Source organism: Streptopelia decaocto (assembly GCF_964273445.1).
Source record: "Streptopelia decaocto genome assembly, chromosome: 1".
In the NCBI taxonomy this organism is placed as follows: Eukaryota; Metazoa; Chordata; class Aves; order Columbiformes; family Columbidae; genus Streptopelia; species Streptopelia decaocto.
In genome coordinates, this window is record NC_138663.1 from 133,085,335 (window position 1) to 133,662,050 (window position 576,716).

Sequence of the window (576,716 nt, forward strand, 5' to 3'; positions counted from 1 at the left end):
GTGTGTTAGTTAATTCTTTCTTTGTTTCAATATACCCACAGATACAATGTCAAGGAAATGAAAATTTAAACAAGTCACAGAATTTCTGAAATATAGATGACATAAAAGCCACTTGCTAAAGTAAATCATACCCTGGCAACTTAATGCCTTGCAGTAATGAGAAAATTCAAAGTTATTTCTAGCGACAATTGATCATACTACTACAGTCTACATGAGAAACACTAGATAAAATGGAAGAGACTGTCATGTCCATCAGTAGAGAAAATACCTCTGAAAGCAAGCATAGCAGAAGATGCCCTAAATCAATTGACTGAACCTTTTAATGAGATAAACCTAAGTCAGATTTGACCCTAAAATTAGATTGTTTGTGATATTTGAGACTTCTGAAAACACTTAGCTTAAAACACAAACATCCAGCTTTTCCTTTGCAAACAGATTTGTTCTGCCTGGGTATGCCAACCTGGAGGAAAAATTGAGTAGAAGGCAGCCACAAACGAAAGACAAACTTCACACTCCACAGCGTTCTTGCTACTGAAGACAAAAGAAGGGTGTCATGAATAAAGAAAAGAATCAGCAGCTGAATTATTTTCTGCGTATGCTTCCCATGCAGCACATACTTTTCATTTGAAAGCTCGTAGTGTCTTTAATAATGTTGTGAACATCGTTCTTTTAAATAAGATTTTCAGACTCACACTGCTCTTTACCAAAGTGCAGCAACTGAGGAAGATGAGCAGCACAAAAGGAAGAAAAACTGAAATGATTTGGGGTTCCACTGATTCCTATCACTGAAGAAAAATTAGTGTAAAGATGTAATACCTGTTGGACACCAAACAGTCGCCTGTGACTGGATCAAATGACATCTGACCTCCCTGCACTGGCAGGATGTCAAAGCACTGAAACAGGCAGGAATAGATTTTATCACAGGAATAAGTTGAGTGCACATGGTGAATGTACACAGATCATGCAGGTCCACACTTCAAGTCTGTGTCATGTAACCTGAATCACAGGTAAATAATATTATTGAAAGTTTATGTCACTTTAACGATAGGCTAGGCTAGGCTAGGCTAGGAATGGATAGAATGCACAAGCAGGCAGACAAAAGGATGGGCAGAAATACTTTAAAAAAAATCCATCTCTCATCTACAGCTAATACCACCCTGGCCATTTTGTGGAAACTGATGAATATCGTACTTACTGTTGTGGGCCGGGGGGAGGAAGAAGCCAAAAACATGTGGGTCAGATAGCGTGTCACAGTATCACAGTGTCACAGTATCACAGTATGTTTGGGATTGGAAGGGACCTCAAAAGATCATCTAGTCCAATCCCTCTGCTGGAGCAGGAACGCCTAGGTGAGGTCGCACAGGAACATGTCCAGGCAGGTTTTGAATGTCTCCAGAGAAGGAGACTCCACAACCCCCCTGGGCAGCCTGTTCCAGTGCTCTGGCACCCTCACTGAGAAGAAGTTTTTTCTCAAATTTAAGTGGAACCTCTTGTGTTCCAGCTTGATCCCATTACCCCTTGTCTTATCATTGTTTGCCACCGAGAAGAGCCTGGCTCCATCCTCGTGGCACTCACCCTTTATATATTTATAAACATTAATAAGGTCACCCCTCAGTCTCCTCCAAGCTAAAGAGCCCCAGCTCCCTCAGCCTTTCTTCATAAGGGAGGTGCTCCACTCCCTTAATCATCTTCGTTGCCCTACGCTGGACCCTCTCCAGCAGTTCCCTGTCCTTCTTGAACTGAGGGGCCCAGAACTGGACACAATATTCCAGGTGTGGTCTCACCAGGGCGGAGTAGAGGGGAAGGAGGACCTCTCTGGATCTACTAACCACCCCCCTTCTATTACACCCCAGGATGCCATTGGCCTTCCTGGCCACAAGGGCACAGTGCTGGCTCATGGTCATCCTGTTGTCCACCAGGACCCCCAGGTCCCTTTCCTCTACGCTGCTCTCTAACAGGTCATTCCCCAACCTCTACTGGAACCTGGGGTTGTTCCTGCCCAGATGCAGGACTCTACACTTTCCCTTGTTAAATTTCATCAGGTTATTCCCCGCCCAACTCTCCAGCCTGTCCAGGTCCCGCTGGATGGCAGCACAGCCTTCTGGCGTGTCAGCCACTCCTCCCAGCTTAGTGTCATCAGCAAACTTGCTGATAGTACACTCAATTCCCTCGTCCAAATCGTTAATGAATATATTGAATAATACTGGCCCCAGTACTGACCCCTGAGGCACTCCACTAGATACTGGCCTCCAACTAGACTCCGCACCATTGACTACCACTCTCTGGCTTCTCTCCTTAAGCCAGTTTGGAACCCACCTCACTACTCTATTGTCTAGACCGCACCTCCTCAACTTAGCTGTGAGGATGCTGTGGGAGACTGTGTCAAAGGCTTTACTGAAGTCAAGGTAGACCACATCCACCGCTCTGCCATCATCCATCCACCTTGTTATATTCTCATAAAAGGCTATGAGGTTGGTCAAGCATGACTTACCCTTGGTAAAGCCATGCTGACTGCCCCTAATAACCCTCTTATCCTTGATATGCCTTGAGATGGCACCAAGAATAAGCTGTTCCATTACATTCCCAGGGACAGAGGTGAGGCTGACCGGTCTATAATTACCCGGGTCCTCCTTCTTGCCCTTTTTGAAGACTGGAGTGACATTTGCTTTCCTCCAGTCCTTGGGCACCTCTCCCATTTCCCAAGACTTGGCAAAGATGATGGAGAGCAGTCTAGCAATGACTTCAGCCAGCTCCCTCAGCATCCGCGGATGCATCCCATCTGGACCCGTGGATTTATGGATGTCCAGACTATTTTATTGCTCCCTAACCCAGTCAGAAGTAGGTCTCTGTTTAGGAGTAACTGCAAAACATCCTTCAGCAGCAGCCAAACCCATGGAGGCATCACCAGCACAAAACACCTGTATCCCTCACCCCAGCCGCAGGCCATTGTCACTGCCCTTCTCTGGCGACTGCAAAGACTTCAGTTTCTACTCTGCTCTTGCATTCCCGTTTCAGTGCTACAGCAGGGACAGGGACCAATGGAAGTTTTCATGGGGGATTAAATGCACAACTGACATTTATTATCGCAATCATAAAGAAAAGGCATAAAGGAGAAGTTGGCCAGTGACCTTCTGTTGAAAATACAGTTTCAGTTAAGACTATTTAATACTTAAATCTTATTTAGAGGCAGAAGAGTTAGGTTTAAACAACAAAATCTTGCATGTGCTCAAGCAAGGTTAAAAACCAGAAGTTCCCACTGCAAAACTGAATTCTCCTCATGTGATATGAATGTCACACCACAAGACAGCAGAGCAGGAAAACACACATTTAAAATCATTTTGTAAAAAGTCTTTCCATGAAACAGATTATATAAGGAGCAAACCTGCAGTCCTGTAATTATTTATTTTATCTGTAGCATTCTGAATGCAGAATCTGAGACCCCTTGATTCAGTAAACCATATCCATAGATTGAAACTCTTTCAGTGTTTTCCTGAATTTTGTTTACATTCACTACATATATATGTGCTTTGTACTTCACAATCTATAATCTCTCTTTTACTGAGATTACAGGAAAATGAAGTTCCAGTCTTGTGCTTTGTGACACTCACTCTGTTAAGTATAAAAATGTCTGTGCCATAAGAAATTTATCATTGTTATGATTTCACCAAGAGAGAAAACATTATAATGAGAAAGTCTTCCATCTAGAGCTGCCCTGAAACTGCAAAGCTTGTATCACAATTTTGAACTGAAGTCAAATTTCTGTAAACATTATGGCTAACTAGGTCAGGTGTCATTTCTAATCCATTATGATTTGGAGATAATCCATGAGAGGCAATAGTGGCAACCATGGACCACTCTTTGTGTGTGGAGGTGTGCATGGTAAGTATGTTATGTGTGCTTGTGTGTATATTGGTTGTGTGGAGGCAACTGAATAATGGTGAGCCTCCTCTTTACTGAGCCGTGGTGTATGCATCTCTACGTACCACACCAGATAGGGCAATTAGGCTTTTGGAGCAATAGAAGCCAGGCTGCTTCTGTGGGCCTCAGCATGCATTGTAAACATTGGTAGGGTCATTATGTTGTGCTTGGGCCCTTAGCCCATGCTGAAGGCCATCCTACTGTTTTCATCTCTGTTATAGCTATCATGCCTGCCCTTCTGCTTATGGACCTTATAGTAACTCTTCCATCTGGTAAGCCACAAAAATAGAATCTGGTTTTCCAAGCCCTGATTCACTGGAGCAATTTTCGCTCTTGCAGTTCTTCTTCGTCAAACGATCAAATCTATTCTCCCAACTGAAGGTCACACTAAAGGATTGAGGCAACTGGATTCTTTTAATATCTGACATTTTAGAAGGCACTCAGAACACTGAGAGATTACTGCTAAATTAATGCTTGCAAGGGAACTACTGTGTGTGGTGAGGAGTAACAAAACCAGTGAAGGAGATAAACATACAGAAGGGAAGACAAAAGTAAGTGTCTCCTAAGGCACAATTAGAACTATACAAAGGCAGACAACAGTGCCTTGAACTTGTGTCCTTGCTAATCAAGTGCATTCTAAGTGATATAATTGGCTGGCTGCAAATCAGAAAACAGAAGATGGTAGCTGCCAAGATTTGTTTTTTTAATTGAAAAACACTGTAAAGAGATTTCAAATCGTGGCACACCGTAGAGTCTCCTTTTGTACAGAGTTGTTTTGTGAACATCTTGCAAAAGATAGCAACACATTTCAGCTTTGAGTCAGAACACTGGGAGAAATGCCAAGCTAGCCCAAACTGGTTTGGTTACCTACATCACTTCCAGCAGATGTCTTAACAGCGTAGATGCTGCTAAGATGCATATAAAGAATGGAACATGATTAGAGTACACATTACTCAACAGGAAAATGACCCATTACATACATATACACATAAAACTACATAAAATGAATTGTTGAAAGGACATCACTAGAATTGCTAACTGTATCACTAAACTGACAGACCTTCTTTTTAAATGGAATTCAGTGTCCCCTTCCAAACATCTCCAGTGCATCATCTGCTTTGTCTTCTCCCTCTCTTGATGGCTTCCAAAACCTGGAGCTGATTTCAGCATTCACTAAGTAAACAGGGTTTCTGTGAGTCCTTTCTTCTGGTGCTTGCCCCACTCTCTGCCTTTCTACTCCCTCCTCTCTGCCCATTCATTAACATCTCAGCCCCAGACTCCTTCCTTCTGCCCTGATTCTCCCGCTGGTTCCTTATTTTGGTAAATTCAACACTGTACTTCTTCAGAAACTTGTGTAGCTTGTCCACCCTCACAGTAGCTGAGGCAGCCAGCACACCCTACCATCTGAGTAAGAGCAAATGGGTGAGGCTGGTCCCTCTGCTCCTGCCAGTCACTGTGGCAGGCAGCATCTAACTAGGTACAATCTTCCCAATGTTCTCTTGAAGGACCTAATTGAAGATCAGGTGTGTCTTGCAGGCGATATTTTCAAACATTTTAGAAAACATATGTAGACCAACCTCTTGAGCAAATTTAGATGGGTTTTGAGCAGGCTGAAAAAAAGAAGCATTGATGACAAAATGTCACCTTCACTATCAAATAAATGAGGGCACTCACACTGTTGAAGGCATAGGTGTCCAGAGTTCACTTTTTGTAGCAGAGAGCAACCCCTTTCTCTTTGCTCTCTTTTATTGAAATTGCATAACAACATTTTTATATTCCATATCATCCATCATCGCTTGTATTATACTATGAACTCTCAGCACAGTTTACTATCATCTGTACTACAGGATAAAATGCCTTAGCTGGCAAAGCAGCTGTCACTCTAGCCCATAAGAAAGGCATACATGAACTGCTGAGACTGAGGACCCAGATGCAGTCAAATTCAGCTGTAGTTATTCCTCACCTCCAAAAGTACGGCATGACTTTCAAGGAGACTTCAGCAAAGGACCATGGGGAAGTTCTGCAATGGGAAAGATGCTCTCCTTCCCTACTGCCCTTTCAGTGACTTTAGTACCTCCCAGGCATAAACAAAGTTGATGCAGGTCTCCTGATGAGGGAGCAGAACCAGCTCTGTAGAAGGCTCCCGCTCAGTTATTTGACAGGTTGCCAAAATTTCCCTAAGGAATAAAAAAAAAAAAAAGTTGAAATGAAGTGCTATAAATGCGTAATGGCATAGAGTTTTATCAGGTAAAGACAGGGCATTTTGTATAGCCAAGGGGCTTTTTTCCTCCCAGATTTCAAAGATCTACTGTGAACAAAAGCAGTAGCAAGCTGCTTAAAGAAAGGTTATATTAATTTAAAATGTAGGCTTAGGGAACTTCGCTACAGGAGTCACTCCCAGCTCCCACTAAGATTCTAAATATACTATTCTTTGTGTGTGAATTTTACATATGTTTTTGTTAAAAGAGAGGTCACACTGTGTGTTTCTTGGGTTTTTACATTTCAGGATGTAGTGGATTCCAGAGATGTAAATTCTTCTTTCAAAATACTACCATTATCACATTTTTTTTGCCTGAAGGATCAGCATCCGTGGCTGTTTCCAGCTGATAGCTACAGATCAGTGCTGTTTGAACATCATTTGATCTACTGAGATGGTTCTGAGTGAACACAGTTGACGGTTTTGTGGAGTTCTAGTTGTCTGCTCCAGTTGAAAGCTAGTTGTCTGCTTCACTGGAGATATAAGCTGAAATAGCTGATCAAGAATGAGATCTTATTTGAATAGTTAAACACTGTCTTCATCTGAGCATTAACTAATTTGCATGGCAAAATTCCAATTTATCATCTATCACTGAAATGACAGCTTGTGAAACAGTAGTTCAGCATTCTTCACTTACGGTGTTAGATTTCTATTCAAATCTGGAGAGGAAACATATGTGGAGTGTGTGTGCTGGGGGCAGGTACTGTAAAACACACACAGAATGCATACTTAGCACCAAAAACATTAGATATAAAATATAGAATATAAACAGGAAAATTACTTTGTTCCATTAAAAAAAAAAAAACAAAAACAAAAACAAAAAACAACTAACTGTTTGAAGAGAAACAATAAGCAGTATGTTAAAATCTTCTCTTAATACATAGGACCAGAGGCATTTGGAAAATTTAAATTTGTTTCCCTGGGCATAATGGCAGCATCCTTCTGAGTTGTTCCTTAGAAACTACAGATGTGACACCAAAGAAAAATAACAAAAACAAAACCAAATTTCCTGGAATGCAAAAAGATTTATGCTTGTTCCTTGATTTTGGGGTAGCTTAAGCACCCAGTTACAAAGAAGCTGTTCCTGGGTAAAACCCAGATTTAGAGCTAATTCAAAATCTGTCATTATGTGCTGGTCCATTGATGTTACCCAGGTATATAAGGCCCAGAAACGTGATGACATCTTCTATCTGAAAAGATTATCTGTTTGGGGACTATCTGTATCCATTACAAAGTCAGCGTGTTTTAAGTCTGTAAATTGACGGCTTAAAATAGGAGCCATTTCAGGAAGCAGGACCAACTGTGACTGAAAGACTGTTGCATTCAGACTACTCATGCAGAGCTGCTGGATGTCCCACTGAGGCTCGTTCACAGCCAGAAGGTTAATGCAGCCTCCTGTCTGCCAAAACAAGTTGAGAAGGAAACATATTTTGACTTCAGGGAGATAGTAAATTGTTATTTTTGCTGTAGGGATAATCTAAATCTATTGCTAGTATGTTCCAGTTGAAGGTTAAGCAATACAAACAAAATTCCCTCTGAAACAAACACACGTCCTAAACACTGTCCCAAGTGCTTCTGCCTCTCTCCTATACCTCACAGTTCCCCCGACTTACCATGGTTCCATGCAGTGAAGACGTTCATAGTACAGCACAGTTCTCACTTTATTTCAGACATTTTAAACACAAAAAGGGAACCTGCAGAACATAATTATGTTTCAGCACTGTGGGAATACCAAGGGAAGCCAAGTGGAGCTGTCAGCAGGCTCTACAGGAGGCTGGTGCCAAGTGGCGCAGCCACGGCCAGTCTGCATCGCTTGACCCAAGAACTGGGAATTGCTGGTCCCAGCTGCAGTTACTAGTGCTGATGTGCCCAATTCAGATCCTTAGTGCAATCCTCTGGCACACTTTGTACACCAAGGTAGTATACCCCTCTTTTGCATGCAAGTCACAAGCATGTGTCTCTCAAGAGCGCCCCCCGCCCCCCCTTTTTTTTTTTTTTCTTTTTAGAAATAAATGCAGCCTTTCCCCAAAGCAGATCCTAAGCATTAAAGCAAGACCTCTTTGGTTACTCTCATAGGTGATTCTTTAGTACTAGCAGGTGCTCAGCATTCTGGAGGAGGTGGAAACAAAACCACCTTTTTTTTGGAAAAGCCAAACAAGTTTGAAAACTTTGGCTCACGTTTCCACACAAGAAACCAGACAGCTCATGTCTATATCCCAGAGCCTGCTCTGGAAAGAAACACAGGTTTCCACCAGTGCATTCCATGTAGCAGTCCCACCACATGCTCCTGTGGTCACCTCCTTGACTCCTGGCCTGAGCACAGTGACCCAGCAGTTCTTGTCTCAAGATGATCGCTTAGGTGTGCAATGCTAAGCTGGCTCCTCCTGCCTTACAGCCCTCAGAGATGAAGAAGCAAGCTCCTCCTGCTTCTGCTTCTAGTTCAGTCTGGCCCAATGGTCTAGCATGGCATGCTACCCATGGCTGCCAAAAACGTGTCTGCAATCAGCAACCCTGGACCCTCGGGGGCCTGTGGTGTGGGGCTGGCAATGGTGGCTACAGGGTAAAGTATCTGCTGCCTCTGGTCTTCAGCTCCCAAACAGAGCCTGGACCTGATCTTGGAACTCTCAGATGTGTTTTTCTTTTAAACAGTACCAGGTATAAATATCAGATAATGAGTGCAAACAATGCCTTTACATGGGCTTCAAATGCCAGTGACATATACTGGTGAAACAGGGCTCTTCCTACAGCTATATGGGAGCACTCTAGAAAATCCCTGCCATGTTTATACACATTATGGTGGCACTAATCTTTTGGAAGAGGGAATAAAATGGCCTTTTAGTCATTTTTATAAGGAATTAAATACATGATTTTATGAAACTCACCTCTGAACAAAAACCTAACCTGAAACCATGGATGCAAGTCGCAATCCAAGTTATATTTTGCCAAACAACATAGGATGATCTACTTTTTCTCATTTCATACACTAAATGTTGAATTTGGCATTGTATTTATTTTGATGTGGGAACCCTCCTCAGCCCATTCACATAGGTAGATTATTATGAGGAACTGTGCAAGTATCTTGTGCCAGAACTACCGCATTAGGAAAATTCTGCTGTGTGTATGTGTGTGCTGGAATGTGTCTGCTTCCAGTAAGACATATATTAAAAAAAATTAAAAACATGTGTGAGAAAAATCGGTTCTTAAAGCCTGTGGTCACATTTTGGTCTTTTCATTCTTGTGAGACACTTTTGGGGAGGAAATTAAAAAACCAAAACCACACACACAGATGAGGGGAAAAACTAGTTCAGATGTGAACATATGACCCGCAAAGAGCAGAAGGAAAAAAATGTACCATCCATATATTTGCCTTTGTGAGTTTAACCACTACTTATGATTAAACAAGTAATCACAAAACTACACGAAAAGTGTGCCCTATTGAAATGGTCTTAATGCCCTGGGAAGATGCTTGTGTTCTGGAGGATGTTTGCTTAAAAAGAGAAACTACTGGCTTGTCGGGCTTTTCCCAGAGGAGATGGGCATTTTGCCAGTATTTCATTTTCAAGTGCCATTGTTCACCTAGGGCTTTAGCAAAAAAAAAAAGAAAAAAAGAAAAAAAAGAAAAAGCTTTTGCTTATTTATTACTAATCCTAGCCTAAGTAATGATCATTTTTAATCCTTTTACATTTTAAAACAAATTTATCAGACAATGACACCAAACACAATGTCCCCAAAGCTCTGGCATTTATTTTTTCATTTACTAGGTAATTCTAAAACTCATACACCCATGGAATTGTTTTATTGGTTCACGAAACCTGCTTCTGTGAGAATTCCTTTGACAAAATATAAATCTTACTCAGTTTGTAAGGATTCTTTTCAACATGCTTTCATTAGTTAGAGTCTTGACAACACAGTAACAGAGAGCAACAGTGTTTATTGCTTACTTTATCCATCTACCTCTGAATCTCAGTAGAATGCTGGTGTATTCATATATTATTCAGACTTGATATGTATTAGACAGAATTTTTTTTTCTAATGAGCAATAGAACTATTTTAGTAATGTAACGTGATATCTTCCCTTGTCTTCGTGATAAAGCAGTACAGCAGTATAAATTCATGCTATAATCTTGACTGAAATCAGTTTGAGAGACCCAGCATAATCCTTGTTACACACCAGTGTAATTTGGTATAATTGTCTGTGCTTGGTCATGAGATGCTCAAAACCAAACAAGCATAGATGACAGATGTCATTTTATGCATTATAAAAAACCCCTGATCCCTCCATTTTGATGATTAATGTTCTATTATTGGGAAGTGATGCTGTGAATATCAGCTGGCTACTTCTGTAACTCTGCTAGCCGTGAACACAATGCTGCCAGTCTGTAATCTACACTAGGAAACAATTTACCTATCATTTCACTAGTTTGCTGCCAACAGAAAACACTTGCCAAGTAATTTGCAAGACACACATATAAAGCGCTGTTTGGACTTTCTGGAAGGGTTTGAATGAGAGAATTGGTGGAACAACTAATACCAGCAACAAATACATTTAGTCTTCAACTAGAGCTAGAGCAGCTCTCTAGAAAACAAATGGACAAAGAATCCCTCTACTTACTCATATGTAAAGCTTTAACAGATTATTTTAAAACTTCATGGCAATGGAGATTTCCTTGTGAAACCTTTACATTCCTAGCTAGCAGTGTCAGAGGACAAGAGCTGAGTCCCCAGAGACTGACAGTGCAATTTTGTGGTTACAGTCTATGCAGAAACCATGTGGGGAAAGGGAAAATAACAATATGGCAACTCTATACCAAAATTTATTTTATTAATCTTTGCACCAGGGAGGAAGCTTACCTTTCAGCATTCAAGCAATGAAAATCAAAAATGAAACATTTTCATAACTTACAGAAATCAACACAAAAACCACAGAACCAGGAAGGGGAGGCAATGAGAATAAAAACAAACAAACAAACAAACAAATAAATAAATAAATAAAAAGAAAGAAAGAAAGAAAGCTCTGGCACATGGGACAAAGAGAAGGAGCTCCAAACAGTTTCCTTGTTTCCAAACCCCTGACTGCCTCCCAGACCTCCCAAAAGTCAGTACTTTCTTCCCCTCCTCATTCTGCAGGCTTACCTTGGCTACCTCTCTGTGAGCAGTGAGAGTGAAGGGAAAAGCTACTTTGAGCCATCTCCACCATATCCAGCCTTACAGATACAAGGAAAAGACATCATAGAAGTTGATGGGGACATGCAGAAGCCACTTTTTTCCAGGCAAACCACAGCAACTCTCTAAATCCTCAGTAGGATATAGGATCAAAACAAACCCAAAACCTGGCACTTGCTGTCTCAGTGTCATGCAGGACACAGAGAAGCTCAGACTGACTTCTCCTCCCCAAGAGAGGCAAATGAGAACTCAGTATATAGGGGCACACCCAAAGCCCTGTGGGTTGGCTTCCTGCATGGTCCTGCTCATGGTACTATCAGAGATCTGACTGTCAGGTGGTCACCATTCAAAACAAAAGCTGTGCCCCAAAACAGGGATAATTTTCCTGCTGTTTCTCAAAAAAAAAGTCACGAGAGATCACCACTTTCAGCTGCACTTGAAACCACTTGGATTAAAATATGATCGTCATCTGCTCTCCTTTACGGTCAGATCAGTAGACTAAAACATACTGGTAAGGTGTATTATCTTTGCAAAAATTCACTTCCTTTTCAATTCCATTTAATTTCCACTTCATCTTTCCTTTATATTTATTCCACAAACAAACCATTGTGTTATTAATGATTCACAGTTCCCCAAATCCATATGTTTTATGGATTTTATGTCAAAGTAGACTCATAATACTTTAATGAGGAAAAAGAATAATATTTTACTGTACTCACATCTTACACTACCCAGCCAATAGGCTTGTAAGCAGTTCTAAATCTTTCTGTAACAGCACCACAGAGATTACAAAAAAGAAATAGGCATTGCCAGCTTCCTCTGCCCCTCACCCCTCAAAAGGATTGATGTTTTCCTGCAAAACCTTCTTAAAGAGCTAGTATATCTGTAGCAAATTGTTAATTCCTCTCTGATGGTTATACACCTACATGCAGGTGTAGAAAATCCTTTAATGTTTTGTAGCAAGCAGAAGTTGGGTAGATGATAAAATAGGACTCTCAGTCACTTTAGCAGTCAGGTGCATTTGATTCTCTTCATTTTTCTGGAGACATCTAGTTTGCTATGTGCATGCTCAGAGATTCAGCTATTCATGTGTTAGAATGACATATTTAAAGTAGTGAATTTCACATTAGCAATGCAGATGCAGGTATGAATGATCTTGGAAAATTAGACAGTGGAAAGACTGGTGTTGGATAGTAGTGTGAGAGTTGGAAATCCTAGACAAAGAAAAAGGGTATTAGAGAGGAAGAAGAATGGAAGAAGCAGAGAGACATGCTTGAAAAAGAAGGAAAAACTGCAATAGAAAAAAAGACTGGAAGACGAAGTAAATCTGAGGAAAAGCTAGGTGAAAAGACCACAATTAGCAGCTAGTAGAAACATTAAAATGTTTGGATTGAAGCATTTCATTGACACTAATTAATAAGAAATGTGTTATTGTGCACAAAGTTGATGCCATTTTTTCACAGAATAACTTACTGGGGCCATTGTCCCCCCACTCCTCCAGTTGTGCCAATCACTTGCTGGTAGATTAAGATACTGAAATGACTGTTTATACAATTCAGTTTAAGCTCTATTACATACACATAGGCACATGCAAAGAAAAGTGTTTCAATGACTGCTTATGAGATAAGGAATTTGTATAAAGGAAAGGGTAGGACTGGGGAGGGGGAGTAGAGGGATAAAGGGAAAATCTCTGAGAAAAAAAGGAGACATATCCAAGATACATCAGTCTTGAAATTAGAAGCTCATTAATTCTCAGCTTATTTTCAGTCTCTGTGGAGATTTACTATATGTGACAGCTACTCAGCCTTGGAGCCCGATTAGAACTGTTTTCCAACTACTAGTCTAAATTACCACCAGAAAGCCTCATCATTTTCAGCAAACTTTGATGAACCGTTTACCCTTTAACAGCAATGTTTTGTGCACTAAATTGCAGCTGGCCTGCCATTTTCTCATATCACCGCTGACAGATGAGCCCGATTATCATCCTCGATCCACCTTGCCCATGCTCATTTGGACAACAAAGATAGCAACTGAACTGAAAGAAAATTCCAGGAAAAGTAATTAAAGACAAATTAAAAAAAAAAAAAAAATTCTATAGATTTTCCTGGAAATTTGCCTACAAAGCATATATACATGTCCACTTCCAACCAGAAGTCTGAAGGCATATCCCAGGATGCCAGCTCTTAATGTTTTAGCCCTAGCCTGCCCAGGTTTCTTACAAAGCTTCTGGATGCTCTAGGCCAAGACCAATTTGTCAGTGCCAGGTTGTACGATGATTTATGACTCTAGCTAAGTGAGGGTGCTGGCTACGTTATGTCTCTCCCTAAGTAGCTGTGTTGAACTGAAGCCATTTCGAATCACTAGCTGGCTAGGTGGATGTACGCTCAGAGAGGCTAAAGTTATTTATTGAATTTCCAGGTATAAACAGCATCGATAACTTTTGTAGTTGAAGGAATATTTTGGAAGATAAAATATGAAACTGTTCAAAGCTGCATCACACTTTAGTAAATATAACACATCACAGAGCTAGCCAGGCTTACCGAGGAGATGTGAAAAAGTTCTCAAAGTTAAAATTTTATTTGGTCAGTTTTTTTCAAGTCACGCAAGGTACCAAAGGAAGGGACATCTGAACACATACCCAAGATATGCCTGTAAAAGTGGCAACAGCTATCTCAACATGTACGTAAGTATGGCAACCTCTAAATTGTTCTGCTCACGCAAGGTGAACACTTAGGCTCTGATTTCCCTTATCCAAACAGCAAAGAATCCATGGACAGTCTGTAGATGGGGCTCAAAGAACAAAATCATATATTTAAGAAAAAAAAAAGTCGGAAAACTGAGGGTAAGAACATTAAGAATAGTAAAGATAGTACAAAGTAAGGATACTTTACAAATGTTAGAGTCCAGAATGTAAGACATAAGAAATTTAAGAGTAGCAGTGTGAAAAATGAATGACATGAATAAGAAAGGTCCAAGTGGCTGGTATGAGCAGCATGGGATAGACATACTCTGAGAAACACCCCTTCTTGTTTGGGACTCCTGGAGGTAAGATGGTGCTTCATGTGTATGAAAGGATAAGAATCAGGTCCTGTCTGGCAGTTAATTAATGCCTCTATCAGACTGCTTCTCTGAAGAAAACTTTGTTTTTCTGAATGAGAAATTTCTTTCTGGAGAGCTGTGAAGATTGACAGAAGTTCCATAAAGAGAAAAAGGAAGTCCAGCTTCTTTTAGCAGCATTGCCCAATTGTTTTTGTTGGCTGATTGTTTATTGTTGTTGTTGTTTTTCTTTTCCAATGCAGCCATCCAGGTGTGCTTTATCAGCAGGGTTATGCTGATAATTGGCTACACCACAAGTAAGATGAATCTGAGTCTATTTCAGGGGGGAAGAAGGCAAAAAAAATAAAAGAAGAGGAACTGAGACAAAAAAAAAATGTTGTTAGCATTTCCTCAATATCACAGAATCCACTAGGAGGTCAAAGTTGTAATAATTTCATTTCAGAATAATAAAATCAATGCTGAAGAATGATGAAACAACAGCTACCATGGCTGCTTCAGGTGCTATGATACTGTTATAGTACAATAGCCTTATTATTCACTGTAGTTCTTCCTAGCATGTTTTGACCACCTGTGACAAGTGTTTCTGAATCTGCGCACAGTCAAACCCTCAAATTAAATCTGACAAACACAGAAAGTGTTTTGAGCTAACTTGTCCTCCCTTCGCAGTTGCTCATTATGGAGTGACCTACTCTTTTCGTGTCCGACATGACTCACATCTCTGTAGACAGTGTTTATTGAAAGCTGATAGTTACAAGCACTGACATTCGCTGGGTTTTATATACCAGGGAATTAAAATAAGAAGAATCTGACGAACAAAGATATTGTAAATAACATGAGAGGCCCTTACTAAACCTGTACATTGTATGGATGCAGAAGAAAATTAAATTACTCTACTTTCAAAGGCTCTTTGTGGTGCTCGGTTCCCATTGTATGAGTATTATTAGAAGTGCAAGCACATAACTGCAGATACGATGTCCAAGTCATCCACATTATAACACGGTTTCAGATGCTGCGTAATCATCAGAGTGAAAAATATTGGCTCCTCTGTTGATGACTTGTACAAAAATCTTCAAAGTATAAAGTTTGCCAGATGGATTAATCTTCCTGTGCACAGTCATTTATGAAGCTTTGAAATTTTAACCATTGGCAACAATGTCGTAGCTAAAAAAAATCTCCAAGAATATCAGTTTGATGACAAACAATGGTCTGCTAAATAGAGACATGCTGTCCTAACAGCTCTCCTTCAACTATGTGGTATGATATGTGCCAGCAAAAGCAGAGAAGACATTTTGTAGCATCATAAAATTGCTTCCAAAAATGAGCACCCTGCAGCTATTAGAAACTGCGTGAAAATTGTCAGATGTCATTCTCATGCTCAACAACCTTCAGTTTAATAAATGGATTTAAGAAAGTGAACAGCCTAAGATGCTTCAGAACACCCTTAAGACTACCATGCTAATATTGAATGCTTGAGAAAAAAAAAGCAACTGTTCGCCATGAAAAAAAAGGTGGGGGAGAATTTTGCCTCTCATTTTGGTTCCCTGGGACCAATTAACAGCATTCAGTCATCATTATGGTCAGCACTAGGAACAACGTAAGAATGATAATCAATTTACTGACGCATCCTAATATTGATGATCAGAGGCCTGCACTGAGGACAGCCCCATATTGTTCTGGCAGTTATCTTTTTTTTTCTGAAATTTCGTTTTCTGAGACAGATATTTACATCCATCAAAATCTAAAGCAAAAAAAATGGACAGCGGGCAAAAGGAGTATTCCTATGTATCAGATCCACACTGTGCTAGAGATCTGTCTGAAAAAAAAAAAAAAAGAATTCTTTTTTTGTTCCCAAAACTATTGTTGAAATGCTGTATGTCGTCTTATTCTTCCCCTCCTTTTCCTTTTCTTCTTGCTCTCTGCTCCCATGGCTGCTTCCCCTCCGAGTGTGACCAGTGAGGCAAGAGGTGCCAGGGATGTCAGCAGGCACAGACACAACCCTGAACCAAATATTCCCTGGATTATGCCAAGCAGGGACCAAAGCAGAGAAAACCTCAAGTACTCACTAAAGGATGCTGAGTTTTACTTATTTGTTTTGTCTTGTTTTTGGTTTTGTTTTGTTTTTTCAACAGTGCTCCTACTGCTAGGAAGACATTAAGATTTACTTGTCCCACAAAGGTCCATATATTGGTCCAAGCAGGAGTTTCTGATCAGAGCAACTCAAAGTAAAGTTTCTTTACCCAGGCAGCTCTACCAGGAATATTACAAAATGCTGTAATTCTATGATCGAATTAATTAAAGGAAAAACAGCTGCACAAGTGCTGAAATTTCTTACTCTCAGCTAAATTACAGGAGTATTTACCAGATCTCAGAGGTCTAGTATTTTTACCATTAGTTTCTAATTAACTAATTGACATCAGTTTCTTGAAAATCATGCCTCCTAAACCCCTTAGTGAAATCAGAAGTGTAACATGTCAGCAACTAAAAGCTGAAACTGGTATCTGTTCTCTTTAATGGGCCTATATGAGACAGTAAAGTATATGCAAATATGGAAAGGGTTCTTTGAATAATCTCGGTTAGCGATAAGTGCTTGTGAAAACACTTGGGATTTGGGTAACTACCAAAAGATCCAGAAGCACATCTGGATTATGATAGAAGGGAATTCAGAGCCCCATGTTTGGAAACAGGTTTTTATGTACACAAACATCATGTACAGATAATGAGAATATGTTTGAAAGTCCCAGGGCTGTGAGGTACACGGAATAGAAAGGGAGTCCTTTGATGGGCAAAAATCTACTACACTACAGAGATTACCCTGGAAACTAATACTTCATCTTGATTAAAGAAAAGGCTAAAATTTTACTACAGCTTTCACCAGACCCAAGATTTACTTGCAAGTTGTCACTGTTCATAGTTACTCACTATTTCAGACCTTTTAAGATACATTCCTGTGCTGCTATTAATATGTGCACTTTGATGCAGAGAATCACACATGGTACAGTAGACATGAGCTGCGACACATGGCCATAACCCTTCTGCAACTGTGATCATTCATCCCGAGTTTCTCAGGCGCTGCATACAGGGCTGAAACACTCAAATCGAGACTCATCAATCACCCTCCCTTGCTTAGAAATGCTCTAAAGGCAGCCAATGACCTAGTTTAAACTTAAAACTCATATTCCACATAGATCAAACGTAAAAGTGAGCTTGTATAAATCTCTGAGTATGACATGTCTAAGACAGCTTTCTGAGCAAAGAAGGACAAAAATAGAAAAGCCTCATTACATGCCTAACAACAAGGTAGAAAATATGTAGATGAAGCTTATGCCTGATGGGAAAAAAGAAGGAAGACAGGGGTGCGTAGGCTGAAGATAGTTTGAAGCCTGTGACACCAGAAAATTCAAAAGATTTATCAGAATCTACAATTCACTGGGAGATTTGGGGGACTGGAGAAGGAATAGCAGAGATTTATTTTGAACACAAACTGGATCAGGTCCCTGTCATTTTAAGACTGGGAGAGGGGAAGACAGGTCTGCAGTAGCTCAGCAGAAGAAAGTGTTTCAGGCAACTGGTGATTAATTGTGCTCTGCTATGCCACATCTCTTTCTATTAAACCTTAGATAGCCAAATCTGTTTCCTAATTGTTTTCGTGTTTCTCAGTCTTCTTTTTTGTCTCACATAGGAGTAGGCAATTTCTATGCCATCAATATCTCATTAAGGAGCCTGGGATGTGGAATACCTTGTTTTGTTTTTAATTTTGTTTTCCAGGCTTTTTGCTACATTTTATGATATGGCATTTTTTGTTTGCTCGTTGAGGTCCATTTATTCTCTGGCATTGCCTTTCCCCAGGTTATAGCTTTATTTGTTTCTTTGCCTGTTGGCACTTGAGCTGTATGTAAATTATTGTTACATGCTTCACCATCACTACCTATTGCTCTTCATTTCTGCTAATGACATTCTCATCTGAATGCTAGTGGCCTGCTCAGGTTGTACATGTGTAGAAAACAACTCATCTGTGAGATTATTCTTCTTCTTCTTCCTTTTTTTTTTTTCTTTCTTACTGTGGTTTGCCTCAGACTTGTGTTCATGAGGTAAGGAATACAGCTGCATGCTTTCTGCCTAAGGCAAAAACCTGCTGCCACTAGTGCAAGTAGCAGCTTAGAGGAAAAAGGAAGGGCATTCACACAAATAGCTAATCAAAGGGTTTTTAATGATACCCATTAGGAAAGAAATTCATTAACAAGCCAGCACACCAACATTCCCTGAAGGGAGAACGATATTATTGGTCACATCAAAGTCCCCACCTGACTAACACCCTTATTGCTGTTCAGTGTAAGGCCAAGTTAGCAGCAAAATCAGTCGTATTCAGTTCCTGCTAAAGTAAAAGTCAGCAAAGCGTGGCCATTGAAACTGGATCAATTCCATTTTACTAATAAGAATGGCTTTTCTGCTTTTCACAGGGATATATATTTTAGCCCCTACTACTGATGCTTTTGAATTAATACAATTTTACATTTCTTACCCTTTATTCTCTCCTCTGCTCTTTCTCCCTCTACTTTTATTTGGATACCTCTGCCCATGGCAGTGGTGCACACACCTCTCTGTGCCCCAGTCCCATGGCAGCACAAACCTCAGCGCCCCTTTTTGAGCAGAAGTCTGCAGAAGGCAACCTCATTGCCAGGTGTCAGGGGGAGCCATGCTAAACTGTAGACAGATCATTCACCCGGACAAGGCAGCAATCCAGGCACATCAGAGCTTAAACCTACTATTGAGGACAGACACAGCCTCTGCGCATTAGAGCCATTTCCAACTTGCAGGCATATAACTGCCTTTTTTATGCTCACACCATTACTTACCTATAAAAGGGACTCTATTTTTCTGCCAACTCATTCCTAGAGATTAGTATTGGTATCTTGGGATGCTCATTTACTCCGTAAAAATTATGTTTTTAAATAGACTGAACCAGAAATCTCACTTTTATTGCACTGCCGTGATACAGTAGAGCTCAGTTATTAGAACAAATTGGAGCAAGCCGTCTCCTGGTTGTTATACCCACATAATTACTACAGGCTGATACATGAAACCATGCTTCACTCTTATGCTTAGAGGCGAGATCTCCATTTTGCAAGGACAGAGCAAGTTCTATTATGCATTTTACTGCCAAAGGAGGTCAATTAAGTTTAATTGGTTCTAATTAGCACTTGCTCAAGCTGTTATATTCTTTACCTGCATCCGAGTGGCTCTCCAAGTGCTGCACAATGGATTCCTGCTTTTGAACACAAACAAGAATTACTAATGGCATCCTTGAAGGCAAAAGATGCACTGATCAGCATAAATGGGGCACAAATAACAGTACAAAAAGTAGCAAGCCCTTTAGAAAAAAAAAAAAAAACACAACAAACCAAACAAAACACAAACATTTCATCCCCATCTGGCTTTGATCAATTGAACTGAATGTAACGTGCACCTTGTTGTGGAAAGTTATAACACAGAAAGTACGCAATTGTAATTATTCTCATAGAACTGTTTAGTTTGGAAAAGACCCTTAAGAACGTTGAGTCCAACCATAAACCTGACACTGCCAACTCCACCACTAAATCATGTCCCTAAGAACCTCATCTATGAGTCTTTTAAACACCTCCAGGATGTCTTTTAAATACCTCCCTGGGCAGCCTGTTCCAATACCTGACAACCCTTTCTGTGAAGAATTATTTCCTAATATCCAATATAAGCCTACCTGGCTCAACTTCAGGTCATTTCCTCTTGTCCTATCACATATTATTTGGGATACCAACATGCACCTTGCTACAACCTCCATTCAGGTAGTCGTAGAGAGTGATTTGTTACTATAACTTATTCACAGATGAAAAATCAGTACTGGAGAATAGGAGGGGTGGAGGGGGTGGTTATGGTTTTGTTTTACTGAAGGTTTTGGTTTGGGTTTTTTGTTTGTTTTGGGGTTTTTTGTTTGGGTTTTTTTTGTTGTTGCATGTTTGCTTGCTTTTTCAGAGAAAGAAACAAGCCCACTTGTCTAAATGTCAGCATAACCCATCTCAGTGCTCAGGATGTGGTGAGAAGCCAGCCCTGAACTCTAGATGGTCTACGACAGACTGAATGAAGAATCAGTCACATGCCAGAAGAGCTGCTGCAATGCTGAGTTTCACTCTAGGAACTTGTTTTCTGCTGGGGTCTTCCTGGATGTAGCCAGACAGTTAAATAAAGACAGACTAGAGTGCAATCTAGTCCTCACACCAACACTAGAGCTCAGAGCTAGCTCTCCCCAAATCCCCAGTCCACATTCACAGCACACAGGCATGGCTCTACATCTCCTCTGGCTCCCATGAGATGTCTCTAGGTTGTACCTGTTACTTTTGGTGGAGGAGTGGTTGGCAGGGCAAGAGGTCAGTCTGAAAAAGAAGCAGGGAATGAGACAGAAACAGCAGAGCAGATGTGTGGGACTACTGCTCTACTATGTTCCCTGGTTCCCTCTTAATTAATAGATCCAGGTGACAGCAGCAGCACTGAGTGCATAGACCATAGCAGGTCAGCACTGAGACAAGGTCTGGGGAGGGTGTCCCAAAATGTGAGACTTGCCTGACTAAGTGGTCCCGATGTGAACCACCACAATGCCTGACTCACCGGAGACCTTCCCTGCCTTGAAAAACTCCATTCTTGCTGAAGGACCCTGCCTCTACAGAGGAGATGCCAGACAAGGTGCCCGGTGAAGGCATCCACTAGTCCCCTGTGCTTCCCAGCTGGAGCCTGCTGAGGTGCGAGCAGCCAGGGCTGGGGGCTCCCACATGCTGAGCACATTCCAGTCCCACCAGCTGCGAGTAGCCACACATACAAAGCATCAGTTTTAGTGCCCTGAGGATCTAGGCCTCCTATGGACTATGGGTAATTTATTCTGGTATGGAAACTCAAAGCAATGAGGCTTATACATATTATCAACAGTTCAGAATTCCATGTGACATTGTAACAGACTTGGCTGATTCTAAGGCAACGTACGTGTTCCTTTTTCAGTATTGCTCTTTGCCATCTTTCCCGCTGTTTGAATGCACCTCCTAAATGAATTACCCATTGCCCACGTAGTTTTCAAATATAATTTATTTTTAGCTAACGTGTTCCCGATAGATGGAATAAAACACGTGTTAAAAAAATAAAAATGAAATTAAAAAAATCCTCACCTCAGCAAACATGTACCCCACAATATTTATAAAAGAAGGCCAACTTTTTTCCTTCTAGTTACCCTGCTAAATTTCTACAAGTCCATTAATAATAAAAAACCCAAACTGCATAAATTGTAGAAAAGCCAAAGGAGTTGCCTACACTTTTTTTATAAAAAGAAAAAGTTCCTGCCAGAATCTCCCCCAACCCGACTACCTTACCTATGTCAGCTCTGAGGAATCTTGCTCAACCTTAGTACATGCCTTTTCTGCTGGCTGGCAATGAACAGGCTGAGGTAAGCATAAGCCACCTTATTATTATTTTGAACAGTCATGAATTCCTTTTGCATCAGTGTATAGTTACATTAATCTCCTTAAAACACTCCATGCTCCTTTTCTTTTGTACTTTTCCCAAGGAAATGTTTCTATTGTATTCCAGATGACAACCAAAAGTTACTCGAAAGGCTTGCTGACTTGGATAAGGACTTGAGAAGTAATAAATAGCCAAAAAAGAAATGTCTGTTGTTTGTATCACTGAAATGGCTGCTCAAACAGCAATACACCACTGAAGCACATGTAATAATTTATTATTTGGTCCTTCAGATCTCCTATATTTAAAATTGAACATATAGTCAATGCAAAGATTGAGAAAAATTGACCTAGCATCTATCTATACGTTCCGGTGATACTCTGTACTGGGTTGCAGTAGTTCCACCAGTACAAAACCCCAGGTCCAAGGGTTTAGACCCACTGAAAACAGTTTTTACATGTCCACTACTTTTTGGGCTTTAAGCAAAGTAAGCTATGCACTTGAGGTCCTTGCTGTAGATTGATACAGTATGTCTATAACTGGACGATGTATCACTGGAATAGCGGTATCAATGTAATTATATTGGTACAACTATTCCAAATACAGACAGGACCTTAAACATAAATACAGATAATGTTTACCACTGGCCTATTTATAAGACAGCTGTTACCTTAGTTCAAAAATCAGCTTATAAAATGTTTCTTTTTACTGTAAGTGGACAGTGATGATTATAGCTCAGTCTATGTTATTATTGCCTGATTTTCCCAGTTTGGGTTTTTACATATTGACTCCTTACTCAAGGTCTTTTAACATAGATTTGAAATGTGAATATGTTTTATTTTTTCCCCAGTAAATATACAATACACACTTCAACAGTACTATTAACCAACTTCTTATGCCAATTAAACTTTGCTGCACTAACAATACCAATGAAACACATTAAGAGGTCATACTTTTCCGTGAACAAACTGTAGCCAATAAACAGTTTTTTTTAAAAAAAACAAATTAAAAAACAATTCTAAGTGCTGCCACAACATCCCTTTTCTTTTAACACATTATTCACAATAAATGTTTTCAACTTTTTTTAAAAAAAGAAGAATACTTCTTTTAAAATAGTAAATTAAATGGCATTTTAAAAAATATGTACTGTGGTTCATTGGAAGTACATTGTATAGAAAAGAGAGAGAGAAAAATAAAAAAGAAGAGACATCACCTGCAAGATAATGGAGACACTTTGCGATACATAACAACACCTTATGTAATATTGTAAGCAAATTATTAATGAACAAAAATGTACAGAAGCAGATGAACAAGTTAGTGAATATCATGGTACTGCACAGCTTTAATACTGACACACATTTACTTTCCAGTGGAAGAGATAAAACACGAATTAGAAAGTAATTGGGATGGCTTTATCAACGTCTAATGATACGGAATTTTGAATAGAATATAGTGAATAAGGTGTTCCACCAAAGCTCAGCACAAGCTTTTGAATTAAAAGGAAAAAAAAAATCTACCAGTGACTGAGTTAAACATTTTCCAGAGAATTAAATTTGAATTGTACCCTGAATAGTCTTCTCTTCATACGATAATATCAAAATGAAAAATATACATAAGTAAATATGATGCTTTCTGTATCTTGCTGGAACATTTTTGCACATTTTTAAGTAATGGTTTTGACTATAATGGTTTAACAAGCAGGAAAATGACATATATTCATTGGTCACATATATAAACAAATGCATACATTTTTTTCTCAACTTTTTTGGTTTGTAACCTGCTAAATAACAGTCTTGACCTTAAGGAAGTTAACTAGCATAGTGCTGAGTTATAGTTGATAGCTGCAGTGTTTTATCTTATCATGGAACAAGATAATGAAATGAAAAGCAACACATATTTAGCATTGTGATTTACTTTTCTAAAATTCTGGCATTCTAAAAGTGTTCTTAATACTGGTGAGCTCCAAGGCAATATATAAAACAACATAGACTGGTCATACGAAAAGGGTATTCAAATGGAAACTTGTGTTCATGGTCAGATAACTAACCGAAATAAGCTGTAGGATGCAATATTTAAACTAAGCATCAAATGAGTGGGCTATCCACATACAATATTCTAAGAAAAGTTTGACAATTTATTCATTTCTATTTGAGAGGTACAGAAGATTTGGATGAAGTAATGAAAACTAATGAAGAGACAGGATGCTGTCATTAATGTCCACTTACAGAGTTTGGTTTATTCAAAAAGTGTATAAACATGCGTTATTTCCTCCTCACAGCAGGGTTTGAAGTCACTCACTGAAACACAGGTCAAAGATTTTCTTTGCTTATATCCAACTTTTTGGATGTATTGTATTGCCAGAAACATATTTAATGCAAGCCAAAAATACTTTGACCATCGCTTTCCTTCCAAACACTAAATGTTTTACTACAAATTTAGTGGATTCAGCTTCAGCTCTCACAGACTTCAGGTAACAGAACACAAAGGTTTGTTCAGACTGCATCAGAACGATTAGTGTCATGAATTTCAGTGGTGCAGCTCTATCCTCTATTGTACTGTACATGTATTGGAAAGATGAAATACGATACTCTGACATTTCAATTTTTTGGAAGCAGCCTGAATACGTCTTAATAATAAATTGCATCCTTAACTACTTACTAGGTATTTTTTGAGTTTACATTGTTTATTTCTCCCGGGAAATCTCTGCCTTATATTTTGGGTTGGAGAATTTAATGGTAATAATTCTTCTAAAACTGCAATATAAAAACAGCTTTAGTGAAACACCTTAAGTTCTTTTGTTTGTAGCAAGATCTGTTTTTCTTCCCTTTACTTTGTGGCATGGGATGGCTAAAAACAGATACTAAGGGCATCATTCTAGTGAAAGGGTCTAGGCCATCGCATGCTACCTTTAATTTTCATATTCACTCTTTAATGTCACACTTCCAACTTCTGACCCCATCTTAAATAGGAAGAGCAACTATGTTGCTTGTTTCTAAAAGATTTATATCTGTCTCTAATGTCTTCACTGACATCAGTTTTGCCTGTCACTTTCTCATTTCTACACCCCAATGGAACACCATCTAACATACTCCTTTACATCCAGCATTATCCAAAGTAGCTTACAGTACGTAAACCTTCACACATTCAGTCTCTTTTCTTCTTCATGTCATGAGGAGTAGAGTTTTGTGCTTATCACCAAATAAAATTGCAGTGCAAACTTTAAACATAAAAGTTACACAATTAAAAGTTAATATATGGCACCACAGCCTATTAATTCACATATAGTACAACAGACCAATAAAAACAGACATGAATATGAACATAGCTAAAAAGGAGGTGAGCTTGCATAGCAATGCAACAAAAGAAATTATATACAGAAGGAAATCCTTTTCATCCTGGAGGGTGATTTTTTTTTTCTTTCTTTTTTATATACTCCTGACAAGGAAGAGTTTAAGGTGGATGGTGTATTAAAGAGAAGAACACAAGTAAATTATCTGTGGGATATGTGTGGCTGTGTGTCTTTACATTGCATTTACAGTTCTTTTAATAGTACATAAATAAAGAAAATGTTCATTGCACTGTTTAGTGTCATCACTTCCATGAGTTCAGACCTGATGGTCCATCAGAGCAGCTTGCAATGTGTCTTCTCAACTACTCTATAGAAAGAAACAAAGAGAGAGAAAAAGGTTGTAATAAGGAGAAAAAACACAAAGCAAAGCCTATGGCAATATTACTGCAGCACAGGATGAATATTCAGTAGATTGGGAGAAGAGATTTCATTGCTTCTCAGTTGCAAAGTGATGGGTACTAAAATTCAGCACTTACAAGACCATACCTGAGACAGCACATTTCAGGGGTGACTGTCGGGAGGTACCGAGGATTTGACCGCAGCGAATGGGAGGCAGACATGCCAGCTGCTGCATCGCTTTTACTAGTAAACATCCCAGCATGCCTGAGCAAGCTGGGATGTTGATGTACTACTCCAGACAACAGAGTCAAACATTTTGGCATCTAGTATTACCATCACATAGACAGCATTAAGGTGGTTGTGTAGAAATTTTAACAGATACTTAGTGATAATAGAAAAAGGTTGAAAAATAATTCCCCTGGCCTGGGAAGCTGAGGAAAGAGTTGGGATATACAACTGAAAAGCAGGGCTATACAGCTGAAAAAAGAGGATATCCATCTAAGGTCAAAAAGAGGAGAATACTGCTCATCAAGCAATGGAAAGTTAAGGAGAAGACATCACAAGTTTGCCACCATGACTAACAAATTCAGCACTCTCTTCATTCACTCCTCTCAGAAAAAAAAAAAAAACCTGCTAATAGCATTTCCAGGCCAAGAAAATTCTAAATTACTAGAATTTCTTTTTGATTTCCCCAGTGTTTCACCAGCATTACACACTGAAAGATGTACTATATACATAAAGTTGGCACGGCTTACACAGATTTGAACTCATCCAGACCAAGGAACAGAAGAACTTCATTTCTTTGTCATCACAAGAAAAACACCTCAGAAGGCAAAAATATCTGGGTAAAATTCAATCTGATTATCACACTCAACTTCCTACTTTCTTCACAACAGATTTATAATTTTCTCTTTTTGTCTATTTGAGAGTTTGAACTTTAGCTAGAGATAAACTTACATAATTCACCAGTAAACTGTCCTTGACTGTTTGATCCCATATAGCCTACATCGAGAAGGTCACTGGCATTGCGTTGGTGACCTCCTCGCAAGACTTCACCTTTTCTAGGTCCGGTCGATCCTTTAGAAGAAGATGTTCCTGAAGAGCTGTGGCCGCCAGGGGATGGAAAGTTGGGTTTACTATATGGTACGAGTGCCTCTTCTAGAAAAGCAAAACAAAATAAAATAAATACTGCATAAATTCCTATAAACAGGAATAAAGGAGTTATTTTTACATGGACATCATAGTAATTCCTGCCCTCAGATAACTGTTTTTTTTTTCCTTTCTTTATAGCATGACAATTTTACCTAAGAAAACACACAGCTCAAGTGTTGTATCCCACAGCAAAGAAATCAGCATGAATTTAATCTTCCTTTCATATAAACTCATAAGTTAGTTTGTATTAATTATAAAAAGCCTAGATTCATCATGAAGTAATAGATCATGAATCATAGATACTTTAATAAAAATAGATGCACATACAATTTCCAAAACAATGCAGCTATGATTAGATTTTTGCTTCAAGCCTACATGAACGTGTTTTTTTCCCTTTTTTTAGCTTATTATGATAACATTACCTCAATCGATTTAGATAAAGAACTACAATATCAGCTAATTTAATTAGCTTCCAGCAGCTCAGTAATTTCTAATGATGCAAAGTACACTGAAGATTTTTTTAACTGGTTGCGAATTACATTGGAAAATATTACATTATACATAATATTAGTAGTTGTAATATTTGGGGTGAATAAATCTTCTTGCAGCTTGTTTCATGATCCACTATAAGCAAAAGGCTTACTTTTGCTCACTCGGCTTCTTTTATGTGAAGACTTGAAATAATGAACCACTTTTGAGAGCCAAATTAATACCAATAAAGCACAGGACTATATGTCTTGATATAGAACGAAGTAAAACAAGACATCACATCTGATCACAGTTTCCAGTAGATATTGTTGCAATATTCCTAACCTAAAAAGCAAAACAGCAGCACTGACTCAACACTGAAATGGAAGCACTGTTTTATTTCTTTGCTGTGTATGATCCACTTTTGCTGTCTCAGAAGCTGAAGAAAGAGACTTTGCTAAATATAGCTTGATTCAAGAAAGAATAACTACATATGCTTAACCTCAAACACAGGAATTGCTCCTTCTGAAACCAGTGGGATATCTCCTGCTTGAGTCTTACATTTTTTTAAAGTGAATCTGGACTGAATAGGGTTTCTTTATTTTGCTTTTCCCATTGTCTTCATTCTTAAGCAATCTGATGAGGAGAAACCAACTTTCTTTGACAGAGGGAAGGAACACAGAAGGAAAAGTAGGTGGGCATGGTTGGAAAGAAAGAGGAGATAAAAATGCTTTTATTCACAATCTTGAAACCTTTGCAAAGGCTGCAGCAGAGGCACAATTAACTTACGGAAATGCTAAATGGGAAGAAATTTGTGTGAGAAACCCAGGATTTCATTCTTTGTGCCTACTGGCACAAGTAAGTAGGATATGGGAATTTCCCATGTGATCAGCTATTGAGCAGAACTCATTTTTAAGGTAAATCTGTTTCAGAAGAGGGCAGGCAGCTGACTTCTTTCTCTGCCAAAGCATCTCACTCTGGCCTTGCCCAAGGGACCAGAATATTTGCACTGCAGGACGTAATGGCATTATCAGTGTTTTGTTTGCTGTCCTTGCTCAAGTATAAAGAAATGCTTAAAAGACATAGTAAAATGGAATTTAACAGCCATAGCCTTCTAAATTATGTTACCTGTTCTTTATGTATCAAGCCCTAACAACAGAATCAGATGCAAACGCGGTTTCCAAAGGCTGGCTAAAATATGGAGCAGCTTGCATTAAGGCAGCAATAAACCAAGCAGCATAAATCAGTTTAGCAGAAAGCTGGATACATTTTTAAAGGATGGAAAGAAAAGTCACTAGTATTGCAAAGAGTTTGAAGATGACATATATGGTCAATTGATTTGTTTTTCTAGTTTGTGGACTCAAGATAAGGCCTCCTTCGGGTTCAATGAAATAGTGAAAAAAAATGACCATGAATAAATATAAAGTGCATTATCATTATAGAGCATATGGTGTGTTAAATTATCTGTTGTGCCCTCAGAAATAAATGCAATCCATAAAATAAGCAATTGTGACATAAAATAAAAGCAAAGTTTTTCACAACATTCTGGCACATGAAAGACAGTTGTCCCAAGTCCTTAGAATGGGCTCACGTTTATTAAACACTCAAAATAGTGGCCCATGCCCCAGGCCTGCAAAGAATGTGGAAAGGCTTTGCCGACTCCTTTCTCTTTGAAATACTGAGCCTTTACATTGAAGATACAATTTTAGCCTCTATGAAATCAGGGTATATGTGTGTAACCATGTTTATATAATCCATAAGGTAACCAAAAGGCTTTTAATATTATCAAAACTATTGTCACTTGATCTATCACTACTTTCTTTAGAAGGGTAGCTGAGGATGTTTTATTTGATGTGCTGTAACTGTGGTTCCACAATGCAGTCATTGGCATGAACTCAGTGATGTTGTTTATATTGAAAGCAAACAGTGGAAACACAGTTCTCAAAATTAGGTATTTTTATTCTATTCAACATCAAACCAAAGGTCTTGCTTTCAAATTTCACTCACAGCTTGGTAATGTCTGAATAAAGCCCCCTAAGCCGCAAAATAGCTATTTTCTGGAATCTGATAGCTAATAATAACTCCTTTTGGAAATATATTGAAAACCGGGACAGAGTAGATTTCCAGAGATTTTTGTCATTAACAAAGGAAAAGGGAAGAAGAACAACTAATATTATTAAAACCCCCCATATAAATAAGCATCCGACACAAGAACAGTCTTTTTTAAATCTACCAGAGAAAAGAATACAAAGCAAGAAAGCTGTAGTGCAAGAAGCTGGGATGAGAAGATAGACAGATATAAAGCCCTGGCCCACATTGTGCACAAAATTTATGAACCCTCCCACCAGGGTAAAACTGTAATATCTCCGAGAGGAATCCTTTGTCATGCATAAAGGATATGCAGTTTCTCTGGTCATCCTGAATTTGACAAGAAGAAGATACCTGTAGTCACTCCAGCCCTAAATTCAATGCTTGTGTAGGGCACTGGAAGTGTCAAGATCAAGTTGTTTTTGTTAAAGACAGATAGATGCAAGTCCTGCAGGGTGGGAATCTGACTACTGTATATACCCTCTGTATCACAGAGTAACTGACAACTTCTATTTGCACACTTATGAAGCAAAGGAAAGGAAGGGGAGTTCTTGCTAACCAGGTCAGAGAAGCATCCTTAATAATAATTTACAAATAAATGAGATGTATGAAGTATATTTAGGCTATTTTCTATGTGTTTGTACATCTTGTACACAATGTAATTAAAATTGCCATTTCACCAAGTAGCACGAATTTCACACACTATTTTTAAACTGCAACTTCACATCATCATTTCACAACATGAACAACCACTCAGTTATTTATGCAGCTGAAAGATTAAGGCATTTTCAGGGTATCATTATTGTTATATTTTAAAATACCCAATGTATTTAAAATATTTGCATTTTAAATATGGCTAGCAATATTTCCCAGGACTTTATTCAGTAAATTCTGCCTCCATTACAGGTTTGCCTGCATACTACTATTTTTTTTTTCAGAATATCATTGATGTTAGTGTGCTATATTAACAAGGAGCATTAATAATAGAATAAAATCAAGAAAAATAGGGATAATTTGAGTACCACTAGTGTCACTCTGGAAACTACACACATACTTGAAGAAACAGTGTAGCCCTATAGAAAGCATACAGTATTTTTTTTTTAATCTTCTTAATTGTTCTCTTGTGTCACTCTAATCAGCACTGGGATGATGTGATTAGTGGCTTAAACCACTAGTAAGGGGACATGAAACAGCAGCTTTTACTTGAAGTCAGGCTAAGAGAAGGAATCTGCAAATATTGTAGAAGTACAAGTCCAGCTCAGCATCTCCTCCTGAATATATTTTTACAGACTTGAAATCCATTTAGGAGATAAAGTCAGCACTTGGCAATGAGCAGGTCCTGTATAAAGGTGAGAACCTGTGCTGTCATCTTGCTGGGCCTAAGAGATGAATGTTACTTTGTCATACCCTTGAATAAGCAGAAGACGGGGTTATAAATACAGCTGGAAAGAATGTCAGTAGCTCAGAAGGATCAGCCTGCTTGTAGACATGCAAAAACCACTGCTGCCAATCTAGAAGCAGGTTTAAAGAACAAGAAAATATGGCCCTGTATGTACAAATAAATAACATCTAACTGAAAAGACTCCAAAAAACGGTGTCTCCTTCCCTGTCTGCCTGAAACTGCTCTTGTTTTTTCCACTGCTATGCTTGACAACATTATTAATGCCAAAACACCGTAAAGAATACACCGAGTTAGGTGCTAATGAGATTTCATTGTTGCAGGAGGGAAAGTACATGGATCACAAGCTCTCATTTCACTTTGCCTTTTCTTATTTTCCAGCCTGGGCCTCGGCAGCACAGGCACAGAGGGGCGTGAGGTGACCCTAGCGTCCTGCCAGGTACAGAAACCCTCAGCTGGGAAGCGTCAAGAAGCCGCTTGCATCGCCTCGGCTGGTGCAGCCCCCACGCACCTGATCCGAAGGCTTGTTTGTGTTGGGCTTTCCTGAAATCCTCTTGGCGATCTGTAGAGCTTATCCACTCCTGGGTTTGCCGCTGCCACTCTAGTGACGTCCTAGCTTGCCGGTCCAGGGAGCTCTTTGTTTCATCTACGTTCGGTGCATGCTGCCTCTCAAGAGAGCTTCCTTTCCTCTCTGCCGAGCCTCCGCGCTGGCCGGGGACTATTTGCTGCCTTAAACCCTGACCAGGGGGCGGGTCGGGTGGTGGTGGAAGATCTAAAAAATGTGAATAAGATTTAGATGAACTGATTTTTTTAATTGAAACAGAAGGTCTGTTTGATGCTGAAAAGAAAAGTCTCTTGCACACGCCACGAATCACTTCATTTGCTGATTTTAAAAGGAGGAAATGTCATGTTAATCAGAAATGCGTTTTTACCTTCTGCTAGTTTTTTTATTCAGGTTACTGTGTTGCTAGCTCTCTTTAATGTCCATAAAAATCAATAGTCTCTGAGCCCTGAATTACATTCCTAAGCATGGGATTTATTCTCTGTGGGGAATACTCCGGCTGACCCTTTCAGAACCAGCAAACAATTAAGAAAAACTGATCTGTGCCGGTTGACAATTTCCTCCCATCATATTGAGATGTGCTTCATCACCCCATGTTGGGGCTTCACTTTCAGCTTGAGTTTCAAACTCAAAATCTAAATATGCAACTCTATCAAGATGAATCAAATTCCACAAAAATGTTGGGAAAAAAATATTTGCAAAACCTACTTTCATTGAAAAAGCACCAACAAATCTGTGAAAAATGCATATTTAAATGGAACCACCAAACAATGGGTGAGTATTTTATTCTAGTACTATTTGAAAGTTCAGCCAAGATATAGAGACTTCACATTCAAGAGGATGGCCACTCTTAAGCTTAGCAGTCTTGCAAATATAACCCATCAAAATACAACTTCAACTTCAGCTGAACACTGAAAGACACTTGCCAGGTCTCTAACCAATTCCTGTCCTTTTCAAGTTTATCACTTGGGCTACCTAGATGCTTGTAGAACTGAAGATCAAGCTTCTAATCGCATTTGTGAAAGCAAAACTACATTTTGTTTATTGGTCCTTGACTCAAGGTAATTATAGACTCTGGATAATTATCATTCTAAATGTAAGATTTTCATGTTAACTATGATAGATTTACAACAGTCCAGAAAACCCTCAGATTACTTAAGGAAAAAAAAAATCCGAAAAGGGAAGTACCTTTAAATGAACACTCTCGCATATTGGATACCCATTTTTTACATAGAACATTTGTTGATAATTTAGGCAATGCATAGCCAAATCAAATCTGTGCAGCAGCACCACCAACTTCACTTAACCTATATTAGTTTACATTACATATAGGTCTGTCCTGCTTTCTAGTTTTATGTTTGTCAAGGAATTGAACCTGGCTCAATTACAGACACTGAAAAGCAAACCTCTGCTTTGCCCACAGGAAAGTGATGTTTATAACTCTAGCAAAACTGAAATTCATTTTATAAGCTGGTGAGGAGGCCTTTGGAGGGAATTACTTTGAAGTCTGTAATCTGGCTTTATATAATGCTCCACAGACTTTTTTTTCATGTCCTTGCTGTGAGAGGTGATAGTTATACCTCATGTAACGGGCAGAAATACTTCCGGAGTTGCTGAGATACCATCCCAGCCAACTTCATCTTTTACAGATAAACAAGGATGTGTGGGTTATTTGTGTCTACATGGGAAAGAAGTTGTATCTGATGTTCCTTCCGTACCTTTGTTCACAGCTGAAGTGCTATAGCCCAGATTAAGATATCTATCTTCTGGCTGAAACAGCCTCCTAGTAATCTGTCAGTGAGTCTGGTGTATGCTTTATGTTCAGCACTAATTTATATGAGAAATTTTTAGTTATGAATATAGATGTGACCTTTCATGACAATGACTATACTTGAGTTACTGTGTGTGGAAGCAGGAGGGTATGGGAGCTTGCCAATGTTAAAATTGCTTTATAGTGTTGGCTTCCAAAACGGCATTTCTTATAATTGATTTTATTGCGATCATAACCAGTTAATGTACAGAACCACAACACTGGCATCTGCTTATGCAATCTGAAATAGAGGTTACTGAAGTTGTGATTTATAAGCACTTTATGGAGATGCATTGAATCCAATAAACAGACTCATAACATGACATCTGACAATGCAATTTTCCAAGATAAAATATTTACCATTCAATATAAACAAAATTTTTAAGTAGCATCATAGCAAAAAAAACCTGTTAAAAATATTGCAGTACTAAACTTCTTAACATTCAGTGCCCTTCTACAGAAATTTATATCTAATACTTGTTATTAATTAGATACTGAGAAGAAAAGTAGCTTTTGTACTTAAGCCATACTGCATGTTCTAGAGTTAGCTGCAACTCCTGGAATTACTGTAGACTTATGCTGCTGATCTACTGTTAACCTGATTCTTTGCTTTTATTCACCCACAAAACAGGCTTGATTATTGCCTTATGCATAGAAGTGAAATGAAAAACCCTATTTGTAAAGTTCATTGCCTGTTTTAGACCAGTGAATGAGTTGAAATAAAAAATAAAATTTATCTTCTAATGAAGCTTCACACAATTCCAGAAGAATTACAGGTACTACAAAATTAATGTAAGCCGACTCCAGCCTGAGTACAGACCTTCTGAATTGTGTTAGCTGTGTCTGAGACAATCTGAAAGAACAGTTACCTATCTTTCCTTTTTAATAAAAGAAGCTGGAAGTGAGCTTCTTTTGGAAATGTGGCTTTTTATTTCCTCTACAACTTAAATCCAGTAGTGTAAATATTCTGACTTAGGTAAATTACTAAATATGCTCAGTTATCTTGCCTGGTCATACATAAAGACCCTGTATATCTGGAGTAATGAGTTTCTTCCTCCAGTGCCACAGAGAACACTCTCTCCTCTCCCTTCCCAAACATGTCCATATGTGACTGTGCACGTCTCCACACATACTTGTGAGTGTGCACATAAATAATGGTTAGTGGTTGGCATTTTGATTACTAGTTAATGGGTAACAGAGACCACATGAGTTAGTAGCCTCAGTTCTTAACAGGCAGACTTACTACCACATAGAGGCAAGCCAAGTCATTCCCTCATGTCAATCACTTCAGAGAAGTTTTCAATCTAGAAATTTAGGGACTTCAGCAGGATTTTCAGTGCAGATATCCAGAGTGCTATCACTGATTATCACTGTACCTCCATCTAAATTACATTTATCTTCCAAGTGCCAGGTAAAACACCTGAAAACACACAGTGAGCTAGTCACTTACTAGGCCAGTGCAATGTCATCCAGACTACAACTTGCATCTTCTAATGGCAGGATTATCAAACCTGCAAGGCAATTTATAAGTGCATTGGTGGGAAAGTGATGGTCTTATTGATTTAGTAATGGAGGGATTGTGACTGAGAAGCTGTAGGACATCAGAGTGCCTGATAAGAGGCAGATAGATGTTTGGCCTGGGATTACTCCAGCCCTCCTTCAGAAAGCAGAGCATTGGCCAAATGAATCAGGCACCAGTCAAGCTTTGGCACAGCCTCTCATTATTAACTGGAAAAAAAGCAGCAAGTTATAGAACCTACAAGTTTAAGGACATCCCTTTCTATCTGTGCAGTGATTTGTTTTCCTAGGGGTGATAATGACTGTGACATTTAATGAAACTCTGAACCACTTTCTAGCATCAGAAGGTAAGCATCTCCTGTATGGTGATCTACCTTAGTAATAAATGACTTGCAAGACATGATAGCAAGTCAGTGGTAAAGCTAATAGAAAGCTTATGATCCAGTTCTCCTTTTTAACCCCTAACCATATTTCCCTTCCACCTCCTCTTTGTTTTGTTTTATTTTGTTTTTAACCATCATGCTCAGCTAAGGAAGAGCTTTTAACTTCATTCATCAGTTGCCATGCTACCACCTATATGACAGACCCCACTGTTCTGCAGTTCAGGAATATATTGTTTCTAGAAAAACAAATTATTCCTTAAGCACTAGAACTAAAAGTATTTTTTGTTGTTTTTATGGTGGACTCTGAGCTCAGAATGAGGCTTTCCTCATTTGAGGGATTCATAAACTATTCTTCCCCTGTGGATTTGTTGTTGTCTCTGTGGTCTTCTAGGATGCAGAAGTTAAAACCAATTGTATAGCAAGACAGATACAAAGACTCAATCTAGAGTCAGCATCTAGAGGAATCTGACCTGTGACTGATGAAAATGAAGAAGTAGGCTTTTAGGGGATTTGTGTGAATTGCTGTCAAAAGCATGAAGTTGGACCTTCCATGTGCTTACAGAGTCTGACATCTGTGCTATGCGTTAAATATTATAGTTTCTTAGGCTTTTTGCACTGTCCCACATGATTACAGTTAACAAGGAGGAAGTGCTCAGGATGTGGACAGGAATGGGCAGAGAAAGGACATGGAGCTTTCTTGGTCAATGAAAATTTAAAATGACAGATACACAGTATGTGATGAGACTTAAGCACAGGATGCTAGGATTCATCCAACTTGTGAATTTGAAGACAACTGACAAACTAAGTATGTTCTCATATGACAAATCCAAGAGAAAGCAGTTGTAAGGGAATGGACTAAAGACATCTCAAAAACAGGAAAAAATGTTTAGTCACGCATTCCAGTGAAATCAGGATGGCCCAGGGCTGAATGGAATGGCCTGGATTAGGGCTCAGATTTGCTGGACCCATCCCAGGTTCTCCTACTTTCCTTTACTACCTGGAGCTTAAGCATAATAGTATTGTCTCCCTTTGTAAAGTTTACTGCAATACTCCACACAAAGCATCCAGTTACAATTTTTAATTTCTGTGTACCAAAGGATCCTAAATTCAGTTTGTTTACATCACACATATGGCAACAGCAATCTTTAGCTTCCTTAACTGACAAACGTTCTTTTGCAAATTTAAATCTGACTCACAATTGCCCTTACATGTTAATGACTCATATTCATGAGAGCTGAAGTGGAAAAACTGTGCAATTTGTGTGTGTTTGTTCCTGTGGTGAGGATGGGAAAGAATATTCTATTACTCCAGACCATTAAAAATGTTTGGACCATATAGTAAGCATTTTAACTAGGTTTATAACAGACAAGCATTAGGCTAAAAAGCCTGAAAGCTGTTATAGTTACTGCTCTACCCTGAGAACTGGATTATTGAAGGGAATAGTATACCATTGGTATTCTGACTCAAATTTATGAAACTCCAATATGAATACTATTTTATGAAGAATAAATAAAAGACAATAGGAGACTCCTCTTTTAAAATAAATCTTAAAATCGGATCTCTTTCACTCATTTAAAACAAAGCCAGATTTTATGATAGAGGCACTCCCTGTGGAGTCACACTTCCATCTGTTTCATGACTTGAACTGGATTCCCATTAATTTTCTGGTACCCACTTCATTGTTAAACATTCCTATAGCAATAGTACTCAAAACCAGAAGGATTAAGATCCTACCATACTGAATGCACTATAATATCTCATGTACACAGAATTTGTGACCCAAAAGGCTCATAGTTCGGGGTGACAGGATATGCCATGCAGAAGGGTTGACAATGTATGCACAGAAAGAGTATTGCCTGTACCACAATTTCCAGTAACTATTCTCACAGACACATCTATTTAATGGATCTTTGTAGCAAGGAGGTCTCTGGAATATATCCAGAAGGGGAAGGCATTAATGCTTAAATTCAGATCCAGATGAGTGGAGTTTGAGCTACTTTAAGCTGTTCCCCCAAATAATATGTTAGCAAGGATGAACCATAGAGCATGAGATGTAACGATAACCCCTTTGGTGAAGACTTGTACTTCTGGAATGTGTTCTCCACCCTTGTGGTCTGACAAACAAGGAATCTGTCAGAACATACTACAAAATAGTATCTGTACACCTGATAACATGAGTGACAGGAGAGCTCTGGTCATTTTAGTGGCCGCAGTCCACATTGCAAGCGGTTATATATACCTAGGGTAATAAAGAGCACGTTATAAATAAACCAAACTAAAAATACTCCCTATGAAATGTATTTATTACGTTACCTGTCCAAAGAAGATACTGAAGGGAGTTAGACTTGATGACCCTTATGGGTCCCTTCCAACTCCAGTTATTCTATGATTCTCAAGTCATTTTTACTATAATAAGGAGGATATTTTTACTAAAATATAAAGTCTTTTTTTTTTTTTAATTATTATTTTTACACCTTCCCATACACTGGAAGATTTGTCAAGGTGTACTTAAGATTGGGAAATACCTTCACTGGCATCACACCCATTCCAGTGGTCCAGATAGTGTTACAAGAGTCACTGAGGCCGGTGAGACAGTCTAGCTCTCAGAATTGCCCTGCTTTGAACACTGAAAGAGATGTCAGCATGAAGAAAGTGATCACATCCCCATCTGCATGGCATTATAGACATTCTTAGTGGTTCCTTTAATACTGTTTTTCCATTTCCATTCACTTTTACCTGCTTCTGATCTCTAATCATTTCAACACCTAGGGGCCAGGCCAGAGATCATAAGAAATGAGAGGGAGGTATCCAGTCCTCCTCAGAGAGCAACAAGCAGCAATTGCATCTTTTGCCAAAGCCAAGAGGGAACAGACAAAGATAATGCAAGATTGAGCTGATCTGAGTCATTATAAGAGCAGAATTTCCAGATGGGAAGCAGTGGTCATAGAGAAGTGAAGATGTTAAAGAGGGAAACAAAGTCACCGAGGTCGCTGGATGTCAGGAATGAAGCAGCACGGACACGACATGAGGAGGAATAATGGGAAAAAAAAAACAACAAACCAAACCAAACATGGTACGTATTGTTATAGCTGTTGGGTGGCTGTCAAAAACAGCATAAACCAAACAGGGCATCATAGGACTGGCCTTATGCTTAGGAATTCACAGCATGCTGCTACTGCTGCTGGCAGCTATTTTCATTTAATGTTAAATTTTCTCATGTGAACCCAGGTGCAATGCAGTCGTTTTTTGGTAAGATTTATATAGGGATCTGAGGAAATCTATGAGATCCTAACACGTTTAGAGCTGAAGTGAAGAAAGGCTGCTTGAAAACTCCCTTAACTGAGCTCCATACTGCTAGCATTGCAATATTGCTCACATGGCAACCTGGGGACCCCACTTCAACAAACAAGTAATTCACTTTAAAGTATATTCCTTAAAAGATTGCTCCACGTTCTCCCACTCTGCACACCTGCTTGTTCCAGGTTTTCGTCAGGGACTTCACTTCAACACTTACCATCTGTAATTCCCTCCCTACGATGAGGCAAGGGGGGTTGGTCCAACCGTCCTCCCTTGTGTTTTTTAGTGGGCCTCGGCCTCTGACTCTGATTGACAGCTGCACTGGTGTTGCTGTCAGTGGAAAAAGGACTGGTCGGCCGAGGTCTCTGAGAGGAAGGGTATGCTTTGCCTAAAAAAAAAGAGAGAGAAACCAGATGAAAAAATGTTATTGCCTTGAAATGGGCTGTTCTATTAATGCCTGTTTCAAAATATTAAATCTGGTCTAACTCTCAGAGGCAAGCAAGTGTCCCCTTGAGGAACACACTGATGACAACTGCTTTAAGACACACCACAAGCGAAGTGAGAAACTTGGCATTCTTTTGTCTTTAACTTTGTAATTAAAATCATTCCATCTGTTGTGATAAAACTACTGTATGCCATGTAACTCCTACCTGCTCTGTGTGCTGAACAGATGTGTCATAACAAGTCCTCGGCCTTGAGCAGGGAAGGAAAACAGCTCTGCAATTATATCAAATTTATCTCCTCCTGCCTTCCACCTTCATGTTTGCTGAGCCAGATTTTCATTTTAGGGGCTCCTATATGCATTGTATATCTGGAGTAATTCCAGTGAGATAAACATAACTGATTTTGAAAGCTATGTAGCAATGTAGGTTTGTATACTTTAGGGCTATCTTTTCTCAAGAAATAAAAATGGGGGTATATTTAAATAGCAACATTTTCCCATTCATTTTCAGTATTTTTATATGTTAAAAATAATGTATTTTGACTGAATTTATTGCTCAGATATTTTTACATATATAGGTTAATCAAGCTACATGGTTTCTCTTAAAAAAACTATCTTTGATCCTGTTCTATGGAGCAGATCATTAAAAGCATCACTGCATGAACCACAGGAGCACAGTTCATTTACTACATTCACTTCCTCTTATTTTGATATTTTTATTCAGTTATTTAAGCTTATTGTTTAATAGTAACTGATGAAAACTAAAGATCATAATCTTCTACTTGCTTTCTTTCCTCTGTATGTCATTCTTGCCAAGTATCTTGGGGATGTTAACACTTTGTTGTTTGTTTAAAACTGGTACTTAAAATTCTTACTTGCTTTAACTCTATCTGCATTGGAGAATGTATAAGCCTGTTGATGGAAAGTGGCAAAATGTTTGTTTATTTTTTCTGGTCAACTGACCCCAAAATAATAAGGAGCTTTTTTATTTTCTGGTTAACTTAGACCAGGATATACCCTGCAGTGAGTTATGTTTTCTAGTAAAATTTTTTAACAGATTCACTTACTTCCGGCATGCCATCATATACAACCTGATCTAGATAAGCCTAATGAAGAGTAATATGCTGCCCACTACGCCATTTGAAATAGTGCAAAAAGAGGGCAAAGTGAAAAAAGCAACCATAATCTAACACGCTGTTTCACGTTAATGCATACACATTTAGAATAATGTCTCGGTATTTGACTTCAGGTATTTCCTGACTGTTTCAGGCTTGCTCTTCTACCTTCTGACTGATGTGCACCCTGAGGAGGACACTGCTCTTAGGCAGGATTGTCTCCCAGCTGCATGTCACTGTCAGCTGTCAGAGGCTGCCAGTTTGAGCCCCTCATGTGGACATTCCCTGGCTCTCCTCTACTGAAATAAGCCCTATTGAACTTAACCGGTATGAAAAGCATACCTTTGCTAACCTGGCTCATTTTAACTGAAATGGGTTACAGAACACCCACCCAAGCAGCTAATTCCGGAAATGGTATTTTGGGGAAACATTAACCTCTATAGCTGGCACAGCTGCAGCCAAACAAAGACAAGTGATCAAGCCCTCGTTTCAAAGAGAAAGATAAAACAGCAGATGAATATAGACAAAATATTTAATTTTTTGTTAAAAAGATTTTAAAAATACCACTAATGCAAAGAAATTCAGATATGAGTTTGAAATTCCATCCTAGCTCACAGCACATTGCACAGAAGTTTTGCAAAATTAAACTCGTAACATGCAAGTGCAACTAGTGAGTGCAGGATGAAGATTCTTCACGCTTACTCTTGACTAAAGAAACGTGATTATTTATTCAGATTCGAAAAAACCAAACCAAACCAAACCAAACCACACCAAGCATTCTATCTTTTATCCCTCCATGAAAATGAGGGTAAGTAAATAGCACTGACCTAAATCAGACCTGGGGCAAACACAAATGATGTGCAGGCTCCCAAAACACATTTTCCAATGCACCTAATATCTGATTACAGCAACTTGTATTTGTATGCAGCCCTTCCAGTAAGAACTGTTGAGCAGTGTCAGACTCTCTGCAGTAGATTTACAGTGTGTAAGTGGAGACAAGGATGAATCCACTAACTCTTGATTTAATTTCTCAAGGGTGTTAAAGAGGAAAACTGCTTGGCACACCACATGATGGCTTCTGGAAACTGGAATCAAAGTGTCTGGCAGGAGAGACACCTTGTGCCTGGATTTACCAGCACCTCTTCTGCTTGGCAATCACACACACCCACGTGTGGCTATCAAATTTAACTTCTCCTTGCTGTCGGTGAGAATATTTCACAGTTGTTCTCATGGGGTGAAAACAAGTGTCCAGACTGCAAAGGAGTAAAGAGTCAGGACCTTCAGATTCCCTCCAGAGCCATGAACAGAAATAATTCTGCTGCTTCTCCACTACAAAACACCATTGTGCACTCTGAGGAGGCTGCTGTGGAGCAGCAGATCCATAACAGACATGTCTGATCGATCCCTGCTACCCTGGGATGTATCATATCATAATGGAACTGCAGTAAGCACTGGGGAGTTATTACCATTTGCTGAGGTTTTTGTGAGGAAAAGAGGGGAGGGCTGTTTGTTTACGTGTGGGTTTATTTTGTTTCAGTTTTGCCTGCTGAATCATTGGGAGTAAGAAGGTAAAATCATAAAGTCTCTACCACAACTGCTGGATACTTTGTTGTACCCTAAACTCAAATAGTCTGTACAAGGAATTGAGACTCAGTACTCAGCTTAAGTGCATTTGTGACCTAATTAAACTAGGAAAATGTAACTATTGACACAACATAAATATAACATATTGACATAACTAGAGGGCTTTCATCCTTTCCTTGTACTTTCTATTTACAAAGCTACAATAAGAAATCATGTCTATTTAAAGGCATCTACATGTTTTGGTGTCCATTATGTGTGTGTTTGTGGCCAACTGTACTTATCAATGGCCCGATACAAGTGACATTAACTTTTGCTGAATCTTGGCATTAGCTTTTACTGAGGTCAAGAACAACACTGAAAAAAAAAACGCTGGGAAGGATTGCCCCTTTCATTCAAGACTGTTCTGGCGACTCTTCCAACAAAGAAGTAGATTTTCAATGATAGTTTGGTCAGATTTGCCCGTAGTAGATGAGTAAGTGTCTACATCAGTTTTGTTTTCTTTTGCTTTTTCTTTTTTTAAGTGACAAGACAAATTCACTCAATGTTCCACTAAGTGCAAGAAGCAAGTGAGGGCTTTCACTACTTTTAATGGTGAAATAACTTTTAAGGATGATTGTTTCTGATTAAAGTTAATGGCAAAAGTCTCAGTGATATGATAAAAGCTGTAGCTGTTCACTCTATAGTTTACTGGTGACATAAGATTTTGCCATCAATTCTATTTTTCATTCCTAATGTTCCTAAAAGTCAGTGTTCACCATGAAACCATCGCAAGCAGAAAACCTGCAGTTTTCAGCCCTAACACATGGAGACATCTCTCATAAATGCACATATTCTACCGAAGGAAAGGCTTCATACCAGACTAACTAAATGATAGGAACATTATGGGATCTGTTGACAAGAATCAGCTGAGAAAGCATAATAAAAACAGGACCCAAGATCATACTTTGTTATCAGATTTGTGGATTTAAATAACTAGTTATTTTTGCCCTTTTGATAAGACTAAGCAAATGCAAATACATTCTCATTTCCAGAACATTTATAAATCATTTTAATCCATCTTTTTTAGCTAGAAATAAAACAAACCAAAATTTAAAAATAGGAACTAAATTATGTTTACTTGTCATTAATTCGTTTTAAATGATGGGCTGTTTTCAAAAGCAATAGTCACTTTACCTTTGTTACATTTAACTTGGCAGATTCTGTTGGCATAATTAAATTTCATCAAAATAAATTAACTTATTGAATTAAGTATATTTAAAATCAGGTATTAACAAGGCTTTTAAACAGTTTGCATTGTTAACAATAAAAGCCCACCAATTCACCCCATGCTTAGAAAAACTTCAGAGAAAAATACACTTTTGCAAGGAGATGCAACAGAAGAGAAGGGATGGAGATAATAGTTTAAACATGAGGTTCATAATTGGAAATGTGAATGATTGTGAGGAAATTTTGCAAAAAAAGAAATCATCAAAGACTGCATGACATAATTAGTGATCTCTTCACTGAAATATTAAACAGAGCACATGTCAGTAAATCCATAGCAGAGTCAGCACAGAGGGAAACTGCAGCAGACTGAAGGTGCAGATTAAAAGCTTGTGCTATTCACTACTTCAAATCACTAAAAATGAAACACAATGCAAAGCTTCATTTGAAGTATACTGATAAAAATATCCCCATCCACCTTATTCCATGCATGTTAGACAAGTGTGAGACGCAGATTCACTCAAGAGAAGAATAGGCAGACAACCCCCTTCATGCAGAAAGCATCAACTTTGAGTCTACAAACCTGTTCTTGTCAGGCTGGTTCCATCCAGCCTAAAACCAGCTTTATCTGCTGCTGCAACCAGTGCTTGTGCAAAACTGCCGCTGGTAAAGATCGAGTCATCTGAGGAGCTACCTACACTAGATCTATGACTAGAAAAGTTACGGTCCTCATCAGACGCAGAACCCCATCCATTTACCATTGAACCTAAAAACAAATGTAGGGGTCTAGTGAGTTGTGCACATTTGATATTTTTTTTTACCATCTAAAGCTTAAAGACCCATTCAATATGTCCTTTCTCGACAGGAAACCCAACATTCATTTGACAGAGCTTGGTACAAAAGAGCAGTATTCATCTAAAGCCTAAAGACCCACGCAATACATCCTTTCACAACAAGAAACCCAAACTTTATCTGTAAGAGCTTGGTATAAAAGAGCAATATCAAAGCAAAGTGGGATCTCATTCATAGATTGCTCCATGTTGCTTTGAGCCTGTAAATAAAATGATACATATTCTCTAGAAATGTGAAGGCTCAATAATAAATTAATTTGAAAGAAAGTTAGGTTTGAAATGAATGTGGTTTTTTTGTTTGTTTGATTGTTTGGGTTTTTTTGGGGGGTGTTGTTTGTTTTGTTTTTTGTTGTTGGTTGTTTGCTTGTTTGTTGTTGGTTGTTTGCTTGTTTTTTTGTTTGTTGTGGGGTTTTTTGTACTTTGTTTTGTTTTCTTTATTTGACTTATTATAAATCAGTACCTAGTCTGATATTTGCAAAATAAAGTCTTAATTTAGGAAGCACAAGTGTAAGTCTCAATAGATATGGCTAAAGCCAGACGTGACTTCAAGAGCTATCCTGAAGAAAACTGGCATTGTTTACTTCTCTCAATAACACCTTAAAATAGATGAGCAATATCAATGGCCTGAACATAGCTGAGCTAAATTAGTTCATTCTAGTGGATTAACTTTTATTTTTTAAAAGGTTGGAAATAATTAACATTAAAGATTAGAGCAAATGTGTACTCTAGTACTTAGTCAGTCACTAAGCCAATGCTGGCCTCATGGTACCTCCTAGCTATGGGCTGCCACCACTGCAGGAAAGTGAAAATAACATCATAAAAATGCAGTCAGAAAAACAGATACCAGAAAAAGCACATGAAATACAAAAAAATGACAAAACTGGAAAGTAACGAGCAAAATAGGGAAAGGAGGATTAATCTGATTTGCTCTTCATTTCTATTTTATTTTTACCAGCTACCCAATGTGGCTGTACAACATATAGGGTATCTCAAAAAGATGGATCAAATTTCACAATGGTAACATGTTACCAATACACAAAAATTTAGAAATGGTCTAATGAGTTATCAAGGTTTAGCAACCTTTTTATAAATGCTCTATGTGCCCTCCACCTGCTGTATGGACAACACCGAGACAATAGTAGAATTCTTCCCAAACACCTCTCAGTTGGGTCCATCTTTTTGAAACAACATGTATTTTCAGAAGCTAGCGCTCAGTTCAGATTTTTTTTTCAAAGCTATGGAATCTTGTTTCCTTTTTGGCTTCAGATGAAGTTGATGGTGTTCTTCTAAAATTCATGGGTAAATGTCACAGGGTAATTCTACACTGTGCAGTGGAGCAGGAGGCAAAGGAAACTGGGCTAGCACCAAGTACCAAGCTTTGCTCCAGGTATAAGGCAGCCATCCTAATTAGTTACCAAGTCCACTTGAGGTGCAGAGCTACCAGACTGCTTTTGGGACCTGAGCTGCTGTATGGCATTGTATGGTGTTGTGTAGACATAGCAAATTGTTCTGAAATATCTTGAAATACCTGAAATGTGCTTTTTAAAAACAGTGGCATGCATAAGTTGATTAAAAAAAAAAAGCCCAGTGAACCCATAAGAATCTGAAGAGAACTGGTTTTCAGAGATACGAAGATACCTGTGGAGAGATACATCATGGCCCTGACTCAACAATTCAGTTAGTACAGCTGAATTTATGTTAATGTATGTAAGATGTGTAGCAGTGTAAGTCATGTTCTTCAAAGCCTTTTTTTCTAATCCATGTCCAAGAAAGTATTATTGTGTTCAAAATTGTTAACTAGTAAATCAATAATGACCTGCTTATTAGTAGTGAATTGATAGGCTAATTAACTAATAGTGGTGTCAAATATTAAAAATATCCTGCAAAAATAAGTCATGAGTACAATAAACAAATACTGGAATTTAGTCAGTAGCACAGTGCACCACAAAGTGCAAGAACAATGGATTATTCTATGATGCTGCAGTGACCAAACCTTTTAATGTCAGCCAAGTGGCAGGCTATAATAACAGAAGTCCATGCACTCCTAAGATACTGAAGAGGTCTGTGGAGGTCTGACAGGCAGAAAGTGCGTTAAGTGCAACAGAGAGTGACAGAGTTGGATTCTGCTTGCCAAGAGCACACATAAAATTGTTATTTTCCAAACAGACTAGACATGATGCAGACAGATGTAAGGAAACCTAGATAACAGCAAGGGAAGGCTAAAACTGAATTTTGTCTGAGAAGACAGTTTCTGAACTAACAATCAAAGTGCGATAGGACATCATAGAGAATGGAGAGTAAAAAGGCTAAGCAACAGTTATTGATGATGAATGAAAAGAGATACTACAGATGAAACACTTGAGGAAGATGTAAGAAAATGAAATGCTATAGCTTAGGACATTTTCAAACAATCGCTTATCGACATATTCTGCAAAATATGTAAGCACAAGCTGAAACATAATAACATGACTAGACCTACAGATATCAAAGGATGATACTCTGGTGCTAAAAATTTACCATGTATCAGGGCCCAAGGGTTTTGTGTGATACATTCTACTCTCTACACAGAGACACATAAAAACACATACTGCATAGAATTGGTATGGCTTTCAGTATAATAGGCACAAGACTATGGATATTTTAAAGGAACTTAGTTTTGAATTTCCTTTTACTCACATTGCTTTGTCCATTTGCTATCCTGTCACTCAGCTGTTACACAACATAGAATACGCATGATAATTTGGATGGGATGCTTTCAGGGTATGTCTAGGAACAGTTGCTATTTCTCATATACTCTTTGAAGGGTTGGACAGAAGCTCATCCCATCCAGAAAAATAATACATATTTTAAGTAGGAAATATACTAAAAATATGCAAAAGCCCATAATAGTCTCTCCAATGTGTGTACATACACCTATCATGCCACACACTCATAGACATGCCAGGTTTTCCTAACAATGGCTAAATTTTAATTATAAGTAGAGCGCTGTAATCAGGCTGTCAATTTTTCAGGCTAACCCTATAGGAAAGCCCTGTTCCTGAACTCTGCATTCCTATGGACAGTAAGTATTAGCAAAGCTAGGAATAGTGCACTCTGCCCATGGACCATTCGCCTTCCCCTCTCCTCCAACAGCTGGGTTAGGAAGGACTGCTTGTCAGGCTGGAAGAAAAGCTCAGTTCTTGTAGGGACATGAGCTTTACTGGAACGTCAACACAGCTGACAATTAAAGCAAACAATGTCCTGACCTGGAGTACTGCATCTGGTTCTGGAGTCCCCAGCACAACACAGACTTGGACCTGTTGGAGCAGGTCCAGAGGAGGCCACAAAAATCATCAGAGGGATGCAGTTCCTCTCCTATGAAGAAAGGCTGAGGGAGCTGGGGCTGTTCAGCCTGGAGAGGAGAAGGCACCGGGGAGACCGTACAGCAGCATTTCAATATATATGAAGGGGGCTTATAAAAAAGGTGGAGCCAGGACAAGGGGCAATGGTTTCAAACTGAAAAAGGGTAGGTTTAGATTGGATATAAGGAAGAAGTTTTTCACCATGAGGGTGAGGAGGTACTGGAACAGGTTGCTCAGAGAAGCTGTACATGCTTCATCATTGGAAGTGTTCAAGGGGAGGTTGGATGGGGCTTTAAGTGACCTGGTCTTGTGAAAGATGTCCGTGGCCATGGCAGGGGGTTGGATTAGATGACCTTTAAAGGTCCTTTCCAATTCAAACCATTTTATGATTCAATGATTCTTTGACTATGTCCTTCTCAGGAAAGACAGACCAGCAAGGTGAGGTGGTAGAGGTGCTCTTTACATGAGAGAGCAACTACAATGTATTGAGTACTGGCCAGGGGCAGATGAGGAGCAAGTTGAGAGTCTGTGGGTGAGAATTAAGGGGCAGGATGGCAGGGGTGATACTGTTTCAGGTGTCTATTACAGGCCACCAGATCAGGGTGAGGAAGCTGAGGCGGCCTTCTACAGACAGCTGAGAGCAGCCTCACAACCACAGGCCCTGGTTGTGGTAGGGGATTTTAACTTCCCAAATGTCTGCTGGAAGGACTACTCAGCCAGCCAGCCAGCCACAGCCCAGGAGGTTTCTCCAGTGCATTGACGATAACTTCCTGATGCAAATGGTGGAGGAGCTGATTAGGAGAGGAGCGCTGCTGGATCTCATCCTCACTAACAAAGAGGGTCTGGTTGAAGCAGTAAAGGTCAAGGGCTGCCTTGGCTGCAGCGACCATGAGATGGTGGAGTTCAGGATCTTGTATGGCAGGAACAGAATAGCAAGCAGAATTGCAACCCTGGACTTCAGTAGGGCAAACTTTGGCCTTTTCAAGCAATTGCTAGGGGAAATCCCACAAGAAGGGGTACTTGAAGGTAAAGGGGCCCAAAATAGTGGGTTAGCATTCAGGGACTGCTTCTTTCAAGCTCAAGATCAGAGCATCCCAACACGTAGGAAGTCAAGGAAGGGAGCCAGGAGACCTGCGTGGTTAAACAGGGAACTGCTGGGTAAGCTCAAGTGGAAGAGGAGAGTTTAAAGATCATGGAAGGAGAGGCTGCCCACTTGGGAAGAATATAAGGCTGTTGTCAGAGGGTGTAGGGGGGCAACTAGGAAAGCTAAAGCCTCCTTAGAATTAAACCTGGCCAGAGGTGTCAAGGACAACAGAAAGAGCTTTTTCAAATACATGGCAGATAAAACTTAACACTAGAGGCAATGTAGGCCCACTGATGAACGAGGTGGGCGCTCTGGTGACAGACGATACAGAGAAGGCAGAGTTACTGAATGCCTTCTTTGTCTCTGTCTACACTGCCAGAGGCTGTCCTGAGGAGCCCTGTAACCCTGAGGCCCCAGAGGAAGTCAGGACAATGGAGGAGTCTGCCTTAGTTGATGAGGACTGGGTTAGGGAGCAATTAAGCAATCTGGGCATCCATAAATCCATGGGTCCAGATGGGATGCACCTGCAGGTCCTGAGGGAGCTGGCTGAAGTAAGTGCTAGCCCATTCTTCATCATCTTTGCTAAGTTGTGGGGAACAAAAGAGGTGCCTGAGGACTGGAGGAAAACAAATGTCACTCCAGTCTTCAAAAAGGGCAAGAAGGAGGACCCGGGTAACTATAGATCGGTCAGCCTCACCTCCATCCCTGGAAAGGTGACGGAACAACTTGTCCTTGGTGCCATCTCAAGGCATATCAAGGACAAGAGGGTCATTAGGGTCAGTCAACATGGCTTCACCAAGGGGAAGTCATGCTTAACCAACCTCATAGCCTTTTCTGAGAACATAACGAGGTGGACAGATGATGGCAAAGCAGTGGATGTGGTCTACCTTGACTTCAGTAAAGCATTTGATACCATTTCCTACAGCATCCTTACAGCTATACTGAGGAAGTGTGGTCTGGATGATTGGGTAGTGAGGTGGACTGTGAACTGGCTGAAGGAAAGAAGCCAGAGAGTTGTGGTCATGGGGCAGAGTCCAGCTGGAGGCCTGTATCTAGTGGAGTGCCTCAAGGGTCAGTACTGGGACCAGTACTATTCAATATATTCATCAATGACTTGGATGAGGGAACAGAGTGTCCTGTCAGCAAGTTTGCTGATGACACCAAGCTGGGAGGAGTGGCTGACACACCAGAAGGCTGTGCTGCCATCCAGCGAGACCTGGACAGGCTGGAGAGTTGGGCGGGGAAAAAATTAATGAAATATAACGAGGGCAAGTGTAGAGTCTTGCATCTCAGCAAGAACGACCCCAGGTTCCAGTATAAGTTGGGGAATGACCTGTTAGAGAGCAGTGTAGGGGAAAGGGACCTGGGGGTCCTGGTGGACAGCAGGATGACCATGAACTAGCACTGTGCCCTTGTGGCCAAGAAGGCCAATGGCATCCTGGGGTGTATTAGAAATGGGGTGGTTAGTAGGTCAAGAGAGGTTCTCCTCCCCCTCTACTCTGCCCTGGTGAAACCACACCTGGAATATTGTGTCCAGTTCTGGGCCCCTCAGTTCAAGAAGGACAGGGAACTGCTGGAGAGAGTCCAGTGGAGAGCCATGAAGGTGATTAAGAGAGTGAAGCATCTCCCTTATGAGGAAAGGCTGAGGGAGCTGGGTCTCTTTAGCTTGGAGAAGAGGAGACTGAGGGGTGACCTCATTCATGTGTATAAATATGTAAAGGGTGAGTGTCATGAGGATGGAGCCAGGCTCTTCTCGGTGACAATCAATTATATGACAAGGGGCAATGGGTACAAACTGGAACACAGGTGTTTCCACTTAAATATGAGAAGAAAATTCTTCATGGTGAGGGTGACGTAACACTGGAACAGGCTGCCCAAGGAGGTTTTGGAGTCTCCTTCTCTGGAGACATTCAAAACCCACCTGGTCACATTCCTGTGTAACCTTATCTACGTGTTGCTGCTCTGGCAGGGGGATTGGACTAGATGATCTTTCGAGGTCCCTTCTGATTCCTAACATTCTGTGATTCCACGCTACTTCTGTTTGCTGGAAACAGAGGCAAAATTCTCTATAACTGCTGAAGTTAGCAGCTACTATGAGACATATACAGTACCCACAGCTGTATGTGACCAGGTAGCTAAACACGAAATCTCTACATTAGCTCTAGTGGTTCCTGAGCTATTCAAGTGCCCTGCATAATTTTTTTTTTCCCCACCAAAACTTGCAGAAGTAAAATCCTGGCTTGCTTTGCCCACCAGAGGTGCTGACATTGCCCAGAAGGCACGGGAGTGCTGGAGCCCAGCCTGAGCACCTCAGGCCACCACACAGCTGTGTTAACATAGCACACGTGGATACTGCTTGTTTAAAGGCATCCACTGGCCTCTTATTTTCCAAATCAGAGGCATATTTGTTTCTCTCTGAATAAAGGCAGAATAAAACATGCTGACATCCCTTTCAGATCAACTGTGCATTTTGAAATGGAATGAAACAGGCTTTTAGCGTCTCCTTTACATGCAGCTCACTATGTGTTTTCCAAGAGCACATTTGAGTTTTTACGCTTTCTGGCAACTGTAAATTTTACTCTTGCTGACAGCAGCAGTAAATGCTTTATGCAGAACAAAGTCAACTCTGTGAAAAGTTGAACTCTGGTTTTCTTCCTCCATAAAATATCTCTTGGTGCTAATGCAAAAAGAAAGCTTCTTTGCTCTCAGGGAAAGGTGAAGGGAATAGAGGTGCTACCTTGTAGACTGCATGCTACTACTTTTAGTGGTATTTTGCAGGCAATAAAAAGATGATATTTATTTGTAAAGTGTACTCTTGCCTTACTTTAAAAAATAATCTAATGCACTTGTGAAGTAAAAGCTGCTCACAACAAAACTAACGCTTTTGAAAATTCCATTACATGCTTTTCTGTACATACCGAAGTCTATGGGCTTGCCTAAAGTTAACAAATTATGTCACTGGGACTTTTATAAGTATTCTTACGTCCTTCCCTTCAGAAGACCATTAAGCACATGCTAACATTAAGCCCCCGCTTCTCTGCAGGGCTTTTGATGGAGTAGGGCTAGATTGCTTAGGTCTGTAAAATATGGATAAAATTCTTGGGGTCTGATGCTACTTCAGCTGAAATAAGTTACAGAATTCCTTTAGCCTTTGTACAGAAGAATGACATTATCTGCTTTTGAGTGTATCTGGCTACCACCATGATTACAAAGAAAGAATGTCCACTAATTTTAGTACAAGTGGTGGAATGACAGCAACAATGGTCATTGTACCATTAAAGTAAGAAAGAATAATGGAAGAGGATAAATACAGACTATAAATATGATCAAACTTCAAAAATTAAACCTGGTCTTATACTTTACATTATATTTCTCCATAAATGTCCCAAATATTTAAATGTATACACCTGAAATCAACCCTTAAGTTTTAAAATTATTTTGGGGCAGGAAACACTAAACACAAGGATGTAAAAAACATACATACATACATATTTGGCATTTCACAGGTCCAACCATAATTAATACCCTTCATAAACACGTAATGAAAAATGAATTTATGTCACTTAGCCAAATTTATTTGTGTTTGTATTTTCAATCTTCCTAGATTTTTTTGGTTTCCATATGGCTGAAAGGCAGAAAAAATTCTCAAATTTATTCAAGCTGTTAGGAAAGAAATGCACACAGAACATTAAGTAGTTGCTCAAATGCTGCTGAGCAGTAAAATACTATGATAAAGTGGCATCTTGCTGTGTCTCTATTACTTCTTCAGCACTAAAATTAATTTATGATCAGTCATCAATTCATTTACATGTCATTTTATGCTAAATCCATCCTTGCTGATGAATGCATATCCCTAGATCCATTAAGCTAGAGTAAAGTCTGTGCTTTATAATATGACCCTGCTAATTGTTGCATTACCATTTTTATGAGATAGAAAAAGTAGCAGTTTCCTATTTTCTGAGCACGTATTTAATCCATGAAACACATTCTTCCTATTAAATGCAATCTGTCTAACTGCTTATAAAATAGAATCTTTTGCAATAGGTATCCCTAAGCAAATCAATATAAATATTGAACACTGCCACAGTAAAATATGACTCGTGAAAATGATTTTGTGTAATTTTCAGGAATTATTCCATTTGTGCTCAGACACAATGAATTAACAACTTCTACAACACAGACAGTGATCAGTGATTCTTTTAATCAAGACCAAAACATGCCAAGTAAGGGCTTTTCTTCTTTGCTGAGCTATAAAACCGATGGAGACCTTTAAAAATTCAGATCTATATAGTTCTATTGAAAAAAAATAACTGCTATCCATTTGCGGTGGTACTGTTTACAGACATGTCTCTCTGCTTCTATCAGTTTGTGTCAGGCAGAAAAAAGGGTTGTTCTAATTTCCATGTTAATTAACGGGTGTATCTCCCCTCAGTCAAAATGCACTAGGGCTGAAGATACAACTCCCACTACCCGCTACACTGGTGGTGCTGGGGGAGGAGAAGATAAGGAGATAGCAAAGAAAACTCCCCAAAATAATACTTTGATCTGAGAAAACCTAGTGTTGTTCTTAGTGATTTCACAGAGAAGCAAATCAGTTTCTAACACAGACATCATATGCAATTAAGTCTATTAAAATCGAATAATATAACAGATTCTTTGTGACCATTCATGCCATAACTCTGCAAGCAATTCATTCTAAAGGAAAGCATTAAACATAAGCAAAAGAAAAAGTATGTTTCAATGTGTCTCTGAAAGCAAAATAACCCTAAATAATTGTGAGTTAAAAGTCAAGTGAGCAGAAGTTTTGAAACTGCCTTTTTTTTTTTTTTTTTTTTTTAAAAAAAAAAAAACAGATTCAGTAATTCTGTACCCTAACAAACCATGCTGGGAGCAAAGCAAAACTTTGGCTTCAGTTTCATACGCCATCCCACAACTGTTCAAATCTAAACCTTCCTCCTTGAGTTTCCTTTGCTATATCTGGAAAACGTTAAGATATAGTTGCTGTGTACTTCTCCTTTCTTTTCACTCTATTATACATGTCAACGTTATGTCTCTGCCACCTGCAAAGAGAAAAGCTTAATAGCTCAGATTAAATCCTTGTCTGAATCTTCAGTTAGCTGTAACTAAAACTCAAGGGCCTCAAAGACAACCTGACTTTTAAACAGTTTAAAGGAGCAACACCCTGATTCCAGAGGAATTTAGCAGCTTGAGCTCAGCTCACATAGAGCCAATGTTTCCCCTCAGAGAATCCCACATTTGGTGCTGGATGAAAACCTCAGTCTCAGCTCAGCCATAAAGAAAAAGTACCATTTCACTCCAAGAGTGGGTACATCTTCAAATCATGGCAGAGGCATGACAACAATACGGGGTGAGGAAACTCGCCCTGCTCACCATCCAGCAACTCTGCTCTGAGGAAGTCTGGACCAAGGGATGTCTGTTTGGATTTCTCAGAAACATTGGACTCATAGGACACACTTCTAAATCTTGCTTCATCCAGGTCAGCTGTTCTCATTTGTCTCCAGTTTTTAATATAGTGTTTAAAGAAGTGAAAATGTGGTATGTAACTCCTAGGGAAATACTGGTTCAAGTCACTGAAAGCCCTATGAAAGGAAGTAGCTTATATTTTCTCAGTGCAAGAAAGAACAAATTAGGTTTTCTACAGTCTTCTAAAGGCAATCAAATTAAAGAAAGAGAAACAACTCAGAAACAATGAATGCAATTTGCTATATACTCTCCTTAACACCAGTAAATGGAGCCTGGAAGAGTTAACAGAAACACATACAAAAGATTAAAATTCTCTTTTGAAACAATTCCCCAGTATGGTATGCAATTTCCTTCCACCCCTAGGAAAAAAAAACAAGCCCCAAACAAACGCTCAGAACATTGAGGTTTTGCCTGTACAGTAACCGAGAAAACCAGAAGCAGTTTTGTTATTTGAAGAGTTTGCCACTTTACAGATAATTTAGACTAATACTCTCAATCTGTTTGTGTAAAGCTATAGTTTCCCAATTGTTCTGATTCAACCTAAGCGTTGGCTGAGAGGCAGTTCATCATGTTGCTTCCCATCCAGCTGCAAATTCCCTTTCTGCAGTGCCGGCAAACACCTGGACACACAGTGAACTAGATCAAGGAATAGATCCAGGAAGTAATTAAACAAGCAAAAGAAAAACGTTAATTTTCAGCTGGATGAGGCCACATCAAGATAGTGGTGGAAATGAGTGGGAGTGCATTTAGACCACCTTAAATACACTCCCAGTCTCATTACTAGGTTCTGCCCAATTTCTTCCAAAAAAATAAACCAGGAAGTTTTTAACACTCCAATTATTAAACCTTTACCACTCCAATAATTAAACAAGATTTCTAACTATTACGACAATCTTGAATGTTATTCATAAAAGGAAATATTGCTAGAAGCACAGAAGTCTACGAATGAGAGCAGAAATGCAGTTATTCCTTACTTTGCACTAGGTGAGATGGTCCAAAATACTAGATGAAAATGCAAATGTGAAAAACATTCATTTTCTGATTTACAGATATATCAACATTGACATATTAATACATAGCAAATGGAAAATATATAGCAACCTGTTTTTTTAAATTTATTTATTTATGTATTACCAGTGCAAAACCCTTACTGCATTTTTTATGGGAAGGCTTCTGGGCCATTAGTGAGATATGCAAAAATATGCAGCATTATAGCCTGAAGGAGATTACGCTAGAAATTCAAGTGAAGTGACTTAACATACTCATGCACTAATAAGTTAACCTTCTCAGTTCAGGGATTTAAACTTTAACTCTACGGCCTTCAGTTGAAACTGGATTTCAAATTGCAGCAGCAGAGATATAATTCTTAAATCTTAATTAGACTGGCAAGCAGTCTGGCTCTAGGGTGAAGGAAAACCTGGAAAGTGGGATTAAGCTACACACTGTTAAATTCAACCAGGGAAAAGGAAGAAAATTATAGGTATTTATGGTCCATCACTGTCATATTCCTGCAGCGTTTTCAGAATAGCAGTGTTTAAGTAAGGGTGCGAATTCCCCGGAATTTCAAAGGTCCAGAACAACGAGATGAAATTCAGCGGTGCTATGGTAGTAAGTTGTACTGAGCAAGTCTCCCTTAGGTATAACTAACAATCAGTGTTCTTCCACTGAGATCAAAGACTGAAGAAGCATCCACTAGCTTTTATGAGCTATGAATACTACGTACATTTGGGTCTGCAGTGCAACTGTACATTATGGATACAGTATATTATTTAGCGGTCCAAGTTCAACCTAAAGGGAAATATACTGATGCTTACAAAAATACATTTTATACATATAAAATTTGTATTTTTCAAAAAAAATGTCTTTCACTGCCTACATTTCACCAACAGTATTAATTTATCATGCCCTTTTAGTTCCCCTTTGATGATCCCTGTTGTAACTTCCCAAGGCATGTGAAGGGTGAGAAGCAGTGAAGAAAGCAGTGTCAGAAAAATATCTTTACTGAAAGGGAACAATTATTAAATTCAGCAATATGAAATAAGTTCAAAATACACATTTTCCTACACAGATGTTGTATTTACAAATAAATGTGCTGATCTAACTACACTTATTCTGAAGTCTTTTAACTTCCCTATGTTCATCTGTGAAAGCATTTACCCAGCAAAATATCCCAAAGTGTTTTAAGATAACATTTTTATGCTGCTCCTGATTTATGACATATATATTCCTAAGATGAGGTCTTCTCCCTCCTTTTTATGTAACTGGCTTGCTTCTCCAGTAGAGTGAACTTTTCATGAAAGCCAGGATATAATTGAGTTTTCTTTCAAGTTCTTAAAGCTTTTTAAAATTCATGAATTTTCTTATCATTCTGCAGCAAAGCATTTTCAAATCCTTCTTTAACTTTAGTGTTTAATATTAACACATTTAAAATGTTACAGAAATAGAGTGGAATACATTTTCACTTAGAAAGTGTTTGACTGATGATGTGTTTTACTGCTAGGAACAAGTTGGTGTCACTGTTAACTGTGTTCGGTTACCTGTCACAGAGCTGTCTAGATTGTCCATACTGGAGCCTGGAGTGTGCTCTAGACCTCTTAGTGGCCTACTGATTTCTACAGTTTCTTCTTCAATATCATCCTCATCATCATCATCATCTGGAACATCTGTTTCCAAATCTGAAATAAGGTTTCCAGATACGTATCCTAGGGGTGGAACTGGAGCCTGAGGAGGTTGTGTATTGCTTTGGATATGCCTATAAAAAGAAACAGGAAAACATTATCTGAATGGATGAGACTTTGTATCCCATGGTCAATAGAAGATAAGCCTTTCAATAAGTCCTGAAGTAGATTTACAAAAGGTATGTGTGAGGTCAAACTCAAGAAAAGTCAGTTCAGTTATTCACCATAGGTTCTAATACCAGAGAACATGCACACTTTTCAGTCTTAAATATACTTCCCCTCCTGTAAGACGGAGAAGGTCAAGATTGTTCTAGATGAGGAACAATGTACACAGAGGCTATATAAATCAGGCACGAAGTCTACAGAAAAGCACAATTCTGAATCCCAATCTAACATGTAATTGTCTCACCCACTATTCTACCTTGCAAATCACACATTCAGCCAAAATGAAATATCACTGTTTCTGCTTAAACAGACTAAGTGCTGTTAAGTAGAACTCACTCTAAAAAGGAAATGACCAGTAGAACAGAAGAAATTTTCAAGTCCAATGAACCCATTATCAGCAAGACCTTTTCATTTTGCTTTATTCCAAGTAGTTTAATTTATTTAACTGCAGCAGTATTAGGGCATGCATGTGTGAAATTGCTGCATGAAACAATGACAATTAAAAATAGAAAAACAAAGATAAAAACAACACCCACAGGATAGATGCATGGCCAAAGGCAAGTATGAGACTGGAAGTTTCATTTGCATGGTCTCTGAGAGGCTAGAGAGGAAACGAACAACCATCAGCTTTCAGTGCAGCACTACAGGTACACAGCAAGCTGTGATAAGGGACCCAGGCAAGACTAGCCTTGGCATAAGAGCGTGTACCACACTTGAAATTGCTAACTGAGGCACATGGGAATTCTTGGGTGGCTGTTCATGAGGTGTCACCTGTTGCCTGATTCGAATTGGCAGCGCTCTGGACAAGATCCAGGATTCTGCTGGTCTCTTGCCTGGACACAGCACAACAGAAAATATTATAACTGCCACCTGTTTGCTTACCTAGGTCTACTATATTTGTGACTAAAGCATTGTGCTGTATTATTGCTGACACTTGATAAGTGCAGTAGTTCTCTCTTTCAAAGAGCTTTTTTTTTTTTCCCCCTTAATGTAAATCTAGTGGATCTGAGAATGCCATGGTAAATGTTCTGTACCACTGAAATCTCTCTCCACCTTGGTGTAGGTTTTAAATTATTGCTTATTCTGAAGCTCATTTGCAGAACAAATGCTTCCCTTCTGATATACGACCCCCTCCACACTAGCAGTTCTTGAATACTTTTCTGCCTGGACACCAGGTTCTCAGCTATGCAGCATTCAAAACACTGCATTAAAGGGCACTGCCATCTAACTAACCCTCAATAAACAGTGCTATTAGCTCCCAATCAAGAAAATCCTTAAGCATATGCTGAATGTTAAAACATGTGATAGAACAATTGAAGTCAATTTCTCATGTACTTGTGGTTAAGCATATACTTAAGTGATTCTCTGGATCAAGGCCATAATGATTATGGACTTTTTCAGCAGTGTCCAATGTGCTTGCTCTTAAGTTTCTAGTTGGTCGGTCTCTATGCTCCTCTTCCATTACTCCTACAGTAACCTATCTAACTGGTCTCATATTGTTTTGTTTTCCCTCTCTACGCTGGACAGGTTAACTTTATGAAAAGGAAACTGAGAAATCATCCTTCCCACTTAAGACAATGAATACTGACTCTGAACAGCATTTGATGAACAGCGTAATATGTGTCCAGCCAAAAAATATCAAAGCATTAAACAAGTGTATGTCATAACTACCGCAAAAATCACTTGTATTTGCAACTTTCAATATTTACTCCAATACCTGCTATAAGGTCCTAGTGCGAAAAAAGGCAATTTCCTTGGTATTTTTTTCACCTTTTCAAGCTCTATTACTGCGACCTTGCACAAGAACAACATTAAAATCTGTATTTTCCTAAACACATGATGAAAGTTCCCAATCAACTTTCATTTCTCCCAAAAGGGAGTAAGACCTTTCCTGTCAGCTGCAAGAGGCTTCGCTACAGAGTCCTGCTATGTTATCCTCTCCCAGATTGGCACCCATGGTTTGTAGGGCATAGAAAGGGTAACAGCTGCAAAATGCAGCAGTGATTGACTGCACAGACTGGGTATGCACCTGTGTGCTGGCTCAGAAGTCAGCTGCCTTCACTGGGCCAGGTCTAGCTGCTGCCTGGGAGTTGAGCCGGTCCCACAGGCGGGCCAGGCTCAGGCCAGGCTGTGTTTGGCAGCGTGGCACTGTGGTGGGAATGCAGTACCCTGTAGATTGAGTGCAGACTGCAGACGTGCCTCAAGGCTTTGATGGTGTCGAAGGAAAACAGCTGGCTTTGATTTGGCACGGCCTGCCTACCTGCCTGATCTATTTATGGTAGCTCAAGCTGAATAACTTTGTGGCTTTATTTACCAGCGAAGAAAGGCTTCTCCTCAGCTGGCAGCGTGCCATTCAGTAACTAGCTCTGCTCCCCTCCTCCGAGATTCACAGGCTTTGTCTGGATAGAAAAGTTGTAAAAGGACAACTGCTGCTTAGGGAACATCCAGAAAGCAACTGACCTTCACCATATCCCCAGCCTGATGCACTTGACAAGTTCTTTTTCAGTCCGTGAGGAGATTGCTTCTGTTTGTTTTGCAGGGGAAATGTTACTGTGGTATTTGCTTGCGCTTCCTTTAAATAGGTATAAAGCACTCTAAAACACTAGATCCACTTTGTAAATTCTAACAACTTCCTCCCTGCTATTTCTGGGTTTTTCCCTATGAATCAGAAATTTTCATGGCATTTCAGAGTACAGTCAAAGATACAAATGCTTAATTCTCATGTGGCACAGGGTAAAAGCTGTTACATTGCTATCTCAGGTGACTAGCATTGTTTTTAATCAGGAATTTAGAACTTCAACATGTTTAAAAATCCTAAAACACTTGTATCTTTTGCTAGCCTGGAAAGAGAGAACCCTGAACAGTATAAAAGTTGTCAGTAGCTGGATGTTAACTACTGAGCTGAATATATATAAAATTCCAGAGAATATTATTTTACATGGTTTTAGCCAAGATTTAATATATTAGCAAGCATTATGGGTTAAAAAGCACCTAGTAATGTTTAAGGCTTTCATACTGTAGATACAGTTTTGCTATCTCTTCTTCTATTTTACTGCTTTGGAAACAGGACTGAAATATAGTTGAACACAGTGAATATTTATGTAATCAAGAAATAAATTAGTATTATTCCTTCATTTTACAGACCATGGGTGCCCCCTTCAAACATTTACCATGTCTGCTTTGCTATATCGAACTGGTAGGCCCTAGTTAATTCATCAAGGTGGGCTTGAAGCATTGGCTGCATCTCCTCCCGTGGAGAAGGCGTGAGGGTTGCAGTTGACTGTTGCCCAAAGGAGATCGCAGGTGACGAAGCTACTCCTCGGACAGGAGGTGTGGGAACACGATCATCATCTTCTTCAAGCTCATCCTCCATGCCCTGATGTAAGTAGGTCTGAACTGGCAAAGGTGGACACCAACCATCACTGTCATATCTAAAATAAAAAGCAAGTAAACTTAGTATATATCAAATCTCACCTCTGCCGTGCAGTAGAGGGTGTACAAGATTTCTGCTACAGTTTGAGCCCTCACATGCAGTGTGAACTTTGACATATATTGAAAATAGGGTCATAATTGCTTACATTCTCTTTACTGAGTCTGTTTAATGTTTCCCACAACAGCTAAGCAACTTGAGTAAGATGTGCAACGAAAAAATTATGGATCCATTATCACATTTGTTAATGGTGATTAGATAATGTTATGCCACAATTAACAACAAAAATGAACTAACTCACTTCCTGGATCATTAACCTAGGAGAATGCATTGAAGATTGACCTAGACATGGAAATAGCAGCATTCTCAAAAGGCAGAGTGAGTTTCATGTAGTTGCGCTTGCACATTTCCTAACTTCCATCCTCCCCTTTATTTGTCTATGGATTTACTATTTATTTTGTAGCTCAAATAAAAAGCTACACTTCCCACATCAGTTCTGGTCTTTCCAAACTGCATACGGGTAAGTACTGTCATGTGTAATACATTCACATCGCAGCAGCACGGACCCTAAGCATACGCTATGTCGCAGCACCAGCTGATAGGATACGTTAGCACACATGTTGACAGCTCTGCCAGCACCCCACCTCCTGACCAATCTTTACTGAGACTTACCTAGACAGTGCTAAATTTTTGAATACTTTCAACACACCTGCCCAAAGTAAATTAAAGAATTGTCAGCTACCAATATTCTTCAATACCAAATTCTTCTCTGTTCATGCATAAGAGATGTTCTGATGGTTTTTTGTGGTTCAGTTTTCAGTCATATACCAAAGGTGTAAGAAGTGATGATACATCATTCCCTAATCTGAACACAACTTCAGTTGTTCACATCTCTGCTGACAATCACACCACTCAAATCTCAACATTGTCTACTCTTCCCGTCATCAAAACATCCAGTCAGTCTGCACACATTTCTTCTGAACTCAAAGTGTATTCCAAAATACCTCAGGACAGACAGCTCTTTTTGAAAAGCAAGCAGACAACCAAAAGCTCTAACAGCTCCTTCATTGCCAAACTTTCTCACACTCTGAAGGCCATTCCCCTGGCAACATCTAAGTCACTTCATCTTCTTCCCACCTTGAAGCACTTGTGACAAGGCACAGCTCTTTTTTTTTGCAATGCAGGCAGGCAACGCATTGTGTTAAACAGATAAATTCTCAAAACAGTTTAAAAGCACTCCTTCAAGGCTTCTGATATGGAAGGAAGGAATTACCAATGTCCCAGAGAAAAATGAAAGAGTGAAGCTGGACTACAAAAAGGCTGGGAACACTGAGACAGAGAAGTTTCAAAACTTGCATTATGAACAGAAAATTTACTTTAAGCAAAACCTGAGTATTTCTAAAATTAACTAATTTTTTCCTTATTCAAAAGTCTGTTGTCTGTATTTAAAAGCACAGATTCAAGATAGCTAGAACAATCTGACTTAATCATCCAAAGACATACCTTATAATTAAAGTCATTATCACTTTCAATCTATATCTAGATATAACTGTATATAGATACACAAACATAGATATGTGTACAGGGGTGCAAATAAATGCTGCATCTTAACACTTGACATTTAGGAGCTTTACAGTGATTCATCATTACTATTTTCATAACACAGAGATTCAATAAAACATTATATCATATATATTCAGTTCCTTAGGAGACAATTAAGATACGACAAGTCCCAATTTTTCTTTCCTTGCACTATTGACTTATGACATTGCCACCTAAAGTTGAAGGGACCATCCTAACTCATGCTGCTAAAAATGTACAGTGCAGCAGCTCTGTCACTTCCTTTTACTCTCTCAACCTCCTGCTTTTGTATTATGGTTTCTTCTTTAAAAGGGACAGGGCAGAAAGATACTCCCTAGTGACTTTTCAGTAGTGCATAAACGAGCTTTGGATGTGCTCTCCTTTTGACCCTGCTTGCTTCAAATCCCCAAATGTTCAGCTTGATAGTAAAAAGATGTCTTAGTAAAAATACTTCTTAGTAGAAGGATTTCTTAGTAAAAAGATTCTGCACAAGTAACATATTTTTACCTAGATTTTTTTTTTTTAATGGAAAGGAGCTTACACCTGAAGTTCAGGACATTGACATTCAAGACTTCAGGTACAAGAACCTTTGTCTTCACAGTGTAAGATGTCCAAAAAGCCACCAGTTCCCACCTGCATTTAAAAATAGAACCAAAACAACAAAAAACTGCAAGAAAAGGCTGTCAAACCTAACAGAGTACATAGTAATAACTATTCCTCATATAAATTATGCAGTTATTGAAACTTCTAGAACCAACGTAGTGAATATAGGTCACATCCATGTTCTTTTTGTTTTTCTGAGTAAATACAACTTGATGAAATGCAACCTTTTTCAACTACTTCTTATTAAAATCTAAGCATCTTAACTTCACTAGGGACCTGATTGTAATTTCATGATAATTAACTCCCTAATAAGTTCTGGTAAACAAACACAACTCTCTATGTTTCTAATAATCTTTATTCTATTCTCAGCATTTTTATTCTATTTTAATCTTTTGCTATTGAAAAATCTTGGTTCATTACATTGATAATTTTTTTTGCTTTAAAATAAAAAAAAAAGAGGTGACAGATAAGGGACACATTCTGTAACAATTCTGTTTCATTACACATATTGTTGTAACAAAGCAAGCTTCCCTCTCTAGCCATTGCCAAAAAGGACTTTTTGATGTAAAACATATTATCTTCTTTACTAAAGAAACAAATAACCAATGATAACAATATCAAGACTGCCTTTACTGGGGTTAGCTCAAGATCATGCATATTATCAGTGAAAAAATATAAGTAGACGATAGTGAACAAGCAATAAGCATTTCCTTACTGTCAAGTTTATCAGATAAAACCAAGCAAAAGAACCTTCTCTGAAATAGGTGGGAAAAGGAACATGCTTGATTGGGAGCTACTACAGGAAAAGAGAAGCTTCTAAGACTCTGTGGTATATACAAGAGAAAATAAAGGGAGACAAAAAGGAACAAGAAGAGAGTTTGTAGGAGACCACCAAAAAAGTGGAAATTTTCACAGGAAAGACTTTGCTAGGAAAACAACAGCATAAACAGACTTTCTGCACAGGTTAAATAGGAATTTAAGACACCCCAAAAGCGATATATAAAATGGCTGCTTGGATTAAGATGTTCACATTTCCGTATGTGTCTTGCAGTTCATGGAAAAATGGAGGCAAATGCAAACCTCAGTTCTGAGGAGGAGAAGATGATAGAGAGAACTAAGAGTCTCTTTTTTTTCTTTTCTTTTTTTGCCTATGTTTAAGTTAGGTGACTTTTTTTTCCTTGCTGCTATTATGTGTTTTCTTCTACAATTCATAAGGAAATAGGCCACTATTGTTAACTTCTACTAAGCAAAATAAGATGTCGAAACTGTTTAGTTTATTTGGGATACTCATACCAATGAAATTCACACTTGAATTCAAGAGTTATAGGAAGACATGCAAAGAAAAATAAGTTCCTGTTTAGATGCCAACTTCCTTATTTTATTGCTCTAAACATCCACCTTTCATACCACAATGGGAGAACTTTATGAAATAAAGTCTTGAGTTTTTCTGAGTGGAAGTTCATTTTTTCAATTGTAATTCCCATTATAATCATATCTGCATGTAATTACTTCTAAAATTAAAACACATTGAACTTGTCATACACAGTATACATCAAAGCAAATCAAGAAAAACAAAAATGTGTTTAAAAAAATTGCTTCACCTTTTTTTTTTTTTTTTAAACCCAGTATGTCAATATTAAAGGCAACACAAGGAATGCAGTCTATGATTCATTCCATTTCAGCATGTTGAAAACCGAAATATCAACCCCTGAATACAGAACAGCCATTAACATTGGATATATCCTCAGGAAGTATGGGCATTGCACATTCATTCAATTCAACAAAGCTGGCTGCAAATTACTTTAGCTCAAGACTTAACAGTCTAAGTCTAATCTTCAACTGTTTTGTGTGTTTGGTAAATCACGTTAGAAGGCCTTGTTACAAACACTATTACTTAGATACTATAAAATCAGAGAAGAGTAATTCACAAGATACTTAGAGGAAAAACTAAGCCTGAATTGTTTGGAACCTGGAAGGTTGGTCATTACCTTATCCTTAAATGACCAGTTACTGGTCTTGCTAACCAGCACTGTTCCTTCCAGCTAAATAACAGATACTTTATGCAACTGAGGAGTCAAGCCCTGTGTCATGAATGATTTCTCTAGAAGTGATTTCCATGTACTTTTTACGCTATTTCTTGTCCTGAAAGAAAATCCAAGTTGTTTGCCTCTTATTGCGTAATTATTGTAGTGAAATAGCTGCACGTTTTTTAAGGATATAAATTGATAAAGACAATTCTTATATGGCAAAACCATCTTAAATTTATTTTAGCTTGTTATAAGAGAATACAGAACATAATGATTATATGCAGTTTTTACCTTGAGATTTAAACAACATGTACAATCGATAAGGTTATTAATTTTCCCTTACATTTGCTGTGAAATTCTAACTCTAATACAGTCCAAATGGCTCTTCATTTTAAAAGGAAGTCCACTGACTTACATAGTTATTATTCATTTCAAAGAGTTGAAGGACTTGGTATAAACTAAAATATTAATATCTGATTATGTGAGTTTTCATTATAAAAGTAGTAATGATCAATTCATGCTTATAAAAGAGATAACATTTGAAATATTTTTATTCAGTAAAGCTATTACAATGATTTTTAAAACATATGTTTCATCCTTAGGAAATATTGATTAAACCATGTATTTACACAGCCAGAAATTTGTCCCTGAAAGAACAATGATTCTCAAAGACTACAAGAGACCTGACCACAATAAACTATTTTTCTGTATAGACTGATTTTCCTCCAGAGTTTGATCACCTGGTATTTCATATAATTTGATTTTATAAAAAGCATTCCATTACCGTTCCCTGTGCAGGAAATGTCTCTTTCTTTTTATTTAGTCCTTTTTGTGTGATTTTGTGTCCTTGAGAAAAAGTTTAAGCTATCTAAAAAGACACGTAATGTTCCAGAAACTCCAGAGTTGTTTAAATAATAATTTAAGAAAAAGACCTATAAATGGCATGCCTTCCTCAACTGTGAAATTTTTTCTAAAAGCCGATGAGAAGATTATTATCCACTGGTTGATGTTCTAAAATTAATCCAATTTAGTGTGGAATTTTTTGTTCTGTTGGCTCTAATATTTTTAAACATCAAAGCAATGAAAAAATACCAGGAGCCAGCTTATGTCATCCTTACTCACTCTGAGCCCCATCATCTGCAAGCAGTCTCAACAGAATTCAATTAAGCTACCTGTGAAGCAAGATACTTCTCAGCATGAGTAAGCAGAGAAGACCTACATGACGATGAAGCAAGGTCACTTTTATTTCCATCTTTAGTGACTATCAAGAGAAGTTATTCAAATACTCCTTTTCTATAGCCTTAAGTAAGTCTATACGATAAGGCACTTCCCTTTATTTTTTTAAACAAACCTTAATAATATTATAACTTAGCAAACCACAGCTTTTTTCTTCAAAAGAAAAAGAAGAAATTACCCTGCTTCTTGCTGATCCACCCCATAGTGTTCCAGCTCTGTGCCTGGAAGCGGCTGCACAGGAGGGGGTGGGAGGGGAACACTGGCCCAGTTAGAACCATTATTTTTCTGGGGCTTGGCAGTATTTTTGTTTTTCTTCTTTTTCCCTCCTTTGCCACCTGCAAACCCAAAAAGAAAAATAAAATGTTAGAGATATAATGTGGTTTAAAAAGCTAGCTATTTACATTTCTTTGAAAGAATTCTGATTCCAGATGGCATGCCCCCAAAAAGAAGATGTATTTATATCCCAGCAGAATCAGCATCAACGTGCTAATGCTGTTACAAGGTTATAAATAATAATAGAATGCAATGGAAAAAAAATTCCGAATAACTGCTGAAAAATCATTTCTTTTTAAAACTCCATACATTTGCAATATGGTAGTGCATAACCAAGGATAGACATGTTTTGCTACATCAGAAGTATATTTACTCATTTATTCATGTCTGCTTTATGACTTCTTGAATACACTGTTAGAAAAAATACAATAGACCATGGCAAATTATTTCAAATATCAGAAGCCAATGTGCTTATAACACTGTTTTGCATAATCTCTTTCTGTGGAAAACACAGAGGTTAAGGACACAATCTAAAAAAATTGTCATTAAGCTCAATATCTTTCAGCCAGAATGACAAGTGAAAGTTGTCAAAACAACAAGGAACAGGGTTTTGCTGATAGGAACTTATTAAGTTCAATTTTTTAAAACATCAGGAAATCATCTGCAATGTTTTAGGACTGTCTGTTTCACAGGTTTCAAATATCTTGTGCCACTACGGAGGAGAGGTTCTATCTCTGATGTACAGCTCTAATGGAGGAGGCTGTTAGAAATGAGGTAAGCAAGGCATTTTGCTTAAGCCCTCTTCTCTTTTCTTATCCTTGTACTCATTTCTCCAGTTGAGACATTTGCATTTGTGGGAATGTGATCTTACAGAAAAAGCTCTCTTCCCACTTGTTTCACTTCTTTTATTTTGCCCTGACTCCTTTTTCCTGTCAGGAACTCATTAAGAGCATAAGGCACAAGATTTTAAATCCTTTAACTGCCTGGAGACCCATCTATTTTTTGCCATTTTTTGGCTTCCAAACTCTCTGGATTGTTGGGTGGAAGAATATTTTGTCATATGCTTTTTCAGTGGGGTACCCAGATGGCAGTCACTCATCCCTTGCCTGTTGCAGCAAACACAGTCTGATCTATTTTATCCACTGACGTCTCTTGCTGATTTACAAGAATCAGCCCGCAAAAAGCATGTAAAACATTCTCAAAAGTAATGAATCAAAAAAGCCACACCTGACTTGCAAGGCAGGGCAGCTGGGTGTGCACTGGCAGGCATCACCCTCCTTGCCATGGCTCTTAGCTGTAGGCTTAGAGACATTCAGAAGGAGGCGCAGTTCTAGAATAGAGACATATCTCTAGCTGGACCAAAGCAGGAATTAATAGAAAGGGAAGAAACAAAGCGATTCTCTGATTCAGAAGTAGCCAAGACGTCTCTTTACATCTCCCTGCTGTGGCTGCCAGAGACAGGCAACGAGTTGGGCAATAGTTCTAATCAGTGTGGCTGGCAGCACGGTGTAAACAAGACTTTGCTTTTCACTACTCAATTCCAGACCAGAGCTCTTCCTTCCTTGTCTTGGAGTATTTACAGTAAGTCCAGCCAAGATTCTGTCATTCACTATGTGCAAACTGAGCTGATATTCCATCTATTAGGATGCAAGACAGGCTCTTCCCTCCATTTATAGCCTGGCAGAGAGGGAGGCTTTCTTGAAAAGGGAAATAACGTCTTGAGCAACTGAAAAGAAACCCCAGTGATGGTGGCAATGGAGGAACAAACACACAGACTTTCTGGAGGGAAAATGATGATTTCAAAGCACAAGTATAGCAGGAAGCAGAGCTAGAAAGAGGGTCACAGAACAGTACAGAGGAAGTAGTTCAATTTTAATTTGTGGGACACAGAGGAATTTTTGAGAAGTCAGCAGGAGTAGGAGCCAACAAGAGCTAAGGCAGGAGGTGCTGCTTTGGGAGTAAAGCACATGCATAAGAGTGTGTGTTCTGTGTGTGTGTGTGTTGCAGAGGGATTTAAACTAGGAGAAATGCAGAGAAGAACTTCAGCTTAGCGATTAGTTGAGGTGGAGAGGGAGATTTTGGAAGTGTAGCATTTTAGTAATCTTAGGAGACTAGCAAAATGAATGTGTGGGGTGTTCGTATGGAGTAAATTGGATTTGGAAGGGTTTGGAGAGAAAGGTTAAAGACAATGGAGCTATTAGAAAGAGTGGAGCAGAGAGCTGAGGAACTGTTTGAATAAAGAAATAAAAGAAGTGAACTCCAAAGTCATTACTGGTAGGCAAAGCAGCCTACACGGTACAGTTGGGCAGGAGATTTCTCTTCTGTCCCCATGGGCAGAGTTACTCCACTGTCAGACTAGTGGAACAGACACCTAATATATAATGCCTGATGAGTGTTCGAAAACTGTTGCACGGAAGCCTTGTTTCCCCATAGCAATGATGCTTGATGTTTCAAAGTCTCCTCACACTGAAATTCAGTTATATTGTTTAAATCTCTAGATTAATCAAGTCCTGGAAAAATAATTTGCCAGTCAGGCTGATGATCAGAGCACTGACAAATGCTGGGAGCTGTGCAACGTACAGCCACAAAATTTCCCTGCCTCATAAAGCAGTTGAGTTTTTAGCTATTCTCCATTCCACAGTGGAATAGGATTTCTCATGATATTCATTTGAGAGAGACAGAAACTTAGTCAGAATAATAAGTAGTACTTAAAGTACTAACCAAGGAAGTGAGAGAACAAGTCCCTGCTCACCCTGATGGGGACTAGATAATCGAAGCAGGTCTCTGACTCCAGTGATGCTCTAATTATCAGACTATTTGAAGGTCTCCCCCAGTTTTTCTTGTATTACAGACATAATTAGTCTGTACTAAAGACATAATTAGTGGGCGAGGGAGAGCACAACACTGACTCTTCAGTCCGATAATCTGACACTAATTCGAGCACTGGGGCGTCCAGGTGGGAGCTGCTTTGATCACAATAGGAGTGCCCTGGCCATAGAAAGACTGGCTAACCTTAAGTTTCTGTGTCATCAGAAATTTTACTTCAAACTGAGAAACACTACACAAAATAGGTTTCACTTGAAGTATTTGTTCAAAGTCCAGCTTTTGATCAACTGGTATTTTCCAATGAAACTTTGTATTTTCTGAGAAAGTTCTTAGGCAGCTGTAGCTGTCAACACATCTAAAGTGTGATACTGCCCTCTCATAACCAGCACATATATACCTCAACATATCAATTTCTGCATTTTCATGCAGTCAGAGGAGCAAGCCAATTTCCTAAGCTACTTGCCAATACATCTCACATAAAAGGAACAAGAACCTTTCTTGAAGTAAACTTACCTCACAGATACCTCTCTGTAAACACCATAAACCTATTTACCTCAGCCAAATCAGCCAATACTCGCCATGAAAACACAAGACTTGCAAACAGATTTGTCTGCTTGAGCTATGGGCCAACAATTACAAGGTTCTAACTTCAAGATTCCACTTGAATAGTCATCTAAATTGACATAAAGAAGCCATTTCTAGGGTACTCCTGTTACTGTCCCAATTGCTCCAACTTACAGTGCATATCAGGAGGCTACGGAAATAGTATGAATTTGAAGTTGAAGTTGAAGTCCCTTCAGCTCTCTCATGTTTTGGTTAAGTGAAATAATAGAATTCATTTTAATTGCTAGCTTTTCAGTTTTTGTCTTGAAAAATAAATATATACATAGCATCAGCAATAACTAAGCAAAATTAAAGAAATCAAGAAAAAGGTGTGTTTAAATATAATACGAAACCACACATACTACAGTCATTTTCATCCAACAAAAATGCATCATGTTTTCAATATAACATGCAGCACACACATAAAATTTACATTCTGTTTGTATGCAGACTTGATACAATCATTTTGCAGGGTCCTACATTTATTTCTGAGCTGCTTCACTGAAAAACAGCATGTAGAAACCACTCGTGGGAGGGAGGAATCTGTTAACAACTCAACAAAAATATTAATCTCCTCACGAAGTTCAGTGTGGGGAGACTTAAAAACTGAAGATTGATGCAGAAAGAGAGTTGCTCTATGAACTGTGCTGTCACGGAAAGGACATGACAAGGCAAGCTTTGCAATTGTGCTGATGAACGCTGGGCACAACAGTTGGGAGGATTTTCCAATTATGTCCAAAGAGGTTTCACCCAAGACATTTTTGGTTTTGTTGATTCTTTGTTCATTTGTTTGTTTAGTAGAGGCCAACGTGACGCTGTTCGTTGATGTTCCAGTGGGCAGGCACCCTTGCATCTATCTGCAAAGCTCATCTGGGAGGTTTTCCGCCTCCTTGGCGAGCTGCTCACCAACACCCCTCCGTCCCTCACCCACCCACGGCAGTGGAACCAACCTGAGAGGCTGCCACTCCTTTCGGAGCTGTTGTGGGAGCTGGTGGTGCTGAAATCCTGTGACTGGTTGTGTGGCAATCTATTAGCCAATCCCTCAGCCACGCGGTAGTCAGGGATGTAAAGCAAGGCTAAGGGTTAAAGGGCAAAGGTCACAGTGGCATCGTGGGATTAGTTGACAGCACAAGCACATGCAACACATGCAGTTAGCAAGTCAATGGCAGATGGGGTGGAGCAGCAAGTTTTAACTTGATTTTTTTAAAATGTGTACCTATCCTAGCCTAATGGAAGGCAGATGGCTTGGTGATTAACAGAGGACAAAGAGGACTAAAAGCACAGAACAATATATTTTGTGATTGTGCGAGGTTCAGCACGCATGCAAGTTATGTAAGCATTAGTTATGGTAAATATGAACAGTGTTTCACACACTAAGAATATTCTTCTAATTCATGCATAGATGATAGAGTATAAATCCAAGGGCTCTGGAAAATGAGAGCTGTAATTACCATTGTTGCCTTTGCCTTGCTCTGGGAGAGAGTAACCGAATCCCATCAGGTCATTTTTTTGCTGAATTGAGCTCTTCCACTGAGGATCAGGTAAGTCGACGGCCAACTCATGGATGCTGTTGGAATGCAGTATCTGGGTGGTGGCATATGGCGTGGCTTGCGTTATTTGGCTGGAACTGTTGTAACTGGTTTTTGTGGTGAAGTCGATGCTGCTGTAAATGGCTCCATCAGAAAGCATGGTAGTGGTTTTATCTCCTTGCCCTGGCACTGGTGGCAGCACATCTGTGGTGAACATAGGGGAATGAAACAAATCATCAATGCACAGGAAGCCTGAAAGTATCAAGGTTTAAGATGAAAAATAAATGTGTCATTTTGCACGTTTGCATTTCAGCTAAGACAGGTCCATGAGCCAACGAAGGGAAGATGATGTACAACCATTGCCAAGGTATCAGCATCTGTGACAGGCCTAACACTTGTCCTTCACGTCTCGCTGCCTGAAACAATCTTTTTTTTTTTTCCATACCTTCAACTGTGAAAGTGAAGTTTGGAGTATTTCTCTACTGAAGAATGTTTTCAATTGTTCACTCTATGTCAGAACCAATGAAACTGTCTGAGCTTCAGGGAAATGATGAAAGGAGTGAATCTACAAATCACAGGGGAAACTTTCCCAGCAAATACACAGCAAAACTCTTAAATGGATGCCAAAGCTCTCAAAGTAATTTTTAAGGGCATCACTTCGACTTCCTTGAAGTTTTATGCATCAGCTTATCTGATTTTCTTTTTGACATTAGCTAGTACATTTCTTCTTTTGAATAAAAGAAAAACCTGACAAAAGCAAGTTGTTCCTGATACGTGAAAGAAAATCTGTTATTCTGAAGGGATTTAAGTGATCAGTCTCTTAAAATGGCAAAGCAGTGTTGATAATGGAGAACAACTCGTTCAAATACTCCAACCCATTTAGCTGAAAAACAGTACAGCATATTTAACTAAATATCTGTTGACTTTTCTACAGTTTTGAATCCTATCAAACACTGCAATTTGTGCCTTTGATCAGTTTGATTGGCAACCTCTCTCCTTACCAAACATTGTAGTGACCTTTGCTGGTGGACTACTAGATTTAGAAGCCGAGACTACCGAAGTGTGAAAAATCTAATGATGATTGGCATGATGTCCCAGGAAGCACCACAGCTCAGCAGAAAACCCTCTTCCTGCTCTCTCAGAGGTTTATATATGAAATGGCACTATTTTTTTACAATTTATTTAGACTCTGAAAAGTTGAATCCATTCTGGAACTTACTTTTTAGAAAAATGCACCGTTCATATGCCATTTGCTTTACATGGCTGGATGGCAGACAGGGACTCCAGCTGTTAGAATGTACTTGTGATAATGCATACTCCTATAGTGAGGATGTTCAGATCCCATTCTAGGTATCACAGATATTTTTATATGCCTTAAGCCCCTGAAAGAAAAGCTGATTCTTGCAGCTCGACAAGGGTTTAAGCTCAGTTTCAGACTCAGATATGGCGCTTTGTGCAAACTCAGGGAATACAGTTGTTCTCTCACTGACTCAAGGGTTTTCCAGCAACGAGCTATGACATTATTGCCTCCTCCCATTTTACAAAGAGCCATAATCACCTAGTAAAAATCAAGTGCGATTTTCCCACCAAATTGTCATAGCAAAAATGGCACACTATATATTTCAGAGCAAAGATGAGCACACATTCCCCACTGGATGCTTTCCCAAAACTCTCCAAAATCCAACTTATTCTGTAGCTCTTGAGATAATTCAAATAGTGCTGAAGTACTTCCTGAGGGAAGCTCTTTCTTGCTGCCTTGGGATATGCAGTACCATTTTGTGGCCTTACATGACTCCAAACCTTACTTGTGCTTCCCACATACAGCCTTGTTCTCAAATACCTGTCTAGGACTTAACATGGAATTCACTCTTCAAGGCAATGTCTCAACTGCCTGTCTTGGCTTCTGAGTTTCCAGAATTATTAATTGCCACCTTACTGTTTTCAAAATTCTTACAGACCTTTTGAATTTTCACAGATCTTTTAACCGATAAAAGAGGCCCAAGTGTTGTCCATACAGCTAATTCATGTTAAAAGACATCTGACTTCTAATCCATCTTTAATACAGAAGCATCCAAACTCAACTGCTGTAACAGATAGAGATAAGTGTTCCCAAAATAGCCAGAATAAAAGTGTGAGCTCAACTGTAAAGATCACGGGGGGAATTAAGCTGCTGAAATTCCAAATATAACTATTGCATTTCTTGGACAAATTTGGACCTATGCCTCATCCACATTGAAGCCAAAAGCTTTAAAACACGCTTCCAATTTCAGTCGTATAGAGCCAAATGCTAAAAGAAAACGGTAATTTTTCTGTATTATGTGAGCTTATGAAAAGATGGAAAAGTACTGAGGGCTTCCATTTTCAAGGAATTCACAACAAAGAAGCTGGTAGATATTGAGTTGCCTCCTAAATGTTATCAAAAGTTTTGCTCACTTTGTAATATTTTTGTAAGACAAGAGCTGTTTTCAGAAACAGGTTCTAATATACTTCAAAACTGAATTCTTTTACCATTTATTAGTTTGCTGGTTTTACAGATTTTTGGCATTTTAGTGTATTTTTGATATTTATGTCTTTAAAAAATGTATGTACTCATTTATGTTAGGAAGTCTTGTTCTGAACACGACTTTGCAGAACTAGCTGTGTTATAACATCACAGAAAACAAGGAAGTAACAGAGACAAGTGAATATTACTATGATTTTTAAAAATCCCAGTCATACATCTTGAAATTCACGAGTAAAATGTTTGAAAGAAAATAACGCCTCTAAAGATTCATCATCATAATTATAAATCATTATTTATCTCTCCATAGGGCCTCCCTCAATTCAAAATGGAAATAAAACCCTAAAAAATCTAAATATTTCCCTTTTATGTATTCATTCCTCCAATAAGGAGACAAGTTTCTGAAGACCTCTGAGGCCTTCTTCATGGATTGTGGTTGAGACTGAGAACAGTCCCTCAGCAAGAAGGGGAAGGGTAAGGTGACAGCAACAACATTCTTGTGTTGTACTGCTGAAGGAGCATCCTTCCTGTGTTCCCAGAGTTGTTCTCTGCTCTAATGGACATCCTCTGTTTCTGGCTACAATGCCCGGCACAGCACATTGCTCATCTCCACACAAAAGGGAATGAGTTTGAGTAACAAATACATTTTTCTTGAGGTGATAAACAGATCCTGTCTCACCATTGTGGGCTAAATTACAAACTAGGCCCACATTTTCATAGAATCCTATAATCATAGAATACTTTGGGTTGGTAGCGACCCTGAAAGTTCACCTAGTCCAACCCCCCTGCAATAATCAGGGACATCTGCAACTACATCAGGTTGCGCAGAGCCCCATCCAGCCTGGCCTGGAATGTCTCCAGGGATGGGGCATCTACCACCTCTCTGGGCAACCTATGCCAGTGTTTTACTACCTTCACCATAAAAAATTTCTTTCTCAAGTCTAGCCCGATTCCCCCCTCCTTTAGGTTAAAACCATTACCCCATGTTCTGTTTCAACAGGCCCCACTAAAAAGTCTGTTCCCATCTTACTTATTGGCCTTTTTTAAGTACCAAAAAGGCTGCAATAAGGTCTCCTTGGAGCCTTCTCTTCTTCAGGCTGAACACCCCAGCTCTCTCAACCTTCCCTTATAGAAGAGGTGCTCCAGCCCTCTGATACATTTTAAAGTAGAAAGAAATGAAGCAAAATGAACATTTTAAAGTCAATTTTTAATCAAATTGTCACTCAAATATAGAAAGAACTATAATGATAAAAATATTACACAACTTTTATCATAGATGTTAACTAACCCACATAGTTAGAGCCTATTGCATACTATATGGTAACTTAATAAAATGAAACGTACCTCCACGACCAAAATTGCCAAGATCATTGGGTCCACTAGTGCTGTTGTTTACTGGCAGACTTGTGGCAGGCCAAGAGTCTGCAAGCCAAGGGTAACTGGGGTCACTTGCATTCAGCAGACCTGGTCGACTGAAGCAGAATAAGAAAAAAAGATATACATACAAATATATATATATATATATATATATTTACAAAATCAAAATATCTGTGAGACAACTAGTGATTAAGAGACTGTATCACTGTTCTCCTAACGGCATAGCTAACAAACAGTTTAGGAGACTTTAATTTATTTCAAATTAAAATTGTGTAGCCTTTGATGATTTAAAGACCTTGAGCAGTTAATTAAGGTTACATACAAATCAACTTTGTCAGTAGAAGTGGGACTAGGCATCCATCGTTATTCTGCCGGAATCCAAATGAACCCTGTTGTCTGTGTGAAACAGAGGTTAGGCAGCACCATCACGGGATCCTACACCAGGGCTGCATGATAAATTACCACCTCAAGGGAGCCATCACTCAAACTGATTGCTCCATATCAGCCATTTCCAGGACTTTGGGCTACTATTTCTTCCTTCCCTTGCATCCCAAATGCACGCCTGTCATCTACAGCCTGGTAACTCTTTCTTTGAGCATTCTGGGCTGGTTTAGAGGCAAACAGGTTTGAGTAGGATTAATAGAAAATCCACAGCTATCTTTATCTGCCACTACTGCACGGCTTTTATATCCCTGTAACACCCAGCTTTGAGAGTGGTATTAAACAGTGGGTATGTTGAAAGAGAAGGTACGCTCAGGCCATAAGGCACCATCTCTCCCTCAACCAAGGATAAACAGCCAAAAATGTAGCAAGGTAGGTGAATTGCTTGTGTTTGCATTTAAGAGGAAAAACAAATCATTTCCTGCAGACAACTCCCCCTCCCCCAAATGGAAACAAAAAAACATCCACAGTTCTGCAGCTTTTCTAGGTTATTAATGCACTCATGAAGTTGGAGCAACATCTCTGATCATCGCATGTTATAGACCCCTGCCTGGTACAATCCCTAAGAGAAACATCGGTTTCTATGGAAACGGCAATAAGAAGACCCAGCCGCTTTCTTGCCACATCTACTCACTCTCATTAGGCCTAATCTCTTTTTGCTAAAATATTGATTAAATAGGAGATTGGAAGTTATTACCAGGGCCTAATTACAATCTCCATATTGGCAAAGGGAAAATAGATGAGGATATATGGGCCCGTTATCAGCTTTTATCAATTTCAATTGAGTAGCCAAAGTTGTGGAATCCAGTCCTATCAATCTACAGCCTATTCATCATCCATGAATCATTTATTTTGTGATCGATTAAGTGTAATTGTTCACTCACAGCAATTTAAGGGGAGCCAATAAGGAGTCTTAAACAACAGCAACTTCATTTGCTAATGTCTAATTAATGCAATAAACATCCCGGTAACAAATGAACACATTCCTTGTGATATTTACTACTCATTTCTTCCAGGGCATCTGGGAGATATGAAACATCTGGGCTTGATTCCCCCAAAGTGCACAACAGATAGGTCATTAAACCTTGTGGTAAGCTACTTAACTCCTCCTAGCATTGTCAGTCTTCCCAATGATCAGTTATTACCCAAGTGCATTTCCCTATAGCATTTTTCAGATTCACAATTTTAAAAAATAAATATGATGGAAAGACCTTTGAACAAAGAAACATACCTTCCATTGCTCATTAGTCCTCCATCTCCTCTTTGGAAAGTGACTGTGTTTCGGTTGGAAAAACAAGATGAACAAACATACACACACAGGTACACACAGGTAAGACAGGGAAAAATCAATTAGTAATAATTAAAACTAACCATTCAAACTGCCTAATGTCTGAGATTGGAGGCCTCTTGACATCATCACTTAATAAAGTACAAAAATGATACAAAGAGGATCAAACACATTAGGGTAAGATTTTGTTTGGAATTTCACTGCGCATTATTGATAAACATCAATTTGCTCTGTAGCGTGCAAGGCAAACCAGCTGCCTGGGCAAGAGGCCTAAATTTACTACAGGTCCCTTCATATGACTTTGTATCTCAAGACTGTGCCATGTGATTAAATTGTTTTCTTGGCATGCTTTCGCCTCAGTACATAATGACATTGCACCAGTGAGTTAATAACATCATGTCTTACTGCAGTAATGTAATGTCACCACACAAATATGCCATTTCGCAGGACAAATACAAAGAAGTGGCAGCTCTATTAGAGCTGAAGGGGTAAAAAAACCCCAACATACAGCTGCACTGTTTCCATTAGAAACTGTACACATAAATACATACACACAAGTATCACTAGGAAGAAAAAAGTTTCCGGTCTTGCTATGAGGGATGCCAAGGACATATTCAGAGGGAGACAAATGTTTTTATGGCTCCATTCATGGGTGTTTGACAAGAAACAGACTATCCCTTATCTACCTTATTAACAGGATTACATTTCAAGGCAATATATGTAAACCCACATTACTGGTGAGATGCTAATTGACAACGTTTGATGCTCCTTTTTGAAGCACTGGCAAGTATTTTGAATCAAGGCCAACAGACTACTCTGGTTCTCAGTGGCAATATCCCATTATTTATTGTCAGGCATAGATAAGGCAGACTATTCAATTATATCAATGTTGCAGACACCTGCATCCTTACAGGCCCCTGACAAGACGAAGGTTCGCATTTCAGAGAGGAATAGAAGAGTCTGTGGCCAGTTTAATTTTAAATGGGTCCTGCTTTGGAAATACTATTTACCTTAATAACATAGACATTCCCATCATTAAATTATAGTGCTCAGAGTACTTGCAAGATTTTCCAAATATTAGTCCAAACTACACTAACTGAAGATTAGGCTTTCTGTTACACATGATTCTAACCAGACAAAGTTACTACACCCAATAGAAATGCTATGATCATTAAAAAAATAGCAATTACATAAATACACTTGGAAAATACTTCTGATACTTCATAGAATGCTTGTCACTTTCTTAACTTCTAGGATAATTTCACAGGCTACATTCAGCAAAAGGGACACAACTGGCCCCTCTGGAAGAGTCCTTGGGTAGGGTGATTAATTACCCTTCACTGCAGAACAGACTAATATCAATATCAGAAAATCACTGCAGTCATATGTCACATCAAAATGGTTAATAGCTGAATTTTGAAAGGATGTAATAAAACAAATTAATGAAAAGAAAATCAAAATGCAAGTACAGGAACTATTAAATAAAAGTCTGCTTTGAAAAACAAGACATGGTAAAACATTGCAGCTAATTAATTTTAGAGCTGATGGTACTTTCACTCACGTTGTTTCTAACAGGCTGTCAAATGACTGTATCACGCGTTGCTCAAAAGTGAATAATCTGAAGTGCTGTGGATATCATGTGTGAATATGCAAAGAGGTGGGTACTCCCTGGCTATGTTTCAAAATATTTTCGTCAAAAGTACATTAGATGTTGTTTCCTTTCTCCTCCCACTTCTAATTTATTACTACATTTCTCCAACTTTCTGAATGTGTCAAAACGACAAGAAATAAGGAAAATGAGAAACAAAGGCACTTTTGCTAAGAACCCTTATAAATAAAGTTTACAGATTTAAGGTATTCCAGTAAAACATATTTTCTGAAAATTTCCTGGGATTGATGCTCTTGCTTAGAGTATTATCTACCATAAATAATTTTAAAGCAATGTTTTCACCACTTGTATAGCACATAGATGTGTGAGAGATTTTAACTTTGTATCACATAGGAAAAAAAACTATACTTATTGTCTCCAAAATATGTATATCCCTTGTGTACCTTTATAAAGCAAAGCCAAAATGGGAGAGGTAGCAGGAGATTGCAGCAATGTTTGCCAGACACATTTTATTTTCTGTGCAGCGAGGTATGAAAAAAAACTTCAAGGCATACTGTGAGAAACACATCAAAAAAACACTACATTGAAACCTTGTAGCTAGAGCCATAGTTGCTGCAGATTGGCTGTGGCATATGAGCTTGTTGGGAAGGGACAGGTATCACTGCATTTACCCTTTTCTGCGCTGTATCCTGGTGGTAGTAAATGTTGTCTGTTTTTTCATACATTAAATAACCTTATGCCTTCCCAACATAAACACTGTTTTTAGAAGAAAGGTTCAGCTTAGTTTATTAAAAAAAGAACTTGTCTCGCAGTGACATTGTTTTTCCACGGGAAGACTGTGCCTGGCTTATGTGACTGTATGGAACTGGGCAGGAATACAGGTTTTCTTTTATCCTCCACCATGTGTACCAATGCATGGATGGTTATAATCTTCAAGAGAAAATAAAGTATTTTAGATGCTATTCTTGGTGGAAACGGCTTCAGAGTATCAATTAAGCTAGAGAAAATTCCTCTTCAAGTGTAGACATGTCATTGTGATGTTGCAGGAAAAAAAAAAATATCCCTGATGCCATCCATAAATGGACTACCTGAGGCTGGATAGAGAAGGTGCCTTCCTTATTGCATCAATATTGTGAAAGGAAAGACAGCTAACAACAGAAGATATGGTCAGGCTGCCAACACAAGCACAATGTTTATCATTCTTGCCGCATGTTTTGTCAGCATTTTTGCCTGCAGTTTGATTTCTGCAATTACAAAACAAGTCTAAATGCCTGAATAGGAGCATACTTAATGCGATGCAGGCTCGTAGATGTCACTGTAAAAATAAAACACACAGACAGCTGGCTTTATTCATCATGTCTCCACTTCACAAAGAAGCAGAGCAATTTCAAGGGGCAATGTAAGAGGAGGAAGGGATATCCCTATCACTGACCTACCCATCTCCCCTGCTTTTTATCACTGAGGAACCAAAAGAGCTCTTTCAGCACTCTTTGCATCTGATATATGTTCTTAGGAAGGCTGAAGACCTGCAGGGATGAGATTGGTTTTCAAAAGAAGATGAAAAAACAACCTCTGCATACAGAGATTTTGAAGGAATCCCCACCAGCTCATACTTCAAGGACTATAAAAATGCAGAAATATAATCCAAAGTGCATTTAAAATGCATAAATATTTAAAGAAATGATATTGTATATATTTGCATGAAGAAAAGCATATGTTAAGGAGCTTTTCACATACTTTTTATTAAATATATAATAAGGTACCCACACCATTTACTAATATTATCTGACAAGGTTAAACTTAATCTTCATGCCTGCTAGAACTGGAAAAATACGAATGTATAGTAAGTTGACATTCTGAGGCAAGAAAGCTGTAAAAAGCTTTAGAAGGCTTTCTGTACGCCTATCTCTAGTAGGCCACATTTTCCTACCACAAATGAAAACTTTAATGTTGCCAGCCAAGCCTCATTCCTTTTTCTGATAAGCTGTTCCTCAAATATGAATGTAGATTAATCCTTTTTTAATAAGCATTAACTCAGAACAGATAATCAGCACATAAAAATTCCATCAAATCTTCTGTCTACCTTTGGATGATTCTGTCAAATAATTTATCCTCATGTAACAGCTTCAGGAGTTGTGCATAAAATGTGTAGCATTCCATAACTCTCTATTTTTAATTTGTTTTTGTTTACTTAGTTTCATGAAGTCTTTAATCCCAAGGAGCGCTACTCACTAATAATCTTACCTCCTCATAAGTAAAAACACATATTTGCTTTCTTTGCATGACTGATGGCCAAGACACTTGAAAACGCCTGAGTATTCCAGTGAGTGGGTACTGGCACAACGTATTTGAGGGCACAGGAAAGACAAGCAGATAAACAAGATCTTGCTTATTTATAAATGGATTCCACGCCTTTGTTGTTTAGTCCTTATACCACACGTAAAAAGAATTGCAGCTTTCATACAAAATAAACAAAGTCAGCTCTGTCATTGTAATACGCGACTGAAGAATTAATTAATTACAGAAGAAGTCTCTTTAGTGCCATCGACCTTTTCTTGTATCATGTAGACACTCAACAGTGTTTGTGTATATCCAGACAATCTGAGTAAAGTGTAACCATCAAAATTATTTTTTAAAAAATCAGTGAAGCAACACTTTAGCTTTCATGGAAACTCAGAAAAGTAAGATCAGTTCATCCTTTACATCCCAGAACAGATCACTGAAGAGGAGTAACGTTTGCATTTAGTGTCTCTGTGCCAGACTTGGTTTTGCTGATAGTCTGTCATGGTCCCAAAAGTGCACACGTCTTGTACAGCTGCAGATGATGACACTGTTACTTACCAGTAGTACTTCAACAAACATGGTCAAAAATCACACATGTTCTGTAGTACTGATATTACCCAGAATCAGTATCTGGGGAGTCATGATGGGGGAAAGAGAAGTGGAGGAACACTGATGTACAGAATTGTGGCTCAGAAAATGCTGGAGTCAGTTCAACTGAAAATAAGTAAAAAGATCTACCTATGATTTTCAGTGCCACATTTTATTTGTGACCATTTGAGCATTAGATCAGTGCTTATGGAAACGTTCACAAAGACAGAAAGCTTAACAAATTTAATTCAATTATTCTTCTCTGGCACAAATCTTTGCCAATAACATGACATTTGCTGTTTGCTCTTCTACACAGAATGTTATGGTAGTTTAGTCACACAGCAGAAATTATACCTCTTAGGAGCCTAATAACAGAATACAAATAACAAATAGTCCCAGTGAATAACCCATAATCTGAAAATGACCCACAATAACATTTTTAGCAAGTGATTACATAACTGCACGACCCACTATTTTTAGTGTTTTAAGTTCTACATATATGCAAATAAAACTGAAGAAAAACAAAACAAAAAACATTCACATCAGAAATAACTGAAAGAATAGTTTTTTGTTTGTGTTTGAGATAAAGTATATGAATGTGCCACTAATGCTTTCGGTTCTCTTTTTCACACAGTCAAATCTGCACATTCTGCAATTTTATAAAGGAAGAATTTAAAGCAGATGTCTGAACAAAACCTCCTAAATTCTGAGTATACTATGATAAATTCATCTTTAGTAAAACTTTATTGACAGCTGTCTCTGATGAGATTCTGAAATCTACATACCACTGCCTAAATATTTAGATCTGAAACCAACTTTTAATAAATCACAGCTTTGAAGGGAACAACATACAGTTGTGAGTGTAATCAAACCTCCACTATCATAGATATGTTTGTCTAAATAATATTACCAGTGGAAAATTCAAATATTAGAGAAGCAGAAATGTTTCTTATGGAACTCTGGGTATAAAGATAAAAAACATGGACAATATTCTTTCATAAGAAGGAATTTTTTATTTTTTAATTAGTGATTTTTTTGGACTTGACTGCTGGATGGCTTAGGTTCTCAGTGCCTCCAGAAATGTTTACAGGTCAGGGAATAGAACTGTGTTGTTAGAATTCTATAAAGTCCATTAAATATCAAAACTACTTTTACAAAAGCAAATTTTTGGCAGAGCCAAATCCTAGCTGCCCAGAAAATATGTCCAGAATAGATGAATTGCACTGAATCATTCACAGTCACTCTGGCTCCAGCACAACCCTGTGCAACACTAGTGTAAGCTACAAAGACAATAGAGACAACTCACCACAGTTACAGAAAACTCACCGTGGCATAATCACAGAAACCAAGAGCATAAACACATTCTGTCATTTTGGAAAAAACCTATGTTGTGCCTCAAATAAAAGCAAGTAAATTGTTTAGGGTAGGATAGAATCATAGAATCATTTAGGTTGGAAGAGATCATCAAGTCCATCCATAACCTAACTCTAGCACTAAACCATTGTCCCTAAGAGCCTCATCCATATGTCTTTTAAACCCCTCCAGGGATGATGACTCAACCACTTCCCTGGACAGCCTGTTCCAGGGCTTCACAACCCTTTCAGTGAAGAAATTTATCCCTAATATCCCCTCTGAACCTTCTCTTGTGCAACTTGAGGCCATTTCCTCTCATCACTTGTCACTTGGAAGAAGAGACCAACACCCTCCATGCTACAACCTCCTTTCAGGTAGTTGCAAATAGCGCTAAGGTCTCCCCTCAGCCTCCTTTTCTCCAGGCTAAACAGCCCCAGTTCCCTCAGCTGCTCCTCATCAGACTTGTGCTCCAGGCCCCTCACCAGCTTCGTCACGCTCCTCTGCACTCTCTCCAGCACCTCAATGTCTTTCCTGTAGTGAGGGGCCCAAAACTGAACACAGGATTCATGGTGTGGCTTCACCAGTGCCGAGTACAGTGGGACGATCACTTCCCTAGTCATGTGCCCTAGAATGTGCCATGCCATTGGACTTGAACAAACATGACCGGAAGCCAGAGGAGCAATTTCTGAGCCCTCAGAGCTTCTCCATGAGGACACTTCTCCCTTATAACGTCACAGACCCAATGGGCAGACACCACCACCTTTGCTCATCTGCCTTGACAGTCATCTGCTCTTTCCTGATAAGCTAAACACTGAAGCTGTGCCTGAAGATAAGCAAGAGTGAGAAAGAAGCTGGCTGAGCATGAGGACCAGTCTGGCAGTGTAGTAGGAAGACTGGCCTCTATCATATGGACGGCAGAGGGGACAGAGGAAGAGAGAGCTTTGGCAACGGCAACTGAGGGGCCAAGCTACATGCAAAAAGCCTTACAGACTTCTGCTGGAAAATGCTGAGATTTATCAACCTTTTACATGGTAACACTGAGGTATAATTGGTTTTGAGTTTTTGAATAGAGAGCTTAGATATGAGAGCAGAAGCTAATAATTTGTATTAATTATTACTATTAATTTTGTACCTTATTTTTCCTGGCTATCCATATGTTGACTAAGCTGTTTGTAACCTGCTGTTTCAGCCACAGTTTGTTTATTCTTCACATGTCTTTAATCATGCGTACAATAATGGTCTGCTATAGGCTATGTTTATTAAAGATATGAAAACTAGTATATCAGCTTTGAATTGTGTAGGCAGAAAAAACCCAAAAGCTTCAGTTTCAAAAATACTGTAAAGGCAATGAATGCATGCATAGATTAATCACTAGATTGCTTGGAAATCTGAAGACTTCACAGTAAGGCTGATGTATAGGTAATTAATGGCTAAAGTGGAAGAAAGTTCCATTTCCTCAGTTAGATCTTAAAGAATGTTTGAGGCACATTTTTTGAGCTTTCAAAACAAAACTTGGTTATATATGACTAATTCTAAGTATATTGTCCTGCAAATTATTTTCAAAACTGCATTGTTTCAAGGAGTTAGATGAGTAAGAAGTATGCAGAATTATTGTGACAGAGACATTAATGGTGGTAGATTTCATGTTCCTCTGGAATTGCTAGGAGAATGAATGCTACATTCTATCACAGATAGGTGGCAGAAGTGTTCCTCCTTGCACTTGGTTTTAATTCTGCATACCTCACATGTTCATACACAGATAGCTAATGTTTGCAATGATGTGTTGGTGAGGTAAAAGACAGACTAATGGACAGTACCTGCAGGGGTGAAGGTGAAGGACTGAACTGCAAAACAAGAAAGCAAACACATTGTGAGTTACACACCCTGACAAGAAGCGCTAATTGCAGGGCACAAGTTTCCTCTCGAGTTTCCTCTGTTGCTGTTGCATATCGTAAGCAGGACATAACAGTTGATCTTAAAGCACTAACCAGCCAGCAGCCAATGAGAAATGATGGTTGGAAAGGTGAGCAGTGAATTTTGACATCATATTTGAAGACGTTTAGTGTGGACATGCTGTTCTTCAAACTGCGAACATTAGGATGAATTTTGAAGCATGACCTGTTATGAACTTTCCTTGCTGAAAGCATACACTACTTCATGATTCTGATAATGGGAATTCTGTGTCATGATGCAATGTTCACATCACACTTAGAAGCGGCAAACATCATGACAAGGAATGAGTTGCAGGAGACACACTGTTTATAATGATTATAATAATTACTAACAGCTATGTATTTTAAAGTATAAAAGACTTTGCTCTCAACCTCCACCCCACTTCTCCAACATGTCACCTCACATACAGGGCTAATCTGTTTTTTAAAAAAAAGAGTAGTCTTAGCTTGGCTCCAATGTGTATGTATAGGACTGTTTCCCAAGAGGAATAACAGTATGGCTCTCTCAAGATTAAAATCTTGGGATCTAGACTAATATTTTGTATGAGCGCATGTGTAAGTATGTGTGAAATCTATTAGTTTCTCAATTAACACCACCGCACCTCTTGGAGTAAAAGTCATAGTTGTCAAAAGCAAAAAAACCCAAACACCTCAGCAAAAAACATAACCGTTGAATGACGGAGAAACAACATAGAACATTTCCTCCTGGTTTAGTGACCCTAGTCAGGATATTGAGGAGTCAGATGATGGCTAGCAACAAGGTGAGGATGCATAGGACTGTTTGGCTACAAGCAGGGAATGAATGTTGGGTTTTGGCAAGTTCTTAGATATGCTCAGCCACTTAGGGAACTGATGTCTTTAGGTTCTCATGTGATAACTTGGAAACAGAAAAGTACTAGTGTAACTTTAATCTGATATAATGTTAACATTAAATATGCTGTGTCCTCAAGAGTGCGAATCTTGCTCAAAAAGGAAATGTTTTCTCTTTTAAAATGTATAATAAGCACTACAAGAGAACCTACCCCAATATTTGAAGAACAGCTTTTTCATGTTAAATTAGGGTTCAGAGTGACCCATTTTATGGTTATTTTATATTCACCCGACTTCCTAAAAATCCAAAAGAATCCTGAAGCATAGAATAACACACAAAAGAAACAGCTGAGGGGAAAAAAAAATCTTTTAATTTGGTGAATATATTTATTTTTCCAAATGTAGTTTTCAAAAACTAATTTCTAACTGGAGCAGCACACTTGGTGCAAAAGAGATCCACCTGTAAGGGCATTCCAAAGTGTTCTACCTCCAAGACAAAAGTTTTTATGGCTTCTGCCATAGGTAAATTTTAACCACACTTTTCTGTCTAATACACTACTCTCTTCTCCTCCAGTTATAGGTATTGAGTCACTGATTAAGTACCTACATTCATTTCCCATGCATATGGCTTCAAACATGCGGAAATACATGGTAATGAAGAAGGCGACCAAAAAGTCTTTCTAATGTTCATTGTAAGGGTCTAGTCTAATTCATATTTGAGCACATAAATGGAGCCAGAATGTTAACAGGGTGCCTTCTGAGCAAGGAGCAAGTGGTACCATTAATCCTCTTTGTACTTTTTTATGCTAGACGTGCTGGAGATGTAAAAATAAAGACTGTCTTATGACAATGATGAAATGTGGTACCGAGCAATGCATTTAAAGCTTCTCATATACCAGCATTTTCACAGCATATGTTTAAAACAAGCATACAAAATTCAACCAGGCCACCTTTGCTGTAAGTACAAAATGTTGGTTGGTTTTGCCTTTTTTTTTTAAGTAGGTTTAACAGCACCTGCTCTTTTCCTGATAGGACTTGATGAGATGGTAATAAATAGTTGTTGTTCTTACCAGCATAATTGCTGAGCCCCTTCCTCTTCTTTCTGCGCCAGTAGAGCCAGATGCTGAAACCCATCAGAATTACCCAACATGCACCACCAATGCCAGCTATAAAGGCAGGCTGTTTGACAACATCAGTGATTTGCTCAGTTATGCTGTTGTTATTTTCAGTGATGACAACTTCATTACGTCCTCCTGCATAAAAGAAAATCAACAGAACATTGTTATTATAGATTCTGTAATACAAACAGGAACCAAGTACTGCATATTAAAAAAAATTATCTACACTAGCAAAGCTTTAATGAGTACCAATGCACACCTGAAAAACAATGTTTCTAGAAAGTAATTCATAATTCATTGTGATTTTGCAAACATATAGTTGAAAAGATTGCTCTATAGAATTCTCCTAAGTAATCTAATAGATGACAGTCCCGAGCCTTTTTCTTTCTAAACAGACATGTTTCTTGGTTTCTTTTTTACATAATTACAGACAGAATACAATGAGAAAATGGATCACAGGAAACCTATCAAAAATGAATAAAGAAATCAATAAATAGCTTTTTCCAAATGAGAAATCCAAATTCAAAACATGCTACATCAAAAGACAGTTCCATCTTTCATTGTTGCCAGTATGCCAAAAATTCTTACTTACTTTTTTTTTTGCATGCTAGAATTTCCAAATTTAAAATAAAGAAATAAGATATATGTATTTTCAACTGCGGCAAAGATGCATTTTCCAGCAATTATTTCATAGAGAAAACAATCCATAAAAATCCTAAGTGCATCAACTTTGACACAAAGCAGAAAATCACATAGTTAACAGTAAGTGCTAAACAATCACAGCAACAGATGTTTTTCTTTCAGCTATAACAAGCATGCAAAGTTCTTAACATCTACCTGTAAGAAATAATTATGAAATGGAATACCAATTATAGTGACATGCTTCAAAATTTACTATATAGGATTTTAAATTGTGTATTTGACACTAGAAAACTTTTAACTTCAGTAGATGCTCCCGTTGGTCTTTTCCTCCTCTTTCTGTAAAAGAGAACTTTTCTAAAAGGAAAAGCTTGGTTTCTGGCTTGAAAACAAAAGTTCACAAAAAGCATGAATGGAAATTCAGGAAATGTTAAAGCATATAGTTCTAGGGCCAGGAGTTTTCTTCTTCAAACCTTCCCTTGTCAAAAATTGTTAGTTTTAAAATTAGGAACTGTGGAACAAATTTTTCTGCAAAAAATATGAATATTGATTATATGCACATTTAATATAAACTGCCCACATCTGCAGTTTTGAAATCAGTGAGAGAATTATCCATAATTTCTGGTAAAAGCATTTATATAGCTCAATCCTTGAAATGTTTATGCAGTATTATCAGATCCCTGTATGCATGCTGAAGAAGGATTTTGAGCTGCAAGAGTAGCTACTCTAGTGAGACAAAAAAGATGCAAATGCTATGATTGTCAATTATGAGAGCCTATTGCACATACGTACAGGTAGTAGAAGATGGCAATAAAATGCTGAAATGGTCATTCAGACTAAATTATTAAAAGTATTGTAGCATTATGCCTTCTTGTGAAAACGTCCACATTTTTCATCTATAATTCAGCAACGGGTAAATCTACTGCTCACTTCCTTCAACAGAACAGCCCCTGTGTCAGCACACTGGCTTCATCCTAAAATGAACAAACAAGTTTGTTGGCTAAAGCAGATGTGAGAAGCCTGACACTTCCAGTTTTATTTCCATGGCCACTTCTTTTCAGGAGACCCACAGTTTACACCAGTCAAGCTGTGAATGAGAAAAAGCGTCCATTCCCTGCCCCAGCCTGCAGCCCCGGACTGAGGTGCTCAGGAAGAAAAGTGATTCAATCACACTGCTATCATGCTGTTAGCGATCTCAGTGATTGCATTAAGCTTCCTCTCTTTCAGCACCATGTCAATATTTAGTAATGATGACCGTCTGCTTTTGTAAGCAGACTGTTGAAACTGTGCTACAGCTTGGCTTGTCTTCAGTGGTTCTGTGCAAGAAACAAAACAGACTTCTCACAAACAAAATAGGTCCCACAGAAGGATGCTGGCAGACTACGCATGCTAAAGTATAAAAAGGCAGTACACCAGTACTGGCATCACATACCAGTCTACACTGGCCATGTTGGTAAGCTTTACTAGCATCAGAGCCTGGTAGCTGCAGCTGTCCTTTCCCAGGCTTTCCTATTGTGTCTTACTGCTGCCAAAGGCCTGATGGTTTCCAGTTCTGATGCAGTAAGCAAGAACAAAACTCAGTGAGCACCTGTGACACGGAAAAGAAGGGAGGCAGCTGTGTCTCCTTTATTGGATTTTCCCTTTTTTTCCTGCCCATTGAATCAATCCATAGGTGCACCCTAGTGCTGAAAGACAAAGTTCTGAGAGTAAAACTAATAGAAAGAGGCACTCTATGGCACGCTCTTCCAAGCACACAACTGTTTTTCTAGTAGAAATCAGCATGGGAGTTGACGTTGCTCTAATTGCCATTAACTTTCAGTTAATTTCTATGCCCTTTGGAGGAGAGGTACAAGCAGTGGGACGATGAGGAAACAATGTTGGCACTGCTTCAGAGGCAGCCACGCTGCCATGGAGAAGAGCAGGCAGGGAAGTGCTTCAGAGACACCAGCTTCAGGAGTGAATGCTCCTGGACTCAAGAAAAGAGCAAGTGCTTTTGGCTAAAGCCTCCAAAAAGGCTGAAGATCCCATTTTCTTCTCTAAGGTCAGAAATCAGTCTTTTGAGAACAGAGGATGAGAAAGCAAACTACAGCGAGTCTAGCGGGAGCTGGCAGTGGACTTTATGATCTCCCTCTTTTCCAGTGAAAGATGCGATCTGTCTCCAAATTACCTTCTAAAGTTGGCAGTCTGGCTGTTTGCTCTCACCCTTCAGTGCCTAGCAATTACAACTGCAAAAGTAATAATTCATTTAAATGTCAAAATAACATATGCTTTGTGAATTTGGTGACTGAAAAATAAATGGATACAGATGAATGTTACTCACTGACGTTTGATAAAATTAATATAATCTTTGGGGTTTGGGAAAACAAATGGTATTAATTTTATATTTCTTTATATAATATTTAAGCAGAAGTAATACATATGTCATCCAAGGTACCAGTGTACTATTGCATATACTGCAGGTGTTTCTGTAACAATGCTGTCAGTTCAACTAATTAGAACATAGACAAGGGAAGTGTGTGACCTGTAACGCTCCATTGTTCCCGAAGACAAAAACATAATGAAATATAATGTCTTCCTCCCATTGGAGAGTAATGAAGAACAAAACTAATTTGTCTGACCAAAAATTAATTAGACACATCAGATTCGATTGTACCTATTACTGTGAAAGTTTGCAGCTGTTCCTCATATTATTATGCCAATGATGGAATGTAAGAGTGAACAGGCCATCTGATCAAAAGAAACAAAAGCTATACCATTAACCAACATTGCTGTTATCTCCAGTTTTACTTCTAGTTTTCCAAGTGATTTTTTTTAGTGTATCGATAGTGATCATGAAAATTTTTTTCTTGATTCTCTTTGAGTCTTCCATAAAATTGTTCAGCAGCCTGCTTGAAGTATGGGCAAAGAATTTCTGTAAAAGTGACACAATTTCTAACTAAATAATTAATATACTTCCTACCGCTCCATATTCTTCTGGCTTTACTTTCTGGATTGTCATTAATCTGTTTTTTAGAATTGGTCTGGAAAGTTAGTAGTTGATTATCCACCATGAAAATCAGTTATTTTCATAAAAAAAAAACTTCTTAGAAAAACATATCCTAAGAATAACATCTTATTTCTTTTTATACACTGGACTCTGTATTTGGTAACAATGAAAGTTGTAATGTAAAGCAACATGGGTTAACTCTTCAGCTTCACTGACCTGCTTTCTCCCTAACTCAGCATTTCTGCAGTTGTTCAGTCTGTTCCCAAGTTGTTAGACAGCATAGCTAAGCGCCAGACTATTTTTGACTCCATTACAATACAGTCAATAATGTTTTCTAATTCATTATGTTTTGAGGTTTATTAATTAGCTCATTTTTAATCCATGTAATTTTTTTAAAAATTACCTCATTTTTTTTCTTATTTTATGTTCTTGATTCTCAAGTCAAACATCGAGTGGTACCAACTCAAACTTTCCAGAAATAGTATCACTTGAACACTTTTACCTTCATCAAGCAAATTTATAGTCTGATAAGTAACTGCCAGCAATTCATAAATAATAGAAAAACGGGACCTAAAGAGAATGGAGATACAGACGATACAAGTAATAACGACTCCAGCTTTGGGGTCCCAAAAGAGAAAAAAGAGACGAGAACAGAAAAACAACCCAAACAGAAAAGACTCTCCTTGACTTTTTATGCAAAGGACACTTAAATGTGCAAAGATGCCACCAGACAGGCTCGTTAATAGAAGACGTTCTGGGATCATTTGAGGAACAAATAAATATCACTGTAAGTTTAACAACGCAAAATTAAGTCTCTAAATACCAAATAACTTTTTTCTTTCTTTTGTACTTTATTTGCATCCTAACGTCCCCTTTCTCTTTCCTTGAACAATACAGATCTCTCCACATTTAACTCTTTAATATACCAATCATTTTTTTGTAACGAAAACATCAGGATGAGGGGCTGTCCCCAGATGCAGGGCTAAGCATTCTGGGAATCATCCAGCAGAGCACTTTAGAGCAAGTTTAACTCACAACACACTACGTGACCCAAGGCTACTCAAGTGCTTTAAATGCAACACAAGCGTTTTGCTGGAACAAGCCCAGTGTGTTTAGTGCCTAGCTATATGGACTTCCTAGTGAAATAAGAAAAAAAAGTCCTGCTCAAAGCAAATGCAATGACAGACTAGTCTCACAACATCAGTTATTTACAGAGAGATGCAAAATTTAGGCTAACTAGATGACAGGTTTCTTGCATTTTCAAAAACCAATTCCTTGCTTTCAGTTCTAGAAAACTTTTTTCCCTTCTTTGTTTCTGTGGCTGCCTTTTTCTAAAAACAGTGCTACTTTCACCTCTGCTCTTATATTTCCTTCTCTACTGACAATATATTCAAAGGTGATGTACCTCAGCTTCTGGTTTGATGCATAGAGAACCTGAATATCATTAAACATTTAAGCAATGTTTAGGAGACAGCCTTTTCTAAAGTTCTACACAAACCAGAACAGCTCGTGTTTGGGACATTTTGTTGATAACATTTTCTAGAAAGAGAATATCTAATAGCAACACAAGACCCACAAACAAACGAAAGCCCATTTAGGTAGTAAGTAAAAACAGATAAAAGCAACAAAATTCCTGGTTTATGCATTCAAAAGAGGTGCTGCTCTGCACAGCTCAATTCGGTTTTGCTGAAAATGGTTATTTCTCCTATTCCTACCCTCCACATATTGTTCCTGTCTTATGTTTTATATTTGAGAAGAATTTTGGAAGAAATAGAATCGATGTTTCCCTCAGGTCAGGAAATGAATTCAGCATGGAAACCACTACTAAGAAACAATCATTTCAAAGGCAGGGATGATAATACTAACTTTGCTCTCCATTTGGACAACAGGCCACTTACTCTGATGGAGAAGGCTTGTCTGCTTGGGATATCTGAGAAACAGACTTCAAATGTTCAGAAAACCAACTATAAATAGTGCTTTGGGCACTAACAGTACAAGAAAGGCAATATTACAGTCATCTGAACAGGAGGAAAAAGGAGTTCAAGCTGTTAGTTTCATAAATTGATCAACCTGCAGAAGTAATAAGTTAATAAAATAACTGTTAGATCAGTTTTGCTGGATAATCTGTATTGTCTCTTATGTTTTGGGAACATATTTCCCTCTGTTGGCCGTGACAACTCTGCATAAAAAGAAGGCACAACATCAGCAGGCAGCGGGATGTTAAAAACTAACTAAGTAGCTCTATACAAATCTCATATTTTGCTCCATGGATTTTTATGCTTCCAGAAGTGATTTATGAAAATGTTTCTGAAAGTCAAAACAGGCAAAACAAAACAACAGAACAGACAATCACTTACCAATTATTATGGGTTGTGGTTCACTTTTTACTCCCACACCTGCACTGGTGCTTGCGGCAACTTCCACACGGTACTGAATACCTGGATACAGTCCACCTATTACTACTGACCGAATGGCTGCATCTACTGTTTTGTTGACATGAAATCGAGTCTCATTACCTAGGCACCAGATCTGGGACAAAAGTTGATGTGTTAAAAAATAGGAAATTCTTCATGCTTACAATCAATCATGCATAGATATGACATATCAAGGTATTGTATGACAATCACTTATTTTGGACTTCTTAATGTTACTGTCCAGGAGCAGCTGTAATTGTGATAATTTAGCTCAGCAAACTATCCCAGATTAGTATAGGACCAAGCCAGCTGCAAAGACTGCTTGCAGATACCTCTCTGGCTCTTCATGGAGTGCAAATTCTGTGGTTACAATTCTTAGAAGCACAGACCAGAATCATTCAAATGAAAAAGAGGTGTTATACATTAATTGAAATCTTGCTTAGTAATATGATTACCACCACACCTTTCCTAAAAAAAACTTTAGACTTTTTTCATTCTTAATTCCCACTGACTACTCAAATAACACAAGCACAGGTTGAAACACTTCTTAAAGTACTGAAGAAGAAACAATTTTCAAAATTCTTTTCAACTTTCTTTCACTGCACAACAGGAACACGTAAAATTTCTGAAATGAAATAAGTACAAACTCACTTTTTACTGGTATTTTGTGATTACTTACATTGTTCAGGAATCCAGTATCAGTTCCTCACCCAATTACTCTCTCATTAAACAGAAAAAACACTCTATCATCTCAACTGGCATTTTGTGATGAGAAAGGTCTATGATTTCAGAGTGTTATATATGTCTCTTGTATTTTCCATTGACTTTTCCCAAGAAGTTTCAACACTAAGACCTTTTGAGGATTCTTCTTCAGTTAATGCTATCTGCATATATTGTTTCTGTATTATTAAGGAAAGCATGTACTATCACTCAAGAAAATCAATGCATAAAGGTATCACATGTGCACTACACAATTATAACAGCAGAAGAAAGCACTATTGGTGGAACCACTATCAGGAAACAACTGATGTGTCTAAGCAACAGCAATGCTCTCTTTACCCTTATTTCTAACCCTGCCTAATGTTTTATCACACCTTTTTTTTTTCTCTTTTTTTTTCCCTGGGGAAGCACTAGGGAAGATTTGGAGGGCAAAAGAAACCCTTGTTCTCCTAAGCTCAAGTAGATCTTATTTGCAGGCCAGAATGCATTAAAGTGAGAAACTACTGCATTTCACTCCTTGTCTGTCCTGGTCTTAGGCTACAGCAGCTGTAAGCTGCCCCTAATTAAAGGCATTTAATTCATAGATGAATTTACAGGCACTCTGATGATTGAAGTGGAATCAACAGAACTACATTCAATTTGTTAGAAAATGTACTGTGAAACCTCAGCAGTCATTTTATACTCAAGGAAGTATTAGACTCTTCACAGTGTACTCACTCTAGCCAGCTCACTAATTGGGCAGTCACCTAGTCTAACACAGAAGGGATGTAATAAGTAGTGATTCCAGCTGTTCTTATAAACAGCCTCGAGGTCTGAGCACTCACCTGGAACATGGCTTTTATTAACCATCAGCCCACTTTCTTTCATATCTACATATTTTGTGGTTTAGGAGTGTGCTTTACTTATTTGCCTATAAGCCTTTGATGGTTAATATTGACTTATACTGGAGTCAGTATCAAGATTAATTAAGCCAAAAATAATTATTAATTGATATGAAAATTAGATCAATAAAATACTGTTATTAATAAATCCTAATATCGACTAAAAGTAAAGCAAGAGAAGTGCTATGCTAAACATAAATACTGTGAGCATTTACTGCATCCCTCTGACCAAGTGATAAGCTGCAAGAGGTTGAACCATTAGCTGATTTAAAAGTTAAGCACCTTCTCTCTTCTTGATGCTGTGCTTCCACAAGATACAGCAGGGCAAAAGAAAATTAAAAAGACATATTTTTTTTGGAATAGACTTCATCCACTACTTCCAGCCTTTGTGGAACTGTCCAAAAAGCCGCCCTGTTCTATCTCAATTAAAAATTTCACACTAGATATACAAGCCAGCCACAGCAAAGTTATTTAACAAACAGTGTGTTTCATAGTCACAAGCCTGTAACAGTGTTGAACATTGCACAGTCATTTTCTCCATGGTCCCCTATGCCAATAATACTGCACTTTTTCCATGTTGTGAAAATACACTTGTGCAAAAGTGAGCTTAGTGGGGAATTATAGACTACAAAAAAAAATTAAAATTATACATAAGGAGTGGATAGTTTGAGCCATCCTAGCAATAAAGAGGAGAAAATACAACCCATTCAGGCAGCTCCCATTTAATGAACTCTGGATATAGTAGCAGTGTTCAACCTGTTCCTCAGAGCAAACAGGTTCACACTTTAAGTTGTGAATCTTGACAGAGATAGTACTGGGAAGAAGCCTTGTATTCTCCCAGGGCCACAGTCCTTGACTTTGACCTTGAAGTGTTAGGATTAGCATTTTTGCAGGGGAATGAAGAGGTATCTTCCCTGCCAGCTTTTCTGCCAGAATTGAAAGCACTATAAGACAGGGACTTCATCTGCCTTGAGAGCGCATAAACCATTTACAAAAAAAATCCCTTCTTCTCATTCCACAGCAAGGAAAAGCAAGAAAGAGAAGCACTGTATACTAGCTGGCAATTACAGCTCTCTTCCAGATCTAGCTCATGCTTTTCTTGCTTTTAATATAACAGTAGTACTGCACTCAGTCGTCCTTCTCCATATAATTATATGGGCGGCTGTAAATGCTGTCAGAATCTAAATCCATAAACAACACTATTGTTCTGTAATTCAAGCAGACTTTTTCCTTAAGCACACAACCCTCCCATTACACATCATTTCTACCTTATACTCCTGGATGACTCCATTTTGGTGATCTGGAGGGGGAGGATCCCAGGAGATGCTGATGCTTGTGCTGTTGTGGTTTCCAACTGTCAGGACAGTAACAGACTGAGGAGGGGCACTTGGAGCTACACCGAAGACAGAGAACAAACAGAAGCAAGACATTAATCCATTTGCTAGAGCACAATTTTTTTCCTGACGCAGTGTAAGAGCAAGCAGACAGACCTGCAGGCCTAGGTATGAATACTTTGTTAGGCACTGGTAATTTTGAAAAATGCCCTTCTGAAGAGAACCATAGTGCTGAATGACAACATGGAATTTGTGGCAATGGAGAATCAATACCAATCACTCCTCATTTTTTTACATTTCGCACTTCTTAAGTTTGCATTGGAATTTTTTGCTTTTGTTTTCCATAATATGCATGGATAGCTACAGATATATCAACTAAGTCATCACAGTATCACAGTATGACAGTATGTTTGGGATTGGAAGGGACCTCAAAAGATCATCTAGTCCAATCCCCCTGCTGGAGCAGGAACGCCTAGGTGAGGTTGCACAGGAACATGTCCAGGCGGGTTTTGAATGTTTCCAGAGAGGAGACTCCACAACCTCTCTGGGCAGCCTGTTCCAGTGCTCTGGCACCCTCACTGAGAAGAAGTTTTTTCTCAAATTTAAGTGGAACCTCTTGTGTTCCAGCTTGATCCCATTACCCCTTGTCTTATCATTGTTTGCCACCGAGAAGAGCCTGGCTCCATCCTCGTGGCACTCACCCTTTATATATTTAAAAACATTAATAAGGTCACCCCTCAGTCTCCTCTTCTCCAAACTAAAGAGCCCCAGCTCCCTCAGCCTTTCTTCATAAGGGAGGTGCTCCACTCCCTTCATCATCTTTGTTGCCCTACGCTGGACCCTCTCCAGCAGTTCCCTGTCCTTCTTGAACTGGGGGGCGCAGAACTGGACACAATATTCCAGATGTGGTCTCACCAGGGCGGAGTAGAGGGGAAGGAGGACCTCTCTCGATCTACTAACCACCCCATTTCTAATACACCCCAGGATGCCATTGGCCTTCCTGGCCACAAGGGCACAGTGCTGGCTCATGGTCATCCTGCTGTCCACCAGGACCCCCAGGTCCCTTTCCCCTACACTGCTCTCTAATATGGAATTTCCCAACCTATACTGGAACCTGGGGTTGTTCCTGCCCAGATGCAGGACTCTACACTTTCCCTTGTTAAATTTCATCAGGTTATTCCCCGCCCAACTCTCCAGCCTGTCCAGGTCTCGCTGGATGGCAGCACAGCCTTCTGGCGTGTCAGCCACTCCTCCCAGCTTAGTGTCATCAGCAAACTTGCTGATAGTACACTCTATTCCCTCGTCTAAATTGTTAATGAATATATTGAATAATATTGGCCCCAGTACTGACCCCTGAGGCACTCCACTAGACACTGGCCTCCAACTAGACTCCGCATCATTGACTGCTACTCTCTGGCTTCTCTCCTTAAGCCAGTTTGCAACCCATAATGTGAGGCTGCTTCATCTGGCCTGAAAAGTGTCTTGATTTTTCTTTCCACACATGGTCTAATAATAATGCGAGCAGCAGACATTTAAGGATTTTTTTGTTTCTTATTTGTTCTCTAGGAAGACATTAACTCAACAGGTTTGAACATAACACCTTGCAGCTCCTAGATGGAATAGGGTTAAAGTGTTCAGGGCTTTACATCCTATGACAGTGAATAGGGGAGGTGCTAAGTTAGGTCAGATATATACTTATGTCCTCTTTTCCCTAGGCAAATTGCTTTCTCTTCAGAGTCGTGTTCAACCATTCAGAGCTGTTTGGCTGGTCACTGCATACCAAGGCCATATTTACGAGACAATTGCTTGCCTGCCCTGATACACTGGCTAGAAGTGTGGGTGAAAAAAAAAAGAAAAATAAAAAGAAAATCATAGCTGTGAGTGATCAGAGCTATGCTGGCAAAGCCCCTCATGCAGCTACACCAGCAGCAGGGTGCTTTTGATGGCTCAGGACATGTTGTTTGGGAAGTGGCGCAGCAACACTGCTATAGAAAAGCCCCCTCTGTGAGCAACTGCTGCATCTCTGTGCCGCTGCTCTCCTGTCACAGCTGCAGCTGCCACGGCAGAGGGCTGGGGCATGTGTCCCTCCTTTAACCACGTAAAACTTCTTGCAGTCCTCCATCTCCCTTCCCTAACTTCTAAGCAAGTGTTTAAACTCCACCACAGTGGCAATCTAAGTTACCAAAGTTCATTGTAGTATATTAAGGTATTAAGTCCCCGAGGAAAAAAAATGGATAACAGCTGCACTGAACTGGTCCTAGTATCTATCTAGTCCATTTATCCCAGTCCATTTATCCAGCAGTCAACAAAACTGATAGAAATAGGCTAGGAAAGTGTGGACTAATAAAGCGAGCATCTAGTGATGCCTCTCCAGGACAATTTTCCAATTCACAGAAGCTTGTTGTTCAGACACTTGTTGTTCCAGGGTGATATCTTTGTGTTTAATACCTCTTTATGGAATTTTTCTTTCACCTATTTGTCATCACCTTTAATGTGATCTTGAAACATTTAATCTTTAATATGGAAGCTTATTTTAAAGACTTATAATAGACGTTGTACCACAACCTAGAATATTTATCACACCCCCCTGCCCTAATTTCAAATCCAGATAGCCCTCTGGTTTTGGGCATCTCACGTCATGTCTCATGGCTCCCTGGCTTCACTCCCCTGCTCTAGAGTGTTCCTAGGCAGAGAGGACTCCATCACTGCTAAGCTCTATGACAACAGAAATCTAGTCTTAGCTTTAACAGATATTCTTGATTGCTTGAACATCCACACTTCTTGGAAAAGCAAAGAGCCACTGGCCTCTTTGCATGAAGGTTTGGCAGGTTTAATACAACTAAACACAGCCACAGATATCAGGGGTATTCAAGTTTCCTGAGTCAATTCAGATTTCCTTATTTTTCCTGGTGGCCTCTTAGAGACTGGCTGTGTTCCCATTCAAATGCTGCTCAGCACTTGACCTGGCACAGGCTCAAGGGGCCGAGCTTAAATCCTCACCCTGGTAACTCCGAAGAGTTGGAGCAGCCTGTTGCAGGAATCACACAACTTAAAACTGGGATATCAGAAATGTGGACAAGGGACCATACAAGATTATGTCAGAAAAAAAGTATTTTAGAGGGAAAACGACACGTGTTACTGTCCTGTGAGGCTGCATATTTTGACAGCTACATTTTCAGATGCTGCTTCAGCTGCAAAGCAAATATTGCCAGGTAGAGTCCTTGTGACCTTGAATGACGCAGAGAAACAGTGCACTGGAGGGGAGAGATTGAGCTGTGTCGTGTACAATTCGACTCTTAGCCAGCTCAAGTGAAGCACAGCAGGGTGGCCTTGGGCTACTCCTTGCAACTGCGCAACACATAAAACTGGTGAAGTTAATAGTTCTATTGTGTATTTTATGGCAAGTGAAATAATTTGCCACACATTAAAAAATACCATTTTTAAAGTCCTCAGGTTATTCAGTAACAACAAAATGGTGAATAAATTTATGTGTGTGATATTGATTAGAACAACATTTTACATGAATAATAAAAATAGAAAAACTTAACACAGTATAAATAATTTTTGGTTTTAGTACAATGAAACAACTTGCTGAAATGTATTTACTTTCATCCTCAAACACAAAGGACATTCAGAAATATAATTTCTTATATACACATACCTGGAAACACAGAGAGAGAGAGAAAGAAAGGAGAGTAAATGTTAAAGAAACGTAAGATGAATACTGTACTCTAACATTTAAAGAAAAACATACTGTATTCATCTTTGCATTTAAACTGCATGAATATTCTAGTTAATATTCTACCATTGTTTTTTTTTTTTTTTAGGATATATGATAAGTTTGAAGCAAAATTAAAATTGCAGCTGATGAATGCAGCTGAAAGTATCATTTTAAGAGCTGCACTAAGGCAGGAAAGAATTGAGAGAGAGCAGCTGATGAAAACTAAGGACACTTCCATTAACAACTGTCATATTTTTGTCATGACAAACAATATGCAGAGCAAATACTACTCCACAAAGTTATTCCAAAAGAGATTTAGAACACTGGATGTAGCTGGAAAAAAAAAAATCTATCTTCAGAGCAAGTGTGAAAGAAATAGTGAAGATTATAAAATATTTTATTTAGCTCCTTCTTGTATGTGTGCACACATGCATGTATATAACAGTTCTGCTTTGTCTCTGATAATAGCACTCTGTAAACTGGCACCATGATATAAATTAAGCCACTCATCTGACACTGCTGCAGTTATTAAATAGACTGCGCTGAAAAATAACATTTTTAAAACCGTTTTCTCATTTCCCTTGCTGCTGGCTTGTGGAGAACACCTTGCCTGCTTCTTGACAGGTCAATTATTCCAGTGCTCAGCTTCTTCTTACCGATATGAAAGCACCCAAATCGCTGCTCATCTTTTCCAGACACAGCCAAACAGGATTCCATTTGTTACCTTCACAAGGCCAAAGAGGCAGGAGATGGATGGATACTGAACTGTGACAAATGTCTGATCTAGAGGAAAAGTCTAACTGCACCAAAATTGATTTTTAGAGGTAGGCCTCAGAAGTAGCATTGCATATGAAATTTAATCCAGCAGAAAGCTGCCACTACCTTCTGGTCATACTTTGCCTTTACCAGGGCTATTTGTTTTGATGTCGCAAAAGACTTCTAACACACGAATCACTCTTGCAAATTATTTTCTAAAAATAGTATACCTGGCATTTTTTAAAAGTTAGGTCTAAAAAAGCTCGTTTTTGAAATGGAATCACAGGAGGCACGGCAAGTAGGATACCTTTAAATAGACTGCCGTCCTTCTTCACCAGATGAGAAGCAAACCACTGTCATTAAACATTTAGTTAATGTTATTTTTGAAATATATGAACACTGATATAATTACAAAGATAACGTGAGGAATTAAAGGAAATATCTGTACAACTGCATCTACTGAATGTCTTAATTTTCTCTTGGAAGTACTTAACTTTATCACCCAAGCAAGAGGAAGAATTATTTACAAGGGCTGACATTTGTCTGGTGATAATACTACATATTATAGGATGATGTGTTTTGAGGGAGACTTGTAAACAGACTCCTTGAAGGTTATATTAATCTACAAAGAGGATCCTAGACTGTGCATTATGCATATCTTTAGGCAAGAGAAGTTTTTTAAATCTTCACTATGTGGAAAGTTATTCCACATGAACAAAGTGGCCTTTAAAGTAGGAAATGACCTGACAGGCTCTGCTGGGAGATGAGGTTTATAACAGAAAATGTCATTACTCAAGTATTTTACAGAAATAGTCAGGAGGTGCAAAATGTTCTCTCTTTTTCAGTAATTCTTAACTTACCTTTAGCAAGAGATAGATAGTTAGATGAACTAAATAAACTACAAAAATCAATTGAAATTGGAGAAAAAGAAAACCTGCTAGTGAGGGGACAAATCGTATGTTTTAATGCTAGAAGAGCAATTTCGCCTGTAGAAAGCTTTATCCAATTTTCTTTTTTTTTTTTAAGTTTTGTTCAGACTGCTGCGAAGATATTATTTACTGACTGACTTAGGCTTTATAGTCTGAACAAAGAAATGGGAACCATCAAGTCCCAAATGCTAAGTCAGACTTGAACAATGCCTTCCTACACACCCTACTACATGTTGCAGGACAATGAATTTGCTCAGCTATGAAGTACGAATGGCAACGAAGCTATCCTCAGGATTACTTATTTGTTGGGCAATAATCATAACAAATCAAAGAGAAAAGTCAGTAATAAGAGAGTCCATTCCAGAATTTAAAAGTACTTGGCAATCAGCTCTAAAGTAAACTTCAGGAGACTACTGTAAATGATTAAGATGCAACTTCAATAGCAAGGAAAGAGTGCACTCAAAACCCATCAAAAGCATATGAGCATATTGAAACTTCACCAGTATTTCTTTCCCTTGCTTTGAAAGAAATCAATGAAACAGAGACAAGATGAACCCTCATTGTTATGATCACCCTTGTACTTTTACAGGGGAGATTCTCCAGGCAAAGGTTTCATTAGACAGGTAGAAAGATAGGTTTCTTGTACATGTCTAAGACAAAAAGAAAAAAATTACATATATCTCACCCCACTCTCTTTATTTTTCAATAAAAAGGCAGTCCTGGAGCGCGTTCATTTTAGCAAAACTATACACCATGCTACATGCTATAGATACAAATGCTTCTGCATTTCAGTAGTATAAACTGTTTACTATGTCTGCATGCTGCATGTTTCACAGAGAATTGCAAGGTACTTAAGGAAATCTTTTGAAGGATTAAGTAGGGTTGTTTAATGAACAGTGTTGCTAAGAGAAACAAGAAAGTGGCATGCCCTTGTGATTCGATTTCCTTCAGACTAGTTAAATACCTGTCCTTTACTAGTCTTCATTCCCAATCAAACTGTTCATCTACATTATCACCCATTCAGAAAGATCACAGAATCACAGAATGTTTGGGATGGGAAGGGACCTCAAAAGATCATCTAGTCCAATCCCCCTGCTGGAGCAGGAACATCTAGATGAGGCCACACAGGAATGTGTCCAGGTGGGTTTTGAATGTCTCCAGAGAAGGAGACTCCACAACCTCCCTGGGCAGCCTGTTCCAGTGCTCTGGCACCCTCACTGTAGACAAGTTTCTTCTCATATTTAAGTGGAACCTCTTGTGTTACAGTTTGTACCCATTGCCCCTTGTCCTATCATCTGTTGTCACCGAGAAAAGCCTGGCTCCATCCTCGTGGCACTCATCCTTTACATATTTATCAACATGAATGAGGTCACCCCTCAGTCTCCTCTTTTCCAGGCTAAAGAGACCCAGCTCCCTCAGCCTTTCCTCATAAGGGAGATGGCTCTGCGCTGGACTCTCTCCAGCAGTTCCCTGTCCTTCTTGAACTGAGGGGCCCCGAACTGGACACAATATTCCAGATGTGTTCTCACCAGGGCAGAGTAGAGGGGAAGGAGAACCTCTCTGGACCTACTAACCACCCCCCTTCTAATACACCCCAGGATGCCATTGGCCTTCTTGGCCACAAGGGCACAGTGCTAGTTCATGGTCATCCTGCTGTCCACCAGGATCCCCAGGTCCCTTTCCCCTACACTGCTCTCTAACAGGTCATTCCCCAACTTATACCGGAACCTGGGGTTGTTCCTGCAAAACTTTACACTTGACCTTGTTATATTTCATTAATTTTTTCCCCACCCAACTCTCCGGCCTGTCCAGGTCTCGCTGGATGGCAGCACAGCCTTCTGGTGTGTCAGCCACTCCTCCCAGTTTGGTGTCATCAGCAAACTTGCTGACAGTGCACTCTGTTCCCTCATCCAAGTCGTTGATGAATATGATGGTGTCATATGCTTTACTGAAATAAAGATAGACCACATCCACTGCTCTGCCATCATCTATCCACCTCTTTATGTCCTCATAAAAGGCTATGAGGTTGGTGAAGCATGACTTTCCCTTGGTGAAACTATGGTGACTGCCCCAAGATGTGTTTAATCTCAAATGCTCACTGGTAAAAAGTTTCATTTATCAGTTTTATTTTCAGAGTGCAGACCAAAGTCTTCTATTGCAGCACCACTGAATAAAAGAACGGCTGCAGTACATGCTTTTTGGAAGACCCAGAGCCACCTGTATGTCAGAAGGACATATCGGCCAGAAGAATATAGGACTGTGCCAGTGCTTTCTCATGGAATACTTAGAGCACAAAACTGAATATTATGTCTAATTCTAATGCTAACCCTATATCTAACAAACAGAAATCATGTAGAAGAAATAGAGCTGAACATATGCATACACACAATAACCAAAATGGTCACTATTGATCTAATCTCCAGTTCTAGGTATGGAGCCTGTTGCTTTTCTGACCATTGTACTAACCTTCCTCTGTGGTACGAGCAGACTTTGATTCACTGTCCATTCCTTGGAATTCATTGAAATAAGGGCGAACTTTAATTTCATAAGTAACTCCCTTTTTCAAGCTGACGAGGACAGCACTGCGCTCCGTTGGGACTTTGACCTCCAGATTCTGCCATACAGCTGGAGAAGGTAGGCCAGACGTCTGGCGATACATTACGCGGTAGCCCTGAATAAACTGGGACTGGCGGTCAACCTAGAAATGGCATTAAATAATACGTCAATAAACATATTAAAGTAGCACAACTATATTAAAAGAAAACAAAACATTTGCCTAAAATATGTTTTTCCTCATAAAAAAAGAGAAAATTAATGGCTGTTTAAGCTGTGGAATTTAAAAATCAATCTGCCTTCTCATAAGTCACTGTTGATTAATTGTCTATACAGAACATTCTTCTCACATTACTTGCTATAGAACATTTCTTTCTATTTCACTTTCACCAGCTCTATTTATTATAACAAATACCACCTTAAATCATAAAACAAGGCCCTGTCCCTGCAACAAATAATGAAAAGAGAACTTTGGCATAGTGCTTACTGCGTGTAAACTTACTAAACTTGGCTACCAATGTGCTGAAATATGAGAAGAAAACCAAATTCATTTCAGAAAAGGACAAGTCTTTGAAGATACCCTATATGCTTTCAGTTAGTTCATTACTTGGCTCTCAGCTCATCTTTTCATGAGATGCTCTGGAGAGTAAAATAAACATAAGACAGATGCAGAGAAAACAACTTCCAAGGACATGTGCTGTTTCTTGCATTCACAATCTAAGCAGCCTCTTTGAATCCTGAGGTTGTGATGCTCTCAGACCATCAGATGGAGGTAATGTTGGTTTTGGCCTATATTTTGTATGTTACTAGGCAAGCACAATTCAAGATTGGACCATAGGCAAAAGCTGAAATTCTAAACTATCATAGCTATGAAGAGGATTTTTTACTTGAAGGAAAAACTTAAAATGCATTTTATCTTGGAGACGTTGCATGCATCTTTTCTGTTGGTAAAAAAAGGCACCAAATAATGATTCGAGCTCTTATGATGTTTGCATGAATTTTCCCAGAAAAACAAAGAACAACAAAAAAAACCCCCAAACAAACAAAAAAACCAAACCAAAATAAACAAACAAAACCCAAAAACCAGTCAAAACAATTTAATGGATAAAATAAAAGCAAACCCAGCTGCTTCTGTAGCCATCAAATAAAGAGCTAAAGAAAGTCCAGCACAAATAATAAGACTAGCTGTTTGGTAAATTTCTTGGTTACAACTAAGATTCAACAAACAGGATTTCTTTTTTTTTGTTCTTGACAATTTGTTACCTCAAAGATACTTCAGAATTAGAGTTAAATTTGACTTCTCTTAAGAATAAACAAATTCAATGCTGAAAACACAAACCAGGGCCTATTCCACTTCTATAACCTTGTTACAGTTTATTGAGGTATTCAGAGGCGACACAGATTCTTAAGACATTAAAAAGCAGGGGAAGAAAGAAGAAAGCTTTATTTATGAGAGCAAAGCAGAAATGTCTTTCATCAAAACTGTCACTGTTAAAAACCTTGCAACATATGTTACAACAACATTAAGCTTGTATTTTATAAACTTCTCTACATTCACTTTAAGTGAATTTATGCACTGAAAGAGGGATATAACTCACAATAATAGCTTGTTAATACCAAAAGAATCAAGCTGTGTTTTTAAGAAGAACATTAAGCAGCTGTTTCCAGATGAAGAGAGTCTGTAAATCAGAGTTAATTGTTTTTATCCATGTTCGACTTTCATTAATTAAATGTTTTACGGACATAAAGACTTTACGAACCTCATGTTTACTACAAAATTCAGGAATAACAATTCTTTTGTGCACTTTGTAATAAAGATTCTCAACTTAAATTACATATAAGGCTATAATGCTTAATAATCAAATATTAAGTTTGATTCCTGCCTAACTTTTGAGTTACGAGCTATGCTGAAAGATGTCAAAAGTTTGTTAGAACTTTCCATTTAGCCTTTGCTGAGCTTTTAAGCTTTATTGACTGCTGCCTAGTGGAGAACATCTGAAAATTCAGAATTGACTACGCTGAACTGTAACAGCGTGCTGCTACAAAACACTATGGAAATTGCTTTTTACGTCATGGTACAAACACAAACACACCCTGAAGAACTGGAGCCCTACAGTATACCTAGAGTATACTAATTTTGAGGCTATCACACTTCCATATCTATTTACCTATAAGTAACACATAAATCATTCATACACCTATTTTCCTCCTAGACTTCTGAGTTTCTAATCTGAAAAACTAAACAATACAAGGAACATGAAAACAGAATGCAGTAGTACAAAAAGGTTGTTACATATATGGGTACTATAAACAGCTTGATTGGAGGCTCAAACAAGTTTCACGGAGCTTCCAATCAGAAGCATGATTATAACAGAGCTGAATGATCTGCCCAAACTTCAGATTATTGACAGTGATTCCATTGTTCAGGGTCTGTGAGGGTACTTGTGAAAGAAAATACTATGCATTTTTAATGCTTTCTAAAAACATCCAGTCAAATTTTGTATCAAGGAGAGGACATGAAGCTATCTGACACACCCGCTTAAAGCTAGTCGGAATGAACGGGAACTTTCATACAGTCAAAATATTCGGAAACTTCACTTATTGTGAAAGGTGGATTTTTTTGTTTCGTTTGGAGTTTACTGATTAGTAAAAAATTACTCTTGAATCATTACATGGATTAACCAGAGATATTTGTGTGGTATAGCACAGATATATTTCACATACACATACACACGTGTGTGCATGCATATACGTGTATACACATATACATTGTATGTGTGTATGCCTATATATATGTATATGCCTAAAGCCTGTGATTTCATAATTTTCTCTGTTTGTTATGTCATACCAACAGCATAAAAATATGCTTAGCATCAAAGAACTGCATTCAGCTGTGCTAAGAATCAAACAGCCCTATAGGTCTGGTATATGTTCACACACAGGCAGAGTTTCCAAAACATGCACTGTGATTTGATGAAACAATGTAATCATTTCTAGGTATTCTCCTTTTTCTCTTTCTGCAAATGGTTGCCACTTCCTCTTACAAAGTACTTGGCATTACAGATATTGCAGGAACTCTCTGCACTGAATACTGGGATCAGAATATTTCTAGTCTGCCTATGACATGCTTAACTACGCTTGAATTTGTACAAGCGGCAGTGACATGCTCTCAAAAGAGCTGCAACAGTGTCTGGCTAAAGATATGCTTTCTCCCTCAAAAGAGAGATGGCAGAAAATGCAGATATTCCTTTAATAGACAGGAGAGAGCAATTACAGGGCAGGTTCTGCTCAGCTCTTACCTAATGCTTTAAGATGACCTACTAGCATAATTGGTCCTGCATTCTCCTTCTCACCCTCTTTTACAATGAATACGTAGGGCAGGAGGTACCTACAAACCTGATGACAGGTCTCCATTTCTGCAGAACAGGAAAGTCATTTCCCCTCTGTGTTCAAACCTGCACATACTGCAGCTGAACACGAGACAGGTTTAATGGCTATTAGATCATTTGATTAGGCTATTAGGTTGTTAAAAAGATGGCAAGAAACTCATAATGCAGCTTATGTTGCAAGTATAAGCTCTTTTTGGGCAAACCTGCCAATCTGCACCCTAAAGACTTTCTGTAATATGCGCTTTACTATATAAATTTCTACTACAAAATAACCCAATTAATGCTTTGCTCCCACATCAATACCCACTGCAATTCTCCATCTGGGCAGAATACCTCGCACTCTGTGCTGAATTTGCTAGCACAGACTCCCAGTAATCTCCCAGTAAACAACATCAGCATTTATTTATCCTACAGAAACAAGACAAAGGGGGATGATACACTGGAAAACTGATGGGTTTACTCTTGAAGCTTCCAGTGAAGTGCATTCATTTAAAATCACTGCCAAATTAAAAGAAAGAGGCAAATAATTTATCTTTCTTGCCTGGTAGTTTCATAAGTCTCAGAAGGCAATCAGGATTTCAAAGCAACAATTATTTTGCCATATTGAAGAACTTTTATTCCTGCTTGTGCCACCAGTCTTCTTTTTATAGTACTAGGAGACTTTTCACATTTGGCCACTAATGAAACTCTTGGTTTAATGCCCAGTGTGAGAAAACTGAGGCTAAAAGTCCTGAACTATATTGAGGTCAGCTTAAAAAGTACTTTGAGCACACAATGTGCTGTTTCAATAATAAATGCCTTGATAAAAGTTAAAATAAATCAAGCCCGGGATTTAAAATTAGCCATTTGATAACAGTGGGCATATCTGATACTGTAAGTCTCATCAGCAATAAATATTTCTGCACATTACCTTGCTATGTGTAAAGTTTGAATAATGACACATTTTTATCATTGTAATGCTGAAGTCAGTATTATTTGTGAAGCACCCAAATGTTACGGTTGAGAGCATGACAGATAAGCAAGAATGTGAGACAAACTAATAATTTTTTATTCAATGCAAGCTTTGAATGGTATGAATTTAATAAGACCTGGCACCACACAGTGAATGAAGAACATTAAAAGAAATGTTGAACGGTTCCATGAAGAAGAGATCCTGTATGTGACCAGATAATTACAGCTGTACTTTAATACTTATGCACAAGAGGGATAAATTTAAGGGACAGTGAAAGCTTAACTTCTGACATTCCTCCTCTTTTTTTTTAACACTGTCTTTGTAAGCCTGACCTTCTTTTAAAAGAGACAAAATATATGTGTATATCTATATTTTAAAATTGCAACACAGTAGCAGAGAACTATTTCTGAAATTTTAAATGGAAATTTTTAAAAAAAAAAAAAAAAGAGAGAGGAAGTAAAACCAAAGCAATCTCAGAAAGAGGGAGAAATTGGTGCTAATTTCCTGGGAGTCAGGATGCCAGAAAGTCAGTAATGAAGGACGTTCCTTGGCAGACATTTTTGAACTGCACAAAGTCAACACAAAGAATCTTCTGACTCTCATGGCACTTCTGTCCTTTTGTATCATAGCTTCACTATCTAACCATTTTAAATTAATAGCATGCACTCTTTATTCTCTGGATAGAGTGGCTTTTTTTTTTCATAGAGACTATGGCTAATTAATTGGTTTTGTTCTGGTTGCTGGAAAGTTTCTAATTAGCTGTTCCAGAGATCTTTTTTTTTGTGTCTTTCCTCCCTTGGTCAATTCCAAAATGTCTCCACAGAGGCCCGTATGCTTGTAAGGTTGCATAGGGTCACTACTTTGAGGGATCTTCCCGATGAACTGATATCCATAGCATCCCTAACAATTTACCTTTACCATATTTTCTTCACTCATTACTTGTTTAGTGGGGGCACCAAGAGATTATTTTAGATATATATATATGTATGTACACACCCATATCAATATACACAGACAGACACACATAGTTCTTTGTATTATAATTACATTGGTTACATTGCATAAAACTGAATTGTTTTATATTGAGGTTTCCTTTTGTAGTACATGCTAAAACAAGGACAAGTCTATGAAACTGTATTCCTGATAGCTCTCACCCAAGAAAGGACTCGAAGGAGCACCATATAGATGTGATCCAGGTTTACAGTTACTGATTGCTAACATCTGAAGTTTCTAAACCACTGACCAATCTGCTTGGGCAAAAGGGCTTGCTGCAAAGCTGCCTAAGTCAGCCTGTCTTAGAGTCATGTAGCTAAAACAGGCAGCATTTTTAGAAAGACAAGCTGAGTGTTGAAATGATCAATGGCAAACTGCAGTGACACATTTTCTAAGAATGAGAAATTTGTGGGTTTCTTTATTTATTCTAATCCACCCCTGCCCATTCAAATCTGTCAGCACAGGGATGGTGCATAAGCCCCCACAAATATGGCTGAGTTGTGCAAAAATGACAGTAATCCCTATAATACACAATCTATCACCACACTTCTTATCTCCTGTTGTATAATCCCCTGTACACATTAACCTCTTAGCAATATTACATGTAGAAGACAATCCCTGAGTATTGTGAATATCCCTTTAGCAGAATTCATCCTATATAATACAACTGTTTCAGTGACATGCAGTGCAGCACTATTTCTCTCACTCTTCCAGCCGTGGCTCTCCCTCCTCTGGGGCACATGCCCCAAGAGCAAAGCACTCTTTTGGTGTGCAGCGCCCTAGGAAATCTCTCCTATGGTTACAAATCCTTTCTTTCAAACCCCAAGAAGGGAAACACAGCATTTTGAAAGCCCAACACTACATCAGAAATTCTACCCGGTAGTTTGACCCCTCAAATAGAAACGCTCTTAAGTCATGCCAAAATGATTCTGGTCTTCTATAATGAAAGGATATCCACTGATGGTGGGTAAGGCTTATGCTGGAAAACCAGATGATATGCAGTGGGTCAGGCATCAACACCACATTTCTGACTTTCCTACACGTGTCCTATAGGAAAGCTATTTTTGCATTTTAGGGTCACCAAATAACAGGGTATTGTCAGAAGTCCCTATGTCGCAAAGCAGAAAGTGCTTTTTCATACAGCAATTTCATGTTGATATTTAACTTTGATTATTTTTTGACATGCACAGTAATGAGTCCACAGATCAATTATCCTTTAGATTGTAGTGTTAAGTATATTCATTTTTATAATATTTTCCTAGTCAGACTACTATCTTGCTTTGAGCTGAACACTGAAGGCTTTGAACCTCCCTGACCTGAAAGAGAAAATAAAAATATAACTGCATTACTACATATCTATTCCTGTATAATGTTAGTTTATCAGCACACTCACACTGAAGTCGAGACTGGAGCTTTTCAGGGTAGTAAAAAAAAAATGCAGGAATAAATAGGCAAAATTAAAGCAATGTCAAAGTAACAGAAACCTTACCGTCCAGGTGACTTGAACTGTTGTGGGTGTCAGCACAACAGGATTATGAAGTCGTACAATGACGTCTCCCAGTTCTTTCTGGACTTGCCTGTGATCCACACCCTGTGCTGGTGGGCTGATATCTGCCAGGCCAGGCATACACATGAAAGCATTATTTTAATGTCAAGAATTATATATGGTATCAATAAGAATGACTGATTTAAACACCCTTCATAGTACAGTTTTTAAAACAAAGCTGTGCTAACATTTTAATATGAACTCCCAAGCATATCAAGTAATGCAAACAAACCATTCACCTTTAGCTGCTTAGGAAATAATGAAATATAAAGATGTTTAAATGAGTATTCAGACTCAATGGCAACATTTTCTCACATCTAGTAAGTGATGAGAGAGATGCAATATTCACTAGTTCAAAAATCCTTAGATAATAACAATGTTACTCAGATGACTGGAACCAAATTGGTTAGTGTAATTGAAGAAAAGGAACTTTACTTCAGCATACATGACATTAAGTCATTATATGTTTCCAAGCTTTCTCTAAGCTTCCCCTCCCCACATACCATGCACACAGGAAATCAAACACTAAAAATAGCATTTTCTTCTGCAAAGCAAATTTTGCCTTACAGACACAGATAATGAAATCTAGTGCAAATATGAAAAGGAATCAATTGATAAAGTCAAACTGATTCTGATCTATTAAAAAGTCAACAAAAACACTCTACCACAAAAAATTTATCTTCAAGACTATGTCAAAGATTCCTTCAAAGTGTGTGGGGAAGTTACTTCCAGTCAAAAACTGAAGGAATTAGATCTCTTAGTATACATCTACAGAAAACTGTGACTCCATCTCCAGCACCACATTTGGCCCTAGTGCCCCATCCTTAGAGACTATATTTGGGTCATGCCATTGTGTTAAACTGAATGAAACTGCATTACATTTGCTAAATAGGAATAGCAAATACAAAATATGTGTTGGAAAATGGAGAAGTAGATGTGCAGTTAGTCTTTTTAGTGATAGTTCCTGGAAATCATCATTTTCTGTTACTCTGCACCAAAAGGAGAATGTTGGGCTACAGGTATCACTTTGCTAATATATCACCAGAGCACATCCCTTCCTACCACCTTAGACAGAAACAAAGGTACTTTCTAGGAGCCAGTGAAGTCTGAATGCCTTCAATGGATTGTTCAAGGACCTTATAAGGCTGTTCTGGGTCAACAGTTACAGATGCCCTTACTATGTCAGTTGTCTATGGGGATTGCATAATGCTTGTTAGAAATAAACACGCTGATTATTTCTGCTGGATTTTGCTTGTATTTTTTTCCAGGAAATGGGATTTAGAACACAAGCACAGATTATATTCAAAAAGGCCCAATACCTTGTGGTCATGCCTGTATAAACATCTGTAAATTCTGCTTGATTTTCCCATGGGATTCACTAGCCAAAGACACTTTCCTTCTTTTTGGATCAACATCATGCCCTTGTGAAAAGAATACATACAAAAAGGGGTCTTTTTCTTCCCTCTGATGGTCTTAGATATGGGAATATGCAGTATGTGATATCTTTTTTTCTTCTAAATATTATTAAGAAGAAATAACAGCACTCTTAAAAATGAAACTTTTAAATGTAACAACCAAGGCTGAATCACAAGCCTCCAGCTGTTGAAAGTAGTTTCAGCTTCATAATTCTGGATTGTTGTGGGTTCTGATACACCAAAAAACAATATTGGCACAGACTTCTACTGATATTCAAATGAAGATGGCTCCATGGGTCTCCGAAGGGAACATAATCCAAATATGGAGCTTGTGTATCAAATTATGTCTATTCAAAATGATCAAGAAACAGAGAGATAAAATAAATCTCTAAGACAGCAGTTCAGACTGGTTTACAGGATGATAAATTATGCTGCTATCCACAAAAAGCTATGATCCTCAGTATAAAATACCTACAGCTATCCATGGCCACATTTTAGGTTAAGTTATCTTATGGTATAAAACCAACAAATTACCTACATTGCCTTGGGAATGGCTTATTTGTATAAACTGCATTTCGTCATTTTAATGGGACACATGCCAAAAAGTAAGGGAAAAAACATGGGCTAATAACAGTAAGAAATGTGTATGAAGATGTAAATGTGGAATTCTGTTTTCTGGTATGTACACTTGGAAACATATGCACACGGGATGCCCAAGGTGTAATGTCTGGTAATGTCATTTTCACATTGCTGGGAGACTCCTGGTGGAAAATCAGTTGATCTATCTATATCTTCAAGTACTGGAATAATTAAACCATGAATCAAGCAAAACTGACTCAAGAAGCTATATTCTGATGACAATTAAGAGTTCTCTAAAATTAAATTTGCTGCATACATTCTCTAACTTCTCTTTTAACAGCTTCCAATGAACTTACCATTAGTTGCTAGTCATTTAAATTCCAGAGATAGGATTATATATAGTTGAGCGAATGTGTTTTTTAATATATGGTTTGGTCTGTTAATAATCTGAACAAGGAAACAACTATTTTCTTAGAGTAATTATTGATTTCTCTGTCCTTTTTTGATTTAAGTCATTCAAGGTAAACCTTTTGAAAATGCCTGACTACTGGTGAAAATATGCAAAAAATCCTATTACTTGTATTTGCTGTACTTAATGCCAGGAAATTAAATGCTCATCTATTAAAGCTAAATATTATATAGCACTGTTATAGTTGCTATTTTTTTTCCTCCATGGCCACTGTGAATAGGTTTTCTACTGTGCGTCAGCTTGCTCAGTGAGCCTGAATTGAATTCAGGCATGATTAGAAATCACATCAAAATATGTTAATTTTCAATTGATTTTATGATTTAATTCTATTAAACCGTAGGCTTGCAAAGAAGCTATAAATCCTGTACGTCTCAGTGTGCTTGACTACTAAACAGTTTCAGGAAATGGAAGCTGCAGCACATGCTGTAGATAATTAAAAGACATGTTTTTACTGAAATCAAATTGCCTGTCAGTATGTCAGAAAAAAGTATATACTTGACACTCAAATGCCAAACAAAGTTGTTTTTTTAACTAGGTGATAAGTTATGCAGACTAAAAGACTGGTGCAATGAAAAGCATGAGTCACCCCCTAATAATGGGAGAGCAAGAAAAAGAAGAAAACTTGTGATACTCCGTGGATAGTGAAGCCATGAAATCCTTCCCCAACTCATTCCTTCAGCTTTTCAGAAAGCAGCTCTGTTTCTCCTTTTAGAGCAATGATTAGTATTTTGAGGGGTAATTATTAAGGACAGATTTATTCGGGAATAGATGGGGATGAGAGAGGATGGATGTGATGGCAATGTGATAAAGAAATACCACCCTGCTATTGTTTCTCTCCATCCCAGACCAGCACATGATGGAATCTGACACAGGACACACAGACTCTCCAAACACACTTCTCTGTCTTCCATAAACAGAGACAGAGGATCTCATTCTAAATTAATTGTGAGAGGAACTATTACTTTGGACTCAGAAAAACATTAACATTCCAAAATATTTTTAATTCCCGTATTCCAACTGGTTTAACACAGGATTACACTCTTGAATTAAGTATTCGAGCAATGTGTTGTCAAAGCCAACAAATAAACAAACAAACATGCTGTGAAGAGAAATTTGTGGCAGTTATACTCAGTTAGAGTTGGATGTATTGTGAATAGAATTCAATAGTTATCAAATCCTCTGCACACATGCAATGGAAGATCACAGCTATCAATTATGTCACCACCCTATAAAAGAGGGATTTCACTACAACCTTCTCTCTTGGCTTATGCAGTGGATTAATACAACTAATTCAGAAACCTAGGTATATAAATGGAAGACCTATACTTTTCACAGAATAACTTCAAAATATTCTTAGCATGCAGATGCATTAATTTACATGAATTCTCTGTCTAAAGTTTGGGCCAGATTAATCAATACACTACAGATATTTTGTGCAATTCTTTTGATAAAAACTAATTATAATCACGGTGTCTGTCATAAGCACTTGTTATTATAGTATATCCCTATCATAATAATGGAGAAATAAGAACACAGAGAGAAAAGATACTGAAGAAAGGATGGTATTCAGAGCACTTTTCATAAAAGCTTGGGTGCCTAACTTAGTTTGCTTTCAATAGAAGCTGGGCATCAAGGAGCACACCAGGTCTAAGTGACCTGCAAATTAAAAGGTCTAAAACGTACAAAGGATTGAAGAGCTGACCTATCTCTCCAAATCCTCAAGTTGATACAGCAAACATTAATCTATTTTTCATCTTTACTGGTTAAGCTCGATTCATGGTTCCTTCAGTCAGAGTGCTAAAGCCAAATGGCCAGATTGCCCTATTGGTCAACATTCAGTTCCTTCTTTCCATTTTAGCCCAAGTACATAAGCCTTAAGAATTACTATTACCTTGTGTTCGGACAGGATCTGACATAGGGCTGGGATCACTCAGACCTTGTGAATTGATAGCTCTCACCATAAATAGGTAGATTGTATTGGGGCGCAGTCCTCTCACAGTGTAGAGAGTGGTCTTCACATGGTTAGCTACTGTTTGCCAACTATTGCTCACGGATTGACTGCAATGAGAAGAGGGCTGAAGGTTATAGACTAATAGAAGGAAAAATAAGATAGGGAAAGGACCTACTTCTGTAACCACATGTCAAGTGTAAGTACAGGAAAAAGTAGTAAAAGCAGGGTAAAAATAAAAAGATTTGTTTCAGTTAACTCACCAAGACATGATTAAAAAAAATAACTCAGCTGTCAAAAGTATTTCTCCTTTCAATAGAAGCAAAAGCCTTTGCTATGTCTCTAAAATAAATATATGCAAAAGGAAAGCGTGGAAAGCTGTAAAGTAAATTTGAATGATAAATAGGCCACTCTTGAACATATACCTTAGAAAAGAAAATCCTGTTAAAAGAATAATTTTCTATACTGCTAAGTAAATTATGGCAATAAATTGTCATTGGAAGAAAATTATTCTCCTTGAGCTAAACTAATGCTCAAAATTTTTAAAAAAAGGTCTGAAAACATGCTTGTAAAAGAAAGTATATGAAGATTTTTCCTGTCACTATATTTTCCATTGGACATTATAATAATTAGATTACATTCTGCTGTATGAAGAGATTTCAACTGTGATTGTTAAAACAGCTTCAAATGAAAATCCCTGGCTTTTGTTAAAGTTATTGATGGGATGCCATTAAAGCTTATCTAGGGTGAAATATCACAAAAGTTTAAAAAGAAAATTTGATTTTATTTTGCTTTGTTGTATAGCAGAAAAAAAATCTTTAAATATATTAAAAGGAAAAACAAAATGGAAAGCTAATAGTTTCATGTTTTAATTGTTTCATCATATACTGCATAAGGGATAGTGCAAGTTCCAGAACAAAACCAACAATGTGCACATAGAGTAACGTTCTTTGCAGATTAACATAGCAGGATGAAGCATTATCACTATTACTTCTTAAATTTGCATGCATATGATTTCGACAAATTCTTGCGTGAATTTTAATTAAAGGATGAACTAAATTATTTGTCATTTGTTGAACATCTTAAGTAAGGAAAACATTTAAGAATGTGCACATTTTTATTCCGAACCATGTATTACTGACAAGTGAGAGGTGTGGCCCATGCTTAGACATACTTGGCCCAGGAGTTCTTTCCTACCACATATCAGATGATGCTGTGTGCAAGGGAGCAGCTGGATTATCTTCAGCCTCAGACTGCAGAATGAAATTCTGAATTGTTAACACCAGCCTTTTCAGTTAAAAGTTTTATTCTCTCTAAGCCAGTAAAATGGATGTTTTAAATGTTCTAACTCTTTAATTAGTGCTGATTTAACAAGAACAGCAAATAAAGCATGCAGAGAGGCTTCAGGACTGTCCATTTATTTTCAGAGAATTTGTACTACGGTGGTCAAGATAAAACTGGCCCAAATGGTTTGACCTGCAGCATTCCCACAGGAGACTCTCACTGATCATCAAGACTAAGGGGAAAGTAACAAATAATGAGTACATTGTCCTGTTATGTTCCTGTTGACCTGAAGAAATAGTTAGACGCTTGTCTAATTAATCACTTAGAAAAAAAAAGATCAATTAAAAACATCAATTAAAAAACTACAAATCAATGCCTGCCATAGGAGTTGAGCCTTTTAATGAACCTCTAATGATACATGTAAAGTCCAAAAGAACACCACAATACCAGTAGAACAGCTGGTAGCAAGCTTTAAGCAAAATTAGAAAGGAAGGAGATTGAAAGTAGAATAATTCGCATACCTAAAAGCCTCAATGATATATGCACTAGCTGGTAGGCTTCCAGGGGTCCCTGGTTGCCATGACAAGGTGACACTGTTCTTAGTAACATCAGTGACCTGAGGTTTGGATGGTGGCCCAGGGAGGTCATTTATATCATAATTTTTACTGACTGTTGCTCCACCGGATTCTGCAAGGGCAAATACAACACAATCACTTTTTATCCTTGATTTTATAAATCTGATCAAAGTAGAAGATTAAAAGGAAAAACATGTCAAACATCTGCAAAATCAGCATAACCAAGGTTACTAATCTGTAAATAAGTAAATATTATATTTTTGGATGAAGAGCTATCATTCTTCAGGTACCTACTGAAACAAAAAAACCTGCAAAACTCAAAACCTCTTTTTTTCTTTAAAAAAAGAAAACAGAGAATAACAAAAAAAGCCCAGATTTGCTGAAATTTACATAAATATCAAAAGCTCATCTGCTAGAAGGCTCAGGAAGGTCCTATATCCAGATCAACTCCAGTACTCACAGAGAGCACAGTGGACTTTGATACGACTCTGTGTAGGCATAATAGTTCTCTTGCCCAAGCCGATTACTGAACGAATCTACAGTTTATTAATACTCCTGTTTAGAAGACTTATAGCATACTGGTGTCACTGGAGACAATACAAATTGTTCCAACAATACAAATTGTTGGAACGTCAATAGGCATTTAAAAATAATAACAATGAAATGCAAGGCATGTAAAGTAACCCACCCTTCCCTCCTAAACCTTCTCCATCTCAATTCCAGAATTGCTAGAATGGATTATTTGACTCAGACTGCTCTGATATAGTCTACACTTTCATTTTGTGCCAACTGAAAAACATCTCTGGCCATCACTTACCTGTCACCTCCAGCACGGCACTCCAAGATGTCTCCCCACTGGAACTTGTAGCAACGCAAGTGTAGGTCCCAGTATCGGACAGCTAGGCATGAAAAACAGTTAAGAGCAGTTTTAACAACCTTTTAGAATCAGCTGACAGAGTTGACTCTAATTTTCCTTTTTTTTAATGTTTTTTGATAATCAGGACTTAGCCTACATTTTACACCAGACTAGAGAGCACTGGATATTTTCAAACAATCATTTAATGGTAGCTTACTTTTAGAGAACTCTGAAAAGATTACTCGCTTCTAATACTTTCTTAATTCTAATTTTCATATTCTTAATGGTACCAGTACAGCACGTAAGTGCTACAGAATAGATGTTTTAGACAGTGTCAGTCTTTGTATTGGTTACAACAAATGCAGGTGAAATTAGGTAACAATATGATGACAATTAACTTCTTAGAGGACAAAATCTCACCTTTCATTATCCCATGATGACCCAGAGATACAGTTTCCAGTGCCAGGAAGGCTGTTATGACAGATGAAGTCATTCCTATACAGGCCACCACACATACCAATATTGTTGCTGAGACTTAACAGCTGTTCTTTCTACACAGGCAGTCCTCCAATAAATTTTCAAATGGCAAAGTTAAATCAGATCCTTCACCATTCTTTTCTTCTGTTTCACATGGGATTTTATTTCAGGTTTGTAAGGGAATTTGGTAGCAACAAAATAGCGCATTTGTATAAAACCATTGCAATTCCCTTGCCAGTTCATATATTTCAAATTCATTTAGGGAAACCATTTTGATATTGCCAACATTAATCTAATTGATGTGTAAATTGTTCTACTGGAAAATTTGCCAAGTGTTTTGCTGTTTGTTACTTAAAGGTTTCTGAGACAGGACTAGTGAAAAATACAGAGATGGACAGAAAACAGTAGCTTTACAAAGCATAAAATATACAGAACAGTCCTCCTACCACTACGTATAAAGCATGGCAATCTGGAGATGGAAGCAGAAGAGGGAGAGTGCTGACTCTAGTGATAAAGGAGAAGAATTATATTCTCCATCAGATGACGGAAATAGGACTGCATCCAAGAAGCTTTATTGGATTTTAAGGAATTGTAATGAGTGTTCTGCTAAATGCAGATTGGCACTATAGCAAATGTGCTTATACCTCACTCTTCAAGAAGAATGTCAAGGCAAATAAGTGAGATTCTGTTTAGATTGCTTGTTGATATATAATTTAATTGATCTCAACTTTGTCATGTTTGAATTTTGTTGGTAGTTTCTTCACATACACTGGGATACAGTGTACCATTCTTAGGGGCAGGAAGCAACCAATTAATGCCAGTTCAATTGTCTAAAAGAGCATAACTTGCATTTTAGGAGATGCTATTTCCATGAAATACAAGCGATAATTAAACCCCTCTGACAATGGCTCAGAGACTCAAAACATGGAGGTACTGCTAATCAAATGAGAAAGACTCTTCAAAGGAGACAGATTTTCCAGAGGAGTCTTATAGCATTCTGTAGTAGCGTGGGGTTTTTTTGCTTCTTCCAAGCTTTTATTAAATACGTAATTCTTCATTATGTGATAATGGAGAAAATTTCTTAAGGCTACGGTTCTCAACTTCATTTGTGTACTACCGTGACAGGCAGTGTATAGCGTACTCAATGAAGTATGTGGTATACAGAACAGAGAAACTTGCAGAAGGCAAACTGGACATCGAAAGCAAGCTGGAGATATGCTGCCTCTTGCAAGTTACGGTGAATTATCTTACTTCCAGACTGTGGATGGATTAGATACAGACACAGTGTATCAATAATTCAATTATTTATACTCTTTTTTAATACAATGGAAAAAGCAACTGGCAAGGTGAATGGAAAATCTTTGCTATTCAGTAAAATAAACAGTTTTCTTCCTCAGTTAATGCAGGTGTCTAAATCTGAGGTGGTATGCTTCTAGAGAGCAGAAGGGAGTTTTCTGTCAGTTTTGACCTGTCTGAAAGGGAACTGAGTCATATATGCGAGTTTTCAGTTGTCTTTCTCATACCAGCTGGGAAGACTGGCTTATCAGAAAAATCTCTAGGTTCGTGTTTATGACTGTGGCCCATGGTCCACTGTGACTGCTGCAGACTTCTGAATAATTGAATTTACACAGAGAGAGAGAGTTACATAGCAGAAGAGGATGGTCTCAAAGGTTTAAATAGTAGTGGCTCATCTTTACCCCTATCTTGAATTCTTTTATGATTGCAATAGTGATTATTGTTTGTGAGGGAAAGAGAAGGCTGAGGACTTGTGAGTGATAAGTATTAATTTGTTTGGGACTCGGGTTTGTAAGTGTACTTAGACATATTTCATGGTCATTTTTTGCTTAGGAAGTGTTGCTAGTCCTTGCTCAGGTAGACCTGAGAGAAAAGCTAAACATTCCAGATTTAAATCCATATGTAATTCATAAAATTGCAAGGTACGGGAGGAATCTGGGTTTTATGGTTGTGTGTGTGTTTTTTGTTCTTAAGTCTGAGTCAAACAGCGCACATTACGGCAATCGAGGGGTTTATAAAAAATGTCTTTCTGAGCCTTTAAGGAAAATTGGTTACTAGTGAATGAGCCACTTAAGGATCAATAAAAGCTTCATGTCTTTCAAAAACCACACTCACTACTAATGCTGTTTCCTTCTCCCCTTGCAAGCATTTTTTTCTTTCTTTCGTTTACAGACTTTGTGCCTCTAACAGTGAGATTAATGCACTGGCACGATTCAGAACCGATTTCATTGTTTGCATAGCTGCATGCATCCCAGGAGCTTCTGCCTCATGGACACTCCACAGAAGCCCATCATTGATGCCTGGAAGTTTCTTTGAAATCACTAAGCTTCCACCTTTAATTGCTGCTTTCTAACACTACTGGGGAATCTTGACTATTCAAGCGCACTCTTTAATCCAGCTCTACAGGAAAAATGCATTAACCTTCATGGCCTAAACCTGCCTTCAGCCCAGGGAGGAAGGATAAATTGTTTACTCAAGGAAAGCTAGCATAAATTTTTTAATAAATTCCATTTTGTTCCAAGGAAGTTAACAATTCATCTACAATCACTTTATGTCTTGTGCTCAGTAGCTAGGTTTATTGACATTTTTTTGAATGGTGAAGCCAAATGCATAAATTACTGCTGATGAAATCAAATGGTTTCTGAAATAATCTAAGTTCTTGACAAATAATTACATTTACCTTACTGTTTTTCCATACGCATGCTTGTCTGCATTCATACAAATATGCATTTTTATCTTTGAACACAGAAAAATTAAAAGCCCAAACAAAGATTAGTGATGCAATGTTTATCAACAAAGTCTGACATTATACTATTAGGAATTTCATAAGATTTCCTTCCACTTTTAAGATGTCATATTATCTCATGTCAAAAATGTAAATTTTATGATAGGCATTTCATTTTGAATAGAAATTCCTCTGCATATGACTGTATGTATGTTACACTATTAGTTGTCTTCTCCTATTCACAGCCTCATGGAACACCTCCAGCAAGTGTAACATTGGAATAAATCATCCATCTCAAGACTGGCAAGACTCATTGATAGACATGGTGCACAGCCCAAACCTGATCAACTCCAGAATCACTTGATAGCACAATAGCTCCTTGGAAAACTATGACTGGGTATTGAAAATGAACTGCTCTGTGTTTTAATAGAGACAACAGGCCAATGGCTTTATGATAAAACTGACTGAAAAGATAAGAAAGGCCTGTCCTTGTATGTGTCTATCCATCCCCAGCTTCTGTGTTTTATTGCAACACGTAAGATTTTAAATATCAATTCTATTTTTAGGGAATTCTAATAGAAATATCTGATGCGAGTTTGGTTCTTCTTCCACCCCCACCCCCTTCTTCCTTACACAATGTCAAAGAATGAAATAGAATGGGGACTTGGTGAGAATTTCATAGGAAAGGAAACAACTAAGTTAGTTTTGAAGACAGCAGACAGCAAGACAATGGAGTCACTTGAGGCACACAGCAGCAACTCAAAAGTAGCCATGTTCCACTTGTTTTGCTATCGCTACTCACCCGCAGAGTTTTAATCTGAAGTGTCCCCTGATCCTGTATGGATGTTCGAGGGTCTCTGGCCGGGAAGGCGAATCCTTCTTTTAACCAGCTGATGACAGGAAGGGGGTCGCCGGTCGCCTTGCACTTCAGCAAAGCTGTTCCATCCACTGCCAGTGTCTGATTGATGGGCCCCTGGAGGATGATGGGTGGAGGCCTATCTGTCAAGACTAAACAGTGACACACTCATTGGCATCCACAGCTTCAACGATCCCCTGCTGCAGTTAGCCCTTTGCTTGACACAGCACCAATTTTAACAAGACTGGCTTAAGTTAACCTCTAAAGGGCTAAAACCCACCACTTTTGGACGATCCACAGATACGTGTCAATAATTAACTGGTATATTTGAAAAGTACTTTTATAAGAATTTTATTTCACCACCACAAGATAACACCTAGATATACAAACTTCTGTTAGCAAAGATCATCAGACTCATTTGATTAAGACAGGATGAAAATTAAGACCTTGATTCAGAAAAGAACTGAGGCAAATCTCTGCTATTTCTTCCAATTTAGGAAAGCACTTAAAGCATCTATTTAATGTCACATCAAAATGTGCTTAATTGGTTACCTGATTTAGGGCCTAAAACAGAAAATCTGTTACTGTGCAAGGTGAAACACTGTAGCCATTCTAGCCTGGGTACCAGCCCTATACCCCATCGATGCTCAACTTGCAAGTTTTTGTGTGCAAAATTATCTAACAATAATACAACACATTTTTATAATCTGAGTGATCTAAATTACTGTGCCTCTTTTCCTAGTGTAGGAAAGTTCAAACTCGATCAAGCCATGTAACAGCTTACTTATCAAATCATTTCATCACCTCTTAAATCCATGAACTCTTTTTTTTACTCTAATAATTTACATTTGCATGCTTGAAATGCTGCTTAAAGGACTCTGTAACCAGTAAGCAAGTGCATGGCTGCGCATAAACCTCATTCCATGACCAGTGGGATATCTTGAAGATGAGGTAAAATGCTCATGTTCGCTTTTCTTGGAAGACCAATTTGTCACAAATAACTCTGCTGTTGAACCTATTCTCTGAGTCATCTGTTAAGCAGCAAAACATAACCCTTTGTTTCTAAAGAATGTGTTTATACAACATGAATGTGAAATACTTGAATATAAATGAGGCTATGACTCCTGCATAAGGTCAGCATAACAGAACTGAGAGTTCATTTTTATATATTTACCTGCCATACTGCTACCCTATCAAATCTTTGAACAACTAAAAAATTAAATGAGTGGCATTAAATATTGTAACAGACAGGATTAGATCCTAAACCAGGGTAAGTTAGCCTGCCTCCACTGATGCCAACTGAGTTTGAATCATTTATTCTAGCTGAGAATCTGTTTCATCATAGTCCATACACAATGCCTAACTTTAACAACAAAGTGAAAATAAATGACTATGAAGCAATATGGTTTCTGTTGTATTTGAGCTGGTCGAGATGCAAATCTCTGGAACCTTTAACAGATCCAAAGTGCTTTCATTACACTATTTAATAAATTAAAAAGAATATTAGGGAGATATTAGTGGTAGATTTTATACCTAAAATGTTTATGAAATTGTAATGTTGCAAAAATTTTAACTACTTTCTTAACAAGATACCTGAATGGTACAATCATTAGTATTAGCAGCACCTTGGAGTGTGAGTTAATCACATTTATTGAAATTGAAACTGAAAGGAGAAAGCCAATATAGATTATCTTTAAGACCAAAATGTGAAAGCTTTTTTGGAAATTCTGCAATATAACCTGCTGAATGCAAAGGCAGGACAGGGAACACTATATTAAAATAAAAGAGAAAATGTAAAGGATTTTCACTTTGATGTGAAATTTTTTATCTCATTAAGGTTCCTTATGACTACACAGTTCAGCCATTTGGTGAAATAAGAATTGATCTCAGCTCATATGTACTATCAGCATATCTTCAGCATGAATATATTCAAATAAAAACTTTGTGTAAATTTTCATTTAGATTTAATGTAAAACAGCAAATCCCAGTTTTCTAGGTAGCTAAGAATTAATGAAAAATAATTACTTAAGTTACTAACTATTCTGTTGCAGTTATTTGCTTCATCTAACTGCCTTTCACATGTGTAGCAATGTAGGTATTTTCAAAACCTAGTGCATTACAGATATTGTTCTTTGGCTTGTAATTAGGTTTTTTTTACAGCCCAAATGAGGAGCTCATAATCCTTTAAAGAGCTCTGATCAATAGTGTAATTGAAAGTCTCCTGCCCAGAAGGAATCTTCATTTTCAAGGGTGTTATGGGTGAAAGACCACTACAGGTTTCCATGACACTGAGGCTAAAGGTTAAATGAACACTTAGGGTTTCCACTGATCTGTGAAGGACTGTATTGTCTTCACAACTATGACTTGTAAATCTTCTCTAAAACATGTATATGTGTTTGTATTCCTACTACATAGGTCTGCAGTATAAGGATGCAAAACTTGGTCAAAGGTTTAAACAGTTACATTGTAAGTATTCTAAAGAACAGAGATAACAACATAGTAACCACAAAAAGGTTGGGGGCTTGTTTGTTGCTTTTATAACATTTAATTTTTTTATTTAAATTTTGTGCTGTTTTCTCCTAGAAGGAAATGCTTATGTCAATTCTACAGAAATATTTTTTGTGTCTAAAATAATAATAAACTGGTTTTGAGACTATTTGTCAGCAACATATATTCACATATTCTGGTAGCTAAAAAATTATCAGATTCCTTTTGTGATAAAAAGCAGCTTAAATTTTGAGCAGAGTATAAGAAAAGAACAAATTATTTTTGTTAATGAACAGCTTATATGCTACAAATGCAATTTGAATCAACTGAAACCTGAAACTGAAACTGAAACCAATTTGTGTGGAATTTGGTCGAATTACAACAGGAAATTAAAATAAGAGAATGACAAAATGAAGTCCTCAGCACTTCCAAAATCAACATGTCAAAAGTTTTCCTGGTAAATTAATAGGGAAAATCAGACACAAGTCATGAAATTCTCATTACGAGCAGTAGTATAAGGCAGGGTGCTCTCCTGAGAGGTGGAAAAGCAGAGATGGAAAAGCAGAGACCAATCCTTCCTCTGTCTTTTTTTTGTGGAAGAGCTTCCCAGGAGATTGAGAAGTTGATCTGAATCTGTCCTATTTGAAACTGTTACACTTGCTATAAAACAAGGAATATACATTTGATCAGGGTCAGGAATCATGGTGGCCAGATTTGCAGAAAAGTAAACTGTGAGTGATATTAAATTCTTCCAGGTGGATTTGAGAGAGACATATCCCTGAGTATTCAATAGACCTATAGTCAAAAAATTGCAGAGGAGTTTGGGAAAAATGCCTTACATGTCTATGCCAAATCAGTGGAGAGGGAGCTGTTGAGGTACGCTGCCAACTTCTTCTCTTTTTTTTTTTTTTAAATTTTATTTTAACATCTGTTCTTAATTCTTCTTATAGGTCCAGCCTTTCACTTTCATTCAAGAGACCAGAAATCTGATCCTTTTAATATCCTAAAACATTTCATTCTTACATTGAAATCCACTGGGGGAGGTTAAGCTTGCTCCTCCATTCCATTACTCATCCTATACCGCAATGGCTGGGAAAACTAGCATTGGTGGACTGATCCTACAGAGGAGCACGCAGTGGTCAACACTTTTATTAATAATATAAATAATGACTCTATCAGGAGAAACTGATATCTTCTCCAAAATACTCTGTGCATAATCGATAAATTTATGCAAGAAATTACTAACTGTAAACTATAATTTTTATCTTGAGCGCAGACATAGTTGGAAGCATTTGGTTTATTTGCATGATCTGTCATTTTAAGACTGTGAGATGCATATTCACTTCTTGAGTTTCAAAGGATTGCTAGGACTGTGTCAATTTTTAGAATTATTTTGCTCTTCCAGATGTGCATTGGACAGTGGATGATATGATAGCCTTTCAAGAAAATACAAGATTTGAATTTCAAATCCACTGAAGGTTCTTCGCACAGTCCATAATCAGCAAAATTATCACTCAGCTCAGCACATTTCATCACAGATAGTAATCTTTTCTCATGTGAACACTTGAGTTAAAAATATTTCCAGTAAAGACTTGTAAGTGCAAAAATGTAACAACCGAAACACTGCTATATATGGTATAATTAAGCACTTGTTTTTCTGCACATGACATATGTTTTCATTCTGTATTGGAACTTCAATTGGATCTAAATTACTCTGGATCAAACAAAAATGTGCTCAAAATGAAAAAGATGGCTCACCACTATTATTAAATCATTAACCAAACAGAAAAATTCTGGGCTATGAAGTAAAACTGAAATCACCAGCCAAAAACTAGAACACTAATGCTTAAGTATGTAGCTAGCATGTACAGTGTTTATATTTTATTACATTTTTAAACCATTACATTAGATTTCCCCACTGACAAAAATCAATAGCTTCCATAACTTCTGTCAGCATTAACCAGAACAGACATGTATGGTCAACTTCCTAACTGCAAGTAATTAAAAAATACCTGTGATCTAGCGGTACATTTATTTATACAATCTCAGTTCTGCAATATTGTTGTGGCACTTTTCTCCTGACTTCACCTTTCCTTTCATTCCAGGATGATTCAGTATTTCTATAAAGCTACCTTGTGTTATTTCACAGTGATCATGCTGACAGTGGGTTCTGGGAAGTGTTTGAAGAACGCAGGCCTTGCATTCTTTGAGCAGCAAAGCCACCAGCTAATGCTTTCTCTAGCAATGTGGAATGCACACTGCCCTCAATCAGAATTAATTGTAGTTGAGTTTGCATTTTAGCAGGGACACCGAGAGCTTTCTGTTGACTTGTTAAACCAACTAATGAAAATTCCAAAGAGGTCATCAGGATTTATTTTTTTTTTCCTCCCACACAAGAAATAGATAAAGATGGACCACAGGCCTTGTCTGTCAAAAGGAAGAATTTCTCATCACTAATATCCTTGAACCTCATTTGATCCTCTCGGCCCCTGTTGCAGTAAATCTGTACAGCATCAGCAGGTGCAACCATTAACAGCTCAATGTCCTCTTAGCCAATATTTGTGTGTTCTATTTATTCCAATCACAGTCATGGCACTGAATCAGGCAGCGCTATGGACAGATATTAAAAAATACTGCCTTTCCATTAATTTTAAATGACTTTTTAATCTACGTTTAAATTTGAATTGAATGAAAATGCATCATTTTGTCATAGACCATGAGAGAGAGGACCTAAAGAGACTGCAGAGCGAAGGTTTCCAAAAACTACTTTACAGAAAAGCAATATGCTTGTAAAGATGCAAGGATAAAGCAGAAATTATCTTCCCTTGTCATAAAAATATAGACAGCTTTTGGAAAACAAAGAAAAGGCATCAAATTAATGCTCAAACCTTTATAACATGAGCCTGAATCTCTCTACCTGTCACTTGTGATGAATATGCTCTTGTGAAGAGCCAGATTATTCAGAAATAGACATCTTTTCAAACTTTCATGGTGCAGGCAGGTCTCTAAGGGAACACTAAAAGTAGACCTCTGCATATAACAACAGTTTTAATGGCAAAAATTCATCAAAGTCTGTCAGGAGATATTTAATGAGTCAGTTAAGATAAGGAATAATGATGCCGGGGAATGCCACAGTCTCCTAGTACAAGAGGAATTCTGTTGTTTTCTTCACTAACATTGAAGGATGAAAACTGTCTTCTACCCACAAGGGGATGAAGAGGGATTCCTGTCATACAAAAAGGATCCATGTTTGTAGATGGAATAAGGTAAACTTCAAGGCAGGATAACTTTCAAACCCAAAATTTTGAAATGGAAAGCATCAGTACAGATCATATACTGCTTTTCCTTTCCTGAAAACCCTGCCTAAGTATTTACATGTCTCTTTTTACATCTAAACATACCGAGAAATTCTTAGAACACAGCTCTGATGTAAGGAACTAAAAGAGCCACATATTGCAGCTGCTCTAAACCAACAGTACTCCAGTAAGTTCAAGGCAACTGTGTTGATTTAATTGAATTAAGGACACATCCCCAAACTAGCTGCCTAAGATTATACTGAAGAATGGGACAGAGATGGGAATTGATCCTGATTTTTCTACAGCCCAGTTCACTGCTTTAATCACAACCTATTCATTCCTCATATTTTTTGCAGTCTTATCTTAGCTCTAGTGAACGGAGAACCTTGTTTTCTCACCCATCCTATTCCAAGCTGGTTTGTACCCTGTTTGTATTATTAAGGAACCTCCAGAAAGAAAGCAAAAGGCAAACTAGACTTTGCTGCCTTTTTGACACCATAGAGAATTGCAGAGAGACCTTTTTTTCACTGTATTTTCTGTAGAAATTATCTGTTTACTTGCATGAATTACATGATCTCACATACTTTTATTTACACTACTTTTAAAATACTTTTGACATGAAAAAACAATAGGAATTTCTATAGCTTACCATCAGTAACCTCCAGCTGAGCCTTTGCTAAAATGCTTCCAGCAACCGTCAGCGCTTGACAAATGTAATAGCCTGCATCAGACCGCTGAATGTTGGTGATAGTGAGGTCTCCAGTCGGTGACACTGAATACCTGCTGTTGGGTTGGAGAGGCTGGTTTGGGAAGAGTAGGTTCTGCAAAGACAATTCATCTCACATCAATTCAAAACATAAAAGCACTACTTATCCCTCAGCTAGAGACACAATGATTTTTCTTTAAAAGAACTATATATAAACTAGAAGAAAAAGGTAAGTGTGGTTATGACTTTATGAACACATAGAGCTAGCTTTCCCTGCCTTGGGCAACTTGCAGTTTGTATTAGAAACAGCCCTTTGACAGCACACAGTGGTGTATTCTGGCTGGGGCTCTAGGCGAGGAGAAATTTTCCAACAATCACACTTGCGTGATTTGTATTTGTGACACATTCATCTTCCTTCTGAATTTAATTGTAATAATATACTTAGTTGGCTGTCAAACCAGGAGAACATGACACTACAGTAAACATTAGAAAACTAGCTGAGAGAATTGAATCCTGGAGACTTGAGGGAGCATAGCACTATTGTTTGGCTGTGAATATATTCTAGGTAAAGAAGAAAGTAAGAGTGTGGCACAGATGGAAAGCTGGGAGGAAGATACAAACAGGTCATAAAGTAGGAGAAGCTGGCAGAGCATGAAATCTTAAAGAAGAAGTAAAAGGAAATTAAAACTGAGATATACCAAAGGAGAAAAGCAGTGGAGCCTTGAGGGTGAAGAGAAAGGGTATAAATCTGATGTGGAAATCATCAGAGACAAAAAAATAATTTCATGTAGGATAAGACATCAGTTAGCACGAAACAGGGAGATTAGCTTTTGCCTTTGGGCTGAATTGGAGAAAAAAGAGATGTCAATATGAATAAGTGGAATGGATACAGCAGTCACTGCATATGATGAAGGGCTGAATGAATCAATAATACAGAAGCAAACGGAAAAGCTTTTAGTGGTGAGGGCTACATTTTCAAGGAAAAAGTTACACCATTTGGCATAGCTCTTGATGTGAATAAAAAGGGAGGCAATGGCAATGTGAGCAGAAAGGTCAGCAGCATTGCCCAATGAGACAGACAGGGGAGCAGAATAAAAATAATTAAACAACAGTAATTCCAGTCTGTCCTATATGTCAACACAACATGCCCCCCTGAAAAGTACAATTGTTTGTATCAGGAATATCCCAACACACTGTTAACATGCTGTGATAAGCTTTCAGTAATTACTGCAGATCTGTATAGCTCTGCTGTGCCTTCTAATGATGACTCCCTACTAACTTTTAAGCTTGTCTATATGGACTAAAAAGAAAATTGTACAGTAGGGTATTAAACCAATTTTCTGTAGATCTGCTTCTTCTGCAGTAGACCTTAATGGTTTACAAAAAAAAATATTTACAACTGACAAGCAACAAACTTAGATTTAAAAAAATTCTTAGAAGTGAAACTCACACCTTTATCTCTCTGGTTTTGGCAATAAAATGAGAGAGGTATGCTTTAAATAAGATGCAACACTTCAAGTATCCTTATAACTGTATTAACCTACTAGGCTACCTGTCACCCGAGGGTGAGTCTTTCCCCTTACCCTTTTCAATGTCAATGTTCAAGAAATTTTTCACAGCAAATTTTTTGTCAAAAATCAATATGCACCCAGTAAACATGTCAGATCCAATAAGAAAAAAAGTGTGAAAATTCTGTAACGATTTCAGGCTACAGGGCAAAGTGCGTCTCAAAAAATTGCCCTGTTTTTTGAATTGCCTTAAAACTTTCAGAATAGCACCTGCTTGACACAGATACCTACTGAATGTGGGTATGATGAAAAAACCACTACATTTTATGAGAAAGCTGAGAATTGTGATATGGATGAGCACGACTCCAATTTATCATTCAGTATGCAAAGAGCAAAAAGGAACACAATGTAAAAGACAGTGAAAGGATCAAGCTCCTAATTCTTAAGAGGAAAAAGATCCAGAATATTCATCATTTCATTTGAAAGGGGAGGCTACCCTTCTTTTTATCTTCAGCAAGGGCTTATCTGTTCTTGGAAGGTACCACATCCCAACGAATATTCCACACTCCAGGAGGAGCTTGTCAGTCTCCTGACTCCTCCCTTCAAAGACCAGGTAACTATGAATTATAACTTGTCCTAAATCTCTTACAATCGTTTTTGAAATGTTTTTACAAGGTCACTGGTTTTAATTAGCTGTCGGGTTGCTCATCTGGGTACAATGGTGGCAGGCTGGGTTGCAAACAGGGAGACCAGAGTCATCCTTGACATGATACCACTGAATTTCCCTCAAGGAAGAGTTTAATCTAGAGAGTCTAAAGGTTACACACATCCTTCCTTGGTGCATTTCATCGGTGGGTGGCTGTTATGCTAGGCTCTGGGGAAAATGCTACCAGGTACAAAGGACCAGCTGTTTAGGGACAAGTTGGCACAAAAATTGACTCAGGAGAGAAGAGCTCTGCTCCCTTCCAGCTGGTTGTGCTCAGAAACACAGGATAGAGAAATGGATTTACAATGAGAAATGCCCTGCAATTACTGGAGTAGGCTAACATGACTACATCACATTACTCTGAACACTAATAGTGGTGCTGCAAACAGTTCCTCGAGTAGAAGCAGAAGCAAGCGTTGTAAAGCCCAGCAACAACTTATAGCCAGGTGAGCAAATGTGAAAAGTCATGTATGTTCAGTGGACAATGCCTACTTTGGCCAAAATACTGCCCTTCATATTTATATGAAGAAATATAGTTATGTGGAAACTCACCTATTCTGTGGTGTCTCATTGCAAAATCTGACAAGTTGTATATTGAGATGGTAACACTGATCTATGTTACTTCACTGATGCTCAATTAAGATCAACATAAGGGTGAATATTAACACAGTGATTCAGATTGAGCTACGTTTCAACCATTGATTATAAAACATGTAGGTATCAATTTTTATGTTGCATTTATTTGCCAAAAAAGACCATTCTAACCCTTAGGGATCTGGTTTTCAATCTGGTAATTAATTTTCCAGGTTTGTAATTAAACAGCTTCAACATGGTACAATCAGTAGGTAATAACATTCAATTAAAGACACAAGATGCATTTTCACCTTAAAATGTTTTTACCCTTGAAGTGATACCAATGGAAGAGGATAAAATAGAGTATTAACACTTTTCAATTACGCTAAATGACTTCAATCCTGCAAATTATGTCCTACTTTAATTAGAAGCTCTTCTCTTTATTACAGCATGATGGATGTCCACTTTATTAGATTCAAGTGTGACACTATAAGCTCACTTTACAAAAACATTAACATGTTATTAAAATGCTCTACAAGGAAAAGTTTTGAAATGCTTGCTAGCACATCAGTACTTCCTACTTTAATTTCAACATGCTATTCTACTTTCCCCTTGGAACAATTTTCACCTTAGTGAGACTCACCATACTGTGCTTTTCCAGGATGCAATCCATGGAGGCTAGATCTAAAGTTCTCCAAATAATATGCTGAAAGAAACACACTGGAGGCTAAGCTTACACTCATACACACACTCATAAAGAGTGTACCTCTGTGAGCCACAAATGGAACAGAGCACAAAATGCTGTCAGCCTTGGCCCTGTCATTCTGGACCAGTTATCTGACCTCCTGAGAAGGTGAAGCAGGAGCAGGTGGGGCAGAGAGGGAGATCTGCCATTCAGTTCGTATTAAAGTGAGCAGGTACACACAATGCCTCCAGCTTAGACAAAAGGCACACCTGTACTTCATGGCACAGTGGAGACACTTGAGTTAACTCACACATCACTGTATGGGAAAAAACTAGCACAGGGCACTGAAAAGACTAGTTTAGCTAACAGAGAATGGTACACAGCATAGATATATCGACAGACATAGCCATAACAGGCTTCATCAGGGAGCTCCAGAAAGCACTGTCTTTGGGCATCCACTCGCCCCTTTTAAATGTTTCTCAGGTGCAAAAGAGAATATGACACATAGTTTACAGAGTTCAAATTTATCATGATAACATGAGTCGCATGCTGAAAGTGAGAAGGCCTGACTTCTGCTGTGACATAGTGACAATACAGCAAAGCAGTAAAAAAAATGTTACGGCATGACACTCAAATATTAAGCTATAGAAGTTAGTATTGACTGATGGCAACATTGACTGCTACATCAGAAATTTCACTTTCAAAACATGACAGTAAGGATGAGGAAAATATTTCCAAAACCAGATTTGGAAATTTCCTGAGATAAATATACTGAAAAGAGCATTCACATTCTCAAAACCTATATCTCTAAGCACTATGAGGATATGCCAATGCAAATCAGCTTGCTAGCTATATATCTGCTTGATCATGTCTAGACAGATTGTTAACTTTAATTATCGACTCTGATTAGTTAAAAATTGAGTCATACCTTTCTTATCTAAAATGTTGGTAGAGAATAGTGATAGTTTAAAAGACAAAGTCTTGTGAAAGATGAAAAGAATCCATGAAAGGTAACATAAATAATGCTCTAAAAATTTAACAATATAACTGCTTAGAAAGGCTTGAAAGACTTACAGGGTGTTCATAACTTACCTGGCTTCCTTCTTTTTGCCAGAAAACAGCTGGCTGGGGATTTCCTTTAGTTTCACAAGGAAAAGTCACTGTTCGACCCTGGGCTACAATCTGGTCTCGTGGTCTCACCACAAACTGTGGGGGAGCTACAATGTAAGAAAATATATGGTGTAAATTTAGGATATTTTGCAAAGGGGAGATCAGGAAAATTGAAGGAAAGAGACGACATCATGGAGGTTTGTTTTATGTCAGAGGACATAACACCAGAAACATTGATTAGTATAGACAGAACTAATATAGAAACAAAAACAACAACAGCAACAAAAAGAGTAGCAATAGCAGTACGTGATATCCCCAGTTTTTTTTTTTTTTAAAAAAAAAAGAAACAAAAAAGAAACATTACAACCATACATGCCAGAGTAAATTCTGATGACAATAAATGCTAAGGAGCAGCAGTCAGGTGTTTATGATGTTGGCTCTGGATGCATTCTGCCTATCAGCACTCTCATACCCTCAGTGCTTCACAGAGCTTGCTACTGTGCTGGAGCTATCATGTTGCAAGGTGTGAATTAGGATATACAGATAGCCTATTTCAGTCTGCCCCTCTAGACTTTTAAAAAAAGATTGAGAAAGGAGAGGAAGGTCTGGATGATAGCAGAAGGAGAGAAGTTAAAGAGCTTCCTTGCTTCTCTTAGGGGTAGCATGGTCAAGAATGGAGTGGGAAGGAGGGCTTGCTGTAAAATAATGGTTGCTGAAACAACACCAATTTGGGAGATCCAGATTTCAGCTTGTGCACAGATAAGAAAGAATCAAGAGTTGAAGAGTTAGTGGGCAGTAGTGAGTGATGAATAAGAAGGAATAGGTATTCCAGGAAGAGACAAGGAAAAGAAAAAAGGAGAAAGTGGAGTTAAAACAAGAAAGAAGAACCAGGATTGGCTATGTTTTCAAGTGAATGGCATTAATAGTGTTCAGACATAGGGGACCCGGAAGCACAGTCAGAAGTGAACAATTTCTAAAAGAGAAGTGTAGGTTTACTTGTTTGGGGGTATTGATGTAGAACAGACAGTCAATGTTTACTGCAAATAAGAAGGGAGAGAAGAGGTGTTAATGTGCAGAAGGAAGGTGGGGAAGAAGCAGTGTTGAAGGATTTGAAAGAAAAAACTTGACATCAGTGACTATGTTGAGCATAATGTGATAAAGCAAATGACTTTCCTATGCATGACATGCAAACCTTCCAGTCTTAGTTCTACATTGGAATTCACTGGAATTGGATTTATACTGTTTGGCATCTCTTAAAAATGTAAGCATTGTCTCCAAATACTCTCTTCAAAAGACTAACTTTTGAAGGACGCTGAAGAAGAGGACAAAATCATAATAATAATAAAAAAACACATTAGTTTTCTTCTATTCCACTATTGGGTTGGTTATTATGTAGAGGGATGGTTTAGGAACACTAAGCTTCTAGGTAAACAGAATTTAAGTGTTTTAGAAAACCATATTTTCACCGTTATAATTACAAACTATTTAATTAGGCACGAAGAGCAATCAAGACCCAGCTTCCGATTACACCTGCTGACAGCACAGACGCAAATCTGCTAACTGCATAGAAATGTATGCAGATCCAGATTTTTTTAAAACACACTTTACAGTTATCTCATGAGGTACTCCCCAAGGCTTTACAGATCAGCAGGAGTCTAAAGAGCACCAGTTGAATAGCACTGGTTTAATGCATTCTTAAAACAAGACCTGCAAAGCACTTAATAAACATGAATCATCATCAATTTAGAAGGCAGAGAGTAAGGACAACATGAGGAGTCTTCTTTCTGCCTCATACTCCTAAGCACAGGTTTTGGCCTCTCTGGAGGGACACGTGTCCACCTCCTCCCCAGGCCTCAGCAGGTGAGAGGTGAAGGGCTACGTGCCCCACTGCTACCCGTTTCTGTCTGTATGTTTTGAGGTTTCTATAAGAACATAGGTGTTGTTATACATACTCTAGAATCTGAATTCATCCTGTACTATTCCTAAAGTGCTGGACTGCAGCAAGTGACTTGGTTTTACCTCACCTTGCTCTACCTAGCATATCTGTATGCAATCCCTACAGGTGTCAGAAGGCAGTAATGTGGTAATCAGCAACATGTGATTGTTCATTCAATCATATGGAAAGGGAAAGAGAGAAAGACCTTTAAGTTGTGAATTAGAAACCTCCATTCCTGTAGGCATACCTTACACTAAGGTATCTGTACAGTTCTGACCACCCACTTAATAAAGGTCACTGAATTACTTCAGTGTTTGCTGCTCAGCCATAGAAGTTCATTGCCTGGGATATTAATATAGAATCAATAGCGACCTCAGGCAGAAGGAAGAGCAGAAAACCTCTAGCTTCTTCAGGTGTTATATCTGCATTTGGCAGTAACTACTTCTGCATTTATACAGTCTTAAAATTACATCTGGCTCTGCGAGGCTGATGTGGCCCCCAGTGAAAATGAGTTTGACACCCCTGCCATAGATCATACCTAAGCATGATCAATGCCTAAGATCACTTTGTAGGCATGTTTGGTGCATTGAGGGCATGTTATGTGCACGGTGCTCTGAGGCTCTTCAACAGAAGAAAAAAATGACTCTATCTTTCAAATCACATAACCAAATAAATGCAAGGTAGGTAAGTTTAAGGGTTCATCTGAAACATTCTCACACACACAAGGCTGCACTGTGAGTCAAAAATTCAAACCTCTGAGCAGAGGTGATAGCACTGAACCTGTTGCTGTAGCAGACTTTCCAAGCACTAAATTAAGGTAGTTTGGTAGTCAAGGAACAATGAGAGATAAAAGTCCTAATTTCTACTCGGTTTCTAGCTTTCGATGTACTTGTAACTTTGAACATCTCTCATTTTTCTAAGAGCAGAAAACTGATCCTTTCTTTTGCAAAAAGAGACAAAGAAAAGAAGCTGGAATTAAGGCTGTAGCTCAGTCCAGATAATAAAAACAACAGGGACTGACAATGTTGCTCTCTTGTCTCCCTGCCACACACTAAGTCTGCTCCAGCGTTTGCCATACTAGGTGAACAGAAGATCCGTGGCCTCATAGGTGCTAATTTAGACTTTTTAAAGACTACAGTAAACAATGATGCATAGTTATGCAAGGATTTTTTCTAGATTTTCTCTGCAGCCATAGTTATTATAAATTCACTGTAAAAATAGATAAGTGAATTGTAGCTTTTATTTAAACATAATATCTTGATCACACAAGGAGCTGACTTCTATTAGTCACTGTTAATTAGAGCACAAAACCAATTCATTCAGCCAAACTATTTAATACCGTAATGTTAAAGAACATAAAAAATGTCATTTTGAAAAAATAAAACCTTGTATGTGGGTTTTTTAAACTTATTCAAATATGGGGTTCTAGAATGTAATCAAGGAAACCCCCATTTTCTTACAGTTTGTTGTCATATTCAGCTAATATCTGTTTATAGACAGCCTCTGATAAAAATGACCTTTCATACAGAATTTAAACAATGTTTTCACCAAACCAGTACTATCTATCAATTTCCACTTGAATAATGCAAATTTACAGCTGAAAGTAACAGTTAATAATTGCAGGAATAATTCTTGGTCAAGCATAACTACCAAAGCAGTAAGACTACCATTATCCCCAGAGAATGCAATGTGATCCTGCTCAGAGACAGCAATGCTTCTTTGACAGAATAAGGATTTGGGCTCTTTAATTTTCCTAAAATAGAGCTCATTAACTTCATATACACATGTTGTTTACAAAGATAGAGAAATACTAATACTGCCATTTTGCAGAAGGTTAACTGAGATCATTACTTCCTCAAAGGCTGGCTTCAGTGGAATGTTGGAAAAAACCTAATTCAAGCCATTATTGCTTCTCTCAAAGTAGGTGGATTTTTAGAACATTCTGAAAAGTTACAGTTAGAGAAATAACAGCAGGCTTGATATGCTTCAGCTGTTAAAGTTATGTGGTACTTTAATGCTTAATCCAAGCTAAACATTAGGATCATTAGAAGAATCTGTTGAAAAAACTATTATGAAGCAGCAAAGTGAGTGTTGTGCCTATCAAACTATTGCCCTTAACTGTTTCAGATGTAATGTTAACCAGATTGGAATAAACAGAGTGGAAAAACTCTTGCTTAATTGACATTTGAATGTCAAAGACTCTAAAAGGAAATATATTGCTTGGAATCTAGAGGACGAGGAAAATATGGAAAAAAAAAATAGAACATTTAAGTCTACAGACCTAGCACACTTCTATTGAAACTTTTTTTGTTTTGTTTCTGAGAAATTTAAATAGTACACAGTAAATTAGATTTGATTTCTGGCAAATTATGCTTTGATACTGCATTCAGCAAGTGCTGGCTTCAATCAATGTCACACTGAAGCTCTGTTATGCTAATAGCCGCTTGTGAGGCTGAGCGGGATGATATGGAAATCAGGTGGTTGAACATGAATAGAAAGCACAGGCCACGAACGAGAGGGCTTTGAGACGAGGGGATGGGGGGACCCTAAGGTTAATCACATCATGTTCAGAACTGTTTTTACAGCACAGAACAGCATTCTACTGCAAGAATTAAAATGGAGATAGAAAAGCATGAGCAGTAGTGAACATTAGTTACGTTGTTCAAAATGGGAAGAGTGCATTTGTTGTGCTCTTTCTAGATGTCATTTTATGCATGACTGAATGGATCTTTTATTCTATTAATAAATGTATATGAAAGTAGCCTCTGCTCAAGTGTTGAAGAGCTTTAGGAAAACAAACAAACAAACAAACAAATACTGCAAATCCTTTCAGAGGGATTTCTTGACTCTTCTAAAATATTAATAGTTAGCACAATCTCTAATCTGAAGGGATGGATTGCATTCATTTCTTCCCCAGCAGTGTTCCTGAATACTAAAGGTTACGCTGAGTCACCAGGAGCTGATAAAGCTGCTGATACAGAGAAGCTTGACTGAGACAGTGAGTTCATCCCTCCTAGGTGAACTCTGGTCAACTGATAAGAAATATGGCAGAAAACTCAGAAGAGGAGTGGAAAGTTACCCCAGGAACATGTGAATTAATAGCAAAAAAAGACTGATCCCATATCAAGTATTAGCAACACTTTCATCCAGTTACACAGTTTTCTAAGCTGATCTTCTGATTTGTGGTTCACATTGACATCAATGATCCTACGGGAATTTTAGTATCGTGACTTGCTCACAGCATCTCCCTCAGCTCATGTGCCCTGGGGTGCATACATGATATTGGTGTCATTTTAAGTAAAGGTCGATGTTGTAGCAAATTTTAATCCAGTATTGCTACCACAAGCAGAAAGAGAATTGTAACCACGGCAACTAATATCAGTGAGATTGTTGTTGTTTGTTTTTTTTTCTCAACATCTTCAATTACCTGAGGCCACCACTATGGGACCAAACTCATTTTACATAATCCAAACAATTTTCAGATAATGAAAAATTTAGTAATCTTTTAATTACATGTACTTAGATAAAATGTCCTTACATTCCATGGCATAAGAGGTTTTATTCAAAGCTCACTGAAATTGGTAGAAATTCTCCTATTGGCTTGTGTGGTCTTTGGATCAGACCCACTTAAAAAATTATATATTACAGGAAAAGAATGACAGCAACAAATATTGAAGAGCTTCAATTACAGATTTGACAACCTTTAATTGCAACTAATTTCAGTTGATAGTGAACTGCAAATGAAATTCATCAAGAAGATTACTTAAGCAAGTTAAAGTGAAAAGATGGAATTGTTTATTATCCATAAACATATTTTTGTGACTGGTTCAAAGGGGGCAAGGTGAAAGATGCTGATTTGTAAATTTTCTAACGAAAACTCAGATAATGCTCACTGACAGGGGAAAAAGCTTTGAGGAACAAGCAGAAACACATTGGCTGGTAAAGCACCAAGATTCTTTGAGACTCAGCTCTTCTTCCAGCAGGGAAGAGACAGCAGACCAATCTAATAGTCCTATCCACAGTCTTTTTCAGTGTTGTACACTTGCAGCAATAAATTAATTTCATAATAACACTTGGAACAATCAAAGGTAAACCTGGTAAAATACTTAGCAATTCTGCCTGGAAGTGAAAGAGTCCATTAGGGTGACAAGATAATGGTGCCTTCCTCAAATCACCACCTGACTTCTGGAACCCAATCAACAGCACATTCTTATTTTGCAAAGCCCTCAGAGACTTGAAACTGGATATCTTAACGCTCTTCTTGAACTCTTCGCACAACGACAATATTCATGCGGCCATTTCAGCTGATCTTCAATACACGTTGATTTTTTTAAGAGGTCAAACTCAGTTCTAGTCTTACCAAATAGAGATCAAGACTTGCCTCTAAGCCATTTACACAGAGGATAGCAGAAGCCTCAGGAGCTCTAGTTTAAATACTACATATTTTGAAAAAGGAGCTAACCATTGACATCATCTATGGAGTAGGACTACTTATTTGTAGGATTGCTTTGTTGCTTCTAGATAATGGATTAGACGGCAGTTAAAGGAGGTAAAGGAATTCTTGAAAGAAAATAATGATCCCCCTCCTTTGTATGTCATTGGTTAAATTTGTCTAGAAGGTCTGGTAGTTACTGGAATTTTGGATGCTTTTGTGATTCAAATGTAAAAGAAAAGTGTTAATACCCTGCTTCTGTACCTTGCTATAGCAACATTTGCCCTTTGCGTGGGTTGAGCTGCCAAAAGCTGCAGATAAGGAAGTCTAGGAGTTTTGAAAGACGGTTTGTGAGGCTACTATTGCTGATGGGTTATATAGAGTAAAACAGAAAATATTACCAGTCTCAAACGCTAGAAACCTGGGCTGAGTCAGCAGTTCTTTCCTCAGAAGTTCGGATCTTCTTAATGGACACCGAAAATGATGTGTGGTTCTTAGGACACAAAGTTATTAGTGCACTATTAGCTATGACTAATGATAAATCAAGGGTGTAGCTTCTGACACAGGAGCCATTACGGAAGCCTGAGAGGATGAAAATGTAGGACTGTTACTAATTCAGATATTTCTTATCAGGCATAAACTAATGGAAGTTTAGGATGCTCATTTTCTTTAAAGTGAAAAGACTTCTCAATCGTATGGTGTGCTCCAGTGATCAGGTGTGTACACAGACCAGAAAGGAAATAACTTTTTAGCATGCTAGTCATGATTGAGTTGTCTGCGAAATGAGCTTCCTTTTTTTCTCTGCCATGAGTATCATGTTACCATAGGAATCTATAATTGTTCTCTAGTCTGTATGAGTGCTGTTGGAGTTTGAAAAAAGTGGATAGTTCTCATTTTCTGGACTTTCTATTCTCCTTTAACTATGTTATCTTCCTTGTGCATTTAGAGTATTCTCTTTCTTCCACGATTTCTTCTTCAGGTGGATGGTTCTGTCAATAAACATGAGGAATGGGTATGTTGTGGGGATAACAAGTGATTCATGAAACCTCTAACTAGACCCATGATATTATTTTAAAATGACACAGCTGGAGGTGGCAAAGCAGGTATTTGGTTTGATTCTTCTGAAAAGGAGCTTCCCATAACCTAGAGGAGTATTTATAATCCATAGTTCTGATATCATCTTTAACATTGACACTGCTTCAAAATAATTTCTCATATGTCCTGCACGAAGAGATCAACTACACAAAATTAGAACACGGGGCAAGCAGAGAGAGCTTTTAGCAGGTCGAATGAAAGGAAGCACTGGGGAAGAGGAATCAGGCTACTGTGGGGCAGAGGTAGAGAGCAGCCGGAAGCAACGTCTCAGCAAGATTATCACCAAGACCAGTTCCGCTGTAGGTGTCCCTCACACTGCTTCTGTCTCATGGAAAGTAAGAATTCCTTTGTGTTTTGTTTGCTGTGTTTGGATGAGACATGCGAAACCACAATGGTGTGGAAAGATCACACTTCAGTCATCTGAGAATGCTAAACCTTGTTTCATACCTTGACTAATTGTCCTAACCTTAAATTTAAATCCAGGTTCTGAATTTCACATATAACAACAGGTTTATCCTTCAATTGTCTGAAACACTGAAGCAGATAATCTCTGAAAGCGTGGAAGCATAAGCATTTTTTCTTTCTTTGCAAAAGGTGAAAGAAGTCTAGAGAATCAATAAATAAAAAATGCTAACTGTCCTATATATTTTGACACATAAAATCTCTCTTTTATCCCTGGATGACCTAAAAGAAACAAGTGGGATAAATCTGCATGGTGAAAGAAAGAGATGTGAGATAAAGAATAATGAAAAAACAGGTTTGGTTTATATTCAAAGCTTCCCTGCCACTTTCAATTAATATAACTGCCAAATCTGCATTTATCATTTTTATAACAAAAGTTGAAGTATAAAAAAACCACAAATGCTACCAAGGATTTGTTCTTCCTTCTTACTTAAGATTAATGTCAATACAACAAAACCATGAGTATAATTTTATATATAATAAAAATCCAACATAACAGAAAAGAAAGGCACCTGCTTTCCAACTCATCCTTTTCCCTCCATTTCCACTACTCTGAGTTCATCAGCAGCACCTTTCCTGATCTCCTCCTCTTTGTTTTATAGTACATTTAAAAATTAGTTTTAAGTATCTGGTCTGATTTTAATCTCAACATTAGACTGTAGCCTGCTCTCCTTTAATCAACATCTCTATTTTATCATATCTTGTCCAATCACCTCTTTTAAGCAGCCTCTGCACCTTACAGACACTCCTGGAAAATCTCTTCTAGAAAGTCCTTCACTTAGTTTTGATATATATAAAGCGAAGTAGCAATGATTCTGTCTGCTCAATAATTTACATTATTCAGGACTTTTTCTATTCTAGACAATGCTGTTTGTTGTGTTGTTTGTTTGTCTGTTTTTTCTCAAGTGTCTGAGATTCAGGATATACCTTTTGCTCAAATCAGATAGGAAAGATGTGTTCTCCTAAAATCTTAACACTTTAGCCAGTGGCTTGTGCTACTAAACCTTCTGTGAGTTTAGCCAACAAATCAAATTACGACATCAAAAAAGATGTGTAATCTGCTGTGATTCCCTTTGTCATTGGAGATAGCAGTAGGGTTTGCTGTTAATGTGTTTAAAAAAGAAAAGCACACCCCTTGCTGATACAGTAAGATTTCATCAAAATAATGAGTGTAATCTGGTTATCTCCTTCAAAAGAACATGGATTCACACGCTGAAGAGCTAAGGAGGAGATGAGAAGAGTGAAGAGCCCAGACAGGCTAACAGGCTACATCTATGCTGAGAATGATGAGCAGTTCCTGATTTGTTTACCCTTGAGAATACGAAAGGCTGAGAGGAAATATTCTACTCAACTTAGACCCTGCAAAGTGAATAGAGGAAAATGAGTGAGGGAGAAAACAGACTATTTATGCTGATTGACAATGCTAGCACTCAAGGAATGGGGCATAAGGTAGTTTTGCTGTTGAATAACACTGAGATCATACCCAAACTGTAATATGGCTAGCAGCAACTAAGCAAAGAAGGTAAAGGGAAAAGTGAATAGACTAATGTGTTGATTTCCGCACTCCTCTTGAAATAAAAGTGATTTCTCCTTTTAGAAAAAAGAAAAGTTTGGAGGGAGCATTAAAAGACTTTTTTGTACACTACTCTTCAAAGACTTATGGAGAGACTCAGAATCCACTGAAGTAAGAAAACAGTTCCTACTGATTTGAGCATGCTTCAGGAAAGTTGAAAAAGATGTACACATGAAACTTCTTAAAATTTTCTTAAGCCAGAGTTCAGAAATTAAAAAAATAAAAATAAAATAAAAAAAAAATCACTTCTTGCACTTGCTGTAACTGGATTTTCTCTAAGAGAAATAGTATGCGTACTGGCACATACTCGGTACCATAGAGGAACGAGGCAGAACAACACAGTATGATGTGCTAAAACTTGAAGTTTATGCACCACCATCTTTCACACTTATCATAGAAGAAGAATCCTCTACCAGATTTGCTGTATTTCTGTTCTGACCACTATCTGGCACACCCAGGAAGACTTGGAGCAGCTGGAAATGAAGCCAATTTTTGTGGACCAGCACTTAAATGCTTGGTGATGGACACGCTGTGTCCACTTGTAGAGCCATTCTGGCCCATATATTGCAAATGTTGTATTTCTATGATATCTGAAGCCACTACAGGATTCATATAGGTCCAACTATTGGAGTTTGCCAAAGCAGAAATGCTAAGGACTTTAGGATATTTAGACTGGTCTTTAAAAGCCTAAGAAATGTCAGAATAAGTCAGCTCTATATTTTAATTTCTTACTGGTACACAAAGAAATCCTTATTTCATTCTATGTCAATCTTTTCTCTTTAATCTGATAAAAAAAAAAAAAGTGCCTATTTTTAAACAAGGAAGATGCATTATTCTTTCACTGAAGGAAGAAATTAATCCAAAAAGCCTAATGTTCACTAGTGTCCTTACCCTTTTCTGAAAAATCTCTATAGGTCATAGCAGCAGGTAGACAGGCAACATACCACAGTTTGATATAGATTTGAGATTTCTGCCACTGAAAGCTGGCAGCGCAGTGCCAACCATGATCTCATCTCTTCTGTCACACACCAATTGCCATTACCAATACTGTATAAATCCTCAGTGTCTCAAGTGAAGGTGATATTTTCATGAATATACTAAGAAGAAAAGTACTCATTCTATATAAACTTTCCCTGGAAGAGTCAGAACAGAGAAGAATAAAGCAACGTAATTTCAAGCCACAAAACCCAATACAACTTTATTTAAAATACAGCCCTTTCTGTTTTATGTTTCATGCTGCACTACTGTTAATAGACCATTATGTCATGCCAGGCTGATTTACTATATGAAAACTTCTCAAAGCACAGTGAAATGTATCATACAGTCATGTTGCATTTAAATGTGAATGGACTGTATTTAATCGAACTGAAATCTGGAAAATTCATGGCAAGTGTCTTATCTGTTTCTCTCTTCTCCAACATGGTACGGAAGCAAATTTTTTATAACTTGGTTAGTCTCCCCTTACTTCCTTAATTAATTCCAAATTCTTAATTTCTATCCTATCCAGTTGACAAAAGTATCTAGCTGTTTGCTGCATGACACTTTTTGTCTGGGAAGATGAGTCACAGCATATTACAATAAGTTTAGTAAACTTGACTTACTGAAAGGAAACTGAAATGCAAAGAATTGTATTTTCACTTGGATGTAGTTGAAATTAATTTGAAAACTCAGTAGTCTGTTATCTGAATGACTTTTTGGATTATTAGTAAAGAGGGAAATGAAACATCAGACAGATCTTCCTAGGTCTTCCATTTGAACTTTAAGTCCTCCACCTCAGAGCAATACGGCAACTGGTTCAGAAAATAGGGTCAGTATTACTTTCAGGTGAGATTATATGAAATTTTTGGGCTCCTCCCAACTTTTGTGCTTCTTTTAACAGCTATTCTCTGGCACACCTGCCATAAGAAATATAGCAGAATGTAAAGTAAGAAAATACTAACTTGCTCTTCTGGAAAATTAATCTAATGAGTGAAATAACAATAGGAATAGTCTAAATAGGCATAAATGTCTCGTTTCCTAAACCCATCTGTTGTAAATGCCTTCAGAAATCTTTTCAAAAGGTTCTAAATAAGAGACCATCTATTTTAGAAATGGGCAACATATTTATTCCTAGCAGCAAATCCAAACATGATGAGTAATCTGGCACAGAGCTGTTGAATTCACCAGCTGCCACCCACCGCAGGCAGAATTATACCTCACTTTGTCTATGTACTATATACCATATGTTAATAATGGCTTGAACCAAACATGGTCATTGGTAAATCCACTGCTGAATTTTCCACTCAAGCTGAAATTTAAACAAAAATATCACAACTAACAGAATATAGGTATCTGAAACAGGCAAAAACTTCATAAAAAATTAAAATTATCCAGTTTGCAGCAAGAATTGCAATCCTGGAACATTAAAAAATACATTCATCTGTTCTTCAGTGAGAAGCCACTGAAAGAAAATGGTTTGGTCTTGTTTAAAACACAATAAAGACAAAACATGTCTGCTTTGAACTGGAGGGAGAGGTGAAAGGTGTAAGTACCTAGATAATTCTCAGATGTCACAAAATAATATAAACTTTTAAACTGCTCCCCTGCAGTTTAATGTCTACATAAATATAAGAATATACTTATATTAAAATGTCACCCTCCTAGAGAGCTATGAGCTTAATAACATTAAGTAATGTCTCCTCTAGCTTCCTTTTTGTAAGGAAAGGTATTTTTGCTCTGCGCGCCAGTTAACTTCCTGAACAAAAAATGTTACAAGATTTGACTCATCATTCTTGTCAAATGACAATTTTAATGGAAGAACATTTGGGTTTTTGGTGGGGAAACAGTGGTGGAGAAGGAGGTTACTTTGGTTTGCTTTACCAGGCTTTAAAATTTCAACAGGATAGGTAGTCACCTGCTTTTCTTACTCTTGAACAAAACAGAAATAAGACCTGTAGAAGTCAACTTAATTTCAGGTCCTTAAGAAAAAAACAATAAAGGAACACACTATCATAAGGACAGCATTGCCTTTTCTACAGGTACAGGGTTAGATGCAAGTCATCTAAAGAAAGTGATCTGCTTACACATAGCAATCACTGCACACACACTTGTAAGGGAGTTCTATATGTTAAATATCTTTGGGGTTGGACCTATTCACTTTAAAATCTTTTCACAATTCACAATCACTAAACTATATCATTTTATAAAGACTATTTGCCTATATGATAATTATTTTAAGGTGAACAATTTTAATTTATCTTTCCTGAATAAATAATGTAAAATAAGAATTTTCTTTGTACGAGAGGATCACTTGTAGCAAAATAGCATAGGCAGGGAATATGCCAAATTGACCACAGCACAGTCACACAAGGGAATTGTATACCTGGATATAAAGTAACTTGAGACCAAGAGCTTGTGTGTAAGCTTTGGAGATGGAATCATGGATGACTCAACAGATTAAAAGTCTTAAAAAAGAATCAGTGTCCTGAAATGAGGCACCATCAACACTTTCTTGTGAATCTCCAGGCATTTATTTTATGTGGCTTTCACAGAGCCTGAAACTACTTTTTTTTCTTGTTTCTTTTAAGAGTGAGCAAAGTGAGAAAAAGATCTAGAAGTAAAATACTTTTAATGTTGTAGCATTTTCTTAGTGAACGAAGAAGCATATTTTATTATCAGCCGTATAACACTTCTCTCTAAAATGAGAGATTTACATTAGAAGCATGCTAAATTCATACAGTATTTTATACACAAAGGCAAATTTTCTTGCACCTGGGACACAGCAACCCTGGTTGTACATACAGACTGGGGGAGAAGATGTTGGAAAGCAGCTCTGTGGAGAGGGATCTGAGGGTTCTGGTCGACGGCAAGTTGAACATGAGCCAACAGTGTCCCTGGCAGCCAAGAGGGCCACCCGTGTCCTGGGTGCATCCAGCACAGCATTGCCAGCCGGGCGAGGGAGGTGATTGTCCCGCTCTGCTCTGCGCTGGTGCGGCCTCACCTGGAGCACTGTGTGCAGTTCTGGGTGCCACAGGATAGAAAGGACATAAAACTACTGGACAGTGTCCAGAAGAGGGTCACAGAGCTGGTGAAGGGTTTGGAGGGGAAGCCATATGAGGAGTGGCTAAAGTCACTTGGTTTGTTCAGCCTGGAGGAGACTGAGGGGAGACATCATGGCGGCTACAGCTTCCTCACAAGGGGAGGAGGAGGGGCAGGTGCTGATCTCTTCTCTTTAGTGACCAATGACAGAACCTGAGGGAATGTCAGGAAGATGTGCCAGGGGAGGTTTAGGTTGGACATTAGGAAAAGGTTCTTCCCCCAGAGGCTGGTGGAGCACTGGAACAGGCTCCCCAGAGAAATCGTCATGGCCCCGAGCCTGACAGTGTTCAAGAAGAGGCTGGACAACGCCCTCAGACACATGGTGTGAACTGTGGGGTTGTCATATGCCGGGACAGAAGTTGAACTCGATCCTCCATGGGTCCCTTCCAACTCAGGTCATTCTGTGATGCTATACTCCAGTTTTACACTCTTACAACTCCTGGGAATCAATTTCTTGAGAACTAGAGTAATATCAAAGTAATGCAGTAGTGACTGGGGTTTAAAACTTGCTATCGAAATCTCAAATGGAGAACAGTGAATTTCCAATCTGCAAAGGGAATTCTCCAAGTATGAATAAGCCATAATGTGACTGCAGAGGTACTTGACTTGGGTCTAGGTATGCTAGTTGAAGCAAGCCAATAAGCATGGGATCACTTTATTTCTGGAAACAGAGGCCCAACCTGGATTTTATTTTTAAATTATTCCAATCTCTCTTCCTTCAACTTGTAAGAGTGAAGAGCTGAGACAAGTTCAAACTCACAAACTTTAGTCAAATGTGTATCTGATGTAAGTTCTGACTACATAAGAACAGACCAAACCTCTCAGCAATCTCCATAAACACCTGTACATACTTTTCACACTAATCCAAAAAATCAGAGTAACCACATTATTATAAAAGTTACATCTAAACATAAACTACAAAAAACAGAGGAGCAGTGCAACTGGTTGAATTATTTAGAAAATCCATACAGACACAGAGTAAGCATCCGTGAATGAAAATTAAATATGTTCAGGATATTTCTGATCACCGAAAGTGAATTTTAGCTACTGACAGTTGCAATTTTCCCATTATGCTCAGTTAGATTTTTATACATTTTCAGAAGTAATTTCAAAGATATGGGAAGGAACGAAATTTTCAGTGTGGGAATCCAGAACCCAGAGGTTGTCTTTCTCTGGACTTGATATTCGAAACAGCCTGCATCCTATACAGCACATTCCGAAATGCATGCCAAGAGCACTCCAGGGCAAAAATCAGGGATGAACTTTCTCAACAAGCATGGAAATCTACTCCATCCCCTCTTCAATTTCAGGACTACATAATTTCAAAACTCTTTAAGAGATACAAGAAAGACACAACATGCAAAGCCTGTGCTTTTACTGCTAAGCGATAAAACATAATGAGCTGATCATTTAGGGCCTGATAGAAGCTCACCGAAGTCAATACAATCTTTTCTGTTGATTTCAATGGCTTTCATACCAGGCCCTTAAAAAGACTGAAAAAACATCTGAATGAGTGATTTTGGTTCAGTATCACCACACCCACCCCATTTTGCTGACTTGTATTTGTTGGTGATTTGGCAAATGCATTTATACATGACACAGCAGAAATACAAAGAAATAGCACTTTGTCAGTCAAAATCACTTGCCTGGTGTTAGACAGTTAAAACTAGTAAGCACTGGCTATTAATTTCAGCCAGTTAAATGCTGTTGCAAATGAAAGATGAAGCATTGCATGAAGCCATGCTAAAATGGATAGAAGGATGGTTACTTACCAACGGGGCGAGCTGTTGACATTACAATGGTGTAGTGAGAACATAAAAAAGAAATTAAAAAAAGAAAAGAATATTTGTCAGAATGCATGACGTGTAATGTTACCTTCCCATATGGATACTACCATGATTGCTAACCCCTCAAATGACAGCCTAAGTAAAATGTTTGGTGTTGTTACTGTTTAGTCACGTGCCACTATCATCACATTTACTTGAGCATAGCATCTGAACAAGCTGACTGGAACCATTCCCTGAGAAACATTTTTATTATCTTCGCATGCCATCATCAAGTATCATTGTTAATGCCTGATAAAAGAAAAATTGCATTGCATTAGCACAAACTTTTAGATCCCAATAAACACATCAATTTAAGCCGCAGACTGCCAAATGTCATGCCAGTACATGCAAGGCGTTTGCTTTCTGAGTCAAATGCCAATTGAATTTTAAGCATGGTCAGTCAGTACAGCAGTAAGGGCTACAGAAAGCCCAGGATGGTTTTTCTCATTCAATGACGGGTATGAAAGCTTACGGCACACTGCTTTTTCCTCACTGACAGTGCTGATGAAAATATAACAAATATGCTGAAATGGCCTCAGGGTTTTCAATCCAGTGCCTCCCCAATTACTGCTTAGATAACTTCTACTTCCTAAAAAATTGCTGCTGAATGATCGACAGGTTAATACTGTTTCAGGTTGATATCAAGACTGAAAGCTGCTGCTGCAACAAGTGATTTCTGGATTACAGCAACAGCCCTTCATTATACTTGTGCTGGAGAAGAGGGCTGTCAGTCCCTCTGTTAATAAAATATAGACATCCCTGCTCAGAAGAGCTGAAAAGTTGGACATAAAATTGACTCCAGGTTACATCTGGGCAGGCAAAACTTCCCTTATTTTAGCATCAGAAGTAGTTACACATTTCTGAGCAACAGCAAATTTTTTTCTTTTTTTCTTTTCAAGAAGTTAAGCTGCTCTATATACGTGCCAGCTAGGGTCAAATGTGAGATATGCAGATCCAGAGGTCACACAGCATGCAAGGACCTTCTTAGCTCTCAGCCTTTCTGTGGCTTTATCCATACTTTGGCATAGCCACTCCATTTAACTACTTCAAGCCTGCTGCCCTTTCTTGCCCATCATTTTTTCGAAGACTTTCTGTCTTCTGGTATCATGGACATACTCCTCTTCTGCAGAGAGATAAGGCATGAGAGTGATGTGCCCTTTTCCAAGAGAGGGCATGAAGGCTGAGCCACAGAATTCAAATTCTGTTATTATTTGTGACAGCATAATGCAAACTCTCTGACTGCATCCTCATTTCCTGCTTTAAGAAAATAGAGCAATGAATGAGGGAGCTGAGGATAATACTGCTGTTGCCCGGTTTGCAGCTGTAACTACACAACACCTGCAAAGACCAATACACCTTCGAAAAAAATTTTGAAGTGCTATGTATTTCTGTTCCTCTACATAGTGAGCAGCTATGGCAAAAGTAGTTTCAGACAAAACTGGCAAAAGTTTAAGAATTCAGAATTAGGCATCCTTTAATTAAAAGGACTGTTGTTCATGGTCCCTTTAAAGTCAACGGGTGTTTGCCCAGTCCTTTGTTTTCAGAAAATTCAGAGTAATAACCTTCTCAATTGAATTGCTTGGCTTTTCTCATTTTCTGTCATATCCTGAACATTTAATATGCTTATAATGTTGTGGGTTCCTTTGTGTTGGATAAATACTATGAATTTGACTATAAATGACAAACCCAGGGGGGAAAAATACCCAAGATAATGAAAACCTGCTTTTACTGTAGGAAAATTGATTAAATTATATATTTCCAAGGGGTTTTTTTTCACCTTAATTTCATCAGGTTCAAGCTTCAGTGATCTCAAAGGATTTTTTGCTTGGTTCTAGCTATTGTTTATATCACAAGTCAGGGTAGTAAATATAAAAGACTTGCTCCAGTAATGTATACAGTGGACACAGTTCTAGGAGTCTTTAAAGGCTATCAAATTGGTTGCCAGATTTATTGGATACCATGATTCTGCCTGTGACAAAGGAACAGAGAGAGAGTATTTCTGGGACTTCACTGTAGCGACTATTTTTCTCATATCACAAAATGGAAGCACAATCTCTTACACAAGCGTGTAGCAGGTAAACCTATTTCTTCAGTTTAAAACGGGAAGAGCTGCATTATCATTTATTGTCTAAAGTGAACGCTGAGGTAATATTTCAGCAGATGTATTATCACAATACTCTCTTCTTTGTTATATACTAATATCTCCCGCCCCTACAAAGCCACTCAGTGCCTTTTTCTCTCTTTGAATTCAGCAAATTAAACTGAACTGTGTCCATGCATTAAATGGATGGAAATGGAAGCTGGCCTCTTGGGTCAGTTGACCCTAGTTCTAATAAAGCAATCCATTGAGACTTTGAACATTTGATTTAATGTGTATGAAAAGAGGAGAACAGATAAAGCTAAAAATGTTTTTATTAACCTTTCATAGCTCTACTGAAAACCGTCAGCATGCACCACTAAACTGTGAAATAGTGTCTGCATGATATCCATTGTGTCAAATTGCTGCTTATTTTTTGGAATGAAATAATAACCATTATATTCTATTTACTCATATGGAAATATTAGCCTAAAAACTTTTTCTCTCCCCATAATCTTTAGCATGTGTATCTCTACTGCAACAAAAGACATTTTATCAACTCATTATTCTGCCAGTCTTAAAACCTCCTTACCACATCAAATAGCAGCACATAAACACTGAGTGGATACTAGAGACCAAGAATATTTTAGGAGAGAACATGTTAGTCTTTACCTTGTAATACTTACAAAATTTAATTAGGATTTTCTTTTTCCTTTGGCTGGGGTTTATCTTCCAGATAAAGAGTAATGGTAGAGAGTTTAATTATGGCAGAGCTAATCACATAATAATACTATCTGCATTACGTTTGGCATTAATAAACATAGTTACTTACTACTTATTAGGGAAAAGAACATGAATAAAAGCCTAAACTGATGACTCACATATTAAAGTCTATGCCCATGGTTATGTAGTGCTTGCTTATGCATATATATGCATCTGTTCTTCAATAAAAAACATTGGAACAGCTCTTAAACTGCAGGGAGATCCTCTCCTATTTAAGTCAATTAAAATTTTGCCTGAGATATCAACAGGACCAGGATTTTACCTCTGTCATAAACCAGTGCAGCACCCACAATTGCGAAGAAAATGTGAAACCCAAATAATGCCCAGTAAGGATGTGGCCCATTTCGTCAGAAAACAATTTAACCATCTAGGACACAGGCCCTCCCTCCATGGGAACACTCACCTCGCACTGTGAGGGTAGCAGAGGCTTCCACTTTTCCAACTCGGTTCTCGGCAATGCATGTGTATGTTCCTTCATCCGTGCTTGCAGCCTTCTTAATGCGCAAAGTGTAGTCATCTTTGATGTCATACCTGCATTACAGAAAAAGAATGAAAACTCTTTCTGGAGACAACAGAAATGAGCTAAAACTCTCACCTGGAGTATGCCAGTCTGACTCTATCTTGAAGCCAACTTTGGAAGATAAATTATTCTCTAGCATTAGATAATTCCACCAAGCATTAATCTTCACGACATTTTCATTGCACTCTGCATTAGTTAGAAACTTTACATAAAACTAGTATTGCTATGTTCAGACAGTATTAGGGTTTTATTAATAATATCATTCACTTTGTCCTTGATCTAGAGCAATAAGATAAAATTAAGCTATCAGACATGAGTTATCAATACATGACAGCTCGGGTTTATCACGCCTTTAACTATGTGAGCTACACGTTTTACCTTTTGCTGATTTGGAAATTTTCCTTAACATACAGTTTTTCTCTTCAGTAGCAATCCCTTAGGGACACTGTGAGCATGTTGGTAGGATCTGACACTAGATGATTACAAACAAATAATATATTCAAGCTCTACAGGGTGACTTTTAGTGAAGAGGCACATTAAAGGAGATTTATCAATTTCAGAGAAATAGTACAAAATGATTCATTAAGGGTGAACAATAACATTTTCTCTTTCTTAAAAGAAATTAGAAACAATTCAATTCTGCTTTGTCCATGTCTTTGTTTCTACTCTTGTAATAATTCTAAAACTATGAGGTTGTATAAAACTTGAAATAATACGAAGTATTTCAGCATGCAGTGAACATTCATCCTCAAGACATTTAGAGTGCTTACACCTAGAAAAATATTTTCAGTTAAATTAATATCATCCTGCAGAAGTCATGCTTAACAAACTATTTAAGGCTCGGATCCAAAGCTCATTAAAGTCAACAGGAGACTTTATCTTGTAAGACATTTCTTCGGTTCCCAAATCACGAAAACCCCGGTACTCAGCATGGATTTTACTCTGGAAATGCTCTCCTGTAAAATTATTTTCAACAATGTTTCTTCTAGCAATAATAAGCCCATGATGCCTTAATTAAGTCCCCTTGAATCTAGAGTTAGCTTCAGATTCTCCTGTATGAAAAAGTGAAATAGGAACATGAAACTAAGGAGAGTTCGAGACTTCAGGAGATGTCAATACTCTTTCCCACTGTATACACACTCATGACATAACTTCAGAACAACTAATTTGAGACCTTGTTGTCTCATTCAGCAAACATATTGAAATCATGTGGAAGAATATGATGAATAAGAATGCAATGCAATTAGATACAGGAATGTTGTGAGGCTATATGAGCATTTTTAAATGCCTTGGGAATTGGAAACATTAACTTCTGTGTACATAATATGCATTGCTATCAGTTCCTCTGGTACAGATTTGTAGAGAGAGCATTGTGTGCTAAGAGACTTTAAAACATCTTAACTCAAAGGATCTTATGTGTTGAAAGATTTAAAGTCCTGTTATGTCTCATTAAAGCTCATAACATCAATTAGAGCATTACTAGCAATTCCAAGAATAAAGAGAACTCAAGACACCTTTTCACACCCACCACAATACCATATAGCTTCAATTCTCCATTCAGTAAGTCAATTCCATTCATTAGTGATAAATAAAAAAGACTAAATTGCGGCTAACCATTCTGTCAGAGATAAACATAAACACATATAACGCCTTTTTTATTAGGAGTTACACTTAATTTTATGTATATGCAGTACCTCAATGTTTAACTAACGAATAAGAGATAAGCCAAGGGGAAGAATAAGTAGATGTCATGGCAAGGGACAATTTTTTTTGCTAGTGTAGTACCATTTGAGGGATGAAGTTATGACGCTAGAGAACTTAATATGCAGTTTCTGGAGCAGTACAGATCTATTGCAACTACATTCAACAGTTACATGCAGTTGAGGCACATTTCTTCTTGACTGCTTACAAATTATGTCATTTTGCACGCTGTGCTGCACTAGTCAATGGCAAATAGAAAACACTGTTTTCATAAGTGAGAAAAGGCAAATTGTCTCCCTTAAAAATCTCAAGAATATGACAACAGTATCCCACAATAATGGAGCAGTTATTTGTCTTTGGCAACCACAGAGTTGCGCACAAGTGAAAATGCTAATTTTCTTGACATGAGGCCAGCCCTAAGGGGTCTAAAAATATAAAGTTGTATCCAGCTCCTGTAAGATGAGAAAACTAAGATCAGTTTTAATATCAATACAAGTTGGATATAGGAATCATAATTATAAAGCTGGGCAAGAATTAACCATTTATTTCATTGTTTTTTTTCTTTTTTTCAGACTATATCTGACCAAGTGGCTCCTTGAAGCGGGACGCAGGCAGCCAGGGACAGGGCCCTCCAGTCTGCTGTGGGCTGCAGCTGACTCGCTCTTCTTCATCTCACCACTGTGCTGCCTTGGAGCCTTCGGCATTCTTTCTGCTTGCACCTGCCAATCATGCTAATTGTGCAAAGGCTACTGGGGGAACGAGCCAGCTGCATGGCATGCCAGGATGCGGAGCGAGGGTACAGCCATCACCTCCTACTCGGGCGGTGAAAACGGAGGGTGGCGTAAACATGTCACTATCATGGCCCAGTTATCAATTACTTCAAGGAGAGGCCCAGCTCTCTCAGGCTGCTTCTCCAACAAGGCCATACTGGGTTTTTGGACCACCCTGACAGAACATGCTATCTAGCAATTACATTCATACATGGATGGACCCATGGGACATCATAACCATCTGCTGTCCTGAAGTATTCATACGCTGCCCCTCAGTCATCTGTTCCACCTAAATTGTCCCCAGAAGTCACCATGGCTCAGTGAAGAATTCTGACAGATGAAGTAGGAAGGAAGGAGAAAGGAAGAAAACTGGCTTCTAGCCTGATCCACAGCAGCACAAGGAGCTTGTGTGAGAAAGGGACCATAAAGTGAAGCCTGAGCATGTTTTCAGTTTCTCAAGCATCTACCTGTGCCGTCTCAAACAGTGCCTTGTCTCCTCTCTATCCCAGAGCCTCAAATTCCCATAGCAAGATGCTTCCAGCTGAATTTCTGGAGAAGTTCACTCTTATCTTGATTAGTGCTATTGAACATTTGAGAACCAGGATCAGGGCCTCTCTGACTGCTAATACCAACCACACAGAGAGGTTACCAGACTCCTGGATTGATAACGGAATGGTGGAAAACCAGAGTGTGCTGGTTAAGTTGGTCCTTAACATTGACAGTACACTAAGGCGGCAACGCCTTCAAAATATGTGCAGTGTCAAGAAACACCTTCTGACATATTGCCCAAATATTGCTGACTCCTAGACAATTAATGCCAACATTCAGCTAAAAACATAGGGCATCAGACATCAGTTTCACATGTTTATGGCCATCTAATTGATTTTAAGCACTTCTCTTTGTTAAACATTTGGAGGTGCTTAACCTTTCAGTTCAGCTTAGACTTCAGCCATCAGCCTGAGCTGGGAGAGGTCTTCTAAACAGCTAGTCAGCCTGTCCCTAGATATAAACCAGTCACTTTTGGGCACCACGTTACATAAATTCTGTTCTACAAGCACTAGTTGGAGCAGGTCTGCCTTTAATTAACTGAGAAGGAAGGGGGGGCAGGAGATTGGAAAGGAAGAAAGAAACACAGAAACAACAAGCAGATGAGAAAACACTGCTGGTGAGGAAATTCTAATAGAAATTGGGTGATTTTGAGTGAAATCTGGCAGTCTCTGGCACATATGAATGCATTCATTGTTGCTAGTTTTGATTAATGACAGTTGTACAATACTGTGCTGACAGTCACTGCCATACAGACACTTTTTTTTTTTTTCATATGAAACACTGCTGAAAATGCAACCCAATCAGATTTGGCCCCTGAACAACATGTGCTATCATCACTGTACCGTGAATTGAGATTGATTGGTAACCAGCTGTGACAAAGTGGGAAAAAGAGCCTTGTCCTTTTCAAGAAAATAAAAGAAGAAAAATAAAAAACTGAATTGTGTCAAAACCATTACCATCTGCTCAACCAAATAACAAATAAAACAAAACACATTAACTGTTTTTAATATCATGAACTAATGTACTGGGGTTGGATTCATACATTGGCTTAAGCATTTAAGAATAATCTTCAATTAAACTGGTTTTGTCACAGTTATAATTTTTTCCCCACATTCAAACGTGTTTCTGTCCATATTCAGCCACCAATCTTCCATGGCTATCAAATTTAAAAAAAAAAAAAAAGAAAAGAGAAAGAGAATTTTCTGAGCTTGGAGAGATTTAGTAATATGTTTTTTTTCCAGTTGATATAATTTTTACTGAGTGCTTCACAGAACCCGTAGATTTCCAGATTTTTTTAAAAGTGCATGTAGCTATGCATAAAAAAATAGATGCATCTCTTTGTCTTCCACAAAGGTAGCAGAACTGTGTTTGCAGCTGGAGTTGTTACATTTCTAGAGATCCAAGTGAGCCTAACTGGTAATATAAGGAGGCACTTTCTGCAGCTGTGTATTTTCAAGTTGAGAGAATACATTACTGAATTCAGCAAACCCAACTCAAAAAGGCATATTTCTTGCTAAAGGGAGTTCGTAAGTGAAAAAGTCACATCTTAACTGCTGTGAACTGATGCCACTGGCCTCAAAAAAATTACATCAATTTATAGCAGGTACCTATTTTCTTCTAAACCATTACTGTAAATATAAATTAAAAAAAAGTAATCTTTGTACATGGGCTTTGTAGGATTTTTTTTTTTTTTTTTTTAGAGATGGCACAAAAATTTCTTTGCTCCATTTTCTTTTGCCTGTTTGCCAGATTATTTTGCAAACCATGCACAAAGCTTCAAGATTACTCACAACATCAATGATGAGGGAGCCCAAATAGAGAGATGCTACTGGCCAAAAACCAGAATAAACAGGAGGTAGTTAAGGAGGCTTAAGCTTCTGTCTCCACTTCCCTTTTGTGGTGCTGGCACTTCAGCTCCCAGCGTAGTGCCACAGCTTGTCACTGGCTCCTGGACTCTCTATGCCAGATGGAGGGAGCCAGAGAGATGCTGCCCTGAGACTGGAATAATGAGCTTGTTACCTGCTTCAGCCTTGTGTGATCCAGAACCAGAAGGGAGAGCCTCCCTCCATTCCCATGGGTGATGCAGTGACTCCTACTGCCAGCTTCCTTACAAGAAATGTTTCTTTTTTTTTTTTTTTACACTTACATGCACTGATAAGTGGAAGAAGAAAGAAGCAAAAACCTATGTGAGTGACAGCTTTCGGAGGGAAAGATAAAGGAGCTTCTTCCCTAACAAAACCTGAATAGCAACAGAGCAAGCATGACTGTATATATTTGTGTGCACTGGTCTCACATTACTCTTGTTGTACCCCTGAAAACAAGGTTGGTTGTTGCTGGGTGACTCTAAGACACTGCTTAAAGCTATTGATAAATTGAGCTACCAGAGAGCTATTCCCAAGGTGCTGACAGGATGGCTGCCGCTCACACCTACATGTCCAGATTCTCTTTCATTCTTTGGCTATGCCATTCATGCCAGAGAAAGGTATAAGGCAATGTGACATGACCTTGAATTTCTTTGTGAGAGGCATATATGCAAGCAGTCATATAAAATGGTTCACTGGCCTTATTCCAACGAACCAGAAAAACAACTAAATAATACAGGTTACTCTTCGCTATTTTTATTTTCTTAAAATCTACTGACAGCAGCTTCTGCTTTAGTACAAAATCTTTTATGGGTTGTTCTCAGCAGATTATTTGTAATTTCTTACAGTGGACACTCTCAATCACAATCATATAAAACACAAACCCACACTGCACTGTGTCTTAAATCAAGGCATTCAATAAAATGGCCTAAATCTGACAAAAGGTATACCTAACAGTTACAGTCACTGGGCCAACATAGTGATGTGATACCATACCATCATAGTGATACCATACCAAAATGTTATTTTCCAACTTCTCTTAAAGCATTACACTACACAGTACCACTCTTAAACGAAAACATATGAGAATGCACAAAACTCGTGCCTCACAAAATCAGTAGCTATGCTCTCAGAAGAGAACGAAGGAAGAAAAATGAAACTGCTTTTCATTCCCATTGAAACACATTGAAGTTCAGAGGAAAACACACGTTTGGAAATCAGTAACTCAGTAAACTCTATCTAAACTGATGCAGGCTCCATCTTCTACCTCTACATCTCTGTTTACACAGAGAAGTACTCATTGGGAATTACCACATCATAATTACCCAAAATGGGCTTCTGATTTGATTTTAGTTCCAGACAGAGCTCCACATTTCAAAAACTGGAGCGTCGGTGGAAGTATGAGCTAAGAGACCATGTAATGACTTGGCATGGAGACCTGTCCTCCTGTCACCAGAAGTAGTCCTTTCTTTCACAAATGAGACACATTTTTCAGGCACTTGGGGAGATTTGTATTATTAACAGCTATGTCATAAATTCATCCATCAGAAAAACACCCGTGATTCTCAGGGTTATCTATTCAGCACATTCTACTGAAATTAATTTTAAGAAAGAGTGAAATACTGATTTTGTCTATTTCTGTTTTCAAAAATTGAAATGGTACTGCAAGGATTGAAAAACAGTAAGAAGATCTGAGCCCAGACTGGAATCTTAAACTCAATAAAAAAGGCTTGATGCATTTTTTTAACATAAGCACACAGATTATGAGTCGTTTGAAATAAACAGAATTTGTGTTGGCCTGTCTATTATTATTTGCCTTAAGCATGATGAATGATTATGAAGAATCTGTCAGAGAAGTAACTGAAATATTTTCTAATCTGTATTTCAAATCAGTAACCAACCTTGAAGTGGTAATTAAAGATGAAGTCATGTTGTTTTAATGAAAATGCCTTCAACATTACAGTTGAGTCAGAAGTCATATTATTAAAAAGTACATTTTGCTAATGTTAATTCTGAGCATAGGACTTACCAACAGGAACTGGAAAGTAGTTCTTAGGGTTCAAACTTTAACCTTGCAGTGTTTTCACTGCCATTTTTTATTTCTTTTTAACTGAGATAACAACTTTTGTATCCCATGCAGGGATGGAATGTGTTAAAGCAGAAGAAATCCCTGCAGGCCAGCCATTCCAGTAGTATCAGAGATGCTGTGATCAGAGCTCTTGAATCTTACTCTCAATAGAACATAATTACCAGCTTCTCTCTCCCTGCTCTCATGAGAATTTTTACAGAAAAACTGCATGGTTAACTATATTCACTTTTTCTATCATTTTAATACTCAATAAACCGATAACAGCCTAAACTGTTTGGTACCCTTATACTTTTCCAGAAAACAGCCTACCTCAATATTCTGAAACGTGTAAGTACAATGTATAAACTATGTGATTAATAAGCTCTTACTTAGTATACTCTGCTTTTCTGCTACTAAAGACTCAGGCACTAGACTGAGTAATTTGAGTTAAATTCTACATTAAGTTTTCTTGGGTCTCCTTGCAAGACCATTTATTTATTGCAGTCTTCTGTGAACAGAAAATTCAGAGAAATCCATGTTTGAGGCTGCTACTACTGGCATTAAATTTTGTTTCAGAACTCTGCCAGCGACTTCATTAATTCTGTGAATTGTAACAATATTAGGTTGTTAAATAGAGAGAATAGTAAATAAATCATTCTCTTGTGACAATCCGATTTCAAGTGCACTGCCAGTGATCCCTTCATAGATCACCAATGGTTCACATAGCATGAAGAGGACTGCTAGTTGACACAATTCCTTTATGGTTGCTGTCCGTAGAGTTGTAAAGCTATTTTCCCAACCTTGACCCTTATGTAAGCGACTGGAGACTGTTTTCATGCATCCACAAACAGACTGCCTGAAACAATAGCTCTTCTTCAGCTCTGTGGTGAGAACTGACACTTAACATGAAACCAATTTAAATGTCAGTGTTATTAACCATTTCTCTGCTGATCAGTCTAGCAGAGCTATGCCTGTAACACTTTTGCTCACAGCATTTGATATTTCATAGAAATCGAATGGCAGATAACTACTGAGAGAGATCTATAGACCTCTGGGGTAACTGTGGGATGATGTGTTTACAGGACATTATTCAGTGCCATGCCTTGAGGATTTTAAATGTCAAAAACCACTCTAATTTACACTTTCACTTGGCCACAGAAAACTGTAAAGAACATTTTTCCACTTACAGAAAAGGAAGGGATCACTGACAAGCAAAATATTAATCAGAAAAGAGCTATTCTCAACCAAAAGAACAACAGGAGGGGCTACTCCACCAGCAGTGAGGTACATCATCTTGACGCTATAAACACAAAAATAAACCAACCGTTGCCTCCCTTTTACCCCTCATCACCTCTTTATCTCTAAGTGATATCTATGACTTTCCAGGAGAAGTTTCCTCAAATGATTCAACCTAACAGCTGAAAAGATGCTTACGCTGCACTCTGCTGAAATCTGCTGGTGTTCGTTAGGCACACGGACTCCGCCAGCTGCACAGCGGCCTGCCCCGTGCCAGCCCAGTGCTGCACTACACCTCAGATAACAACATCCTCTGCAAACCACCTCTACTCCCTCCAGTGGTAGCTAAGACTACAAATAGCCTATTAAACCTCTTTCTTTCACTGTCTCCTTTTGACCAGCTATTAAGAACATCCAATCTTCTCCCCTATGCACCTTATAAAGGGACTTAATCTCTCCTTGATGTTTTAGCTTAAGAAACAAAAAACTGGCATGCAAATCACACTGGATCTAACTAGAGGTGATGAATAGTGCACGTGATATAGCTAATATTAAAAACATATTTTTTCGCTGACCCTTTATTTAAAACTGTTAATTGTTATTAATTGCAACAGAAATTTGCTGATGTAACCAAAGACTATATCCATTACACTACTAAAACACACTCTTTACTCTAATTAATTTTCAATACACATTAGACTGCATTTTGTTACAATCTGCACAGAGATTAACTCAACCACAGCACACAGCGCTGTAGTGTTATTAACTCATATTTCATTGAAAGGTCATTCTCCCCTTGGTTGTATCTACAGGAGGCTGTAGTCAAATACCTCAGTACCCCATCCACAGAATATAAATAGAATTATGCAACACCGTGTTTATTCTTAAAAATTACTGTCTCTCTGACTTACAGGGCCTTATCTTGTGATCATGGAGAAATACAAGTGCAGAACATCTCTGGCTATCAGACCCTTTCTGAATCTCCTCTTAAAAAAGATCTAATTTTTCAGAGTGTAGTGGAATAAAGTTTGCTGTCAGTTGCATTTAAATCCTTTTCAAAGATTTGCATCTGGAAGACAGTAAGATGTTTTTAAAATTTCATCATTTACCCTTAGTTTTGAGCTCACAAGAAGCCATGGAAAAAAGCACAGAAATGAGAGTACTTACTGAAAATGCACACCTATCAGATGTGTGATTTTATTTCTGCCCAGGCTGTGCGTATGCAATTACTTTTCAGGCACAAAGGCGCCAGTTCTAAAAACATGGCAAGACTAACATCTACCAAGACATTTGTTTTTGGAGCCAACACATATTAAGATACATTAATAAGTTAAGTCTACACATTAAGAATGCATTTTCCCGAATAACTTTTAATGAATATTCCTAATCTTAGTAAATAAGAACGCTTGCTGTGGTGTTTATGATTTGAATTGCTGTGTGTCACTGCTCTGTTTCAGTTAATAACCTACAATCTCTTAACACCTAGCAATATACTTTGTGTAAACTACACACCATTTTTGTTCTGAAGCATCACTCTTGGCTTTTCTGCCTACACTCCTATTGCGTGGGTGGCGCGTGAAACAAACACCTCTTCCTGCTGGGGCAGTTGCCACTTTTCATCCCTAGTACAATATTCATCTAATCAGACAGTGCCTGTAAATGCAACTTACAGGAGCAGGTTGTAATTTCATCAAAGATGTATTTACTGAGCTAAACCAGCTGTTCTGGGCTGGGATGCAAAAAAAGGCCCATGTGATTGCTACTCACTCATTTTTAAGGCAACTGAAAAATACATTTGCTGAGCTAACCTCACTCTCCCAAAGAGCTGGCACTGCTAGCTTCTTCTGTGTAAAAGGTTTAAGCAGTTATTACAGTGTGTCATAAATTTTAACTTGCAATTGAAAATCTCTTCACTTCCTCAAAAAAAACAAAAATTCCTTATTACTTGTTATGTAATTACAGACTATGCAGCTGTTCTCTTTGGCTTCGCTAGAAAATTTGAAGACATGAAACACTGTACAAACCTTATTCAAATTTTATTAAATTGCTAGTCATAGATATGCCACTCTCCTACTGGAAGCTCTCATATAATATCACTTTCTTCCTGTTACCAGGACTAAAAAGCAGATGAATCAAAAGTTGATCCAGGGTATAATGAGTTCCTTACCACACAGGAGACCATCAGCTCCTTGGCAAAAACTATAATCTCTATTTCTGCCAAACAGACATCAAAGGGAAGGCTACCTGAACATGTGGCTGGAAGGAAGATTTCAATGTATAAAGACAATTTTTATTTCATTTCCAATAGGTCCTGGTCATTCTGCATGGCCACAACTGTCTGAGTTTCTTTAGTACATTTTTTGGTGCCATTTCCTTGTGTCATAATGAAAAAAGACTCTATTCATGAAATAGTGAACCTAATATTTCAGCCAAAGGCATAAGACCGGTGACCCCACAATATCCTGTTCACCTCCAGTCGTTTGACATGAGTCATACTTGATTAACTATTCCCTAGCCTTTATGCACTGTGGAAGCGATGGTGTGATGTTGAACTTTTAGAGCGATTAAAATAAAATATACACCATATGCCTCTTCCACAATGCATTTCAGTCTTGGGTCACTGATTCAAAATGGACAGGTTCTGGAAAAAAGTTTTACACACCCCAGACTTCACATTGTACTTTGTTCCTTCCTGTTGGTGCAGTATCGACAATTTTAATAGCAAATTATTTATTTACTGGGATTTGTTTAGGCTTTAAATACAATTTTCAAGTCTGAAAAAGTTTATTAATTAATTATCACAATGTAAAAACCTACAAAAACAGTATACAGAAACCGCAACACTGTTTCCACCTTGTCCTTCTCACAGTTTTCCTAATTCCTGCCCAAGCATACAGATTTCCAGGACATGCACCAAGGCATTCGATATCCCAAGTCAGGTCTACAGGATTTTGGAAAAAGTAATGTCTTTTTACTGCTATGAGACCTATTTTTCATAGGCATTTTGAAAACTTCCACTACAAAAGCCACTTTAAGCTTTTAAATTAAAAATATAGGCTATCATAGTTCAAAATAGTCAAAATTTGCAATGAAGCCTTGCGTCCTCAGAATAAACTAATGTCCATCTGTTCTCAGTTTTAAATCATGGTTATTCATACATTTCTGGGTAATTATATAAACAATTCAGCAAAATGGCCAAATTAATTTTTTTTAAATAGTCATCGTTTCAAACATACTAATTTCTTTAGAAGTTTTTTCTTTCATTCAATCCAATTGCAAATGGAGATGCTTACAGTTCACCAGGGACCTTTATAATTAAAGCTGTAACAGCCTAAAATTATTTTCCAATTATTACTCAAGACACCAATTGGTGGAGCAATACTGTTTATATTTGTCACTAGAAATTACTGTGATTACTTTTCTCTTTTCTTTCACAAGTGTCACTGAAAAAAGCTAAAAGGAAGTGAGATGGAAGAGCAGAGAAGGATTCCTGAAAGACTACAGATCTAATATCACTGATTCTAGCATCCACCAGGAGCAAATTACAGAAACAAAATGCATATAAAAATACAGCTTATGCCATTTAGCTATCACTGAACTAGACATTTTTGAAAGCTGAAGTAACAATGGAAAAATTTAAAAATTTGCAATAATTGTTGAAACAGGTACCTGCTATAATTGGTTTGTAATATCTAGGGATGAAGCCAAAAGCAAATTATTGCAAAAACAAAACCAGACAGATGTACGAAGAAGGTCATTAGCTGTAGAAACAGGAAATTGATATTGAAAGCTATAAGACAAATAGCTGCACAGATCTGTTCAAAAGGATTTATGTCTGTAGGAAGAATAAAAAAGGAAATTCCTTGATGGTTTAATATTTCACTCTAGATGTTAAAATGCTTTAAAATATGGGAGCTCAGAAGCTAAAAGCTAATTTTGGGTTTACCTCAAAAAAAAAAGTCTCCCTTTTCATCAAGGAGGAAAATCTTAGAAATTCTCTTCTTAATTTATTAAATTTCTATACTACAATTTTCTCATCCTTCCATTCATTCAGACTATACCTGGGCAAATTTCCTTCCTTGCATTTAAAAAAAATCCAGGAAAAACAATAGCTCTTATTTTAGATGTTCCAATTCTATCCTCCTTGATCAAGCATCAGGCAGCATCATTTGGAAACTTCCTCTTTTTGGACAGTGAAGACTCTGCCAAGGTATCTTGCTATACATACAGTCCTGATCATCAGAGAAATTTCCTTTTGAAATGCAGATGTTGGACTCTACTTGATGACCACAATCCCTGCAGCTCAGGTGGTGGTAACAAACTGCATGGGCAGTGGCAGTGGTAGTCCTCTATCACCCAAAGTGGTCTCCAGCATGAGATTCTGCAACCTTGCCCCTTCCTAACTCATCTTTGTGATGTTCTGGGAAACACACATAAACTAAAACATATCTCCACTTTCTATTTTAAGATGCCAAAAGACAATGAATAAAATGTTAAACAGTAGTGTAAAACCACTGTGAAACATTGTGAGTAGTTTCTGAGCCTGAAGTTGATTATGATCAGAATGTATCTGAGGAAGCTTTTCTTTTAGTTACAAGCCCAGTGAAAACCCTTCCTATCCTTCCTGTTTCATTTCATCTTCCTTAGAAATACATCATGAATGAACAGAAAAAAATGACCTCATAGCACACAGCGCTATATTTTTCACAATAAGATGTAAAAGAAAAAGAAGGAACATAGTAATTAAAAAAAAACCCTAATAAAAGTGCGACCTCATCAAAGGTATGGTTGGTTTGTGATCTGTTAGCTTTGCTCATCAGACCTAGAAGTAGAAATGATTTAAACCAACAAAAGCAGCACAACAGTAAGAATAAACCACAGAAGTGCAATGTATTTACTGTTGATTACTCTATAATGCACAGTTAAACAGCAAACAAAGAGCCATCCAAAATTCGCTCTTTATAATATTTGATGTATTACACGCATACATATCAATAATTAGCAAAAAAGCTTAATTTGTTTTAAATCACAAGGAAATTAATCTGAAAATGTATGTATTTCTATTATATACATGTAATATATATACATATATGTGCATATATTTATGTAATCTCCACTGAAGAATTATTGCATGCTCACATAAGACATCTTACAGAGTTGAGGATGTGGAAACTAGAATAGGTATTCTCCAATGAGTTTTGGGATTTTGTTAAGGATTTAGAAATTGAGAAACAAAATATATTAACCCAAGACTCAAACATGACTAAGTGCTGTGTGATTCTGAGGAATTTTGCTGTTGATTTTCATGAAAGTGTATGTGACACTAAGTGCCATATTTACCAAGTGGATGAAGACTGCCAGGAACTGTTAGCTGAAAGGACCCAAACTAATTTAATGTCCTTTTATAAGACAGACTCTCATCCTCTGATCACTCTGGAATTTTCTCCATGTTTGTTCCTGATTCTGTGAATCTTTCTCGAACAAAGGGGGGTTGTTCCAAATTCCAACTTTGTTTTCCATTTCTGCTAGTTTGTTCTTTTGTTTCCTCAAGAGGAAGGTTTCTCCCTGAGACTTAACAGACATTAGCAAAGGAGCCAGCAGAGCCCATCACAGCGCTCTGCTTCTAATCCATCCTTCTAAGTACAATGGAGCAGCTCTACAACTCTCCAGTCAAGTTTTCTCTCTTTTGGTATCAGCACATTATTATGAAAGCTACTACCACTAGCCCATTCCTAAAAAATCTTTACTTTTCTCCAGCAAATTCAGTGAATACCCATGTGCTTACAATATCCACGCATCACTTTTCTTCCTCACACAGGAATCCATTACCTTGGACAACAAACGCAGAATGGGCTTCCCTACTCAGCTGGCACTGAAACAGGTTTTGTAGTGCTAAAGACAGGCAATCTGGGAAACAAATCTTGCTCATAATGTCAAATAACAAAGGATAAGTACTAGGGAGTGATTCCAGCATTACTCAACAAGTGCAATTTGAAAGCGTGAGGAACACGAATGTTGCTCTCACCTTCCTCTTGGTAAGTCTGCATCATCTTTCTTCCACCGGACTGTTGGCGTGGGATCCCCCTGCACCTGGCACCGGAAATCCACGGCCTCCTCCTCCAGCACCACTTGGTTAATCGGTCGCCTGAGAAACGTGGGCCGCTCTTGAAAGAGAGATTAAAATTCCTCAGTGAGTCAGAGGGTTGAAATGAACACTTTTGACTTTTCAGCATCTTTTTGTTTACCGATTCACAGAACGAAGAAAGGAGGCTGAGCTCCACAAAATGAGACAAGTGGAACTGATGATGTGCATTAAGGGCCCGAAAGACGTCTGCCAGGCGGGAGAAGCGGTGGCTGCCACATTCAGCCCTCACGCAGGAGCTGAGAGCTGCCAGAAGGCAGCCTGTGCTGGCACCGACTGCCCAACTCCCACACCAGCTGAGAGGTCTCCCAGACCTTGTCCTTCCATGTGAACGTTTCGGCTCTGCACCGCTGCATATACCAAGCACCATCTAAAATCTCCTGTCTGCTCCAGCGATACATGAGCTGCTGGTGGAGACAGCCTGCCTTCGGCAATAATCAATATCTTGACGCTTTGGAGGAAAATGCAAATTCAGTGTTATGCATCTTAGCCAACTGTGGACTATTGTACAGAGGTCAGAGCTTTCCTGATCCTCATCGCTAACTTCACCACGGAAAACTAAATTAAGGCCTGAATAATAAGTTCTGTTTACCCTTGTTATGTTAGCCTGCACGGCTACAAATATTATTAATCATCATAATGTTGTACAGGCCTGCTTAAAATCCAGATGCAGAGCCACAATCTGATCTCAGTTACACTGGTACAAACTCCAAGTACCGGTAATTTCATTTGAATGGATGTCACTGGGGGTAGTTTCCAAGTTGCCTTTGGACTGCATACATTTTGTTCTGTCCTCTTCTAGCCATACCACACTTTTATTGTCATAAATTATTTGTGCCGGAGTCAAACCATTATAAGATCAAGTTTATACGAAGCAGTATTTCCACTCAAGACAGGGATTTATTATAAAGACATTTAAAACTGATTACACTCTACATTTCACATTTCATTCTGAGAAAGGTGAAAGGTATGGTGTCACTTAAAAAATTACTTGAAATTTACACAGATGTGAGCAATACCAGATTCTGATTCAGACAGTTTGTCTTCATAACTACAGAGCTGAGTTTATGGGTTGACCATTGCTGTTTATTATATCCAAATAATAATTAAAAAAAAAATTAGAAGAACATTATGAAGTTTGCAAAATCAAGCATGCAGCACCTCGGTACCAGAAATAACAGAACTAAGGCTGTTTGCCCTTTAGTCACTCCCTTTCTGTTTATGCCTTATGAGACTGGTTGCAATTCTACAATCACATACTATTTTTTTCCCCAAACATCTCCATATTGTTCATATTCATTTAATGACCAGGTGTTTAATATTTTGCTTTAGTTACACCGTTTAGCAGGTGGCCTGCTGTCATACTACTCAAACTTCACTTCAAAGATGGAATTATTAATTTCCTCATGACCTCCATTACACATATCTTAATGGTCTATAAACAATTCACTTATTTTCATAGCTCCTCTCTGAGGTGTGATGGAAATCTAAGAAAGCAAGCTAGAAAATGTCTGCTGGATTTTGATGCTCAACCTGAGACACAAAACTGCCAAATTATTTTTTTGAGAATTTAGCATTAATTTTGTTTGTTCAAAGCTCAGCTTCCATTGAATTCAGTTGCAGCTGATAAAATGTTCACTACTTTTACAAATCAGAATATTAAGTCCTATAATAAAGAACATGAAACCACCTGTTAATAATTATGTAAATGAGTGACAGCATCACATAGGAATTCCATGATAGTAGCAAAGAGATCTATTGGCAGGGAAAAACATATTTTGTCAGCAGAAGAATAGACACGCTCAAGAATCTATAGCACTTTTCAAGATGCTACAGATAAAAACATGTCTAATGGGCAGAGGCTCTTCTCCTCATTTCTCTAGGGCTACTGCTTTTGTCCTGTTCCTAGTCCTGCCCAAGACCACAGGTTTTGGCAGCATTTGTGCAAGTAAATACAGTTTTAGTCTCTCACCCCTTCGTGCAATCTCAGTCTTATTCTCTTTTTCAAGTCTGTGTACCAGCCTTATAAAACCTTCACTACAGCTCCTTGCTCTAAGTGTGCTTCACCACATTTTTCCTTCCCAATGCACATCATCTTCTGACCCTTCCCAGTCTCTAGCTGGGTTTGCTCCTCCCCTCATCGATGTGTCTTTGCCAGCCTGTGACAGTGCCTCAAGTCCCTCTCCATCCCAGCCACTGGCTCCGCCATCTCTTTCCAACTCCTGACTGGTTCTTTAGCCTATTTGTCTCCTCCTAGCCCAGAATATCACTGTTCAGAGCTGCAAGTGAGCAAGTTCACAGGTCCAGTCTCCCTTCCAGCTATTCATGCCTCTCACTTCTTCGGACCTCACAGCAAACTGACTCTTCTCCACTCTGTGTTTAAACTAAACTTGAACTGGAGCTTCTTTGCTCTGTGCCACCCAGATACAGCCCATCCACTACATTAACACAAGAAATTTCACTGAAGTGACTAAGCATCATCCCAGGAGAGTGACAGCAGCAGGAGTGCAGGGCAGTTGAAGGAAAATGCTGTTCAGACCTGCATTCTACCTGGTCTCCCTGGCATATGAACTGATGATATTTTTATTTTTTTTTTTTTTTAGAGAGGGGCATAATTGGAAAAAATTGGTGAAAATTATTTGGACAAGCAAAAATTACATGTCTGGCATAATGTAGCTATTTCCCATCAAAGTTTGGGTCCCTGTTATCCAATATGAGGGACCTGTCTTTCTCAGGATAAAAAGTTTCTTCCATTCATCTCCTTCAAGTCTTTCCACGTTTCCCTCCAATTATCCTTTTCACCTCCAAACTGCAGGAACATTCTTGGAGAAGAATGAATCATTTTAGCGATTAAAAAAAATAAAATATATATATGTATATATATACACACATATATAAATTTTCCAGTCAGGCATGGAAAAATTTGGATAAAGACTTTTAGTTTCACAATTAAAACATTTTTTTTTCACTATTTCACTATTAAAACTTTATAAAGAAACAAATGCATTAGTTATTAACCTAAACGCTAAGCAATACACTTGGCCTGTCTGTAATTATGTGAATCTAGAAGGGAATATCTTAATTAAACTTTCTGAAAGTTTGCAACTGTATCATATTCACAACTTCCCTCCTAAGAAAAGCTCAGACCAACCCTTGTACACAACACAATCTACATTTTGACATTTGCTTTTCAAGAGGTGATCCCAAACCAAGAATTTCGATCCAGATCAGCATCCTCATAGATGATTTAGAGACCCTGATTCATGCACACTGAATTTAAATAACTCTGCACGTGCCTGTATGTTGGCTTGGTCTGCATACAAAAATTATTTTAGACGATGTTTATAAAAGCTGCCTGTAAACAGCTAAGAAGGTAATTTATAAAATAGCTACTTGTGGCTATAAATGCTTCTATACAGGAGATGAGAAAATAAATTCCTATCACATTTTCTGAAGAACCCAATTGACGAGACAGTATATGACCCAAAGGTTATTAGGCAAATCACTTGATTCTACATCAAGGCAATTTAGGAGTTTTGCTTCAGATCAGCTTCTCAAACTGTATATTTTCCAAAACAGTTAAGAATTTGCTAGAAAATAGCTATGTAAGTACAGATCCCAGTTAGCACGGAGATGCAAATGCCAGTAAGTACTATTTCCATTTTTTTCCATCATCTCTTCATTTTGCACAGTGTGAATCAGGAAAGAAGTTATCTCTCATGTTGTTTCCTCTGTTTGTATCACTCACACAACCCCTTGAATATGTCCAATAGCTAATTATACAGCTATAAAGTGATCAGAGTGAATGCCATTGCCAATGCAATTAACATTCTTTATGTGAGATTAACTGGATTTGAGTCACCTGCATAACTTGCTTACAATGTTAATCTCTCAGGAGACAAAGAGCTGCCTGCCAGAGCATGCTAAATAAAGAAGGTTTATTCAGGCAGCCAGGTCAAATTTAGTTTCAAAGCTAAACTTGAGAAATAATATTTTTATTTTTTTATTTTGAAATAGTTTTCCCATAAATAAAGCCTTGTGGAATAATTAAACATTATTAGTCTGTCAACAGCATTCAGAACACAATACCTTTGAGAAACAAGACAGTGTAATAAATTTAAATCATAGACATATATAAAAAAATAATATAGCTATTTTGTAAGTTTTCACTGAGTAAATACTACGCACTTCCCAGACTTTCTCTGATGAATATTAAAAATCTTTAAAAATAACTATAAAATATGTTATGGTTATATGTCATGTCAACAACTCGTGCTATTACTAGAGTGACCTTTCTAACTTCAGAATAAACTTTGCTTATGGTTATAAAAGAGGACTGTAAATGCAACCTGGACACACACCTACAACCTGTTGCAGTGCTTGAGATACACATGGCAAGAAAATCTACAGAACTGATCCTAACCAGAAACACAAGAAAATCCTTTCCTTGCTTTGCGTGCTGATAGAAACTAACTCCAGAACTCAATTCTTCCTCTATTTAACCGTTGGTCTGAGTATCACAGTCTATTAGAGAGGCTCCAATGACCCTCAGATGCATTATTGCCCTTTCTCTGTTCCTCAAAAAGTTGGACAGCCATAGATGGGACCTTAATCTAATTAAAATGATCCTAACTAACTTAATATATTTTCTCTGCTCAGACAACTGCTACTGTGAAGGATTTGATGGTCCCCATAATGCAGAGACTCAATCTGATTTAGAACTGTTTTCTCTGTCTTTGCTGGAGAGAAGGCACCATTTTTTAAAAATGTTTTTCTGTGCTAGGAAGAAGCATTAAAATATGAATTAAAAGGCTGACTTTGAGGAGACATTTAATAGCAAATAGTTAAAAAAATAAAAGCTTTTTCACTTCAGCTTTCTGATGTAAAGGACAAATTAAACAAAACAAAATAAAACCATTAGATGGTTGGAAGTAAGTTTCACTTCAGAATGCTGTCAATAGTGTAGTTATTTCATTAACACCAATGTGATCTGGATAGAGTAAAGCTCTCTGCCAAAAATGAAGATATAGAAGAAGACAGGATATTAGCATCGTAGTAAATTTTCCTACATTGCCCAAATAATTGAAAATACAACTGCAAAAACAGATGGTTTTGTATTTAAATACATTTTTCTACTGCCTCCTTTTAGCTACTTTTTTCCATTTTTCATTTGAGAAATAAGCACTTGTGTAGCCATTGCAAATTTTCTTGCACAGGGCACGGTTAAGAGGCAGATGCAAACAAAGTAGAATGATTTTTATTAATTGTTAGTATTTTTCTCCTTGAACATACATCTGCAACCGTGCTAATTTCAGTTTTTACTGAGCATTAGGCACAGACTTTGAAGACCAGATCAGACACTTTTTCACAGCAGTATTATCCTATCACAACTTGTCAGTATCCGTGGATAACAAATATTGCAACACCAAACTGGCTTTTTGCAAGCTGCGACACATACACTGTAAGTGAGAAATACCAGGATCGAAGAAAAACAGGAGGAGCTTTGCCCTGAAGGACAAAATATTCACTGCCAATTTCTCTGTCTTGAACTGCGAATGTAAACCCTATTTTGGCAGGTTTTCCATGTAGCTCGGAAAGACTCTGGGATTAATTTCCAGGATATGATGGGACAAGACTCTCTGCTAAGGCCTTCCACATAGTCAGAGCTCAGGAAAGTAAAATGGGGCACAATGATTTCATTAAGAGGTTTTTGGATTTTTTTCCTCTTAGATCATGTCATCATAGTATATTCGTTCTGGAACTATGGTTTCTATTTCATCCTGACCATGTCTAGAGAACATCAAACAGAAATACTTCTTCAAGCCTCAAAAATACTTCTTCATCCCACAGGACCTTATTAGCTGAAAAAAGGTTCAGGTACCAAAGCCAAAGTCAAAGATTAATCCAAAACAATCTTTAATATGTCTGAATTGATATATCTTTTAAGACATTTTTGTACTCTTCTTAGTTATGCTTTAGATTCTTTTGAGGCTCTTCTAAATATATCTTTTTCCACTGCTTGATGCCAGCCTCTTGAAGTTGATACATTAAGGCTTTCATTGATTTCACTGAACTTCAGAATCAATATACACGATATACCTTTGTACATTCTCTTCAAACATACCATTTAAGTCCAAAGGAACAAAGTGGAACCTGAAATAGTTAAAACAACTTGAAAACTTATCTGAGAAGTGTGCAGTAGTATGACAAAATGATAAAAGCTTAACTTAAACAGTAATTCTTACTTTATTTAATTTCTGGCTCCATAGTACACATTTACAAATCAAGCTTTCTTACAAATTGGAATGAAACTGTTTCTGGTTTGCATCTTGCTTTAATTCTGTTCAGCCAAAGGCTATAAGCCCAAACACAAGCAAAACAGCTTAATTTGTATCACTTACGCTTCTGAATTTGGCCTTTAGAATAATTTGTCCATAATAACAAAGTACCAAGCTGCCTCTTTTTGTGAAGATTAGGATTGATGGATTAGCTATTACCTTTCTTTAAAGGCCAATTTACACTCTATGACAGACCCTGCCTTCTTGCTTCACCCCAACATTACACCTTGGAGCCTCATAAAGGCAAAAATTAGCAGTGGTGCTTGAAAGGGAAGATTGAAAAAATGTAGTGCACCATTGCCACTATTTAAGACACAGGAACGATTTTGGGAAGCACTGCTGATATAATCAGTTTGCTTTATGATATTTTACTGTGAAAGTTCAGCAATTTTCTGCTAGCAGAAGAATCATGACTTGAGAACAGAAGAAATGCAATATGCATCGACACTACCAGTATGCTTGAACATCCTTAACCTGGATGAGTGCCTAAATGTTGAGAACTAGGTTTTCCTTGCAGATGGGGTTGAAAAAAAAATAAAGAAAATTACTTGTTTTTGTGAAAGTTCTACATGTATTATCCACAACTATCTCTCAGCAAAGGTTATTGAAGGGGTACCCAGCCAAGTGGATACATTCTGCACACAAGAAACTTTTATTTTCTCCTCTTCTTATTGCCTTTTCTTTATTTATTTTTTTTTTAAACCTCAGGAAAGATGTAATCTTTTAGGCTAGGCTTCCATGCTGTTCCCCTCAGGCCACCAGTTACCACCACACTGACTCAGTTTTTCCAGAGGCAATGCCTCAAGCTAAATTTACTGCACAGGGAGCCAGAGATCTGTCACAAGTCACATGCAGAAATTAACTTAAAGTATTACAGAAAAATTTGCAAAGCCAAAAGTAACAAGTGGCTGATTCCTGGAAAGGTTTGAGAACTAGTATGAAACAGTTCCTTTTCCTACAAAGTAGCATGTTTATTAAGGTCCCCTGCACACTATGGAAAGGGTTTGGGGGTTCGTTATTTGGAAAAGGAATAGAGACATTAATTATCAGCTAATTAATACACATTCCTCTCTAGAATCAGCACCAGTTGTAGGTCTGCCAGCCCCTTTATTAAATTCTCTAAGTCTCTTAGCTATCTTCATTTTTATTATAAAGCCCATTTTCAAATATGTCCGAAACAGTTGAAGTTGGACACATGAATAATATATAAGTATAATGATATTTTTAGCATTTTTTTTTTCAAGGTTTCCAGTATTCCCATGTTCCTCAAACCTGTGAGTCATATTAGAGGAAGGCTGGGGACTTAACAGATGACCATGGTTTTGTCTGTGTTCAGTAAAGTCGATCTGAACACGCACAGCCAATCTGCCATTCCCCAGCATGGCTGGATTTATTGGATTTATCCTGTATGCTTTAACTGATCGGACTGCCCAGTAGATACATTGCTTCCTGGAAACATCAGGGATAATGATCTCCAGTGCACTGTGCATGCACCCACCCACACATGAGCTGCTGCAAGGACTTCAGGAATGGAATACATCTGTTCTGCTGGTAGGGAGCAAAGCCAAGCCACCTTTGTTTGTGTGGAGTGGACCAGGACTAACCTGGATACAACCACACAGTGAGCCCAATACACCAACAGAGCGCTTCAGGGCCAGGTGGCAGCCAGGAAATGGACACAGGACAGTCAAATCGTCTAACAGTAAATCATAACCGAGCACCTGATTCCTGCACGCTATTCTTGTAGAGCAAAAAGGAAGATAGGAAAGGAATACCTAGATAAAAGAGGAATTTTAGACAGGAAGATAGCCAGAGAGGAAAGGAATTTTAAATAAAATTTTCTTTAGGTAGTCTAACACAATTAAGAAGAATTTAAATATCTAATTTCATCTATTGCTGATTCTGTTCAGTGTTCACAAAATAGACTTAGATTGTGTCTTACAAGTTGATTGCTATGATTAAATCCTGTAAAAAAAATCAGAATATCGTAATTGGCTATGTAATATTTTGCACCTCAAGACAAACCTAATACTTTTTGTAGCTCTGCAGGATATGAAATTACATGCAAATTTCAGTTTTCATTCCTACAGTTCAATGCTTTTTAACAAATTATTTTCTTAAGGATTTCTTAAGGCTTTGTAGTTTAGGACTGCAATCTGCTTGCTATCCACAGGGAGTATTACTAGAGATTATCAGTACTTAAACTGATGAAGAAGACATGTCATGTCTCTCTTACATCTGTATAAAGGCACAACTTCAACAATTGGTTGCAAAGAACATAATAATGTGATAGATATCCTTTCTGTTTTGTTTTTTTTTTCCCAAGATATTCTAGTTCTGTCTTTAAAAGTCATATGCTTCCATGAATCCGCAACAAAGTAGAGTGGAAGCCTTTACAGTCATGCAGCGAATCCTCAGTCACCCACAGATCTTGTCTAGCAGAAACTTTTCTATGCCTTTCGTGAATCCCATAATATGTTTTTTTTAAAGCAGATGAACAAATGCTAAATTGCACATACATGCAAACACGGATGGCAATATGTGTGACTGGGTTTTCCAGTGCACCATATTAGGCAGAAGGTAAAAAATTAGGAGCACATGCTTCAAAAAGGACCTTAGGATTTCTACAGAGGGTCTTACTGGAATTCCAAACAGCCTTGTTTGGAATTTTTGGTATTATATCAAGGAGGTGTAGCAGGAAGGACATCAACACTTTCCTCTTTCTCTTTCTCTTTTGGATATATGTATGTGTTTTCTTTAGCAGTGAGGTTGTTTTTTTTTTTTCCTTATTGATTTTATTTTGTTTGCTCAAGATGTCTAGACTAATTCCTACAAAAACACAGTTAATGGTAAATAAAAACATCATGACTGTAGGATGTACCATAGCAGGATTTTGCAGCTTTGATTCTTACCTGGTTGTTAGCAGGACAGATCCAGCTCTAGGTTCAGTATTACTCTATTCTTGCTCTTGACCCTAAACACAGGGCAAATGTTCCTAACAACTTCTTGCCTTGCCCATCAGGTCTAGTAGCTCTTTCATACAGGAAACATGTCTGTTTTTGATTCATTCAGCAATACCAAAAACCTAAATGATGCCTTGGCTTACAAGATGAAAAGCTGTTTCATGCCCTTTACAAAACAAATGACGAAAGTCTCTCTATATATTCAAAAAGTTTATCTTAGGATATTCCCCAATGACTTTTTACTGATCAATTGATCTCTTCTGTGCTCTCCTACAAAGATTTGATTTCACAGCCCCAGGAATAAGGAATTATTTAAATAGACAATGCTGGTCCAAATCTCTGTTAAGCAGACATTGTCATCTATATTAGAAGTGGCTTAATTACATTTGGCAATTTTGTGAAGGAGAGCATTATGTCCTGCATTACCATCTCTGAGTGCATGCATATCACCAAGGACCTCCAATTAGACTGAAACTCTGTGCTTAGAAGGAAAGTGTTGAACCATCACAGCTCCATAATTATAAATTGCAGCCTTTGAAAACTGCTCTTCTTCAGAAACTGTGAAATGCAGCTTAAGCAGTACTACTGTGTTTTGTTAATCTTGTTTTGTCTCGTATTTTGATGAATCAACCATGTCAATTCAGTCTTTGTCATTCATACTGAAAAGAAAACAAAAGCTTGAGTCACTTTACCGAAAACGGTCAGCTCTGCTGGGTCGCTGTCTCGCTCCCCCACTATGTTTGTTCCAACGCAAGTGTACATGCCGGCATCACTTTTCCTTGTGTTGGAGATCATCAGCTTCCCACCACGTATCTATTTCAAAACAAGGAATATATTTTTAATTTCAGATCAACACAAGATCAGAAAAAAGCTACCTTCTCAGGCAGAAAGTTCCACAACTATGGCATTTAAAAGTTTTGTTTATGAATATGTGTATAGTTGAAAATTATAATCCTATATACTTGAATATCTTAAAGCTCTTCTAGGACACATTTTATCCTCCTGACAGATTTTAACCACATTTCAGTTTTTTCTTTCGTTTTCATTAAATGCTTTACATTTCAAAGATTACACTTCTTGCTGCCACTTTGGCAACGCAGAGTACTTATATTTCTTGTATGGTGATAGGTAAAGCACACTGGATATCTCGCTTAAGAAAAAGGCAATTTACTTAGTATTATTTAGCTCATTTTATTTTACTGGTGTCTGAACAGTTTCCCTGCTCACTGCTTAGGACAGATTTTCTCTTTTCCTTGAAACAAACAGACTGAAATTAGGCCAGACTGATAATTCACCTGACTCCTGTAAGACTTAACATTTTCCTGGCTACAAAGGGTGCTTAGAGAGTGAAAGGGCAGGGTAGTTGAAAGAAATAAAATAACAAATTTGCAGCTTGTGAAGTCACAGACAGCATGAAAAATTGGACAATGGGGTGCTCCAGAATAAGCTAGGAATATAGCAAGGAAACAAGAGTCAGGGAATTATAACCAGTTCCCTGCCACTCTTGCTTCCTCTACTCTTCAGCAGACCCCAGCAGAGACAGACTAGCCCACAAACAGCAGCCACTTAGCTTGTTTAGCTTGAAATACTTCCTTCAGCATCCAAAGCAGTGAACAAGCTTCCTGATAGTACTTCCACATTTAATAAGGTCAGCACTGAGTGAGTTACCTAACATTATACACGACAAAACTTTCTTAAAGGAATATTAACAGTGAAAAGATAAGCATCCAAAAATTAGGAATGAAATGTGTTGCTGCACCCTTAATTTATCCCATTTGCTTGCACATACCATGATGTCATCTCTAATCACTTGATAAGTTAGGTATTTGCTTTGGACCCTTTTTCATTCAGTACATGGAATGAACTGTCACAGAATTCAACCAGTGTTACTCATTTACACAAGCTGTGTTCCTATTCAGGAACAATTACTCTTTAGAGGGTAACTTCAGCATTTATTTAAACTGTGCACCCCAATCATTACACTAAACACATTACCAATGTCATCCTAAGATGTCGGTTTTTTCCCCACAGAGTATTTGTGTACCTCACAGATATGACTGATTTTATCTTTAAAGCACTTCTCTGGTATAAGACCTGATATTCTTGTTCCAATTAACTGAGATCTCATTTCAGTGAACTGAGATCTAGAAAAGATAAGGCTAAATCTGTCAAAGACATGCACTGAGTCCCCCATCTAACAGAGCACCTTACATGACCAAATCTACAGCTCCAATGGATCTCTGTTGCACCGGTTACACAATTCAAGCCTCAAGGAAGTTCAAGTTGGAGATACAAACCAGAAGAAATAGACAACCTTCTCCCCCTCATTTTGGAAAGCTCAGAGAGGCAAACTGCTAAGGGTAATGATGAGTGTCTGTGGGAAAGGCTATAAAGCTGTAAAGTTCTGCTGCACTCAGCTGCAGGGCTTGAACACAGGTACAGTGCCTATAGATGTCCACCTCAGTTGTACTCACACTGATCCGCTCCTCTTTGTCATCAATACGGACTTTATCTTTCTTCCAGGAGATGGTAGGCTCAGGGTGTCCACGAGGTGGCTGGCACTCCAATATGGCAGGCTCCCCAGCTGCCACCACAACATCTGTAGGGTTTTGGCGGAAGTCATCCCGTAGCACTAACGTAACAAATGAGGGAAAGAAGAAAAGAATTACCAGAAGTGATGACATTGCAACTGGGGAGAAAAATACATGCAGATACATATAATATTAATCAAGCAAACAGAAAAGTCTCAACCATTATTAGGTGATGACTTTGCACCTTATATTTACTATATTCGTGAGGTGTGACCTTTTATCCAATGGAAGCAGATTTCACAGACTTCTTTTTTTTTTTCCCCTCGTTTTTTTCTCCAGGTAAGAACACTGCTCTGCACTTAAATTAGAAAGATCTGTAGTACCCATTACTCTTTTTAGCCTTGACAGGATCATTTTCCACCTTTGCAAAAGTAGCTTTGCAGGTCTGATGTTGAGTTCTTTTCATAAAAGAATACAACACGCCGAATATCTGGCTTGCCTGGATCTTCAGCATACGCTAGGTAAAGAAGTGACACAACTGACACCAAATTGCAGGACTGCATCTCAATCAAGGGTATTGCTATTAATAATATAAGAATAATAATAATAATATCACCAAATACATGCCAAAGTGATCACCTGTTGTGAAGGATGTCAGAAAATTCAAGCTGATGGTAGCGTGCTTCCAGAATATATATTTTTTCCTTTTATATTTTTAGTAGTAATTTTTCTGCACCTTTAACCACTGCTGCCCCATGACATCGAAAGGAAAGAGCATTTAAATCACCAAGCTGTTTGAGAACTAAATTAGGCAACACAGGCCAGCTTCTTATGTAAATCAAGCTTCTATAAAGAAGGATTAGGTCCAACTAGCTGGCTTCAGTGTGTTAAAATTATATCCACTTCATCATTATTCTTCCATGTGTGTTCCAGTCTCTAGGTTAATTGACATTCTTATAAACATAAAACTGAAAATAGCTCTAGATGAGCTACTGAAATAGAATTTAGGGCATTTCCCCTCCTTGAGTTTCAGCTACGTATGGCTTTCATTACAGCTTTAAAACAGTTCTCGCCCTTAATGGAACCAGGGCCCTCTGAGAAATTAGAAAACATTGTATCCTAGTGAAGGGGCAAGTCAGGAAGAGTTCAGCAGAAATTGCTCAGTCTCATTTCATAAGCAGAGATAATTTACTGCTTTCACTGTTAATAAAATGTGCCCCATATTAACATTTGGAACTGAATATTTTTTTGTTCTGTAATAAGCCAGAAGAAAATATGATGAATATGTACAAGAATTGGTCTCTGAATGGGCTGAGGTGAGTGTGCTGTATTATTTGTGGCACTCAAAATGACACGAGGTAACTTTTATTGTTCCCCATTTTGGGATACACAGGTAGATCCCAGAGGAAGGAGGAAATTAATTGGGAGTTAATTCCTTTCCTAACACAAGAAAGAGTGATTATTTAGGTCTTGCTCTTGGAAACATAAAATAAAAGTGACAGGACACAGCTGGCAGCAAATGCAGCTCTGGCAAGAACCTGTAGTCTTCTCAGGTGACATACCAAATTGATACATTTTCCCAACAGATAATGAAAGACTCAACCCCCAAATATTTCTGATTAATACGAATCATTCATACGCTTTTGATTCACAATAATCAAACTGACAGAAATAGAATGCATAGAGCTTCAAGATCAAATGGAGGAAATAACTTACACAATGCACAACACAGAAACAGTATGCTGAAGATCATGGGCTGCTGACTATTTCGCATTACAAGATTTTGCAAAGCTGAGAAAGCTGATACCACAGCAATTCCAGGGAAAGAACCAGGAAAACAACAACAAACAAACAAAAAAACAAACCCAAAACAACAAAAACAAACAAACCAACCTTATAAAACCACCTATTTTAGGAAGCATCTTCCTGTGTCTTTGTGATCAGTATGATATACGGGAAGAAAAAATACTTCTAGGGAGTGCTATGCCCTCTTTCATATAACCGACAAATGAATAAACATCAGCTTCTTCCACTATTATTACACACAAAATAAATATTAATTTTTCTTGGTTTGATTCTTTGTATGATTACAGAACTTCAGTGCAAATCCATCAGTGGAAAAACACCAGAAAATCAACAGATCCCATGATATAATCACTTCATACTCGCGAGTCCGAACTCCTGGCAGCAATATTAAGGAAAACATTTTCCTTGAACACTTCACACTGCTATATGAAGCTGACAAATGCAGTTTCTTGGGGTAATACACAGCAAATTACATTAACTTTCTCTGAATCATCCCAGCAACTGTGTAAGGTTCCAATCAGCCTCAGAATATGAGGCTAAGAGGTGATTTGATTTTATCACATTCCTTTAGCCAAGTCTTACTGCAAATCTGGCTTGAATGGAAGACAAAATTGATGCTACAGGGTTTACTGAATCTTGCTCTGTACCTCAGCACATATGTGAATCTTGAATAGATTTATCTCACTATTTCTATCTAAAGCATCCTGTGTTTTGGAGAAAAACAAAGAATGGAGGAAAATGAAACAGGGAAAAAATAAAGCAGAGGCAGAAAGACAAAGATAAGAGAAAAATGTGTGGAATTTAAACTAAAACAAGAAAGAAACTCAGAGAGGAAGAGTAAGTTTAAGAGTAAGTTTAGCGAGAGCAAAAACAAAAAGTCAGGTAAAGTAAGGAAAAGACTAATAATAAAAGCACAGAGAAAAACAAAGCAAAGAGCAGAGGGCATGGGCTGCCATTCCTGTGTTTCAGTGCTTTTAATGCAATGTAACAATGACAACACAAATCTCAGATGTTAATCTGACCAGCACAGCCATCCCAGTACATCCCAGCATCACCCCGAGGAAGGAGCAGGGAAGAGGGAGGGTGCGTGCAGGAGGAGACCGGAGAGTGAGCTCAGCTGTCCCGCTCCCACGGCACAGAAAGCCATAGAAGAAAGAAGCGTCAACTGGAAGTTGAGTTCACACTTATTAGCATGGTAAATGGAAAAGCTGGAGTACAGCTTAGTGCATCCACCATATCTAATGGCACAATCGTCTGTGAAAACAGAAAAATGGTTGAGAGCTGCAAGAATATTACTCAGTTGATTATCCGCAATACTTCCAAATAACCATGAGTGTGCCTGAGCAGATCGCCCTCTCCACACGCTGGCAAGAGGCTTTTGTTCACTCAAGCACCCAGCCCTCCTCAAGGCCCTCTTGGCGGGGTATGAATACCAGTGTTTTAAAAATACAACACAAATGGCAAAATGCTGCCATCAGACTCCTCTTCTTCACCATCCCCTGTTATTTTATTTTTTTATTTTTTTTTACTTTATTCCAGCTTTAATGCAAGGTACACAGCTCCCTTTGTGCTTGCCATGGGTGTTTCCCCACATTTAACAAGGGATGCCAAAAAGAGTGATTGCCAGCATCCCACTCCACGTGCCTGCACTGGGTCTGCAGGGCACCTGGTCTCCTGGGAGCACGGGAACCCGGAGGCAGCCGCTCGGCCCCAAAGGCAGCCCCAGGGCAGCACAAACACCCTCACATTTTGAGAGACAAAGCCTCAGAAGGGCAAAAGCTTTCTCTTCACTATCTGGAAAGGCACCAGGGGACCAAAGAGCTGGAAAGGACAGCTAAATCGTACACGTGGCCGATAACAGTGCTGTGGACAAAAGTTAATTAAAATTTGATCGGTCTCTTTGTAGCTCAAACAAGTTGATGCTGCTCAAGCAAGATAGATGTCTGTGAGCTGTCACATCAGTCTTTAAGGCACACAAAGTCCTGCAGGGCCATTTACAGGTACCTGTGAGCGCAATCACAGAAAACAAGCACATCGAGCAAGGGCAGCACAGAGATAAACGCTGACAGGGCACGCACCTGCCCGACTGAGGAAGAAGGAACTAAAAATAAGTCCCCGCTCCCAAGGCAACTGCTCACAAGCACCTGCCAGCTTAGGCCCCAGTCCAGGCCTCGGTCAAACTGATGCTCATAAACTCAGGGAATTACATGGAAACTGAATTAATTTCCTCAACAGAGGCTCCAGCAATTTGTTTAAAGGAAGCGGAGATAAAGCCGCAACGTTTATAGGGTAGGAGGGAAAGCGTCAGGGTCAAAATTATTCTAGGCTAGATATCCATGCCTTAATCCTGCTTTCCACTACAACAGCTTTCAGGCCTTTAGAAAGAAAACATTTTTATAGGATTTACATTTACATGATGATTACAAATAACCATCTGTCTGCTTCCACTTTTTCAATCTGGTCCATGTCCCACGAGCCCCCAGCCTGTGGTCAGAGCAGCTAAGCTGGAAGGAAAAAGTGGATGCCCGTCAGGAGGCTTTGGGATAATTGCATTCTTCTCCCACCAGCGCTCGGCTCTCCACCTCCTCCCCCGGTGCGCACGGTGAACATCTGAGATTGCTGGGGATGGGAGGGAGGGAAAGACTTTGCCTCTTTCAGTGAATGATAATGTCTTAAAACACAGCTACATCTGCCATGCTTACTAGAAGGTATAAAGAGATATTGAGTGAATATTAATGTCCTTCTGTAACTTGGGTCCTAGTAGTTTATCTTCCCTCTCCTGCTTTGTTTTGTGCTTATCTCAGGATAATAATGTTCTCATATAAAGATTTTACACAGCCACATCAGTAGCAGGCTGCTCACCACAGGCAGGTAGGTCTCCCCTGATCCAAGGCACTACCCCACAGGCATTTTCCTAAATCCTAATCTCTCCACCACTGCTTTTGGCTCTCCTCTGATACACACCAATATGCACAATCAACATGAGTTATTATGTCAAGTAACTGCCCAGATGTCATGCAGTGGACAGATTCAAGGATTATTATACTTTAGGTAGTGTATGTTTCAGGGGGGCATTTTAGAACTTGGCTAATGTGTATGATTTACTGAAATGGTCTCTGAGCAAGCCAGCACTACCTGCTGAAATGAGGTGGCAGAAAAAAAACAAAGGGTCACAGACAACCTTCCTTATGAAGAATAATAATACACTTTGTTTGAGGATGACGCTGCCCTACCTCTTTGTTTCAGCAACTGCCTTTGTCACATTTTGTAAATAAATTTTCAAAAAAAATCACAACCTAGGCAATAGTTCTAGGCAACACCCTCAGGGAGTTCCTGAGCTCTCTCTGCATGTGTGCTGCCTGGCAAAAACTATCTTCTTTTAAAAAAAAGGATGATATGGAACTATACACTTTTTTCCTCCTGTTCTTTTTGCCATCCTTCACCTATCTCCTGATGCAGAGATCGCATAGGAGGCTAATTTACCATGACTCAAAATGTACAGACTTGACTTTAAAATAGAGCCTCAAACCCATGACATTAATTTTGAGAGGTGGTAGGATTTTTTTCAGAGTCAAATAGCTTCAACAATATTTGATTAGTAGGTCCCTAGAAATCAAAGTGAGGAAGAGAGTAGCAGGGAGATACCTGTATCAAGAAACAAAAGAAAAATAATCTTCCTTGCAGATTCACCAATTTTCTTTGGCTTCATTCCTTTTTCTCACTTGGTATTTCATGTGCTTCTGTGCTTAATAACCTACTCAGTACTTGCAGTCAAAGGTAGTTTGGTCTTTTTTCTCATGCCTCAGCAAAGACCAAAATGTGGAAAAAACCACCCTGTTCTGACACATCCTCTAAAACTTCTAACAGCTCATACATACAGATATAGACACTTGTAGAATTTGGACTTCGTGATGAGCATTAATATCTAAACCTGAAAGCAGAGACCCTTACTTCTAAACACAGAATCTATTAAACCAGGGGAACAGAGAATTACAGTGTTAGAAATCAGGTGAATGAACTGACAAGTAAGTAGACAGAATCCAAATGGAGTCACTGAGAGATAATTGTTTTGGTTGTTTTTTTTTTCTCTCCTCTAAATTTCTGTCTGAGGAGTACCCCAACTAGCTGACTGCACAAATGTCAGGAAAGAAGATAGGCTTGTCCCTTTCTTTTTTACGGTACACACTGCAAAAGTCAGACTTGGAAATCTTTCTTCAACAGTTAATTAAGGGCACTGCTCACCTATTTTCCCTTTTACACAATTGCACAGGTATACAAGTGATAGTTATTGCAGACATTAGTCTATGATTTGTTTCTGATTTTTTTAAAGGCTGCTATTTGTGCTGCGTTAAGCATATGCAGTACAGCCTGAATACACTTACTGAAAAACTGTCCTTGCTTTCCTTGTGATTCATTGTGCTCACTTGAATCCAATCTGACACCTCCATATTTTTTTCTGAAAGATTTTATTTGACTATTAAATGGCATGAAGAGTTGAGATTGTTCTCATTTGGAACATAACATATTTATGTTTAAGCTTCCCAATTGAAAATGAAGTTCTATCACCTGTCTTCCTTGCAATGAAGCCCAAATAACCTTGTCTCTTTTTTAAACTCCCGCCTCCTTCCACCAGTGAGTTCTGAATGCTGCAGTTAACAGTCAGCAATCTCATTACCCATCTGCCATAAATCTTCAAAAGCATCACTGTGTTTTGACAGTCCAGAAAGGCAAAGGGAAGCAAGATGCATAACCAAGTATTCTTTATGAATGCAAATAGCCTGAAGACTGCATTTAAGTAATTTCAGAAATCTAAAGCTATACAACGTAATAAGTTGAAAAATTTTCTGAGATATAGAACAGATTTCTTTTTTCTTATTCTTAAAGCATAATTATGCTTGATGAATGCACTGCACAGATTGCTAGTGCTAACAAGAGGCATGGTATCAAGAGTTTTATTCCACTGAAGCTAAAAACCCTATTACTTGCTTCAAAGTTCAGAGACTTTCTAGAAGAACAGGTACCACAATTGCAGACAGCTAACTCTGAAAAAATGTTCATGGTCTGTTGTAAGTCTTAAGATTCAACAAGGATCAGACAGTTAGCAGTTTATTGGAATAGTTATTTAATGATCCTTTAAACTAAAGTCTGACGTTAGCTTTTACATGCTCTTCACATTTAATGGACTACATATTCAGAAAATCATAGGCAAGTAATTTATTTTTTCCCAACTAATGTGAATATCAGATGTGGAACCAAGCACAGCTTCAAGAAACACCACATCACAACTGAAGTAGTGCATTGTTACTTGTATCCCAGCATTTCTGCTTAGCAGCAAGAATATGGGACTACGTCACCAAAAGCACTAGAGGACTCTTCAAATCACATCAACTATGCTTCGCTCCCAGCAATGAAGTAGAGAGGACCGTGTTTGGTACAACAGTCAATGCTATAGAATCCCTTGTAGGCTACTGTCAGAAAAAGGATAGACTGGACTGGACAGACCATTGGTCTTTTGCAGTACAGTCATTCTTAGGTTCCAATAAGCAAAATTAAAAAAAAAAAAACAAAAACAAAAACAAAGCAAAACAAACAACAGCAACACAAACAAAAACAACCCCAAAACAAACAAACAAAAAAACCCCAACCCACTCCAAACTTAAAGGAATTAGAAAAATATAAACAATTTTCAAACCAATGCCATCTCACTGAACAAAATTCAGGTGGGAACTTTTTATCAGGTGCTTCAGAAGAACACACAGAAACTGCACTGCACATACAGAGTGCAGCACAGAGATTCCCCAGAAAGTATAGATTTAATTAGTAAGTTCAGAAACCACAGTGTAATAACATGCAGGTTTACTGTTGTGAGTACAAAAGTAGCACTGCCAGGTATCTGCAGCATTATACTTAACCTAATGAATGCTACCTACAGTCTGACACAACATTGAGGAATTTTATTTTTTCTGTTTCCAGACTGAAGTTTGTTCACCTGCAACCACTTTAGCTGCTTTAGTCCCCTGGGCTTCCAGTTTAAGCCCAGCCAAAACACCTAAAATATACAAGTGCTCTCAGTAAAACAAAGGAATGAGAACAGATGAGAATCATAAAAACGAATACAAATTAATGAATATTTCTTGTAGGAGAAATATAGAATGTTATATGCTTCATTTAGCCAATATAATACAGACTCGAATCTCTGAGCTCCATTGAAGTGTGAAGAGCCTCTAATAAACTTCTTGTGTACACATGCACAACACATACACAACAGCTGGGATGCTTTCCCATCTTGGCAGGGGGTCACTGCCACATTACTGCTATACTTCAGTCATATTAAGCAAAGCATAAAACCAAATAGGCTGTTGCTCAACACAGGAATTCTCTTTCTTCCATCCTCCTGATCTCCGTGCCTAACCCTGGTCTCTGTCAAGCCTTATCTGTTAATTATAAGATAAAACTCATCTATTGAGTTTTTTGTGAGCAGGATTTTTTTTTTCAGGGCTTTTGTGTTGCTCCTTTTAGAAGTCAGAATTGAAAACGAGATATGCAAACAGACACAGAAAAGCACATGTTTCTTGATAAGCTCTCATAACTCTATTGCAAAGAGACCATGCCGCCACATTTCATCAGATACGGAGCATGAGATGCATTCACAGCTGGTGCACAAAACCTTTGAGAGCCGTCTGCTGCTTCTTGAGTACCTCAGTTCCCATCCTGCAAACTGCCCTCATGTCAATAGGCCATTTTGGGGTGTTTGCCAGATGTTCTACAGGCCTGGTTGGCCTCAGGTCCTCTGTCCCACAGATGGGCACATCATTGTGGCCAAGCTCAGCATCTCCTGCAGGATCTGACCCAAGTGTGCCTTCTTTAACTGTTAATCTTCTGAAGGGCTCAACTGTTTTCACTTTTATTTAGAATTTGTCCCAGCAAATTGAGACTGGAAATGCATTCAATATGTTTGCATGGCTGTAAGTGAGACAGGCCCAGTCATTTGAAGATAGCGGAGAACAAGAGCCGTGTGAAGGGAGAACTGTGTATGCACGGAGTGGGGCAGCAGAAGGCTACAAGTCACCAGCATGCGTGCTCACCACTACAGACATATTTGACATCCCCTCTCCAAGAATTTACAGCAAAATCCCATGCCCCAAAACTCCTCTACCACTTATGGCTGCGTATTATAGTCATTCAAAATAGCTTTAATACTCAACAATAAATTAAAAAAGCAAGGATGCATGGTCCAAATATTGTTCATTACAACTCAGCCTCCACCTTCTCTGAGGACAGTAAGAATATTTTTTTCCTCCATTGTTCAAGCGTTGGGTTTTTTTGAAATTTCATCACTGAATTCTTCCCTCATAAAAGTCTCCTCTCAAATGTAATAACTGACCTAAAATGGTAGATGACTTTTTTTTTTTTCCTTTGGATTAACTCAAACAATGCAAAATTCACTTACCATCATATCATTCTGCAAAATGAATTTAAGTTTCCAGAGCTCTAAAGAACTGAAGGAGCAATGTGATATGTGGACTCTGTATTAAATACTCTCAGGCGAGTCATTAGAGTTCTGTCAACATGCTGACAACTGGGAAACGATCCACACACAACTAGATAAAACAGTAGTTTTGTACAGTCTAAACACAGGAAAAAAAGCCCCATATTTGTGACTTTATGCAAAACAAAGATTAATATAATTTGCAGAAAAACTTTTGCAGTTTTGATCTGTTCAAGTAGCATCAGGAATTACTACTACACAATATGAAGTATAACTCTCCCACCTATTTTCAAAAGAGAAAAGAAATATGAGTGTTCACATTGCCCTCATTATTATTCACTACATCGCGCAAGAGGAAAGAAAAAAATTAAAGCAGCAGAAGCAAAGACCAACTGTAATAGCCCGAAGCAACAATTTTGAAAGGGGAGCTTCAGCACACAGGGGGAGACCAGAACCTGGGTGTCCAGCTCCACCCTGCAGTCACACTGTGCTGTGCTAGAGCCTCAAAATGACCTTCAGCTGAGTGGTTACACCAGCTCCCAGACATGCTGAAAATGTAGTAGTGTAATACTTTGAATTGCATTAAAGGTGAAACAATCCTTTTTTTCTAACTAATACCACTTTTCCAAAGTGCTGTTTCACATACAACTAAATTTCCATAACAGAAAAATGAACAGTACAATAAAACTAGAAGAACAAAATAAACCCTCTACGTGCCATACATCTTTCCAAATTCTTGGCGCTGAATATTCCTCTGGCAGTTCAGTACAAGAGAAAATTAGGGTAACTTTGCATCTGCCGATGATTTTAAAACAAGAGAAAACTGGCAAACAGCACAACTGAGATCATTGTTTACCTCGGACTACAGGGAACAACAATCTGAGATGTGCCTGTACAACAGCCTTTAATGAGTGTGTTACTCAAGAGCTGGAACAACCCTTCAGAAGAAGGGCTCGCATTCCCCTTCAGTGTCTGAAAGACCTCTGTTAATCCCACTGTTAGAATATAAAAACACTTTTACAATCTTTCCTCTTGCCTTGGCTTTCTATACATAAACTACTAGTGTAACAAAAAATCTATTCCAGCACCAGCACACTTAATAATTAAATACCAAAAGAGGTACTATTTTAAAAAGGAACCTCTCAGCACATTTAAGTCATTCATTTCACTCTTTCTTAGCACGGAGTTTAACTAGAAACATAGTACCTGTGTCTGTAACTTCCACAAAAGATTGAATTTGTGTACATTTATATAGTTACTGTCATTCTTCAATTGCATTATAAAACAAGAGGTTATACTGACAAGATAAAGTACTTGAGCATCATATGATAGACAAAGTATAATATTGAAACAGGCAGATTAGATTATTAGACTAGACAGGATTGGATGGAGGGAATTTTTAGCCTGCCACAGTATACACCTGGGAGATGTTTTTAGGCCAAATAGTACAAATATTTTCTTCCATGCCAATTAGGGGCGGGGGGGTGGGGGGTGGGGGTAGAAAATAAAGAAAAAAGAAAAAAACTCCTGTTTGGAGGATTTTTAACCCAGATCACTCCACTGACCCAGTTCACAGCCTGGATAAGCAACTGAGAGAATGACAAGCTATCACAAGCAGAGGAAATGAGTGGCCAGGAGAGAATAGTACTACTTAAACGAGATTTTCCACCAAGGAAAGTGTATTGTTAAACTATGCATTATACTTCCCTATATTTAGAATAAGGAATATATAAAATACAATAGCTCATATAACCAGTGCATGCCGTGGGATTTCTCTGACACCAGGAGAACTGGAAACATTCTGCAGTTTGCTTGTGCAGCTTCAATTAAGGCAAATTGAATTAAACTCTCCCTTGAGGAGGACCTCTATAACTCTGCTCCTCCTTTTCTGAACAATTCCAGATGTAGGTGCAGAACATATTCCATTTCTCTCTGAATACTTCTATGTGCCATGTGCACATTCATACAAAGAGGTGAGCTTCTAAGAGGAGAAAATGTGGGGTGCTAAACAATGCTCAGCCAATAGTTGGTGCATGCTTGATTTGTACAATATGATTCTGTTCATCTGGGCTTCCTTCCTTCCTAAGCAACAGACAGATCAGCTGGAAACAACTCAGAAGAGATGGAAACACTTCTGCTGTTGAGCAAATGGAAATTTAGTTAAATGTGGCTCATAATTACATATTCAGAGGCACTTTCCTTTCTCCCTGTCATATCCAGAATTTATCACTTGCTTAACAGCTTTTCTTTGCACTTTTGAGTGCATATCCAAGGTGCTTCCTTCTTGAACACCACCACTGCCCTGACTTCTCTTGTAAGGAATCATCTTTCCAGTGTAGGACTGCAGGTTCACCTTAGCATTTTGAAGCTCAGCAATCAGAATTACAACTCTCAGGGCACACCCTTGGGTCTGGCACATGTAGGAGTGACGGAGCTCCAGCTGGTGTAATTGCTGAGCACAGCTTAAGATTTTCCTCTCTCAAACAGACATTTGCTGGAATGCTCTTTCCCCCATAACAGTAAGGTACAGAAGATCATCTCCACTTTACTGAAACTCATGAAATCTTTAAACCCTCAACAGAGCCTTCCATTGCCCCATTAAAAGGCTGTGACATTAACAAAATGCATATTTAAAAAAAAAAATTAAAAAAAAGCAGGTCACAGGGCTACGTTATGAACAAAAGTGCATTATACTAATTCAGTGCAACTAATTATTTGCTTATGATTTAAAAATTTGTTTCTTTTTCTTTTCTAGTCAGACACCTTGGGCACTGAGCTGGAACCCTCCATACTTTTTCAACTGGTTAAAAAGAAATGCCAACACCAGCAGATGCAAAGCAGTAAATCCAATGTGCAACTGAACATGAGCAGTTTAACTCCACATTGTGCAAGGCCTGAGCACCTGAATGTACATTGGAATGTACATCTGAATGTACAGTGCAGCTGACTTAGAGCTAGCGTGTGCACAGAGTGTGGGAATTTACCTGCAATTTTTGGACATCCAAGAGCCTGGACTGCAGACATTCAATAGATCACTGTTAGATTGGGCATGTCAATAGTACTGGCAGTTTGGACTCAAATCTCTACTAGTCCTTTTAAAAATAATAAATCAAATACATGCATTCATAACCTGCCTTCAGATCTGACTGGAAATGGTAAATCCATTAATCTTTCCTTTCACTGTTCATGATGTTTATAAAAATTGTAGGTAGAATTACAAACCAGTAGTACAAAGCTTGGTATTTTTTCTCCTCAGATGTAATAATGAGCTGGATAAGAATAAAGTTGACCCAGGGATTTCAATACAAAATACTTCATTGGAAACCCAAGCAGAAGTGTGCAAACCTGTGTTTTTATGTCAATATAATAATGGCATTTCTACAACTATTAATAAGTATATATCTACTGTCAGATTCTTGGTTGATGGAACATCATAAAATGAATTATACTTCTTCTTAAACTGTATAATTAACTCTTAATGAACCCTTCCTTTTTCCCAGTAAATTCAATTTTGCCTAATCCTTGAGTTTATGGTAATGTTGAGCTCATTAAAATGTTACTTAAAACTCATTAAAATGCACACTGAGAGGTAACAGCTTCATTATAATAATATGTTGTAAAAGAAAAAAGAATGCTTTATTATCATTTAATTGTTTCCAAAACCGAATACATTTGCATAGCAATGAGGTTCACAGGATATTTTCAGTAGTACTCAATAATTAAGCAGCTCAGTAATTAAAAATGCATTTTCTAAAAATAATTTTATGTTATTGCTTACTCCCTGTTGTTTTTTTCAATTGGGAGAAGGGTTCATGTCGATACAGTTTACAGAACAGAACAACAGTGATACCTGCACTGACTTTAAAATATAAAGCAGTCTAAGGCCTTGGCAAATTTCTGTTTCGAAATAATAAGTTAAAATTGCCACCAATATATTTTACAAGTCACCCCTTCCAACAAAGTCATATAATATTCCTCCAACCATTTTTTTCAATGCCAGGGACAGCCAGGAATTATGTATGGGCCTTCAAGTGCAAAGCCTTACCATAATTTTCACCATTTACTATCACTATATGCTTGCACATGATAGAACACCCGAACAGAGGTCAGCTGGGACCTAGATGTGGCTTTAGAGGGTGTCAGGGTAACTATGAATCTACCCTAACTCATGTTCAGAGGCAGAAGCCCTCAAGCTGAAGTACTGAGCACACGGTAGAGTTGGAGCTTCACCCTTGCTTTTCTGCTTTTCCCCTTGGCGGGGACTGTCCCAGCTCTAAGGTGAAAGGACGTCCCATGCACAGTCCTGCTAACTGTGTGTGCCACCTTCTTGTGTTTCACTTCCAGCACAAGCTTGAGAGTGCCAGTAATAAAATCCTGGCCAAGTATGTGCATCAGGAGTAGGATTTGTCTACACTATAAAGGCGGATACTATTATAGTGAGGTAAGTGATTAGTAGATTGACACTTACCATAGAAGCTTGATCGCTTATATTTTAACAATTTCTATTGGAATACATTGCTGTGCTGGTTTAGAGAAATTCAATGTGAAAGTTAAAGGTCCAGGCTTGTTTTCACTGTATCTTCTCATAATAGCAAGTAAAAAATCTAATTTAAAAAAAAAAAAAGTCAAAAGCTAGAGATAAAAGTTCTGTCTTCCCACAAGCTTCAGCACTAAGAGTGTCCATTGTCCATTATTTGACATATGACATTAGTGTACAAGATATTTTGCTAACTTTCATTTTAACTGCCAATGAAGGGTTACTAGAAAAACTGGCATACCTTGCCAGGGAATGCAGCCTGGGAAATGGGAAAAATACAATTATAAAACCTTGAGTCATTCAAGGAACTCTCTAATGTATACCATGTCAGATACCTTGAAGTACTAATTTAATATCGATCACTGCTCTTTTCTATGGCTTTCAAATATTATTTCCACTTCTATAAAACAGATACTTTCTTTAACAACACATGCATCACAATGTACCTCATATGGATTTTTCCAACTTGTTGTGAAAGTTGACTAGCATATCAAAGAGACAATCAAATAGGGATGCAGCAGGTTAGACATGTCAGTGTAATGGGACCAACAGAGAAAAGTGATCTATGTTGTTTCAACCTCTATACCATTAGGAGGGAATAGCTGACTAGAACAAAAATAATCTAAATACAAAAAGTGGAGTACTAACCAGATATAACATTTTCAGCAGCTGTTGACTGAATTAACAATTGTTACAAACAAGCAAAAAAAATCCACTTATATGCAATAGGACAGCATTCTTGTGGTATGAGGCTGGTACAAAATGAAATCAAGCTATCAGGTTTACGACAGTTTTCCAGGGTGAGTCTGGACAACTAACCAGTCTCAGTTCCCACATGTAAATGGCTGATCAGAGTTACTTTATTCACTTATTTTATTATTTAAATAAATCAGTCTCATAGATTTTTACAATCTTCTCTACATACTTGGCATAGTTTCAGGCACAGTGGTCCAAATCACAGCCCTATAATGCATATCTTAGCAAAATTTATAAACATAAATCCAGGACAGTTACTGAGATATGAGTGTGTACACTGAAAATTGTTGTTTAATACAATAAGTCGGGTCATATTTCTAAATTAGATTTTGATACTCCTTTAACAAATCAAGGCCTTCTAAAGGAGATGCACATTGCTGTTTCTACACTAATTTACATGATACGTTCTCAGCTATTTCAAAAGAAAACAAATAATGTGTCTTTTTAGCCAAGTAAACAATCTTTTATCTTTATTGCACACACTAACAGGTAAGTCATTTCTCTCAAACACTCAGCAAGATGGCTAGAAATAAACAACTTTGAAAATAAGTAACTGGCATAATAAGTATTAATGTTGAAAACCTTCTCCATTGTATTTCCTCATATTGACTAAGTAAAATTAAATGAGATACCATAAATATAAAAGATAGATGGTACACTGAGGGAAAAAAAAAAGAAGAAAGAAGTAATAGAAGTAATTACCTACTATATTCTACTATATTTACTAGTTTTTTGCTACATAAGCACTGTGTAAATTGAACAATCAGCAACAGAGGCTGTAGAAAAAAGCAAAGAAAATGTACTAGTCTCAGTTTTCAATTGCTATATATGGGAGGGATGACTAGTCTGTTAAATCCAACATTTTAACAGACATACATAAGCACAACTGATATTAGTTCAAGATTTGCAAAATCATGGCTGTGCACATCCAAACCTCAAAAACTGAAACTCTTCTATTATGTTCATTATATGAACGCATAAGCAAACAAAACTGACACCATTTTAACTCAGGGCTGATATAATTATTTTAAAAAGAGAAACACAGAGAAATGGTGTTTTCTTGTGGCCTGAGTCATTTTGTTCACTGCATCCCCCTGCTGCTGCGGGGAGAGAGAAGCTGCAGTGAGATGAGAGGCTCACCAGCAGGACAGAACAGGAGTGTTAACGCAAGTGATGTGCTGCTGTGAACTGAAAAGGCTTGAGGAATTTAAACTAACCATTTCAGATTAGTTTTTAACTTGTAGCAAAATAACTGCCAGATAGAAGCGGTGTTTTAGACTCTCCTGTAGCACGATACTGTGGTCATTTCAAAACGCATCAAATCTTTTCCTGTTAAAACACTGTACAACACATTCTTACAGAGTGCCTCCTTGCTGAGGTTATACAACATGTTGATGTTTCCAAATAGGTGATGGCTTTTAGCCTAATGAATTTATTTGTCAAAAGGACACCTGAATACCTTGTGGGTCATATAAGGAAAATGGAAGACTTACACAGGGTTGGAGGGTTTGTTTTCAGTTTTATACCATGTCAAGGCTAAAGACACTTGAGTGGTACAACACCCATGCCAGGGAAGAACACCTGTTCAAAAACATAGGAAGTCCTTCCATTGCCTGCTTGGAACTAATCTCAATCATAATGGTGGTTCCTAGAATGAAAATATATATCCTGACTCAGTTTAAGTCTCAGGCCTTTACTGTCTTTACTCAAAACAAAACCTTGGAAGAAGAAAGCAGAACTGGAAAATCTGAACAACAATGATGAAAAAAATCACACATAGGAGAAAGAAAAACAAGCAAACAAAACCTAAACTAACAGAAAGAATCAAACTGGATCTCTTGGTATGTAAAACAAAACTATTTTTACATTTCTCTTTCTCCAATATTTCTGTGCGATAGTTGTAAAATGAGTGAGTGACGATGCTTGCACTCCGATTTTATTATTTCAAAACACATGCAAAAATTTGAACTGTGTTTCAAATTTCCTAATTATTACAGCTTGTATGTGCGTTATTCTATATTTTACATTTATTTTATGAAACGCCTATTCTTACAACTTAGTAGTTAACTGCCAGGAGTATTTAGTCTCACCACCCAAAATACACATGCGCAAGGCCACCCACCAGCTTCACTGGTGTACACCCTACCAATTTAGTATTTCACAGCTGCTAGAAGCTTATATGTTATATAAACACAGGGACAACTGCATCACATTCTACTTAATTCTTTAAATAACTTTATATTCCCGAATATTTATAAACTCTCAAGTTTCCCAAGTTGCACAGTACTAAAAATTTCTATAAAATAGAGGATGTCCTCAACTCAGCCCACATCATGACAAGAGGGGCCATCCACGATCAGAGTATGCTCTGAAAAATGACTGCCAGAGATTTCCTTTCACTTTTGAAACACTAACCTGATTACTGTTGTCTTTACCATCTGTCTGGATTTCTTTTGTTGAGATTTATAGTCATTGCTTCTTTCAGAATTTGTAAATGGCAGAGATTTGTCAGATATTTGTTTTAGAGAAGGGAAGGAAAGATAAAAGAATGAATGCCAAACAAAGGAGAAAGCTAGTCTGGACATTTTTGCTATTTCTTATTTAAAAATATTAAAAATCACCTGTTCAAGCTCCCCATCCTCCACCTCCTAATGAGAGTTGTTAGTCAAAAGCAGCAGTCCAACCCACCCCCTGATGTCTTTAATTGACTTCATAGGAGTGTTATCAAGAGCTACTCAAGCAGTGCTAATGGTGCCTGCAGATTGCCCACACATGGCATGGCTGGCATTCCTTGGACCTCTAAAGGCCTAATAGGAGAGTGTAATCTCCACTCAGCATGGGATCAAAGACCATGAGTGATCTGGAAAACAACAAGGAAACATGGAAAATGAAGATAAAGCTCGTACCTGACCATGGAATCTCTTAACTTTGCTATTATGGAACTTCTAGAACAATGGACTGGTATTTCAAAGAGTATGACATTCAATAAGTAAAGAAAGAAATTTGTCACCTAAAAATGTGGGGTTCTAATTTTTATCTGTGATTGAATATTTCACAGAGAGATATACAATAGGGGTTAGAGAAAGAGGTAGCATTTAAGATTTTTTTTTTCTATCAGCATTTCTCCAATAACTTCAGTAAGACATCTGAACATCATCCTATTTTTATCTAACTTATTAGCAATGTAAACTGAACTTTGGAAATCGAAAATGTTTTAGTATTCAAGATTCTGAAACACTCCACAAACTCTAAACAAGACTCACTGACTCCAGGGAAGAAAGCAGAAACATGTAAGTGTTGCTTCACTTGTCCCTAAATTGAAATGGTTCAAATTGTGTGTAAAGGCATCGGAGAGTCTAGAATAAGAAATGCAATAAGAAACGGCACAATTTGAAGCCTTGTATGGAAATAAAGACCAAGCTGACCATGAAGTTACCCATGTGGAAGGGAGTGACACAGCCATGAAGAAGCTGCAGCTTCACGCAAACACAAAGCCTGCAGGTAGCCCTGTGGAGTCCTATAAACCAGCTGGGCTTCATGTCTGCCATCCTTTCCTGCTCTGGCAAACTCCACCCTTCCTCCCATACTGCATCTGTAGCAACAACGCAGAAATGGTAAGAAAGTCAGGGGGCAAGAGGAGTGCTTGTGGCCTCTGTACAAGGCAGCAGTGCTGATTACAGGGAGGATCTTGAGCGCAGAGAAATGTATTCACGTGAATTTTCACTACGGAAAGTGACAGGCATATTTTTATCCCATAGGTATTCCTAAAATATGTTTAATGATTAAAATAGTTTGAAAAACAACATTTAAAAAAGTATTTTCAAGAAACACTATGAAAAACAGAAAATCAGCTGTGATTTCAGCTCAATTGTGAAGATGTCAATTCATAAGTGTCAGAGTGCATCTAAATAAAAAGGCAGGAGAGGTGCTGTCACAGATATCTATCTGCCTATACATTTAGGAAAAAAAAATGGCACTACAATGTTAACTTTTAAGAAAAAGAAAGTAAAGATATTGTGGGCATGATGTCTCTTTTTCGCTGCAGAGTAGCTGATAGCGTATGATTAAGATCAGAACAATGAAGCATTTATTTAATACACATTGATAAAGTTGAACCTCCCTGAACAGAAAATACTGTCTCTGCCTTATTTGAATTATTGGACATTGTTAAGGAAACAAGGAGAATGGGAGGAGATTGGGTAGATATAACTTACTTGGTTTGACAAAAGCTTGTGATAAGAACCTTGACAAGAAACTATTAAGGAAAATAAATAACCATAGGGTAGGAGGTAAACTCTTGTTGTGCATTAAAAATTAGCTAAGTGATAGGAAACAAAGAGTGGTAATTAATGGCTGCTTCTCCAGGGGTAGAGAAGTTAAGAGTTGGGTACCTCAGGAATCTGAAACAGGACAGATGTTCAGTACCCATATTAATGGGTTCAAGCTGAAATACACTGAAAGTAAAGGAAAAACAGTGAACACCACAAAACTGTTTTCAAAAGGATAAATACGGCTGAGATATGCCACAAGGATCCATTCAAATTGGGATAACTGAAACATTAATTACAGACAAGATTGAATTTTATATAAGGATGAAGGTATATACATTTGTGAGGATTTTTGAAGGTCATTTCTGTGCTCCAAATAGTTCTGGAATAATAATCTAACTGGAGATAAAGGGATAAAAAAGTCAGGAAAGATAAAAGCAATAAGATTCCAGAAATAAAGCAATATGACTTGTAGTTAATTTAGACTATTTCTGAACTCCAAAACAGTATTTTACAATTGACATCCAAACGGTGAAATTTTTTTTTCAAATACTTGGGCATTGTCTCAGACTTCTAACTATACTAAAATAAGCAGAACTTTTCACAGTGTTTTATTTTCAGTAAATACAGTTCAACCAGCTCTGTTCGCCCTTTCCTTTAGCAGTGCCAAAAGTACCATACAATTATCGACATCTGTTAGAAGTGCTTTTCAAATTTCATTCAAAAAACATGTACTTCTGCCTCCTGCCTTGAATTCAAATGTGAAAAAAATAAAGCACATCACAACCAAAGAATCAGTCATATACCAGCTGCTATTATAGGGCACAGCTAAAGAGATGTATTAAGAACTAAGTGTAATACATCCTGATGTATGTACATTAGCCTAATCTAGCTGGCCCAGCGAACTATACAGTCAAGATGAACGGCATGAGTTTCAGTCCTCGGTATCAACTCTAGAGAATTTGCCAGGATTCCTGGGAGAGTTACATCATGTTGCTACTGTAAACTAAAGCCTTTGTCATGCAGACATAACCAAAGAGGGTGGCTGGACTGAGGCTGATTGTTTAAGAATTAGTGTAGGGAATTAATGAAGTTACAGTACCAAATGCACAGAACACATCCAGCTAGCAAAGTTAATAACTTATTTGATTAACATTTCAATTTTATTGCTACTTGGACTGATGACCAGCGCTTAAACTGATCAGATTTTTATCTACCCAAAATGCATTACTGTCTCCACATTAAATAGTAAATCATAAAAAAAAAAAAGAAAAAGAAAAAAAAAATACTGCTATTCTTTAAACCATAATATATGAGTATTTTCTCCACTGCACCTCTTTATAGTCAAACAAGTAAGCTTGACAGTACACCTACCCACCCAGTAATCTTAAAATAAGCATTTGGAAAGACTGAGAAGGGGATGGAATTAGGTTGAGTGCACTGATCAGACCTGGTAATGCAAGATGGAAAGAAAACTGCTTGCCTAAAGGGTCCAGGGAATTTATCTGAAAAAAGCAGAGCTCTTCTTCAAGCAAGACTGCCAATGCCTTCCAGCTGCCTTCTTCACATGGAGCGCTGAAGTAGGACTCTGTCTAAACCATGTACAAAAAATATTTCTTTCAGTTCTTTCCCAAATTCTCCTTCAGAAATTAAACACTCAGCTATATTTGTTTAAATGAAAATAAAAAATGTGCAGTTCTCCATCCATTTAGGTTACCCTAAATTCCTCTGGTACTCCTCTGGTAGCACAGTGCTTGCCTCCACTCTGCCTTCCCACCGCCCCATTTCAATGTATGCCTGATGACACAATTCCATGCTCCAACTTGAATTGCAGTCTAAGTCCAAAACTCTTTTTTCCTCTATAAAATCTCTGTACCCCAAATTCAAGAAAAGTGGGCCTCTGTCCACTTACATCAACTTGCATCCTAAGCCAGTACCTGCTTGCCTGTAGCAAACAGTTTCCTTAGGAGGCTGACGTGTGGCTGTGGTCTTGGAGATGACATGTCATCTCCACTTGCTGTTGCCCATGGGCAAGGGTGGACATGCTGAAGAAGCGGCAGCCACAGGGTAGAGACCCAGGTTTAGGCTTACCTCATTCTTGTAATGTGTCCCCAAGGGCTCAGAGTGGGTGTTATATTGTGCTATATCTATGCAGATAACTACATAGAAGTAGGTAAGAAAGGGGAAGGAAAACAGAGAGAGAATGGGGCTAGAAATGAAGCAAAGGAGACAAAGAGACTCTTCAACAGAGTATGTTCCTCAGCCTGTTCTGAAAAGGCTGATTTAATGAGCAAGTGATTACAAAACTAAAGAAACCCAGTCCTGAGTAGGTTCACAGGACTGGGTCCTGTGAACACTGTCAATAGTATTTGGAGCACTGGGGTGATCTGGTTACACAAGGATGAAGTATCATCATGTGTGTTTTTACAGAATATTTTTAATTAGCTTAACACTTCACTTTCTTAGTAGCTTTTCTCACTGTTTTAAGAAGTATTGTAATGAAATATTTCAATACCATTTTTTCCTGTATGATTTAGCAAATGCTGTTTTCTCAGTTACCAATGGAGCTTGAAATTAATATTTTTTCTTTCTACTATTTAACTTTGTCAATCAAATGAATGGGTCTGTGGACATTATTTGTTAATTGTATATTCCTCCTGGTCACTTCAAAGAAACACAGAGTTGAGTTGTTTGTTTTCTTTCAGTAGAAAAATTTGAAAGAATGATACACTTAATTTTAACTCAATATTTAGAAATCAATAACTTTTGTCTGTCATGGAAAAATGACCAGTGTTCAGGACTGAGTCCTTGCAATTTTGTGTCTTGCTCTTATTTTACAAGGGCATTTGACCATAGACCACAGACTGTCTCTTGTACTAAATGAGAATTATATTATTTCTCCATATTTAGTATAAGCATTCAAATAGCATCCACTTTGCCCTTGAAGAAATCTCCAGGGCAAAGAGGAATAACAGTAAATGGAAGGATAAAAAGCTGTTGTGGATTTTTGGGGTAGGAAAGACTTGATTTGATACTTGCCAAAATGTGAAATAAAGAGAAAAAAACCCTCAGCTGTGCTTTACATCAACATTTAGATTTTTTTTTTTTTTAATCTACCTCTTATGACCTATTTAATTAAACACTCTGCTGGAAACAAATAGTTTTTTTGTATGATAAGCCAGCATTGTGAAATTCACTGTGAGAGGCATTCAGTCTTTATTTTTAAGAAGTTATAAACAGCGTAAAGGAGTTTGTTAAAAATTCTACAAACTGATTAATTTTAGTATTTCATTCCCAGCATCTTGACATTGCTTGAAAGATTTTAAGCCTGCCTGAACAGGTAGTCTCAGATGCTTTGTATTAAGCAGCTGAGTCAGCAATTGCCATGCTCACAAAATATGACAGTATAATTGATTACTGCCTTCTTATTTTTTCCACCTCCCAGATAACTGTTTTCCTTTGAAGTCAGAGGTCAAGAGATAAAACATCTGTTATCCTCCAAAGCACTCTTTTTAACTGGAGGTGTTTCCCCATGGCCAAGGAGAAGGTGGTATAATTACTATTTTGTTCCTAATAATGATAAAATTGTTAAATAGATACTGTAAGCGTAGAAAAGCTTTTCAGCACATAAAGATACGAGGGATTATCTTGGATTATCTATCCACTTTTGTGCTCATTTTGCAGGAATGAACAGCAAACTAACAACAACACTTTATTTACTGGAAAAGGGGCAAAATTTTCCTGTCACTGAAGTGAAATACAATAGTATTGTACCGAAATCAGAGGAGCAATGCTTTGTAAAATGGATACAAGTGCAAAAGAGAATGGGGTGCAAGAGTTTTGCATATGTATTTTGTTCTGTTGTATAGTACTACTCAGAGAGGAATTTTTGGTATATTAGACCACATGTGAAGTGAACTTCTGTCATTCATGGAAAAAAAATATGTTATCTCCACTGCAGAAGAGAACTTGAAAACCTGTCTTCTCTAGTCACCGGTGCACCCGAAAAGAAAATATCCAAGACACAAAGCAAGTACGAAGGGGAAAAAAAGAAAAGAGAGAGAAAGAGAAAGAGAAAGAGAAAGAGAAAGAGGAAGAGGAAGAGGAAGAGGAAGAGGAAGAGGAAGAGGAAGAGAAAGAGAAAGAGAAAGAGAAAGAGAAAGAGAAAGAGAAAGAGAAAGAGAAAGAGAAAGAGAAAGAGAAAGAGAAAGAGAAAGAGAAAGAGAAAGAGAAAGAGAAAGAGAAAGAGAAAGAGAAAGAGAAAGAGAAAGAGAAGAAATAATTATTGGTTGAACTAACACCTCCAGAGAAAAATTAAAAATTTATTATTTGCCAGCTGCCACCCTACTGTGGGATTTGAGATGCTCAAGTTTTCACAATCTGTATAAAAGATGTTCCCCTGACCCTCTATCACAACTCCTGATACATTGGGCCTGTAGGTGTACGTGCATCTTATATTCAGACCTGGCAGTCTCTTGAGAAAGTTACCTCTTAAACAAATATGGATTTTCCTACTTTTATTTTCTTTCCTTCTTTCTCCCTTTTTCTCAGCATTCAGTTCCCCCTGCAGATCTACGTGTGGTGGAAGCACTGTGCGAACTGCTACTGGGCTCCCTTCATTTTATCACTTCACCTTCTAACTTGGAAATAGCTGGCTGGATCTGGAGGCATGTAATCAGGGCAAGAAATGCTCTGCTAGGGGGTGTTTAACTGCCCACTTTGGCAGCTATTATATTCCCTTGTGATTCAGACAACAGAAGAGCAAGACAATGCAGAAACAAAAAATGATCAAAAGTGGGAGTGAGTAAGATGAGAGCTGAAGGAAGAGCAGGTAAGTCGAGTAGTTGAGCAAGCACGTGGCCCACATGTTAGATTGACTCTTTTTAAATAGCAAGGTTGTGTTTGTAGGAAGGAGAAATTACTTGTGAATTATTTGATGTGGGATAAAAGGTATATCAAATTACATTAGAACCTCTACAACTGCTAGGCTGGAGACTAACCTTCTTATCCACAAAAAATTATGTTAACTATAAGTAAAGGCATTATCTTGCTAACAAGAGAGCTGTATCACCATTCACTTTTTTTTCCTCTAAGCAGTACATTTCCTACTACTACAGTGATTTCAGTTTATTTACAGGATCCTAAGTTTATGCTTTTTGGTTGTACTCACTAGTATACATCAGTATGCCTAAATTTACAATGCACAGGTCTTTATCTAGTCTGGAAAATTAATAAAGACTAAAAACTGGAAAAAAAGTTTGGAAATACTTACTGTAAGATCCTTTCAATAGGGAAGAACTGACTTTCATCCAGCTATGTTCTCCTAAATTTCATCCATCTTTGTCACCTTTCAAGCATTTAAATCTCTTGCAAGATTATTAGTTTTCCCCCACTACTAATCCTCCTTCCCAATTCTTTAATATATATGTTAAACATCACTGGAACTAGTATGCAACTCAAGGCAATTAATTTTTTTTTGTTTTTTCATTGTGATGAAAAATAATACCTTTTTTTGTAATATTAGTTTTGGTTCTTTTTCCTAGTTTGTACTCCAGGACAGTATTTTGTCTTTCACCCCAAGACTGTATGCATATTTTAAAAGCCTACCACAAAACGGTTTTTAAATTTTGCCATGCCACTCAATAGTAGATTAGAGAGGTAAGGCTCTCCTCAAGACAAGTCATGATTATCTGTCATTTACATTTGCTTGTTTGGACTTCATGTTATCTTTCAGTTACTATTTAATTTGTTAGTACTGAGTTAAGGACCACTGTTCCCCAAGACTGTTACAATAACTATTACTGATAGAGTATCTCACGTTTTGCTCTGAACACAATACAAATTGTCCTAAGATATTTCAGAGGCCTGACAGAACATACCCCAGATGTGCCAGGGTATGGCAACATTTCAGAGAGGTTCTCTGCTTTCCAAGTTCTGAAACTCAGCCCTTTTTTTCCCTCAACTCTTACCTTAATATCCATCTTGGAGCCTGCACCTGAAATTCATTCCTGGATGTAAACTAGAAATGCTGACACATGTATATGGTGACTCACTCAGAAACTATAATCATATCATAATTAAAAAGCAGTTATCTTCTAATAACTTTAATGAGAGCCATACTAGTTAACTTCCACCTAATATTTAAGTAATACAGGTACTAAACAGATAGGGTTTAATCCATACCTGAATCAGTAATGTATCCAACATGGCAGGCATAAAATGACGACTGCTTTTGCTTCATTGCTACAGGGGGAAAATTTGGTATATAAAACCGTTTGCACCAAAGATAAGCTCTTTAAATTAAAATACTCCTTTGAGACTTGCTGTTTAAACTGTTGTGCATCCAAAAGGAAGAGTTGAAAAGGGAAATCTAGAACTGCAGTAAAAAGCCAGCTAGCAATAGCACACTGGCAGACAAACCCCTCCAGATTTTGTATTGCTCTAAGACATGAGCAGATTTAGCAGACACTGTAGCAGCTATCGTTTCAAAGCAGTCTTTTATAGCATGATGTTAAAGAATAAACCTAAAAGAGCATAAGAAAGATAACAAAAATACTGAAAAATTTTGAAAAAGGAGTGTTGTTCTTCAATTGCAAAATAAAATGAATACAATACCAAAAAACTACAACTCTACTAAAAAGAACATCCAAGAAAATTAAATGTAATGGTTTCAAAAAACACTGATTAGAAGACAAACATGAAGACAGAGCAGTTATAGTAGTCGTTATGTAAGAAAGGGTAAATAAAGGACTAATCCTATGAAAAGCACAGCACATTTAAGACAATAAGGGATGAGAAGCATCTTGATTTTTTTTTTTTTGGGGGGGGGGTTCTGTTATTTTCAATTTCAAGGTAAATTACAAAGTTTTCTTTGTTAAAATATATGCAGTGTAAACACAAGAGGGAAAACTATTCCAGGTCTTCCAACTAAAATAATTGATTTCATATATGGCTGTTTAAGCTTATATTATTAGATACACTGTCCCTGACTTCAACAGGTACTAAATGCCTTCCTTTACTGGAATTAAAAGTTTATGGTCTAAGTCATCCTCATGTTGATCACTGATGGCAAAGATTCAGCTACTGTAATCATTAACACCAATTGTTAGTGGGTGATGATATGCCTCCTTCATTCTAAAGTGTGAGGAAATTCATAAAATATAGGTATAGATTACACATTTAATCAGCATCATATGCAACAAAACTTTTTTCCTTTTATCTTTATGCTATGAAGTTAATACACATACAGACACTTAGGAGTGGCAGCAGCAGGAATAACCTGAGTGCAGCCTCTTTGGGCAACATGAGGCTGCGGTGCCCCGTTATCCCAACACAGGCCATGCTGTGTCAGCGTGAACGCAGGCAGCAGGTCGAAGGACGGGATCCTTCCCCTCTCTTTGGCACTGGGGAGGCTGCAGTTGGGGCCCTGTGTCCGATTTTGGGCTCGCCAGTACTTGCACAGACAGGGAAGTACTGGAATGAGCCCAGCAAAGGCCACTGACCTGGTGAGAGGACAAAGCCCCAGATACAGGAGATGGGAGGAGAGGCTGAGGGTGCCAGACCTCTTCAGCCTGAAAAAGAGAAGGCTCAGGGGAGACTTCATTGCTGTCTATAACTATCTGAGTAGAGGATACAGAGAAGACAGAGCCAGACTCTTCTTGAAGGAGTATGGCAATAGGACAAGAAGCAAGAGACACAAGTTGGAATGTGAGGAATTATGATAAGCTATAAGGAAAAAATTCTGCTGATGAGATTGGTCAAACATAAGTTGCCCACGGGGTCTGTGTGATCTCCATCCTTGGAGGACTTCAAGATCAGCTAGACATGTCCCTGAGCAACATGACCTATTTAGATTTGCTTTGAGCAGGGAGTTGGACTAAAGACCTCTGAAGGTCCCCTCCAGCCTCTGTTATGCTGTGATTCCTGTTGGAAGAACTGACTTACATGAGAACAACCAAATCAGAATGACCACATTTGATGAACTTCTAGGACAATATATGTGATAATAATTCATGGATATTTCAAAGGAATAAGCACTCTGGGTAGACAGACATCCCAGAGAGTGTTTAAAACAAGAGGAGAACAAATGTAGGAAAAATGGATGTAGAGGAGCAAGGCCAGCCTGAACACTTTTGATCATTAACGCTGCAGTGTCTTCACCAAACACAGAAGAAATTGATCCTTCTGCTCTTCACTTCTGAAGTCTAAGCCAAGCACTATATTTCTCTTGCCTTAGTACACCTAATAAATACATCAGTAATTCTTTTGTTTTAATAGTTATGAAACAGCCAACTCTACAGCAGGTAAAATGAGGAGGAGGAGAAGAGGAAGGACTGACGAAAAAAAAAGTTTCCTGTGCTTAACTGGGAAATCCGCTTAAACGGGATGTCTCCCAGGGAACTCATTTAAACCCGATGATACTTAATAGCTATGATTGGTGCTTAGTAAGTAGGGTAATTATGTTTAATGGGGATGCCTTAAGGCAATTGAGTGGCACTTAAGTCTTTTGTATGTCTCAATCTCATGGTACTTCTCTCCATTTTCTCCTCTAACAGCTTTCTGACCCTCTGTAACAGCTATAAATGCAGAAAATGAGTACACCACCACCTGTTTCTACGAGTTTGTCCCTTCTGTGCTAAATGAAGGGTCACCATACAAGGCATATATTTTGTTGCCTCTTCTGCTCCTGTCACTGCATGAGCCACAATACCGAACCAAAATATTGTCTTCTCTTATCATTATGGGCTTATCCAGTGAGGCCTGATGTTGCCACACTGAAACTAATGGCAGTTTTTGAGAAGCAGAACCAGATTCAAGCTAAGTTTTGCTCAACCCTTGCAGCAATGCCGTGCTCTGCAGTGGGACTTCCCTTCAGTGAAACAGGAATATTCCACATTTCTTTTCAAAATCCTTCATAAATGTAAAGAGGATGTGAAGTTTGTGGGCAGTTTTCTCTGGGATTTAAATTAACTATGGCTCTTGCCGTATTATATGAGGTAGCCTTCAAGACATAACTTGGAATGTTATGTTTTTTGTAATACAAAATCTATAACTGTGCCCGTAAAAAAAGGGGGAAGAAAATAGCTACTCGAAGGAGGACCTACATTAAGGAAAAAAAAAAGTCATAGGTTGACTATAAATAAGCTTATATAGGAGATTAGAAAGCCCCTAACTATTAGAGCTATCAGATCCTGAAATGACTTTCTAACAAGCATAGTGGAGGTATAAAACAGTTTTTCAGATGGAGCTCGCTCAATAACTTTGTGAAAGGGATGATATAATGTCATGTCCAGAATAGCTGGAGAATAGATTTATTGATCCAGATTGTGGGTCTCAATCCTATTTTCCTAAAATCATTTTCAATATAAGAGTGAAGCCATCAAAGAAAGCAAAATAAAGCATCTTTAATTCAATTTACTGTTGTCATTGTCTCAAGGAACCTGACTGCATCCTTTTTAACACTAAAAGAGAAAGCTAGATTATGAGTGGTCTTACTTTCCCTGTCTGAGAGTCCAGCTAGTCGGTGGACTACAGATCTTCACCATTTTTCCACAGCAATAACTTTGTATAAATAAATTGAAATGTTGCAGACTAAGCAGAAGGATGCTGTATTAAACACCATCACAGGGTATAAGCATTTGAAATTTAATACAACAAAAAAAACTGCAAGGCTGTTAGTGTTAAAAGGAAGCAGCAAGGTGCTTTTATGAGACTTCTTACTGAGCTGTGATAGACATGTGATTAAACCACAATTTTAATAAAAGATACAGACCTACCATTAAAGAGAAATTAAAAAAAATACATATATATTTTACAATTTTCAATGTATATTTGCCAGATGGCCAAAATACCCAATTTCCTGCTTCAAACCTGAATTTCAGAAAGGTCAGTTCCCAACTGGGGGGTAAAAATACCTTTTATAAATCCATTTGCAGACCATACCCAGAACCTGCATATAAAAACTTCCTAGTCAATACATTATTGTTCTTATTGTATGTATTTTAGTAATTATAACATATGCATATTCCTTATCACACTTGGCTCTCTAAAATCCATGTTAGTAAGAGCCTACAGGCACAACCTGTAACTTTCTTCAGTTCCATTGGTTACAACACTTCTAAGGGCAGTTTTTTATAAGGATTTCTCAGCTTCCCAGTGTCCCATGCTTTAGAATCAAATGTTCTTTTCACAAAGTTATTGTACTTTTAAAGAATCATTAAAAAACAAGAATTAAATTTTGAAATATTTTGAAGTATACAGTTAACAGCTCTTAGGATATTTAATATGAACAGGGCATTAAATCATTACATTTCATCCTAAAACTATGAAAGACCATCTTAGCAGTAGTCTGGTCACACAGCTCCTATAGAAATTAGTATACATTTGTGCAAAGGAAATCACTCATACAAGGAGACTTTTCATATTGGATTGTTAGATTTACCCTTATGAAATACTCCAAAGTAAACTGATTAAATCAAACTGCAGTCCATTTTTGGATAGAGATTGGTAACACCGCTTACTATGGCTGCTGGCTAACAAAATTAGCAAGTTACATTAATGTTGATACCATTATCAGTATCATTCTCACAATGAAGCCCACATATCTAAACCATTTCATATCTCTGAGTTCACTATGTAAGAAAAGTAGATGCACTGAAAGATTAAATCACTTGTTGATGGTTGTACTGCAGACCCATGTGAGTTGCAGACCCATCCCCAGAGCCTGAGCCCAACTTCTTGCTCTACCACCATAACTGTTTTCCTGTAGTAGGCTTTAAATGTAACAAGCAGACAAAATCCTCAGCTTTTAGTCATGTTCAGAACTACTTTCCTTGCAACAGTACCATGATTCCAATGAAAATAATGAGTAAAATACAATGGAGTATGATCACGGTTCTATCAAGCCCTAAGTTAAAATCGAAGTTCAGAATGCTAAAGAAAAGATATACTTAAAACAGTCCTTACTGAGGAACCTGTATGATTATTTTATCCTTTTGCTGTTATGCTCTTTGTTTCTGTGATTGTAACTTATCTGTTTCAGAGATGAGATTTTAAAAACCTTAAAATGTGAACGACAGGAGGAAATTTAGCTGTATAAGCCTTATTGTTCTGTGGTTGTTTTGTTGTTGTGGTGGTGGGTTTCTTTTGTTTGGTTTGGGTTTTTTTGTTTGTTGTTGTTGTAGGGGTTTTTGTTTGTTTTTTTTGGGGGGGGTTAGTTTTTGGTTTTGGGTTTTTTGTTTGTTGGTTTGGTTTTTTGTTTGTTTGGTGGATTTTGTTTGTTTGTTTTGTTTTTTAGTTTGGATGCACACGTACAGTTCATTAGTAACAACCCTATGGAAAGCAACAATAGTAGTTGCTTGAAGTGGATAATGCAGAGGAAAATGGTATCAGACAGAACCGGATTTGGGTGCTGCTTTCTGCATCTTCTGTTGCTAAAAAAGCATCGGCTCCCCAGAAAAAATGGAAAAAAGCACATCTAGAGCATCCCAGAAGTGTCTACACATTTGCAAAATGATGTGCTGCCAGAAAAGTTCAAAGCATGCTGAAAACATTGATGACAACTGTAAATATATGTGAAATCACTGATATGAAGACACTTTCCTTAAAAAACATAAAGTATCAGATAAAATTTTAGGGAGTGTTATGTGTATCAACACTGGCTGTTTCCTTCCCTTATTAAACTTTAATTTATGTTGTCCTAATCTGAGAGGGGAGAGATTAAAAAATAAACATGTTCACAAAATTTGGTGCAACTCTTTTCTTATGTCAGAGGTAAATCACGTTATACTGATTGACCCTGAAACTGCTGTGACCTTAATGATACTCAACAACAGACTAGTCACAGGTTCTGCCAAGTGACAGCTTAATTCATTTTGGGGACAAACTAGTTTGTAAATGTCATGATATCTGACTCCTTTCCTGGCCACTGTCCTCCCAAATATAACGTACAATATGGGCAAGAGTACTCTCTAAAGAATTAATATAGATCTAACCATCGACCAAAACTGTTTCCCCCACATCTTCCTCAAAACAAAGGGGAGTGCTATTGCATAAGAAATCAATCCTCTAAATATAAAGTAAGGTCCTCAATTATTGCAAATACCTACAGTTTACCAAACAATACTATGCGTGTTCTTATTTGGAATTTTTCTGGCACCTTCAGCTACGCTGTAGTCAAAAGGTATGTGAACAAAAAGTGACACAAACTAAATTACTTCCCATCTAAAGTAAAAAAAAAATAAAAAAAATAAATGTGATGAGCTCCTGATGTACCTGCAACAAACTGGTGTGTGCTAACAGAGAACAACAAATATTTTTAGAGTATACATAAAAAGGTCCCCACTAATAGCCTGGTCACCAGTGACAACAGCAAAGAACCTTGCATACTTGTTTTTGTTAAATGGGGGAACTGCCTATTGCAAATCAAACACAACTGAGAGAACAAGTTCCAAAACAAACGTGATTTAAACACTCTTGTCCTTTAAGGTGGAAAAATCTGCGTTCACTGAAGTAAATACAGCTTTGTGCACAATGACTTAATACAGCCAGACCTGAAAAAAAATACTAAAGCCATCCAAGAAAGTAAATGACATCTGACTGGCTTGTTTACACATCCTCATTTCCCCAAACTATTTTGCTTCATTTACTACACTTTGTCACTATGTGAGTGTTTGGGGGATTTCAAATGGACTCATTCTGTTCTAACAGATGTCAAAGAAGAGGTACATTGGTTTTAGTGCCTATTTGGGGACATACGGGAATAGTTTTTTTCCCTGTATAAAAAGTCCACGGCAGCCATCCAGCAGGATCTATTTTCATTCTTTCCCATATTTATAACCTCTTAAATTTCCTCAAAACTATCAAGTCATCGTTGTTTACTAATACACTGCTGCTCATGTATTATTTTCTGAAAGCACTTCATTGTTACAATACCAGTCAGATTACAAGAGTGAATCTGCCACAACTTTACAACCACCACAACTCTGGACATAGAGAGCCATTTGTCAACAGCACCCACTTCTGTTTCTGAAGTAAAACAGAAAAAAAACCCCAACAAACTAAAATTCATAAGCACATATACATGTATATATGACTTTCCACGCAAAACAACATTAAGAAAAGCTCATCTACAAATGAAAGTCATTACTACAATTAACAAAAAAGTTAAAACTTTTTAAAAGTTGAAACTAATATGTCATTTTATGGACAAATTCTTAAATGCATTAGTAAATAATATATCCCACTGTTACAGAAACACATTATACTTTGTGTATATCACACATTCTTAAGAGGCTGTCACTTGCATTTTTTTTAAAGAAGTATGAAATTTGGTTAAATTTCTAGTCCATAAGCTAAAATTTTCCTTAGATAAAATAGTAAAAATCAGAATAAATTATATAAGCACATGGAAATCATCTAAGAGGTGAATTTGGTTTAGCTTAGGCTATTACTGTGAGCTAGTACATATGACTTCCTCCCTGACAGCCCTTTACTAGAGAGACCATAAACCATCAAAACACAGAGTCTGCCAGTTGTGTGTCACCATGTAATGTTTGTTTCTTTTTTTTTTCTTTTTTTGGCTTTAACTCTCCATTTTTTTTGTCTTCCCAAGAGCTTCCTCAGTACTAAATGCTACTGAGAAATAGCTAGTGGCCTACTGCCAGATACACACACAAACACAAAAAGAATCAACATAATCTTTTTCTTAAAATTAGCAAATAATTCAGTGATCTCTTTTTGGTCTTCAGAAAGAAAGGCTGTGGTGCCTTTTAGTTCAAGCAAAGATTATTTAGATTTGCTTTAATAAAAAGCTTATCTCACCAACTTGATGAATCAAGGCACACCTCCAAAGAAGACAATACCTTGGGGTAACTGATTGATTACTCTAAATTATACTCAGTGATTCTATAACCTACATAGATTTTATACTTTTCAGATTACATTCTCCCTTTGTTTTTCAAAAAATGTCTTGACTGTGCAGATTTTATCTATTTCTTAGCAGTGTAATATCAAGTGAGAATAAAACAGTAGTATCTGGTTACTTCAGCTCATGAAGGAAAGGGAAAAGACCAGCCTGTGGCATTCAGCAGGCCGTTAATTGGAGCAGTATCTTCTGCTGTGTTCACTGGAGCATTTGGTTTTATTTGAACTCACTAAATCTTTCCAATACTTCAGTGGCTGCGCGCAGAAAGGAACAGGGGCAAGATTGGGTGTGGACAATCACCTTCAACTGCTTGGTATGAAACAAAGCAAGTTGTGTGGGGCTTCTCTGAAGGTGAGGATGAAAGTACCAGTTGTTTACCAGTGTCCCTTATTTAAAGCATTTAGGGTGATTAGGAAGTCGGTATTCCGTAGAAGGAAACAGGACACTGTGGTTCCTTAAAACCTTTTTTAAGCTAGCTTTAAAGTTCTAAGGATCATTATGGAACTGCAGTGGAGAGGAGAAGGAAGGGCAAATTGTAGGCCATACTTCTTTCTTTGTAACATTGTCTGAGAATTATGGCACTGGCATAAAATGCTACATTTCCTTTGAATGCTACCATTTCATCTTCAGAATTTGTTAGGCAACTCATATTTGTACTCTACTTCTCATTTCTTTTATAACAAATTATTCTGTGCCTTTTTATGATCTTGTAGGAAGTCAAGGTTGATTCAAAGCCATTGTGACTGCCAAAGTACACGTATAAAATTATACCACGAAGCGTTAACCTTGCTTTGTAGGTTCACTTATACTTTTCAATTAAAAGCTATCTTTAGTATTGAAGCAAAGTACTTTATAGTTTTCCAGTTAAAAGTCACCTTTAGTATTTAGGCAAAACTACTTTTATGGTAATTCACACTTGTATTTTCAAAAAACTCTTCTGTGTAAAAATGGCTGTACAGTGACCTTGTTTCATCCGAAGTTTTAAAAGACCATAGAAGAATTAGTAAGTGACATGTTACTTGTATTTACTTATTCCACATAGCAAATGTGGGAAATGGTAAAAATCAATACGTTAGAAAAACCTCCCATCTCCCCTAGGAAATTATATAAATATTGTATATGTGTGCATGTGTGACCATGTGTTAATATATACCTGGGTGTATCTGTACATTTTTAAAACCCAATTCAGCAATTACATGGCATTACATTTTGCTTTCTCACAATGCCAGTCAAGCCATTGGGAACTGCCTATATTTCGTATGAAAGCTAAAAAACACACATTTATTGTTACAGCTACATTTGCAAAACAAATATTCTCTTAACTACTTTAAAAAACCACATTCAAATTGGAAATGCAAATCATTGTGCTCCTGCTTTGTCCGGTAGCCTCAAACAATGAGGATAAATGAGCTTCTCCTGAGCTTCTACAAAATAAGCTTTGAAGTGCTCAGTCACAAACAGGGAAAACTCCAAAGACCTCTATGCCCCAAAGATTTATGCACATGTTTAACTATACCCTGTGTCAGTAATCCCACTGAAGTCAATAGGAATACTCACAGTGCATAAAGCTACATACACACATAAGACTTCAGCCTTGGGGCCTGATATTTCAATAGTTACTGTGCTTAAGCAATACCCTGAGGATCTGGCTCCATACTGGCTGTCCAATTCTTTCACTGGTTCTCAATGACTTCTCTAGAGAATAGTTACCAGTCACAATTCTGTTCTGTGGGAAAACCACTGGCCCACCTCTTCGCGCCCCCCCTCCAATACTTTCACTGACGTAACGTTGGTTTCAGTTAAATTAACATACTGAATTACTCCTCGAAACAGCCTACCAACAAGACTTAGTAGACAGAAGCAAATGACATCAGATGATGGAGAAGAGAAACAGTGAAAGTGATTAGGCAGGAAAACAAGATACTGTGTGTCTAATACAATATGGGATTTTCATTTACAGAGTAATAGGGATGGTATTAAGACTAAATCACCACAGTGTCAGAATGTGCATAGCGATGATAAAAGATTATATGCTTTATACATGACTGATGATGACACATTTAGAAAATATCTGGAAGGGAAAAGACAAAGTGATGTCTCGTGCAACTTATGAAACTGCAACATTTACAACATGTCACCCTCAAATTAGCGTATAACAAGAAAAAAATGACCCCTTCAGTATCAATGCCCCCAGCTCTTCTGTTACAATGGCCTTGACAAGAAACCCATTTATTTCCTTCAGAGAAATTATTCCGAGGTGGTTGTGAGGTGAGGCTTGACTCCTTAGACCTGGACTGGATTAGACCACCCCGATAAGATAAAGCGGAGAACAATGTTGCGTGTTTGTCTCACAATTCGGAAAGGTTATATATCTTCTCTGGGAGCGTCATTCTTAATTTAATTTGCATTGCAGGGATTTTGAATCCCAAGACTGGTGGAAGTTAGAAATTATGCCAAGACTGATAACAGTTTCTTAATACTGTAGTGGGAGTCTCTCATCGGAAGTGCAACCTAATTAAAAAGTTTAAACAAACATTTTAATGCAAGTCACAGCATATAGTAATTCTCTATGCAGAAATAAGTTTAGCTGCCACTTGGTTTCTAGAAAAGAGATCTATTTCAATGTTATCTTGGAAAGCATAATTTGGAAAAGGTTGACCTATACCTACAGCTATTTTAAAAGATTTTTTTCTGTAAATAACTAAATAGAGACATATAAAACTCTTTAAACAAACTAATTTTACATCACACATTCATTTTACTCACAACTCAGTAATTAACTTACAGTAGTAGCTTTTTTTCAAGATAGCTTTCTGCAAAAGGAGACTTAGTATTTTGATCCATAAAATTGTATAAGCCAGGAGTTTAGAGAACAGGAGTCCAGAAATAATCAAGTAAATCCATACTCACAACGTGTCTAAATAAATGTTTGAATCCTTTGTGCTGTTGACTTGCACTTTTTAAAGTCACCGCAACTAAAGGAGATGTGGGAGCTTACTTTCAGGTAAAAAGCTTTGAAAACCTTTTATCAACAATGCTATTTTCTCTTATGTAAGATATAATACAGTCCAGGTCCTTATGTGAAAATGTCATACTATATTAGTAGCCTGCTGATGCTTTTTATACTGGTACAAAATGAAGTATAAACTATAGCTGTCCTCCCTGTCTTGGAATAAACTGTACTGGACAAATGCATTGCATTGATTGTACTGCTCCCACTTAAGTTGCACAAATTTATTTGTACCAACAGATTTGAATTTGAGAGAGAAGACAACAAAAGTTCTAGAGGATCTCAGTAGCAGGTGAAAAGGACAATTTGTGTATCAGTTTGCTTTTCCAAGACACCTGTGACATATCAAAGCTCTTTATCAGATACTGTCATCTAACAGAGTCAGCTGCTTTGGGAGGTAGATAAAGTTCCTAGGCAGTTACAGTGATAAGAACAGCCTGGTCTGCTGAAACTCTAGAAAGAAAGTTAATTGCCTGTTAATGATTTACAAGATTTGACTAATTTGTCATTATTAAAGTAAATGGTTCTCAGCCAGCTGTAAATAGTGTAAGGTAGTTTTCTTCATTTACACATAGTGGCTGTACAGGGACCATGTTCCTAAATGTCTTTTTTTAACCAAACCACTGGAGAACCTTCTCTGAGGGACTAACAGGAATAAACAGTAATGCTGCAAGAATATAGTTTTTTTTTCTGGTAACGTGTACCGTATTAGTTGATAAATTTCAGCAGGATAATATGAAGGTGTGGGAATTTGCTCACCAGCATCTTCTCTGCAGTTTCAGCAGGATGTTGTTTGGGATTACCTGTTCCCACACTCTCTAATTTCCATTCTTTAAAAACAACAATTAACTCTACAGATTTCTATACAGAGACTGGGCTCCTTCCCTCCCTCTTCAGAGTAGAGTATATCTTCTCAATCTGGACATCTACTCTCAAAATGTAAACTTTGTATCAATTTTTTTCCACCACTTTGTCAAATCTAACTGAAATAATGAGTATCAGAAAGCAAAAAGGTAAGTAGGCAAACACGCATAGTGACTAACATTGATTTTGTAAGCCTTATTTCCATAAGACAGACACCAGGATCAAAACACTCACCTAATACTTTATTTTTTTCCTTTATTTAATACAATGGCCTGCCACGACAAAATACTGAATACGCAAGGCACTGACTTCAGTAAGAACATTACCTCATTTTAGGTACAAAGGGACACATTTAGTAACTCTGAAGAGTATCAAGATGAATATATCTGTAATGGAAATATTTATTAATAAGAAAACCCTCCCAGTAAAGTCTATTAAATTATTTGGAAAGATGTTCTGTTTCCTGAAGCCAGCAAGAGTTGGCTTTAACCAACTGACACTTTATATATGCAGGTAACTGCTTAGGGAAACTTGGTATTTTGAATTCGGTTTCTCACAAATGTCTGTTACTTCATACAGCAGAGATCAGATTTCTTGAGTCCTCCACCAGAAACAATATCCAAAAAATGCACTCCTATTTTTGTGCTCATTAGTCATCTTGCTCTTGATCTCAGTGTATTAAAACCTGAAAGTTATCAAGTCTTCCTGTGAAATGAGTAAAACCACCAACTCCTAAGAAAGGCAGTGATTTTCAGGAGGGTCAACACCTTGCAAAATGGAATATAATTAATATTGTCGTTCATGACTGCAACAAAATGAAAGAGGAAATTACAAATGAAAACACAGAAATTTTGACTGTGACGTTTTAAATCAAAATCTTCTTAATCTTCTAATGTTACTTCCCAGTAACTTGAAATACTGAACACTTAATGTGCCATAGTTTCATTAATCATTTAACTCAGTATGTATAAATCCAAACCCCTGGGGAGACAGATTTTGAAATGATTGTTTCAGACAGTGTGTACCTCTAATGAATGCATTATTTGGGATATTTCCAACATGGTTAATAAGGTAATGTTCATAAAAGAGACAAATGAATGGATATTTCTGGCCTACCTTATATGCTTGTACAAATTGTGATGAAAACCATGCATACAAATGGCAAAGGATTAATCATACAAAAAAAATTGAAATTCACTGTTTATTCCAAAGGCAAATAGAGTACATCAGTAAAACAAAGAATAGGCACTATGCCTGACTTTGCATAGGCAGTGAACTTCAAAACTGACCAACAGTCTAAGAAGTGGTATCACCATCTATACCTCCTGTTCTGAAAAGTTCTGCAGGATTTGGAAAGATAAATGGTTTTTCAATTATGATTACTCTGAAAACCACAAAACAGAACCAACAGCTCTTTGAAGACCTCACCTATTGTCTCCATATCTATTTCTGTAAGGCAGAGGTAGGATCCATTCTAGGAACAGGATTTTTTGCCATAAATACATGCATTATATTCAGTCATTTTTAATTCAGCTAGATTGTCACTGTTTTTATCTAGCACTGTCCCAGAAAATATTTTCCGTTAAAACTTAAACATCCCCTTTACATTGTCTTGACAGATCACATCTGACCATCTTAAAGACCTCAAATCCCCAAGGTATTTATTGTGAATAATTCATATTATTTTACTCTTAAGAGCAGTTGTACTAAATGCCGGTGTGGCACATCTTCCATAAAACATATCTTTTCCCAGAAGACAAAAGAGGGGGATTGAGATAAAACGTGCAGATATTGTTCCTCTTGCTGCAAAGCCACTCTGAACCAAGCCAGCTTATATACTTTGAAGAAATGTAGTGGCTATACATCTATAACTTCAAACTGTGCTAAATGTGATTCCTTAGAGAGGAGGCTAAAGTGACAGTGTGGTCAATTGTTCCTGTGTGATTACGTTAGAAGAACATGTACCCTCAGCCTTTCATCATCCAGTGTTAGACACTTAGCTACAAAATACGGTGAAACCTAAGAAAATCATAACACTGATGTAAAAATGTGGATTAGAAAGCTCTGGAAGCTTTTTTTTTGATGACACATATTTAGCAGCTCTTAAAACAAGGCAGCAGTGCAGACTACACATTAATTTTGGGGATTAAGCCCTAAATTATAATACTTGTGTAGAGCAGACATCCCTCTCATCATAGAAGTTAAATTTCTAAAGAAGAATGGGGAAGGATTTAGAAGGCATGAAAGCTGTAATGGATTAATCATATTATAGTAGTGTTCCTCCTTATTTAAGATATAAAGCCCTTCATCTCAGAGGACATCAAGGACACAAGAAATACCTGAATGAATAACACACGATTGTACAAGTACACTTCAGTGCTCTTGTTGAATTAAACTGGCACATAGCTCGTTACTTTTTCAATGTGGAAAGCTGAAATGTAATAGATCTAGCATCTCTGTGCAGTGCAAACCCAGCAATTATAACCATCAAAATAAGAGGCTGAAGTTTTTAAGGGATTAAGCATTTCTGAATATTTGAATTTTAAAATATTCTCTTGTGTTGGACAAAGACTAACATCTCTCAGAAGTGTAGCTTCCACTTTTTACAAACATGTAGAGCTGTAAGACATTTATTATTTCAATTTTGTAAGACTCTTCACAGTCAGCAAGTTACTGAGTAGACACTGAAACATCCTTAACTCTCTTAAATGGATAGCATCTAAAGCTAATTGTAAAATAGAATATATTATTCCTATCCTACATGAGAAAACCTGTTACTGGTGGATTCCTTTACAAATACCAATCAGGCCTACTTTATGATATGTTCGTTTCATTGTCTCAAATAATCTTGGACACCCTGTTCTTTTACTGACCTTTGGTGACCCTGTCTCATTCTTCTGGTCTATACTGCACATCTACATTGATCTGTAGACAAAGCACTGTCAGATGGAATCAATACATCATTCCTTCAGCAACAAGACTGGCTTTTGCTCAGTTTACTTTCATTTTTTTAACAGATCAATAGTGCTAAACTGATGTATTGTAAATTGGAGTGTAATTAGTACCTGTCCGCAGGCCTGTTAACAAGCTGCTAAAATATTACGCAGACTTTTTAGTTAAATGGAAGATTTCAAACTCTCTTCAATTGTGAGTAGGTAGCTATTTTAAAGACATTCAGGGGACAATAGATTCCATAAAAAATCATGCCCCGGTGGTTTTATATAAATTTTTCAGTTTGTATCAAAAACAGAGAACCACAAACCCTTTGCCACCCATCATGCACAACAGCTCTCAGTAATGAGGACTGTGTCCAAAACTTTCAGGCCTCTTTTGGGTTAATGGAGGATACTCTTACATCGCTTTTATTCAGGCAAAAACTGCTTTGAGTTCAATGAGTCAGACTTCTGTTTGAGCAATGACATTATTCTCCACTTCTTCCTCTCTCCTATCCTGGCTTGTCTCCTTTTCTGTATTTCCCACACTCACTTGGTCTAAGCTGTTCTGCTGATGGCTTCTCTGGTGTCCCGCTCCTATGCTTACCCTCGAGCATCCTTTAAGCATCACCTGAAAACACTGATTTCCTTACCCACGATTATGTTATTCTTCCACACTGTAGTTTCCCAGGTTCCTTCTCATAAGCCCGTGGCCTTGCTCTCTGGAAGCTATTGGTTTGAGGACCAATGATATGCTTTGTGGAGAGAGATCAGGCTCAGCAGCTTCACTGGAACAGACCCACTCAAACACAACCATGTTCAGTTCCCAGAAGAGGAAATGTGCCCTCACCATTGCTCAACTATTGACTTTCACAAGCAAATTTACATCTATTCTAGCTTAGTGTAAGTACACTGATGACCCAAGAGATGTCTTAAATGGATTGTCTTTGTCCTTTCCTACCACCCAACATGAGGAACTTGTCTTTAAGGATCACATCAGTTCAGGTCCCAAGTCCACAATGTTTATTTAGGCCTAGGAAAGGCTGCCTAAGAGGCATAGGGAATATAGTAAAATGCTAATTTGTGAGTCGTATAATCATATCAGACTCTCTGCTCACATCAAAAGCATAACTCTAATATCTGTTGAGGAAGGAAGAAAAAACATAAGCTTCGTGTTATTAAGAAGAAGTGCCTACTTGAGTCTGACGACAACTTGAATAAAGAAGATAAAAGTCCTGTAGAAAAAAAAACAAACAAACAAAAAACATAGGTGGAAGGGTGATTAATTTTTTTTCTCTTTCAAGAAAACCTTACAAATTGAAGGAAAGAGCTACCAAAAAAAGTATTGCCTCTTTCCATCAGTTAAAGGGTACACATAAAAGAGATAGCTGTGCGCTAATTTTCCATCTAGATTCAATTACACAAAGTCAGAGTGAACGACATCTTACTACATGAGTATGTCCTACTCACTTTGAGGGAAACTAGCTGTGTGGCGATGCTGTACACAGTGGAACAAGGACATCCAGTTCCCGGGTAGGAGCTAACAGATGTCTGAAGGTGAGCAGTCAGCAGCGGTGCAGTGGCAGGTCCCACCGTGCTGCTTGCTGCTCTGCAGAGCATATGCTGCTCTCGGGCAGGTGGTGAGGGCCGGCAGCCTCAGGCGCAGCAGAGCTGTGCGGTGCCATCCCTCCACGGGGCCGCAGGGCCTGCGATGAGGCTCATACCTGGACACTTGCAGAAGTTAGCTCCATGCCAGAAACAGCCCAGCTGCCTTGGCCCTGGGCGGCAGGTGATCAGCCCAAGGTGTCAGGACATCACTCTTACTACCACAGTTACGCCAATTTTGAAATTAAAAGCAACTTGTTCAAATACATCTGTTCTTCTTTTTCAAGAACGGTTCTTGCTTAGACCTCCCAATGCCCTTTCATTGAGGTCCTTGGAGACCTCGTCCCTTGGGGTGGAAGAATGCCCAAGCCCCATTACTTTGTAAGGAGCTGCAGGATTTTGGTTTGGAGCTGTTATTTTTTGTGAGGTTTTGTGGCAGACAAGAGCATGCAGTCCCACTATTTCAAATAATCTTGTCTCTGCAGGCTTCAGGGGAAGAGTGTGAAAGCAAGATGATAGAGTAAGAAAAAGATCAGCAGAACCAATGACAGCACATTTTCATAGAGAATGTTGTTCTAACAAAAATCTGAAAATTCTAAATATCCTGCCAAGTTTTTTCTGTGCTGGAACCTTATAAATTTGAGGTTATCTTTATACATGTCAACATATTTCTGTCTTTAAAAAAGTATTAATTAAAAAAAAACTCCTCTGCAGTGTGATTAAAATGTATGGGTTTTACAAATTCATATTTTTTCACAGCATTAACAAAAATGACACATTTCTCAGAGTTCTTTTGGTTACAGACAGTCCATGCACCAGATCAATAGATCAAATATAGATAACCTGCTTTTTATCATTTGGTGTTATGCTTTGAAAGTTTGATGCATCAGTGGCAATGACCCCATTGAATTTATCTCTAATCTTCTGGTTGGGGGAGGGAAAGAGAAAAAAAAAAAAAGACTGTATGCATCTGTGCATGAAACAATACACCTGGACTTTGAGAGATAAACTGAGCTTTTTGTTTTGTGTCTCTGTCCAGAAGCATTCTTATCTGTTTGAACAATATTCTGAAACACATTTTCCTTGTCTTCTAATGACTTTCTGTTGTAAATTGCAAAAGATGATTTTATATTTTGATTTTTACTTCACTTTAGATTTGGAAAAAATAGACATGAAATAAGATATTTAAACATGCTACATGAGAAATACTTTTGGTTTCATTTAACCCTACTTGGGTACTACTTGTCATGCTGCCAGAGAACTTGAAAGACAGTGAACTAGTTGCCTTTAGGAGTGGTTTATTTTTAATTCTCCCCTGTGAAAGTGATAATGTATGTAGGAGTGCACACCCACACGTATATGTGAAGCCCTAGTTTTAAAGAAAGGTAAGCAGTAAAGTATAGCAATTCTTCAGTTTCATTCTAAATCCAAAAAGTATGACTCTGTGACTGTAAGAATATTTCATGTTTAATCCCATCTTTTCTCCTCTTCTCTCTGTGTGTAATCAACATTCAGCCTAACTTGTCAACATCCAGGACTATAATGTAAGCTCCAAAGCTTCTAGGTACAGAGGAGGAAACTCTGAACTGTATATGCTCCTTTCTGCATTACACGTGCACTTCCATAGCACCGTTATTTTGCAAAGTATTATTAACTCTAATCCAGTCAAATGTATCACGTATGTTTAGCAAAATACAAAGCCAAGACCCCCTCAGTGCCTGCTGTCCTCTGATACTGATCCCATCGTTCTCTACCTTTATCTGTCAACCTGTTCATGTGTTGGAGACCATGCCATGTCCATGAGGTGGCTCCGCATGGAGCAAGAAGCTCCAGGAGAAAAATGGTCTGAGACAAGGGCAGCTCCGCCCAACTCTCTCCCTCACAACAGTGTTTGCTTGCTGATGTGCAGAGCAGTACCTCCCTGAGCGGCTTGCATGCTCTTTCCACTCACCCTCCTCTCATTATATTATTTTCTTCTCTGTATTTAATGCCATTTTGTCTACAGTGGTTGGGTGCAGCTGTGGTTCAGAGCTACCTGAATAATCACAAGGTGGTTTTGGTGAGTCACAGGCCATAAAACGGCAGAGCACAATAATCCTATTTGTTGATGGAGTATTGGAAAGCAGATTCTGCATCTTCTCAATAGGGGTAAGCATAGTCATTGTCCTTGGTTCAGTAAAGGACATGAGTAACAGAGCAGATGTGCGCATGCTGCTTTCCCTTCACTAGTCCTCCTTTTATTATGTTTATTTCCACTATAGTGACATCTAATATTACCAAAACTCTGAAAAGATTCAAACCTCTGAAAGGAAATGTAAAAATTCAAAAAAAAAAAAAAGAAAGCCAAGAATTGTTTCCTTCTAAAACCTTTCAGATTATTTTTTCCTTCTTTCTGTTTCAGTCTCTGTTCCAAAAGAAGACTGTAAGATCTTCCAATATTATGAGACTAGTCAGTGCAACCATGCATAATAATAATTCCTGAGAAATACAAGGCACAAACAGCACAAAGAATAGCTTAAGTAACTCATACTTTTTTTTGGCTATTTTAAAAACCACCTAAAGGAGTTAAATGTGCTAAAAAGTTCTGCTCTCTGCCCAAAAGTAAATGCTGATCATCAACAAAAAAGATAAAATCTGGAATTCATATGTTTAAGATTTGTTAAATAGAGAAAGCAAAAAAAATTCTTTTGCTTATTAAAATTATGAATTTGGTGCAGTACAAATGTGTTTGGGAAAAGGATTTCATGTTATGTGTTAAAAATGAAAACTTACATGGATATAATCTGGCTGGTTGATTCAGGTGAAATAAGTCAACAGAATGCCAGATGCAGAGACTGCAAGTGTGACAGTTGGGGAGCAAATGTTTTATGGGTCCAAAAACCTGCTGTGCTTTTTTGTCTATTCTTCTTTTTGCCAAGACTCACCGTCCAGTTTTTATCTGCAGGAAACGTCCACAGTTTCAGCTTTGAGAATCTGCTTTCCCTCATGTGCGGCCAACTGTCAACAAGCAACATTTCCTCCTGCTGGGAGGATGCTACATGCAACATATTTCATGACTGCCAGCAACAGGGTTTCATTAATCAGCCTGTAGGAGGTGCTGAAATAGGCATGAACAGACAGAAAAGGAGAAGAATAGCAGAAGCTTGAACTGAAGATTTAGAGTAATCCAAGGACCTCTCTCCAGAAAGTAATATCTGTAGTTTTGGGTTAATGCATCTGTTAAAGCCCAAATACCTTGGTGTAATTTCCAGGCTTAGACTTCAAATGAAGTTCCTAACAACTTTGCTCAGACCTATGCCATGTTTCCAAAAATGCCTTCTCCTGTAAAAGGAATTCCAAATGTTCAAAAAAGGCTGTTCTGGACCAGAGGTGACCCCAAAGAGACACTCCAAAATTTTAATTAAAAATGAATATTAATGAATTACTGATAAAAACTTTAGCTACTTAGTTATTAAAAAGGCCGTAACTACAGGTATTGCAAAAACATACGCTTTCTGTAGTATGGTCAAGACATATCAGTTGAAATATTACCCTCTTTTAGTGCTTGTCTGTGATGACTGTTACTGCCCTGAACAGGCTGTGTTACCTTCACGTACGTATGTCAGCAACACAGCTTAATAATTTCACCTCTACCGCATTTTACTTGGGCTTATGTACTGAAATCAGAGTTGAACCTTGCTCCAGTGTTCGCGAACGTTCTGGGCTTGTTTCAGCTGCATAATACACAAAGCAATCCTTCTCCAACATAAATCCCAAGCAATCCTTCTCCAACGTAAAGCCCAAAGCAATCCTTCTCCAGCACAGGGACACTGACAACTTCTACCTGTGCTACTCTATTAACGAGGGCGAGGGAATATTCCTGAGCGCTGGAAACAAGTAGTCTATACTGATATATTTTCTGAATCATTCACGAACTTCTGCTATGTACTATTTATAGTAGCTCAACTTAGCCTTCTAATTCTTTAAGACACCCATTTTTTATTTGAATAAAACAGAATAGGCTTGCTCAAATCTAAAGTTTTCTCAGAAATATAACATTAAAAAATGCCTACATTCATATAGTCATTCATTTTTCCTCTCAAATTTGTGATTCTGGTGTCATTCATGCCAGTTATTTTTTAAAGCACCACTGATATATCCACTTGACCAAGTTAACATTCCCATCTTCACCGAAAGATTAAAAAGAAGAAAAAAATAGAATAAAAATACTTTTTTTTGGTCTTCCATTTTCAAGGTTAATTAGCACTTGATTTATTTCAGACATTAGCAGAAATTATGAGTGACAGCAATGTCAAAACCTTCATTAGAGAGAATATAAACATAAGATTCTGATACCATCAATAACTCAGCATAGCTTAATTACTCTCCTTTTTTATATTTTCATCAGGCATTAATAAAAGCTCTGTCATAGAACAGATACATATGTGGCCCTAAAAATTAAAGATGTGTCTTGAGATAATCAAGATGGTAAAAGATATTGAAAAAGAAACAAGAAGATAAGTTGCTTCAGATATTACTGTCATGTCATTTACTTTACAAATGGAACAGATATGAAGGAAATACTCTTAACCGTCTGCATCTGGAAAAACAACTTCACAGTCCACCCAGATTCACATACTGGCATGGGCATTTTTTCAGGAACACTGTAGGGCATTTTTTTCATTAACAATACTATAGATTTTGAGATCCTCCAATGCCCAGTAAAGTATACAATATTATTAATATATTTTATCTTTTTGTACATTACAAGAGAAAATGGGTAGACAGTGAATGAGGAACCGTGGACGTTAGCTTGTTTCTGTCAACTCACCTGCCGACTGGGCACTGGAAAGATTTATTTACTGGTACTTTAGGATTCTTATTACTAAAATACAAAAAAGATACTGTCTTCTTGAAAAGTGTTTGGCGAGTCACTTTTTGGAAACAAATACATTCTCATACAGGACTTTCATAGTATGAATGGAAGTAATACCTTGTTAGAGAAATACACTGATTTGGGTCACGGTTTCAACTGCATAGTGACCAGCTGTTAGTTGTAGTCTGAAAATCTGACATTCTTGTCTACTTTTTCAAAAAAAAGGTTAAAATACTCTTAAACAGAGCTCCTAACGTAAACGTACAAGGCAGCTATTTGGCTTGAAACAGATCGCATTTTCTCTGTATAACAATTGCAGATAATGAATAAACCTCTCCTTTGCTTCCCACAGCTCATCTTTCCAGGGGGTTTGTTTTGCTGAAGGCTGGTGGTGAGAAAGAGGTGGAGCAGTCACGGCGTGGAATAATAAAGGCAATACACAGCAAATTTCTGACTAATTAAGTGATATCTCCACAGGAGCATGGGCTATACAAGTGGAATACTTGAACAGAAGAATGAACAAGATACATTTTCCTCTGAATTACCAATAATAAAAATACTTCTTGACTACCACTTAGTTGCCAGACAGAATTTCATTTACCCATGTTCTATGTGAGCTGTTATTTCTGAGACTAAATAAAGGGCAACCTAACATGGCCATTAAAAGCAGTCTGCAATAAGCAAGCATGCTATCTGTTCAGGAAAAACCATCCACAGTAATAATATTAACACCTACAAGTCACTCAGATAACGTGACCCCTTCCAAGAATTACAAGTAGGCTCTGACCTGGATGATGATTCTAGAAAAGAGAACCTACCTCCCTGTCTCTTCTTATTCATCCTATGACACCTCCTGGGATAATCACAGAAGTGGTGGGTACATCAATGTCTTCAGAAAAAGTTTATGCACACTTACGTTCCAGTAACAAAAAAGATCTTGCTTATTGAAGGCTTTGTTTTGCAATGGCCTTGATGCTGAATTAGAATTAAACAGATACTACTGCTACCATATTACAAATAATTTTTATTACAAATAGTACAGCTTGAGAGCAAGCATACATAGAAAAATCTGTGGCTCACCTGATGTATCCTTCTCTAACATTTGTTCTCATGGCTATTAATTTCTGCCTTACTCCATGCATATTCAATTATAATGACAAAAAGGAATGTGAATTTAGATGCTGCCTTTTGTTCTGTAAGCACTGCAAGAACTTATTTAAATATGTATGTGCACAGTAAGGCAAATAAAGGAATTCCCACAGAAACAGCTGGGCTTTTTTTGTTATTACTTGTGTTACAGTAGTATCCATTCACATTTTTACACAGGCTTCTGTGAAGCTTTTTTGTACTTGATATCTCAACGTTTATTATTAAGTATTCCACAGTTCTGCACTGGTATCAGATACCCTAGAGATTATGCAAAATAGGAAACAGTATTACAGTGCTATGCCAGCAAGCTAAGTAGCTGGCACCTTTAAACAAACAGAGCAAAGTACATTTGCCCTAGAGTTCAGATCTTTTGGGAATGAACAGCTACACCAAGCAGACATAGCCTAGGCTGTACCAAAAAAATAACATACACTGTTCTTTGTGTAGTTAGTAACCAGATTAGTAGCATGACCACTAGCTTACTAGCATTGGACATACCGAACAAATAAATAACAAAATCACCTGCCCAACTACTTCTATGGCATCACTGGCAAATAAAAAGAATGGATAACACCAGTAAGTTAAAACAAACAAACAAACAATAACATGCTTTCCCTGAAGAAAAAATCTCACCGTAAGAGTAAAAACTCAAAGACAGTATTTTCACACTTAGATATCACACATACAGAGGATACAATGTAAAAATAGAGACATTTTTGGGGTGAGACTTTTTCTTAATAGCAGTTTAAAACTGCTTTTTTTCATGGATCGTTATTAAAAATCAACCAAAAAAACCCCAAAGTTACCATAGCCATGTGAATTCCTGTGCCAAAGCACTAACCTTAGCTATGGGATGCTTCAGGTGATTAACTGCCAATAATAACAGGATGCAAAGAATAAAATGTTGCAAGAACAATTTAGAGAATTAGAATATACTCAATCAGTTTTGATGCTGACCAAGACCACAAGTTGAAAATACTTAAATCTAGGAAAGTTTTACTGAGTCTTTATGACTTGGGCCACTGTTTTAGATTTAACTAGGGAAGTACCTCCAGCCTGTGTCCGTAAAATACTACAAAAATAATTTCAGGCTATCAGGGGGAATTGTTAAATACTGAAGTTTAGTCTGTTCTTTTTTTTTTTTTGCTTAAACTTTACTCAACACAATGAATCTGAATTATGATTTATTCTTCTAACACTTTCCCACACCCCACTAATGAAAGGCATCCCAAACCTCATGTATGTAATATTAACAAAACACTAAAACATTTGGAGCTGTAAAGTGGGAAGCAGTCTGGATCAATGCAAGTGCATGAACATTTTCAGATGCCACTTGAAAGTATTAACGGCGTGCAGTCATTTGCTGACGATATGTCGATTCCTTCTCCAATGAAAATTACTGGCCATAAATCAGGCAAACATTTACAGGAATCTGCAAATGAAACAGCTAAATCCATGATGACAGGGAGCCTCATAAAAGCAGCCCATTTATTCCCTCTGAGCACTCATCCCCACCAGAGGGATCAATAGCAAACCTCATACAATATACTTCTAAATGTCATGCTGGAAATCCTCTTTGCATTTATGCAGAAGGGAAAGCCCCTCCTCCGATTTTAGCAGCTGAAATCAAGCAAAAAGCATATTAAATGTTTAAAAACCAGTAAGTCTAAACGAGAACCTTTTATTCTTAGGCTTGTAACTTTAATACCTTTTATTCTAAACCATAAGGATGACGATCAGAAAGATAAAGATCCCCGCTAGAAAAACAAAATGGATGACAAGGAATTGAAAAAAAATTTCCACCCATTCTCCAGCACTTAAAAAAGCAGCAGTCAGAGAAGTGATACCGATTGAAAACTGACAGTCTCAGGTTCCCTGGCTTCTGAAAACTGAGGAAGGTGGTATTAAAGAACCAACTAAACAAGGTGTTAAAACAGAGCCAAAGACAGGCAGTTCTTCAGCTCATTAAAGGCACTATCAGACATGTCAAACCATATGGCAGAGTTGAGCAAAATACTACTCTTGGAAAAGCAGGGATGAATGACAAAAGTGTAATCATCAACATCTTTGCCAGTCTTAGAATTAGAGTAGACAAATACATGTCAACTGAGAGCAAAAACACCCTTCTATAAACTTTGAATGTTACACTTTTGCTATCTCTTCCCATACTTTTTTTCATATTTTTTTTTCTTCCAGAGTTGCATAGAACAAAACCTAATGAACATTACTCCAGTACATGAGTATGAGGACCTAAATTCTTCCCCAGTATAAAATAGGACTTGGAAACACTGAATCAGGTTACTACACTCAGGAAGTATACAAAAGAAACGAGGGTCATTGGTTGATTACTTTATTATTGGTTTAAAATAAATCTATTGTATTTTGTATTAAAAGGGTGAGCCTTTCTGCGTATGAGCAGTTAAACTCATTCTTTCAGAAAAAATCATCACTAACATCTGAAATATTCCTCATGCAAATGGAATATGTATCCTGAAGGACAGAGATCAGACATAACTCATGAAGGCCGCACTGTTCTTGAGGAAAAACACCCCTAGATTGTTCTGAGGCACCTCTTCCAGGCACTGCCATATATCTTTTTATTTATATTACACTGGCGCATCTGTGTAAGAACTCATTTTCTAAGGTGTGCATCCCTCTCCTGTGTTGACAAATGTAAAGCATTAAAAAAAAAAAAAAAAGCTTCACACAAGCATTTGGAAACAAGTGTAGAGTACAAATTTAATCCCCCTAATCCCTTGTCAATTACAAGAAATGTCCAAGCCTAAAGTTGTATCAACAGTGCAGTTTAAAAGCCATGGAAAAATAAATGAAGCCATCCTTTTCCTCCTTCCATTTGGACCACATTCAGTATATCTCCCTTAAAGGATTAGGACCACTGTCTGTAATAAACATGGGCATCAATTTTTAAAATCTGCTCTGAAAATGGCAACATTTCTCAAACTCTGAAAATGCTTTGGTTTAGGGCATGGCCTGAGAGGCAATAGGCCAGCAGGATAGCACTGGGATTAGCCCTAATTACCTCATGTTTCACCTTAATTAACTACTGATACAGAAGGTAAACTCTGCAGGATCTGTGGCGAGACCTTAGGCCAGTAGGCAAGATATCTAAGCCGTCATTGTTTACACATGATAATCTCTCTTTTGAATTTGCTTTAATTGCTCAAAAAGCTTAGCTGAAGGATATGCATTACATATTGATTAGCAATGCTAACTAGATACTATATGATTTTCGTGTGTGTTCCACACATGCAGTCTAGCAGTTTTAGAGGCACATTCTTTATTAGCCAATTGTCAAAGGATCAGCATTTGACTTTGGTTGTGAAAAAAAAAAGCCAGCCTTTGGTAACATGAATGGAGAGAGAAAAATACAGAAAAGGATCTTCACTTTGTTCTAGGAGACACCATTGTGCTCCTCCATTGTGAGAGGTAATCCCCTCCTGCACGCAATCCCTGCTCAGAGCACAAGCAAATTGGGAGCAGAGGGGGAACAGCAATAAAGCAGACAGAATATAATATATATTTTAAAAATAGATCACAAGGTTGCCTTGTTCCTTGTCCCATACACTCTTCATTATTCACACTCTGCTTTCTTTTGCTGTTTTATCGGTTCTCATCTGCTCTTGGCAGGCCTTGAAGATTACTGGATTGTCAGATTTTGTACAAATCTAAACACAAGCTGATTACAGAATCTGTATAAAATATAACAGTCAAACCAAGGAAAAATATTCTCTGCCACATGCTTCTACCCTGTCTGCTGGCAGAGAAACCAATTAAAAATATGCCTTTTCAGTTGTTCTGTGCTTTATTAATAAAAGTAAAACAAAATATGAGCTTTCAAAGCTCCTCTGACCTGAAACGCATTTGAAAAATTAGGAATATATTTCCTTAGTAAAGTAACCTTGATTTAATGTACCACATAAACTGATCAAAACAAAACTTGGCAACAAATTATAGTGCTGCATAAAGGATTAGGAAATATTTATTTCAAAACCCTGGAATCTTAAATCAAATGTAGCCATTGAGGTCTTAACTCAGCTTTAAAGTTCAAGACCTGAGATTTTATCTGTACTGCAAGTGTCAATTAAATTTATGAAATAAAGTTGTTAGCGTAAGAGTTTTACTGTAACCTTAAGGACGGAAGGGCACAGAATAAAAATTTAAGTTTCTGAGGAACTACTTGTGTCATGGCCTTTTCTCTACACAGCATTTTACAATATTTATATCCTTAACTAACATCCAGGGTTGCCCCTGCCTTCTTCAGAGACATCCCAGAGAGTTTTCCTGATTCCTTAATGTACTTTTTTTATTTGCTGCTTCACTTAACATTTACAATAGCAAGGAAACAAACGCTGCCCATTTGAAAGTCTCACAGACCACTTGCTACTCATTGGAGGTGGCTGAAGAACTGAGAACTTTCCCTGGGATCTCACTTTCTGTGCACGGATGATAAACTGCTATTCAGGGCAGGAGAGTGTAATTTCACTGGTGACTGGTGCCTATTCCAGATCACTGCTTCATTTCCCTTGCGGTGTCATCTTATGCTCTGAGCTAAAATTTGTAACTGCTTATTTAACTGATAAGGTTTTGGAAAACATTTGAATAAAAAATAGAAGACATAAAGTCTGTCGAAGGCTGTTTGACAAACCCCTTCACTTTGCAGAGGGCTAGTATTGAGATCAAGGCTGCAAACGGTTGCTTTTACTTGATTATATTTAAAATATACTTAAGCTGTAATTTGTTGGAGGGATTTCAGGACTCTGGATACATTTGTGTTTCCTGGTCAGAGACAACAGTGTAAGGAAAATTTTTTTTAAATGTTTAAACTATTCATATAGGGTGTCTTACTATAACTGATTTTATAATCAAACCATAAAGAAGCCCAAGTCCTAAAAAAATAATAATGCAAGACATGCAGTGAATGTAAAAAAAAGTCTTACTTTTTTATAGTAAGTGAACACAGTAGATTTTGCTTTTCCCGAGTGACAACCTCAAGATGTTTTCAATCTATATGTTAAAAGTTCCATCCATAACTCTATAAAATACTGCACTTTTCCTTTGTGATTTGGTTTGTTCGTTCATGTGTTATAAAATGCAAAGCATCCCGTTTATCTGAATGCAGGTATCCTATTTCATATAAAAGGGCAGAAGGGCTGTACTTTTTCATATATATTTATGCAGAATCTAATCAGTCCTTTATGATGGTCTGCTCTTTGAATATTTATTACTAGGCTAATTACTGAGCTTAATTATAATCCTGCATGCTTTTAACACATAAAAACTTGTTTGAAAATGTTAAAGCAAAGTATCATCTGCAAGTAGGGAAAAGTGAGCACCTTTTCAAATAAAAAAAAATCTTTTATTTTTAATAGCTTTTGACAGCAAATTGATTACCTACATACCTATAAGGTGAAAACTTGCCTTCATTGGATTTAGAGAAGTCAGGCTTTCTTCCAGCGACCTATATAGCTGGGTTATTTATCTTCTTAGAGAATATTTGGCCTGCAGTTATCTGATATCAAGCTGTGATCTCATCAGCTCTCACAAACTCAGCAGGGAGGGGCTAAGAAAATACTTCAATGTGAAATCTCTCAAAGCACCCTCAGGGCAGCACAGCTATGGAAGACGGTGGTTTAGTTGCCGAATATTTTCCTTTGGCAGTAATACTCACCCAGTGCCCCACAAGGATGTCCATATGCCACTGGAGGGTCATTTGTACAGATGAAAGACAAACTAATGATCTCACTATGTGGATTTGGAGAAATTAAGTATTTCCTAAATTGAATGTACTTTCATTTTTTGTATTCTTGCAGAGACTCAAGGTAACTGCCTCGGCAGAAATCTCTTTGCAGTTCTGATTTTTCTAAGACAAGCGGAGCTTTATATTTTGTGGGTCAACCAATATTTGCAAAAGATAATATTTGTAAGAAAATAAAACACTTGATAATTCAGCATATGCATACACCAACTCAAAAAGCACATCTTGGAAACCCAATTGTATTGTCTGACAGACCATGGGATTTTTTTATCATTAGTTTTCCGTCTTTTCCCCACCACACTGCTTTGCTATTTAAGTGAAAATACTTGAACAAAGAGGAAGAAAAAACAAACAAATAAAAACAAAACCCCCATCAACCAACCCCAAAACAACAACAACAAAACACCCACCACAAACAATTCACAACTGTTTAAAATGCTGTTTTACTAAAAGCTGCCTGGCTGACTGTTTTAAGAAAGGCTGGCTGATCAGCTGCCTGCCCAGGTTCCTTGGTCACCTGGAAACAAGTGGAAGGTTTGTAAAATATCTAGCAGTTCTCAATGGAACATTTTTAATGAATTCAGGATCTTCGCACAGCACAATGACATTTGGAAAGGATCAACTCAGACTCAAAAAAAAACAAAATAAGGAAATTCACAAAGGAAAAAAGTAATTTTCATTAAGTAAAGAATAGGAATTCACCTTTAAGTATGAAACTAGGAATGTCTTTGGCACAATGAATTAGATTCTCTACACTGCACAGTTACATGAGTACATTAATAAACCCAAGAAAATAACACCTGACTTTAACCAGGATACATGTGAAGAAATGGTCAGAACCAAAATACCAAATTACACTAGCAAATCGAATTAAGCCATTTAAAATCTGAGAGGCTTTTATAAGCCTCTAGTGAATTCAAATTAAGGCTTTACGATCTCTTTTACCCTTGCTGAAGTCAAGGGCAGAACTCTACAAGGACCGTTTATTGTGCCTTCAGCTTTCAGTATTCTGGTCTCATTTTGAATGATGCCACTTTGCCAGTTAGTGACAGAAAAGTAGGAGAAAATAAACAAAAGAGAGTTGAAACAGCTGTAAGACACAAGTTTCCCTCCAGATCCCATACTGGAGCATTTTCCTAAAATGTGCTACTTTTGTACAAATAACATTTTCTGAAGGACCTGCATGAAAATAACATTGGTGAGATGGGACATATACTGTGCATTCTGTTTATTTGTGTTCGATCCTTGCAAATACTTTGCCAGTATCTTGTCTTGTAAGGAAAGCAGAATTTATATCTCAGTTCAAAACACAAATGACTCCTCTATGCACAATTAGGCTTGTTTCTCCATCAGATTAAGTTTACATGATGCGTTGTTGCAAATACATTTTCTCTGTGCCAGTGAGTGGTCCAAGCCATTCAAGCACGGACTTTTCAACCCCTCATCAGCCACAGGTATGTCCACAGGGCTCCCTCTCCTACAGCAATAGCTAGAGCAGAAATGTGAGTAGTTCCAAGGAAATATTTAGATGGTGAGAAAATACTAACTATGGAGTAAATAACCAGACTCAGTTAGTTTGGCCAGTTCTTGCTTCTTTACATGAAATTAGATTTAGGAAAGTCAGATCTTAGATTGCCACTTTGGAGGATAGAAGATGTAATATTTAAGTATGTCTCATCACCACAAACAACTTCATGTTTATTGAAACTATGTTTTCCTGGCTGTTAACTGATGCAAAACCTGCAGTGTTGAGATTATCAACAGTTTGAATGTGTATGTGGTAATGGATTTTTGGAAACTGGAGAGGATTTGCAGCACACAATATTCAGCCAATATTTAAACTGCACTATATCAGACAAGCAAAATGGAGATGTATGACTTCAAATTGGTTTCTGGAGTAGAAATCCCCTAGTATTACTGACAGGGCAATAATATTACTACCACTATACAAATTCAAATGGATGAAGCAAGAGAAATCATGGAAATCAAGTTCTGTGGATCAATTTTAAACCACAGGATGCAAAACTTAAATAACAGCTAAACCCACAACAGGATATTCTAAGGACTGAAAAAGACTAAATATAATAGGATTTCTTTTATATTGGTAAACAAATCATTTCAGTTTGGTGAATGGGTTAAGAATTAATACAACCACTTTGCCGTTACTTCAATTGCTAGAAATACTTTGTAGAACATGCTCCTTCTAGTGCCTACATTATTACAAAAGTGAATTTAAATGCTTTTCCATTAAAAGCTTTACTTATTCATCAATAAGATTCTTACATTTTTCCTAATTTATTTAACAGTAAACTCAAAGGGAAGTCACAGAAATCACAGATTTGGCTTGGTCACTTAGAACAGAAGAGATAATACAAACAATGAATGATTCCTAGAAATTCAAGGAAATAAATAATTTAATAGTGAGCAACATACTACAGGGGAAATAATCTAAAATAAGTAGGCATAAGGGGATGAAAAAACATCTAAACCATATTAATACACAAAAGTCAGATCTACGATTGAAGGAATGTCTACAGAAAGTCTAACATAGTTTCTGTTACACTAAGATGTGCCAAGTGGCAAAGCCAGATGGTTATAAATGCCCTCCATACTGCTGTGCTGGGACACCACTAACAAACCCACCTTATTTTCTGAAACAACTTTTAGAAAAAAATCCATACTGATAAACTTGATAAATAAGACTAAGATTATTTGAGGCCTGTAAAAAAGTTGTAAAAACATTTTTATAATGCTGATTTAGAAGCTGCAAATACAAATAAAACTCTAAATAGAAGCTATAAATGAAAAACTCATCTGTTCATTATAAAACATGTTCAAATAGCAACTACATTCAAATAATAACTACATTTCAAATAGTAACTACAAATAATAAACTGCATTTACTAAGGGGTAACAGAGAAACAAAAAGGAAGAAAAAATGTCTTAAGAAAAAAGAAGACCGATCAAAATTCCTGACAGGAAGATACATTAGATCAGTCTCTCAAGGGATGTAGTAGAAACCCAGGTCCTGCAACTTTTAAGAGCAGAACGGACAAATCACTAGAAAATAGACAATAGGGAACAATCCTTCACAGGTAATGAGATGGGGAACAAACCAACAGAGGGTTTTTTCTTCTACCCTTACTTCCTACCATTGATTCCATACCACTTAGTGTTGTCCCCAGAAACTGATCTAAATCGTTACTTAGGAATGCTGGAGAGGGGGTAGGGAGAGATGATATCCAAAAAGATTACTGCTATACAGGAGCGCTTATCTGCACAGGGATTAGCTGGGTTTTGTGTCTGTGGCAAGATTTTACTTGCACACCTCTCCACAGAGACAACATTTTTATCTTTGTTCAACGATCTCCTTCTAGAGATCAATACAGGTCAGACGCTCATGAGTTTATGAGTGCTATCAGTTTCTGATGCAAATAATCGTGAACTATTGCTGACTCACGTGAGAGGGAATGGGCCAATTCAGCTGTGAAACAGCTGCTCGGCCTCTCACAGGGTCTCCTGATACAGCATCCCAACAGATCTACCAGGGCTTAAAGGAGACAGCTAAGGCCGAGAAGAGTTTAGATTAACAACACAGCTAGTTACAGATAACAAGTCTACATTCCTTTTTGGCAGCTCTGATATAGACAGTTCTGTAAGGTCATAGGAGGTCGAAGACTTCAGGCTACATAGAAATGTAACTCCAGAGTCCAGAATTGCCTCAAGAGGGTATCGACAGACTTTGCCAGTAATTATCTAAAAGACACACGTGAATGGAACAAATTTGAAGCCCAGGAAACAGAAAACAGATGCTGTTTGCTAACAGCAGCAGGAAACTCAGGCTTGCTACAGTTTAAAATGCTGTCTTCATCTGCTCTTTGCAAAGAAACTTTAGCTTTTCTTCAGTGACAGAGTCTAATCACAGCAAATCCAAATTTCTGTCATCTCAAATACTCTCTGCTGCAGTGCAGTATTTTCAAAATTGCTCTTCAAGTTCATTCAAAAGCTTCAGATCATGAACAAGGCTGCAGACAAATACTGCTAAAAACTGGTGAGGACTTGCTGCACCTACAGATGAACTGCATTATCATCTCATTTGCTTCTGGGATGGATGCCAGGATAATGATAAAATAATTTAAGGCCAGTATCATTTATAGAATGTTTCCACAGATATTTTCACTTGGGAACTAGTCAACTCTTTTGTCTGAGGAGTTAAACAAGATATTTCTTCTTCCAGAACGTCTAATAAAATGAGCTTGCAGAAAGTATACACAAATACTTCTTAGCTATCTGTGGCTAGGTATATTAACCCAGAAATGAGTTTATGATGTTTCATTGAACAGAGTACAATCTATGTGATTAATGCTGATGTTATGAAAAAAAAGTATAGCATATAAAAAACATGAAGCCTTTCTCAAACTTTATGCAAATAACACTGATTTATGATTTTTCCTGTTCACAATTTCTAGATTGCATTTAGGTGAAAATGATTGACACACAAACTCGTTTCTCATTTTCATCACTTCAAAGCCTGATGGTTGAGATCTGCCATCATTGTGTATAATTATCATTCATAGAACAGAGAAGAAAATCCTCACCCTTTAGCTCCCACAGCACTATAACATGGCTTTGACCAGAAAAGGGCTTCCATTTTCCTTGGTTGCTTCACAACATAAAATGAAGTTGGCAAGATGAAGACAAATGGCACAATAGCCTACTGCTGATTGGCTAAAGTATTTTGTATATGTTGGAAAATTCAGGACATCCATCCTAATTGGCGGTGGACAGAACACTTTAGCAACTGTGACTGTGCAAGACAGGAATCTATCCATTGTGGGGTCAAAAGGTGAGGTCAACAGGATAGGATGGTGATGTTATTATCTGACATATGGGTTATCTTCTATAAACTCTGTCTATAAGACATATGACATGTAGTGAACTCTGAGATAGATATTAAAATCAGGAGCTCAACATGCTGAGTGGGTTGAACAAGTGAGCAAAGAGTTACTTAGAGCATAATTAAGTGCCTGTGTGGTAAAATAATTGATGTGAACACAGCAATATAGCAGAAATTAGCAACACCAGACTTGATACCAACACAAATACAGCTCGTGGACAACAGATAAAAAGAAAAAAAAAAAAAAATTAACAGAACTTTTCATGTATATCTAAACTTTTCCATATACCTAAACTTCTAATCAGACTACAGCCACACAGACCTGAATCATTTTGGTATCCTTTGGAATTTCTAAATGACATTATCATAAAAATCCTTTCAGTTGCACTACAAGAAAAGAATTGCTGGTATAAATCTGAAAGCACTAATGCACACATGTTGGTTCTAAGCTCCTCAGTTACGCACAACTGAGGAAAGGTACTGTGATGTCCAAAATGTTTAAGGAAGGTTGAATCATTTTAGGATAACATTTAGGAACGTTCCATTCACATTGGAACATAACTACACAGCAATGAGGAAATACATGCAACTATCCACAACACAGAGAGGAAGAACAAATATATATGTCTAGAAACAGAGTATATTTTGTCACTTTGTGTGATAGATTCCTTATGTCAATCAAAGAAATGAATTAAAAATAAGATGCTCAGGCATTCAGGAGTACCGTTCTTAAGGAGAAGAATGATTTACAGTTACAGCAGTGGAAATTCACGTTTAAGAACTATTACTAAAATAATTTTGAACTTTCTGGTTATCTGAATTAGGTAAAAAAGCCCCCATTACTAATCAGCACTTCAATGTCAATGTGAGCATTCCAAAATCATGAAACTCATACCAAAAATTACAGAATTTGCTTGAAAATTGTGAAATCAGACATTGAATGTGAAAGTTCCATACATGACGCAAATAAGAATTAATAAAACATTGTTTTTTCTATCCCTCCAAGCTCACATTTTCAACCTTTTCTTCACAGTTATAGGTGTTTGGATTTTTGTTTGCTTGTTTCTTTGTTTTTAAAGACAGCATTAAACAATAAAAGGAGGTCAAACTGCTTTAAAGGCACTACATTCATTACTCTAATACCTGCCCAAACAAACACAAAACTACAGTTTCTCAGTGCTAACTAGTAAAGAGTTGAAAGATGTATTTACAGAAAGGCAAAGGCTATCAGAAATACCTTCCCTTCAAAGATTTGAGGAAGTAATCAGAAAAAATAATCTGTTTCTTCATAATAGCAATAACTTTCAAAGTGTTTCTGGAATGTTGTTAATAAGTTGATTATAGATACTGAGCTAACTTGCTACCACATTATTTATTGCATTTAAAATTAAAAGATAAGTTTGAGATATATGCGGATACAGAAAAATCTCATTTGAAAACTTGGACAAAACTTTGCTGGAACAAACCAGGAAGTGCACTAACTTGGCTCTCAGCAGACTGGTCCTGTGTGTAGAAGCCACCTTTAGCTTATCAGTTTCTCCAGCTGCTGAAGAGTTTCTTCAGCTTTCCCTGATCTTACTTCTAATGCTTCACGGAGGAAACACAACTTAATACTTGCTTCCTGTATATAAAGTGAACAGTGCTGTACTTCATTAATGAAACGAAAATATTTATTTTTCCTGCCATGATACACCACCTCTACTAAAAAATGCTGCTGCTTCACTTTCAAAGGTATGAAATATAATAATTAACAAATTAAAAAACCTAAGACGTTTTGGAGCAATGCACATTTTCAGTTCAAAGTCTATGCAAAGAACTTTTTCCATCCATCCAAAGTACCATCGTAGTTATTTCCCACAAGTCACATCTCAGATGCCAAAAAAAGATAACTGATGGCAAGAAGCCTATAGCAAATTTTCCCTTACTGGTGATAAAAGGCTATGGGTAGGGCTGTCACAGTCTTACTTCTTATTGTACGACCTGGAGAAGGATGCCTGTTCCTCCAACCCTCCTGTCTCCGACGACTTATCACACACAGCCAGTTCTCCGGGGGCTACGGCAGCATCTGGCACTTCTGCTCTCTGGTGGCAGCTGCAATCATTTTCAGGATAATCTCCTAAAGGCGGCATCTTTATTCAGCTACAGATGTCTTCATCTTACATCCTGTTGGATTCCTCAGGCCTAATATTGCCTCTGCATTTTGGGTTTATCCCTTTGGGTTGGTTTTTCAGTCATACCCTTATTTGAAAGGTACTGACAAGCACCCAAAAGATACTGGGGAAGAATTTTTCTTACAGACATTCATCTCTTGCTTTCCAGTTTCTTTTCAGTGATACAAATAAAACCTTGAAAAATGATCTAAAGATCCAATGTTTACGTGGACTTCTAAGCCCAAAGCAATAGAAGAAATTTTCTGTTTTCTGTTTTATAACAAGTTCTCTCACTGGTTTGTTTTCTACTTGCCACAACAATTTAATTGGTTTCTCTGGCTTCTCTCTTGATACAGTTATTACTTTATTCTGAGCAGAGACAAACAGATTATTTATGAAGAACCCCAGTGGCAGGAAAGGAGAATATTTCATATTTTATACAGTTATACATAGCTTAACATAAATCATTTTTTCACAAGTTACTTATTTCTGATCTCTTCCATGTGCACTGCTGTAGATCCAGCCTTGCATATTTAGGGGTGATTGGGGAGGAAATCCTACATCAAAATGAGCTTTCCCAGGGACATGGATACAATAATCTAATCCAGAAAACACTGGTACCTGCGGGAAGGCCTGCTGTAGCATGCAAAAAACTAAAAAGGCTTTGTAGATCTTCAATAACTTAAAAGAAAATAGTTATTACCTGATTCAAACTGGTTGCCTTACACAGGAGTTATCCTACCAGAAAGCACCCAAACTACTGTATTTGGCAAAAAAAAATTCTATTTGTCAAGATGGAAAAACAACTTCCCCTCTCCTCCCTCCCAAGAAATGGCATTATGGCTGTAGAGTTTTTGGTGTGGTTTGTATTTTTCTTAGATATCAGATAAAAAATTATCTGTTACAGCTACATAGTCTGAATCATTTTGCTAATGGTTTCTCTACCACAAACCTGTGTTTTATACTACCTTGTTCTCAGATAGCTTATGCGTACACTCTTCATAAACAAACCTTCTCCTTTCTTTGCTGGTAACAGGCAGTCAAAACCCAATCAATTTCCTTCCAAACCATATATGTTTCAATTTCATTAAATTGATTTCACTGTGTTACAGAAAAATTCAGATTAATTTGAAAATTCATGTTAAGTGATATTCAGTAACTAATACTATTTGTTATTAAAATCAAATATTAGTTCTGCAAGTATTCTTTTAAAATTTCTTTAAAAAAGGACATCTAATGTTAGACCGATGCTGCCTTTGTGGCAAACAGAGACACCTTTTGAAGATTTTTGTTTATTAGTATAATAATAGTAATAATTATTATTATTATTATTTTTGGCTAGGGCCTCCATCCGTCAACCTTCTATAACTGACATTTTTACCCCGTTATTATCCCTAATATATTCCACTGAGGGTTTTCTCTCACTGCAAAGAGGGGGAGGAGATCAGCCAAAGGCATACCCCCAACAACTCCTGCCTTCTAAGCCTGCTCACTAGTCAGAAGTGGGTCAAATGGTCCTCACATGAAAGCATCTAACAAGGTCCCAAAGGAGGCTTCCCTTTAGTGGCAGCAGTGAAGAACACTGTTTCTCTTCAGAGAAGATGGATACTGGCTTCCTGTGCACAACTGAGGTACTGATACTTGCCGCTTTGAACTTGTTATATTCATGGATGCTTTCTGAAATGCTTATATCATTTTGGGAATTAAGTCCCCAAGATCAGGGACCCTGTGCAGTTGAAAAGAATCTGTTCAGAGGCTAACAATTCTGAAAACAGCAGAGTAAAGCTCACAAGTTTGGCATTGTTTTCCAGAAAATCATCAAGGACAGCTTCAAATGATATATTTTTAAATTAATAAATTGTGGAGTTTTTTAATTACATTCTGTGTCTCCTGAATGTTATACCCTTCCCCCTGCTTCTTCTAAAGCTACTTTAGCTTGTATTCAGATCTCACAGAAGAGATTTCTTATGCTAATACAACATGAGGGAGTTTGAGGTGAAGCAAAACTAAACTGATAAAAGATAAAGGAGTAAAATTATTTGACTCCTGTAGGATGGATGGATGTCAAGTTTTAGTAATTAGGGTCATATGTAAAGAACAACGAGGATCAGATCAATTAAAGAAATAAACTGTGACAAAATTGCATCAAACCACAAATCTGCAGCTGAGCCAGAGGCTTTAGTGAAAAGAGTCCTTCACACAAAAGGGAAAACCTGACACTAACCGTAGGACAGACCACATACATATGCGCATTAACACAGCACACAAGTCCTGCATTACCTTATGTACTTTTATGTGCTAGAATACTTGCAGGTTCACTTATTAGCTAGATGACTTCTCAGTCTTGGTAGTAAAACCTTCTGCACTACAGGTCTACTTTCATCAGTTGCTCAGACAGTCACGGAAATCAGGTAGACTTAAGCAAGCAATAACCTTGCTTTTGAACCATTTTTTCAAACCACTTCATTTTCACTTATTTTTGTCATCACAAAATTATACCTTTCAAATGTATGTTTGCATATGAGAAAATGGAAAAAGCTAAAAGCAAAGGTCACTGGAGAAAAAAAAACAGAGATGCCTCCTCCCCCCACACACACACTTTAAATCCCATGAAATGAATGTTTAGCTCAAGGATTTGCTGTTCATCTCAGTGCCCCTCAAGCCTGAGGCAGGATTAGGCCAGACTCATGTTTGAACAACTGGAGAAAATCAATGGATTTCACCTTATTAATAATTAAAAGACTAATTCAGACTTCAAGTGATTAAAACTGTCTACAAAATGTATGAATTATTGTAACTGGAAATACACATGTGCTAAAGGTACTCTGAAAGAAGCAAGAAACTAAAGGAAAAGAGTAATTTTCAGGGTATACTGTAGCAGTTAGAAGAGAAGTAAACCATTTAGCATAGTACTAACTAGGTGTTTACATGTAGCTAAACAATTACTATGCATGAACATTAATGGAAACCTTAACTAATTCCTAGGTGCTATTAGAACATGCAGGGTAATTGAAAGCTAAATAACGTTCTCTCAACAGCCTATCTGTTGATAGCCTGTTCTATTATTAAATAGACCAATAAAAGCATAAGAGAGGAAAATGACAATTTGCTGGACTAACAGAAATCTTTTAATAGTAGTAGGCACCAGGCAAGTGTAGAAGCAACTACTGTGTTCCTTCTTCTCCCCCTACACACAGGAGTAGCAGCAGCCAAAGCTTTTGCATTGTGAGAATCTTGCCTATTCAGACACTGTTAGAACATTGCAGGATGTGCCATGACACCTGAAAGCTCTGTTGAAACTTTAAGAAAGCCATTCAGTTTTACCATTCAAATGAATAGTTGCCCTACTTGCTGTCTCAATAAGCAAGCTATGGAACTACAACTTTCAAAGTTCAAATATCCAGATTTGATTTAATTTTTATTTCGGTTACATTTTGCCAGTATCATTTTTATGTGGCTATCTATGACAGATACTTCTGCTATGCCATTTAGTTTGGCCTTCTTGTGTTGCAGGACAAGAAAAAAAAAACTCTTATATTGTGCACACTTAAAAAGGTTGCTTAAAATATTTCAGCCATGGAGGTATTCAAAGTGTGTGTTACAGACAGACAGCAAAAGGCTAGAGTATATGTGGGCACTTGAAAAGCCAGCAAACTTATTAGCTGAAATGTACCTTGATGAGCCCATGAAAGCAAGCCAATGTTCACACTGTCAAGAGAACCAGAAACTTCCCTTTTGTTGTAGGAAAATTTTCTTTCAGACTCCAAGCATGAGAACACGACAAATTCAGCACTGAGAGGTTTCTTTGTACCCTTTCAGAATACATTTTCATTGTGCATCATGCACACAACCCTAATATGCAGAAGGAAGAGCAGACTAAAAGTGAGAAGTGTGGGCTTTGTATATATAAGTATACACTACCATGTATTTGTACAGTCTATGTATATATAAACACAGACATACATTTATGTAAGTAAATCAATGAACTAAAAAAGCTGGAACTACTATTGCAATTTACCTTACAAATTGTATCCTGGCTCTGCAAGATAAAATTATGCTCCCTCACATAGTTTCCATACAGATAAGCTTTGGGCCAGAGATCTAGCTCTTATAAATCACGACAATCTAGGAAGTCAAATGATCCCATCAAGCAAGCTGCCAGAAGGAGGACAAACGTTTCCCAGAGCAGGGAGCGCTGGTCCAAATTTTGCACTCAAGACCTCTCCCTGTGGTAGTTGAACTGGCACTCTGTCTGCCTGTATCTCATTAGATCAGGATGTTTGAGCAGCTGCTTGAAAAGTTTTCAGAAACACAGTTTTGGCTTGACAAAATCCGAATCTGCTTCCCTTGTCAGCATCCCACATTGCTCACTGCATTGGAGGTCAGGCTTAGCCCTTCTGTGCTTTTTCACCAGAAAGCTGCTCTTGTCACTCGGCTTTCTGGCAAGAGTTAACGAGCCACTCCTGCCATAATGAATCAGCAGGAATCAGTAAGCATCTCCACAGAGAAGTATAGCACTTGCTAACAAGACAGATCTACAGAAGAAACCTTTGCCCTGCTGTACAGTGGATTTTTTATTTATTATTCCAATTTAATTTGGAGTGCACAGATGACAAGAATCTAGGAAAATGGGAAGACTTAAGAGTCTTTATATCCCTCGGGAAAAGCCTTTTTCTCTTCCTCTTGTACACACCACTGTATTTTTAGGTGTACTGTATCCCATTAAAACCCAACATATAGGGATTCATGTATTTGAATCAAGGCTAAATTAAAAGCATAGCAACTTATTCTCACAAGATTCTGCCTCTCTTCATTTCCCCGTCAATTCCAACAGCATTTTTCAAATCCCTTCTCAGTATGCGTACTACCTATTCCTCCTGCCTCCCCCGAAGTATTGCCATCTAGCCCATAAGTACCCATCTGGAATTATAAAAACAATTGTGGTGTAGGGAAAATTCTATCAAAGAGACAGTCAAGTGAAATTAAAGTTGGTAATTCACAGAATACATCCAAAAATTACATCTGATGCTGTAAAACTGCTCACTTGACAAAAAGAAAAAAAAAAAAAAAAAGGAAAATTGGAAAATTAACATGAAGGAAATGAAACACATCACTGAGGGATTTGACAGTGAGAAAGCCCAAGTTAATGACAAATGCAGACAAGATCATCGAGTAGTGGACTTTAAATGCTACAAGGCATAATTCTGCCAATAGCTCACTGTTGTGCAGCTTTCTACATGGCAGTATCAATCGACATGCAAGTCCATAGTTTCAATGCTGACCTAAAACTGCTAAATCCCCTTTCCATTTAAGAGTTATTTTTCAGGAATTTTACTCCTTCACAAAGATTTCTGCAGTTTCCATTTGGTATACTTAGAGGGTTTTTTTCTGATTTGAAGTCGATTTACTCTGAAAGGTTGGCTGCGAAAGGACATAAACTGAAGAGCTGTGATAATGTCCCAGCTCAAACAGGAATTTGGCATTTATGCTCAACACAGTAAGAAAGATTATCCATAGACACATATGTTCCACAAAACTCAAATCCAGCTTTCTTCCTGCAGTTTTGCAAAATAGCCTTATTTCTTCTTTATGAAATATAAACCATAGGGAAAATCTGTGCGAGAGACAGTTACATTGTTGTTTTGAATTGGTTTATTCTATTGCTGTCTTTGCTAGCTGGCTACCAGAAAATAATTTGATTTAGGAAATAAAACTAACATTCAGCACGTATGAAGAGCTGCAGAAGGGTTGCATTTCATCTTCACAAGCATTAAAATATTGAAGTGTGGGAACTAATTCCTGTACTGGAAGTGTGTCCAAACATATAGTAGATCACTATAAACAGTAGAAACTTGACCCTACTAAATTAAATAACTGAACTTCCACTGACTCCAATAGGGTTGGATTTCATCCACAGTGAGTGAACAGTATTACTGACCCTATCTCTTAATCCTTTAACTTTCCATGTTTAAAAGGCTCAACCTACCTGTGTAATCTATCACAGTGTAAGAGAAAAAGAACACAACTATTAAACAAAGTTTTAACACTATTTCATTATAGTTATCCTTTTTCTATTCTGTGTCTGTCTCTTTCTTTAAGTTCATGGATTTATCTGAACAGCCCCGACCCTGATTTTGCTTCAGCTTTTTTCCCATTTGCTTCAGTGCAAACCCAGACTGACTCTAGTGAAGAGTAGGAGAACTTTTGTTTTATGCTTTGTAGACATTTATATAACTGTTACTGCTTGACTAGTATTTATAGTGCAAAGGACCTTATCATACTATTATTTGTCTTTTTCCAGAGAGGGTTACGCAACAGCATCTGACAAAATCTGTGACTGCTACTCAGCAGATTTCCAAAAGCACACCAGCAAAGTGTTGTGTGCTCTTCAGAGCTTTCCGGTCAAATGTTGGGTGGTATTCAATGCCTTTATGCCTTGCTTTTAACAGTTTGAAATATCAGCACCAAGGCTCACATGAACAAGAAACTAACCTCTCTTAGAAATTATGAGAGTCAATTCAGTGAATATTGGGACAACTTAAATACATTTCCCAAGAATTCTTTCAGAAAGCGAGATGAACAGGAAAAAAAACAAAACAAAACAAAACCAGTTAATATATAGACACAATCAGATTTCAGATCACTTACATATGGATGCAGTGTCCTACACAGGCAGCAAGAGAAGCATCCAAAGCACATTCAGAAGCAGCTGCGATGGCCTGGTGGCAAGGTCAGGCCAAGGCCGCGGGTACCAGAGTCTGCGGCACCAGGGTGGCCATGACCTGACTGCCCACACGGCCCAGCCCTGAACATGGGCCCTGGCACAGCAAAGGGAAAGGGGCAAGTGGGTGGTAGCAGAAGATGGTAGAGGCGGGAACCTTAATTTTTCTCTTTGTAAATTTGTGCTTGCTTGTACAACCAGATCTCATGCCAAAAGGCAGTAAACAGTAAGCCTGGCAATCTGGAGCTTAAAGGGATTTTGTAAATAGTCTAAAATATGTAATTCCGATCACTTAAGGCCATCCTGACACTAAAGTACCAAATATCTATACTTCAAATCAACAGCTACAGACCCTGTGCAAAAAATGCTTCTTCCTGTCCATTCCTGCTCTTATTTTTCTCCCACAGTTGCGCCAATGCAGTGGTTTGTGGGACCACACCATGACGCAGCTCAGGCAACCTAATCTACCAAATGTACTCTTGTGTCCTTCCGAAAAAATATACTGAGTGACTGCTTGGTGGAACTGAGCTGAGATTCACAGCATGGGGCCATGAACATGTCTGCCAGCACACCTGAGGGAGCCGGTGTGCCATACCCTGGGAAGAAATGATAGATGCAGCAATATTTTCAGAGGGTGGTGCTGCCAAACATGGAAACTTGCTCATAATTACAGGCTGTCTAGCATAGCCTTTCTATATTTCATTACAAATCATAGTTCCTTCTCTAGACCACCAACCCAAACAGTAATTTGCCTGCTCTTCAGAAGTCAAATCTCCGTCCTCTGGTCCTTGTCCCTTATGCTCCGGTCTCCTCTATTCTCTTATTTGCTATGTTTTATCCTTCTTTTAAATTTTAAATGAACATTTTAAGTGAAATAAACAGAACAATTACCTTAATGCACAGAAGCTATGTCATGCTTTAGCACTGCATGACAATCAAGCAACTTATGGGTTGTTCAGCTTACAGCTCATGAGGGACTACTTGAAATACATGCTGCAGAAAAGGTTTCTTAAAACTGAAAACCTTTCAGTAATTACATTCAAAGCTGGCATATTAAAAAAAATGGCATCAGCATTACGATAGAGAATTGAGGTTCACTATATTTTCCTTGGACAGGAGGTTTATTGTATTGAGCTGTGCCGCTTTGTTACACCAAACCAGTCAGTTATCATTTCTGACTTGTCTGCCCCGAGGTCCAAAGCCTGGTTCCACTGAAGAAACTGGCATAAGTCCTGACTTAAATGTGACCATACTTTGTTTTCATGCATGGTAAGAGAGCAAAGCTGTCAAGTGCACTAATCAGCAGTCCCATTAGTCTGCGTCCTGCACTGCAGTGACTCTGGACAAGTTAAGGAAAAGGTTAGGACAGGTGGGTTTAAAAGAAGATAGCTAAAACCAAAAAAAGAGGAAAACATAGTTTTGGAAAGATGGTCTTTATGTAAAGTGGCTGCACAGCTGCCTTCCCCTTGATGCTATCTCAGTGCACTAACTACAAGAACACTTGCTTTAGTTTTTTTCTTTAAAAAGACTTTGCTTTAAGTAATCACAGGTTCAAGCTTGTGATTCTCTAGCTGTGGGTGTTGTATATGCTGCAGTACGTGCCTCAAGGGAATGACAAATGTCAGCAAGACGCACAAAATAGACCCAGTGTGAAATCAAAGGAATACAAGAAGTTTAGAAGGAATCATTTAAGAGCTCCTCATGCAGAGTTGCTCAAGTGAAAACAGCTAAGCAATATACCTCAGAAGATCTAAGTGAGACACAAGAGACTGAAAATCTGATAATGGCTTTAAGGGCTGGCAGGGCAACCTGGAATACTTCAAACCTCCTATAAATTCCATGGAAACAGGAAATGTAAGGACATCATCTTAAGTATTTTAAATGTCTGATTTATGAAGAATTCAGGAGAAAACATCGGTGTCTTGTTAGGGGAAAAAAAAATTACCCTGTGATCAAAAAGTCTTTGAATTGAAGGGAAGAAAGGGGCATCAAAAGACCAGGGTTTATCACACTTGCCATTTGGGACTGTGCTAATCAGCAGAGGGAAACAGAAGCACATTCATCTTTGCACAGACTCGCCACTGAAATAATCTCTGCAACACCCACTGCTCTGATAAAAAGGACACTTTAGCCTAACACAGCTTTAAGGCCAAGCAGTACATGAAAACAAAGCACAGTTATTTCTGTTACGTCTTTGGTTTCCCCAAAATCCCCATCTGCTGGTGTTCTTTATCATTTTTTTCTTTCAACTCTTGTCTCCTTTGTGTTCCTTTACTTTTCATTTCCTCAGTTCTATGCATTACTGAAAAAATTTTCTCTTTCCTCTTTACTTCTGCAGTTCTGATCACCAAAACAATACCTTGTCCTCCTCCAAATCCAAAAATCTCAGTACTATGGCATATACAATTAGCTTTTTTCCCCTAGAATGAAATATTCAAGAAAAATACAATTATGTCTTCAAAGCTTAAATTTCATTACAGATTCAATAACACAGATCCAATCAGGACTTTAGCAGTTCATGCCCAGTGAAAATCTAACCTAAGAAATTTTTTTAGGAGCCTGAATATTGTGCTAAAGTGATACAGAACCTGGAAAAGACCACTAAAAGTGGGGGGGGGGCAGGGATAAGTTTGGTAAGAAAACTTCTCTCAAGGGGAATGAAACCAACAAACAAACCAACAAACAAACAAACAAGCAAACAAACAAATGAAAAAAACAAAATGCACAAACAAATATATTTCCTCTTAGACAAGAAAGCCTCCTGTCATTTTCCTTGGCATTACCAGAATGCAAACTTTTCCATTCACTTCTGCTCTACCATGACCTACTTAACTTACATCTGTGTACATAATAAACTGCGACTCTGGTTTTGCTTTATCCATTTGTAATTGTTGTCCACAACCCCAGAATATAAGCACAGATATCATTTTTGTTTCAAATAATACCACAAAGTTAAAAAAAAAGTTGATTTTTGCATATTAGTAACAAAAAAAGGTCAGCAAAACTTTAAAGTAAACTGGAGAAAAAAAAATCATTGGGTAGCTTAATGAAAAGAAATGCCCTCAGTTCTATCTATGGATATGCTTTTTCAATTTTTGAAATGCAAAAATACTGTTTTTCAATTGCTTCAGAATGCATTTAACCATTCTGGTTGCTTCACTCTATAAGAGTAACATCAATGAATAAGTTATTTTAGCCTAAATCTTTGGGTATGGAAGAATTAGTAAGAACCTTTCGTGCAAACGCATTACATCTTTATTCGGAAATTGTATACAGAAAGCAAAATGGTTCCCATTTTACCCAAACTGGACACCTGACTCCCATGAGCAGCGCAGTATGGCTGATAAAATCTAACCTGTCCACATCGACCCCCCCTGCAATCCCACCTGAAATAGAATATAAAAACTGTGTCAAACTGTTTTTTATTATGTTTCCTGTCCTATTTTCTAGACCCAAAGGTAAGCAACAAACACTTTTAGAACCAAAGCCTCCTGCTAGTCAGGAACTATAAAATCCTACATTAAATATTGCAAAGTTTTGATGAAATGCAAAATAAATGTTGTTATTTATTTAGTTACAAGTGTTATATTCAAGTTACCTTTTAAAGTTATCCAAATTATTCAGAATTGATTCTTTTTGTAAAAGAAAAAAAAAAAAAAGAAAAAAAAAAAGAAGAAAAGGAAAAAAGAAAAAAAAAGAGTGTGTTAGACAAAGTACTGGAAATGCTATCTTATACACCTAAGATGACCACACTTTTCATCTTGTTGAACCACTAATAATCCTTCAAATATCTTGGGAATTTTAATTCAAAGCCATAAAGATGAATGTAGTTTAGCTACAAATGAACTGAAGAGACTGTACATGTTACTTTTTAACATGCTTCTGTGGTTCATGGCAGTGTCATTCATCCACAGGTGACCTGTGCAGGTCATTCATGTACTATTCATGTATGACACGTCCTGGCATCTACTGAGGCAGTGCAGATAACCACATGATTCTCTGATCACACAAAGCTACCAGAGATTCAAGGCAAGCACCAAAATTATTGCTGCATGCCTACCCCACAAGAGGTGTACGGCCACTGGGCAAACAGGACAGGTCATGATATTACAGTCCATCCTTTTTATCCCAGAGACACTTATGTGAATTCATGCCAGTTGTCACTCCTGAGAAATAATCTGGAACCAAAAATGAAACATACTCTAAAATTTCTTTTCAACTGAGCTTTCTTACAGAAAATATAATCTCAGTCCTAAAGTTAATTATCCATGTATTGACTTCGTTATATGCTGAATGGCCTTAGCAACCATCCTCAGCTGGGGTATCTGAATTGGGAAAATCTGGTTAGCACTTTGGTAGAAAACTTCACAAGGTTCTAAGAAGCTTGTAAACACCATTTGACCAACAGCAGCAGCAGCCAGGTGAATTGTTGAATGTCTCGCAGGGAGTGGGCACAGATGGGAGCACACGATGCCCTGTTTACGGCTGCAGTCAGTGGTGGTCATTGGCACACTGACAAAACTGGGTTAAACAGAGCACTCAGCTGATCTGTTCTGACAGTGGCTGCAGTCTTAAGATGAATCATTAAAGGAACAGCATCAAATCTAAATGGCCCTCAAATATAACTCCTGAAAATACAACCTTTTCAAAAGCAAAAGGAGTGGGAATTATGCAAAAAATCCCAATCCTAAGCATATCAAAAGTCACCACCCACAAAAAGAGCATAAGTGCCTAAAAAACCTCTTGATTTAAAATCATGGTTGCTTTGCAAATATATTTTTAACTCTTATTCAAAATAAACTGGTTTTGATAGTGACAGAATTTTAACAACGCAGAGCATCCCTCTACAACTTTAAAAAGCATACTCTGCTGATGCAGTTTTTGGTCCTGCCTAGTTTGGTTTAGTACCTGATAGCATGCTCTGCTACCCATCTCACTAAATAAGTGAATAAATACTTAATGCTGGTATTTAGGTTGTCAAATTATGGCAATTAAATTATGGCTAGTGAGAGAAGCATGACATGTTAAAAGTGAAACCTCTTTGTTTCTGTTTTGAAGAAGGATATGCAAACATGAATCATGCATCTTGCTTCTGCGACAGTAGCTCAATATCCTCTGCTTGGTTAAATAACAGACACTTGGCACATACAAAATTGACTTTCTTGCCAAGAACTGAAATTTGCAGCAACTCTGAGCTCTGTTGAAACCCCACTGTTGATACTTAAGTTGTATACACCATTCCACCAGGATCAGCTGCAACATGTTAAATCAGTATTCAGCATCAGATTGACTACTTAAATCTTTCTGTACCTCTGAAACAGTCATACTAAAAGCTGAAAAGATGGCTTTTGAAAAGATCTTCAGGAGAACAAAAGGTTCTTTATGCATTGTACTGCATTAAAAAAACAACATAAAGGTATATAGAAATTCCATGACCCATGCAAGTTCAGAAAATCTGTCTAATTGTGGCATCAACACAGAATCTGTCCTTCTGTGGTGCTCCAGAAAAAGGTGAGAAGTCAGAGGTTCTACGAGACAAAAGAGTTGTCTTGCACTTCTTAATCAACTTAACTCAGTGTAAGTAAAATATATGAAGAATGTCCAGACATTTAACCCTATCTCTATCAAGTTGTTACAAGACTCCAAACAGCTGGCAATAGTTTCTTTCTGAGTGCTACCCGAATCTGATTTCCAAATTTGTATTACCCTTTGAGAAGGGGGAAAACAGGCCTCCATGTAACTAATTCAGTGGTCATATACTTCCTTGTTCTTGCTTAGCTCCAACAGAGTAGATAGTAATGACTTTAAGATCCCTTTTTACATATCTATTCACTGTGAACAAATACATCTGTAGCCTCATCCCATTCAAACATACCGTGAGCTTAAAGCCTCGTCCTTCCCACAGAGCTAAATCCCTGCATATATAGAGCAAGAATAATTCATTATTTCTCTACTTCTCCTGCAAACATCTGCCTGATTTATACTTCTTTGTAGCTACAAGTTGTTCTGAACTACATGTATGCACTGATGAAAGCTGCATGTAATAGTGATGTACTGCCTATTGGCCCTTTTGAGGCAGAACCAGCATTGCCTTTGCCTTTGCTTTGAATTATGGAACTACCCACATGAAAACAAAAGCAAGATTAACATACCATTTGGGACAGCCACCAGTTGGAGACAGAAACCTACTATAATTTTTCCTGATTATAATGTATTATTATTTAACCTAGAATCCCATTAGTCTTTGTTTCAGAGAAATGATTATTGTAACCTATTCATTGCTGATGAGGGATGTTGGAGGAAAATCTAGGTAGTCAGTGCTGGTCTGGTTTCTCAGCTACTTGTTCACCAACTAGGTAGATTAAGAATAGTTGTGTCTTTGACCACCTCTAGGTTAAGAGAATTAACATTACCTATGATATTTTTCTTTATTAATATGGACTATTTTAGTAATGATGCATGAGTCTTTCTTCAGATTCATACAACTTTAACTTATACATCTTATGTATAAAAAACCCGGTATCTTCAGTCAAAGAACAGTGATGGACTTGCATTTCTGACTTAGAAGAAATGAAATTACAAGTTAGCTTTTACTTTGCTACTACTTCTTCTTTGCAACTACTGGAACAAGAATAAGGCTGGCATAAAATTCCCTAAAATACGGGTGTCTAGTAGCATTTTAGTTGCCTAGGAATATCTAAGGCATCTTTGTAGGCCTGGCAGATATGGCAGTGGTGTCAAACTAATTTTCTCCGGGGCCACATCAACCTCGTGCTTACCTTCAAAAGGCCAAATGTAATTTTAAGGCTGTATAAATATAACTACTCCTACATTTATACAGCCCTAAAATCACATTTGTCTCTTTGAAGGCAACCATTAGGCTGATGTGGTCCCGGAGAAAATGAGTTTGACACCCCTGATTTAGGGAAACCCACTTCTGGGTAGGTGGAAGTTGTGGAAGAGGTCAACATGCAATGGCTTCTAAAATACTTCTACTAAATAATAGCCTATGCTGAGGCAACTGAATCCTGCTGTTAAAGTCAGCTGATGGGATTCAGCATAAAATGTAGAGAGCTAAAATTTAAGGTTAAGTGTGTGAGATCAGTGTCTAAGCTCCCATGATAATCAACCAAGATCTAGTTAATATAGTCAAAGGGGTCTAAAAGGATTCAGTATGTTGGCCAGGACATGTCTGCTTTAGGATGGTTTTTAGTTCCATTGGCTTTATTGTCTGTAAAGGGAATTTAGACACATAGCTCACCTTAATCTGAGCTTCTATCAAATGTCTCTCTGTATAGAGAACAGCATGTGCATCAGAAAGCCATGATCAAGCCTTTGACTTAATTGAATATATACTTTCCCTTCTCATTGTGAAATTGCTAAGGGCATCACCATTGGCCAGGCAGAAGGAACTGCAAGCAGCAGTACGCCTGGCTGCTCTGAAGGTCTCTCGTTCTGCTTCCAGCTCCAACCGCAACCTGGTACATAGTGACCCCTTCTGCAGTGGGGCCCTAAAGCCCTGAAGGAGTTGAGCTGGCCAGGGGGGAAGCAGCTCACCTTTGTCTCCCCCCTGGCTGCCAATTTTTCCCTGCAGTGATGCTCCTTGAAGCTCTAATTTTTGCAGGTTACTCCATCAAACTACACATCTCTCAGATACTCCCATTCTCCAGGTGTAGTTGAACACTAAGGATATAATTAATTTGCAAAGTACCCTTTATACTTCCCTGCAATTTTGCTCTTAAAGTTGTCAATAAACAACGTAATTGCCACTGTTTAGTATCTATTAAACTATAACTCTAATCAAGAATTCCTAACTGAATTATAAAGTTCCATAATGATTATGCCCCACATGATTATTATTTCTGCTGCAAGAGAAGCAATTTCTATAATATAAAAGTGTAATATGAAGGGTTAAAGAAATAAGTCAGTAGATTGCGAATGTTTATTAAAAAAAACTGGTAAAAGGGCACTAGAAAAGTCTTATTAAGAGAGTTTGACGTGTTCAGTTCTTCTTATAATTAAGACAAATATGTTGATTATTTTTTTCCATTGAAAAAGTTCTAGGTTTATTGCACATTATACTTTAATTATGCACTTATTCCAATGAAATGCCACACCTGACTCATCATTTAGATGCTGTACAATAAATATGAATAATTACTGCACAAAAAAAATCTCCATTGCATTTAAGCATCAAGAAGGTGTAATAAAGTCTTTCTTAATTCAGTTAGTTATATGTGGTATTTATGCAAAACACTAACAAAAACTTACAGAGCTTCCACCCCTTTTAAAGTAAATTTCTTTGTCAGTTGAACTATGGAAAATCTACTGAGACATCCTACCTTACTTCTCATCTTTGAAGAAAAATAAGCTGAGACCTTCTTCCCCACCATCTCTTCCTCCTTTCTCAGAATACTACCACAAATTAGGAACTCCTACAAGAGTGTTTGTTTTGTTTTGTGTTTTTGTTTGGTTGGTTGGTTTTTGTTTTGTTTTGGTTTTGTTTTTTAAGAAGGGAACTTTACTTCATGTGACAAAAAATATCCACTTAGCTGGCTAGGGGAAAAGAAAAATGTAGCTGAAGCATCCTTAAAGCAGAGTCTAAAACTCCAGGAGAGACGGAAGTAGTAAAATACTAAGCTTCCATTTGGGAATTTTTAATTTATTTACAAAAAGCGTGCTTCTGCATTTAGTATTATCTGATACCTTGTCCTCCTCCTCTCTAAAGCCTAAAGCAGGCAGGCTCAGAAACCAAGGCTGGTCACATAAACTATCCAGGGCTGAAAAATAAGTAGTTAAGGAGGGCTTGATTCTCTACTGCCGTTGTGATGTTAACAAGCATTTTCAGCTGTGAAAAGTGACTGAAAATTTTTCTTATGCATTTCATGGAGACAAATGAATCTAAAGCACAAGAAAATTGAAACACATGTAAAGAATATAACTATTTCAGAGCACCACCTCCAGCAATGGAACAGACTACCCCAAAAAGAAAGAAAATTATGGCTACTGCCCTTACAATAAGGATTAAACCAGACCACAAACTTGTTTAAAGTCTATGTATTTTGCTTTAAAGATTCCATCTCTACTTTTCTTTCCATCTCCATATGCCTACTTCACTTTGGATTCTTAGCTTATTCACAGTCAATTCAAGTAAAAAGCCTCCGCTGAAGCAATGACAGAATCAGAAGCACTTAACTGACGAGACTGTGATTTTGCAAGTCTTGTAAGTGTGTCCTTAGCTAAGATTGCCTTAAGCAACTGGCCTCAGGAAAACTGACCTACAAGCATACATTTTAGTTGAATTTAATGAGATTTGTATGAGGCTCCAAAAAGAAGGAGCATAATTCAGATCCATTTGTAAGCCTTGAGAGATGGCAAGAATACATTTCAGTAATTTCGCAGCCAATACCCCTTCTAAAATGTTTGCAGAAGAAGGCGTTCTGATTGTAAAAAATTGTCCTAGTAACCTCACCTTAAAATGCATATCACCAAAAACTCGTGCAAGTTATTTCTAACCACATTTCAGAAAAGAAATAAATTTAGAAAGGAGCTGTATGGAAGTAAAGGGAAAAGACAGCAGGACATCAAATAGCATGAGTTGAAAATTAATGTATTACATTTGTCTCAAAAATGAACAATTACTGTTACATTTTAGACAGCTCAGTAGCGGAATATGTCCTTTGCAAGACATTTTACACAAATCAGGGAAAGCCAGGAAGGAAGAACATATGTCTAGCAAACAGTCTGCAGCCTTCATGTCCTTTCCATGTTCTGGATGTCACCCCCGCAGGGTTCCTGCTTTTCTCTCAACATGGGAGCTTAAAATTTGTGTGCATCTATTAGAAATAGTTTGGGTACACAAATTGGAGTATTATGGTCTGACAGTCATCTCACCCTTTAACGTGTGTACATGCAAGTAGCATGCTACTACTCATAAATTATTTAATAGTCTCATTAACAAAATGTTGGGGAGGAAAAAGTCATGGTTAACACACACAGCAAGGCTTTTCTCTGTTGCAAGATATTCATTAGATTATCATTCAACTTTACAGATAAGAAAAGTTTCTCCCTCTCCATCCCTGCTCTCAGAAAAATCCTGCAGAGATACATACATCCACAGAAATACACCGAGGATATATCACAGATATTAATAACTGTCACGCACTGGTGAACTCTGGTACTCTGATGGTTAACTGGAATGCAGCATTCCTTTGAGAGGATAAAAGGAATAAAGTTCTGGAAGCCAGAGGTAATATTTCAGCCTCAGATTTTATTAGACACAGTTTCGTTCCTAAGCATAGTGTCTCCCATAGAGCTAGAGAAATTACTATCTCTGGTACTCAAATGCTGGAATCCTTCATCTCTCTCATAATCTCTCAGTAAGAAACAGAAAATCACTTTCAACATCTCCATAACACCTTTAATTTCTCATGTTGAATGTTCTTTTTATTGCTCGTCTAAGAAAGGTACCAAAGTCTCAGTTATTACTTATTAGTCCATACCAGTTTATTACTACTTTTAAAATATGGTGCTTCCATTCTCCAACTATTTTCTTTACTCACTGCTATATATATCAGCCCATCACTCTTTTATTTTCAAAAAGGATGGGAGAAGGAGCTGAAAGACGTTCATGCCACAGGATCCCATAAGTCCAAGAGCTTATATATGCACCTAATTTGGTGTGATCAAATTGAACGTAAATGTCAAGTTCTCCTTCTAAAAATCAGTAAGATGAAACCATGCATTTTAATGACTGATTACATTTTCAGTAACTTCTATAGATGGTGAAAGGTAACAAATTTTTAATGGGAAAAATACTGAGGTAAAAATGGAAGGATGATGTTAATATAAGCCTTCAGTTCTACCAGAATGGAAAAAAAAATCTAAAAGCTAATGATTTGCTTTACAAAAAACATAATAACTATAACATTTATTATTTTATGGAATTATTTATTCCATAGAGGTCCCCTGTAGTGCTAGAGCTACCAGGTCTTTGGATCAGGAATACTAGAAGCTCAGATTTCCCTACATTTTAAGCAGTTCAGGGCAAGGCAAGGAAAATGACTAATTTGTCCGGAAGATGAGACATAGTAGTCACAAGCAAGGCAGAACTATGTTCTTCTGCCATGCTACAGCCTCTAATGCTGAGCACTATTATGCCTGTAAATGTAACAAAGAACATACCTCAACATAGCATCACCTCTCTCCCTACTATTTAAACACAGAAGAACATCCCAAAGCTAAGAAAACAGTGATCAGGTTTAGGGTTTTTTTTTAAGGTTGCTAAGTCTAAGCCTATTATCCTGATATGCTTATGGAACCAGTGGTTCCACTCTATACTAGCCTGACCAAAATAAATCAAATGGCTTATTCTTCAGGTGTCTACCAATTGCCTGTGAAAACAGTATGGACAGCTCACTGATATTTTTCAAGGCAAATGCATTTGCTAATTACATACCCATTTTATACACAGAAAACAATATTTCAGGGAAAGGGTCATCTCCTAAAGAAGTTCCCACCAGTACAGTATGCATGCAGTGTGTGCTGCAATGGTCATGCCATATATTTCAAGAGCACTTCCAATGGTTTGTTTCAAAAATATCAGGAGACAGGTGCAAACTCATTTCCTGCTATTTCTGTCTTCTGGCTTTCTGAAAGAGCCTTTGTCTTTTAAGTGTCTCTGTGCCCTACTTTTATCACAATATAATACTTCTCAAAAAAATGAAATGCAGATGCATTTCTCTTTCAAAATTCTCAATCTGAGTAAAAATTTTCCGAATTTTTTTAACACCTTGTGTGTTTTCTTTAAGCAAAATGGAAGTTTCAAACATAGAACAGACTAAAATTCAGATCCTGTTTGTGCCTTTTGAGACACCCTGGTGTTGCTTGTCATTTAGTATTGTTTTACTATGTAGAAGCTCCAATATTTTCCTAAGTTTCACCTCAGATTATATCAATAAAATAATTTCTTTTTAAATAAAATATTTCAGAAAAGTCAGCCTTCCATATGACAATTTTAACCAGACGTTTGAGCCCACTATAATGGCTTATGTTTAATAAAGTCTCTGAACTTTAGTTCATTTGCTTTTAAAAACATGCACTGTTTAGAAGAAACAGAATGAAAAGCAGTACAGAGAGGGTAAAACAACAGCAACAACATCTGCGTCTTCAAGTATATTTTAGATTGACATAAGTTAGTAGCTTAGTTTTAATGGCACTGAGCTGCTTTTCATTGATGCCCTGCTGTTACTGATTCTGAGAACACGATGAAGAGCATTAAGCATTTAAATGCAGATGTCAATAAAATACACAACAAATAATGGCAGATAGTGGGAGTTTGCAGAGATCTGCTATGCTGATACAAGTTGTAATAGGCCATTAATGAGAAACGGACCAGAGGAAAGATAGGAGAGACTGATCAAATGAATTCATAAAGCCTCCCCATTTCTGATAAAGGGCTTTTTTAAATGAAGACATTATAGCCCAGAAGACTTGGCTGCAAGTTTACAACACACTAGTGAATCCACGTGGACTCTACGACTGCTCATGCTACACTCAGGCTGATGAAATCAAATAAACTTCCTCATGCCATGTGTCATGTGTTCACAATAGCATGAGGGGCAGTGGTAGATATTCCTGTGGATTAGATGGAGTGCTATAAAAGCCAGCTGGCATATTGCAAAACAATATTTCCTTAACTAGAAATCAAAGTTTTTACTGCACTTTTGGTAGTTCTTTCCTATGATGAACACAAATGTGCATACAGACATGATTGGAGGGAAATATTTGGAAAGTATTTTTATGTAGAGGCACACGTATCAAAACCTGAAGACTAATCCATTATTTACTGATTCTACTATTGCTTTAACTTTCCAGGTAAAACTGATGTATATCAGTGCAGATGCAGATGAAATCTCTCATATTAAACACAGCTTCAACATCATGACTTCTCAGCTGAGGACAGGAAATGTTCTTTACTATCTTCACAAGGTACGACACTGCCCAAACCTTTCGAAGTCTGGTGCTTATGAATCAAGGGGATTATTACATGTTCCTCAGTAAATTTTCATGATGTTAATCATGTGTTGCTCTGGAAAGAAACAGCATTTAATACTGCTGCAGGAAGCCAATGGGTTTCAATACTCTTACTCATAACTGTTTTGGCATCTCATAAATTATTTATTAAGACTAGAGTTACCAAGCAGCAAGTCTGCTAGAGAGTAACCTACCTAAAATGCTATTTGGAAGACAAAATAAAATGATGTCTGCAGAAAGGAAAAGAGAGAGGGGACTCACTTGTAAGGTAGAAACAATAGGTGTTCTGACGTAAAGTATAATAGATGTTGCAACTAAAGCAAATATATATGTGTAGACACACACATCTAAACGTATATACACACCTATTAAAAAATAAAAAAAAAAAAAAGTAGTGGATTACAGAAATTCCAGTGTGTAAGATCATATCCAGCAGAACTTCAAGTCACAGACAAGAAAATGAATAACCAGAAAGAAATCATATCTCATCTGATGTTTAATGACCCTGGAAGCAAAAAGCAGCACATGAATACTATTAGCTCATAAGTTGTGCTCCAGCTACAAAGTTGTTAGGGGATTGAACCGCTGAGCCACGACGCGAGCTGCAACACATTATGAGGAGAAAGATGGAAATCCTCAGACTGCTCTTACTTGAGGCAGTAGTAGTAATAATAATAATAAATCATTTAATCTGTATTGTATACTGAAAAGAAACAGGACAAATATAGAAATTAAAAACGTTTGCTTGAAAGATTCCTGTCAATAACCATCAAACATTTTGAATACTTCCCAAGCTTGCTTCAGTAAGCTTCAAATAGCTCCCCAAATTCTACCCAAATGTGATCAGTCCTAAAATCGCTTCTGACTTACTTCTTCTTTCTGTTCAAACAATTTTTGAAGACAAAGACAAACAGTCCTCTTATGACGCTGGAAGAATAAATAAGCTATTAATACCCTGCCTAATTTATGAATTCTACATTTTCCCTCCAATTTTCCTGTTTTCTCCTATTAATTAATTTCTCAGAATGATGCCTCTGAGCTTCGCAATGAACCAATAATAGTTCTTTTTCCAAGTATCTGTTCCACTGAAACTTCCTTTATTGAACAAGTTACTTATTTCAACACTGTTTTCTCATTGCCTAACCATTCTTCACAATGCTACATTTTCTGCAAAAAGCACCCCAGATCTTAAATATTACTCTAAGATGTAGAAAGATAACAACACTTTCCCATTCTTGCCAACAGTTTCTCTAGTTACGTGGCTAATTTTTGGTGTTGATAGGAACTATAAATAATTTTGGAAACTACATTATTTAATGCACCATTGCTGAGTATTTTGTACACTGATGGAAGTCATTGATTTCTCCTGAAATATACACATTACCATGTATCTGTTTTCAATCTTGCCATAAAAACCCATGTCATCTTCTTGTACAAAACCCACCAAAAATCAGTCTGACTCCTTTCTTCTCTGTAACATGTAGTCTTTCAGAACTACTAGATTCAAAAGAAGACCATGTCAATTTTCTCTTTCTCCTTTTTATTAACCCACTTAGTTCAGCAAACCTTGTGGTGAGTGTGGAACTGTGTAATTCGAGACCTAGAATGTGCACTGAATTCTAGAAGATATGAAAACACAAACATTCAAAATAAGAAACCCAGAGACATCTATCTATTAGCTCTTTGGATAAATTTTTCTCATTTAGTTTTTTGCTAGTATTAATTCACAGTGTGTAGAAGATACTCAGAAGTACATTAAAATGTTGTTTGCTACAGTTGCCTACTTTCCTTTTTCAGTACCCTTCAGAAGTACAACAATACTCAAGACAATATTGCCAAACATAGTTTAAATAGAAAGTTACTGGAAACTCAATGCAAAAAGATCTGAAGTGTGGAAAGCAGTCTGGTTTTGTTTGCTAAGTGGCCTCACACTAAGCTTTTGATCCAGGTGTTGTGGGAATGGAACTGACACATACTACACTTCCAAGATTTTAATGATGCCCAGAGCTTTCATTTTCTTTTACACTCCAACCATGGGAAACATGGCCTCCTTATGTACGACATAAAATCTAATAAAGAAGCCAGCTGTTTTCTTTTCCCTAGTGAACCCTGCAATTCCAGCCTGAAGTACAGTAGTGTCAGGTTTTTCAAGAAAAAAAGAAGTTGAGTAATTTTACTGTACCTGGACAAGTACAATACACTCGACTCTTCTTTTTTCCTGTCTACATGGATCAAATACACAGAAAGAGGTTGTACAAGTGACTGGTATAAACCAGCAAAATAATCTGTCTGCTTAACAGCTAGCAGGTTTTACATAGTTTCTTGGTATTCCCTGTCACATTACTCTAAAGTATATCCTTTCCTTCCTAACATCTCTAACAAGTGTCTGTTGTAATAATGCAAACTGATGTGTCTGTTCTGCCAAATGCTGGCTACCTAATCAAAATAAGCAAAGCAAATATTATGCAATAAGTGTGCTAATTGACAGACCCTACCAATATCACAGGCCATATTTTGCTCTTGGCAGCAACAAACTCTGGTATTTTTGAGATCACAATCTCAATAAGGGGATTGCTCAGTTTTCCCATCTTTCTCCTTGCCACAGTCTAAAAAAAATCAAGAGACTCTAACAATATCTGTATCACACAGCATTGTATTCCAGTGAGTTGTGTGCAGCTGCAGAAATGTTGCCCAGAGTCATGTTGCTCTAACTGCCATCATGGGGATACATCTACACTCCATGTTTGGAGAACATAGAAATGAGGGAACCTCCAGAACTACTCCTCTTGTATTTGAATTGCAATACTTCACTTCAGCTGTGAAGTGGCGGTAACAGCAAAGAAATGTTAAAGAAACAGACTTTTAATCATTTCTCAGTTATAATTAAGCATGAACATGCTCTTCCTGCAGGTCACCCTTCCAGTATCTGCCAGGGTCCTCTCCTGATCCTTCTTGCCAGGGCACAGTCAACTCCCACATGGAAAGGCTACAACATAGCCTGGGCTTGAGGGTGAGGATGTCAGTGAAAGTCAAAAGCCAACTTCAATGTACAGGTAGCCCCAGCACTCTTTCCCTGCCTCTACAAGAGCCAAAATAAAACTGCACAAATACAAGGAAAGTCCATATTACAAAAAAACAAACAAACAAACAAAAAAAAAAAGCTTTGCCAGATTGATATGCAACATAACACTAAATAGCACAGTTTAAAATCTTCAACTGGCTGTCTGTGGTATGAAGTACAGCCTTTTAAAAAAAGCAAAAGTATTCTCATCTTTCTGCTATACATGCAGGAAAGAATACCTTAAGAATTGTCTGGACATGGCATAATCTTAGTAAGTATCCTTAGAAAGACCATTTTGCTATTATCTATGTTGTCATATTTACTACTATAATGTAATAAACAACAGACACTGTAACTATGCTATCCAATGGACACTTACCACTGGATAGCAATTTCAGAAAAGAGTTTTTCACATTCATTTACCTTGCTTTGCTGCCCTTTCTCAATCATGTTGATCATCAAGAGCTTCCTAGCTCCGTATATATATAAACATGCAAAAATTCAGTAATTTAGTGGCTAAAGAGAGGGTTTTTCTTACCCTTTTTCTTCCCATTCCTTGAGTATGGAATATACTCTCAAAGACAAATAGTTCCTTTTTCATTGTAACTCTTTCTTCAGGTTTAACCATGAAGATTAAATAAATGCTACAATGGGGTTAGTTGAGTAGGTACTAAATTTATCTTGACACTGAAGCCAAAAGATAGACAGAGATATTTTTCCTGGGAAAAGGGAGAATTACAGTGATTCCACTTTTATCAACCTAGTCTGCTGTTTGCCAGACTCAATACAAGGTTTGATTGCTGTTTTGGAAATTAATTTAAATTCTTTTATACTCTACATTTTAAATAAATACATTGCAGCAAACATACTGAAGTAATTTGGTATTATTCACTTACCTATTGAAGTTACACCAAAGCAAAGCCATTTGCACAGCAGTTCAGATATCCATGTTAGGAATCCATCACCATGTTGAAAGGACATGAAAGAAAAGGAAGAAAAAAGAAAACAGTAAGCTATTTTGCTTGTTTCCTCAAACAAAAAAAGCATTAAAACAAACCTATAAATAACAATCAGTGTTACAGTCTGCCATGAACATGGGATATATTCATTTAAGCAGGTAACTTCTAATGCTCTTGTTTTTCCTGTTACCATTCATTACAGTAAGACAGTTGTTAAAGTAGCTGTTAAAAGAAAATGGTGAATTGTACTTACATTACACATAAATAAAAATTGAACAATCCTGTTATGTTTGATAGCAGGCTACATTCAAACAGTTTCACAGCATTTTTGTAAATGACTTGAATGCACTTGTTATTCTGAGTATCAGCAGGCAGAAGGCCAAGATGGAAATTACGCAATGAGAAGGAAATTGAACAATTCAGATATGTTTATGGAAAGCTCACAAATCAGGGCATCTCATTTGGCACCAAATATAGCTGCTATTCATGATGTGCAGCTACAAAAAGGAACACTGGTATAAAGTGTAGCCACAGCAGTATGAGCTAAAAGAAATGGTTTCTCATCAGAGGAAATAAAGGGTAACGTTGCCATGAAAGATGCTCATGCTAGGTCATATATACTCAGTTGCAATCAAATGAACTAGAAACTATATTGGTGTACCCTTTCCTTTAACACTACCTCTTTGATATGGTATAATGATCCCAAGCAACAAACTTCATCTCTAAGTCTTACTTTTCTATGCCTACATAAATATTTTAGTTCCATATCAAACCTGGAAAGGACACAGACTTGGAAAGAACATCTCTCCAGAAGATTTTCTAAGATCATTTGCTGGGCTGCTAGGAAGATATAGTGACTACACCAGTTCCCGTACTTGGATCCTGATCTCTTCCAAGATGTGGCCAGCTCTGCAGATTTGTCAAATTAGATTTCCTCTCATAGATAAACATGCTAAAAATCTGGTTTATATGATAGAGCTGTCAATACAAAACCCAAATCTTGAATGAGCTCTGGCATTTAACAAATAGCTGACTTTGCCAGAGTGATGCCAAGCCTATACAGGAAAGAGAAAGCACCTGCTTTCTTAATTCATTCTGTCTATAGTAAGTGACTTGAAAAAGATAGCAACATCACCATTAAATAAACCTTTATTTTTCAGTTGCACAAGTCCAAATTTATTCACAAGACTGGAGGAACATATAAATCCTCAAATACTGGAAAGCAAGACAAACAGACTATCTGAGTTTATTCTGCATGTAAATATGAATCAGCACCTGTGATAAGAAGTTACTCAACTTCCTGAAGATTCCTTTTACGTGACAGTGTTTTAGCTCCTTGCGGCTTATGTATTTCAAACCCTCAGCGCACCCAGAGGCCTCTAAAGCCAAGACAGTGGCAATCTCTTTAGATGTGTCATACAGATATAGGCTGCTTCAATTCATTTAATTGGGAAAATCAAGGGATAGCCCTTGCATTCATATTGTTTCATTGTTTGTGTTCAGTTCAGTCTTTACTAACACAGGCAATACAAACAGAAGGCATTATTAAGCAAAATGTGTTTTACTTCTCCATGCCTATTAATAAGCCAAATATGAGCACACAACCTTGAAGCTGAGGGGTCAACCTTATCCAGAAGGGTCAGGAAGAGAGAATTTCCTTTACTAATCTCACAATTTACTGAAGTAGAGGTGGGAAAATCTTATATCCTATTTGTTTTATGGATTGTGGATTTTTCTATCCTATTCTAATCTATGGATGCCATGATTCATCAATGCATATACTCAGCTGCTTTCCAAAAGCGAAGAATTGCTATGATAATATGCTGCTGCTCACAAAACCACTTTTAATTAACTTACTTTTTTTAGAAAGAAAATAAATGAGCCAACAAAACTTGCTTTCATAACCTCCCACTTCTTTGGAAAACACGAAGAGAAAAAGACAATGTTACCTATACCTCTTCCATTTACAATAACACAAATAGGAAAACAGTCATTATATATATATATATATATATATGTATATAAACAACATATAAAACAAAAACAAAAAACCATAAAAACTCCAAAAACCCACAATCCTGTCCCCCCAAATTAATATGAAAACACTTATATCCCACAAAAAGTCTTAACGCTTACTGTCCCCTATTTCCCATGGTTTAAGTGATTTTTTGATTATTCTTTCTATGAAGTTCTGTACCACCCTAAAAAGAATAAAATAAATGAGCCCTTTCCCTAGAATCCTTCGGCAGTATTTTTTTCCCAAAATGTTCACAAATAGCTAAAAAAGCACCATATTTTGTGGACTTTTTATTTCCTTGGCAGTCCCAGGTCAGTTTCCTGATTTGTGTAAAAAAACACGGCTCAGCTCAAGTCAGTGGCGAGGCTTCAGCCCCCCTTGAGTCATGTACATGACACTGGGACTGTTTCTTATGGAAATTACTCTGCCTATCACAGCCCAGATATTCAGAAAACTGTGGGACTGGAAGATATATGAAACCGTGGGCTTACTGGCTATTGTGTGCACATTTAAAGTACAATCAAGAGCATTCATTTCCAAAGAACACTGTATTGTACATCCGTTTCTCTGATAACCTGTATCATAACTCAGTAAGGAATAAGTAGCAGAGAGAGATGCACAAAGAAACCAGCAGTGCTGTCATTTTTTGCAAGCAGAAATTACATTATATTTTTATTTATTTATTTTTGGACAGAAAATTACTGTCTTGAACATTTTTGCAAGTTTATCTGCTTTAAAGGGGGTCATTCAGAGGTCTCCACTGTTCTCTTTCATATTCTCATGACAGTTGACTGAACCCTTGATCTTTGACCTGGACAGAAATTAACCCTCCGCAATCCACCATCTAAGCTGAAACATTAATATTCCTAATAATGAGAAGTTATTAAAATCTTAAGAGTTCAGTGGAGCATTTCAAGGACAGTGGAATTAGACTTCAGCAAATACCTGCAGATTTATTGCATAATGCAAACCATTTGATTTGTTGGGATGTACACTCCAAGGCTAGGACTCAGGCAGCCTTTGCTGGCATGGAAACAGCCACTCGACTAATTTAACTTGATTTGCACCACAAGAGAGGTAGAAATCCTTTTTTTTGTCATGTACAGCTATAAATTACTCCTCTTATCTTGTTCCACCCTCCCCCTCAACTTTGCAGTGGAAGGAATATTATTTGTTAAGCTAATTAAAAATCTTTTAGAGAGTATGGCACCTTATCAAACAATGCATCACACTTTATCACTGATGTTGTATTACACATGGGAATTGTGGTGTTGGTGGGGGCAAAACTATCAGGCATGCCAGTGATACAACTGCACTTGGAACTGGCAACTGGGGGGTTTCAAGTGCTATCCCAGATTCAGGAATACATGGAAGAAAGGAGCAATTGAGGTTCCTAATTCACTGAATTCTACTCAAAGTCACTGCATCACTTGCTGCACCTTATGCACTTAAGCCTTTAATTTTTGGAACAGTGCCTTCATTTGCCCATCACTGGGCAGCTTTTCTATTCCACTTACCTGAAATTCCCAGGTTGGTCAATGGTAAGATCTTTACCCATATATTTTCCATGCAATACCATGCTGATTTAAGTTATTCCATTGACAGGGCAGCATCAGCACTTGAGATTTCCCCCAGGAAAGGTTCCCTGCCTGTCCTAATGAGATTCAATAAGGTTTGGGAATAAAAGGATTATAAGAAACAAGAGGAATTACACAAAGACAACAAACTGGGACCTTGCTGAAAAGATACATGAAAATAAACTAAAACTAAAATAAAAATTATCACGCAGGGACAAAGGGCAGAAAAGAGTGGAAATGCAAAATTTGCAGGATCCTCTAAAACAGGAAGCTATGAGACAGAAGGATCAGCAAATCTGCTTGTGGAATGAACCAGCAAAACTTGTTGCAGTTATTATTTCAAGGTCCTGTCATCCTGTCATCTTAAGCAAAAGTGAAGCAATAAACTAACAAACCACACCAAATTACCACTTTTTATTAACATTTACTAAAAGAGGATTGATGCAGTACCCTACCTCCCAATAAGAAAAGTCATTACTTTCTTAAAGAGCTGGGGCATCTGGAAATGCAGCTGATGCAAAACAAGGAGTTTATGACTGCTGCTATTTTTATTGGCTCTTTAGTTTGTCTGGAGATGCTGACAAAATTCATCTGCAGATTCCCTTTAAAACATGGTGCTATCATATATATGATGTTGCATCCCAGTGCAACATAAAGAGGAATAAAAATGTTTCGATTCTTTTGTCCCTTCCTTCCTTTCTTATATATTTATGGCTTTCATAGGCAAATTAAACTATGTGCCCATTTCTTTTAATCCTAATACTCTACATTCAGTTATGATATGGAGGCTATGCTAACACTCTTCACAACTAGCTCCATCCAAAATATCAGAGTTAATGAGAGAAACTCTCAGAATGGGAATGTGGACAGTATATCCACTGACAGCCTATATAGCCTTGGCAAGCTTTTCTGATTTAACAACTGCACTAAAACTAAAGAAGAAGGTAACATCTCCTCTGCACTGGCTGCTGTCATTTTTCTTCGAGTGGGGCCAGGGCACTGCCCAGCACGGGGCGCCTCTCCAAGAAGAGCACAAACCCAGTGGCAGCTGCCAACTACCGGTTGCAACCACATGTGCAGAATACACAAGACAAAATATAAACTATTAACGATTACTGTAGGGCTCATTAAACAAAATTTGCAATGCAATACTCAGTTTGTCCTGTCAATCCTAACTAATTCATCACCTATTAAGCTGGAAAAAGAAGGGCAGAAGACTACCAGGATTTGTGAAACCATGATGGAGAACAATAAATGCCAGGAGTAAGCTTCCTGTTTACCATGGTTGATTCAGTGAGACATTGGCTTTGGCTAAGGTAGATTAGAAAATTTCTGAAACAAAACATGGTTACTAATACAAGTACATTTATTTTCTTTAAATACTTTCTGATTTAATGGAGGATTTTTTTTTATTATTATTTTTTTTTCCAGACCAGACATTCATGTTTTGGAGAGCAGAATATTTACTCCTGTCTGATTAATAACAACACATACCTAGTAACCATGGAGGTTACCAGATGTAAATTTTGATATCTGTTTGTAACTTTTATTAACACAAACAGATTTTGGCCAAGTATTCAATGACTGTAACAAATGGATTCTACATTTATCTCACCTCTGGTGATCAGGTGTCACTGCTGTGACTGTGACAGACAAAGCCAGAAAGTACTCCTCTGGTAGCTGCCTATTGCTACTATCAGTTCCTCATCACAACGAGACCAGAAAGATAATTTAGGTTTCATTCTCCTTCTTTTCCACCCATCACAAAGAAAAATACATTTATTTGGAATAGATACTTGTAAACCTGCTATAACATAAGCATAAATTGGAGGCAACTCTGAAGTTGCATGTAAAGTAACACAATACAAAGGAGTTTTAAAAGATCAGGACTGTTCAAATAGTCTTTGAACATAGCACACAATGTAGGAGGTGTTATATGACTCAAATGTGATTAGAGAGTTCATTTAGGTAACATCTGTCAGAATGTTTGCTGTACTTCTATTAAAACTGTATCTACAGATAATTTAATTTAAATATATTACCCCGTGAAGACTGATGTATAGAAAATTATTTCTGTTTGTATACACAAACACTTGCATACATATTTCAGCTATATGCCCATATTTTCTATACAGTGATGATAAAAAAGCTTTCCTTTTCAAAGATTCAGACATACAAATGACAGGACTGAGAACCAAGTCCTGAGGAAACCCAGACTAGCTGAGGATACCAGAACACTCCTTCAAAGCAGCTGAGATTCTTCTTCCTTAAACAAGCAAGGTAGGCAAATTCAAGATCTTCATCTGTACTCTCCAGGTATTCACTAACCTGAAGCTTCAGTGCATCTAGGATTACTTGGAGCTTCAAGTTAGGATCACTGCACATGTATCACAGTGTGACTTTCCAGTACATATGTAAACATACATATATAGATATATATATAAGTGATACATAGGTAATCTGGAAACATTCAGGTATCTAAACATCAAGAAAAAAAAAGATATAAAAAGAGATAAAGTAATATAATAGAAATATGAAAATAAAAAGCCAATAATAAAATAATATTTTATTTATTTAAATGAGGTTCTTTTGTTAGGTTACTACCAGTTTATTGTCACACAGTGAACAATAATGTCCTTAAGAAAGGCATTTTTTTTCTTACCTTCAGGGAGAATATTAAACAATAGCCCGTTACTTCTGTTTGCTGGAACAGGCTTATAACTTGGAAGCATGTAAGCCACATTCAGGAAAATACCCTAGTTTTATTGTTCTTTGTTCTATGAAATGTGTGTGTCCTCAAAATGTCATCAGCAATAAACTGTAAAAGGCATCACATCAAGTCATTAAAAGACACTCCCTAAGGCAAGAGACTACAAACTGAAATTGCCTACTTCCTTATTTACACATTTGGCCCACCTAGGTGTGGTAGCTTCACAGACTCTTTATTAAATATGTATTTCCAGACACTACAAGTGCATTTAATTGCTGGTCAGTTGAGAACAATGGGGGAAAATTATGTTTATTTAAACATTTGCTTAGTTTTTCCAGTGCTGAGTGAGCACCCTTAAAATCTGATTGGCGAGCTGCTCCTGCTGAAGCCCCCAGGGCCGTTCACCTGTCACTTCTGCCCGCACGGACTGGCGTGATGGCCCACGCCGCTCGATTTTGACAACGAATGACAGGGATCCAGTCTTGGAGCGTACCTGACTTGGTCATTTCTCCTTTCTTTCAAAGAGATTGCGTGCTATCTGCTGGTTAAAACCAGTAACCTCTAACACTGCACAAAGCGGTTAAGAAAACAAAATCATTACCTAATCAAAAAACACTAGGCAAACAAAGGACAGCTTCCAAACAATAACCTAAAATCTGTTCATGCTTTCTCTGGAGTAAATTAAAATAAGATCCATCAGAAACAAGAGAGCTACAGAGGGCTCCAAAAACAATGATGAGAAAAAAAAAAACAATTCCTGAAAGGAAACAATAGCATTACAAGTAATATTTTAATCAAAATTCTTATTTTTAAAGTGTCTAATAGTTCCATTGTGGATTTTTTTTGTTTGGTTTGGTTGGTTTATTTTGGTTGGTTGGTTGTTTTTTGTTGTTTTGTTTTTCGAATATGTTTGTATCTCAAAAAAAAACCAAAACCAACTGCAAATAGGAACTTCAGGTTACCCGGTGAATTGACAAGTGATCATGGAGTAGATGTGGTTTTCACTGTTAAATCAATTTGCTGCACCAAGACAACAAGCTAGAGTTATAGGTATGGTAATATCATATTCCACTGTTATTTCCTAATACAACCCCATGTATCAAAGCCCATGCAGTTTCATGGCTCAACATAGACTCTGATCCAAAGAAGCAATATCTCTCATTTTGGTACTTTAAATGCACACACAAATGTTCCACGGGAGGATGCACTTGCTAATGGAAACTACATCAATTTGAGATCTGATGTTACTTGATGAAACACAGGTTGTTTTGCAATTGTATTTATTTTTTTATGCTTTTGGACACTAGTCACCAAGTTATCACATGTTATGAACTGCAATGTTGAAAGTTACTTCTATGCTTCCAAAGACGGCACATCATAGCATATAATGCTTTTCTTTCATTGTTTTTTAACCGATATGCTTAACTAGGCTACTTAATATATAAGTTTAACAAGTCCACTACAATTTGGCCACAAAAGACAGGTTAAGAATAGATCACAAGACACAGGGATGATATTGGGAAGGTGATCTTTGCAAAGATCCCAGTAGCAAGATCAGCAGCTACTGGAAATTCTCTTTTCTGCAGTCAGTGCAAGTAAACCTGATGATATACATCAGTTGATGTCCTAATCCAAGAAACCTACTTTTTGAGTCCAATGAGGGGAGGAGAAGGCAGACTGTCTTTAGTGATTCTTTACAAAATCAGTATCTTTCTTTTTTCTGTCTGTCTTAAATCTTTTTCTAAGAAGTTCCCAAATACAGGTTTGAGATAATTTTACCAACCTACTAAATCCATCAAAAAGAAGAAATTATCACAGAATCCTGGTTGTGTTTAAAAATGTTATTGAAATGAAACAGATAAGTGGAATGGAATAGCTAACAACACCACAAAACAAAATATTCAGAAAGATCATTTGTAATTAATTCAGTCCCATTTCATTTGGTTGAATTATCTCTTAATCAAAGCATGTACATAGGCACTGTGATCCCAGTGCTGGATAACTCTGTAATCCTTATTTACAAAATATTTATCTCATCTAAAAAATAAGATAATCGCTATTTTACCAAGATGGCAAGACATAAAAAGAAACTGAGCATGCTTACAGTTTAACCACGGATCATCCTTCCTCTCTCAGCATTCCTCTAATTGAAATTAATGTTTAGATCACACCAATGTGAACATGCATGAGTTACACAGACTTTTCAATTTGACTGTTTCTGTGGAGGATTTTTTGGACTAATTCACTGTTTGTAGCACATACTTATTTATACAAGTCACACATTATCTTTAGGCTCTCTAAAGGGTTTTCAGATCCAAAAGGTTTCCTAGATGAATGTTTCCTTTAGGAACAGCTATGCAAATATACACATGGATGAGTTTTTTCAACATTTTTTTATTTCCATGGATATTTTGTGAGTATTCTTTTTTTTCATCACTACATGTAACCTAAGAGAAGAAGGGCAAAGCATCTGAAAAAGTTTCACTTCACAAACCACCCACAGAGCTACCAGCCAGAAACAGCAAGATATCTGCAGCTTCCATAGGAAGTTTAAATTTCAAAATTCTGGAGGGTTCTGTCAGGTCCTGTTTTGTTAAAGGACGAACCTTAAGCAAAACCATCAGAAATAGCCTTCTTTAGGGGATAAAATTCCCACTTTCCTCACTTAGCCCTGGAAAACAAATGATAAAGATTTTGATGACTTCAGTGGAGTCAGGGTTTGAGAACATGAAGTGACTTTGAAAAACCTTCCAAGTGATGTCATTCAAACTGAGAGAACGGAGATAACTGCACAAGGTATCCTACATAAGCCCTTCAAGAATATAAAACACAGTTCACGGCATGCCTAGCATGGATAGAAAACACAGAAGTTTCCTCATGATCGGCATCTCAGAAATTGAAATCTAGCATGCCAGTGTGACATTGGGGAAAACACTACTTCTGCCTAAAGCAAAAGCAAAATTGTTGATGAACATTTTATTCAGGTGAAAATATGGTTTATGTAATCCTGCCAGGGTCAGTAAAGCACAGGCTGTTCTAGTGCTAAACTGCTGCCGTGGAAGTTAAAGCTGCCCAAGGGCTTCAGCTACTTATACAATTATTAAAAGATTTCAAAGAAATATGAAGAAAAACGTCAGTGCAACATGAGAGTCTGTACCGTTCACTACTCTTCTACAGATTTCTCCTTCCCCCTTTAGGATATGTGGTATTGTCCCTGACTTGTTTCCATGAATGTGCCCTAATATCCTGGAGGGAAATGAAAGAGCCCTATCATGCTGCTTTTTCATTTAAATTAGAGAAAATTCTGTATACTGAGTGATCAGAAGAGTGTCCTTAATATGTAGAGCGATGAACTGGCTACCAGTGCAGGCAGGATTCCTGATTTCATGGACCAATTGTCTAATCTACTAAAGCAAATTCTCCTTCCTACATATGACAACTGTGAACTTTAGCCATAACATTCAAAACAATGACATAATGAAAATTCATTTTTGAGGGACAGATGGATGATATCCATTATTAATGGAGCTCCAAGCAGAACCTTTCCTCAAACAATGCATGCAGAGCCTTTATCAAGATCTGTCAGACAAGAAACTTGACACAATAAAAAATATAATAAATAAGTTCAATTTCGCAAGGATATGATATTACAGGTAAATGCACATGATATTACAGTACACTTATTCGTAAAAATTCAATAAGCAGTTACCTAATGGTATTCAATAGATCAATCTAATTAAACTCCCACAACTGTAATTCTTTTTTTTTTTAATGCAATATATGAAAAGAATCAACAACCTGCGGCAACGGAAGAGAGAGGTTCCTTTTTTCTATTTCATAGAAATGTCTGTCAAAACAAAATGCCAACTAGGAAAACTTAGGAGGTGGTATAACCACAATTCAGTACAGACACCTAAACAAAACGCTTGTCTTTCAGAAACCCTGTCATAACCAGTGGAAAAAGAGAGGTGCTGGGAAAAGCTGGTTCAGAACATCTTCTGTGTTCTACAATATCCTGGAAAAAAAATGTTGAAGGCCTAAAGCTGTCTTATTTCAATGTATGGTACCTCACCAGAGACCAACGTTAAACTCTTAAAACAAAAGAAATCAAACCACTCTGCCCTCCCCTCCGCCAGTCAAATTGATGTTATTCACGTATCCCATGGGACTAAGAACAGTACCAGATTCCTCCTGCAAAGTGAAGGACTCTCAGTTTGCAGACAGCAGTCTAATTTTCCTTGATGCATTATGTGAAAAGAAGTGGCTTCTGATTTCTATCTCATCCTCCTGTAGTCTTAAAATGGTAAAAATAACATGATATGAGATTTATTACTTCAGTCCTCAAACTGAGACAAATGATACTGATTCTGTCTTTCAAGAAAATGTCACCATTCCTAGCTTTCTACCTTTCTAGAGTATTGGGACCACCTGAAGAGATAAAATATTGGCAAGAAAAATAAACTTTTGTAAGATAAACTTATTTTCCCTTAGACTTCAGAAGTGATCCTGCTTGTTGAAGATGAATATTCCACGTATATGGGATTAATTCCTTCCTTGTCCATTCAAAGAGGCACTGAAAACAGCATGGGTAGGCCAAAGATAAACAGTTTTGAGGCAGTCTGGTAAGTGATTACCAAAAAAAATAAAAAGTAAGTACCGTAGTATTTTGGTATTAAAACAAATTATTCTTTTCAAAGCCCAAGGCTAAAAATTCAACTCTTATCCATGAGAGTTACATGGGTAACTGAAGTGGCTGAGTCACCATCCCTGGAGGTGTTTAAAAGACTCATAGATGAGGTTCTTCGGGACACAGTTTAGAGGTGGACTTGACAGTATTAGGTTAAAGGTTGGACTTGATTATCTTAAAGGTCTTTTCCAAAAAAAATTTCTGTGATTCTATGTCCAGACAAGTGCTGTCCTTCGCTTTTGTCTGCCCATTCCCCTCAGTCCCACCAGTATTTCCTCTCTTGCTCCATGCATCTCTTCATCTGTCCTGTGATAATCTCACTGACAAATTCCAATGTGTGTTAATGTCTCCTTGAAATACTGATCATAGTCAGTCAAACTTGGACAATCCTTGATAATTCAAAATGATGAATAATTCCAATCTGTAATGGCCCTACAATATACCAAAGATAAAGACAGGGAATTGGTACTGCTTTTTAAGTGAAAAAGAGGAAAAAGTTTTAAACCAGTGAATTCCTCATTCCTTCCTCACTACTAGTTCAACCATGTAGTGAGAATTATTATCAAGGTTAGTGCTATAGTAAAGGTACTTTTCTCTTTCAAACGACCATTTTCCTTCTCTTTTTTTGTTATTCCTGCCTCCTGCATTTCTTTCAAAACCATGAAGTGTACAGATCTGTACTGAGTCAGAGCTGAATTCAAATTCAGACAAAATTCTCAGCGATAACATTTCCTATGCCCAAATCTTGAAAAGCCAGGTTTACCAAAGTGTCTACAACTGCTCTGCTTCTAGCTTCCTGTGTCCCTGGAAGATAAAAGTCTGTCCTCAGTTCGGATTCTTTCCTTTCCCATTGCAAAGGGAACTTCATATCAGTTAGGTCTCAACTCCTTCCCTGCTTGGCAAAATTTCCTTTTCCATGGTGACAGAAGATTTGGAGCCATCTCTCTTCTAGGCTAAGATGTCCAGGAAAACAGATCCAGTATATCAGCCCCAGATTCAAACACAAGTGTCACTAATATATTTAGTTAAAACTGCAGGTGGTATGAACTGGCAAGCTGTACTTTGGAGGAACAGTGCACTTAACAATGAGTGAAACCCCTTTAATTAGTATATAAGATCACTTTTACTCGGGGACATCAAAGTCTGTTCACTTTCAGTTATGAAACTTTTAAAGCTAATCCCTTGTTTTTCCTTTGTTGGTAAGCAACAGCAAAATGTAACAGAATTTACCACATCAATAATGTGTTAGTTTTTCTTCTGTAAAAAGACTGAGGTAAGTGGCACTTGGCCAAGGTATTTACAATCTCCCACATGTGCAAGTTGTCCAATACTCAGTAACCACCTTTCTGCTCTAAGGCTGGAGATGGAGCTGAGCTAACACAATATATGAACACTCGCCAACTTGGGCACGTGCCAAGGATCTCTCCAATTGCTTCGAACTTTAATTTCTCCCCAATCCAAATTTAGTACAGCAACAGAGTTCTTGCTAGAGACTATGTAGAGAGCAAGTTTCAGATTTCAATCACAAATATTTTTGACATAGCAGAATAATTTTAATATATAATTATTAAAATGGTTGTGTTTTTATTCAAAACTCAAAAACCTGGATGTGTTGAAAAAAAATCTCATCCTGTCACCTTGTTTCCCCTTTCACAGTTACATGCCACCTTAGTCTATGTTATGTCCATGCTAATAAGAACTGTAGTATAACAGGAGTAGATCTGTAGAATTAAAGGCTTGGCACCAAGAACCCAATACACACACAGTAGATGATTTTGGTAGAGCCATTTTAAACTAGACCTAGTCTGCTCCCATACTTTGACTATCCACAGGCTCCTGGAACACATTAGAGTTTCTCCTGAAAAACACATTTTGATTTAATTCCTTCTGAAAGGAGCATAGTTTCCATGCCCCAACATCCCTCTGTAACAGGAGCCAAAGGACAGTAACAGGAGATAATCACAAGATTCACTTTTGAAGAACAGCACACTCCTAACCTATGCCGAAATGCTGAAGTAGAGGAACCCATTCATTCCTGCTAAGTTTTGGCCTGACTTTCTGCATCTGACTCAGAATAAAACCAACAAGGAAAGATTTCTAAATACCAGCTTCCTTGTTTATACCAGTGTTTACATGGCAAGACTGCATTCAGATAAAAGAAAAAGCAGAGAAATTAGTAGACACATGTCTTAAAAAAGTGGAAAATCAACTCATTAAAAATAAAGAATAATAAGAAATTTTAAGAAGAGTGCAAGGAAGCAACTGCTTAATTATTTTTTAGGACTCAACTCCACTGACTGTAGCATTCAGCAAAGATTGAATTTGGTTCACATGCATGTAAGCAAAGTATCTCATATTCTTGACCAATTTCATTCTGAGCCTGTCCTCCACAGTGGACAGTAGAGGACAGCAATTGCCATCACTTTCTACTCTAGCCTCATGGCTAGCACATGACCAGTGTAATCAGATCAGTTGTGGATCCCAGAGAGATGAGCAAAAAAAGGCCCTTCCAATAATTCGATTAATTCAAATGAAAAATTTCAGATAGTCTAATACCTATAGAGGTTGTAGAGCTTAAGGTCTAGGTCCCCTTCGATAGTGGTTATAACACATTCGAGGAAAGGAATTTAAATACAAACAAATAACAACTGCTATAATCTCAGCTGAAAATACTTCACTGGAAAAAGCTGTCAACATTACAACATTCTTAACTCCAGCTGCACTTACAAGGCCTCAGATTTGAAATCTTGGCTATCGTTCTAATGTTACTTGGAAAAAGTGCAAAGTATTAAACATGAGGCCAGGCAGTGGGGCTTGGAGAGTGTGATACTGTCTAACAAAAGGATTATATTGCTGAAAGCGTAGCAATCCTATTTCCCGTGCTTTGCATATTATTACACTTCCTCTGCAGGTCATCATTCAATGAATCACTGCTTCCATTAGAAACAACTTTGCCCTGATTTCTAACATAAAAATATTCATTTTATTGTACAGTTTAAATAATTCTAAATTGTATGATTCCATGCTACATGACTGCTAAATCCTACTTAAAAATTCAGTTCTTCGACAAAAAAATTCTAATGGAATCTGGTAAACAAAACAAGTAAGTGCTGTGCCTAACGCATCACATGGGAGATGCCACAGGAATTAGCTTGTGTTGAGTTAGTTCATGTCCCCAAAGAGCTGTGTTTGAGCTTTTTGAAGCTGTTCACTCGGAGAGATTATCTCATTCAATCTGCTTTAATCACAACTAAATGCTTTCAATTGGTATATACTGGGATAGAATTAGAGAATCAGAAGCTCCCAAAATCCATGTGATGGGCTTAGGGCAGGAGGGATAGAAAAGAAAAAAAAAGAAACAATGTAGAGTTTAGAAAAAAAAATAAATCTTTTTTGATTCTCTACAAGTTGGATTCACTGTGTGGTAATGGAGTTACACCAGAATAAATCTAAGAAAATTAGGTGGGATGTAGGTAATATAACAGATGCAGCTTTTGAGGTTGGAAAGCAGTATGCTTCATAAATATTCACAGTGAGCTTAACAGCCCACTATTATCTTCCTACTTCAAAAGCCTCCTCTCAACACCAAATTTTCAAGAAGGCCATTAGTGAAGACAGATATAATTGCTATTATATGCACAATATAAGATGAGAATACTACCATTACCAAATTTGCCCAATAAAAGTTCAATGGGAACACAATGGAAACTGCAATGTAATTTTGTCCTAGAAAACCTGCTGGGCAGTAACAGCAGCAGTTATACTAGAATATGAAAAGACAGAATCATACACATGGATTTCAGAGCAAAGGCACAGGATGGGCTACAGTTACATATTCTACCCACAATACGTGTACGCATGCACACCATTCAGTTGTCAATTTTCTCCCTATTGAGGGGTTCAACAATTTGATTTCTAGCTCATTTCTGTCAATAGATTCATACTTTACTCATGATTTAGAGTTGTCGAATAATTTTTACGCTGACATCAGTCGCCTCTCTGACAGCTCTAAAATATGAAATAACAAGCAGTTGGTGTCAGCACTCTTAAATCAAGCCCAAGGGCCCCCATGGCACCATCCTCTGGCAGCTTGTTACCGCTAAGCAAATGTCAGTCCAGTCAGCGTGTGTAGGAGGTTGTCAACTCCCTGGTTGCATCTGCTCTAATAACTAGTCCCCTATAAGGTGAAATTCATAAAGCTACCAGCGTATTGCCTGAAACCAAAGGTGACAGAGGCTAGAACGGATAACATTGCTTTTCAAGTTCAAGGAATGGTCACCGGTCTGAAAGACCGGGCTCTACAGCTCTGCCTTAGAGAGGTTATTCTTCTGCTGCTGCTTTTGCCAGGAAGCACAGAGGATACACAGTCATTAACATGCAGAGATGCGTTATTTTTTAATCCTCATTTTCTATATTCCAGTGTTAACAGCATGCTACTTTTAACGGTGCAATCTAGCCAGGGGCGTAACTAGCAATTTGGAAAGTCTACACACACATTGGCCTCCCTGTTGGTCCCCTGCCCTCACCATACCCATAATCTCCCAAGGTAGACATACCATTATACACATCCCCATCACTAGCACAGCAGGTGCTATTAGACAGGGGATCTAGCAGCATGTTCATAAAAGGCCTGGCAAAGAACAAAAAAATCCTTTGCCCCCATGAAATTAACATTGTATGCTGTGGCGTACAGAGCACATGCCTGCTTCCACTTGAATAACTTTTGAAACGTCTTGCAACACAAAGCAAATCAGAAAATCTACCACAGGAAAAAAGGAGGTAGATTTGAGTTCAGTCATACTACGATAAAATTTCATTTTCCAATCTTTTTAGTACAGGAAGCAAGACCTTAAGACCCTAGGAGTTATAATGGATGTTTCTTTTTATTTAGTTTGAAAAAAGGGTTATACCTGCAGCAGAAGGCAGAATTTTCTCTATAGTTAAGTATATAAAAATATATATTGCAATCTTATTCTAAATGCAGCCAGTAACACTTTAGGATTAAGTCCCAAGGTTATACAAAGCAAGAAGACAACCAGTAGAGATCCCTGTATTTTCCAGTATGCACCTACAATTCAGTAATTTTAATTCATTTACCTGCCTTCAGAAAGTTTGTTTACATGCAGTATTTACTGTAACAAATTTATTATTATCTGCTGTAGTATTGTATACTGATTAAAATAGTTTTAATTTAGGAGATCACCTCCTAAAAATAAAAGACACCACAAAAGCCAGTTTTATTTTCCAACTAAGAAAAGAGAACACCAAGACAGGTAGAGCACTGACCCTGAAACTACCAAACTATTCCCATTTTTCCAAGGTCCCCTCCAGGATACACTGCAGTTCACGATTTGAGTTAATCCAATAACACTCTGAGTAATGGAGAATGTGCAAACTGTACCCTTTCACACAGTGAATTTCACAAATATACAAGAAAATCCAGTTTAGGCTCGCCCTTGTATGAGTCCAGTGCTGATGGGCAGCTAAGGAGGAGAGGGATCAAAGGGAGAATGCTTTGAAGAGAAAATGCACATGGGTTTGAAGAGGCAATTAATCTTTGCAAAGACACAGAGAACAAGAGGAAGATGCCTGTCACCTCGATAAAACTGGAGGCAGCACAGTACCCTCTGTATTAAATTTTTATGTAATAAAGAAAGGAAATCTGGCCTTTAGTTCTAGGTAGGCTAGAGAGAAAGAAATATGCTTAGGTTTAAAATTACAAATGGCACAAACATTTGTGACATTGTATTGTAAGTGTTTCTACATTACATTCTTGAAATGTCCAAGTGTTTCTTCCAGCACATATTTGAATTTACAAATACGTTACGAGGTGTCATTCTCATGTTAAGCCTTGGGGTTTTGTGCTTTTTACAATGTCTTGAGAGAATCTCATGCATCATGACTAAAAAAGATGAATTTATACCTTACCAATCAGGAGACAGAAAAAGGAGATAAATAAAAAAGCTTAATGTCTCTTCTGTTTCTTCCTTGCTTCTCACCATCTTGACACGTTTTTGCACCGTATTTTCTTCCTTTTCTACCAGCTGAAAATTTGTGAGCTTTGCTTTGCTTCTTCAAGGCAAAACACTATTTTTCTACAGCTTAAGTGACAGTGACGTGCCTTTCCCATTTGTACTGGACAAATACGGAGGATATATTGATCATACAAACTGGGAGTATATTGCTGTAAGTAATCTTGGCTCTTTAGAGGCTAAAATTAAAATACCACTTCTCTCCATCAGAGCGTGTCTAATTACAAATAGCTCCAGAAAAGCAGCTGAAGAATGCTCTGGCTCAACTGTAACGTGCTTTTCTACAAAGACGTTTCTTTAGGCTCCAACACTCTCAATGCATTACCTTTTACAAGAAGGAAAAAACAGAAATCCAATTGTAAAAAATAGAAACATAATTGATTTCTATTTGACAAAGAGAAGCGTAAGAGTTTGTTCTTACAAGTACTCTGTGAAGTGCTGCATAAGTAACTACTGCAATTTGTGTCTCTCCAGGGGCAAATGCATGGGAATCCAACATCAGCACTGAAATAGGAGGAAAGAAGGCAAAAGAGAGACAGAGACAGAGTGAGAAGCAGTGTCCCAGAGCAATTCTGTTCCTCTACCATCTGTCACAATCACTGCCATTCCCAAAAGACCTGGTTGAGAAAGGCCACTACAACTAATGAGCACTGGAGAAAGGTGGAATCCTGAATCAAGCTACATATAAACATCAAAACGCCAAATAAAATGGGCAAAGCTCTTAATAAACTCTCAATACAGCAGGACAAAGGTCCGACACTACTGGTCCCAGCGGTAGCTTGTTGGAGCTAATACTAAACCCTTAAGAGATGCACATGTAGTTAAGGAGAAAGGCCATAGGCCATTGTCACCAGATTTGATTGCTTTTGCTATTTTTAAAAATTAGTTACCTTTTTTTTTTTTTTTCTGAGTAAAGTATGCTCCCCATAACACTGAAAAAAATAAACCACAGCATAGCAACAGAAATCAATCAGACACATTGTTGCCTGCAATAATAATTTATCCAGTCAGTATATTAAGACGACATGTTCTTTAATGGAAATTCTAGTATTTCTGACTTCAGAACATAAACTCATGGAATTTTTATTTTCCTGCTTGCAAGAGGAAAACCGAACAAATATCAGGTAGCTGTTTTATCCTGTTTGAGATTCTACTAAGAAAAAAAATGAAATGTTATTTTAGGACCACTATCAAAAGGTTATGAAAATTAGCATCATAATCAAAACAGAACATGGTGCTTGAATCTTAATTATAGTGAGACTTGGTTCAGCTGCAAATCTTGAAGAGCAATCTTGCCTGAGACCTCCCTCTTCTCTTTCAGGAACTGAATGACTTTCTGCAATCATGAACATCTACTACTAAGAAAACCTGATCTGATGTCCAATAAATATGACAGAAAGACCTGAACTGACTGTCTCATCCCAGGGTGCTGGTATTGCTATCTCAGATTCCCATACTGGAAGGAACTTCAAGTGAATGTGATATTTTTGATCTCAAGCACTGCAGCTGACGCTGGCTGTCCTAGTGTGCTTGTCCACAACATTGAGATAAAACTATTCTAACAGACTCCTGAGAAAGCTCATTGATCTCATTCAGACCTTCCTACTAAATAGACCCTTTCAAAAAACTGCCACAACTCAGAGCCAACCAAGCCCCAAGAAGGGAGCTGAAACTGTCTAAAAACCAAAACATTGTCATCCAAGAAAAGCTCTGAATTCCAATAACAGTGTCTTCAGACACAAGCACATGCTTTGGGACTACTCTGTTTGTATCAATTCCACAAGAAAAGTCATTCAGGTACTATCATGGTGGACCACGGTTGGCAGAAAATTAAAGATTTGAAAGAAATGGAAAGGAGAAAGGAAAGTTTGCATTTTAAATGCTGACAGAAGGCTCAAGACAATTTCATTTCAAAGCTGTATTTTTCTCTGCTTATAGTTCCATATGGCTGCACAATGTCTAATGAAAGTATAAGGCGGTTGCTCTCCTGTAAAGTATTTGTCTCCTGAATCCTCCTCAAGTGGCTCCTATCTTAACCCAAGTCAGCAACTCACACTCAGCAATGCCATTTTGACTGGCATTAACATAAGCTCAGGGTCAAAAAAAAAGCGTGCTTCATGGTTCATGGGGAAATCTCGCAGAAATGTCAGAACTCAGGAAGCTTCTGACAGCTGAAAAAGTGAGAAACTCAACAGGAACAGTGGGTATAAGCAACAGAAATAGGGACACAGGAAGACAGAAGGCTGGCTGTTTGGGAAGCGCCACCACCTCTCTTCCCTCCTGCACTACTCAGGGTCTGCAAAACCCCAAGAGAATCCATCTATGAAAGGCTGCCCTGTCAAACTAGCATAGTAACTTTGGTAGTGTAGCGCCTCCCACAACAATTGTATTTGGAAACCAGCAGAATTGTAAATACCACACCTAGCAAATAACTAGCTTTTTAAATACCATATATATGTGTATGGATTTGTGCACATTTACATGTATGTGTATATATACACTTAGAAACCTCTTTAACCACATAAAATTTTATTATTGTTAGATTTAGGGTAATAATAGATATTGAAGCCATTTTAACGACCTGGAAAATTTTTGGATATAGAGAATGATCCCACATAAAATATATTGGCATTTTAGAGTTTCTTACAGACTTTTAAAAAAATCACCTTGTACTCTAAATACTCTGCAATATGTCCTTTGCTTAGATGAAGAGATGTATTTTGAAAAACGCATTCATTTAAAGTACCACTCAATTTCTATTATTTCTGTTTTTCAAGGGAATTTTAATGCCTGAAGAAGAAACTGAGATTCTATCCTAACAAACACAGGGCATGGCGTAGACAGCCACAGAGCAACTTCTCCCTTCTACCTGTGCCAGTTTTCTATCCCCAAAAGCTTACTGCTTGAATGTCACAACCCTAATGACTATTGTGAGATGAAATGCTTTATATCCTATGTAAGACACCTTTCTGGAGGGGGTCAGATAAACATGCATACTTGAAATCAGAATTAATTTCTAACATAGTTACATGCAGGCAGTGGATGACAAACTCATGCCTTAATTCCTGATAAAAGACAAATATGAATGTTTATATCCCTTCTAATATCTTTTCAAACAATGTTGGTTTCCAAAATACAACATATAAAATAAGCATGCAGGTAAACTCAGACCTGTATGTTGTCCAAGAAAAGTTCATTAAATTCACTCAAAAAGTTCCTTGGCAAGTAAGTGAATGCACCCCAGGGAATAAACTCAATAAACAGTCTAACCTATCATGGGGAGATTTTACTGTAAAAACATGTGCAGTTTCTTCACAAGAACACATTTTTGCAATTCTGTAATGATTCAGGTCACGATGCCTGGCATCTGCAACTTACTTAGCGAGAGACCAGTTGTTATTTTGGTAATTTTTGGTACCAAAATTGAGACATCACCCAAATAAAATTGATCATCTCAGACCTCCATCATGATATCATGTTCCAAAAGTGTCTCAGCAGAAGCAGTACCTATGCTGTACTTGTATATGTCTGAGAACTTAAAATTACTTATTTGTTAAACATGCTCCTTCTTATAATTTAATGATAAAAAGATACTATTATTTCAGTAATAAAGATCTATTTAATTATACTAATAACAACAATCTGAACACTGATATTGCTTAAAAGTATTTTTCCAAAAAGGAGACATGATACATGTGGCAATTGTGCTGCCCTTCCCTGACTTCGACAAGATTACTTTGTTATCTTTAGAAGTGGTTTAACATATATAATGGTTGCTTCCTTAACTCTACTTTCTTCTGTTTTCAACTTCAGCAAGCATTTTGGCCAGCTAACACACATTAAATTCACAGTTCCATTTAAGGAAACCTCATATTCTTCCACTGAAGCTCTATACATAGAAATTGCAGACAGTTATTTAAATGGAAAACTATTTCCCAGTGGACTGAAATAAAGACCTGTTCTTGTCCAGTAATAAGTACTTGTGGACTTCAAGAATTATGATCCTACATTAGTCACTTTCTCAACTTAAGAAGTTTTCCACCTCACTCTTCTACTTCAGTAAATAGGATTATCATCCAAACAGAAGAAATATTCTTTCTTTCCTTTTGGTTTGATGGGCAAAGGGTGAGATGTGCTGCTAGTGAAGAAACATTACAGCGACTTTGATGTAGTGTCAAAACATCAGTCACAAACAAACACCCCTTCTTCAGGGGCAGTATTTTACATACCTTCTGTTCAAGGAAAAGAGTTTCGATACTGGCTGACTTACTATAAGTCTGTTTCAACATAGACTTATGTTCATGCATAAAGTGAGTGTTGATCGTTACAGTTCTTTCTTACATCAATAGTCCTTTTAGTTCTCAACCCTGTTCACAACAAGCCGTGACACACAGATCAAGGATTCAATTAATCCTGCCTCTCTGCTCTCCTTCGTTAAAATCTTTGGAAATCTCCCATTTAAAATTACTTATTCTATATCTGTAATAAGTCACAGTAACCTAGAATAGTTGATGTTCAAAAAAGAAAATGAGTGAAATGCTTTTTATCAAGGGAAGTCATTATTTTATATACAACTGAGATCTGGGTATTATTATTTGATTCCTAGCATGGAATTAAAATCTGCAGGTCCTTCTATTATGGTTGCCTAGCAGTAATTGCTTACTCAAGGAGTAACCACAAGAGAATAGATGGTGTCTAAACAAAACATGGTGATTTATTTACAAGAGAAGCTCCACTTTCTATTACTGCTCAAACTGCATTAAATCCACCACCTAGCACCTTAATGACCAATTGTACTTCTTCCTTTACAACTCATCTGTCAACACCACCTCAGATATGTCACATACATCACAACTTCCGAATTTCTGGCCGAGAATGCCTGGATGAGCTCTCCTATCAAACTGGCCTGTGCTGCTGCTTTTTTTCTGGCAACCTGCTGAGACATGGGCAAGCACTTCATCATTATAAACAGTGAAGTATTTCATTACTGCTTTCCTATCCAACGGGCAGAAAGCTGGGAGGAGGACACAGAGAGCAGCCTGCAGTGCTGCGCAGACCTACAATTTTGCTGTCTAACTGTTCTCTTTACCCTTCAGCTGACACAATTTAGGACTGGTTAATGAAGTTTCACGAGCTAAAGCTCGGTTGACTTGATCTCTCGCTGCATATAGTTTAAAGGCATATTTCGAAAGTTCAGCATCCAAAAGCAGCTTGTAAAATCCAAAAAGGTACCTGCTTTATTTTTTGACTAAAGCTGAATTTTCATCTAAAAGAATTCATGCAGTAAGACAGCCTAATTCTGCCCTTATAACACACACCATCTGCACATACAAGTGAGAAACCATGGCCACTTCCCAGGTACAGTTTAGGTGGTCATGTATTACAGCTCAGCTTTCTATGAATTTTATCTTCTTTCAGTTAAAGGAAGCCAGAGAGTTTTATAGCTTTCCTTCACCCTGCTGTTTCTCTTTGCCAGTTAAGGGCTATTTAAAACTCCCTTGTTGCACATAACAGAAGGAACAGAACCCTGTAACAGAATCCATCCCTTGGCTGTGCCAAAAGCTGGATCTTTTTCTTCCATTTTCATTATCAATTCAAGCACATACTGTACTTTATAAAAGTGTTTCCTTGGGCCCATTATAGACAAATTTGATATTTTGCTATCTTGCCCTACTCTTGACATGAGTAGAGTTCAAAGAAACTATTTCATAATAGTTTGACATTTTTCAAATGCATATATGAATAATTAATAATTAGAGCACATTTTTATATTTACTGGTTTAGGTACTAATTATTAAAATATATTTAAGATATGGATGAGTGCCATTAGGCTGCATCACGGGACTTCATTTCTTTAGCTAGAGAACATGAAATGATAACTTCAGTGCACTGACTACAAACAGCAAATGAGGTAATTATGTGAGTTTACTGGAACTTTCCAAAAGTAACTCAGTCAAGATTGCCAGAAGATTTGAAGCCCCCTGCATGTGCTCAGCAAATCTAGGGCAGAAAACGAGACCACATGGGGAGCTATGTAAGGCAATTGAAATCTGATGGGCTTAGCAGCTGTGAAGCTCAGAATCTACAGTTACTATTTGCTTGCATTCCAGAGATGAGCTTACTACTATGTAGAAAAAGTTAACTGTCCTTAGGATCTTGTACTTTGAGTAGCAAAAAAATTACTAAATGAACCAGAGACCATGTTCGTTCTGATTTTGATAATTTTTCATATTTTGGCATATTTCACACTATCTGTCTCCTAACACAGCACTACTACTCCTGCATTCCTCCGATTCTATAGGCTTTGTAATGCCCTGTACACTGCAGTGCAGCATTTAGGGAGAAATGTTGACTGCAGGTAACAGCTGAATCACAGTAACTTAACAAATTACTGTTGATCTGATGACAGTTTGTAACTCATTCTGCCACATATGCAACAGAAAAAATGCTATCTGCTCTCCTCTTCCAATCTTCCAAGCTTTTTTGTGAGCTCTAATTCGATACAGATAGATAAAACACAGCATGGAACGAGGTACAGAGGCAGGAAAAGGCAAAAAATGAGGCACTGAAGTTTACAGAAATACAAGAAAAGAAGGGCTATAAAACCTGAAGGTTTCATTTTCTAAGTTACTTTGGCACATATTTCTCCCTATTGAAAGTGCTTCATGAACCTAAGTCCCAGTGGTCAGATGTTCAAGGTCAGGATCCAGGCTAGAGATGCACAACACACAGGCACTGAAGGCAAAAATGGGAAGATTGAATTGTTTCATATTCAGGGTGACAGAAAATCAGTGAATGGACTGGAAAAGTGGGCTAACATGGTAAAATGGCAGTCATCTTTTCTGACAGTCTGGAAGTTAAGATATGAGCTTTAAGTAGGGGAGGAAAATATTAAAGCAGTTAGGACATGAGAAGTGTACGACTTAACTTGTCCATTTATTCTCTTTATAATAGTAGGTATATTTTACTTCTATTTCCTTCCAGCTAACTATTCTCTTCTTTTTGGCATTATACACTGTTAATAGTTAAAAGTTTCAGATCCCTCTTAGTGATCACTTTATCAAGCTTTTCATATTTAACACAATCATTCTTAATAAATGAGAACTTTTAGCCTTTTAATTTGTGTTATTCTTTCCTGAACTCTCTCCAATATGTCAGTAACTTTCTGGAATTAAACAAAGTTTTGCATCAGTAGTCTCTCCAAAGCCAAAACGTGTTCTCTGGACCACTGCAAAATGTTTCCTGTACATCTATAACCAAACAAAACATCAGGCTTCCAGACTAACATTAATATATATACTCTGTAGTTGGCTCTCATGTTTATAATTTCAAACTCCAAAAGCTAAGCTGAACTAAAAGCCATGTACGAAAATACCAACACAAGTTCCATATTGATATTTACCTCTCTACGTGATAGTCTTAGTTCAGAAGACAGAATCATAGAAAAATTTTAGTTGGAAGAGACCCTCAAGATCATTGAGTCAAACCATTATAACCTAACATGGTGACTAAACCACGTCCCTAAGAGCCTCATCTATGCATCTTTTAAATTCCTTGTATCTTTTCTTTTATCACCATTCATGACAAGAGGTTTCCTAAAACAGTTGAGGTTCCCTGGTACACCTCTGTGATTTCCATTCTGCCCAAAGAGACTGCAATAAAATAACTAATGCGATTCAGCATCCCAGTGTGGAAACCTAAATATAGATGTCCAAATGAAGGTGGCCACACATGAGGTGTGAGCCTAAGCTCTAACTACAAGGCAGTGAAGAGGTGGTCAACAAAATCTGTGCCATCAGGAGAATGACAGGACAGACCTAGTAGCTTCCTGAGTCCCTTAACTGTGTTGATCAGGTCTTCATCATTTGTAATGGGCACTTAGACACATAGTTTACCCATTGACTCCTCCAGTTAGATACCTAAATGTATGGTCTAAAGTCTAGAGTTTCATCTTAAACCATTGATGGGACTCAGTTCCTTCATTATCTGAGGCATTTGTAGAGGACAGAGCTGGCTGAAAACAGAGGATCTGCAACAGACTCTTGTGCTGACACAGCAGACACAGGAGAACAACCACCTGGTACATCTCAGATGTCACTAGAAATCTACATTTAGGTAAGTGGATCCCACTCTACATGTCTTTTTAGAGACAGAAAAATGCACTAAGGCATGATGTAGACCTGTAGTAGGAAGCTATGGCCATATCCACAAAACTCATTGCACATTCATCTCCTACCTAGATGCCTAATCCTATTTAAATCACAGAGATGCTAGGCATCTAAAACTCTCAAAAAAAAACCAACCTATCCTCATATGTCTTGCTGCTTATAAGGGATTCTTGAGATGCAAGTTTGGGGTTTTTTTTAATATAACTTATAACTGAAGGCGTTTTATTGAACTGGCTTACTGCACTCATCATTAAACAAACATCGTAGTAACAGAGAAAACAGGCATCTGAATTGATGGGGCAAGAAAGCTCAGTAACCATCTTTACCACAGAAGCTGGCATGGTAGGGATTCATGACAAGGAGTAAAATGCCTTGTGGGAGTTCTGTGATTTATTTCAGTGGAATCAGGGCCTGATCACAGCTTTTTAAAAAATGTTCATAAAAGAATCCATGTTACTGATGTAAAAATAAATTAATACATAAATAAATTAACCCCCTAGTGAGTCAGCACAGATCAGTAAATACAAGGAAGCATGAAAGTGGATTTCAAAATGAACAGAAACCCATGGCAGAAACTCCCTCTTACAAGTAACAGTTCAAAGCAGCCCTGCAAGGAAGGACATTCCCCAGCTATAACATATCATCTCTTCAATTTCTTCTACTGATCTCTCAGTCTCCTTCCCCCTAACATAAAGCAATCGCTGATGGCAAAAAATTTGGAGAAACAAAGTTGTAAATGTCAGGAAAGTAGTACACAGAATATACAATTTCCATAACAATGTTGTTCTTTGGCTTTATACAAATAAATTGCTATAACCAGAACATATAAACAGTAAAATTTGGTTCTATTTGCAGAAGTGTGTGCTAAGAAAAATGCCAAGTAATGAATGTTACCAGTCTTCATAGAAGAATCTGCCCCTTGAAGCTATTGACCATACAGAGTCCCCTAACTACACCATTTCTGAAATCTATTCCAGCTAAAAGAGGTTGACAGATCCAATTAAAAACAAAGGGAAACGTGACAAACAAATTCCTCGTTATTGTTCCTGTTGCAGCAGCACCCAAGCGTTTCAACCAGCATCAGACTGCAACATCATGTAACAAACTGTTACAATGCACTCAGATTAAGTATTGATCTAAAAGGATAAGAAAACAGAAAACAAACATTTCTTAAAAAATATAATAAATTTACTCCATCTGCTTCATTTTAATCCATATCCAAGTGCTGCATCAGACTCCTGTCTCATTACTGCTCTCCTTTAGTTTCTTTGGATTACCACCACTCATCTTAAAAAATTCAAAAGGTTCCCTCTTCCCCCTCAAACCCAAATACATAGCAGAAACTATCAGATGGCTGCTAATTCAGTGAAATTATATAAAATGCAACAAGGTCCATCATACCATACGCTTGTTCTTATTTTTGTTATTTCTCCTTTCAGTGGAATTGTACACACAGGTTACCCCCAGAGGGATCAAGGAGTCTCTGCACAGAGTCTGCGTCACCACCCCTGAGACAACCCTGCTGCTCCCTCCCTTAGTCTGCGAGAATGATTTGGTATTTTCCCCAAGTTTATTTGGGTTCACAAAGGATGCATAAATTATCAAGTTTTCTGTTCACGTGTTTTGGGTTTTTTTTATACTAAGTTTGCCTAAATTAATTTTTTTCTATCAATAAGCAAGGTCTCATTAAACACGACTGCCCTGAAAAAAAAAAAATCTCACTTTAAACTGGTATGAACTAGTTTTCAACTAATTTTCTAAGCCAGGTGGGCTTTGCTGTGGTCTCAGAGAAAAATTCATAAGAGATCTTTCAGCCTTCTGAGAATATTTTGTTTATTCAGTACTTTCCCTTGAAACAATGAGATGTTTAACAATGTAGTTTGAGAAATATATCCACTTATAAGTTGGTAAATCTAAACAATACTAAAAGTCCATCTTTCTGAAAAGTATTTTCCTTTATGCTTCAGACATAATGCTTGCCTTGGAATCACATGGGAGCTCTGTCTTGTTAGATATAGTTATAACCTGCATAATTTCTAATGCTTCAGAAGGACACTGAGGATCAGGATTCCTGGGTTTCTTCTGAAGCTCTGACACAAAACACAATTGGCATTTTCCTCCTTTGTCTTGCTATTGCAATTCACAAAGCTCAGAGCTTATTTACAAGTTCATGTGACAATGTTTACAATGTGCTTTAAAATACTCAGACAAAAAGTGTTATACAAGTGCAAAAATATAATTATTAATCAACTAGTTATGTCCTCCATACCCAAGCAAAATGAAGCATGCAATTTATATCTTGCAAGCAATCTTTTAAATAGGTTTCCATGTTTATGTCACTTGAATTCAACATCAATAGAGCAGGATAAAATAGAGCACTTAGCTCTTTCCTGAGGTCTTAATGTATTTTTATCTTGCTGATTTTTGTTTTCGTATCAGTTTCTAACAGGAACAAAGTACACAGATTTTTCCAGCTGATTTACACTCCAGATAACGTAAACCAATTTGTTCATAAAGAAAACATACTTCTCTCTAGAGGTCTGAAAAAATTTGAAACATATTTTTAATAACTTTTGTAGAAAAACGGTGATGGGAAAGATCAGTTGTTACTCTTTCTTAAACTACTTCTATGGGCAATTTGGTGACTTGTATCCAGATCGCCTTCTTCCTAACTTAGGCACTTTGCCCTCCGCAACATGAAGATTCTCAGACTTCCACTGACAGATGAACAGACATACAAATTTTGGAACAATTCAGCACTGCTTTTCATGCAAAGATTCAGCAGTAAGCTTTTTTCCAAATATCTTAATTTAAACTTGATACATGTGTACCTGTGTGAATTCAAAGTATCATATGTAATGCTTTAGGACTAAGACATGAGGAGAAAAAAATCTGTATTATCTGAATAACAAAGATTAAAACCTACTACACCAAGCTCCAGTGAATTCCCACATTCTTCACAAGCTCCAATGTACTGCTGTACTGGGAGTCTGCCACAGATTCAAAGTTAGCAATACTAGATTTTACAGATTTGTACAAATAAATACAAATTCCCATTCACTGTGGGAATGAGGGTGACTTGTATATGTGGAAAGCAAGTCTGGAGAAATCATTACTATTTTAGAGAAGTTTAAATAAGATGCCTCAGAAGGAGAAAAGAGAAAAAGAAAATAAGGTTTCCTTTTAAATATCCAGGATCACACAAATCAGGCTTTGTTCCATATGGCAATGGATTCTAGGTGGGTAAAAAATTGAAGTAAGGATGCATTGCATTGTGTAATTTAGCAACTCTGCTGGAAGCCACAAAGTAACTAGGCACAAAACAGCCAGTACTTAATAAGTTTCAATTTTAATTCTGATTGGGAAGCAAAATATGAAACCAGGGCATCTAGTACTGAAGAAACTGCTTAAAATTCATGTCTGGCTACAAAATACAATTAAACACACACCCCAACAGAGGTCCCTGTTAAGCTAGGAAAAAAACACCCAGGGTTGTAAAATGATTTTTTTTTCCCCCTCGGTTTTGCTTTAAAGATCAGTTACAATAAACCTTTCATATAATTTACTAAAATAGAGACAAGTGTATTTAAGTTTCTAAAACTATTTAAAGAGCCCTTTTGCTTTACAGTGTACTGGGAAAGCACATACTGCTTTTGAAACACACCACTTCAAATTCAAATTAAGTATACATGCCATTTTCAACATAGAGCATACAAATACAGCCAGTCAAAAAGACAAGTCTTCGAATTCTCAATACCTGACTTACATGCAATATTTATCACACTGTTATGTGATGAGAAGAGATAAATTTTCTAATACAAATAAAGTGAAAATGTTTTCTTTCCAATTCGAGGGCCATAAAAACTTATTAAAGATAAAAGCAGGTTATTTGGCTATATTGGACTCTGCAAGAAGCAGTACGTGCAACAGAATGAAATAGAAATTTCAGTGATATAAAATCATCCTCTTTCCCTCTTGATAGTATAATAACCTTTTAAATCATGTTTGACATTTGTAAGTTGAGTGAGCTGGCAGCCCTGTAAAATCTATGTGGTAATATATGTGGTAAACCCTTTCTGGAGCAGTAATCTCATTGCTTTGTCTAATGGCTCTCACTTCATGTGGCCTACTTGTCCCCAAGAGACTTATTTGACTCTGCCTTTCCTGAGCCACTGGTTGCTAATGTTCCTTATTACGAAGAAAGCAGGAAAGTGCCTGAAGGCAATGGCTACTGTGCTAGTGGTAGAACCACTAGCAACCTTCTGCTGTGGCCTTTTTTCCTCCCCTTCTTCCTAAAATAACCCCATAAAATATGCACATGTGTTATGAAAGGACTGCTTTGTGTCCCAAGGAAAAAAAAAGGGAAAGGAAAAAACCAATATGACAGTGCTCTTTACACTGCTCCAATTGCTAATCTGACAAGCTCCATCTGGTAGGCAGACCTTTTATCTTCTCATCACCCTAAATCTCCGAAGGAAAGTGGACACTAGTGGCATATGTGCTTTGTTGGTTCCTGTGCTTAATGAGGTACATAATTTACAGGTCTAACTTGGATAAGGAATAAGTGTGAGGGCATGAAGTGGGCACAGCTTATTTTTTCCCTCTTTCAGTAATCATTCACCTGGATAAACATGACATCGTAAGCAAGACCAAACTGTATCACAAATTCTCATTTAATTCATGCATATATACCTAAACTATCTAAGGAGATTAAAGCAGATATATCTAATTGGTTTTCGTGGCAGTGACTCAACTATGTAGCTTACATACCTGACCATTTCATAACTTTATTAATTATTCTGTGCTGTGAACTATGGAGTTGGGTTTTTTTGTTTGTTTGTTTGTATGTTTTTGTCTGTTTAAATTTTAAGCTTCAGGTCTAAAGATACAAATAATTTCCCATATTGAATGGCATCACAAGAAGGTTGTAGGATATACTGTTGTAAAACTGTGATGCACTCAAGGTTAGATGATTGTAATACTACCTACTGAGACAGCATTTCAATTCAATTCAAAAAAGGTTTCCTTTATTTGGAGCAAGACTCTATTACATAGGAGTTAAATACATATACTCCTGGTTGACTCATGTATTCTGCATACTATGTGATATGCTACAGTTTTTGTCTTTTGATATCTAAAAGAAATTTCTTTCTGACCATCAATATTTTTTTTTTGTATGTAGCAATATGTATCTAACTGAAATGGTAAAGTCAATTTTCTATATTAAATTGTTATCACAACTGGCCAAACATTTTGTGTATAGCATAGTCTTACACTTTACGGATGCTTGAGTTAAAAGCATATCTGAATATTCTTGATCATCCACACTTATTCCCAAAAAAATGAATATATTTTAAGAGCTAAAATGACATTTTTGAAGCTCGTCCTTTTTAACTGGTATAAAACACAGTATCAAACCACACTCTTTCAAAACTCCATGCCCTAATCTCCAGCAAGTGTAAATTATTGTTTATCTTGTAAAACAGAAAGGAGTTCCAATTTTTAAAAAGTGTTTACCGCTGCCCAATGCTTGAGATCTTGCTCCAGTCTGCGATGTGAGCTGGATGCGGCAATGAGGTGGTGACCACACCAACTATCCAACGAACCTGGGCAGGATACTTCCTTTCCATTCTAACAAGCTGATGAGGTTTTCACTTCAAGAATATTTCTCACTGTAGTAACACTAATTGCATGACTTAATATCAATGACCTTCATATATGCCTCCTATGATGTATGCTAGATTCATCATCACTTTTATACAATGCATATCATAAAATTAATCTTCCAAATTGCAAATACAAATACAGTATTTTGTTTAAGTATTTTCTCCACTACTGAGCAGCAATGTCCTCTGCACACACACTTGAGGGAACTCAGCAGGATCCCAGATCACCAGATGAACTGCACTGGATCACCGTCCTCCCAGAGCTCTCAGACTTCTTGCCTCTGTGTTCTGCCTCATCACGGGCTGTGGAAATCTCTCGTTTCAGTCACAGAATGAAAGAATAAAGAGGCCTTAACTACTCATTAAAGGCGGAAGGAATAGGCTCCTTAGTTCTACACTTGTCATTTCCCTTAATAGTCATCACCACCTTGCCTTTTTTTCTCCTTCTTTATATTCCCTCCTACCCTTCATTTAGCTCTCTACTGCTTTCTCTTTTTTTTCTTGCTCTCTTGTTTTGCTCTCCTTACCCTTTCCTTAACCTCTTTCTTCTACCTTGCGGTCTATTTTATCTCTATGCTTACTCTCTCCTTTCTCTGCTGTCTCCTGTGCATACGATATTCTTGAATTCTCTGCATTGTAGCTTCTCATCTATTTCATTATTTAAATCTTCTCTCTGTTGACATTTGTGTTGTTTTCCCTGAAACAGTCCATATTTTTCAGTTTCCTACATTTCATTTCCTCTCCAGATAGTTCAGTGTAATTCCCCCAATTATCTGATGTTGGTATTTTTTCATACAAAGCATCTAACATCAGTTACCCAGAAAAAAAAAAAAAAAAAAAAAAAAAAAAGAGTCGGATGGTAATGCCAATGCCACTTCCAGGATAGGGAAACAGCTAACAGCTAACAGCCATTGCTCAGATACATTCCCCCCAGAAATTATGGAGAATCTGGAAAGGTCATTCAAAAGTGTAAAAGATATTTTTCAAAGTGCCTCACAGCTCATAAGAAGACCACAAAATCTGCTAACACCGCTAGCACAGTACAAACATATAACGCGAGGCAAGGACCATCTTTCTCTGCAAGTTTTAATATTTTAAGTTACTATTGGTATTAAATAAAAATATTTCATTTTCAAAAAGAGACTTGTTCATATTCCTGCTCTAGGAGACTCTGAGAATGTGCTGCCATTGCCTCCTGCCTCGAAACATCAGCCTACCAAGTCAAGACTCCTGCAACACAGACTGCCTCAAGTCTGAGCCTGGATTTTGAAATGTGTACGAGCTGTCTGCTGCAAACTGTGAGCCTTGATAGTGTCTGTCACAAGGCCCTCAAGGCTTCCAGGCTCCTACTCTTTTTCAGCCATAGAAGCTGCTGGCTTGTTGATGCACAAGCTAGCAGTGCAGCGGAGAGACCTCAGGGCCATTGATACAGTGATCTGGGTTCTTCAGTGGCCCCCAGGAAAAATGGCGGGAAACTAGGCCAGAATCTCACTTATGTTGCAGTGAAAGTTTCTTGAAACCAAAATGCTTATGTATTTTCTGAAGAAAAGCCCTTCTGCCAGAATATTCCCATCTAACTCTACTTGCAATTTAAGGTGATAAGAAGGTGTCAGAGGAAATCAAGTGTCATTGCTTGCATTTTACATAGTCCCTGCTTTCTCCATCTCTTTGCCAGGACAGCAGATTGAAGAATTCCTCCCCCTCCCTAATTACATATGCAACGAACTACTTGGGATTTTGTATGCCTAAGATATTGCACTCTGAACGGTCTATAACCCTTCTCACTTATAGTTGTTTCAAAGGATAACATCCTCATACTCAGGTTGTTTCTCATACATTATTCATAAAACTGTCCTTTGCCAGAGACCTGGCACTTTGCAACTGAACAGAAAGGAAAATAAAGATAGGTAACTCCCACCTTGACATATTTGTCTCTAATGCAAACATGAATAATGAAGAAAGGCAATACATGAGGCAAATAAGATCCTGATATAATGGGCCTTTTGTTCTCCATCAGAACCATTCAATATCTTTTGCCTTTGCAGGAACTTAAATGAAAATGTGTTTTCAAGACCTAATATATTCAATCTGATACTGGCCATAAAACTGCCAAACTATCTGTCATGACCAACGGGCAGTGAATTGCTCTGCTCGGGAAATGCCTCACACATCCAAGAGATTCTGCCTCTGGACATCAGCACAATGAGGTAATTGTCCACCATCTGACTGTATCATGACAGAGCTGGGCCACCTGTCCTTCCTTAGTCTCTGGCTACAGCAAACACTGCATTACACCAAAATCTTGGAGGGAGGAGAGAAGAGAGAAGAGGGAAAAGAAAAAAAAAATGGGAGTGAAAACAAACAAACAAAACCCAAACAACACAACCACCCAATCTGACTAAATGAATAAAAACATTACACTTGAGAACAAATTATTCAAACTTTGTCCATCAACCAGCTCTGTTTGTTCATTTTTTTTCATATTCCAAGCCTTGTACATCGTGTTTTTCCAGAACTTTACAAGATGCACAAGTGTTATGTTCCCAGGGATTTGCTAAAGAAGAGCTGGGGCACAGTCTGACTGTAGCCACAGTGCTCGTGGGGACAGGTTTATGACTTTCAAGGTCACTATTCCAAACCAGAAGAAGCAAGTCCCACAACAGGGAAGTCAATTTCTTTTTATTTTATTTGAGACACAGCATTTTATTTTACAGAACTTTTCTTCTAGTCTGAAAAGGAGACTGGACAGACTGTGAGTTGGAAAGCTGGCTCAGCACACCAAGCTACACACAGCTCTTATCAGATATCTGATCATATACTGGTTCATAGTGTAATCACTACAACTTGGCTTTGTAGACAGAAACGCAGCAAATTATTATGGGCATAAACAAATTCAAGGTTATTCTCTTTTACCCCTTCTATGCAGGTCCTACTGGTCTTTCACAAGAACTCCTGGGAAAGTTCAGTCCTGCTTATACTGTGTTCGAGATAGGATCACATCTGTGTTTGAATGGATTTTGCACAAAATCTACCGCAGCTAGCAGTTCCTCAGCTGATTATTCACAGAGGCCATCAGCCCTGTGGCTGTCACACGGTCAAACAAGGAAAACATCACAACAGGAATGTTAATTAGTGTAGCATAAGCACACTCATAATGAACTCTAATTGCTTGTCAGTGGCAGTTGCCATAAGGCATAAGATCTACACCAGTTCCTCCACCTGTGGCTGTGGCTACAGGTATTGCCAAAGCTAAACTGACCCAGATTAGACAGTGCTTATTAATATTACCAGTTTATCAAGCAAGCATTGCATACATTCGTATGTGTTATCTTTATGATTTAGTGCTATTATGTTTCTCAGCATCACTTAAAAAAATCTTCACAGTTCTCCTGATTTTGCTGCCATTTGAACCATCTCTCACAATGCTGCAAAACAATTTCATGCTTGACCAGTTATTTAGTCACATATTTGATCTCAGTATTGTAAGAAAAAAAATCAGCAGGAAAAACAAACTGAAAGGGGTTTTATGCACTAAACCACAACTGAATTCAACAGAAGCTAATGGTTTATCACAAAATGTAGCCACCAAATCCCAAAATATTAACGGTACTTCTAATCTCATTCTGATAAATTGTTGAAATGGTGCTACCGTCCCCAAAAACTTAACATGCTTGCAAGCAAGCCTTTGAAATAAATGCAGAATAAAAAGATCACGCATCATTTAATCAGATTCCATTACATTTATGATGTCACCCGGACTCTCTTCTAAATAGTGAATATAAATTTTACTGATTTACATCCCGGTCTGAGGTGATCTTTGGAGAAAAATTGATTGTGATCTGCAAAGGATGAACAGAGACATCAAAGCACTTAGTTACCACATCTGAAATGCAGTTATCCTTTAGAATGACACTCCAAAGTACTGACAGGATAGTGAAATCTAGGCAAGTTGCTATCTGAAATACTGCAAATCCCTCTTTCTCAAGAGGAGAATAACACACTGCCCACCCCCATGCCCCTGCCCTGTATTTTGTGGCTTTCAACCTCTCCAATCACATCTGCATCATAAAGGCATTTTGTTGTTGTTTAGAATCTCAGATTTCCTCCAACTGCATAGAGGCATGCTTTAATTTGAATTATTAGTTCAGATACTAAGAGTCAGAGGAAAACAGAAGTGCTATCCCATTTAGAGATGGTTATTTCATCAAATCCTATATATCTCATGTATATAAAAGACACACATCATCCTAACATCTACTTTGACATACACTGAATAATACTAATGAAATCTAGCCAAATGCAAATGACAGATTTTACCCATTATAAAAACAATCAACTACCCAGTGATTACATTTCAATCACTTTTCATATAAAGAAAGATGGAAAGGCAGTAACAGTTCAGCAAAGCTTATTTTATTATCTTGTACTTAGGAGAAGGAGGAAAAACAGTAAGGGAGATTGTAATTTATAGAGGAGAGCTGTAAACTGTAAAATGGTAAATATTTCCCATTAAAGTAGAATCACAATTTTTTACTACAGTTAGCACTCCATCCAGTATCCTAGAAGGTATGAGTAGTTTATGCAAGGAAAAAGGAATCACTTCAGAAAATACAGTTATGTCACAAGCTGACATGGTCGGAATATGGCAAAACACCAGGTACAAACATTGTGTTGTAAATCTACAGTCTAACAGTCCCACCAGTCTCTCGAGGACTAAGCTGCCTCTGAACAGTGAAGACTTACAAACAAGTCTGTGTTTAATGAAATAAATGTTTTTCAATCTTTCTTTTTAATTTGTAGATGCCTTCATTTTCTTTTCCAGTGAAGGTGCAAAACCCTCCTTAGTAAATGTTAACCTAATGAAACTAACTTTTTTTTTTTTTTTTTCCCTGCATTTAAAGATGTCTTTAAGACATTAAGGTTTTCTTCCTTGTTTCATTTGCCCTCTCCTCTTGTGACCAGAGTGATCAAATGTACAACAACAAAAACAAAACAAAAAAATCAACAACAACAACAAAAAGTCTGATGCTTCCTACACTGTTAAGTGTTTGATATACAGTGTCAGTATTTAGCACACTAGTTCTTCTTCTTTGGTATCCCTATACTTCAGTATTGTAAGGAAAAAAAAAAAAAAAGCAGTACTGTTCAAATACTCTTCACTGAATACTTCAGTAAATATTTAGTCTGTTGTGCTTAGATTTCCACATACAAAGGTCCAATGAAACTACTTTGAAGGACACAGTATAATCATTCATTTTAAAATTTGGAGAAAAATCTGACACAACATGGTTGTATTTCTATTTTCCTCCTCTTCTTTGAATCATTGTCATGCATTTTTCTCTTTCTTCCTGAAGTGAGAAAGTGATTCAGCCTGTATACTAAATTGCCCTGCTTCCTACAGACTCCTCAAACCTTTCATATCTGAATGCTCTTTACCAAAGTGGAGATGCAGAAGAACATACCACTACCCAATTGCAAAAAAAAGAAAGACTGATTGATGGTCTTAATGCATCTCACACTAAATATAAAGAAAGATTTAAATATAAAGAAAGATTTAAATTTTTTATGCCCCTTCTCCACTTTTTTCTCTCCCTTTGATTTCCACTTTCAAATGTTCCAAGCCTCTGAAAAGAAAATGTTTCAAATAAAAATGACTATAATTAGGGTTTTCCCTAATTTTCTTTTCATTTTTTTTCTTCCTAGTAGATTCAGATAATTTTTCCTAGTTTTCATGTTCAGCCATTTTTCACAATGACGAAATAAAGTTACTTCTTCTTTCTTTTAACTGAAGCTGAGATATTCTTTCACTCTCCCTCTAAAAGGAAGGGACTTTGATAAGCAATCAACATCTAATCAAGGGGCAGAATTAGAAATCATTTTTTGAAAATCAGAATGTGCATTTCAGTTCTCCTCTTAGAAGTTCTTAGAAGAACTCATCTAGCAGGCACTATAATACGGTACTAAAATAGATAGCACAGTATTTCTGTTTACAATGGTTTTCAGAAATGAAGATACAGAAGTGAAATTTACACTGAAAGTCAGTCCAAAAGTAACTTAACAGTAAGTTGCTGATATAAACCATGTTTAACCATGGAAAGAGGTGTTGATGAGTCTATCTCTTCTAGAAGAAAAAGAACATGTAGCCATGTCAACATTCAAAAGAAGGGAAACATTAATATTTTTTCTCTCCTCTATCCCCGGTATCTGATATTTAGTTCTGAACAATAACATCTCCCCCACCTCATACAAATAATAATACTTTTGTTATTGGAATGACTGGACTTAGTATGTCAACACAGTTACTTCAAGACTTCTGTTCCCTGGGCCCTCTGATGGGTAACACCCTCAGATGGGTAATCATAAAGCCCCTTATTGTGGCACAAATTTCCATCCTTTCTGTTGAAAAGTGAATAAAAACCAGGATTTTTTGTAAAAATCATCACTGTAGATTATTATTCTGCTGACTATGCTCAAACAACATGCTGCCATACTACACTCAGTCTAGTCAAGAGGACTAATTTTGCACCTCCAGGAGCTTCAGGCCCCCAGAGCCAAATTACAAAACCACTAGCACTCCACTCCTGCCCTCAGTTATTAGTCACGCATGAAACATAAGGGGTTATCAAACAACTTCTGACGTAAAGATTGTTTCAAATCTACTGCAGTCACTGCTTATGAAAATGTTATCCCTGCATCCCACTCCCAAGGACAATGATATGTTTTCAAAAGTAGGCAGGATACAAGAAAAAAAAAAAAGAGCAGTGACATTTTTGTAAATTGTATGCTTTGATTGTCAATGACTTAGAAAGCAGTTTATTTTTAAAACAAACATTCTCAAAATCTTTGATGGCATATTCATCAATCCATCTGCTTCACTGTAAATTCTTTGAAGTGCAGGTGGCTTGTAACGTCACGTTACAGCAATTAATGAAGTTTTTGAATCTCTCTTGCTATTTCACGCTCTGTTGAATGGTGAAAAAGGGTTATCATCTTAATTTCAATCCAAACACTATACACAATTAGATATTTTCATACATTTTAATATCTTTTTCAATAAATACATGCATTACATGTTTTAATATAGAGCTACTGAATGCAATACAAGTAGATCTCAGAATGATCAGGGTGACAGCTCAAAAAAAGGAAAAGATGACATTGTAGATGCTGCTCTGCTCCAGAAATAAAAATAGAATAAACAAATAAAAAAACCTCATGACCCTAACTGTATAACAGATAAACTACAAGCCCAGTAAATGCTTGAAAAAAGGCTTATGTTTCACACTGTTCTATATTAAGCTAGCTATTGGATATGTGTTTGACTCTTCTCTCCCAGCTGGAATTTGACTCACCTAACTCTTCCTTGCAGGCTTTATGCAACTAATAAGGATTCTCCAACAGCTCAAATGACAGATATTTCTTGAAGAGTAGTTTCAGAGCTCTGTCTGATACAGTGATGGTCCTAGAAGACTGCATCCCCAAAACTGTGAAATGTTAACAGCTGTGCATATGTTGCGTGACTAATTCTATGCATTCATCCTGACAGCGTTTGATCAGCAGGTTTGTTTCTTTAAAATATATGCTGGAGCATCTTATCATAATCGAAAGTAAATTGTATAAGGAGAGGCCAAGAATAATTGAAAGGTTTTAGAAGCTTCTGAATGCTTGCATTTGTGCTCTGTGCAGATTTAAGATAATTCAATGAGTAGTCCACAGTGAAACTATTGTCTTTGGTTTGGTGGTCGGCAAGGGAAGGGTGAAGGGGGTGAAAAGAACAGCATCTCTGCATTCTTCTCACTGTCAACTGCACTCCCCTTTAAAAATAACTGGAAATCCCTGGGTGGTCTGGTGGAAAGCAAGCAAATTGAAACATGCTCTTCAGCATGACAGTAGTGCAAACTGAATTCTAGACAGATGGGCTTTAAATCTCTACATTACAAAGAATAAGCCTGCTGTACATGGTTGTCTAGTAATGCCAGTACGTTTTAAGTTTTAAAATTTTCTTTCACTCTCATTGGTTCTTGTGTTTTCCTTAACCTCTAACATTTTTTCAACTGTGACAGGATACAGAAGAGGACTTCCCTGCACAAAACTACCGTGCCTTAATATATCTGCACCCAAATCAGTATAATATAAATGACCGAGACAGATCACTGAAATAAGCAAAAATGTTCTCAAACGTGGTATTATTTGTTCTGTGCTAGAGCTGTGAATATTCTATCATCCTCTGTTACACATTCATGAATGAAAAAGTGAAACAGCCACAGTGCTATGAAAGAGCTCTACAAGTTAACTTGAAAGTAGACATGCTTTTCTGTCTCAGATTCAACTTCACTACATCAAGAGAGGACAACTGGCAGTCATGTGTCAACACCCACATCAGTCCTACCCTGGAAGCAAGAATACCTCAGCAGAACCTGACACTTCACTTACACTTGCCCAGCTATATTAGAAGCTTATTTTGTGGTTCTTTTTTTGCGCCTAGATTTTTTTTTTTTTTTCCTGCTTAACTATGGGAATAAAACTGCTATACCTTCAGGCAAATCTGTGGTAAGACACTCCACTAATGTCTGATGCTTCAGTAATCCCCTATAGTAGATTTAACAAGAACCCAGACAAATTGATATCTGCTGTTTATTCACAAAGTCCAGGCTCCTCATTACCTTTAAGCCCCTGCCAGCAAACTTGCCGGTGTAGATGGAGACTGGGGCTAGGGCATGCATACTAGCTGCAGCAAGCTTCAGGACTCCTGCCCTCATGGAGACCATGCAATCAATCACACTCCATTACTTTGACTTTTCTTGGACTCTCAACGCTCCTTGGTTCATGCAATCTATTCTTCTGCTATGTTCAAGTACAATGAAGACAACTAGCAAGGGCACTTACGGCCCTCACCAAATTTAGGGTTCTGTTGTGGAAGACAGCAGTCGAAAACAGAACCTTTCCTCTGTTAATACAGCTCCTCTGTAATGTGCTCAGACACCGTTAGGAGTCCATAGGGAATAAGAGAACAGACAAAGACCCCAAGGATTCCCTAATACTCTTGCACTAAGAATTATATGGCCGGAAAATACGTGACTATTTCCTAACTAAGGGAACTCAAGAAAGACTCACTGTATCCCAGCATATCACATGAGGTTAAAGCCATTTGCCAAGTGCAATCATTAAAATTTATTTGTAAAAACAACCTTTTCACTCAAGGGGAGGAGGTAAGTAACATCCACCCACATCATCAAAGGTTCAAAGAAGGACACTGATTTTGTCAAGGTGCAGTAAACAAGAGCTACCCCAGAAAAGCTAAACTGAAGAAGTAGCCATTGTCACTACCTATAGTTAAAGAATGAAACAGTTTGCTTCACTTAGGTTTTCATAGTTTCTTATCTTCATGTTTCCCTGTGATCAGTGCTAGGAGAAAACAGGATTAAGAAAGACGACGAAAGACTGCAAACCAGGGTTTATAATGCTATACTTCCACACGCTGTACTGATACTGAACCACAAATGGAATTCAGTTAACTTCATAGGTGTTTAAGGAGGTTTTAGGCAGTTGGGTTGAATACATGGCATGGTATGTACATTCTACAGTTCTTTCCCATAACACAACATTCACCTTTCACCAAACTTTCTCACTAAAGAGTAATTGAAATAAGAATAGTTGAATAATTGAATGATTTGAATAATTGAATAATTTCTCACTAAAGAGTGAGAAAGTGGCAGAAAAAGACAGCGGAATTTCGCAGTTTGGAAAACTGTATTTTTATCCATATAGAAAACTTAATCTACGAAACTGAATGCCAGTATTAATCTCTTGCATAGTCATAGAAATCGCTTTCTCATGCTTGTGGAATCTGATTTACAACTCAGGCAATAATCAAGTACCAGTTTTGTCAGTACCAGAGTGTTTGAGTTATTGGATTAAGAATGAGTCAAGTAATTTAATCATAGTGCATCTTGAATTACAAGGAATCTTGGCATATGTGGTATGGCTCAACTAGAGAACAGTCAAGTGCTATACATATATGGCTTGTAAGTATATTGAATATTAAATCTGGTTACATATTGTGATTGTGCACATTAGTTATATGCTTTATAAACTTACACTTAATAATGCATATCCTATTTGGACTCAATTTTTTTTTAAGAAGGCTAGAAGATAATGAAGAAAAATTTGAAAGTAAAGTAAAGCAAACAAGCCCCAGTGATCCACCAGTGTGATAATCTCAGAGAGAGAGGAAAAGAGAGGGAAGAAAAAAAGAAGGAAAAAAAACAGAAAAGATGGGCTATCTTGTTATAACCATTTCAGATGACTAATAACACTGCAAACAATAATAAACAATTTTCTTTTCACAGGCAATTAACTTCTTACACACTTTATTTGATTTATCCAACTACTTTTTTCCATTTTTTCAAAAAATATTTCCTGTGTTCATCTTGCAGGGGACTGCATATTTACTTTTAAAATAAGATTTACTTTCTGTTTGTTTGGTTTTTAACAAAAGAAGATACTGAGTGTTGTGCGCCCAGAAAATGAAAAGCTTGAGTATGTTTAGTATGCACCAGCTGGTGGATGTGTTGCTTATTGATTTAGCATTGTCTCCTTTCCCAACCCAATATTATTGTATATTAAACTTCTTATTTATTCTTCTTTTTATAAAGCAAGTTTTCAAGTCAGGAACAGTATATAATATATGAAGTGACACTGGTGATTGGTACTACCATAAAAAGTTATGCCATAACACATCTGGATACAGAAACTACTTCTGTTAACCCATCACACAACTCAACAGACACCACTTCTGGGTATTTCTCTCAGAGCCCAAACCAAAATCAATGTTTCTCTGAAGCGTCTCGGTAGCTCTTCAAGTAGTGCCAAAGGATCTAACTTTAATTTTATCAACCTACATAGATGTGTGGATGGGTTTCCAAATTTATCTCCTTTTTTTCCAATTGTAGGGCTCTATTGTGTGTTTTAACTTATTCAGCTATCCATGTTTTTCTTTACTGAGCAATTGCAAAAGATATTCTATGGCATATTCTATAAGAAGCAAGTATGCATAAAAATGGGTATACCAAAAAAATAAACAAATCACAAAGTATCTAGAAAAGTGATGCAATTAATTTTTGCAACATTTTGATCAACATTGCAGAGGTTTCTTTATATTTTTTTAACAATTTAAATTAAAACATTTAGTCATTGTGAAATTTCCAAACAATATTTGCTCTGTATGTCAAAACTCAAAACAAGAAGAGGAAGTAAACTTCCATTTCTTCAAGAATAAGATGAAGAACCATTTCCAAGCTTTCAGCCTTAACTCTGAAGAAATCACTACGCATCCTTCTAGTAGTCATAGACACAGGATGCTTCTTTGGCTGATCTGTCCACATTTCTTCCCTTCAGCAATGAAGGTCTGCACAGGAAGACAGGAGATCCAACTCTGCAACTAACTGCTGCTATGGGGTTATATGGGATATTCCCTTGCATGCTGGTGTGTTCAGGATTAGTAACTGAATATACGTCTGCAGCAGGAATTGTCAGACCTTCACAGCCTACAGGTCAACACAACTGCAAACATAAAGAGTGCCACAATTGTGATAGCTTTGCACTAGGTAGCCAGCACACACACTCCCAAAATAAGCCAAACAGACCTCCAAAAAGGTGCATTTCTTCCTAGATGTCCAAAAAGAGCATGTTCCATCATCAATGCACAGAAACATTTTCAGGATCAACAGGAAGTAGGTATTGCAGTCTATTATATTTTATTTCCCAAATACACCTATTTACTTTCAGATTTGACTTTATTCCCTAAGTCTTTCACCCTAATAATTCATCTTCTCAGAGGCTGTGAAACACACCATCCAACTCAGTCTCAACATACCCCTGACCTCTCTATTGCCCCAGCTTCCTATCAGGAACTGTCACATCTACCATGGGATTTGTCAAGCTCAAAAAACTTGGTGAAGATGACTTGACCACGATAAAACACATTTTTTTTTCAGGCTGTTTCAGATTCCTGTGTGTCTGAAAGGGAATTTTTAGCTATTAAACTGCTTTTCACTGACGGTGGTAATTCAGAACAATGGAAGTATTACTAGTTTGCTCTCCACTGAAATCTTGCAACTTAACCAGGTAAGAAGACCTGCCAGTTATTCCTCATTGTATTTTAATGAATTTTAAAATATATTCTTATTCCATGGACTTGACAAGATCTTTTCAAACACAAGATTCAATCAGTTATATCAATAAGGTCAGCAAAACAATTATGTAGCCCTAGTAAGTTTAAATTATTCATAAAATGGCTGTATAGCTCAGGTTCAACACTTTTCATAGTTTGTCTAGTTTAGCATAAAGATGTTTTTATCTCTCCATTATAAAGATTTTCTAATATGCATATGCTTAAGTCTGGGAAGATACAGACAGATGCTTTGAAAGTAATTACTCTCTCCAAAATAAAATATTCTACTGGCAAAAAAATAAAATATTTTCAGGGAAAAAAAAAGTAGCTTCTCAAAGAATCCTAAGACATACTTTTATTCTATATGAAATTGCACTTTTGCCATCTTCACTGCAAGAGCTGTTATCACACTGATACTCATGAAACAGAAGAGAATTTATTTGGAAAGAGATAAAAGACTTTCCAGTCATATGCACTGTAAAAGTGGCTCACATTAAGGCATAATGTGGTTCCCATTAAAGATTTGCCATTTACAAAGTGTTATGACATAATTGATATTCATGATACCATGATATTTCTCTTTTCTTAGGACAGAAGATGATATATTTGATGTAACTGGGCAGTATTGTTACTGAAGAGCAACCACTGTAAACTGTTTTTTTTAGAATAAGGAACTATTTGCAGTTTTCAGGGAATAAATCATAGATTCGGTGCACAGGATTGGGAACCTGTTATTAAACAGCACATTCAGCAAGAGAATGTTATAACTTGGAAAGAGAGTCATAAGGGGATATGCAGAATTACAGTGCTACAATAGGTATGTAATTTCATTTTAAATTCACGTGACTGATGATAAACTCAGAATCAATACTCTTCTCAGATTCAGATGTCCTCCTACTTTCCTTAGCGCTACTCTTCTCTTTCACTCCTTTCCAGAAACCCTGCTTGAATTTAGCTCCTCTAATCCAGACGTATAACAAGACCTTCATGAGCCTCCTGAAGGGACTGATGCTGTGATGGTTAGTGAATCAATTGCCATTTTCTGATTTTGCTTTCTCAGCTGAACCACCATCTAAACCAGCTGCTTTTCACCAACTTTCTGCTCTGTCAAGCTCTTATAGCTTCCTTCTAAGATGCTAGAGTCTACCTTATTTCTACTAGGTCAGTACAATTTCAGACATAATCCCAGATTTTTTTTTCTTTCTTCACCAAAGATTGATTAGATGGCTGAGTTACAAAAATAATGAATTTCCAGGAACAAATAATTTATATAATTTACACTTTGGGTTAATTATGAAGTATAAAGTCTTAAACATCAAATGGCAGTCAGGTGTTTTACAGCATCAATGGCACATACACACTTGAGCACAACATTGAAGGAGCACCATCTGAGCTACAAATGAGACATGAGACTGAGCTGCTCAATTTTGAGAGACGATTTGGCACAGGTTATGTTCTGGCTGAGTACTCTTTGCAAAGTACTTTTGTCTGTGTGTGTGTGTGTGTCTGTGTGTGTGTGTGTGTGTGTGTGAGGAAGGCCATTTTTTTTTACTTTCACTAGTAACCCTATTGGTTAGTGAGATCATTTACACTGCATTAATATCAATATAAAAATACTGTACTGTTCCCTATAGATCATCCTTTTCAGAGTTCATTTAGAAATAAATGTCTTTAGTTGAAATAAAAGCTTTCCTTTTAAGGCTATGCTAACATGGTAATTATAAAATCCTGTTTTAACTTCTCAACAGCTCCTGCATAAAATCCAGTTGAGACATGGAGAAAAGAACAATTCAACACAGTGCGACGGTCAGCTCATTTTGAATGTAGATTAAATCAGAAATACCCACAGGAAACCTTATTCTTCTGAGATTTTCAACTTAATCTCAAAAACTACACGGTTTTGGATATGTGCTTAGGTAATCAAACAGACTTGGAAACTGATGAATTAGCAGGAACTTTTTTTTTTCAGTAAATTAAAAAGGATTGTCTTAAGTGCAGTAAGCAAATTGTCACCAATGAAACAACTTATCTGAATCACTTTACTAAGCAAAAACTGCATGGCCATTCTTAACTCATGGATTAAGAAAGCTTTAATCTTTCATCAAATGCAGCCTATGTAATCCTTACATAAAGAAGGCAGAGAATTGAGATTCTCTATTCGTCATTCTTCTTTGAGGCTTCCCCACCAGCCCCTTGAAAAACAGGCAGGTCTCAGTTTAGCCATATGTAGAAAATGAATTTATAACAAATCTGGAAACACACTCTTCTGTTCATTTCAAGGGAGAGAACACACACAAACTCCGCATCATTTCAACACCTTAAAGCATAAGTTTCATAGCTTCCTCAAGGTCACTCAAAGCATGGTATCCAGAATGTCCCCATCTTCTATCAGCCAAGCCATCAGGAAACAACAACACTGGCAAGGGAATGTTCTTTTTCATTTTATTGTGAGGTTGTATGTTGCCTCTGGCTATGACTTTCAAATGGTATTACGGGTCACTCTTCTGAGGTCTTGAAAACACAGCAAAATAAAAATAATTGCGGAATCACAACTGAAACCTTCACATCTTTTCCCTAAGCACGGAACATGTGGATATCAACCTTACAGAAACATTAAACAGTTTTTCTACTCTTCCACAATTTCTACACATTAGAAAAGACAATGGATCCTGTTCTTTGTTATCGTAACACTTTATTCCCCTGAAGAAGAATTGGTACTATTGTGGAATACGAATAAAAAAAAAAAAAAAAAAATCTTTTATCAACAGTTGTCATTCCTTTCCTCCCCCCAGGCAAAAAAGTTATTTAAAAGTATTTAGATGACAGTGTAACTTGATAATGCAGAACAGTTTGCAGATATGGAGCATTTTCACTCAGAGTAAAATCATAGGCACCTACTCCTTCTATATTGGTGCTATTATTAACCAAATAAATGCTTAAAATTAAATGCTCCCTTACGATATCTGCAGGGAAACGTATGAGTTCACTAAATGAGGAATAAAAATAAAGAACTAAAGCTCAGAACTACAGACTAAGAAAGGTCACAGAAAATAATACTGCAGTATTGCGTTACATTACCTCATAAAGGCATTCAGAAGGCAAAAAATGGTCCCCTCAAACCTGGGTAGAAGATTGCATGAATATATTCATTCTCTGAAGAAACAATGAGAAATTGTACTGGGAAAGTAATGGAGAAAACAACATTTTTGCTATGACATTATCCTATATTCCTGAGTTTCCACTACTTGATATAGAAACCAACCACATCCATGAAACAGCTTTTGACATATAGATAATGAATTCTCTATTCTGCCTTCCTATTGTGTTGGTTTCCACTGTTTATTAAAGTCATCAGCTTTTCACAGGAACACGAAAATCAGACCAACACAAAAAAACTAGGAAGATAATGGGTGGATTTCTGTGGCAAACAAACTGCATAAGAATAGCACATCAAGTAGTGATTTAATCGCTACTCAGTGTACCTTTGTTTGCTTTACACAAGTCTGCTCCCTTAATTCTTCAGCTGCTTCTTATAAATATTCTTCTGGGTAATGCCTGACACATTAATTTCTATCTAGGGATAAGGCTCTGTTTTGAAACTGGCACACAAACAAATACACATAGGACCCTTTTTTTTAATATTTCACCCAAGAAAAATATACTGGGAGCTGATTTAATTATGAAAGAAAGCAGATTTCTCTTTCTTTATACTGTGACAAGCATCATAGTACTGATGACTACAGCAGTAGATGGTTTATGTGCTTCAAGTATTTTAACCAAAAAGCTAGCCATAGTGCAGGTTAAAATACATGCAGCATCAAATAACAACTTTGCAGAACCTGCTCGGTCCCCCTGAGTTTCCCTTATTCCACTGAGACTGGTCTGACTGTTGTAAATAAAATTGCAGATAAAAATCTGTGCACTAATCAGCAAAAAGGGAACTCTGAAATCAGAGAAAGAGATGATGATGGGTCTCAGTCATACTCCTCTTGAAATAAATGGCAAGCAGGATCAGGTTGTGTGTACCGAATTAAAATAAAGCCTATGCACCAAAGGATTAAAAAAAATGGTCCTATTGCTGTCTTCCCGACATCCACCCCATTAAGTGCACTTAATAGCTCATGACTCAGCAAATACAAAACACAGGTGACAGCACTTGTAATTTGTCTAAATACATGAAGATTACTTTTTCAGAAAGAAATCATATGGTATCATTACTGGAGTCAGAATAACCCCGAACAATCCTTGTGATCTCTTCAATAACCAAATAATACTTTGTTTTCTTACCTTTCATTAACAACACAGAAGTCATATTTTCACTGTTTGTATCTCAAGTGTACTAAACTGTGTGCCTAAAATTTCATGGAGGGAGAAAAAACACAATACTATAAAGTGCTTCAGGTTATAACGGTAAGAGACTCTGATTTATTTCATATTACTTAGCTATTCTGCCTGTATCATAAACAATGATTATGGTATAATAAATTAATCTTAAAGGAAGTAGCTGAAATTTACTATTTGTGTCTTTAGAGCCCTTGGTCACAATGAAAATGCATCTGAAATATATAGAGACATAAGTTGTCATTTTTATTATTTATGTGTGTCAACTTTCTCTCCAAGACCAATTCAATTACTGTTTCTTCAGGATAAAAGCTTGCTGTGAATAAACTATAATGGGAGATGAAGAAGAACAAAAATAAATCACAGTTCTGTAACACTGGGATCTTCCTGCTGTTCTTGGTGTACCACTCTTATTAAAAAAGATTTTCAAACAAAAAAATTATATTCTGACTGAAAAAGTCCCTCAATAAAAGGGCCTGATACAGAATTTGATTTTACTCTCTGTTTTCTGCAACTCCAAAATCTGTTCATAAGGTCCCTTTTGCTTAAAACTCATAAACTTTGATGATAGCTACATCAGGTTTTAGACAGTACGATTCCAATGGCATCAAAGAAATTACTCTAAGTGTAAAATGGCATAACTGACAATTGTCTTATTTGGCTGGAGGAGGTGTGTTTGGGTGGTTTATGTTTGTTTTTCAATTGTTCAGCTGACCTGATCGTAGAAGTGGTTCAAGCTGCAGAACAGAACAATTTGACCTATTCTCCTTACCTTTTCCAAAGTCAAAAAAAAAAAACAACCCAAACCACAAAACTTTTAAGTGATTCTTTATTCTACCAGGTAACAATAAATTTTTACTTGTATCAGACTTAATACATTTCGAGACACTCTTAGCAATAAGTTTTCTAGACCTTCACTTTACCATGTTGGAATTATGTATGGAATTTTTTTGCTAGTTAATACCTTTGGTAAGGAGGTGGGAGACTGATAAAAGGCTTCAACAAAGACAGTCAAACTATTTCAGATTAAAAACTCATGGCATGCCCAAGAACACTAACTTGCTCAGGATTATATAGCATCCTGTGGCACAAGTAGGAAGAGAATTCAGAATTCCCAGTGCCTGCTTCAGTGCAAACTTAGAATCTTTTTTTTCATCTCCCTCAGATCAGTACAAGTGGCATGATTTCAGACTGTGGTCCAAACCATTCATGTGTATCAATTCAAGTGCTGCATACAACACCTGAGCTGGAAACGCTGTGTCATAGCTATTGAAAACTGCACTGCCTTGAACTGGAATTCAGTTCTTCCTTTTCATTATCTTAATTTCCTTTCGCCTGGGCAGAGCAAGCAATAAAAATAGCTGTTCTAAATAAAACTTCCAAAATTTAAAAAATGAGTAAAGCCACATGAATTTTCAACCAGTATTTCTAATGCCCAACCCAAGGCTGAGAAAACCAAATAGCAGTTGACAGAAAATATAATCTGGTTTTGCCTCTCAAAACCCCCAAACTTGTCAAGGAGAGTGCATTTCAGTACCTGTAGTACGGCAGTGATAATATACAAACTGACACCTGGAACTCAAGAGGGTAATGACTTTCATCAGTGTGCCTGCTCACTAACACAATTTCTTCCAGGCAGCTTTCTAAAGCTTCTTTTATGATCAGCGGGAACAAATGTCTTTCTCTGCCTGCTAATATTACACGTCAGCCAGTTCCCGACTTTTTGTTGACACCCACATTTTTCAGAAATACTACTGTAATGTGATTGATCATCTACCTGCATAAAACTGGAACACGTTCCCACCATTTTGTCCAGTTTGTTTTAGCTGGAAAACACTAAAAATGTTCCTTATATTGTTCTCACCTTATATTGTTCCATCCTGCTTGTGTATTTTGAATGAGACTCGGAGGAGTCTGAATGATTTAACTGGCTATATTAATGAACCAAAGTCTACTCAATCTGAACAAAAGTGGTCACTACAGAAATGTAACTGGGTGCAGTGAACAATCACACCCGAGTACCTGAGTTGAAATGCAGATCAAACTCTGACTGAAGATACATAAAATGCACATTACATTATAGCCTAGCCTGACTCCTTCAGAACATATACAGATCTTCAATGGGGACTGTTATATGTAGGAAATTTGAAAAAAAGTGTTTTCAACTGCTTCTGGTATTCTAGGCAATGATAAAGACCTTTGCCCTCATAAATCCCACTGCCATCGATGTTTTCAATATCGTCACTTTAATTATGAAATAATAACCTCAGGAGGGAATGCTTATCAGTGGCTTCTGGTTACATGGAATACTTCAAGCCTGAAGACTTGTAATAAAATAATGGTGCAGAGGTTCCAGTACAGAAAAAGGATCCATATGAATAAGACCATCAAGCCTATGGGTCTTAATACAGATGACTGAAAACAGAAATGTGTATGACTAATGCATGTGATTTGTGCTGAAATAACGTTACTTTCTAACTACATCACAAACTGCTAAGGAAGCAGTTTTAAGAGAGGAAGTTATGAATTTATTCATTTACACCATCTCATCATGAGCTGACTTTTTTTCCATACCATAATAACTAGTTTAAAATCACTGAAGAACTCCAAATTGCTCTGATTTTTTTCCATTTTTGACCTCCGAAAAGTCATGCACGAAAGCAAAGCATTCACCTGTATGTACACTTTAAAGTACCTTTCTTACAGGGCTGCTTTGTTATATAGCAGCCTACAGCTCCTACTGCAGACAACAATGCTGAACCCCACTTGCCAGCCTGGCTGCTGAACAACCTGCAGCATCGTAAAGTTAAAGGATAGTGCATGAAATAAACTGCAGTTGTAATTTTACTGCACATGAATACATTAACTGTTCTTAATAAAGGGGTTTGTTGATACATTTTAATAGATTATGAAAAGATAGTCTACTGGGACAACTGTCAAACCTCTATGTGACTGAAGACATATGCCTAGGTCATGAAGAACTTACTGTTAGCCCTATAAAAAGATAAAAGTAGTAGTAGACAAGATAACACAGTAAATTAGAAACATTAGGTACTCCACTGTGTTTCACTAGTGGTATTTTATAAACGCAACTCAACAGTAATGTACAACTGAAGCCTGCATTTAAGGCACAGCTCTCAATAACATCACGTACACATCATTAAAGTTTGAGAATGCTCCAAGTGAATTTGGTTTATGCAGACAATGACAAGCCTGCAGGTGGTCATATTTGATGACATCTTGGTCCTTGATAACTAGCTAGGTCATGTAATATTTATTTCAGAGTGTGGAAAATTCAATGCAAAATTATGTGCTCTTTTGTATGTAAAGGGTTAAGTTACAGCTTTCGTGAGCCATTAGTTGGAGATTTATTGGGGGAGTTAGTAAGTCTATAGTTCAATATGTGGTGATTGAACAAAAACCATAGGTGCAGAGACAGGGAGAGGAAGAGAACTCAGTCAAATGATGCCTCTAGGGCTTTGCAACATATGGCCCATCAGTCAAGGGTCAAGCCCCCTCACAAATTGCACACACTTTACATAGCCATCTGCATCAATAAATTACTAGTCTTCTGTAGCACAAGCACTAATGCATGAGCTAAAGGGACCACCCTACTTACAAATAAACTACCTCTTTATTATTAATATTATTACCATTATTATTATTATTATTATTATTATTGTTCACTTCTTCCATGCACACTGACCCAGTCCTTTCCCCAATGGGATTTTGTTGCAGAAAAATTTACTAACAAAGACACCTCGGCTTATTCTACCTGCCTTTTCTCCTCCTTAAGCAAATGCAATCTTTTACCGGGTACCATGGATGAGATGTGTCAAGTCAGAAGTTGAAAATATGTGAATTTCAGAACGAGGCTTTAGTAGTCTTATTTATCATCTGTGCATTTTTACAGATGCCCAGTCCACAATCCTATACTATCAGCTGACAAAGTTGCAACTACTGTCTGCAGAAGGTGTGTTTTACTGAAGAGCAGACCTTGGCAATTCTAACTTCACATTTACATCACAGCCTGACTTTCTGTATGTTAGATGACAACACCTGTATCAGTAGACTTTTGAATATGATCAGCTGTGAAGAAGATATTATTTTGAATCATCAAGATTATCACTTTTCTGCTGTTATGCCGCTTACGCAACCAGCTACGGATCAAAGATAATTAAAAGTACCTATCTAACAGGCATAGTGTACCTGTTACTCTTAAGCCAGACTATAGAAAATGCTTAAACTAAATGATGTGTCTCTTCACATTTACTAATTTGTTTCAGCTTTTATGAGTCATATTGAATCAATATTTAGCATGCTTTATGTTTTCAGATAATTTGATTTCATATTAGTATAAAGAGAGAGAAATTGCAACATTGAACACAGAAGTATTACCTTCTGCATCTTTTTATCTAACCACATTATATAAGCAAAGCTTTTAATAACTCCTGCTTACTGAAATATATGAAATAAGTCACTATTTTCAGCTAGATTCTCAGTAAGCAGCTTTTGACAGGAGAAAACTTTCAGCATGATACCTACTGTTAATTGCCACACTATACCAAAAAGAATGCTAAAGACCCAGAATGCTAAAGACCTAGAATGCTAAATTAACCCAGAAAATAATCTCTGTGGGCAGTTTGAGACTATCTTAAACCGACAACAAGAATAAGCAAAAATACTTAACTTTCCCACAGTAAATTCTTCATCAAATAAAGTAGAAAATCGAATGCTTTATAATATGCTTACTCAAAGGCTGCACTTTCAAAAGTCCTATTGCTAGAAGCATTTTTTCTGTCCTCCCTTTGTTCCGGTTCCTGCCCTGAATGCAGGCAATGATGGAAAACCGTGGGCACTATCCTAACATGGGTTTTCAGCATTCTTTGATTTACTGATATTTAACATCTCCCTCTGAAATGGTTCTGTAGACCCCTACTCAGCAAAGATACACCCATCAATGACAGATTCAGCTTTCTTAGTTTCCTTAAAAAAGCCATGTGAGTACTGGTTAAACACTGCTGCTATGCTGTATACAGTCTTCAAAGAAGAAACAATATAACTTGTATGTTAATTTTAATTGCAGAAATGTGACAGTGCCCCTTATAACAAAATAATGCAAAGGTATTTATTTAACACTTCTCTAGTTTAAAGAGACAATATGTGTATGTGAATTGACAGATGTGTACATATAAAAAGAAAAATAAACAACAAAAACCCCAAAACAAACAAATAAAAAACAAAAACATCAAGTGCTATCTTCAATTCCAGTATACTTTTTCCTGTAAAATATTTAAGTTTTCTGGGATAGGCAGTATTTCTAAAACAGAGATGAACTTCAGCTCCACCACTGAGGTGAGGATGAGGAGCCAGGAAGCAGATCTTTGAGCAAATATTGCCTCTAAGCCCCCAGATGACAGGCTCATTTAATTTTTTTTTTAGTGGGAGACTCACCATGTCAAAAAGGTTGCTAATGTCTTGCAAGGTCCCATGAACCCCATACAGAACTTGGGCCAATGACTCCAAGTATGCAGAAGGCAATGTATGAGAGAAGTGAGGTGATGCGTGAGAAGCATCATGCTACATGATACAGGGCTGGATATGAAGAAGAGCATTTTGTTGAAAAACAGCGCAGGGAACAATTGTGTATCCCAGTGACTACAAGGCGTAAGGAAATAGTGTGGAAGCCACTCAGGATCTGACCAGCTGAAGCATGCAGATCTGTAACTCTCTTCTTGTTAGAATTATGGATGTAAATTCTACTTTCTTAATGTCCCTATTTATAGATGGAGACATACTTGTATGTGCACATACACAGAGACTGCTTTCTGGATGACACTACATCCTCCCTTTGAGTCCAGAACACAGGTACTATGGAAGGCTGAAGCAGTCATGAAGAGGTCATCTGTTTGCTGTCACTTTTGCTGATGCAAGACTTGTTTCTCTGACAGAACTGCTGTGTGCATTACAAAAGTTAGTGAATGTAACCATAATAGCTTTTCAAGATATATATTTTGCCAGCTAAAGACAGACTGTAGAAAATTGAAGCAGTGAAAATTACCACATAGGCAGCCTCAAGGCATTATATTTCAGTGGGGTTGAGATGAAGCCAGTCACAGAAATGGCATTTTACTGAATAACAGTAAACTCTTTACAAATCTAACTCACAAGATCAAGTCTGAAATGTGTTCTTTGGCATCAGAACAACATAAAGGAGCCGCTACGGTTTATAGGGTTTCCTATAGATGAGGCAATATGTTCTTTTACTTATTACTTTTTCTTCTCTGTCATTGCCAAGTTCCAAAAAGAAGTTTTTTTATCATTTCTTACTTAAGCTACATCGCTGTAGAGACTAAAACAAGGCTGATGATCCAGTTTCCTTTACCTGTTATTTGAGAAAACAGACAGCTTTGTGCTGGTGAACTCCTTTATTGTGTCAAGGATGCTTTTGAAAAGAAAACACCTTCAGAGTGTTTCAAAGATTAAAAAAAAAATCTTTTGAAATCTGAAATGCAAAGATTTCAGGAAAAATCTTTGTCATTAGGACTCAGAGAACATTTTATACATCAGACTTCCCACTTTTGCACACAGGAAATGATAAAGTACTTCCAAACTTGGGGAAGAGAGACAGTAAAAGAAAACTCTCTACATTTGTCTCCTAAACATGACCCAGACAGACTTTGTCTAAGGACAGGAAGGTACTTCATCTTATGGCTTTTGCCCTCTCTTCTGAGCATAAAGATAGTTTCAAGTATTTTAACAGTATGTTTGGTTTGTCAGCAGGGTCTGAACTAAATTATTGGCTCAGCTCACACTTCAAAATATATGTGGTTGCTTTTTTTTTTTTTTTAAAACTAAAGTTTTTCCTCATGTTTTACGGGAGCTCTTCCAGGATTCCCAGTTTCGTCCTTAATCTAGCCCATTTTCACATCATGTTACATAATGAGTATGCCCTGGCTAGACAAGATGTTGAATACTATGCTAAAGTACATATCACAACCAGCACTGTTCCATTGGAAGGAATATCACATTTATAAAATGCCAATAACAAGAGAAATGTAAAACAATAAGTACAAAAAGGTGATAGAGAAAACCAAAACAAATGAAACTAATCACCCAGAAAGAAAAACACTATGTTCTTCTCCTCTGTTTTAATTTTTTTGTTTCCATGTGCACAGAGAGGGTTGTCTGGGTTCAGCCCCTAGCAGCCAGCTGTCCACATCCCAAACCCCACCAATCCAGCTGCCACTAATTGGCACCCTCAGCAGTTGCAGCGCCCAAGTTGTGGATTGAATGGCTTGTTGAGTTTGCAAAATGAACTGACCTCTCTTTCACCCCGAGGAAGTGTCCTGCAGGTCAGGGTGGAAGCAGGGTGGGGAGAGATTTGCTCAGCTGCTCTCTCCCTTGTTACCGAGCTCAGTTGCCTTCGTTCCCAGCACTGCAAAAGGTGGCTTCTGCCTTCCCAGCACTGGGGTTCAGTGCAGGGTCTGAGTCGCTACTCACTGCCAGCTTTGGCATTTTTTTATAGTGCAGCATAAAGTTTACAAGAGGGCCTTGATCTGGACAGCTCGCCAATACATAACTTTGAATCACCTTACATTACACTATAGGCAGCTTTCCAGTACTTTAAAACAGAGCTCTCCCCTGAGAAAAGTTCTCAATCACTTTTAATTGTCAAATTGGTCCAAATCTCCCAATTACATATTTTCTTGACAGAGAACACTTGCACTATACCACGGAATTTTTGGACATGTTACAATTCCATGTCACCGAATCCTATTTAAGTTTGAAGCAATATATTCACATTACAACAACATTTCCCAGCATAGTGGGGGAAAACAGAAAGCAAATAAAATCACAGAAAACATGTAACACACCCAGTGGCCTTCCCAATTTTCAAGACAAACTGTTCTGCTTCTTTCAAATGATGCAAAAAAATGAGTTAAATAGCTCTCACTTGAGTAATTCATCATAAATGGCATCAAGGAAGACAAGGGACTATCATCAATAATTTGACTCAGCAAACATTCCTGTTTCCAGAGATGTTTCACTGTCCAGCAAAGCCCAAAGTGAAGACAGCTATGACACAATAAAAGAAAATGTCCAAAGGCCCAGATGGCACAGCTGTAACAATACATTTCTGACATCAGCACCTGGATTTTGCAGCCACCAGCTGCCACTCCACGTGTGGCCGTAAGTGCTGGCTCTGGATCAGTCAAGGGCAGAGGTCAAACAGAAGTCCCTTTTCCACTCAAAAGAATGATGCCAAAGTTAAGCGTGGAGTAACAGATTTCCAGTAAGAGAGTGTTGTCCAATTTACTAATGTTGGCTATATAAATTCACCTACTTGCTTACAAATTCAAGATCCTATTTTTGCAGAGTAAGACTCTTCATTTCGAAGAGCAAGTACCATTAAAAAAAACAACCAACAAAAAACAAATTGCATTTGAAGTTTTATGTGTGCTTTGAAAGCAGGAAGTCACATCCTCTATGTTCTTGAATAAATGGCAATACTGTACTGGTTTTGCATGCCAGTATCCTGCCATCTGTGAGCAAGCAGGCTAGTGATCCCTACTTGATCTGAAAAATACATCTTGTTCTCAGTCTCATGATTTTCATTTAAGTCACAAAGGAAAATGTATGGAAGAGAGGAAAGATCACACGTGGCACAACTGAACAGGAGACAGGCCACACCAGAGTGCCTCTTAACAGCGGAACTGTGGTAGGCAAAGCCAAAGAGGAGCACGATCAAACTTCATGGGTTTTTTAAATGTAAAAACACACAAACAGTCCATATATCTAGGTGTACATTTCCACCTGCTATGCATAAAAGATAGCAGCAAATTTATCAGACAAAATATTTGCAGACCTTAGAAGCTGTAAAACAGGATCATTCTTTTTAAAGAAGGGAAATACTGGGACACTCTCAACATTGTCTGAGTTCAGAATATTTTCAGTTTTACCTCATCACCTTCAGTTTTCCTCTCAGTTACATTCCAAAATGTACTGGCATCTTTCCTTATGTATGAAAAATTGACCAAATGAGGTAACAGAAAACAGAAAGAAAATACACAGATGTTTATAATCTGACAGATACTACAAATAACTGTTTCAAAATTAATTCTTTATAGAAAAACAGAAAAATGCTGATTTGATCATTAGATCATATTCTATATTTGAAATTACACTAGCAGTGCAAGAGTAAATGATTGTAAATTGAATTTAATTTCAATTTGACACTTTGTTACTATAGTGTTGCTCCAGAGGCATTTTGCTTCAAGAAAGAAAGAAAAAAAAAATCACACAAAAGAAATTAAAAATTCAGCAAGGGTCACCACTGTTACTGGCAAAGTTCAGGATCCTAGGCTGGAGTCCTGTTGTGTAGACTGAACTATCCGCAGCTTCCAGCAGATCCTCTGATTCCAGTACAATCACTTATACAATGTTCAGGAAACTGGATGAGTACTTGAATGCTTTAGTGGATCCTGTCTTCTCTGTTGACTACATTTATTCTTTCTTGCAATTTAAGTGTTATTAATCTCCAGTTCTGAGCAATTATGGGATAAATTTAATCTGTTGAAAATCCAGTTTGGCCTTTAAGGAGGAGAAGAATCAGAAGCTCAAGGCAGGTTTGGGTTCTGAAACTGGACAAATCAGAGGGACAGGCAAGCCTTCTTGTACAGAGGAAGAGAAAACCTCTTACTTTTTATTTCAGGTAATTTATTACCCCTCTTAGCCTCTGAAATTCTCAATTAAAAAATCAGTAAAGCTTATTTCTTATGGGACTCAAAGACTTCTTAGTTTCTTACAAATTTTAGTAACATCAGGATACTATAAGTGCCCTCATATTAAATATATTAAATTGACATATGTAAATCATTGTCATGCTAGAAAAATAGTTGAAAACTGGCTTAAGCTAGAAAAAGTTCTTCATTAGGACATGCGGAAAACACAGAATAGTTTTTGAATTCCACTCAGGAACATAAGAATCAATAATCATGTAGCAGCACTTCTTCAAAGAACAATGATTTCATATGACGTATAGTATAAAAGAGACACTAAGACTTTTACTAAATTGTATACATACGCCCAATATCTATGAGTTGTTCATCCTGAAGCATTTATAAGGGTATAACACTGAGCTAGCATAACTAAGAGCACTGCTCTCCTTCCTGACAGTAGTAGGAATTCAATGGGAAAAGCAGCAGGAGACATTAACATTTGAGGTGTTACAAAAATTTGTGGTTTTTAGTTTTTTTTTTCACTCCCTAACTTCAGTTCTAACAGAGAAAACACTTCCAAAAGTTGTTAGAAAGGCCATGAACACATTAGAGATAGTACTCTTTAAATCATTCAGATCTCTTAGTCCACTGAGTCTAACCTGCAAAGATTTCCTGTAGAGAGAAGTGAATGTTGAGGCACCAGTGTAACTTCAGCTTCCCTGCTGCAAATGCCAAGAAGATGCTACTTTATGTCAACATGTTCTGTGCTCATGCTGATAGAAGAGGGATGTAACCTGACAAATTCTTTAATGCTAAAACCCAATTGGTTTATCTTGTCAAGTATTTGCCTGTTCAGGCTCTTTGCCTTTCTTTCCTATCCCTTTACTGAAAGAGAAAGGTTGTGGTTTGATTTGTAGATCAATAAAGTTACACAACCAGAATTAAGAAACAGCAGCAGCAAATGGAACTGTTGAGAAAAAAGAAAGAAAATTAAGGAGAAAAAGAGAAAAGGATACATGTCACTGGAATTGTTATCCCTAAAGGATTAAAACTTTCAGCACTTGAAGAAAACAAGCAAAGAATTGGGCAGCAGTGTCTGGTAAGTGCATCTGGTTAGCCTGCCTACTTCACCTAGAAAGAAACCTCATTTCAATGAAAGCATTACAATTTTTTACACAGCTTTCTTAGCATCTAAACCAGTCTTTATTATTCAGTGCACTCTTTCCAGTAATATAGAAGATTCACTATGTAGTTTAGTAATCTCTGTTAATAAATATCTATCCTTTTACATCCTACAGGAAAAAAGTAGGGAATCAGAAAGTACTTACTCATTGAAGCCAAACACTGCTAGGTTTGAGTAACTCAATACACACAAGACAGTTATTGCTGCAGTGTCCAAACAGAAACTAACATTTATCTAAATGCTTCCAAATCCAAATGCTCTGGATGCTTCATCCCACAAATTGTAGGAGCAACCATGCCAAATTATAAAGCCTACATTATTTCCTTGCCATGCTAATAAAAACCTTTTTTCCTTGTGCAGTTCTTCTACTTCATCCAAGCTGTTTCCACTATGAAGCAGACATCTGCATAGGGAATTCTTCTGGAACCTGCTGCTCCACAAATATTTAAGGGCACTCTTCCCCTTCTCCTATAATCCCTTTACAATGGCAATGTTACCTTTGGAGTACTAAACATGAACAAGCCACTCAACAGGACATGTTCTCTCTTTTTTTCCTATCGCTTTGTACCCTCTGATACCATTATAATGGCCTACCAAGTAAGGGATATAAAACCTGTGCAGCAGAGCTAATGGTTTGCTGATTTTGTGCTCCACAAACACTAGGTTTTAGGCTTCTCACAAGATTTTTTTAGAAATTCAAGATCATCAGAGAAACATGGTTGGAAGGGGAAAGAAGCATCCAACAGCTGAAAATGCTGAAATAATAGACACATACAAACACATAGTCCTGACTTGATTAAAAATATTTTAAAAAGCTTAATTTACTTTATAATGACTACAACATTGCTGCTTAAACTCTTAATATCATAAAATTGTTAATTCTTGCATTAACAGGCTGATGTCCATGGAATGATTTCTCAGATCTGCTTTCTTCTGATCAAAGGAAAATGTATTTCCTCTCCCATTTCTCTGGCCCTTTCTTCTCCTCAGAATCCCTGTTCTTTTGAAGATCCGGCTTCAGCCAGCTGCTGGTGCTGTATACTCACAGAGAAAATAAGAAGGGAGAAGAAAAAAGGGGGAGCGGTGGGAAAGGAAGAAGACGACATCCCCTTTTACATTTTCCCTTCAGGAAAGTAATTTTCCTCTTGCCCCTAATGCCAATTGCAGAACACTAGGGATGTACCTAATCTACCTTTCTGTTGCTAAAAGTATGAAATGATTACAGAAGTGTGGCTGAAATGAACAGTGATGAATTACCATTTTGTCAAAAAGGCTTAGGATGTCCAGGACCAACTACTACTTTCACAAGGAAGGGGAGAGAAAGAAAAAAACAAAAGACAAAAAAAAAAAATAGACAGAAACCATTGCATCAGCAGAGGTAAGATTTTTCCTTCTGTTTAAATGAAAGACCCAGGCAAACAAGACATATTCTGTGACGTGGTTTGTCACTCGTGACCAGCAGCTGGTGATTAAAAAACCACGATGGCTTTAAACATGGTTCCCTGTAAAGACAAATGACAACATTCATCCCAAAGTGTTGCAAACCTGAAACAATCAGACAGAGCCTTGAGAGTGAGTAAATGAACATGAACATTTGTCAAAAAAACAACGAAACAAAACAACTTAGGTTTTCTTAGGCTTTATACTAAAATTTAAATTAAGGTTCTTGTTGTGATGGTCATTTATTATTTTGCTGGTTTTCATGCTATCTCTGACAGACTCCTGTTTAAGCCCCACAGACCTTTCCTTATGAGGGAAAACAAGCAAGGGACAAAAAACCAGCAACAAAACCACCTCCATGAGTCTCCAGCCATAGGCTAATTTGCTCTTAGAAGAGAAAGAGGCTGTCTCTCAAGGCTGAGCAGCACAACCATCTGCTCAGGTTGTGAGTGACGAGCTAACTGAGCTCAGCAGCAGGCAGCCATACGGTTATTTAACTCTGCCTTGACCACCAGCAGGAGGTCCAGCACACTACAAAGGTTCAAAGGTAACAGGAGGACTAACACCTGCACAAGGCAGTCAGCTGGAAACATTTTCACTTGAGAAGGGCAGAAAAAGGAGGGGTTAGAAACTAGATATCTCTGAAGGAGGAAACTGCATTTGAGCAAGCCCCTTCTGGCTTATCCATCTCCCAGCTATATAATGTGCCTCCTTTGGCCAGCACTTCATGCCACGGAGGGAAAAGGGAGATCATATAGCAGCCAGGAGCAGATCAAGCAGATTCTTACCGGGGTCCTTGATTAGAAAAGCTGCTTGACTACCTGGCCCAGATGACCTCTGTACGATAGGTCAGCAGGCAGGTACACATTAAGGTGATGAATGCACATGGTACTTGCCTGCTATGAAAACGCTCCCAAAACAGAGCTTTCTCAAAAGGTCACAAATTTACTTCTTCCATGACTCCCATTAAGTGAATATTGTTTTTTCCATTTCTTACTAGCTTACGCCTCCCAAGCCAGGTGTAGGCTCTCATCAGTTCTATAGCAAATGATTTGCTGAGCTAAATGCACTTGTAAGTATTCACATTAATAAACCAGACAACAAAGAAATATTCCTGCATCACATTTGGAATGAGAAACACTACAGAATTAATCCACCTTCCCCTCAAAAGGCCAACAGAGCTGCCTAAAAACTACTTCTAAATTTTCTGCGAAAATGCTGAGAATACTTATAGTTTGTTTTAAATAATAACCCTCTCTGACCACAATAAAACCCAAGAGATGAGTTAAAAAATAGTCATAATATTTTAAACAGAATGTTTGTCATCCTAAATTATCTGACTAGATGAAATGTTTAATCAAATCATCTCCAGAGACATTAATGGGTAACTCACCTGGTTCATATTAAGCTGTTGTTAAGTACTTTGATAACAAGCAGCATAATACTATCCAATCTGCCTGATGTGTTTTCTCAGTCCACAAGAAACTGCAGTTGTTCCTTCAGCTGCTCTACTTAGATATCATATCCCAAATCACTTGAGATGACATCACCATATTTCATGATATAGTAAATCTGGCCTTAGTAGGCTTCATGCTGTATCTGCAATGCTCAGTATATGCTGCTTTAACCATAGGCTAGAGGAAGCATTGTCTTTTCTAGTTAGCTGCATAAACTTGGCACAAACCCCTTATCATGTGCTATAATAAATTCAGTAGAATTTATGCTCAGCTCAGATAGGTACTGCAAAAGAATCTAGCTTAAGAGAGATGAGTATTAATGAACACCAATCCATAACCCCACTTACTATGTTTTATTAAGCCTTTACTCTTTACCAAGACTGTCAGCAGAAGTGCCACTGCCTGCCAGCTACACTTGTAGGGGCCTGAAAAGCTGTGGTAAGACTACTTGTTCCTTCCAGGTCACCTGAAAGTCATTCTGAACTGAAGAAGGATACATGTGGATCCGACATGTCTCAGAAGAGGAAAAGATGCTAGATTAAATGCCAAACTTAATAAAGCAATCCTGCTTCTTAAGAAATTTGTGTTAATTCCTTAGATACAGGAATTTTTTTGTTGTTTTGTTTCGTGTTTTTCCCTAATGGTAAGCTAATGAGAAATAAAGTTAACCAAGATGAATGCATGTTCCAACCAATACTGAAAGAGAAGACTTCAAATTTCTATCAGTATCAAGTGTCCACAGAGTCTCTGGTTCAGGCAATGCCCAGGCCTCAAAATCCTGACTTAGTGAATAGAAACCTTTTTTTCTCCCATTGGATTGAAGAGGCTGATGAAATATTTGATTAGATGTCCCTTTGGGAGGTCTGGGTTTTTTTCCAAAGTTGCAGCATCTCCAGTACTACTGTATCATACTCGCTTTTCTGGTGAATGTTTAGGGAATGCCACCCTCAGACTGCACCTCAGATAGGCTGTGGATCCTACTGCCATCCAACCACTGAGCCACGGAGGCGCATTTGCTTATTACTTTGAAGAGCCAGTAATCATCGCATAGACATAGATCTTCAGAGATTTCAGCTAAGTGAGTCAGTGTGTTAATTACATGCTAAGGGAGTACACAGAAGAAATAGAAGGTAGTAGTTTATTGCTTTCTCAAGTTTCTCAGGTAATTAGAGCAGCTTCTGCAGATACATGGCACTGTACCAGAATCTATCATCACAATGGGCTTCACTGTAAAATGCACAGAATTAATTTTTTAATGAAAATCCTCTACTGAGTGTCTGAGCCAAATTCACCTGATAAGTGTCACTGAGCAACGTCATTACTGGCTCATCAACACAGGGTGTTTAAAGCAGATGGTAGAGCAATGCATCTTCAGCACTACAGCCTGTTAATATCAGCCACCTCCCATAAAAAAATTAAAATTGGCCCCCTGTCAGTCAAACATGACAGTACTTTGGATTTCTCCCTCATGATATTCTTTAGCCTTGAGGCAGATATGACAGGCGCCTTATTAAATTCCAAAAATAAAATGTAGCACAAGAAGGCAGTGCATTCCAATGAGACAGCAGACTTGTTAAAATGCAACATGCATAAGACTTACTTCATTTCATTTTAGCTATAATCAGTTTCATCTTTTAAAAAACCCAAATAGCAACTTTAGAAATGTGGTGTTTGTTGTATATAAATTAAAAAAACACATCATGCCTTTTATTTCAAAGTCATTATAAGTCTTTATAGGCGTTGCACAGATATTTTGGTTATTTTTATGAAAATAAAAGCTGGGATTTCCATTCACTGTTGTACGTTCAGAGCTTACGTTGCCTTACTATTGATCCCAATCTGCATGGAAGCTAACTATCCTGTTATACAATAGCATCACTAAGTCAGAAAGATTTTTGTACAAGCATGGGTACTAGTCTATATATATCATGTTCTCCAACTATATAAAAGAGGAATAAAAATCTAGTCTCATTTAAGAGTGTCGAGGGTTTGATTGCAGGGTGACAATAAAACCCTGGCAGATGTATTGTTAACCTCCTCTCCTCCCCGCTTCCCCCTTACACCCCTTCCTCTCCCCGCTTCCCACTAAGGACAGGCAATCGGGAGGGAAAGAAGGACAGAGAGAAGAGAGTTGGAAAAAATTAAAAATATTTTACTAATTCTAAGAATACTAAGAATAGAGAAAACAATGCAAAATATACAAAACCAATCTTGAAAGTCCCAGCAACTACAGAACTGGCACCCAAAGTCCTGGATTGGACTCTGCAGCCAACTGGAGCTGGATTCAGTCTGTCACTAGGCCTCAGTTTGCAGGGACGACTAGCAAGGTCCTCTCCTAATGTCGGCCATAAGGAAAAAGGGATAAGATCCTCGTGATCTCCCACTTTTATATGAAGTATTCACGTGAATGGGATGTTATACTCCGTTGGTCAGTTTCTTGGTCACCTGTTTCTCATTGCCCTTCTTGAGAGACATCCATCCATGCTTATCAATAAGTTTGCATTCCATTGCTATGTTTACCAAAACATGTATCTGGCTCTCCAGGAAAATGCAGCTAATATGAAGGCTTTAGCTGACAGGCAAATTCACTAAAAGAGAAACTTGTTTTTAACAAAACCAGGATAAAGGGTCTTCCAAATTGAATGGAAATACCGTTAAGACACTCAAAGGTAAAGACACCATTTACTATTTTACTTTAAAATCTAATTGCACTCCATAATATATACAAATCAGGATATGGGTTAGGATTATCAAGGCATATTAAGGAGCTTCCACTGAACCACACTAAAATTCAGACCTGTAAATCACATAGGTTGCTTTGAAATTCCTTAACATAAGGTGGAGTCCTAGGTGCCATAAAATTGATCAGATTTTGTCTTCAATGTCAACAAAATCAGCATTTTCTTTATAATTATATATTTCTTGAATAACACACGAGACTATAAGGATTGCTCCTGTCATCTCAGGTACAAGGTATACTGTCTCAATGCCCATAATAAACAGAAGCAATGGGACAATTCCACTAGAAATTTAGCTTGTTCTCAGGTAGCTCAAGTCATATTTTCATTAAAACGTTTGTAGGATTCAGGGTGAAGCTCTATATATCCGGGCCATCCATACTCAGGAGATTTTGTTAGCTTTCCAGGGCTTATTACAGGTTACCACATTCTTCTGCAAGTCTCCAGAGAAAGCTCCTATGTGCCTAACTTTATCTCCTGCACCATCATTTTCAGTATCTCAATATTCCACATCATTCAAACTCAGAAAGCACAATATTCAAGCTGAAGTCACATCTCGCTTCCTGCTTCAAAACTGTGGACAAATAGAAGCATGTAGTGAACACAGTCCCTATTCTAGTTTGTGCCATGCTTGATATTTAAAATCAAGTGAGGTTTAGATGGTCATGAACTTACTGACAAGACTCCATTCATTCCCAGGCTTTTGTATGTATTGTACAAACAGCTTCTTTATGTCTGTGACACACTATACCCCCAGTTTTCTGCTGCTTTGCCTCCTAGACTTTAACTCCCATGGCTTTGCAAAATATATGCCAAAATCTTCTTTCACTTTTGAAATAAAATGGGACTGATTTAAAACAAATGCTTTCATTTTGACAACACATTTACACAAACAAACTGTGTCAATGTTGATGCAGCAATAACAGAGCAAGACAACTGAGCTCTGCTCTTCTCAGGAACTGCCCCCAAAGTGTCAGTGATCGCAACTCTTGCCAACACGTTCTGAAAATGAAACAGTAATGGGTTCATTGTTTTCAGCGTGAGTCTTTTATGTCTGCTCTCCATGTGCAGCAGTTGGTTTCAAATCCTGACTGTACCCTCATCTGAATCCTATTTTAGGAACTGTAACCAAAGTGTTACATGATGCATAGAATGACATTTTCTATTGCCAAAAGCATGCTCTAGAAGCAAAACAGAGCAGGAGGAGGGGGACAAGGAATCTATTCCCACAAGGCCTAGATGTTGTTATCTGTAACTGCCGAACACGTGACATCTTGCTGCTACTTCAAAGCATTTCTTCCGTTCCTTGTGTGATGTTACTTTTATTTTTACTTGAAGCAAATGCTACTTCTTCCAAATTCTACTTAGCTTGTTTATGTTTAACACTGAGAGTCTGTGCCAATAGCAAAACATACTCCATCACTAATATACGTGTACACCTCTCATAGAATCACAGAAAAATGTCTGTTGTAAGGCCTTTTGGAGGTGACCTGGTGAAAGCCTCTTCTCAAAGCAGAGATAACATCAACATAGGCATCATTTTGCTCATGATCTTTTCCAGATGGGTTTTGTCTACCCCAGGAATAGAGATTCCACCACCTGTCTGGGCATCAGTGCCCATGCCACAAATCACCACTCTCACCGTGAAGGATTTTTTTTCCCTTATCTATCGGAAATATTCCTTGCTGCAACCTGTGGCCCATTGCCTCCAGCCCTTTTGCCACACACCTCCAAGGAGAGCAGGACTGCGTTCTCTGCAGTCACCTCCCAGGCAGTGAAAAACAATTAGGTTCCTTCTTAGTCTCCTCCTCTTGAGGATGAGCAGCAGTGAGGAACAATTATCTCCCTCAACTTACTCACTATACGCTTGCTGTGTAGCCTAGTAGGTGCTTAGGCTTCACTGAAACAGCAGTGTATGCACACACATACTCATAAATCAAAAGTGTTGGAAGGATCAAAAAAGAACTTAAATGAAAAGGCTTATGTTTAAAATATTAAGTAAAGCAACTCTATAAATTACTCCACAGTATATGACAGGGCTTTGTAAAACATTTGTATTTATCATAAGATCTCCTGGTAATAAAGAAAGGTAGCTTAGCATTATGTGAAGGCTTTAGATTAATATGTCTGTAGTTAAAAACTTATAGTTAAAACCTGAATTCAAATCAGAGCAAATAAGTAATCTAAAAATACAGTCTCTTCCTAACACCACTTTTGCTTGGCTATTAACATTTGCATTAGGGCCAAAAGAACCTTCAGATAAAAATTACATATTACCGTTCACAGAATCACAGAATGTTAGGGACTGGAAGGCACCTCAGAAGACCATCTAGTCCAATCCCCCTGCAGGAACACCTAGATGAGGCTACACAGGAATGTGTCCAGGCGGTTCGCTTTTTTCTATATGCAAACACGAATGATAGCACAGTTGTCTGGTGAGGCTAAATGCTAGCTTAAACAATTTATCCAACTGATCAGGTTGAAGGATCATCTGCAAAAGAATTTGGGGGATCTGACTGATCTAAAATACCCTGTTTTGTGGATATCTAGCACCGTAAGACACACAGTCACCTGTATTTGTGTTGCAACCATAGCAAGACTCCCAGCACCAAGGCAACAATGACTTGTCATTTGGGAGCCATAATAATATAGTTTTCCTCTAGGAAATCATTCATATTCCTTTATGCTCCATAAATCTTTTGAGCTGTCCCTTGAACAAGCCTTCTGCAATTCTGTTTTGCCTTCACAACATTTTTGTTTTCAGTAACTTGAAAGATTTTTGTTCGTTTCTAAGCACTGAAGCACCTGGTTTTAATTAGCTGTCACATCAGCATCATTGTCTTTGCATGCTTTTATGCACCCACATCACACTACTTATAAGCTATTTTTTTTCTTTAACATATATAATGATAAGTGGGATGGATTTGTCTAATGTGAAAAAAAAAAAGGCAAAAGTCTGACATAAATTGTCACAGAAATAATTTGACATTCACCCTTTTTATAGGAAAAGGACAAAAGCTAAAAACATTAGTCTCATGTATGTGTGAGTACAAGCAAAAGAACATTTTAAATGTAAAGATATGTTGTTACTGCAGGAGTGAAATACTAATGAGATGCTGTAACTTAAGTGTGAAACTAGCAGTACCAAAAGCTGTTAAACCTCTGACTGGACTCAAAACTACAATTATCATCCTGAACAGACAGATATGCGAACTGAGAGATCAAGCTGTGAAGAGTTTCTCATTTCTCTTTCTCCTTAATTGGCTTAAGTATTTTAAAATAACACAGTCGTTGCATGTAAAATTTACCTGCTTGATCTTTCTAAACAGGTTGTAGAACCTGACATCTTACATCTCTGTTGATGGAATCATATCATGTCTATGTGTTCATGCCCACCAGGTAGAAAAGAAGACCGAAATCCCCATTTCAGAAAGGGAGGCACAGAGAGGAAGTTTTATCCTAAATTCATGTCAAAGCTAAGAACTGAAATTAGACCTCTTGAAAATACTCCAATAGCTTAACCTCAAGATCCTTATTTTTCTCTAAATGGATTCTCCAGCTATTAAACATTCCAGCAGATAACTGGATTACCACATCAGCAATCAATCACATTTATAGGGTATTAAATTTACTGGGAAACTTGATGGCTGACTTCAATCTAGAGGGACAAGATCAAATTAAAATTCCTACTATATTGTGTGGAGCACTGTATTTTGGGTTTTTGCAGGAAGAAATCGGCAAATTGCATTTGGTTTCTTGTTTTGACATGTTACTTGGCATATTAATAAACTGGAAACATTATGCTGCTTATACTCATGATCTCATTTTACCCAAGTTGATCTTGATGCACTTTTTTGAGAAGGAAATAGACTATTTTTGTTCACTTACTGATTTTTTTTTTTCACTTGAGTGGAATTTATTACAATAATTCACCAGACCAAACCCACTATGACTAGTACAACCTTTTCCCCAAAATACAACAGTTTACCATTCCTTTTTCTTAGTCCAATTCATAATCTCTGATGCTACCACAGGTTAATATTGCAGTTCAGATTCACAACTGACAAGGGTTACATGTAATTAACTATAAGCTTGTTTAAGATGAAGCTGCAATATTTCCATTGCACATCAAAAGCAAATATGAATAAATAATGAGAAATGAAGCAGAAGGGCATATTGGAGAGCCACCACCGTTTTGGAAACCACACATTTGAATTGAACAACCTGATCTTTGATAGCTCATCAGTAAAAGTCCAGTGCCTGGTAAAACTGAGTTGTCCTTGGAGTTTCAAGGACTAAAGGTAAAAGGTGCCCTGACCTCCAGAAAAACTGCTGTTGTAGATTCAGCACACCACTGGAAGCATCTCTTCCAGCCCTCCACTATCATCTGTCAAGATTTCTGGGTCCCAGGGAAAAGGTTGTGCCCCTACCGAAGATTTTCAGTCAAGCTATCTTGGACCTTGGTCATGTTTCCACTGAACGTCTCACTCCCTATCAACTGACCAGTGCTAATCACCAGTTACTGAAGACATTATAATTATAAAAGGTTATGTGAAAACAGCAGCTATACTAAACTTATTACAAAGACTGTCTTTCAAGAGCAGGATTTAGGTACCTAAGCAGCTTGCACTAGCAATGCTAAGTTTAAGCATACCATAAAATCCTTTCCTTTTCACTGGAGAGCAAAACAAAGATTTCACTTTCAAAAGCATCTGCTGCAGGTGTTTATGAATCAATTCACTGTTGTTTAAGATGCATCATGCAAAACAGATAAAATTTTCAACCACAACAAAAATATGTAATGTCTAAGAAGTTGAAATATTCAGACAGGCCATTACACCTCACCTGAGACAGAAAGGGTAGGACAACATGAATAGATGGATAATGGAGAAGTGAATGCCCACAAACCCTTTTTTCCTGAAATGGTAAAAATACTGCAGGGACACATGCTGAAGAACCCGTGAGACTATTAAAAGTTCTAGCCTATGCTTCCACTCTCCAGTTTCTGCTGATGAGCATGGAAATCAGCGGAGCCCTCGGCTGTACCCTGTTTGTCCCCAGCAGACATAAGAACCTCTCAGTCCTTGTGGTACCTCTAGCATCAGGCAAAGTCTTCCATTGTACTGAAAAAAACTAAGGGGAACAAAACCTCCTTGCATCTTTCAGCCACTGTTTCCTGCCCTGGAATAAGAACATTATATAGCCTTTCCGCTTTTATTTCCAGTAAAGAATAACACAATGAAAGAAATCATATCCTTCCACTGTTAAATACTGACATAATTTTAAATGAAACATGTCCCAGTGAGCTAGTAAAACAAACACACAAAAATGTTTTTAACAATGCAGATGTAATGTAAGCACCTAAACTCATCTGAAGTCACAGAAGTGCACAGTGTCCACCTGTGATCACACAACATTAGCTCCTTGATTCCCAGGGGTGCCTTACATCATCTAAAATACTTGTTAAAACCTCATGATGAGCTTTGAGAAAATACTAGAATTATGTCAGTATGTACTCCTTTAGTGCTACAGAAAAAATGTTCTGTCATATTTGTTTTATCAAATACAGAAGTTGATGCCTTCATCAATATTATTTTTACCAATTAAGTTTAATAAATCAATAACATAAGTCCTCTAGAACAAAACTGTGAGAAGTGTTTTGCTTTACTGCTGTTTTTTTCTTTAATTCTAAAACAAACCTGCACATACTTATTGAATGGATATAATGTCATTTTTCAACTACCAAGCCAAGAAAAAATAAAACCCCTGTACTTTATTTAATAACTTAAAACAAGGCCTCATAAAATGTAAGCATATGTCTCTAAATATATGTAACCTGTATTGTTAAAATCTCTCAACAAGATTAACAAGATGAAACAGCTGAAAGCTGAGATGACGGTATTGCTTTTACCAATGCTGATTATCACACAACTAAATATTTGGATAGCATGTTTAAACCATTCTCAATTTAAAGCTCTGCAGTTTACAAGATATGCTTAGTGTTGATATAAATTGACTCTACCATATTATGTGCAAGTTATCTACTGACTATGCATCTTTTGAAATAAATTCAGTAAATTTAATCTGAGGAAGGATGTGTCATGGGCAAAGCATTCAGGTAGGCCACCAGAAAACTAGAGAGAGAGTGAGAGAGACAAAGAAAGATAAAAAGATGTAATTTAAAATATACTATTTAAACCAGACACATCCTGTCGGTTTCCATGCCACATCACCTCATATTTTTCTTCGAAGAAACATGCTTTTATCTGGCAAGATAAACTCTTATGTATATGCATTGTTCATTTCAAGCAAAACTCTTAGGAAAATGCTTCCAACCAACTCACTTACTATACACTTTTTAGTCATATACACATTATGTTATCTTGTAGTAATTGTTTGAGCAAGAATGATCTCCCTGCCAACAAACTAATATAAGGGGTCCTTTCCTACATTACTACTTAGGACATCAGACTGCTTTCTACCAAGGCCCTAATTTCGCTTCATTTTATCATGAGCAACCCCAGGGGTTCCTGAGATGGTACCACTAACAGAGCCCCTGAGGCTAGAAAGGGAATGAGAGGTTCAGGTTTGATTTCAGCTGGCAACATTAGCTGTTGCTTCCCAACGAATTCTGACATGGTACCCAAACGAAGGATGAATGCTCTTCAAAGTAAGCACAGACAAAGCAATATTAAATATTTAATTTCCAGAAGCAAAGGGTAAAGTCCCAGAGCTCTAGGCAAGCTAATGGACCTCAAGATAGATAAGATGATTTTAAGTAGTAAATACCCCTGCAGAATCTACCGCAAACTCAGAGGGCTGTTGTGTTTTTTTTGTATGTTTTTTTTTGGTTGTGTGGTTTGGGGTTTTTTTGTTTGTGTTTGTGGTTTGGTTTGGTTTGGTTTTGTTGTGTGGGGAGTTACTTTACTAAGAAATTCTATCTATGCACAGATATTTGAGATTATATGAAAATCAGTCCTAATTCTCCACCAGCACAGTCCTCCTTAAATATCTCAAGTCAGGGTGAATTAACAGTTAGCACTAAGCTTACAGGAGTAATTTCAATGCACTTATGTGATTGCCTTTCATCTCAAATAGGTGTAAAGCTTTTACATATACTTCACAAGTTGAGAAAACCGGATACAGACAGTTATTTTCACGGAAAAGCCTCCACAGGAATAGTGAAAGAAGAACCTCAGCTCTGCATCAGAGAACTTCTCTCAGGATTGGAGGCCATTCCCCCATTTTTCTCCTGTTTAATGCATACACACACACACAGATTTTTATTTTCTCCCTTTTGTTATCAACTAAATAGCCATAAAGATTATTGGTTTGGGGCATTGCTGATGCGGTGGCAATGTCATCATCTGTCAAGGGTTTGATTCAAGAGAAACTTGTGATGTGTTTTGCGCAGCACCTAACACACACCATCAGTTTTGGAATACCAGCTAGGATTTGAATAGTTTTGTCAAGTCACATGTCTGAGTAAAAACAGAGGTGCAGAATATCTGTATTGGTAACCTGACAGTGAATGGGAGGCAAGCTTTGTGACAAAAGAGGCCTGGTAGAAACTGTCCCATAAGAAGTATAGTAGAAATTCTGAGAAGAATAAAACTTTGTTTAGATGGACTTTCCAGAAACACAATTGCAAAAGCAAACTGAACGCTTCCAGCCAATGCTACATTTTCATGTCACCACTACCCCTATTTCCTACTTTCCCTTAAAAAAAAATCTGGATGAAAAATTTTGATTCAGAGGTGCCACTGCAGAGCTTCAGGGTGAGAAAAGGCTCCAGACTCTTCTTGCCTCAGCTGCCTTCATGGAACTGACTGCCTGGCCAGGCTTGTCCAGTGGAGACAACACAGCTGAGAAAGTGCCTCTCTGTCTCCAGATTAATCATCTGTGATATTCAGAAAGTGAAGGCGGATGCTTTTACCCAGCTGAGGATTGCTGAGGTAACCATTATTTATCATGTTTTGATATTTATACTTTATCTAACAATTATTTTCCTGTTATGACAGGAACTAACTTATCATTTTCCATATGGCCAGAAGGTGTTAGACTTTGGCTAATTATAGATAAAGCTATACTAATGGCTGCTGAGCAACAACATCATCTGTGATGCTGAACAGAAGCCTATAAGCCATGAAGCCCTCCCTCACACAGCAGGTGGAAAAATAAAAGCTTATAATAAAGAAGTTCCTGTGCACTAAAATACTGAAACTTGTTTAGAGAGAATGAGAATGTTCCTGATTCACAGAACTGATATTATTTGTTTCATTTATGCCTCTAAATCTTATATGTTTGTCCCAGTCACATTATGTTATCTACTAAAATCTATTATCGCTTTACAAAACTTCCTTCTATCCTACACCATCACTACTAGAACAGCACTTCTACGTATTCTTGTAACAACAACAGCTGGCCCATAACACCAATGCTTGATCGTCATCTGCATCAGAATAAATACTGAAACATAAATATTAAGATGACCGCAGACCCTTTGGTACATATACAAAAAGGACATGCAGCAGCTGAGAGAGAGGGAGTCTGTTTACATTTCTGCATAAGCCTTAACAAGAGGACTTTTTTAGGCTTTTTTCACATCCCACTCCATTTGTTCCTTGCAGGCCATGTCCTTTGATCACACTCCTCCCTGTCAGAGTCCAAATAGGTATTTCTCCAGAGCCCACTAATTCTCCTCCTTGGCACACCTGAGGACACAATGTTGTGCAAGATGAGATCCCTGCCTTCTCCAGGAACCCAATGTGTCAACAACCTGTGTGCTCGCTCTGCTATTGGAATTGAGGGGAAGGCCTGCATGATGGGAATCACTGGAATTAATAGTCATTTCTTTTAAATCATCCTTGGAAAACAACTGTCTGATAGAGTGGAAATTGATTGTACAGCTAACAGGAGGATCCAATTTCTGATGGTAACCAGTTTGCTGGATAACTAGCAAAATGCAATGCAACTAGCATGCTCTTATACTGATGCCCACTCTGCCAGATACATTAGCTACTGTTAACGTCTTCAGTCAAATGAAAGAGAGCGTGACAATAAAGGAAAATAATTTTCACTATTTACTCCTTGTGCTGCAGGCTTCTCCCACCAAACACTGTTCAGAGTTACTCTGTGTGCGACACAGGCCGTGGCACAAGCTAACAACTGATTAAAAACTCTGAACTGTGTTATATACTGGAAATTGCTCTGGAATTTCCTAGATGTTTACCTTGCCAAAGATTTTAAACGTTCTCCAGATTAGGATTTGGGAAATTATTACTTCAGGATGTTTATCAACCATCTGCAACAGACTTGACAGCAACAGTAACTCAGGCAAACAGAACTCAAAAGTTTGGTGTCACACAAGTGGCGAGTGGCAATGTTTTCTTCTGTGTGCCTGGATCAATGCACCAGAGAAGGGGAGCTCTGACTAGCTGGGCACCCTTTCACTTGCTGTGTGGATGCACGTACACGAGTGGGAGAGAGAGAGACACACACAGAGCTTTCTCTGAATTGGACCTGTCTCATGGCTCAACAGCTGATTGGTGGAGGAGCCAGATCAGCTCTTCTGATACAGAGAAACCATCAAAGCAAAAATTATTTCTCCAAAGCCTAATTATTTCCCAAAAGCCTAAGCCCAACTGCCATTGCTGGATCTGGCTTTATCATCTGTAGAGCAGTGATATCATGTGAACAGCACTTTTGTCTTCGCTCACCTCTGTGCATGATTTTTTTCCTATTTAGAACAATACAAAATGAGTTTTCTCTTCCAGGGTTTGAGAATGAAGAACAGAGGTGCCAAAAGTCCTAAACATTTTTCATTATTAAATTATTCTCTGGCTGTTATCTCTGACCTCAAATATAATACCAATTTTATTTTACATGGTATACTTCAGCAATAATTGTTCCTCTCTCCCTCTTTTTAAAACATTTTCATTACAGTTTAAAAGCACATGCTTTTAATGATATTTTCTATTCAGTTTTTTTTTTTTTTTTTAATACTTATGCACAATATAATAAGGTATAGATTTCTGGACACCTCTGTATAAAAAGGGACCCCCCACAGTGCTATGGCACTCAAAGCCCCTGTAGTAAAATGAAGCACCAAATACCCACCAGCAACAGACCACATACAAGCTGTGATGCAACTGAGCACAAATTGCATAATTGCACATGAATGAGATGTACATAAAATAGATGCTGATGCACTCCCCCCTCCCACCAGTACTCTATCCAACAGCTCTCCAGATGTGTACATTTATTCCACTACAGCAGCAAATATACATCCAGATTGTGCTCCATTTAGCTGCAATGAAAGCAGCTTCTCTGCTGAATATGGTTTCCTAGGCGTGAGGTGCATTTCAACACTTACATACATAATTTCAACATATGTACAGTAATATAGAAAAATCCAGATGTGCCTTTGAGTGTTCCTGGTTGTCGCATGTCAAAAACAGCAGGGTCCAACAAGATGCTCCAGAATTTAAACTAAAAAGTGAGTTTCTCATTGCACCAAAACCCCTTCTTTTCATTTTGTTCACTAGACATGCACAGTTTGGACAGTCACAGCCCTGCTCAAGTGTTGACCTAAAACAAGGTATAGAAATACATAAGCCTGCTCTATGACCAGTTTTATGGTTTTTTTTTTCTATGATTAGTTACCCCTCTTCTGCCTAAAACTACATTTTTCTACCCCAGAAACCCATTAGCTTGAATTTATATCCGGTAGGGAAAAGAAAGTATTATTCAAGTATTTAAAAAGTCTGTGAGGATGTGCCTCAAGGAGTCTCATAGAAACATAAATGAATATAAAATTCATACACCCCAATCTGCACCTTTCAGCTTTGTATAGTCCCATGCATCCAATTCTATCTCTAATATCCTTTTAATATCATTTCCCTCTCTGCCTTCGGCAAGCCCTATAGCATTCACCTTTGTCCTCAGAGAAATCTAGGTTAACATTACATTTGTGTAGCAGGTTCTACATTTTTTATTTTATTGGAAAAGCAGTCTAGCATGAAAGAGTGAAGGCACAACCTTAGAATTACCTGAACCAGTGGAGAGAGATACTTCCAATCACCAGGGGAAAAATCACTTAATACAGTTCAGTCCTCTTATGAGACAATCTATTTGCCAGACAAAGCAATTATTTCATTTAGATGGCCCCCACATTGCACTATGAACCTAGACGTTGGAGTGAGGTTAAACATTCACACATTTTTTTAGTATTGGGTAGCAAAGAACTTACCAAAATTACCTCTAGATACACAGCCAGTGTTTATCTATATTTCAAACAGAGTCAGCCATAATGGTACTTGAACCGTATTTTTCTTGAAAAGCACATCTAAAGCCATATATGTTTTTTCATATATGTTTAGAAATAAACACTAGCAAATTTCTTCTTCAACTGATTCTTTCAGAGAAATAGAGTGGTAAATTTCTTCAGGGATGAGAAATAAATCAGTCTTCCTGCTACCTCAAGCCTACGTCCCTTATGGGTGTAACAAAAATGCTTAGATAAGTCTCATAGGTTTCTGCAAACATCCTACATGTCAACCTGAATTACACATTTTCAGAACCACAAATTTAGAAAAACTCTAAAGGCTGAAAGAATTGTTCATGCACTTCGGAAACTCTTCTGGTATGAACACTAGACACCACAAAACCTTATACAAGATGCTCCCTACTTGATTTCCAAGTCAAAAAAGGTTATAATCTATTGCTTGTGCACCTAATGTTAAACAAATATGCAAGCTCAGTTTTTGCACTGTGAGCTACCACATACCAGTGTTGACAGAAAAAGCAGGAGTGTTTTAAACCATTCTGCTTCATGTACAAAAAGTTGCTTCTTATGGATACACACACTTAAGTGCTTGTGTGTGGGAGGGACATTCAAAGAATTAAGTTAATACACAAAGGAAGCATATGCAGTTTATAGAGAGAACAAAAGGACTAAATGCCAGCCCCAGTATTTATACTTTATGAATGAAAACAAAATATAACTTCTTTAAAACTCTCAGACTCTGCAGATGAAATGACAGTGCTTGTTTTGTTTCCTGTACAACTTCTCATTTCATTTTGGTATAACTGGAAACACGGCAGCAAGTACAAATGTAAGTACAACTAAAATGAGAGCTGTAGTTTCAGCTGCTTTTGCATATATTCCATAAAAATTAATTAGCTAAATTTGAAGCAAGCAAATCCCACTGAAGACAGTACAAGTCCCAATAGTGAAATGCTCTAGAGGAACAGAACTCCACTGCATCCCTTGCCAGTCTCAGTGCTGCCACAGGGGTACCAAGATGTAAGTCTGCTGCATGTGAATTCAGGACATAGCCACATCCAGGTGACCTAATGCCATGGCAATTCTTTGCAGGCAAACCCTGGCAAGAACTGAGATCCTCTACAATACCTGGGGGGAGCAAGCAGATCTCAGTTGAGAGGGTTTATGCCAAGCTGCAAGCATGGGCGCAGCCTTCATTTCCATCTCATCAAGAAGAGACACAGCCTGTTTGATTGCACCTTGCCTCTCCTCTTTCATGAGGAAAAGAGGAGGAAGCAGCTTTGTGGCTGGGAAGGGAGAAAGGCAAGGGGCAGAACTGAAGATGCGCCTGGTATGATCGCAGCATACCGCTGGGGGCAGGAAGATTTTGAAGCTGAGGACAAGGATGGTGAATCTTCTGCACAAGGGCTAGCAGATGATGTTTTATAGGACCAGATAATGCACTCACACTGAAACACTTTCTCTAAGCAGACTTTTCAAAAATATCGTAATGAGTATACATGCTTTTAAAATATTTTTGTGTGTATACACATACAAATATATGTACATACAGACACTAATTTTCAGTTCAAAATTAACTTCACTTTTACAGTCCAGTGATACTGCTTTCTTCTTGTAATGATGGGCTTATAAATACAAGTGTTGACCCAATCTTACCTTTACTATGGTGAACATCTTGCTATAATAATGAAATGAGCACAACATAAAGACTTATCTGGATATTACAATCCCAGCTGTATACATTTAGCCTGCAATGAGGGATTGAATTTAAATGTTTATAGCTTTCCAAACACTATTATGCGCTTGCAAATGTTAATTCAGTTTCAATGAAAGAGTCAATTTTTTTAAACAATATAGAATGCATTTTAATACACTATTATGCACAATAGGCCGACAGTGAATGGACTCATAATTGATTTAGAAGCACGTTCTACCATCCTGCTCCCTCTATCTCTTTAGTAAATCATTTTTTAATCGGGCTAGTCTAAGCTGACCCATACAGAGCTTTATTTAATTTATTATGGAATTTATATATAAGGTTGACTGGTAATGCATGGCTACAGCAGCATTAAACAAATTGTACGGTGAATAACAAAGAGGAAAAAGAGAACCAGAATTCAAATAGCCTAAGCATATTGCTGAGGTTAAGACAGGTTCCAAATGAGCAATGTTATTCAAATGCTTCAAAATGGGAAAAGAGGAAAAGGGCTCTGACACCATTACAGTTTGGGGAAAAAAAAAAAAAAAAAAAAAAAAAAAAAAAAAAAAAAAAAGGCCGAGTTTGAATCAATTATTAAACCAAAGATAAAGGAGGGAAAAATCTCACCAAATGCATTAGTTGGCTCTTATTCCTCCTAACGTAAAGGAGGGTAATAATAATAAAACAATAAAGATAGGCTGAATAATCACTCCAGTGTTCCAAAGTTTTTCTGTGTGCCTAAGAAACTTACTGAAAATATTAACAAGGGCAAGGGACTGAATCAATACTACAATGGGATTTTTTCTGTTGCCTAGTAAGCATAGGATAAAGCCCAGCAAAGATTCAGGACAGGGACTGCCAACGTGTAGTGAGTATCTCATTAATTATTTGCAGAATATTTTAACTCAAGGTGTCTAAATGTGTGTAAATATTTGTAATATACATGCACTCACATATACATATAGATACATATTAACATACATATCTATACTATATACACACATATATATGTGCACATACATATATATGTGTATGTACATATATATGTATGTGCGTATATATGTATATGCAATCTTTTCCACTGAGGGCGTGGGAGTGTTTGGGCATAACACAGTTTGTGCATGACCTGCTAGTGAATGGGGCAGCTGCCGCTGCCATCCCTGCCACATCCACAAGGACAGGGGAAAGTGTGAGCATGGAAGCTCACTGCTGACATGTTGAGGTTCAGCAAGAAAGAAACCTGGCTGGTGCATCTGCCATAACTAAATCCAGATTTCTTCCTGCAATTTATGTACACTCATGCTAAACTTGCAAACCCCTGATGTAAAAGCAATCTCTACCTTTTTTTTTTTTTGGGATATGTAAAAATGTTGAAGACCTTATGAAAATAAACACAAAATAAGGACAAAAGAATGTACCTTTTGACAATGAAGAGCACTTTCTCTGCAAGTTAGCTCAAAAGAGCTGTAATAGGATGGGAGCCTTTCCCCAGTGACCACTGGCTTGAAACCACTTCCAGGTCAATTAACGAGTTGCCATCATTCACAACTGGTTTGGTAGTCAACTCGAAATGAGCTGCTACTTTCAAGCCCAGGGTCCACATCATAAATTGGCAACCTTGATAGAGTCTCAGCAGGGAGGTCAAGGATTGCATGGGCACAGAGAGCCATCTCTAAAGGTGATCTCTCTAGGTCAGGGTTCAGACATATTTGTAAGAGCAGCATGCCCTGCCACTGTCTCCTGCTGCACCACTTCTGCAGAAAAATACAGGAATTCATCTTCAAGTGCTGTCACAATCCAGCACCTCTCACAAGGATTAAGTGCCTATTAAAAAAATACATTTATCAGCAGCAAGACAAACCTGTACCTTTTAAATCACAGCTGTCATTATAGCAATACTACCCACTGTAAAATTAAGAACAAACAAAAAACAACAGAATGAATACAGTCAATCTTATTTCAACCTTAGAAAACCAAATTGCACAGCTTACATACAAGTCTAATTTTATAAATCCTGCAAGGGGTCTCCCTCCCATAATCACGGCAGAGAAATCCATAAACATATCAAGGCTAAGCAAGGCCAATTCTGCTAACTCAAAATACTCACAGAGGTGGCAAATGAGTGATTTCAGAAGACCCTTTAGAAACCACTTTCCACTTTAACTTGTCCACAAGAAAAAAAAAATGGATCAAATCAAAAGACTATTCATTTTATTTGACACAGGCTGTAATTTCCACTGAAAGGGGTATGTTAACATGGCAGGTAAACTGCCACAGCTTGACTGTAAACGCAGAGCCTCTTTTGCATGAAATACAAATTGCGTGCAATGCCATCCCAAGAGGCTTCTGTTCCATCGGGGTCCAGCAGCAATTCAATCACTAAACTGCTTCAGCAGGCTGACAGAGGATTATCTCAGAGCACGGCATAGCTGGCAGTGCCACTTGCCACACGCTTGCAGACCCTCTTGGCTGAGGACAAGGTACGCGAGTGAAGTGCTGCTCTGACTGTTGCTGTCAAAATGATCTCCAGCGGCCTCTGAAGGCACAGTGATGCTGAGCCAGCTTCCTCCAATACCAGAAGCCAAACTACACCTACAGAGACATTTCAGGCTCTTACAGTCCTCCAGACTGAAGGTCAGGAGGGGTCCAGGTCCTTCTGTCGTGGTGTGTTTTGCTCACACTGTACAGAAAGGGCTGTTCCCTGCCAAGTTACCTCATTCCGTTCTCTTATTCCTAAAATCAAGATTGCTTTGTAAAAGATTCATGTCATATCCTGTTTAGGGCCAAATAAATAAGATGTATGAATAAATGAAGCTACCTATTACAATTGTTACATCTTCCATACCATACTTCCGAAGATCTGAATATATAAAAAGTGGAACATGGCCAATGTAGTTGCAATTTTGAGTAGACTTCTCCAGTCCTCTCCAATATGCAAAAGAGAAGGTCAGCGATATATTACACTTGATGCTATTTTGACAGGGTGGATTATCTAAACAACAGTTCATGCATATTTAAACAGAAATAACAGAGTTGACTGGGATCTGCAGCTTTAAGTGCCCAAAACACCAGATGTCTGCAGTGCAACGGACCTTCATATTCAGAAACAGAAAATAAATTGGAACTAAACTGACTTACTGATGAGATCAATGCCAGTTCTACAACAGATTAAGTTTTGATCATCATACCCTTGAGTTCTACAACACCCAGCTACATAAAGAATGAAAAGAAACAAACAAACAAACAAAAACAATTAAACAAGAGGAAAATCAGTGACAATTGCAAAATAACACTGATGAATTACATAATGGAAATAGATGAACAATGCATATTAGATTTTTCTTTAATAAAACTTCTCCAAACCACACAAACCCTGAGCCACATACAATTGGTGTGCAGAAAGAGAAAAGCTTGAGGTCAAGGATCTTGCCAAATGGGACAAAATACAGACACAAACTATATAACCTAAATCACATTAATCCCTCCACACCTAATCCAATATCCTGTGTAACCCCCTCACCCATCTTGTCACAAAGAATGTTAGAAGAGAGAAGCAGATCCAGGCAGGCCCTGATAGCTTTCCTCAGCTCACAGAGAAATTCAATGAATGTTTCTACAGAATCTGCAGGAACAACCTACTACTACTGTGGCAACAGCTTCGAGGCATCCATCAAGGATCAAGATCCCTCATGCAAGAGACTACACACATGCATAAAACATAAAGCTCACTCTGGCTCCAATCTCTTTACATTTACTCAACTATGACATCTTGAAGATACATTAAAATCTCTGAAGATTGTAACCCCCTAACAGTATCCCTGGTAGCAAAATGACAATAGGCGGCCTGCTATTTAGAGGCCAGAGACAACAAAAATTCTAGCAGTACAGAGTGAAGCAACCTTTGACGAACACACCTTTTGTTTTGGGTATAGAAGTTTGGCATTTTATAAGAGGGACACAGAAGATATAAAAAGAGATAAAGATGGGAAGTGATTGAAATTCCTCAAAGCATAACTTGAAAGCATTTGTCCTCACTCCCTTTCTGGCAAGCCAGAAGCACAGGTAGGCTGTTGCTCTCAATGTGACTCCAGACATTTATTAATCAAAATATGTTAAGAACTTCCTCATTACTCAAGTTGCAGAGTTATTTATACTTCAACCAGATTATGCCCCTTAGCCATTTAAAATAAAAATGCTGCTGTTTAAACAAGTATTCTCATTATAGATGTAATAAAACTCTGGAGCATTATTGAAAGTTATGCAATAATTTGTCTCTTAGGAAAGATGAATGGCTAAGTTGGGTGCCCAGGACTTAAAATTCATTTATGTCTTAATAGTGAAACAGATATTAATCTCTCTTCATTAGCTCACCAAAATTAGCCAAGGCAAGTTAGAGAATGTTCTGAGACATTATTTGATTTCAAATGAATATGCCTGAAGTATTACTCTTCCAAAAAGCTATTATAAACTAGAGGGAAAGGGGAAAATCATTTGAAAAATTACTTTGACATTGTCCTTTAATCATGCATTGTATTCAGGAAAATTACTCTAATGCATCTCTTACATGAATAAATGGTTGCAGTATATAAATAGCATACACTTCAGGATATCATGCAGAATATCTGATGATACAATGCATTATACGAGAAGTAAATTATATTTAAAATAACATGATGATGGAGTGAGGTGCTTTTAAAACATAATATACTTAAAGAAAAACAAAAACCCCACAGGGTCAGGGTATTTTCTATAGTAAGTTAAAATACTATGCCATTTAAGGAATGATTATGTTAAAAATATCTCTAAACTACCATTTGATTACTGTTTACTAATTCAAACGGGGTTTTTTTGTACTGATTCAGCTTTCACTGTGATGTCTGAAGAGAATAGAATTGAAAAGTTTAGTCCCTTATCAGAATTCTAAAAATATCCTGAAAAAAAAAGTGCAGAATTTTGAAGATTTTGAAGATGTACCTTATTATCAAACACCCTAAGCACAACCAATTGAACAAATTATATTTTTGTGCGTATTAAAAGAATATAGAATAAAATAATTCTGCTACATTAACCCAAATTTAGGATTTTATGGCCAATAAATAATCCTAATTCTTTCTTTCTATTATAGTGCATGAGACTGAACAAGAATTTATGTCCTATAGTGCCTGGATTGCAAAGAGACTGTTGTGATAGGAACTTCAGGTGGTGGATAGTCATCTTCCATTGGTATTTTGGAGCTGATGAAATTCTAACATGTTCTCACGTGAAATGTAAAAATAATAATTAGAAATCAATGGTGTACACACTAGATATTGCTTACACAATTCTTATCAACTAGTAATTGGTTGCATGACCTTGACCAAAATGGCTAAACAGCATAATTTATTTGTTTTCTTGACTTGGTACTGCATGGCTTCTCAATTCTCCAGTTTTCATTTAAAACTAAATATTTCATTATTCGTCTACTGCATCAGGCACTAACCAAAAACCTTTTAAGTCTGAAGAGGAAAACCCAAGTGACGATCCAAACTAAAAGATTAAGACAGCAGCTACAATGACATCACTAGCTCCAAGTATTACATCTTGACAACTTTCTTGTCAAACTTCAGACACATCAGATTTGGAAAAATTGATTTGACTTTTGACTCTCCTTTACAAGTATAGCTGGTATTTCCTTTCAATGCTGTTACAAACTTTTATATAGTGTTAAAATTATGTACTGGGAAACATGGCAGGTGTTTACTTCTAAATATAACAATAATTCCAGATGACTGACGATACTGACATAGGGCAGGGCACAAAGCAGTGGAGCCCGCACATTCACAAGCAAACGTAAGATTGATTGCCCATTTAAATCCAGATTATAAGTAGCTTCAGGCCATTAATATTAATTAGGTCAAGACTAATAGGTTCTCATGAGTGGACTGTTTAGCGGGTCAGAGGCAATGAAAAGATGGTAAACAATTCACCATATATTGAAGCTTGCAGGCACACGGCACATTTCTCTCACTGTAACTATGCACCTCACTCCAAGTCAGATTGCTAGAAGCTGGTCAGACAATTTGACTACTCAGATAATACATGAAACACCAGAATCTTCTTTTAAATAAAACAGTTTTAAGAAAAATGCTTCCAATGCCAGCCAGAGAGCAGTTTCAGGGCACCTGAGAACATCAGGACAGGGGGTTTGTGGCAGGAGGAACCGGTGGGGCCTTTCTAGCTTGTCCTTCCAAGTGCCCCTTCATGGGAAGGACGGACACCTCAATCTCACTCTTCACATAGATTCATTCAGTGCTTGGCCTGACAGCTGTTAGCACTCCAGATGTTCCCTGGGCAGTGCAGCTTGTAACACGGACATGTATCCAAAGAAGGAGAACACTTATTGCACAAAGATCAAGTGGTCAAATTTTTTCTAATTGGCTGGTAACATTCTGATCAATAGGAAACAAGTTTCTTCAGCTGCAAATTTAAAGAGCAGTCATACAAAGAGTATGTAGACTTCATTTGCAATCAAATATCTTGGCAGAAGTATGCAATAATGTTGGTATGCACTAAAAATCATTTTATTATTGCTTTATTCTCTTAAATTGACATAATTTAAACCTCTTTTTGATCATTTTCATCACAGGGCATTTACATGTGTCTGAACATAACAGTATTTGAAAAAGTAGTCTGCATTCATACTTCTTTCCAAATCTGTATCACTCACGAAAGACAACACAGGCTCCTTCCATGAGCTAAATTTCTACTATGGTATTATTAAACTCAAAACTGTGCAGAAGGCCTGCCCAATGCATCCCTACCACTTAAGTTCCACTTGAAATTGCAAAATACCATTCAAGTGGAAGGAAAGTATGGCAGAGGCCAAGGATGGGCTTTCTACAGAGGGATCAATTTCAGCTGTTGGCAAGAATAACAGGATTTCATCCATAAGAGTACGGCTCATATTGGGAATATTATTTATTTTTAATTTATCAGTGATTTTGTTTGTTTTTAGTCAGGATTCCCCACCTGCTATTCTCCCCTTTTTCTCAAGAGGCATAACTGTGCAGAAGTACTGATCGTCTCCCCTTTGCTAACCAAATACTTTAGAGATGCCTCAATTCAGAAATGTAAAAATCATGGCTCCTCCAAAAGATCACACAATTCTGAAAATTTTGCCTGCAGTTTTATTTCAAGTGAGGTTTTTGTCGTTGTTGTTGTTTTTTGTTTTTTGTTTTTTCATAATGCATTATTTTAGCCTGGAGACTTAATGTAAAAGTAGCCACAAAATAAGGATACTTTCTGTTAAGAAAAAAAAATAAATCTAGTCTGAGACAGAATAGTCATGAGCCTAGGAACACAGAAAAGCGAAAAAATAAAAAAAAAAACCTTTTATTTACAATGTGTATATAGGTGGTGAAGGAAATGTTTTATTTTTTTATTGTCTATACTACAGCTGACTAAATTCTGCCTTTCACCCTGCACCACTACTTGCCTGCCTTCAAGGGGGTAGAGGGGTGGGCAACACAAAGGCTAAACATGTGGATCTTGCAAGATGTTGAGGCTCTTCATTTCCTTAGAGTTTCCAAGTAAGCATGGTCATTAATCAAAACTGCAATGTAAGAACAATCACCGTAAAAAAGGGAGTTTGTGTGACACACAACTTTACACAATCCTGGTGTGGCCCTGCTCAACAACCAAAAGCAAACAGGCAGCATGGGGAATTCTTCTAACCAGCTGGTGGGAAGCTGTATCACCCTTCCACCTCAGAGGTTTGTATGCCAAAGATGGCAGGACTCCTCAGTTCTACACCTGCAAAACGTGCTGTTTGTCACACAGCCGGAACGTACCACTGCCACCCATATTTTCTTTCTCAGCATGATTATCTGAACAAAATTTCCGCTATAACGTTGACGTTTTGGCTCCAGCAGCCACACTATATGCATACCAAAAAGCTGCAAGCGTGTATTGAACTTTCATGCTTCACAGCCATGTCAAGACGCACATAAACTTTACAAAATGCATGGCCTTGGGCCTATATCCAGATACAGAGTGTTAGGGTCATATAAAGACACAGCTTGAAAGATAACAGTTTGAACACAACCAATATCTACCTACTGAACATCTAAAAACATAATTAAAACATCTGTTATGACACAATGTTTGCTGACACAATGAAAAGTTATTATATCCTATCACTCACTGTGTTAGGAATCACTGTGTTCCATTAACAGCTTTTGTTGTTCTATTGCAAACACATCAGAATAGATTAAAACACAACAAATTTGCATGACATATGAACATGTTATGCACAAATGAGACATCTCAAAATCCAAGCATCAGCATGTGGATGATACAAAAGGTAATTATTTTTGTTTCTGTCTCTTCACTGCCAAATGGCCTAGGTCTCTGAAAAGCAACTTTCTGAAGAAGTCTATCTGTTCCAAATATCATATAATATGATATACGTCTACAGCCAGGAAGAAATCTGTCATTTCCTCTAGAGTTACCTATCTCTAATGCAGCCACAGAGCATCTCTCTGTCTACACCCCACAGACAGGAAAAATGCTGCTTCTAATAATGCAGATTATGAACCTGGTTTAAGACCACACCAACTGCAGGCGTGAGGTCCTGGCACATCCCCACCTTCACGCCCACTGATCTGACCTAATTAGGCTACCTAGATTTTACACTGTCTCTTTTGGAAATAAAGTTTCAGGTGAACACTATGAACTGATGTGTCCTCAATACTTTGCAACTCTCTCCATCAAGCTAAACTCCTGCTTACGCAAAGGAATGAAAGCTGTGGTTCAAGCAGGCAAAAGACACATGACAAAAGCTACATCCTTGCTCTACTATAGGGGAAAAAAAAAATAGTTTTGTGTTGGTTTTGGTTTGTTTCTTGTCGTCATTGTTTTGGTTTTCTTTTTGTTTTGTTTTGGGTTTTTTTTTTTGCCACAAAATATTGATGTTGAGGAAGAAAATAATGTAAAATAAGTTCTCTTTAACATCTGACACTTCCGATGCACTGACCAGCATTTAAGGATGACTTGAGGAGCTGTTCTCATCTCCTTTCCTGCCAACAGCTGTGCGGGCCAAAAGAAGTAATTGTGACCAGCTTGCACCTGCTACACAGTTCCAATTTTCTGATTCTAGTGGTACAGACTGTGATAGGGTTCTTTAATACATTTCAGTCAAATTAAGTCAGCCTAGCAAAGACCTAAACTGTTCAAGCTAAGGCAACTCGTTTTGCCTCAGACAGACTAGCACACAGTCACAGAATCAGCTCCACCAGGACATCCAGCTAACAGAGACTTCCCCATGAGAAGACAGCACGAAGCAGCTGAGGCAATCTACTGTGGGCACTGCAGCAGGAAAGAACATGTGGGCGAAGCCCCCAGAGGCTGCCACAGCCTCCAAGTGTCACTGGGGTGCTGTGCAACCACACCTCACTCCTCAACAGAAGAACGGTCCACCAGCATCACAGAACCAGACACAACTGCTTTATATATGCACACAAGAATATCCTCGGTGTTTGTACAACCTGCCTTTAGCCCTGCAAAACAAATAACAGGTGCAGGATACTGCTAGAGGGCCTAGAGAGAACCCGCTGTGTGTCACAGAACTGGAAAGGAGGCACAGAAAGCTAAGGCTTGCTTAAATAAATTACAATACATTGAATCAGGTAAGATTTAACCCAACTTAACTTAAAATTTAATCTAAATTTGCTCTAAAACAAACAGTATTAAAAACTAAAGAGCTGTGGCATCACAGTCATCACAGCTGTTTCTAGCAGCAACACCTACAAAGCGACTCAATACAGGCTCAAGAACAGCAAAACATTTGGGCACATACTTAACTTCAAGTGTATCAGAGTGTAATTTGACCTTGTATTTTCTCTGCCCACAATGTCAGATTCCAAACTTCTCTTTACACTTTATCCTAGCAATATCTCCTGTCACCCATGCTGCAGTTTTCCTGGCTCACTCAGTGTTGCCAGTGGAACCACTTTGGGCACATGATGAAGTTGTGCTCTGAACTGCTGAAATAATCCAGCAAAAAGTAACAAACCAAACCCATAAGCCCCACGCTACACTCTCTTATCCATCAGCAACAGGGGCTTTTTAAAGCATCTTTACCACTAAGGAAACAGTGCAGTCTCCTTGTACAATGAACCTCCTCTCAAGAGAAGCTTTTTTTTTAAGGACTAGACTAAGACTGCAGCACAGTCTCACCAATTTTATTAGAAACATACAGCTCTCTAAAATAAGTCTTGAAGCACTTGTCATAGGGTCACAAATATTTTTACAAACTTCCTTTTCATCATATATGTACTCAATCATCCTCTGCATATGTAATTTAGGGCAGCAAAAAACTACCACAAGCACGATAACAGATAGGTCTTGAGGCTCCCTTATTTATAACTTCCAAAAGCGCAGCTTCTAAGAAAGATTTAGCTCTGCTAATCTGATTGACTAGCAGGATTGCAGACTTTGTTAGATGACTGAGTTCATTCCTTCCCAACTAGCAACTGAAGTTAAGGTTTAATACATGCATTGTACTCCTGAACATACAACAAAAGATCTTTTAATTTCATTAGACACTACTGTAAGTGTGAAAGGATTATTACACATCAGTTCTTTTGTAGTGTCTATTTGTATTAAAACACTACAAAGAAAGGCATTTTCCATTTTTAGAAGGGAAATCTTTCTTCAGAGTATTTTTCTTAAGGACATTATGGGCAAATGCACATTAACAAGGCTTTTCTCCTCTCCTGCCCCATATAACCTCTCCTGAAGGTTCACTAGAAAATACACTAGAAACCATCCAGTACTCTACTTCTGCTCTAGTAAGATGGACATGTAATCAACAGAAGCAAATTGGTATAAACTACTATGAGGTAGAAGTGCTGTATACTGCAGAAAATTCATTCATTCCAGTTCACTATATGCAGTCAAAACTGGAGGGAAATCCAGATGATCAGTAATTTCACAGTTGGCTGACTTCTCTCCTCTTTGATATTATTTGTAAAATCTTTCCTTGGCCTCTGAATGTATGAGTAAAGTAATATTTCATTCATTTACTTGTGGGCAGGACAAATTAAAATAGCTGACTTTATTGAAGATGCTGAATAGACAAGAAATGCATATAACATTCTCTGAATTAAATTACCAATATGCCATAAACCATGTTAAAAAAAATACTCATCCATCTACAATGCTAGAACAATATAAACAAGAAGCAAAACCTAGGAGAGTTGTTTAAGAAACCCAACACTGTAGAAAATTAATATTCTTTGTTCTGGACTAACAATATCTGTATTTGACAGAGGAAAATGAAATAAAATCCTGGAAAATCTGAATCTGAGAAACCCCTAATATAGTTTATGAGCATACATTTTATGCAAACAAAAAATATTTCCGTAAAAGCTACGTCTGGGATTCTGAAATCTATTGCTGGGATTGAAATCTAACAGCCAAGTATTCTTTTATTATTATTATTATTATTATTATTATTATTATTATTATTATTATTATTATTATTATTATTCAAATGTGGAGTACCCTGAATGGCCATGACACAAAACTAAATGATCTAAACACGTACAGAAGAATATGCTTTTACTTTTTAAAAATGTGAACAGTCCCATAAGTAACTGAATAATTTCACATTTTCCTGGCTAAATTCTGGAACTGCATTAAAGGCCTCATAGAGGGTATTTTCATGCTATCCTGCTTCAGATCTCTGAAGACAGTCACCACAGCAGCAGCACAGGTAAAAGGCACTGAAACTTCTGGCTTAGCAGAAAAAGTTTTCAGCCTGGATGAATTCAGTGCGAGCTGGTTATCTAAGTCCATCTTATCCTTTCAAAAGCCTGACCTTTAGACTGCATCTATATTCATGTTTAGAGCAGTAGTGCATTTGTGAAGCAAATTCCCTGACCCCTCCTCCCCAGCATGCACGGATTCCAGACACAAAGCAGGTTTGGTGCCCCTCAATTAGCTTACTGTCACTGAGATTGTTTGAGGCTAAGAAAGTCTGCAGTGGAGAATTTCCTCTCACTCCTCTGTTCCAGTCAACAGCTGTCTCAGTTTTTGAGGAAACCAGCCTTGGGTTTTGTTTTGTGCTGATTTTTTTTTTTTTTTTGCGGGGAGCTGTTTGTTTGGTTTTTGTTTTGTTTTTAGTAGACTACTTCATCAATGCATTACGCCTAAATGAATGGCCAGGACTGGCACTCTCAGGAATTCTTTCTAACATAAAGTAGTTACTCCCATAGCATAAACAGCTTTCTAAGAAAACATGACCGGGAAGCTGAACTTGATTACAAGAGGACTAAATCAATGCTCAAAATGACCAACAGCTTTATATTCTGAAAAGTTGCCACTAGGCATCGTTTGCACATCTTGCAATAAAAACAAAATAGAGCACTGCCTGAAGAATTTATGGACCTTTTACTGTGGGCAAAACATTTAACAATAAGAGAGGCTTATGAACTACCAATTAAGCATGCTGACTTTCTCCAACATGAACTCTCAGTAGGAGGACCCTGGCAAAAAGTCCCAGGGGGGACGTCTTCCCCCCCGCCACCACCAGCAGCGTGGACTCTTGGAAAGCCTCCTGTCAACAACGGATACATTCTTTGAAAAGGGCTTTCTTCCAGCAGTGTTAAATTCCTCGAAGGGGAACCTCTAGTGATGTAAACTTTTAGAAGACGGACACAGCCACTGAGGTGAAGATGAAAAACCATGGGGGAAAACCTCACTGCTTTATAATAGAGACAAGTTGCTTACAAACACATTATTAACTCTGTAATTTCTATAACTTCTATTAAATCTGTAATTTCACTTGAGGCTATGATTCATCTTCAGCCTTTACTTCTCAGCTGGACTCAGTCCACACAAACGAATTATAACTATTCAAAGACAAACACCAAATCAAGTATCAAGAGGGGCATATGTGTTACCCTTAAACAAAGGAAATGAAGCCTTTAGTTAAACAGATAAATAAGTAGCTAAATAGAAAGACAGATTATTTCAATAGGCAGACAAAGATCTCTGCAGAGGGAATTCTTTTCTCTTTGTAGCACGATCGTTTAGCATGATCTTTACTTGACAGGATGGCTGTTACATTATGGTTCCAAATTCACCCCACTCTGGCTTTTTTTTATTGAAAAACATCGAGAAAAAAATTGCAAAGAGAGACAGAAGAATTTCTCATAACAGCATTTGACTCAAGAATAGCTATAATAACATGACATGCTGTCAAAGGAAACCATCGCATTCCTATACAAAGCCACAGAGTGCCTGAAGGGATCTGCCCACATGTCTGCCGCTTTCCTACTAGTGCCCTAGAGCTATCCGAGCAAGCTGCCAGCAAAGGCTCTAACTATATTTGATTAGATTCAGGCTTTCATTTTTAGCGAGTCATCACCCTCTTAACGGCAGATGATGCCCTCTAGTTGGAATCAATGTGAGTGACCAGCTCACAATAGGCCGGATTAATGATGAAAAATGTGTAGTCAGCCTGGAGGGTTTTGGACATTTATCACCCACTGGGTCTGCCAAGCGGTGGGCTGCCCCTGACTCATCGGGACAACACGCCCCCTCTGCCTTAGGGGAGCGGGTGCTAGCATTGCGATCCTGGCTTAGGAGCACAACACGCTTGTGGCATTTGTATTGTGCAGTTAAACACAGTCGGAAATGGCTTTCTTTTGTATCACCTATCTTGGAGGCACTGTATGGCAACTACAGGGAATCTGTCCAACTACAAAACATTCTTACCAAAACATTCCTAGTCTCAGTTGGAAAGCAGAGAGTTTCTTACTCAGACAGAAAAGGCAGACAAGCTGTGTGCAAAACTGTGCTGCAAAATTTCTCTTTGCTAATTCATTCAAGGGAAGCAACTTTTTGACAGGCAAGTGAAACCTCATTACAATTTCATCAACATAATGAAAGGTGGGCAAGTAGATTTTGTATCTGCTTCATAAATATTCATGTCAATTTTACATAGCAGAGGAGTAGTATCTCATTAAAATAAACGCAATCTGCATCATACCTTATAAACATATTTCTCTAAACTTCCGATGTTATGAAGGGCTGTCTATGGTATGCAATTGCCTAACTCACATTAAAATAGAGATGAGTGCTGAAGTTCCAGTCACCATGTGAATGCTGCCTCAGAAGTTCCCTTGCAGTTGTCATACAAAGGGTGGTGAAATTTATGAACACAGTAGGCACAAACTGTAGAGGTACTGACAAAACACATGCATTTTCAGAAACACAGCATCACAGGGAAATGAAACACTGCCAAAATATGCACATCAGAAGCTTCAGTTAGAGACCCAATTAGGAAGAATAACCATATGCTGAACTTTAAAAGATTAAATCATAGACCTGAAATTAAGCAGGGGGTGGGTGGGAAACGTTCTAGTATGTAAAAGCAGACTTAATCATGTGGTTAAATGCTTTGCTGTCGAGGCCTGATACCTTCTGCATCGATTTATTTTCACAGCCGTCAGAGAATGTTCTGTCAAAAAAAAAAGGATTAACAAAATGGACTTGTTAGCACAATTAACAAGCTTGCTCAAGGCTCATCTCATTTTTACAAGGAACTGATGGCTCTGTCCTCCATTAAGAAAATGGAAGTGCAACCATATGGGATTTCTTTGAAAATTTCTAACTTTAAGAGAACACACAGCCTTGTGAAAACAAAGGTTGGTTTCCTTTTAGGAATTTACCATCCATTCAGACAGTTTTCCATGCTTGACAGGAAAACAAATTATTATCTAAATTGACTCTTTAATGAAAATATTTAGAATGATACAAAAGCCTGCACATTAAACATGAAATGTCTGTAAACTTGTTTTCCATGGCAATCGGAACTGATGAAGCGCTTTGGTTTGGCAAATGTCCTAAAGACCCTAGAAACATAGTCTTTATATTTTGAACGTTTCAAGAAGATCTCTTCATATTTAATCAAGTTATTTTCTTTGCTACTATGAGATATCCAGTATATTCCTAAATCATAAATTAAGGTTCCAACTGCTAATCATGTTTAGTTTTAAAAAGTGACTTGTAAGATAAGTAACATTATTAAATTACAAAAGAGCTCATTCAACCTAACAACATAAAAATCTTCAATAGCTACCTTAAACCTACTATTCACAATAGTCTTTCTCATGACAGCCATGCCAAATGCAAAAATGAGAGATGCGTGCTCATTCTTTTGGTTTAAACTGCAGCCTTATCCCTCTTGCCAAACAAGGAACAACATCCCTCCACACTGCAATAGGGTCACACTTGGGATCACATCAGGCTCATTTCAAGAATCACTCTCTGTGGGCTACCCCTTCCAGGGCGGCCACACATTGACAGGCAAACACAACAAGGGTCTTGTGTGGTACCTCTGCACCGTGAAAAACACAGGCTGCACAAAAACATTCTGGTAGATTATAGATCTTAGAATGTCCTTCCTTACAAACTATTGCATCACCTTCAATCCAATGGTTCTAGTAAGGCATCCTTTTTGTTTTGCTTGCTATACATTTTAAAATGAAGAACAGTCATCGTCAGTATTAGCATACCCATCAATTCTACATGGAACATACACGTTAAAATATTTTTAAATTATTATTTAATTTAAAAGGGAAAGAGAATAAATTTTCTGAAAAATTGAATAGATCATCTAAAGTTTTATCTCTCCATTTTGGACTGAATTTAGTGTTCATTTCATACTATAACATTTGCTCACAAATAATTCTTACATAAAACACTTCACTAACTTTGCTAAAGTTACATCATCTGTGAAAATTTCCAATTTTTTTGTCCAACTCATTACTAAGGTCATTAGCATCATCTCCATTTCAGCAAATATCTTAATTATTTCCAAGACTGTGCCTTGAATCATCAGGTCATCACCTTTCAAAAAGGGAAAGGTCATTTATAACCTTTACTGTCTCTGCTTAGCACATTTTACCACTCTTCTGCAAGAAATTTAAAGATCCACTGTAATCCCTATTGTCAGGAATGAGGATTCTTAAAATGAAAACAGATGTTTTTGTTTGTTTCAAAAGCTCAGTATTAAAGGCTCATAAAAAAACTTAAGGGTTTTCTTTATGTGTTTTTTTTGTTTGTTTGTTTCTTAACAGTAAAGAAACTGGTCACTACCTGGATGATTCATCTGAATAAACAGAATTGTCCAACAGATGCAGAAGTGATATGTTTCCATAATCAAGCTTCATACTTTTTTTTTTTAATTCTGTATTTCAACTTTCTTGGTCCACTTTTTTCTTACTTTTCTTTGTCATGTGTAGTTACTGTGTATTCACATATATCTGATTTTAAAAAATACAAAGCACTGATAATCCTTGATTTTTCTGAGGAGAAGATCACGATGGGGAGATGGCAGTAGTGGGGCTATGTATTAGCCTTTTGCCTCTGGAGGCCAATGTTCATGTCTGAGGTCATGAGCTAAGAGACTTGTGATCTCGCCTTAATCCCTAGTGGACATTTAGCCACGTCATGAACCAACTATACAATTAGCAATTTCCGCCAAAGTTGAGACCCAGGACTGAAACATGGTAGGTTTACAAGTCAGGGTTAACGTGCGCAAGCTGAGCTGTTTTGCAGTAGTTTATACTTTTTTCCATCATACAAACCTTCTATGCTTGTTACATACATGTTTAAGAAAAGAAGCAAATAATACAGCTCCTCAACAAAAACCTCCTGTAGAGGTGCAAAATTATATTTAACCCAGAAAACAATATGCTAAAGTTGTATCACAAAAGCTCTTCTTTTCTGGAACTCATTCATTTTTATTTTTTTATTTTTTTTTTCCAAGTACTGCAGTACTGAAATTAATAAAGGTAGCATCTTCATTTGGTATACACTTTACAGTAAAAGAAAAATAATGGATTTTTAAAAAGAAAATATAAAGTGGCATGTACAATGCTGAGGATGGAGCATTTTCAGCTGAAAAGCACTATTTAACTTTATGGCAAAGTAAAATGTTCCTGATCAAAAACTGCTTTTTGATTCTGGCTATTACAATTTACACTAATTAAGCTTATTCCACTGTAAACTTGCTTATTTCTTCCCAGCAAAAGAATGCTTTTGTCAGCAATCTCCTTCCCTGGTCAAGTTTTAACTAGTTTGCGTGTTGTTTTTTTTTTCTCCCATAAAACTGCAAACATATTAGGGGTTAGCAGCACTATATAAAGGGCACCCTTAACAATATTACACTGGAAAAAATGCTAAGTGAAGTTTTGAATCTAAAATGAAAATCATCAAGGCTTTGGATTTATCAGCTTTGGTGAAAGAACACTGGGGAAGAGCCCTGGGAAAGCACCACCCTGATTATGTTGTTTCTCTTCACCAATGGACCTCTTAACACTCCAGCAGAGCCTCAGCCTGTGACATGACCAGACTCAGCCAACTAAACCATGTGCGATGGCCAGGAGGGGCAGAATCTGAGCATACAATTCAGTTCTGCCAAGGGATCTGAAAATAAGTTGTGGTCACAGAAAGAGACAGGAGATGCTAAGAGAGCAGAGGAGCAAGAAAGGAAATCCTCTGTTTTTTCAAGGATGAAAAATGTTTTCTTTGATACTATAAAGAAAAAAACCCCATATCTTACCTGGTTTCTCACATGGGCCTGAGAACATAGATATGTCCCACAGTATTGTGTTTGTTCTAACTTTTTCTGTTCTACAGTTCTTTTTCTTCATTTATATTCTAATTATTAAGTTTACCATGTTATGAGCAGTGTCAAGTTGACATGCATAAAAAAGAACTCTGTGCTTCCTAGAAAGTAGTGCTGAAGGTTAACTAATGCTTGTAACTCTGCACCTAACCTATACTTGTTCCAAAAATAAAAATGAAATTTATTCCTCATCTCACCCACACCTACCAATGAGGTAAGGGATAAGCACTGTAGTTACTTGTCCCTATAAAGAATACATCCTTAGCTTCCAGCTTAAAATGGAAACTTTACTCAGAGTTCCATTTTATTTTTTTACTGCTCTTCGCAAAAGGACTTAAACATTTCTATAATAAACTTTACCCTGGAGCAGGCAAAGAAGAGCTGTCCCCATTTACAGTAAGAGCTGTCTTTTCCAGGAGATCAATGTATCTGATGAATGAAGCACTACTGTTTTTTTTGACAATAGATACCATCCACCTGTGGGCAGGATTACTTTACAGCTTTCGGATACTTTGCAGAAGAATGGATATGCCAGAAACAGTGGCAAAATAAAATTATCTGTTTGTTGTCAATTCTCTCTCATCTCACTTCAACTTACCCCTGCAGCACAGTCTCTATGTAACTGTTGGAAACAGATGTGACTATTTACAGGGGAAAAGTGGAAACTGTCTTCAAAGTCTGCCTTTCCCATGACTCCTTCCAATAGGTCTCAGGCAGGGCAAAGACCAAAGCATGTCTGGCAATAACACTCTTTCCATTCAGATTTGTGCCATGGATGGCCTTGCAAATGTAGTAGTGTATACCTGCTCTGAGTGGAAATTATGACAGCCTGTCTGGGAAGTAGATAGAATTCTCCCCCCATGCCACCCCCAGATGAATCACGAGATAAGAGCTTAAAGAAAAAAAAAAAAGAGGCTAGTAGGTCAGGTTTTGTATACTTTGCTTTCAGAATGATTATCCTTGTCTTAAGAAATTTCTGCTTGAATAAGCTACAAATCACAGCTCTTTAAGGGAACCATTGTATGGCTGGGTAGTCACGCTCTTTAACGTGTAACTTAACCTGCTGTAAATGAAACATAAAGTAGCTTTCAGAGCAGTACGATGCCATACTTCCCCAGTTTCTAGGATACTTCATTCCATTTTAAGTTTATCATAAAAGTGCATGTGTGTTAAATCTCTTAACTTTTGCATTTATACTACTTATCTAGAAATGCATAAAGCGTTTTCTATAATACAAATCAAAGATAACAACTTTGAGCTCCTTTATGCAAGTTTTGTATTACATGGTCTGATTTGTTACAAAACTGTTTTAGAAAGATTATGAGGAACAGCTGGCAAAAAGAACAAATCAGTTGTAACTTCAAATCCATATTCTTATATTGAAAATACTGGGAGTCATCAGACCTTGAAAACATGTTATGCTTACTTGGAAAACATATTTGAACTACTAATTTTAGCTCTATTATTAAAAAGAATTAAGTAAATCAAGAAATAGAGAAGCAAAATTCTGAAAAATTCACACAGCACGGAAGAATTTTGCATTTTCTTGTGACAGCTATTGGCTTTCTGAAACAATTTGCACAGCCAAGAAGAAATAACAGTGACAAGCAGCCCTGAAGCCTTGTAGTAAGAGAAGGAAACAGCCTCTGAGCAACCTTTTTCTGTGTATAAGGTCACTTGCTGATCTAATAGCAAATATCACGGAATTACTTGCAGCAACAGTAATACTGGTTCCTCTTTTTCCTGTTGGTCTATGAGATCTAAAAAAATAATATTTTGTTACAAGAAAGAGAGCAACAAAATGGAGAAAATGCCCATAGCTAAGATGGATTTCCAAAAACATGAAAAGTATAAAATGGAAAGCCCAAGGCTTGTAATACAGTCACACCTCCCTTTTCATGGTTCCTCAAAAAAGTAGTAACATGAATTGTGTGGGCAGGATATTTAATTTTTTTTTTTAATACACTGTTGATAAGTTCACTTATGTGAAAAGCCCTCTTGCAGTGGGACCCTGTGTCTGCCAGGGCTTTGAAGAAGGACTGCCTGCATCATCATCATCATCATCATCATCATTATTATTGTTATTTTACAGAAAGCTCCATGAAATTACCAAGAAGTCCAAGTTTCATCAGATTTGGTAACACAACAGGTAATTTTTACAAAACAGCAAAGACTTGATGACTCAGTAAGAAGGCTGGATATAAAAGGAGGTTTCAAACGGTAACCCCTATCAGCTGTGTCTTTTAAGAGCAGGTCATTTTCTTTAGGTTTGCCCTGCATCCACAGCTCAATGACTGCCTCAGTGGCAATAAACTCTACACCTAGCAGCAGAGCAAATCCCTTCTAGCCAGCCTTTTGCAGTCCATGACTCCTGAGATCTGGCCTTACACCAGCTCCCAGCCTGAGGTCCTACCCTTTCCCTCGCTGCCTTTCAGCTGGTCATCAGGGACTCAACATCCTTCTTCCCCCTGTCCCCTCAGGCCTCCTGTGGAAAGTTTTTGGGAAGGAGCAACAGCCCCTTATCTAGACACCTGCCACACAGGCAAGGGCATAACAGCTAGGACAAAGTAAATGAGGAATCTTCCTCCACAATGCTCACTCAGCAACTATTAAAACTCTTGGTATCTGTCACAGCTTTGTTTGGAAGGCTTTAGATTTTAACACGGACATTGTCCAAAGTGCCACTAGATTGATGACCCTGACCAAAAGCCCCCCCAAGGGGAGCACACATGGACTCTGAGCACAGGGTCACACCCTGTGAGGGCAGCAGCTCTAGACCGTATGCTTTAGTGCCCAAGAGGGTGGCAGAGATGGCAAGACAGGTGTCCTGGCAGCTCAATGTTGGAGAGGCAGTTGCTGCCGGATATATAATTTTTAGTTGCCTCCATCTACACAACTTCAGCTTGGGGAAAATAAAGGTAAGGGCACTTGTGGCAAATCAGTCTTCTAAGAAGACCAAGTGTTCCAGATAGGAAAGTATGAAAAAAAAAATTTCACCAGAGAAGGAAGCTTTAAGTCACATCAGGTACAAAGGACCCAACGCAATGAAATCTGAAATCCAAGCTCTGCTGAAATCGCCAGCAACAAATCCTACAGACTTCAGTAAAGCCAAAATTTTGCCTAGAGACAAAAATTAATAAAAGGGATAATAATGATGATTACGGTAATAATAATGATGTTAAAAATAAATATTCTTGAGCTTTTATGGGCAAAGATAATAAAAACAACCAGCAATATTCAAAGAGTTCAAAGCAAGAGATGTTCTGTACTGCTACCTCATCTGATATCTTGAGTAACCAGAATGCTAAACTTTATCTTTTTTTTTTTCTTTTTCTTTCATTTTTTTATCAGAAGTATCCAAAGGTATGATAATTAGGCTTAGTTAAAGGAGTTTAAAAACTCATGTGGACAGAATTAAATCACTTTGTACAAAGTTTATTTGGACTTGACATAAGCGATTACACATGAATTAACCTAAATCTGCACATGAGAACTGTGCCTCCAGAGGATCCACATTGAGATGCATCAGTTTAAATTAAAATCACTGAAAAATTACGTTGGTTTACAAGGTTATATGCTTTGGACACGCAAGGATTTATAACAAACGTATACGTTATACTACGTTAGCAGGTGGTCTCAAGCCATTAAGTATGATTTTAACGTTTTGTATCAGTGAAGCGGTTTACATTAATTTGATTTTTGGTACTCTGATATCTTCTTATACTGAAAAGCCTTTACAATATCTACAATGTCTTCTTGTAGCTTATGACAAGCAATCTAGCTCACAGTTTTACTAGCCAAAACCCTTGTATTCTAGGTATACTACTATCTTAATTTTAGTCTCATTGAGGTCACTGACAATCTACAATATTGTTATTAGCTAGTTTTCATTAAAAGCTTCTTTATTATTACTGCAAATTCAACAAACCTGTTACTTAATGAAACCTTACAGACTCTTGTGAGAATTAAATCTGCAACTAAGTACTGTGATATCATGGAGTAGCTTTTTTCTTTTCAGGCAAACCAAGTTAGTGATGCAATTTCATCTTCAGCACTATATTGCCTCACATTTGGACGGGGGTGGGGAGAAGAGCAGAACACATTCAGAACACATTCCAAAATTCCAGCATGTCATTTTGTATATAAAAGAAAATTATATCACACATTAATGATCAGGGGAAGTCAGACTATATCTCCAGTACCAGTGGCTCTACCTGCATATTTTTAATGCCATAGTTGAGCTCAAGAGGGGAATAAAAATTGGGTAAAGTTTTGATGATTCATCCTCAGCTGGCTTTTAGTCTTCCCAGTAAACTATAAAAGAATACAGTTATAACAAAACTTCAATTTCAGTTCTTTGTGCACTCATTACAGATAGAAACAATTACCATGCCAGAGGCTTTGCTATTCGAACTCTGTGCTTAATTGTTAATTAAAGAAAACACTATTAAAATTGTAAATACGAAGTCACTCCATCTGCAGTCTCATTTCATAACAATAAGTGTCTGCAGTACAGGGACTTCCAGGTGCACTTTTTCCAGGTGAAACTACTGCCTAGCTGGCGCTCTCAATACAAAAAGCACATTGCACAAAATCATCAACTTCTTCATTTGTAGATCATATTCTCAAACGAATTTTAATCAGGTAATGTGCTCCTAACTTTGTACTCATCAGAATAATATGCAATACTACCTTTGTGCATTGTAAACAAAACAAATCATTAAACCTCTTTATTAAAGCAGAGCCCTGGAGAGATTAAGAAAAAAAGCCTCTTAGAAATATTGCACAACCATGCATTTTCAGTTTTATGATTTAGTACTGTAATCAACATTATAAGCATCGCTGATAGCATTTTATACTCTTTCACATTACAATTCCCACAATATATTCATAACGGAGATGATGATGACACAGGTCCTTTTTCCCCCTTTGTATCAAAAGACTTCACTGGTGAACAAAATACAATAGTTCCAGTATTTATTTAAAAGATATTTAAAATTAATACACTATAAAATCTATCTGATATTGAAAAAATATGCCAGCTGGTATGAATTATGCAAACCCATCACCAGAAAATACTACAGGGTGGATACAGGACAATAAACTAGTATCTCCAGTGAACATGCTGCTTCTACACTTAACTAGCTGTAGAGTGCACATTGATGGCTTTCTATTGTTTGTGGGTTTTTTTGATTTTGTGTGTTTTGTTTGTTTGTTTGTTGGTTGAGGTTTTTTTAGCCCTTTAAGGAAATTAAAACTAAAATCCTCACAGTTTCAAGTCTACAAAGCACTGAAAGCAAGCTAAATTTCTTGCTGATTTTAGATTTTGCAAAATAGGCTGATGTAAGCTGTGCAGGGAAGAAAAAAAATTACACACTTTACAATTAATGCCGTTGTCTCTTGAGATGCAGGTGTGTTGTCCAGAAATATGGATGCCTCTAGAGTAATTATTCTTTTAACCAATCTTAACAAACAGGATGCTAATTACCTATAGGCATTCTGGGCACAGGGCTGTTTAGAAAGATTTAATACCGTTTACCATCACAAGGTTGCAAAAAGTAACTCTGTAGAACAGCAGTTATCTTTATAAGATGATTAAAGCCACAGTCATAAAGAGAGAAAAATGACAGCACCTTTGCTAGAGATTACTATTGAGTTGCTTTCTCCATGGTAATTAGATTTCAAAAATTTTGTATACAAATCAGAAATTTCAGCAAGGTTTCCTACTTTGCAATTACTTGTAGAAGTTAACTAAACCTACTAGTCTTTATTTATGCGAGATAGCACAAAAAGGAGGAAAAGGAGGAAAGAGCAAAGGCTGCACTTTCTGGCAGCACTGTCAATCCAGTCCAGACTGCAAGCTTCTAGTTTTGCAGCCCAAGAGGCACGAGCACCTGTGTGTATCCTTTCCCCTAAGCACAGCATGGCTGCATCCAGCCCAGTATCACTTGAGCTCTTTCCTCAGTTGTGGTTTTCCTCATGGCCATCACTTCTGGAGGACTGAGGGGTTTTCCCACAGGAAATCCTGATGCACAGCCACCATGTTTTGGCTGGTTCTGTTCAACTTCTGACGGTAAAGCCGTTCAGCCCTGGGCTTTGATCTTCTCAGATCTCACAGGTTTGAGCAAGACCATGCCTCCCCTTTTTGAGTCAGAGTCCTCCAAGGAAAACACAGGTGCACCAGGAAACAGTTTGATGATTCAAAGCTGACACAATTCCCTCCCAGGGACAGATCCAAAGCCCATTAAAAACAGGGGAATTTTTTTCCCCCATGAACAGCAATAGAGACTGACTCAGAGACAATGTGGTATTCAACCTACGCCTCAGGGCTGGAGTGAGGCAGCACTGCATTTCTAGGAGCCCTGGTTTGTGGTGTTCTGGGTTTTTGTGGGTTTTTGTTTGTTTATGAAGTCCTTGTGTTATTTAATACCTCAAAGCATTTAGTCTCGGGATCCTAACCTAATTCCAATTTACTGAATTACAGTCTGCCTACCTAAATAATCTCCTATAGGTTCCATTTACTAAGTATACATATTTACTTCCTGTACAGGTGCTACTACAAAGTTAGTTTTCACCTTGAAGGCATCTGTAGGTCATTGGCAAGTGAATTTTAGTGACTAGTTAGGGTATTTCATAAAACAAATGTTGTGAAGAATGTAAAAAAAACCAAACCAACCAAACAAAAAACAACATATGCTCTAATAAATAAAACTGTCTAGTTATACATTTCTTATCTGGTATACACCATTATTTACGTACCAGAACTTCAGATGAACTGGCAGGTTTTATTTAGTGTCCACATCCCTTGATAAGTATATATTTGTTGAAATACGAGCAGGCATACAACTTAAGTGTAACAGACAGTTGAAGTTTCTTCCAGAAAAATGCAGGGTACTAACCAGAGCACACTATGGCAGCGTGGTGGAAGTACCAAGTTTTAATACAAAAGCACAGACAACCTCTTCCAGTCTCCCAGGAAAATCATATAAAATAAAGAAAAACAAAACAGTAAAAGTGGAAAACATCAGAAGCATCATAAGGACACTAAGTTTAAAATGTTTGTGAGAAAAACTGAGCTGAAATCTATTATGAGAAAAACATGAAGGTTTCCCGCAGGGCTTCAACTCTTCTCCTCTTTCCTATAGGCCCTACAAAGACAGTTGATCAGCTGTGCGTGTAATTAACGATTAGGCATTCAATTAGGTCATAATGCAAGCATCAACTGCTGTACAGTGCACAAAAAACAACCCATTTGATAAAATAAAATCTTATGCTACCAAAGTACAGCAAGCTAGAAGAAATATCTTCTTCTAAACTTGTTTTAGTCTGTGACTTTTGAGCATCAAGAAGATTAATGGTCCATCACACATCACTCATGTCAGCAGTGGCCTGAAAAGGTTAACAAAGACCAGTCATCCCTGTCCACACTCAGTGGCCCTTTATCATGTAATGTTGCCAGTCTTCTCAGAGTGTGCTACAGCCACCATTCCCTTACTTTCCCCCAGACCACAGACACAGGCTTCTGAATGCAACTCTACATATCATTTACTCATGGGAAAACTCAGCCTGGGCAAGCTATCCATCCACCTATGCAGTGTCGTAGTTTTTCATATACACTCTCGTAATATCATTCATTACAGTCGTCTTGGCCTAGAAGCTTGTCTCTAAATTCAGTACCATGCTACATGAACCCAGCAGAGATTTCAGAGAAGGCCACCTCGCCTGCTTTTAGAACTTCTGTAGTGCCTAGATTTTTATGGAGGATGATCACAGCAGAACAAAGAAGTTTCCCGCATGCAAGACAAAATCTGAGGAGACATACTGTTTTGATTCTTCCCTTAAATCTAATCTGATAAATTATGCAGTGCTCAAGTACTGTTCTGGCTTAATTAATTTAATTAAATCATTACACTGAACAGCTAAAAGAGCCTGAATATATCTGCATGAGTTTAATATCCCCCACACTAGCTTAGGGATATTCTTTTCTGAGAAAAACATTACCCTCCAGCAAAATGGAGTATCACTATTACTTTCACCAGCAGTAGAGTTTCTCCAGCCTTTAAATCTCCAAATTAGTCCATTTCTAATTTAGTCCTTTCATATCTCCCACTGTCAACCCACTCCCATGCTTCTGTCACAACCTAGTTTTGTCAGCAAAAGGCTCTACTCTCAAGTGGAACATCGTTTACTTCTAACGTCTCTATTTACTCCTCTCTACCTTGTCGTGACCTTTACACTCAATACAATAAATACAATAGATCTGTTCATTAAAAGTTTTGGTAAAGTTATTTTAGTAGTAGGAATAGCCACAAGCTTTCATTACCTTAGCTGAAAGCATTTTGTATCGGAAGAGGGTTTGTGTTTTGGTTTTGTTTGTTTGTTTTGGTTGGTTTTGTTTGTTTAACACTCTGAGAAACACAATAACCACTAAACTAAAAGAAAAAAAAAAAAGAGTAATAAAAAAAATTTAGGACAATTTACTTTTTAAGGAAAATAATTTGTTGAAATTTTATAAAAGTATGCATTTTTAATAAGTCACTTCAAAGTCTGATAAAACCAATGCTTTTTCTTCTCCCAGCTTGCTCTAGTGGCCTTTGGCTCTAACAGAAATTTGAGGATTTTCAGATACTATTTCAGATTTTTAAAACTATCGGCCTGTTCAAGCACCTCTTCCCTGTGTTCACAAAACTTCTCTGTTGGTATCCAGCCAAGCAGGCCCAATATACTTCAGGGCTCCCTTGATCGTAGCAGTCCTATTTTAGTCCATGGCCTGTTGGCCGTATCACTGCATAGGTCCTCTCTTAACTGGAACTTGCCATCAAGAGAAATAATCTCATACAACCCACCCACCAAGCTAATTTCTAAACGTAGTCCTGTGTCATTAATGATTATACAAAATAAGTTTTCCTTTGTTTGAAGAACACAGTGATAACACATCAGGATTTGAGACTCTATGCCCAGAATTTGAATCTTACATTCTAGTGTACCGAAGACTTTCAACAAATTTTATGGACTGGTTTGGATGCAAATAATACAAGATACAAGCAAGAGCTATTTTATAATTTCTGTCAGATCTTTTGACATTCACCAAGCTGATGGAGAATGCCTGAACTTCAAGGAGTCCTCACAAAACCCCAACAATCTCTCTTCTAACAGCTTAGTCTGTCTTTCAAAACCCTTTATTGCACCAAATATTCTTCTTACATATGTTGTATTCCTATTGTATTCATCTAATTGATTGTCCCAAGCTGGTTTCACCCCAATACATCAGTTCTGAAGTGAAACACCTGACAAGCATGCTAGCTCCACCACCATTGTCAGCAATGCTAGATATGCACCCACAAAGAAGCCTGAGCAAATCTGGTAGCACTAATGAATATGTACGGTTAATCAGAATTCATAGGTTGTACAGAGATTCCTCAGCTTTCCCACAGAACAAAAGTAGAAGCTCAGATCATTCTTATGAAACAGAAATTATAATGTGGGAGAAAAGACCTCTTCACATGCCTGATCCTAAGGGAGGACATCTTCAGGGAGACTGGTCAACTGTAATGAAACTGGTAATGTTCCTGAACAGATGCCACTTGATCTCTTCTGAAGCATTTAAGCCACAGTTAGGGTTAGTGATAACTTGGGGAATTCTGTTTGTTTTGTCTGTAGTATCATTCTTTCCTACTGTAATTAATTACAGTTTGGACATTTCATTGCACAGTGTATACAAATCACCCCTGGATAGGAAAAAAAAAAAAGTGTGAATGTATGAAAAGCCGAGCAGTTAAAAACCTTATATTCCCTGCCTCCTAAGCTAACCTATTTTTGTACCCATTTTCTTCTTTGTATTTAGTTCCATTGGCCAGAGAATAGGATAAGATTTTAGGCATTTGAGCTAACCCATTTCCTGGAAATAGAACCACAGTGAAGTCATACAAATGCATTCTTGAAAGATTTTGTAAAAATCACTTCAGAGTTACAGTTCTCTCTCCTTTCTTGTATTTTTTTTCTTTCACATTTGCTTTCGTAAGCTTGAAGCTGTATTTCAGCTAAACACTGTTAGCTGGTAGTCCCAATAGAAGGCAAATCATATATGAACACATTCATGCTCAATAACTTCCTAGGGGAAAAAAAAGTATTTCTTCAAATCAAATTAAATCACTTCATGAATGAAATGAAAAATCTAATAGCATTGGTAAAGTGCTATTAATAGGAAATTTGTCAAAGCAAAGAGGAGGAGGTTGGTAGAAGAGCTCTGGTCCTACAAGCTTCTTGCCATCAGTAGACAACTGTAGCCATCTGGATCCCCAGCAGTAAGACTATATAAGTGAACAGGTGTCCTTTTCCAACTAGAGCACTTTGAAGAACTGTGACTTGGCTGTGATTTGGAAAATGAAAAGTATGTTTTAGTTACATAGTAAACATTATATATAGCTTTAAAAAATAATAAAAATCACCCATCAAAAGTTTAATGGATTGCCTTGAGCTACAGCTTACAAAATGCACAATCCTTACAGGTTGTAGCTTTGAACTGAGTTGCAGCTAAAACAAAGCTTTACTGCTGGAAAGCCATCAGAGAGTTACACTTTTGCGGTGCTGCATACTCGTTACAAGTGGTTTGCTAGTAAACATAAGATTAAATGTTCGCTCTAGAGCTCATCAACACTAAACACAAGGTTGAAATGTCTGTGGCTCACTTCCAGGTGGCAAATTAGAGAGTAATCGGCAGTGTTACTCCGAACAAGGCCTGATGCTTTTATCGACTGCATCACCATCTCATGCAAAACCTAATGTTCAGTCAATAGCTCTCGTTGGAGGGGAGCCACTAACTCACTGTTCCTGTCAGTATTCCTTATCTAATTACAAATGGACTGCAGTTAGAGCAACTCTATCTCCTTAGCCCAGTCCACCTCAGCTGCAACTTTCAGCACAGATTGACCCAACAGATACTGCTGTTCTGCAGCTGTCAGGGCCTGCTCCTTCTAAAAATTCCCTTCTATTACTCTTTCGGAGACCTCTATTTTTGTGCAAAATACACAGTAATTCAAAACCACTTCAGTAAAAGCAAAGGAAAAATAACAGTTCCAGAACCTCTGGAAGCATCCCACATAGGGACAGTTCACGCAAATTATAAGCGAATGAGATACCTATCCAGCTTTACAAAAGTTAAAATAGGGCAAACTACTGAGGTATACATTTTAGTCTACTTTATAACTGCTCTGTGGTACGGGTAAAGCTAGCAGGCAGAATTGCCTTACATAAAATGTCATATTTTTATCCTCCTCCCAGACAAGGAAGCATGTCTCAAATTGTATTGCCTGTATCTATTTTCAAATAAGGCTAGAACTTATCACCCTGCCTGTATTAGTGGAAGGGGAAGAAAAACAGGAATCATAGTAGATGGGAGACAGACTCCATAAGCACAGAGCTATTAAAACAACCTGTTATCCACTCTCCACATCTCTCTTTTTTTTTTTTCCCCTCCTTTTCTTTTATCCTTTTCCTTTTTTTATTTTTTTCCTTTTCTCTCTCTTTCTTTTCACTACTGGGATCCATTTATCTTGACTCAAAAGACACCAAAAACAGGCACTTCAGTCTTTCAACAGATAAACAGGAGTTGCAAATTCCTTTCAAAACACAACAAGCAAGAGAAACAAATGTGTTTACAGAAGTGAGATGTGAAACTCAACTCAGCTAAAGCCAAGAGAGCTTCGTGTTTGAAGTTTACACATGGGAGACAGGACTCCTCTATTTGTAGTGCCCCTGAGGAGACAAGCCTGCAGCTGAGCTACAGTGGAGATGTCAGAACTTGCTCCTCTGCTCACAGCTGGGTCAGACCCTCACCTGGCACAGGGGGAAGATCTTCATGCTGGTTCCTTATTTTTCCCCTAAACACATCACAGTCTTTGGATGATTCAAGAGTCCTTAATGTAAAGTGTTGTCCTGGTTTTGTTAAAAAACAAGTTTCTCTTTTAGTGAATTTGCCTGTCAGCTAAAGCCTTCATATTAGCTGCATTTTCCTGGAGAACCAGATAGATGTTTTGGTAAACATAGCAATGGAATGCGAAGTTATTGATAAGCATGGATGGACATCTTGCGAGAGGGGCGAGAAACTGGTGACCAAGAAACTGACCAACTGTGTATAACATTCCATTCATGTGAATACTTCATATAAAAGTGGGAGATCACGAGGATCTTGTCCCTTTTTCCTTATGGCCGACATTAGGAGAGGACCTTGCTAGTCGTCCCTGCAAACTGAGGCCTAGTGACAGACTGAATCCAGCTCCGGTTGGCTGCAGAGTCCAATCCAGGACTTCGGGTGCCGGCTCTGCAGTTGCTGAGACTTTCAAGATTGGTTTTGTATATTTTGTATTATTTTCTCTATTCTTATTAGTAGCATTAGTAAAACATTTTTAATTCTTCCAACTCTCTTCTCTCTGTCCTCCTTTTCCTCCCGATTGCCTGTCCTTAGTGGGACAGGGGGAGAGGGAGGGGCAAAAGGGGAAAGTGGAGGGGAGAGGAGGTTAACAATACATCTGCCAGGGTTTTATTGTCACCCTGCAATCTAAACCCTCGACAAGTTTAAAGACCAAAAATCAGTGATGAAGATAAGACATCTTCTGTAGGAAAAAATGTCTTTCTGTACCCAAAAGTGGGTAAAAGGCTAAAAATTTTTTAAGTGTTAAAGGTAGCTGGAGGATTTTAACTGAAATATATAATCAGATGAGTTTGAAAATGAAAATGTAATTCAGCCACTAACAAGCTTTACTGACCTTTTTCTACATGTAACCGTGACAGGTAAAAAGGAAAGTACTCATATTAAAGCAGATGAGTGAAAAAGCAGACACAACAGGGATAAAACAAGAGAAGAAAAAGTATGATGACTCTCTTCCAATCAATACATATGTTTCCCACTAATATTGCTGGGGCTTATGAAAACTCACTACTGGCAAAGTGAAAGCATGGTAAATCATCAGGGAAACTTTTAAATGTTACTGAGTTTGTCCGACAGAGCCCTTGTTAGCAATATGTTTAATTATACCATGTTACTGGCTAATCAGGAAAACAAAACAAAAATGGCTTTTAAAAAGCCATCTGAAAGAATGTGTCAAGTTCCATACTATCTTTGTCTGCCTTTTTAAACATTACTGAAACTTACTGATTAGTTAAGGAAAAGGCAAATAGAAATGGCTGCCTAAATATTATGAGCCAATATTTTAACAAACTATGAAAACAGTATCAGCTGTGGAGATTTTCTGATAAAATTAGTGAACCTAGAAAGTGAAGTCCATTTGCTGAATTACGATTTCAACAAATTCAGCCCAAAGACATGGTGTGCTCTCTTCTCCTAAAGCATACTAGAAATTTAAAAAAGAGAGAAGAACAGATACCGTGATTTATTAATTCATAAAGTACAGTAGCTTAAACTTGTCCCTTTCTCCAATGTTTGTGCACTGCCAGGTTAGCTTTTTACATAATGTAATATCCCCCTAAGGTACAGTCTGTGCTACTATACTTGCAACATGAATGAGAAATAAAGATAACCAACTTAGCAGACCAAGACTTAATAAAATGGTGTTCTTCATTATCATAATTCTCTCCTATTTACCATCAGAATTGCTCACAGAAGATGAAAATAAAGAGTTGCTTTCTTCTTTCTCACCTTATTTCAGAGCACCATGCAGACCAATATAGTCCCTTTCCTCTACTCATTAAATATAGATAAATTATAACCTCTGTTTTACCATTTTGGAATTAGAATAAAAGAGAGACAAAGTCTGAGAATTACCAAAAAGTCTGAATTGAATTAAGGAACTGAAACTCCCTTGTTACCTGATATATATAAACTAGTAATCCTGAGACACTCATATGAGCGCAATGTATCTTGGGAACACGAAAGACTCATGTGTCCTTGAGTAGTTAAGCAAAACATTTTCTCCAGCAGACTTTTATAGCAAATACAGAAACTAAGGCTAAATCTATTTTGCTGCATAATGCACTTACTATTTTGTCATGCGATTATAAGAATCTTGTTTTTCCATTTAGTGACAAATTTCTGATTTGCAAAGCATTAGAAAATTTTTCTATAAAGGACAAGACTAAGAGCACTCAGTCAGACTTCTCTGACATAAAATGCTATTAAACTTTGCTAATCAACTGAACAATAGAAAAGCTAAAGGCCATTTTCAGAAACCTAACCAAGTCAGTCATAAATACACAGCATATCTACATATGAATACACTTCTCTGTTCTGTTGAGTAGATGGGTTCATAGAAACCTAAGCACAAGGCTGCTGCAGTTAATTTAAGAAGGATTTCAAAATTGAATTAAAAAGCTTGAAACTTCCATACCATTTATTGTCTGAACCATTACCAAATAACTGATTAAATACACAACAAAAAAAGGCACAGGAAGAGGTTATCTCCAAAGACTTTTAAAACTGCACATGCAAGACAAGTCCTTTTTAAAATTAGCCTCCTGAGGGATGCTAATACCAAAATAGAAAACATCAAAAATAAACTGGACCAAAATAAGAGAATCACATTTACTTTTTCTTCTTCTTTTTTTTTTTTTTCCCTTAAGCAGCAGATTATTTTTCAAAAAAACCTTCAAGGAAAATAATTACATGATCTACTATTTATGAAGCTTATTTATTTAAAATATTGCATAATAAACAGTGAACAATTTTCCACAGAAGCCCAAAATAGATAGGGCTAAATAAGTTGAAGAGTTCAGGAGAAAAGCAACATCCATTTAAAACAACAAAGCTACAAACTACATTAGAATAATCAGCTAAAAATTAAGTTTGCAAGATAACAGGAGTGTCTAAATATAATCTAAATAACGGAAAGGTTTCAATATTCTTACAAATTGGAGATACATATCAGAACAAGAGTTGCTGGAACTCTGTTACCATCAAAGCCATTCCTGGTTTTGAGGTAGAAATCCAAAGTCAAAGTTGTTAATAAGTTTAAGTGACATATATTCTTAAGTTGCTGTTTTCAAAGAGATACATGTTCTTAAGGAGTTAGAACCAATCAAGATCTTAAACATTTTAAAGGCCATGCTTCTCAAAATCTGCCCTCATACTGTGCAGTCCATCGTCCTGTTTTCTTTCTACAGCACCACAGACAGGGTAGGGATCAAGGCAACCAGCTAAAGAAAAGCAAAATCATTCTGCCGATGTCTAAGGCCAGAAAACAGGCAAGGAAAAGCCTATGCTATAGGCCCAGCACCCTCTGTTATTGTCCACGTAGGGACGTTCAATCCTGAGGATCCTCTGCGAAACGTTTCTTGTTTCAATATCAATATATAATAATATGGTGTCATAATAGATAGCGGTTTATCTCCCTGTCTGGATATGGCAGAACTCAAATCCTTCCAAAAGACAAAATGGCAGAGAGCCTGGAATAGCCCAGTCCTGAGTCTTCTGGCCACTCTTCCACAGACTTATCTTTTCACAGTCAGTTTTTTGACAGTTATCTGATGAGGACTTTCTTACACACAGATTAAAAAAGAGAAATCTTACACAGATTAAAAAAGAGAAAGATCTTCAGTGACCTACAAAAAAACAATGCGACAACTCAAGGCAAGTATACAACTGTTAACTTAAAAATAAATACATAAATACATAAATACATAAATACATAAATAAATAAATAAATAAATAAATAAGAGCTATCCAGTAGCTATCCTAGATTACATGGATGGCAAAACTTTTTTATCAATTTTGTTTTCATAATTTTTCTGATAGCTGAAATCCTCAAATTTACTTTTACTTGATAACCACAGCTTAGCAACATTTCTTGCTCAGAGATTTCTTTTTATAAAGCCTTTAGTTTTAATTTTCAAGAGAACTGGAATTGGAGAAAGAAAAACTTTCTCCTGCTCAGACATTCACATGCAGCAGAATTTCGACCAGCAGTAAAATCATGCTTCCTAATACATAGGACAGGTTACAATATAAGCCTTTTAGAGACTATGACCAAAAAAATAAACAACAAAAAATCTCAACCCTATAGAAAAGTATCTTGTTACTTTCAAACCAAACAAAGAAAATCATGCAGATCTTTCTGAAGTCAGCCACATGATTGCCAAGAAAAAGAAATCCTGTCTCAAGCAATAATAACAAGGCATATTTCTTAACCAAAGTCGCATCACGTAATCTGCATGTGCAATGAAGAAGCAACAAGCAAGTAATCAGTAATCTTTTACTTTCAAATCTATTACTTTTGTGAGAAAGCAGCTAGTCACATACAATAGCTTACCTTTTTTCTTAAAGTGTTTGCCTGAAGTCCTGCTAATGAACTGAACAAGTGTAAATTCAAAATTAATGATTTAAAATATTTCAAAAATCAAAGCAAGCATTGAGGTGAGCAATAACACAGCTGTTCTTAGAAACCAAAGATATTCCTTTGAGAGCCTTGAAATTAATTTCTAGGAGCTATACTGCACTGAGTGGAGATGAAAATGCAAGGTCTTGAACATTCTGATTACTTGAAAACTTGCAACTGTATTTGTCATCTATTTTAGAAGAAATGCATTCAAGAAAAAAAGGTGCAGATCTGTGTTTCAGACTCTGTTTTGTGACACCTGAAGGCTAAGAGCATGGGCAAGGTAGAAATCATACCATGTGACTAAACAATTGATGTACAATTTGTAAGGACAGCAATTTTGCCTGTCATTTCAGAAGAAAAATATTGCAAGCCTTATTTCAGTTTGGGAAATCTTACAGAATGACTATATAGTTTATTTTTCAAATAAATTTATAAGCTCTACTTACACCATATGAAGAAAAACTGATTTGGTCTAATCCTTTTGAGACACCAATCGCCCAATTTTCAGTAGTTTGACCATCTAAAGTCTCCCTAGACTATTTAGCAATTCTAGAATGATGCTCAAATTAAGCACCCACAAATGGCAATTACCAAGCTATGCCATTATTTTCAGTTCTGTTTACAAGTGTGGCCATTAAAGCACGCCCAATCTTTAATAAATTTGTCTGGATAATAACACAGTAGAATTTCCCCACTATTTTGCCAACATGTTTGGAGAAAAACACTTATTTACACTGTGAAAAAGTCTACTTATTGTAATAGAAATTTATATTTAAGAAACACTGTCAATCAGAAATCTGAACTTTCACCTGAAGATCTATTGAGATAATGAAGTCTGAACAAACATGCCTTGAATAATTTAGTAGTAATAGGATATTTTGCACCATTTCTGTAAAATCATATTTTTTCTGTATCACATATTGCTGTGCACTGGAATAGTGCCACAGATCTAATTGAGGAGAATGACCACATAATACTCTCATTTTGAAAACTAGTAACCACTGGTTGCCTCGTATCTTCAGTCTTTTTTTACTTTAACCTTGAAAGTCTCTTGAAAATGCAGCACAAAAGCTTTCAAACCTGCTAACGGCCATTTCCACATGGCTCAGTCTACAATGTCAGTTTACTCTGTCTTGTTACCTGACATCTCCACTCTATTCAGGGTTCATCAAACACAGCCACTCTTCTGATTAATGGCTAATTTATTATTTGCCTTGCAAATGTTTATCTGCAGGGAGATGAGGTAAATTTACTTCAGCTCTGACAAGCACCATGACCACTCTCTGACTGCCTGATGGAATGGTCAGTTGATGGTGTCCCAGAGGAGTCATGCCCTGCCTTAGGTTTCCCAGACAGTCCTTTGAAAGGCAAAGTATCTATTTTTAATGAGCACAGTGCAAAATCAATTAGCTGGTGGCTTAAAAAAAAAAAAAAAACAAACAAAAACCAAACATTAATAATCACATTTATTTGGCATTTTCATGAGACACATCAAAAATAACCTTACATATTAATCACAGACACTGGTATTTTTCTGCAGGCTGAAGAACCACTTCTTTAAAATAAAAATACAAAAAAAAAAAAAATCCCTATATCACTGTATCATACTCTTCCACATCAGCAACCTGAAAAATGTTATAGCATAGCCAAGAAAAAGCACTCAAGGAAAATACAATTTCAGAAAGAACAGAAAAAGAGAAGACAAGTGTTTGATGTAATTCTCTAACACCATTTAGTTGGGAGACAGCCAACTTCATATGTCATATTATTATATCTCTACTGCAGCAGGCAAGTCTTCCCAAAGTGCAATTTATTATTAAATTTTCCTTGTACCTGGAAGCTAATAGGTCTCAAATCATGACCTCTACTTGTGAAGATTCCTCTTAGCTCACCAATATGGCCTTATCTTGGTGGGGAGGAACACTAGATATTAAAGCATTGAGAAAACAAGAGAAATTTGAACTTCCACAAACAGCAGTGTCATTAGACAACAGTGGGCAAGAAAAAAATCAGGTAGCAAGCAAATTAATTTAAGTTTAATATAGACTCACTGTATCAGAAAGGCAAAAACTACATTTCTCAATATGCATGAGAGAAGCTATGCTCGATTATTTGCCCTCACAGACAATGTTGCCACTCTACCTGTGCACTATCAGCGGAGCGCACCTTTAAAATCTTACTGTAACAGTCCCAGTGGCTCAACAGTCTTCATCATGAGCTGTCAGCAGCAGAAACAAACTCCTCTGTTAGGAATTATTCCACTGAGATCCAGAACTTACACGAGAGAGTCGTGCCTCGTACTCACCTTCTAACTCCTACTTGGCCTGCTGCCATCACACGCCTAGAATTCAAGGGATCAAACATGCCTGAAAGGATGAGCAAAATCATTTTGCTAAAGTTTGGCCTCTGTTGTTTGATAGATCTAATTGCATAAGGGAATCAGAAGCATATATAAAATCTCTAATTTTCACTATGCTGTAAAAACTTGGAAGAACTTGCACATATATAAAACGAGTAGGAAAAAAATGAAAATGGCCGATGTGGAAAAACAGAAAAGAGAAAGGAAGCAATAAAGTATGTTAATCACCATATGAAAAGAAATTTAAAAAGTGAAAAAAGGAGAAAACCTAAATTAAGGAAAATGAACATATGTGTAGACCTCATATTATACACTACCTACAACTGTGATAATAGATATTTTACAAGGCACACACAATAACCAGGACTTAGAATTTCAGTAAGTATCAAACCCTACTGCAGTGCATTTCATGAAACTGTACCACTTAGGCTGAAAAGTATTCAGACTTTCAGTTCCTCATTGAAAAGACACTATCATCTTTCCACTGACAATATGTAGGTCCGAGAGGCAACTTTCACATGGCATTAGTGCAGAAATTTGTTGAACTACTGACCACTTCTACTTTTTTTTCTGAATCTATTTTAAGCAGAACCACAGACACAGGCATGTGGAAAAAAGAACAGGCTCGTTCCTAAAACTGCTGCATCCCTCTCTTCTTGTTTCAGAGTACGTGCCATGCAGGAAGCTGAGTGCTCTGCCTTCTCCTGTGCTTGCTGCAAGACATCTTGAGAAACAGACGAGAGAAAAGTCTCAGCAGGACACATATTTCAGGTGAAAGTTTGAAATAAATGTAAGTGTACTGTCAAAACAGTAATTGAGGTTTGAAGAGTACATCTAAAACACCCTTTGAAAAGGTCCAGTCAATCTAGAGCTTCTGGGATGAGTGGCAAGGAAAGCAGCAAAGAGGAGAATACAGTTGATTGGAGATAAGCCAGAAGTGTTTTGCACTGTAAATCTATGTCTAAGTCACTCCTTGGGTCTCTTTTTTTTTCCCTATAGCCTCATTCTCATCTCAGCTTCCAGAAGCAAGAGGAACTGACAGCTGTTAATGTAAAGCACAACTAGATTAATTGGTCCTCAGTTTGCACCACTGAAATCAAAGAAGTTTTACCTGTAATTTCAGAAGAGCAGGACAAAATCTTTTTGAGATGTAGCTATTACAAGACATTAATTCACAAGAGGTGCATATGTACACCTAGTATGCATCTATGTAGTGTAAAATAAGGCTTTCAAGGTCTAAAATTTAGCTTAGTCTGTGTGTTCTGGACTGACAGGTTAAATACCTAACACAAATTCACACTTACAGTCTGTTGTCTGATTAACTGTTGGGGTAGTATTCAGAAGAAATTCCAATACAGGAGCTAGGCATACACTTCAACAGACATTTTGACTTATAAATCTGGTAGGCAACTCCACTGTTTTGACGTTCTGCAGAAAAGCTCTCTTTTTTCAGGGAGAACCACATGAAAATAAAGTCTTTTGAAGCTTAATTCCCAAGTAGCTTACCAGTGACTTCTAGCAACAGAAAGTAACTTTCCCAGGGCTAATTTCTATGTGGGCTGAGAAATACACAGCACAGTATACATCAGTGTCTGTGGTGGGACACTCTGGCCTTGTTATTCAGACATCATATATGTAACTAGTCCTGACAACTGCTGATTATATCTTTTTTAAAGTGCTGCTGCCTTTTTTTGTTTGCCAGTTATCCTCTGGTGTATATGCCAATGCAGACAATGTCCCATCACTGTAATTGTCACTCAGCTGTCTGTCAGTGATGAGAAGAAAGGGGTGACAGCCTTGACATCCCACCAATCATCCCTCTGGAAAATTGATATCGTCCTCCCCAGTAAACAACAGCTAAAGAATCGACCAGCCTTGCCGGCACGTCCCTGAACAATCAGCTTCCATTAAGGGCAGAAGCCACACATTTATCCCACCGTACTCCAATCAATAGTACGCTGACTTGTTCTACATTCAAGCGTGCCACTGCTCAAGGTCTGCATCTAGCACAGGCTACCTTTCGAACTTAAATGTAGGAAGCAGCTTTTGGGACCTTTGTAAAGTCCTCTATTTTAATGCAAAATATCTTACTCTCATCAATTTGGCGTATTTAATTAAGTTCACAGGAAGTTTAGCAGATGTATTTTCTTGATTAAATGTTATTTTCTTTAGAAATGAAATTAAGTCACAGTATGTAAAATCACTACTTTTTTATTACTTATCACTTGCAGACTTGCATTGATATATAGGCATGCTTTAGAGGAAATTTATGCATACTGTGTTAAAACTGGCCTTATTTAAAATGAACTACAATGTGTTTACATACTGAAAATGCTGTCTGGCAATCAGAACAGTTTGTTAAACATGAAGTCCACAACCATTTATACATCACCCAGTAACCTAAAACTGCAGACAGCTTGGTAAAACAGTAAAATGATTGTAAGCTGGCACATAAACTTTCAAGGTAAGAAAAATGGTTATTCAGAGCTCAGGGGACATAAATCTTCCGAGACAAAATTCTTCAATACTGGAGGAAGAAAATAGTAGTCGGGAGGCCCACTTCACAACTTTTAAAAAAATTGCAAATCTGCAACTGCAGTTGTAGATTAATACTTCACTCTATTACTTGACATGAGGCACTGAGGCAGCAGCTGTTACTGCCTTATTCGTAAACATCTCTTCCATATACAAATCACCTAGAAATCAGCTGGGGCTGTTACAGCACCAAATCTGCTACACAGACTGCAGGAAGACTGACTATGTTGCCCACTGCCTTAACATTCCTAAAGCCAGAGGCCCTCAATTTCTGATTGGTATTATAGCTTGACACTCACTGGTAACCTTGTGACTCTTTGCCAGCACATACCCCAAGGATACTGCAGCAGTGCTTTTTCTGCCATCCCAAGTGTTCTCCTCACAGCCCTGCACTGGCAGATTGTGGCTACTGCCACAATGGTTTCTGGTGACTGGCACAGATACCTGAATCACTCCATCTCTTGGCTTTTAGCCTGCAAGTTAAGGTGAAGGCATCTTCACTGTTTCCCTCATGCCTTTTAGCTTAGAGCTTTAAGCACACTGCAGATAGCATAGCAGAGATAAGACACAAGTCCAGTGGGCAGGTTCCTATCGTGTTCACGGACCCAAAGCTTAGCCACCAGGCAACATGCAAGACACGCACCTGATGACACATGCTCTCACCGCTGCTACCAGTATCACACGCAGGAACACCCACCTGGGACTCTGAGTGGGTGCCCATACGTTATGATAGAAACACTTGGGGAAACCACCTGGTGCATCACAGAGGATACTTGTTCAAGGACAACACAGTACTTCTCTTCCCAGGCAGCACTAGGAAAAAGTCTTTCCTTCTCACTCTGTCCCTCTTTTTTTCTCCTTGGTTTGTTGATTTTTGGGGGTTTTTCATTCATCCCCCCCACCCCAGCCCAAAATAATGTTGAAGTTGATGTATATCATCACCTACAGATCTCATTAATAAAGGTTTGTGCATGTAAGTGTGCCTGAACTTCCTTTGTGTATCATCACCAACAACTACTGACAGCAGATAAAGTGACAATTGTTGGTAACCAGGGCAGAAATAAAATTTCTTGGAAGCACCAGGAACAGAATTTGAATTTCCAAACTATCATCATGATGACAACATTATGGTTCCAGAAACATGTTACTATAAAACTATAGCAATCATTTATGTGATGGGAGACCTTCATTATTTTTTTGTAGTGTTAAGACCTTCCATCATTATTTGAGCTTGGGACCATTAAATTCTGTATAGATATTGATAAACACAAAAAGCTGCTTATTCTGTCTGCAATGGGTTTTGGCCTTCTAAAGAAGCGCATTAGAATCAATAGCTACATTCTTAAATTCAATGTTTTAAGGAAATTTAAGCTTATCATGATTAGTTTCTTTTATTTGGGGATCTAGACACTACTGGTGTAATGTGTAAACCATTAGGGAGTTCACCGTCCCCTTCCTTTGCTAAATGGACACAATCAATACCTTAATGGGAATGTTTGGAAGCATCCATAGGCAGACCAAATTGGCACATTACAACACTTCTTCTAGCCTGTGCATTAAGTTCATTAACTTTTCTCATTTGAATTACAAATTTCATTTCTCTGATCAAGATGAAGACATGGCTCTCATTTACAAGCTCAGATTTTTGCTGCGTTAATGTTTTACAGGGAGCGATAAAGTTAATGCAGCGGAGAGACATCATGTCACCCTTATTGGTAGACAATTATAGACAAGGTTCCAAATTCCAATAATCCTGATGGGAGACACCCAGGAACCTCCAAAGAAGAATGACTAAAAATGTTAAGCAGAGAGGCCAAAAGGCTAATCAAACCTCTTAGAGATATATTCACGCTTGTCACAAGAGCACACTCTACAAAAACAAAATGTGTTATTTAATTCAATGTCATTTAATGAGCAAACACAGCCCCATTCTCCTTTGCATTGATCATTAAATTGCTAATTAAAACCTTTTAGAAAGGTTTAAAGTTTAAATGAAACACTTCTCTAATTTTATGATGTTGTACTTAGGAGAGTTAATAAAGCTTTGGAAGAGAATCGTATCTTACGAAAACTTCCCTCTAACTTTATCAGTTGAAATGAAATACAGGGTTATGAACTAAGGCACAGCACACCTCTTCCAGGAAAGTTTAAAACAGTCTTTTGAGAATGTGTTAAAATATTTCAGTTGACAACCAAAATATCCAAACCTGGTGTTTTTTACCTTAAATTCATTTATTCAAGAAACAAGCTGGGGCAAACTCCATGCGCGGAACCATTTAGGAATTCAGGAGTTATTAAAAGAAGCATAGATACTAAAATCTTCCTCAGAGTTCGTCAGTGATATCCAGGCATTTAATTTGGAGGTAACTCTTACATTTTTTGTTTCCCTTCAGAAGCAGCAAATATAAAATACTGTTAAATTCCAATATTCATTTCTCATTTCAGTAAGCATACAAATTCTTCTTCAAGGCCATGCCATGACAAGACAACATTTGATTATATTAAACTAATGGCAGGTGCAACACTATCTCCCCAAATGCCTCAGTAATTTGCTAACTTTTTCAATACTGCCGCTGCAGCTGTACTGCGGCTACAATTCTATAATGACTAGAAGCAGATCCGTGTTCCTGCACACAGTATGTGTTTGCTCCAGATCAACACGAACACATAGGCACACTGCTGCTCCACTGTAGCACATGACAGGAAGCCTGCGCTGGCCATGGGCTTTCATGTGAACTGTGAGAAGACTGACAATATAGCACAGTGCCTGCTGCTGTCATGTTCACCTGTCAACAATGTCTGAATTAGCAGCATAAATTTATACCTAATCTCTGCTTTTCTGTCATGTGGCACCAGAGTTTCTGAACCAGTAACAGTGACCCTTTTACAATCAAACCTGTAGCTCCCTCTTCTTGGTGCCTCATACATTCAAAGGGCATCTGTAAAATTGCTTTCCCAAACATCGGTAAATAATCTGCTAGTCTCTTTTCCTCAGGTTAAGCTCTGTGATTTTCAGGCACCCTGTGTTGAGGGCAGATAGGAAATAGGTCCTTTTAATGTATGTCCACATGCATAAAAGACATGTCACAACCCAGTCCAGTGAGAGAAACTACCAAATACTGTATATAGCAGTATCAAGGAAACTTAATTTCTTCAGAAAAATCACACTTGACTGCTCTCTCACACTCTTTCATAATCAAGGGTACTAATTTTGAATTTAATTTAAATTTAAAAGTAGCTAGACTGGTCCCATTTAAATTCAAAGCAAGAGGTATTTAGGATCATCTCCCATTGTGACTAATAAACTTTGGCTCCCTTAAAACAGATGCATGGAAGCATAGAGGGAGAGACAAATGTCAGTGGAAACTAATGCATATGGGACTGCATACTGTTCAAAATCAGAATTTCTGTAGGAATAAGTGACCTTTGTTAACTAATTATAGATTAAAAAAAAAATATGGCATTATAAAATGCAGAGCATAGGGCGTTATCCTGCAATATAAGTCGCTCAGCTCTTAAATTTTCTGTCTGTTTTAAGTTGATGGATTAATAAGTGATGAAAATCCTCTGCCCGAGACCTCAGCTGGTTTTCTTATATTTTCTGACTAGTGGGAATGCTCAATTCTGACTCATATAATATTCATAGGTGTTTGATTTTTAATGGGGAGTCACATTTTCAGGCTTTAGTGCACGTTCTTCATTCCCAGAGAGTTGGTTTGAAGACAGAGAAAATAGCTGGATGCCTTTAAAACAATTAAGAGGAAACTAATGTGTAACACAAATAAAGCTAATGGAGAGGCCGAAGATTTAAAGGATATTCACTGTAGGTTTGAGTAGTTACCTACCTACAACATTATGCAGTTTTCTGCTACTCATGTATAGCTATGCACATGCATTTAGGGAAGATTGCTTAGGTAGCCTCTTTATTTTCAAATGGAAGAATACAAAATACCAGACACACAGCTGCATCTACCTAGATGTAGAAGTAATACTTCTACTCTGCCTTTGCAAATCATCTTGTTTCTGTCCATTAAAGATACACTAAAAATTATCACCTTCAGTAAACAAAGTCTAAATTAATACAATCACTAATATAAATATTCACAGGTACACCACCATATAAAGGATTTGTTTAAGCAAAAGTAAGAATTGAAAATCCTTCATGATAAAAAACTTATGTCAAACAGGATTTAGAAAATATTTAAGCCTCAGGAGAAAAACTACAGGAACTAAGCAAGGATGTTTTCTGACTCAAATCCATTAAAAAAAAAAAACCAAAACACTACAACAAAAACATGAGCAAAATATTGTATGAAGATCCATGCAAGATTTTCAGAAATAAGGGAATATTTTATTATTCTCAAGATATTGTATTTTTTCTTTTATCCAAAGAAAACTACCATATAGCAGAAACAATACTCCTTTTGGATTTCTTGTGACTTTTTTTTTTACCATCTGCATAGATTTTTTACACTATTGCTCTCTGTGAAAAGGCCAAAGGCTTCAGTAATAAATGTCTTTATTAATTATCAGTTAAGTGAGAAATATTAAGAAGGAAAAATTCATGATAGCATGTAACCTATTCAACAAGTGGTTCTGACAAAGCAAACTAAATAATCCTCATTTCACTGCCCATATACTAAGGTGTGCATTGGTGATTTATTCAAGTTACATGGCAAAACACACAGGTGTTTTTTTCTGGCACACTTGAGCCTTCAAAACACAGTTCAGGGCCAGAACTAGACAAGAAGCTGGGTATCTTCTCGCATTGAGCTTACTCTGGAGAAAATAAGCAAATACTGACTCTCAAAACATCCCCAAATCATGAGATACTTTTGATGTGTTAATTGAGATCAGGGGGAGGTAAACTATGAATTTTCTTTCTAAGACTGCATTCAGAAGCTTAACATATTTGGTAAATTAACTGTAATTGCATTCACTGTCAATTGTGTATCTATATTTAAGTTGCTTTGCATTGCTCCATTAGCAAATGAAGCATTATAAAATTATGCTGGGTTTGCGCTTTCCTGCAAGGAACAACTCTGTAATATAGGTGCAAAAATCCTATTCAAAATATATAATTATTATTATGACCATCATGTGTTGTGTGTTTCTCTCAAATCCTAAATTAACAGCTCAAAGCCTGTAGGACCTTCATGCCCTAGACAGTCATGCTTCACTGGCTTTCTGAAGCCAATCTCTTTCAAAAGCATGTGCTACAATGCTATGTTCAAGTAGACTTGTAATTATCAGGCTGCCCCAGTCCAGGGTACTTTCTTTTACTTGTGTAATCAGTTAACCATTCAACAAATCATTATCTCAAATGTAGTGACATTTTCTGGCCTGCTACTCATATTAGAAGGATGCTCCAGAGCAGAACACTGCTTAGGATTATGATCAAAACATGACAAAATATAACAGAAAACTACCAGCAAGTTTTTCATGAAAGCAGTTACTAATGCTACACTGAAAAGAATATCAAAGTTCCCTGTGTTTCTCCAACTGATGTGTAAATAAGCTCTTGGGTGTAAAAAAGATAGAAGAACCTTGACCACACTTAACCAACTGCATTAAAAAATTACTTATCCTGCTTTAACAAACCACATTAAAAATTATTTATCTTGCTGTGACAATATATGAGTAATGTATACTCTGTGTGTGGAGTTCTGCGTGTGTTGGTACAAATGTAACATGCATTTAAATTATGATTACACACAAATATGTGTGTGTAATTGTTTTAAAAACTAATTAATAATGGTATTATGTTGGCTATACTTGTATTATAGTAATTTAGACAGCTCTGTAGAAATAGTCCTGCTGGGTACTGTCATATTTATCACAGGACAATTCAACCCCTGTGCCCTCCAGACTATCCTGAGCAGATTTTTTTTTGGTGTTTCTCCTGCATTTTGCCTCAAGAAAGTAGCAGGACACTGTGGGAAATTGTGTCATCCACCTGATCTTTCAGTCAGGTGAGCTGAAAGACTGGAATATGAAGTAACAAAGCAAAACAAAAAATCTATAGCAAACTATGACCATTATGTCAATTGAATTCCTATTATACTGTACTTCAGAAGCTTTTTATCCTTTAAGACCATGTAAACACTGCTCCCTAAAACAACTTCTGTGAGTGCTAGCTACTGTGGGAATAGAAGGATTCAAAAGCAAAAAAATTATTTTGTTGCCTATCTTTCCAGCAGGCCTTGGAGAATACATTTCACACTGAAGAACTTGCCACAGTCTCTTGAACTCAGAGTATGAAGCAGGATTTTAATGGAAAACTGAATTTCACCCCAAGTAGTGAGGTACAGATTGATATTTTCTCTTACACAAAAAAATTATACACAAAGCTGGGGTGTACAATTTGCATATAAATTGCAATATTACCCTCCTCTCTCTAGGCAGATAGATTCTAGTGGAACCTAAGACTAAGTGTATAGTCTCTGGGTGTTAGCCTATTAATTCAGGCACCCAAAATCAGATTGTATTAAACCTCCACAATATTTCCTGTTAGAAAAGTCTGCCCAACTCCCATGATACTGGTCAACAACTGCTTTTCAAAAGAGACATCTGTGATATGCCAGGTTTTTCACTTGGCTGCGCTTATGCTTGCCTTCCCTCTTTCTCCCCTTTTTTAATCATTCCACATCAAATCCTAAACCGTCAAAGACACACAATACTTAGAAATAATCCTTTTCATATATTTTAAACTTAGTCACACGCCAGTCTCCCAAGGTAGCAGCTAAAATGGATCCAAGACCTGGATTTCCATCCAGGTCATATTATTACACCTGGAAATGCACAGAACTTCTTGTGTATTCATGTTTAGTTAGTGCCAATACCCTTCTGAACCAGAAACACTTATTTTATTACCAGTATGTAAAATCATGCATATGCATGCTATAGGTGATAATAGGTGCTATGTAAGTAAATTACAATTTAATTCCTTTTGAATTTTGAGTTATCAAAGAGTTACTAAATTGACTTCTCCCCTCTTACAATGACTAAAATTTGTTTAAAAAAAACCCAACAGAATTTAAAAGATAAAAGGCTGCATTGATGACACTTCTGGGGACTATAAAGCTCCTACAGAAGAAAGAGGAGGAATGCCTAGTTCTGTTTTCCTCATCCATTAGCTCATTAATATTCCTAAGTCCTGATAGACAAAATAGCCATGCAACTTGTAAAATACTGAACACATACTTGGCTCAACCTACCTAAAATCCATGATACCTTGAGTGGCATCAGCATAGGTAGGAGATTAATAAAACACTACAGTCTTCAATGCATTGCTGCAAGTTATTTATTCCCATTCTGATACCACATGCATGAACTGCCCTATTTGATGGATCACTGAGGAAAATGGGATCTGACGAACAGCTCCTCTTTCAGCAGCTGTGTACTATGACAGCATCAACAGAAAAACACATTGGTTCTAAAATGCCACATTTTTACCATTTACATTAAATAAGACATGAAACTCTTTAAGAGAAGTGGCACTATGTTATCATTAAGGCCTGTTGACACTATGTAGGGTGTGCTTTGAACTCTATTCTGTCATCACTCTTAATCTGCAACTAATCGCATTCCACTCTAAATAGAGGGAAGGGCAGTCTGCACGTTGACAACAGTGCCAGTGATGAAGTATTGCACCCTTTAAAATCTCATTTACAGACTGGTTTCATTACCACCCACAACTGGCTTGGATCCATGAGGGAACACACCTGCTCTCATTAGGGCCACGTGATGTCTGCTGTTAACAGTATTTCCATGCAAATAGGGTGATGTGAAGATGAACACTCTGAAACTCTCTTTCTATCCTTCTCCTGATTGGCTTTTCTACCTTCATTTTGGGAGGTAACACACATACAATGTGTTGATTACTCCTAGAATTTACTGGTAGGCTTTACTGACACTTTCACAGCTACAGACTTTTACTGTACTCTCTAGCTTTCCTCTTCCATTATGCAGCATTTCCAATCTTCTAACAGACAAATGTTTATTATTTTTTTCCTACTGCAAATGAGTCCCTTATGCTAGGCAATCTTGAAAAAGTACTGGCTGAAAAACTGAATTTCAAACTAAGAATATTTAGATTTATAGAGAACTATTATTTTTCCTACAGAGTTTCGAAGTATTTAGCATTATGGATCCATGATATCAAAGCAGGGACTGTTGTTTCTGTACATCTATAGCATTCAGAATATGTGTTGAAGGCCCGTTATTAATAGCAAATAAATTCAGCACACTATTAACAGATTTACTGACATTGCATGCATCCAAATACTGATGTCAAACCGTGACTGGCTTTACAGAGTAGCTAAAATACCTGCTACTTAGGTAGAAGATGTATGGACTCTGAAAGATCCTGAATTTTCTGTTCCGGGGGAATTAAAATAAATGTTTTATCATAACAAAACCCCAGGTCTGGAGTGTTCATTTAAGCATTGACTAGAGAGAACTTTGCTTGATTGCAGCTTCACAAGGGGTAATACTTAGCAATAGGAATAAAAATATTATCAAAAATGGTTATTTTCCACTCCGAGAACCAACGTTACACAGCAAGTAAATATAAAGAAGTAAGCTTGCTCATAATTTGGGAGAATCATTACAAATTCATGTTAGAAGTACCATTAAGCGAAGAAATTGAGTATCCTTTCACCTCAGAACAACTCAGATATAGTTTTACCAACCATACTCTCCTAGAACCTTGCTTTTAAGATGTACAAAATACCATGTAAAGGGATCTTAAAGCTACAACATGCTATATCAAATATCTTTTCATCAGTAAGATATACCAAGAGTGCAAATAAAAACATCTAGAAATGTAGGTGCTTCCAGCCTAGAGACTGCAAAACTGAAGTCTTTCCAGCTGTAAGTCCATAGCATGCTGTTCTAACTATACATTCAGCTTTTCACTTTGAACTCATATAACAAATCCATGTACATAATGGCTCGAAAGTAATAAAAATTACCTTACAAAGTCAACCTGCACATCATCACTTGCAAACTGTCTTCTTATTTCAGCTTATGTATTTATGTGTTTGCATGTATGTGCTTGTTAGGAACAAACAAACAAAACTAGTTTAAAGGTGGTTTTCTGTATTATACTTAATCCTCTTGGGCAAAATCAAGTATATCATAAAAGTTAAGATTTATGTATCTAAAGTGATATAATACTTCTTGTTTTCCCAAAATAATATTGTGCCCTTTTTGCATTACCTGAATATACAGAATCATAGAATCATTTTGGTTAAGATCATCAAGTCTAACATTAGTCATTTCAGTTAAAGGGGCTTATTGTGTTTGTTTACAGTCTACCAGGCACCAAGGTAAAACAAATAAAAAGTTTTAAAATGTAAACAGGAGTATCTATTTAGCATAAATTATTTTTAGAACAGCTTTAAGTTAAAACAATAAAACTTCACTATGTATGTAAGGCCTGTATGAGCTCATGGAAACCAACATCTACAATAGGAAAAAGAGGCAAGGGAAAAGCAAAGAGAAAAGAATCAACATTAAGAAAGTCAACTTCTCTGGCACTTTGAGTTTAATATTCTACAAGTGTTAGTTAATCCTTAAAAAGTTTTATGCTCATTCTGTAGTTGAATTAACTGAGATTTTTTTATATGCAATTCTGCCTTTTATTTTTTAATTAAACCGAAACAAAAAGCTGAAAATTATCACCTCCATTGAAACTCGTGAACACTTCCTTGAAATTTCACCCAGGTTTCCACTCAGTCAGCTGCACCAAAAAAACATCAAGAAAGTTACTTTGTGTATTAAACCATTGTAACACTCCCTTTGAATAGATTGAGGTAAGACTGAGGCCAGAAACAAAAATAAAAAATCCACCTCCTCCTCCTCCCTCCAACTCCAGTCTTTAAGATGTAATTTGCAGCCAGATCATGAAATGACAGAATTTTAGAAATTCTTAGTGCCTGTGCAAGTTTCTCTAATCAGCTCAGCCCTTGGATATGATGATGTGTTTTACTGGACACTGATATAGCTTAGCTTGCAGTGATACAGGAAAAGGATTAAGAGCAAGTCAATAGATTTTTTTTTTTTAATGATACAGTGCTGTGGAGAACCATAGCTCAGAAAGACATGTTGCTAAACACACAAATACATGGCATCTGTTTCAAGCATCTGTTTAAAGCATCTGTTTTCTCAACAATACTCTTGGCTTGTCCATAAACTCTTCTAAAACCTTAAAGTTCACATGACCCTTAAACTATGAACAACTTTTGAAAGAGTTAAATTTTCACACAGGAAACATTCCTGTTGCTTAATTAGTTCTTAGCTAAGATAGGCAACACTGATACTATGGCCAGAATCTCCCTTTCATTGCTGGCAATGAATTGAACATTGTAAGTGCAGATAGGTCTTGGCAATGTCACCCTACTTTATCAGTCCTTATTAGAAAGGTCACTTTTAAATTATATTTCTGCTAAGGCATTTAAACAACAACAATTAATAAATATTTTTAAAAAATAATACAGCAGGAAGTTTAATGGGAATTCACAGAAGCTTGTTGTCTAACTGTATGAAATTCTAAGATGCTTTTGTTCATTTTGTTTTGTGAGATTTTTTTTTTTAAGATAATGTTAAAAACTTTTTCTCCCCACTAAAATAGATAAAAATTAGTCTTAAAACCACCAGAATATAAGCTGATACAGGAGAGCTAGATAAACTTTAATATTAGCATTAAGTGTGTTTAGTTTGTATTTGTTTGTTGTTTTTGGGGTTTTTTGAAATGATTCTTCAGATACATAAAAAGTAATTTCATATGTTTTTGTCAGAAACATGCACATATGTGACTTAAAAGAAAAAACAGGTCAGGTAGGGTTGATGCTTGTCACTCAGCAGTATCAGAATAAAAACACAAACTTCCCAAGTAATCAATCCTAGCAGGTTTCTCAAGTCTCCAGATTCTTGAGTCTTCTGCCACTCATCCCCCACTGCCACTCACACCTTGGCTCCCATGCAGCAGGAAGATTAATTAGTATCCATTCCTTACTGGATGACACTAAGTTAAAATCAGCTCAAAGCAAGACAGTTTTTAAACAACATTGGAACACAAAGGCCTAGAAGGAAGAATATGCTGCGTGGATTTTTTGCCTTCGTCTTCAGGTAGATTTTTGTTAAGTGAGGATGTCCCTTTAAGCATATTAAGTAAGGGTACTGCTAAACTACATGCAAAATCTTCCATAGCTTCAGGAATACATGTTTACACAGTGATGGCCTTCAGGCCTGCTGGACATGCCGCATGATTTATCAGAGCAAATCCTTTGTTTTTTTGACAGAATGCAGTGCAGTGCTGTATGTAACTGCAAGGTACACCACCTCATTATAAACAAGGCATAAATCAGAATAGGGTCAACGTACCTGGCCACATTTACAAAAGCCATCAGTCTGACCCTGTGTGGTGGGTTGACCTTGGATGGCTCACAGATGCCCACCAAGCTGCTCAATCAGTCTCCTCAGCGGGGCAGGGTGGGGAGAAAATAAACCAGAAAAAAACCTCATGGGTCAAGATAAAGGCAGTTTAATAAAAACAGAAGCAAAGGCTGTGTGTGGAAGCAAAGGAAAACAAGATTTATTCTCTGCTTCCCAAGTGTGGCTAAAGAATGGGCCACATATAGTCCTTTTCTGCTGGAGAACAATTAGAAAATGGTAGTTTTACAGATATATTCTTGTTTCTTGCCTCACTCATTTGGTGTATCTTATGCAGTCTCTGTAAAGTACATTAAAGAGCACCTTTTACTTCTCCATTGCACTTCTTTCTGTATGAGGCATACTAGGAAAACAATATTCCTCAAGCTTTCTGCATTTAAAACTTGAAACTTCTAAGAGCTCAAAGGCCTTAGCTCCCGACTTCCATTTTGAAATGAAGATTCTCCCTACTTCTCCTAAGCTGCTCTAAAAATTCCACCTCTAGAGTGAGTGTGTAAAATAAATTGTAATTATTTTTTTGGCAGCAGATGAAGCAGTTTTAGACATAGCATTATAAAATGCAACTCTCTTTCTAAGACAAGTAAAACAGACAGTCTCATTCACACTTTTGCCCTTTACAAGTCACATAATCTTCAATCATTTATACGTCTTGCGCTCACCACTTCTGTGAAATATAAACAGATGGATTCTAAATGGTTTTTCACAGAAAAACCATTTTCAGAGCTGACTACCTGCAATATATCCTTTAGAATACGGCTCCTGAGAGGTTAAAAGAAAAAGAGCTTGATATAATATATCCCCCACTGCATTTCTGCCAACCACAAGCTTTTTCTTATTCAAATACTCCCTTAAATTCAACTGCTTTCATTAGTTTCACATTAGGCCCTGTTCAGTGATATCTAAACAGTCCCTCTTTTATGTAATGTGCTTTTAAAAAATATATACTGTAAAATAATACCATATATTATATTGTATTAAATACTGTACAATATTTTATGCACAATATTGTATGAGCTTTTTATGTTCTGTTAAGTATTATTTATATTTATGATGCTATCTAAATGTTTAACAGCACCTGTAATACGACCAATTACTGTGGAGGTTTTGAGGGGAATTATTACAAGAGTTAAAAGAAGTTAGGAATACAATCATATTAGGGATGAGAGAGTACATTTTGCGTAGTGCTCTGTGTTGCAACAGTACACAGGAGGTTATCATTCCTGAACGTACTGTAGACCTGTAGGTATTACCACAATATAAACAAAGCAGCTTATAAATAACATTAAAAGATAGATTTCTTATGTATCAACAAACACAGTTTTACTGCAGAGTACATTTCTGAAACTGTTACCAACAAGTAGTTTCAAGACAAACTCTAGCATAATTATTCTATATCATTTCACTTGACATCAAGTCATTTTATTTTGGTATTTAAGCAATTACATCCATTAATTCCTTCTTATCAAGACCTGACGTCATCACCAATGGACAGGCTAAGACTTCAACGCTAGCAGTTGCAAGAACAGTCCCCCATTTGCCAATAGGTCAGGTAATGACAGGGCTGACCAGCACTTTGACAATACAGTCATTATAGCAATAGTGACTACTAAGTAATGATTAATAGAAGTATTGGGAAGCAGGAGGAAATTCAAAGAGATGAATGAAAACACAAAGATGAATGTGAAGGAGAGAAGGAAGAGCTTTCCTAACCAAAGACCCACACTAATGTCTACTACCATTTCCTGGCATTTTAAAGATTTAACTGGGAAGTTGATTAATTAGTTACATGACCTAACTAAACATAAGCTGTGCATAAGCACCAAGTCAAAAATGGTGAAGAACCAGCACTAAACCTTTGATTAAATATATAAATAATTTGTAACATATTTCAGAAGGTCATTCCCCCACCCTTCCTAACATACAGATCATCCAAAACATACTAATTGTTACTTTATCTTTTTTTATTAACCTATTGAATACATAAATCATATTTAGCATTACAGCATCCTTTGTATGTCCATCCCTCAGGTCAAACTGGGCACCTTCTTATGCTAAGAAACTCCTTTCTGCGAGCTCCTCTTTGCACATTCCTGTCTAAGGGCAGGGTTTTATCAACACCTGAGTTAAACTTACTGCCAAACGTAGGTCTCACTCATCTCAGTCCTAGTCGAGTTTCTTTACCCCATACTCTCCAGTTTCTCAGCCCCACATCTTCCTCTTTCTTGGACTGATACAGGCACTTCTGTGATTGTTCAGAACTAGCCTAGGAAGTAATCCAGTTTAAAACTGATCTGCCAAAACTTCTACATTTGGCTAAATACATACACTCAGCCACCAAAGAGGATTTTTAACCTAGCTTACTTCCCCAAACTGGGGAGAACTCTCTGGCTATATAGTTTTTCTGACATTAGAGGGGATCAGTGTAGGCCTGGGGAGACATGACAGGGAATGCAAGGGAGACAAGGTGAGACACCTTTGTCTGTTTATGCTGGTTTATAGACTTTGAGAAAAATAAGACTTAAATCTCTGTACATAAGAATAGTCTGGAAGATAGAGTGTTACATACCAGTAAGAGTTTCAAAATTAGTGCAATTATACCAGTGCGGTCCATCACAGTTACTACAAGATTCTAATTTCTAACTTCCTCCTAACTTCGACAAGACTTCCCTGTAGGAAACCACTCCTGCTTGTTACTATGATCTTAATCAATATGTTAAGATTTTTAAGGCAAATTCCAACAGTGGCTCCATAGTAGGATTACATTTGGTATAAGGGCACAGAATCATGAAGCCAGACATAGATAACAGTTACACAACATTAGTGCTGAACCAGTAACAATTCAACAAATTGATACCATCTGCCTTCTCCAAACAACATAAAGCTCTCATCTTATACTCCGAATACAGATCCAGTAATAATAAATGCAAAACCATAGCCTTGAAGCATATCATCTACAAACACTTGGGAATAAGACACTTAGTGTATCATCCTTCTGGAAAATACTTCAAAGGCCTGGGAGGTGGAAAACGTCCTCCCTGCATTCTGCAGCATGGAACCTCCTAGTAAAGAGGGTTGCCAAAATTGCAGTGAGAGAAGGGAGAACAGATTGTGGAATAATAATAATAAAAAAAAGTGTGTGGCAGAGAGCTATTCCAAGTGCCTGGATGGTTTCAACAAAAGCAGCTACAGGTTAAACGAATTACAGTGTTACCTTATTGGAAACTCTACTGAGAGCCACGGGCTACAGGCTCCCATGCCTAGTTCCTCCAAGCATTTTAAAACATGCAACTCAGAATCAAGGCATCAGCATTTATTTCTTGATAAAGCAGTGACTGCTGACAAAATTAATAAAAATAAGAGCAAATTACTATAAATAATGATATTGATAACAGAGTACATCTTCACCCATTTGAAAAATCATTTTGCTTTTTCAGCTGTATATAGGTAAGTTGTATACAGGCCTGAGAGAGGATGGTTCCAAAGCATTAGGGGGACATGTGTGTAAGAAAGAGCAGAGAGTCCTGCCTAATAGTGAGGAATAAGGTGTGTGAAACAGCCCTGTGAGCACTGGGGTGAGAGGAAGAGTGGGAGGAGGTGGTCCTGGTGCCAGAGCAGAAATTCCCCTGCATCCACAGAGAGGATCATGGCAAGGCAAAGCATGTGGCTGTGACCTGAAGGAAATGCAGCCAGTGAAGAGCCCACACAGGAGCAGGTTTATCCTGAAGGACCCACTCTGGAGCAGGGGAAAATTGTGAGGAGGAAGGAACAGCAGAGAGGAGCCTTTATGGACTGACCACAGCCCTCCATTCCCCATAGCCCTGCACTGCAGAGAGGAGAAGGTAGAACACTCAGTAACAGAGTGAGGTTGAATGTGGAAAGGAAGGTAGGGGGAGGGTGTTATTTTAATGATTTGTCTCTTTTTCTCACTATCTAAATCTGTTTTAATTGGCATAAATTAAACGAATTTTCCCTGAGCCTAGTTCGCCTATGATGGTAATTGGTAACTATCTCCCTGTCTTTGTCTCAACCCATCAGCTTTTCCATCCTATTTGTCTCCCGCTGTCCTGGAGGGGATTGAGAAGGGGGATTGAGAGAGGGGCTGGGTGGGCATCTGGCCCTTCAGCCAAGGTTAACCCAACACAGTGTTTTTTAAAGATATCTAAATAAGCAATTACAACATATGACATAATTTCCATACACATTCTGTGACAATAAAACAAAGATTATGAACTTCCATAGGACTAATTCATTAAGTCACAACCTCTCCTGTTATATATGACAAAGAAGGGATTTATTGAAATAGAGGAATGATCACTGGAATGTGAAACTTGATCAATAATTTGCAGCCTACAGTAGGAGAGATTTTCTGAACCTAACAAAAAGACTGAAAAGGGAACACAATGTGTTGGATCAATAATCCACAATTCAAAGTCATTTAATAACAGCTTTAGTTAATAACACATATTTTTTATATGTTCTTAAATTCATTTTAATAACCCATATTTTTATATGTTCTTAAATTCACTGTGATATAATCTGCTGTACAGGGGATTTTTTTTCTTCCCAGTTTGCTTCAAGATTTACAAAATACTTAACAGTGCTCCTGTGGAAAAACAGAGATTTGCTAGAAATATCTACAGGAATAAGATTTAGCTTTTATTTAAGAGTGTTTTAACAAGACAGCATATTACTTCTCTTTCAGAGTGGTAATAGGCCACCACCATAAGCAGAAAATGAAGAGGAGCATGGGAGAGAATTTACCATTTCATGAAGTCACTGTGGGCTCATCTCTCTGCATACCGCTCTATAACTTCATATTAACTCATAAAAAATTAAAGGCAAAACCACATATTGCTATCAATTATGTTTTTATTAAAATTAACGTAATTAAGAATATAACTATTTACATTGTTTGAATACTGATATTAAAGGCTCAGAATCTGTTCTGAAACAACTGAATAAATACAAGAAACTGATTTAAGACTATGAAAATATGGCTGTCATACCTCAAACTTCTGCTAATTTGACTTCTCCTAGCAGTGTATTAGTAAGTATAGCACACTATTTTCTGTATCTTCCTTCACAGCAGGACAGGTCAGTCAAATATTTGTTTAACACTGTGACTCCTATGTAATGTAATTGATCTTCCATTAATGCTTTTCCAGCATGTGCCAATACTAACAACAAGTTGGATAGTTACTACAGCTGCCATTTCCCCCAAATACTTTTGATAATAATATTTTATTTCATTAACCTCCTAATCACCCAAACAACTGAAGTTTAGTCCCCATAAACCAGAATAATCTCAAAGACTATTCCCTTAGAAAGGTAAAATAACCAAACACATACTTGCCAAATAAGATTTTAGAAAAAAGTAAAATAATTGTTTAGTGATTTTTATAGGTAATGGGAATTTATTAAAACACACTCACACACTTTATATCAATGTCAAACAACCTTTGAAAGAAAAACTTAATTCTTTTCTATTTATTTCATGGTCTTAAAATGAAATTCTCCTTACATTGACAAATAAGCAGTGTCTTAATTCTGTCTGAAGGTGATAACAATAAATGCATTCGATACTCAATAACAAAAAGTAGAAATTGTCACAGAGCACAAAAAAAATCTCAGCACTAAACACAAGCACCACTTTCCCTAATGAGGGCCAATATTTCAACATTCAGAACATTCTAATACTTAAAAATTCTTATCTGTATCTTTAATAATGCAGTAATTGACTGCAAAGATTAATGACACCTGCTTAAATGGTTTACTGTCGGGTTGCACCTCAGTTAAGAGGATAATGGTGAAATAATGTTAAAGTCTGAAGAACCTACTTATCTCCCCAATTGTGAAGCTGAGATTCAATTCAAGATAGTCAGTGAGGCTTATGGCGTGAAGAAGTTTACAGTATGAAAAAGCCAGCAAGTGCTCTAAGTTAAACAAAGAGCTGAATGTCAGAACCCAAAAGGCATAACAGGTATGATTTTTAAAACCATTTGTTCCTCCTTTCATGCCACACCACACATTAATATTGCCTCTATTCTTAGTTTGTTAGAAGCTGGGTGATGATTAAGTCCCTGTACTTCAGCTTCCTGTTAATAAAATAGAGTAGAGCTAGAAAGCACAACTGCGAGTTACCCTCAGATGGCTGAAAAATTAACAAACTTTATAAAGTAATCTTATGAGAACTCCCCACTCAACAGCAGATGTAAAAATGAAATAATGAGAGTGAATATAATGTAAAACAAACAAACAAAAAACCCACCAAAACACAACCACAAAGCCAAAAAAACAGAGTTCGTACATTGATCTTTTGATGTGTTGTTTGTTTGGTAGTTTCATTTGCTTAAACAAACATTCTTCTTATAAGCACAAGTCTTTGTTGCAGGGCAGCCATCACTGAATCAGAGTTTCCTTCCATAAGGTCTTTTGACACCAGCCTCGATTCCTCAATTGACATATCATATTTTCATATCAGTATCTGGATTTTAAAAGCTTGAATGCCCACCGTAATATAAAATGTAACTTTAAAGTATCCTATGTTGCAAAACAAAGTTGTTAAATAATTAAAGATTAGCCAGCTGTCATTGAGATGAAAAGAAAAACTCGTTAACTTACTCTTGAGTAAATAGATTAGAAGAATTAATTAGAACACCCAGCTCTTCCTTAACTTTCAGATTTTTTACATGATAAATACAGTGAAGAGGAATACAATAGCAGCACAACACTCGTAACAAAATAATCTGTATCTACCTGACAAACAAACAAACATTAGAACTAAAAGCATCAAGAGCAGGAGGATCTTCAATATTTTGCCTGTTATTAACAAGCCAAATAGCAAATCCACCTTCAAGCTAACTGTTAAAAATTCTGAGAAATTCTTCACTTCTAAAATGACTCTTTCTGATAAAGGAACACTGAATTACAGCCACTTCATTGTTTCACTTGAAAGGCTTCTACTTATCGTAACTTCAACACATTTCTAGCTGAGATATGTATGTAGCCTAACATTACAGAAGATAATGTTTCCCATGGTCTCCAATAAGTTAAAACTACAGTTACTGTGGAGAGAATAGTACACACCCTTCCTAATTTGTTACTGTACAGATTTGTACCAGAAAAAAACAAACAAAAAAAAGGAACAAAAAAACAAACAAACAAAACACACCAAAAAACCACACACACACAACCAAACAAACCAAAAAACACACACACACACAAAAAACAAAACAACAAAAAACTCACGCATACATATAAATGGAAATCTTTGTGTGTTAGCACCAGAATAAAAGCAGAACAAATATCTTAAAGAATAGCCTATACTGACAGTGAAGAATATTATTCCCAGGACACTGTTCCCAGGAATAAGGTTGAGGAATGTGATGTTTATGTTAAGACTGAAGATCTGTCCAAAGACCAGTTTGTCGTTGTCAGTCAAGAGGAACTGGCATCCCTTGTCTTGTGTGTCACGCACAAGTGATCATGATCAGACTACATAGACCCAAACATCTCGGTTCATTTGAGTATGTAGCTTTGAAGTGTGAGTGCATACAAACAACTTGCTTAAACATTTAGAGAGATATCACCTTCCTCTTCCATAAGATTGTGCACTGAGTTTAACTATACTATTTTTCCTACATTATCTTAATATGTACTTTGCAAGTATATTTGAAGCCCTCTGTGAAAGTAAATGGATCTCCACAACACCCCAAATCCAATCCCTAAAAGTAAGTCACTTTGGTAATCAAGTAGAGAGAAAAATACATTAAATGTCTATCTTGTTTCAGCTCGTTTAGACTCCAGCCAATCACTAACAATAGAATAGTGAAAAGTCTTAATTCAGATTCATATAGCATTGACACTGTTTCCATACTCATTTCTTGAGAAGCTGGCTTATCTTTACAAACTCTGTCTTCTACCAAACACAATAAGTTCTTATCTTTCTCAGTTATGCAGTCATCTCTGAAAATAGTCATCTTCAGGCAGGCCTGTTGACCTATATGAGTTCAAATGTTCTACAGAGATCTTAAAAGCACTGGCAGTTTTCTTTCTTTTCAATACCTTAATTTATTATAAATTCATTAGACCTATATATAATGAAGTAATAGAAGCTATATAGTAAGGTAGAGCTTGCTACAAAACCCTAAATTGAGAATGTGGGAGAGTGAGGTTTTACTTAGACCAAATGACAGTTTAGACCATTTACATGAAAATTGTATTCAAAGTCATGTTTTTTGTAACTGAGTACTAACATATAAAAGTGGATCTACCTGTGGGGAATAAAACTACATGGTTAAAAACCATAACAATGGTCAAAACCAACTTATCTTCCCCCACATCCACCCCAAATCATCCTAGCTTAGAATTTTAAATGATCACTTTGTTAGAACCAAGGCCAAGAAAATGATTAACTCTATATACTTCTTTAAAGAGGTTAACTCTGTATATTAGCATACCCTCTAATCCGCAAACTACTGTGAGATCAGACCTCTCATTCATATAAACGTGATGAATTCAAACCCTACAGTATGATATTAGTAATGTAAAGAGAAAAAAAAGAACTTCATCTTAATTCGCCAACAAGAAACTGACACAGAGAAATCAGAAAAAAAACGCAGTAAAAACCATGAAAGAAAATACTTCAGACTATTCCTGGCAGTGAAGTTCTTGGTCTCAGTATGACTGTCAATGTTACTGATTTTCTCTATTTCTGGATACACAAGTCCACCATATCTAAAAAGCACAGGCTGATCAGCCTGAACTAGGAGACCCACAAGAACAAATGGAAAAGATTCAGCATCCAAAGGAAAGTCACCTTTTGCTAGCCAGCAAGTTCACTATATTCCAGTAAACTCCTCAGCCTTATTGAAGCTACTAGAGTCATGACAAGACAGAACAGTTGTGTTGTCTCTCTCTTTCTTTGGTCTGCTATTTTTTTATTTATTTCCAGAAGATACCCTGGCAGCATCTATTGCATTTTTTTTGGAGGTAGAATCTGCCAGGTGCAAGTGCATGTAACAGTTGATGCAGCATTGTTGTATGGGTATGTATTCCTTAAAAATCTTAAAATTGTATTTTTAATCTCAATAAGGATGAACTTACTTGAAAGTGTAATTTGAATTTTAAATATACCAAACAATGATATAAAATAATTTTCAGTGTTTGTTATAACCCTATGCTGGGGTGTTTAAAATAACCCCGTGCTGGGGACAAAGAATAAAGTAGATACTCCTCAACTAGACATAATTTGGAAAGCCAGGCAAAACAGGTTTTTTTCTGTGGTCAACATCCCTTCTCCTGAAATATGAATACATGGCCTAGCAAGACAGGCAGATAATATCCTGGTAGGTAACATAAGCACAATAAGAGTGACTTGACTTAATGAAGAAATCAAACTCTTAAGCAAAGACGTTTTATACATATGGGGTTTATTCTGCTATAATATATGCCATGTATTTTACTTTATACTCCTTCTTCACTATTTTGTTTACTGAATGAGATAGAAACATGAAGCTGTGAGATTCCTGCAGACATCTTTCCTGGCTTCCAGACTTCAGTCACCTCCAGATATAAAACAGAAAACTCCGAGCTCTCAGGCACAAGCCTATAGAAATTACCTTGGTCTCTTTCCCCAGAAAGGCTGTATACTCTCCACAAAGGTGTACATTAACTGTATTCACATTATAAACTCAAAAAAGCAGTTAATATTTAGTGTCCATGTGATGCTGGGAAAAGTTAATGTCTTCATCTTACAGATTGGTTATTGAAGCACAAAAGGCTTGCTCAAGGTCAGGGGATAGCTGACAGAGCACAGAATTGAAATTATGTCAGTTGGCAAACTAGTATCTGGTCAAACTGTGACAACACAGGCCTTCATGAAGACATTGAGAAAACCTGAAAATTTGTAGCTTTAAAAAAGGAGTTGATTTACAGCCTGATTTTCTCAAGGTACATGCTTGCACTGAATATCAGAATAAAGAAAAGCCAATAACCTATGTTTCTTTGGTTGTTTTAATTACAATAAATGAAGCAGATGTTCCTCTTTTGACTAAGTTTCTCTAGAAAATAGCTTATAATACCTCAGATGAATTATTTAAATACTATAAACATTATTTTCAAAGAAACCACAAGGAAGAGGTATCAAAAAAATCTGCAGAGCAAACACCACACAGACACATTGCTGTAATAAGGTTGTAGTGCTATTAGTTACCCTTGTTAAAATGTTAATGAGTAGCTTGCCATACACACGCTGAATTGCAGTTTATTTCTGAATAGGTCAGCATTTTACAGTCCGTACCCCTCTGACCCTGTTTTAGAGTACTTTGTTCAATAGTTGAAACTCTTTTAATGAATACTGCTTCTTTTAAGTGAAAAAGTAAGTTCCAGATGCGGCCTTGAATGTTATTGAGGTACACAGTAAGAGGTACAGCTGAATAACAAAATTATGATAATACAATTTGATTATAGTGGGGAAAAAAAACCAAACATTAATACTGAAATTGAGTTACCTGGGCAGCTCTAACTGGGAGCTACTGTGACTTGGTAGCATATGCTCCTAAATCATAACAAAAAAAAACTTAAAAAAGAAAAGAAAGAAAAAAAAAAGTGGTAAACTGACCAAGATTTCTTAAAGTATTCTGTTTACAGGTAATTTTATTTTCTTAAAGGTCCATTCCTGGTGTTATTTATTCCTTTTGCAGTGTTTCACAATAGCTGACTCATTGGATGATCCTTGAATAAATTCCACTTGCATTAATCTGTACAACTGCTCAGTCTGACAACATATTGAAGGAGTCGAAAACATCTTTCAAAAGAGAAAACCTTCTAAAATGCAGTGTGTATACAGTAATACCACACAACTTGGCTTTTTTGCCAATTATGCACAGAAAAGGAAAAAAAACAGTAGTTTTTATGGGTCTCATTCAAACAAGTCTACAGTTGGTTTTCAATTCTTCTGTAAAAAGAAATTTCAAAAATCTTCATAAATTTCTTCACACCACCCACAACATCTTCTAGGCTACCTCTTTCATACACGTATGTGTGTACATATATACACATATGTACAGCTTTACACATAGAAAGAGGTTGTTAACTTTCTTTCTTCTTTTCTATTTATAATCTTCTAAATTTTCTTTTGTTCTCAATGCAAATGGTCATTGGTTCGTCTTCTCTCACCCAAGACATTTATGTCACATCACTTGACTAATATGCATGCATTTGCCACTAACAGACAATTTAACTGAGAGCTGTCACATCCGTCATCTCCACTTGGGCTGGTTAAAATTTTTATCTGCCTTCTTGAATTAATTTCAGCTTGCCTGAGCCCAGCAGGGGACTTTAGAGTGGTTTAGTTAAATTCTTCATTTTGAAAAAGCATTTAGATTCCTTCTATTTAGATTTTTCTCTTGCATCTAATTTTTGTTTTACATTACGGAAACAATGAGATAATTACACATCCAGTGAAGGAGGAAAGAAAAAAAAAAAAAACCAAAAGGCAGATGAGAGAAATTATCCAATTTTGACATCTTCCTGGGAAATTATTTTCCCCTTGCTTTCCTGGCTTTTTATGTGGTTTCTTGTTATTTCACAAATTATCTATAACCATAGTGAGATGTGATTGAGCTAAAAACAAAATACGCAGAATATAAAGAAAAAATGAGAAAAGATAACACTAATTGACAGTCAAAACAAGAGAAGGGATAAGCTAAAAATGAAAGACTGTCACCGAAATATTTTATACAGATCATGTCTGTGACAAAGCTGAACGTAACCAAGCCAATAGTTTGTCCTTTTAAAAGCATTCCTTCAACAGTTTGCTTTTTAGGCAGACAGAACATATATTGGTAGGTGAGGAAGTGCAAGCTGCAAATTGGATGGGAGGGATATTAGAGGCTGAGTGATGGTAATAGAGGACCTAAATCTATTGAAAGATGTGTAAAACAGCCATGACCTGTGGGAATATATACCCTGTGACCAGTTCTGGACTCTTGATAAATACGTTGTCTTACACTGGAGATCATTAATGCATCTCTGTATATTCTGAACATATTCATAAATATCATAAAAGGTCTCAAGAAAAGTAATCCACAAAGACACTATAGCTAACCTATACCAAATGCTATCTACACAAAAATGTTTGTAAGATCTGTAAAATTCACAAGGCTTTCAAAGACTTCATTTGCATGCTTGGTTACTTTATGATCTTATGTTCTTGAGACAACAAGCCCACAGATAAACTGTAGCTGAGCAAGCAAAATCCCTCTAAAATATGAATATGTGACTGCTCAAAGAAGCTTTCAAAATCGACCTGATACACAAAGTTTCAGTATCAAAGAGAGAAAATAAGTTTAATATCATTTACAAAACTTAAGTAAAAAAAAAAAAAAGTCAGGCCCTATAGAAGAGTCCAAAGAGAATGTCTTTACTGTTTAACTTCTATAAAATTGCATTTGAATTATACAGCCATTACTAAAACACAAAAATAGATTGTGCTCCTTTCATAATTCTCTATTTCCATTAAATTGAATCTTCTTTTCAGATGCAACCATAAAAAAACTCAAACCTAAAAATGCCAGATTGTAGAAGCTAAAGTCCAAACAAATTGTATACACCACTGAAGAGTTGTATTTGCTTTTGCATGATTGCAGAGTAACAAGGTGTATCAATGATGAGTATCTGAGCAATATTTCTTGATGGCTGGAGACATAACTGAATGTTAACTATCAGTAAAACTTTAGAAGAGAATGTTATTTACATTTTACTATTATGTAAAGCAGAGAAAAGATTTAAACTTACATAAATTGATTAAGTGGGCTTTAAAAAATCCTGACAAAACAAACAAACAAACAAACAAAAAATATCTAAATTTGGGTTTAAAACAGAAAAAGAAAATAAAAACAGGTGGATAAATGTTTTAAAACACACCCATACAGTATTAAACTGCATCTTAATGATAAGAAGTCTGATTTTGTCTTTGAATTTATAACTGCAATAGCCTTTGGAATTTTACCACTAAAGCAGAGGAACAGATAGGAAAACAATATAGTGATTCTTCTGCAATTCCGAATCTTATTGAATTAAACTCTGTTTGGACTAGTGGACACTCATGGACACCTTCACAGATAAACTACATGCAACAGCTTCCACAGTCTGTGCAGCACTGGTAGGGGCATCACAGCGGTCAAACACATGGCCCTTCAAAGCCTGACATGTAAGTTCATAAAGGTTGTAGAGATGGCAAAAGAAATTTTAAACCTGCCAGGATTTATATACTACATGAACTCCCAAAGGGAAGTAACTGGTTTTGTATGTACTGGTTCCATTGGGAAGGGGTCACAATACAGATAAATTCCCATTATTATAATTGAATTCAAAGGTAGTTCTATACCCATGCCTTTGAGTTGGATTATTCTATTGCTACTCCTTATGTATACAGTCAATCCGATCAAAATAACTGTTAAAGAAAAAAAAATCTACTGAAAGAAAACCATATTACAGTAAATGGCTTAGCATGAGGATCCAAAAAAATTGTAGTAAACACTGACTGAAAAAAAAAAAAAATCTCAATGTGTCTGCGCTCAAGGAAGACAGGCAAATTAAAAACAAAAAACAAACAAAAAACCCCCCCCAAAACAAAAAACTAAATATTTTTAAGCTTCGAAGACTTAAAACTTACCAGTCTAACCATCTGGCAACTTTACAGCTATTATTATAAATACTTATTTAAATGACAGGAAAATCTGCTGCTGACATGAAATTAGTCATGCAAAGGCCTGCAGATGTACTACCTTCTGCCCAAGCAGTGAAAGTCTGTATGCAAAGTTCGAAAGTGTTCATTTGTTCAGACTGTGTGGGGTACAGAAAAAAAACTACAGCTCTTAGACTCTGTTGGGCAACACAAGAGGTGGAGTTTTCCTGGAATTCATTATACCTATTCAATTGCAAATGCTACTCTACTTAGGACAGGACTGACCACATTTTTTTTCTATCATAGATGAATTTGCAAAATAGACCACAGGAATGCATCCTGTTCCTTCTTTTTATTTTCCCTTTTGTCAGATAACAGCTGTATGAGACAAAAGACTAGATGTGAAACACACTGGAAGAAGCTATTAGAAGCACTGGCTCAATTCTCACTAGAAAAGAAAAAAAAAAAAGAACAGGAACTTCTCTGATGCAATGATGAATTATATAAAATAAATCCACTTTAATATGCTAAAGTACTTACTGAAATTACATTTTATAGCATGAAAAATTTACCTTAGAAAAAGATTTTACAGAAACACTTGAAGTAACAGTATGAATTTATTAACAGGAGCTCATTTTGGAAGTCACATTTAAGACCTTTCTCCATATAAAAGAAGCAAACATTCATATTTCATTGGAATCTAAAACTTTCTCTGATCTTAAATTTGTGTTGGTTCTCATCTAGATATAAATAAAGCACTATTAAAAAAAAATAAAAAGAGAAAGGGGAGGAGAAAGGAGTGATCAGTATAGTGCTTGCAATTACCTATATATTTGGTGGAAAATTCCGTTGACAAGTCAGATTTATAGTATCTCTAAGTTCAAGGAATTTGACAACTTTCAGTTTTCAGCTATTCTTCTGTGGTTTTATGTATCCATAGGTCCTTTGAGCAAAAGCAACATTGCAAAAGTATCCTTGGATCCCCAAACCCACTCTCAAAGGCAACAATCACATAGACATTTAAATAGCTTCAAGAAAATAAGCTCTATCTCCCTCTGAGGGGCTGCATATGAAAGACTTAAACTTTAGGAGTTTCAGTCCAGTTGGCATTAAAAAAGCCTACACATGCATAGGAAATGCATGGCCTCGGAACCAAAATTATTCAGGCATTTCCTGAATTATGGAAAAGACTGCTTGACAGAACCACTGCATAAGGCTATACATTAGCTAATACAGATAACATCTAGTTATTAAAGAGCCTTATTCCACCGCACTTAGTTATCTAACTCTAGAACAGAGATTACGTTCCTGTCACTTGCAGAGAATCACCTCCACCTCAATAAAGCTGTATCATTAGGAAGAGCAGCCAAATTAAACCTTATTTATAAACAGTGTTTTGAGGCAAAGTGTCATTTCTTAAAGCACAGCCCGAAGCAAGAAGGAAAGAAATGCACGTAAGAAGCACCAAAAAGGTTGGACCCAAGAGAAGGTATTTGATCTCTGTGCTTAGCACAATCCATTCTCTCTGGGCAGCTACAAATGAGAAAGTGAGGATGTGTCTCTCCACCCACTTTCACTGAGCGGAATCAGAACACACTTTTCCTGTACTTTTCTCAAAACACTGAAAAGACAAGAAATACAGAGTAAAATGTGGAATCTGTTTTCTCATGGTAGTGCTCCCACACGCTCATATAGGAAATTCTGTATGAGAAATATCTAACAAAAAAATTAAAAAATATTTAGTGAACAAGGTTATATGCAACTCCTACTCACAGCAGTAAAAAAAAGAAAAAATCAAGAGGACCTTAACCTGTAACAACTGTAAACATATGCCAGCAAGACCCACTAGAGTGACTAGATTACATTTGTTAGCAGTAACAGGCTAGATTCTGTCATCCTTACTCATGCTGATTAGGATATCAGAATATCAGCTCTTATAATACCATAAGGTTCTGTTCAAGAAAAGTCCAGATTCTCCCATCATTCACAAATTATGCATTCTTTTCTCATCAAAGATCAAATCTGAGAATTAAAATAAGCAGAAAAATCAGATGCCTTTCCTCAGAGTTATTTCCCAATGCGTCATGATCAACTGTCCACATTTATAAAGATTCCCAATTTTACAGCACAGTGGTGGACTCTGCCAATGCTTCCTTTGCCTCCACAGCACCATTGTGCCTTGGCTTCTCCAAGCAGCGTAATGAAAGCCCCTGACGGTGTCTCCCCTCCCTCCTCCTTCGCCTTCCTTCTCCATTCGCTATTTAGATTCAAACATGCACAGCTCATGCATAAGCAAACAGGTGCAAGGGACAGGGGCTGCCAAACCCCAAGCAAGCACGAGGTACACATGTCGCTTGCTGATTGTGGCATGCTACTGATAGAAGGCGACAAGGCCAGACAATAGGTAGGGTCAGTAGGTGGCTCTTTGATTTTACTGGCTCTCTACAGAACAGCAGCATGGGAGTTTGCCTACAGGGGACAAATGCTGCCTTGCCACGCAGAACATTAAAGCACTGGGGCTAGAAAACCAACATGCATCTGGAACATGGACTCTGCTTCTTATCAGGAAAATTGTGAATGCAAATCAGGACATATTCACCCACAAGCCTTTTTGTCTGCTTGTGAAGAGATGATTAACTGTGAAAACTTTGTAATAAAGCAAATAACTCTCTGTATATTATGAGTTTTCCATACAAAATGAGATCCTCCAGTAATAACACATATAAATAGACTCCTCTATCAGAAAGAGATTTCAACTACAATCTTACCTTATCACTACATGCCACTACTCCCTTTTAAAAGCCTTTTTTTTTTTTCCCTCACCATACAAGACTTGGAGTTAAGTCATTTCAAAACACACAAGGTTCTATCTTAGAAGTCTTGATTATGTTTAGATGCTGTTGGACAGTGAGCCAGCATTATCTCCATCTCAAAGCACATGCCCATTTTCAGAATTGTTATGTAGTAGATGGCAATTTCATTCAGATTAAAAAAAAACAAAACAAAAAACAAACAAACAAAAATTTGATATGTTAACAAGGAAAATGAGATTAAATCTTTGAACTAAAGTCACTACAGAAACTGTACCAGGCTCACCAGTTTAAGTCAAAGCATCAATTTACAACAGCAAGAATTAATACCTCATTTTTTTGCACATCTGCTTAGTTTAATCAATTATTTCTTAGCCACATATTCAGGAAGTAACAGCCACTTTTAACTCATTGCTCTAAATTACTGTGAAATAGTTATCAAATTTTACATGGTATCATACCAGATGTTCCAGTTATATTTGAAAATATCAGTTTAAGAAGAACAGTAGAGATGCAGAGTTGACCTACTTAGCTAGAAGAAGGCCATTCCTTGACTACTGCACTCAGTCTAAACTGTCCATTCTCACAAACTGTAAAAACTAGGATCACTTAATTAAAATATTCAAAACTTCCAAATACAAAATAAACATGTGTACCTCACATCACACACAAAAAATGTTGAGTACATAACACGATGCAAAAGCACCCAGATTGTTCCATGCTCAGACACTGACCTAAGCAGCAGCAAAGCATTTCTGAAAATCAAGCAGAAAAGATCTTCATATTTAAGTGCTGAATATTTTTTAAATTTAAGCAAATATAGTTTCTAATTGGGCCTTCAGAAGGTTTAAGACTTTTTCACATGTTGAACAATCCTCACCTCACCTGTAACATGAGCCCCAAATTACCTGCCATATGGCCTGAAATGGCATGGCAATGCTATTAAAACGCATGCCCAATGGGATTGCTGCTGATTCTAGGAACATTTTTAGCCCTGTCTCTCACACATGCACTGTTTGCCTCTCAGTTGACTTTGTAAGAGCGAGTCAAATTCTGACTGATTCACAGACACTTGTGCTGGCAAGGTACAGAAACAGTGGAAAGGTCTTCATTTTGAACTTTTCTCTAAAACACTTCTACTAGATTAACCAAGAAGTGGCCTTTTGCTTTAGAAACTTTTCAGCCAAATTTCAGTTGACAAAGTATAAAGAATATTTCATTTTTTGTCTGTTTTTAAGTATTTTCATTAGGTAGACAATATTAAGGTTTAAATCACAACTAAGGGCTGTAACTTCTGACGGTTTCTTACCCATTTTCTGAATGTTTCAAGACAGATTAAGGTAAAACAAAACAAACTATCAGAGAGGTAATAACCATTCATTTTTATCAGCATGCTCCAACAAAACAAGGCATTAATAAATAATCACATCACTCATATATAACTAGTAATGGGGCATCTGATTTAAAAATACGTTTGTCATAAGATTAAGTAACAAACTACAAATTCTGTTTTCATTTCCCATATGATATGGTTAAATTTAAAAATTTAAATAAAACTACAAATCTCTGTTGACAAGTCCAGTAATCTCTGTTATACAGGTACCTGGAACCCTTTTTACATTCATAACTTCTTTCTCCCTTTACTTCCATTTTATTTCAAAAACTAAAGCTAATGGTCATTTTAATTCTCCACTATGCAGTTTAGAGGCTGAATAGCAATGGCTTATAAAGTTTTAAAAACAGGTTATTCATAGTTAGCTTTACTGCAGTGACAAATATTTTTCTCCTTCAGTTTGGTGATCTCAGATTTCATACAGCAAAACAAGCACTTCTCATAAGGCAAAAAGTTTATTCAAATTCTTCATGTCTTAGTGACAGTTGAGAAACTGGTGCTAAGAACAATAGTAAAAACAGCCCTTAAGCTATACGTGTATAAAACCTGAGGAAAAAAAAAATTAAAAATCAACGTAGGCCTTGATATACAGGTTTCTGTTGCTTCTTCCACTGCTTTATATTGTCAAGTTTTCTCCACAAATATTATGCAGAAATAATGATGCAGACGTAAAAACAAATCTAAACTATACCCCAAATTTCATATAGAAATAAAAGATGTCTTTCAATACAGGAAGCACCTGCTGATTCTTGTGGATAATTACCAAGTTAACCAAACAATCGAATTTTTATTAAAGTGAACTTTCAACATCAATTTGCAACTTCTATTTTTAAAACAACATTTTCATTTCTAGTGCATTTCTACATAACCGTAGGCCTCTAAGCATGCATATAGAACAAGTTCTGTAACTCAACTTCATAGCCATCTTATTTTCAAAGGGAAAAAAGTATGCATGAAGAGTCAAACTGGCTAATTTAATTTAAATTTTTAAGCTATTTAATGAGACACTGGATGAAGCTGATCACTTTTTTAAAAAGCAGAAAGCCACCAGAAGCATCAAGCAGAAGCAGGCTATTACCAAGCAGTTGAATGAGGACAAGTATATGACTCCACTAGCACATGAGACAGTATCATTCAGATGTGTAGTGCCCAGTAGGTTCTCCTCGATGTCTTCTGAAACTTTACTAGATGTATGATTTTGTAGCATGTGTAATCAGTAAACACTGAATTTAGAGTACAGGGAAAATATGGCACCATTGGTGCTGCTCGTGGGATTTTACCCAAGGATGCAGCAGAAATGAGCAATCATTCAGCATCCTGCTTGGCCTGCCTCTAATTTATCATGGCTTACATCTCACGCCTGCCAGCAGAGCTGAATTCATATGTTATTGTCCCAAACCTGTCACTTTCTGGACTGCTTTTTAATCTTCCTCCTAGAATTACATTCAGAAAGGTCACTGCTATCCAATTAGAACCTTATCAAAGATGCACATGCAGGCTGGATTCATGCTTATCGAGAATGGGTCATAAATCCAGAAACCGCACATCACAAAGTACCATTACCATAATGAATAACTCACATGGAAAACAGTGTCAAAAATACCTGTGTATTACCAAGCAAGTGTTCAACTGTATTTCTACATATCCTACAGCAGGTAAATGACTGAAATGGTTCTTTATAATTACAGCAATGATGGAAATGGTAGACTATCAAATCCAATAACTTTCTGTATTTTATACAAAACCTGATATTGTATACATTTCTACAGACAGAGGCTTTCAGTCTTTCAATTCAGCGATATCGGTCCATAAATACAACCCTTACAAACATCCACACATTCTTAATACTGATCTTTGTAAAAGAAGTTTTTCCATATGTCACTGATAACTTGAGAAATATTGTAGCATATGATCCAATTGAAAGGATTCAGTAAATACAACCTAGGAACATTAAGTCTGAAAGGCATTAAAGAAAGACCACATTTTTACGTTGCTTGCGCTTCCAATATTCCACTCAGTTCCTATTTTGATAAAGTGCACTTTCTGCATTGTCCGTTCCACATTCAGAAAACAGCACATCTTTGTTACTAAAGCCTCTCTGCTTATTAAATAATCACCTGGAAACACTAGGCATATTAAGTCCCTCGACAGTTGTGTTCAGGGACTAGATGGATTTAGGTACAGGATCACATAGGAATGCTTTCAAGAGGATAAGCAGATTAAAGAACTGAGTAGGTTTAAGAATTTCTGTAAGAATCCTTACCTCCTTCTCTAGCCACACTGCCAGCTTCACTGGTCAACAGCTGGGAGGGGTCCAAGCAGGCAAAGAGGAAGATGGAGCTAAGTCTCAAGTCTCCACAAAGCAATGCAGTCTCACTGCTTTATCCCCTTCCAGAATATCTATATTAGAGCTTCAACATCTAACCATAAGTGAAAACTTAAATTTACAATCACTTCAGCTTTTTCTCTTTTTTCCCCATTCATCAGTTTATTCCTGCTCTCCTTCATTTGGGAGTTTTTTTTCCTAAATTACTATGCAACTATTCAGGATTCCAGATGCTCATAATCAACATATGAATGAAAGCAAAGTATGTATGTAACTTAGTGACTCTGGAGAGAAGCCTCCGAAGCAAGGTTGGAGATACACTGTCAGACTCAGTCCAAACAATAACAAAATTCCCAATTTAATAAAATTGAAAATCTTCCAATATAACAAATACTTTCCAATATAACTAATATTTTCCACTATAACAAATAAGAAATTTTCCAGTACAACAAATATTTTCCAATATAACAAAATCTATAGTATTCCAAAACTACTAACAGCCACAGCTGACTTTTCACACCTGTCCTAATTAATCCTATTTATTCACTACAGAACATACATTGCCTACAGTTGTTGAACAAGTCCATTTAGTAGACAACATGGATATTTTTGCATGATGATGCATCACATAACAGATACCTGAATATATTAGTGCATGTGGATCTATTTGCTAGCTCAAGCTGGATTCTCAGTAGCTTGTAAAGAAAAGTAGACATATTTAACAGCAAAACAGCACACTTCCCCATGAAACCCTAACCTCTTATATATACTGCAAGTTTTGAGGTCTGATCTTACTTTATTTATCCAGGAAGAAGACAATGGCACCTAGTCTTCACTTAAAATAAAAAACTATTTTCAGTCATTTTCCCTACATTTTCCATATTTTTATTTTTTTTTTAAATCAGAACTAGCTTCTGAATTAGGTGTGCATTTTATCTAACAGCATTCAAGCAAAGACCTCTACAAGGACTTGTTTTAACTGAGGCATTTGCATTCTTCTAGAATACAAAACTTCAAGTATGTGTTTATTTCTATTCATTCCTGGAACTGAAACTGAGAAATATGTCACAACAAAATATATATGTTGCTGACAACGGCAATGTATCTGAAAACACTCCTCCCTTCGCAATTGTTTTCTGTTTGGTTTAGATTTCCATCTGGTTATGAGGAAGTAAAAGATGTGCTACGGAATTTTTTTAAAATGTTGACAAGCACATCAACTGTAGCTTTATTCACTCACATAGGAAGCTGTTAAAATCTGCCCCAATTGGAGAACAATTGACCTTTGTTTATAACTATTTAAAAAAAACAGGCAAAGAAAAGTGATTTGAGAAAGGTGGCTGCTGCCATCAAACTTTATGATGAAAGAAAACTGCAAAGATTTTTAAACCCTACAGAGTAAGAAAGCTTCGCCATGTCGTTGAACATGGAGACAATCAGCTACAGAATTTTGTGTTTACATTGCATTAGTGACTTGATGTGCAGTAATAATTTCAACTGAAATATGAGTAAAACATGCTTTAAAAAAAGGAAAAAAAAATCATAAGAAAGCACACTAGGCATAGCACCCAGATGTTCTGAACAAGCAATTCAACCCACAATAACATGAGTGCCTTACAAGAAAGTCTGATCTACAGTCACCTGTAAAAATGCCACTGACCACAGCACAAGACTTCAAGTGTAATTTCTCTGGGGCAGAGATGTTCTTTTTGTTGTGCCTTTACATTGTTTTCAACATTGGGAAGCCATTTCTCTAGGCCTTAGTATAATATAAATTATAGGTAACACTAATAAAATCCAACTTTCAGCAGAGTGTAATGGATATCCTTATTGGTAATCATAACAGAAAGGTCATGAATTACAGGGTATGGAGCAAGAATTACTTGATCATACTCCGAGATGCCACCTCTAGGTCAAGGTTAGGGTGCACGGGAAGCACTGCAGCATTTATTTTTTTATGTTGGCAATGTCCTGCTCCTGTGATAAATTAAGGACTCAAGGCTCCAGGTCACTTTTGAACCCTTCGTCAGTTATAAATTCTCCTTAATAATAAGCAGAACTCTGTTAGCAAACATAATGATTTACAGTAATGAGGATGCTTGTACCATTTTTCCAGAATATGCTGTCAGTTTATTTTATAATAGCTAGTATTTACAGAGCACTTTGCTAACATAAACTAATTAATTATATCCTCAAATGTTTCTATTCAAAATTCTAATGATGTACTAAGTATCATGAACAATCAGCAAATGTCCACTGAGACTTCTACACTTGACTTACAGTATCAGATGAGCTCATAGAAAGCAGCCAAACATAGCAAAGTCCAAAAGCATCTTGGTTGATTTCCACCATGTAGTTATGTTCTTCAACCATTCCTTTAACTCCTTTATTACAATAATCTGTTGAGCACAACTTATTTTAATACCAGCATTTTTTTTTTTTTTTTTTTTTTACATTAAACTGAAGGGGGCATTACCACTCTGAACTCATTGTTCAAGGGCTTGCAACTCAACCATAGTGTTCTGCTTAGGACCATCAAATAACAAATAAATTCTCAACCTTGATTCATATTAGAGCCAAATAGAAAAAAAAAAAAAAAAGACAACAAAACAAACACCCCCCCCTCCCCAACACTGAAGTCCAAGATGTCCTAGACCTGCTGCTTTTTGTAATCTATATTATCACATTTAGCATTCATATGTGTGAAATCATTTTTTGCCATAAATACAACTTTAGACAAAAGAATTTCTGCAGCCATTCAAAAATGTAAGCCCTTACTATTCTTCAGCATACCCCAGAGCTCTAGGGGATTAGAGCATTCTCTCAAAGCAAAATCAGTGCCCCCAGCTATGTCTCCTATGATGCTTACAGACACTGTTGCCCTCCCAGTGGAAATTCCAAGGGAAGCGGGGAGGAATGTTAACTGTTGATACTCATTCTGAGTTGTGAACAAAGGTGGAAAAAATTATCAGGGAACTATTAGACTCTACAAGACCTACAATATAAAAACAGCACTAAGTAATAAGAGATCAACTGAAGACCAATTCTACCAAAACACATTGGAGTTTTCATTCTGACATGAGGCTTAGGTTTTAGCTAACGCATTCAGAAAAATGTGTTTATTTAAGTAAGGTATTGGTCATACAATCATGTTTATAAAATCAAGTGCTCTTAGCTATTCATTATTACAGAAATTCCAGCAAGTAAACCATATGCATTCTCCTTAGATCAGAAAACTTTAAGGTTCAAATGATGATGAGAAGTAGAGGAATATACTAAGCATGAAGACTGCAATATATAAAAAGCAGATGACAATTGAGGTCATATACTGTCACTGGCAGGTTTTCTAGATGGGAAATAGTTTGGCCCGGGGACATTCTGTATCCTCTAATGTATCCTCTAAGTACTGTTCACAGAGATAGAGTCAACCCAGGACAGAGCAAGAGCTTCCTCTATATTACTCTATATTACTTTTTCCTTGGGTTCCCCAGTGCCCTAACAACATTCCAACATCTCCAAATTGCGTGAACCAGAACAATGTACAAAGGACCTGAGCAAGAATGTTTTATAGGCCTTAAAGAGAAAGGAGCTGTCCATAAGAAGGTTTTATTTTAGTAGGTAATTTTAGGGCCAAAATAGGAATTTCAATATCAAATATTTTTTTCCAGCAAGCATTGCTACTAAAATAAATAAATACAATCAGCTAAAACCCTAAGAGAGGAGGCTGCTGAAGAACTTCCTTCCTTTTTAAATAATGAAATATTCTCATAGCTAACTATTCCACTTTCTAGTCCACAATAATGAGATTTTATAAGCATTTAAGCTAGCCTCATAATGTAAATGGCACTGGTGTATTTCAGCGCACTGTCTTGCTTCTCTCGCAGCATAAGCACTGCATGCTCAAACGCAACATCAACAGGGAACACCCTTGAAGCCAAAGTTACACTACACAGCCAAAACTGCTTTTTTTAAAAAAGAAAACAAATGGTCCAATAATTCAGAATAAAAGCTTTCAACCTGCTGTTCAGAAGGAGGCTGATGACTATATCACATTTCACTATATTATGATCAACACATTTTCATAGAAAAGAGATTATATAGGCAGTGAAGCATCTGACCACATGATATTTGCATTAGAAAATTAGCACCATACAAATTAAACATGGCACATACAAAGTGGATTTGAAACTGGTAATTGATAAATCCAGAAAAAGAGATATCACTGGGGAATCACTGATGAAAAGCAAGTTCCTAGTGGAGTCATGCTGGCATTGGTTCACACCCTCAAAACAATTCAATATCTGTCAGTAATCGAGAAGAAAATATAAGGTCACTACTAATCCAATTTTCAGACAGCACATATTACTGAATAATGAAGTGGTAAGCCATCTATACAAATAAGCATTCCTTAGTAAACTGGGCACAGTTCAAGATTTATAGTTAGATCCTATTTCAAAACAAACAACTCCCACAATGACAGAATGGAACATTATATCTTAGAGGAAAAGGGAAATAATCAAGGGAACATAAACTTGTGATCTAACAATGCAGCTAAAAATTATTAAAGTGATCTCTGGATGTAAGAGAACAGCAGCAAGGATGGTTACCTAGTGTGTAACTGCCAATGATTAGGCTATTCCTGTGATATTTTGCCTAATATTACTCTCCATACTTTTAAAGTACACTAAAAAGTCCGACAGCTTTCACAAAAGGGATGTAATAATAATTTGAAGTTTGAAAATCACTAAGTATCACTTAAAAAATTCAAAGTGCCAGACCTATCTAAGACAAGGTGCAGCTAGTAAAGATTTATACAAGTTGCATTTTTTTAAGGCTTTATACTTAGGCTGACATTCCACTACAGGAGTTCAGTATTTCATGGCTGGAAGTTGAGTCTAGGAAAATTCAAATTGCACATAAAGCTAAGGAAGGGAATAAGTTACTGAAATGGAAGTAACTTGATTTTTGTGTGTGTATTAATGAAGCAAGTTTATCAAAATATTCTGAAACCTGAAAAAATCTAATGTCTCTATTTTGCTTCCCTCAAAACTTTCTCTGCATTCAAAGGCTGTAGATTTCAGGCACTCCAAAACCATCAGACTGCCATCTAATCAGTGCTCGAAAGATGTACTTACACAGTATGAGATAGCACCTGGCAATTTGAATCGTATTTTACCACCATTCCATATAGCTGTGCAGGGAAAGTAAATGTCAACTGCATGAAACAGCTGCAATATTTAAAAGACATATGACATCTCAGAAATACCACATGGTATGGGCATCAAAACTTTTTCCTCTGCAGAATATTCAGCTAAGAAACACAGAATGAAGCCTAACCAGAATAGAACAACTAAAATCCATGAAGTAGCAGTTTTATCTTTGAGTGACCTCAATATTTAAACAGTTCAAAGGGAATGTGATTTCCCTCATTTGAAATCTTTTTAACTCTACACAGGGATCCAATATTTATTCAGAAGAACATGGACCAAATTCGGGCCCTCAAACAAGCATATATCTCTGCAGCCACACATTATTCATCCTACAACAGAAGTCACAGCTTGGGTGGTGCAGGATGTCAATCTGCATGATGAGATTGCTTTTGAAGACTTTGCCTTAATTTACTCAGATTATACAATTCAACACTGAAATGGTAGTCTAGTTTCCCTTGCTCAGCAAGAAGGCAATGAAAGAATTTTGAAAGTAAAGCTTCTTAAGTAGGAGCCCAGATATGGGTTAGGCAATACTTCTGTTTTTTTCGGAGTTTTTTGGTTGGTTGGTTGGTTTGGGTTTTTTTTGGTTGGTTGGTTTTTTTTAATCTGCTATGTTTTTATTTCATTTTTACTGCCGTTTTAACAGATGAAAATGAACAGGGAAGAGTTGAACCATGTGACTGGCTCACTGCTTCCCAAAGTTCACCCGTACCTGCTATGTTGTCTACAACTCGAGGGCATCCAAAAGAAAAGCTGCTCAGGTATAAGCTGCTATTGCCATAACAGGGAATGAAAGAAAAAACAGATCAAATGCTTTGTGTTTTGCTGTTTGGCTGTGGTTATGGTAGCCTGAAGAATTCCATATGTATCAAGAAACATTTATGTGCCTTCATGTGCATTGCAGAGAAGGACTTGGGAGTTCTGGTCAACAACAGGTTAACCATGAGTTAGCAATGTGGCCTTGTAGCCAAGAAGGCAAATGGTATCCTGGGGTCCATTAGTGAGAGTGTGACCAGCAGGTGGAGGGAGGTTTTCTCCCCCCTCGACTCTGCCCTTGTGAAGCCGCATCTGGAGTACTGTGTCCACCTCTGGGCTCCCCAGTTTAAGAAGGACAAGGAATTACTGGTGGAAGTCCAGCAGCAGGCTACGAAGATGATTAGGGACCTAAAGCATCTTTCTTATGAGGAGAGACTGAGAAAGCTGGGTCTGTTCAGCCTGGAGAAGAGAAGGCTGAGGGGATGTCAATAGGATGAGGGGCAACAGGCACAGACTGAAGCACAGGAGATTCCATCTGAATATGAGGAGAAACTTCTTTACATTGAGGGTGCCAGAGCAGTGGAACAGGCTGCCCAGAGAGGTTGTGGAGTCTGCTTCTCTGGAGACATTCAAGACCTGCCTACACACATTCCTGCACAATCTACTCTAGGTGTACCTGCTTTAGCAGGTGGGTTGGACTAGATGATCTCCAGAGGTACCTTCTGACCCTAACCATTCTGTAATTCTGTGACCATTCCCAAAATTATCTTGAACAGCACTGACATTTCCCCAATTCCCCTCTCTATCCCTCTCCCCCACCTCCCTAAAAGTTAAATTAATTAAAGTAAATTAAATTTTCTGCTACCAATAAACTCAGGGAAAGTAAACAATAGGTAACCTTTTCAAGAAAAATTTCCACTTGTAATCTCTGATGGAAGAGAAGGTCAACATTGCTTTACTCTTGAAACATGGCACCTAGACAGCCCTCCTTTCCCCTTCAGGAAACATTTTAACATTGGTTAACCTTTCAACTACGGCCTGTATGCTGCCACCACACCACCACCAGTTCCAAGTTTCTCTCCTAGTTGCAATTACAAATTACTGCCCCATCATTTCCTGTGTTTAAGGCTGTCAGTAGAGTTATCAGAACTATGTAGTTGCTGTGCAAGACTCTCACAACCGGCTTCTTCTCTGATCTATGGAACCACTCAATTCCACAGCTGTCAGAGTGCTGACACCAACTGGAGTTAACGACACCGTGTCATCTCTCTGGCTCGTTTACCTGCCGACCCTGCAAACAAATGGACACTAGCAGGGAAGATAGGGAAGGGAGCAGCAGATACCATATTTGTCATAATCAGTATGATTCACAGTAGAAGAAAATCAATTCCTCTTAATCGAATAGAGTGACTTATTAAGGGTTATAAGTCCTGGCTGTAGAGCTGTACTGATTTGATTATGCTGGGAGAGAAATTAGCAATGAGCTCTTGAACTATCTATCTTTTTGTCTTCTGGCTCAGAGTTGCTATGAAACGATTATCTTATAAGACTCTTAGTAAGCAAGTCATGCTTTGATCAAGGAGAGCAGGAGGAAAAAGGGTACTGAAAAGGTTCCTGAAGTGTTGACAGACAGGATGTGAACAAACACAATATGCCTCTAGCAGCATTTCCGATTCTTGATTGAAACAGCATAGCAATGGCACGTACCTGAGACAAACACTTGAGATGTTCCACAACAACCATCTTCAGTTCAGCAATACTACAGCCACTTTGTGAATTGACAAGGAATGACTTAGATTGTGACATACTGCAACTACAAATTACAACTGACCCAAATCCACCTTGCAGCAAGTCTTTCTTTATTTAAGAAATGTTTTCCAAGGTCTTAGAATCATCAGTATCAGTGAACCAAACGTGAGTCTTTACAAACACTACTTAAGAGATTAGGAAGCAAGGAAATGAAGATAGAGATGGAAAATACACATTTAAGATGAGAACTGGCAAATCAAAGTTTCTCTTTCCAGCTAAAACAGCACATGTTTATCTAGCATTTTGAGTATACTGCTGGCTTCTAGGTATTAGATTCAGAATCAGATTTGACCAGCCCTAATAGGGAACCTTGCACTGGGGTTTCTGTATGTTTAAACTGAGGAAAAACATGCATAGAAAAGATGCTTGGTTTGACCTTTCAAAGCGAGAATCACTGGAATTGATGGAAGTTACGTACCAGCAACCTTCCAGGATCACCTTGACTTCTACAGATGCAGTGAAGTTGCACATCTTTCATTTACAACAGTAGGCCAGGCCATCATACATGCATGCATATGAGCAAAATTTAAGTAAATGATACAGAGTCCAGGCACATCAGCTGATGATCTCGTTCACTAATCTTAAAACTATTTCAACAGCCTTCTTAACCTACTAAGACCAAAGAATTTTAAGAAGTCTGCGCATTTATTCCATATTATCACAATTCTGTGCTTCATGACAAATTCCAAAGTGGAGAAGCCATGGAAAATATCAATTTTCTTTATTACAGTTCTTACTACAGTCTATTCAGAGTTCTAAGTTTTGTGCAAGGATCATATTCAAGCTGAATAAAAAGAGATGACAGGCTCTGGGTCTTCTTTTGCTTCCATAGCACAACAGTTTGAGGCTAACATTAGTTTTCCTAGGTAAATCAGTATTTCCTCCTATAACATCAGAGTTTATTAGATAAATGTCAGAAAACTACACTATAAGGTTAGAGTCATAAGAATCATTTAACTCTCAATACAAAAGCAGTTCTGTCAAAATAGTCCCCTTTGACAGCTGTAACTACTTCATCTATTTTAATAACAACTTTGAGTGTAATATAAATTGACATATTACAGGAAAAGATCTGTATTAATCAGAAATGCTAAGACCAGCACTTGCCAATAAGCCTGAACTTGGATAATTTTATTGCTTTATTGTGCCAGAGCATTCAAGTGCACTGAAGTTAAGACTAGGAATCGCTTTGCTGTACACATTACTACAGCATTATTCAAAAACTGGCTGGATACATTCTATTCCTGCTTATACAAAATTGTATCCTTTCACCAATTAATCTCGCTTATGATAAGTAGGTCAAACAATTCAAATAAAAAACTGAATTAATTCTCACTTATGTAATGATTTGAAGGTTGTCACTACAATAATATACCCTAAATATGAAAACAATGTCTGATTTTTAGGTATTAAATCTAGGAATGTGCATCAGACAACAGCTAGTCTCCTCCTCTTTGTAGCATCCATGAAACTACTAATTGATTTTAATAAAGCTAAGCTCCTCCAGTCAAAATTATACAGATATATGTGAATAACAGCACTGCTTTTACATTTTTCAAGGATATGTCCGTATGGGTAGCGTATTTTCATAGAGTTTATTCATCAAATCCAAAAGAATAAACTCCTTGATGACATTTCTGTTATTAACTGAATTAAGACTATTTTTTCCTAACATGAAAAGTTAAATATAAAATGAATGGAAAAAATAATTTTATATTTAAAAGAGTGTTTCAATAGAATGCCTTCTAAATCCATCTGCAAAACTGAGTTACAAATTAAAACTTAGGTAAACAAAGACTTGTCAGTCATTTTATCATTGCTTTGGTCCAGCCTATTTGAGGCAGCTGCAAGCCTACATTTGGCGGTCATGTATTTTTTTTTAAGTCAGCTTCCAAAAATGCATCTTGGTGAATGGGCTATGACAATGGTTTAAAGCTTTATTCCCCTCCACAGTTACAAGTCATCACAATGCTGACTCTAATCAGGTTACTCTGCATCTGTCTGTCACAAATAACCTAGTAACAACTAAATGGATTGCCACAAATCTTTCAATTAGAATTTATAACTTTATTAGTACAATATTTTTGAACTGATTGCATTACTTTGAAGAGCAGCTTTCATTTATTTTGTCATTTGAGGGTCAAATGTGTACAATGGCTGGAAGCCGCATACACAATAGCAAGCTTTACTTCAACTTCACCATGGTCTCCAGAATTTCTCTTCTTCAGAGGCTATAGCCAAATTTTTAAAGGAATACTTGGCTTGCTGTGCTAAGGTTGAATAATGCTATGCCGCTTGGTTAACTATAACCAAGTTTCTTCATGACACACAAGGGTCATACTGCCACTTTTATGGCCTTTGATAAGGCTTCATAAAAGAGCAATTTGCCACTAAGTTTTCAAAGGGTTTTGTTTCTTTCTTTGTTTTGCTTTAGAGCTGCTGAAATCCATGACAAGGACCAAATCTCTACACAGGGGAAGAGTATCAAATGATATTCAGTGATCTTAACAAATGTGGCTTCATACATCTGTATCTTGTTTCATTACATAAGAAAAAAGCAAATATCATTACTTTCCTAAAATTTTTGAAGCATTTGTTTCATTATCGTAGAAGTGCTGTGCATTTTCTTTGTTAAACTATAACAATTCCAAACAGCACACATTATAATTGAAAAAAGGAAGTAACTCGAGCAGCTGATTTAGATGAACATACTTAAACATATTATATTAAGTACGCCGGTATGCAAACACAAATACATGTTAAATACAAAGGCACACATACACTTACACCCCCAGAATCAGGTTACAGTTGTATTTTTGTTTTAAGGGACTAAGTTTACAAAGGTTATGCATAATGGATAAAACGTGAAGTAAAAAAAGTTAAAACCAACATTCAATAAGAACAGCTATTTCAAGGAAGTTGAAACTAAAGCTGCTTTCCTGCCTGAAGGCTGAAAAAGATCAATACAAGTGAAAATGGGAACCTACCTGGCCAGTACTGCTTAAGTCACAAGGTAGCCCTGTCTGTGTTATATATCTGCAATATATTTCTAGTGCTACTTCTTGTACTGAAGACAAGCACTAAAAACTTGAAAGAGGAAAAAAAATTCTATCCCATTTAATTTAAGAATTCAGCAATACACAGCAACTGAAGTGTGAGGAAAACATTGACCAAACGAGGTACAAAAAAATAACTAAGCACCATTCATTTTGGCTCAGACTGTGGACTACCAGAAAATTACATACACACACACACACACCCCTAACAAAATTGAATACTTCACTTTAGATTGTCCAAAATAAGAGCATTACACAGGCAAATGTGCCTCTGCCATACCCAAATTAAGAACAGATCTACATTGTTACGTATCGAATGAACCTGCCCTACTTTTGCTTCTGCTAACCTCAGCTATTCAAATGGTGGCTTGCAACCTAAAATTTAACACCCAAGGATACACTCCAGCAAACAAGTCAGGACTTGATACTTCTATGAGCCTGGGCATGAGGGGAGCCATGAGTGCCTCTCAAATATGCACACCAACCAAAAGTCAGAAACAGCCAGAAGTAGAAAATCAGAAACACAAGTCTCCCTCCTTCCTGCTTCCACGCACTTCTGAGTTTTCTTTAACTGAACTTTCACCCAAAAGCAAATTTGGTAAAGATAGTCTAAGATTCCTAGGCTAGTTCATTTCAAAGATGCTACATAAAGAAGTGTCAGCTGTTAGAAATCACACTGTATTAGTTTTCAAACATACATGCCACAAGGAGCCAAAATGACTTCTTCTGGTTTATCTTTACATACTTGCCTCTTACTGAAATGAAGTTTAGGAAAGAGTCTTTAAAAATGTTAAATAGCTTAAAATAAACCAATAGTAACTTATTCCCCAATAAAAATGTATAGCAACAAAATAATTGTCTTCTACACGAGAACTCTGTTAAGATGGGGAAAAAAATATTTAAAAAATTAGAATCAATACTCGTGTACTGTCTAAAGACAATATATTCTGTTCAAAAGCATTTTCACAGGGACTCATAAGAAAACAGAGTGGTTAAATTTCTTAAAAACTTGTAAATTAGGAAGATAGGCCAGTTTATTAACCCAAACTGCTCACAGTTTGCGTTTAGGAGACAGGGCTTGCTTCTTTGCTGCTGATTCTTCTTCAGATTTAATTATTATAAAAACACCCCACCATTTCTGAGTACACAATTTCCTGTGACTCCTGTCTGGCTATTATGACAAAAGTGTCCACATATGTATATTGCATATATAGAATGTAAGCAATGCAGGCTTACACCAGCCTGAGGATCAGCAAGGTAGAAAACAGTTAGGAAAAAAAAAAAAATATACAGGCCACTCATATTCAACTTCAAATCCATCAGACATGGTTTGCGATGCTGTTTCACCAGATGGATGTGCTGTCAGGATTAGACATCACAGGAATTATTGGTTTTTAATATACTTTAATGCTTGTAATATTGCTAAAACATGGTATATTGAGCAAAGCCTTGGGTTAGACTATAATAGAAAAAGTTTTCACATTCCTGGCATAAATTTGAGAAGGCTTTGTTTTTGCAGCTCCAAATCTAACAATCTAAGCACTGCATTCATTTTTCTTCCCAGTATTTAGGTGGAAAAATACATTAGTACACCTAGACATTAAAGCAATAAGCATCAGCTACCCCAGTAACTGTGAAAGACAGTTCTCTTGTCAACAACAGTTTTCATTCTTAGGCCCATCTAGGGCCACCTAAAAACTGTGTCAAAACTAACTCTATAAATTATAAAGATTTAAACACTAATTCTCAAAATTAAGATAGTGTCTTCCATTTTAAGAAAACCAGACAAAACTTTTGTACTTAATTTCCTTCCTGGTTCAATTCCCCTTTTATTTAAAACTACAAGTTTTTATTAGTTATGACTATGTTTTAAAAAGCTTATTTTTAACTCAAGACCATACAGCTGTAAAAGCAAGAAATACTTAGTGTACCTAAAACCTCATTAGATTGATCTGTATTATACTTAACCACTGAAATGGAAAACTAAGAATATTAATATGGCAGCTTTGACATCACAACAATTGATGCAAATTCTAGGGTCTAACTTGATAATTCCTGCATGCTTCCCCCAGTGAAAGAGCAGGACTATTGTCATATTATAAGCATATGAGTAGTTTAACCTTACTTCATTTTTGTAATGAGAAATTGTGACAAAGAACTGGAATTCATTTTCTAAAATAATACATCTTATGTGTCAATAAAAAAAAAAAAACAAGAGAAGTCACAAGAATTAATGAGGTTGATTATAAGTTGGAGATCTCAAAAGGATATTATCAACTCTAAAGCAAGTCAAATGTCAAACTTGGGCTAAAAGTGTTTTCAGGTACTGCATGTACTCTTCCACACTTTGGGATATTTATTTTAGTACTAGTTATAAAACTGTAGCTTAATCCTTCAGGGTAAAAAAATAAAAATAAAAACAAAAACAAAACCCCACACAATCATTTTACCTCCTCTCAAAGCATCTTTCCTGTTTGGCTGCACATGACATTAAAGACTTCAAATGTCATACTTGTAAATTATTTGATATTAAAAGATGTCTCTATGGAACTGCTATATTAAATGGCTCCTAAAATTGTTTATGATTTAAAAGAAGAAAAGGAATTAGGTACCTGAAAAGTGGAAAGGAAAATAAATAGGATCTTAAGCCTCCCAGAAATAAAACTCACTAGATAAAGAACTTTAAGAGTTAAAGGTTATTACTCCTTTAACCTTAAACATTACTATTAGCCTCCTACAGAAATAAAACAAACGATTTTACTTCTATAAAGACATTTGTTAATAGCTGGTATAATGTAAACATGGAAGCTTTATTACACTTTAAATGATGAAAGTATCACTTCTCTAAAAACTCCCTCTCCTCATCTTTTATGAAGTCCTGTGGATTATAGATTAAAAGTGATACATACAACGAAACCCCATTCTGGCCTTGTTGTGTGGACCACTTTGTAAGATTGAGAATAATGGGAATAAAAAAACCTTGAAATTTCTTCACTGATATTAGATTTCACTTCACTACTACATACATCATCACGCTCAATTGTATCTTTGATGTCAACATCACAAAGCATCTTTGCTACTTGCTCCTTGGGCATTTATTATTAATTTTTTATTAATGATTAATTTTCTTAATTTTCCTGAATATACAGCTATTTGCAACTGACATTCGTTTGACCTGTTTCTGAGACAATCATGTTGATTATTTCCTTTATAATTTTTGAGAGTACACTACGTATATCTTATATTTGGGCTAAGAAACTGGTCCTATTTCTAATATTTATTAATAAAGTCCTTTATTTCCTTTTTATTTCCTTTAATGAAGTTTTGCCTGAAATTACATTGAAATCATTTGCACATTTTCACCTGCTTTAAATCCAGCATCTGCTGGAAGAACTAGACTTTGTAGGTCCCCTTCTGACACCAAGATTAGTCTTTGTAGGTACACACAACTTCGTGAAAATAAAGACCTTAGGACAGGAGCACCAACAACTCATCAGTCTATACATAAGCAGACTTCACATGTGATATAAACTTTTCAGCTGTTTTAGTTACATTTCTCTGCAATTTACCTATGGCATGTTGAATATACTGTTTTCAAGTATTTCCCCAAAGATAATGATACATTTGAGATGGCAACGTTAGGATAACACGTTCATATTACACCCCTTTATGCAGCTCTTCAATACCTACTCTGTCCCTGGGTTCCACTTCAGCAGTAGCAACTTTAACCAATGTTGACGCCAGATTCCATAATGGAAGATCACTGCACATCACAACAGATTCTGAAAATTTACACCTCTTCTAATTTAATTATCAAGACTAAAAAATATGCCTTAAGGAAGACATAATTATTCAAATACTATAAAGTGACATTTAAGTATCACTTAATATTCAAGATGTATACATTATCAGGGAAATCTAGTAAAGTCAAAGTTATAGGATAACAGCTGCCCTAAATTAAGATGAATAAGGGCAACGATATTACAAACATCTCTCCTGTGAACTACAATACATAACAAACAAGAAGAACATAGCAGACGTTCTATAACTGCTGTCTTGCAATATAGCTTCATACATGAAGTTACTGAAATAACAGAAGCGTATCTCCCTTTTATCCAGGGCCCCTAATCTTGTTTTACATTTTGAGTGTTTACTGAAAATAAGTATATGCCATCAGGAGGAAATAAAAACTGTAATTGGTTTTCTCTCTGAAATGATTAAAAAACAAATCATCATAAGATGATCTAATAAAGCCGAAGAAAGAAAAAAGTCTTACCACAGGGTTTTAACTGCTGAAGAACAAAAAAATATTTTTCTTAACAAATTTTTGCCCTTTTTTGTTTCAGTCATTTACTACTCTTCTCTCCTCATCTTCCTCCTCTCTTATTACTTCCTACAAAACAGATAGCACACCTAGCAGAAAAATCAACTCCCTTTGTGAAGTACATGACTCAAATGAGAAACACAGGAACTATGCACTAATATCACAGGCTGAAGTACAGGAGTTTGTTTGGCTAGCCATTCCCACATTGTAGCAAAATTTTTCTATGGAAGAAAATAATTAACTGATAAAAGAACTGTTGGTTATTGAAGACCTACGCAATCTCAAACTAGCCTTATGTTTAACACCCTGTGTCCCACACTTAAAAAGCATTTGCAGAAATATGGTGGGAAGACGCTATGAGGATAGATTATATTTCTCCATGCTTTACTGTTATAAATATTAAAAGAAAAAATAGCAATTCATATTTTAAAGATCCGAATACAGAAGGCATGAGTGTTCCCTGAACCTCTTTAAAGTCAGAGACATTTGAGGGACCTTCTGTTCAGTGGCAAGTAGACAAGCCAGCAGAGTAATTCTCCCGCAAAAGGAACATTAGAAATCTCATTAGCTTAGTAAGACAAGAATAAAAATTACAAGAACCATCACCACAGAGAACACTGAGGAGATGGATCTCAATTACTAGAGACATTTTGTGGGGGAATAACTTCCCCAGCATGATAGCCACTGTTACTTTGCTAACCATGACAGTGCTCAGGTGTTCAAAATGGTCCTTCCTCTTCATTCACGGGATCTCCCAGGCATCATTTTCTCACAAATTTCAGTATAAGAAGTTTCTGATTTTTTAAAGCTAGAACTACAATGATGTACCATTTTCAACTGGGCTTAATCACAGTACTTTCAGGATTGGACTGTAGGAAAAAACCTAATCTTAGATAGGCTTTCAGTGAGTAATAAGATTTACTGTGTAATAGGAACTAAGTCTCTAAAAATACACCTGTTTCAGTACGAATTTGTTAGTTTTAGACTTAAAAAAATAATTACATATTTTCTGCCTCATAAGTGTCCACTTACTCTAACTCCAAAATTCCTCCAACTCTGAAAAGCACTTCTGTTTCTTGAGACATTCCAGGAAAAGACAAATACAAGTGAATTACAGCTTTGTAACTTAAAATACAAGTGAATTACAGCTTTGTAACTTACTAAGCTTGGTACTGACTCCAGAACACTCTTTAGTAGCTGGTGCTAATGGGTATTTTTATCAGCAAAAAAGATGATGCCTTTCTAATTTCTGTGACATCTGTCCTATCAATCCTGAACACAATGTTTCCAGTACCCATATCCATGATCATACAGGTAGCTGAGCATGTTATTGCTCTGGCAAATGCGTTATGAATTCTCAGATGATGAACTATGCAAAGGCCGAATGTCAGAGGTGATGAAACTGATAATCCATCAGTAATTTTCTATCCACCACCACAGCTCTGACCCATGAATGTATTTAATCACTGACTATTCCACTGATCAGAAAGTGCCACAGTGTAAAGACAGTGTCTTGACAAAGAGAAGACAGACACACCCTGAACCACTGTCACAACCAGAAAAGCGTTATCTCAGCATCTTACTCACAGATATAGATTCAACCTGAAGTCATGTTATAGCAAAAAACTTTTGTTTATGACAAAACTCCTCTTGTAAAATTTTTCCCTAAAGGAATAATCTTGGCAATATACATCAGACTGATTTTTCTTGTAAACAGATTAGGTTCAAACCACCACCACAAAACCAAACCAACCAAAACACCCACACAAACCACTAGAAACTAAACCACACCCCACAAAAACACACACACACACACAAACACCTTTAATAATATCTGATAAACCAAATCCCAAATAACACCCAATCCAAGCAAGGGATGCTGCTTTTGTAGCAGGTCTTTCAGCACCTTTCCAGATGAGAAATTCTACCTCTGGTCTGACTGTTGCCAGCCTCATGACTAAGAAGAATGGCAGGCCAAATCTTGCACCCTTCACAAAAGTCTTAAGCAAACTTTTCCTGGCATGCAAAGAGCCGATCACATAGCAAGTGGTACTTTCCCCAGGTGTTCTTAAGGCAAAACAACATGTCTCCCCACCATTGGGCTATTAATGTTTCATTTTCCTGATGTTCTGTGTTGGCAGCCATGACAGAAAGCTTTGAACTTGTTTATTCACACTTGTTTAATCCTGTCTCCACACAGCACATCACAGCCTGTGGGGCTAGGAAGATGGATGAGTGAAACCAAGGCCACGAGGGGGTCAGGGTCATGGTGTCGCTGGATCTCATTAACTCCATCACTCACTGTAGCAGCCACTTCAGAGGTCACCTCAACCGGGGAGTTCAGGATAGGTGGTGGAAAAATGGCTGGCACAAGTGTACATATGTTCCCTACAGTTCATGCTACGTTAGGAAAAAAGTATAGATCCTTACTTACACTGCCCCTTGAGTTCCTAGGGTTGTTTTTAGTCTACTTGGTTAGAAAAAAAAACCACAACAAACATTTTTTACAAATATCCAATAGGTGTTACAGAAGCATGAAGACTGAATAGAGGACCACTACAAATCAGAAAAAAATTATCAATTTAGCATTTCTTCTGTAAGTATTTGCATACATATAGAATGTCACAGACAGGCTCTCGTATACAGTGAAAGTAGATGGAAATACATGCATACATTTTGTACCGTAGTTGTATGGTACACACTGTGTGCCTGAAAAAGAAGCTTCTCTGAAGCACAGACATACATACACCTCTGCGCTGTTCATTACTTAGGTATTTTAATGTGCAATGACAGAGTCTACAGTGCATATGTATTTCACACATATAGACGCATAAATTTACATATATAAAAATGTGATAGTTAAATAGCTGCATACTGTACAGGTCCTAAACAATATTGTCAATACTTCATTATAATTTGAGAGTTCATATTCCCATAATTTTAGCAAATAAATATGTTATTAATAAATTGCACATTATATCCTGTTTATTCACAAGTTCTGTATGTCACTGTTAGGAACTTGATGACATGCTGATACAAAACTCTTATTTTCCCATAGCTTTTAACTTCTGCTTTTTACACCTATTCCTCATAATGAACCATTCTGCGAAAGTGAAATTATTTCCAAGACAGACAAAAATTAGTATTATTAAACTATCTTTAAGTATCTCTGCAGCATTGGAATAAAAGAACTGCGAGAGGGGTTTGATATGACAGAAACCAAGTTCTCATTTGTTTAGTGTGCAAGTGTATCACGAGAAAAGTGACATATAAACAATGTGTTTATGATAACCAGTCAAAATATTTTGATGAATGGCAAAATTAGCAAGTGAATTATATAAAAAGTAGCCAAAGATAAGCTTTTATTCTAGCAAGTGGAAACAGGGAACTGCTGGAGAGAGTCCAGTGCAGGGCAACAAAGATGATTACGGGAGTGGAGCATCTCCCTTATGAGGAAAGGGTGAGGGAGCTGGGTCTCTTTAGCTTGGAGGAGACTGAGGAGTGACCTCATTCATGTTTACAGATATATAAAGGGTGAGTGTCATGAGGATGGAGCCAGGCTTTTCTCAGTGACAACCAATGATAGGACAAGGGGTAATGGGTACAAACTGGAACACAAAAGGTTCCACTTAAATCTGAGAAGAAACTTCTTCTCAGTGAGGGTGATGGAGTACTGGAACGGGCTGCCCAGGGGGGTTGTGGAGTCTCCTACTCTGGAGGCATTCAAGACCTGCCTGGATGCCTTCCTGTGTAACCTCATCTAGGTGCTCCTGCTCCAGCAGGGGTATTGGACTAGATGATTTTTCGAGGTCCCTTCCAATCCCTAGCATTCTGTGATTCTGTGAGCTCCCTACAATCTGACCAAGTTGTTTGATAAGAAAATCCAGTTAAAAAAAAGAATCTAGGTCTCTGTTCTAAACTCCCCATTTCCAATTTCAAAACAAATGTAAAAGTAAGGGATTCAGTGGAGATATTTAGAATAATGACACTGGTAGGGAAAAAAGTAATTCTACAACAATTTGCAGATACCAATTGTACCATCACCACCAATATTTTGTTGCTGTTTTTTGTTTGACTTTTTTTTTTTAGAGGGTGGGAAGTGGTGGTGTTTGGTGGTTTGGGTTTTTATGGGTTGGTTGGCTTGCTTTTAGTTTTGTAAGATGTCCAGTTCTTAAAGACAAAGGAAACCTTTTTGTTTGATTTTCTGCAATTTCTTTCCCTAGGGCTCACTTTCTGAAAAGTTTTTTTTTATATCAAGTGCTCCTGGGGGGTGGGGTGCTCCTGCATCTTGCAATAAGATTGATAGAAACAAAGTTTACATTATGTATATAAGATCTGTTAAAAAGGCCAAAATTTACAGGAACTAATACATTCAGAATCAGATGTTGCTTAAATGGAAAGATAATCTGAACAAAAGCATGAAGAAAGTCACCTGTTTTTTATAGTAGGTAGAAGGAGGCAAATAAAATAAAGAATATCCCTCATATTCTTAATATAGCATAACATATGTATCTTTATTATATCGTAACATATGTATCTTTAGCACCTAGAGTGGCTCAAATCACATTTCCCAGATGAGTCTCCAAACTGCAAACTACTTATCTCCCCCTCCAACAATCCAAAGAGTGAACATAATTTAATCAACCAAAGAACTAGACTACTTGTGGAAGACATAATTTCTTGTTGCTGATCCTAAATTTGAAATATGAAATAAATCCATAAAAATTATGAAACAGAGTTAGAAATAATGTAGATGCAACACAAAAGCAAACACTTCCAAAAATAATTTCAAGTTACTTTTTTTTTTTTCTGTGTACTGTTTAGTAACCCAGATGCTTTGCTAGAAGAAAAAGTCATCCTGACATACCATGAAAAGGTTCATTTAACTTTTGAGTTTGCTTTAGTAACTTCTAATTCATAACTAAAATGTGCTCCCATATGAGCTTTGTTATCAACTTAATTTAAAACATTCTAAATATTCTATACTTCAAGGGAGGAGGAAGAGGGAGGAGGAAGAGGGAGGAGGAAGAGGGAAGAGGAAGAGGGAAGCTGTTAACTCTGTGTACACGTCTCTTTCATAAAGATAATCTTGCAGTAAAGATCACTAATATCTACATGACTGAAGTGACAGTGCTTACCCATACCAGATGCTTTCAACTACTACAGGTTTTCCACTACCTGTGCCTTTTTTCTCATTCTAACCAAGAAAAACAACTGTACTTCCCCAGAATCCATGAGGGGAATGAGTCAAATTGTTTAAGCTCTTGTGTTCGCCTAAACCATGTCTTTGTCTGTCACTATCAAAGACAGACCATTGGGCTAGGTTGATCAACTGGTGTGACCTAGTAGGGCATTCTGCCTCTGATTCTGATGTAAAAAATGAAAGGTCTCCTGAAAACTCAGATCACAGTCCCAACTAAGAAACAATATTGCCACCAAAAATCTCTGCATACAAACAGTTGACAATCTGCATATTCCAAAGGCTATATGGACCTGAAAAACCTGTGAAGAATGTCCATCATGAAAATAAATTGAAAGCTGTCCTGAAGACGCTTATTTCTTTCATTTCTTTCACCGTTATTAATTTCTTCCATATAAGATAAAAACTAAGAAATTTTATACAACTACCTCAATGGTGCTCTTCAGGGCAAAACAGGAATTCTTATATTCTAACCACACCCAAAGTTGTATTTAACATCCATCTTTACTAAAATACAAAGTGATCATCCTCTTAGCTGTCAGCATTAAGGGTTTATAGTACTGTCACTCACCAAGTGCACTACATATAGCACTGAATAATGAATGACAAAAGTTGAAGTCAGAAGATTGCAATTAATTCTTTTGTTCTTTTTCCAAGCCTACGTTCTTTTAAATTATAATTGTGTGTGTGCATATATACAGCAGATGAGGAAACATTTGCATGCAATATTATCTAAAAAATAATCCAAAAGATTAACCAATGCAAATTCTTTTGCAAGATTGCTACTTGTCCACTTAAACAAGTAGTATTTTTCCTCAGATTCCTATGTATGGATCAGTGTTTTGAGATTTTAACAGAAGCAGAATGCAAGTCACTGAAAATATTTCCTTCCCACAGCAATGTTCATATGGCTCAACCTTGCTGGGTTGGTATTCTGTTCATAGGCTAACAGAAACTTGTTTCTTTCCTACTTATTTAATCAAATGATTTTGCATAACAGGTGGGCAAGAGGCAAGTTCAAGTCCAGTTTGTAGACACAAAGTCCTCCAGCAAGACACAGATAGATTAAGAAACTGCCAGTTTTGAACACTAAGGCCACCTTCTACTTCAGTATCCAAGATTAGGCAACAAGCCCAGCAGGACCCAACAGGAAGAGCACATTACACGGGGAGAACTAGATGACGTTGAAGACTAGAGTAGGAGACACTTAATGATGTGGAATAACAGAATGTGCAAGGTCATACGCTTTCAAACCAATTGCAGGGAAGTTTACTGTAAAGTAGAAGCTCATCTGTTGCAAATTATAAAGGAAGAGAAAGATCTGCATCAGATTACTACAGAATGACTATGGGCTACCCAACACTTAAAAAAGTTAAATATGATCACAGGACTTACAGATAAGAGAACAGTGAAGGTAGTTATTAACGTTAGTTCATAATGCACAGCATGCAAGTCCTGAAATATTATACACAATCTAGACACTTACATCTCAGAAAATGCATGCAGACTAGAACAGGTGGAGAATGACTACTAGATTCAAGAAAATATTTTCTTAGAAAACACATGAACTTCTCTTGTTTAACTTAGCAATAGCTGAGATGAGAAGTGATACCACTGTGGTCTCTAAATACAAAGGAGAGAAAATAACTAAACTAAAGGAAAACCAGATCACAAGAACAAGCATAAATAAAGCATGTTTATATTGGAAACATTAGAGCTGTTTTTCTCACCATTGGAAGACAAATTCCAAGACAGTCTTCCAACAGAAACAGGGAACAGAGAGAGCTCTGGGATGAAGGGGAAAAGCAATCAAACTGCTTTGCAAAGTGCAGCTTCAAGTGTTTCTGAATGGAATTACAAGATACAGCTATGTAGAATACAGGGGACTCAGTGATTCAGGGCTCCTCAATCTTTACATCTCTAGATCCCTTTTGTACGCTGGCAGACACATCTAAAAGACATCAGAAAGTGACTGGGTACACCTCCCTCCTCTAACATGATGAAGGAATGTCCAAAGTATCAGTATACATTCACATTGCTGCCATGTGAAAAATTCGAGAAGTGGAACAAACCCACCACTTCATTTCCCACATAAATGCCAAATATTAGAAACTTGTTCAAAGTATAACATCTGTGAGAGGACTTGAAGTGAAAGTATCATCAAAGCCACAATTAGATTTTAGTCCTCTAAGAAGAGGAACAGGGGAAGAACACACCTGAACAAAGGAAAAAAAAAGGAAGAAGGATAAAGTTCTAGTGTCCTCAAACTAATATAATGATTACCAGAATTAAAAACTATATACATACATATATATGTAGATATATAAAACATCCATAAATCTCACTGTAATAATTACTGTTAATTACCATAGTAATAAACTTTGTTAGAATTGAAATCATGCAACATTTGCAAAGGAATGGTCTGAAGTACTTTTTTTCAAGCCTATCTGACATTGCAGAATAGCACAACATGTCTGAAGCATATGTCAACAATAGCTAATATCTCAATTAGGATTCAAATAGTGCTTATAGGCTCCTGAGCAAAGGGAAGAGAGTTGTAAAAATGCAATGTTATCTTGTTCTCCTTCATTTCCCAAGTAAACTAAAAATCAGAGAAGTGTCAAGCAAAAAAAGTCAGGTCAAGATGACACGCACACTAACAGATCAGCCAATAGCTGATCTCTTCCAAGGTTTCTGTAAAGTCATCAGTAGGTCCTTAGCTGTTGACATTTCATCAGGTAGATCATTCAAAGCTGTATAAACAGCAGGATTTGATAAAAAAAAATAAAATCAAAGAGGAAGAAGGAAGCTGATAAAAATCAAATTATGAAATGTGCAAGAAATTATTAGAAGCAGAATCAGATCGAGTGCACTGCAAATATCTTCTAAAAATGAAACATTGAAAGTTCTCTTTCAGAAGGGGAAAAAGGGTAGATCGTGGGCAGAAGAATTCAAGGAATAAATTAGAAATCCTGCAGAAAGCTTCTCTAACCATTTCTGGCTGTGAGAACATATTTCTACTGCAGGAATGCTGAGGATGATACTAGACTGTATGACTACACAGTACAAGAGAGCACCTTGCAAAGATGCACGTTCTGAAGGAATTAATTCACACAGTGGAACCAACGTGCAGCTGTTAAGGAGACTTTTCACTGGGCTGTACCCTTTTCAACACAATCAGCTGAACTTAAGTGCTCACAATGAACACTCTTCTGGAAGCCAAGCCTGTTTGTTTTATGTGAACCTGTGTTTCTCTTTAGAGCTAATTGTGCTGTGAACACATGCCAAAACAAAACAAAAACTACCAACCAAACAGAAAACAACAACAACAACATTATTGTAAGATGACAAATGACCACAGTATGAAAAGAGTAAGAAAATGAAAATGGAGAATAAGCTCTGGAGAAACCTACAGGTACTGTACAGTTTTATATTATGACTGAAACCATATTAAATGTTTTTGGAGGTACCATCAGTGTGATAGCTCTTATATGTGTGTCATTAGCATTTTTAGCCTTTAACTAAAAATTAAATCTGCATGTCCAGGTAGAGCTCAAAAGATAAGAAACGAATATGTAACAATGCAGTCATCTGTCTACATCCTAGTGGATAATGATGGGGAAGTACTGATTTTGCCCACATTGAAGGCATCAATGCTGAAGCACAATCTTAAACAGTTTATGAGAAAACTGTTAATGACAGGAGATACAGTTTAGCTTCTCCTGATGAAGCACACCTCTATCATAAAAATTCTAGTTCACTCTGGATACTGGTACAAAACCAAAACAAAACAACACTCAACCAACCAAACAAAACAAAAATCACATCCTCTGAAATACCTAGATTTCTTATCACAGGTGAATTAAGAAATAGGAGAAACACATACTCAGCTAAAAGCTAAACTAATAAAGTAAATAATCAGAACTCATTTTTTGGCTCAAAATGAGACTTTGCAATTAGACATCGATCAGGTCTTGATTTAGCTGGTATGGCTTCACTTATTGGTACTGATTAACCTCTTTAATTTATAATAGTGACTGTAAGAATTAAATTATGTCCTATACAGAAATTATGTATTATGTAATGGTTTCTAACAGTGGTATTCCCAATGGCTTCATCCTAACCCACAGAAATTGCTTATTGCAATACAGAAAAGGCTTGAAGTGTTCCCCTCACCTTATGAAATCTTCCTTTTCCCCAATTATCTAATCAGATATAATTTTATCTATTTTCTTCTATGAGGGGAATTTTATTTTCATTAAGTGTGCTGTGATAATAGTCACGGTTTGTTATATTTCTTCTTGCAGAAATGCAGAGTAAGGAAAAGTGTGATGCTTTTCAATGTCCTGATATGGCTCATCCACAGGACCACAGTCTCCAGCATTCAATACCTACAATAATTGCTTCTGTCTTGATGAAAGCAAAGAAGTGCCAGCTCAGACAGGAAGCTTTCCACACTGTTGAGAAGAATGAGGGTGAGAGGGGTATAAATAAATGAACAGGATGTACTCTCCACATGTGAAAGTAACCCCAAAGCAAAAAAGCCCTTGAAATTATGAGTAACAGAATCAATAAAAATTTGTATATTTAAGTCATATGTTGAGGAGAAACTAGATGAAAAAAATCATACACTCACTTCACAGTCACATACATTGTGCGCTTCTCCCTACTTTACAGGTGGTCTTTACTCTGAATATCTCAAGTAAAATTATTAACTCCATTATTATGGACCTATTGCAGCCTTTTGCACATGCTCCAGCAAATAGTCATTGGCATTACAATACAGAGATGATTGCATAGCCTGTATTTTATACTTCTCAACCTTTATTCACTGAATATTAAAACATGTCTCTTTTATTCGTAAAATTACTGTCTCCCATGTTTAAGATCTGGCTTATGCTTGCTTTGGAATACACCTGTGACTCTTCACACTAAACTCACTGTACTACCATAACCTCTCTTTTTACAGATAAAAACATAATTCAGTTTTGGATCTAACATAAACAGGATCATTGTGTTTGGAAAGCATTCCAAAGCCTGCTATTCAAGCAATCTGTGACATAAATAATTCAAGACCTCTTCTTTCTTCAAACTACTTCAGTTCAAGCACAGACTCAGAAAGATGGAAACCCAAATTTATACTGCCATTACAAAATCCAATCTATTTCTGGTTCTCCAATTGAATTATGACTCAGAGTCTTCCACTGTTTTCTATTAGCACCAACCCCCATACTCCTACCCTTTGCCAACTCATGCAGAAAAGAATCTTATTTGTGAATATTCCTGAGCTTTATTTTTATATTAAAATGGCAGCAAATCTCAGCTAATCTGAAAAGCTTCATATTTTCTTTTAAAGGAAAGTAAGGTAGAAAATTGGTCTTTTTTACCCTCCCTTGACCCCTGACCTTTGAACCACAACCTCCTTGCCACTAAAGCGTTCAACACCTCATTTAATCTCTCCTCGCTGCATTGGCACAGCACTGGAAAAAGAAAAGGGAAAAAAATAATCTGGGGACTTCATCAATTTTTCATGAATTTTCATTTAGGCCAAAGCCCCCTCTTACAGTGGTCGATAGATCAAGCTGCTGTCACATATTTAACACCTGGGGCTACAGCTGCTCTCTCTGGGGGCAGCCGCTGACTCAGGGTAGATCGGAGGCAGCCTGAGTCAGTGCAAGGACCCTCATGCTCAGTCTCTTGCTCACATGCGGCGCCCCAGTGCTTGCAACTGAAATCCTAGCTACGACCACTATCGCAAATGTGTCTCCTGATATTCCCGCTGGAAAACTTGACCACATAGGTTCAACCAGGTCAATTCGTATGTTGTGAACAACCGTGCTTTTATTTTTAAATTTCTGGCTTTCAAATATGAAAGCAATTTCATAAAAGATCAAACTGTTTCAAGCCTACTTCCCTTTCCAAAATCCACCCAAGAAAATCTAAGTATCAACATATTCAAATAATGCCAGCCCTTGTTGAGTTTCAATAAAAAAAACTGTAGTACACAAAAATCATAAGAAAGACATTTTACTCTTTTGAATACAATTCTTTGTAGTTGTTTTAGGGCTAGAACATTTATTTTTAATTATTTACCCATAAAACATACAAATATTACATGAGAATTTGCCACATGCACAGAGGAAGAATGGGTTTGCTGCTAGCATTAGCATTATTTTTTCCTTCTGGGAAGCTCCTACTGAAAAAAGCAACCCACGCAAAGCACACCAATGATTAATGCATTAAAAGAATGAAATATATGAAGTCATGTCAATCCTAAACTGTCCCTTCAAACACAAGCCCCTATTTCTTCTTAAATGTCTTCTGAAATAAAGACTTTCTAAATTAAAAGGTAAAAAAAATTTCTAAAAGTACATTCTGCATGGGAATGATGTTTTTTAAGTAACTTCTCAAATAACAGTTCACAGTTTCACTGTCACAAAGGAATTTTTTTGAGGACATACATCAGCACAAAAATATCTGTCCTTGATTGTATGCACGTGCTCTGAATAGGCATGGATTTAAAAGCACACTTAAATGGTTTGGATGGACTGCTACCTACATTCATCATATTTGGGAAAGGCGTAAACTGCTATGTGATCAGAAAGAGCTTAGTGACTTCTTGCAAAACTTGCAAAAAATCACTTCAAAAGCACAAGGGACAAAATGATTGCATTCAAGATGGGCCACACTATGCTTTGAATCACTATATACCCCAAATGAATTTCACTTAAGAGTTTTTCTTCTGTCTTTACACATAAATATGGATACATCAGATTTTTCAATCCCAGTGTTTTTGTGGCAAGTGCACACGGACAGGGAAGAAAAAAAAATAGAAGAGAATGAACCGCAATTAACACTGTTTCTCATCTGAATGAATAAGCATGAACACACTTAAGAGATGTATAAAGCAAATAAATATTTCTTCATAAACCATTCAAAAGTTGCAAGTGAACATTACTGGTGACTAACAAGTTAGTAAGCAAAGTAAAACAATTACTGATTCTTTCACTAAAACAGCAGACTTGAGCATTTTAAACCCATAAAAAGCAGCATTTTGCCTTTACTGGCACAATTTGAGGCCACCTACAGTCAGATAATAATCCAAAACCCCGTTGTCAGCAAAGGACAACCGTCGTTTTTCTGGTGATGAAAGCAGCTTGGCTTAGTGTGGAAAGAGCAGTTTTCAACACCAGTATAGATAGCACAAGACCCGACCGCATGAGGCTGTGCCGGCTCCCACAGATGGGGCTGCAGCATAAGGGCAACTCCAGAGTTTTCAGCAGCAGCTGAGAACAGGTGAACAAGGCCTCGCTGCTGACAATGGGCTGTCAGCAGCAACTCATTTCCCTAGTGGGCAAACCACTGCTGCAGACCTGCCCATCTTCTTCAGCACAGAAATGGTGACGTTAGTAATACAGTGAAAAGCCTTAAAATAACTCAAAGTTCTCTCAAAGTCACTCAAGAGCTTGATTTAGAACCAAAAATCATATTAAAAAGTGTCTCAAAACTAAGAGAAACAGGGTAGTTTTGCTACTGTTCTCCAAAGGATGCCTTTGATATGCATTGAGTACTGCCACATGTTTTTAAACCAGGAAACATGAAGCCAGCAGAATCTCTAAAATTAAGTAAACAAGAAATGTATGTATTATTTACATTTTTTTTTCTTTGATTAATATCTTCCTGTAATCACAGCCATGGTATCACTCAAGAAAAGGCAAAGTAATGTTGGAGTGGAACAGGAGTGCCTGCTATTAAATTTGCCATTTAATTGAGGAATTTAGTCAGCTAAATTTCAAAGCTATGAAAACAGTAAAATAATATGGTGTCAGATGCATGTTGCTATTGCAAAAACTTTGGCTAAGGTTTCAGATCTCAGGTTTTGTGTTCTACGATCCTGCTCTAAAATACCTCTGACAATGAAACACAGTGCTATTATTTTTAAAGGTGTCTTCTATCTCACACGCAGTTCATGCATGACCTGCCACCAGCTACAGTGGTTAAAACAGTAACTCCAGAGACCGGGGATATTGTAACAGGAGTCAGCAGTCACTGAAGTAGGATCAGTAAAAACTAATGAAATACACAGTACCTTTAAATTTAAAAATAATGAGTCACTTTAATTTGACTCCAGGTATAACTTGAAGCATCTTCTGAACTTTGACAGGACATGCCAGTCTCAACAGGACTGCAATAAAGATTTCAAAGTGTCTCACAGGATTTCTCAGATAGTTTACAAAACACATGTACAAAGACAGACATAATTTAGTAAATTTATCTAGAGTCATACTCACCCAGAGTCCAGCCTTCCTCAAATCGGTTGTCCTCTCAATTCCTAAATACCTAACACAACTAACTTTCTGTGATGCCTTTATTGGCAGATATGTCACACTCATGCCTTGAATGTGTGCCAACATTGTTTCCATTTTTAATTTGAAACAGTTCTGAATCTAGATTTTGACAAGTGAAAGGTAGTGCAAAAGTCTGTTCTACTTGACCTATACCACCATCTAAATATTTCAAAATTTTCTGCATTTTCTGCAACTTCTTGAAGCCTCAAGATCACATAACATTGGCTATACAAGTCTGCAGATTGCATCAGGAATAAAGATTTCTCATCCGTGTTTGTTTTTTTTTTCCTCCCCTTTAAACCAACATATATTTGAATGTGTACTTAAATCCATTCTTTATCAACTAAGCAGTACAAGTTTGTGCTAAATCCTTATTTCAAACACATTTGACTGAAACTACTGCCCGATGAAGAAGTGTTGGGGGGGGGACGTGAAGTCCAGCAAAAGAACAGGATTTTTAAGCCTGCTACAATACACCCTTATGCGAAGATACACAGTTACCCTTAGCTGATATTCTGAAAAGATTACCAAGCAGCAAAAACTAATATACAACATGTTGTATTTTATGTATGATGAGCTTGTTTGCTATGTGAATATAGTGAATGCGTCTGCTAACGCTACTGGAAGCAGATCATGCATTTGGGTGGTCTCTGAAAGAGCCGTGACGGCTTCTCTGTTAAGACAATCGATAAAGAATAAGACTGCTCTGGATGATATGAGAAATGGACAACAATTTCACTTGTCATTCACATAATGAATGAGGCCCGTATCAAGTTTGTGATAGAGTAGCATATATTGAGTTTTCCAGCAGTAGAAAACATGAGTCACCAAGAAGCTGCCTGCTTCTGTTGAGGTAACAGATGACTAGATAAAAAGAAACAGACAGTGCACCTTATATTAAATGACAGGTATTTTTCCACATTAGTTTCAGTATAACCAACTTTAGTCATAATTTAAAAATTAGATTATTCTTTAGAGGAAGATTAGCCTTTGTCTGTGTTTGTGCCAATCATGATTACACACCGGCTAGAACCTTGCTTCAGTATAAATCATGTATTCCGTATGGTCACTGCTACTGTATAAATGCATGTAGAAATGCATTGACTAAGAGCTATAGCTAATGACAGAATGCCATAGCTATTTACATTTGTTATCTCCTAGACTACTGACTGCGTGCAAGTGCTGGACGACCACATAAAAGCAACTATAAAGCTTTACAAAATGTTAATTATATAAAACTACTCACATGCCACTTCCAGAGATGCATTCCGACTCACAGCTTCTCCAAGATAGTTCCTTGCTACACAAACGTAACTTCCTTCATCAGGTTTACTCCTGCGTCCATGCACAATACGTAAGAAAAATAAAGATCCGCTGGGCAGCAGCATGCGGTGCGAGCGCGGATCATCCTTGTCCGTTTCCACTCGCTCTCCATCCTTGTACCACTCAATAGTAGGAGTTGGCCGTCCTTCAGCTTTACAGTTCAGAGTTGTTGGCTCTCCTTTGGAGACTATCACATCTGAAGGATGCTCAACAATCCGTGGTGGAAAGTCCTCCTGGCGAAGACGGGATCCTAGAGAAAAAGGAAAGAGGGAGGAAAAAACAACATATTTTAACTTCAGGCTTCACAAAGAGTTCTCATCACTTACTCTTTCAATGCCACAAAAATTGTCAAATAGAAGAAAATATGAAAACTTGTACACATCTGATATTGTTTTGCCTGATATCAGAAACTGTATCAGAGACTTTCAAAGCTAAACACCTGAGTTGGACTACAGATATACACTTCTGATTATCGAAACCAGACTAGGCTTAAAGAAGGATCTGTCATCCATAAATACTTTACAAAATCTTTCCCTTGTTCCAGTAATCTTTCTATTTACAATTGCTTCTAGATATCTGTGTGCTTCCAGATTCCCCTTAGGGCTACTGCTCTGCCATCCTTTCATCCACCAGACTCAATAGATGGACATCCACAAACACTGTCTTACATTGATTAACAGTTCTTTGTATTTTATATGTATACTTTGTATCTCTTTTCTAGAAACAGCCCAGGTATGGAAACAGAAGGAAAAAAAAAACACAAACCCACACCAAAAACACACAAACAAACAAACAAAAACAAAAAGGAAAAAAAAAACAAAACACACAAACCAAAACAAACACCAAACCACAACTGAAACCTGAAAAGTATTTCTTCCTTCAAAAATTTGTAGTACAACAGTTGGCAACTTCAACTGTTTGAAGTGTCAGAAGTCATTCATGAGCTCTATTTTTTATTTGGAAATCTCAAATGTCAACTGCACTTCAGAAATGTTCAGCAGATTGTGGTCACATGCACACATACACACACACAAGTACAATAGAGGCACACATGCATCAGAAAGTGCACTGCATACACCAGTGTCTCTGCGAAGTCTTTATTCGTCTGTTTTAGTTTATCTTCTCTCTGCATTCATCATTTCCTTCACATTGCATTTTGGTGTCGATAATCTTTTATTTGCAAATGTACTTTCTAACCTATTTGCAATATCCCTAAATTCCTCTCAATGCTGCATTACAATCCTGGTTATATGGTTCCTGAAAGCTCCAGCATTTCTACATAGCACAACCTACCAGGAGTCTGGAACCCTGGATTATCCCTGAGTGCACTCCAGGGGCTCAGTCTGAGTGCAGCATACATTGGAAAGGACATGGTTACAGGTTTTCCACTAATTTTTATTCAGTTCTAAGGATTAAGTAGCAATATGAATCCCTCTATCACTGTAAAGTAATATAACCCAAAATACCTTATTCTTTCAATTGCCCTCCAGAATACTATTTTTTACTTTACAATACTGATGATGAATATGCCATCATTAAGCCTTCACAATTATCAGAACAACTAGGTACAGATAATACTGAAGTTTCTGAAATAATAATTTTGTGCCCTCTACAACAGCAACTTTGTGCCTTGCCATGTACTCTTCTGTGCGGCCACTTTCACACACTGTTCTGCTGCCCTTCTGTGTGTCCTTTACATTCAGCTGCCTTCTGCTGCTTCCCTGCCCTGGGCAGCGGGAACCTGAACACTGTCCTCCACCTTCTCCAATGAAGTCTTATCCTGTCACTCAAGTCCTGAAATAAGGAAGAGCAGTGCTGGCAAAGGGGAGGCCCTATAGAAGTAAGTTGTGTGGAAGAGATTGGTGCTGGGTCCACCACCCTGGATAAAGTCTCACAGAATCACAGAATCTAGGCACTACATATTTTGAAACATTGTCGATGCCTTATTTACTCCAAAGTTATGAGGAAAGGAACAAGGACCCATTCTACAGAGGGAATCCACCTTTGGATATCTGTTTTAGTAACACTCAGGTCATTAAACTGAGGCTTGCCATACCAACAAGGTGTTACATCACTGCTGCACATACAGACTCTTTCAGTGGCTAGCAGGTTCTATTATGACAATAGCAAAGTTATCACTAATGTTTACCTCACTTTACCTAATTAAGCAATATGTGCTCAAAAAAAGAGTTGAGATGTGGGCAGCAGAGACCATGCCAATCAGCAACGAAAAGGCTCAAGTTGTGTTTTGAGGGGGGCTCATACCAGGCATTCCTGCTATGCCTGGGTATACCTTCAGCTATCTCCTGCTGCAAGTTATTTCCTTCAACATGCACTTAAGAGGGGGGAAGAAAAACACACACAAGAAATCTATCCTGGAGCACAGCAGACTCCCTCCTTCAAAAACTGAACGGAGCACCTACAGCTATTCCAGAATGATACTCCGATTTAGAAAGAACAACTCCATTGCCTCTCTTCTGGCAGACACAGCCACTGTTGACATGCCAGAAAGTGACAGCCCCAAATGGTGTTTTCCTGGTGGAGTTTTGATTCTTCCACTGTGGCTCCCCTACCCTCCCCACACCTCCCAGTACTCTTACAAATGCAACCTAATTTAGAAAGAGCAGAAAAATCATTAATCCCATGAGCTAACTGGGCAGAAGATGATACTTCTACTAAAGGGTGAGATGGAACCACAGTCTACTCAAGATGACATGTGCAACCGCACTGAAGCAGGCAGCTGGTGGTGTATCCTGGACTAGACATGCAATTTCCTTCTCCACTTTTCCCTCAAGGATTTCCAATCTAGGAATATCTCATGTATGCACAGAGCATGTGAATAACTCCTTAGTTTAAGAGTCCCTAAGTAGTCATTATTATGATGGACTGCAATGACTTCAAATTAGGTGTTAGATGCTGTTGGGCAAAACCTTGGCTTTGTAAAAAACTCCTACAATATCGTGGCTAACTGAAAGCTGCCAGGAAGCCACACCTACAAAAAGGAGAGCAATGACACTTACTTGAATACATACTTAGAGTGCTCCAATGCTTACTGTACATCAATGTTACAGTATCACAGTATCACAGTATGTTTGGGATTGGAAGGGACCTCAAAAGATCATCTAGTCCAATCCCCCTGCTGGAGCAGGAACGCCTAGGTGAGGTCGCACAGGAACATGTCCAGGTGGGTTTTGAATGTCTCCAGAGAAGGAGACTCCACAACCTCCCTGGGCAGCCTGTTCCAGTGTCTGTCACCCTTACTGAGAAGAAGTTTCTTCTCAAATTCAAGTGGAACCTCTTGTGTTCCAGCTTGATCCCATTACCCCTTGTCCTATCATTGTTTGCCATGTTCACACAGCTGTTGCAGAAGACCGGTTATTACACATCTTGAGAAGATTAGTTTCATATACACCTCACCAACTAATTCACAGAGAAAGTTTTAGGCTCACCTTTTTGCTTACTACTTTTTGCTTAAAACCACTGTTCAAAACTAAAAAACCCAAAACATACCCCAAAGAAGACAATGTGCAAGTCTATAGTATTCTACCTTTAATATTAATGTTCATATTGCAGCATTAAACAAGAAGTTGCTGAGATTACTCCAACAAAAGACAGGACATAAGCCACCTGTTTTCAACTTACCTCTCTACACTCAAACAAAAAAAAAAAAGGAAAAAAGAACAACAGATGAAATTATAAAATAATTAGATATAGTGACATTCCATCTTGAGGCTATATTATCAGGCAAAACACACACACACAAAAAGCACAGAAAATAAACACAGAATTCATTCAACATAATCTCAGTGTCATCTGGAACACTGCTAATCACACGCCCCAGCAATATATGTGTGATTCCTAGTTTTGTGTTTAAGAATCTAAGCTAGAAAAAGATGGATGAGGATGGTTTTCTGCATGTGGTGAAGGTACAAAAAATCTCATAGTCTTTGGATTTCAACAGTAGTTCAATATAATAGCGTGGGGCAGAGTTGTGTGGTGGAAACAAATAAATAAATAAATACCATTCTGACGTAATGGTATTGAAGTTCCTGATAAATTTCTGCTGAGACCATGCTATAGCCAAACCACCACACCTGTTTACATTACTTTACTAGACAGCTCAATATTATCTCATTCAAAAAGCTTTTTTATGAGGATAAGGCAAAGAAGGAAGGAAGTGGCATCTGCAGCATAGCTTCAGGTATCTTCTGATTAGAAATTGATGAGTAAAAAAATTTCAGACTCTTTCAGAAAATATGGCTTTGGGACAGAGGTGAACTGATATAAATGTCATAGTACAGTGGATACTACCAGAGATAGAAAACCTAACATGAGTGAGGGTACTCAGGCAATATTTCATTTGTAACCGAAGGGAATCTATAAGTTTGGTAGTCATCTGTGGGGAAATCAGAACTACTGCTAAGTAGCAGGAGACAAATGATGGAACACTATTAATGCACTGCTTTTTCCCACATGTTACGTTTTCATCTGAACAGATTAAGACACTTTCACTGGTTTCTTTCCAGGTAAACAACAAAGTCAGATAATATTGCTAATTTTTTGCTACTCTTCACCTTCACCTGTTTGCTTTTATTAAATTCACAAGCCAGCTCTGACTTAAAAGAAAAAGATTATAAAACTATTAAAAAAAAATAAAATCATGTTCAAAGGTACTTAGCCAATAGTAACATTTATTTCAGTGAAAAGCTCCATGAAATTTTCCAGTCACTGCTTGGAGTAAATAAAGAGTAAAATATTGAATCAGTGAAGTCTAGCTTTTATAATTATTATTTCATTTTTGCTTCTACCAGTATATACTACTACTTTTATATAAATGTAGAATCTTTCCATATTTCATAAAGAATGTATCTGAAATTCCTCTGGTAAAACAGAATTTACAGTCTACAGTTAATGAAAACTAAAATATAGATCATAAAATCCTGTATCAAATTGTTCACTATGCATTAATGCTACTCTGTTGCATGTTTACTTGTGAATAAAATCACCTTTATCTTAAAGTGAACATCAAGTTATCAACTTGCATAATCTAAGATACTGCAAGGCAATGTTTTGACACTCTGACAAACAATTTTAATTTTCAGATACCAAAGCCTGCTAACTACTGATAATTGCTGACCTGATAAATGTTGACTGATGGGAAATGCTGTAGTTCTCCTAATAATAATTTCTGACTTTATAGATTTGTGATAAACTGTCGCTTCACAGGTAGTGAGCACTCTTGCATTCATATTTACCTTCATGTGAATAATTTCTGCATCAATCATTGCTAATGTCTATAGAGGTCATCACACTAAACAGGTGAACTCCTGCTTCATACTAAAGCCAAGCCAGCGGGAGCTGCTGGAGGAAACACTTTGCCACAAAAAGGCAAGAGGAAGCTTCAGTTATTTGGATGTCCAGACGCAGCACATGCATTGAAATATATTCACCATCTATTCTTATACTCCCCTTCCTGTCTTATGAATTTGTATACTTACATACTTCCCAAAGTAGTGAAAGAAAGTAAAAAGTGAACAAAGCTGACAAAAGGAGAAAAAAATCTGGACTGTATATTGTACTTAAGGTGTCTAAAGACACTCTGTTCTTCCATTTCCCCGACTGTAATTCAATCCAGATGTGTGGGACAAGACATTCCCTGAGAATCATGTTCAAGACTAGTCTTTTGGAAAGTGTAAAAGATGACATTCATTCATTTTGACCAGTTCAGTACCATCAGTGTTGTGAGTCAGACTGTCTCATTATCACCAACAAACCTCACAGACTTGTTATAATATGGTCTGACTTCCTCATAAGTTTCCTCAGAGATTCCAATGTACCACATAGTTACAGCTGCACTACTGGCAGAACACCTATTATTTTCAACTTAGCTTGGTTGATCCTATAGCCAAATAACCCTAAAAAAAAAAAAAAAGTATTTCATAATTCAGATCTCCAAATTGCCTTTGAGGACCTCCTCAGTACTCTCTCTTCCTTTCTGACTTTTCTGACTGTTACTGCTTTCCACCAGTGATTCAGCTGTCTGATATACCGTTTATTTGCATCTTTTCACCTCTTTTCCAGCTTTTTCCTACTTTCTACAGAAAAGCTCTTCCTAAGTTGATCTCTAAGGCTACTACTCCTTTTATACTCTTTCTGAAGGCTCACATTTTCATTTCTTTAATATTCCAAAGACATGGTTTAAATATACTTGGATTAAAGAAAAAAAAAACAAAAAACAAAACAAAACAAACCCACAACAAACAAAACCACACTACTACACACACACACAAAACAGGACCAGATTTTCAATAACAGGATTAATAGCCATTTAACACTACACATACCAGACATCATTCCTAGTATAAAGCTACCACCTACTATTCTGTCCCCCCTACTGTTCTTATTTTATTGCTATGCAAAGAGAAGTTTAAAACATGAGGTACTACACAAAGGAATACATCCCATTTGAAACATTTTCAGTTCAATAGTTCTGAAAGGTCATGCTTAACAGGTGTATTATATATTTAGTTCAGAAAAAAAAAAAAAAAACAATGTCTGAAAGATAACCGAACTTGAAAGACAAGTTCATAATACATGCTTTACTATAAAACAGTAGTATAATAAAGAAACATCAACCAAAAAAGTCATACCGACATTTCAAAGCTTATGCCTGCTGCAAGTGAAAGCAATCAATATTACGTCTGAGAGATTATTAGCTTGTTCTATGCTTTTGATAGAATTTTGAATGCATTCCTTATGAGAGTTTTGCTAACAACACATTCTCGCTCAGACAATGCAAAATGCCTCTTTATCAGGAAAAGAATGAGCAAAGCTGTAATAGGAAAAAAAAAAAAATCTCCTGCAACAGGAAGTAATAGATGAAGGAAAGAAAAGGCCTGAATATATTTGATTTTACTTAGAGGGCAGTTCCAAAGGTATATTCTAATGCCAAAAAACCTTCTTTTATACTAGAATCTTGAGTTATTTTCGCTGCACAAAATAAGAAAGAAAAAAATCCGAAATTAAGGTATGAAAATCACAAGAATAATGTGCTTTAAAGACAAGATGATTAGTTACAACAGTCTCTGCAGAATCTTTTCTGGCTTTGTGGCCAGGTTTAGGTTCTTCTACCCTTATGCAGACTCTAAGACTTCTGAATGAGATAACAATAAGCTTGAAAAAAGACACTCCTGCAGCTACTTAGTTAAATCTATTGAAAGACAGTCACAGTTACTGTTCATTTTCCTGCTTCTTCATATGTCTTGTTCCACTTAGGAAGTACTTATCAGAAACACTTATTACACATATCTGTTAGATATAATGAATAAGTATGTTGCTTTCACTACCCTTTTAACCACAGAACTGAATGAAAGCAAGCAGAGATCTCAAATAGAGATCCAGTCTGTCACATCCTAGTTCGAAGAAAAGATAATGTATAAAAAATTCAAGATAATGAGAAGACTCAACTGGAGTACAGACTGATGCACTGGCATCAGGCTGATTATCCTAGATGCATTCCTCTAGGCGAAGTGACATGGTAAAGATTACATTTCGAAAATGTATACTTTACAATCTCTCCCCCTCCCCTGAGATTTAGCAGATGGGAAGAGACTCCAGTGATACGACTGTTTCCAAGGTAAGGTTTTTGTTCAAAGCCGTGCCAGCTATCACAAGGTCCTCTGAAAGCTTTTCCTCAAGCAAAGTTAATCCATTAAGCAACACATCCTAACTTCCCCAGGACATGTATCTGCAGATAAGCCACCTTTCCTATAATGCACATCTGCCAAGAAGGGATAGCAGGCAACACTGACAGGAGAGATCAATAACGGTCATTAAAAAGATTTGACCAAATCTTATTGGAAGGCTGATTCCATTACGTTTCTCTTGTATAAATCTGTGACTTTGCTAAGCAAGGTGTAATTAACTTTAATCGCAAAGAAACACTGCAAACATAAAATTCTTTTTTTTTTTCCCACAATAATCCAGTGCCACAGTATAAGCACTCTATTCTTGTATGAAATTATTTCAATGCAAGCATTCCAAAATTGCCATAAAGACTAAATGGAAATATATTCTAATTCCTTTTTTTTTTCCCCTCAATTTTTTTTCTCCTCACATGCAAACATACAAGTGTCACACTTCAATTTTGGGGCAGAGGGAATAATAACAATTACCCTGATCTGCCTTACAGGCCAAAAATCAGAATAACCAGCACAGAGCAGAACAGTTCTATGCTATTTTTAATAGTGTAAATTGCATTTAGATTAACAAGATTGCTAATGGATCATTTATCACATAATATAAAATAACAAAAATCCATCTCCCTTTTCATACAGCACTTCTCAGAAGTAAGTTAATACTGCTTGTGTTGCAAATAGGTGAGTTACATTATTTCACCTTACATCTCAATGCATGTGCTCTCTTTGCTTTGTAATTTTTTTTTTTTTCCCAGTCTTGCCATTCCTCACAAATTGTTGCATTTCCACACACTGCTTGTGGTGGAACACAGCATGTTAGGGGTCCATTTATGAGAGGAGTAATGGCATGATAACCCTGAAAGCTGGTATATAGATTAACAGACAAATGAATCTTTTTTTTACAGGTTAAACAGCAATGTTATAAATACAAGTCACAACTTCAATGAGAAATTTACATTGATTTGTTTGTTGCAAAGCAGTATCGTTTAGAGTTCAGTCAAGAAGTGAAACATGCACAATAGCTATGCTTACTGGAAGCAGATAACAGGAAACTACTTAATAATACTTCATAACACGCTAACCCCCTCTGCACTCCAAAAAAGAAAACCCTACCAAAAAAAAAACACAACAAACCCAAACCACCCTTACTTAGAGGTTTTCTTCCTCAAAAAATAAAAGATCTGGCTTTTGAAACAGTTGTTCCAATTCAAGTATGGGTTTCGTTAACATTCACTGACTGAACAATGAGATGATAAAAATAACTTAAAAATTGCAATTAATAGGGAGAGAAAAGGAGCTCTTCCAGGTATGAAAAGCAGAAAAAATAAAAAGGTTCTGTGTGTATGTCTTTGTATTTATCTGCCATGTGTAAATACCTACCATGTCTATATTTATATAATATCTACACACATACAAGGTACACACACACATATATGAGCCAGATGATGTTCAGACGTCCCTTCTAATCCAAATCATTCTATGATATATACACAGCATGTAACAAAAGCATCAAACAGAGACCGAGAGGTTTTTTTCTCTCTTTTCATCCAGTAGAGCTCAAGCACAACAGCTCTTCCCTTGGGAGCCTTTCAAAACCACTCTGGAATTTAGCAAAGCAAAACATAAGTGTATGCCCAACACTACCAAACATCTTTTAGCCCTGTTCCAGGTCAAGGATGGAAGGAAAATCAACAGACATTGTTTATAAACAGCAAAATATCTCATAATACAATTAGCATATTACCATCATAGCACCGGGGAACTAACAACGGCTTCTTCTGAGTGAAAGGGAAGCTTTTTGTCTTCCCACATACCAGTGTAAAAACCAATGGCTAATTAGAAATAAGTAAACTTTGTACTTTTACCACAGGCTCTCCAAAGTCTAAAACTTTCTATTCATAGATGATAATGACCATCTAAGACATTATTAAAAAATAAATTATTTAAAAGCTTTAAAAGTGAGTAAATATGAAAATACATCTATTTCAACAGTATTAAACTGAAATGGCAACTACAAAAAAAAAGCTTTCCAATTACAGTCTGGTCCAGATCCCTCCAAGAATCGTAAGTCAAATAGCTATCAGATTAGGATACAATTGGCACAATCTGTGTAATCAGATTTTGTAAGTAAACTGTTAGAGAAATTCCAAAAAAACCCACAAAGAAGGTGGTTCTCCAATTAACAACTTTCAACTTGCCTTCAAAAAGTGTCTTCAAATAATCTCTAAGTTACCAACCTTTAACTGTCATATAAGTATTTTCATATGCAACTCAACATTTTCACAATGTTGTGCCATTAGAAACAATTATGAATCTTGCCTGTGTTTTAGTTCTGATTAATAATCCATCTTTACTCCACAACACAACTGTAATATAAATTCTGACAATATTTTTAGGTGAGCTTGACAGTTCTGACAGCCTAACTTTTACAGTAGACTGCAGATAGAGCTACTTCAGCCAAGGAAATTTACTTTCTTATCTCTTCTTTCATCTTCACACTCATGAAAAACCCTCTGGTGCCACTAACAATCCAATACCCCAAAACCTGAAAAAAAGAGTTTGATATCTCAACAGCTAGCCAAAACCCCTCATGTGGCAAATAGACAGACATACCTAAAGGTAGTTAGGGTAATCAGAGTTTTGCAAATCAGAAGCAACACAGTTTGGTCCACTCAGATTTCAAAGCAGCTATCCTCACATAGTGCAATCTAGAAAAATCCTACTAAATTCAGCAGATGTAAGCATTTACACATTTTTGCATACCACGGAAATCAGGTCTATGATTCTAAGTATTACAAAAAGAACATTAGAAAACAGTGACAGAAATCTATATAATTTCACACATCTGAGGCAGTACAGAAACATTATTTTGAGGAAGGTGGGGGATTCCTGCTGTAAGCACAGCAGCCATCTTACTTGGGTTCTCTAAATTACACCTTGCAGCCACGGTGTTCACTGCTGACACTGGCCAGAAAGACCCCTCACCCTGTTCCTCTGAACAGCACCAGTTGTGAATGTCTGGGGAATTCCATGTAGACAACATCAATACTTTATTTAAACTTGACTCAAACATCCTATAATAAGCTTTTGTAGAGTTCTAAGTAACTATCAGCCAATCAATACTAATTCAGCAGGAAAGCTCAAAATAAAATTGAAAGTAATGTGATGGGTATCAAAAGCTCATTGTAATCTTTTGGTTTAGAGATCTACAGATTATAGCTTGGCCATTTGTCAAATAGTTTCTCTTTGGAAGTGTCAACTAGATATAGAAAAGCTTTTCCAAAAATACAAGGATGAAAATATAGATCAAGCTCTACAAAGAAAGCTTCGAATCCTACTTTTTCTAAGCTCATGTTAAGTAAATACACATTCAGATGTTCAAAAGTGGAATACTTTTGGAATCAATGTAAACTTCCTCACAACTATATCTCTGCTACATATGCCAATGTAAAAGAATCAGTTAAGTACAGGCAATAAAAGATGTAGGGAGACATCTGCAGATTCCCTTTCATTTCACCTTTTGCTAGGTTGCATTTTAAAGACTCATTCAGACACCTGATGTTTGAAAACAAATAACTTTTATTTAAAATTCAGTCACATGCTATTTCTACCTATAAGTCACATTTATAAAACACCTTCTATCCCAAACACAAAAGATCACCATAATTTTTATACTGGTGCGTTATGGCATGCATTTGCCTCTTTACATATTTAGAAGTTTGGTGTTTGGGTTTTTTTTGAAGTTTTTAAAAATAAATATTTTACCGGCATACAGTACTTCTAGTACTGGCACAGAGTCTCTTTTAGTACTTCAGACAGCAGGCACCAGTCCAGTGAGGTGCTTTCTTGGAGCCATTTCTGACCCAACCATACATATGTAGCCCTGCTATTGCTAGTGACAGTCCCAACTATGAAGAATCTTACTTTTCAAGGGATATGTATTTAACTGTATCTTTCTGCAGCATTATTTTACTCTTTATACATTAAAAAGAACGAGATTTTCTGAAACAGTAAAGTTGAAGACATCAACTCGGAAATGTCTGTTGTCTACCCTATCTTTATAGGGAGCCCTGTTGATTCTATTTATGGAATAGGTATTTGATAAACAACCACCTCTCAGAGCTGTGGAATGGCAAGGGTACCGCTGCAACAAAACCCGCTAAAAGCTTCTCGTCAGCATATAATTTAGTTAATCCATGTTGTTCTAGAGCAAACCACACTATGCAAAGGCGCAGGGGGACTGGTACCACAGCAGGTGAAACAAACTCACTCCTAGGCAGTTCTCAAATTGTTTACTGTAAACAAGTAAATTTGTGAAAATAACAGTAGAGGTAGCAAACAGAAAGTACAGACAAAGTAGATTCCACCATCTCAGGTTATAATCTTTCACTTTCACTTTTAAATCACTGTCTTCAGTAAACGTAATGAATCCCATCTAGACAAACTAATGAAATAAAATTCCATCTTTAAACAGCAGTGGGTTGATCACAGTTGACAGCCACCCAGCCACTAACTCACTACCCTCTCCCATGGGATGAGGAGCAAGCAGAAGGCAAGCAAGAGACTCATGGATTGAGATAACAGCAGCTAAAAGGAGGGGGGGAGGAGGTTGAAATGGGGAAAGCTGTTCACACAAGCAAAGCAAAAAAAGGGGAATTTATTCACTACTTCCCACCAGCAAGCAGATGCCCAGTCACCTCCTGTCAAGCAGAGGGCCTCAGCATGGGTAACTGTTGCTTGAGAACACAAATGTCATAACCACAAATGTCCCCCCTTTATCTTCCTTTCCATGAGCTTTTATTGCTGAGCATTATGTCATATGGCACAGAATATCCCTTTGATCAATTTGAGTCAGCTGTCCCAGCTATGTTCCCTTCCTACCACTTGCTCACCCATACCTACTGTATTCTTTGTTTACAGCTGAAAGTCATAAATTTTTCAGGAGACAGGTTTGGGGTTTTATTTATTTATTTTTAACGGGCAAAAAAGCACAAACATTATAAAATAATACTTTCTTATGCAAAACTACTTCGTGGTGAACCTATTTCTACCAGGACAGATTAGTATAATATCAGATATTCTCGTAGGTACCTTTGACATTTAATGTTCCATCAGAAGCAATATGCTTTTATACCTACTGCTTTTCTGATCAATAATTGAAGGACTGTAGCTGCAGTTAACTTTCTATGTGAAGTGGAATCAAAGCTTCCTTGCCATCTGGGAAAACAAATTAAATATTTGTGAAAAAAATATAAAGAAAAATTACAGTTTGTCACTACAAAGATGCTCGCATGAAGATCAACATTTGCCAGTGTTTGCACTCTATGAATATCTTGATACGATCTTACTGCAACATACCTCTGTGTGTACTTGAGGGATGAAAGAGAGAAAAGTCCTATCTTCTGTATTTTTAATATGCATACTTCTAATTTATAATCTCGCTTTTATTTCCAGAAGATTCTGGCTAGAAAAATAATTCAACTCAGTACCTTCACAATGCTGGTGTATTTGTTAACTGTTTTATGGGTTTTTTTTTTCCTTTTGCAGTTTTCCCTATCTAATGAAAAAAAACTCAAGTTATGATTTCATGTCACTTTTCAAAGTTTAAAAATTATCCTCAAGAATACAGCTCAGCTAAGAGAAATACGCTTAAAAGTCAAAAGTTCTGTCATCAGCCAGTTTTGGAGACCTGAAGAAAAGCCCTACATCAGATGTTTCAGGTACAGCACATTTCTTCCACACTTCTAACAGAGATCTTACACACACACACACAAACACACTTGCAAATTTTTTTGTTTTTTTCTCCCAAAGATCCGCCCATTAATGTCATGGCTAATCTTGGTTATAAAATAAAATGTTATGCAGCTAAGTAAAATATATAGTACTTTATTAAGACTGTGAAAAAGAGGCTTATTTCTAGTAGCTAGGAATTGGTGTGCTATAGAGATCAAGACAAGACTTGAAAAACTATGCTCTTCAATTTAACAAGAGAAGTTTATTGCAAAATAAAACCCAATAAATTTCATTTACTCCAAAAACAACAGCAAGCTTGAGGAAAATGACACAGGCCTAGCATAACAGTCAACTGTAACGAGCTCAGCTAAAGAGAGATTTCCATTTCTTGGCACAGTAACAAATCCTCAAGCAGAGAGGGGCGAGGGGTGAGATTTTTTCCACTGTAAGTAACTTAATGAATGAAGTACTAATTAACATTATGGCATTGATAAATGGAGAGAGAGATTAGGGATGTACTCGATATTCAGGCCTTCCCAGATGGACCGTCAAAGCCACATTAATTCCTATCTCATTGGAGCATCTGCTTCTCCCATAATCCATTGCCCCTTGGTACAAACAACACAAACTGTTGTGACTCAATTCGATTTATATCAATCTAATTTCTTTTAATCCAATTTGTATTCCAATCTACTACCTTCTAATCACTTAAATCTTCAGCCTCCATCTGGTAAATTTTCTCTCAAAATTAACCGAGCAGATGCCTCTGCAATTGTCTTCCACAGTCAGGCTAATCATGCCCTCGCAGTGGCCTACAGAGCATGCTGAATAGGTACGTGACTTTCAGCATTGCCCTTCTTATTACAAACATGGCGATGCAGGAAGGCCATTTTGTCTGTCATTAATTGGTTAATTTGCATAACACTGCCAGGGAAAGATGCCTAGGAAACAAAAGCCAAGAGTAAAAAGCTTCAGGAAGGCAGCATGACATGCTCATCATTTGTCACATGGCCATTACACTTTGAACCATCTATTGTTTGAGGTAACAAATACAGAACTGGATTACAGCTAAATACATAACAAACATCTACATAGAATACTGAACTGCATGATTTTTGGCATTGTTGCCATTGAACTTGCAGAGAGCAAGGAGGTTGTACAAACAGATTTCCAAGAAAAATGCACAATACTGAGAAAATTAGAAAGCAGGTTGTTTTGCTAGACTCCAAACCCTCTCTCTCTGTCGTAAATTAACTTTTACACAGCTACACCTACATATGTAAATAGAGCCAGACTTTGTGACTACCAAAAACTAGAGTCCTTCAGGTTTCCCCAAAACTGTCCCCAAGACAGGAAGGGCCACAGGCTATCCAATACATCATTAGTAAGATGAGGGGAAAAAGGGAAAAAAAAAAAAAAAAAAGGCAGCAGCTAACATTCTCAGTCAAGGACAGTTAAAAATTCTGAATTCTGAACCTAAAGTAAAAGGCAGAAAGAGTAGTGCCACTCCTTTAAAACTGGTTGCCTCATTAAAAATCAATGTTGATATTTCCCCTTTATCAATGCTACATCATCTCCAGAACACTAAATGTAGGTTCCGCACAAAGTGTATGTTGTTATTCATGACCATGAACTGCCAAAGTTAAAGTTTTTTCAAACCTGTTACTCAGAATCCTGGGAGGACAGAAATGAAAATAATAAATCTATCACTTCTCTTTCCCAAGCAATGATAAGTGAAAAGAAATTATAAAAACACAACAGGTACTTAGTAAATAATGAAAAAAGCACAAGAAAGAACAGGCTGGGCTAGAAGAGGAGCTACAAGGGTAGCTTCTCTATCATAAATAAGCAGGAAAAAGAGGTAGAAAGAAAATTTCCACTCAAAACTCAGTGTCTTGCAACATGAACTACATTCTTGTTGGCCCACAACCACTTATGCAAGGTCAGCTATTAAACAACAGGCTACAGCAGGGGTGTCAAACTCATTTTCACCAGGGGCCACCAGTGAAAATGAGTTTGACACCCCTGCTCTAAGGATTCAGAGTGCCCTTTTGACATTACAGTTTCTATATTAAATACCTAGATGCACATTTGTCAGAATGATATAAATGAGACCAATATGGGAGGCTCAGCTTCTAGTCTTCATCTTAAAAGAAAAATACTTATCCAAATTTTCAGTAGCTGGAAGATAAGCTTACTGGGATGATTTGCTTGGAGTTCGCTATTGCTTCCTCCTCTCAGTCTTTCACATCTACCCCTGATTAAGAGGTTTCATTTTTCAGCTAATAGGTATCTAGTAAATTTTTCATGACCCAAGAACAGTAGAGTATAAATACAATGGATCCAAGCCAGAGGATGCTGGAGAAGGAAAGGGAGGGTGTGCTTGCTTAAGAAGGGGGTGGAGTGGGCAGTTTTTCTTCCCCTCCCACAAGCTGTCAAGTCCTTCTGTGCACACCCCCCTCCCACATCCCTGCTAAAAACCTTCCTCTCTGTGCCTGCCATGACAGGTGGTCCAGATTTTCACTTGGAAAATCTGGCCACCCTATGTTTGCAACACCTCCCCGCTTAGTATCATCTGTGAATTTAATTAGCATGCAGTTTACCCACTCGTTCAGATTATTAACGAAGATGTTAAACAAGACACAACCCAAATAAAAAGATCCCTGTGGCAAACCAACTGATGCCTTTCTTTAAATCAGTTTATTGCTCTCTATTGTAATGCTTTATTTACAGATGTCAATCAGTGGTTCATCTACATGATAGCGTGGATATCCAAGTAAATTTGCTATTATTTGGTTTCCAGCTAAAAGGTTGTGAAGTACTGTATACAGAAGAATTACACTGAACTGTCTCCATCTCCAAAGTCCTAGCTCTCATCAACCACACATGTTGTTTCACACTAAAATATCCAGCCTCTTGCTTCTTCTCTGTCATCTGCCTCTCCTCAGCAATGTACACTGAATCATTGCTAAATGCTGGTGGTCAGGAAAAATCCACATGATTTGTGATCATTTTAGTGTCATAACCTAAAAACCAGTCCCTAGAAATGCGTCAGAGAGAAGCAGAATCATTAGAAAAAAACAAGACTGAGATAGATTTAATGTATTTTAACAGTTTTATGAATTGGTTTTGAAATCAGGGATTACCAGCAGTGGCAGCTATGCAAGGAATACATAGGGGGGAAAAAAATATTTAATTTTTATTCATAAAAAGTAATGTGAGAGCACTACTCTGAGTCAGTAGCTTCAATAAGGGAATTACAATTTTATTCATCAGATAAGCAAAACTACAATGTAGTGCCTATGTATTAATATTAAAGTTTTGAAATTAAAATTAATTTAGTGGAGTTTAGTCAATGAAGCATATCACGTTTGGGGAAAAGTCAAACAAGAACGCCATAAGAGAACCTCCATACAGAAAAGACTTACAATGTGAGAAAACTTTACTGAAGTGATTATATTTACACACAGACATTAATATATATTTATTCATATAATACAGACACACATAGGTACACACACCTTTATTCATAAAACAAATCCAACTTGTAGCTCAAAACATTAAGCAGAGTCTTCGTCCCTTTGCAAAAATATTGTAATATAACAAACAAGTGAACATTTGAATGTTCAAAGCCAAATGACAATCCTCTCTAAAATAGGTGGCCACACATACCACATAAGTAATGAAAGCTTTCTCTGAGCTTCTCTATGGAATATGTGGTTTTCTTCTAGTCCTTTCTTTAGAAAACTGCTGAGTAGTTAAAAAATTTGCCCCAAAGCAGTCCCAATGGACTTAATGCTTTTAGAGCCTCCTTATGGCTGTTTCAATAACAAGCAGGACAGCTCTGGACCTTCCATTCTAACTGAATATATAGTACAATATAAAGTTTATTTTCATAATAAAACGCATCTGTAAACTCTTGACTGAACAAAACAATCGTACTTTTTTCCTTTACCCACTTAAACTCAAGACTACATATTTACACTCAAGACTTGCATTATCAGTGAATAAGTGAGCACAAGAATGAGTTTAAGTGTAACAAGATTCAAGATTTAGTAGCAGTATACGTTGTTTTTTTTTTCTTCTCCTGAACAACCCTTTCTCAAGCCATTCTTCTGAAATGAGGTCTTAAACAGAGATCTCTGTCCAGCTGTCTAACCTACACATACAGGTTTGTTTGTAAGTAGATGAAGAAATAATTCAGCTCCAGAGGTTCATATCATTTTAACATAGTTTTTAAGGTCAGTAGGAATAGGATGAACCACTAGTACAAGCCTCTCCAATGACTACAGAAGGAAATTCTGTGAAAAGGGACCTGGGGGGCGGGCCTGGTGAACAGTAAGCTCAATATGAGTGAACAGTGTGCTGCCACAGCAAACAAAACCACCAAGATGGTGGGGTGCACTAGCAAGGGCATCACCAGCAGAGACACAGAAGTCACACTCAGCACTTGTCAGGCCACACCTGGAATAGTGTATTCAGTTTTGGTGTCCCCCCCATACAAAAAAATATGTGGACAGGCTGGAGAGCATGCAGAGAATAGCCACAAAGATGATCCAAGGACTGGGAAGTCGCCATAGGAGAAAAACCTGAGAGAACTAGATTTGTTCAGCCTTGAGAAAAGTAGGCTTAGGGAAAAGATGAGGAGCAATGGGCACAAGTCACCCCTAGGAAGATTCCGATTGGACACAAGGGAAATTTTTCACAATGAGAACAATCAGCCATTGGAATAATTTCCCTGGGGAAGTGCTGGATTCCCCAGCATTGGACACTTTTAAGATTCAGGTGGACACAGTGCTGGGAAATCTTGTCTAAACTGTGCTTTTGCCAAGAAACGTTGGACCAGATAATCCTTGTGGTCCTTTACAACCTGGTATTCTATGATTCTATGAACCTAACTGACAGCCTTAGATTAGACACCTCATTTCACATGGCCTGTCTCAGGAGAACTGAATTCATTCTACAACCAGTGAGGTACAAGCAGAAGTTTTTAGTGTCTTTCAGATTACTCAAACAAGGCAAACTGCCACTTATTTTCAGAACTCAGGTGTGTATCACCTATTTGAAAACTGAAACAAGCATACATCTCTTCCAGTGGAAGTTACCATATTTTTAAACAGTTTGACTTTTTCAATAAACATGAAAAAAAAAAACAGAGACTGGTGACCTATGTCATACCATAAAAGATTTCCACTCTCCAGAATAGACATGCCAACACACTAGTTAACCCAGCTCAATCTGGAGATATTGCAGATATTCACAAAATGAAAAGGGCAGTGTATCTAACCATTAACAGGAGTCACAGAACCTACAAAGCATCAACGCCACATCCGCTACCTCCTCTACACCAAAGAAACAGTTGGTATTAATGCACGATTAAAAGCTGAGAGGAATGCAACAAAGTGTATGCAGGTGGCAGAGGTCACCAAGGGATAGTATAAAGGAAGCCAAGGGTCAAGTTATTATCTGGAATGCATCCAAGTTATTATCTGGAATGAAATCAGTTTTTATAATAGCCAAGCCTGCACTGATTTAACAATATCTTTATGCTACACACTTACTTAGCATACCATGAAAAACTGCACCAAAGATTGAGTTGTGAAACCAAGTCTTGATTTTTTCCTTACACAAGGTAAGGAGACCTTGAAGGCTTTCAAGATAGGACATATTCTATTTTAAGTGCTTTATTGGTCTTGTTTCACATTAAAACAGAAATATCTGTCACCTAGTCTAGCCTCTTTGCCACTTCCAAAGCAGTTGACAAAAACCTGTTCCTGTTATATCAGTAATTCCCACTGACTGCTTGTTCTACCATTTACCCCCCTCCTCCAAATGATAAGAATATGAACTTCAGTTCAAGAGGGCAGAACAAACAATAAAGGTCATTTTATGTGCTAAAGTCAGGCTGTATGTTTCAAGTAGGGGAGCCTGAAGTGAAACGGTTACAAGTGACCCTGGAAGGGAAGTTGCTTAATATTCATGTTGACAGAAAAGAAGAAAGAATTAATCATGTGGAATTAGCATTTTCATTGAGGAGCTTGGTTGAGTCTTGTGTTCTACTTTGAGAGGAAGACGGCTGCTTCACACTAGCATTTTACATCTCTCATTTATCGAAACATTGCAGCTTGCTCCTAACTGTCATTAACTGATGAATAATGAAAGACTTCTTTACTTTTATTTCAGATTAATCATGCATCTCCCCAGGTCTTTCCATGCCTGAATGTGTGTTCTGAACCTTTTTTTTTTTTTAATTCTTGTGGGATAAAGAAATCTGTTTAATTAGATTTCAATTCTACTGGGCAAAAATGGTCTCTATTGAAAGGGCATCACCTAGTATTTTCACCTTACAGTGTCGCAGTGCCACTCTGCACTGTTTTCTCTCAAATTGTATTACATTATGTTAATTTCAAGCCATCTCTTATGTTACAAAAATTAATGGTTAAAAACCCCCACATCACTCCAGTTACCCACCATAGAGAAAATGTTGTAAAATTTAACAATTACAAGGTGCAGATTTTATAATTGCTATTATAAGGTAAAACCACAAATCATTGTGTACCAGTAACATATGTCTTAATGCAGCTTTTAGAATCACTTAAATTATTTATAAAAGGTCAAGTATTTTCCCCAAACTCTTCTTTCTGTGCCCTCCTCCAAACTTGTTCCTCCATATGTTATGAAGTACTAGATTTGACTTTCCAATTACAGATATAAAACAAATAATATAAAAATGCGGACTTCCCCCATAGTGAGTGGCACCTTAATTAGTACAGCATATAGAGTTACTTAATGGAGCCAGATTAATTTCAAAATTTTAGCCCTATAAAACCTGCCCCACCACATCAGACCCTAAATACATCATCTACTTTATGACCATGCCTAAAGAGAGTGGAAAACAACAAACCTGCTGCACTTGTACAAAGCTGCATGTGGGCAAAAACATTCCTTCACAAACAGCTGCAGGTGATCAGGTTACACCTTGAACTACACACTTTGATAAACCATTTCATATTTTATTTGTGTTATTGGGGGGCAGAGAGAGAGGAGAAAAAACAAAAAAAATAAACCCACTCCATTCCTTCTCTCTCAAAATAATAATAACAAACCTAACCAATGTTTTTCAAGCTGTTTCTTGTTTCTCATGCCTTGAGCAACCCTTTTCATGATCTGCATCTTCCTCAGAGTTTGTCAGCCTGACAACCATTACAGTACAACACATTGTTCTCAGTATTAAATGCCTAAAATATCCTGCCTAAAATAATGTTTTAGGATACAGTGAATTTGTCTACACATAACCACTTGAGGATGATTACAGAAATAGTTTTTATTATCCATTAGGCATTTTTATCTATCAGCTACAGAGTGGTAACTAGCTTTGTTTAGCCCCCTTTAAAATTACTTAAATTGCATGTGCTGTCCATTATCTTACTGGAAAGAGGGTTCCATACTGAATACAAGTCTAAAATGTCATGTGCACAATGCCAGTGCATTATAACCAGTCGAGCCACATTCTGTTACACTTCTGAAATACTTGTAATCGTTAGAGCTCATCATTTTAACATTCAACTATGCATTTCCATGCCTTACAATGTTTCAATTTCATTAGTCTCCAATTTTAAATTTCAAGATTGAGTTAAATTAGTTGCAACACTACATCATGTTTTTTGTAAGATACAGACAGACTTTACATTTTAACCCTCATCTTAAGTATTTTGTCTGACAAGATGAAGAAACACATAAAAAATGAGGGAAAAAACCTCACCATTCACCACAGTAACAGTCCGCCTGATTCTTCTTTATCTCCCCTGGCATACTCCCTTTCAGTTGCTCATAAAACTTTTTCCAAGTTCTCACTAATCTCTTATCATCACCTCTGAATTTTCTTCAGTTTGCTAACAAGGTTTTAAATCAAGAGACCCAGAACCATGTGTTAGCTAAATTCCCCTATCTGCAGAAAGCTGGCATGAAGCTTACATTCAAGTGAAGTTTCAGCTTCATTCTGCTCTCTTGCAAAACGGATGTAGTAGCTTGTCATTCCTAAAACTGCAATGCTTTACTAAGCCATACTACTGATCTCTCATGTTGAATATCTTCTGTCTTGCAGCAGCTAACTTAACACCTGTATCCTTAACTTATGTAGGGTACACTGTACTAAAGGTGAGTATAAAAATTTCTTTCAGAGGTCACTGGCAATCATCTTATTCCTTAATGCACATGATTTGATTATCAAATTTTTCTGGATTGCAATTCTTTTTCTTTCTTAACCATATTACAAACTTCATGAGGTCCCTTTGTCTTAGTAACTGTGTAACTTCACTCACTTCAGATCTGAATGCCTAAATCATCACTTGCTTGCCTGTTTTAGTGTAAAATTCTCCATTTAAGGTTATCTTTAACAAGAACATTTTCATCCAGACCAAATTCACGCATAACCTAACATTAGTCTTTGCTTCTTCCTGCTGCTACTACCTGAAGAAGTGATATTATCACAGCCTGCAGAATGTGCTCTTTCAAAGCAAAACTGATAACTCTGATGATTTTCAAAGGCTACATTAAAATGCAACAGAACAGGTAAAATTGTGCCCTGAAATTACACATGTGATTCTTTCCCTAAAAAAAAAAAAAAAAAAAAAAAAAAAGGCAGTTACTGAGGAACATAAATTGGATCTTCATTTTTCTGCTGTTACAGAAGAAAGCGTTACTTCCTTGAACATCATATATATTATTTTGCTTTCAAGTTCTTCCTTGGAAGTGTTTTCAAACTTAAACTTGTATTAGATACTGTTCTCATTTAAGCTGATTTTTGTTCAGAAAAGCTTGAAATTTCCTCACAGAAAACGTGCTGAATTAAAATAGCAGCAAATTTTGATGCTTGTTACATAGCACCATACACACAGATTTGCTATCCTATGGATCCAAGTAACAAGAAATTCTGTCACTTCGAGACAGGATATCATATACAAGGACAGCTAACCACAGTGGGAGCTACAAAATAGTGTTCTCTATTTCTCTGACCTTTTTGTTCTCCCTGTGGATGGCAACACATTTATTTCCTTCAATTCTACACCGATCAAATCCTTCCCAAGCAAAATTCGTTTTGTCAGGACACATATGCCACTCCAGCACCCATGTACAGTCACATGTGCTCTGAACACACAACATACAAGTTCAGTTCCAGACTCTATCATAGTAGATACTTCGCTCACCCCTTACCTCATTTTTTCTATTTTTAAAATGCAGGTGTTAGCACAATTCCTTTGTGAAACATTTTGAGATTCACTGACAAAAACCCCACGTAACAAATAGTATCATCAGCTTACTAGAGTGTCTTCCTGACCTATATCCTGCATGCACAGAGAGCTTACAACAACACATGGCCAATATCACTCTCCTCTTGCTATGCTCCTGCACAGTCATAGGAAAGATTCACCTGCAAGTTCTTGGCCTGTTGTGTTTGAGTTTTACACTCTGTTCTCTTGGAATGCCTGGAAGCTCCAGGTTCCTAGAGCCATTTAGAGTTAATTTCACTTTGCCAGGACTTACGAGTTTAATGTTTCTTTAGCCAAAAAATGAAACTCTTTCATAATTACAAATTAATTTTGCATAAATTATGTGGAAATGCACAAAGTACCAGTTTTTATTACTACAATACCTTAGCCAATTTATACCTTTGAAGATGTAAAATGCCTGTACAAGGACTATATCTACCAGGAAAGTGGTGGAGTCACCATTCCTGGTGGTATTTAAAAGGCTTCTAGATGAGGTTCTTAGGGACATGGTTTAGTGTTAGAGTTAGGTTATGGTTGGACTCAATGATCCTGAGCGTCTCTTCCAATGGAAATGATTCTATGATTCTAATTATCTTCATTTTTTTCATATTATATATATATTATCTATATATTTACTTAATATTATATATAGTTATAATATATTTATATTATATACATATATAAAAACATACAATTTTCTTCACTGGATTATCAAGATCTTCCATTTCCTAAAATGCCCAAAACAGTTTATTTGCTTTAAAAAAATTAATTAGTACATTATAAGTCTGGAAGCATATTAATAATATTGATGCAACAGACAAAGACATGTAGGCTGTTATAAGAAATTAAAATCCTCAATGTTTCAGAGCAGGATTTATAACCCAAATTAAATTAGCATTCCATCAGGATTTGTGTGTTATATATCCATATTCCCCATAATCTACAGAGAAAATGCAACAATTTTTGTCACATAAAACAAATAAGACATTGACAGCATCACTTTTTATTTACTAATGTCGTTACTCTGGAAAGACTTGCCGTTTTCTTGTACTTGAATCAATTTATAAGTTTTAAAACCGATGTCAATAGGACAGGATTACCAATGTCTCTTCACCGCATTGTTGCTTGGTAAAAAACTAACGATCTAAGATACTTTCCACACTTTGTCTTAACTTCTGACAAGGACTTTGCTGTGTGTTGTAAATACAACTGCAGTGCCTCATACCACAACATCTCAGAAAGTAGGAAGTACTAGAAAGATCAACATCCCTATCAGCAATGAAGTATTATATTTATGGAAACTCTGTAACGTATATTTATATACAGGACTACACAATGTGTTCCCAACATCTTTTTCTGGAAAGTCAAAAGTTGCTTTACTGCCAGCATGCTATTTCTCAACAAAACTAGTCATCTAATTAAATTTCAAGCATCCTTGACATTAAACAAACCAATTATAAAAAAGACAAATAGAATCTGCTGTCACCAATGATCCCTTAAAGACAAATCAAGCCCAGAAAAATGCTATACACTCAAAGGCTGCTTTCCTAATCAGTGCTGCTTTCAGCACTTCTCGTATCAGAGTGCAAGTCCTAGCACAAAGTCTCCCAGGCACTCAGTAACTGTAACCACCAAGAGGAGTATAAATATTTTTTCCCATCTGTGTACTTTTTGCCTGGTTTTAGCCCTTCTCTTACAACTTATGCATTGTTCTACTATACCCCACAAACTTTAAGAAAAGCACCACTCACTTGATTAATCCCCTCTTAATGGTACAGTGAAAATTTGACAGAATGTTATAGCCAATAGAAAGCTGAGATACTAGTTCAAGTGTGGTTTAAGACATTTTTCACCAAAGCTCAAGATTGGATTTTTGTCAAAATGAACTGTTGCCAACCCTTAGACTAGATAATAATATTAATGAAGGAAGGCTCACACCCACAGTCAGATTAAGATGTGCATTTAGCACATGACAAGATAGTCTCTTCACACAGTACTCTCCCTGTTCACCCTCCCCCCAGCCCTACAGCCCTTCTATGCTCCTCAGCAGCTCTACAGAGTCCAGTCTATTCTCCCACATCAGTATCAAGTTTTTCTTTGAAGCCCGCTCAATAGGCAAAATACCCTCACTACAAAAGCACAGGGTGATTTTCCTAACTTTCATACAAATGACCCTCTTCCTTAAGAGCTTTTGTGCATCTAAGATGAGACCTTATTAGTAGGCAGCAGAGGTACGTAAAGCCTCTCCTGGAGTTCAGTCTATGAGTATTAATCAATACTAATTTATAATTGGATAAAGGTGGCTTTTCAACTGGAAATTATTTCAACCTCTTCCCCTCCCCAGAAAAAAAACCCCACAGCTTTCATTATATTTGAGATATCAAGACATTTTGTCTCTGTACAAAAGTAATTTACAGATTATCTTCACATCCAGAAATACCAAGTAGAACTGTTCCTACAGACACAGCTTGCAAGATATAGACTTTCATTTCTTGCCTTGGAATCATTGGTGAGAAATATCAAAGCACGAGGAATAAACTGCTTTCAAGAATCAACAAACAAGGACCAGAAAAAAATGATTGTTGTAATGGTCAAATGAGAACAATTGTCTTGCAGTTCGGTGTGAGTTTCAACCAGTTTCACTCACTGATTGCCTCAAGGAACTTCAGCTGCTGCTGCACCTACAAGATCAATGCTGCTAATTGTGAGGAAAATTATTCAGGACAGCACAGTGCCTCCTATTAATGATGCCTGCCAGAAGAAAGTCAGTTTATCAGCTATCCTAAAGGTTAACATCAAAATCAAATGCAACAACCTCATAGGATTATATCACTAACCTTGCAGGCAAAAATCACTACAGTGGTGCAAAAAACTTCAACATTGACTGTATTTTAAAATTTATTTTGGTGCCCTGTTCAACAGGTGTCAAGTCTATGTATGTTATTTAATATTATTTCATTTTACTATAGCAAGAAAAAAAAAAACCTCAAAGTGCTTGCCCTATTTTTTCCTTTCCAAAATGCATTGTTTGTCTACCATGAGACAAAAGACAAGGGTGATGATTTTTTAAATGATTTAATCATATGGCTGAGAATTTTCATTAAGTTGAAGTAATACCAATAATCTATAAAAGAAATAAACTATAGTAATAATCTTGAAGAGAAAGGTATATCACATTTACTTTTCTATATACATTGTATAAGATAGAATTAATAATTTGTGAGACAAAAATCATAGAATCTACCAAGTATATACTGGGAAGCTAGAATAAACTTATTTTTGAATGATATTCACTCTGACTAATTCTTATTAGCTTATGTGGTTTTAAGGACCATACTCTGGTTGTCAGAGCAATAAGCTTTACTATTCCTTATTCAAAATGGACTTCTTAAATGACTGTTCACTTTTATATTGGATTCAGTTAAAACAGTATTGTTTGTTACAGATAATATCTTTATATTCCCCTACAAGTAAAATAGAACACCTATATTACCTCATTTAATTATTACAATCGTGGATGCAGATGTTCATATGTATAAACATATATTTGAAAAAGTATCAACAACAGTATATTTTAAAGAGTACAAAAAGGTCTCATGCTCTATTAGCCAAAACCTGGATCATTTCACTTGGGATGGTAAGTCTAAAATACCTTAAAATCTGCTTCAAACCTTTGCAGCAAAGATGCATTTGAAATACAGATCAAGGTGGTCTGTCTCGCTACAGAACCTGCAGTTGATATGATAAGAAAGCAAGAGAAGGAATCAGAGGCAATAGGCATGTTTTTTAAACTTTTTGATACGTGCTTGATCTCTGCCTACACAGTTAATGTGTTCTGACAAGATCACACAACTTTCAGGAAAAAAAAAAGGCATTTTCTTAAAGGTGACATAACAATCTGCACCTTCTCCTATCCTTCCCAACTAATAATTACACAAGTCAGAAATCAGAGACTGAGTGACCATGAAACCAGTTGTCAGCAAGCCTTCTTAAGCTTCAGTGGGGAAACTTATTTTTCTTACTTTGGCTTTGATTTCTTGTTTGTTTTTTAAACCCTGTTGAAGCTTCACAGCTGGAAGCCAGGTGAGCAAACTCATTGTTTACAGAACAGAAGTATGTCAAGAGTATTCAATAAAAAAATTTCACTACTTTATTCTTTGCTCATTTGTGTGGTGACTTTGTTTTTGGTTGTATTGGGTTTGTTTTGGTTTAGGTTTTTTGTTTTTGTTTTGTTTTGCTTTTTTAAACAAATCCCAGAGCACATTAGAACTACTTGCATCACCCCTTCAAAAACCAATTCTTTACTGGCTCGAGTAGTAGGATCTACCCCTAAGCATATGAAAATTAACTATCAGAAGAATAAATACTACACCAGTTGCCATCACAGACTACAGTTTGACTGTCCTGTCTGTCCATAGCTAGTATGTTACTCTGACTGCCAGTGATTGAAACTACTATAAAAGCAGGAAGACAAAATATGGTAATATTATCCAATTAGATTTATACAATATACTACATTTATAAGTAGCATTTAAAAAAAGCTAAGTGTTTTAGAGGACAACTAGACAGAATTTCTTGATCAGCAATTCACTTTCCTTCTGTGTGTTTGTAAGTGCCATGTCTTCATTAGTAAATCCTCTGTGTAAAGTTAATCCCTTTTAGCTAGTTAAGGCTTAGAACAGCTCACGTCCCATTCCTGCCAATAAGTTCTACACATGATACAACAAAAGACTACATGAGATGTGTGCTTTATTAAAACTGCTCACCTAAGAAAATCTACCACAAAATTCTGTCTATCTGCTATCACTAGAAATCACAGTAAGTAGCTAGCATTAATCATATAAGACAGTTCATTCCATGGGTTTTTTGAGAGTATGACAATTGGAGAAAATAAGCTTTTTCTTCCCGGTCCTCTCTCCTCCCCTCCCATTCACCCTGACACTTGTTATTGAAACAAAAGGTGCACACTTTCAAACATGTAATTAAATTTGACCTAATATTTAGCCAAAATATTTACTCAGATTTGCAACACCTATGTTCACTCACCAAATCCTGCTATGGACACATATGAGGCAGTTATCTGATTCTCTTATAGATGTATAACTGTATATGTTATAAAAATAAACCAAACACTACTGAAGTATTTTGCAAGTTCTTAATTAAAACAAAAAAATAAAATCTGAAAAACTGGAGATTTTTTACAAATATTTTTTCTAAGCATATTATTTTTATAAATAAAACCATTTTTGTGTTCTGCTTTCAAACAGGAACATAGCAAATCAGTATGAAAAAAATGCTGTAATCTTTCAAGACCTTAAGAAAACTATTCCTTAATTAGCTAAGAGATGTATATAAACATATGCAATTTGACAGCATTCCATTTTGAAGTTGCTTTTCAATACCAGAAGAGAACAAACAGAACTCAATGAATATGACCCACTGACTTCATGGAAATTTTTCCCCAATTTCTGTCCTAAGTACTTTTTGTGATACTTTTCTTATCCAAATCTAAAGATTTGGGGAAATCATGTTCTCCACTTGTGCTAATACAGCACTTCACACACTATGCCTTACCCTGGAACACTGCCTTGGATAACACCAAACAGAACATGCTGATCAAAATGCAGACACAGGTTCCTTCATTGCCTCCCAATACTTCAGCTCACTCCAGGGGTTAAAACTGAGGCACTGGTTAGAAGTTATGTAGTCCATCATGCACCCTCCACATCTTCTGCCAACTAAACATGGGAGGCACAGGACTAGCTCCAAAGCTTCAGTTCAGAAGACATAAAAACAAGAGTAGGAAAACAAACAAAAACTCTTCAGATAACAGCAGTATCATACATATTGCTTCTCCCTTGGAAGAAGGATAGAATCATAAGAATGGTGTGGCTTGGAAGAGATCTTAATCATCTAGTTCCAACCCCCCTGCCATGGACAGGGATACCTTCAACTAGACCAGGTTGCTCAAAGCCCCATCCAGCCAGGCCTTGAACACTTCCAGGGATGGGGCATTCACAGCTTCTCTGGGCAGCCTGTTCCAGTGCCTCACCACCTTCATGGTAAAAAGAGGAAATGCAATTCCTTGAGACACTCCAAGGCAAGTGGGGAAGTAAAGCCACATGCTTTCCTTCACTCAAGTTCAGCCTAGTCCTTAGTAAATAACAATGTATTCTACATTAATTTATATTTCTTTCCACATCTCTTCTTTTTCAGAAGAGATGTGGAAAGAGTGATGGTTCAGAAGACCATCACTGAAGTGTTAGGCTACTTGTCATGAACAAATTTTAAGGCCTCTGAGCATTTGAATTCCTACCCAATGCAAGAAAAAGTCCCTGTCTCATAGTGATTCACTTTCTTTACTCTGAAGTTGGTTTTGGGTTAAAAAGACCAGCCACAGCACTTATAACATTTTTTTTTTTTTTTTCCCCAATATTTCAGCTATGGATTATTAGAGGCAGGAGCAGATTTCCTTCAGAGACCTGACAATGACATTCACCCTGACCTAGAGGCAACATCTTCCTAAGCAAGAAGAACTAGTTCACTTTCAATGCCAATTCAGTCCTAAGAGAATGCCAATTATGCCAAGTTTGCAAAAACAGATGTATAGCAATTTTGTAATGTGGACTTCTTTACACCAGAGACAAAGCTAAAACCATTCATCTCAATTAACTTCAGATCTAGGGCTTAATTTAAACAGTTGCCTTAGAGGTTAAAGTACATCACTTTATCTAACAATCCAGCCATACCTCTCAAAATAAATATAAATTTCCCTCTTCAATGTTTAAAGTGATATCTTTCAGAGTAATTTTTACCCCCAAAACTGTATGCCTTACACATGACGTATAAAAAAAAAGGTTTAGTGCCATTTTATCAGCAGTTAAGTTTCAACAGTCCTATTTATAGGCAGCTACCCTAAGATAACAAAACCTAATCAATACGAGGCAAGATGATAACTGATTGAAATTCCTCAAATTAGGACATCACTTCCAGCTTACAAATAGCACTAATAAGTGACATCAGATTTCCTCTTGCTCAAGCACTGCTTGAATTGAAAGGCATTTTGAATGCCTAACACATTAGAATTAAATAATAAATGAAGGTACACAGATTAGTGACTTAAAATAATTCCTCAAAAGAATATTCCTGAGTTCTCCATAATTTGAAGGTTCAAAAATCCCCTCAAATTTATGAAATCAGGCTGCATACCATCTTAACCTCACCAATGTGTCATTCAGCCTTCAGTCAAACACTGTGCAAGAACATCATACACTTCTGTCAATTTAGAGAGTACAACTTTCCTCATGGTTTTAACCAAGAGCTACTAATTAAGAAGAACACAAAAAGGACCAAAGTTGGACACATCTTGTGTCACACAGCCATTGTAAACTCACTTCAGTGCAGAAGTGGACAATTGCCTTCTTCATGTATGGCATATTCTCACAATACAAGAGTTGGTGTTATTCACTGTCTATCAATCTTTGCACAGTAAATTAATGTGACAAGACATGTCTAGAGCAGTAGTAGCCTATTAAATCCTAAGGTATATCATCAATATATGGGCCATAATAAACCAACTTAAGTAGACTTACAAGTATTTTATCATCACTGGAGACCCAGCAGTTCACAGAGAATAGAGATTAATGTCATCTAATAGTCACCTATACCTTTATCCCCAGAGTGCTTCATACAATCTAGTTTGCTGGTATTCTGCAGCTTCTATTGCAAGGCTAGCCCAACTGCTCAGGCCATTTGACAGGTTAAAAATAAACAGAAATCTAGATTGTAAGGTACACTATTAATCTCTTTGTTTATGTGAACAAATGTTAGAACTCTGTATTACCAAAAAAAAAAAAAAAAAAATTAAAAAAAAAAAAACAATCAGCAACTGTTCCAGCCCCCCTTTCCCCCCTTACTACTTTTATTAACTGTTTATATAATAAAGGAATCTCACTAAGTCTCAATATTCTGAATTCTGTCATACTGAACTTCTTAAGAATCACTTCTCACCTCCAGAGCATCTCACTGAAATGAGCAAGTGCCAGATGGCAGGGTATTACATTTTAACAATATTTCTCCAACTTCCAAATACTCGGTTTATCAAAGAGACAGGCATGCTACCAGATAGACAATGATGACAGAACTGGCTAACTATCTCTTTCTGTCAAGGAAAGTATTCTGAAGCATGTCTTGATTTTTTTCCCATGAGAGGGAAAGGAAACAAGAGCCAGTGACATTTACACTATATTAGGTACATACTCCGTGAACACAAATACTTTAATGGATTGATCTTCTATCCTATTTTTGCCATAATTACTGACAGTGAGCTAAGCCTCTAAAAACTTTTACTAAGCAAAATCTTCCATCACTGGAAAAAGAAAAACAAAGCCAGCAAGACCTACTTGTAAGAAGATGTTACTGAAACCACGGCAATATTTTGCTGACTTTGACATACTTGGAAAGGAGCAAAAGAAGGTAATGATACATCTCTCCCTCCCTTGGATCCAGCTTTTTTTACTATAAGGTAATGCATAGTTTAAGCACTTTAAAGAGTGCTTATAAACCCTCTGCATAATTTCTTTCTTGAAGACATGAAAAAAATCTTTAGTCATCTGTACTGACAATTTATCTACTTGTCCCAATACTCAGACACTACTAACAAATATTATGACAAGGACATTAATTCTTTTCCTCCAAATGATCAAAGTAGATACCCTCCAAGTGATTTTAAGGTCTGTTAACAACAGCTTTATTTGCCATTGAAAAGAAAATGCGATCAAAAATAATAAGCAATTTATTTATAGCTCTCCAAGACAGTTGCACCAACAATATATACAGCAGAATCATTGGCTGATTTATTTCTTTGGCTTGCCACATCCAGTTAGGTCTTATTTATATTACATGCATATGCAACCAATTCATACAAAGTTATAAAAAGGCTTCAATATATGCAAGCAAATCATGATCTGAAAAGTCTTCTGAACATTCATCATAGAATATTATAGAATCTATTTCCTCTCCAGGTATTCAGTGTAGAGGCTGAACATTTTTGCTCCTGCATAGCAGTGTTCTTTCATATGTTTCAGTTTCTCCACTGAAGTCTCAATTCCAAAGAAACTTGTTCAAAACTCCCCATCTTGGCCAGTCCAACTTGTAACCCATATTCTTCCTAAAGCAGATGTAAAAATTATGACCCTATGGCCCTAAGTGAAGGAACTTGGACAAGAACTGTATTTAGACAGGAGACCACTAGTACTCATAACACTACAGGATGTGGTACTAGTGATTCATTAGGTAGCATGTCTGCAACCAAGTCCAAATTAAAACTAACCTTCTCTACGTTTTCTCTCCCCAGCTTAATATATTACACTTTTTAGATGTGAGAATGCTGCCTGTCTGTTCAAAATGTTAAACAAAACTCTGGAACGCTAGGAAACTAAATTCCAAAGCCACTGGGGGAAAAAAATAAGGTAGATATATTGTGTCTATAACTGCACGGATATCCGTCTTCAGAAGTTTCAAACTTTCAGGAATTCACCTTCCTCTAAAGATGACTTTAGAATTCTTTCCCCAACACCCCAAATCCTGATTTGGCATAGGGGTATTCTGGGCATCCAGGAAAAGCACTGTGCTTTATTCTAGTTGTTGCTGAAATATAACCCATCTGCAGTTTCTGCAGCAGCAAAAGTTCCAAATGCAAATAATACACAAGCAACATGCTGAGCCATTGCTCCAACTCTACTCCTTCATGCTCCACCCTTTTCCCTCTAAAGGCTAACCAGGGCACGACAGCAAAACATATCAGGTGGTCAGAATTTATTCCTTTACTCTAATTAGAAGATAAGCCCTGGAGGCACTGCCCCTATGTCACAAAGCTTTTTGGTGATTTATCTGAAGGGCAAAAACACCTGCACAACACATTAACAGGAATACCACAGGATTAACATGATGTAGCTTTCAAAAAAGTCTTGTAAAATACATCTCAAAAGATGTGAACAGTACCATTGCAGATAGCAGAAGAGACCAAGACTTGCATTCAGTTATTCTCCATTCCTTTCAAATCACCAATAACTCCTGTATCATTCTTCATCCAAAAAGTGCCAGAATTTATTTCATCCTCATCACTATTCTGGAAATAACAAGACACCTGGTCACAAATGTTAAGAAGTATGGAAGAAATTTGTTGCCAAATAACGTATCTGCCTTTCTTCTTTGCAAATTTATTACAAATGGATTTAAAAATAGATTTGTGGCTTCCCTAGTAGTGGAAGTTGTAGTCCTCAGGACAGATACAGCTCAATGTACTCTCCGTAAGTCAACAGCTACCCTTCACTTGAAGATTAAATAACGTAGTTTTAATGGTGTTAGAGATTTTTTTCTCAAGCTGCTGCACACACTGCTTACTACTGGATGTGTAGTGTATCATTATCTTGGCTTCCCACCAGTTGTCCAACAGAGCACAGGTGAAGCTTCTTGCATCTGTTAATCTTCTGATTATAGCTCTATGTTTAGTTTAAGTCAATCTCTTCAGCTTTATGCAATGGAAAAAAAAAACAAAAAACAAAAAACAAAAAACAACCAACCAAAAAAAACCACAAAAACAAACAAACAAAAAAACAACAAACAAAACAAAACACACAACAGCGCCCCCCAACACACACATCAAAAACCCCACAACCTTACTTCCTTCTCTGCAGTAGCCTCTCACATTGCCAAACACTCCAAAAACAAAACTGTGGCCCCACTGATGCTAATGACAAAATTCCCAGCACCTTCTTCTGAGTCAGGATTTCATATACATTCCAAGTCATACCCACTGCAAAAAATAACACGTCTATTCATGTCATTCTTCTCTAGTTGGTTTAGGTTACCCTTTTCTAAAAAAAATTGCACCAACACCACCTTCCACCCCAAGCTTTTCCTGTTATAATATTTCAGTCCTTTCATTCTTCACATTCAAGCAACATGGTTAGAAAACAGCAATCTAAACCAACCAGAGAAGAATGACAGAAACAGTGGACAACAGCACAGGGAATGAAAATCTATAAACACAAAAGAATATTCTTTGCCATGGCCTAGAATAAAGACATTTAAACTCCATTGATTGCTGTGTAGTATGCTAAGGCATACCTCATACAGAGGAAAATGTTCTAGAATCACAAACACAGAGCATCAACAATGAGATTTTGTATATCAAGCTCACCAAGCACGCTACACACATCTTGCACTATAGCAAAAAACAGGCAATAGATTTAACAGGAGAGGAGAAAAACAGAAAGAAGAAAAAAAATGTGTGTAGATTTGTCCCATGGCATATGACAGGAAAAGTATATGTAAACCTGCCTTCATTCCTTACTTCTCCACTTCAATATTGTAGCTATAGCTGGTCCTTATTTAAATAGATGTATGTTGAAAGAAATTTATTCTACAAATGAATTGGCCTCTGAGGGATGGATGAGTTCTCTGAAGAAATGATGCTTTATTTGGCACCTTAGGTTGAATGAAGAGGCAAATGCAAGAACAGGAAGGTCAGACAGCTGAAAGGCATCATGCAACAATAAGTTTCCTCCAATTTCAGACAGGCCCAGGCCAAAGCTACCACTTCTTTCCTTACTCTTTCCTTAGCATAGATTACCAGATTTAGATTCCCAGAACCATGTATCTGGGGACACAGTGAAAAGACAGGGAAGGACAGGCATAGCCCAAATTTTGACTGCACCAGCATCTCCTTCCCCAAAGCCCCTGTCCTAAATCCATTAGTGCTGAATCACCTTGTGCTTCATTTATCTTTCTTAATGCAGTGTGGTAGGATTATCAAATAAAATGAGGGAAAATTGTTACTAGAGGATAGATTCGTGGTCTGTGATTCTACCATTCTCATCCTCCTGAGCCTCAAAAGTAGTCTTTCTGTAAATATCAGGTAAAGAGATGCAGCAGCAACACAGTTCAATTTATCCCTTCTGCCCCCAGCATTAACACTACCATACCTCTTTCACCACCCACTGTGTTCTTAAAGACCAGACCTCATTCGTCCATCTGTCATGAAGCTCCTGAGTGGCACCAGGCATATCCTCTATATCAACATATTAACAGTTAATCCAATTTTTGCTAACCAATATCCACATGCAGTGACAAAAATGTGTCTGTTTTCCCACACAGTTCTCAGCAGGAAGAAGGACAACAGTACTTTTGGGCTAACACTGAAGAATGACTGAAGCAATATCTGTAATTTATGGGGGAAAATTCTTGGCCTCAGCACTTGCAGTTTTCATGGAACTGAAAACTCAGTTGTACTGTAGATAGTATTTAAATTTGTGTGATCAGGGAAAACAAACAAACAAAAACCACAACCAAACCCAAATAAACACACGCCACACACAAAAGAACCACACATACACACTCCACTCATATCAGCAGACTGTAAGACAGAGCCAGCTGTAATTTAACCTAGAACTCCTTCCATCTTCATCTTTCCCCAGGGGGAAATTCAGCCCTGACCTAAACAGACACAAATTCCATTAAATTACAATGGGACTGAATCCAGTACTACCAGGTCACCCAATACTCTCAGAAATGTGGGTGAAACCTATTTTGTTCAAATGGGAATAACAAATTGGTACAAGTTGCTGCGCTATTTTTCCAATTACATCATCATTGAATTTCTCCATTATCTGCATGTCACTAAACCGAGTCAATAAGATATTCTAAATTGGTAATGAGACCCTTAGCCATTCACCACTTATTCCTGTTAAGGAATGATACAGAGGCCTGATCTGTTCACGGGCAGTTACCTGTTTCTATAGCACAAATCACAGTTCTCCGCAGTCACATGTTCTGTTTCCTCATTCATAGGACTCACACACATGACCTCTTCACCAGCCTTTCTTGAGAGATGTAATCATTGTTTTAAGACTGCTCTTGAGGCTAGGTTTCATTAAGCACTTAAGAATATATTGCCTACACATTCATTCTGCAATCAATTTCAAGGGAAATCTGCCACAATGCTTGTTATTTTGATAGTCTATTAATATAGATAATATTGTCTAATCACTTATACCTGTTACAATATCTACCTACATAAAACCATTTTTAACTCTAAGGGTTTAAAAGTAGCCAATGACATTTGGTTAAGCACACTTTTAGATCATTATAGGAGGTGATGGTCAAGTGATTCTTGCTACAGTACACAATTAATTCAAAAAGCATGATCTAGAGGGTGTTTCACACTCTGTTTTAGAGAAGGTTTCGCAAACTAGAGCAAGAGTAGCATGATTATTAATAATTCTAATTTTAATAAATGTATGCAACATTACTATTTGAATTTTCCAAACATGCTTCAGGAATACTGTATATACTTAACATTGAAGATAGTTTGTAAACAACTTAAATATATTTGCATTAGAACTGGCAGGACCACTATGAAGACTGTGTACTTTCTAGTCCTAGCAAAAAACACAAGGTATCAATCATCCAGTTTTAACAGCAGCTGACTGAAGCTATTCATTGAGTTGCACATTGCTACCACTGTGGCCTCGTGAATAAGTCTCCAAGTCTCCCCTCCTTCCCCTCCTTTTTTTGTTCTTCTGAGTGGACTCTTAACAGCAATTTTTTTTTTTCCACTCTGTGTATGGTTTTGAGAGATCAGCTGAAAAGAAACACCATTAGTAAAAACAAAAGTTTTCAAAGAAAAAGTGGGAACAAAGTGGACATATGAGAGACAACTTGTAATTCATGGCCTATACTGTGCTTTGCTCCTCTCTTTACCTCAATACACTCTTCGTTTCTACCGCTGGATAAGAGCAAGGCAGACTATTGCACTTCTCCTAGCAACTAAAAATCACTTAGGGAAAAAAGGCATGTTGTCTGCTGAAAGGGAGAACAGAAATTTGGGGTCATACAAAGCCAGGCATATGTTCTTTTGCATTTCATCCTAAACTGAGCAGTTGTCAAAGAGGATTCAGTAAATAATAATACACCGTTCTGTTTTATACTGATTCAAATTATATATCTGTTTGTCTACTCGTCACACATTTTATTTTCTTTTAATTCGGTGTTCTAGCAGTTCCTGCTACTGTTTACAGTTTTGCCATCAGGGACATAAATTGTATTCCTTACAGCTTCTAAAGTTATTTTCTTTCATTATAAGTATATAGAGATACAATTGTATCTCTATGTAGATATATTTTTTAAAAAAACTACATGTACACAAACAGAACTATTTTTAGAGGTTTAAATACAAGAGTACTAAAAGACAATTTTATCATAGAATCCCCCTATTCCAAATGCTGGGATTTTAGCCCATGAGACTTGATCTTACAGAACAATCTGTCTCGTCTCATTACATAAACAGGAGACTGTACAGTTTAAGATGATGAATCAAATTCATGCAGAAGAAAACACAGAAGTTTATAATTTAGGCATAAGTCTGAATAGATCCATCACATTGAGTAGCTTAAAATCAAAGCGTTGTATTTTAAATTCCAGCTTGGTAAGAACAGATGTAACAGATCAAGGGTAAAATACTGCCTGCAGTATTTCTGATAGCTATTTTTTTCCACTGAAAGTCCTTTGTTTAATAGCTGTTGCCTTAGCGTAAACCAACTATTTTAGTTAGCCCACTGAATTTCTCTTACATATCATAAAAATATATACATAAAAAAATCCATCCACTCTATCACAGCACTTCTGCAGTGCATCACGTTAAAACCAGCAAAGGCCTTAGTTCAGTATGTCAAATCACAATTTAGTGTTTTCTTGCAGCCACTCCAAACAAATCTGGACTTAAACAATTTAACAGAGAGGTTTATTCACTTCATGGATAAGTGAAGTACAAATTACATAGTAATGTTAAAAGTCTAAACATACTGTGTATAAAACAGCCCTGAAGTTATCAGGTATCAGCACAATCACGTAAAGCATGACAGTGTTTTGCTCCCCTTTTGACTTCCTATACTGCCTCACCCAGCCACATGCCCTGTAGCCCAGCTCCTCTGCTGTTCTCTCTCTCGCCTCATTCCTCATTTCAAAATGGGGTAGTCATTTAATCCATCAAATCAGGCTACTCTCCTACTCCTTCTCCCAGTTTACCATGTCACTTCTTTCCCCAGAAAACTGTCGTAGCAGAGCAACACTAGTGTACATGTACACAGAGGACCATTAAGCATCTCTAGGTCTTGAAGGTGATGTAATACATTGAGCACAATATTTCATCTCTGGAAAGTGAGAAGAAGGATTCACCCACAGATGCTTTTTCTGCAGCCTCCACTATGGAGTGAAAATCCCAAAAAGAAGATCAAGTTGACTAAGGAAAGGAAATCCAGGTGCAGAAAACACACCCTCTACAACTAACTCCTAGTCCAATAACATCGCTATGCTGTGTGAATTTTTCCTAATACAAAGACAAAAGAAACTATTGCCCATCCCTTCGTTAGATTTCTCTTCAGGATACAACATAAACTGTTAAAACTGATCACTCCTTTTGTCAGGATGAAGTCATCTGGGCTACAGGAGATGTGGACTTTGAAAACTGGACAGAATGACAGCTTGAGAAACCACAATTATAGGGCTCGTGCAGCATTAAAATACCTTTCATAACTGCTTATCTCTTGACATTTTCACAGCAGTAAAAAAACATCTCTGGTACCCTCATATGCACAGCCCCTCCATTCATTACAAATGAGAAATAAGTTGACTGATGTTAGTTAACTGACATTTTGGTTTTAAAAGGCTAAATTTTTTTCCACTCAGCTTATCTTGCAATCAATGGCAGGTGATTAACAGAACTGAACTAGATTTCACTGTGTTGTACAACTTGCTGCTGGCCATTTATTATTTATTAATTTGTCCAATCTGTATTTATGACTAGCATATTAAAGAAAGACACTTCTCTCCTTGGCACGCTATGCTGAAGCTATATCAGCAATGCATAAATGCAAACTAAATGACCATATGCCACAACGTATATTGTGGCATAACCATCTAGGTGAACTCTAACAAGTAAGATCATACTTCGATTCCTGGCATCCCCTCTTATCCTACCAGTTTATTTCCATATATCAGACCAAAGAAACTGTTCTCCCAGTTTATCTGAGAAAAAGCAATGAGAGAAAATAAATTACAACAAAGCATAAAATAGCACAATCATAGGCCACTGTCTTTCACAGTAGTCAGTCTGAAGAATTCTACTGGAACTGAAGGAGTATAATGAAGACTCACTGACAAGAAAAGTGATTCTGCAAGCAAACATCACATATTATTAGGGTGGCTCCAAATCAAGCCTGGAATGGTGTATTTTGCAATGAGCACCTGAAAATGATAAGGAATGATTTTGAAAATGCTTTGTGTTCTTCCAGTCATCATTCACATTGGTGGGTAGAGTTGAATGAGTATCTCCACAATCAGGACAGATAAATAGCACAAAAAGTTTGCAACATAACCTGGGCACGCACAGTCTCAATTGATTCCACAATATACACTGGAATCACTAGAAGACTGGTGGCCTTCAGTTATCAGCAAGCCAAAGATACATTGTTTCCTGCTAGAAATATCAAGGCAAACACATAACTTTGTCGTCAAACAAAATGAATCTATTTTTTACTGACATGGTTTTACAATGCAACTAAGCTCAGAAACTAAGCACAGGGATGGATGCTTGCCAGTCTATCTGGAACACAACTATAAAGTTAGCTCAAAATCCAATTAAAAAGATTATGTTAACTCACAGAGATATGCAGATAATAACCATTATTTAGTGAGTTTACAATTCGCTTAGCCTAAAAATATAGCTGGGGTAGAGTGGTATAGACTGCAAGTTCAACGCATATGCCCAAACTACTTCTTCCAGAACATTGTTTAAATTAATATCTTCACATCATGTTTGTTCATAGTATGAAGCTGAATCTCAATTAGGCTTGGCCACTAGAGCACAGAGATTCAATATAGGTATCAGCAGGTTATTACACGGGTACTACTGGTTAGCTTGTCTGTTGTTGTTCATGTATTTATTGATGAAGGTTATTATGTTAATGAAATTAAGAGCACATCTTGGATCTCTTCCATGGCAGCAAAGCCACGATAAGCTGCAGAGATGGAATTAAAAAGTCGTTTCTTACTTCATGAACTTTTGGCTTGAAAAAACATTGAGAAAGCAGATAATTATATCCACAACCTAACACAATAAGCACCTTTCTGATTACAAAGAGATACTCTGCAGTAGTGAAGAGAGCACTACAGGAACAAGGAAAGGAGTAAGCAGGACTAAACCAGCAACATGCATTTGTACCCTGTAACATTTGGAAGCTATCGCCATGGAAGGATGTAGCAACAAGCCAGCTTCATCACATAACAAAATTACATTACATGAATTAAGATGCAAGCCTTTACCTACAGTAAGTCAAGATATCATCACCTGCTTCAAGGTCTTTCACACAAAGGACTTGGTAGCAAAATTGTTACAGATGTCAGTGGTGCAGAATCAGGTCCTAAATTAACTGGGCCATGTTTAATTATCCACTATAACAATAAAAGCTATTAAACACAGACAATAACTTTTTTAAGGAAAGAGCCTGAGGTGTGGACAACACTCAATCTTATTTCTGGATACATAACTTCAAGGGCAAAGAGTCCTCAGTTTGTATTGTATAGTGCAAGTCAGACATAAGAGTAAAGATGGTGAGGCTAAAATCTACATCCACTAATCTTTATAACCATGCAACTATTTTGCATTCAAATATTTCAGAATTAACAGTCCACATGACTATTCCTACATAAAAGGTATCCTCAACACTCTCTGAAGTAGCAATTTAAGACTGGATTTCATACCCTTCTATTTAACAAAAATTGAAATTTTTTTTTTTTTTTAATATTCGAGGCACATGTACTATAAAAATGCAAATGCAAGAAAGCTTGGATAACATTACTAAATTTTTACAGAACACTTAATTATATATATTAAAAAAAAAAGTCTGTCCAGTCAGAACCAAAAAACCCAACATTTATTTATTCAGCAAGAGCAAATACTTAACCTTCTTCTGAACACAAAGAGATTTCTATAGAAATGTAGAAAAAAAAAAAAAGGCAGCAGTAACCCAGTCTCTTGGCAAGAAACAGTATCAATGTGATTACTAAGTACCCTCCACAAGGTTGGTATGAGAGGTGGTGAGCCAGATGGCAGCCACAGGAAGAGCAACCTCTGCGATGCCAGCTGAGATAACAGATAAAACCTGACAGCAGCGTTCCTCTTAGGTGGCTGAAACACAATGTACAGAACCTGTTAGCAATCTATTTAGCTGAGATCAATATTTGAATAGCAACTCAAGGGTAGCAAATGGCTAAAAAGCCATTGCATACTCTTTAGTAATTTCCACTAAATGCTTCAGCAGCGGACAGGGCATGTCTTGAATTTAGAGCTATAAGCCTACACAGCATTGCTATAGAAAAGCAACTCCTGGAAAAAGAGTTGACTGGTCAGGCTGGCCAAAGCTTCCATTTCCTCTCACTGAATTTTTTGGCACATATCCTTGATGCTTTTTACGTATCCTTAAAAATGTACTTAAAACCTTCTATCTTCAAGGTTACATATCTTTAGTCTGCATTGCTGAAGCTTAATTTCTTTAAGCAACATCAACCTCGTCATTTCAGAAAGTTCCTAATGGAGGATTATTGTAGTAAGTACGATTCACGGGAAAGTTTAAAAATCCCTATTCTACCTTTTCTGAAAGAACTGTGTCATTTCGGACCCTTTGCAGCATACCAAATTAACGAACAAATTAGCAAAGGAACGAAACAAGTTATTTGGATCATCACGTTACTTTTCAAACAAATCCATCTCTGGAAGTGCAATGACAAGAATTTCTAATTGCCTATCTTTTGGACATAAATACATGCTGTTGCAATAACAGCTTACCAGACAGGAAGTAAAGAAAGCAAAATATTAAGACTAATTCAGCAAAACATTTAATCATAGGCATAAATTCATCCCTACTCAGCAAAGTTTTAAAGCATATGATTAACTTGGAATACATTGAAATTCAGCAAGATACTTGACAAGTGATGGAAGCACACTCTTAAATGCTCTGTAGAATTGAGTCCCATAGAAGAACAAGCTAAAGGAAACAAAACCACAAATTCTCCACTTCAGAATTTTACGCTTAATACATTAAAATGCACACATTCCACAGAAGCAAAGGTTATCCATCAACAGCAAAACTCACATGAGAGATCAAGACCCTGTCAGCTCAAATGCTCACTGGAAGAATATACTCTAGCTTTATGTGTAAGCCATGTTCTCTGACAGGCAACTGAGACCTGCACAAGGCCACAGATGTGTAGCTCATTGGTCTGAAGAAATAAAATGAATTTTTTAAAAAAAGAGAGAATTTTTGAACCACCCCACATAACAAAGAAAGAAAAATCAAATAAACACTTAAAAGAACATGTAATCAGCTGTTTTAACTACAATAGCTAGTGTTTTATTTTATGGTACAGACTCTGTCTAGTGGGGTGGGTTTTTGGTTGGTTGGTTGGTTTTTTTGCATGCCTGATTTTTTTTTTTCCGCCAAGAACAGTAACCAAGATTGAAAGCTAAAGAAAAAAATATCATTTTGATCTACACCACCTATACACTGTGTAATATCACTTTTGAATCACTAACAAAACTAACGTCACCAGGAAAAGGATAGCTAATGTGCCTCAAATGCCAGTGTCTCTGTCTGGACCTGATACCAAAAGAAAAAAAACAAACCCCAAACCCAACAACAAAAACCTCACAAAAACAGAATAAACTAAGAGAGAACTTTGAAACACAGAAAACAAACCAAGGAACTATTAAACAAGTGGTCTACTGGGTTTTGCCTTTTTTCTTAATTAAAGCATTACAAATACTGCTAATGTTGATGTATACCTTTTCAAAGCAACTGGTGGGATATGTCACCCTAAGGTGTAATCATAATTACTATGGTGCTAAAGAGACAAAAGTACTGTGTGCCAAGCTTGCACGCCAGTATTTCTTCAAAGCTACTTGTTAGTCATTTCAACAATGACAGCTTATATCTACTTGGTCACCATGTGCTATCCACAAGGCTTTTTATTTATTTGTGTTGTTAATGTAAGCAAACTTGACAGTCTCTGCAATATCTTCTCGCAAAAGGGAAGGATCACATCTATTCTGGGCAGTTTCTTGGCATTTTTTTCTAATGGGCCTGCTCTAAATTAGCTATGTGCTTCACCTGCACCTCCCCCCACAGCCCAGTCCTATAAGGCTAAACCAGAACAAAGGTTCTACTTGTGTTCCCCATGACAAAACCAGAATAAATTATGTCTTGCTCCTGTCATTCCAGCAAGCTGGTTAATTGCATTTGTTTCATATATCTCCAAACAGGCTGGTACATTAATTACATTCTGTAACACCAAGCTCCTCTGATTCACTCTGTCACTTCCACTGAACACTTTAATTGTATTCCTTCTAGCTACATACAATTCTAAACACTTACTAATAATTACATTTCTACAGCCTAATGTTTTCAGTTTGTGTACAAGGATATGTCCAATACTGGTGGCCTCAAAGTTAAGGATCAAAATGTATTACAGTCAGAAAAACCAAGCAAACAGGAAACAAAATCCCTGCAAAACTATGACCATGCTGATAGACACAAATGTTCCATTAATTCTTTCACAGTTAAAACTTCCTACTGTTTAGCATGTACATACATTATGCAGAAGTTTTTTTATTGGTAGATTAAACTAAACATTAAACTGCATCGCATATTATGCTACCTATGTAAAACTGTACTTGAATGTCTCCCTATTCTCATCTATTTTGCCTCCTTTCTTGCTAGGGGGTGGGGAATGATGAGAGGAGGGGGAGAAATACCCAAAGCAGCCTGTGACTGCAAACAATAAACCTAGAGTCCTTGCTTCAGGACTGATAAAGTAAATGCTGTACGCAGTACATTGCTGGAACAAAGTTTGCCCTAACGGACAAGCAAAACCAGTCAGGGTCCCAAACATTAAATTCACCTAAAGTCTAAAAGACTGTTTAGAGATGCAAATACTCAAAACCAGGAGGACTGCTAAGCATTTGGTCCCAGAACACACTCATATAGAACCGTATGCTGTTACAGATGCTTACTTCCCAGTCGCGTGCTTGAACTACTATAACGCATCTAACGGCCATACTGCAGTAGTACAGCGCCAACCCCTACTTCGAAAGACAATTTACCCTTGCACTGAAGTTTCCACCCTACTAAAACGCACTTCCCCAAGATGCTAATTTATAGCTCCCCATCCGTTGAACTCGAAAACCTTAGGAAGTGTTGTAGAGCAGACCCAAAGGGTTGAGTGCGGGGGCGGGGGGCAGGAGGGAGGGGAAAAAAATAAAAAAAAGAAATCTACCCTTTCCCCCAAACGGTGCTAAGCTTCATGACAGCACTCCCCCGGGAAAGCCTGTAACGAGGGGGTGAGGCGGAAGATGATGGGAAGATACTCCCGCCCCACGGTGGCGGGCAAGCCCGCCGCACCTGCCCTGCCCGGCCCGGCCCCGCAGGGGGTGCGGGCGGGGGTGGGTGGAGGGGTGGGTGGTGCCGTGCTGCCCGCCGCCCTGCACACCCTGCTTGCCTCGTCTGCCGAGCGCCAGCGCCAAAGGAGGCATTTAGGGACTCTGGAAATTCGCCAATTCCCCTCACCTGGAGCCGAGGCAGAGCTAACCTATTTATTTCATCAGCTGGCTCTCCCAGTGTAAAGTTTAACAATAGAAGGAGGCAAAGTAATATCAGCTACAACAGCTGTCTGCCTTTCTGCCTCCTTCCCGCCCTCCCCCCCCCCCACACCGTCCCCGAAATAAAAGATTTAGCATGGTAGTTTTTCCTCGCTACTTCAAGCTGACATTATTCCATTCATAAGCTGCTTTTTAATTAAGTTATCAGACAGGGAGGAGTACTTATTGGAAACAAATTCTCCCTCTCCTCCGCCCTCCCCCGAAATACCATTTTTATACCATAAACAAACTTAAGGCTCTGTAATGCTAAAGCTTATAATGCCGTCCATGTGCTGTCCCAAATCAGATTCAGATGAAGGGGAATTTTGCACAGAAATGGCATATGTAACATAAGCGAACTTACCATAGACTTGAAAAAGTGCAAATCCAAAGAGCAGGAGTGGCGTCAGCAGACCCATTTTGACATATTAAAAACAATCCCGATTGCTTGCAAGACCAATTCCACGGAGATTAAAAAAAAAAAAAAAATACCCAAAGCCAGTAAGAGGTAGGTGCAAAAGTTTCAGTTTCCTAGCAGCTACTTAAAGTGGAAAGGGAAATCTTGAAATCAAAAGCTGCAGAAGGAAAGGTCTTGAATGTGACACTTCTAGATCCATACAGATTAGAGCAGCGAGCGAGCTCCGAAGGCTTCTGCTTTGCACACACGCTCCTTCCTAAATTCCCACCAATCCAGCCCAAGCAGAGGAATTATTCAAGTGTGTCTAAGACTCTCTTTAGGATCCATGGCAATCCAAACGCAAGCTCTTTCTTCGGAAGACAAGAAGAGACTTTGAGAAAGGACCTGATTCCTAGAAAGTGCTCCACAAACTTCCCGGCACTTTGCAGGAAAATCATTGGCTTGGTTTGGCTATTTTGCTTTCCTCTCGCACTCCCCCTACCCCTTTCTCTCTCTTTCTCTACCAAATCAGTTCAAGCTGCAGTTTCTCACTTAACTTCCATAATAGGAACGCCTAGGCAATGTGCTACAGGAGGGGAACGGCTTTCTCAGCATCCCCTCAAAATAAAGCCCTGTCCCCTCCACCTCTCTCCTCACTGAAACCGGAGCGGAAACTGCTTGAGGGCAGTAACTCCAGCGCGGTGCCGCTGAGGGCGGGAGCGGCGGCGGGCTGCTGCCGTGCAGTTGTGGTGGCGGCGGGGGGTGCGTGCGGCGGGGGGTGCGGGGGCCTCCCGCCGCCGCAGCTCTCCCGGGCGGCCCCGGCAGCCCGGCGTCCGCCGCTCCGACCTCCTCCTCTCTCTTCTCCCGCCGCCTCCAGCTCCTGCCGCCGCGGACACACCGGCTGGCAAGGAGAGGGAGGAGAATGAGCGCGGCTCCCGAGGCTGCCTGGGGAAGGGAGGCTGCGGGGTGTGGACTAAACCACTGTGCTCCACACCCACACGTCCCTCTCCGCCCGGGGTAGGGAGATGGGGACGGCGATATAAGAACACAGCCACAGGACTGGAAATCAGGCTTGCTGCAGGCAGTGCCCCCCACCCCCACCTTTCCTCTACAGTTGGGTGTAGGTAGAATTTACATGATTGCTCCTCACCGCTTCCCGTTTAATGGGCAGCTAATTTTTCGCTAAGTGATTTCGTGGAACTGTTCTCTAATTATTCATTCCCTCTCCGCACATACACCGATACTTGGGAGTGAGACCCTTGAAAGGATCTTCCCCAGAGATTTTTTCTGTTGATCCGCTTTGTGGAAAAGGAAAGGTAGCAAATAAAATGGATCACTCGTGACCTACAAACTCTGTAGGACTGGCGGGCTTGCTCAGTGCAAAACCAGGAACGAGCAGCCCTCCCACCTCGCGTCTCCCGCGCCCTTCCCTGCCCTCCCCGTGGCCCTTCGGCTGCGGGGAAACTCCCGTCAGCGGGAAAGTTTCGCGGAACTGACCGCGATGCCCGGAGGCTGGCGGAGGGGGTGTTGGGGAAGGGAGACAAGAGAAGGGGCCACGTAACCCCGAGGGAACAAGGCGAGACAGCCCCTCACCCCTGCACGCACGACACAGGCTTGTCAAACGGCACAAAAAAAAAAAAAACCAAAAAAAACCAAAATAAAACACCACAGGAAAAGAGCCAGGAAGGCGAAGAAAGGAGCAACGTGATCGAGACCGGAATTTAAAAGTGACCGGGCAGAGACACACCGAGGGCAGGGCGGGCGCGGCCGCTGAGCGGCCAGCGGCGTCCCCGAGGTGACGGTTGGGGAAGCCGTTGCCGCCACGCGCCGTCCCCGGGCCAGCGGGAGCGTCGCACGGTGAAGCTCGAGCGCCCCCTACTGGCGCGCGGCGGCGCAGCGGCCGCCACCTCGTGCTCGGCGTTGCCTTTTGTTGCGGCGGGAGTCGCGGGGGGAGAAGACTTAACGGCTGCGGGCGCCCGGGCACGCCGGGGAGTCTCCCGTAGCGCCGGCCGTGGGAAGGGAGTGGGTGTCGTGACAGGAATGACCGAAAATCAGGAGCTACCGAAGGGCACGTGAGCTGTATCAGTTGACTATGTCTTTTCTCCAGCAGAGAACCCGGAACAAGTTCTGTTGTGCCTAACTTTTCCAAGGAAACCTGCTCAAATACGTTGGTAGCATATATAGTTAGCTCACATTTTTAGTTTTTAGAGGGACATCGAAGTTGAGGATCATTTCAATACAACGATGCTAGGTAAAAGTTAACCAGTGAATAAAAACATGTGAGTCACACTTTAATGCACTAGGATGAGCAGGGCTATTTAAACAGAAAGGATTTGCTTTCTTAAGTGTTAACCAACCAGTCCCATGTATTTTTCTCTCAGGTCTCTTTCTTGCTCTTTTATTTTGCACATAATAGAGATTAAAAAAAAAAAAAAGTATATTAATTTCTTCAGGTAAAGGATCTCAACCGTATTTCAGCAAAATGTACACTGCTCCCACATACTCAAATAATTGGTCTGCAAGTTATTTCTGACTTGATTGTAATTGGTGAAAAATATTTTACTGCTGCCGAACGTGGCAGTATGAAGTGTTGGTAGCTTTTTTAAGTGTCTGAGAAGATTGTTGCTATTCCATACAAAGCCAGATGACAACTCCAAAGCCTCTTTATGCAATTCAGGGAACAATGTCCTCTTATACTCACAGTATGTCCTGCAGATAAATATATATTAACACGTTTAAAGACTACCTTGTGAAGAAGGCTATAATTAAGGCTAATTAGGGTAAGGTGATCAAAATGGTATTCTTTGTCAGCGTGCTTGTGAATTGGCAAAACCAGAAAACCATAAATCCCCTATCTGATGGCAGTATGTGTAACAAGACATGAAATATAAAAGAATATTTTCCTTTATAGTGGACATTTCAAGGATACAGTGAAAATGCTGACTTGTTTATTACCAAATTTTAAATTGGAAATATCTGTACACTGTACAGTTCTTCTTCTGCTTCTCAAATAAATTTAAGATAAATTTAATAACAGCCAATACAGACCAGAACACTTTGTAGATTATGTACAGTCTTCAAAACCCTAAGGTACAGATCTACCTGTAAAAGGATATAATGACTCATATAAACATTCTCAGGAAAATCAATGGGTTATTCATTACACTTGCTGTTGTTTTATTCGTTGACTTCTACAGAATACTGCTCTTCAACTATTAAGCCCTTTGCAAAACTCTAAAAAGTTTCAACCAAATTTAATCTAACAGTTTCAAGCATAAATTTTGCCCATATGTATTTCAGCAATTTTTTTCTTTAAGAGTTAACAGTCCTCCAAAATGGCTAGCAGAGTCTGAGCATCGGGAAACTGGCTTTTATATTGGTGCTGTTTGCCCAAATTCAGAAAACTCAGCTAAGCTTGGCTAGTATACAAACAAAAACAAAACAAAAGGTCATCTAGAGATTTGGAGCATTACAGCAGAGGTTCACATGTGTTATGGCTTGCAAGCACAGGACATGTCACAGATCAGAATCACTGGCCTATGAGCAGAGTTTGCTTGGAACAGTGTTTGCTTCCGCTACAAGATGCAGTCCAGATACTAGAATAAGAAAAGTATGCTTGTCTCTCCGGTCTTTCAGTAACCTCCTGTGAACATGGCCAAGACAGATGTTCTTTGCTTGAATAGCAGCGTCTATACAGAGGAGCTGACTGTGCCAACTATTTGTTTGGCCATGAGCAATATGCCACCTCAGGAAATAATTGTGTGAACAGGATGAGGAAAAGACATGAGTATCAGTGCACATAAATCTTCAGTTCAAAGAGTGTTGTTGAGGTGAGGCTTTAGAACAGGGAAATGGCACAGTAAGGTTGCCCTGATTCATACTAAGGCCAGTCATCAAATGAGGCAGGACTAATTTGGTAAAACAGCAGTAAGATCAGGCTTCTGTCAGTGGTACAAGTAAAGGTTTTGTTCCTTCCCCAGTCTGATTTTTCACATATTTGATTCCTAGACTTACATATCTACGTTAAAATAGGTATTTTGTATATGAAAGATCAGATCCAGTGTTTGAAGTATGAGCGTTCTAAGACGGGTGCTCTTTTCAGGTGAGCTCTATCATTCATAGTATTTTTCTTCTAAACCAATTTTACCTTTTCTACTGTAACAATACAGTTACAATACAATATGCTATTTCCTATTTCCCATAAAAACCTCTTGTTCTCTTCTCAAAGAGGAGAGATTTTGTTGAGGTGGATCATTCGGAGTTTATTCTGGATAGTAGAGCTACTCATCCAGGTAACTGCTGAAAGTGACTAGAGAGCTCTAATACCCAAAATAGTACATGTGATGTGATAGCCATATAATTTAAAAGTAGGCAACTAATTCAAGTATTTAAGTTTGGAGGCTGGTCTTTCTAGGCTCCAGTAGAACAAAAAGCAGATCCAGAGGATAATTCAGAGCAGCCTGAGAAACACACAAACAAAAATGAAAAAAATGCCACAGCGAGCATGGACTTTTCCACAGAATATACTCTTGTCTTCCTCTGTGCTGTTCTGTTCCAGGTCATCAGGTTCTGATGTCATCTGACTATTGCATATGTGATCAGAGATCAGAATTTATAGGTTTTAATCATTATAAATGCTGATACATTATTATTATTCCTGCTGCAGTCAATAGGGTATTCAACAGGAAGACTGGACACTGAGAGGTAAATCAGGAGCTCAGTCCAGGAAAAAAAGACAAGTTGCTAGAAACAGTGTAAGCACTGTAGCTAGATCTCTGTCATGAAGGCCCCTGAAAATTATTTTTTATGCTGTCCTGCTGTCCCTGGCTACCACCATTTTGACTAATCTACTTTTCTAGAACCACTCTTATGGGACAAAAAAAAAAAAAAAAAGAAGGGAAAAAAAAAAAAGACGGCTGCCAAAAGCATGTGTTTCTTTCTGTGTCTCAGAGGTGTCTCTTAATTGCAGCACAGAGGGTCACCTTCTGCTTCAACATTAAAAATTCCTGAGTTGTGGCATCTGACTTCAGACTGTTCATATGGAAATATCAATCAAGCAACACTAAGAACCCTATTTTGAAGTGTCCTTACATTGCTAGACTGTGTTAGTGTGTCTGCACTATTTTTAATTACAGCTACAGTGCTTACCACAGTTATAAGAATGATGTATACTGTTGGTAAGATAAATATTTGGTAAATTAAATTATTGCAAGTTTTTTTATATACATCATATGCTCAATTTGAGTTTTGCATTCACAGCTCATTAAATGTGCAAGAACTGGTAACAGAAAGATGGTAGTATTTCTTGACAATTTTTAAAACCTAAAATAAATTCTACTTGATTCTTTTATTTTTTACTGAGTTTCAGAGTAGGCAATAAGCACAATTATTTGTATGATAGATATAATGTTGCCATGTAAAGGTTTTGTAGATCCTACTTTCCATTTGTTCTATGGATATACTTTCACTAGCCACTTAAAAAAAAAATTACAATGTCTTTCACACTTTTCAGCTTTGTCAAAAATTCAAGAAGGCAGAGAAATAATTCTTAGTTTTAAAAAGAATTTGAAAATGGATTATACATAAAACCAGGGTCAGATTTCTCCTTTCTGGGGGCAGAAAGGGGAGATGAAAGGAAGCTTCTAGTTGTAGCATTCACAAAAGAATTGCTAAGTTGACTGCTGTGTGAAATACAGGCCTGTGTTTTCCTGCTGAGTAAAAGATGTCAGCACACCATCCTTTGAAATACCTGGAACTGGCATTGTAAAAAGCAACAGTGTCTTTATACTAAAGGGATCAGAGTGGCACATATTAGAAATATGTCTGTGACTTACTGCAATAGTGGCTGAAGCCAAAACCTGTGGTGTGAAGAGTACAGTGCCTGTCACAGTCATAAGCACTAAAGTTGTTTCAAAACTGCTGGGCATAGACTTGTATAGAGCAGGTGGAACCAGACTCTTTTCAGAGGTGCACAAGAGTGGGACAAGAGGCAGTGGACACCAGTTGCAATGTGGCAGGATTCTAGTTAGATGTCAGGAAAAAGTTTTTTACAATGAGGGCACTTAAACAGGTGGGCAAGGGGGCTGTGGAATTGCTCTTGCTGGAGATACTCAAAACTGAGTTGAAGGTGAACCTGCTTTGAGTTGGACTAGATGATCTCCAGACGTTTCTTCTGACAAATATTTTTCTAAGATTCCATGATTCTGTGGCTGGCAAAGTTCTCAGCATGGAGTGTACTTCGACACCAAACACCAAGGTTTCTTGGTATAGAATTAAGTACTGAAGTGTTCAGCAGTACTCACTTCTGTTATAAAATTACTTAAAACTGCACTCACAAGTACACAAAAGAACTGTTTAATATTCCTCAAATTTAAGCCAATCCTATTGCAATATTAGGAGCCTTTGTTGAGTGAATCCTATATCAACTGAACAGTGAATATTACAACAACAGAAGAACATTCTGTGCTCTCTTGTGGTTGGAAACGCTTCCCTTTGCAACTGCAGTATCTACAATTTATAGCCTTTCTACCAAGTGCAGTAAGTTCCACATCAAGTTTATGGCTGTCTCCACATTGTAGACTGTAGCATGAGTTCATTATTTGCAACAGGACACACTACATCCCTTCCAGTCTTTCCACAGCCTATGTCTAGCTAGCCCTCTCCATGTCAGGAAATTTCCTCTTATACATTAATATATTAATCATATCCATATGTCTGTACATCTGCCATTTATATGGCTTGTGAGCATTCCTGTCTGCTACATCAGGAACTTCTATTCTCTCTCTTGTATCCGGGACTCTGTATAAGTTACGCATTTCTTTATCTAATGAAGGAAAAATCGACCACTTAACAAAAAGGCACCCATTATGGAATCAGGTGCTAATTTATGTAAATAAGGACATCAAAGATGTATTCTATCAACTACTAATAAAATAAGACTCAAAGAGCAATTTGTTTATGTCTTTGGTAACAGCCCTCTATTCAAAGATACATTTTTATTAAAAGTTAACAAAAATGCACTCTTCCATAATTTACATACAAAAAATAGTACTCCTTGAGTGACAAGTTAAGCTTAATTTCAAAAGACAGTTTAGGTTTCCAGAGGGCATAAAGTAGTCATTGTATCATTCCAAAAAACAAACCCAAACCAAACCAAACCAAACTAAAAAAGATTTTTTTTTTTTAAAAAAAGAACAAGCATTAAAAATGAAGAACTGGAAGAGGATAAAATCTTACCCAGCCTCCATGAAAGATGCAAAGGTGATTTTTTTACTAGAAAAATGTATTCCATCATAGTCCAATCAGACTGATTCATAGTGAAAATAAGTGTAGGTACTGCACCCTGACTTCCAAGGATCAGAAAACTGAGCTATATAGCAACACAACATTTATAGCTGTACACAACAATACACAAATAAGTCTTAAGCTGAACACTATATTCTTATATAATTATATTATAAATAATGTTATGCTCTCTTATTAAATGACATATGTCACATTTTCAATACCAAGTGCATGTTGACAGCCAACTACATTAGCCAACAATATTTACACTTTAATTACAGCTTTTAAAATTGAAATAAGTAACTATATGTGTACTTCAGTTGTTAGTGGTGCAGAAATTCATACAAGGAGATCCATATATAAATGTCCATTGTATAGATACCCATTTGTAGGTGGGCAAATATTCTCTACAATATGAAGTGTTTAATTTATTAATGTAGAAAAAAAGATTTAGTATTTCATTAACAAGTCAACTAACTTGAAAATTCTAACAGACACATAGAGCATTGTTTTTCAATCTTAAATGGCTTTTGAATTTAGCTTCCTTTTATAGTTACTGTTTCGTAGAAGAAGCCAGACTTACTGAGTTCCCTTCATTATCTCTGGCCCCCAAAGTGTCAACGGCACACATAGATTATTGCTTAGCGCGATTTCTGCCGTACTACAGTCCTCAATTGTAATCATACATTAGTCAAATGAAGGACCTGTTGTGGTACCACAGAGCTTCTGATTTATGAAGATGTCAGCTCTTGAGAATCTGGTCCATCACTATGGTGGCAACCCTAACAGCATTAGAGGCTCTGGCATACTTCTACCAGTGGGTTGTAATGTTCTCATCAGGCTATGATTCTTTTTTGCAATATGGTGCTGTCAACACTGTGCTCATCAGTTATACATATCAGTGGATTATTAACAATATTTGTCAGACTTCTATATTATTTTTTGTCCCAGAACAGCCTTGCTTCACTTCAGCAATAGTATTAAATTTTGCATTGAATTGATGTTTCAGTCATACGATTTTTCACTGCTCATGTAATTTAGTTTTCTACCTAAATTTTTATATGAGTATGTAACTTGTTTTTTAAAAGTGCGATGCTATTAAATGTAGCTGAAGCACAGAGAGTTCCCACAGCAGAATTTGGGCCAATACCTCTCCCATGCATGGCAGACTAAAAGAATGGTTAAGATTGAAATAAATTTTAAAAGTAAATTGAAAATAAACATAAAAGAGGAAAAAGCTGAAACCTTAGAGCAAGACTTCTCCTTTAAAAGAATGCATTTAATAAAATGATAAATAAGCACAAGTGTAAACAGCAAGTGTCCTGTATAATCATTAGAGGAACTATGGTGTTTTGTATACTTTTGCAGTTAAAGCTATTACAGGATTGAATTGCTTCAATTGTATACAAAATCACTAAACTTCTACCAGGAAAACAGTAAGAATGTTTTCCCTCTATGCTGCAAATCCTATTATATTGGGAGTATCTGGGCCAGTACTGGGTCCCTTTAAAGCTTATAAAACTGTACATGCAAAGGGGCCAGCTCAGAATACAGAAACAGAAGCCAATGACTCATTATAACGTCTGTCTCTGAACTGAAACACAAAATAGCAATTACCTCAAAGCTGCCTACTGCCACAGCTAGGAAGAGTCTTTCACATTTAAAGCACACTACCCACACAACAGAAAATATTTTTTTTTTTTTTCCCTTTGTAAAGCTTACAATACTGATAGTGGAATTTAGCATGTTTCAATCTAAGTCATCAGTTCAAATCTTGCCCATGCTGATGGTGAGCAAAAGTTATTACCGGATTCACAGCTTAAATTATTTTAGAATCAGCTTTTTGTAGGCAAGAGAAATACATTGTAAGCTTATCTTACCCAGACAATCAGCAATAGTTCAGCCTTCTAGGACAACCTTGAGAAGAACAGGGTATTTTGAACTGCCATGGCCCAGAAGGAACTTATTGTGAGAATGAAGAAAGAATTGGGTTTCAACAGCATCTGCCACAATGAGATCCTGTAACCAGGACCGTGTATCTATGGACTTCTGTAATATAAATAGTAATTAAATCCTACTGCCACATTACCTGCTGAAAGATTTTCTAAATGAAATGTGTCTTTCCATGATTCTGGCAAAAATTTGTGTAAAATATTAACTTTTTTATCATTTCCCCAGAAAAAAAAAATATAGTAACTCTTTAATCTGTAAGTGGCATGTCTATTAAAATGCCAGCTTTAAAGTAAATGCACCAATATATTGAGTAAAGACACAAGATATTTTTAAGTAAAAAAAGGGTGAATAACCCTACATATGAAATTCAAAATACTGTAGTAATGCCTATAGATGTGTAGGTGTCATGAAATAGTGAAGATGTGCACTGGATTTATTATTTTGTTGATTTTTGACAAGAAACAACAGTCCATTCTGAAGAACAGAAAGAAAGAGGTATTCTCATCTAAATCTGTATGGATTTACTTGAGGAATTTCAATGACTGCTTACCGGACATGAATCCTCACATAACAAAAATACATTAGAAGTCTTTTCCAGTGTCCTTTGTATGAAATACTGCAGCTGATTCAAATAATTGAAATAATGCAGCAGGACACCAGGGAAATGTTTCCTCTGGGAGTTGTAGAAATCCTTTCAAGTGATCTATATTTCGAACAAATTTAGCTCAAATTGTGATGTACTTTATAGTATCCACACTGATCTTCAGTGTTTTTGCAGGGACAAAGGATAATGCTGATCACTTAATCATAGTAGTCCTGACATAGTATTCTGAGTACTAATTTTTTTTTTCCTTCTATTTTTCCACCATAAATCCATTTAATTTTCCTGTCACATGACCTGGTTAGCGATTCAACATATGCTCCAGTAGAACAAGTTTGAATCTGTTAATTTTCAATTGGCCATAAATCTACATTGCTCAGGTGACATGTACAACATCTTTTTGAGTCAAGAAGGAGCTTGCTTTTTGATCATCAACAGTTCACAGTTTCTACCCTTAAACTAAACATAAAAATACCAAGGATTATGTTTCTAAAATCTTGTGGATGTGTGAACATATCAGTAACCAGTATTTTTGCAGAAAAGTGCATTCTTGGTCCCTGCATACAAGCTTACAGTTGCTTAAGTCATGTCTTTGACAAGCAATATGTAGGAAAACTGACATAGCTTTCTGTAACACCAATACGACAAAAAGAATAGAATCATTGAATCATAGAATCATTTCAGCTGGAAGAGACCCTCAGGATCATCGAGTCTAACCATAACCTAACCTAACTCTAGCACTAAACCATGTCCCTAAGAACACTGTCTGTACACCTTTTAAACATCTCCAGGAATGATGACTCCACCACTTCCCTGGGCAGCCTGTTACAATTCTTGATAGCCATTTCAGCAAATAAATTTTTCCTAATATCCAATCTAAACCTCCCCTGATGCAACTTGAGGCCATTTCCTCTCGTCCTATCACTTGCTACTTGGGAGAAGAGACCAACACCCTCCATGCTACAACCCCCTTTCAGGCGGTTGTAGACAGCTATAAGGTCTCCACTCAGCCTCCTTTTCTCCAGGCTAAAAAGCCCCAGTTCCCTCAGCTGCTTCTCATCAGACTTGTGCTCCAGGCCTTTCACCTTCATTGCCCTTCTCTGCACTCTCTCTAGTACTTCAATGTCCTTCTTATGATGAGGGGCCCAAAACTGAACACAGGATTCAAGGTGCAGCCTCATCAGTAAACCAGTATTTTAAGTAAAAAAAGGGTGAATAACCCTACATATGAAATTCAAATTTGCATAGTCTGCCTTTGATTCATGGCACAATCAGTTCTCTAGTCCTGCTGTCTGTACTATTCCTGATACATGCCAGGATACTGTTTGCCTTCTTGGCCACCTGGGCACACTGCTGGCTGATACTCATCCAGCTGTCAATCAACACCCCCAGGTCCTTTTCCACCAGGCAGCTTTCCAGCTACTCTTCCCTGAGTCTGTAGTGCTGCGTGGGGTTGTTGTGACTCAAGTGCAGGACCTGGCACTTGGCCTTGTTGAACCTCATACAATTGGCCACAGCCCAATTATCCAGCTGGTCCAGTTCTCTCTGTATGGCCTTACTACTCTCCAGCAGATCAACATTCCCACCCAATTTGGTGTCATCTGCAAACTTATTAAGAGTGCACTCAATCCATTCATCCAAATCACTGATAAAGAGATTAAACAGAACTGGCCCCAATACTGAGCCCTGGGAAACACCACTTGTGACCGGCTGCCAACTGGATTTGGCTCCGTTCTCCACAACTCTTTGGGCCCGGCTCTCCAGCCAGTTCTTTACCCATCGCAGAGTACACACACCCAGGCCATGAGCTACCAGCATCTCCAGGAGAATGCTGTGGGATACAGTGTCAAAGGCTTTACTGGAGTCTAAGTGCACAACATCTACAGCCTTTCTGCCAACAACTAGGCAGGTGACCTTGTCATAGAAGGGAACATTGACTCTGGAGCTGGATGTCTGATACATAGATGCCTCTTCTGCCAGAAATAAGATTATAGATGCAAGACTGGCAAAGAAATGTTAAGGCATCTGAATTACTAAGTCCTAGATTTGTAAGCAGTGACTTAAGCAGAAGACTGCTAAGTCAAATCACAATGATGGATAAAACAACTGAGGAAAGCGTGCCTTAAAACAATGCCAAGATGAGCAAAAAAATGGGATAAGGGCTGAGTAACAGCAAGTAAGCCTCTGGATTCTTATAAGGACATCTTGAAACATCTTAAAATACAGTGGAAATTTGGATTTAAATTATTTTAGTCCCTAGAAAGCAGAACTATAATAATTAATAACCACATTTCATAATGTAGGCAAATAGCAGATGATAGAAAATTTTTTATGTAGGAAACATGTCCCTTATTACATTTTCCAAACTCCTGCTTACCATTAACATTTTAGATCTACATCATATTTAAGATGCTTAATTCAAACTGCTTAATATTCTGGACTGACAGGCTCATTAAACTGAACAGTAGGATTACTGTCATATGCACTTCAGGCACTACAGTATGAAATTTTCTGGTTTTAATTCCAAATGTTTAAAGAGAAATCTTTATCATTAAAATTGAAACTGTGTTTCTTTTCTTTGAGGAATTACTATATATTTGACATCTCAGCTCTGATGACATTTTGGTTGTCTCTTACCTTCTAAACTATTTAAGCAAAAGAGTAGAGTGCTGTGTGCAGTAGCTTTGGTATAGTTGTTACCCATATTTTAATCAGTTCATAAGCTTTTTTTTAATTTCTGCCTGTCAATATTAAAGAATCATCTACTGTAGCTATAGGTGTTTGGACTGGTGACATTGTATACTAACTCCCATTTGGACTATATTATTTTAATACATGAAAAAGTACTGACCAAATTTTATACACTCTTAAGAAAAAAGAATTTTGCAGAAAAATGTTTCTCCAAGGCCAGATTTATCAAAATTATTTAGAGGTGCTTTGCAGTGCTGATAGCATCTGTATGGAAGCCTCACTAGTGTTGCGAGTCAGTGCAAGTTAAGTTTCTAACAGTTAGTTTCTTTTGAAGGTTCTTAACACGTACCTATATAAATATTTTTATTCTGGCAGTGTATGAAAACTTCTGTAATGTGGTCTTTGATCTGGAGATCTAGAAAATAAATTTAAGACTCTTTAAAGGGAGTTTGATGTTCTAAGTACTCTCCTTTCAGATCAAATAAAAAGTGCAACTACAAGTCTTTCCATAGTAAGATACCTCCTGTTAATAGGAATTATTACAGGATTCATCGAGCATCACAGCTAGGTTTGGTCAGAAGCTATGCCATGTGCACTGAAATAATTATGGATGGAGAAAGCCAAGAGAAAGGCCAGAATACAGTGAATAAAATTGTAATGAATAAGAACTAACATAAACAGGATCAGAATAGCATTTCCAGGGGAGAAGCAGTAACAGAGAGTTAGGATAGCAGACATATGAGAAAAGAAACTATTCCTAATGCTATTTTTGTTATTTTCACAGAAAAGGAATCACATACAATCTTGGAAGATGTCAGGAAGGATTGAACATGCTTCAGTGTCACTCCCTAAAGAAAAAAATCACAAAATGTAAGTGATTAAGTACAACTATTGGCCATACATTGTTCTTTTGTATTTGCAATAACACAAGGAAACAATAAGGATTTTAGCAATTATTATATCAGAATATCAGATCTACACTAAAATCTAGCCCTAGGTTATAGTAGCAGCTGATAAAACCATTCTGTTTTTTCAGTTCTTTCCTCAGGAATTATGATTCTAAAGTCCATTCAAAGAGTCCATTTGTAGATCATTATCTTCACCCTTTTTTTTTTTTCTTAATTATATAGAGGTCAAAATTGAAATCTAAATAGTAATTAAATCTCACTGCCACATTAAATCCCACTGTGACAACATGTTGTGTTGCTCCTACAACAACTGAGCTGAATTTTCTTTCTCTTTCTCCTTTCCTTTCTCTGTTGAGATCCAGTTAAGAAGTAGAGTTCAGATGAATCACTGTACCGCTTTGGAGGTTGACTATATGGTCAGTTGAGACTACCAAGGGACTTCAAGAAAAAGCACCCTACTTTTCTCCTACTCTTGTCAAAATTTGTTTCCTTGGATATTGCATATAAAAAGGCTTATGATGTCATGCACAATTGTGTGTTTGCATTCTTGTGTGCGGTATAGGAGTTAGGACATGGTGCTGCTACTTCTCTTATGAACAGGTTTCTGAACTGAGACTCATAGCCATGCATGATTTATATAGGCCCACACAATGTTTCTTTTGCAATAAAAATAGTCTTGAATTCCTCTAACTTGTGATTTGAATTTGTTTTTATAAGAGCCAGAGACTGTACAAAAAAAAAGTTATGTTAAAAAATTTCATTGGCAATCTCAATAATCTTGTTCTGTCTACTTATTTTGGCTCTTTTTCCTCAGTGCAAGGTTGCATGGTGAAGGCATTTCCTCTGGAAGTTAAAAAGTGAGGTCACTGAAACAATTGTGATAAGATATTATTTCTGTAGCTTCTGGAGTTAGATATGTCTATCTTATCACCGTGTGGATTAATTCCACTACCATAGAGTCATCTCTTGTTTTCATAGAAGCTCCTTTCAGCTTCTATTTTACTCATTCCTTTTTCGTTTCCAGAAAGGATATATCTTTTGAAAGAATAATCAAAAGAAAACAAGAATCTGAGGGAAGCATCTACATACTAGGAGATAAATTTCCAATTTTGCCCTTGAAGAGGGGCAACTATCTGATTTTCTATTTTTCCTCCCCGATCTGCTCAAGGTGAACATTTCTATCTTAAGAAAAGGGCTATGTAATTTGATAAGGTGAATAAAAGAAGTAAAACATTTAGTCTTAACAGATAAAAATTCTAGCACTACCACTTATAACTCATCTTGTTCTCAACAAGAAGCAACTACCTCAAGAGAATTAAGCAAAATAATTCTTGGTTAGGATAGTCTATATAAGGCAAAGCACTCACTGCATGTTAAAAACTACTTTAAAATATAAAACCATTAACAGTCCACAGATAGCATTACAGCCACGTGACATTATTTGGAAACTTGCCCTGAAGTATATCTCAGAACTGCAGTAACTCCCATTTTATGCAAAAGGAAGATATATTGTTGTTAAGCCTTGTGTTATATCTCAGTGGTAAAGTCCAAACATGGACTGTAATATGAATTAAAACATAGTCATCATGGCAGTAAGTTTTAAACACAAATAATTTTTCTTTTTCCACCAAAAGTGCAATAGAATTTAAATTATATCGAGTCATACTCTTGAAAAACTAGAATCTAGGTGAAAATTTCTAGCCTAGTCTAGTGTATGAGACATGTCTGTGAATTAAACTACTTAGCAAGAAAGAGTTGTGAGAAAATTGTGGCTTGGTATTCAAAGGTAGGAATAGTGCCCTCTCACTTGTGTGCTTTGTTCTCTATAATACCTAAACATGAAATATGCAGCTAAAAATAGTTCTTACATTTCATAAATATATTATCATCTGACTGTGGGATGGATCTGAAAAACAAAATTTGCATAGTCTGCCTTTGATTCATGGATAGAAGGAAAACTTTAATATTGCATGATCCTACAATAACCTTTGAGATGTTCCAAGGACACTTAGTGAAAATGAAATTTACTGTTAATATATCACTCACAGACAATGGAGAAATATAACCTCTAATACATTGTAATCTTCTGTGTGTACATCTCATAAATTTGAGACACATGTATAGAAGTCTCTACATTAGAAGTGAGTTACACTCTCTTACTGGTGTTGTTATCCGTCCTCTCTCTGTATGTATGTATTTCAAAACATCACTTAAATAGAATTAACCATGGCTAAACTAAAAAACACGTGGCTGTGGTAAAATAATAGCCACACCTTGTAAACTGATTTTGGACTTCCTGATTCACTTATTTTAAAAGTTACTTCCTCAGAATCTTCATGGTCAGCTGAACTGGACGAAAAAAAAGTGCATGCCTTGACTAATCTTTTCTGCAGTGTACTTAAGAAACTAATTCATTTTGTTTGGATAATATCATGAACAATTTTTTAAAAATCTAGCCTGCCAGAAATGCAATAGAATTAAAATACCTCATTCCCATTGAAAGCAAAAGTAATGTTTTTTTTGCATATCTGAAATACCTCAAAGCTCCTCTTTCTGTGTTTAGCTGCCCCAGAATGTATGACATCTAGCTCATTTAGCATAAAGAGATTAGCAATGAAAATGATATTTTTAAGAAAACTATGGTGGTATTGATAGTTTTCATTAGAGGTGCACCTAGTACTTTTCTTCTTTACTCTGTGTTTTCTGGGAATTCTGCAAAAAAGAATACTACATTATTTAAGAAATAAGATGTAATGTATAAGAAATACATATGAACTCACAAATGTTGTTCCAAAGGATTGTTGCCGTAACGTAACGTAGTAGAATCTTTATCCCAGATACTATTTTTGAATTGTTTTACTTTAGATCTGTGGGATAATTAGTTCCTGTTTCAGGGTAGTTCTCAGAGCCTATGGACACTCATCCTTCCTCATTCTCTAACTGGAGTTAGGCAACTGTAAAGGATCATTCTTCGCAGCAAGTAGTTACTCTGTCACCGCAGAAGGACTTTTTATTTTCTGTATGAAAATTTCTGCTCTAAATATCAACTTAATTTATAATTTTATTTTATTTTATTTTTTATTTTAATAGCTACACATGATTTCTTCAAGGCAAAACATTTTCTTAGTATATAGAAATTTCTCTGTGTCTACTAGGAGTCAGTGTAGTGCAGTGTCTGCTTGGAGTGATAAATTAAATGAATGTAGACAACCACTAAGTCACTTCTCTGTTTAAAATGAATGCTAATTACATTTATCCTGTGCTTCATGATAAACTCATTTAAAAGACTAAAATGCTGGGGGAAAAATCCTGCATTTTAGGGAGTATGCATAAACTGTCCTTTACTTGCTCAGTTACAAACTGCTGAGAGTAGCAACAATACATATTTAAGTTATTTTTGAATCCTTATGATTATCCTTGTGTTGTGTGTACTTTTGCCACCTCCCATTGCTCAAGTCTCAGCTCTAATTGCTAGTGCAGTTAGTGTTTCTACTATTTTTTTTCTCTCAATATCAGTGTTAATTGAATGGGTAAGAACTGTCCTTAGAAATATCTGCTATGCTTGAGGGAACTTTTAGCACCTTGTAGGTTCCCTCAAGCCCAACTGACCAATGTATTTCAGAAAAGAGTGGTTTCTTGGAGGATGAAAAAAAAAATGAACAGATATTTCACTATCAGTGAAACACAATTTAGCAGGAATGTGGTTTTTAAATACATAATAATGTTGAATTCCAAAGTAGGGTGCTTGAGATACAAGGAAACAGGTAGCAACTTTGCCAGTATTCTTGTAGTTTGTCAGATTGACCTGAAACTCTTCTGCTGAGTTGCTAAGAGTAATACTCAAGAGCTAATGAACACCTCTTGCCTTGTTTTGCCTTCCCAGCTCCTTTCCTTTTCAGATTTGATTGTGCCATATTTTTTTCTAGACTCTTGTTGAGTTTGTTACTTTATCTGTCTGAAAATACTTTCATGGTAAACTTCCCTAAAGGACTAATTTCTGAAAGCTGGTATTTCCTTGAAAAACTACTTTAAATATACCAATGGATTAATTAGCATAATTTCAAATGCTAATCTTTATTTATGTTAAGGGCAGGAACTGTTAGGTACAAAACACAAATCAAAAGGTGTGCTTGCTCATAAAGTATGTCCAGGTAAGTTTTCCCTCTTTCTCACCCCTCTTTCTTCTGAACAAACTGACCTTCTTCCACAAGGCATTTTTCCAGCTCTTGACTAACAGAGCATATTTGCTTACACGTCTTGCAAGCTAAATGAACAGGCAGTCCTTTTCACTGCACAAATCACAAAAATCAAACAAAAAACAACCAACCAACCAAAACCAAACCAGCCAACCAATTAAACAAAAAAAAAACCAAAAAAACAAACCAAAAACCAACAAAACCAAGAACAAAAAACAAAACAAAACAAAAAAAAAAACCAAAAAGCAACCAAAAAAACCAAACCCAAAACACAACTAAGAAAAACTAAGATCATATCCCTGTATAAAGGCTGTCTTCATACTGCTTGCACAAGTGTATCAATCCTTCACTGCCTATGAACTGAAAAGAAGCCTGCTATGGTATAGGTAACAGGTAATTCTTTGTTGGTTCTGCGTGTACCCGATTACATGAGATAAGAGATCTATTGATCATTTAAAAAATTATGTGGGATACAAACAGCAATAGCGGCCTGTGTTCTTGCATTTGTTTGGATTACTTTACAGACATTTTCCGAACTGTCATAGAGCCTCTTATTCCAGGTTTACCCACTGCAATGGAAGCAAAGAGAGAGTATGGCCCTGAACAGTGGCAATCCCTGGCTGCAGAAGAGTGTCTTGCTCTCATGGAGAATATCTGTGGGTCAGTCATTATTCTTTAACGAATTCCCAGAACTGGCCTGACATATGACAAACTGTTGATCTAAAAGTGGAAAAAAGAACTTTAAAGAAATTAGTCGAGATGTCTACTATGAGAACAGAAACTACAATTCCACTCTAATGTTAAATATATGATATGATCTTATAAACTTTTTCTATTATTATTTTTCCAGCTATATGTTTATAGATAAATATCAATAAAGGCTGACTCTTTAGTATTGCTGCTGTGAATGACACTATAAAGCTGATAAATGTAGCATGACAAGTTAAAACAAACTGTTACATCTGATGCATAATAAGATATTTACTTACTTATTTGTTTAGAAACCAGGACAAGGCATAGACTGTTCAGATACTCATGATAGTACCATGGATGATATTAAGATGATATTAAAAACATCTAAAACATGGAAAGGATATCCTTCCATTTGTTCACAGTATTAAAAAAGAAAAGCCAAAGCAAGCTAAGGCATAAGATTGCTTTAATTAAGTTGATTTCTGGTTTTGAAAAGAGTTTTTGTTTTATCTCAAAACTCAGTATAGCTTTTTGAAATAAAAGAGCTGTAGTTTTTCAGTAATAACACTACATATGGTTAACACCAGACAGTGCCTATGTAAGGCTGGAAGCTGCAAGCTGAGATGTGAAAGTAAAGTGGGAGGAAAATGAATTGCATGTCAGCTACATGCTCAGTAGCTTTTCAGGCAGTATGTTTAAATGAACATAACAGTATTACCATATACTGAGTTATTATTTGTTGTATGATACCAAGGAAAGGATTCATGCAATTGTTTATTATTACAATCTGTCTTGTGTAAAGCACTTTCAGAAGAGGAGCTATCAGTAATTTGTGGCGATATATTTGAAGGATCTAGTAAATACCTTTGATGTAATTTGTTAGGTGCTATTACGTATTGAGCGTGGAAGACTGCCTATTTTTGGCCATTACCAATAGCATTGCTAAGAATCACTCTGCACCTGTGATTTTGAACTCCCTCCCTTTTATTGAATGTGCTGAGATCAATGCCAATTATTAGATTTTAATAAGATTTATTTTACCATCAAGAAGCTGTCAGGTATGCTAATAGCTTTGATCATTTCAGGTCTTAGTCAAAGCCATGTTCTCATTAGTACTACACTGTAACCTGACAGATCTAAACACTATAAACTAAGTAATTTAAAATGTTTTTACATGTTCAATTATGTGTTAGTCCATTCTCACTTTAATGATCTAGTTATATAATATTTAATTATATACTACCTAATAACATAATACCTCACATATATAATGCCTTACTGGTCAATGTGATCAATTCTTGCATTTAAACAACCAGTTAAACTGGCAAATGAAAGCACTGTACAGGTAGGAAATTACAGATGGTTGGATTTGGTGGTGGTGTGGTGGTTTGTTTTTGGTGTTTTTTGTTTTGGTTTTGTTTTTTATTGTGGTTCAAGAATCACCCATCAGTTGTATGATCACCTATAAAGATCATGGATGCCTGTAAAGATATAGAATAAAGGGTGACAGCACTGTTCCATTTGGCATCAGACAGCAGAGTACTGCATCAAGTTTCTGCACTCCTAACTAGGAAGGATCCAGAGGACACTTGCCAGATATTTTGAAGTTAAGACAACAGGTCTTCAGGGAATAATTTAGAAAACTTCAATATAAAGATTTTAACAAAAATGTAAAGATCAGTATTCATTTATAAATTTTTGCACACTGGAGAAGAAGAAAAATTTTGGTATGCTTCTACTACATTTGTGAAAAAGTCAGTATCAAACACTCAGCTATTACACTACAACGTAGGTTATTCCTCATTATTTAGAACTGAGATTGAGTGTTCTCCTGTGGGACATCTTACCAGATCAGAAAATAAAAATAGAAATTGGCTGCAGAGATATTGGGAGACGTATAGTATCTGATTCATTACAGAAGGTCGGAATAGACAATGTTATCTGGGCTTCAGTTCTTTGAGTTTATGGAAATTTCCTGTTAGTTGAACGGGAATTTGGACTGTGTCATTCCATTTCACATGAGAAGTGTTAATTAGATGCATCAACTGCTTAGAATTTATTTATCTTGATTGCAAATATGTGCAATCTCATATTTAGCATGCTGTATCCCGTGAAAACTCTGAGTGAAAGCATTAAGTATGCTATGGAACAAATCTGAGTCACGGTGATCTTGCCTCTTTCATTTCTTTCAGTTGTTCAAAGCCTATGGGATAGCTATCTGAATGGAAAGGCATAAGGACAATATAAGAATCTGGCAGGAACAGATACACCAGACCCTTTTTAATACTAGATAAATACTAGATAAAATGGTGTTTATGTCTTAACTCAATTTTGTGACGAAAAGATGTATCATCAACACATTGGTTAATCAGTATCCTGGGAATGCCCTTTCACTGGTTCTATTGGTGATATGCTATGGTGAGCAACTGTATGTTTAATCCACACCTCTAGAATTATGTTTATGATCAGAAATTGCTTTTAGATTCTGGAAAACACATGTTCTTGAAGGCTTTCAGTGAGCTGCATACTGAATTGTTTCAGTGAGTTCAATAGGTCATGTATCATGTGAACTTCTCTGACACAATTTGCAATTCTTTTATTTAAGATCAGAATTCCACTGTGGTTTGAAACACACTCATTGTAATGATCACAAAACTATTTTTAATATTTATGGAATGGTACTGCAGATCCCACTGTAAATTCAGAGCATATGTTTACCAGTGACAAGAAGCAGAGGAATGTGCTAAATTTTATGAACTGTTAATGAGTCAATAAATTGACTGTTTTGCAGCCAGAACTCTGTTACTACTGGCATTGTCTAACATTCCAATCTGGATTTCTCATGGAGAAAGAAATTGTATTCCAAATTTTAACTCTATTGCTTTCTTTATTTTTCTTCACACTACAGTCTTGTATCTTAAGAAGAAATATACAATTGAATGACATTCACAAGGTATGTTTCTCACTATTGTCAAGGTAGGAAGTTATCCGAATATAGGTCTCTTCAGTATGACTGATTTAATATCACAATCACATCACGTAATCCCTTTCATAAACTTTTCAAGCTTAATTTAAGATGTAGTTAGACTGCAAGACAATCCCCAGAATTTCAGTACTCTAATGTTTAGAGATGTTTTACATTTATTCCCAGCCATATTTTTATCCATGTGTTCTACCAATGTTCAAAAATCTTAAACAGCCCTTTACTCTTTTTGACTTTTACCCCTTAAGGTATTTATGGATAGGGATCATAATTCCTCTCAGCCTTTGCTTTGGTAGGCTGAACAAGCCCTACAGAGCTGTACATGTGCCAGTTCATCCCTCCTGGACATTGGCAGCCAGCACTGTACATCCTATTCCGCTGAGGTCTGCTGATAGTACCGATAATTTTGTACTTCTGCTAAAAATGTTTCTCTATATGTATTTTTGGATCAATTTCATTTTATTCATGACTGAGGTCACTGACAGATAGTGGTCTGCTATATTCCAAGGTCACTTCCTGGACTACTCCTCTTTTTTTCTCATGTGACACAGTGAAATCTTAATTGATGTATTTGTTGAAAATACTTGCCATGTGACCTATGGCTCAGGTTTGTTACAATTCTGAGATGAAGACTCTCCTGGTCACTTGGTAAAGAGCAATCGGTATGTCTAAATTGGTTTCCATTTCAGCTATGGAAATTTCTCATGCCCTCATAGTTCACTGTACTCTTACTCCCATGGTCAAAGTCATCTTCCTGTTTAAAAACTGAGGCAAAGTAGGCATTTAGTTCTGAAGTGTACTGAATCACCAGTGCACAGTGACTTTTTTCACTTTTTCCTTTTACTTATATGACCAAAGTAATATTTCTGTTTGTTTTTACATCCTTTGCAAGACCTTATTCAGTTTGACTCATCAGTTGTCTCCATCCCTGTACCCTGAATTGTTTGCTGACCTGTCCTTTTCCCCATTCTTTTTTACTGTATTAGCTATATATTACTATATATTCTGAAAAGTATGTTGCCCTCCTCCTCCTCATTTGATACACAGATCCATGACAGTTTGAAACATTTTAAATCTGAAGTTTATGAGTCACATCACAACCAAATTCCTATCTCCTCAGTTAAAACTTCTTTTAGGTATCAACAGGATAAGCACATCTAGTGGCTCATGAAAGCCTGGAAATAAATATATCTACAAACAAACCAAATGGGATGACAGAACAGTGAGAGGGAATGTGGAATGGCAAAACCATTTGCCAGTGCTGATGGAATGTTCTGGTTTGTAATGCTTTCTTATAAACACAATAATATGGACTTTCATTTCATTTCTAAAATTCAACCATTTCAATGCTATCTTCACTATGCTATCAGAACCATACTATCAGGAGTGTTGCCTATTACTCTTGCAGCACAAGTCAAATGGAAAAGCTAATACATCATGTGATTTTTACTTATATTTCCTTGTGCTCTGTTTCTCTCTGGCCTTACTTTCCTGCAGCCCAACCACTGTATTTTTTAAATGTGTCTAAAGCATTATTCTAGCACTACAGCCTGAATAAGCATACTTGTCAGAGTATTTAATACTGTCCCATTGCAACATTTGTCATTAAGTTAAGATGCTTGACCAAGGACCTAATCTTTTCACTGTCATTTAAATCCACCAGTCACAAAGTTATTTCCAATATGTTCATAATTATTTGCATCATATACTTTTATGTTTGCTGCACACTAAAGACACGTTAGCCAGCATATTCCTTATGATCCAATTGTGTGACTTACAGTTGAGATCATGTGTTCTTTTGTGTCACTGAATACAAAGACATAGACCATAGTGTAGCTGGATTATGATTATATCTACTACATAAGATGTAGAATACACATTGTTCAAACACAGAGGAAAATATGGCCTTCTTCCCAATCTAAAAAGAATGCTATACTCTAAAAGAGGAAGAGCAACCAGAAGAATGACAGATAAGAATGCAGCCATATGTTTTCTGGAAAGGTTTTTTATTTCATAGTGCAAAACATGAAGACTTACCTGTCTGCACAAACAAACCTTTTAAACTCACCTTTGCTATGATAGGAAGATATTAGTAATATTTTTTTTATCCTACTTTATAGTATGACAAACAGAAATTTGTTTGTAAACAAATAGAAATTTTCAAACCTACCTACATGTACTGAGTAGAGAATGTTAGGAAATTATTTTGACCTGCCACTCTAGGAAAGCACTGAGGCTCAGATTAAGTAAAACAAATATTTTTTTCAGTATGAAGCAGGAAGTTTAAACATTTTATTGGGTTTGGGTCAGAAAGATAAAAGAGAATAATACAAACCAAAAAACGGTGAAGACCCCAAAACTGACAGAAACATGCCAAATGAGTTGGTGAAACCATATGTGCCCCTCTGGGACAGAAGTTAACTGTTGTAATGACCTGCAGCTGATAAGCAAGCAGCCCCTCACAGAATAATCATGCCAGTAGTTAAAATTTTTCTACTGGCATTTATTTTTGCATAAACTGAACAAGTAAATGGCAACAGCTTGGGATGCTATGATTCAATAAGAAAGGATTTACATCACTTTCACAATCGTATGCCAGGGCCATCTGCATATCCAGGCTGCCCACAAAACTGCCTGAGTTAAAGTTATGACTCGTATCACTAAAACTACTGGACCACTGGTTGTCTTCTAATTGGCAGAAGAGAGAAAATTTCTCTCTTCATCCTTACGGGCTTTGGTAAAATTTAGAGAATATTTATGTCCAAAGTACAGACTAAAACAAGAAGAGTAGCCAATACTACTAATATTTTATTTACCTACTATTTTATACAGCTTTTTTCATTCTTATTCTGGTCAGGCAAGGGCATCTGTACACATACTTTATGTGTTACATTCATCAACATCTTCATAGCAAGTAGAAGCCAGCACGAGCAACCTCATCTAGTGAAAGATATTCCTGCCCATGGCAGAGGGCTTGGACTAGATGATTTTTCAAGGTGCCTTCCAACCCAAACAATTATATGCTTCTATGATATTTTAAAAGTTTAGTCCTTAATACATTTGCTGGGTAGATCAGTGTTTCTCCAGGGCAAAGAAATCTACTTTCCAAGACAAGAAAAATTGTAAATTGACAGAACGTATTACAAAAAATTATGTTAAATTTAAGAAAGTTTTTTATCTTTTGTTTACATAGTGGCTTGCAACTTGAAGCAATTAAATAGGTAGCTTTTCAAGTCACTGTTCACTAAATGTTGCAGTTGTACACCTTTGTGACAACTCCACTAGGAGCCTGATGTCAACAGTTGTTGATGTACCATTGCTAGTGTTTCAACATCTCTCACTCCAGGGAGAAAAATCTTATTTTAGACTGCAGCAAAAGACCATGCACCAGCCACTATTTCAGTCTATGAAGAGTTAAACTTCTGAATTCCTACCTCTTAAGATGTGATATTAAAGCTACATTTGCACTTCAAACTCATTAATTGTTAGTTATAAGTCTATCACTTCTCAAATAAAATTTTCATCTATTTGGTGGTCATGCCTATTTGATTTTTTCTTGAATAGGTAATAATTTTACTTAGATTTCCAGTAACTGTGACATCTTGTTGTGAATCTTATTTTATAAAAATGCTCAGTGTCTAACAAAAACTGGCCACCTAACAAAATTAGTCTTCTACTAAAAATACAGTAGAAGACAGAAAGATGACAGACTTAATGATTCCTCACCTAGATTTTATTTATCTGCAGTCAGAATTGGCAGAAAAAAGTAGTGCCATCTTGAAGAGCAAACAGTATCTAGCAAATAGTTCAAAGCTCTGCTTCGAGGACACTGGTAAATACCTTGCTCCTGAGGATTAAAATTAGTATCCATGGTGGCAAACACCAGGATGCAATCCTGCCCCTACTGACATCAAAGGACACTCTGCTCTTAATTTCTGTGGAACCAGAATTTCTTCTGAGGAGTCCTGCAGCTATGACAAGAGGGTATTTGCCTCTGATCTAGTAAGTTTAAGCCAACACTTTACCCTGCTAAACTTGAAAAAAAAAATTGTGAAATGATAGTAATGGAAAAGTAATCTATCTTCAGACTTCTATTGCAATGATAGCTTTGGTAAAAAATCCACAAATACCATTCTATATGCATCCTGTCCATCTCTTCTTAACATACAAATGGAAAGATTATGTAAGAGCTTCTGTTTAATCTCCTCCACTGTCTGTTAAACATCCCAGGAAAAAAAAAAAAAAAAAAAAAAGCCATTTTTCTTGAAACAAGGAGGTTATTGACCCAGATGGCATAAACTTCACATCTACAATGTCAACAGAAAAAATTACTGCTGAAGGCTTGAAAGTACTATTTGCCCATGTAAATTCAAAGGCATGGCCCCTTTTTATCTGTATGTTTTTCATGTTCACTGTTATGTGAAAGTCCGATTAAAAGCTTTTCAAAATAACCTGAGTGTGTAATTAGGGGGCACACAACCCTTATCCTGAGGTTAATATCCTCACAAACATGCAAAGTACAAATCTAGCAGAGAACCAAATCTGTTTCATAATTCAGTTTCAGTGTCTCTTCCCTGCACTTAAAGGCTTACAGTGTTTTGCAGAATGATATTGTTGGTTTATCAACTTAGAGAATGAGTAGTTGTTGAGATATTCATGTTATACATACTAATAGGTTAGTGTTAATATTAATAAGTTGCTGTGTTCATTTTTATCTAGATTTGAAGACTAATATTTCATCCAAAAGTCAAGTGATTTTTTTCTCCCTTACTTTCAATTACTGAAAAATGAAAAATTACTTGAAAAAATGCACTGAAAAAAAAAAAGTGTAAAGATAGTCCTGTGCTATGATGTAAAAACATATTTTTATACAGTGTCTTCTAGTAAGTCATAGAGCAAATCATAGGCCTAAAGAAATTAACAGACATTGGTTTGAAATAGTGGGTTTGAATTCTGTGGAAGCAGTTTGAGGGAAAAGACTGCAGCTGAACAGACTCACTAGAGAAAATGAGACAATACTAAATATTTATAGGAATTGAACAACCTATGCATTTCTCCATTGCATTCAGAAAAAAGACAGTATTCTACGAAGCAATTCTTTATTAATTTTAAAATGAAAAATAGAGATGAAAAGCTCCATCAGAATAAGTCTGCAGTCATGAAATGGCAACATTAAATAGACATAAGTTCTGGTTGAAGGGAATAGATACATAGCTTCGATAGTTGTATTTATGTCCACAAGATGTAGGAACTTAAACCTCTCCTCAAGATGTAGTCATGAATACTTATTTTACAAATCCAGACAAAGGGTAGTGTGAAAAATAAAATTCACCCAATGACCTGTACTGAGCCATGAAAGATGGGACTGTGGCTTCAGATCATTTAACTGTCATTTAGCTGCCTCTACATTTTTCTGTATTTCCTTTTCCGTCAGCCTGATTACCACAATATTTGTGCATGTATAGAAGGTTTCTTCAGTGTAATTTACCCTCATTATCTCTCACAATTCATTCTCTGCTTAGGACGTCAAAGGTTTTGAAAGACACTGAACTTCTGTATACACAAAAGCCAGGTTAGAACATGTCCTACAGAGCAAGATGTAACAACAGACAAAGATCAACCTGTAAAATAATCTTTTTGAAATCACTAAGTCAATTTAGACCTAAATTTAAATTTAAAAAATAGAAAGGTAAAAGAGAAGAAGAAATGCTGAGCTTGCTGCACACAAGCAAGAAGGAAGATTGTTGACACATGCATTTTCTATACTGTTATTTCTCCCCAATACCATTCCATGTTAAGTAGCTTATGTTAGGGTTTCTTCTTTCCTTTTGTTTTGTTTTGTTTTGTTTTGTTTTGTTTTGTTTTGGAAGGGGGGGGAGGGGGTAGAGGGGAATGGAGTGTTTTTCAATGCCCCTGTCATTTATTTTAACTTTCATAAGTGATTGACATGCATATACAAGAAATGGAAAGAAATTGCAGTAGGTGATATATGTCTTGAACTAAAAGGTGGTGGGTTCACTTAGCAAGAATAAATAACATGCCATTTTGGTAAGAAGACATAGTGGAACAGACAAGAAATGCTGCCAGAGAGATCAAAACCCCTCCACCATGCTTATTTTGCTTTGTCTTTCCCGAACAAAGGTATCAGGTTTTACATTACGCTGCTATAGTAGGAGAGATTCCATTAGAAGTGAGTTTTCTGGGAGTGCATCCAATAGTTGGAAGCGAGCTAGAGGACCAGCGAGTGCTGCCTGGGCTGTGAATGAGGTGAGCGGCTGGAGCTGGCAGAGTCATTCCTGCCTGATCAGCCACAGGTTGGAGTGGAGCAAGAGCAAGAGCTTAGTGGTAATGCCAGTGCTTTATTAAAGGCTCTGTCTCAAAAAAAGTGAGCAATCCAGAAAATGTACATTTGATGACGGAATTCACGACCAGCGTTGGGGTCTCTCCTGTAAAAGCCGCTCCTTGCTGCCTGCACTGATACCAAATCTTCTCAGCTGCTTAAAGCAGTGATAAGATCCTGATAGGGAAGTGTCAATGCAGTCACATGAATGAAGACTTTGTTGTGCCACTGAATGATAAGAAGACAAATGACAAGGAGAAAGTGAAAATCTGCCTCAAGGCAAGAAAGCCATATCACAAATAATGAAAGATTTCTATCAAGAGGAAAAGGCAGACAAAACCTGGCTCCTTTCCTATCCTTTGTCCTGTTGCTCTGGGTACAGGAGCAATGTTTATCAAAATGAATAGTATATATAATTTTATGAACACATGTTCTTCATAAGTGGCAAAGATCTCTAGAGAACAGTGCATTAAATTGTGGATATTATCTATCCAAACCAAAAATCAGAAAAGCATGAAATTAGCAATTGACTCAATTTACCTCATTTATTAGCAGCCTAGACCTCTGTTTGAATTAATATTGCCCAATGGAATTTCAAGTGGTAGTGACATGGCGTAGCATGACACAAATTAAGGTCTGTTCCCTCTACTGTATTGCAAACCACCCATATCTCCAATTAGGTTAGTTCTAATCTAATATGCATGCTTTCACGACTTCTATTGACAATAAAATATGACTGTTTCCCCGTTCCTTCTCTGATGCCAGACTTGTTTTACCAAGTAGCTGATTTTCTTAATAGCATGCTGGCATTTGCATATAGGGCACTGATTGCATTCTCTTTCTGACTGTCTTATGCTTGATTGCTGTGTGCTGTACTGTAGATCACATCCAGACACAATTAAATGTATCATTTTGCACACAAGGTACAGTAATGGCCTGAACAGACATTTGACTATAATATATTGCCTATCATTTTACAATATAAATGATACAATTTAACACTTCTTACTCATCTACCATTTTTCCAGCCAATATTGGGGTTTGCCATTTTTCTTCCTAACTAAGTTAAAATGAAAGTTTTTTATTTCTGTACTATGATTTAACCTTGACAATGTACTACATACTCAAAAAGCATTTTGATTGCTGCCTGTAAACAGGCAGGTAGGGCCTGATCCAGAGGCTATCAGAAAAAAATAGGACTTTCTGTTGGTACTGACAGGTTTTGAATGAGATCTCTAGAAATTTCCAAACAGCAATGTCACTGAATTCATTTTACATACAATATTTTAACATAAATTATTGAAAAGGATGAAATAAAATGAAGAAAGTTGTTGGTTTTTTTTACTTTGAAAACAAGGATTGTAGTAGCAATTGTGACCTTGGCATTGGGAATTTCCGATGGATTTAATAACCAGCCAGGGGGTAATGGCCCTTGGCTTTGCCTCAGGCCATCAGCTCTCCCAGCTGGTTATTAATCCCTAGAAAATGCCCTATACGTCAGTTATTAATGTCAAAGTTCTGTGTAGGAAAATTCTTGCCTCATTCAACATTTTTTGAGGAAATATAAATATATTAATAGATTCAAAATGTTGTAAAATGTCACATTAAAAATTACTAGCAAATTATATTTTTATATCGCTAAATAAACTAAAAATATTTTATGTTTGAACTGAACTTACCCATAGTAGCTCTATTTATTCCAGTCAGCTTTTAATCAGGCCCAATACATACTCGTATGACTATAGATTTTATTATGTCATAACTGAAATATCTTGCATACAGATTTCTGACAAAGGCAGAAGATAATCAGTTCATGTGTTTCAGGATTCAGTTCTTTTTATTTTCTCCCCAGAACTGAATTTTGACAATATTCTTGTCGTCAGAATGACAAAATCTAGCAAGAAGACTATCGTATCTATGGCTACATAACACTTTTTCATTTCTTTAAGAGAATTAGTTTGAATCTCAGTTCTGTGCTTGTCAGAAAAAGCTTAGAAGGAGATAGAGGTGAATTTAATGTACCTGTTTGAATCAGATTTAATTTTTCTATAAGGAGAAAAAAATCTTTGAGGAAGACCAAAGGTTATTGTTTGAACTTCTTTCCATTAGTATGAAAAGCTTCCAGTAACACAGGAAGAAAGTAGTAAAAAGAGAGAAAAGGTGTATTTTCCTGTGATATAATGATCTTTCAACCTTGTGTGGCTCCAAAATAAATAGATCTGTGATTGCAATTGCTTATTCACTTATTTTGTTATGAAATTGAAGAAGATATTGTGGCAAAATAAGGAGTCACACTTTACACTTTATTTCATAATATAATACTTGAGGATTTTTTAGTACCAGTTCAATGACTTTCTATTTCCTATCTACAGGATATTTACTGTGTACATTTTATAATTAAGCAATGAGATAAGACAAGCAATACACTTCCGTAAGATTAAAACATGCCTCTGGCAGTGTTATATGGGACAAGGTCATATCTAGAATTACTTTAATCACCCAAGTATAATAATTGCATGGAAATATACTCCCTGCAGTGTCTTATTGCTAATAGAATTATAGCTGAGTCACACAATAGTAGCTATAGTTAAGCCTGGATAAGTAATTCTAGTGTAAAGGCCCCTTTTTTTTCAGGTGCCTGCAACTTTTAAACAGTGGTCTTTTAGGCTCACCTATGACTGGTGGAAGCTCTGCCTTGTTGAAGTGTTAAAAACTACCTTATAGAACTCATATTTATTGATAACCCTGTGCATTAATTTGAAAACAGAGATCAAAATTAATTAAAATGCTGTTCAGTGCAGGAATGTTTGTGAAGCCTTAATAAGGAAACAAAAGGCAAAATGGTAAACGTAATCCACCAGATCCCAAAGCTAAGGAGAATTCATGGGCATCAAAAAGACATATCCAAAGTTCTGCTTCTTCTACCTACAGACTGTCACCCTGCCACTGAGACCTAGTAAAAAATGGATTTTCTTGCTGCAGGCTGGCCAACTTTGACCAAGTGTAACTTAGACTCAGCTAGTATAAAGGGAAGAGCTAAGGAGAAAGCTCTGGAAAGATAAAGGCACTGGCATTCTGAAAACTTTGCTGATGCTTATGAAAAATATTAGCATCAGGTACATCTACATAACACTAATGGACACACCTTCTTACAAACCAAGATACACAGTTTTTCAGATTTGGATAACATAAGTCTGAAAACTGTTGCTGAAATTTTGAATTACATCTGCAGATGAAATGAAGACCTGTGCACAGGCATGAGATAATGAATCCATTTTAAAGCTTAAGACAATAACTACTCAGAAGAGTTGTTGTGACATTTCTCGTCACGAAGAACTAGATTAGGTTAAGTAAAGTGACCAAGACAGAGGATAACAATTAAAATCCTACACTAAAGAAAGGGAAAATTATAAAATTTAGTCTGGCCATCCATAAAAAAAAAAAAAAAAAAAAAGAATTCACAACAAAAGTAACCCACAAAAAAATCCCTAAACCAAAACAACAAAACCAAAACAAAACAACACCACACACAAAACTCAAAAGCTTTCTCTATATGGTAAATAGGTGTTATAATTCAACCAATATGGTCTGATTAATATAAAACCAATTATGTGAGACTTATCCGTTGTGACTGCTGCAAAGGAACTACCTTCTGTTTTTCCAAGTGTGCTGTACTTGGAAAGAAAAATCTTCAATTTTTTTTTTTTTGTCTAGGTCATAGCCTACTTGTCTTCATGCATTTTTCTTTAAACTTTTGTTTCACAAAGGATAACAAGATCATGAACGATGAGCTGGTCAAAAAATGGCCACCTAACAAATACTCAGCAATAATTCCAGTGCCAGCAGTGCTGTGTGGTCCAGAGATACACTTCAGATAAAGTGTGGAGAACCCTTGAAATCCTTAGGAATAATAAAGAATATCCTCTAGGGATTACATGAACAATGAATAAAGGGATTTTTTGTTGTTTGTTTTTTAAACCAAAAGCTGGTCACAACAAGACCTCCTGTTGATAACTTCATTATCTATTACTTCCTTTTAAAGAAGCTCCTATGAGGTGAGAAAGAGGCCAGTGTTGTATTTTATTATCTAGTTAGTCTTCTTGTCATAATCTTGATGTTTCAGCTATTCTTGCCTGGTGGAATTATTATTCCTCCTCATTTAACTTCAAAGGTGTTTGTTTGTTTGTTTGTGGTGTGTGAGTTGGTTTGTTTATATATATATATATATATATATATATATAAAATTAAATTAAATTTAAAATTAAATTTAAAAATATATATATATGCCCATTATGAAGGGAACATAGTAACATACTTTGAAATTTTGCATGTAAAAATCTATTTTGTATTTTCTCAGGAAACAATTAGATTCAAGCTACTGAGTTGTGTGAATACAGATAACCTGCACTTCTGTAGCATTGTATATTTGAGAACATTTCCTGAGGTATTTAGATCATCTGAGTTCTTGTGCCTCTGTCCAATATTCTGTGAGCAAGGAACTACTGTTAGCCCCATTTTACAGGTAGTCATATGGGAGAGTTAATGATTAGATCAACAGGACATAATCTAATCTGGGCCTCCTAATTCTCAACAGTTACTCTTTTTCATACTCATTCAGCTTCATTTAACATGGCTTAGAGGTGTGCCAGGGATAGAAATAAAATGTGAATATGGAGGACTGAAAAGCAATTTTATATTTGCAAGTAGTAGTTAAAATTCATCTGGAAACTTTGAAATCAGGTATTTAGAATTATCATGAATCTGGAAGACATGTCAAGATTGAAAAGGTGTGAGATTATTTATTGTTGAGGAAAGAGGAAAAACAGCTGTCACAGTAATCGTTTACAAAATTATGATGACATATAAAGTTTATCAAATGGTAGCATGAGAATAAATTCAAAAAATTAAGAAAATATAACATTTTTCATAAAGAAATTATCTGACTAAAGAACTGACTGCAGGAATACAAGATTCAGAGACATCTATACAGGAAATAATATTTTGTTATGATAAATAATAATAACATGGAAATGAATTACATTTCTGGGTTTAAAACAACCTTTAAGTATAAGCAATTTGTGTCAGATTATCCTACACAAGCCATCTGTTAGGTTATTATAATCTTTCATGAAAGTATTTTACATAGGGTTTTGCCAGAAGAGAAGGAACTTGGGTCTGAGCCAGTATTACTATTCTTATACTCTTGTACAGAACTATCTGAAGAAGTGAAGCCATTGCTTCTTATCACACTCCCTGAAAGAACACAACCACACATTTCTCCACTCAATTCCTGGAAAGGTATTGTGTTCCTAAAATAATAGCAGAATTTAAAAGCCCCATTTGCCAAAGTAAATCAAACAATCTATAAGGACGGATCTGTAAAGATCACATTAGGAAAGGTCATTATTTGAGCAATGCAAAGTACTTTTAAAGAGAATTGGTAAATGAAAGAAATATGGTCTATCACACCTGAAGATAAAAAAATCATCCATTCCAGGTTCTCTTTTCTTATATCTTAGCACAGCAGAGAATTACACTTATTCATGCTAGCTGAAGATCTAGACATACCATATCAAACTTTTTGCAGAAACTTCCCAAGAATTAAACAAATTGAATTTTGCTGAGGTCTTTGTAAGTACACCAGTCTTAGGCAGCGAGAATTGTTGCTTCTCATAGATTTAAAAATATTTAAATAAGCAAATAAATTTGAGAAGAAGGCAATGGGGTGAAGCCTAAGCTTGAGATATTAGCAACCAACAGAATTGTTAATAGTTCTGATATAGGACAAAATAATTTTTTAATATTACTGTCACTGTACTTCAGCATACCTCACCATGTGTTTTCTGGGATATCCTCACATAGTATACGTATGTATGCATGACCAGATGCAGGTATGATTGCATACCTTTATGGGGTAATGAAGGTATCATAAACTGAAAGAATCCCTGGGAGTGGCATAACATAAACAGCAATCCTGACTGGGCTGTAGGATATACTTCTGTTTTAAGATCATCCATTACAGGCTTGACTCTCTGTTTCTCTAGGTAGCAGTTTCTTTTACACCCTGTATTCAAGCTGAAAAAAAGGCTTAGAATCTAATTCTGTAAAGCCTCTATTCCCATGATAATAAGTCCTCAGAACTACACTTCTTTTAAACGCAGACAAGAAAATGTAGTGTGTTAATGGGCTTTGCAAGTGGTAATTTAAGATCACTTCTTCAGAAAAAGTGTTCATGCCTGATAGCCATCACCTTCTCCTTGTTGTGGTTATCTGTCTCATTCATTTCATTCCATATGCTTTATTCCATTCCATTCCATTCATGTGCCATGAGAATATAACTAGCAGAAAGATGCCAAAGTATGCAGATGATACAAAATTATTCATCATGGTCAAAGTTGAAACTATATTTGAATAACTGAAGAGGAATCCAAAAAGAACAAATGCATTTAGCCTGTGATGGCTAATATAGCAATTACAATTCACTATCAATAAATATGAATTAAGGCTAATAAAAAATCCCCAAACACATACAATTCTGGATTTGATTTAGCTGTTACCAATACCAGCCAGGATGGCAAACAGATTGTTGGGAGTTATTGGAAAAGCAGTCTGGTTATAAACAAATACATATTACACTGCTTGTAGATTTTTGGTGTGCCCACTTTGTAATTACTCTATGTAGTTCTGGCTATGCTGTCTGAAAAAAAAATGGTAAAGGTAATTAAAACATAGAAGGCTGACAAGAGCGAGCAGGTGGTAAGGAATTAGTTTTGCAGAGAAAAGAGTCTAGATAGTCTCTAATATTTAATAGAGAGGCTACTGGAAGGGTACCTGAAAAAAAAGGAAATCATAAATGGTGTGAAGCAGATCAGTCAAGAACCATTATTCACAACACAATAATTAAAAGGCCAAGTTAAAAATGAGATAATAGCTTTAAAAATGAATAAAAAGAAACTATCTTTTTTTTGGACAGCAATGCAAAACTGATGGCCATGTGATGTTCAAAATGCAAAAAAACAGAACACAGATAAATTCATGAAGAACAGATATACTGATGGCAGTGAAACATGACCATCCAGATTATGGTCCAGAGTAGGCATGTCTGATGCTGCTGACTGGTAGAAGGGTATGCTGGCAAAAGATCTAAGTATGACTTGCTTTTTAACTGTTTCTGGAAGTATCTTGAACAGTTACTGCCAGAGACAGGACACTGGGCCAAATGAGTCTGCTGACTCAGAAAGGCAGTTGGATTTAATGCCTAATTCCTGTTTTCCTAATATTCAACAGTTTTAAGTTTATATTGTCATAATATTTTAATTCTTAGTTACTTTAGTGTCCTCGTGTATCGTTATTAAAAATATTCGTTTCACCTATTTGTAAGTGGGCTAGGTATAATTCAAGATAGCACCCAAAAACTTCTTCTAGTTACCCAAAATTAGGGTGGGGTGAGTTATTCATAGGCTAAAATTATTCTGTTGTCTGAAATTTCAAGGGGTTTTACGTTATTTGAGGGATGAAACATTCTTCTCAGTTTGGGTATCTTTTCTGGCTTCTCACTCAGCTTTTATTCAGCCTTGCTCCTATCTAGGGCTGTTCCCAGCTTGTCTTCCTAAAAGCTTTCACAGAATCGTTTCCAGCGAAAATCTTTCCCCTGCCGCAGGACTTGCTATCCCACACTATAGTTATATATAGCATGCACAAGGTTGTCAGGGCAATGGAGGTTGAACTGACATGCCTAGAGTTGGCAGATATATTTTAGGCATCCCTACACTGTTCTGCCACTTAATTTAAACTGTGTTCAAAGCAGGCATAACCCTTATAGCACAATCAAAGTGTGTTATATTCTGTGGTAATTTAGTTCCCTGCCTAAGCAGAACATTACCAAATCCAGTTAGTGACTTGTATGTTCAGCAAATGTTGACCCAACTTCAAAAAAATTTGATGATGTCCTCAGACAGATGTCTTTTCCTTTTTATAGTCAGTGTTTAATTATAATTAACTTTGATTGGGGAGGAACAGGCGTAAGGAGAGACACATATCAGGGCTTATTCCCACGGGATTTTTGAAAAGGAAACAGGCAATAACTTCAGAGGCAGCATGTTGAAAACTAGCCTGAAAAATTAAGACTATTAAAATATTTTAAGCTGGAGAATAGACATTATCAATTATTTATTAACATTTGTTTGTAGCATGTTTCTTGGAAAAACTTAGGGCAATTCAAGTGACACTAAAAATACAAAGTCATTTAATACTAGAGAAACCAAGCTTATAGAACATGACTGCCAGAAAGTTGCAAAATAGAGTTATTCTTTCGAAATGTTCCATAGAAAGTGAACAGTTTGGGGGTTAGAGGGAAATTACAGTAGACGAAGAATGTGTAGAATTGAATAATTATAGACTTCACTGAAAATAACTCAATTGAAAACCAATAAACAACCTTGTCTATACATCTTTTCCAAAAGCCTGGCAGTAGAAATGTCTGGTTTTGTATTGATTTCTGTTGACTCTCATATACTTGCCTGCCATGTAAACTATTTAAGTAAACAATCTTTTTTCCAGGATCTGGTTTTGAACATATTGAAGTGTTAAAACATAGCAGCATTGTCTATTAAACCAAAATACTCCATTAATAATATTGAGTCCTACACCTCTATATAAACCAGCAAAAAATGCATTTATTTTTGTGTGATTCTACACACATTATTTTTCCTGAGTGTAGATGAACAGCTCTCTACCATCCATCTGGGAAACAATATTATACACTAATTACAACTAAGAAGAAAATTCTCAGCTACAAACATGCCCATGTATTCAAATACAACAACAAGAAGAAACAACTCCACCTGTATAATTAAGGCATTTGTAAAAATGAAAAGCAAGAGTGAAGAAACTGATTTTTAAATGAGAAAATTATACAGAGAAAACCCTACTTTCTTTCCAATAATTAAGTTTCTGAAGAAAATTTGCTGAACTTTCACCCTGTAAATCTTATACATAAGTCGCCCACAAATCAACTCCTTTCCCTTCCTGTTTTTAAACAGGCAACACCTCTTTGTAATCTGTCAAATAACCCGCTGATCACATTTGAAGGTGATTTTCAATCCCCTCATCTCTTCTGTTAAAACTTGAGCATGGCAGTTGCAGCTGTTGGTAAATGTAAGAATGGAAGAGATGGTTTTGGGGTCAATGGCGGCTGGTGCAGCACTGTAAGCACTGCTGGTCTTGAAACAAAGGGAACCACTGCCAGACGAATGGCTCAGCACCTCCCTGCAATGGCTAAATGCTTGGAGACCTGCTGCGGGAACTGGACAGGACAATACAAAACCATGATGATTAGCGACCCATGTAAATAGAATTAGATATCGAACACACGCTCTGTAAAAGAGAGCAGGGAAACATTTATTTTTTTTGTGAAGAGAGAAGGCTTTTCCCAAGAGCTCTTTTATCTTTCTTTGTTTTGTTACCAGGAGCAGCTGCTAAACTGGAGGCAAGCTTTGAAGAAAATTGCATATATTTTAGAGATTATGATATCATAAAGGGAAAGAGTTTTAAAGTTGGTGAAAAGAGATGACAGAATTTATATCCGTATTGCCCCAAATCTTTTCTGTTTAAATTTTTAACTCAAAATCTTGGCACACACTTAGAAGAAAGATCTGTGGGCTTGTTGCCAGAGCTTTTATGTACAGAATCAAGGTCTCTTGGATTTTCAAAAGAGGACAAAAAAGCTATACTGTTCCTGTTAGTTACAAAATACATACAACGCGCCAAGCTGAGAAGTGCTTAAACTTCAGCTGGCTTTGCAGTTAGAACATTCAGAGAAAACAACAAAACAGTCTTATTCCACATCCATTGAGTTAATCAGGGGCAGCCTTTTTCGCAGTGAAAATCCTAAGATGCCTCACAAAGAGAAGACAAAATCTCTCTGAATATCAGTTTACTGAGATAATAAAGAACACACAGTAGTGAGCTAAGCCAAATAAAAAGGGCATAGGCAAAAGAACTGGAGTACACTAGAGCTGCCAGTACTTGGCTGAGCTGTACATCTCCAATAAAGATACCAGTTCAACCTGGCAAGAGAACATTAGTATGGGGAGCTGGGTGCTGCTGACTGGCTTCTGAGATAGGTGGAGTCATACCACACCTACTACAAAATGAAACTTTTCATATGAAAGGCCAGAAAGGAATAGAATATCAAATCCTTGAACCATAAGTATCCTGGCTGTTTCGTAATTATTGTGACTATGCTTGCCCCTTACTGCTGCTTCTCCACATGCTTTTAGAACTTACAGAGGAACTTTTCAGGGATACTTCAGATTTTCCTTGATGACCTCAACCAATTAATTGTTTTCGAGCACTGACAAAGCTGTCTTCTTTCATAAGGAATGTCTGCTGAGAAAGGTGTTACTCTACCGAGTAGTAAATAACAGAAAGATGTGAGAGGGTTAGATATCCTTTAGCTTAAGCTCCTATTTATCTGAGTGAATATGTGGTCTGTACCTAACAAAGCAGACACTGTTCATTAAATGACTGAAGAAACTTTGCTCATATACATTGGTTCATTCATTTCCAGTATTTTTCAGACTGTGATTGATTTCAGGAGTGAAAATGCAGATGTTTGTCTAGCCAAATATTTGCGTGCACTTAATATTATATCGCGTCACATTTCACAGAAACCCTTACTCTAATTAAACTGAGGCACGATCAGTGTCTGGATAAAGTTGAAGGAAGGGGTATAAGGTTAGTTTACACAAGTGCTAAGTAATTCAGTTTATGTGGAACAAGATATTCCACACTGCTACAAAAAATCTGACTGAAACTGCTAAGGTATTTTTGAGCACCCATCTTCCATTCTGTTTTTCCTTACTGTCTGTTGTATTTGTTGCTTGTAAGCAGTGGAAGAGGGTGATATAAAGCCCTGGAGAAATTAACTAAGCAGACACCTCCTAAAACACCTTAGGAAAAAAAAAAAGAAAAAAGACTCAGCAAAGTGAGCTGAATCCTAGTGGCTTTGAATTAAATCACAAAAGCTTGTGGATTAGTATGCTTAATGGTATTTATAAAACATTTTAAGTTTGCTGAATACCTTCAATGTATAGATTATAAATATATTAGGTCAAGAATCTACCACAAAAGGAATTCTGAAGTTAGAAAGCTGTGCTTTTCTGAATTGCAGAATTTTTGTTTTTATTCACAAAGCTTTAATCTTTTATGATGATAAACAATTGTCCAAAAATATTCAGAATCACTTAGAGCAATTGTCTGTCTTTCAAATATGGAATACAGGATAAATCCTTCTTTGCAAAATGAAAAAAAAGAAAAAAAAAGAAAAAAAAAGAAAGCTAAAATATATGTGTAGTTATTTTTATATAGAGAAAATGTAAGAACCATATTTATTGCATTAGCTACGCATCTGCTGCACATGGACCAAATATCGACTTGCTTCCCAGAAGGAAGAGTGACTGCCAGTTTGCATTTAGTTCTCCTAGTTTGATCAAGTGGATTTAAGTGAGCTGAAATGACAACTGGACATTTAGCTATCCCACACAGCCTAACCATTGTCATATTTTGAAAAAGAATAGGAAAGAGCTGGTTGTGGCTGCAGTTTTCCTGATCATATTTGCATCCAGTAAATGTTATCATCTACCTGTCAGTTCTTTGTAGTGCATCAATAGCTCCACATCTTCTAATGTGAATTTCCTCCAATTCTTAAGATTGATGTCAGATCAGGAAACTCAGGCAGTGGATACTGCAATTTCTCCCAGCATCATATACCACCAATGCAAATTGTGTGGGGGTTTTTTGTTCACTCTAATGCACTTATTGATAACAGATAACATGGCAAATTTCCAAGACTGCCAAAACCAAACTTGTCATTCTATAACCTCCTGAAAAATATATTATATAAATGCTACCTACCAATCTTAAGGGTAGATATGGTAAAATCTAGGCTGTTTTTCTAAAATCTGTGTTTTCACAGAGCAACATAGTGATAAAAAACAAAGATAGAAAACCTAAATCTCCCTAGTTGACACTGACTGTCATAAAGGAAGCAAATTTAGCATTTAAAAGGTGAAATTTTAGGAGCATCTTGACTCACTTTAAACAGGCATATAAACTAGGAGAAGGCTTGTGTAGTCTTCTTCAGCAAAAGGAGGGTCAAACAAAGTTTTAACATAAAATAGTTATTCTAAACAGTTATGAAACATCAGAGTTTTCTGGTTACATATTATGAGACTCAACTAGCAATAAACCCTGGTAATGGAGAGGTGGAGAACTACAGAGAGGAGTTACATAAAGACTGAACTGAGAACACCAGGGAAGAGTGAAGAAGTGCTCTCATAGAAGACCTATAGATAAACTGCTAAAAAGATCAGAAAATCCAATCTGAAGCACAAACAATGCTAATATCTAAGCAATCATCAAGTTTATTTGTACTAATTTTAAAATGTGGAGGAAACCCAACAGAAAAAGTGCTGATTGTGCTGTGCATCTCTCTGGGGATTTTTTATTATTGGATTTTTAAGGTGTACGGGTTGTGCCTCAAATAAGTATTCAACGTTTAAACGTGGTTGCACTTCAGGCTTAAATTGGTGAACTTGTGTTCTGTTGTCTTTCATAAAAGTGTAATTAGTTATGCTATCTGACCCTTTCCTGTGCCTGAAATTCTAGCTGATCTTGCATCCCATGAAAGTGATCTTCTAAGGGAGAAGTAGGGTTGAAGTTTTGCATAAATGCAGTGAGATATTACTTCAAAAATAAAACAAACAAGTATGTGTTTGTACTACGAATAGTTCAAAAAGCATGGGATGGATTTGGTTTTTATTTAAGTACATACCAGAGTGAAACAGGATTGAGTCTAGGCCTAGATTTCAATTTTTCCTAGAGACTGGTGGCTGATTATATCTTCGCAGTTTTCATCAGCTATGTTTATGAGCTTACTCAAGTGTAATCTGTGGGAAGAGTACCAGTTACAGGCAAATATATCCAGAACTCACTGGCTTGTTTTTCTGCCCCTTCTGAGGAGGAAGGATTGTTTGGTCTGTGTTGGTGAAGGTACCTGATGACAACTCAGAGAAGCATGTTGTGCCCAGGTGCCCTAGGCTTGTTTGAACGAGAACGTCTGAAATCTGGTGGGTCTCAGAACGCAGTGGAAAGCTTTTGTGCTACCAGGTCTGAAAGTGTGCTCTGCATTCCAGCTCTGTATCATTCCAGTAGCAAGCAGCTAGAAAGTCCCATCTGTAGACCCTCATTTCTACACCAAGGAGGTCAGGATATATGGACTGGATGAGAGCAGTAGTGTGCTCAGGGCACCAGGACCTGGAAGACTCAAATTCTGAATTGTGTTTGTACACTGCCTATATTAACTGCAGTTATAACACTAACTCTAAGGTAAGGATGAAGCACTCAAAATAATGCACAGAATATGCAAAATATTAGACAAAAATATTCACTTAATTTGTCCAGTTTTGATTGAATATACATTTCCTTAGATATTTTCAGTTCTTACTTCCAGTTCATAGAACTATTTAGGTTAAAAAGACCCTCAAGATCATTGAATCCAACCATTAACCTAGCACTGCCAAGTCCACCACTGAACTGTATCCCTAAGCACCACATCTATACATCTTTTAAATACCTCCAGGGATCATGACTCAACCATTTCCCTGGGCAGCCTGTTCCAATACTTGATAGCCATTTCAGCAAAGAAATTTTTCCTAACATCCAATCTGAACCTCCCCTGGCACAACTTGAGACCATTCCTCTCATCCTATCACTTGCTACTTGGGAGAAGAGACCAACACCCTCAATGCTACAAGCTCCTTTCAGGGAGTTGTAGAAAGCGATAAGGTCTCCCCTCAGCCTCCTTTACTCCAGGCTAAACAGCCTCAGTTGCCTCAGCTGCTCCAGACTCGTGCTCCAGACCCCTCACCAGCCTCGTCACCTTCCTCTGAACTCTCTCCAGCACTTCAATGTCTTTCTTGTTGTGAGGGCCACAAAGCTGAACACAGGATTCAAGGGGGGGACTCTCCAGCACCAAGTACAATGGGACAAACACTTCCCTAGTCCTGCTGGCCACACTATTGCTGATACAAAAGAATTGCTAAAATATTTCCAGATATGCATAAAATGCTTTTATTTATCTATCAAGCAATGTTTGTCAGACCAGACCAAAGTGTTTATTTTCAAACAGCAAACATCCAGCATCACTAAAATCCCCTAAGAGAAAGTACTGATTAAGTCAATGTTGTTGCTTTTCAGTTCTAAGGAAAAGAAACTATAAAGCATTACAACCCTGGCAACAATATTTGACTTAGGCTTTAGTGGTTTTTTAAGGAGAGAAATTGATTTTATTATTGTATTTAATGAAATATTCATAATCTATTTAAGTTTTAGTGATACTCTAAGTGGTAGCATGACTAGCATTTTTGTAGAAATCCTAGCTAATACGTCTGTGCTTGGTCATCTACCATATGTACTATGTCAGCTCTGTATAGAGTAAGACACATCAAACTATTAAGTAGAGGCAAAAATATGAAGATTTGAGACAGTACAATTGAACTATGATAGCAAGACTAAAAGGGAGAAGAACAGAAATTGTTAAGAACAAGATGAGAACAGAAATTAAGTTCTTTCCAGATGGTAAGAAAAAGACTTATTTTCCATTTAACTTTCAAGGTAGCAGTTGCCAGTGTCTATATATACACACACAGACCCATATATATGTGTATACACACATATACAATATATCACCATGTATATGTATATATATGTGTGTTTACATGTGCTTTATTTTACCCCAAGGGAAGCCTAGGACTCAAACCACTGTGGGCTGGAGCAGGTACTGTTAATTTGCCTTCCCAAAAACTGAATTAAAGTGTTGGCAGAGCTCACTAGAACCTGAGAGCCTCCTGTGAGAGAGCCCTCTCTTTCTGATACTCTCAATAGGAATTTTTCTCTTTTTCTAACATACTGTGGTGACAACCACTGCTACTTGTACAAATAATGCAAAACAATACAGGTCAGTATTTCCATTTTTTAACAATGCCTAGACAAAAGACTCATTTGGTGAAAGCCTGGCCTTGCTCAAAGCACAGGTGTAGAAATTGTTCAGCATAGTGCTGTGGTTGCTAAGAAAATGTAAAGATCAACTCTGCAAACTCCACAAAACATTGGAACTTTTATAGACAAACCTGAAATACAAAATTTCTTTCTGAATAAAATATTTAGATGAGAATTATTTTGCATTTAATAGACATTTTAAATCAGTCACAAGCTAAAATGCTTGCAATATTGCTTAACTTTTCACAGAATCACAGAATGGTTTGGTTTGGAAGAGACCTCTGGAGATCGTCTAGTCCAACCCACCTGCTAAAACAGGTACACCTACAGCAGATCACACAGGAATGTGTCCAGGCGGGTTTTGAATGTCCGCAGAGAAGAAGACTCCACAACCTCTCTGGACAGCCTCTTCCAGTGCTCTGGAACCCTCAAAGTGGTTTCTCCTCATATTCAGATGGAAAGGTCCATTATAATGGTAATTTTAAATGGAAAATATGGTACTGTTTTTAAATTGTCATGTTTGAACCATCATTTGGTTTTAAATAGCAAGCTGTTAGTTATTTCTTAGAAAAGGAACAGTATCCTCGTGTCTTAGACTAAACAATGTAACTTAAGAAGTCAGAACAATTCACAGCACTGAGCCTCTTCCAGATTTTCATGAGGTAGCTTTCTGAAGCAGAAATAATCTGTTCCTTGAAGTTTGGCTGTGATTACACGATACATTGTAAGGCACACAAACGTTTCAGTCAGCTATGTCTTGAAGCTGCCTTGGTTTTAATTCTGAATTCCTTGTGCATGCCAGGTCTCCAAAATGCTAAAAATAAGGAGGAAAATGTCCAGGAAATGGAAGACTCAGCTGTGAAAGTCTGGTCATGCAAGAGGAAGCAAGCAGGCAGATGCCTCCACCTACCCTTTGCCTTCTTATGTGGCAGGAGTCCAGAGACCCTTTGATTGCAGGAAACAAACCTTTACTGTTGCTGGCATATTAGTGATATCAAATCAAATACAGTACTTATTTCCATATTGGTATGCTAATTTTTTTTTCCTTTTGAAGAGTCTTCAGACTCACCAGTTGATTCAGCTGTCCTTTCAAAATGTGCTGGAGATGAGACAGCAAGATTCAAATTGCACCGATTTTCACCATTTACCATGAGAGGCATCTGAGGTCATGCATATTATTGTAGCTTTATCGTGTATTTCTTTAGTTAAAAAAGAAGACTTGTTTTATGACCAGGCCCATCTAGCTAAAAAAACAACCTCATAACAATCTCATATCTTTATCAGATAATCAAGCTGTATTACCTTTCCCATTAAAGCACATCTTACATTTGCAGTTGCTATAATACAAAAATATTGAACCTACATGTAGTTGAACAGCCAAGATGCGATGTAGCCAATTTAAGAATTTACAGGAAAATGTATTCAACAGCTTACAGGAAGACTGTTTGTACATTTACACTTAAGGTTCTGAAATATCATTTAGCAGCTTTAGCATTACAAATAGAGTTTTATATCCATGCCAATGGGAAAACAAGAGGAGTGATAATCTGCACAACAAAGTCAGAAACTACAGGATATAGAAAATGACCAAGCAGTGCATTTGGAGGGTGGTGAACTGCCAAGCATCCCACCAGGAGTCAGGATTTGCTCAACAGGGTGCAAAATAATTCATGATAATCTCTTTAGCTAGGATATTATCCACATTGTGTGTTATTATTTATTGTCTTCTGGTCAGCAGTGACTAACTCAAGACCATTGAAAGAACATTTGGCTGAGAACTATGAAGAAAAAATTTAAAATAAAACTGACACAAAAATGCTAGCAGTCAGATTAAAATGAAGTACATTCTCCATAGAAGTGATTCTTTCAGATAGCCTGAAATAAGACCTTAGCTTCAGAGATTTCATCAGATCTATTATTCGTTTTTTTCCTTCTACCTCTGTCAGACTAAATCAGAAGTTGTAAAGCTTGCATTTTTAAACCACAGCACCTCAGGTACAGCACCAAATCCACATTTAGTTATTTTGTGAATAATTAACTCGATTGTGAATGGTGTCATTCAAAACTCCTGTTTGTTTTCACTTCTTGCACAAGAGCTGACTTCCTCATTTTTAATGATCAAATCTTGATATTTAATTATGCCTCATTTCTCTGGGCCAAATTCACCAATGACAGCTGCAAGAGCAACTCCATTTACAGAATAAAGCTGTATCTGCCAGTGGACATAGTGAATTTACCTAATTTAGGAAACATGAAGACTAACCTTTTCTCACATACTGCTTAGGCCAAAGGCAGTCTTTTTCTAGCTTTTTACTTCAAACTTATATTTTCTGGTGTCTGTTTGTTTGTTTTGGGGATGTGTGTGTGAGTGGGTGGGCAGATGTTTGTTTTGTTAATTGCTTCATTCTTTACAGACCCTAGAGGTTTGGATTAATAAAAGATAAGACCCCAAAAGTTTATCAGGGACCCACGGTCTCTAAAACTAAATGAAAGAGAACATTCTGGTAAACAAAAAAAGATCCAGTCTGGAAAGGTATTTCTTGTATGTATCAGGATACAGTCAACATTTATGTACAGTTTATAGTCCATATGTTTGCATACGTCACATCAAAAGGGCCATTTCAGATTCAAAGAACACAGAGGCAAGTTTCCGAGCAGTCAGCTCCTGCTGCATAGACATCAGCAAAAAAGAAAAAAAAAAAAAAGAAATACAGATAAAGTATTCTTAATGTATCCAGGGTCAAAAGGAAGTACTTATTCACATAACACATAATTAAATTGTGGAACTCATGGCCACAGGATGTTGTGAAGGCCAAAAGGATAAATGAGTTAAAAAAATAATTAGGCAAATGATTAGGAAAAAAAAGTTCCATTAAGGGCCATTAAGCACAAAGATGTGCATGTAGCCTCTGGCTCCGGAAATTTCAATGGCACAGATTGTCTGAAAATAAGAGAATACACTAAGAAAATGCTCTATAGTTAGCCTTTTATGAAACTCTTTTCCTAAGCAAGAAGGATAGTGACTATATAACTTAACTAGTACAGCCGTTCTTATATTCTTTTGCACTAGCTTGATATGTATATAGTCTAAATAACTCAAGTGGAAAAAAATTGTCTCGTACATGCTAAAATTTTAGTACCGTGACTATATTAATTTTCGACTTGTTTTCAAGGAGATAATATTGCAATTTGCATATAAGAATATTAAAAAATATGATAGTTCTTACAGACAGAGAAGTTATTTGGACAATGATACAGCTGTTCCTACCGCATTAGACATTCTACAGTCAATAAGTTGTAATTTCTGTCAAAATAACAGTAGGAAGTCAGTGTAATAGATTCCTGCTGTAGTTGTATTCTCTGTATATATATGTGTGTGTATATATAAGTGCATGTGCAGAGACCAAAAGACGGATTTATATGTACATAAACATGTAAGTCTTCACAATTAGATACTAAAATAACTCCTCTTCCTCCTGCTGTTTGGAATGGTAATTTTTTAGCATCCCATCGTCACAGGAATCATACTGCATATTAATTGAAATATGGAAATGTCAGTGGCCAGATTGTTGAGGTATATGTATTTAGATTGCAATTAGTTCTGTATCATCCTTTTCTACTCTAAAAAGCCAAATCCATAGCTTTTTGTGTGGTCTTTTTGTTTTGAACCCAGGAGGTAAGCACCAGAAAAGGATTCTGGGTACTTGGCCTATTAAGCTTTCTTTTCAGCATCTTTTATTTGGTACTCTCAGCTGCAGAATACTGACTGAATAATCTATCCTGATATTTCTGTCCTTGTGTTATCCATTCAGTGAAGATTTACATATTATGTTGTCCACCACATATCTACATTAATGTAAACATTCCTCCTTGCCCATAGTCCTCATGATCACAGAAGTTTCCATTTGCTCTTCTATTATTAAAATTTTAGTCTGTGGTTCAGTGGGTATTCAGGTTGGAGCCCCATTTTGCAATGCACTGTAAAATCATGGCTGCTCCCTGAGAATGCTTGCATTTGACAAAATGTGACAGATGGATCAGGCAGGCATATGGGATGTGAATTTGGTAGTGAGAAAGGGTAATGGAGTGACTGCAGTTGTTAAATGAACCAAGTACTGTGCTTTGAACTTCAATGGCAGTGTATAAGCAAACCTGAATATTTTAAACACGAGGAATCTAGTCAAGTGCGGCGTGATATCAACCTCCTTAACACTATTTGGATGTCTTTATTTCAGTAGTGCTTGGGATTGACTTAAGATGGGTTGCACATTTTAAGACCTTTACTTTCTACTGGAAAAAAATTCTACATGAAAGAAAACAATGCTGTGCCAAAGATTTAACAGTGTTTCTACCCTGATCAGCCATAAAAGCTTAGGTGCAATCATGCTTGGATCAAGACTAAGAAAAGATTAATTCCTTCCGGACTGAAAGGCCACATCACAAATTTAAACTACAAAACTGCTATTTGTAGTGAATGCAATACCACTTCTGCATGGGGATAGCTTGTGCATTGCTAAGCATCTTCAAATGGACTCCAAATGCAGTCGCCTTGCATTTCACAGGTGATAAATTCATTTATATTAGATACTAAATCTGTTCTAATTTGGTTAGCTTTATTATCAGCTACTGATTTAGAATGAAATGAAAACACCAACAATGCAAACCACTCAAAATCACTAGGACTTGTTCTTCTCCTAACTTGGATTTTATGTCTGTAACTTATCTTGCTATTGAATAATGAACATACTCTGGGTGTAGGAATGAAGATGTCATGTTTTCAATTACTTTCATATAAATTATCATATTCAATCAATTCTGATTTGTGGCACCAAAGATAGCTGTATATTGTATTGAAGCATTTATTGTTGCTTTGCTTATTTTTTTTTTCTTTTACAATTCAGTAACACTAGAATTGTGGCTGTAGTCACAGCTGGTGGTCTATTTATTCATCAAACTCAAAGGGAGGATGCAGATGCAGTAACTTTTCTTGCTTCTTTTAAGATCATGTTAATCTGCGAATGCTTAGTGCCTCTCAGTGGTTTGCTTTTAGTTCTTTACTCTTGGTTAGGAGGCAGGTATGAAATTAGTGGGAAAAAACATTACTGGGATGCTGTTATTATATACTCATATCATACAAACTCTGCTTTCCAGAAATGTGTTTTCATCAGCTGTCAGCAGTATGACAACTCCTGTTATGCACGCTATGGTGAACTTCATTTTTCTTGATCCAGCTGTGGAGTGGGTTTTCTGGCTATTCTGCATAGCTTGTTAATTTGGAAAATATTTGTTTGTGTGTGTAAACTGATAAGGGAACAGATACTTCATTTACAAGAGGATCCATGTTTGGCAACAGTTAGCTATGCTGTTCTTGGTGCAAATTAGTGTAAGGTGACCTAAGTGTTAGTGGTGTCCAAAAGGAGGAATCCCTCCTGACTTCCCTCCACTGCTCCCCAGCTGCACGCTCACATTTCTCAGGCACAGAAGAAAACTCCCCAGATCAACTGTCTGCCTTTCTCAGTTTCAGTTGCCTGGTCTAGCTGGTGTAGCCCTCATGTGAATTCTGACCCTCAGATGGTGACTTCCACAGTTTTTGTCATGCTTGAGAGTCACTGCTGAGATGGTCTTTTTCCACAGCAAAATCTAATTGCTACATTTGGAAGGCTAACTGCCCATCTTTTCTGATCATAGAATCATAGAATGTCCTCAGTTGGAAGGGACCCACAAGGATCACTGAGTCCAAATCCTGTCCCTGCATGTGACAACCCCACGGTTCACACCATGTGTCGGAGGGTGTTGTCCAATCTCTTCTTGAACACCGTCAGGCTTGGGGCCATGACACCTCCCTGGGGAGCACTGTTCCAGTGCTCCACCACCCTCTGGTGGAGGGTGCAATAGCATTCCAGCTGAACAACACCATCATAGAATTCTGTTGAAGAACTGTCTATGGAGAAAAGATTCCTTTTTCATTATCTTACTGAATATGAAGAAATAATTCCCAAATAAGTAACTTCCAGCCTTGAAAGCATTCAAGTGAAATAAAAGATTTTTCAAAGGTAGTATATATACATGGTATAAAAAATAAGGTTTAAAAATTTTTAAAAGTAGTACTCAAGGTTCAAAAATCTTAACCGAACCAGGAATCTCTTATTCCATTAGCAGATGTTAATTGTTTATCAAGAGGGTGAGCATATGAGATAAGCAAGATGGCAAACAAAATTTCCACTATAAAAACATAAAATCCTATAAAATTACCATAATTTTTGTAAGAATAAAAATAATTAAAACATATTAAACGATTTTCAATCAGCATACAACCACACAACGTTGCTAAAAAAATCTTGGAAGAAAGGCAATTCCAAAAAGAATGAGAACTAAACATAAATCTAAAGCTTACTGCATTTTAGTGTATCGTTCTTTGGTATAACATCATCTCAGTGACAGAGTAATTCTCTTTAGATCTCTGTTTCAAAAATTTTATTAATTATACCTTAATACAGGCATCCAGTGTGCCAGTAGTACACCTTCAATTCTGAGTTTTTCAGAACTTGGATTTTCCCATCTTTTTCTTAATTTAAGCTCATTAAAATACAGCTTGAATTCCATATGAATGTTTCTTTGAAAGATGCATCTTGTGTATAAACCTTAATATTTTCATTTTAGTATTTTAATTTTTAGTTGCTCGTCCTATCTTTGAGTGTGCCAAAACATTTTTAAACATATTGCTCTTCGGTGCAGTTTTAGTCTACTAAAAATCTAGGACAAAAGATGGTTCTGTTACTTCTGTCAATGTAGATAACTAGTGGAAGCATTCACTCTAGATCTGAAAGCAGAGTAATTGCAGGCAGACAGAGGATGCCCAAATAAAAAAGTAATATAGTTTTAATTTCATTAATTCCCTTGAGGATAGAGCATTTCAATGATCTATCTAGGCTAAGAAATGGAGGTTTAAAATATTTTATTGATTTACTTATATTTATAGATCAATTGTATACAAAGTTCATTGTCCACTGACTGCTTCACTGAAAGAAGTAAATGTTCTTTTTAGACTTCGGTGCCCATCTTTAAATTACATTGATTACATATTCAATTCATTCATATCTCTTAAGATACTTTTCTTTGCTTTGTAGATGCAATTGGATTTAAAAAGTGGAGTAGACCTAAAAAAAAACTTTCTAGAAAGTTGCTTATGACATCAGCAGTCACTAAAGAGATCTATTCAAGTCATATAATTCAAATGAAAGAAAAAGTTCTGTACTGCCTTTCGTTTTACAGAATTAAAAAAATAAATAAATAAAAGAACAGCTCCAGCTTCTTAGTATTATATCAGAGCACAATTCTATCAAAATTAATATATGCATTACCTTACTCCGGATATAATTTTCTGGGAGAAAACAATTCTACAGCTTTAATAATCTGTGGAAAGGACTATATTTACAGAAATAAGAAATGACATTCTGGCGTACATAGTTTCTACTTTCTGTAGACGCATACTAGGTGAAAATAAACAGAGGTTATATTAACTATTGCCAAAGAAGACCAAAGCAAAATCCAGGTTTAAATCTGAGACATTTCAGATACATTAATGCAGGAACATAGGTGCTTAAGGAGGTTTTGGTTCAAAGTATATCTTAGCCACAGAAGGTTTTATCTCAGATTTTGTAGTGAAATATGTGGATTTATATGTTACGTCTTAATAAACTGAAGAGGTAAAAGTGAGAAGGCTGTTCTAATGCACTGGCTTCATTCAAGAACTGTGGAAATAAAGTAGCATGTTTCAAATGCATAACAGTGTTAACAGAACATAATTGTGAAATACACAACAAAGCAGGTAACTCTATTGTCTCATTATTTCTTTTCTAAGACTCAATTCCCATGATACCTAGGATTCAAATAATTTCCATACTCTAGGTCTTACTGAGTTTTATGAAAATCTTAAGCATTTGGGAATGTAGGGTCAAACTTTCAACTGAAAATGAACTTTATAATAAAACTCTTAGTAATTTCTAATTTGCCTCAAAACAAATAAAAAACTTTGGTTCTGGAAATTTGTGTGTGTGTATCATTGAAATAATGAACATAATCACAGACCACCAACTATTCACCAAGGCTCCAGCTTTTCTCTACATGAAATATAAAGCACGCCATGAAAAGTCTCAAATATCAAGCAAAGCCAGGACCTGGTTTGTGGTTTTCTCATAAGTCAGAAATAGAGTGCAGGTTCATGAACCTTTTGGGAAATTTGAGGCAAGTTTTGAGTGAATTTTGGAAAATTATAGGTTTTAATGAAAACTCTAGGCAAATAATGGTTTTGACGTTCTCATTTTTGGCCACTTTTTAATACTAAACTTGAAATAAAATTCAAGGAGCTCATAATAAAATAATAGACTTACTGAACATATTAAATTAATTTTCAAACATATATACACACACATACTTGACATATACTCTGTATGCTGTTCCAATGGTGAAATGTTTAGAAGACTTTTTTTTTTTCTTCCAGTACAAAGACTGAGAATAATGTTTAAGAAAGAGAAAAAAACATCTCTAGCATTGAAGTTTTTAATAAATAATTAAATTATTGCAGTGGGATCAGAATAGACTGTTGTTAAAACTATTTTGGACATTTTCAATATTTTATATTAATATATGCCTGTATGGAATAAGACTTTTCCTAAAAAGTACTAGGAAATGAATTCTTGCAGCTAAACCTATATGAGAATCTCTTTTCTAAGAAAAATAATTAGGTTTCAAAATTTTTATAGGTCTATCTGGGGATGAAATTTAGAAACAGGCAAGCTGGTGTTCATACACTTCCATTAAGGTAGAGAAAAAACTTGGGCATGGGCCTTTCACCTCCAGGAACATGTTAGGTTATTGACTATGTCTTTATCAATGTTTTATAGGGAAACTTTGACAATTAAAATTTCTTGCATCTGACAAGTTCCCCTTACAACCAAATGAGTAACAATATAATCACTGAAAAGATTTAATGTAGCTTGATAAAGCTAGGCAATGGATAATGGCAGCACTTAGTCACTAAAACATAAATCCCAGCTTCAAGTACTTATTATTTGAAAACCTCTCTGACTTCATCTGTTTACAACTTAAAACTTCAAGAATGCTCTACATTAAAAAAAAAAAAAATTATGTCCTACCTTAAAAACAAACACAAAAAGAACACACACAAAAAAACCCCAAACGAAACCCTACAAAACCAAACAGACCCCAAAACACAAACCACTTCAAATTAAGTAGCAGTAATGTTTTCCAGTAATAGTGCTGTTACACGTGTTCTCTCTCAGATAAACACTCCACAGTAGTTAGTAAGAATTATCTGTGTACTTTAACAGAGGAATAGTCTTGGGTTTATTTAGGTCATATTTCTCATAAAAAAGCTATTTCCTTTGCCAAGAAATGTATACACCTCTTGTATCTCCTTATATTAGATGATTATATATGTACGTGGACCTGAATATCTTGTTTGTTTTCACTTCTGTGCAGCTCACACAATGAGTGGCACTGTTGATACTCAATGAACCAGCCACTAAATTTGTCCTCCACAATGAGCCTGAGATCAATAACTAATTTTGAAAACTGATTAGTTTGCAGCAGGGAAGTAGACAGAGTCCGAATCTTGCCAGAGGATATAATCAGCCAGTAAATAGCAATATTAGTGCTGTAGGTAATAGGCTGGGAACAGCAGAGGAATGGACCATGGCCCAACTCTCTAAAATAAACGCCTTAACACAAAGGCCAATTCGAATTCTCTCTTTTTTTTTTAGTTTTAAGCCATAAGACTTGTAAAATTGACTTTATATTTTAAATTGTGTGTTGGAATAAAGTTTATTTTTGTCACATTCTGTGCTTGATGACTAAGGAATAGTTTGTAGATGCATCCTAATAAAACTTGCAAGTGCAGCCTTGGGTGATTATTAAAGAGCTACAGACATTTTTACAGATCTTTGCTGTTTGTGAACTCCAGATGTTTCCAACATGAAAAATGTTATGTTCTAACAGTTAATGTTGTATCTCCAGCCATTCAGAAGATGTATCTTCTTATTATGGCTGGAATGTTGCTATGGTGATAATTGTAAAACTGTGACCTAGAAGGAAGAAAACAAATGCATTTGGTGAAAAAGAGGGTAGGTAGTATATCAATTAAGTAAATGAATGGGAAGATAACAAAAAAGTAATAGAAAATTAAAAAATTATGCCTGAATCTTGGATATCATATGATATACTGTAATAAGCACTTCCTTTTATTTTCATGTGGAATGTGTCCTCAGTTAAACAGATTTACATGCATGTAGATGTCAGTACTGTCCAAAATTAAAATGCTTTTCCTTTTCGACGATGCCCGTACATAAAAATCATCCCTACCCAAGACTTGCTCACGTATTTATATTTCTCTTTCAAAAAACCCATGGGTTTGTATGATTACTGTTTTGTATTTTGTATTTTGGTACTGAAGACTGAAGTTGACCATGAGAGAAGATACCAACAGCTATGTTTTGAACTATCAAGCCCTAAGGAATTTAAAGGATTGGAATAGAAATAGACTGGCTATGGATTATTTGGGAAACAGTCTGTTCTTGGGATCATGATTCTGAATTCCTGCAAGCCTGCAACAGTAAACAGGCTGAGATTTTTCATACAGGGTGTCATAGGGCCTTTGGGGCTCGAACCATGGAAGGACCTGAGTCCTCTGCCACCTCTGCTGACAATCGGCTCATCACATTGAGCTAGTTTTTTTCTCTGTCTGCTCATCCATTTCATCACTTGTTTGATGGGAATAACAGCACTGACCCTTTTTACAAAGGGCTTTTTCAGATCGATGGATGAAGCATGCTGTTATTTTCTAAGCTCGTAAGCAGCCATATATGTGAAAAAACAACTCCTGTTATGAGGTAATGATCAAATATCCCATCTTAAGTCAACTACTATTGCTGCTGCAAACTGCAAATGGTTTCCAGCTCGAAAGCAAAGAAAATTTCTGGCATGTGCTAAAGACATCACCATTATCATTCGTCCCAAACAGCTTGATTAGATGAGAAACATACAACAGGAAATCATCTATCTGTATGCTCATCAGCCCCATTTCAGGAGTTCTTGTCACTGGAAAGGAGAGTGAAGGCCTCTCACTTGTCCTTAAATGTATATTCTCCATAGTTCTTTCCTATATATCAGGAAAGGAAGGAAACAGAGTAGGTTACATTTCTCGTTAAATTTATGTGTTACAACAGCATGCAATGTGCTTGGAAATAAATCACACAACAAAGGACAAAATTATAGAAAGAATTGGCACACTGCAAATCTCTTGATGTTTTCAGATAGAAACTGAATGCCTTTCTGCAAGTTATGCATTAGTCAAAACACTATTGAGATAAAGGCTTTCAAGCAATTTTTTCAAGCCATATTAGTTGTCCTGTAGCTCTGCACTTCACTCGGACTGGAAAGTAGCCAACAAGCATGGCTTGAAATCTGTTAGCTAATGTCTTGAGGGATTTTTCCAGCTGTATTAAAGAATTAAGTCTGAGCTCCCCAACCCTCACTGCACTGCCTGCATGCTGATCCTGGGCAGGAAAGGAAACAGAGGCATGGTGAGGTAAAAGGATTAATCCAAGGTCAGATTGAAAGTTAAATGTAGGATTTAGGCATAGACGCTTGCTGCTTGATTACGTTGAAGTAAGAGAAAACAGTGAAGCCCTTTTATTTTAACTTCAAAGAAATACAACTGTTTTTCACATGGAAGTGCAACAGCGTGCTATTGTGGAAGGTTTGACATCAAGGCAAACCACAACTATGACTCAGACCAAAAAAATCTCACATTAAACTTGTACTAAACTTTGTTTCTCCACACATATATACCTGGTTTAATACAATTAGACTGAAGTATAAAAAAATCTAAGAAAGAAATAGAAAACACCAGCTGAAAAGGTAAAAATAAACAGAAGGAAAGCAAGCATAGCTGGAACAAACATTTCCAGATGCTTACAATTTGAACCAGATTGCAGTTTTTCCTTTATATCATTTTTTTTCTACTCTTACTAGCTGAGCCAGTGTTAGTGACAGGCATGAAGAGAAACTGTATGAGTGAGACAAAGGTCAAGATAATGGTATTACTGTGCCAGTGCAAAGAACACTTGAGTAGATGGCAAAAACTAAAGGTCATTTAATAAATGTGGTTTTCAACTTCAGGATGGAAAAGCTAGAGAAATGTAAAGAATCTGCTGGAAATATAAACCAAAAAGATAATTTGATATTTTTTTTTTCCATGGTAATGAGGAAGAACTGCTGAAGACTATTCTGCTCTGGCTCTAATAGGCCAAAACAGTCTAGAGTTTTAAAAACAAAATGCCACACCCTGGAACATTTCTATTCAAGTAGTCCCTGCAAGAGCAGAGACAAACCCACTCAATATATTTCTAAAACCAGTTGCCTTGCTCCTCTAGATCTTTCACTCTGATCCCTCTCCTCTTCTCCCTCAGCAGCTATTACCAAAGGTACCTTGTACAATATTTACACCTACACCCAGTGATCGGCCCTTTCTTTCTGCACCAGGGTCTTCTGAGAGGTTAAGGATGGGATAACCCATATGTGTGTACTTAGCAGGAGACTAAAACTCTAAGGGTACAGAGTTCAATAGAAAAATCGTAAGAAATTAAAATGAATCACAACCTGCCAGTAAAGTTCCGGTGGGCACATGACACATGAGGACTAGAATATGATGGCATGCCATGGCTGCTTCATTCAGCTGTTGTTCTTTGGGTGAGAATGCAATGGCAAAGAAACATACTGCAGTTTCAATTTTCATTTTATGACAAACCCTCTGTAACAGTCCTTTTGACATCCTTGAATTCCCATGCAGGCCATCAGGTATACCTTTTATACACATCAGTTATAGTTTTCATAGACCCAAAGGGGAAAAAATAATATATATGTACCAATGCATAAGCAGAACAGTGCAACAAAAATCTGAGATTGTAGAGGGCAGTGGTGTTGAGGACCTGCTGTAAGCCAATATCCTAACCTTATCTGGTTTTGTGATGCCCAAGAAAGGCAGTCAGTTCTGGCTCTCAGTAGAAATGACTGTTTTGACAGCTAAAAGAGCAAAGAATAAAATGAAAGAGACTAGACAGCTAAAAAAGACAACAATGAACTGTTTCAAAACGACTGCCTTCATTTCCCTGTAGAAATTTTTATTTGCTATATCATGGAAGATGCAAATGTACCACTGTGATGTTCTAGCCAGATGTGCTGGGATGCCTGTGTATTACTTTATATTATCTGCACTGAGGAAGTATGCCCACTGTCATCCAACAAAGCTTTACTACCTTAAAATAATTTCTATAGTAATGATGTAAGCATTCAGACTGAATTACTCTGTTACTATAAAATGTTGTTCCTTTGGCACGGGGCTCTTCTAAGGTAACTCAGCCCACACAGATCCTCAAATCTACTTACACCCCCTCTTTTATGGGCTGGCAACTCCTTTTATTCTTCTTTTCCTCTCAGTGTCTCTATTTATTTATTATATATGACAAAGTGACAGTGCAATCAATAGCCAGGTCACAGATTTGTTTCTCAGACCCCTTCAAGTCAGCCGCTGTGACTCAGCAATAGATTTCTTTTTGGTAAAAGGAAGTTTCTTGAGAGGCTCCAGACCAGAATCATGGGTAAAACCAAGCTGTCTTTTTTGCAACCCTGACCTCAGGGTACGTTTGACTTCAGCAGACCCTGAAGCACTTGTATGCATGCAGAAGGTAGAAGCACCTGGGAATATGAAGCATGTACCCACACATCTTCCAGGGACCAATGCTCCACAGAGTGTGTACACAGCAAGGAGCAAAATAGTGACTCAGTGTATCCAATACTCAGTGAGACTCTAGGCTAAAAATTATTTATGTAATTATTATAGTGAAACAGAGCAGGAAGAATGACAAAGAAACAAAATAAAATAGGCAAGAAAGGAAGAACAAAGGCACAGAGAGAGAAAAAGAGGATAAGTGGAATGGGAGGAAAAAGCACTGTTAGGCATACAAACTGGCTAGGCATAAGAGGAAGAATAAGAAAATCTTGTAATGCTGTTAAAAAAAAAAAAAAAAAAAAAAAAAAAAAGGAAATGTGATGCTTAAATGTGCAGTAATCTCCTTTTATCCAGTATATAGGAAACAGTCAACCAATTAAAGTATACAAGTAGCCTCTGAAATATTTCACCTATTTTACACTTGAGAAAGCAGAAACAATGGGCTTATATAACTTGTTCAGGTCACATTTTAAGTCAGGAGTGAGCCAGACGTGGCTCTCTGACCTACCTCCATGCAATACTTCTTCTCCAGGGGAAGTAAAAGACATGTTTTCACTCCAACTTTTTCACTATATGCAGCACTTAGGGCCCCCTAAGGACCCATAAATCTTGGCAGTTCCTCATTTAAAGTTTGCATGCCAGGAGATTTAAGCAGTTTGCAAATAAAGCAGCAGCTCTTGGTTTCATGGTCAGGAAAGCCCTACCACATCTCACTTTTTCTACGGCTTGACATTCAGTGCACCTTGTTTCAGGTGTTTGGCATTATGTAACTAGTGCAAGGGTTAAAGCTAACAAATTTCCCAGTGTTACCTTTGAAATAAGCTATATGTGGCACAGAACTTTGATAATCACAAGCAAAGAGGCAAATGTAGTGTCAAATTCCCAATAAGCACACAGTTTAACTTCCTCTCAAGGTTCATCTATTCATTCTTTGAATTTTATCAGTCAATTAAATGACTTTGCAGAAGAATGTAATGCAGTCAATCCACATATGTGCTATGTGTTATGTACTGTCAGAACTTACTGATGCACGGTCTTGGCAGGAATGACAGTTATTATTAAACATCAGCTGGCAGAGGCAAATTACAGCAATTTTAGTCAACTAGTAATGACCTGTAAAATTAGTAAAAACTGTAGGAGGAAAACAATCTGCCACCACACAAATTAAAACAGCAAGTGACAACCCGATGGAATACTGTGTTGCATTTGCTGAAAAACCCAGAAGAGAAACAAAACCTGTGGTCATTGACAAAGAAGGCATGGGTAAATAACAGGTATATGATAAATGGTATGTGTATCCTTACTGCCTGGGAATTGAGGGTAAACTTTGCAACCGTGACTTGGAAATGGGCTCAACGTCAGTACAACTGAGTTCCTTAAGATGCCACATTACATACTTTACACAGAATGAAATTACTACAACTAAGCAGAAATGCCAGATTTGACCTTCTAGCCCCCAAATGTCAATGCCTTGCAGAAAACTTATATCCCAGCTGACAGAACTGGGTGACCTTGACCCAGAGGAATGAGAGATATTGGATTAGCTAGGTATATAAGTACAGACTTTTTGCTTTCTTTGAGATCTTACAAATGACTGGAGGAGAAAGTAAGTAGTTTTCTGAAGCTGCACAGCCAGATTCTTCAGTGTCTTAAGGCTGCTTCCTGCTAATGTCAGTGTGCAGTGCACCCTGTTCAAAAGGATTCTATGGTTTCCTTAAGTTTTTCTGTAATGGCTTTTCCTGCCAGTGAAACCAGATTCTGCAATATTTGACCTTGAGTGAATTATTTGACCATGATTTGTGTGCAACTTAAACACAGACTAAGAACTACACGTAACATTGAAAATGTGGATTACCCAGGGTTTTAGCCAATGGACTAGGTTTTTGTGATCTTTTGGCAGGCAAAAGGAATGCACATACACTGTTGATGGACATCGCAAAAGTAGGAATAAATTTGACCTCTGGAAAAGCATACATTATAAATTATGCCCTGATTCCAGATCAAAAGTTGAGCCCAAAAATCTCAAAGCTACCAGCATAGTTTACTAGCGTATCCTTTCTGAAGTGATATGGGATTTAAACAACAAATAAGTATCAAGAGCATGGCAGATTCTTTTTACAAACTATTTTTTTGAAATAAAACCACCTACATCCTGCGCTGTTCCTTGCTCTTTTTTTTTTTTTTTTTTTCCAGAATTTACCAGTCTTTTTGCTACCTCCAGGAAGCTTGCTATTCACTGACAGGCAAGGCAGTAAGTAGCAGCGAGAATACAGGACAAAATGATTGACATTTCTAACTGTAAACACAAGTTTTTTTCCAACTAGAGACTGGTGCTTCTTGCTGGAGATGCTGATAAAGCTTCTGCCACAGAAAGTGATGAGTGTTGTGCAATGTCAGCTTGAGATAACAAGGTTACGATGTTGTGCAAAGGAATCCCCTGAACATGGATCCCATGGCACCAAAGCAGCACTTAACAGTGCAGACCTTCCTGACTTCCTAGTGAATATCTGAGTAAATGTCTGGAAAAAGCGTTAATAAGTTATTGACAGAATGTCTAAAACCAAAAACAAGCTTAAAGTCAGGCTGACTGTTTACATTTGAATTTCTACCTCTGTTCAAGATAGTTTCAATACAGGATTTGCTCTTCAGTGTAGAGTAGCAGTGGGAAAAGTTACCTATTACTCTGCTCTTCTGGTCTTTGTTCAGTCAGATTAAATCAAACAAACGAACACTTTCTGCCAAATCTGTAGTCCTGTCAGTGCACTAGAACCAACTTCATATATGAGAAAAACAGCTCTTTTCCATCCTTTTTGTGCACTAGTCAGTGCATAATTGGGATACATCTACTTCAGTCACTTTTGTGTGTTAGTAGCTGTAGCTGTTTTGAAGATATTATTAGCAATGAAACTGTGTCAGCATGGAACTGGGCACAGGCTGCAGAACTCCTTCAAGGAACAAGAACATGCACTTCCATAGTGACTCAGCTTGAACTAGGGACTCAGCTTGATATGCCAAAACCAAATTACTACCTCTTCTTGTAATTGTAAGGCACAGTAATAGGAGTGAGGAAAGCATGACCTCTGCTAGGGCCCTGCATTAAAAGCACCCCTTAGATAAGACCCTTGCTAGAATCAACTCACAAATGTATGCTCTAGTGAATTGAACCTGCCTGGATGAACAGCACCTACACAAAATTAAGTCTAGTGTATCAAAGACCAAGGAATTTAAGATGACTGGCCATGGCCACCACTGTGCAACCTACCTAGAAGAATCCACCTAGAAGAAATGCTTTTTGTGAGGGTTATCCTGTGCAAAGCACAGGACACACCTTCAGATCCTTCCCCTTAAACTACCCGATTGTAGCTGTATGAGAAACTTGGGATCTACAAATTGCTCCCTGGATTGAAGATATTATATACCTGGAGGGAAATAATACCTTTCTGCAGAAAAAAACAGATACATTTTAAGTACAGCATGAGTGAAGACCTTAGTAAGTGGCATAGACTGTGGAAATTTCCTGAAAATTAAATATTGTTAAAGCTGAAATCTTATCATGGTTCTTTATCATGTGAACTGTCTCTTTTAGCCAAAATTTTCATGGTTTTGAGGATTATTTCAGCAATTTACATGTGAAGTAAAGACACAGACTATACAACAGGCCCACAATTACAGAAGTAGACTGTGGAGTTATATGGAAAAGTTTGAAATCATTCTTCATTAAGGATCACTCATGGTATAATTCTAAATGTTTTACTTACAGTGGAAATACTTTTCTATTTTTTTTTAATAATAAACTCCCTACCTTCCTCTGAATTCATATTGGTTTCAGGCATCAGCTTATTTAAATTATAGAGCTTCTGGTCTTGGACCTATTAATTCATTAATAATACGACCTTGTTTGTGAGGGTTTGAGTAATAATGTTCCCTGTTATAAGCAGAATTTGTATAAGATTTGCCTGACAGTTTGTAGGACCAGGAAAGACATGATTTCTATTCCTTTGTCCTTTTGTTTGACTCACCATCTGAATTTGAATTGCACTGGTTTCAGCATGAGCACGTCTTTGTTGTAGTCCCTCTGTTTGGAATATTTATGTGATTCTTTCCTGTGTAGTATTTGATGGCTAGTATGAAAAAACAATTTCAGCAGAGAGATCTTCAGAGGAATTTTAAGGCCTAATGTCGGTTGCAGTCAAAGAGCAGTTAGCTGCCTAGGTGCCTAGGTCAATTGTTCTTTGCAGACTTAGAATTTAGATTCATATATCCAGAAAATACCGGTTCCTTGTCAATTTAATCTCAAAATGCTGTCCCTCCTTGCTTCTAGTTTCAGTTTTTGGTTTCCATATGTGGCCTAATCTAAAGCAGATGCAGCAGCTAACCAAAAAAATTCATATATAAGCTTCATTATCACCAAGAAACTTTTACAGTGAAAATTCATAGCATTTTGGTGACATGCACAAAGATATCAATGGGTGACTTATTGAAAAAAACCTCACATTAACTTACCTCTTTCTCTTGAAAAGAATTTAATTTCTCATGTCTTAATAAAAAAGCATGTGGGAGTCACTGGTGAGGGGTGGAGGAGAATGATTTCCCTTATTCAATGAGAGTCTGATGATGATTCATGTTTTACCAGGGCAGGATGAGAGCTAGGAATTGTTTAACTTCCTGAACCCCCTTTCTATTCCTTGCTTGTGTGCATGAGTATTTCTGTGCCTGTTGCTGTTTAATATTAAGAATAAAGAGATACAGTAGTAGGAAGAAAGTTTGAGACTATGCATCACTTGGGTGGCTTTCCAGCTCTGTGAGGGCACCTGATGGACTGGTGCTGACATTCTCCCTTTTAGATTCAGTGTCTCTCACCATGTAGCCTCAACCCAGCTCACCTTGAGTAGGCTGTTTTGAGAATAAAAAGGCTCCCTCTGGTTGTTTATTCTGAGTTTCATTTTTCAAGTGCTAAGGTGCCTAAATATTGCGTAAGCAGAAGTCACTTCTCTGTAGATGTGAAGACAAGCCACACTGCATTTCCGTAAGCATCCTTGGTGCATTCTGGGGGCAGGTATGTAAATTTGTGTAGCACAGGGCTTAAATACTAGATGGCTAAGTAATGGTTGCATCTGACCCTAAATATATTTGATCTTTTTATTGTCACAACAGCTCCACTAGGTAGGTCAGTGCCATAACAGGTATACAGCCTTACCACTTCCTCATCCAGATAACGACATTTCTAACATTTTCTCTGGGACTCATATAAATACCAGACCTTAACAACAACATGGAAATTTAACAATCAGTACTGAAACCATGATTTCTTCAGTGCATTGATCTGTGCATATCATTTACTGAGCATGTCAGTAAGACAGTAAGTAAGATTTGGGCAAAGGCTATCTACTATTTTAAATGTCTGGGGTTATGTAGGAAATTAAATTTCAAAATAACTCCCTTTATAAAGTAGAAATATTCATTTTCAAACACCAACCTGCTGGAATTTATGACAACATCAACAAAATACTAAATAAAAAAATTATGCCCCTACTTTTAGTGGCCTTTTTTGTGTAAGAAAATATTTCCTGGCCATTGCCATGACAGGCCGGGGTACCGTCATGTGAACCTACCTTTTCTACCTTATGGAGGTAAAAAGAAAAGTCCTTGTCAGTGAAAAACTGATCACCAATGAAACTGTTAGTGGAAGAATTAAGAGTAGCGGAGAATCCAATAAGTAGGCATGTCATTCTTTCACAGCGTTTGCAACAGGAAAACTGTCACATCTAATCAATTTTGCTTTCCAGTTATTTTTTTCAGTGTAAATTTTGGGAGCAGTCCAAGGCATGAAAGTTAGTCATTTTCAACTCAAAGTACAGTCCAAGGCATGAAATTTAGTTATTTTCAACTCAAAGTACACCTGCAGAATTGCAGATATTAGGATTTAATGGTCTAGTTCAAGTTCAGTTTTAAACCTAGGTGCAGCTTGAAGTGAGTTCAGGTATTACAATATTTTTCAGATTCTTATAATAGATATGATGAAATTACTTATTTTCAAAGTTGGCCTCAAGCAAATTAGCTCTTTTCAGTCCCACACCTGTCAGAGAGCCAGGCTTTGCTCAGATCAACACTTTCACCCTACTTCCACTGACTTAACATACTATTTTTGTGTATTGGAAACAAAATGCTCCAAGACAAAATTTACCACGCTGTATTCCTCTCCTTTTCACTTGGGGATATTTTTTATCATGCTACTTCTTGAGTATGTTTCTAACGTTATGTTAGAAATCTGTGAAAATAAATATTTTCAGTAGAAATATTCTTCTAATCTCAAATATAATAGCACAATTGAACCTGCTGTAATACAATAATATTTTTGTGATAAATCTAGCTTGTAGAACTACGTAACTCTGACAATTAATGATTTCTGATGTCTGTAAGTTATTAGACTGTGGTTATAATAATCTCTATAATTGTAACAGTTCATGCTAGCTAGACTGCACATCTATTCTTCATCTGTCCTTAAACTAATTTGTTCTAGGTATGAATATATCATGCTCATCAATTTAAAGTGCCATCCTTTGGCTATGCAGGTCATTAAAGAATATACATTATGTATGAGTCAAATGCACCAAACTTACACAAACGCTTTTTAGCTATGTGCAAAATAGATGCTTTCTGTTAGAGTTTTTAAGTTATTATTCTAATCAAAACCCAAGTCACAGCTACAACTAACCAGCAATCAATTACTTTTCTCCATACATAATGCCTTGGATGATGAGCTCTGTGCTGAATTCTAAAAATATCAATGAACACTTTAAGAAAAACCAAAAACCTTGAAAGTCAGGGGAAAATAAGTTTTCCCACTCCCTCTTGCCCGTAAACTTTTCATTGCAGTCAATGTAGTGCTGGGTTCTTAAAATTCTTCTTTTCCTGCAAGGGAAATTCCACTCAATAATGCAGCTATATATGCAGACAGCATGTGTTACAATGAGATCCCACTGTAGAGAATATGTCTCTGGTCACAAGTCTGATAAAGAAATAAAGTAACTCTAAAGTAATGATTTCTTGCAGAACACAAGTCCCGTCTTACATCTTAAGTCTGTACCTGGGAAAAACTTTGTATGCGGACTGAAAGCAGTGGAGAACACCAAATAGCACTGCACAGAGGGCTCATAGTGTTACTCTGTACCAAGAGAGGATAGAGAAAACATTTGATTGCTCTCTGATTGATACCTTGCAATTGACAGGAAGTCAAATGCCTGCCTCAGTTGTATTCATGGCAGACCAAAGTTCAACACCAAAGTAACACAAACAACACAAATGTCAGTCCTCTGGGGAGCCCCAGAATCTAACAAGAATGCAAAATGAACCCCTTTATTTTCAGGATCTTTGCTCAGGGGCCCTTGAACAATTTACACACATTTGCCTAATCTTCCTTTGCTCTGGGCCAGCTTTATGTTCATATGTAAGATATTCTCTTTCTTCAAGACTGAATATGTACATGAGCAACCAGAACTATCTGTGTAACACTTATCATCACACGAAACAGAGAAATAAGACTTTGCTTGCCTCACCATCTTTCTGAGCTGTGCATGCTCAAAGTTACTGAAGAGGAGGATGCACATAGAAGAAGATAAAGAAAACCATTTTCTGCCAGTAAAAGAGGAGTGTCTCTTTGGGGACAATATTTTCAAGACTGATTAAGTTCCAATCACTTCATTCCCGGAGATAGGTATGAAGAGAGAAACCTAGTCCTCAGTAAATTAAAAAGGTTGACAACACAGAATTCATTTTGCATGTAGAAGCTGTTAAAAGAAAGAGAGAGAAATAGAAGATGTGTGCATATGTGTACGCATTTACATGGGAGAGGGGAGGTTATGCATGGGATGAGAAAAGCACATCCCTTACTCTTTAAGACAGGCAGTATAAATATATATGTATATATATACACATACATATAGTATTTTACAACTACATTAGACAAACACTTGAGGAAAGCCATTAATAATGCTCCATCACTGTGACTAAGATTTAAAAATCCCTGGACATTACTATGAAATCCCTTTAAAAATTATGTCAATAGCCAGTTGCTAAAATATATATATATATTTTTCTCAGCAAAGATATGTTAATCCTTGAGTCTCTTAACTCAGTGAGATGATCTCTACACTTCCCCATCAAATGCACGAGAAGAGAGATGGAGAACAAAGGGTCTGGGAAAACAAGTTGGAAACACAATCATTTTACTTTCTTTTCTTGTGCACAGGTGCCAAGTTTTCCCTAGAGAATAAGACACAGCTAAGAAATTAGTATTCATGCTTATTAACTTATTAATGAAGCTATTTGAAGAGTGAAGGAAAACTTTTTCTCTCTAGAAAAATAGTAATGGCATTTGTTCATATAAACTTTGATGGTCAGAAACAACTACAGCACTTGCCCAAGAATTTCTGCCAGATAAAAGGAGGGTGTAAGGTTTTGATGAGATGCTCTGTTGCAAATCGAAGGTAAACTTGGATATTTGCAGGCACTGTGTTCTTTCTAAGAAGATGCCTGATATTTTTCTTAGAAAAAAAAAAAAAAATGGATTAGGTTCCCTGTCTCAGATTTCTTAGGATTCATTTTGCTTTTTCAAAGCTGGTATCAGCTTGGATTTAATATATGCTATATTAAGAAATAATATATTAAGAAAACATGTTAAAACTACATTCGTATCGTTTCCTTCAGCTTTCTCCATCCCAGCCAATTTCACAGTCATTTGCTAATTTGGAAACAGAGACTGCATATCAAAGGAAGGCTGAGGGCACTAATGAAGGCTGTAAATGTTTGCTCTTTCAGTAGTTACTGTTTTGATTTGTGAAATAATAGAGAGAAAAAGTCACTATTAACAAACAGTGGGAGGAATTCTAGAAATAAAGGAAAAAGAAAGATAAACAGAGCAAGGCTTGTTGTTTGCAAGGTATATATGTGCACATGTGAAGTAGAAAACCTTTCCCAATATGAAGTGAAGCATGCTGCAAATCTGACCTAAGAGTCAGATGGTTAACTTTCAGTCTTGAGAAATGATGTTTGCTACTGTGTATTTGTGATATAGTCAAAGCGTAGTTAGTGTAATATTTTTTCCCCATACTGATGGTCTGATTAAGAGAGTGATATACACATTTTCAAATAGAGGAAGGCCAAACTATCCATTGCTTTCTTCATCTTTCTGTTCTTCACAGTGATAGCAACAAGTGGTAAAGTGATATTTACTTCAGAATGGATGTTCTTTTCATTAATATCTGATCAAATAACCCAATGCATTCCACCAAAAAAAAAAAAAAAGAAAAGAAAAAAAGAAAAAGACAACCAACAAAAATTCAAAACAAACACATTTTTAAGCTAAGGGAGTGATAGAAAGCTTAAATAAAACCTCAGGTATTTGCAAACTTTTACACATTATTGCAGGTCTGAGCAAAGACTGATTTGAGCAAACACTTTAAGACTGTAAATGGCCTGTATAGCCCAGTATAGCATAGACTGCTATGATTTGTTTTCAGTGTTCATGTGGGATGTATTTGGTTTGGAAAAAGGTCCCTCAAGCCAAAAGATATGTTTTCTGATGTCATGATACTGTTAATGTGCCATAAAAATGATTTAGCAGTTGGGGTCAATGTACTGTATTCTAAAAAGACAATAAAACAGCCCATATGATATCTCATCCTTGTGATAGGGTCCTACTAAGAAAATGGAAGAAAAATATTTTTGCTCATTTATAAACTATTTGGATTTTATACATAATAAAAATATATTTCAACTGGCTAGTACATTTTAACAGGCTAGAAAAGATCAATATGGTGCCTCAACCCTTGTGTTTTTGAGTTGTCCAGGTGCTAGCACAGTGTTCTTACAGTGGACATGAACACTTACATGAATATATGAGGTGTTATCTATTGAGAAAAAGGGACAATTTCAGAGTATATGAGAGCAAAGTTAGTTGTAAGTATAGATTCATAAGAAATAATTCAAAACGTCTAGTGGAGTGTCAGTATACTATAACAGCAGCAATGTCTTTTCTGCAGAATCTTATTTGGAAGATATTTTCAAAAATTTGTTTTAAGGAAGGAAATGCTTAGTATCTTTCTGTTCAGTCCTTCTCTGCCCACTCATGACAGTTTTTTTCAAGATTGAGTATCATGAGTTTCAGAAGCTCGCTTCTCCTCTCTGAAGAAATAAAGAGCTTATTTCAGATGCTACAGTACATTAGATATTGTCTCAGAAACCTGTTGCTACCTACTCAGATGCAGCTGGCATGTAATGCTTCTGCTTTGCCTTTGCAATTATTCCAGCCTCTTATTGACCAGGTAAGCTGCAAAATAAAACTCAGAAGTGAATTCAATCACACATATGTGAGTGCTGATCAATGGCATCCCTGGACAGTCTATTTCTTTATTACATACAGGTTTGAGATTTGGCTTAGAAGCAAAATTAATAGAAAAAGTTACACAAAGCAATTCTGTATGTGTGTCTAACTTATTCTCAAATGTATACACTTAGTCAATGTAGAACAATCTACAGTCTCTCATCCCAGATGTATGCAAAATGTTTTCCAGGAACCTCGTTTTCACAGAGAAATACCTGTTAACCTAAGCAATTGGCATTTCCTCAGAAACTGGAAATTACAATACATCCAATGCCTCCAAAAAGTAAAATGAAAGGACAAAAAACAGCCATGAAAATAGTTATGCAAAAAAACCTTAAAGGACAGAAACTGGATGGTATATAATTACAGTAAAAAATAAATAAATTAAGAAATGTTTAATGTAATCTTTGGTCTCATGTTTGATGTATGGTAGTTTCATTTTCTAAAAAATACCATTTTTAACATGGTTTCTAATGGTGCCTACAGGATATTTATCTTTATCCTTAAATGTGTGTATGCATAGACTCAGTTTAGAAAACAAAAAATACAAAGCTTTCATTTGACCATTCATCTGTTTTGTGTGTGTGAAAAATTGTATGTTGACAACCAGGAAAAGATCACGTTGATTATTAAAATCAACCACATGCCTAGGCAAAATTCAGTGACTCCTCATGTCATATTTGCTGTAGAAAAATATACTTATTCCTAAGAAAAGCTGTCTGAAAAAAAAAAAAATACAGTTTTCCTTAGAGTTCCTAATCAAGCATCTGTGATAAATACATGGAGAACTTTCAAATGTATGAAATTATTGCTACTCAGGTTTACATATATTTCACATTTTTCCACTGGAAATGTGTATGATAATATGTTTTTACCTGTAGAGGAATTTTACACCTGAATTAGTTTTTCATTCCCTTTTTTCTCTATCTGAAAATTTTCAGTCTCTTTGGAGGTGCCAGTCGGTCACCACCACCATCCAGACCCAACCAGACCAACTGCAAGGGAGTTTTACATTTCTGGAAGTTAATGTTTGCTGATAGGCATACATCTCATTCTCCAGAAATTATTTGCCAGAATTGTTTAGGATCCCCACCTGTTCATTTTGACACAGGCAGCTCTCCAACCAGGCTGGAGCAGGGTGGACATGGGAAGGAGTAGCAACAGCAACATGCAGGGTGCTGGAAGGTCCTTTTCAAATGCAGAAGGGTGATGGCCCTCCAGTAAGCTCCCGGTTGGGATGGGGACAGCAGGTTGCCTGTGTCTACTAAGGAATGCTACCCACAGGGTATGACACAGGACCCAAGCCCTTATTAGGGTGTTGGAAATAGCCATACACAGGGAAAACAACCGCTGAGCTGAACAAACCTGAGACAGTAAGGGCCACCGCTTCATGCTGTCTGTCCATGAGTACTTGAAGAGGGGCACGGGCAAGGGGGTCGTGCCTTTTTAGGGCTCACATGAAACCGGAGGGGAGTGAAAAAAAGGAAAAAAAGCACAGTTCAGTTGGCATCTGTCCAAAAACATATCTGTTATCAATGATCATAGTCGGTCCAAGATGTGCAAAGAAATGTATATGCTGTATACCTCTGTTCTTCCCTGACAACTTACTTTAGTAAAGACTTTTTTCAGTGTGTTTCAGCTCAACACACAGTGAATATTTACTGCCTGTGAGGAGTTACCAGCCTCCCTCAGATCTCTTTTAAAAATGAAAATTAAAAACTATCAAAAATTGAATCAAATTTTAAGTAAGCTAGATACCTAGGAAGCTTCCATTAGTTTCTTCAGATTGCTCCCCTATTACCATAGTGTAGAACGGAAATATGGAAAAGTCATTGCTGTTGCACTCTGAAGGGCTCTTATTTCTTTAGCTCCCACAAGATTACTTATAGAAAGAATATACCAGAACTGTAATACAATAAGCTATAATGTGAAACAACTGTAAGCACTTGGAAGACTTAATACAGATGACACACTGGTCTTTTAAAGAATTAAACTATAATTTATAGAAGAAACTGTCAGATACACTGGACCTAAATGGCATTTGAGCACACAGCTTGCTTGCTTACTTGTAGGGATATCAATCAATTTATTAAGAATTAATCTGCACCCCAGTGTTCTCCTAAAACTGCCTAATGTTTTGGCAAGCTACTTGAAAGGGTTCAGTAAGAATTTATAAGGGCAGCTTGGAAACAGGATTTTTTTTTCCTGGCTCAACAAAGGGGATACTGTTTCCCCTTTGAATGTATCTCTGTTATAGTTTAACACAGTAATGGATAGGTTTGCCAAAAATCACAGTTTTTAATGGCCTTCAGTGAAACAGTAGATTTGTCTTTGCCTTCATGCTGTGTCCTGCAGTTACACTGTTAGAATTGCTCTTAATCTGCCTGGAAGTATCAAATGCTCTTGGCCTTGAGAACACAAACTTGTGCACACGCTAAAGAGTACAGTTTGTAGAGTAACACATTTTTCCATGCATGCAGAAGAGTATGCAGGACTGAAACTAAAGGATCTAATTTCAAGTATTTTCCAGCTCTTGACATAAAAATGGCAAGAAGGCCTGGGCAAATTTAAAATGTGGTACTCATATTGCCTCCATAAAATGTGTTAAAATTGCTTGAGTGATGTCACTTGAGCAACACATCCAAGCTACAGATATTTTTGAACTCTGAGAACACTTAATGCTTGGCACTGACCACAGATATGTAGGGTGTGCAAGGCTGCACACATAAAGTCAGCTTATAGCTATCTCGAGCCATTAGTAAACAATGCATGTATTTAACTACAAACACCAGAAGCAGATAACACACATGTTATACAAAGCTATTGCAACTTTTTGGTTTTGAAACACTTCACTTTGACAAAAGCAATCAATACAAACATCAAAGCGATATTGGAAAAACATTAAGACTTCCTTGTTTGGCATTAAGTTCAAAGCAAAATTAAACAGATAATGGTTATCAATGGTCTATCAGTTCCCAGGACTTTTTTAAAATTTTTTTTTCAGAGTTAACATGTGTGTACATGCACACACACACGTATCCATTTTAGAGTACTACAGGAATAGACTTATTAGAAGCAGCTTGTTTTGGACTCCTCTCATGAGAAAGCTGTTTGGAAGGAACAATAATTTTGTCTACATTTTGTGGAAAGTCTCAAGGGAAAAGAAGTGTGGGCATTTGCTTAACCAGCTTCAATTGTTTTTCACTCTAGTGACAATGTTGTCTAATATATCAAATGAAAATGGAGGACTTGCATTTCTAAAAACGTACAGAAAAATTTGCAACATTTGGAAGTCTTCCCTTCATCTGCTGAGAAGTCAGTGGCATTGTGCCACCAATTCCACTTTGGGAATTTTATGTTACTAAAACTGTTTCTACTACATTTTAAAAATTATTATATTTCTTTATTTATCTAAGAAAAAAAAAATTCCTGTTTCCCTCTCTTCCCTCTCTTTGAATCCATCACGCAGGTGGCTTATCCACTGCCTTCAAATGGACTGTTTACAAGGTTAGGGACTTATACTTTGCAGCAGGATTTTCAGGGGTGTGCCCAAACTTCTGAAGAGGAACAATGTTCTATATCTACAATTATCTTAAATGATGGAACATTATTACCATTTAAACCCTACAGCTATCATTTTACTCAAATAATTATTACAGTTATTACATTGACCGTGTCTTAATACTAAATGAATAAAATGTACATCAAAAGTATTGATGTTTATAGGAGAAAACAAATTGACTGCTTAGTTGTATAATGATAGACAGCTAAACACTGACCTACTGTGAAACAAAGTTGCCACTGTTTCTGACTAAAGAAATATAAGGCCACAAAAAACTGTCAAATCATACCTAACAATAGTTTTATTCCAATGTCAATAAAATCAGAAATGCCTTTATTTAAAAGCGTGTTTCAACTAACAATTTTTTGTGAAACAGTTCTTATAGATTCTTCTAAATTCAAGAGCGAGCAAAGGCTTTTAAAGGTGAAGCTGTGCCCTTGAAGAGTAGTGCACAGTCTCTATTCCCTATTTCCTCTACCTTATTAATTCAGAACTTTGCATGAAAAAAGGGGCAGTAATTAGCCTTGACATGGACCAGCGCCAGGCTTTTCTATCAAGTTTCTTTCCTGTTTATGTTTGAATTACTCAGCGGCTGCCTCTGTGCGCCCTTTGGTCTCAAGAAATGTGTTTTTTTCCCCTTACTCTCATGGTACAAAGAACATAATCTTTGTTGACTGGAGTCTGCTGAACATCATATTATTTCCTTGACTCAGTTGAAGATTCACAAGCAGGAGTGGAGAAAAATGCTTCTGCAGAATATAAGCTGCAACAGTAAGAGGAATTGCCCTTCAGAGGAGTGTTGCTTTGCCCCAAAGCCTTTTGTTCTGCATTGTTCTAAAATCTTGTCTAAAAGAAACAGTATAGATAGAAGTTGATTGATGGGGTTTCCAGTTAACAGTTTGTCCCCTCTGCAAATATGGTACATAAGGGATGGCTAATCCTGGACAAAAACCACAGTCCACCTAGTCTACTGTCTTATTTATACCTCCTACCAGAAGTTTATGCCCAGATATATGAGAGTTTTACTTTTTTTAATTATAATAAAAACCTTCACTATAAATACACATCCTATTAAAAGACAACAAGCTGTGTGCAGAACATTCAATTCAGGAAGAATAAGGTGTTATTTTAGTAAAGCAAGTTATTAACTTTTGTATCTGTGACTACACAATGACATTTTGAGTTGTTACTGGGTTTCACCTGATGATCAAAAATTATGATCATAATATAAAGGAAAACACAAGGAAATGAAATCCTCTATAAGCATTATTTTAAATTATAGAATCTTCAGTTGAATTACTTTTTCAAAGCAGCTATCTCAACGTACTTCAAAGTAAGTGGTTATACCCAAAGATTACAAGGCACCCTTACCTAGAAAAGGAACTCATAATATCTGTGTGGGTCATGATGACAGTAACTGGAAACACTTTAGGAAACAAGGTATCTCATTTTTTTTAGCTTATTTCTAAACATCAGCCCAAAGCAGAATTCTATAATCCAAGCTCTTCCTTCATTTTTGCACTGGACATTTTGTACCTGTAAAGTGATTTGCTTTTCCAAGAACCTTGACTTACCAGGTTATCAGGTTATACATGTGATAGATAAAAACATTACTTGTTCAAATATCAGATTTTTCACAAGACAGAATTCAATTAAGATTTTAAAAGTGTTTCTGAAATGTATAAAGATGGCTAGTTATCTTTAAATGGTTTCAATGCGACAAAATCCCCTGAATTGCTTTGAAAAATTGACAACTGTTCTTGTTTATTAGGATTTGACTTGCACAGGTCATGATGTCTAACTTTGGAAGCTCTTCCCTAAAATATTTTAAAAATTGGGGCCTGTCCTCAATATCAACAAAAAGTTAAGCCATGGATAAAGGCATTACATGTATAATACTGTTTCAGCAACTCTTTATATTCATTGAGTTGTAAATACATCTAAAGCTCAACAAATGCTCCAGAAACATGACATCAATATGGATGTATGCTTATACATAAGTGATGTTTTTAGTGCAATTGCAAGCTGTTGTATAGCAGTGGTCTCATCTTTATTTTCTTCCTGATGTACTTGACTTAGATTTAGTCATGGGATAGAGAAAGGGCAGGAATTGAGACATTCTGCAACTCATCTGGTTAGATATATTTCTAAATATGTTTTGATTGGATGACCTAATTGAGGATTGAACTAAAGTCCCCTGGCTTCTGTCTCCGTACTATCATAGGTGACTTAATGGGTCAACAACATGGTCTGCATTGTCTATTCCCTGAGTAAACGTAATTTTTCTCTGTCTAATTCCTCCAGCCTCCAGCTATTTACATAGGATCCTATAGATTTTTTGTGTGTGAACTCTAATACTATCCCTCAGCTATCATTCTGTCTGTAGGGTTCACTGATCTCAAAGCTTTTCATTATGAAGGCTATTCTGGAGAATATGTGTGGAATTTTCTGTACATACAAATGCATGCAATGCACAGATATATTCAGTGTCAGGAAAAGCTTATTTGCGTAATTTTTCCAGCCATATGGGAAAACATTTTGCATTTCAGAGAACTGGTTATGGCTAAATGATCTGTAGGCATGAATTTCGAATTACAGATTGTGAAGGTTAAAATAATAATAATAATAAAACCTAATAAGAAATTATCTTTCCAAGCTGAAACATCCAGAGGTGAGGTGTTCCTATTACTAGGATACAATTGTCAGACTTTGTAACAACAGATTCAAGACAGAATGAGCTTGATGATTACATATTAGTTCTTCTTCTTCTTCTTCTCTATTATTATTTTATACATTATATTGTATTGTGGTAATAATGGAATATAATGTGTCTTGGGAATGAAGCATCCCTGAATCTCATTAGAAATTAAATATATAGAATGAGAATGTCAGAGATAAAATTGCTTTTTTTGCCTGTCAGTATAAAAGGAACGGTGTATGACAGGAATGGAATAATAGGATGCTCTCAGCCCAGTGGTCTGTGTATGAACATCTCCACTACCCACCAAGAAAATAAAGTTTAACCTCATATACATGCACACGCACCAAGAAAGGAAATGCCATACTGAGGAAGGAGAGTTGACTAGAATGAAAATTTTCACTTGGAGAAGATGGGAAATCTCTGTACTAGTTTTTTACCTTTGGGATCTTGGCATAAATCCAATCAGAGGTTCTAATTAAAATGAGTTTGATGGTCTCAGCTCAGTTCCTAATTGATGGCAGTTCACACTACAAAACACATAAGAATTCATTACAATCCTGCTCAGCTGGCAATTTCTGCTCAGAGGGAGCAAGAGGATGCAACTAATGTGGATTCCAGCAACTGTCTTGCATTTTAGACAGGGTGGTCCTTGCTGGGCAGTTGAAAAGGGGTCATCAATAGACCATTAGGAATCAAAAGTCGAAGCCCTGCTCTAAACTTTACTCAAATGTAGAAGAGTAAATGTTATTAGCTATTTCTTTTAAGACTCAAAGGATGGATATGGAAATGACATGTTCCAAGGAGAAATCTTCACAGTATTTCTTGGTCTTAATTTGTATATCCTGTTCTCACAATACAATTCACTTCAAACAGTATTTTCTGCTTATACCCTTCTAAAATAATTTCACTCAAACTCACGAGGAATACAATATTTGGCCACCATTTTTGCATAGATAATAAATAGCAAAATATTAATGTCATACTAAATATCTGATGAGAAAAAGTAATTGCAAGTTCTAGTGCCAGCCACCAGGAAGACCCTCTAACTAGCAGTGTGTAGTAAAATACACATTTGCCACTTGGTGAAAAACACACCAATCTTTATATTTGAGTTTGTTTTCCTGGCCTAAACTGCTCTTTTTCTAAGCTTCTTGATGTAAAGTATCCCAGAATGAAAGAGGCTCAAATAATCTGCTATTTATTGAAATTTTGGGGGTTGTGCAAAATGACATGCTCCTTCTTAAAATAAATTTTATCATTGCTAGTAATGTGTACACACTTTTGCTACTGATGGTTCTGGATAGAACAAAAGGGAAATGCTACCTGGAGGACTTTGTCTTATCTTTGCCAGACCCATCGAGTACCTTTTGTTTTCAGAAAAAGCATGCCTTGTTCCTTTTGATTTTGAACAAACCACTGGAACTCATATGTTGAAATACCTACAACAATCCAGGATATTCATTCAGGCACTTTGTTTGCTGAAAGGAAAAGAACCCTGAAGCATTACTTTGTGCCATGTGCACTATTTCTGCTTGGACAGAGGTGTTACCTGCAGGATATACCATTTTTCCAGGAACAGCACTCACTTCCTAGTCACTTCTGGACACGGTTCAAGCTGTTGACAAGGTCTGCATAGCTCCGGTCATAAGTCTTGGCAGAAGGAAAATTAAAGGGGAATGTTCCTGATGCTAAAATTCTTCTCCCTTTGTAGTCCAACTCTATGACTTTAGAGCTTTAAAAAGCACTTTCCCAAGACTCTTTCTTACGCTAAAAACAATGGATATGCAATCATCAGCAAAATAGGCTTTTTATGGGAAAATGTTGCTTTTTTTGTTTTTCAACACTTTTTTCCTCAGTTTTACTTGATAAACATTTTTGTTCCTTGAAGTGACATTCATATCAGAGCGGTGAAAGTGCTTGCTATTTTTCACTTAACCAACAAATTCTTTACATTTTTTTTAAGGTGGTACTCTAAAATATTAAATGTAAAGCAAACATAAATCCTTTACTGTACAGATAGTGCACTGTATAAAAAGATAAATAAGCTTCATTTCATCTTTAAAGAAAACCTTATTGGCCTCATGATTTACTCATATGTATCAGATCTATATCTCTAAATTGCATACATTTTGAGAGATAAATTGTGTTCATACAGTATGTGCCATTTTAAACTGGCTTGGCATTTTGAAAACATTATTTTGTCTAACATTTGTGTTGTTAACAAAAATAAGATCTCAGTGCACTTGAATTACAAACCATCTACCCACAATAACATCTAGAGGGAAATAATAATAATAGAAAAATTGAAGCAACATTTCTTTTTGCATTATCCCATTGTCCTGGAGCAATGCAGGGTCTATCTCCCACTATCTCCCAACCTCCAGCTGCTCCATTTTATACAACATTAGCTTTCCCACTTTTACTTCTTATTAGTTGTTCATATTTTTTTCAAAACACTCATACTTTTGCTTGCTCATCACCAGGTACTTTTACCTCATCTTTTACCTACATATCGCCCCTCAATCCAATTAATTTCATAGACTGAAAGTATTTCTATGCTTTGAATGTAGTTTTTGTTTGCCACACAAGTTTAGCTTCATCCTTGAGTCTGCTCAGAGACCTATACTAAACAAATTCATATTATCTGCTCTTTTTTTTCAGATGACGGTTGAATACTGCCTACAGTCTGTTAACAGGGAGAAAACCTAGCAGGGCTCATCCTGTTCCACATACATGAAGCTGTCAAGTTCCTGTTTCCCATCGTGTATTTCGTGTCTGTTGTGAAAGTCTTTTAATAATATTGAACTACACTGACTTCACAGCACAACAGGATTTTTGCTTCTGCAGATGAAGAAAAAAGGCACATGGTAAGATCAAATGACTTTAGCAGTGTCACAGAATGAAATTAAGGTGTAGCTGGATTGGCAGACAGAGATTCTGGGTTCCAGCTCAGTGATTTACTCAAAGACAATCACTCCTGAAGGTAATATTTTTTTTTGTTTAAATGAATTGAAGATTTTAACTCATTTTTAATAATTTAAAACTTAAATTTAATCTGAAAGTTTCCTGAAATGCAGTTTAACATAAAAACCAGCCTTTCATTTTTAATTTGACTCCAGTGAAATTCCTTACTCATAAAATTCTAACTAAAACAAGATTTTTTTCTCTTTTTGACTATATCCATTTTGAGAAAAGTGGAAATTAAACTTTGTTTTTTTGCACATTGAGCAAAAGCATCCAGTCAAACAACACCTCCCAATGTAAAAAATATCCAATACTGAAACTTGAACTGTAATCTGATCTTCACTAGCCACATAAAAAGCATGAGCTGTATAAACTTTTATGTACACATCTAAACACCACACACAGTCTCTAAATTTCTCATGCAGAGCTGTGACTTTTTATTCCATGTTCAAGATTAAAACAATTCCTCATCTGCAACCATCAATTGAATAAAGGCATTAATCTGGAGTTCTGGGTATCAAAGTCAAAAAGCCCTTCCTGGCACCATTCCCAGTGCTATACTAATACGTCTGCAAGGAGGTGGGGAAAGCTAAGGGATTTTGGTTTGGGTGGATTTTTTTTTCCTTTTGGGGATAGGAAGACCATTTGTAGCACATATCCCACATCTGGCAGTAGAGCACTGATAAACATGTGTAGCAGCAGGAACCCAATTATCCCTCTTGCCCTTTTTAGAATTACTGTGAGTTGTGTTCTTCTAGGCAGCGGAAATAACACATGAAGGCAAAAGGCACTGTTCTAAAGTTTCCCCAGTTCCTGGCACAAATCCACGAATTACATGCAATAATGCCCTCACAAATAATCTTTTGCTACTTGAAGTGAGGTAGGACCTGCATCACATTTCAGCTGTATACCTTACAAACACTGCATTTAGTGGTGAATGCAGACAAAAACCACTAAGAAGTGAAGAACATAATTATGACTATTTTGAATCAAACTTTTAGTCAACCACAAAAAAAACCCACAAACAAGTCTGAAAAGGGATCTTTCTCATTTTGTCTCATTTTAACTGCTTTTCTTTATTGGATCCTGGATCTCACCCTGCCTCCAATCCCCGATCTCAGGCTGTTTCTAGACCACCGAGACTACATTGTTTTCTGTTGTAAATGAGCCACATTAACATGTTCAGAAATTCAGAGCAGGGGATAGGAAGCACTACATTGCTGCATGGAAAGGAAATATTCCCCATGATGAGTTTCTCATTATGAAAACAGATAGAATATTTTTATAAAGTGTATGGCTATATTTACTATTTACCTGGCTGCTCAGATGACCAAGTTGGGTGAGCAGCATAAAAGCTTTTCTCATAGATAAACTGGTGTAAATCTAAAGTTAAGGCATTGACTTCAGTGTCAGCATTTTTGTAGCGTTTCTTCAACATGAAAAGAAAACAAGGAGGTGACCAGCTACAACAGCTTCTACTTCTTACTGACTACTTCTATGTGATCTGTAAAAAAGTCGGGGAAGCAGATAATTGTTTTGAGCTTTAGAGCAAAAATATATTAATTGCCTTCATCCTTCTTTGCTCTGAGCATCTTCCCATCTCTCTCCACTTCTCTCTGGAAGTCCATTTATGTTCAGCAGGTGGGGTGTTTGGGAGCAAGGGAAGTAGCTCTCCACATAAGGTCAGGAGGGAACAGTCCAGGCTTTATTGGTTTAGGCATGTGCTTTGAGAAGATAAAGCATCTTGCTGTTTGCCCTGGTTAGCCTAGAGAAATGATTCTTAAATTATATATACTTTTTTGTTTTGTTTTGTGTTGTTGTTGTTGTTGTTTTGTTTTGTTTTTTACTATCACTGCTCGGAAAGTCCCAACTGCAACCACAATTGAAGAACAGTATTCTTGGATATAGGAAGACTTGCGTGTTTTCATACCAAAGTTTCATATTTGAGTGATTTCCAAGAGTGACATGAGATGAAAACAGTTTTAGTTCAGTATATCAGCATCACTGAATTAACACAGAGATAACTACAGTGCCATGGGCAGTTAGTACTAATCTTTATGCCATTCTTCGTGAAAGAAGGTAAGTATTATTACACTTACTTTAAAGGCGGTAAATCCAAGTGTAGCTAGCTGAATAACCCATCCAATGACCTTGCCAAGAGCTGCCACTAGAGCGGGGATCAGGATGTGAAACCACACTTTCCCAGCCCCATTGCTCATTGCCTGCATGGCAGCTGCAGGCTTCCAACATTTGATTCAGAGTCTAAAAACATATCAATGGTGGAAATGTTCATCCACCGGAGTTTAAACTGACTATTAGTCTCTGGGAGAATATGACAAAGTTTATGTGTCAGTGTACATGTAGCATACTACATTTTCTCCTGTACCTCTGTACCTGTATGGCACCTTCCCCACTTGTCTGGCAGGGTGTGGCAAACATTACACATTTCATAATGATGTTAATTCCTGTGAGCTAGCTAGGACATAGCCCAAATTTTAGGATATTTTTCCCCCAATAAATCTTAATGAATGTTTATGTCCTGCTGCCACTGTCCACAGTGGTGGTACTACTTCCAGGGAGGCTGTGTAGATAGCTACTCCTCCTTGAAATATCATTACAGTTCTTATCTCCTTTTTGATTCCTCTTTGTTCCTTTATGTAGTGGTGTAACTGGATGCAAAGAACGTGCCAAAGGAGACAGAAATTTCTCAATACCTTTAAATGGACTGTCCTTACATATTCGGTATGGTCACAGTTTAGGCTACCATTATGAAACATGAAAGCGCCAGTGAAATACAGCAACTATACTGGATGGGTGCCATTAGGGAAAGAAATAATATTTAAATGAAATTAGACAGACATATTGGGTACACAGAACATAAATATTTAATTTGGAATTTCAGTAAGACACTAGGGCTAACACCTTTAACTTGGCACTTGCAAGATGTTAAAATGACCACAAATCTTATGAAGACATCAGATTTCACCTCCCTTTTAAAGGATGGGTTCCCCAGTGGAAAAATTTCATTAGAGGCTGATTCTTTATTAGTTCAGGTGGGGATTTGGCCTTTGGTTTTTATTTCATTAACTTAAAAGAATTGCAACACTTATACATAGAACTTGGTGGTAAACAAAATTTGTTCTGAAGGTTTTACATTGCAACAACCAATTAAGCCAAACACGTCTAACCTAAGAAGTGAATTAAAAAATAATTGACACAAATCTCACAGAGTTTTATTAATTTTTGTAGGAAAAATTAAAATAATATTCTGCTTTTTAAAACTTCCCTCCAGAACCTCTAAAAAATATTAAAACCCACAAAATCTTCAAATGGAAGAGAATAAATTGTTTGAATACAGTAAGCATCCTGTAGAAAAACTTTGCTTACTAATTAGAATATTTTTATAGTAAATGTTTTGTCTCTTCTATTTTTTTAGTGAGAATACTGCAATTAGCAGAAGACAGAATAAATCCAGTAAGTGATAAAAATTCTCTCAGATACAGAGATCCTTAACACTGTGGCACCTTGTCAGTTTAGGTACAATGGGTTTTAGACAGGTAATTTGCAAACCCTGGCTAACCAACTTCAGTGCTGCTGCAAAGAAGACTAAGAGAGAGAGAGAGAGAGAGATATACATTGATTTGAAACCAGTAGTGCAAACTCTGTCAAAGAATTCTTTGCAGGCACTAATATAAGAATTTTATATTCAGTATCTCATTTGTAAAGTGAAATGAAGCAGGAAGTAAAATGTACACAATTTATAGTGTATGCTCTGTAAGTAATTTTAGGAGGAAGTTTGCACTTTTCTTATTAAAGCTTGTCGGGAATATATTTTCCAATTAATGTGATTTTTTTTTGAGTACTGTGGGAACTTGTACATTGGGAAAAATGAGCTTGAAGGGTTTCAACAATCAGCAATGGTAAGATTTTCAACATGCCACATGTGTATGTGTGAACATCTAGACTAGACAATTAACTAATAAATCAACATCCTCTTCTATTTATGACACTGATTAAAACTTGGAGCCAAGTTTTTCCCAGCAACATGAGATAAAGCCATTTTTCTAAGGGTTGCATCCAGATGTTTATTTATAAACTATAAAGACCGTTATGTCTTTTGGAAAACTCAACCACATCCCAGTTAATGCAACTGTTCTGGTGTGCAACAATAACTACAAGCACAAGTTCTAGTTCAACTTAGCATGAAATTTTCCTATATGATTATGCAACTGAGATGACACTACTTCCTTTTTCTCTACCCCTGAACTCAGCAAATGGTTTTCAGAAATTGTGGAAGAGTTATTGGGTTAAAACAATGATGTAGAACTCAACAATACACTGCATGTGTATTTCAACATGATGTCTCTTTGTTCAATAATAATTAAATATTTTGTTGCCTCTCGACATGTTGAATAAACAAGTTACTGTGAAGAGGTGTACAAGACCAGCCAGAAAAGGAGGAAAGATAGATGCTATATTTTCTAATAGCTCAGCAAAGTTGTAAGAACATTCTGTTAACTTCTTCTTTTTCTCTCGAAGTGGTGAATAGAGTGTGGCAAACATGAAAACATACTAATTATTTGAGAATGCCAGGGTTAAAAAATACCACAGCAACAAAGAAATTCAAATAGTCCAATTTGAAAAGTGTTGCATATTTACTGGTTACATGTACATTATCATTAGAGTATAATTATTAGCTTCCCTGCCATAGAAATTTGACTAAATTAGCCACAGTGAGTGAAATTCAATGACAAAAGTCACTAACTTAAATGTGACAAGAATCATATTCTGTATGTGCAGAATGGGTTGAAAACCAGGTTCAGCCTCTCCCTATAATCCTCCTTAAACCACGATACTGAGTAAGCAGATATTTTTCTCATTTCAGTGTAGCATACCTGATTCTTAAAATGAGACTTTAGCTCTTGGGAAAGTTGATGGTATATAATTTCCTCTCATTTAGGCAGATTGCTTGGAGAAGCATGCTAGCAATAAAGATAAGCTTTATTTATCATAATTATAGTGACTTGGTTCTTTTAATTAATTTTCCAACTCACACGAATGTTTATATATTAAACAATTTACATTTCTGCTTAGTGGAAGTAATATCGATATTACTCATTTAAAAAAAAAATCTCCATCTATGGTTTAAAAATAAACAATTGTGTAAAAATTTAGGAAATCTGCTTTGTGTACCATAGCAGAAATTAGCTCATCAAATATGTTGCACTTGGTAGAGACTAAAGTCTATTAGAAACATCATGTCTCTTTCTCAACAGCCTAGCAAACTGTTGCCTGACTAGCATTTCCTGATTACATACTATCTTCTTTATACATTTTCTTACACTTCAGTACCCAGCTCTGTCAAAAAATGATGGCATCTTTAAATTAACACCCATCCATCTTTAAATTACTTCCATTCATAACTTCTGTGAGCCAGAGCCAAATTAAATTCCAAGGACCTTAGAAGGGGAAGAGCTTATAAAGAAAGTGGCAAATAATGTTGTTTAAAGACACATTTTCTTAATATCTCAGTTTCCTTGCCAATCTTGCTTAGATGTTTACTGTTCTGCCAAGTTGCTGACAACTGTGACTTTTAAATTGATTTCATTGTTATAACAGTCACATGAATGAAAATTAAATTTACTTACTATATAATCAGCACCACTGTCAGAAATAGTGGTGTCTCCTTTCCTTCAGTATGTAGAGAGTGTTTAAAAAAGACTGATCCGATTTTGAATTGTGTAGGATTTCAAATTGGGTCCATCTTTTTGAAACATCCTGTACTTTGTACCACACCTCAGTTTATGATAGTTGCAGGCAGGATGGGAATTTAATTCAGTCCATTCAGAATGCAACACAGTGTTTAGCACTGGATGACAGGAAGGCATCTGAAATATTTGTAAAAGTTCAGTCTTTATGGAGCACGGAGTTCAATGCCTTTGTAATGGAGGGGAAGCAGCAGGGATACCACCCAGAAAGCACTGGAGAGCAACCGTGAGGCTTGCAGGGAGAGATGGTGGCTACCCTAGCACTGCTGCCTATGACATGGCCATGGGCAGGGCAGGAGATTTCACTGGATGCTCCAGCCTTTTTGGTTTTGTTTGTTTGTGCTTTTTTGTTTGTTTGCTTTTGTTTGTTTTGTTTCATTTTTAGGTGAGTTGACTGTCTCTTCTCCCTCCAAAACTTGGGCTGACAATGTACTGCTGACTACCCTAATAACAGCAAGAAATAAATGGAGTACAAACTTATGAGTGACTCATGGTTCATATGTCTTTTGCTCTCTCTGTGGAGTGAATGCAAACATGAAAAGTTTATTTCTATAAATATTTTTCTACTGTTTACTGTTATCTTCCCAGTAACATCTTTCTGACTCTGTTAAATTTACTAACCATGCCAAAATTCACTTTGATATTTATCACTTTCTCTGGTTTTAATACTTTATCTTCTCTCAATTTCTGAGTGATAGGAGCCTCCAAAATATGTCCTGTCCTGAAAAATTCTTTAAATAGCTTTAAGTAGACTTCATATCTATTGTGTTCTTGCTCAGCCTCTCCTACTCCTTGCTCTTGCATGATGCATTTATACTTTCACCTTCTCACTAACTTATATTGCTCCTTCTGAATTTATTTTTTTTTTAAACAGATGAATTCCAGTTCTCACAAAAATTGACATCAAGTTCAGTGAGGCTAAGATTTCATCAAAAGGGGGTTTTTAGCATTAGAATGCTAGTTGTGGCGAGGACACTTGTCTGTAATAAACCCAACTCAACAGGGATGAATCTTAATAGCTTTCAAGTCCTGTCCTTCAGTATTTTACTTGACTAACAGAGTATGTATATATATTTATATATATATACACACATATAAGAACATCTATAAATACAGACATATAAGAACATTTATTTTTATATATATATGTATATATATACATACATACACACACATATATAAGGTGTGTCATACTCATAATCACTTCCAAAACAGAACAGGACAATCTTATAAACTGTGTTGAGTAGTGTTCAGCCAATGAAAGAAAAGTAGCATGGAAGGAACCTGGCTGAATACAGATAGTCAAGACATGATTACAATATCAATTGTATGTTTTATACTGCTGTTTTTTGACTAACTATATATTTCTGTTTTAATGTAGGATAGAAGCACACTCTTTGGAGAAGGACAGGGATTGAAAGAACTGGTTTCTCATGGAATTGCATTCTCAGGCATTTCATCATCCCATTTTCAAGGATCCAGCCATCTCAGATTCAAACATTACTCAGAAAATGGTTTTTCAGACCTAGAAATAAGACAGATCTTCCCTCCAGGACTGCTCTCTCCAATCAGCTGCATCACCAGTTTGGTTTCTGTTTTCTCTTTTCCTTGAGAAAATGAATTGTGCTCCTAATTGCACACCCAAAATCAAATTATTTTGACTGCCTCCTTAATTTATTCTCCTACGCAAAACAGAATATTTCAGGAATGGATATTATTCATTTTCTTCTGGCAAATTATCAGACAAGAAATAACACTCCAAAGAGGCTTTTCATGTTGTTTAAAGAGAATAATATTCTTCAGGTTTAAATTTTCCCTATTTCAACAGAGTATCAGGAGTCACATAAACAATCACTCAAAAATGCAGAATGCTAATTTTATCACAAAACATGTCAAATATCTAGCAACAACAAGCCACTGTTTTCCTACATCATACCTCAAAGGTGGAAAGAATAAGTAGTCCTTGTCTTAGAAGTAAGGGCAAATTTCATATTGTGAAAAATGTGTTTTCATTTCCATCACAAATAGATATTTTTCATTTTTGTCTGTCACTTGAGCACTTTAAAAAATGTGATAATAATCCCATACTGCTTGTAGAGTACAGAAAACATTGGGGGTATTTCCAGCAGGTGAAAATAACATGTTTTATTCAACCATCCTAAGGCCTTTGGGGTGGCATACACAAAAAAATGTATTCTGTGTTAGCACCTGAGTGAATGAAAGAACAAAGTATAATGGAGTATTACTTGAAACATTGTTTGACTAATTTTGCATCAGTATGCCTCTTGGTTAAAAAGTAATAATACTAGCATCTCGTGCTGTTCTGAATGTATATAAAAAATATATATATTTGACTGCAATGTACCAGCTTCATAATCAATGATACCTTTCATTAAGCAGTGCTCACTCACTTCCAAAACACCTTAGGCTGTCAAAATCTCATGCTCTAAAATGGAATCAAAGCTCATGTTTTTCATGAGGGAGGACAGAAGATTAACTAGATCCAGTTCCTTCATTCCTAGCCAGCCTTGGTTGCTAATCGATTTTTGTTGTCCTCCAAATCTGTAATTATAGTGTCGCTTTCAGACTGCAATAGAATACCAGGCTTACACAGCACAAGGAGATATATACAAGTACTCAGTGCAATTTGAAAGGTTTTGACCTTTAAAAGCTGTTAATCTACACGTGAATTATAATTAATCAATTAAAAGAGATTCAGTCTAGTACCAACATAATTAGATACAATTTTACTGCTGTGTAAGCCATGATAACCCCACACAAATGAAGACAGAGTCCACTGCTTCCTTATATTTTCAAACATCCCAGATCTGTAGTTTTAGCAAAAATTGTGTTTCCCTAGTGGGTTTTTTATGGCTTTCGATAGCAGAAGTGTTGGATGGCTAAACTGCATTCCAAGTCCAATTCTATAGAACAGTGCTTGGAAAACTCTTCTTGCTTTAGCCTACATACTGTCTTTAAATATTTCCCTGAGAAAGAAGGGAAAGAGGAAAATGTGATCTAAGGTACTGCAGTTAATGAAAAGAAATGACTGCTGATGGCTGTTTTCTGGAGTCTTTGAGGCCAAATTCAGGGATAAAGGAGTAAACAAAAACCACATAATGTGTGTTGTATTTAACCACCATAGCTAATAGCCCTCAACCTAGACCCGATGGGAATATGCAGTGATTAGAGACACCTGCAGGTTAATAATTGGAGGCATCTAAGCACAGAGGCAATTAATATAAGAAAAGTCTCCCGAGGCTTGAAGGCGGTACTGTTTAAATAAATAAATAAATGAATATGTATGTATACATAAAAGGGAATGCTTCCAATTCCTTTGAAAAGTCTAGCTTTCTAGAGGGACCAACAAAGTCATCACTGAGGCATCCTTCAATGTCAATAGAATTCTTTCCCAGAAAAATGGCTGGAATAAAGATTTTGATCTGTTTTCAAAACTTAAGTATCTTGAAAAGTTAAAGTGTTTGATTTGGATGCATATTTTTAGATGGTTTGAAATTTGGTTTCAGAATGTACTATTATGGACCCTTGACTTTGAAGCTTCCACGTAGAAGCTTCACATTAATTTGAGAGGAATTTTTATGCTTTGTTACATAGCATAAGAAGTATGTCCAAAATTCAGACATGGGAGAGACTACTGAAGAACAGTTTTACAAGCCTGAATCCACAAAAACATGATTGATCCAAAATGTATTTTTTACTGGAAGGTTATGTGCTGGCTAAGCTTTATAGAAAAAAACAGGAAGGAGCTTGTGGGGTCCTATTTGGTGGCCACTGTAACACTATGCTGTCCTGCTATATTCTTGAATCTTTAATTCCTTTTCTAGCTGCTTGAACACAAACACTTATTAAAAAAAAACCAACAACAAAACAAACAAAAAAACCACAACAACACCCCTGCCCCCCCGGTATTTACATCTTTAGAAGCAGCCCGAACTTTGGTTTTAATACGTAAAGTTAACATAGTTGGTATTTTAAGAAATTACATGTAAGACAGAAAAGACAATTTTTTTTTTTCCTGGACATTTTCAGTCTTTCAGGTAAAATTTCTCCCCCAACTATGTGTGATGCAACTAATGTTTCAGTGTTCATTTTCTCTTCAAAGCCTGCTGTTAAAGTAGATGTTTCAAGTGTAAGTAGCAAAGGCTAATGTATTCCTCAGGAAAATGGAAAAATGATAAAGTGAAAAAAATACATTAAAGGACATTAGAGGATAACTCTGACCATGTGACCTGGTCATAAAAAAACATTTTCAGAGAAAGAAATCAAAAACATTATAGGAATAAAAGGGCATGAATTATTTGTAAGCATAAGAGTCTCTGGGAAACATACAAAATTTGCCCTTAAATGATCCAGTTTAACAACTTTTCTTGTTGCTTTTCCTTGACTTCTAATGAATGAATAACTTGTTTCAATCCTCCTATATATTCCCATCCCTCAGCTGATTTTGACCTGAAAACAGGTATAGAAGTTATCTAATACTTCTCAAATTTTCTGGTCAGAAGAAGACTTTATAGAGTTCATACGTATTTGGGGCTGAAGAGGCATGAGGGAACCTTATAAAGATTAAAAAAAAACAAAACAAAACCAAAAGGCTCACAACTATTTCCAAACAAAACAAAACAAAACCACAATGTAACCATTGATTCCTCCTATCAACCTGGGGCACTTTTCCCTCATCTCTTGTTACTGGAAAGGAGTGAGGAAACCTCCTTCTCATCTTTCCCTTTCCACATGCAGCCTCAAGGCAGCACAGCTACAACCTCAGGCCCACCAGACCCCCTGCCCACATATGGGCCACTACTTCAGCTACAAAATAAATCAGATTAAAAGCATGGAGCAGATATCTATGCAAAGAATACACTTTTCCAGAGCAGTAAGAAACCCTGCCAAGTATATCTCCTTGAAGTGCCAGGCCATATATAGTCATATACATCTTTGTTTCTTACAAAATATGCTACACAGATCTGCATTCTCCCAGTTCAATGTATATTTTCTTCATTAAGATTAAAATGAATCCAATTAGAAGCATATTCTAAAACACTGGAAAGAAGGGAGAAGACTTTCATTTTAATCCTGTTAGCTGACAGTAAACCTATCCCAGCTTTCTTGCAGTAAATTTCCAGAACATTTTAGCTAACTCTTTCTAGCATGATGATGTTCAAATGCAATCAGGACATGACAGAAAGGTCTCTTTGAGAAGAAGGACCCGTCATTTTTTTACATAACTTGCTCATTTTTGTTTTTTACATTGTCAGATTAAGTGAGCCACGCTGAATTTAACAGAGAAGCTATTATTACATTGTGTTCAAAAATCTTCAGAGAAATACCAGAGATAATTGCCTTTAATGTTAATTTAATAAGCAACATCCTTATATGCAGTGGATCTGCATTGTGTATTCCAGAGTAGAATTACTAATTCTAGGAGTAATTTTTGTGTTTACAGAAACTCAAAATATAAGCAGCATAATTTATATATAAATATCCCCTAGTGTAAGCATCTTCCATGTAAAGCTAAGTTATAAACAAACAGAAAAAGGACGTATGAACTCACCCAGAGACATGCAAGATGTGTAACAGAAATGATGGTTAAGGCCTGTCTGTATTCTTCCCTAAACATTCTCTTGACCACAAATTTCTTCACAGTGTTTAATACTAAACAATATAATTCTCATTTACAGTCATGTACAATCTAAATCAAGGTAGGCTCAGAAAAGCTTCAAGGTCCTCTAATAAGTGTGTAGCAGAGAGAAAAATAATAGTTTTGGAAGAAAAACCCCATGCAATTCTTTTGTTACCTAGTCTTTAAACTTTTAAGCTTTATACACATAAATGCAATCCTTACTGAAATGTTACTGAGAATGTGAAACACTACAGATATAAAGATATAAGAGATACAAAACTCTATGAATAATATGACACAGAACCTAGGAATAATGATCTCCTGAACCCAATAATCTGACTTGTATTAGGGTCATGAGGCTGGGGCAAGTTAATGGAGGCCAGTGGCCTGCGTAAGTGTTTTCACATGCCCCCCACCTTGATGAAGGGATTGAGGGATAGGAAATGATGTGGTGACATTTGCAAGGGTTGGATGTGTTCTCCTACCTCTCTCAGGGATGATAGATGATTACAATCCATAGCAGAGATTTTTTCCAGTCTCAGTTGAGCTCTGCCATTTGGCTTTGTTTAAAAACACAAAGGAGCTGTGTGGTAAAAATCACTTTTCGCAGTGGTTGAGCAGTGAAGTTTTCCAGCAAATGCTTTTATGTGTTTATTTTCCCAAAAGTTTTAGTGCCTACATTCTTTTTTTCCAAGCCTCTTACAATCTTAACCTGATGAGAACTTGAGTTACAGGTGACACATGGAGACTAACTGGTTTGTCTGGGACCACACATGCAGAGCAAGATTTGAACGGGTTATTAGTCCTCAGCCTAAGGTAGTGCTGTAAGGCTAGAATTTTCCTTTAATTTGAGGATAAATGTAACACAGAAACATTAAAAATGTAAGAGACATCTGGATGCTTTCTCAAAGAAAACCTCTAAGAAGCTGCTCATCTAAGTGATTTCATTTGGAATTGTTCACGCTCTTCAAGATCTCTCTGATTAATTTCTTTTCAAGTAACAAATGGTATATTATTTCATACAATATATAGTTTAAGAAATACATGAATGCTGGTGGGATAATTATGGGACCTGAGAGATATAAAGACTCCTTTTCAAGAATTCTCACTGTCATTGCCACCAGTATTAATTGCATTATGCATACATCTCTGAGGTAATTTTCCCCAGGACTTCTTGCTCAGTCTGAACACAGAATCACAGAATATCAGGGATTGGAAGGGACCTCAAAAGATCGTCTAGTCCAATCCCCCCACCAGAGCAGGAACACCTAGATGAGGTTACACAGGAAGGCGTCCAGGTGGGTTTTGAATGTCTCCGGAGAAGGAGACTCCACAACCTTCCTGGGCAGCCTGTTCCTGTGTTCTGTCACCATAAAGATCTCAATGAAAACAATGGAAAAAGTGTAGAGCCTCTGCCCTGTGAGTGACAATAAAAACCTAGGTGGAATCTACCTCTCCCTTAGAAGGTTCCCACCAGTATGATCAGTAAAATAGGACGTGAACACACTAGGTGAGCTTTCAGACCAGAGGCAACACAGCAATCTGCAAACAGGACAAAACTCTATTCTGAGAGCTACACACAACTAGCCCAATCTTTAATTAATTACGCAGCAGGTTAGACAAAGTCTGTCTCTCCTTGCCTGACAGTAGTTCACATGCCATTTTACTCTGGCTCTACCCTAAGTATTTTTCACTAACATATTATACACATTAACAGAGGTAACAGTAAACCAAACCTTTCTTACTCTCTACAAAGGATAAACATACACTTACCTCAGTGTTCTAATGTGGCTTTGTTTTGCTGTCCTTCATCAAGTCCAAATTCAGCAAACAAACAAAAATAGCAAATTTGGAAAGTGATCTTAATGTTATTGAACATTTAGCAGTGTAATATCAATCATTGTAACTTATTTTTGCCAAGAATGTGCAATCTGTAAAGAGATTGTAAACCAAACATCTTAAACTTGGAAGAATAGACTACTTATTCCTAATGACAGTATCTGGGTTTGGAGACTTAAAAAATAAAGTTTATAGAGACGTAGAAACTGACGTTGGCAAGCAAAATAACTTTAGAGTATTAATATCTATTTAGATAACCTATATATTTCTCAAAATCCAGTACCATAGATCTCTAGAGAATACATCCAAGTTCTAAAGTAAACTTGATCATACATTTTCTCTTCCAACTTGGAAAACTACAGGAAGGTTTAGTGAAGTAAAAATACTTAACTATTTCTTGAAGCTCAACTGCCTCCTTCTGGTTCAAATCTAAACATTTTGTAGCTTGGAGCAAGTCTTTAGGACAAGTGAAATATTTATAAAGTGGTTTTCATTGTTATGAGAGACATAGTCTCAGGAGAGGCTTAACATCACCGATGGATATTAATCAGTTTTTATAACGCTTAATGTGGACTGCAAGCTATCTTTGCCTAATACTGTACTCCTGTAAGCACTTTCTGGATGTTTGAGATGCTCCATCAGACCTGTACTATTGATGGATGGCAATAAAGGAAAGAAAACAAAGGGAATGAGGAAACAAAAAGTTAATATTATTTTTTTAATAAATCTAATATTTTCTGTAACTTTTAATTATTCAGAATTTTGAATGTCATTACATTTCTGTAGCCAACAATACTATGTATGCTGAATACTGGAGGCAAAATCAGATTGGGGGCATAAAATGAATGGGTGGATTTATTACATAAGGTTACTCTAGTGTACTATTTATGTAGGGTTCTTGGAGCAGAAAGGTTGGTCATTTATACACTTATGAAACAACCTGGATGCTAATTTTATAAGTAACCTGTTAACCTGCATGTGCAATCTGCTGAAAAAAATTATAGAGCTTCTTTTGCTTTGTGGAATGCTGATAAGGATGTAATGCTTACAATAAAAATGTAAAAAATTACTGCAATCTTGCTATCTCAAATAAAATATTGAAACTCAGTTATTGAACAATAAACTGTAAAATGGTTAATATATGGCCAGGTTGCGTACTTTTCATCATGCTTATCCTGATTTATGTACAGTTCTAGCTTTTAATAATGTTAAGTTAGCTCTTCTTAGATTTAAAATGAAGAGCATTCTTAAGGAGATTTTTTTTAAACTCATGATCATTTTGAATGCAAACGTGTATATTTTAAATGCAACAAAAATGGATATTGTAATATTGTAATTTCCTATAGTCATTATACCTGGCTTCCCTTTTATTGCACTGATCTGTTCAGATTAAATGTTTCAAAACTCTTTTCTACCTGTTTCTAAACTCCAAGCTATAGTCAAATCTTATTCTTTATATATGGAACATCTGTAAAATCAACCAAATCAACTTATTTTTTCTTACTGTGAAGATAATTTGTCAAATGAAAAGAAAATATTGTTGAGAGATTTTTTCAGCATTATATTTATCAGTCCTGGGAGTCACTCTGTGTTTCAGACGAGTATTTAACACTTCTATCAAAACACACATATATCTCAGACTATCCTAATCAGTTTTGTGGAAAACATGCAGTTGAGTTCAATTTTCATATGTTATGATAGAAAATGACTGTCATATCTCTTATGTCACTCCTCACAAGCATTTTCACTGGAAGAGATTATCACCACTGGGATAACAAAAGCAATTCTAAGTGATACATCTGACTAAACACAATTCACAGTATCACAGTATCACAGTATGTTTGGGATTGGAAGGGACCTCAAAAGATCATCTAGTCCAATCCCCCTGCTGGAGCAGGAACGCCTAGGTGAGGTCGCACAGGAACATGTCCAGGCGGGTTTTGAATGTCTCCAGAGAAGGAGACTCCACAGCCTCCCTGGGCAGCCTGTTCCAGTGTTCTGTCACCCTTACTGAGAAGAAGTTTTTTCTCAAAATCAAGTGGAACCTCTTGTGTTCCAGCTTGATCCCATTACCCCTTGTCCTATCATTGGTTGCCACCGAGAAGAGCCTGGCTCCGTCCTCGTGGCACTAACCCTTTATATATTTAAAAACATTAATAAGGTCCCCCCTTAGTCTCCTCTTCTCCAAACTAAAGAGACCCAGCTCCCTCAGCCTTTCTTCATAAGGGAGACGCTCCACTCCCTTAATCATCTTTGTTGCCCTACGCTGGACTCTCTCCAGCAGTTCCCTGTCCTTCTTGAACTGAGGGGCCCAGAACTGGACACAATATTCCAGATGTGGTCTCACCAGGGCGGAGTAGAGGGGAAGGAGGACCTCTCTCGATCTACTAACCACCCCGCTTCTAATACACCCCAGGATGCCATTGGCCTTCCTGGCCACAAGGGCACAGTGCTGGCTCATGGTCATCCTGTTGTCCACCAGGACCCCCAGGTCCCTTTCCCCTACACTGCTCTGTAATATGGAATTTCCCAACCTATACTGGAACCTGGGTTTTTTCCTGCCCAGATGCAGGACTCTACACTTTCCCTTGTTAAATTTCATTAGGTTATTCCCCGCCCATCTCTCCAGCTTGTCCAGGTCTCGCTGGATGGCAGCACAGCCTTCTGGCGTGTCAGCCACTCCTCCCAGCTTAGTGTCATCAGCAAACTTGCTGATACTACACTCTATTCCCTCGTCTAAATCATTAATGAATATATTGAATAATACTGGCCCCAGTACTGACCCCTGAGGCACTCCACTAGATACTGGCCTCCAACTAGACTCCGCACCATTGACTACCACTCTCTGGCTTCTCTCCTTAAGCCAGTTTGCAACCCACCTCACTACTCTGTTGTCTAGAGCACACCTCCTCAACTTAGCTGTGAGGATGCTGTGGGAGACTGTGTCAAAGGCTTTACTGAAGTCAAGGTAGACCACATCCACTGCTCTGCCATCATCCATCCACCTTGTTACATTCCCATAGAAGGCTATGAGGTTGATCAAGCATGACTTACCCTTGGTAAAGCCATGCTGACTGCCCCTAATAACCCTCTTATTTTTGATATGCCTTGAGATGGCACCAAGGATAAGCTGTTCCATTACTTTCCCAGGGACAGAGGTGAGGCTGACCGGTCTATAATTACCCGGGTCCTCCTTCTTGCCCTTTTTGAAGACTGGAGTGACTTTTGCTTTCCTCCAATCCTCGGACACCTCTCCCGTTTCCCAAGACTTGGCAAAGATGATGGAGAGCGGTCCAGCAATGACTTCAGCCAGCTCCCTCAGCACCCGTGGATGCATCCCATCTGGACCCATGGATTTATGGATGTCCAGACTATTTAATTGCTCCCTAACCCAGTCCTCACTGACTAAAGCAAACTCCTCCATTGACCTGGCTTCATCCGGGGTCTCAGGGGTACAGGGCTCCCCAGGACAGCCTCCGGCAGAGTAGACAGAGACAAAGAAGGCATTCAGTAATTCTGCCTTCTCTGTATCTTCTGCCACCAGGGCACCCACCCCATTCATCAGTGGGCCTACATTGCCTCTGGTATTAGTTTTATCTGCTATGTATTTGAAAAAGTTCTTTTTGCTGTCCTTGACCCCTCTCGCCAGCTGCAATTCTAAGGAGGCCTTGGCTATCCTAGCTGCCTTCCTACATCCTCTAACAGCAGCCTTATATTCTTCCCAAGTGGCCAGCCCCTGCTTCCATGACCTGTAAACTCTCCTCTTCTGCTTGAGCATGCACCTGTAAACTCTCCTCTTCTGCTTGAGCCAAGTTAAGAACTCAACGTTTATTGAAACCTGTGTATGATCAATCCATATATATAATTAAAATGACAATACGAGCTTCATGTACAGGATGGAATTAAATAATATGAAAACTCAACATATTCTGTGAGGTAATACTAAGAATAATGTTAATCTTAGTAAATGTAAGTATTTTATCAAGATTTGTTCTATAACTGTATACGTTGCAATACTTAAAAAAAAAAAATCACTGTCATGGGCTCATACTGCATAGTGTCTTGTTCTCTTTCAGATTTTCAGTGCTGGCAATACTTGCTGTTAGCTGAAACTTTGGCTATACTATTTCTCTCTTCTAATCCTGTCTCCAGTTACCACTATTTCCCAGGACCATGTGGCATGTCCAGACCTCTGGATGTGCATCCCTCTATTGCTCTTTATTTGCTATTTCTATCTGTATTGACATAAGACTCAAAATTATATTATCTTAAATATATCTAACAGAAACTTCTGGGAGACTTAAGGGCGATAGCCTTGAAAAGAGGAGGAGAGGGCAGGTAGCAAGCTTAAAGCTGACTAAATTAAGAAGCCCAAACAGACACACACTGTTCTCCAGAACACGACAAACCTTTGCCCAGGAGATCAAAATAATGTAGTCAAAGAAAGTACCATAAAGACTTAAAACCTGCTGACTTGACACTGGCTTGGCTAATTAGTTACAGAAAACAGCTGAAACTGAAAAGATAACCTTTTCAGGTAGTCAAGTACATAATGATTATAAAAAAGTGTATAT

At 37.3% G+C, this 576,716-nt stretch overlaps 1 protein-coding gene across 6 annotated transcripts; it reads right to left on the bottom strand.

The window, feature by feature from the left end:
• Positions 1-23,182: 23,182 nt before the first annotated feature.
• ROBO2 (roundabout guidance receptor 2) lies at positions 23,183-482,858 on the bottom strand. Of its 6 annotated transcripts, none has more exons than XM_082046747.1 (29): positions 482,738-482,858; positions 437,847-438,173; positions 176,575-176,732; positions 174,793-174,913; positions 164,683-164,821; positions 150,355-150,482; positions 147,038-147,049; positions 131,673-131,797; positions 127,052-127,223; positions 120,566-120,771; positions 116,508-116,589; positions 115,637-115,802; positions 113,775-113,941; positions 109,364-109,485; positions 102,454-102,685; positions 94,516-94,640; positions 91,590-91,761; positions 85,560-85,742; positions 75,838-75,880; positions 74,133-74,260; positions 70,211-70,492; positions 65,236-65,392; positions 59,351-59,611; positions 55,875-56,089; positions 43,161-43,343; positions 38,451-38,621; positions 31,175-31,435; positions 26,613-26,714; positions 23,183-25,524 (listed from the first exon to the last, which is right to left on the bottom strand). In XM_082046747.1, exons 1-29 carry the CDS (start codon positions 482,790-482,792, stop codon positions 25,520-25,522), a joined length of 4,500 nt encoding a protein of 1,499 aa, XP_081902873.1. In that variant the 5' UTR covers positions 482,793-482,858; the 3' UTR covers positions 23,183-25,519. The 6 variants fall into 6 exon arrangements, with proteins under 6 accessions (XP_081902873.1, XP_081902872.1, XP_081902874.1 ...); XM_082046746.1 differs by having other exon boundaries at positions 26,514-26,714; XM_082046748.1 differs by lacking the exon at positions 43,161-43,343 and having other exon boundaries at positions 26,514-26,714.
• Positions 482,859-576,716: the final 93,858 nt, after the last annotated feature.

Coding starts and splice junctions, on each gene's coding strand:
- ROBO2 (XM_082046746.1), bottom strand. CDS start 482,792: ATGGGTCTGCTGACGCCACTCCTGCTCTTTGGATTTGCACTTTTTCAA. Junction 116,590..120,565: donor TTCAGATTAAAACTCTGCGG/GTGAGTAGCGAT, acceptor TTTCATGCCTAG/CTGTCCGATACTGGGACCTA. Junction 91,762..94,515: donor GAGTCATCCAGGAGTATAAG/GTAGAAATGATG, acceptor CTTTTGTCCCAG/ATCTGGTGCCTAGGTAATGA.